At 38.4% G+C, this 576716-nt stretch overlaps 12 protein-coding genes and 1 pseudogene across 19 annotated transcripts; 6 read left to right on the forward strand and 7 right to left on the reverse strand.

Annotated features, from left to right (window-relative positions):
- The first annotated feature begins 5469 nt into the window (after window positions 1-5469).
- sos2.L (SOS Ras/Rho guanine nucleotide exchange factor 2 L homeolog) lies at window positions 5470-57501 on the forward strand. 2 transcript variants are annotated; one of them, XM_041573041.1, is made up of 23 exons: window positions 5470-6068; window positions 24753-24878; window positions 29784-29915; window positions 32090-32254; window positions 33431-33631; window positions 35392-35547; window positions 36587-36697; window positions 38096-38194; window positions 40508-40635; window positions 41820-42475; window positions 42953-43034; window positions 44618-44740; window positions 45057-45160; window positions 45911-46133; window positions 47597-47716; window positions 47972-48134; window positions 49079-49196; window positions 49866-50038; window positions 50632-50748; window positions 51050-51314; window positions 53717-53758; window positions 54145-54254; window positions 54798-57501. In XM_041573041.1, exons 1-23 carry the CDS (start codon window positions 5982-5984, stop codon window positions 55305-55307), a joined length of 4011 nt encoding a protein of 1336 aa, XP_041428975.1. In that variant the 5' UTR covers window positions 5470-5981; the 3' UTR covers window positions 55308-57501. The 2 variants fall into 2 exon arrangements, with proteins under 2 accessions (XP_041428975.1, XP_018085998.1); XM_018230509.2 differs by having other exon boundaries at window positions 5472-6068; window positions 35404-35547.
- Window positions 57502-61376: 3875 nt separating this feature from the next.
- On the reverse strand, window positions 61377-135326 carry LOC108698753 (mitogen-activated protein kinase kinase kinase kinase 5). 2 transcript variants are annotated; one of them, XM_018230510.2, is made up of 32 exons: window positions 134883-135326; window positions 112526-112583; window positions 100041-100131; window positions 98297-98361; window positions 96088-96143; window positions 95407-95454; window positions 95172-95214; window positions 92955-93027; window positions 92744-92875; window positions 92112-92174; window positions 91537-91618; window positions 90721-90837; window positions 88988-89066; window positions 87734-87792; window positions 83273-83337; window positions 81812-81854; window positions 80547-80754; window positions 77843-77928; window positions 75896-75937; window positions 74361-74445; window positions 73174-73253; window positions 72051-72111; window positions 70908-70910; window positions 69721-69835; window positions 68382-68440; window positions 68092-68195; window positions 67782-67959; window positions 66688-66759; window positions 65365-65457; window positions 65012-65082; window positions 64096-64151; window positions 61377-63701 (listed from the first exon to the last, which is right to left on the reverse strand). In XM_018230510.2, the coding sequence occupies exons 1-32, from the start codon at window positions 134994-134996 to the stop codon at window positions 63614-63616; spliced, it is 2589 nt and encodes an 862-aa protein (XP_018085999.1). In that variant the 5' UTR covers window positions 134997-135326; the 3' UTR covers window positions 61377-63613. The 2 variants fall into 2 exon arrangements, with proteins under 2 accessions (XP_018085999.1, XP_018086000.1); XM_018230511.2 differs by having other exon boundaries at window positions 80637-80754; window positions 134883-135323.
- A 7039-nt stretch (window positions 135327-142365) lies between these two features.
- atl1.L (atlastin GTPase 1 L homeolog) lies at window positions 142366-178094 on the forward strand. The gene is made up of 14 exons (XM_018230512.2): window positions 142366-142616; window positions 148045-148292; window positions 149592-149726; window positions 150962-151066; window positions 151879-151929; window positions 152326-152382; window positions 161352-161444; window positions 161762-161900; window positions 164707-164834; window positions 169989-170045; window positions 170940-171011; window positions 172418-172849; window positions 175905-175919; window positions 177114-178094. Exons 1-14 carry the CDS (start codon window positions 142583-142585, stop codon window positions 177222-177224), a joined length of 1677 nt encoding a protein of 558 aa, XP_018086001.1. The 5' UTR covers window positions 142366-142582; the 3' UTR covers window positions 177225-178094.
- Window positions 178095-180122: 2028 nt separating this feature from the next.
- sav1.L (salvador family WW domain containing protein 1 L homeolog) lies at window positions 180123-197123 on the reverse strand. Its single transcript, NM_001094250.1, is given in 5 exon segments — window positions 180123-180878; window positions 186644-186799; window positions 191823-192093; window positions 193444-193890; window positions 196737-197123. Coding segments are annotated over 5 exon segments (1167 nt in total). The 5' UTR covers window positions 196834-197123; the 3' UTR covers window positions 180123-180682.
- A 2849-nt stretch (window positions 197124-199972) lies between these two features.
- Window positions 199973-233345, forward strand: nemf.L (nuclear export mediator factor L homeolog). 3 transcript variants are annotated; one of them, XM_018230515.2, is made up of 34 exons: window positions 199973-200822; window positions 202172-202240; window positions 203396-203498; window positions 204850-204975; window positions 205275-205423; window positions 205986-206053; window positions 206141-206227; window positions 206309-206382; window positions 206875-206945; window positions 207666-207741; window positions 208069-208131; window positions 208243-208320; window positions 209321-209529; window positions 211874-212047; window positions 213054-213117; window positions 213572-213660; window positions 217778-217881; window positions 220636-220698; window positions 221719-221831; window positions 222702-222759; window positions 223183-223241; window positions 223937-224057; window positions 225339-225615; window positions 225999-226047; window positions 226136-226179; window positions 226589-226736; window positions 227829-227906; window positions 228307-228504; window positions 229420-229452; window positions 230508-230614; window positions 231100-231143; window positions 232470-232549; window positions 232635-232734; window positions 232956-233345. In XM_018230515.2, the coding sequence occupies exons 1-33, from the start codon at window positions 200764-200766 to the stop codon at window positions 232710-232712; spliced, it is 3213 nt and encodes a 1070-aa protein (XP_018086004.1). In that variant the 5' UTR covers window positions 199973-200763; the 3' UTR covers window positions 232713-232734; window positions 232956-233345. The 3 variants fall into 3 exon arrangements, 2 of the variants coding, with proteins under 2 accessions (XP_018086004.1, XP_018086003.1); XM_018230514.2 differs by lacking the exon at window positions 232956-233345 and having other exon boundaries at window positions 232635-232900; XR_005963436.1 differs by lacking the exons at window positions 230508-230614; window positions 232956-233345 and having other exon boundaries at window positions 232635-232692.
- klhdc2.L (kelch domain containing 2 L homeolog) lies at window positions 233335-248231 on the reverse strand (the record flags this gene model as incomplete). Its single annotated transcript, NM_001092153.1, is given in 13 exon segments — window positions 233335-233585; window positions 234743-234795; window positions 235472-235559; window positions 236601-236673; window positions 237707-237816; window positions 241572-241630; window positions 241743-241823; window positions 242020-242103; window positions 243729-243807; window positions 244331-244446; window positions 245246-245363; window positions 245458-245537; window positions 248070-248231. Coding segments are annotated over 13 exon segments (1227 nt in total). The 3' UTR covers window positions 233335-233458.
- Window positions 248232-251557: 3326 nt separating this feature from the next.
- Window positions 251558-294515, reverse strand: klhdc1.L (kelch domain containing 1 L homeolog). Of its 3 annotated transcripts, none has more exons than XM_041573043.1 (13): window positions 294254-294515; window positions 263791-263861; window positions 262862-262979; window positions 262659-262774; window positions 259754-259832; window positions 259302-259385; window positions 259144-259224; window positions 258497-258555; window positions 257166-257278; window positions 255832-255904; window positions 253626-253710; window positions 252872-252924; window positions 251558-252406 (listed from the first exon to the last, which is right to left on the reverse strand). In XM_041573043.1, the coding sequence occupies exons 3-13, from the start codon at window positions 262973-262975 to the stop codon at window positions 252256-252258; spliced, it is 1008 nt and encodes a 335-aa protein (XP_041428977.1). In that variant the 5' UTR covers window positions 262976-262979; window positions 263791-263861; window positions 294254-294515; the 3' UTR covers window positions 251558-252255. The 3 variants fall into 3 exon arrangements, with proteins under 3 accessions (XP_041428977.1, XP_018086007.1, XP_041428976.1); XM_018230518.2 differs by lacking the exon at window positions 294254-294515 and adding an exon at window positions 265980-266243; XM_041573042.1 differs by lacking the exons at window positions 251558-252406; window positions 252872-252924; window positions 294254-294515 and adding exons at window positions 254683-254833; window positions 265980-266247.
- Window positions 269321-284735, forward strand: pole2.L (polymerase (DNA directed), epsilon 2, accessory subunit L homeolog). Its single transcript, NM_001090314.1, is given in 19 exon segments — window positions 269321-269436; window positions 271342-271442; window positions 271868-271943; window positions 272889-272966; window positions 273306-273399; window positions 273909-273983; window positions 275534-275617; window positions 276288-276344; window positions 277515-277563; window positions 277650-277722; window positions 279070-279242; window positions 279945-280034; window positions 281157-281211; window positions 281881-281940; window positions 282534-282611; window positions 282693-282801; window positions 283038-283214; window positions 284231-284298; window positions 284562-284735. Coding segments are annotated over 19 exon segments (1584 nt in total). The 5' UTR covers window positions 269321-269368; the 3' UTR covers window positions 284581-284735.
- A 1658-nt stretch (window positions 294516-296173) lies between the features above and the next one.
- Window positions 296174-301679, forward strand: dnaaf2.L (dynein, axonemal, assembly factor 2 L homeolog). The gene is given in 3 exon segments (NM_001127771.1): window positions 296174-297918; window positions 299225-299371; window positions 300580-301679. Coding segments are annotated over 3 exon segments (2367 nt in total). The 5' UTR covers window positions 296174-296217; the 3' UTR covers window positions 301099-301679.
- An 11418-nt stretch (window positions 301680-313097) lies between these two features.
- Window positions 313098-318067, reverse strand: mgat2.L (mannosyl (alpha-1,6-)-glycoprotein beta-1,2-N-acetylglucosaminyltransferase L homeolog). The gene is given in 2 exon segments (NM_001091164.1): window positions 313098-314929; window positions 318014-318067. A coding segment is annotated over 1 exon segment (1299 nt). The 5' UTR covers window positions 314665-314929; window positions 318014-318067; the 3' UTR covers window positions 313098-313365.
- A 6416-nt stretch (window positions 318068-324483) lies between these two features.
- On the reverse strand, window positions 324484-332443 carry lrr1.L (leucine rich repeat protein 1 L homeolog). 2 transcript variants are annotated; one of them, NM_001091586.1, is given in 4 exon segments: window positions 324484-326159; window positions 327908-327974; window positions 329853-329951; window positions 332098-332328. In NM_001091586.1, coding segments are annotated over 4 exon segments (459 nt in total). In that variant the 5' UTR covers window positions 332272-332328; the 3' UTR covers window positions 324484-326040.
- Window positions 332444-336086: 3643 nt separating this feature from the next.
- Window positions 336087-339275, forward strand: LOC108698757 (40S ribosomal protein S29). The gene is made up of 3 exons (XM_018230519.2): window positions 336087-336245; window positions 337580-337679; window positions 339134-339275. The coding sequence occupies exons 1-3, from the start codon at window positions 336184-336186 to the stop codon at window positions 339140-339142; spliced, it is 171 nt and encodes a 56-aa protein (XP_018086008.1). The 5' UTR covers window positions 336087-336183; the 3' UTR covers window positions 339143-339275.
- Window positions 339276-436451: 97176 nt separating this feature from the next.
- Window positions 436452-438783, reverse strand: LOC108698965 (annotated as a pseudogene).
- Window positions 438784-576716: the final 137933 nt, after the last annotated feature.

Here is a 576716-nt window from a genome sequence, read left to right on the forward strand (position 1 = left end):
ATAATGTGTTTTCTAATGACACTAACTATGCAGAAGCATGTATTTGATAAAACTGTAGATGGTCAATCTGAGAGGTACAAGTAGTTAAAAGAACTGCATTCTACCTTTTTTTCTAATGGGACCAAAGATGACCATACATTTAAGAGCTGCTCCTCTGGCAAGGTTACAAACAAGCAGATGTATCCCCAATTTAGCCCTCTGCATACTGACAGCCATAGAAAAATGGCCCAATATATGTAAGCAACTGACTCTAAAAGGTCCAGCTCTGCATCATTTGGTATAGTGGCCTTATGTTTATTGACATACTGTAATAAATGGATTTTTTAGATAATGTTACCTATTAATTTGTAGTAATTCCAGAGAGACACTTTTTTTTTTTTTTTTTTAAAGCTTAGTTTATAAAGCAGGCGAGGAGCTATAGCTGATGACTGCTTTTTTATAAAAAGATTTGGGGTCCATTCTTAGTTTATAAAAGACATACAAGACAAAGCCTTCCCTCTTTTGAGCACAGTGGATGTCATGATCCTATGGGGTATATTTATCAAAGAGTGAAGTTATAGGTCGCCACAGTCAGCTAAAGTGAAATTCTGCCAATCTCCATTCATTTCTATGGGTTTTTTTAAGGCGTATTTATCAAGAGGTAAACTTTCACCCATTGATAAATACTCTTTTAAAAAATCCCATAGTAATAAATGGAGAGTGGAGGAATTTCACTTTAGCCGACTGTGGCAATCTATAACTTCACTCTTTGATAAATTATACCCCAGGGCCCCAAACATATCCTGATGTTGTCCTGTTGTACTATTGCTCATTATTTGGGCCTCATGGGGCCCCCATACCTTCTGGGCCCCCTGCAGCCGCAGGGTCTGCTTCCTGTGTAGTTACGCCTCTGATGCTCCATTGGATCATCCACTGTGCTCAAAAGAGGGAAGGCTTTGTCTTCAATAGAGGGAGGGGTTTGTACAATGACAGCAGTAAGTGAATTGCACTCCCTGGAGATATCATATTATAAGATCATTTGGAGTTGGACACATTTTCAGAAAAACAGAAAAGGCAGGTGTTATACATTGTGAATATACCACCTACAGCCAAGCCACCAATAAACAGTACCTAACCGGAATACCTAAAAAAAAAGTAAGTGTTTAATTAGTTAAAAAAAAGGAGAGATATAGATTTTCTGATAGCACCATTGCAGAGAGGTACTAAACAATTTAGTGCCTTTGGGAGGGAGAAAACCAATACTAATGATACATATAGTTTCCCCCCATACAAGGATACAAAGTCCTGTTTCTCAGAAGTGCCATTTGCAGGGCTGCTGCTGACGGATACAGGTAATGCAGTATAGATAATCAAGGGCTGGGAGGTGGTTCTTAAATGGAAAACTACACCCCCCAAACAATGTAGGTCTTTATAAAAAGATATTGCATAAAACAGCTCATATGTAAAACCCTGCTTTATGTAAACAAACCATTTTCATAATAATATAGTTTTTTAGTAGAATGTGCCATTGGGTAATCATAAATAGAAAATTGCCATTTTAAAAAATAAGGGCCGCCACCTGGGATCGTATGATTCACTGTGCACACAAACAAATCAAACAAACTGTACTTCTTAGGTCACATGAGCCAATTAAACAGAGTTGTGTCTTTTGCTTCAACACTTCTTCCTGTTACAGTTAGCGCTGTAGTGTTTCTGGTCATGTGATCTCTGAGGCAGCACAGAGACCATCACGAAATCGGGGTTCAAGGCAAGAGATGTAAAAGGGCAATATTTACTTAAATATATATACCAGTTTGGTAAAAAAAATTAATATGCCACTTAATATGACATAAACTATCTGTTGTTTAAGTATTCATTTTGAGGGTATAGTTTTCCTTTAAATAAATAAACAGGTTACCCTCTATTTTGCTTTCATTGTATTTTTATATACCCAAAACACAGCTTCTTAAAGAACAGCTATGACTTATATTTACTATTTGACTTCAGCTATTATATCTAAGGTTGGTGCAGATAGTTTAACCTCCAATTGCCTGCTGATATAATAAAGAGAGGAAGGGAAGAATGTGATCTGGATCCTAAAAAGAACAGCTTCCCTTGCACATTAAGTGAGTGGTTGTCTGTCTAGGATAGAGATATATAGATTGTTGTGGTAGAAGAAAAGATATATGGGTGGCAGGCGGGTCTATAAATGAATGAATGCTCTGCCATTATACAGTAGTGAGTAAGGATAGCTTAGGATATTTATGTTGGTCAACCTCAAGATAAAAAGAACTTAAATCCATAATTAATGCCTACAGCAAGCAAAGATTTAATAGGTATTTAACCTGTTATTGTAAGCACAGTTACATTTTCTCAGTAAAAATAAAATCATAAAAGGCAGTGAGCATTTAGAATTCATCTTAAGACTGAACAAGGACATGTAGCACATATTAAATCCTTTTAAAAATGTCACTGTCATTTTCTGGGAATCGAGTTGGCAATTTTTATCAGCTGTGCATGGCCACCTTTACTCAGTAGTGCTCCTCGACCTGCCTACATTCAGCCAGCTTCTTTCCATACAGATAAGCAGGTGTTTGACTTTCTTTTAGCTCAACCCCAAAGGCCCAGTGCATGTGCCCATCAATTTATTTCAGCCAAGAGTTTCCACCGATACAACCACTACTCATAAAGACACTAGTATCAGATTTGCTATTCAAATCTAGTTTTCACATAGGCACACATAATGAGCAGATTTATTAATCTCTGTTTTTCTATAAGGGATTGTGGGTTTTTTTTAAAAAAAAAATAATCATCTCAGTGGGTGCCGAGATTTTTATTGTTTTGTAACAGTTTGGGGGGGGGAAATGATGGTCACTACAAAAACCCTGTGATTACGATCTGTAGAATTGATTTAAGCGATTGTTGGCAATATTTAAATCTAAAAATAAGTATGTGATCCTAAGTATAGGCCTATACGTTTTTACAAGAGCTAAAATAGAGGTAGCTATAATTATCTAAGCAAAACAAGAAAACTGACTGCATCACTGAGTGTTGGACAATCTGACACACCTATTAAATAAGCATCATGCCTTTCACAAAAGACCGGTTAGAGGCTGTGATTTTATTCTGTATTTTTCATGCTCCCGGAGTTGCACAAGTTTGCAGCTGTCAAAATAGCACGTGTGATTAACCTAATGCATGTTTGTTTACGGCCTGAAACTGGGTCCTCTTGCTGTTAAACAGGGTGGGTCAGTATGATCTTCATATGGAATGGATTCTAGTTTAGTGTTAAATTAAAGGGGTTGTTCACTTGCAAACATTTTTTTCAGTTGTTTTTAGATTGTTCACCAGAAATGAAGATTTTTTTTTTCAATTTCTTTCCAATTTTACATGTTTTTTCCAGTTTTTTTCCAGAATTGAACTTTAAAGGGCACTTGTTGGGCAAAAATCTTATCCCCAACCAAAGGTGCGGGCTAATAGAGTTTCATTAAAGGACAATTCAACCCTTAATGAAAAAATCCCCTACCCTACTAGACCCCCTCCCTCCCCCCTAGCCTAGCTGCTACCCAGGGCAAATGCCCCTAACTCTTTACTTACCCCTCTGTGCAGATTCTGAGTTTACGGCAGCCATCTTCTTCTCTTCGGTAATCTTCGGAATGAGACTGACGTATAGGAGCGGCGTATGCGCAGTTGGAGCAATTTATTGTTCTGTGACAACTGTGCATGCGCCAAAACTAGGGATGCACCGAATCCAGGATTCTGCCTTTTTCAGCAGGATTCGGATTCAACCGAATCCTTCTGCCTGGCAGACCTGAATCCATATCCTAATTTGCATATGCAAATTAGGGTTCGGATTCGGTTCAGTATTCAGTCAAATCTTTCACAAAGAATTCGGTGGTTCTGCCAAATCCAAAATAGTAGATTCGGTGCATCCCTAGCCAAAACTCATGAAAATTGCAAAAATGTCGGTTTCATTCTGAAGATTACTGAAGCGGCTGAAGATGGCGCACGTGAACTTCGCTGGACAGAATCTGCACAGAGGGGTAAGTAAAGAGTTAATGCTTTTAAGAGTGGTTTGTATGATTTTTTGGACTGACAGAATATCAAAGGCTATTGTGATACTAAACTCTATAGTTAGTATAGATATGGGTATATAGAATTTATGTGAAAGTAGGGAGGGGTGTGTGTGTGGATGCTGGGTTTTCATTTGGAGGGGTTGAACTTGATGGACTTCGTCTTTTTTCAACCTGATTTAACTATGTAACTATGGTGATATTGTTGCTGATTTATCAGAGATTCTCCCTGATCTCCAAGCCTTCCCTTACCCTTTACTAAAGCTTCTACCCTGTACCAGTAAGTTGGATGCATACAGTGTCGGACTGGGACACCAGGGGCCCACCAAAAAACCTTAGACTGGGGGCCCATCAAAAAACTTCAGACTAGGAGTCCACTCTCACTACTATTTTCATCCTCTCCTCACTCAACCTCTATTCTCCTAATCTCTTTTCTTTACATACTATGATCTATTATCCCATCTATTAGCCTCTTTGTTCTCATAGAAATAGGGAATGGCCATGAAATAGGCAAAAAGTTTAGCAGGATGAGGGCCCACTGACACCTGGGCCCACCGGGAGTTTTCCTGGTATCCCTGTGGGCCAGTCCGACACTGGATGCATGACAGCACGCTGGCCCAGATTTGCAGCGAGGCTGCATAAACCGGGCCTAGGGTAGCATAAATTAAGGGGCGGCATGCTGCCCAGCTGCAGCGGTAGTTTGCATGTTCTGGAGCACTAATCGCTATAGACGCTTAGTACTTCAGTGCGAAAAGATGCACATGCGTGAGATTCTACGGGTGAAAAGATGCGTATGAATAAAATTCTACGGGAGGGAGGGGGCGCTGGAGAACACTGGCCTGCGGGTGCCATGAGGAGAAATCCGCTCCTGACTACATGCAAATCCTTCATCTATGTATCTAAGGTGGCCATAGACGCACAGATAATATCGTACAAAACTAATTTTCGTACGATATTCGGTGCGTGTATGGTGGAATCAGCTCTACACGTGTGTATTGAACCAAACAATCTTTCTTGGAAATATCTTTTCCAAGAAAGATGGTAATTGTTACGTCTATGGCCACCTAACTTACAGCATGTGTATGTAATAAATGTCCTCTTTTAGAGGGGTGAGATGGTGACCATTATGTACCCTAAGCCCTGCCCCGCGCTCATCCATCTCAAGCTGTCAGTTTGCTAATTATTAGCCCAGCCGGCAGTTGTCCCGATCTTACTCCCCAGGGCCCAAAAGTGCCACTTTCCCCTCACCCCAAAACTTTGCCAACTCTGCCTCTGCACCTCGTCACGCGTTCCTCTGGCCTCCACAATCCCCCAATCTCTCACTGTGACTTTCCCCGGAGCCAGAAGTGCAACTTTGCCCTTGCCCGGGCGGCCGGGCCTATCCCAAACCTCTCACACTCCACTGCCGAATGCCCTTCAGATCCCGGCGCAGACAAGGCTCGCAGCTCCTCCCCGCTCTTCCCTTTTGCACGAGTCGCCTCCCCTCCCGGGCCCGGGCATGCTCTGTTGTGGCTGTGCAGGGCAGGGGGAGGGCAGTACGGACTGAGATTTCACGACAGACTCCCAGAGGAAGCTGGGTCCCATCACAACAACAAGCAGGCGGCATCTCCCACTCTCACAGCAGCCCCCAGCATGAGTGCCCCGGGCACAGCTAACTCTCCTCGCCCGGGGGATCTGCCGCTCTTTCCCTCCCTGTGAGCCGCAAGGGCCCTGCCGGTGGATGTGACCCAGGGGAATCTGCTGCACCGACCCCGAGGTGACATGCAGCCTAGAGCCGGCGTACCTCCGCAGGGATCCCGATTTCAAGGCACCCAGTGATTCCGGGACAGGCTCAGAGCGCGGCCCGTCACCCACGACAGACGCGGGCCGGGGCGACGAGAAAGCGGCCTTTGCCGAGCCGTCAGCTGCGCTTCCCATGTGGTTGGAATCATGCAGCCGTCCCCGCACAGTTACGACTTCTTCAGCGAAGAGAACGTAGTGAAATGGAGAGGACTGTTCGTCCCGGCTCTGCGGAAGGTGAGTGATCTCAAGTGAGGGAAGCTGCCAGGCTGGGGAAAGTCATGGCCTGAGCAAACGGTATGGGGAGGTGATACTGTGGTACAGTCCTGACACGAAGCTGAGGAACCGGGAGTAGGAATGAAGGGAGAGGGTCCTACCTGCACTTGTCTCGGGAAGGGCCTTAAAGGAGAACTAAATTCTAAAACAGAATAAGGCTAGAAATGCTGTATTTTGTATACTAAATATAAACACCAACTTACTGCACCAGAAGTCCAATTTAAACAAATGATTTATGTTTTCAAAGTTGGCCTCAGGGGGCTGTCATCTTTTAACTTGGTTAAACATCTTTGCAAGACCAAGACTGTGCACATGCTCAGTTGGGAGGTTAAGCTTAGGGATTGTCATACATTATCGAAACCGCACAAGTTAAATAATATCTGCCATAGAAGCCGATACAGCAAGATTAATAATCAGAATATACAGACTGCACTGGGTCTGTGGATACAAATCTCTACATGGTCGCCGGCTGCTTTATAGGGAAACCAACAAAGCTGCTCAAGGTCAGGGAAGTAAGATGGGGGCCTCCTGCCGTTTTAAAGTATGATTGTTTCCCTGCAGAGCAGTTAGGGGCCGTCTGAAGTTTCCTATCTTACATAGTTACACAGTTAAATTGGGTTGAAAAAAGCCAAAGTCCAACAATTTCAACCCCTCCAAATGAAAACCCAGCATCCATACACACACCCCTCCATACTTTCACATAAATTATATATACCCATACCTATACTAACTATAGAGCTTAGTATCACAATAGCCTTTGATATTATGTCTGTCCAAGAAATCATCCAAGCCATTCTTAAATGCATTAACTGAATCAGCCATCACAACATCACCCAGCAGTGGATTCCACAACCTCACTGTCCTGACTGTGAAGAACCCCCTACGTTGCTTCAAATGAAAGTTCTTTTCTACTAGTCTGAAGGGGTGGCCTCTGGTACGGTGATCCTCTTTATGGGTAAAAAGGTCCCCTGCTATTTGTCTATAATGTCCTCTAATGTACTTGTAAAGTGTAATCATGTCCACTCGCAAGCTCCTTTTTTCCAGAGAAAACAACCCCAACCTTCACAGTCTACCTGCAGCAGTCAGAGCAAGTCAAACGAAGGGGGACTTTCAATGCATACAGTCAGGTTTCTTATAAAAACAGTACACATTTTTTTAATTAAAGTATATTGGAGATAGATTTCTTTTTTCATTAAAGAAAGTAAAAATGGGATTTTATTTTTTTGCCTTTATATCCCCTTTAATTAAAGTTTGAGCGGAGGACCCTAAAAGTGTGACTCTTAAACGTAACCAATTAATGGGCAACATTTGCTTTTATGTTCAACCATTTTGGAAGAGAATTCTGGGATCACAAAGGGGGCAAAAAAAAAAAAACCCCAAAGAGAGAGACACTCACGCTCGCACTCTTTTATACACATTTTTTTTAGTTGGTCTCAGGCAGTACACTAGCAGTAAAGATTTCTTACAATTTCTTTCTAATTTGTATTTCTGACTGTTCTTCTAAAATTGAAATAAAAACTTTATTGTTCTCTCTTGTTTCAGTCTGGCAGTTAAAATTTAGCAATATTTAGTTGATACATTTCTCAGCAGTAGATGTGGAGTATTAGCAACTATTGTATCAATTCTAACAGCTGCTTTTAATGACTCAGGGATTGTGCTCTGCAGGCAAAGATGAGAAATGTATCAACTAATGTACTGAACTGAGTGTGAAGATTGACATTTTAAACTTAAATATTAAACAAAAAAAAAAAGTAAAATAAAAAAAGACAAAATTGCCAAAAAGTATTTTCTGGTGTATTGTCTGAAACCAACTATACGGTAAAATACCCCTGTAATGCTGTTATTGGAGGGAATCCCAATTTGCTGAATTTTTTTCAGCTGGAACTTTCAACCTGTTATCACACAAGTACAGTCCTTCTGCCGTTGTATAAAGGAATATGCTGGTGCTGATACACACTTATTCATGCTCGTAGTTGTTTACTAAATGCTGCTGACCTGAGATCTATTTATTTAGAAAAGTGTGGTTTGACTGTTACCTCCTAAAGGTCTACAAACCACTATACGTATTAACCGTTTTTACATGTTTGACTGTTTTTACGTATTTTATACATATTTGATAGGGCCGGAACTAGGGGTAGGCAGAGTAAGCACATGCCTAGGGCGCAAAGCTGGGGGGGAGGGCGCCAGGCACATACCTTCCTTTTCACCTACCCCATGTCCGGACCCCTCTCTCCCTGACTGTCTGTGCTATTTCTCAGTCTATTTGCAATTCCACATGAGTTGATTCACACATGCACGCACTCTGCGCTGCGACCAGCCAGGTTACATAGGGCGTCTGGCCGGCCTGGCCCGGCTCTGGTATTTGTTACCTACTAAAGGTCTACATACCACTATGCGTATTAAGCTTTAATAGCCTCCCACTCCCTCAGGACTGCTATAGACCAAGTTTTCTTTTAAGTAGCCTTATTATTTTACAGGTATCTTTATTCCATTAACTTAATTTTTTTTTTTTAACTGATTGATGTGTACTCATGTACAAATAAAACAGGGGGAATAGCTTCCACCATCTTATGCAATCAAGAGGCTGCATAACTGTTTTGCAGTCAGGTTAAGGTGGCCATAAAGGAATTCGAGAACTGTTTATGTAGTTCCAAACTCCGACCCCTTTTTGTGGAGTAGTCAAATAACTGAGGTTCAGTTCACAGTGTGACTGGAAATATCTGAAATGCTTGCAGTCTCCTCTGGCCTGTTAGTTGTGAAAGCACCTTGTGTAAAGATGTGTGTGTGTGTTTGTGTGTGGCATTCCCTCTGAAGTGTCACACAGAAATGGGTGTATTCTGCAATACAGTGAATTCTGGCAGATCTCCATGATGCACACTTAAGCCTTCCTGTTCATTTCTTGGCTCTTGGATCTTTCTCACCTAACCCAGAGAGAAAAAATAGCATAAAAATCATATAGATCTGACTCATGGAAAAGAGATTTAGAAGGAATGTGACCAATGAAGTTGCTGCTGTGTGATTTGAAACACTCCATGCTTGAAGCACAGTCGGCTTTATTAAGAGCATGACATTATTAATTAGGTGACGTTTAATTGAAGTTATTGCATGTTTGGCTGGAGACTGTAGCAGTGATTTAGGATGAGAATCTAAAAAAAAAATAAAAATAAAGTCTGCAAAAAAGAGACATCGCCCCGTCTCCATTACTTAGAGTGAGATGCTTTCGTTCACCAGGACTATGATTTGTTTACAAAGAGAATAAAGCAATTAAAACACCATCTATAGCATTGCTTATAACAAGCAACCTGCCTACCAAAATTTTCAGTAGGGATGCACCGAATCCACTATTTTGGATTCAGCCGAACCATCGATTCAGCTGAATACCGAACCGAAGAGGAACATTTTTATACTTCCTTGTTTTGTGACAAAAAGTTGCGCGATTTCCCTCCCCACCCTAATTTGCATATGCAAATTAGGATTCGGTTCTTCCGGGCAGAAGGATTCAGCCGAATCTGAATCCTGCTGAAAAAGGCCGAATCCTGGATTCGGTGCATCCCTAATTTTCAGGACGTCAAACTCAAAGGCATGCATATCTTTAAGATCATTTATTTAATAAACACCATTAAAAAACCTTGACAGGTGTATAAACCGGCAAACTCCACATGTAGCAGGAGGTATAAATGAAGTCCTGTTTAAATCTCCCTTTTTAAGGGTACTGGTACACAGGGATACTTTATATTAATGTGACATTGCAGTACCTGCTTGATCTGGGGCTGATGCCAACCATGCTTGCAATGATTCACATCTCGCTAATGAATTACTTTGTGTGAGCTATTCCATCTTTTAGCTAATAGCACACCAGTCTAACTGAATTGGCTGGGTTTTACAAGTGAAAGGTAAATGTACCTCAACAGATTATGCCAGCAGATACATTTTTTTTCTTCTATGATTTGCAGAGGTCCTAAATCTCCAATTTTCTGGGTAGTGTTTGGATTGTTTAAAATGCACGGCAAAGAGCAAAACATATATTGTAAGGAGCCACTGGAGAATGGCTAGTTTATAAGTAAGCACCAAATCTTTCATGTTTGGATTTGGCCACATCTACAATAATCCACAAAATAAATTAGGTAAATTACAATAAAATTCTATAGCATAATTTGAATATTAAAATTTGAGAATGAAATGGCACAATCTGTGAACAGCAAATTGTTGCATTATAGCTCTGGAGCTTTAAAATTATGAGGCTTTAGAGGTTCAGATTCAATATGGCTGAGCACTAAGGGGAGGATTTATCAAAAAATGAGTTTAGAACTTAATAATCAGGAACTCACCCAATTTCTAAACATTCATATGGGTTTTTAAAACCGTATTTTTCAATAGGTGAAAGCTAGAGCTCACCATTTGATAAATACGGTTCTAAAAATCCCATCGAAACTAATAGATTGTAGTTCTTTTTTTATTAAGCTCTAAACTCACATTTTGATTAATCTGCCACTTAGGGTTCAGCCAGATTCAAATTGCAAGTTCCTCCTCATGAGTCTGTATAAGAAGTACACCTTTTTTTAATGGAGAACTAAACTGCAATTAAACTCCCTTTCTCCCAACCTTATTTCGCTTACATAACTTGTTTATAATTACTTTACTTAGTGTATGAACTATGAAGAAGCAGAAAAGGTCATGGCCCATCTCATATATAACAGAATCAATTAATTGTATCCTAATTAATATACTAGGAATTATTTCATCATATAACAAGAACCTTCAGCTTAGACGTATAGTACAAAGAATATATGATACGATAGTCCTTTTAGTAAATGTTAGGAACACTTGTAAATGGAGAGTGCTCTGATTTTCTCCGTTTTTCACTGCAGCCAGTGAAATGTTTGCCTTGTAAAGCAGACTGGTTTAGCCATGTAAACACTTACACTTTCATTGACTGAGGAGCTATATAAAGCTGGCGAAGAAAGGTCATTAATGACGCTGACACTTGCGCATTCAGTTCAGAGTCAGAGCATGCTCAGACTGCTAGTGATTACCCACTATGCATGCAATGGGAGCAGGAGAGACAGGTAATAGGTAAAAACCAAAACTGAAAATGTTAGTTGAAGGGAACAGGGTGTTATATTTGAGTACACTGCTGCCTTTAGTTGTCCTTAAATCCGTTGTATGTTAGTGGGCACTCTCACAATATTAGATTACTGATCTCTGATTACAAGGTAGGAATCATCATCATCATTTATTTATATAGCGCAGACTGGTTACGCAGTGCTTTTGCTTAAACAATGCTGGAAGTAATACCAATATTTTTCTGGAATGAAAAAATATGATGCGGAATGTTTTTTTCACTGAAAAGTATGCAAGCAGAAACACTTCATTCTGAAAGCTCTAAAATACAGCAATACTATTTCCCGTCAATTCCACAATGAATTTGTTGTTTTGGACCTGACTTGCTTTCTCTTTAAAGGGGTTTTTCACCTTTGAGTTAACTTTGAGTATGATGTAGAGAGTGATATTCGAGAGACAATTTGCAATTGGGTTTCATTTTTTATTATTTATGTTTTTTATTCAACATCTCTCCAGTTAGCAATCGGATTGCTAGGGACCAAATTACTCTAGCAACCATGTATTGAATTGAAGAAGAGACTGGAATATGGATAGGAGAGGGCCTGATTAGAAAGATGAGTAATAAAAAGTAGCATTTGTAGCTGTACAGAGCATTTGTTTTTAAATAGGGTCAGTGACCCCCATTTGAAAGTTGCTTAGAATTATCCATTCTATAACTATAAGTTAAATTAAAGCTGAACCTTAATAAGACAGTACCATGCAGTTGATGTTAAAGGGTTGTTCACCTGCCAAACACTTTTTTTTAGTTGAGTTATTTTCTGATTGTTCGCCATAAACAAATACTTTTTTTCAGTTTCTTTCCATTTTAAATTTTTTACCGTTTTCCCAAAATTGAAGTCTAAAGTTTAATGTTCCTGACCTGTCGCCGGGGTTTCAGTCTGGCAGCGTCTGAAGTGATACAATTTGCTACATTTAGTTGATGGATTTCTCAGCAGCATCTGTGGAATATTGGCAATTATTGTATCAATTCTAACGACTGCATTTAATGAAACTCAGGGATTCTACTCAGCAGGGACAAAGATAACAAATGTATCAAATAAATGCATCAATTTAGAACAGTTAAAGATTTGTTGACCCCCCTCCCAGAGCTGCTTTAGAAGGTGAAAAATGAAACTTTACACTTCATTATTAGAAAAACTGTCACAAATAGAAATTAGAATGTAATTGGAAAACATCTTTATTTCTGGTGAACTAACTGAACTGAAAAAAAGTGTTTGAAGGTGAACAACCCCTTTAAATCCACATCCAAGACTGGTGCAAAAACTGGTTGCTGTTTATATGATGCTTGTTTGTGGCAAATTCCAGGCAGTTGCTGATGTTTTTTGTTTTTATAAGATGTGCTTTCGTTGGAATAGATGTGCCCAGTCTTGCTGTAGTATACCATATACTAATACTAGAATTGATCCGATCTTTCTGCTAGGCAGCCAGAAACCCAAAGACAGGTGTCCCCAAACTTTGATACCACTGAGCCACATTCAAATGTAAAAAGAGTTGGGGAGCAACACAATCATGAAAAAAGTCCCTGGGGCGCCACATAATTGCTGTGATTGGCTATTTGGTAGCCCCTATGTGGACTGGTAGCATATAGGAGGCTCTGTTTGGCAGTACACCTTGTTGATATGCAGCCAAAACTTGACTGTAAGCCAGGATTTAAAAAATTAGCACCTGCTTTGAGGACACTGGGAGCAACATCCATGGGGTTTTTGAAGATGTTGCTCATGAGCAACTGGTGGGGATCACTGCCCAAAGAAGTTAATTCACAGAGGTGTGATCATTGCTGATGAAAGCTTTAGAGAGTCTTAGAAGAAGTACTGTTTTATGAATCTACCTGTCATTAGATCAATACCTATTGTATACAGGACATTTTAGATAATATGGTAAGAGTTTAAACAACATTCCAGAGGTATTCTTGTAGAGAATAAACGAGATACATTATATATATCCCTAAATTCAGCATTCTCACTAGTATGGAAAAGGAAGGCAATAACACACCTGGGCAAAGACAAGAAAGAGAAGAATTATTCACAGGCTTTTTTCAGCCTGTTCAAGTGGTACTTCTGAAAGCTCTCTCTGGCGCAATGAAAGACAATTTAATTTAAGCTGTTTAACACAATTATTTGAAAATGTATTTGAAATTTGAAATAATGATGCTGGCAATCTGCATCATCAAATACTTGGCAGAGGTGATTGCAGAAACAAGTTGGCAATGGAATATTCTTCCATACACTTTCCGTGCATGCACCAAAAGGGACAGTCACTCAGAAGTAACACAAATTGTTCTCACCAATGTTTTTCATTCTAACATTGTTTTCACACATCCGTAAATCATTTTTATTTTGGCATGTGAGAAGAAGTATACTTTACCTGGACACATTTCTGAGATAAACAACTATCAATAAATATAGCCTTCCTGTGAGAGCTTCTGCACATTAAATGATTTTTAAAGCTCTGAATATTTAATTATACTCTCAACTGAACTGCACCGTGGTGAATCGCTTCCTAGCGTGGTCTAAATTGTCAGATTGCAGTCTGAGTGAGTCCTACCTCTGTAGCATCTTAGTGGCATATTGATAAGGGCCACAATCCTACACCACATATGCTGTAGCACTTTGTTTCATTCTAACATTTGTCTTCTTATGTGTACCTTAAATGTAAAAAACTTGTGCCCCCCTTAAAGTGCTTTTGGATACCATTCAATACAGCAAATTTTCAAGTCTGAAAATACCAGCAGATAAGTGGAAAATAATCATATAATCAATGATACTTCTCTTAAATCCACAATCCTAATAATACTGAAAGTATAGTGGCACTACTGTGAAGCACCTTGAATATTTGCACAGGAGTAATTGGACATGAAGTCTCCTCTTTCCTTGGTTAATCAGAAATGAGGGAGTTGCAGAATTAACGGCCAGCCTGACAAATTGATTTCTGTGGCAGTACTAGTTGAGTTGAGCACACATATATTTCTGAAAGTATCAATAGTTAATCATGCGCAGGCAGTTTGTCAGTCTGTTTTTAAACTAAAGAGGCACAGGCTTTTTCTTAATTAAATGAGTACTATCCATTTGTTTAATTAGATCTATATTTTTTTTATTTTTTAGAGACTCCGCAGATGTTTAATGGGAAAGCCATATATATATATTTATTATATGGGCTCAGTGGAAAAATGTGCCTCTTGCAGACAGCTGTAAATTGCTAAGGCTACAACTTGACTCATTTGTTCTCATATACTGTTTTGGTATCTATACTGTTTGCTCACCTGCTAGCAAATGGCAGGTGAGTTAATATGTTTATTTTCTTGTCTTTCAAGGTATACATGGGGGAGCAATCCCCAAAATCCCAAGTGTTTAAAAGTAGGTTTTGACCATTTTTCTTTTTTGCATTCAGTGCACATAATTCTCTGAGCTTCAGCTTACACTCTGGCCATCTAGTCTACTACTTCCCATTAGCTTCAGGTACAATACATTCACAGTGTGGTAGTAGTACCCTTGGTTTGCATATTAGCAAGTTTAAATCTTGGCATGCATGTGATATCTCTGGCGGTGGGTGGGGGTTTCAGGTGAACAAACATCTTTAAAGTGTATGTGGACTTTTGGCATAAATAAAGCTGCTTTGGGCTGTGGTCAGTGAAACTGTAGCGTGACCTTCTCCGTTTGTACTAACATTGTAAATAGATGACATGTTAAAAGGCTTTAAGATAATCTGACAGAAAGTTAATTTTGCTCTGAACAATGAGCAAGAGAATGAACTCCTGTAAACTCTGAAGAAGGTGGGACAGACCTAGAGTATTGTGGCTATAGTAGTTGAACACCTGTGTGTTTGTGTACTTTTTTATTTGAATGAGTTACATTGCTTTCTGTGTGTGTGTATAATTTTTTTATTTTTTCAACTGAAATTTAAATCCTAAACTGAAATTGGTGATGGCGCAAATGCTGCATAAGAACCTGTCCTAATCTGGGTGGGAGTTTAGTAAGATAATGATCCCAGACACAAGGCAAAGTAACACTGGAGTTTGCCAAAAGGTGAGTTTGTCAGTCAAAGCTCTAATCTCAAATTGAGGTACAAAAAAATTAATCTGGCTAACCTCAATAACATGGATCAATACTTAAAGCCACAAACAGCATATATTACTTTTTATTTTTCTACTTATTCTTTCTAAAGTTAAACCTTCACCTTGTTAAATACTGGGGTGTCATTTGGGTAGTCAGAGTCATGTACCAAGACAATTAGCAGGTGGGAGCCTTATACGTCACTGGTCAGTGGCATGCTCCATTTTCCTCTGCTCACTGTACCTGCACATTTTTCATATTAAAAGGTGTAACGGCCCCTTGGTTAAAAAAACCTGACTTGCACTTATTAATGTATGGTGTTTTGATACACACATGCTTGGGAATAATATTGCACGTAGCCTTGCTCCTGCTCATAGTAAGTGAGGCCCTCAATTATTATACTACCATACAAATAAATATATATATATATATATATCTTACAGAAGGCTTTGTGGAAGGGTAAATATCGGCCTGAATTTGTCACTGTAGTGTGGCATATGAGTCTAGGATCTCTGTGCCTTGAATTCCCCTGTTATTTGACACAGAAGCTTATACCCTGGCCTATAGTCAGTCCTTCATGGCATTTACGGCTTGGGATTGACTTTGACCATATTCTAATAGACTGTGCTGCTGGTAGTGATCTCATAGAATCCTCTTAGCTGTGTGTTCGTGAGCATAGCTATTATTAGCTCTGTTTCATGCTAACACAGCACCTTTACCTCTAAAATGAAAAATGCAACTTTAAACCCCTCATGTTGTGTTCTCTGCAAGCTCTTATGTCACTCTTACTGCTGCAAACACTAATCAATTGACCCTGTGGTCTCCTCTCAGCTACTTACTACATCTCTCATAAAGTGCCCTGAAAATGAGCTGCAGCCAGTGAGTGAAGCTCAAATTACAAGCTATTCTTGTCCTCTTGAAGCTATAAGGAGCATAGCATTACAAGCCCATAAGGTATACTCTGGAACATCTAACTCGATTATCCTAGAGACCTAAGGGTTGCATAGTGAGTAAGATTATGCCTTTCAGTTCTCTGTTTGGTAAATTCTTACAAGCAGATTTTGTTGTCACATAAAAGTGATACAATAAGCAAAAGTCCACCTTGTATTTTCAGAACGTCACAAGAAGTAAGCTTCAATCAGTGGTTTTTCAATTTTATTTTTAGTTCAATCAGTTAATGAAGGCTCCCCTTAGCTAACAGTGAGAGACCTAATGGGTATTCTCCCCATATTTCACCCTAACTGGGTTTAAGACAAAGACAGACGGACACCAGTAAAGAGGTTTGTGAATGCTACAAGTACATGGAAATTTGGTATGCCTTCCTGAAAATTACCTTGTTGAAATGCACATAAACAGAGGGGCTGCGGCATCATTCCAAGTCTAATTTTAAGGGGTTGTTCACTCTCCAAACACTTTTTTCAGTTTCAGTTATTTTCCATGTTGTATTTTTGACCATTTTTCCAGAATTGGAGTTTAAAGGAGACATACTATGTAAAAACCAAGACTGTACCAGTGCATTAAACTCTTAGCTGTAGAAAATATGTGCTTTAAAAAGTTGTGTTTCTGGTTACTCCTTTCTCAGACTGTGAAGGGAAGCCAGCGGCAATCAGCACACTGCACTGTAGGATAGGAACCAATCGGAAGCTAGGCTGACCTCATAGGGAACCAAGGCCTGTCTTTGCTTGTGTGACTGCAGGGCTGTGATTGCTATCCCCCTCCTACTGTGCTTCTGACAGGGACCATTAGGACACACTCACCCCTCATTTGAAACACGGACAGGGACAGTAGCAGATCTATAGGGAGCTCTAATAAAGGGGACATTTTTGAAGATATAATGTATCAATTAGGACAGCTGCCATTAATGAAGCTCAGGGATTCTGCTCACAGGGTCAACAATAAGAAATGTATCAACTAAATGTATCAATTTGGAAACAGTTTACAGCATCAGTGACGCCCCCCCAGAGCTGCTATATAAAGGCCTAAAATGTAACTTTAAACTTCGTTATTAGAAAAACAGTCACAAATAGAAAGTGTTTTTAAAAAATACTTTGTGCTATTTGAATATGAAAACAAATGAAGTGAAAAAAGTGTTGGGAGGTGAACAACCCCTTTAAAGGAAAACTATACCCCCTCTCATAAAACCGATCATATGTAAAATCCTGCTTCATGTAAATAAACCATTTTCATAGTTGTATACTTTTTTAGTAGTATGTGCCATTGGGCAGTCCTAAATAGAAAATTGTGATTTTTTTTTAAAAATAAAAATAAAATAAGGGCTGCTCCTTGGTATCCTTGGATTCTCAATGCACACAAACAAAATGTTGGGTCACATGAGCCAATTAACAGACAGAGTTATATCTTTTGCTTCCACTTATTCCTGTTACAGTTGCAGTATTTCTGGTCAGGTAATCTCTGAGGCAGCACACAGACCATCACAATATGGTGGTTCAAGGCAAGAGATGTAAAAGGGCAATATTTACTTAAATATATATATACCAATTTGGTAAGATTCTTTAATATGCCACTTCATTTAAACGATCTGTTGCTTAATTCATTTTGGGCTCATAGTTTTCTTTTAAGCTTAGTATTCCTACTGATCTGGCAAGGGTTGTTGTAACCGTACAAAAAGGGGGATTGATCGGTTTGCATTCCTCGCCTCATATTTTTAGTGATTCCCGCCCTGCAGGTGCATTCATTTTCAAAGTTTGCATTTGTGTATGTAACTCACTAACTTGCCTCTGTCCTTAAAGTTTAAAACTTATGGGCATGTTTATAAAGATGCATGCAATGCCGTTCTAAAGTGCTGCTATTGTTGTTTTACATGAAATGCACTCCACAAATTGCAATCTGTTGAAATCTCAAAGCCAGTTTTGTTTGTCTTTTTTTTTTGCTCCACATATACCAAAATTCATCATGCAGCTTTATAACTCTGTGTGACTTTAAGTGTCCGTGGGGGGTAATTTATAAACAGTGGCCAAATTTGCTCCTCAACTGTAACTATGGCACCCAATCAGACGATTGCTTTCTGTGTTCAACGTGAAGCTGGCTGAAACAAGCTAATCACGGATTGGTTTCTATTGGTTACTGCCCAGGTGCAAATTTGCCCACTGTTTATAAATGAGCCTCAGTGTATGCTCCTTATAGTTGAACGCCCTAGCAAACAAATGTTATGGTAGAAGCAAGGAACAAGTATTTCATTCTGAACTGTCGTAACCACTATAAGTTGGCACAGTGGGTACTTTTGTGTGAGACACTTTTTTCCCCCTCTTGGTAGAAAAAGTGTTGAAATGACACACCCTGTTCAGATTATTATGTATCCTGGCAATATACTTCCTGTACAGGTTTTGCTTGTTTATCAGGTCTACTAGACAAGGCTGATACTCGGCTATCCTTTTTAATATTCTTTATCAAAGCCTGGGGCTGCACAACCGCAGGCTGGGAAAGATTATGCCAGACACCAGCCTTCTTTGCAGCACTGTGTATCCCTATGTTGTATAAGAAAATTCTGCAGATTAGCTGTCATATAGTGATACAGGAAGTAATAAAGTTAGAATTATGTCTATATCGGAGTTCCTCATGGCACTCTTCCAGCTGCCATTTTCTTTATTAACTGGCTGACCGTGAGAATATTTAGAAAAATATACACAGCACATATTTATTTATAAGCAAAACATCTACAAAAAAATAACTTATATATGAGTGAGTGTATGTATGTACTGTGTGTGTGTGTATATACAGTATATATATATATAGATAGATAGATAGATAGATATAGATAGATATATAGATATAGATATAGATAGATAGATATATAGATAGATATAGATATATATATATATATATATATATATATATATATATATATATATATATAGATATATATATTGTAATTAGTCCACTGTGATAAATTCCTGAGTAATAAAATATAATATACAGTGGCGTAACTAAGGAGTAAAAGGGGGGCCCGGACTGCGGGGTCTGCTTCCTCTATAGCCAACCCAGCCGGTCTCTTGCCTGCGGCGGGAAGCAGAGCACGTCGTCACGGGTGGATAGTGGACGGGGATTCGTATGATTTTCGGGCCATGTATGGAGAGTCCCGACATTTCTCACCCCGCGATCGGACAGGTTAAAAGATTACTTTCTGCCGATAATTTCTCTGCATGTATTGCAGAGATTGTACGTATTGTACGATTATCAGTGGGAGTACATCGGCTGTTCTGTTCTTTTACTACTTATTTGATCTGAATGGTTAGTGGCAGGTCGGGAGATGGGGGAAGTCTGAAAGTTCTAGGATTCGAACGATCGGATCTTTGCATTTGCAGATCTTTGATCTGATTGACAAATCTCTGTACTCAATTTTTCAGGATTCATTGAGGTCTGGCATGGTGGAGAGACTGGCTATTTGCTAATGTGGTGCCACTATTCAAAAAGGGATCTCAGCCTGTAAACTATAGGCTGGATAGTCTGACATCAGTAGTGGGAAAGCTTTTGAAAGGATACAATACTTGACTACATTGCAAATGACAGTGCTATGAGTTCAGCATGGCTCTATGTGTAAGTCATCTTGCCAGGCTAATTTAATTGCCTTTTATGAGGAGGTGGGCAGGAACCTTGACTCTGGGATGGCAGTGGATGTGATCTACTTAGATTTGCTAAAACATTTGATATAGTACCGCACAGAAGATTAGCGGTTAAATTGAGGAATATTGGCTTGGAACATAGTATTTTTACTTGGCTAGAGAACTGGCTGAAGGATAGATTACAAAGAGTGGTGGTAAATGGAACCTTTTCTAATTGGATCATTGTAATTGGTGGTTACCACTGGAATCTGTGCCTTGGTCCTTCGCTTTTTAACTTGGAGGTGGGCATCAACAGTATTGTTTTTGCTGATGGTGCTAAATTGTGCAGAACTATTCGTTCCATGCAGGATGCTGCCACTTTTAATAAAATTGGAAAACTTGGCAGCAAACTGGAAAATTACGTTCAATATTGATAAATGCAAGGTTATGCACTAAGGTAGAAATAAAATTAATGTGAGATATACACTAAATGGCAGTGTGTGTCACGACCGGCACCCAATAACAGAACAAGTGCCAAGCACCCTGGTCTCGGCTCGGCTTCACCAGTAGTGTGACCACCGTTGGGCTTCGGGATGAGCCCTCAGCTTACTTGGGTGCCACCTGGACTTAACGAGGGGTACAAGGGGAGATGTTCTGGCTGGCAAAGGGGCACGGCTGTTAGCAAAGTCTTTTGGGCCGAATGTCACGGTACAAAGGATTAGGCAGGCTGGGTCGAGGCAGGCGGATATCAGAATCGTCAGGCAGGCAAAGGTCAAACCGGGTTGTCAATCAAGGGGTTAAGCTGGTTGTCGTAGGCAGGCAAGGGTCAGGATACAGAATGCAGAGTAGTCAGGGAACAGGCAGGAGTCAAAACCGGATAATCAGGACAAACAGGTACAGGATCAGATGCACAAGGCTCAGAAACCACTAGAAACCAAGTTCTATCACCGGCACTGGCTGGGGGTCAGAATGGGCCTTAAATACAGTCAAAGTTTGTGCCAAAACGTGCGCCTGTACCTTTAAGAGGCGCACAGGTGCGCCGCGCACGCCCTAAGAATCAAAGATGGCGCCTAAAAACCACGCGGCGGGCGACCCCGCCGCACAAGTAATTTTATTACAGTGTGTTCGGGAGGTTATGAAGAAGTATATGGGGATTTTTGTACATAACAGGTTGTCTAATTCCAGGAAGTGTCATTTTGTGGCCACTTAAGCAAATAAAGTGCTGTCTTGCATAAAAACGGGTATTTATTCAAGGGATGAAAACATCATTTTGCCTCTTTATAGGACCCTGGTAAGACCTCATCTGGAGTATGCAGTGCAGTATGAGCTGGAGAAAGTGCAGAAATGTGCAACTAAATTGGTTAGAGAGGGCTGGGAGATTTATTAAAATTAAATTAAGGGGGTATACTACAAGGTTAGGGTTGTTCTCTATGAAAAAATGGCATTATAGACTGGTTCATTGTTACTTTTTATTACTTAAAAAAAGATCCCTGCTATCTGACGCCACCCGTTAGACTGGAGGAAAATAGCTTTCATTTGAAGCAGTGTAGGTGGTTCTTCACAGTGAGGTTGTGGAATGCACTGCCGGGTGATGGATGATTCCGTTAATGCTCTTAAGAGTGGCTTGGATAATTTCTTGGACAAGCAAAATATCAAAGGCTATGGTGATACTAAAATCTACAATTAGTAAAGATATTGGTATATATATTATTTTACAGAGCTGCTCTAAAAATACATGTTAATGTATAGTGTATGTGCGTGTGTATATATAGGTTGGTATAAGGATGTGTATATCTCTGCACTGGGTTTTTTTTTTTTGAGGGGTTAAACTTAATGGACTTTGGACTTTATTCAACCCAACTTAATTGTGTAACTACGTAATCCTTGTGGTAATAGTTTGTGCTTGTCTGAACGAATTTTGTGAAGAATTAAATGGTCGCAGTCTGCTCATGATGCATAAATATGTTTCTTAATTAACTTAATATAATTGAGGTATATAATATAATTTAGAGCTTTTCATTTTGTTGTGTCAGTTTACAAGACTGCTTTATCTTCTGAAAGAAGAAAGGCATTTTCTCATGCAGGCTGCAAGTGGGTGGCACATCTATCCATAGTAGAGATCAACTGGTAACTCAAGTGCTGCTTGTCAGGTCTGGACTTGGATTCAAAATGGGCACTTTGCACACTGCATTTGGCTTTGCAAATTAGGCCAGTTATCTTCTAGTGCAGTCCTAAACAGAACTGGTTTAGTATGCTATGAGTGTTACTTAAACTATGTATCTATGAGATGTGGATAAAACTAAGTGCTACAGATCGTAGATTCTAAAATCTGCATCGCTTTCGGGTTGGGCAGCAGAGGATCGGCTTTTAAAGCTGCCCACTCCATCCCCGCTCGTTTATTAGCCCCTAGGCTGATTAAACTAGGCAAAAAAAAGCATTGATTTTAGTGGTTTTATTGAATTTTAGCGATTTTATTGCATACTGCACTGTTTCTTTGTTACTTGTTTTTGCCCATGGAATTTTGACTTCTATAAGTATATCCATTTTGGTGCCTCTGTGCACCACTTAGTTTGGTAAATCTATGCATATTGGGCATCAAAATGTTCAGTAGACCTCTGGTATTCATATTTAGGATGTATAGTTTTCCTAGGTAAACTTAGGGGCCCATTTATTAAACCTCAAATTTATCTGGTCGAGGTTTTTAAGGGGAAAACTCATATTTTTGTGGAACCCCCCCACCCCCAGAGATTTATTATACCCCAAAGCTGCTAAAAATCCGAATTTGAAAATACTCCTTCTCAAATCTGTTGAGGTCATGTAGAAGTCAATGTCCCTGAAGTTGTTTCTTGACACCGTGATCTGCCCTGGATAATCCGATACAGTCAAGTTTTCGCATCGACAATTCGATAAAGTTGCGTTTTCGGATCGTCCGTCCTACAATACGAATTGCCGTCCGATTTTGCTGCAGTGTTTTTTCGCTCTGACTTTTACGAGAAAAATGATTGATAAATTAGTTACATTTGTGGAAGGGAGTTTGGTCGACTTTGTTTCTATAAAAGAAACTAGATAAATTTGAGTTTTAGTAAATAACCCCTAAAAATTCCCCCCCCCCCCTAGGAAATGACCCTAAAAAAAAACATCTGGCATTGAGTGCAAATGAAATGCAAAATTCTGCTGGCACTGAAATGTTAAATAAACAGCTAGCGATCCCTCAGGTCCATTATTCCAAAACAAAAACTGTGGCAGAAGGACTCACTGATAAGTGACATGTCCCTATACCACATAAAATGCCTTTGTTTTATGCGTATTAGAAGTATTTTAGCTCGCTAGAAAAGGTTGTTGGCAAATCCTTGTTAGCCGGATATTACAAACAGAAAGGAGAGTGTGTTTTAGGCATATTTGAATTCTTACTTCAGCCCTGGACAGGAAGAGTGCAGGGGTGTGCCTGCATAGCTAAGACTTTCTCTTTTGATAACAATATCAACCCAGCTCCCCCCCCCCTCATTCTTTTTGGTTTCCCATGTTACACTGTTTAGGTTTCTCTGCTCAGAAACATAAAGAAACTAAGAAGCAGCTGACCTATTCATCATCCCATTGTGGAACATACGCCATGGATACAAATATGCAACTCTTCCAGTTTCATAAATGCAACTGCCATGCTGTATTAACTGTACTGTCACCTTTCAGTTGAGATCTATATGGAGCTTAGTCGTCAGTACCACTCCACTGGTATTTTTTAATGCCCTGTGAAAATACTCTTTAACAGGCAATATAAGCATATGTATGTAGACCTTTGTTTAAAATAAACAAAGTTTGTTTTCAAAATGATCTGTAAATTTTGACAAAATGCATATTTCCTTTATTCCTATTTTAAAGCACTAACAGGTGGTTTGTGTGTTTTTTTCCCCTTAAACTACCAACCCTTCCCTTAACCAGTCAGCATGAGAACTTGTTAAAATAGAAATAATAAGCTCTGTATAAACAAGCACCATCCTTATTGCAGCTGCTTGTTGTGTCTCAGGTTAACAGATAAGGAAGAGTTTGCTTTACCTGAAAGGGATAAATTGATTTACTGCCTTTGCCTCCTCCTCTGTTTGTGCCGTCTCCTTGATGTTTTGGTTTGTTTTTATTAGCAAGCCAGTTGCCCTCACCACAAGCTCATCATCAAAGTGATTATTTTTCTCCAGTGACTCTTGTAACACCTAGAAAACATTCATTGCTGATCTCACTCTGAATCTATCAGGGTTTAGCATATCTGAAAGTGATTTCATAATAACTCTTCAGTTTGTTTTCCCCCCATGCAGTCTGTAACAAATGTATCTGTATTGTTAATTGTTAAAAAAAAAAATACAGCTTATGAATGTAATACTTCTTTATGTGTGGAATAGCTGTTCATATTAAAAAAAGAAAAAAAAAATATGCCACTAAATTATATTCTATTTCCTGGCAATACCATAACTCTACCCATTTTGTAATTTCTGAGACTGCAACATGTCACAAGCCAGTACATTACAGGAACTACATTTAAAGAAATAATTCTCATTTTAGAAATATCTTTTTCATGAAACGTGCATTGAGCTGGAATGGCAGCGTTTTTCAAACTGCAACTTTAAAAACAATAAACATGATCATACTATCTTAAATTGCAATCAGGTACTACATTCAAGTCCTTTGTAATTCATGATGAGCTAAATTTTTCGCCAAGTTTCGCCGCGAAAATGATGGCCATAGACTTAAATGCATTTCAGCGAATTTTCACCATTTTACAAATCTTTGGCAAAGCGAAACGAGTGAGATTCACCCATCATTATTTGTGATACCTTTAACTGTTTATGATTTGATGATCTTTAAAGCAGACTTGGCTATTTTTCTGTAAGTTCTCTCGGGCTTAATTGTGTTATTCTGTAATGTTATAGGTCCTGCAGCAGGTGCACCCCACTCTTTCTGCTAAAGAAGATTCATTGTACTACGTAGAGGAGTTGATCCTCCAGCTCCTGAATAAACTATGCATTGCACAGCCAAGGACTGTTCAGGATGTAGAGGTAAGTCTTTAATATAATTGCTCATATGAAAACAAAGCCATTCCTTGCGCTTTGCTAGATATGGTCTGCTAATGTAGATTTTTATTTAAAGAATTCAGTGTAGGGATTGGATCATTTACCAACATTATCTGATTCTTTACTCATGGTCACCCTAATCCAACTATTGACACACACTTAATTGTTTGGATTCCAGCTGCGTACCTAGACTGCACAGGGCCCCTTCCCCCACAAAAGAAACTTTGGAGGGGCCTGGCACAATTCAACACTATGGCCCCCCAGCACCAGCCCTCTTGAGTACCCGACTCCCCGACACTCCCAATATGGCTGGGGAAGGTTCTTTATAGTTATAGAGTAAGCAGACCCTGTGGTCTGGGCCCCGTTGAGGGTCTGCTTCCTCTATAGTTAAACCACTGTTGCATGCCCTAACGTTTTTAGTCTAGTTTTTTCATTGCCACAAATAATACTTGGGCTGGAGGAAAAAATTAAAACATATATCATTGAAGTTATAAATAAGTTTTGCTTATTAAGTTTCAGGGCTTTTTCTTTTTTCTTTTGTCTATGTGGTTGTAAGGTGATGGATCCTGAGATTTAAAGTCCCTCTGCTTTCCACAGTGGGTGGTACACAGGTTCTTTGGAATGCAGAATACATCACTTTACAATGAACAAGATGAGGGAGGGGTTGTATTACAATGTGAGGATAAGGAAGTTATTTTTGGAGATTCAGATAGTGCTTATGCAACTTTATTTCACATAACGCTAACTGAAAAAAAGAGTGGTTGAGAACGTTGTTCAATAACCTCTCACAAATAATGGTATTTTATCATGCTGTGTAAAAAGTGGAGTGAAGCATGAATCACTTTCAGCTATTCGGGGGGGTTGCCATTAACTCAATTTCGAGTATTTGAGATTCCCCCACCCCCCAAATGCATTCATTTGAGTTTTTTACATTCAAAATGTTTCATAAATAAGCAAACATTAGAATCGTGAGTTTATTCGATGTAATAAAAACCTCACAAACTCGACCTTTGATAAATAACACCCTTAATCTTCTTTGGAAGTCACTGATGTCTGTCTAGAATTGCATAGCTTATTACACATAAATAATGTATTTCTACATGCATTTATTTATTTTATTTGTACATGAGTGGGATCTTATACCCAGAAATCCATTATTCAGAAAGCTCTGCCTTCCTCTGGATCAACTAGCAGTTAGGCAGATAAAAAAAAAAACTAATAGGTTGAACTTGATAGACGTGTGTCTTTTTTCAACCTTACTTACTACTATGAATTATAGGAAGGCCATGGCCCATGCAGTTCATTTTAAGCAAATAAGTGCAATAATAAACAGTACCTTGCACTTGATCCTAACTACGGTAATCTGCATAAATCCATATTGGTTTCAGACAACGCTATTGGGTTTATTCAATGTTTAAATTATTTTTAGTAGACCTAAGGTATTGAGCTCCAAATGAAAGAAATACCCCTTTTCTGGAAAACCCTGGATCCCATGCATTCCAGATAATAGATCCCATACCTATATGATCAAACCCTTTTCAGTTAAGGAGGCCAGCATCCGGCAAGGAAGTTATAGATTTGCAAAATGTAGAATCATTGGTACAATAGAGACCACACTTACAATACCCACATCAAGGTCATTAATTGCCAAGTCTAAAAGCAAATGACCATGCACAGACCCCTGCAGTACTTCACGAACAACACTGGTCCCATGTTTCATTTACCGCAACTCTTTGTAATATATGCTTCAGCCTGGTCTCTGTCCAAGGATAAATATTATGTTTCAGGTCACTTTTCCTTCATTTAACCAGTACCTGTGTCATGCTGGGTGTGGAATCAATTATCCTGAAACCAGTTATCCAGAAAGCTCGGAATTACGGAATCTGTAGACTGCCATTTAATCAAATAGTTCACATTTTTCAAAATTATTTCCCTTTTCTCTGTAATAATAAATCAATACCTTGTACTTGATACTAAGTTAGCTTTAAATGATCCTTATTGATGGCAAAACAAGACTATTGGGGTTATTTATTGTTTTAGCTGGTTGTTTAGTAGATCCAAATTATGGAAGATCCCTTATATGGAAAAACCCAGTTCCCAAGCATTCTATATAACTGGTCCCATACCTGTACTGTATCAAATGTTTTAGCAATATCTATGTAGATCATATCCACTGCTACCCCAATGGCTAAGTTTCTGTTCACCTCCTCATAGAATTACATTTGTTCTTCATGCTGTATCTCTCTCACCCAGGAATGAACTCTAAATGGGGAACCTAAACACAAAGTACTTTCAAAGACCAGGCTTAGTTCTGCTGGACTGCTGCCAAGGGTTGCAATTCACACTCGGCAGGCGCATTGTTTTACTTTGGCTGAAGGCCGCAAAATATGGGGAATAATTGAATAGCAATAGTATCTATTCTAGGAATCGTTTGTGGTTGTGCTCTCTATAGCCCACAGTCTTATTTTTGTTTTTCCACATGCCTATAGGGATTGGAGACTGGGTTTATATAGCTTGTTACACCATTGAATTGGAGATTATGGCTATAATTAACTTTGCCACATTAGAGATGCCTCCCCCTTACTAAACAGTATAAATAATTCTATTCTATCACACTTGCTGTATGATGTGTCTCTTGTTTAAAAAGCTGTCTGACTTATAGCCTCACTGGCAGCAGTCTGTCTGTGTATATTGATCCAGAGAAGCAATGACACAAAAATGTATCATTTGCCATTTCAGCCACATGAGGGGAAAAAAAACAATACTTTCCGGGGCCAGTGTGATTTTTCCCTATGTTTCTTGACACTTTTTATAACGTCTAATTAAAGGGGTTGTTTACCTTTTGAGATAACTTTTTGTATGATGTAGAGTGATATTCTGAGACAATTTGCAATTTGCTTTAATTTTTTATAATGTTTTTGAGTTACCGGTATTTAGCTTAGGGTCCAAATCACCCTAGCAACCATGCATGGATTTGAAATCATAAAGCCTCTTTTACAATACAGACAGTACTGATTCCCATTCAAGAACTGCTTATGTTTTATGAACTTTAGAGTATGCTGCATCTTTGGTCTGGCTGAGCAAAAAAATATCTTTGTTGTGCAAACTTGGTACTTGTGACTTGTGTAGGAATAAAATGATAGGTTCTATTCCTCTTAATAGTATTAGTTGTACTTTTTTGTATGCCCCAAACAAGTTGTAAAAACATAGCAGAAAGGGCACAGTCTGACCACTATAATGACCTGTATGCCATTTGAAGTTTTATACAACGATCAGAAGGAGCACATCACGTCCGTTTATTTTGGTGAGACCAAGGTTTCAGTCTAACCTCAGATCTTTATCAAAATAACAAACTGTGTCCCAACTGTCCATTAAATAGCCTAGAGTCCAACTCATTATTGCACTGGTGGCTATAATAAATCGGGTAAGCTCTTCTTTTGCATATTTGCATGTACTACACTTTGTTCTGTTTCTGCTTAAAGGAACAGTAACACTACAAAATAAAAGTCTTTGAAAGTCATGAAAATATCATGTACTGTTGCCTTGCACTGGTAAAACTGATGTTTGCTTCAGAAACACTACTACAGTTCATATAAACAAGCTGCTGTGTAGCAATGGCGGAAATTATAAAAAAGTCTATATGACACAGGTTAAATAGTGTATAACAGATAACACCATTATGTTCAACACAGCTTATCTGCTATCTGCTCATGCCTGGATTTGTGGCCAGGCCACAAAGATCCGGCCTAGGGCGGTGGAATTTCAGGGGCAGCATGCCCCGCCACATTTAGATTCAATTCGAGCACTAGAGACACCAGTCTCAGTGCTGCTCCGGACGCGTCTGTGCGCAGATATGCACATGCGCGTATCCATTCACAACAGGAAGGGGAGGTGGACCTGGATGGCGACAAGGAGGGGGCGCATTCAGCAACATGGAGGTAGACACGGATGGGGAAGGAGACAGGGAGGGGGATGAGGGAGAAGACCGGGAAGGTGAGGGGGCGACGACCCGGAGCCAGCCTAGGGCCGCCCACTTTATAAATCCGGCCCTGTATCTGCAGTGTAGCCTAAGCCTTTTCTCTTTTGAATGGCTGCCCCATTGCTACACAGCAGCTTATTTATATGAACAATAGTAGTGTTTCTGAAACAAACACAGCAGTTTTACCAGTGCAGGGCAACACTGCATTATATTTGTATTACTTTAAATCACTTTCATTTTTTTTATGTTACTGTTTGGTAACTGTTGCTGTTTTGGTGCCCGTTTGTCTGATGTTGAGGAGAAGGAAACTGCAGCTTTAGAATTTGCATTCCAAAATATGGCAATTGCATTTCTCATACTGATCAGCTCAAACAACAATTTTAAACTATAATTTTGCTCAAGTTTTTGGCTAATACTTCCTTTACCTATACCTTAATTTATGGTCTGAAACAAGCCAGGAAAACAAAGTAAAGTGATTCACCTCTAATCACTTTGTTACCTAGCAACATGGCAAGTAGCCTACATTATTTATTTTTGATAAGCCTTCAAATGGGCCAGCCAAAAACTATTGCTCTATGAGACTACAATTTTATTGTTACTTCTATTACTTATCTTTCTGTGCTGGCAATCTCCAATTAATATTCTAATCACTTGTTCAAACCACTGTTTAAAATAAGACTCTAGCAACCATATAGCTGCTAAAATATCAAAATAGAGAGCTGCTGAACGCAAATAAGCCACATAACAAAAAAACTGAAGGCTTTTTGCAAATTGTCTGATAATATAAAGTCTACATCATGCTAAAAGTTATTGTGTTCCATTACCTACCCTGCAGTAAATAGTTTCAGGGCCTGGTGCTTTATGTATTTTAACCTAATGTAATGATTTCTTTCATAACTCTTGTCACCCAGGAGCGTGTTCAGAAGACCTTTCCACATCCAATTGACAAATGGGCCATTGCAGATGCTCAGTCTGCCATAGAAAAGCGTAAACGTAGGAATCCACTGCTTCTGCCAGTTGATAAAATACATCCCTCACTGAAGGTAAACCAGCTATTGTTTTTAATTGATACTGGTAGAATAACATTGAATATTGATTGACATTATGGTCATCACCACTGTTGGTTACTGAAAATAATGGATACATCCATATTTATGTTTTAAACTGGTGGCAGCACATGGGCCATATTCTCCACAGGCATATTTTATTGAGCTGCCCAAGATTCACTTAAATAGAAAGTGACCATTTCTGTTGCTATTCTGCTGGCTGAAATACTCTAGAAAAGTGGCTATGATTTTTTTTTAACCCCCAATGCAGCATTTAATTATTTTTTTTAACCATAGTTCCAGTGTTAATGCAGCCATGCCGTAGCAATGCACCTGACTCAATTGTGGCTGATGCGTTAAATCACATGCAGTTAATAAATTGTTTTCTGTTATGAGAAATGTTAAAAAAAAAACAAAAAAAAAACAAATAAAAATGATTGTACAACACAAAAAACACATGCAATTAAACTTGTGCTTTAACGCAAATTGGACACAATTGTGCTTAAAATCCTAGAAACACAAGGTACAGCTAATCAATTTCCCCCAGTTGGCTGCCTTGCAATTAAGATTAACCAGTGAATACTCTGTGCTTTTATAAATATCCATAAAGATGTTATTAATCACTGCCATCATGTGATACACTTTAGCCCTGCAAATGGTGAATCTTTTTTTTTTAGAAAAACTTAGATTGGTCTCCATCACTCAAACAGGACATTATTGTATTAGAGAGGGTACAGAGAAGGGCAACTAAGCTGGTAAAAGGTATTGAAAATCTTAGCTATGAGGAAAGACTGGCCAAATTGGGGATGTTCACGCTGGAGAAGAGGCGCTTAAGGGGAGATATGATGACTATGTATAAATATATAAGGGGATCATATAACAATCTCTCTAATGCTTTATTTACCAGTAGGTCTTTCCAGCTGACACGAGGTCACCCATTCCGATTAGAAGAAAAGAGGTTCCGCCTAAATATTCGGAAGGGGTTTTTTACAGTGAGAGCTGGGAAGATGTGGAATTCTCTCCCTGAATCAGTTGTACAGGCTGATACATTGGATAGCTTTAAGAAGGGGTTGGATGGCTTTTTAGCAAGTAAGGGAATACAGGGTTATGGGAAATAGCTCATAGTCCAAGTTGATCCAGGGACTAGTCCGATTGCCATTTTGGAGTCAGGAAGGAATTTTTACCCCTCTAAGGCAAATTGGAGAGGCTTCAGATGGGTTTTTTTTGCCTTCCTCTGGATCAACTGGCAGATAGGTAGTTAATAAACAAAAAAAAAAAAAAAAAAGGTTGAACTCGATGGACATGTGTCTTTTTTCAACCTTACTTACTATGTTACTATGTTACTATGTAATTCGTGGCATGGTTTATTCTACACATAAGGATTTTTTTAAATCTGCATAGTATTCGAAGATTCCCAATTAGTTTCACAGACAAGTGCATTTGAAATCTCACTTATATTCTCTAAAGAACAATGCCTACCTGTAGCCAAATGCTGAAAAGCTTTGATAACTTTTCTGAGAAATAACCTGTGATAAACAGATCATGTATTGTTTTCCTAAGCCATATTCGCTCTGTAAATGCTCCATTCCAAAACGTGCAATATAGAAATTGTTGTTTTTTAATGTTAAATGGTGGTCTACATGATGTCAGTGTCTTTTATACAACAAATTCACATTAACTTTTGTAATTTTAACACCAGTTTTTTGTTTTGTTTTTAATAATACTAATAATCCTTTTATTATTTAGCAGCCGGGCCCCCGCCCCCCCTCCATACGTCCGAAACCGCCCGGGAATCAGCCCAGAACTGCCTGGAATTCATGCCGCGCAAGCTGCCGGGGGGCCCTGAGGGGGGTGCGGGCATGCCACTGTTATTTAGTCCAAAAATATATTTAATGATATAACAGTATCTGGTCAGGGATGGGCGAATTTGACCCGTTTTGTTTTGCCAAAAATTCGCTGCTGTGAAATGTTGGCAACGCTCATTAAAGTCTATGGGCGCCATTTCCGCGTTAAAACAAGGTGAAAAAATTTGCCCATCCCTACGACTCAAAGCAACAAGATTGGCAATATGAGCCTTCTCCTCTAAATCCCAAAACGTAATAAATCTAGATGTTTAGCCAGAAAATATTCTTCTTATATTCTGGGCAATAACCTTATTTTGTTTATTCTAGGAAGTACTTGGTTACAAAATAGATTACCATGTGTCACTCTACATCGTTGCTGTGCTAGAATACATCTCTGCAGACATTCTGAAGCTGGCTGGAAATTATGTCTTCAACATCCGACACTTCGAGATCACACAACAGGACATTAAAGTGTCCATGTGCGCGGATAAGGTAGGATGAGCATGGTGGTGGTTTTTTGCTACAGTGACATATTGCTGCTAAAAAAGCATACACACTGCTTGCCTTCAAATGTGTGCTGTAGTAGCTGTGCATTATGTGTTAAACTGCATTAAACTAGGAAGCTAGGGAGCCTATTGTATTGGAAGAGGCCCCATATTGGTATTCTTTCCATAGGGGAGGTTATTTAAACAGCATTTCAGAATAGGGATTCGGTGGACTGATGTCCTTGCAAAGAATGCTGTTAAGGAGATTGTGTATTTATGCGGACACCTTGGAGTAGTTGCAGGAAACAAGAAGTCGGCTACAAGTGCCAAGCGTTCTCCTGAGATAGTACAATATTTCCCTACTGGCTTTTGTCAATAGACCCTGCATATGGAATGACTGCAAGCCTACACATTTACTAACTGTAGTGTATAGAGGTCTTGTTTTAACGACCAAACATTTTTGACAGCCATTAAAAAGAAATGTATTGTCCAGAAAATTACAGAGCTGGTACTTTTTTTCTATAGTCATGTGTCAATTGTTTTGCACAGCTTGAAACCCTTGGCACTAGTCCATTTGCTTTTGCAAGCCAATTGTGGGCTGCTATTTACACATTAGTCAGCAGGAGGTGACCCACTGGGATTATCAGTGCATGATATTCTTTCATAGCACTAAAGCTGGCCATACACGGGCCGATATAAGATTATTAGCCCGTGTGTGGGGCCCTCCGACAGGCTTCCCTGATTGATATCTGGCTGAAAGTCAGTTAGATGTAGATCGGGCAGGGGTAAAAATCCCGCCGGATCACTGACCGCATCTGTTTGTTGATGGGGTCCTGCGATCCGACCGCCCGTATTGCTTTAATTATGATCCGATTGTTGGGCCCTTGAAGGTGGCATATCAGAGAGAGATCCTCTCGTTTGGCGAAGTCGCTAAACGAGCGGATCTCTGTGTATGGCCACCTTAAGGCTCAGTATCAGTCTTGTATCACTTGTAGATCCCTTTCACCCATGGAGGATCCAGCACCACAATTTCCTAATCACTGGTCTAATTGAAATGTATCATATAATTTACCTCAATCTGTTATTATGCATTTGCATGTTCGCGACTGCCCAGTTTAATTTAAAAAGTGTTAAAAAAAAAAAAATTCATAGAAAAACTTTTTGATCCTTTTTGCTTCACCAGGTCTTAATGGATATGTTTGACCAGGATGATGACATAGGCCTTGTTGCCCTATGTGATGAAGAGCCCTCTTCCACGGGAGAACTTGGTTATTATGAGCTGGTTCGAACAGAGATTGCTGGAGAGCGCCAGTACCTACGTGAGCTGAACCTGATCATTAAAGTCTTTCGTGAAGCTTTCCTTTCCAAGCTGTTTACACCCACAGTAAGTTAACTCTCATGGAGTAGATAGTATTAATAATATTACCACATTTAATGTAATATTTTATGATTTTGATCTTCTTTAGGTTTAGCTTATACATGGTTTTGTTGAATATTTCAAGTACTACTATATATATGTTTTAGGCTGTGTACCTGTGAGGCTCTAGCATATGGCTAAAGTGTTTTGTGTTTGGGCGATAGACTCACAAGTTCTATGGTGGTTGAAAGTGTACTGCACACCATGTAGAAGGAGAGCATACAATTCTCTTCACCCCCTCCTTTTGCCCAAATAATGTCCCAGGCCAGTACTGGGCAGAAATTCAGTTCAACTAGCTTTTCAGATGTGACACAGTGGATAGTACAACTAGACAAGCAAGGATTTCTTTATTCGTAAAACCGTAGCAATTGTTGTATAATTACTTTAATTGGTTTGGTCCTTGTGAGTTAGATCATTAAGATAACAGATAAATGGACTCCTGCTTACAAAGCTGAAGGTGTGCACCGGTGATCTAAATGGCCACCTCACAAGAACCAAACATGGAGTAGCTTCAGTTTCCCTGTTTAACTCAAGAAATTACAAAAAAGCAAACATTTTTGTTTTTCCGTTTAAAAATGTATGTTCAGCACAAGCCCTATTCAGTGCACTCATGTGAAACCTTAGTTCTATTTTTTTTAAAAATTGTTGCTTTTGTAATAGAAGTTATGGTTTATGCCCAAAATACTCCCATTTTCCTTCATGCTAGAGCAATCATATTCTTATCAATGCTAACCTAAAGCAGACATAGGGGCCGATTCACTAAGGGTCGAATATCGAGGGTTAATTAACCCTCGATATTCGACTAAGAATTAAAATCCTTCGACTTCGAATATCTAAGTCGAAGGATTTAGCGCAGATAGTTAGTTGGAACGATCGAAGGATAATTCCTTCGATCGAACGATTAAATCCTTCGAATCGAAGGATTTAAATCCAACGATCAAAGGAATATCCTTCGATCAAAAAAAGTTAGCCAAGCCTATGGGGACCTTCCCCATAGGCTAACATTGACTTCGGTAGCTTTTAGATGGCGAACTAGGGGGTCGAAGTTTTTTTTAAAGAGACAGTACTTCGACGGTCGAATAGTCGAATGATTTTAACTTCGAATCCTTCGATTCGTAGTCGTAGTCGAAGGTCGAAGTAGCCCAAAAAAACCTTCGAATTCAAAGTTTTTTACCTTCGAATCCTTCACTCAAAGTTAGTGAATCGGCCCCATAATGTGCTGTCCATAATCATGCAGCCAAATGCAGAAGACAATTTAAACGGACAAACATGCATTTCCTTTAAAGGCAGAAGTGGCATAACTCCCAGGGGAGTAGCAGGGGCAACTGCACGCCCTGCAAGTATTCTGAGAGAATTTGCAATTGGTTTAAAAAGCCTATACAAAATAAATAATGATCAATTGAAAAGTCGCTTAGAATTGACCATTCTATAATATACTGAAATTAACTAAATGCAAACCACCCGTTTAAAGGTTAAATTTGTCCCAAGAACCTTGCCTACATCTTACTTGTTTACTTTTCCTCTTATTCTCATTCTAAGGAAGATGGAAGATAAAGCAAGTAAGATAATATTAAACTCGTATGAACAGTTCAAAAGTTTGACTTTGTGCGACTGCTGTTGAGTCAGGTTTAGAAAGAGAATGGTCTCAGAAGTTCCAGAATTTATTCATTTTTCCTATAGGCTCTGCTCAAAATAACAGTGTTAATCGTGCTTTATTCTCTTTACATGTCTTTACACAGGATATTGAAACAATCTTTAGTAATATTATGGACATCCATGAATTGACTGTGAAGCTTCTGGGTTTAATTGAAGACACTGTTGAAATGACGGATGAAAGCAGCCCACATCCACTGGTTGGAAGTTGCTTTGAAGACTTAGCAGAGGTGTGAACTTTACTTTCCCTTTAGTGCATTGCACTACAGTGTGGGGGTGATGAACCCATGTTCTGAATACTATTTGTGCTGCCAGTCTTTTTGTATCTGCTATAAAGGATAAGTAAACTTGAAAACAATTGAATGTACAATTGCTCACAGTGCTTTTCTAAGCACTTTTGCATACTTTTTTTCAGCTTCAAAGACCTTTAAATTTTTATCAACTGTCAATATAAGGCATTTTGTAACAGCATTCCCACTTGTGGTCAGATCCATTAACTGTACAGTCAAACCCAAATTTTATATTTTCGTGGGGACCAAAAAAAATAAAATCAGTATTTTCCTGTAAAAATGGTGTAGACTACAAAAAATAAGACTTAAAGGGGCTGTTCACCTTTGAAATAACTTTTAGTATGATATAGAGAGTGATATTCTGAGACAATTTGCAATTGGTTTTCATTTTTTATTATTTGTGGTCTGAGTTATTTCGCTCTTTATTCAGCGGCTTTTAAATTTTGCATTTTAAGCAATCTGGTTGCTAGGGGCCAAATTACCCTGGCAACCATGCACTGATTTGAATAAGAGACTGGAATATTAATAGTAGAGTAGAGGAATGAATAGAAAGAGGAGTAATAAAAAGTAGCAATAACAATACAATTGTAGCTTGCAGAGCATTTGCTTTTTAGAAGAGGTCAGCGACGCCCATTTGAAAGCTGCAAATAGTCAGAAGAAAAAGGCAAATTACTATATAAATATAAAAAAAATAAAATACTGAAAACCAATTGAAAAGTTGCTTACAAATGAACATTTTATTACATACTAAAAGTTACTTTAAAGGTGAACCACCCCTTTAAAATGCAGGGAAATGTACATTCTCAGGTATTAAACAGGGGCAACATAAGAACACTCCTGTTTTTCTTCCAAAAGCCTCTCACTTTGTAAAGTTACAGGAACTGACCAGCATGTAGCACTGTTGTTAAAAAAGTGTCTCTGTCATAAATTCTGTGCTTATTTGCTTCCACATAATGTTTTTTTCTTATTTGTTTATCAGGAGCAAGCCTTTGACCCATATGAAACCTTATCCCAGGACATACTTGCTCCTAATTACCAAGAGCATTTTAACAACCTTATATCCAAACCTTCTGTTGCCCTTCATTTCCAGGTGAGCAGACAACTCAACATCTTTGCTGCTTTGGAATCTTGTTGTTTCGGATGCCTAACTGTGCATAATCTACATAAATCATTTAAGATACCACAGATGCTTCAATAATCCAATTTAGTGATAGTTACCACATTTTAGTGAATTATTAATGCAAAGGGCATTTTACTCCATCGCTGTATGTGAAATAAGCAGAGATATACGTTTTTGTGTGCAACAGCTTGTAAGGACTGAGTAGTGCATGGGCACTGCTCCAGAAAATGTTTGTTATGGAGGATCCTGCAGCAGTATGGAACATGTGTAACATTTGCAAGGTGTCAGCATGGCTTTGCTATGGGAGCTCCATGTGCCTTGTGGCTAGTTTAGCAGGGTTGTTGAGACAAGCCGGAGAGATGTTTTTGTCAGCACATATGCATTGATTAAATGTTCCCAGACAGGATACTAATCAAGTCGGTGTTTTGCTGCTGGTAAACGGCAATGCTCTCTTCCATTTAAAGAATTCTCGGATCCCATCACTCCATTCTTTTAGATTAATAACACAGGTTTCTGTAAACAAGAGTGTAAACAAGAATGTTGGGGTATCTGGGCTCTCTCAGAAATATACCCATTCTATTTCTAGTGCATTACAATCTAAGATAACTTATTCCTTCCCCAGTTTCACTTTTTATTCTCTCTCCCCTTACTCTACCCACTTCTCTACCATTTGTGCTTTTCCTTCCCCCCCCCTTTCCTTTCTTCTTATTGTTTTACACAATGCTTTTGCTCAATTTTGCTCAGTCCACTTTTATAATTTACATTTTCTGTTATAAGCAATTTCTTAGATGTTTGCAGTTTAGACTGATAATATAAGGCTTTTGGCATGATTGAGAATCAGCAACCCTAGAGTTAACTGAACCCAGGTAATGCATAGAAATTGCATAGACAGGTTGCTGACACTCTTGGCCTTCAAAGACAGCTGTTGAGCTAAAGCATGCCTAGCAGTATAAAACTGAAGCAATCTATACGAAACTATAAAACTGTGACTATCTAAGAAAACGTTAAAAGTACAAAATGAATGCAAATTGCAAAAGTGCTTTGAGAAGTACTCAAAGTTTACATCAATTTATTTTTTTGAGTTTGTATCCCCTTAAAGGAGAAACCAACCCTTAATTGAAAAAAAAAAGTGTGGCACAAAAAGTGTCCTCAACTACCTTAAAATCCACTGTAATTTTTACTTGTGTTGCTTTGAAGTAACACAGAGTCATATTTTACTGGATTTTTAATACCCTACTAGGTTGCTCTTGTATTTGTACTTTGTTTCTCCAGATGTGCCCTGTCTGCCCACATTCTAGTAACTCGTGTGTATTGCTAAGTAAAAAGAAATTACGAAGTGTCAACTTTTTTTTTTTTTTTTCGTTTCAGTCTATAGCAGAAGGGTTCAAAGAAGCAGTGAAATACGTCCTTCCACGACTCATGCTGGTTCCAGTTTACCATTGTTTGCACTACTTTGAAGTATTAGAGGTAAGGCTCTATGGGAGGAGAAATATTCAAATAGCAGATCATTTAAAGACCGCAGGAAGCTCTAACATATTTGCCATGTATTCCAATCAATCGAGGTAAAGGGTAAAAATTACAAACATTACAAAAGTGGCGTAAAGGCAATAATACCTTTATTGGCTAAGATAATCACAGCAAGCTTTCAGAACATTTCCTTTTTCATTGCTGATTTCTGTTTACATTATTCATTATATGTGAATTACTATGTTTCCCCTTGAATTTTCAGTTAAAAGAAGTACTATTTGATTTTTTTTTTAAATTGTTTGTCTTTTTGTTTCATTCCACTGCACAGGAAAATGTGGCCAAACTGAAAAAGCACTTATGTTGCAGTTAACTTTCTGTGATTAGTCATTTTTTTGTTGTCTTGGGGGGGGATAATTTGAAACAAATACAGATCAATGAGTGTACCCCCATTGCATCCACAGTACCTAGCTGTCAGAAACCTACTTTTTGAAGTACTATAGTAATGCACCCTAGGAGTTTGCATTACTATATTCTAAACTAGGTAAGAGCTGGCTACTTCGAGTAATAATCTTCTCCCTGGCATAGCTGTACATAGCTCTGATCATTTAATTCAGCTTTTTACTCTTTCCATTGTTTTCTTACCAGAGCCCAGGTTAATGCATAAGAGCTAACTCTGCAGGACAGTTAGGGTGATATTAGGGTTAAGTGGCTAGTTTTTTTTCTGGAACTCTGTCAAGGCTCCCCCAAGATTACAAACGTATGAAAATACTGCCCGTAACAGACATTAGACCACAAAGAAAGCAGGATTGCTCCCACTAACGTTGAAACCCTTAGGACAGAGACACATGGTCAGATTCAGGGAGATTAGTCACCCGGCGACAAATCTCCTCTTCTTCTTCTTCCTCTGCGTTCCCATGCCTTCCTGCCCAGGGGAAGACAGTTTGGGGAGATTAGTCACCCTGAAAAAGAGATTTGTCGCCGGGCGACTACCGTATATACTCGTGTATAAGCCGACCCGTGTATAAGCCGAGGTACCTAATTTACCTAAGAAAACTGGAAAAATGTATTGACTCGTGTATAAGCCTAGGGGCCCCATGTCAGATTTCAAAATGTGAATGTGACCCGGCCGCAACAATTGGGGGACACTGGGCAGGTACCTGTTAAAGGGTCCTCTGTCTACCCCTATTTCATGTTTGCTTCCCTCTGCCACTTCCCCCCCCTGCCCTCCCCATCTGTCGCTCTCCCCACCCCGGCCCTCACGTCTGCTGCTCTTCCCTCTGTCACAGTAAAACGTGACCCGGCCTGCTCCGGACCTGCTCCGGGCGGCGACACAGTCAGTCACAGACAGTCCTGCTGGGGCCGCGGAAGGAGGTATGACCCGCGTATAAGCCGAGTTTGAGTTTTTCAGCACATTTTGGGTGCTGAAAAACTCGGCTTATACGCGAGTATATACGGTAATCTCCCCGAATCTGACCACGTTTGTCTCTGCCCTTAGACTCCTGGATACAGGCTTGCATGGGTGTCTGCAGAAGAGGGCAAGAGGGGACAGCTGCCTCACCCTGACTTCCTCAACTAGTTTCAAGAAATTGTTTGTAAATTTGGTTCCCAACAACACAAAATGTTGGGTTTTTTTTTATACTTCCCACCACATGGCAAGCCTTAATCACCTTTTACTCTGAGTGATATCAGAAGGGACTAAGTAGGATTTGAAGGGAAACCTGCAGTGCCAATAATATAGTTAAATTGGTAGGCAGCAGCTTACATGTAGCATTTGCAGGAGATTGGCTGAGCTAAGAACATGCAGTTTGTACATTTTTCATAAATAAAAAATTAATTTAGCAAGGCGTATATTCATTTATTACCATATTATGCATAATTAGGTTATCTACTGCATTTCATGAATAGGTTAATCTTCAGTGGCATGCTACCCTATGTGATATTAGCTTACTTGACCCCCCCCCTCAAAACATGTACTGCAGATACCCATGCAGGCTTGTATGTGACCAGTGGTCAAGAAATTCCATTTTGCATTACGAATTATAACAAACTAATCTTTAATAAATGGAATTGGTGGGTTCATGTGCTACATCATAATGTAATTGCAGGATTTTTCCCACTGCAGTTATTTATTTATTTTTTTTCCATTTTCTTTTTGCCTAAAAAAATGCTTTAAAAAGCATTCTGGTAACCCAAACACTAGCTTCTTTTGTGGTCTAATGAAAGTCTATGAAGGATGTTGCTCTCTTAAAAAACTGACAATCTAATAAAAAAATCCTGCAGATGAATGTGCAACGTTTGTTTTGCTCTATGCAGCTTTTACAAGAACGCAGTGAAGATCAGGAAGACCGAGAGTGCTTAAAGCAAGCTATCACCGCTCTGCTGAATCTCAGATGTAGCATGGAACGCATTTTTAATAAACATTCGCCTCGCAGGAGACCAGGGTAAGACACTCCTGTCTAAAACTCATCTTTCCAGATTTAGTCCTCTTAGGCGGTAATAGAAATCTTTATTTTGCCAATGTGTGAAAGATTCTTTTTATAAATGGAATAAAATGTTAACTTTGTTAATAATTGGCCTGATAGTTGCCCATGGTATCAAGAGATATAAAATAGTTTAATGCGACATTAAGGAGTACCTGGTAAATGTTCTCAGAAATGGAAACAGAAACTGTATTGTGTGACAATATAAAACATATTGTGAACCTGGAAGTGGTACAGTTGAAGAGACTTTAGAAATACATTGATAAACACGACTACAAGTTGAATGATGTGTGTAAGTGGCCACAAACAAGGTTACCTGTTTGAATAGAATGTATTTAAAAAATAACGTCATGAAAAAATTAAGCCTTGTTTAAATAGTTTTTCTTCATGATAAAATCCAAGTTTATCCCTTTGGGTGAGATTTTTGTGTTTCAGTATTTCAACTGTATATACTAATTAGGAGACAATTAATCTGCCTGTTTGATTTATTATTTGTGACTGTTGGTTGGGAAATAAGGAAACCAGTATATACTGTAAGAACTTCTTGCAGATAGAGCTCATATTAGAATAAAGATAAGGACCAGCGCTGCACAGCAACAGTGTTAACCACACGTTCAACTAAAAACAATATACAATATTACAGTTGGTTTTTTACAGTTTCTGACTTTTATTTAATAGCATCTGAACAGGTCATGGTCTTTCAATACATCAACTACCAAAGGCATATGGTACGGAGCATGGTGGTTCTCAAGGTACTCAAGGTTACCACCCACACGTCAAAAACAAAAACTGATTATAATGAATTTGTGCAGGGAATGATGTGAGTGATGATGTAAAGCATTGAATACTTGTGTTGGTGCTATTTAAATAACAGAAAATACTCATAGTGTTAGGATATAGGTAGTGCAGGCAGAAGACATTGGCTATATTTATAGCTATATTTTTTCCTGCTTGGCCTAGATTACCGCCATCTTCAGGCTGTGGACACAATATGTAAGATGTGTTAAGTACAACAAATTAGAGTGCAGAAACTGGACTTGGCAGCCTGCTGTCTAGTATCAGCAATGTTTATGCAACACAGATAATTCTATAATTTAGGAGTAAATAGTATGCCTTCGTGCTGTGACTTTTTTTATTTTTTTAAGGGAGCCCATATGGAGACTTTACAACCGTCAAATGAGAAGCAAACACGTGGCCATCAAAAAAATGAATGAGATCCAGAAGAACATTGACAGTTGGGAAGGGAAAGACATTGGGCAGTGCTGTAATGAGTTTATAATGGAAGGTTCATTAACCAGGGTGGGAGCTAAACACGAGCGCCATATTTTTCTCTTCGATGGCTTGATGATCAGCTGTAAAATGAACCACGGACAATCTCGAATTCCCGGCTATAACACTGCAGAGTATCGGCTGAAGGAGAAGCTCATCATGAGGAAAGTGCAGATCAATGACAAAGAAGATACAAGTGAATATAAAAATGCCTTTGAGCTACTATCCAAAGACGAGAACAGCATTGTGTTTGCAGCAAAGACAGCCGAAGAGAAAAACAATTGGATGGCTGCACTGATTTCTCTACAATACCGCAGCACGTTGGACCGGATGCTGGACTCTGTGTTGATTCGGGAAGAGAATGAGCAGCCCTTGCGTTTGCCCAGTCCAGACGTTTATCGATTTGTAGAGGAAGACTCAGAGGAAAACATTGTTTTTGAGGATAGTGTGCGAAGCAGGAATGGAATCCCTATAATTAAAGGAGGAACTGTAGTGAAACTGATTGAGAGGTTGACATACCACATGTATGCAGGTAGGAAACTGGAAAATGCTTTTTCATGCTGTGTTGTCTGTTGATGTTACAAATACAGTTTTTATTGTAAATGAATTGTATATGTTAGAAATTTAGCTTTGTGTAGAAACATAAACCATTGTATTTTACACTGGTTTTATTTTATCTGGTGTATAATCTGTGTAATATATATATATAATTTTTTTTTTCCCCCCACATTTTATTTAATTCATTTTTGGTACCTGGATAATGTAAAATCTTGGTTTGACTGTAGCTCTATCTGTTTAGCACCTTGTCGGATGTGTTTCTTCTATTAAATATTTAAATCTAGTTACAGCTGTTGCGTTGCACAGTGCTGCACGGTCATTACAACAAATGTGTGATGCCATTGTACTTGGGTTGTGTGCAGTGAGGTTGATTGATCAGACGTTATTTGTCTGCAATATGTATGCACAGCTCCCTTGTTTTAGAATAATCCTGATTTGTCTCTTTTGGCAGATCCTAACTTTGTGCGGACCTTTCTGACCACCTATCGCTCTTTCTGTAAACCTCAAGAATTGCTGAATCTGCTTATTGAAAGGTAATATTCTATTATTTATTAACTGGACTTCTGATGTCAAGCAGCTGCAGTACAGGTATGGGCTTCATTATCAGGAAACTCGTTATCCATAAACTTCCAAATTACAGAAAGACCATCTCTCATAGACTCCCGTTTTATCGAAATAATCCAAAATTGTAACAATTATTTATTTCCTGTATTTCTGTAATAATAAAACAGTAGCTTGTACTTGATCCCAACTAAGATGTAATTAAGCCTTATTGAAAGCAAAACCAGCCTATTGGGTTTATGTAATGTTTACATGGTTTTCTAGTAGACTTAAACTATGAAGATCTAAATGACAAAGATCCGTTATCTGGAAAACCCAGGTCCCGCGCTTTATGGATAACAGGTCCCATACCTGTACTGAATTAATTATACTTCTGCTGCATGCAATCAGGTTAATGAGCCCCCATAATTTGTGTCACTGTGACAAACGACCATGTTTACTGTCCCATATGATTTTTATTTTTTCTGCAAACATGTGTCCTCAAAGATCTGTAACATATTTCAGCCTTACGGCTGGTATAATAAGCATATCTACATCTTAGGATCTCGGGATATACAGTTGCATAAACTGAAACATTAGGTTATATAACAGGAATAGAAAGATAATCAAAAGAAAAATAAACAAATAGGTAAAGAAATAAAACAGAAACAAAAAGGGGTGGTCTCTCTCTAGCAAAAGTCCTACAGTGATAGCAGAGTGGAAGGAAAGGTATCACCATATCTATAGGAAATCCAAGCCAAGTTTTCTTGACTTTGCCATGTTTGTCTTGGGTGATGCTAGCTAGTTTTTTTGTTTATCAATATGCAAAAATAAACTTTTGTTTTAAGGATTGACAACTTAATTGACCTTTGTTTCCAAGGTGTAGCCAGTGTCTGGCAGGCTGCCTACAGTTTGTCAGGGCACACGCTCAGATTCAGGGAGATTAGTCGTCCGGGGACAAACCAACTCTTCTTCCGGGAGACTAATCTCCCCAAACTGCCTCCCGCCAGCTAGAATGTAAATCGCGGCGGGATGGCACTCTACGTGCTTCATTTTCCGAAGTCACTCAAAGTTTCCTTGTGAGGCAACTTTGGGCGACTTCAGAAAACGCAGCGCTCTGAGTGCCATCCCGCCAGTGTTGTACATTCTAGTCAGTGGGAGGCAGTTTGGGGAGATTAATCCCCCCGAAGAAGAGGAGATTTGTTGCCGGGGTAATCTCCCCGAATGTGAGTGTTTGCCCTGACCCTTAAAATTGACCATATGTAATTGGGCTATAGTGAGAGTTTCTGGGACCATTCCTAATAGGGCTTTGTATGGGTTCTTTAAAAAGATTGTTATATACCCTGGACCTGAAGCGTTATGAATCGGTGACAGTTCCACCAGCTATGTCCCATATGCTTTTAAATCTCTCCAAACATAAAACTCCAGTGTGTTCTGTGTGACCTTACAGTGTTAAAGTAAATTATATTTGATAAATTACAGTGGATTACATTTCTCAATCCATTTTTTAGAACGAGGTATGAATGAATTTAACTCTCCTCAGTGCCTGCATTACATTTCCTTACATTTTCCTTAGATTTGAAATTCCAGATCCAGAGCCCACAGAATCAGACAAAATAGCCATTGAGAAAGGCGAGCAGCCGATCAGCGCCAACCTCAAGAGGTTTCGAAAAGAATATGTTCAGCCGGTGCAACTCAGGTTGGTGCAGATGGTTTCAAACTTGTCTTTGATCTATGAATAATGGGCAACTTCTCCCGGGTAGTCAAAAGTCAAAGTAAACTTTATTGTCATCTCAGCAGTATACGAATACACAGTGAGACGAGACGATGTGGCTCCAGCTAGTACATAGCACAAAAAGACACTTAAAAATACACAATTAATCTGTAAACATGAAATGTGCAATATATAGGCAGAAATTCAACAGATTATTCATTAATAACAGGTGTTTTAAAACTTTTTAATGTTCCTTTACCATGTTTACGTATAAATAAGTGAAACCATTCTTCTCCTTTAGGGTATTAAATGTATTTCGTCACTGGGTTGAACATCACTTCTATGATTATGAAAGAGACCTGGAACTCCTCGACAGATTGGAGTCTTTTATTTCAAATGTGCGAGGTAAGCGCATAGAGACCTTGTCATATACTGTAGGCATTGGAAAGGATAGGGTAGAATGTGTGACACGTGTCCATTTACACTTCTGCAAATGCCTGTAAGCTCAATGGCACAAGGGTAGGTAGACCTTGAGCATTTTGCCAGCCGAAGTTTTTACTCAACCCAAATGCACATCATCAGTTGTCTGAGAGCATAAGCAGATTTTTTTTTCTACAAACATATGTTTGGGCAGGTAAAATAAAACTCACTGGTACACAAGGTGATTTGTCCATCTCAGACATTATTTTTTAAAAAAGAGGGGGGTAGTCAAAAAACCTTTGTGTGTGACTACTTCTGAATGAAAACTCCATATGGAACAGAGGCAGGCAGATCTCAGCACCACTGTATCAAACAAGGTCTGTACCTAATCCTAAAATCTTTCCTTGTACCATTGCCTTCACTTCCAAAAAAATGTGTCCAACAATTGTTCTTTATTACTTTAGTAAAACCACTCCTTCAGCCATTAGTTCTCCCAGAGGAATGATACTGTGTGTGGTCAGTAGAGCTCCACTCTATTTACAGGGAAAGCACCACACCTAGCTACAGCAAGCAGTCAGTAGAACAGTAGATTTGAAATCATAGATACAAATAAAGCCTGCGCACAAATCACATTCTTTGTAGTCTCGCTGATTAGATAAATATGCACAGTCACAGTTAAAGGCTTAGGGAATATATAGAGATTATGATTGTGATGGAAGTGGTTTTCTCTTTAAGGAAAATCCATGAAGAAATGGGTGGAATCTATAGCAAAAATAATCCGAAGAAAAAAGCAAGCTCAGGCAAATGGTGTGAGCCACAACATCACATTTGAAAGCCCCCCTCCACCTATCGAATGGCACATAAGCCGGGCAGGCCAGTGTGAAACCTTTGACCTCATGACTCTGCATCCAATAGAAATTGCTCGCCAGCTAACTCTGATGGAGTCTGACCTTTATAGGTAAGTGGCATATATAAACCCGTCCCTATCATCATATCTCTGGTTGACTTTACTGATTTCAAAGACATTATTATTGACACATGTTGTGTTTGTAGGGGGGAGTTTACTTCCTGGTACATGTATTATAGTTATATCTGGCAAACAACAGACTCCGATCTTATTTTAGATATTTTCTAGATATTATCCCAGAATACAGAGCCTCTGCCCCACCAGGCTGCAACTAGGGATAGGCAGTAGAGGCATGTGGCCGGTCACTGACATGTACTTCTCCTTACCTCCCCTAGTTTTGGGCGTCAGAAAGGCTGTGCATCTACGCGCTTGTCGAGAGTTGTGCATACTCACATCAGGAGTTATGCATTTGTGTGTTAGAGAATGCACACAGGGGGTTGCACACGCTCAAGGGATGAACAAGGGGGTGGGTGCTGAGGGCGCTTGCCTTGAGCACTCTGAACTGCAGGCCTGGCCTTGCTGCCCCACAACAAAATGCAAGATCTTTATCCAAATGGCTCCCAAATATTTACTGATCTGTTGCTTAGGATGCCTGTGGCATAACAGTGAGAATGAAAGCGATAAGGAGGCTTTGTTGAGGCAGTGTAAACAGATTAATTCACCTTTACACTATATTAATACATGAAATCTGAACTCTAAGCTTTGTGCCACACTCTGGGCAGGAACTAGTGGTAGACAGAAAAGGCATCTGCCTAGGGCACAACAATAGGGGGGTAAGCTGAGTGGGAGAGTGCCCATGCGCAGCAATTTGCCTGTTCCGACAACTGCGCATGTGCCGAAATGGGCAGAAATTGCAGAGGCGCCGGAAGACACAAAGACCCGGAAGATGGCTGCGGTGAACTCCGATGATGCCTCCAATGCCCTGGGGGGGGGGATAGCTATGCTGGGAGGTAGGAGGGAGGGGGTCTACGTGGGGGGTAGGGGCTTTTTTTGAAAACTGTTTAATTCTCCATTAAGGCACACTGGGCTGCACTGTTGGCCTGAGTGCAGATACTTGCATGTTTTGCCGACAAAATCTGCTGTGTGTGTCTGCATGCATCCAACACAATGCCTGTTAATGCAGAGGCATACATGAGCAGAAGCAGAGGCCCAAGAAACAGCCCAGAGTGAAAATAGCCTAATGACAAAAAAAAACAACAGAACCCTCTGAATCCTGTGTCACATATTAGGTGTATAGGTATTATAAAAACAGGTAGTAAATACACTAGCATGGCTTCAATTTGAGTCGAAACTGAGGCATAACAAGATTGCAATATAACATTTGTTTTTATTAGAAATCACACATAATCACTATCTCCACTGGGGTATAGACTAGTGTGAATGATATAATATATTGCTGTGTCAGCAATATATAAATACTGGGAAATTAAAAAAAAAAAACAAACGTGTTTTTGGTGCAATTTCTATATATTTTTATAGCAGAAGTGTAACTTGTTTGTTTCTGGTGCTTTCAGGGCAGTTCAACCCTCTGAACTTGTGGGCAGTGTATGGACAAAAGAAGACAAAGAGCTGAACTCTCCCAACTTGCTGAAGATGATTCGCCATACTACCAACCTAACATTGTGGTTTGAAAAGTATGTGCGTTGCTTTGTGTTAAGGCTGGGGCATTTACTCTGCTCGTATCCAGTTGCTAAACTACAACAACCACCAATCTTCTGCAAATTATGTGCAGTCTGATAAAAAAAATCCATTCATAATTATAGATACAAATCGGCAGAAAACTGCAGAAAAGGAAGTACATTTTATAGGGAAAATCAAGAAATGTTTTGTTTAGGTCAAACTAAGCCATCAACTGATTAAGGATCTGTCTGCTTTCTCTACTTTTCTAGGTGTCTTGTGGAAACTGAGAATTTTGAGGAGAGAGTGGCTGTTTTCAGCCGTATCATTGAAATCCTCCAGGTCTTTCAGGACCTGAATAACTTCAATGGAGTGTTAGAAATTGTCAGCGCTGTGAATTCTGTACCTGTGTACAGGCTGGATCACACCTTTGAGGTTAGTCCTGTTTAGCTCAACATCCACACTGCAAACACTGAATTCTTTATTATTATTACTAATACTATTACTACTACTAATACTACTATTCCAATACTAATACTAGGAGATTTAGACTTGCCAAGTATCACCCACTGGAAAGTCAGTTTGTTGCATTTTACTTAATGATTTGTCATACTGCTGGTTATAGCAATGCTCACAAATAGGCTTTAGAGATGCACTTGACTGAAGGGGGAGATATGGATCTTAATTGTGAACTTAGCTTTTGTAGGAAAATGAAAAGAATAATAATGAGAAGTATCTGAAGAGCCAACATCTCCTCTGTAGTTTATTATGGGTATTTTTTATGTGTCTTGGCTGGAAATAAACATCGCATTCTGCCTTTAGGCAATTTGATTGGCGTTTGGTTCAGTATGTGATTAATTAAATGAGTAAATACAACCCCACTAAGTGTTTCTGGCATAAAATAATGAAGGATAGGATTTACATCAATAAGAACTTGCAGTGAGCACCATATCTAATAATCCATAACTTACATGTTGTTACCAGTTTGATAATGTATCATTTAATAGGGCTTCCGTAGCATGTTGATATGTAAATAGTTCTAATGGGACATATTTTGTTTGGCTCCTTGAGACAACTGGCCAGGCATTATTGTTTTTGGAGATGGACTCAAATCCACTCTTACAAAGTTTATCACATTTTTAGAGGCATCCCTTTTGCAACCCCTTAGGGATTTTCTTCTATCTAGATGTGCAGTTATCTAAATTTCAATCAGAACTGAGTTTCCACTAGAAATAAGCAGCTTATTTGTGCCTTCCCCTGCTCGTGCCTTCACTCAACAGTTAAGCATCCTAGATTAAATTCATGTTGAACACTTCATTTGTACAAGTCACGCCATTTCTGTGCGGTCACTTATTACATGATATTTGTTTTCCTTTAAGGCATTACAGGAGCGGAAGAAGAAAATCCTGGATGAAGCTGTGGAACTCAGTCAAGATCATTTTAAAAAATATTTAGCAAAACTGAAATCAATCAACCCACCTTGTGTGCCTTTTTTTGGTAAGTTGGTTGTTTGGTAACCACTCCTCTGCCTTTGTCGTATATCCATCATCCATAGTATTAGAATAGCAACAACATCGTTAAAGGACAGTGCCTATGCGGGAAAAGCTAATGAGTGCCATTATCTGCCCCATTCTGCTCTCCACCCGGGCAGTATCATGCCACACCCCTAATATTTTTACTAGCAATGGCATTTTACAACAAAGTTGGCACATGAAACTGCACACTGAGGCAGTAAAACTTTCATTAAAGACTGGATAAGAAGCAATAGGAAAATGTACATTAAGCTCTTAATATTCGCATAACACAAATGATAGAGTAACTGTGGGATGAAGTCAGAATCTAAATAGAGGTCTATAAGTGAGCCTCACAGTATGAGAAACCATTAAGCTGTGCATTGTATTTTAGTAATGGACCCTGTGCTCTCAGTTCTTAGTATATCATATTTAAAGTATTTGGCTCATGTATTTGAGATGAGATCTGGTATGCAAGCAAGGGACTGCCTGGGGAATGGAGCACAGACTATACAGTAGTGGTTTCTGAATGGAGACGCTAAGTTATTGAGCTTTGTGTCACCACCTCATTCTTGTTTTGCTCAGTACAAAAAGTATAAATCTGTAACTGTAAAACACATCCTTTTTTTTTTTTTTTTTTTTTTTTTTAATAAAGGAATATATTTGACGAATATTCTAAAGACTGAAGAAGGGAATCCAGACTTTCTGAAGAGACAGGGGAAAGAACTGATCAATTTTAGCAAGAGGCGAAAAGTGGCTGAGATTACAGGCGAAATTCAGCAGTACCAGAATCAGCCATATTGCTTACGGACAGAAGTTGATATACAGGTATAGTAGATAAGACAGGGATAGCTGTACTTTGTATCAGTCAGGTTTAGTTTCTTTTCTTACTGAGAAGCTTCTTGAAAATATTTTATGCTACAAAACTCAGAGAGTCTGCTCACATGTCAATGGAGCCAAATCCAGGTTCACACTGATCTGACAGAGGGCAGCATCATTCTGTACATACAGGTTCCTGCTGACTGGCATCCAATTGTTGCTGGGGTGGGCACTTAGCAACCATCCTCTGGTTTCATCCCTTGCTGTCTATGGCCAGCAGATACAAGTACAGATCTCTTTCTGCTCACTGCCTCCTCATCACAAGACAGAGTTGTTTGTTTCATGGCATGTTGAGTTCTTGTATCTCACTTATCTGTCTCATTCCAGTAGTTGTCGCATGTATCTGTACTCCGATTTACATAAATCCACCCCTAGTCAAACACATATACCTTCCAATTAACGCAGACTCCAGTCTTTGAGACAAAATAATGTCTGTTTGTGAGACACCGGTATATTTTTCTTTTAGGCCTTTCTCCCCTATTCTCTACCTGTGCCCTCTCTTAATTCTCATTCCCCCACTGTCTCTTATTTTATTGTTTCAGAGATTCTTTGAGAATCTGAATCCGATGGGAAATTTTGGAGAAAAGGAGTTCACAGACTATTTGTTCAATAAGTCACTGGAGATTGAACCAAGGAACTGCAAACAACCGCCTAGATTTGTATGTCACATGATTGTCAGGGATATGTTTATTTGCTTGCTGGGCATGTAGAATACTGTATATTGTAGATGGAGGAAGAGCGATACTGGCAATTGCTTTACAAAGACCCCCATTCTTTCCCACATTCCCTCACTCATCATAGTGGCATTGTGCTGCATCGTCCAACCATGATTTAGAGCCATTATTACTTGCATTGCCTGCACACTCCATCTGAATCCAACTTTATATTGTATTTCTCAATAGTGCAAAAAAAGGTGATGACTGACTGATCATGTGATGAGAAGTTTATTGTTTTTTTCAGTCCAGGAAAACCTCATATTCACTGAAGTCTCCGGGTATCAGGCCCAACAGTGGAAGACATCTGTCCTCATCTGGCACTCTCCGAGGCCATCCGATGCCTTTAGAAAGGGAACCCTATAAGATCAGCTTCAGCAGGATCACAGAATCAGATCACGAATCTACAATATCCCCTCCAATCTCTCCCAACACTCCATCTACTCCTCCTGCCTCTGCCTCCTGCTCTGAGCTCAGCGTCTTTGTAGATTTGGATCCCAACTCTTCTTTTGGTATGTGGGAGTTGGATATGAGAGATTTCATATATCTGGGTTTCCAGTTTTGGAGCAGCAATATTTGTTGTGTGTGTGTCTGTTTTACATGGAATAATGTATCCATTATAGAAATAGCACAACTGTTGGCAGATATGATGATAGTTACTGTACTGTTTCGTGTGAGCAGCAATAAATATGGTGCTTCCACAGTGTGGTACAATACAGTCATATGAAAAGGTTTGGGAACCCCTTGGAGTTTTGTTTGTCATTGGCTGAGCTTTCAAAGTAGCAACTTCCTTTTAATATATAACATGCCTTATGGAAACAGTAGTATTTCAGCAGTGACATAATGTTTATTTGATTAACAGAAAATATGCATCATAACAAAATTAGACAGGTGCATAAATTTGGGCACCCCAACAGAGCTATTACATCAATACTTAGTTGAGCCTCCTTTTGCAAATGTAACAGCCTCTAGATGCCTCCTATTGCTTTGATGAGTGTCTGGATTCTGGATGGCGGTATTTTTGACTATTAATCCATACAAAATCTCTCCAGTTCAGTTAAATGTGATGGCTGCCGAGCATGGACAGCCTGCTTCAAACCATCCCAAAGATTTTTGATGATATTTAAGTCGGGGGAACTGTGACGGCCATTCCAGAATATTGTACTTCTCCCTCTGTATAAATGCCTTTGTAGATTCCAAGTGTGTTTAGGGTCATTGTCTTGTTAAAATACCCAACCCCTGTGTAACTTCAACTTTGTGACTGATGCTTGAAAATTATCCTGAAGAATCTGTTGATATTGGGTTGAATTGATCCGGCCCTCGACTTTACCAAGGGCCCCAGTCCCTGAACTAGTCACACAGGCCCACAGCATGATGGAACCTCCACCAAATTGAGTAGATAGCAAGTATTTTTCTTGGAATGCGGTGTTCTTCTTCCACCATGCAAATCTTTTTCTTTTTTTGGACCAAATAACTCCACTTTTGTCTCATCAGCCCAAAGCACTTTGTTCTAAAATGACTTGTCTAAATGAGCTTTTGCATACAACAAGCGACTCTTTGTGGTGTGAGTGCAGAAAGGGCTTCTTTCTCATCACCCTGCCATACAGATATTCTTTGTGCAAATTGCTCTGAATTGTAGAACGATGTACAGATACATCTGCAGCAAGATGTTCTTGTAGGTCTTTGGAGGTGATCTTTGGGTTGTCTGTAACCATTCTCACAATCCTCCACATATGCCGCTCCTGTATTTTTCTTGGCCTGCCAGACTTGGGTTTTACAGCAACTGTGCCTGTGGCCTTCCATTTTTTGATTATATTCCTTACAGTTGAAACTGACAGTTTAAACCTCTGAGATATGTTTTTGTAGCCTTCCCCTAAACCATGATACTGAACAATCTTTGTTTTCAGATCTTTTGAGAGTTGCTTTGAGGATCCCATGTTGTCACTCTTCAGAGGAGAGTCAAACAGAAGCACAACTTGCACTTGGCCGCCTTAAATACTTTTTCTCATGATTGGACTCATCTGCTTATGAAGTTCAAGGCTTAACATCAATTTTTAAAAAAAAAAAAAAAAATTGTTGGTATACATTTAAAAAAACCCCACCAAGACAAATTAGACTTTAAAATCGCAAAACCTTTATTAAGAATTAACTTACAGAAACTCCGCTTCCACCTCTTTTCAGAAAAGCCGACAGGGCGACGATCCATCATGCGGCACTCAATTTCTCCTCCCTGGCTATCTCCTATAAGGAAGGCAGGGAGGAGAAATCGAGCACTGGACAATGGATCGCGATCGTCCTTTCTGAAGTGGAGCGCAAGCAGAGTTTTGGTAAGTTATTTCTTAATAAAGACTTTGCGATTTTAAAGTTTAATTTGTCTTGGTGGGTTTATTTTTAATGTATACTAACGCATTTTTTAAAAGAAAATTTTGATGTTATTGTTCGTTTAATGAGCTAATCCTTCCAATTTGGTGTTGCCAGTAATCAGTATTGAGCAGTTAGATGCATTCAAATGAGCAACATTTTTACAAAGACCGTTTTTCACGTTTGATTTAATTTCATACAACTGAATACTGTTTCACTGAAGATCTTTGTTTAGAAAACACCCCAGTACTCAGATGTTCCTCGGATATGAAAGACATACCACTGTTATCTTATTTGTAAATTATTATGCAGGCTGAGAGGGTTCCCAAACGTTTTCATATGACTGTATGTACTGGATTAAATGAATACACCCACAAATGGCAGAGGTCAAAATCTGCAAATAATTGTGGGTTGGGTACAATCAGGCACACACTTGCAACCTTCCCCATAGCAAAATTAGGAACCTGTCCCTCACATTCTCAGGTGTTTCTTTATAAGAGCCAGTGACCTGCTTTACTTAACCTGAGCTTCTTTTCCTCTTTATTTTGCACAGGTAGCAACAGTATGCTTTCCCAGGTGTTTTTGCCAAACTCAAGTAAGTGCATATGCTTGCATTTCTTCTTGACTGGTTTGTTTTTGCTCTGTGATTATTAGACTGATACATTCCTAAATATTAAATATCCATGCAAAAATCCATGTTGATGGCAAAAAATATTGGGCATTTTAATGCTTGAATGTTTAATTATGGGAAACCACTGTATCCAGTTAATCCTATACCTGCATTGGTAAAATATTATAAAATCCAATTGTTTATTGTGCTGTAAAGTATCTGGTTCTTGATCGCTCCTAGTAGTATATAACAACATTTTCCTTTCTCTTCCAATATCCTTCATATCCCTTAGATGTATGAGGTTGGGATGGGATGTTTGTATATGTGACTAGAACATAATGTATAAAGTGAAATGCTGTATCTCCCCCTAGGGTCCTTCTTCAGTTCTTGTGGAAGTCTGCATCGGTTAAGTGAAGAGCCTTTGCTTCCACCTCCTTTGCCTCCTCGTAGGAAGGTAGATCCAGAGGGGTCAAATCTTGCAGTAAGTACAAAGTTCTGTTAGATGAACAGTATACAACCCCTCCCTTCATTTGTTGTTGTGACTTATTAGGACTGCATTTGAAAGCTCTATGGGACAGGGACCTCCTTCCCACTGTGTCTATTACCAAATTACACTTTGTCTCTGTATATTTATTATAATGTTGCCAGGCCCGGGCCAACCCGGCTGGCCGATTCGCCCCCTTGCCAGCACAGCTCCGAGTGTGCATCTGCGCTCAATATTTAAATTCCTGGAGGGGGAAGACAGTGCCGATGGGAGAGAAAGGGTCCGGACCAGGGATAGGCTGAAGGAAGAGGTACGTGCTTGGCGCCCCCACTTCGTTGCGCCCTAGGCACGTGCCTCTTCTGCCTACCCCTAGTTCCAGCCCTGCATGTTGCCCTCCATGTTTGTACCATGTCTGTATTGTAAAATTGTACAGTGCTGTGTATGCAGTAGTGCTGTGTTGTACATAATGATACTGCACCCGTTAAAAATCCTACTTTCTGTATCTAGTCATAGGCATTTATTGCTTTATCTTTTCTTTAGGGGCATTCAAAACTGGATGATGACCCTCCAGCTATTCCACCAAGATTGCCTCCACCTCCAAAGATCCAGCCACGGGTTCCTGCCTACACAGGGCCTTTTGATGGACCTCTTCATAGCCCCCCACCTCCACCACCCAGAGACCCACTTCCCGATACCCCTCCCCCTGTCCCACAAAGGCCTCCTGAGCATTTCATAAACTGCCCTCTAAATCTGCAGCCTCCACCACTTGGCCGCCTCCATCGGGAACAGGACTGGTTTCGGGAAGTCAACACAGCTCCAAACTCTCTCAATACACCACCCAGTACCCCGTCTCCAAGAGCTCGGCGGCGTTGTTGTGGTCTCAGCACCAGTCAAAGCAATCTTTCCCATGATTTGGCCCCTCCAGTTCCCCCACGGCAGAACTCCAACCCACAGCTGCCAAAACTGCCACCAAAGACTTACAAAAGGGAATTTTCCCACCCTCCTTTGCACAGACTGTCTTTGTTGGAAAATGCTGAAACTCCACAATGACCACAGCCATAATAGTCTTAGACACTGGATAGAGAGCAGCAGTGCCCTATCGGGGGTTTTTTGGGGTCATTTTTTATTTATTTTGATAATTAGGCACTGTGGTTCATTTTTAAAGACTTTCGATTGAGGAACAGTGATGTGTAGTAAGGCCCCTGGCAAAAAGTATTACAATTAACACTAAAGTGCTACTGATCAAAGCAGCAAGCTCAGAACAAACTGACACACTACAGCCTTTCTAACAGCGTGTAACTGCCTCAGGTTCATCCGAGTCATTGCCTTGCTCCCCATGCAGAGCTTTGTGCCCTTGCAGGATTGCTGGACTGCAGTGTAACCTCCAAACAAAAGACTCTCTTCTCTGGGCACCCATTATTTGCACTGAGCCACAAACCTGACACTCGGAATGAAGAAAACAACGGGCAGATTTGTTGGGATTCTCTCCCTCTCCCTTTTAGCACTGGAGGCCTTTAATTTCCAGACCATTAAACATTTTTTTTTCCTAGGGAACTTTCCTTTTGTGTTATCATTCCAGTTATCTTGCCCCTTGGAGCAACTTCACATTTGCATGAGGTTAAACAGCCAGAACAAGTGACGTCTCTGCTCCTCAGATACAATGGTGGGGACCCCCTTATGTTTCATTACTCAGACAAACACTACCTAATGTTCTTCTCATGGAATACAAGTGTTTAGCATGCAGCTTATTCAGATGTGCCTTTTTTCGGTTTGGCCTGGCAGAGGCCAGCTTCTCTTTATAAGTTGGTTACGTGGGATCAAAGCGCAAAATCTTGAATGTACCATTAAATGAAATAACTCGCCAATGTTGACCCCCTTAACTGCTACGGGTCTCGATAAATACAACAAGCAAAGTCGCCTTCGTTATCACAAAAGAAATCTATTACTGAGGGTAGAAGCTGCTATTTTCTTTTTTTTTTTTTTGACTGTTTCATTTATAATCCTGCCCTGATTTTTTTTTTAATTTGCCTCCTTGGCAAACTCCCAGCCAAATGATACCCAGACTCTACTTGGCTTGACACATGGCTGTGGGGAGGCTCCTGTAGAAACAGTTTATAATGGAGCCTCACATTGAGCTCTGCATCTTGAGGCTTTGGGATAAAGGTGGGAAAAGGGAATAATTAAAGGCAGCAGCATTTTAAACAAGGCTGACGTATCCTATAAAAGAAAGTGTTCGCTTTCATCTAAGTATTATATGCCTGAGGCAGAGTTTAACAACCTTAGTATTAAGGTTTGATGGAGTCTGGATAGAGAAGAGTCTCCATTTTACATTCCATGAATTTACACAGAGCAGATGTAGAAGGAAGCACTACTGTAGCAGCATCAGTTCTTACCCGAGCACTCTTTTAAAAGTATTTGCACTTTTGTACATTCTCGTCTGTGTTCATGTTAAGAAGCAGGAAAACCATCTTGTGATCAGGCTCACGTCTACTTGCGACCATTGGAGCCCACCCGGGGCTACATTTGTCTGTTGCTTCTTCTTGGTCTCGGTTGTCTGAAAGAAAACACCTCTTAGTAGAATTGCTTCTGTACGGACAAAGTCCTTTGCTCATTGTTTCTCTGCAAAAAAGAAAAAAAAAACCTCCCTATTTCCGTGAATGGCGATTTGTACTTTGTCTGTGGGGCAGTGACATTCATTGAAATGCCCTGATTGGTTGCTTTACTATTATACATTTACTATACGTCAATCAATCTTTCTACCATGAGTAAGTTTGCAAACTGATGGCATTTATGGGTAATAACTCAGCCATAGTAGCAGTGTTCTACTCCAGTTCTATTACAACTGGACTTGTCCTTCACCAAGGCCGAGTGCTAAATCCGGAATTCCTAACCCGACATGCTCCAGTTTCTGCAGTCCTACTAATTCTCTAGCAGGATAAAAATACAGGCTGCGGTTTTGAGCTAATGTTGTTCATGTTGGTAAAGCCGTAGAATGCTCCTCATTGCATTTAATGTGCTGTAGAATCCTTGTTTGTAATTACTCACTGTCATTCTGCAAACTTACTCTTACCAGTGAAAGGTTTGGTTACTATTCCCACGGATCGACTGAGGTTTCACCTGATTTCAAGGATCTTCGTGTTTGTATAAATGTCTACAAGCCACGTTTTATTTCCTGGTCCATGGCCTTTTACTGTGCTTTGTATCAGTGTTCTTAACCAATGTAATAAATCAGTCTTAATATTAAGGGATTGTGTGTATGATTCTTTATAGACACAACAATATCTGTTGTAGATTGCTCCAAATGTCTATTTATTGCAGCGAACCATGTGCTTTTATACACTCATGGATACGTTACAATACGGAGAACACATTCTTTAATAACAGCAGTATCTGATCATAGGACATTATCTTCTGCGGATGGCAAAAACAAAAATCTGTTTTTCCAGCTCTTCAATATATCCCCAATGAGCTTCTCTCCCCCCCCCCCCCCCCCCACACAGAACTGCACTAGTAGTAAACAAGTCTCAATGACCAGCAGAATATAAACAGGGAAGAACACAAAATAGAAAGGAATTGTAGTAACTTTTTACCACTATTAAACCACCAAGTGCCTCACCCCTTACAAGCAACAGAGTATAGTTCCCTTTTTATAATACAGGTATGGGATCTGTTATCCAGAAAACTCCAAATTACAGAAAGACTGTCTCCCATAGACTCCATTTTATCCAAATGATTAAAAAAAGATTTATTTTTTCTCTGTAATAGTAAAACAGAACCTTGTACTTGATCCAAGCTAAGATATAATTAATCCTTATTGGAAGCAAAACCAGCCTATTGGGTTTATTAAGGGGCATATTTATCAAGGGTCGAATTTCGAGTAGAACAAACTTGAATTTGAATTCAAAAAGACCAACCGAAATTAAGTCAAAGGTTTTTTTGGTCGAATAGGTCTGTTTCGATCAAATAGGTCCGTATTCGGCCGAATTCGTATCGTACGAATCAAAGGAATAGCGCATTCGATCAAATCTGATTAGAAGCTTTTCCCCAAAAAAACATAGATCTTTCAAAGTCCACCAATTGACTCCAGATGGGTTCTAGGAGGTCCCCAATAGGCTAAAACAGCAATTCGGCAGGTTTTAGATGGTGAATGGTTGAAGACAAATTTATAAAGAGACGGTACATAATAAATGTTGTTATTCAAATTTTTTTCAAATTTGGACTATTCCCTAGTTAAAGTACATGAAAAATAGCTTGAAATTCTAATTTTTTTTTTTTGAAAATTCACCTCGACCTTTGATAAATCTGCCCCTTAATGTTTACATGATTTTCTAGTAGACTTAAGGTATGACGATCCAAGTTACAGAAAGGTCTGTTATCCAGAAACCCCCTGGTCCTGAGCATTGTGTATAACAAGTCCTGGGCCTGTATATGATATGGAGGAAGTTCATTAGGGTTAAATGAGTACATTTTTAATCCTTATATGAGCAGGGAGCTGGAATTGGATACAGTCATGACCAAAACTATTGGCATCTTTGTAGTAAATAGTAAATAGTTTTAAAGTTAAAGTTACAAAACTAAGTTGCTACAATTTCTTGTTTTATGATGAATACTACACAACATTGTTAATTCTTTCAGAAGGGAATATTTGAATTAAATGAAGTGTGTCCTATAGCCATGAATGAGCAGCTCTCTTTACAAACTGCTCCAGTTTTCCCCATATTTGAAGGATGCCTTCTCCCACTGGTAATTTTCAGACCTGGTTCAGTTTGGCCTTTTTTCTGATGATCGGAGAAGCAGCTTTCCAACACAGTTTAATATTACTCTTCAAAATACCTTAAATGGATTCTGCCATGATTTTTTTGATGTTTGTATTTCTAAATTACAGTTTACATTGCAAATTCACTCTATAGTGTAAAATGCATTCCTAACCCAACAAGTGTATTTATTTTAGTTGTAATATTGGTGTTTAAGCGCCATCTCATGTCATTGTGCCTGGTCATGTGCTTTCAGGAACAGCCAGTGCTGCACTATGGAACTGCTTTCTGGCAGGCTGTTACTCAATGTAACTGATGGAGTCACAGCAGGACATGGATTTTACTACTGAGCACTTTATCTTCCCATTGTTCTTTTGTTAGGCTGCTGGGGGTGATATCCTTCCAACTTGCAGTGCAGCAGAAAAGAGTGACTGGAGTTTATCAGAGCACATGACTGGGGGCAGCTGGAAAACTGACTATATGTCTAGCCCTGTGTCAGATTTCAAAATTAAATATAAAAAAATCTCTTGACAAACAGATTTCAGTGCAGGATTCTGCTGGAATAACTGATGTGTTTTGTTTTCCCATGACCCTTTAATAATCTCTTGACTGCATGAAGCCATACACCGGCACCCAGTTTCCAGGGCAACAAGGATTTTGGCTTATTCAGATGTGTTGAACACACAGTAGGGTTTCCTGGGTCGGCGTACTCCTGGCCTGTGCATCACTTAATGGTCGGCTGGTGCGTTGTTAGAAGGTACAGATGAACTGTTGCACCTTGAGATTCAATCTGTCTGGTGGGAGATCAGATTTCACCACCATTTGTCTCTCAAACTTTGATCATTTTTTTTTTATCGTTTCCACATCCAGTGAGTGGCTACAGAGCCACTGGCTTCAATTCTTCTTCTGTCTCTTGCGCTCAGAAACTTTTTTGGAATAAGATGTTTTTGTGTTGTTCCACTGCAAACAAAAGATAAGACATGCGAACACTAGAAGATTACGATTGTTTTTGCAAAGTCCAATATTTTAGGCCATGACTGTACAGGCAGAGGAACCAGGGAGATCGGGATTATTATTAGAACTTACCTTGAATGGTTTCATGCCTCTGTATCTGAGCTTTTCTTATTGGCTACACAAGTCATGTTGAAACAGACAGGGCAGTTATTCCTTAAAGGAGAACTAAACCTTAAAGGATTATGGCTAAAAATGCCATTTTATGTAATGAATTTATTGCACCAGCCTAAAGTTTCAGCTTCTTAGCAGCAATGATCCAGCCTTATATTGTGACATTTCTATTCTATGTGTACTGTATATTGTGAGTGGGTCCCTAAGCTCAGTAAGTGACAGCAGCACAGAGCATGTGCAGTGAATCAGCAGAAAAGAAGATGGGGAGTTACTGGGGCATCTTTGGAGACACAGATCTTTACTGCTAAAGGGCTGTGGTTGCCTTGGGCTGGTACAGAAGTCCAAAACATATGTACAATATTTCTAGCTACTTTTTTTTAGTTAATCTTTAGTTCTTCTTTAAACTGGCCATAGACAAAAGACAAAGTTGAATGAAAATTTGGTTCGTACAATTTTCGGGCAGTGTGTGGAGTGTCCCGACATTTCTCATGCCATGGTGATCGGTCCGTTAGTCGATCGGACAGGTTAGAAGATATCTGAGCATGTATTTCTTATCTGACGATATGAATGGAAAACGGTCACTACTATTTAGATAGAAGTCTAGAACTTTCATACAATTGCTGTCATTGCCAGAACATCTTGTGATTTGTTCTTTTACTACTTTATGTTAATCTGAATGGTTAGTTGCAGGTCAGAAGACTGCGCCGTATGATCGTTTTTGTGACATAAAGCTAAAATCTGGTGCAGCCTTGTAGCTTCCTTTCCAGTGTGTCATTATTTTATTACAGCCCCAAATAGTGGACAATGATGGTACAGGCTGTCTGTGCTGATCATTTAACAGGCCTAGTTCAGGGATCATATTAGCAGACTTTTGTTCACGTTCCAGAGCTCTGAAGCCCAGAATGGCAGTTTTGAACTGGCAGCCCATGTTAAAGGCAGACAGGAGGCGACCCTGAGGCCCACACATTATTTTCGGTGCCACACAAAGCCAAAGAATAGATCAACATCCATAACAACATAATAGACTGATGCACCACTGCTCCTCTACCAGCTAAACCTGCACGTTCTCTGCACTGATGTGAGGCCTGTGCTTTGTATCCCAGACCAATCAAATTCTCGCTTATTTCGATCTTTTCTCACCTTCCATTAGTGCCATTTCTGATATTAAGATCTTTAAGCAGTAAGTATTTAGATAGGTTTGTGTTGTACTCAAAACAAAATGCTGTAACATTTCAAAATATGACATTAGCAATATTTATTTCAAATTGAACTCTTTTAAGAAAATCAAGTTACACATGATAAAACCTGGTGTCGGAAGGTAAACGGAACAAACTGCTGCTGAGAGTCCAGAAACACTTTGGTACTAGTTTTCTTGTAACAGGAGCATCCCACTGACATCCCTCCCAACTGTCCCGTTTTTTAGAGGGACAAACCCTCTTGACAGCTGAACCCCCAGTCCCTCGTTTGCACTGGAAAATCCCGTTTTTCTCTGCACTGAACAGCCAGAAATAGAAACAAAGTTTTTAACTTAATTGGCTTTTGGCAGAGAGCCCAGAACAGCCACAGCTGCAGATGAGATACTTTTGTAACAATTTTGAGATAAGCAAATAAGTAATTGTAACAATATAAGATAACGTCCTTTGGGAGGTTAGACCGACAGCTTAAAGGGCAATTCACCTTCATTAGCAAAACTGTAATAACAGAAAAAAAAACAGACATATCTTCAAACTTTCATAACCTGCCAAATTTAGTAAAATGAACATGGTAATTAGGGGGCGTGGTCATACAATTTCACCTCGCTACGCGCCACCTTTTTTTGTCCCTCTTTTTATTTCCAAAATGTTGGGAGGTATGCACGGAGCTGCACAAAATCATTCTGTATCAGGGCTTTGTGGCTGCCTCCCAACTACAACTCCCAGCATCCCTAGCCAGCTGAAGGAGTTATAATTACAAAATAGAAAGCAGGCTGCATTTCCTTGAAGTCTGTAGGAAATTTCTGCTGGTAAATAAGGCCGTTTCGTTTATACGGATACTAAACACACAGAATCAGAAACGCAGCCACATTCCTCTGCCTTTTTAACCACAGATCAAACACACAAGGACAAATCTGCAGTCGTATCTACGAAAGGGAAAAAAAAAGGAATCGACCGGGTAACAGACTAATTCATGGCAAACCACAGGTTTTTTAATTTATTTATTGCTTAGAAATAAATGGTCATTGCGAGCTGAAAAGGAGACTGGGAAACTTCTGTGTTATAATATAGAATAGCAGCTGCGGCTTTGTTATTGGCTAGAGCCGAGAATTCCTCCCACAATCTGTTGCATAACAATACATGGTGTTGCCTCCCTAAAGCCCTTATTCTGCAGTTCAATATTAACCACTATACAGTATGAGAGCATTTACTACACAGTGCCATGAACAGATTCCCATATAGTTAACAGGGTCGGCAAGAGGGAACTCATCAGAACTATAGAACCAAATCTGGATTAATGTCCCTTTCGAGTCTGAGTGCCCAGAGCCCCATAAAATGATCCTGATCCATAAGGCAGAATTAAAAAGAAAAGGGCACAGCCATTGGCTGGATTTAAAAAAAAAAAACTGAAGAAACCATTCCTGTACACACAAACAACACAAAATCTGCCAAATCCTTTCCTATACAGATATGTTACCCACTCAAGCCAAAGATTAATAAATAAAGGTCATAGTTGTATTTTACAGATTAGTCCTATTCAGACTAGATGCGTAGGAACATGGGGGTGTAGTGTCACTTTCTCGGAATATGAGAGGAAAGAGGCAGTAAATATCCCGGGGTAAATGTATTTGCAGCTATGGAATAGAGTTTGTACCAATATGCTGGCTAAGATACAGAGCCCAGGCACGCTGGAGTAAATGGGGAAAAACAAGATCCCTCAAATAGCGAATAAAAATGACTTTAAATATCATATGAACATAAAGACCTAGAAGCATGTGCTGGCAAGGAACAGTAGGGCTGGGATTTTAGTAAGTAATTATTGTGAAACTGGGGCATGCGTTGCTGGCACATACACTATACCAAAGGAATATACTCCGGCTAAAGTTAAGTGGCAATGCAGCATGGAAGATACATACAGAATATCAAAGCCAATGGCCATTCTGGTTTCAGCATCCCCTGGAACAACTGCAAGACCACAGAGCATATCAAGGCACCACTTATTATATTCAGCATGGCTGAACCCTCCAACCTTTGGCAGCAGAGGGTATATCTCACAGCTTGTTATAAAGCAACCAATAAAACCAACACCACACAGTGGTGACAGGAAATGTCGCTGTTTCCAGCAGCACAAAATGTTAAAAACACAACCCTTTCCCCCAATAATACGAATAAATGAATAAAAAGAAAAGTCAAAGCAAAATCCACCTTGCACAGGCCCAGCAAGGGAACGTTTATGCTGGAATTTCGATTCCTATGTCGTTTCTGGCAAGCTACAAAGAGAAGGCTAGTAGCTGTTTTCGTGGCCGGCCAAGATGTACAGGTTACTTTGTGCCATCGGATTCATTGTTGGACGACTTTCCAGCACCACCACTCTGCAAGGAAAAAGGAACGGGTAACTGAATGAACAGAAATACAGTGCCAATTCCATGCCATATACCCAGCACATTGCACATAAAACTGCTCTGTTTCATGATGTTATTCATTAAATGGGAATATATTGTGCTACTGATACATTGTAGTACAATTGGTTAGAAACCAAGTTCTTTCCCCACAGAAATGACAGCCTTAGGCATTTGTGAGGTGAAAATACTAAGCTTTCTTGATTGAGAGCCCACAAAGTGCCCAGCTATTAGCCAGTGTGGTCTCATGTACATACAACAAATCCAACATGTACATACAACACGTATGTTCTGTAGACAAAGCAGCATATTTGCACCCAGTACATTGCTGACATTCTGAACAAACTAAACATTGCTGTAGCCATACCGGTCTGATCCTAATAAGCGGAAAACTCTGGATTCATCTGAAATCTCTTGTGTAACCTAAAACAGAGAATTAAAGTAAATTAAAAATGTAGCAGTGAAACTGCACAGAACATCAGTGTCTATGTAGGGGCATGTTTGCCTCACTGGACCTTGCCACAGAACCAATCACACCTTGTAAATCTAAGAACCAAGTCTTTTTTTTTTATTTATTTTTTTTACTGCAGAAAACCCAACTATAAGGGCTACTGCATATGACAAAAGGAACCGTAAAACTGCCAAGCTACAGGATTGTTTAGCATTACTACTAGTGATTTAGAGAAGGACCACTGCTGTAATTGTGTGACTAGAAGGGAGTAGAATGAACTATATTGCCTTGAGCAACTAGAAATGTTGAAAGAAAATACACATTTTCCTATAATGTAGGTGTCATTTTAAAAGGGGACCCTTCACCCAAAAAATGATTCAAAATCCTATTTTAATCACATAACTCAAGCAAAATGAACTTTAATTACACTGTATAAATTATTCAAATCTTGTTTCTATCAGTCTGGGAACTATAATTATAACAAACAGGCAAGGAGCCATTTTGTGGACACTGTTATTAAGACAAGCCTTGCATCATCTCAGAATCTTGTTTGTGCATCAGAATGGGGGACCTGATGTCCATCCCCATGCCCTGGCTACACAAATAGATGATTAATGTGGGGAGTGCAGTGACTTCTAGTAAAAAGTTCAAGTAATTGTCTGCCTTGTCTCTAAGTCTAAGGCATAGAGGAGGGGCAGAAAATATTTGATTGACAGCTAAGATTTTTAAATGAGCTATGAATGCTTTAATTGGATTTCATGTTTAATTTGAAATGAATATATTATCAAGCTATACAAGTATTGTATGACATCTATCCTGTAGGCAAACCTACCTCATTTGACCTAAAATTCTTTCCCTGCATGCCATGCTTCCAGAAGGCTAGCACACTGTCCCGAAGGCACACTGAAAGGAAACAAAGCCATCAGATAAAGTGTATGCAAGGGAACTTTCTGAGGCAATTTATCCAGCAATTTAAAAAAAAAAATAACTGCAAATCTGGCAGCCCAACGGTAACAGGTGCTATAGCTCTCTGCTGCATTATTTCCCATCCGTTTGTTCTAGCAATGCATGTCAGATTAGCCAGGATTTGAAATCATGTGTATGGCTGCCACATACCACAAGCTTTTTGACATAATGTATTCAAATGGGCTGTGTAGCAGAGCAGGGTGTTTGGGACACACTTACCTACAGACTCGATGCTGAATTCAAAGCTTAGTTCTGATGCCAGTTTTCTGCTTGACTTTAGTTTCCCCTGAAGGTTTACAATTTTCACATAATCTTTAAAGAAAAGAAAAAAATGCCATTTCTTACGAGCTCATTTGGTTCTCTGTAGCCTCAGTTATAGAGGTAATAAACTATTACAAAGAATGTGCACATAAAGCGCTAGACCTCGGAGGCTGAGGCCCAGGACAAGTTATCCAGTGAGGCCAGAGGGGGCACAGGACAATATTGTTGGAGAAGCTTAGACGCGGGAAAACAATGTGCAATGAGTCTGTGGCCACTGTCTTTATGAGAATCAGCCCAGAGCAGCTGCCTCTATTTGTCACCCCCTAATGATGGCTCCGAAAAGTACTAAGGATAGAAGAACTGAGAGTAGAAACTATAAAAAATACTGTAAACAAATTACAAAGGGAAATAATCGTTCTAATTTCCCTAATAAATTGTGCTCTCCCCCAGCTTCAGACGGTGCACTAGCTTCAGACTAGAACTTTTCTGCTGAATTGATATACAGATGGATCCAGGGATATACCAGATTATTTTTTATATGGGTGCCACGTGGGCATTCCCTTACCTTACTTGCACCTATCACTGGCACAGCCACGGGATCTTTATACGTATGGGCATACCTCCCAACATTTTGGAAATACAAAGAGGGACCGAAAGATTTGCGCAGAGTGCGTTGAAAATTTTTAGACCTACCCATTTTTGTGGCCACACCCCTTAATTACCAAGTTAATTTTACAAAATTGGGCAGGTTATGCAAGTTTGAACACATTTCTGTGGTGTTTATGTGTTATTACAGTTTTGCTAATGAAGGTAAATTGCCCTTTAAGCTGCAAGTCACAGTTTCCCCAAGGGACCTGCTTATCTTTAATAGTTACAATTGTTCCTTTGCTTATCGTAAATTGTTACAAGTATCCAAGTGCACCTGCCACATATTCTGGGCTCTCTGCCAAAAGCCAATTAGGTTTCAGAAACTTTGAATCTTTTCTGGCTGTTCAGTGCAGGAAATCAAAGAGAAAGTCAGGATATTTTAGTGACAATCCAGGTCTGTGGGTTGAGCTGTCAAAATCGAACTGTGCTGTGAAAAACTGGACAGTTGGTATGGGGGGGGCTCTTTAAACTCAATTATGTGCTGCAGCACTTACTCCTGTAACCAATGATAAATGAGCCCAAAAATGTCTAAAAGTCTCAGTTTTACGGGAAGAAATGTCTAACAAAAAGTATATTAGAGCAGGTTCAGGCATTTTAGGAAATGTACATGTAAAAACCATTGACAAGACTTACTGTCCAGACAAAACAAGATGGTATCTTTCTCAAGCTGTGTAACATGTATGGCATCCAGCTGCTGACAAATTCCTAGAGTGGGAAAAACTAATATCAGCTGAAAATTTCCAACAAACCGAGAACATTATATCTTTTGATCTCACAAATACATTTGTCTGGACTCTTGTATTATGATGTGTTAGCAGCAACCACACAACAGTTTCATTACTTTATAGAACTTAAAATGGATTTACAGTTTATCGATGACCAAAAAGATTTATGTAAACGCACATTCCAGATTATTATTCTAAATATAAATGTTGATTATTTGCAGATTCAGTCTATATATATTATGCAATGAAAAGACATCCTACCGTCACTATCCTTTATAATAACTTTATAGCTACAAAATTATTGCTAAAGCTGTTTTATGTACAATGTTCCCAGGGATGTCTCTGGATGACAGGATTTCAATCCATGGCTCAAATTAATCTAGAGGTCTAGAACTGCTGTGATCAGGACAGGAGGAAGGTGCATCATGGAAGGCATTCAGTGGATGTCCCTTTCTATAAATCCGGATTTTGCTGAATGCAGTTGCCACATATGCCTTAATGCCCCATGATTAACAGAATAGTATGCAAGGCATTGTGGTAGCTGAAGTCTTGGATTGAGACTGGACAAGCCATGAAGAGATAAATGGCCAAACAAACAGTTTTCAACAGCAACAGCATTTACAAATTAGGACAAATTCTTTTTTATTAATGTATAATGTGAATTACATTTTCTTTAATTTTTTAATGTTATGCAATTTGTTTAGTATTAAAGTTCCCCTTTTACAAAGAGACTATGAAGATAGATTTACCTATACTAGATACCCTTTTACAAAGCTTGTTTGTTACCATCTATATTGCAGTTGCCCAGAAAAGTGCCTTCTGTTTACACACGTGGGGAGCCAATTAATCATAACTGTTTTCTGCAGAAACTGTGATGAATTATACATGGCTGAAGGGAACCAGCTGGATACACAGGAGGAGACCTCATGCATTGTCTCACACCTATCTGTAACAATAAAATATTAAAGAGCGATCCGATAATGAACACAATATTCATAATACCCGAGTCCAAGTTAGTAAACCAGGAAGAGGCTGAGCTCAGGTTGAGGGTCTCAAACCTGACAATCTGGTTTGATTCTACTCCTTTACTGACAGCTACACAGACAAAGGGATACTCCTGCTCTGGGACAACCAGCATTTCAAACACTCTCAGGGGATTTGGCAGAGGGAAATCAAAGTTCTGAAAAACAATGGTACAGAGATTAGAGGTTACAGTTATGAACCGTAATTATAAAAGACATTGTAATCATCCATTCAGCTTCAAGCAACTACAGAGCTTTTGAGGTCAGATCATTACAGAGGAAAGGCTAACCTTTATTAACATGAACTTCTGCATAGGCTCATACCACTGAAGCAGGACAATGCTGGACTCCAGAGCCCCACACAGGTACTTGTGACCAGTATATGGGTTTCTTACTGCAAAGGAAAGGTGGAAGACAAAAATAATAAGAAATATATATTGGAACACTAATCACTGTTTTGTAATGGGTCTAATGTAATGCTGTTATTGTATGAATATTCCATTCTGCAACCAAGAAAGAATCAAACTTTGCACCACCTCAGTTTATGCCCAATACAGGCAGTAACAGCTGGCATACGCACCAACACAACACTTGTGGCAGCCTTTTGTTTCTGGTATCTTTGTAGAAAGGGCAAATTTTCTGAAAAATGGAAAAGCAAAATCTGTTATGTTTATCAGTGTATTAACTGCTGTATTAGTCGAACAGAAACATAACCGTTGTACAAGCATAACAGAAGGGTATATAAGTCATACTACTCGATCCATGTATTATATCACCTATCCTGTGGATAAAAAACAGTTAAGTTGCAATGCCCTGTTCAGACCCCTGGGGGCCACACACTCTAATTCAAATGTCCAAAAAGCCTCCCTTTGCAGTAACATACAGTCAATGTTCCCCCCTCTAGGGGTGTCTGGGATACAGTCAATAGGCATACACTTAAAGGATGATGCCAGGTTTTTAGCCTGCAACCAGTGTTGAGCTTTTGGTTGTATGGATAGGTCTTGTTTGATATTTTGCTAAGGTTTAGGCTTCAATGCAGCCCAAATTGTAGCACGATGCATGCTTACGCTCTCATAATTGTCTGTTGATACTTTACATGTATGGGATCCGTTATCCGTAAACCCGTTAAGTAGAAAGCTCCAAATTACAGAATGGTTGTCTACTATATACTCCATTTTATCCAAATTTTTGAAAAAAAATTTCCTTTTTCTCTGCAATACTAAATCAGAACCTTGTACTTGACTCCAAACTAAGATATAATTAATCCTTATTGGAAGCAAAGCCCGTCTATTGGTTTCATTTAATGTTTACATGATTTTCTAGTAGAATTTAGGTATGAAGATCCAAATTACGGAATTACTGGCCATAGCAATCCCTTTTTTTAGGCTGTGGGACACATAATGCACCTTATGACATGCTTTCACTTGCACTTCCTGCACTACGGCTTGGGCAGATTAGCTAACCCAGAAAATCTGGGTATGTCCATAAGCTTGGGGTGGGGCAGTTTTGATTTGATCGCAGTTATCCAAAGTGAATATTTTCATCTTACAACGCACCTTCAGTGGGTGGATGGTGAATAGGCACAAAGATGTTAAAGGACAGCAGGGGGCAAATGTGGACACGGTTGAAAGAAGTAAGAAAGGGGAGAAGATACAAAACAACTGCGGAGAGGATACAGAGGCGAAAGATACAGGTAACAGTAAATGAAGGCAAAAAGAAACAAGTAAAAAGAAAAAAAGAAGAAAAACAGCCAAGAGAAGAAAATAAAGGAAAAAACAAAACAAAGAAGAATAGAGAATAATGAAGTGGGGACAGAACATGAAACTACAAAACTACAGAATAATAAAAGGTGGTAAGCGAAGATGTCAGTGCCATTTGTACATCTGTGCTGACACTTTCATAAATCCCCACAAAATTACCTTGGCAGTATTCTGTCAGGAAAACGATGAGTCTGTATATGGGCTGCTAGTCCAGGTTTTTTAGCTTGCTCAAACAGACCCACTAGGTTATGTGAATAAAGCTGAACAGTTTTACCTGTTGAAAATAAAAAGTTGCTTCAGAAATTGATGACTGGTATAAGGACAAACACAATACATGTTAAAGGGCCTTGGTGCCCGAAACATGTTGTGTGTGGAAAAATAAATATTTAATGCAGGCACTCTGCTTATAGCGTGTGATTCCCATACTTTGATAAATATTTGAACAATACATGTTAGTATAGTATATGGATAATTTAAATAAATAGACTGAACCCTTACTAACCATAAGTAGTTATGTATTTACATTGTATAAAGAAAAATAACTGAAAGCTCAGGCACATCTACAGAGAGTTATGCATGCCAAAGACAGCAGATTTTAATTTCAGCTCCACCATTTAGTTGAATTCCTTCGGTGTTAAAGAGTATTGTTCATGAATAAGGAAATGAATAAGGTTGATGTTGGCCACACTATATGTATATTATTTTGATTAAGTAATATTTGCTGTATTTGAGCCTACTAGAGAATGTACATCCACTGAACCTGCAGTTCATATACTAATTCTATATGCCAGCAATTACGTTCATTTAAAAAAGGCACAGTGGGTACATTTGAATAAGAGCAAAGCAAATCACTAAGTGGGAGCATGAATGCCTCTGATCCTATTTTTATTCTCTAAGCCTAGTTTGTAAAATTATTGTCAGGCCCCTGCTTGTTCTAAATTAACGTAAAGTGTTGCGTTTGTGTGTATATATTATGTGTGTGTGTGTGTGTATATATTGTGTGTGTGTGTGTGTGTGTGTATATTGTGTGTGTGTGTATATATTGTGTGTGTGTGTGTGTGTATATATTGTGTGTGTGTGTGTGTGTGTGTGTGTGTGTGTGTGTGTGTGTGTGTGTGTGTGTGTGTGTGTGTGTGTGTGTGTGTGTGTGTGTGTGTGTGTGTGTGTGTGTGTGTGTGTGTATATATTATATATGTGTGTCTCATGCTCCTGCTTGTTATAAATCAACAAAGTGTTGCATAACTTGCTGGTGCTATATAAATACATTATGATGATATATATAGTGTGTGTGTATATAATAAATATGTGTGTGTATATATTATATGAATATTAACAAATGAGCTTACCTTCTGCATTTGGTAGTAGTGTGTGTTCAGGACCAAAGGGGAAAAAAATTAACATTAGTAGTGGTAGTATTGGTCTGAGATTTTATTCAAATTCTAAACTGTTGATGTAAACAAGAAGTTTCAGCTCCGGGATCTAATAGCTTGTAGTTGCACACAGACCAAATATGTCATCTGTCAAAAAGCTCAGACTGCATCAGTACTGTACAATAAATGTTACTGAAGGTACAAATGCAAAATCTATATACAGCCAATAGGATCTGTGTAACTGTTATTGGTAAAATTAAAGTCTGCAAAATTTGCATTTTCTAGACTACTATTACCGGACAACTGCAGACATAAAAACTTAGCAGGCAATTTACATTCAAGTCTAAAGCTGGCCATAGATGCAAAGATCTGATCGTACAAATCGAGGATTTGTAAGATTTTCGGATCACGTGTGGAGAGTCCTGACATTTTTTGTCCGGTGGAGATCTGTTCATTTGGTCGATCGGACAAGTTATAAGATTTCGGCTGCGGGTAATATCTCTGCATGTATTGCCGATCATACGATTTTGAGAGGGAGACTGTCACTAGCTGTGGTCGGACATAACTCAGGGTTTTTTTTATTATTAAATATGTGACTTGTAAAGGGGCCGAATTGTTTCCCTCTCTGAGGGTATGGGCTAATAGAACCCCAACTCTGGTTAGAGGGAAACAATACTATTTTTCTAAAAAAATGCTCCCCCACCCCCTGCCAGTGCTATGACATACCAGGGGGGAGCTCTCAATTTGGATGGCTATATTTCTGCACAAGTAGGTGTTTGATGAGAGCTCCTCCCTGCGTGCTCAATATGCACATGTGTGACACCATAATCAGAACTCGGGGACACGCGCGATTTGCATGCTTGTGTCCGACTGAACTGAAAACTCCCTCATATTCAGTGGGAAGGCCCCAATAGATTCCCATTTAAGAAAATAAACGAGTCCTCTTTTTAATCAATGTTAAACAAAAAGATAAACCTGGGTAAAGGCTATTTGTGGCTCTTTAAAGAACAACAGAATGAAAATCTGTCTTATATAAAATGGGCCACGGATTGATTTATTTGTAGGTGCTGGCTGAACCACTTATTTTAGTTTCAGTATTCATAGAGAATGACAACCTACCTGACAAGGACATCAACATATTATTCATAATGTACAGCCATGTGCACTTCCGAGGAAACAGCTTCCAAAAGGGAAAATAGGAGGTAAATTAGTAAATCATTGGTAGCCAATTTAATTTTCATAACATAAAATTGTAACCAGAGCTAAGGTCTGAGTTCAATAACTGCATAAATTCATTAAGGTCCAAGGAAAAGGAATACAGTTATCCTCTGATCTCCCCTCACATAAAAGTGCTTTGTATTATTCTGAGAGCTCCTCATCCAAGTATATAATATCCTTCAAAATGATGCTTAGGGATGCAGTTATAATGTAATTTCGGTCACATGATTCACTAAAATTGGCATAAGGCAGTAAGCTAAATCAGGGGTAGAGATCATTAAAGGGATACTGTCATGGGAAAAAAATTTTTTTCAAAATGAATCGGTTAATAGGGCTGCTCCAGCAGAATTCTGCACTGAAATCCATTTCTCAAAAGAGCAAACAGATTTTTTTATATTCAATTTGAAATCTGACATGCTGAGCTAGACATTTTGTAAATTTCCCAACTGCCCCAAGTCATGTGACTTGTGCTCTGATAAACTCTGATCACTCTTTACTGCTGTACTGCAAGTTGGAGTGATATCGCCCCCTCCCTTTTTCCTCCCCAGCAGCCAAACAAAAGAACAATGGGAAGGTAACCAGATAGCAGCTCCCTAACACAAGATAACAGCTGCCTGGTAGATCTAAGAACAAAACTCAATAGTAAAAAACCCATGTCTCACTGAGACACATTCAGTTACATTGAGACGGAAAAACAGCAGCCTGCCAGAAAGCATTCCTCTCCTAAAGTGCAGGCACAAGTCACATGACCAGAGGCAGCTGGGAAATTGACAAAATGTCTAGCCCCATGTCAGATTTCAAAATTGAATATAAAAAAATCTGTTTGCTCTTTTGAGAAATGGATTTCAGCGCAGAATTCTGCTGGCGTAGCACTATTAACTGATTCATTTTGAAAAATGTTTTTTCCCCGATGACAGTATCCCTTTAAGGAGAATTTTAAGTTTTACAAAGGAAAATGATATTGAAAATTGAACCAGTTAGCAGAAAATAATACATAATCAAGTCTGAGAAATGTTATAATCACCTGCTCCATTGTGGCCTCGTGTAGTTCATTAAGATTTAATGTGTAAATTCCATCTTCACTGCCAAAGATAATGTACTGATCTGCAAGCAGAAAATTCCCAGTCACTAGGCTGTTGCACTGCACACAAAAGTCATTGCTAGCATATGGTCAGATATATCTATTTACATTAATGTGTACATTAACTATTTCCTATTTCTCCCTTTTAACTAATAAATAGAGTACTATAGATCCTCCATGTATGGTGTACAAAAAGGGACACAATTGTAAGTTCTGTTTTGATTAAGTCTCACTTGGGTTATGACTAAAGCTTGAGGCAGACTACCCTTGTTCTTCTTTCTATATTGTAGGTGCACTTGACTTGTTGCTCTAATTGTAACATAGGGGAATTCAATCCCACTGTTGGCCAAATTACTAGGAGTGTCCATGAACATATAAAGGAGTAAAAGTCTGCATTCAACACTGTATAACTTAAACAAGCAGTTTCAGGTCACTTTACTACATTCAGCCACGGGGTGAACCAGCTTAAATGACAAGCTATAGATGCTGTGAATAAATTCAGTAGGGGCAGAGATAAAGAGAAGGAATGATTACACAGAAAGACCAGACAGCTTTGGTTTTGATATAAGAATTCCTATGTACAATACATAAGAATATTCTTGTTGATGAGACGTTATGTTTTGAAAAGACCTCAAGGGGGCACTGTTAACCTTGTTAACCAGGATATATAAATTGTGATTCTGAGCCTGTGTTATTATCTTTATAAAAGGTTCTGACTACAGGCATGATTCTATTACTTCTCTGTGTCACACAGAAGTACTGCATGGCAATAATAAGACAGAGACAGATGGTATGAAAACCAATTCATGTAAATGCAGTGTTTCAGTAAAAATTTACTTGGAGGGCCCCATGGTAATTTTACACCTCCTGCCTGTTTTTTTAAGCTAAAGTGAGCTAAACAATAGCACTTTTGTAAAGCACCTATCCAAGCAGAAAAGTAGCTACACCATTTTTAGCATTAGAACACTATATCTTATTCATGAAACGATATTTCCATATATATATTCCATATGCACATATGTTTTTATTTGTACGTATACATTTTCCTTTTGCAAGTCATGATACTGATTTGACATACAGAACACATCCATTAACAAGGCAGTGACGGAACTTCCTCCTGTTTTCCATACCTTTGGTATCTGGGTGTATCCAGGATGTTGCACAGTTTACTTTCAATGGACAACCATCGAACACTTTGGAGAAACATGCTCCCATCTGTAAAATCAAAGTAGTTGATGAAGTCTTAATACATATATAGTGAGATATTTTAATTCGATATCTGAGATATAAACACTGCATTACTAGTAGACAAAATAATTACTTGCATAACATACAGTGCAGAAACATCACTGATAATACACCAGATAATAAACCTTTCTTAAACATTTTTTTTACATTAATACTCTTTGACCTGCCCCAAACCTAGAACACTGCATTAAAGTTTATATATCAAACAATAACTATCCTCCAACATGTACATAATTTTATTTTGCCATGGAAACCCAGCAAGTATAAGGAATCTTGTAAGCCAATGGAAACAATCCCATCTGTTGTCCTACTCCCTAACTTCCCATAGCTTAAACCCTATGCAGCAGTGTTGTTCAACATTTTTACACGTAGTGGGACAATTATTTCCTGAGCCATATGCTAAAATGTGGATAAAACACAGAAATGTATGTGGCCCTAGAGCAGACGGGAGACCATAAAAATCCCATGGAGGGCCACATTTCTCCAGCTGGTCTCTAGTCAGGCAGTCGCTTGCCATAAAAATTAGGAGTCCGGAACAACTAGGTGATTTTAAAGTACAGATGTAACATAAGCTTATTGAAAAAACCTCAATACAGCAATTTTCCTCAACATATCAAATAGAAACACTGCATTACTCCAAAATATTGACATTATAATAATACTCTATATAGATATCACCTTACAGTTTCTCAGAGAACAGCCCTTTTTTAATATGTTTAGGTATGCTTTGATTATTTGCTCTGTTTAGGTAAAATGTACAAATTCCTTTAGTTACATGGTCTATAATAATTTGCTAAAAAAAGAGGAGTCGTTGACTGTAATACCCGTCCTACCCTTGTATCCCTATAAAACACCTTGAAAACACAGCCACATTAAGCCTAGATTAAAGTTAATGGTAAAGTTCACCCCCTAGAACATTATTCTTAATATAAAAAGGGCTTAAACACTTGAATGTGGCTCAAACACACTGGGCCATACCAACTGGATTTATCCTCTACTGCCCCCTATATCTCCTGAATGTTTGATTTAGACGATTCTCTCGAGTCCCGAGCAGTGTGAGTTTCTGACAATAATTAATTTACAGTAAAACTGGTGGCGACAGTAAATAAAGGAGTAACTCAGGCAGTGTTGATTTAAGTCCAGGATGTGCTCTCTGTGTTAGGTAAACTATTTTCCCACAAAATACCTTAAAGGAACAGTGAAGCCAAAAAAAATAAACATTTTAAAGTAACCAAAATATAAGGTGCTAATAATCTGCACTGGTAAAACTGGTACTACTGTAGTGTTTCTGAAGCAAACACAGCAGTTTTGCCAGTGCATTATATTACTGTAAAATGCCTTCATTTGTCGTTGGTGTTATTTTAGGATAATTTGCTACACTTACATGTTACTGTAAATACAGATCAGTGCTACTCACCAGTACTTTTGGAGTAGGTGGTAAGCCATTTATTGTTGATTTCTAGGAGAGAATGTAGAATTAATTGCAGATAATAAATATATAAGGTCATATATAGCTATCTATACTGTTGCAGTTTATGGGTGCTGTATGTTCACTGTCCAGCTATACGATGGCTACTACTTTAAAATATCAATGCAAACAAAATATACAGTGCATTAGCTCTCTGTACAGATAAATACACTATTCTGTTAACAATTAACTGTCAATATCTACACTAAACAAACATTTTATCATTAATTGGATTAGGGTAATCTTAGAGTTTTTTTCCTACTTCTAATAAACTCACAATTAACAAAAACATGAATGTTACCTTATTAAAAAAATGAGTATATAAAAAAAAACTAAAAGGAATATAATTATGGAAGAACACTCGGATAATTTAAATTTGTGCTTTGTTCATCATTTAGAGTGAGTTTTTGAGAATTTGAAAATTTTTAAAAAGTTTACATTTCGGCTATGACAGCTACCACTAACCTCTGCATTACCCAATAAGCTTTTCGATGCGGACGTTTTACATTTGAGTTTTTTATGTAAATATGTATTTGTTAAACCATTATTCACATTCATGATTTTTAGCACAAAAACTGAATTGATAAATAACCCCCCATAGATGCACCATGTTTTCCCACAACCGCTATGTACTTGTTTTGCAATATATAGTGAATAAAGTACCCTCTCTTGTAAATTATAAGGATATTATAAGTTACGGACGAGTTTCATGACCATATAAAAAACACAAGGCCGAATCCTTGTATTTTGCAACAGGGAGTACTTTATTTATTATAATACACAAGTTTCAGTGAGTCATATGACAAATTACATCACTACTCACCATATATATATATATTATATATTATATATATATATATATATATATATATATATATATATATATATAATATATATATATATATATATATTTTTTTTTTTTTTTTTTTTATATATATATATATAATATATATATATATTTTTTTTTTATATATATATATATATATATATATATATATATATATATATATATATATATATATATATAGAGAGAGAGAGAGAGATCTGTATATATAAGATATTCATGGTTTTTGTGCATCATAAATTTATTAAAACATCTTTCCTATTTGCAGGAACAAAGCATTGACATTGTATATGGGAAAAAAAATCTGCTCTGTGTGCATCATCACTAAACCTAAAGAGGCTGTTCAACTTCCAAATTTCAGTTCAGTTGTTTTCAGATTGTTCACCATAATTAAGGATTTTTTTCAATTGCTTGCCATTTTTAATTTTTGAATGTTTTTACAATATTGAAGTTTAACGTTTAATGTTCGTGTCCCTGGTATTTCACTCTAGCAGCTCAATAATCCAGGTGCAGATTCTGAACTGTCACAATTGGCTTCATTAGTCAATACATTTCTCAGGATCATGTGTGCAATGGTACCAACTATTGTATCAATTTTAACTGCTGCCGTATTTAAAAATCAAGAATCAAGCTCAATAGGGAAAAAGATCAGGCATCAACTAATGTATCATTTAGAACAATACCCCCGCCCCCTCTCCCAGAGCGGCTTCAGAAAGGAGGTGAAAAATGAAAGTTTAAACTTCAATATTAGAAAAACAATCACAAAAAGAAAATAGAAAGTACCTGAAAAAAGTCTTTATTTCTGGTTAACAACTTGACTCTGGTTAACAACCTAACTGAAAAAAAGTGTTGGAAGGTGAACAACCCCATTAAATGTTGACTATCAGGAACTGAAGTTGAGTTTAGGACTCATCCAGAGAGGACACCAAACCTGAATGCTGCAGCATTATTGCAAATGACAGAGAAATTAATATTGCAAATGGTTCCATATGGCCCAGACAATTCTTGAGTGCATTTGCTATTAGTGGGGTGCCACATAATGAGGTACATACCGGAAAATCCTTCTTTTCTTTCTTCTGTGGAAGCTGTGGTTTGCCTCCTTCTCCTATTGGGCTACGCACTGGACTGTCCCCATTACCTGAAGCATATAAATGCAACATTTGATATTAGACTGCAAGAATTTAAAGCGGCGCTAAATGAAAAGGAAGTCTGGGTACAGTAAACTTCTCTATACTTGTGAATATTACAACATATAAAAGCAACTCATATTTTAAGATGTTTCCATTCCAACAACTATATGTAATATACCAATATAAATAAATGAATAACAAAGAGGAAGTTCAACTTCAAATTAACATCAATTATCTTTTAAATGCAAGTATTCTAAGCAACTCTGCAACGTGTCCCAATTGTTTTTTTCTGTAATTTTTTGAAATGCTTTGCATTTTTCATTTGTCTTTCTTCGGGGTGGTATATGGAGTAAAGAAAAAGAATATGGACTCTAGAGAGTCTGGTATTGTTATAATTGCATTACCGTACTTAAAGGAGAACTAAAGTTAAAATACAAATACAGCTCAAAGTATTAGCCAGTATGTTAAGATCTGCTTTCCAGAAGCTTTTCTACCTTGTGAAATTATTCTAAAATCGAGTTCCAAATTATTGGCAAGTAGATAGAAAGTATATCACATCAGTCTCTTAATAAAAATGTTTCTAATATAGTTAGTTAGCCAAAAATGTAATGTATAAAGGCTGGAGTGACTGGATGTCTAATATAACAGAACAGAACACTACTTCCTGCTTTGCAGCTCTCGAACTCTAACTGAGTTAGTCAGTGACCTGAAGGTGGGCCACATTGGACATAATTGTTCAGTGAGTTTGCAATTGGTCTTTAGCATGCAACTCAGATTCAAAAGCAACAGTTATGACCTATGTGCTCCCACTCAAGTAACTAATTGGTTACTGCCTGGTAACCAATAAGGGAAACCAAGAGAGCTGCAAAGCAGGAAGTAGTGTTCTGGCTATTATGTTAGACATCCAGTCACTCTCTGATAGATTACATTTTTGGCTTACTAACTATATTAGAAACATTTTTTATTTTGCACCATATTTATTTTTATACTGAACAATTCCTTTGATACCAATTAAACAAGCTTATATTAACTATCTTTTTAATCTCAAAAAAACTATTTTATTTCATTGTAAATATTAATTTTAAAGGTGAACTTCTCTTCCAAACCTTAATGAGTAAAGCAGAAAAGTGACGCATTTATAGGGTAGTCTAGAAAGCCTTGCTGCGTGGAATGGCCCCTGGAATATGCTGTCACTACAGGCTGGTAAGCAGGGAGAGACATGGCAGAAATATCTGACAGGAATAATCTGAATTTTCCACATCAAAAACATTCACTGCTATTTAAGCTGTATTTAAAAGAGAAAAAAATTATTTAGTGAGCATGGTACACTTTTAAATTATAATTCTGCCTGAGCAGCAAGCACCATAAAGTGATTTATAGTGCAGTTTTGAAAGAACCCTTATTTCATTATATATGTAATAAATAAGCTTTTAAGGCAGCGCAGTCCAACTTCTTCTATGTAGTGGGATTAATATTCACTAAGCTGCACATTCTGGTACAACTTCACCCAAGAAAATGAGTGGTGTGCTATAGCATGCACTGGCATTCCATATTTATTTGCAGTTACAGTATATTAATTATACAGATGTCTTCTGGAAATTTCGCTTACTATATAAAACAGGAAAAATGGTTATATTGCTATTTGATATTTTTGCATTTGAGATTGTTCAATTAAAAATTCACATGCATCATATTTCATATGTTTTCTAGCTGTAAGCTTAGCATTTAAAAAGCAGTAATATTTTCAGACGTTTTTGGAAAATTCTGGTTATGCCTATTTTGCCCAATTACAGACTTGATGCAAGGTGACAAAAGCAAGCAGGGCATGGCTGAAAATGAAACTCCAGGTATTATTGCATCACACACTTCCAGACTCTGATGAAACTGTCACTTCTTTTCATGACATGTAAACACAGGCACAGGTTAAAGAAAACCGAATGCCAGATTCGCCAACTTGTTTTCCATTTACAGTTCTCAGCATTGCAGAACTGTGGACGATACTGAGGACAATGGTTTGAAATTATTCAATAACTGAACACCCTAAGGTTGATGGAAGAATATCACTTTTCATATGACAAAGTGCATGAAATCACTTGCTGGGGCTACCACTGAATTCCAAAGGGAAATGTCAATACTAGAGAAAGGTACAAAGAGCAAAATAATCAGTAGCGTTTTCAGTCCATTCTCATTAGTCAGAGCCATGGGAGGGGTTAACGTATGACTTCAGCTTTACAAACAGACTAGACTCAGTTGGAAAAGCCAATCATTTGAAAATAAAACCGTAAAAAAATAAAGTCTTCTTACCAACAAAAGGAACATTTTAAACCTTTCCCCACCTAGACTACAACTCTCTAAATGGAATTAAGGAAAGTGAGCTTTTCTTAAGCCCACTCTCATTTATACCTTAATGATAGACTTTTAACTTTTACCCCAGTAACTAGTATCTGGAGAGGAATTTTGGACACTAGGAATATTTCCTGTAACTGCAAGAGATGAAAGTGTGTAGTCAGTTATACCACCAGAGCCCATTTATCAGCTGCTAATGATAAAATGCTGCTTTACCACCTTGGGTAAGAGTGCTGCAGAAGCACCAAAGTTCTCCCTGCTTCTGCAGTGCATTATTTACCCATGTCACAGTTCCTACTGCTGTATAGTCCAGGGCTGCTGATGCTGTTAGTGAGGACATTATGGGAAAGTGCTCTCTGATGACCACAACCTGGGCTGCTCTGTCTCCTGTGAAATTGCGGAGCTCTGTTTTCCTGTTGATGCTTGATTGTGCTGGATCTTTCGCTGTCATCTACATCCTCATCTGGGCAGCTGTAAACTCTCACAGGCTGCAGGACATAAAAAATGAAAGTGTGAAATATATTGCCATTTGCTAGACTTCCCGAGTATTATGCTGCCCTCCTGCAGTTTATCCCAATTAAACTTCCAGCATTTACCAACAGTAAAATGCACTGGTACCGGTAAAGCAGGGATCCTCAAACTTTTTCACCCGTGAGCCACATTCAAAAGTAAGAAGGGTTGGGGAGCATCATAAACATGAAAATAGTTCCTGAGGATACCAACGAAGGGTTGTGATTAGCTATTTGGTAGCCCCTATGTATACTGGCAGCCTACAGAAAGCTCTATTTGGCAATACAACTGATTGTTATGCAACCAAAAGTTTCATCCAAGCCAGGAATTCAAAAATAAACAACTGCTTTGAGGCCACTGGGAGCAACATCCAAAGGTTTGGGACAAGTTGCTCATGAGCTACTGGTTAGGGATCACTGCTGTAAAGTGTCAAAGCTGAAGGTTAGGGATGGCCGAATATTTTCGCCGAGAAAACAATGCCCCTAGACTTGTATGGCATTGTGCGTCAAAAAAATATATAAAAAAATCGATGCGTGACAACATTTTTTTTACGCCCATAGACTTTAATGGGCGTCGGTGACATTTCGCTGGCGGCATATTTTTGGCGAAACAAAACAGGTCAAATTTGCCTATCCCTACTGAAGATCTATAGGATCTAAATACTTACATTTAATCTACATAATACTTTGAACTAATGCACAACAATTAAAAAAGATCTTTTTTGTCACAATAGTTCTATCATTTGGCATAATGCACAAATGAAAGACGAAACTCTATAAAACAATAGGCCATTGAGAATGGCTAGTTTAGGTTGCAACCAGTCTGGACAAATCTTTATCTTTGTAGCTGGACCATGTGTGACCAACTTCATTAACATAGATAGGTTAAATGTTTTGATGGTGCCAGGTTTTCAATGTGAAGTAACGACATGTACAAGGATTACACAACTGAACATCGGATAATTCAAGTATTTGAAAATAACATTTTTCTTTACATGCATATAAGTGTTCTGGTGGCAAGAGCAGGAGGTAATACCTTGGGGGGTAGTGGTGGTGGCACAGCTCTTTTCATTGTAGAACTATAGAAAAATAAAAAGTGTTAAAATATGTGCCTATGACAAGTCTTTAATCAAGGTTAATAAATGCATGATACACAAACATTATACACAATATATTTTGTACATCTGTATACCTTACTGCTGGTCTAAGGGCAAGTATTGTTATGTACAAGCTGTGTTAATATCAAAGAGGGCACTTTGGCGTATTTACTATATTTACATTCTCTATTTCTGTCAGCAGAATGGTTAAGACAGCCATCTTATGGCACCCATCATGCCTCAGCTTCATTTAAGTAGTTCTAAGATGTACCCTCACATCCATAACTTCTCAGGGGACATAGGCAAGTAGTTCAAATTTCACACTCAGCAAACTAAAATCATAAAGTCGAGAGGACAAGTATTTAATTAGCCAGAAAAAAAATACAATAAAGCAAAGGTTGTTCTTGTTAAAGAGAAAGTAAGTAATGTTAACAAACAAGTTAATAAAGTTAAGCAGAGATCTTGAATTTTTAGCAGTTGCATTTCTTAAAGGGGAGGTAACTCTTAACGGTTTCTAATTTAAGAAAAAACTCAAATGTAAAAAAAATCAGCGAGTTTGAGTTGTGAAACCCTAAAACGTAAATTGATTACGTTTTCGGCGGGAAAAAAAAACCTTGAATCATGTGAATTGATAGAGTTTTCGGGCAAAACCCTTGGAAAAAAACTCGAACATCATAAAGGCTATTTACATCTTTGAATGGTTCAAGGAGCCTCTTCCATTTACTCTTACATGATCCTGATAGGTTTTAGATGGTATTTTCTGATTCAAGAAAACTTGAAAAATGTGTATTTTTAACCCAGAAAATGATTTTTGACTTAAAAATAACCTCGCATTTTGTGGAAAACACAACTCATCCCTTCATAAATCTGCCCCTAAGTATGTTCAATTCCTAGCAGCTTTGCAGTTGGTTTTCATTATTTATATTTTATAGTTTTTGAGTTTGTCTTTTTCTTCTGACTCTTTCCAGCTTTCAAATGGGGATTCATTGGCCTCATCTAAAAAACAAATGCTCTGTAAGGCTACAAATGTATTGTTATAGCTACTTTTTATTACTCTTCTTTCTATTTAGGCCCCTCCTATTCATATTACATTTTCCTACTCAAAGCAATGCATGGTTACTAGTGTAGTTTGGACCCTAGCAACCAGCTGAATTTGCAAACCGGAGAGCTGCTGAATAAAAAACGAAATAATTCAAAAACCCTGCATAATAAAAAAGTGAAAACCAATTGCAAATTGTCTCAGTATATCCCTCTCTACATCATACTACAAGTTAACGCAAAGGTGAACACCCCCGTTAAAAAGTAAAGCTCTGTAAAATATGATCAGCTATTTAAATGGTTAGCAAAGCTATGTAGCCAAGTTCTGCTAAATGAAAACCTGCAAGTGATATTTTACTCACTCATTGTTGACACCATTGGCAAAGGGGATCCACTGAGATCCAAAATCATTCTCTCTGCTGCAACCCTGAAATAAATAAGTTGCAGATCAGACTGATGCATGATCAAGTGCAGGTGAGTTAGCATGTTGCTACAACTCATCTGTATCTGATCTTAAAAAGACATCTTGTAAAAGTTGGATAATTTCATTATTTTAAATTTAGTCTCAATCACACCTTTTATACAGACCCCCTGTGTTTCAGAGTTGCACAGAGATACAAATAAACTTTATTAGCATCTTACAGTTAATTCAGCATACTGTGGTTTTGCAAATAAAAAGGGGCATTTTCTCCAGACTTTAGGAACTGTCAGTTGCTGAGCATGAGTTATATGACAGATTCTATGTTTATATCCAAACACAACAACCCGCCCATCTGAAAAAGAATGGAAGCCATCTGACTCATGCCTCAATCACAGGAAAACAATTACATGTGCCATCAAAAATTGTGTTGTTGAGATTATTTATCAAAAACAGTCATGCAAAATGCAAGTCAGTGTTTTAAAGTAATGAAAATATCATGTACTGTTGCCCTGCACTGGTAAAACTGATCTGTTTGCTTCAGAAACACTACTACTACTGTTCATATAAACAAGCTGCTGTGTAGCAATGGCGGAAGTTGAAAAAAGGCTATATGGCACAGGTTAAATAGTGGATAACATAACACCATTATGTTCTACAGAGCTTATCTGCTATCTGCTGTGTAACCTGAGCCTTTTCTCCTTTGAATTGCTGCTCCCATTGCTACACAGCAGCTTATTTATATGAACTATAGTAGTAGTTATACCAGTGCAGGGCAACACTGCATTATATTTATATTACTTTAAAACACTTTCATTTTTTTATGTTACTGGTCCTTTAATGTCATTCACACCACTCCATCAAAAATATTAGTGCCATGTAATAGTAGAAAGGCACACATTTGAATGCAGCCATCTTTAGTAAAACTGTGGGCTAAAGGAACTGAACCACTAGCAGCTGCTTCCTATCCTCCTGCATGGAGGCAGACAGGATGTCTGAATTCCTCCTATGTAAAAAGGAGGGGAGAGAAATTGAAAGAAGTGGCCCTCACAGTTGCACCTTCCCATATATAACCTCCGAGATAGTTAGAAGTATTGAAATTAAAACATAACTTTTAATCTACATTTAAAATCGATGTCCAAACAAAAATTATGTTAATTGTTAAAAAAGCAGCAAGAACCAGGACGTTGATTGACTGGTAAAGAAGGGATATCACGAACAGTGCTAAGCAACCATATGGCCCAGCAACTTGCCTTGCTGGTAAATATCAATTCTATCGCTAGTTAAGGATTCCACGGTTCATATAGCCAGTTCCAACCCCTTCACCCCCATAATACACCACCCGTTGTAAAGTGCCATTAAATAATAATGCCTGGGCACCTAACTTAAGAGATCATTTGGTTAGAAGCCATTTCAGTAAACAGCAACAAACCACAATCCATGGTACCGTGGCATGTGGCAAGTGTAGGGCATGCAAATACATGCATAATCGTAGCTATGTTGTGGATAGGTTTGGCAAGAAGCACCGAATTACACACAACTTTACATGTAATACAGATAACATTATTTATATGTTAACTTGCCCTTGTGATAAAATATATATTGGCAAAACTAATAGAGCGTTTAAGAAGAGACTCATGGAGCATGTTCATAGTATTGAGAATGCAGTAGACCTTCTCAAAGCTGACAAGAAACTATCACCGGTCAGCCTTCACTTTTTTGAAAATCATAATCACACCAGCATGGGCCTTAAAGCAATGGGGCTGTTTAGAGTGTCTCTGGGTATTAGAGGGGGGGACTTGGAAACAGCTCTCTTATCCAAAGAAAGTGAGTGGATCTTTCTAATGAACGCACTAAGTCCCTCCGGTCTAAATGCAAGCATTACAATGAACACGTTCATATAAATATTGTACTGAGTCCCTCTGACCCAAATGTAAGCATCAGAATGAACATGCCCATCTGAATATCTGTATGGAGTTCTAAAAGTATCCATAATATTACGCAGTCATACCTATCAGAATATATCTTATTGATATGGCCACTTAAGGGTTTTTTCGCTATTGCTATACTGAGATGTAGGCTTACTTGCCATGATAAGAAAATAGTATTTACTTTGCACTTTGTAATTTCTTAAGAGCAGTATTATTACTATTCTAGCTATAAAATGGTTAATACCTGTTGTATAGATTGCATTCTGAGCCCACTGTGATTTAACAGTATGGGTTAAAAAGATTTATTTTTGAGTCATGTCAGCATATTACAGTATGGATACATTGGTAGCTACGCGTCAACCTTGCAACATTGTTTCAATGGCCCAAATGATTAAGAAAGTATCGTTCTATAGGAAATCCCTTCCAGAGCGGCCTTACGCAGGGCAGCAGGGAGAAGACGGCATTGGCTATGTGATCTCCATCGTGACGTCCTGCATGATGATTGGCCGGTTTGAATCTGTACCGGCTGATCCGCAGCTATTTCTAGGAGTGCACCGCCGGTCTCGCAATCGCCTTTGACAAAGCCCGCATTTCGCGGGTGAAACGCGTGTCAGGCGCATCTTTTAGCTTCCAGATAGGCAGGACGTCTGATAGGGACTTTCTTGGTAAAACGGATCGGGAGGGTGTATTACGAGGGTGAAGGGGTTGGATGGGTTCAATTGATCCGTGGGCCAGAACTTCAGCTCTCTGTAGAAATCAAGTACCCGAGTTATAAGGCATTATTATTTAATGGCACTTTACAACGGGTGGTGTATTATGAGGGTGAAGGGGTTGGAACTGGCTATATGAACCGTGGAATCCTTAACTAGTGATAGAATTGATATTTACCAGCAAGGCAAGTTGCTGGGCCATATGGTTGCTTAGCACTGTTCGTGATATCCCTCCTTTACCAGTCAATCAACGTCCTGGTTCTTGCTGCTTTTTTAACACTGAACATAATTTTTGTTTGGACATCGATTTTAAATGTAGATTAAAAGTTATGTTTTAATTTTAATTTCAATACTTCTAACTATCTCGGAGGTTATATATGGGAAGGTGCAACTGTGAGGGCCACTTCTTTCAATTTCTCTCCCCTCCTTTTTGCATATAATCATTATTTGGCTCTGCACACCATATACTGTGATTGATGGTTGGTGCTCCCCAACACCACACTTTATTCCTCCTATGTATCATAGGAGTGATTCCCACAGAAAAGGGTGTAAAATCTGCATCACTAAAATTTGTTTATCAGTTTATTCACTGCGATGACAATGACGTAGTTGAAGTCATTGTCATACAGAAACACAAATCAAAGGAGGGCACTCAAAATAGCAAAAAAGATTTTTTAAGTAGTAATATACCAAACGTAAGAGGTGCTGATAACCCCGGGATAATATCAACAAGTAAAGGTGGCCATACACGGGCCGATAAAAGCTGCTGACAGACCGTGTCGGCAGCTTATTGGCCCGTGTATGGGGCCCCCTGATGGGCTTCACCAATCGAGATCTGGCCGAAAATCGGCCAGATCTCGATCGGATGGGACGAAAAATCCCGTTGGATCGCAGCCGCATCTATTCGTTGATGCGGTCCTGCGATCCGACCGCCCGCTACTCTTCGTTAGGATCCGATCGTTGGGCCCTAGGGCCCACGATCGGATCAGCCCGATATAGCCCACCTCAAGGTGGGCCATATCGGAGAGAGATCCGCTCGTTTGGCGACATCGCCAAACGAGCGGATCTCTCCGTGTATGGCCACCTTAACTCAAAACTCAATATCGCATATAATGGGTTCGCACACTCTGAATAATATACAAGCAAAAGGTGGTAAAGTAAATTTCTTTTTATATATAGATAAGCCTGGGCGCTTCACCAATGAGGTGAGTTGAGGTTTTCGCCTCAGGCGGCAGCACATCACTAGGTACCAGGGGCAGCAAAAATGTCGCACCTGGTACTTTAAGAGCTGAATTTCCAGTTTTCACACCAGAAATTCGACTCTTCTAGCGCAGAGAAGGCAGTTAGGCTCTCCACGCTAGCTAGCGTCCTGGCCCTCCCTGCCGCCCTCGTGGACCCCCTCAGGTGCAAAAAGGTAAGGACACGGGGGAGGGGGGGCGGCAACAACTGCTGCTGCCTCAGGCAGCGGAGGGGCCAGGATGGCCCCTGTAGATATGAAATGTGGATCAATATCTAATACAAGACAATTTATATGAAATAGTACTGACAAGTATATACATGCCACCAATTTCAAAGCAAAAGAAGAAAAACAAACCAAAAGGGACGGATACACTTTGCCAAAGGATGAGAATACTCCAACATTTCGGCACCCTAGCGGAGTGTGCAAACCCATTATATGCGATATGAAGTCATTGTCATCACAGGAAAAGAAATGATCCCACAAACATTGCCAATGTGCAAATCAGAGAGATTTGCCAAACTTACCATTTCTTCATTGGCTTCAGTCTCTTTTCTGAGAGGAGGTTTAAACTGCAGTTTGTCAACTATGAAGAGATAAGGAGTAAATAAGAGTTGTAGACACACCAAGGGTTCATTTACTAACCTGAGGTAAAAGGATAATGACATATTAGAGGCTTGACTATACTTATAAAGTCTGGCTGCTGTCCACACTGACAGTAATTAAAGTCATTTAGAAAATCATATGCCGAGGATAATAAATGGCATTAAAAACAGATAGAAATTGGGAGTATATTCATGCTTGTCTCACTTGTAGATTACAAAGTAACCCTTTACTGTGACCAATATCACAGCTGATCAACAAGTCAGAGCTTGGTATATATAAAGGAGAACTCAACCCCCCCCCATAAATCTCCCATAGACTCTATTTTAAGCCAAAGTTCTTAAAAAATACATCCCTTTTACCTGAAATAATAAAACAGTACCTTGTACTTGATCCCAACTAAGATATAATTCATCAGCAAAACAATCTTATTAGGGTTATTTAATGTTTAATTCATTTTTTATTTCAACTATGGAGATCCAAATTACAAAAAGACCCCTTATCTGGAAAAGCCCAGGTCCCGAGCATTCTGGATAACAGGTCTCATACGAGTACATAAAAAAGAGCCCCTGTTTCTGAAGTTGACATATAGATGCAGAGTAGCACAGAACAGTTCACAGGTGTCATCTTCTGATTCACCATGTTTCATGAAATAGTTATATGAAACCACAAAAATATAATTAATTTCTCTCCACCAATAAAATGGTTTGAAAAGAGAAGTGAATGGGGTATAATACATAGACATGACAATGATAAACTGTAATACAAAAGGGCTTTGATTTTGATTTTCACTGTTCTACACTGGTAAATGCAAGAACTATAGATCTTTATAATGAAAAAAAATTTAAAAGCATATCTGATACAGGTATTGATTGCCCCTAAATAAACTGCAGTTCATCCCAGGAGGTTATGAATAATATCTGCATTCTATAAATTCTAATCCCTCTCCTTGTTGCACAAGTGTTCATTTTAAGACATGTCTTGCTTGTAGTGGTTTCTGAAGCTGACACGAGTGGGCAGAATATATTATAGTTAAATATGATGAATTTAACCAGACAAAGAAAACTTTTACACAAATGCTGTATTGTTCTTTAATGGTTTAAGGAGCACTTCTTCAAAAGTGTTTCTAAGCCACTAAACAATACCATTGTTTTAGTTTGTTCTGTAACTAGACTTACAATTTAGTTCAGAGGCTGTCCTTTCAGCTCTTGCAGCTTTGCTTGTGGAACGGATGGTATGTCGAACCATGGAAAGAGGCTGCAGACAAATAAAATGAGTTCCTAGTGAATTAACAAATACTATGCAGTTTGTTGCCATTTTCTACATTTGCTGTGATCCAAATTCTCAGTTTTGGAACGGCTTTTTTTTTTTATAAGGCAGAAGACAGACGTCTCAACTAAATTACAGAAAAAGATAAGCAGACTGTTCTGCTCTTCATTAAAGATTCATTACACTATTATTTACTATTAAACCAATACTTCAATTTTATGGTAAAGCATCTGTGTAACTTTGGTTGCCTGGCCCATTCCATTCATGTAAACATGTAACTAATCAAACCAGCACTATTTGCATTTTATGGCTATCAATTTTAGAAGAAATTAATGAGACACCCTCTGTTATCTGATGGGTGAAACCTGACACTGTCCATTCAACCTAAACTTTTCACTAACTATATCTGACCACACACACGTACCTATAAAATGTCTCAGAACTTAAAATGGCCGTAGACGCAAAGATTTGATCGTATGAATCTCCATTTTTTACAATTTTCAGGCTGTGTATGGAGTGTCCCGACATATTTTGTGCCATGGCGATCGGTCATTCAGGCGATCAGACAGGTTAAAAAATTTCTGTCGGCTACAGATAATATCTCTGCATGTATTGCCGATCTGACCATATCAGTGGGAGACTGTTACCAGCTTTCGTACGATTGCTGTCAGGGGCAGAACATCGTCTGATCAGTTCTTTTACTACTTTATTTGATCGGAATGGTTAGTGGCAGGTCGGGAGATGGCACCGAACGATCGTTCATCTGATATGAAGGTAAATCTGCATGTCTATGGCCAGCTTAATTCTTGTATGATTTTAGTACGTGTGTGCTGGACAGACAATCCAGACTGATATTTTCCTAACATGGATAACGGCTGGCTTGTCAGACAGTTTGAAATTATGGTAGGTGTGTTTTGATTCTGACTATAACAATTGTATAATCCTTCTATTTCTACACTCAAAACTGCTAGATTTTGTGGTTAGTGGTGCACAAACAAATGATCTTGCCATGAACATTAGTTGTCCTAAAGATTGTTCATTGCATGTATATGGCCAGTTTAAGTAGACAATGTAAAAATCTGAACTGCGCTAAACATGAAAGACTAAAAGCCTCTAATAAAAGTAAGCAATCCATAGTTTCTTCCATTTTAACAGCTTGTCAGTGGGGAATATTTGAATAATCACATAAAATTACAGACACCACATGTAAAAACCCAGTTTGTGTTAAGTTAATCTCTAAAACGCTTGTAGTAGAATATACTATAACAAAAAATTATTCCACTGGTATTAAACACAAATCAAGCAATTCATGAATGGAGCTTGTATTAGGTTCAATAGGCAGAGCTAGTTCCATTCAGTCAGTTATTAGGGTGGGCAAACACCGATAGCTAGATTTGTTGCTGCCTATTTTTACTGTAGTTATAACCATGTGGACCATTCCCAGAACTCTTGACAAAAAACACCTGCACTGCTTGAGAAGGAGCCAACAAGGTTATTTCCTTCCTTGTACTTTAGTAACGGATACCCAGGGCATCCACTTTCAGGCAATGCAAAGGGTATGTTTATTCCTCTGGTTTAGTGGAGTGTGCAGATTCATTTTGAGAAGTTTTTCACAATACAAAGGCAAATGTAGGATGCTCACCTCAGGATCATCGTCATCAGGCTCACTGTAATGGTGATGACTGTCAGGATTGTTAAACTTGTCTAGAAGCTCTTGTGCAACAATCCTTGAGAGGCCTGGCTGTACTACAAATTGATGCTGAAAGCATAATTACAAAAATGAAGTGCAGTATCATCAGTATTTACAAAGGCATCTAGGTATCTACAGTACAAGTCAGTCCTTTACATGAAGCATTCACCCAGAATATCATATCCCCACAACTGCATATGCACTGTATTTGCTACATCTCAACTAAATAAATAAGACTCTATATTATTAGTCCTTAATCATTTACACATAAACATTCTGCAACATACTGGCATAAAAATACATAATTTGCCTAATGAATGATCATTTTAAGCAGCTTTCCAATATGCAAAGTTTCGGTGGTTTTAAAGTTATTTGTGACTGTAATTGTTACTGAAAGTTGTATCTGGCTGTCCCTTACTATTCAGCTAGTTCTGACAATTAAAGCAATGTAGTAAAAGCCATTTCACAGATATGTGAAAAAAACATGAAAGGCATTGTGGTATCTGGAGATCTGAATAAAGGAGAGTTGGCTTGGTCAGAACCAGCAGTAAGTACAGAGAGAATGAAAAGGGTCAGATAGATGTTTAATAATGTAATTGCTATCAAAATCAATATCTTTAAACCAACTGAAAAACAGTAATTCATTCATAATAAAAATTTGGTCACTTTTAAATCTGTTTCATTTAGCAAAATTAAATTTTTGTCTCACAGACCATGAATTTTGGCAAAATTGGCTTATATGGGGAACTTTAAATTAGCCTTCCTTACAGTGAGTAGTCGCTCTGCAGGTGGCCTTTTCTTTGGATTCCTGATCAAAGACACTTTGACAAAGTTATGAAAGCTTTGTGACCTAGAGATAGAATAAAAAATGAGAGACAATATTTTACAATAAACAGGTAGAAGAAAATAAGGCATAACTAAATAAGCTTGCACAACAATGTTATTCTAGAAAATAACATCCATAACTCTTTCCCAGCTGTTGGAACAGCTGGGAAACATGTCAAAAATCTAGGCATTTTTTTGTGTGTCTTTTACTAGCTCTGTGGTTTATTTGAGGGAGGACAGAATCAAGTTTAGCTACTCTCCTTTGATAAACATGCAATGAATAAAGTATGAAACAATTGAATCTTTCAAACAAAGGTCCCTTTTTAGATAACACCCAGATTAATGCTAGGGGTCAAACATTTAGGCGCTATATAAAATAAAAAGTAACAATAATAACTTCACATATTTCCTTTCTCTAATTCATTATAGAAAAGAGATTTATTTCATTTTAAACAATTGCTATATAACATTTGATTAAAGAAGAACATAAGTGACTTGCTTTAAATAAGTCAACTCACCATTTCATTTTTTCCTTTAATTTTGGAGGCTGGAAGCTACTTTTTGACATTAAAAATAAAGCTCTGAAAAAAGTTCAATAAAACAGAAACTGATCAGTAAGTGTAGCATCACAAAGAAGATTTAACTTGCTTAGTCAATAAGAAAGCAAGGATGAAAAAAACCAGCACCAGGAAAGATAGGAACATTATATAAATAAATTAGGGATGCACTAAATCCAGGATTAGGTTCGGGATTCGGCCAGGATTCTGCCTTTTTCAGCCGAACCTCCGAATCCTTTGCAAAAGATTTGGGCGAATACAAAACATTGGTATTCAGCAGAATCTTTTGCAAAGGATTCTGGGGTTTCGGCTGAATCCAAAATAGTGGATTCGGTGCATCCCTAAAATAAATGCAAAATGGAATTACAAAATTACGATGGCATCTTATGAGAACATAAAAAATATTAGTGTTAAAATATGAGGCAGTTAAAAGGAACTGCCATGGATACAGCTTAACAGAATCTATGAGACATTTATGGATTGTATTAACATTCTTTGATTGCGTATATGTACAATTTGGGAAAAATGCTAGACTCAACTTTAATAGCTGCTAACATGAAGAGTCTTGAAAAGACCCAAACTAAACAACATACCTCATAGGATGCAGATCAAACATTGGAGGTTGCAGTTCTGCCAGTTCAATTGCAGTGATGCCAACAGCCCATATGTCACAAAGTTGGTTGTAGCCTCCATTTTTCTCCACTGCAGCCACTTCTGGAGCCATCCTGAGATGCATTAGAAGTGCATTAAAACAAGAGTACTAAGAGCATTAAGCATTAGCATCAAGAACATTAAAAAACTTACCAGTACGGGGTTCCAATGAAAGACTTCCTCTTGGCAATTGTTGCTGTTATTTTGGCTGCCACACCAAAGTCGGCTGTAATGCAATTAGAGAAAAGGGAGAGTGAAAAAAACAAGACCATATTATTGAAAACTATATAAATGTTATTACTTTTTGGATACAAGTTAGAGACACATATGTAGGTATTTACTTTTTCACAGATTAGAATCACTGTGGGTTAACTTTCCCCAGGAGGTAACAATAAAAGTTACCTGTAGGTCATGTTTTTTGCTGAGAGGTTTGTTTTTGTAAGTAATTGTGAGTTGAAGTTCAGCTAAACCTGACTTTTGCCAACCTGACTGTCCCATCTCAGCCTGTCAGTTAAAGTTTCTAATGCTAACGGACTCCTGCTGCACAAATATGGCAATCACCCCCACATAGGCGATCACGGGAAGTAAGATGGGTAATGTAAAAGCATCGGGCAAATACTTTATGGCAAAATTATAAGAAGCATGCAAAGTCAGTTTTATGGTAGATGTAAACAATGGTTACATTTCTGGTGTCCGTACCTCTTTAAGGTCACCACAATGGGAAAAAAAAAGTGGAAAGACGTTCTCTGGAGAAAGAAATCTTAATTTCTCTATCTGGCAGTCTGAGTGAAATGCCACGTTACTGTTGATACCTGTTGGTGTTGTTTAACTTGTTTGTTTATCTTGGATAAGCATGTTGCTTTTTTAATATACGTAGCCTAGGTAAGAGTTTCCACTTATTTATTGCATTTCCGATGTTTGCACTTTGGTAAAACACTACAGGGGTATGCAATACGTTTTATTAGCGCAAAAAACCTGTGCAAAGACAATTGTGAACATTAGCGACAATCTTTGCATCCTTTTTGATGGAATAAAGACCTCAATGACTTCATTGCAAGACCTGTGACCAAATGGATTTTGTGAACATTTGCAGTGCATGTAATCGCAAAGCGAATGATTTTACATGGCAAGCAGGGCTAAACATTCACAAAAATGCCGTTTGAAAGGACACTTGCAAATTTTTATTACATTCCCCCATATGTACACCTGTGGTGATAAATAAATAAAGCAATATCATTAATTACAGAAATTTACAATTTTTATTAGTTTATGTTGAAAGTGCATTTTATTGTTTGTTTCATATTTATGTGAGGTATTTTGTAGTTTATGTTCTTTGGTTAATCTTGCATTGAGAAAAAAGTGATTTGGTATTTGTTGAAACAGACTCAAATACTGCAACAACAAGCAGCTGCTGAATTTAACTAAAAAATAAATATATTCTAATGAACAAATACTTTCTAAGACTGTCAGGCAAACATATGCTTGGCAGTTCTGCTATGTTATAGGACACAAGTGAGCCATCCAGGAGCTGGGAAACTGAAATTCCTTTTCCTGTTGTCAGGGTAACAGCACATGTGGCAATTTAAGAATGTTTTGTCTTCCTGACTATTCTCAGTTTAGATCTTTGCAAGGAATGCTAAGAACATTTAATATATTATCTTCCAGAAAAGTGGACATCCATTTCTTACATTTCTGTTGCTGCAAATATTGTCTGCTCTTAATACATAAAGCAAAAATTAAATATAAATTATACTATATAGCATTGCAGGGCTCCAAGCTTATCTTTTAGTAAGGCATTATTGCTACATGCAGCATGGAACAATGACACTATGTTTTTTTTTACTGATTATCAAATTTCAAAATGACACAAAACAAAATGCAATCAAACTTTCATTAGGTGGCATTATCCATACAGAGAGCAGCACTATGTAGATGCAGGAGAATGCAGCTTCCTGCTCAATACACAAAATAGAGAAACATATATATGTTTGCCACCTCAACTACCACAGGAAAAAAAACAAAGGGAAATGATAACCCTTTTTCACATGACCTTTTTCAGTTGGGCTTTTGTAAAAAAGGTACATAAACACTATTTGAACTTCCACAACTAATATGTGCACTAGTCAAGATTATAGATAATAATAGCAGCGTGTCACTCTACATACATGGGTTGTTGCATATTATTTTTTTTTTATTTTTTTTAAAAAGAGAAGTATGATTAGATACCCTGGGGGATGTCAAACAAGTTGGCTCCTCTTGATGATTTGGTTCTTCATTGGCTAAAATGTATTAATGAATTAAAGCAAAACAACAGCATGGCCTTTTTTTAAGTGGCAGTGTGATCTTCCCTTCCTTAGAAACTCAACTTACCTAGCTTAACATCTCCATTGTCTGTAAGAAGTATGTTAGCACCCTGAAAGAGAAAAAATATGAAATACAATTACAGACCGCACTAATCAAGGTTTCTATGATAGACATGCAATTGTACAAATATAATATAACCTTTGTGCAAGATGAGGTGTTTCTAAAATTTTCTGCTTCCTGATTTGTATTATTGACATAGACTAGCATCAAGAAAAGCAGAAAAGTAAAAAACATATCTTACCTTGATATCTCTATGCATTTTCCCCCTACTGTGCAAATATGACAGACCCTAAGGGATAGAACGCTTGTTAATAAGACAAATTAAACTGCTTCTAGACATACCGCATACACCAAAAACATACACACTCAGCATTGGTGAAAAATGCTTATATTACAGACCATTCTAAAAATAAATAAATATTTAAGTAAAAACATGGCATTTGTTTTAATTTTTTCTTCCTTCTAATTGCACTAGCATTATTATTTAAATAAGTACAAACAAATAAAGGGCACATATGCAAAAAAAATCCCACACTGGAGGTAGGCCAAAGTTTCCTTGTAAGGCAAAATTAGGCTTCTTCTAGAAATCAAAGTGACAACTATGTTTTTATCCCACCGGCAACTTATTGAAGTTGGGAAAGCAATTGCAATTAAAAATTCTCAATAATCTAAATTTTGAAAATGTGCTATGAAAAGCAGTATTCTCTGCGCTACAATAGCAGCTCTTGACAGACCCCAAAACAGTTCCTGATGGACTGTGCAGTCTATAAATGCACTCCAAAGCAAACATTATTATATATCTCAGCATAAAGGTATGGACTGAATAACAATTATAGCTGTGGCTATAACAATATTCCAGTTACATGCCTTTAAGAATGTTTTTAGTTTATTTATCTGCAGCAAAAAGCAAAAGATATATTACTTGCAAGGTCTCTCTGCACATGTATGCTATCTGGTACTCTGTGAGTGGTCCTGTTACTGAAAGAGAAGAGAAATACTGGGATGTTATCGTCTGCCATTCATTGTTAGCAAATATAAAACAAATGAGTTTCAATAACCTGATGACAATTTATTATAAGACCTCCCAGGTCACGTGAATAAGGGTAACCCAACCATAGGGTGCCATCTGTGTGATCCGACGAGATGGCTTTAGACATACTGGGCTGATTCTAAGCCTGCAGATAAATGCTCAAATCAGAGCTCTTCTGTGCCTACATCCAGAACCACTGTGTCAAGCCATGTGCAGTCACACGGAGGGTATTTTTCTTGCTAAAAGGCATAAGTATGCATTTTTACTTTTTTGCATTTTGACTCTTTCATCAAGATGTCCTAATAATGCATAGTAAACTATTTTGTACTTTTTCTGACAGACTAAAAAGTGTTCATTATTACATTAATTAATTAATTCAAGGAGAGGAGCAAAAGCCCAGCCCAGTACTGAAAATGGCAACTGCACTTTCAATATCTGGCACTTGGCTAACTTCTGAAAAGGGTGCCACATTTAGAAGATAAATATGGGCCAAATCTACTCTGAGCGTGTTCTTGATGGAAAAAAGTCTCATGCAGACTTTTTGTGTGTTTGTCAAATTTATCCACTGACAACTATGAGCACATCAGCATTAGTTTGAAGTGAAATATTTCAAGTGGACTGTCGCATTGAATTAACAGAAGCTATGAATATTTACATGCCCATGTTTTAGGGGCCCATTCACTAAGTTGAGTGAAGGAATAGAAGAAAAAATACTTCGAATTTCGAAGTGTTTTTTTGGCTAATTCGACCATCGAATGGGCAACTTCGAATCGAACGATTCGAACTAAAAATCGTTTGTCTATTCGACCATTCGATAGTCGAAGTACTGTCTCTTTAAGAAAAAACTTCGACCGCCTAGTTCGCCACCTAAAAGCTACCGAAGTCCATGTTAGCCTATGGGGAAGGTCCCCATAGGCTTGGCTATCTTTTTTTGGTCGAAGGATAATCCTTCGATCGATGGATTCAAATCCTTCGAATCGTTCGATTCGAAGGATTTAATCGTTCCATCGAACAATTATTCCTTAGATCGTTCAATCGAACGAATTGCACAAAATCCTTCGACTTCGATATTCTAAGTCGAAGGATTTTAATTCGCCAGTCGAATATTGAGGGTTAATTAACCCTCGATATTCGACCCTTAATACATCTGCCCCTTAATGTTAATGCCACACACAGTTTTGTAAAATGGAAGCAAATAAATCATTCAGTTGGATTACAAAAGCTACAAATTCTGGTAAAATCAATTATAACCTTAAAATGTAATATAATATTAAGCTGCAGTCATGAGAACCCAAAAGGAATTAACATTAACAACTTCTACAGCTATTGATCCCAGAACAGCGGGGGGAATAATAAGCTGTAATTACTTTTTGTTAAGAGAAATCTGTGTACACAACCTGGCCTCCGAAATGAACCTTGGTGCTGCGGTTATTCGGGAAACAGCACTCCCCAGTGTTATATATGTATATTTTGTTTGTACTTACTAACCTACTGCCACTAAATTATTCGTTACTCGTAATATTGCTCCACAGCGAATAATTGAAACTAACATTCACTGTAATAATCTATTTGTACTTACTAACCCACTACCTTAACAGGTTTTTGAGGGCAAGTAAATATAGCCTGTTAATTCAATTGTCGGGTTACCAATTTTAGGTCTTTTGCTATTGGAATTATCCCTGTGGGACTTCCAATCGGACTACGGACTTGTAAGTGGCTATCACTGAGGTCATGGACTTTAAAGTGATATTAAATGGGACTTGTATTGCAGATTGTTTGGACTGATTTGCATATTAATGAGGGAGTGGTTTGAAGTATAAATAAGTTATTTCACTATTTATCACCTGATGAAGGGGCACACCCCCCCAAATGTTGTGTTCTTTTGGCATAATAAAATCACAGGGGCTAGTCCACTTTGCAATAGCTTTGTGTTCCGGAAACTCATTGCTGAATATGTGATTATTTTAGTTTTTAGAACTCTGTTGCATATAGTCTGGCAGGAAATGTTGGCTGTGACCTCCTAATATTTTTTTTTTACATAATTTATCACTTAATACAGAGAAATATGAACATTAACAATTTAGGTAGGATGTTAAGGTACCATGGTATATGTCTTGGAGTGAGCCGCCACCACAGTACTCCATACAGATCCACAGTTTTTCCCGTCTAGTAAAGGAAACAAAAGAAAATAGCTAAAGGGGTTGCTTACCGTTAAATTAACTTTTCACATGATGCAGAGAGTGATGACATATTCAGAGATAATTTGCAATTGGTTTTCATTTTTTATTATTTGTGGTTTTTGAGTTATTTAGCTTTTTATTCAACAGCTCTCCAGTTTGCAATTTCAGCAATCTGGTTGCTAGGGTCCAAATTACCCAATACCCATGTATTGGTTTGAATAAAAGAGTGGAAAATAAATAGGAGAGGCCTGATTAGAAAGATGAGTAGTAAAAAGTAGTATAGATAATAAATGTGAAGCCTTACAGAGCATTTGTTTTTTAGATGGGGTCAGTAAAAGCTGGAAAGAGTAAGAAAAATAAGACAAACAAGAAAAAAACTATAAACAAGAAAAAAAATGAAGACCAATTGAAAAGTTGCTTAGAAGTAGCAATTCTATAGCATACATAAAGTTTGAACCGCCCCTTTAAGTAATCAACCACATTTACAGCATAATCTACAGATACATAAAACAAGCATGTTAAGACTCTAAATAACCAAAACAATAACACAATTGGTGCATGAGTGCTTGTAGTTGTCTTAGAGTCAGCCACTCAAAATGCCTTAGGGTCAGGGCACACGTTCAGATTCGGGAAGATTAGTCGCCCGGCGACAAATCTCCTCTTCTTTGGGGTGACTAATCTCCCAGAAATGCCTCACCCCGGCTAGAATGTAAATCGCCGGCGGGATGGCACTCGGAGAGCTTAGTTTTCTGAAGTTAAACTTAGGCTTAGGTGTCATCTGGCCAGTAAAAATGATGCTAGATCCCAATGTCATTAATATGGAAGAAATATAAATATATTGGAAAGCTGGTATTGTATTCCAGAAAAGGTGATAATTCTAACTACAGTTTAGACAGCAACAGCAACTTCTGCCCATTATAGGGGTTGTTGACCTTTGTGTTAACTTTTAGTATGATGTAGAGAGTGATATTCTGAGACAATTTGCATTTGGCTTTAATTTTTTATTATTTGTGGTTTGAGTTATTTAGCTTTTTATTCAGCAGCAGCTTCAACAGTCTGGTAGCTAAGGGACAATTTACCCTAGCAATCATTCACTGATTTGAATAAGAGACTGGAATATAAATCGGAGAGGGTCTGAATAGAAAGATGCGTAATCAAAAGTAGCAATAACAACACATTTGTAGTTATACAGAGCATTTGTGTATATACTGTATGCGGTCAGTGACCCCCATTTGAAAGCTGTAAAAAGTGAAGAAGGCAAATTATTAAAAAACTATAAAACAAATAATGAAGACCAATTGAAAAGTTGCTTAGAAAAGTTATCTTAAAGGTGAAACAATGGCAAGAATAAATTAAAAGACAGGATAAAATGTTACTTAAAATTGTTCCCTTTGCATGTTTTGAGGACTGAAGTTATAAATTAGCACCATAAATAATGACAGAAAAATAATCTGTCTGCCAATAGCCAGCTAGAAAAAGCATGATGTGATGTCTTCCTACTGAATATATTACGTCCCATTATTCCAGGATTCCTCCTATTTTCAGAGGTATAGCAGTCGGATGAAATTACATGACGACTTTAAGAATATATTACAATGACAAATGTACTTGTGATATATAAACTTAGGGGCATGCCCCAAGGCAAAAGAGAGAATGGGAACTTACGAAAGATAGCTGCCAAAGTAAGCCACAATGTTGGAATGCTTACACTCCTTCACCATGAAGATTTCTTGCTGGATAAGAGAGAAATCATCACCTAAAAAGGAAACCAGTGGCCAATTAAAGTGGACTCAAACCAATCAACCGAGATTTAAGAACACAATTATACATATGAAAGCAGTTAAGTAAAAAATGAAATGTAGATAAATAGCACAAAAACGGTCATCACTACAACCACAGTGCATCATGGTCAACCACAATGGTAATACAGTAAAAGAAGAGTCTCTCTGGCTTGTTCATTAAAGGACCACTAGTACTCTAAGGGTTTTATCCTACTTTATGCTGTTTAGGTTATTTTATTTATTTATACACATATATCATGCATTCTGCTGCTAGATAGAGCCAGCAGTGAAAACTAACATTTTCTGCTAAAATCGAAGAAACTTGTCAATGCTGTAAATGCTTCAGACCTCACTGAAACTAGCCCTTTAATCATTGTCGCTCGCATTCCCCTTTAGATAAAATGACAATACTCAGCACAGAATTCCTCCATAAACGATATAAATAACATAGCCCATGATTAAGTGCCCTGGTGGGAACGAAACGCGTAGGGCGAATGGAGATGCAAGTATACACTTTTAACTTTGTAAAAAAAAGAATTATTTTTTAACTTAAAACTTTTCTGGTCCTGTGGATCCCTTTGAGTGCCAGGCAGCCCTGTTCTTTCTTCTAATTTTCTGACGTGCGGCTCCCTAAAACTGGGGGTCTGGGGCTGGTGCACCCGGACCACATCTACTATTCAGCAAGATATTTACAATATATTCTGGGGCACCTTGTCTCTCTAACCATTGTTATAGAAATAACATGGCATAAACAGCATTTTCATCAGCATTACTTGCAGCACTTATAAAAATAGTGCAGCTTGCCCTCAAGAAAGGAAAATATAGCTTTTAGTGAAACCCCTTGCAATAAATGATGGGAAAAAAAACCCAAGCCATTTATAAAAAGCATTGTGCCATTTAAGCCACACAAGGTATGAACATACCTCAGCCAATAAAAGTGGTTCTATAAATAGAAATCTTGGACTATATTCTGAGGCCTGTTCCGACCATTGCAAAATATTCCCTATTGCAACTTCCAAAAAACGGTATTTTGACATGCAAACTAGGAACATCTCCCAGCCTCTGGAATGTCTGGAAAAAACACTGCTGTGGTTAAGTCACATGTTTCCTGTTATCTGCACTGAAAGATACTGCTTGGGATGCACAGCAATTTTAGGGAGACAATGGGCCACAAAATATTCAAAGCTTGACAAAGGATGAATTGAGTGTGGCCCAGTACAGGCTGGTTTTGTCCATACAGGCAGAAGCAAAAGCTCAGCCTTGAAAAGCTTGTTAAGAATAGGCTGTGCTTACCTGCACATGTACAGTTACTGAGCTACCATTTAGAATAATATTAGTTTTCTATTGTACAGCTCCATTCCTGTAGATATTGTTCTTACGCAATAATTGGTTTCATTGCACTCCACACATAGAAAATGTTATCAGACAGACCTAAACATCACTCTTTGGTCTTTTTCATACTTCTTGTTTTACGGAGAATATACCAAACCATTTCCTTCCACTACGTTTCAATACATAGAGGAAGGGGTTTTTCATAGCCTTCAGCCGGTAAAGCACACGGTCACAAACACTTGTTTTGAAGCAATACTTTTAAAGAGATATCAGCTTTTAACGTGGACTTTGTCTCTCCAAATGGTATTACAGTCTCACAATGCATATTTTAGCAAAGCCATGCATATTGTGAGCGATAGCATTGTGAACAACCATAGAAAAATAAAAAAAGTGTATTCGTTGGTTTTAAACCATTCTAATGTCTTATGCTTAATTTTTCTAATACACGTGCATTACACTGGTTGAAAAAGAAAGTCTCCCTTTAAATGGGCCTGCCTGAGCGAAGAACTGCTAGCCATTCCCTAAGGCTGTGTTATACATTACTGTTGTGCCACAAAAAACATTTGTAAGTTAGAAAGTGAACCCAGACAAATCATTGTTAGATACAGTCATTACAGAATGGGGATGACCTAATCAATGGATGGTTTTATACTATTTCTGTATTATTTTTCTACAAAATATGCCTTCCCTCTCTCCAGATGATAAACTCAGCAGCACTGCATAGGTAAGTCTTCATTTTTTATTTTGTAAAGTTTTTGGATTATTTGTCTTCGGCTTTCAAATGGGGGTAACTGACCCATTCTAAAAAGAAATGCTCTGTAAGGCTGCAAATGTATTGTTATTGCTATTTTTTACTACTCATCTTTTGATTTAAGCCCTCTATTCATATTCTTATTACAATATCTTATTCAAATCAGGGCATGATTCCTAGGAAATTTGGACCCTAGCAACCGGACTGCTGAATTGCAAACTGGAATGCTGCTGAATAAAAAGCTAAATAACGCAAAAACCACAAATATTAAAAAATGAAAACCAATTGCAAATTGTCTCAGAATATCACTCTCTACATCATACTAAAAGCTAACTCAAAGGTGAACAACCCCTTTAAAGAACAACAGTGCATAAGATCTGTCGTGAACCCAAATGGATGCTAGATACTTAACACCTACCTGTATTGGTCAGTATTAGTATTAGGGATGCACCGAATCCAATATTTTCGAATCCGAACCCTAATTTGCATAAGCAAATTAGTGATGGGAAGGGGAAAACATTTTTTATTTCCTGGTTTTGTGACAAAAAGTCACACGATTTCACTCCCCACCCCTAGTTTGCATATGCAAATTAGGATTCGGATTCAGTTTCGCCAGACAGAAGGATTCGGCCGAATCCGAATCCTGCTGAAAAAGGCCGAATCCCGAACCGAATCCTGGATTCGGTGCATCCCTAATTAGTATGTAATCTTCCACCATCGCTCTGCCAAACATGCTGACAATTTATAAATGTGTGTTAAATGGGTGGTTCACCTTTAAGTTAAAGTTTACTATGTCATGGAATGGCAAATTCTAAGCAAATATTCAAATGGTCCTCATTTTCTCTCTTTTCTTTTTTTTTTTTAATAGTTTTTTTAATTAATTGCCTTCTTCTTCTGAATATTTCCAGCTTTCACTGACCCTATCTAAAAAAACATATGCTATGTGTAGCTACAAAGTGTTGTCATTTTTATTTTAAACGTTTCTTTAAAAATACATTTCACAATTTTGCAAAGCATCTGGTAATATACAAGCTTGTGCCATATAATTCATTTGGCTGTATGCCTACATTTTTCCTTTTAACAGATTCAAAAATGAATGCATGTTTTGCACAGCATGAATTGTGGGGCACAATAGAAGTAGTCCCATATCAGAGAGATGCTATCTCTAGTATTACAGATTGTACTATTTTGGGCAAAACAGGTAAGAAGGTTAAAACCTTCAAAAGGATGGGGTCCATTGTAACGCAGATTGATCCAACTAGTAGCTCCCTGCAATTTGTTCAAAGGAATACTGTCTGTAGCAAAATATAGTAGAACACCTTTGCAGTTAGTTTTGCAGACAGAACATGCCTGAACAAGCCAAATATTTTAAAAAGGCATTGTTTACATACAAGTCAGTTTTTTTATCAGCTGAATGAAACTCCAAGCAGGATCTGCCTGTTTTCCCAGTGTCTGCATAGGTTTCCTATGGGTACTTCAGTTTCCCTGTTCACGATTTATAATTGTGTAGCCAATGCAAAGGTATTGCCATCAGGTTCCCCATTCTGATGCATAAACAAGATTTTGAGGTGTTACAATGCTTGTCTTATAACAGTGTCCACAAAATGGCTGCTGCCTGCTTGCTGTGGTGGTGAATTACAAGGCTGACTGCAAACAATATTTAAATAATTTATATAGTGTAAGTAAAGTTTATTTTGCTTAACGAATAAAATAGATACGAGTTTGGAATTATTTCTTATGTAACAGGTCCCCTTTAAGCTCTAAACAGGCTTCCTGTGTGATCCATTCTTTCAGGAGTGGGAAAAACAATTAGGGCAGCCAGACCTATGTATTGATCTTTCTGTGAAGGCCAATTTAAATGCTCCTCTTTATATTCTTACAGTAATATAGTTAAAGTCACAATAAAACCAGGATATTTATATCATATGTATTATATTTTTGCTTATGTATTGGTAACTAATAACATGAAAAAAATACAAATTCAAATAATAAATGTCACAACTTTAAAATACACAGATGACACAATGGCACAAAATAATAATGCAATAACTATTGACACTTTATTTTAAAGTGATTCATGTGTACTATAAATCACACTCCACAAATTTCAACTAACATTTTAATCTACACTTGGACTTTGTAAACTCTTATGGGTAGGGCCATCTGACCTCAGGTTTGTTTAAAGCAAATTGTACTTTGTCTATAAATCATGAACGGCATGTGACTTACAAAATATAAGTACCTCCCACAGTGAGGTCCTGCCCCTTAAAGAGGATTGTGTAGATCAGTTCATGACTTCTTATAAACCCCCCCCCCCCAGATCTTTCATACTGTCTGACTGTTATCCATCCATTCATGTCACACTAGGGCCTCCTCAGTAAGCAAAAGCTGAGCAATTGCAGCCCTATTATATTTTCATGTACCTACATAAGGCCAGATTGATAGGGGCATTTGCCTTACACAATAAATGTAATATGTGATAGATGTAAAAAATAAATATAATAAAAGATGACAAAATCGATACAGTTCTAGAAACCCAAGTAATAGTCTTATTTAAAATTAACGAAGATAAGCAACTTCGTAGGTGACATAATTTAGTTTGTTTATTATTTTCTATCTTTTCTCATCTTAATCTGCCTCTAACCTGTATGATGAGAATAGTAAAACGGACTATGCCAGGTTAATTTAGTCTCTGATAAAGGATACTATTGTGCAGCGAATATTCTGGCACCCTCAGCAGCTCTTATGGGCTCACTACAGAGTTCTAACTTTCTCCTTCAAAACTATCCTCTTTCTCATCTTAGCTCTCATACAACTGTGGTGACTTGATGCCCTGCTATAATGGGAACAAGAATATCAATTAACTGCTGCCTATCTCACTATAGGAAACAGTAAACTAGACAAAGCCACATTAATAACAGTGAAACACTTCCCTATTCAAGAACAAAATATAACTTTGCCACTGTGCAATTAAATCTCATTCTCATCACAACAATAAAGCAATACAAATGACAATACCATATTAAAGAGGAAGTATCACTCGATACCAAAATACATTGTGGACAAGGTTTTAAAATGAGGCTTTATACTGCCCAATTAAACATGAACCCATAATACAGGGCTTTTCCTGAACATACTTTATGTCTATTCTTTATGTCTATTCTTTTAATTAAAGGGATACCAACATGGAAAAACATTACATTTTCTGAATATATCAGTTACTAGCGCACCTTCAGCATAAACTTGTATTGACTTTAGGGGGCAAATTCACTAAGATGCGAAGTTGCGCCAGGCGCAACTTCGCCGCACTTCGCCAGGCGTAGTTTCGCCAGGGCTCCGCAAATTCACTAAAATCCGAAGTTGCGCACAGGGGTAGCGTAAGGTTACGAAGTTGCGCTAGTGTTGATTCGCTATATAAAGCGAAGTTGCGCTAGCGAAGGCTAATTTGCATACAGCGCGAAATTCAAATTTCAATGGAGGAACACGTATCTGCACTACAAATGCCTAGAAAACCTTCAAATGAGCAAATGAAAATTTTATTTTGCCCTACACATGTGCCCACTGTATAGGTAAGTTGCCATGAGTCAGGAAATGTAGGGGGGAGGAAGGGGAGCCCCAAAAAAATTTCGATCTTTTTCAGCCTATCAGCCATCATGTAGAAAACACGCCAGCGTTTTTTGGGACTTAGAAAAAAAATCCCTATCTACTCTATTGCGCTTCGCCAGGTCTGAGGTGGCGAAGGAAGTCTAGCGTAAAAGGTAGCGTTCACTACACTGCGCAAGTGAATTTGCGTAGTTTCGTTGCTAGCGAAGATTCGCCTGGCGTAAGGTTGCAAAGTAACACTAGCGAAACTACGCCAGCGTTCGTTAGTGAATTTGCGCAGTAGCGAAAATGCCAAACGCTAGCGAATTAACGCTTTTTTTTTTTTTTTTTTTTTACCAAATCTGCTCTGGTGGCAGAAAAAAAAGTGATGTGCCACAGACCTAATGGCAATGGCAAATGACAGGTTTTGCCAACTGGATTATTTCTTACACGTTGATGACAAAAGACTGTCATGGCATTCGCACTTATGTGCCGGTGGCACAGTAATGAATCATAATCTTTTCCACAGCTTCTAAGGGCAATGGCACAGGGGACATTTTTTCACCGACTGTAGTTTCCTTCCCACTGGCAAAAATGAAAATTGCTGGTGGGAAAAAGTGTGCGAATTATGGAACTTCCGACAAGTTTCCTCTGCATATGTTTCCCCACAGGTGAATTGCATTTTAGTCTGTAGGAAACAAGGAACATATTGTCACCTGTAGTTTCCAATATTTATTGCGGGCAACATAAAGACCCATTGCCTGTAAGGCCATAAGTGTAACGGAACATAATGTCACCCATAGGATTTATCACTGGCCAGCCAACAGGGGGTGAGTTGGGGTAGCGACGTATATGCAGCTAAGACCCAATCTAAAGATTTTTTTGGTAAGGGGGTGATCATTCGCTTGTATTTACACTGCCGCCTCCCCCCATTCAATGTGGATCCTATTATTATATCCTAAACCCCATATATTGGTGAAGCTTTAGGATCAATTCAAAGAAATTATCCCAGGCCATAAACATATCATGCAAACCACAACCTAATTATGCTAGAGAACAATTACTAATAAGACAATTTTCTAACACAAATCTAAATCATTATTAGAACAATATATTGCTGTACTTGGCCATCAGACATGTCCTTGTGCATGTGAAACTCAAGGTAACAGCATTCATTTGGCAAAGACAGAAATTATTATTTGAGCACCCAATATCCAGAAAGATCTGAGGCAATTTCTCAGCATCTGGAAAGTGTCAGTGGGAAGTCACAGGCAGACAAGCAAAGACTCATCTGACTGTATGTGCCAATTAATCATTATGGAAAACTTGCCAGTTTGACACACGTTTTTTCCAGACAACATATCCCTGACAGAAAAGACAGCTGTATCCCACATTTTCTTTTGATTCTGCTTCAAGTGAAGAGAGGCCAGAAAATAGTTTGCCTTCTCAAACACTGGTGGTAAATAAATGGTAGTTCAGAACTTAATAAAGGACATCTTGTTAGTAAGATAACATGGCACTGAATTTTTGGCCATCACTTGCTTCTACTACTGTGGCATCGCTGATAGTCTATTAACATAGTAAGTAAGGTTGAAAAAAGACACATGTCCATCGAGTTCAACCTTTTTTTTTTCTTTTTATTAACTACCTATCTGCCAGTTGATTCAGAGGAAGGCAAAAAAAAACCATCTGATGCCTCTCCAATTTGCCTCAGAGGGGGAGAAATTCCTTCCTGACTCCAAAATGGCAATCGGACTAGTCCCTGGATCAACTTGTACTATGAGCCATTTCCCATAACCCTGTATTCCCTCACTTGCTAAAAAGCTATCCAACCCCTTCTTAAAGCTATCTAATATATCAGCCTGTACAACTGATCAGTTTAGAGTTCTGGTGATACGAGCAGGGTCAGACGGAGGCAAAGCATAGTATGAAACAGTCAAGGGTACTATGCATTGTTTTGGAGGTTAGCCATGTATTCACCTTTAAATGGGATTTCAAATAATATCCTCCTTCATCTATATGCCTCAATTTCAAAGACTTTTTTGAGCTTAAATAAAGTAACAGTTTAGTGTAAATATAAAACTGGGGAAATAGATAAGCTGTGCAAGAAAAAAAAAAAAAAAGTTTCAAAAATGTAATCTACGAAGGCTGGGTGAATGTAATACGTAATAGTCAGAACACAACTTTCTCCTTTGCAGCTCTCTAACCTCTTTGTTAGTCAGCAACTTGAAGGGCGGGGGCCACATGGGACATAACTAATCAGCTAGTTTGCTTTTCATCCTTAGCAAGCAAGTCAGATTCAAAAGTAGGGAAGCACCGAATCCACTATTTTGGATCAGGCCGAACCCCCGAATCCTTCGCAAAAGATTTGGCTGAATACTGAACCGAATCCTAATTTGCATATGCAAATTAGGGGTGGGAAGGGGAAAACATTTTTGACAAAAAGTCACGTGATTTCCCTCCCCATCCCTAATTTGCATATGCAGATTAGGATTCTGCCGATTCGGTGCATCCCTATTAAAAAGCAAAAGTATATGGGCCAGCTTTAAATTGAAGGATGGACAAAGCCAAACAGACTAGGTGGGAAAATCAAATCATAAAACCTAAGTGCTTAAAGTACAGGCAAAAGTCTCAAGTAAGTATCAGAGACAATACTCAAATCTACAGGACAAATTTCAAAGAAGGTAATAGGTCAAAACCAGATTGGGGAACTGAAATACAAAACCTATGAGAAATAGGATTAATGCAATGAAACAAGAACTAAAACAAATTCAAGATGAAACCCATGAATAAAGTCAGAAATACAGTAGATAACTGTTCTGTATACTAGGGGTGTACCCTGTCAAACACCAGAAATGTTTAAAAATATTTACAAGTGACTCCTTTTCACTTGTGTAAACATGGAGGAGTCCAAAGAGGAGTGAAATCGTGCAAGGTGTGCTACACCCTTATAAAATAAAAAAAAATGTGTTTTAAGTACCCTACCAACTGAATACCAAATCTATGCAAAGCAAATCTCTCACAACTACTACTCACTTTTAGGGTCTGGCCACATGGGCAGATTTTGGGAGATTGGTTGCCAGGCGACAAATCTCCTCTTCTTTGCGGCCACTAATCTCCCCGATCTGTCTTCCGCCAGCTAAAATGTAAATTGCCTGAGGACAGGCACACAGAACGCTTAGTTTTCCAAAGTCGCCCATAATTGCCTCATGAGGAAACTTTGGGCGACTTCGGAAAACGAAGCATACCATGTGCCTGCCCCAGGCGATTCACATTTTAGCCGGCAGAAGGCAGATGGGGGCGATTAGTCGCAGCAAAGAAGAGGAGCTTTTAATCTGCCCGTGTGGCCAGACCCTAATATAAAAGTCAGAATGTTTAATAAACGTCAGAGGCATGTTAGTGTAGCGCTATAGTAAACTGACTTGTGCTAGGGCCGTTTACTCTACTTTCCTTGGTGGGCTGAGACCACAGATGAGCTCTCTTTCTCAGGGGTAAGCCCTCGCAGTGGGGTGGAGGCAAAGGTGTAGTGTAACTGTAACCTGATGCGATAGCACAATGATGGGCGCCAGTAGTTCTTTAACAGTTGAACCAAGAACAGTATTTATTAAACAACAGCACAGAGATCATTTAGCACAATTATCCACAATGGAGTATAGAACATACACAGCAGCATAAAGGAAGCATATACTCACAGCACGTATAGGCTGAATCCCCACAGGCTAGGGAATATACAGCAGAGAGTAAGTTGACAGCATGCGATGGGTATTGCCCGGTTTTCAGGATATCTTCCAGTGGCAGACTAGGGGAACTCCTGACATCCCTATCTCAACACTTGGTTCCTTACTCTGGGTCAGTAATACCCTGGGATCTTAAGGAGCCTTGAGCTGTTCAACTAATTAACCTCTCTATCACTCCTAGAGCGATCTATAAAACGAGTATAGCTGTCTAATTACTAGGGCCAAGGCGCCTAGGGTCAGCACTACCCATTCCCTTCCAGCATGCTTGGTTGGGCTAAAGCAATGGACCCAGAGCACATGGTTCCTAAACCTTTTATACTCTGGCACAGTGCCACTAGTGTACACTGTGTGAACTGCAGGGGTTACATAAGCACAAGGTCCCCATAAGGACCCACTGAGGTGTCCATATTACTAGGGATGTGCCTGTCTGTAAAGTGTAAGGGTGTCCAAGATTTTCACATCCCTACATTAGTAACATCACAACAATGGGAGAAGAGATCTAGATCAGGACAATGATTGGTAGGACACAAGGTTCATGCACAATTTAACCAATGAGACAGCATCAATTCAGCTAATCTTACCATTCTGCACATACCAGTCAAGGACTGACATAATTAAGCATAGTCAGGTGGCCTTATTTTTTGCAAAAGTTTGTATTTAATGTCCTAGTTTGAAGATGTTCGGAACAAAGCCGCAAGCACAGGAGAAAAAAAAGATGTTACTTTGGGTGTTAAACAGTAGTTATAGTCCCACACTGAGAATTACACTCTTTAATACATATTTTTTCAAATGCTTCCTGTCAAGAAAACCACATACAAGCCTGAAACATAAGATAATAAAAATAAATGCAGATTAACTTTTAAAGGGAAAGTAAGGCAGCCATAGCTAACAGTTATGGAATAAAGTATGCATACTAGACGGGGGGGGGGGGGGATTCAAGGCAAAACCAAACACGTTGTGCAGAGGTTTAATTTTATCTGCACTTTTTTTTTACTTCTCTCAAGATGGGCAGGGGAATGTTTGCAGTGACTTGGGTCATATTTGGATCAAAAGGGGGTATACTTATAAAGGTGTGTTAAAGTATGTCACTAGAAAACACCAAATAACATTCTAATGCCAATGTACATCATGCAAAATCCCATGTACTTACTAAGCGATAATAAATTGTGGTGTAGGTGTAGCACAAAAGTTGTGTAAAAATTGTTGGTGTTTGCTGCTACCTTTTATACAGCTTTTATGCTTCTTTGCTCCCCAATTGTGTCCCTCTGACTTGAAGGGCAGCATACAAAATGATAAATACAATGATTCACATTGTATAATGTTTCTGGTGTAAAACAACAAGGACCAGTAACATCAAAAAAAATGTAAAAAAATTCGTTAGTACACATCAAAAAATAAACACCATCACAAATTATACTTTAAAATCACAAAGCAATTCTTCTGCTTAAGAATTGCAGAAAATACTTTTCTTTCCTTTTAATAGAAGCCAAAAATATTTCGTAATGGATCTAAACACATTTGGGAACAAATAACAAAATGCAAAATGATGTGCATGGTTTGGGTGCTTTGGACAGGTCTAGCTTTACACTGCATTAACCAAGTGCTGAAGTACTGAGGTCATAACCTAGATAGTGATTTCAAAATGAATTACTCTTGCACAAATTGAAGTTAAAAACGTTATTACATATTTATTAAAATAAATTGTGACCCCTCACAATTAGCCTAACGCATTTCATGCTTACACAAAAACTTAATCATAGGCCGAAAAAGAGAAATATACACAAGTGTCCATTTATAAAGGTTTAAAACACGCCCCCCCCATATTAAAACCAATCATTTTGAAATAGATCAATAATTACATCAAAGATTTTATGTACCAACTCAATAATATAATGAACACACATTTCAGGGTTGGTATATAACTTTTTGAACTTTAATTTGTGCAAAAGTAATCCATTAATTATGCATTTTTGCTGTTATGAGTTATCTTTGAACAAATATTATCTGAATATTTTTTTTGTCCTTTGGTTGGCTTTCAGAAATATATTTTATGATTTAAAAAGCCTAATTTCTCTTAAAGGAGAAGGAAAGCCCCAAGACAGTTTATTGCCAACAGATAAGCCACAATAGTGCAAGCTAGAACGCTATATTTATTCTGCAAAATGCTTTACCATACCTGAGTAAACAGCTCTAGTCACTTTCTCTGTTTGTTTAGGATAGGAGCTGCCATATAAGATTGGTGTGACATCACTTCCTGCCTGAGTCTCTCCCTGCTCACTTACAGCTCTGAGCTCAGGTTGCAGCAGGGATGTGAGGAGGGAGGGGAGCAAACGGAGCATGCTCAAGCCCTGCCCTGGAGATTTATGCCGAGAACAGGAAGTCTGATACAGAAGCCCAAGTGTACACAATAAAAGGAAAGAAATGCTGTGTTTCTTTTGATAGTGGACTGAGAACAGCATTACTTTGAGGGTTTACTGGTGTATTTATATAGACCTTTCTGATAAAGCTTACTTAATTTTAGCCTTTCCTTCTCCTTTAAGGTCCTATTAATATTGTAGAGTTGTAGATTCCTGCTCTATAAAAGTCAACTTACTTACTGTACAGTAAGTAATTAAAGGTATGGGATCCGCTATCCGGAAACCCGTTATCCAGAAAGTTAAGAATCACAGAAAGGCCATCATCCATAGACTCTATTTTAATCATATAATTCAAATGTTTAAAATTGATTTCCTCAAAGTAATAGTACAAGTACTTTGTATATGATCCCAAATAAGATATAATTAATCCTAATTAGAAGCAAAATATTCCTAATGAGTTTAACTCATGTTAAAATGATATTTAGCAGACTTTAGGTATGACATACCCATTTTCTGGAAAACCCAGGTCCTGAGCATTTGCATAACATTTCCCATACCTGTATCTCAAGTCATCACAGTGCCAGGAAAGGATGCAGGTGCAGTAACTTACCCTGTTCTAATTTAATGATCTTGACAGCAGCCAGCTCTCCCGTTTGTAGATTCCTAGCCTAGAATGAAGAATAGTTAACATTCTGTTACACAGAGACATTTCCTGTTACCACAGATTATAATAGACTGTATTAAATAACTGACATGTGAAACTCCTAGAAAGGTAGGTATTTAAGCTCTTCTGCTCTTAGGATATCATGCGTAAATAATCAAAAATAAACAAAAATGTCAGGTAAATTACACAAGTATGTATATAATATCAATATACTTGTGGTTTGACTTCAAGTACCCAGAAACCGGTCTGTGTTTGGTATTGTCAGAATGACTAATTTCAGTCATTCTGACAAGCAAAGCTTTCATTAAAATAAGGGTTCATGATGTTTGTGAAACATGTTGCTCCTGGCCCGGACTGGCAATCTGTGGATTCTGGCAAATGCCAGAGGATCTGTTGTAAAATGCCATGGCATAGACAATCACGATTTCCTTCATTTACCTTTAACAGTCCATGATCAGTGTAAAAACAGGACCTGTATTTTGTCATGGAGCTCCTCTGTGTCTTGTAATATCCTTATACTTCATAATGAATATATTTTTCTATACAGGGCACATTATCCCATAAATAAAAAGATCATTTTCAGATTTCCTGTAAGCAAATGAGCTCTGAAGAATATTTGTATTTAAGTAGTAGTGATGGGCGAATAAATTCGCCTGGCACGAATTTGCGGCAAATTCTAGCATTTCGCTGCCGGCGAATAAATTCGCAAATCTCCCGCGAAAATTCACCGGCGTCAATTTCCGATTTTATAGTGAAAACTTTCGAATTGCTTGTTTTTTTCGTGAAAACGTTCGAATTGCTTGTTTTTTTCGTGAATTTCACGATTTTTTGTGAACTATCTGATTTCATGATTTTTTGCCGTTTAGCAAATTTTGCGGGAAATTCGCAAATTTTTCAGCAAAGCGAAACGGGAGATTCGCCCATCACTATTAAGTAGTTAAAATATGTAAGAAAGCTCACCATGGAAAGTATATATTATACTGTAAATATAAATACTGCCACTGCAAACATAAATGGTATGTATGAAATATAATATCATGTGCCCAACTGGTGAACATAATAACATACATCCCATATCGGAGATCACGGATGATGACACTGACTAAAGGTGGCCATAGACGTAGAGATCCGCTCATTTGCCAAATGAGTGGATCTCTCCACGATATGCCCACACTGAAGTGGCGTTATTGGGCTGATCCAATTGTGGACCTTAGGGCACAACGATCGGATCATAATGGATCCAATACAGGCGGTTGGATCGCGGGACCACATACACGTATAGAAGAAGCCGCGATCCGATGGGATTTTTTAACCTGCCCGATTGAGATTTGGCCGACGTTCGGCCACATATCGATCACGGAAGCCCGTCGGATGGCCCCACACACGGGCAAATAAGCTGCCGATTCGGTCTGTCTGCAGCTTTTATCGGCCAGTGTATGGGGGGGCCTTTATTCTCTTTACCAGATGATAAAAGACATCCTCAAAATGATAGAAAGGTATAAGAAATGTGCTTCAAAAACATTAGATCAAGCATGTCAGCCTGGTATTAGGACTTGCATGGGGCTACACCTGTTCTCTGTGCAGTGTAACACCTTGTTCAACAGAAGCTCAGTGAACAGGTTTTGTAAACATATATTTTGCCTATTGTTTTATATAAAAAAGAAGATCTGTTTCTTACTGTTTCTTGAGCTGAACAGGGCAAACAAATAGATTGTAAGAACCAGTGAATTGAAAACTTTTAGCTTCAAAGTAGATAATTATATCACCAGTGAAACTTCCAGGTTTACCTTTAAAGAGGTATTAAAAATAGTGTACATTTTTACATCAATATTTACTCAATGTGTTCACGGACAGAAGGACGACGTGCCTGTTAGCGCAAACTAAAATCTGGTTGGGTGTCAGCTGATCAACTTTCTCTCTACTGGCATGTTTACACTGAGTGAGAAATCACCTTGTACGAAACTGGCCACTGTCACAAGAAAGCGGTGAAGAGTGGGTTTATAGAGAGCTAATTATCTCTGTTGAATGGGAATGTTTACTTTTGAATAAATTTAAGAGAAAAATGGGCTATAAATAAGATTAAGGAATTTACTTACTGCTGGAATCTACAAACTGTAAACCATTGTAGGTAGAAATTGAATAAACTACTGACTGTATCTGTCTATATATCAGTAATTATGTATTGTTTTGTAGAGTGCTGCTAAGGATTGTAGCTTTATCGATAAATAAAACAATACTAATGATAATAAAAAGCAAGAGGCTAGGGCCACACCGGCTGAAATCAGCTAGCTGAAATGTGCCTACCACGGGCAGTAGCTTCCATTCATTTCCACATTGAATCAGCTCGTCTTCTGTGGATTTCGGCAAGCTGATTTCAGCCTCTGTGAGGCCCTAGCCTTATGTCAGCTTATAAAGGTGAAAGCCCTTTTCTTCAAAGAGAGAGATTTGATCTCCTGCTAATCTCTCAGTACTTCTATCCCTGTTGAATGCCAATCACTGCCAGCATACCTAGGCCTCTTCACATGAAGAAAATGAGAAAGGATTCGGCACCCTTTCAGTATATACATACAAAAAAATATCAGATATCTGGCATGCAGGGGTGTAACTACAGAGGAAGCAGACCCTGTGGCTGCAGAGGGGACCCATGAGGTCCTTATTCATAAACAATTTCAATAAAAATTGGTAAAATAAGTCAACCTCTAGACTATTATGGGGGCCTGAAAAATTATTTGCTGTGGGGCCCAGTAATATTTAGTTATACCACTGCTGGTTCCAAGTGCAGCAACAAATATGTGATACTCATAATTGGTTCTGATTAACAAACAGGAGGAAAAAACAGAGAGAAGAACTGATGGCAAAAGGGAGTGTAAATGAGAGAGAATTACTTGGAATAAATGAGTTGAGGCAAGCTTGTGTGGAATGTATATGTCAGCCAACTGATCACACACAGGTAGCACAGACACACACACAGCACTCGTTCTTGCAAAACAGAGGACAATTATGAGTTTACTAGCATACCTCCCAACTGGCCCGTTTTTGTGGTACCACAAGGACCCGCAGCAGCAGGAAACAAATATCACCAAATCAAACTGAAGACTTCTCTGTGTAAACTCAGAGTAAGCTGTATCTGTTAGCATAGCAAAGCCTAGGATGTGTTTAGTGCCATTTTGCCTCTGTACCACGTGTATAGTAAGAGCAGGGGTGTAACTATAGAGGAAGCAGACCCTGCAGCTGCAGGGGGCCCAGGAGGTATAGAGGCCCCATGAGGCCCTAATTCATATACAATAACAATAAATATCGGTAAAACAGGTTAACCTCTAAACATTTTGGGGGCCAGAAAAATAATTTGCTGTGGGGCCCAGTACGATCTAGTTCCACTGACTAAGAGGATACTTTTGTCCAAATTTTCACTTTGCTTCTGTCAGACGTTGCATCAACACAGCTTGCCATTTGCTCCAGAATAAAGCTGCATGGACTTCTACTACATTTCAAAGAATTCAGAGGCAGGCTTGCAACCACCACTTGGTTCTCCCAATGCTATACATCTGTTATTTCAAAGAAATTAACCAGTCTTACTTATAATCAACAACGAATGCTTTCCATATGTTATATTTTAAAATGCAGAACGCTTTGATTTACTTAATTAGTGTATATTAGGAGTATATTGGCATGCAAATTTTACATTTAACATGCTGAACCTATTAAATAAAGAACAAACAGTTGCATCTGCACAGGCTAATATATGTATCCTGAAAGGACTGAATCTCAGGAAACATTAAAAAGCAGTCATATCTTTATTGAGCTTAAGATTCTGAGCATGTTTTATCTGTCTCTGTAATGGTAGCTTTGTAGTAATTAATATTACACATTTTGATTATTTTTTTAGTATTATGTAACATGGCAAAAAATTATATTTTACAGTGACATCTATCAACATAGCAATAGTACAGTAAAGTCAGAATTCTTATACTTACCCCTATGAGCAACAGCTTATTAGGGGGTTTCATATTATTCATGTTAATGTGACCAGCCGACAACTTTTACTGAAGGCAGACCAGAGATCCCAGTACAACCTTCTGCTTATTACAAATGAGCATTTTGCTTCTTTACACACACAAGCACTGATTTCTTTTCTGAAAAATCCTTTTCTGACACTGACAAGTGTACTCCTGACATTAGCCAACTCCAGACTCATCCTTCAGGCTGCCAGATAATGAAGCGCAATTTACCATTCCAGAAAAACCACTTTCACTGCTCCAAATTTCAATAGCACCACCCTTTAACCTTACCCAGTTCAGTGTTTCTTCTGACATTGCTATGAGATAGTTTGCAACTAGGGTTGCAGCCTTTTCTGGAAAAAAATACAGGCCTTCCTTTATATTTATCTTTTTTCCCTATTTATAACATTGGGATCAACCATCATTTTTACCGGAAAGGCCGGCAAAATAGCAGCCAGGTGGCAACCATATTTGCAACTAGCCAATAAATGTTCTAAGGGCAAATACCTGTCCTCATCTGCTTTATCTTTCAATTAACATGGATAGGTGTAAAAAATAATAAGAATAATAAGAAAAGTAAAACAAAAAAAATCAGTTATTAACAAGAGGAAGCATTCTTTAAATTCTTATCAGCAGCAAAAAAATAAAACAAACAAAAGACATATGGGGGAAAGTAATTAAAGTCACAAAGAGCAAAACAATTTGCACAAATAAGAATAAAAAAATGCATTTGCCAATGTAATACTTTTCCTGAAACTGTTATTGCATTACGAATTTTAATTGCACACTGTCCACTTTTAAGAAGTGCTTGAAGATGTCGTAATCTTTTGGAGCAAACATACATTCTTCAGTAAGAAGTTTATTACATTTACTGCGCACTGGAACTATAAAATTTGCAAACCTTCTTCCACGGTCAGAAGTGGTCGCTTAACAGCTTCCAGGGTTTGCAAAATCTCTATTGAATATGCGCAAAGGAAAATGTGTTCGTACAAAGGCATAACATTTTCGAATTGCAAATATTTTTTCTGTTAACGACTTTTATTACCGGTACATTCCCCAATAGGCTCTGTAAAGTCAAACTATGACAAAGATCAGCTGCATACAATAGAAAAATCAGGGTTTTAACACTACCCTACATAGGTGGCTTTCCATTCATTGGAACGGGATATATCATTGCCCTGAAACTAATTCACCCAGAGTAGTCTTATTTAGGGTAGATTTCGGCGTGATACGACGAGCTACGCAAAAGCGCAGGCGTCAAGTCGGATGCAACGGAAATAAGGTAAGCAATAGCAATGTCGGATGTTCTCGCACCATTCATCGAACACGCCAACTGTCGGATGCAGACGCTGCATCAGACATTTCCATCTTTTGCCTTATTTCTGTTGCATCTGAATTAACGCCTGCGTTTTTGCACAGTGCATCGGATCGCGCCAAAATCGCCCGTGGAGTTCTACCCTTGAGCTAAAGGGGCAGTTCACACTGAGATTTCTTGCCTACAAGAAATATGCGCTACCTGCAGGTGACAAATCTCCAAAAAAAATTTAAATTGTATTCAACAATACTAGCTGCTTGTCAAACTAATTTGTTTAGGACCGACGGCAGATGGGATATTTTGTAACTCCAACAATTTAAATCACTGGTGGGAAAACATATTCATCACATTTGCATTGTTTAGTAGCTAGGGTTGCCACCTGGCTGGTATTTTATCAGCCTGGCCAGTAAAAATGATGACTGATCCCAATGTTATTAATAGGGAAAAAATTTAAATATATACGAAGGCCGGAAAGTATACAAACAAATGCAAGGATTGACAGCACTCCGAGGAAATACAGCAATGCAGTAGTTCAAATGAAAGTAGAGATCTATTGGTGATCCAACGTTTCGACTCCACACAGGGGCCTTAGTCAGGGAAAGAAAGGCCCATATGTGGTTATAACGTCGGATCACCAACAAATCTCCACTTTCATTTGAACTACTGCATTGCTGTATTTCCTCGGACTGCTGTCAATCCTTGCATTTGTTTATATATACACACACACACAATGGTATTTGAAGAAAATTTGCAATAGATTTTCATTCATATATTTTTTGTTGTTTCTCAATTATCTATTTAAGTTAACTTTTTGTTCTCCAGTTTGTATACTTCAACAGCCCCTTATTTTAGCAACCAATCAAAACTAAAAGCAACAACAACAACAATAAAATTCTGCCTCACAGAGTACCAATTTCGGTTGCTGGAGTCAGTGCCACAAACAGCCAGATAGCATTTTATATAAATTTAAAAAAAAAACACAAACAAAATGGAGATCTTATTAAAAATGTGCAAATAACAGAGCAATGGTTATGGTCAAATAACCCGTACAGACTCGGTCACTTGGCATATTACTGACCAAACAAACCACTAAAGTGATTTTGTAAAAAAGTATTTGTTATAAGAATAAGATAATCTGCTCCAATAAAAGATGGTGTTCCGATATTTATAGATATAGAGAGGAGATGAAAGTGCTTTGACTGAATGTAAAATATGGTATTGCAACCATACGATTCTCATTGTAGTCTTGGGGAAGTCACTTCAAAGCTCTTTTCACATGCTATCCCCCTCCATGCGAGACTATGGTCAACACCAGTTCTCACAAGGCTCAAAGGACACACAGCCTGTATATCTGCTTGTCTAGCACCTGAAGATAAAATAATCATTCGTGAATATTGTTCCAGCAAGTGCGTTACAATAATTTAAAACAAACAAGGGTACAAAACAAAATAAGATCGCAGGGCCCTCGTCAGTACAGCTTATGTTCTAAATATTTTTTTGTAGCAACAATCCTATTTTATATGGAAAAGGTTTTTATCCTATAACTCAGTGATCCCAAACAGTGGCTCGTGAGCAACGTGTTGCTCACTAACCCCTTGGATGTTGGTCCCAGTGGCCTCAAAGCAGGTGCTTATTTTCGAATTCCAGACTTATATACTTCCAGTTCACATAGGGGCTACCAAATAACTAATCACAACGCTTATTTGGCACCGCAGGTATTTTCTTGTCTGTTTGTATTGCTCCCCAACTACAGCATTTTTACATTTCAATGTGGCTCATGGGAAAAAAGGTTAGGGACCCCCACTATAACTGAACGCAAGACATCTGGACTTCTGTTTATCTCTACTTGTTAATCATTGCATTCTACACAACTTATATATTACCACTATAGCAAGATAAACTTCTCAATGTCAAGCAACAGATTTGTTGTTGAACAGAGCAGGTAAAATATTTCTGGAAACAAAACTGTTTAGACTGTGGTTTACATCTTTTGGTCTACCAAGAATAATATAATTGTTTCCTCAAAACAATCCCTTCCATTAGCAAGTACCCAATTAAAAACAATCCAGTAAAATACTGTATCATTGACAAAATCTGGAACAATTTCCAGCTTTTAAAATAATAATAATTCCATCTGTACAAATAATAAAAACCAAAAAACCAAATGCATATTGTCTCAGAATATCAGTCTCTGCAACATACTAAAAGCTAACTTAAAAGTGAACAACCCCTTTAAACGGTATATTTCTTTAATTTTAATTTTTTTAAGGGGCTGTATATGCCTTGTTCAACACGAGTTCATTAATGAATAGGGCTTGTGCTGGACATACATTTTGCCCAATATTTTAATTAAGAAATATCAACAGTTTTTTGTGATTTCTTGCAGTAATTGAAAGTAGGACAGTCTACTTTCTGCCCTAAGAGCAAAGTCAAAACAAATCAGCTGCCCACTGAGAACTCTGTATAAAGAAATCCCACAGTTTATTATACAGAGGTTTCTCAATGGTCTTCTGATTTGTTTTGGCCTTGCTTGTAAGAACAGGAATTAAAATTAACTTAACTTGAACATTTTGCTCTGTTTAATGCAAGAAATCACAAAAAAAAAAATGTTGATATTTTTTAATTACACATTAGTATAAAAGTATGTTGAGCCTAAGGACTATGCTGAAGTGTAAGGCAGTGTTGCACGGGGGGAACTATGGCATACTGATACTTTATATGAGGCTTCAAATGTCTTTGCAGCACCCTTCTTGTACTTAAGAAGTCCTTGCTATTGACTAAGCTGTGGAATCTCAGCTGCTTACAGATTTGGGCCTGTGAGGATATTATCCGGTAATGCAATATCTATTCTAAAGATCTCGCACTGTAATATGCTGCAGTCAAGCACGATGAATCAAGGACTCCAAAGTTAAAACAGAAAAATCAACATTCCAAGACCCCATCCACAGAAAAATATTCTTAGATTGTAACAATTTGCTGCAGGAATATTTTCACTGAAATATAATATACTGATACATACACATGAGCAAATTGTAAAAGTACATATTAAAAAATATAATGACAGTATAATTAGTGAAAACGATTGAACTGTAATTATTAACCTACTTCCCTATTATGTGCCATCAGGTGTTCCTGCTGCTGTTGATCTCGACCTATTCTAAGCTTGACCTATCAGTTAAAGCAGGGGTCCCCAACCTTTTTTACCCATGAGCCACATTAAAATGTTAACAGGCTTGGGAAGCAACATAAGCATGAAAATAGTTCTTGAGGATGCCAAAAAAGGGCTGTGATTGGCTATTTGGCAGCCCCTATGTGGACTGGCATCCAACAGGAGAATCTATTTAGCAGTACATCTGGTCTTTATGCAACCAAAACTTGCCTCCAAACCAGACATTGAAAAATAAGAACCTGCATTTGAGGCCACTGGGAGCAACATCCAAGGGGTTGGAGAGCAACATTCAGCTACTGGTTGGGGATCACTGAGTTAAAGGGATTCTGTCATGATTTTTATGGTTTACTTTTTATTTCTAACGTATTGTATAAGCAGCCAATTGGTCACAGGTGCTTCCCCACCAGTGAAAATACTTGAGTGGAGCAGAAGCTTGATGTGCCATGGACCTTATTTCACCATTTCATTAACTATTCGCCTGTGCAAATACCTTCAAACGCTTCTTAAAACTGCAAAGCACTTAACAATAAAACACCTTGTACTCAGCTCTATATAGAACTATAAAAACTCTGCTAATTTAGCACAGGCATTGTAAAAGCACAGTGTAAAAAGTATTGCTGCAATATACATAAACCCCTCACACAATTTTTTTTTAATTATCTGTCCACCTCATCTACATCTTTCCAACTTTTAAATCTGGTAACTGACCCTGACAGCTAAAAAACTATTGCACTGTGAGCTTACAATTTTATTATTATTGTTACTTTTAATTCCTTGTCTTTCTATTCAGGTCCTCTCCTATTCATATTCTAGTCTCTCATTCTAAGCACTGTCTCATTGCTAATGTAAACAAGACCCTAACAACCAGATAGCTGCCAAAATGAATAACTGGAGAGCTGCAGAATAAAGTGGGAAATAACTGAAAACCACAAAAAAATAAAAACAAATTATTTTAGCATTACAGTGTCCTAGAAAGTTATAAAGTGTATATAAGCGGAGTATACTATGGGAAGGCAAACATCTCAATAAATAATAATAATAGGCTTTTCCCAGATACTACAATGTTCTATGAGGCAGTGATAAATAATGCAAAGTAATACTATTGGAGTTTGCAACTCTTATTAAACAGGGCCTCCACTGGATCAGAAAATCATGCAAAAATGTCCACCCAAACATTTATTTGCTAAAAGCTATATTCAAGTAATGAAGTCCATGTATTAGCTTGTAAATAAGTAGCAATTTTGTTAGCATGAATGGTGGTTAGGATTGAACTTTACTTATTGTCAGCAACACAGAGAACATACTGTATTCTGGAAGACTCTGTTCAGCACAGACCATCCAGTAGAATGCACTGCCTGGCTCTATTATTCTGAGGGACTGGAGAAGAACTGGGTAAGACTATACAAAACTATATTCTCTGAGCTCAAAAAACTTCCAGTCATGCCTAGTTTATTTTTTCAAATTGAGAGATTTATGCAAGGATACTGAAAATGTTTACAGTGAAGGTTGTAATAAAAAAGTCTAACAGTTTAATAACAAAACATCCATATTGTAAAGCATGACTTTTAAAAAAATAAATAAATAAAAGAGATAGATAGATAGAGATATATATATATATATATATAGGTACACAAAACTGGAGCACTCGTTATGTAGCAACAACTGCCTGGGTGCGGAATTCAAAAAATTATGTAAACCAAATTGCTGTACAAAAAACGCACAACCAGGTCTTTTCAAAGGTGTCCAAAAACCAAAATTTTATTTCGACGTTTCGGCTTCTATACTGAAGCCTTTCTCAAGAGAGAAAGGCTTCAGTATAGAAGCCGAAACGTCGAAATAAAATTTTGGTTTTTTGGACACCTTTGAAAAGACCTGGTTGTGCGTTTTTTGTACAGCAATTTGGTTATATATATATATATATATATATATATATATATATATATATATATATATATATATATATATATATATATATATATATATATATATATATATATATATATAGCCGATATCTGCGCAAACTTTTTAATAAGTTATTTGTAAATGATGTTTAATTTGAAACAGTTTCTGTGCGGCTAAACTGCAAAAACAACGTATTCCAAACCAGCTCTCCTCCAGCCAAGACTACAAGTATAAAGGTGGCCATAGACTAGAGTCCTGCAGCCAGTACCCGCGGGTTACCCGCAAAAACCTGCGGGTTGGATTTAGAAGTTCCAGGTGCGGGTATACCCGCGGGTCGGCGGTTCTGCGGGTTGGGCCGCGGGTCTGATCACGTCTACTTCCGATGGTGTCACTTCCGGTTTACAATGACAGCACTTCCTGATTCTTGATGGTCAGCGGGTCGCGGGTCCGGGTTGCGGATAAGGTACTTGCGGGTAGGGTCGGGTAGCGCGTAAGAATGCGGGTTGCGGATTGCAGGTTGCGGGTCCGGGTCCCAAAAAATGGACCCGCGCAGGACTCTACCATAGACCTAACAATTATGATTCTTCACAGGAAAGATTGTTCATTTTCATTAGAGACATTTGAGGGCTTACTAAATATAAAAAATTTTCTGGTCAAGGTTTTTTGGGCAAAAATCACATGTTTTGAGGGAAAAAAAACTCAAATGTTTGGAGATTTATTATCTCCCTAAGCTGGCAAAAGTCCAAATCTGAAAATCTGCCATCTCAAACCTGTTGAGGTCATGTGGAAGTCAATGGCAGAAAAATTCAGTGTTTGTGGCGATAACCCAGAAAAAAAATCAAGCAATTCGTTAAAATCAAAAAATTCATCCGATTCAAGTTATCGCTTGATTTTATATTGAGTCTTTTCCTGACCCGACTTTTTCTAGTTATTTTATTGATAAAGAAGATAAAACCGTGGATGGTAGTTCGGTTGAGCTTGGTTTAATAAAAGGATGACATAAATTCGAGTTTTAGTAAATATACCCTTCAGAGCTGAATCGTCAGAGCTGATTCATTAATAATCACTGGCTGATGCGGACTCAGAGTAGAAAAAAAAAACATAACATATTATATTCCTTTCGTTTGTTTTATAGTGCCATCACAAGAATGTCATGGATAATTGGTATCATGTACCCATTAAAAAGTATATGACAAAACTTTCATACTGCAATCTTTTATTTGTTGCTAAAACAAACCTCCCATAATTCTCTGAAAGATAAAGCCAAAACTGCATGTAATAACGAACCTCCAACTAAAGTATATACAACATTTCACACCTGCTGGTTGCCAAGTGTAAGTGAACAATTCCCTGGAGACCTTGACATGCTCCGACAGTGACAGTCATTTGTAACTAGGGATGCACCGAATCCACTTTTTTGGATTCGGCCGAACCCCCGAATCCTTTGTGAAAGATTCGGCCAAATACCGAACCGAATCCGAACCCTAATTTGCATATGCAAATTAGGGGCGGGAAGGGGAAAACATTTTTTACTTCCTTGTTCTCTGACAAAAAGTCACGCAATTTCCCTCCCCGCTCCTAATTTGCATATGCAAATTAGGAGCGGGGAGGGAAATATGCAAATTAGGATTCGGTTCGGCCGGGTAGAAGGATTCGGCCGAATCCGAATCCTGCTGAAAAAGGCCGAATCCTGGCCGAATCCCGAACCGAATCCTGGATTCGGTGCATCCCTATTTGTAACATTTGTAACATTCAAGCATGAGGCAGATTACTGGGTCCAAATAAAACATTTTGTAAAACAGACATGACAAGACTTATATTTGATACATATTTTATGTTTTTATAAGTTACCAATCGGATCAGCCTGATTTGGCCCAGTATGTGGCAGATACAAGCAGATCTATATGTAAATGGAAGGTTAATTAAAACTACAATATAAGTAGTTAAAGGATCAGTAACATAAATTTTTTTTTTAATTCGTTAGTATAAAACGAAAAAAAACCACAAAGACGTATTAACATTTTAAATCGCAAAGTCTTTATTAAGAAATAACTTACCGAAACTCCGCTTGCGCTCCTCTTCAGAAAAGGCGACATAGCGACGATCCATCATGCGACACTCGATTTCTCCTCCCTGGCTATCTCCTATAAGGAAAGCAGGGAGGAGAAATCGAGCGCCGCACAATGGATCGCCTTTTCTGAAGAGGAGCGGAAGCAGTTATTTCTTAATACAGACTTAGCGATTTAAAAGTTTCATTTGTCCTTGTGTTTTTTTGGTTTTTTTTCGTCCTATACTAACGAATTTTTTAATGTTACTGTTCCTTTAAGCTCCAAATCCATGTTTTCTGCATGCAGCCAAATAACAATCCAAAGTGACTAAATAAACCTAACCTCTAATTTGTAGTTTTACATTTGAAGAAAATCCCTAAAGATTTGCAAACAAATTGCTGCCTTCAGGTGTCCAATGTTTTTAAGGGTTTGATTTTGGTTCAACTTTAGCTACCCATAGAAGTGCAGATTTAGCCTTATGTGGGATGAACAATCATCCATTCCAATCTTCCAACTCACCATTCAGATAAAATAGTAAAGAAAAACAAATAAATTTAAGTAAAACAAGTCGCACAATGTTCTTGCCATGAACTGACAGCAATCGTACGAAAGTTATGTCCGATAAATAGTAGTGACAAACTCCCATTGATATCATCTATCCCATTGATAGGCAATACACGCAGAGATATTATCGTTAACCAACAGAAATATTCTAACTTGTCCGATCAACTAAGTGGCTGATCGCCATGGTATGAAAAATGTCAAACAATCCACACACTGTCCCAAAACCATACAAAACCCTGACTACCTGACTGACCGGCATCGTGACTATTGTTACATTGGCTGATAGTTGTTGGTCATGATTTTTCTTTTTCCCCACAATTAGACACCTCCTACTATACCAGAGTATTACAGCATCTCAGTACCAATATAATCCCACATAAAGCCGAACCTGGCTTGCTGAAAAATGCAGGCCAAGAATCAGACCCGAGCAACAATAAGCCACTGACCTAGCCTGCGCCTAGAACCATTGCATCAGCCCAGGTGCGGGCATACATGGCGAATTTTGGCACAGAAATGCAAGATTTTGCAGTTTTATTTTTTATTATATAGATTGATTTGCCACATTCACCATTTATTAGATTAATTTGATTACAACTAACAAAGTGAAAGAAATAATATTCATCTTTTTCAAACCTATGGGGGGCCCTATACAATCACACTCAATGATCAACAAATATAACCTTAAAGGAGAAGGAAACCCTGTAGAAAAAAAACCCGTACCCTCTACCCCACGTAGACCCCCCTTATCTCCTTCCCCCAGGCTAACTGCCCCCCCCCAGGGTAATGCCCTATACTTTATACTTACCCCTCGTCGCAGATTCTGGCAGCGGACTTCTCAGCATCCATCTTCCCGGGCCTCGGTAAGCTGACTGGGAGATCGGTATGTCGGCGCATGCGAAATTGGAGCAAGTTTCCAGTTTTCGACAACTGCAGAAATTGACGGAGATTGCCGAGGGGCAAGTATAAAGTATGGGGCATTTCCCTAGGGGCAGTTAGCCTGGGGGGAGGAGGGAGGGGTCTACAGGGTTTTTTCTACAGGGTTTCCTCCTCTTTTAAGTCTAGGTCAGCAGCATTCTGTGCACTGGCAAACTTTGGCTGGAAGATGAGGTAAAATGTTAGTAGCTGTAGCCCCTATCCCCCACTAGGGATGGATCGCTATGAAGATACGGACCATAACAAGTTAGATTCAGCTTAGCAATGTAACCAACAATGTTTCATACATATTTCTGTAGACCCCGACTAAATTTTGGATTACATAAGGGAATTTAGACCGAAAAAAAGCACGCAAACCACAGCTGCAGAGGGTTGCCATAAATTAAGTAGTTAATCAGCAACGCAGTGCTATGCAAGCATAATAAATAGAAAAACTTACTAGCAGCCTAGTCCTACAAAAACTTCTAGATACACTAATCTATGACTAGCATTATATGGTGAGCTCCATTTCTTGCAATAAAGTGAGTATACAAGTAAATACATGTGAATGGAATGAAGCAAACAGCAGAGAAGAGGCTAGTTAGTAACAAGGTATTGCAGCCATGTCTATGGAAGCCGTATTGAAGAGATACTCATATTAAAGCCATTTTAAGCAATTTTTTTTTCACAGTTCAAAAAAAATTAGCAAGCCCTAGATTAAAGAAAAAATTGCATTAAATCTGCAACACATGTAAACCTTTACCTCTGAATAATAAACAGCTTTCATACAAAGTAACAAAGTATTTAAATCTGTACCAAAAAGAATTTCCCAGTGAAACAAAAACTGCAATAGGAAATGAAATGGATTTCCAATGGCAACAGTGTAGTTGCAGTTATCTTTTTATTTGCCTACAGCTGTATGTAAGCATGTTTATAATACTGTACTTTCCAAACTGCAGCTTACTTAAATGGTTGGAAGTGGAAACAAACACTAAAAAAAAACCATGAAAAGTATCTTTGGCAGATAGCAACAAACAGAATGAGCTAAATTGCAGTAAAGTGGCTTTTCCATGGAATGGATTAATTTTCAGGGTGGCTGGGTATAGCTTCTTTTCCACTGCATAATTATGAAACCAAACTTGTTTGACAACGCCAACAATAATAAATGGAATGTTAATGCCAAGTAATTCATGAGTTGCACAGCACGTTTTCAAGTTCATATCCCATCTGTTACTCTCACTAGCTCTTTATAAAAGGTGCAAGCGGCAGTGGAGCATTAAGTGGTGGGTCTTGCTATGATGCAAACAAAACAGACATATACGATTAAAAGCAATTATTCTCTCCATGTCATATCTTACTTTTTTATTGTTTAGCGAAATAGAAATGACTGCTTTATATGTAGCTCATCCCCTCATGGTAGATTAGATGGCCACCAGCCCTGTGACACATTTATTCAAAACTAGCAGTATCACCTATTCAAGAAAAAAACACTTTAGCACAAAACACCTTTAAGCTATTAATGAGCTACACACCACACAAAGGCACTTATTCAAAATAACAAAGACTCCACAAAACATTGTTCTGTGAATGTTTTAAAGAGAACTAAACCCTAAAAATGAATGTGGCTAAAAATGCCATATTTTCTATACTGAACTTATTGCACGAGGCTAAAGTTTCAGTTTGTCAATAGCGGCAATGATCCACGACTTTAAACTTGTCACAGGGGGTCACCATCTTGGAAAGTGTCTGTGACACTCACATGCTAAGTGGGCTCTGAGCAGCTGTTGAGAAACTAAGTTTAGGGGTCGTCACTAATTATCCAGCAGAAAATGAGGTTGGTCTGTAATATAAGCTGATGCTACAAGTAGGGATGCACCGAATCCAGGATTCGGTTCGGGATTCAGCCAGGATTCTGCCTTTTTCAGAAGGATTCAGATTCGGCCGAATCCTTCTGTCCAGCCAAACCGAATCCAGGCCTAATTTGCATATGAAAATTAGGCGCAGGGAGGGAAATCACGTGACTTTTTGTCACCTAACAAGGAATTAAAAAAAATTCCCATTCGGTTCGGTATTCAGCTTGGTATTCGGCCGAATCTTTCACAAAGTATTCAGAGGTTCGGCCAAATCCAAAATAGTGGATTCGTGGCATCCCTAGCTACAGGGCTGATTATTAAATTCTGATGCTAATTGCACTGGTTTCTGTGCTGCCATGTAGTAATTATCTGTATTAATTACTAATCAGCCTTATATTGTGACATTTCTATTTTATGTGTACTGTATATTGTGAGTGGGTTCCTAAGCTCAGTAAGTGACAGCAGCACAGAGCATGTGCAGTGAATCAGCAGAAAAGAAGATGGGGAGCTACTGGGGCATCTTTGGAGACACAGATCTTTACTGCTTCAGGGCTGTGGTTGCCTTGGGCTGGTACAGAAGCACAAAACATCATGTACAACATTTCTAGCTAATTCTTTAGTTTAACTTTCCTTGTCCTTTAAGGAATGTTTTATCTACATTGTGGTCTACTGCCATCAAGAATCCCTATAATTATGAGAAGGAAACAAACATTGGTGCTACAAGCGATGTGCAAGGTCGTCAGCCATAGGAACCTGGTTTGACCTGCAGGCTCAAGCTATCCTTTGTGACATTTTATTAAATATAATAAACTTTTATAAATAAGCAAACAGCTGAAAGTTAGAAGCCGGAAATGGAACTTGTACAGTACAATATAACAGTTGTCACAAATCTCAGTTTATATTGTTTATTTTTTCTCTTTCACTGGTTCATGTATTTTAGGGTTGTATTTATTTATTTTTTTATAAAGTCTTTATGCATATTTTTCAAAAAAGGATACACAAAAAAACAGGGCAAAGGGGAATAAGGGAGGGAGGGAGAAATTTTTACTGCCTGTCATTCTCCTTCCATGTATATTTCATATTCAAACTTTTAAAATTGACCACATAAAGAATAAAACAAGGAAGAACAAAAAAAAAACTATGGTTTCAACCACTAATACTGAAACTCCATATAGATATAAGAATTTTTGTTTCTAGGCCATGGCTTATCTAGATTTCACTTGACTTACACAAATTTGGAAGCTATCACTTATTTAACTTAAGATATTCTATACACGGAGCCCATGTCTGCAATTGCTTAATATTTTTGTTACGAATCGTTGCAGTTATTTTTTTCATTTCCGGATTTCTTCCATAAGGAGAATCCAGTCTTTTCATTTTGTCATTATCATGGCTTTTGCAGCTTGTAACATGAAAAGTATCAATTGATTTTTTTATCGCAGTATCTGTAAGAGGATCATAGTGAAGTATTAATTTCAATAAGAAATCATTTGAGTTCCTTTACTGCATAACCTTCTCTATTGTTGTTATTATTTCTCTCCAATAACTGTTTAAGTCTTCACACTGGTACCATATACGAGTATAGAATCGAACATTTGTCCTGGCTGAAAGAGCCTCTTGCAGATAAAACTTGCACATCAACAAAATGCTCAATATCCATAGCACGGATGGCCAGCTTAAAGGGAACATATCACCTAAATTGTAAAACCCACTGAAAAGTATAATGAAAGAGCTAAGTCGCGTGCTCATTATGGGCCCAGAAAACTCGATATGACCGGTTTTCAGAAAAAAAAAATGTTTCCCCCCCCCAGACAGACTGTGGGTTCTGTTAGTGCAGAACATCTGTTTGGGGAAAATGGCAAGTGCCCTTTAATTGACTTTCAGTAAACGTTCCAACATTGACAATGATTTAAGGGATACCTCACAAAAGGCGTTGACAGAAAACACTGAAAAAATCCTTGTCTGCAAGTTATGGTAGAATACATCGGCTTGTCACTGCATACTGGGGGCAGATACTGTCCTCAACCTGCCCTGTGGTGTTGCTGTTTTCTCTTCAGATGTTTTTAAGCTGCTAGAAAACACCATATGTGACACAGTCCTTTGGGAAATTTGAAATGTTAATGCTACTGAAGGTAGTATTTGTCTGGTCAATTATTTTGTCATATTGGCTTGTCTTGACTGCTCAAACAAAATTCAGCCGTCTTCTAGCCAAGACTCCAATTGCTGCAGTGCTTCTTCATAAGTATGTCACAGTACATGGACTGCACCCACTAGAATGTTTCACTGTCAGTCAGAAGAAGCAGTGCAGGGAGTAAAAAGGGACAGAGAAATACTTATTTAAAGGAGAAGGAAAGGTTAAAACTAAGTAAGCCTTATCAGAAAGGTCCATCTAAAAATACCAGTAAACACCCTAAGTAATGTTGCTCTGAGTCCCCTGTCGAAAGAAATACTGCATTTCTTTCCTTCTATTGTGTACACATGGGCTTCTGTATCAGACTTCCTGCCTTCAACTTAAACCTCATTGCCCTGGGCAAGAGCATGCTCAGTTTGCTCCTCTCTCCCCCCCTCCCTTCTCTACTGTAATCTAAGCCCAGAGCAGGGAGAGACTCAGGCAGGAAGTGATGTCACACCATGTTAATACTGCAGCTCCTATCCTAAACAAACAAGAGAGTTTCTAGAGCTTTTTACTCAGGTATGGTAAAACATTCTACAGAATAAATATACCATTCTAGCTTGCACTATTGCAGCTAATATACTGGCAATAAAATGCCTCCGTAGCTTTCCTTCTCCTTTAACAGCAATTACAAATGGGTTTTTTTGCATGTCTTTCAGCAATGGAAACAATTTCCTTTCAATACGCATTTTTTCATTAGGTATTTCACTTCAAGATCTTTTTAAAAAGAGATAAAATGAATATTCTAGCGGTCTTTCAGCACTCCAGTACATTGACAGTAACTACAGGATGACATTGTAGAACTGGAATAATGCAATTTAAATAAAAAACAGAGAGGACAGCTTTGGGTACGTTTAGTTTCTGTAACAACCTAAAGGCTACATATACTATGTATCATGTTTATATAACAAAACAAAAGTTTTTTTTAAGGTAACATGGGTTTAAACCATAATACATTATCCCTGAAGTAAAAATGCAGAATAGGAACAATATAAGGGCAATATTTTCCAGGTTTAACATTATGAATTTATAAGAATATAATGTATTTGGGAGTATCAGTTCACAACAGTGAGGTATATTATGTTTGCTGCCACTGACTGACATTTATTAAAATGTAGAACATGCATGAGTTCTTTCTAGCATGAACAGCCACATTTTAACCCTTGCAATCTCCAAAGAGTAGGGATTCTAACTGTAAGGATAGAACTACACAATCACTTTACCTGCTATAGCATCCATTCCGACGCGCTGAGATGAGCAGGCGTCACGTTGGATGCACCGAATTTAAGGTAAGTAGAAGGAATGTTGGACGATGTCGCTGCGTGCATCCAACAAGACTTGTCGGATGAAGACGCAACATGCAGCGTTCGCATCCAACAGTCACGTCGTGTTGGATGCACGCAGTGACAATGTCCGACATTCCTATTACTTACCTTAGATTCGGCGCATCCGTCGTGACGCCTGCGATTCATCTCAGCGCGTCAGAACAGATGCTATAGCAGGTAAAAGCACTCATGTAGTTCTACCCGAAAGCACTTAGGCTGAGGGGATTGAACGTGCATGTTAACTGTTTTGCGTCTCTACTTCATGATACTTTGACATCCACCAAGATGAGCTCCAAACTAATGAAAACCCCTACCCTCCATAGTCCCCCCCCTCCCTGTTCCCCCCCACACACAGGTGTTAATACCTGTAAATGCCCCATAGTCTTTAATTACCCCTCAATGCAGAGTCAGAGCAGCGGAGCTCACAGGCGCCATCTTCACTGCTTTGGGAGTCTTCGGTAAGTAAGCGGCATATCGGCGCATGTGTGGTTTGTAGCAATTTTCCCATCCAGAACGGAGATTGCCAAAGGGACCAGATGATTCCAGAAGCGGAGAAGATGGTGCCCGTGAGCTTCACTGCGCTGACTCTGCATCGAGGGGTAATTAAAGACTATGGGGCATTTACAGGTATTAACACCTGTGCGGGGGGGGAAGGGACAGGAAGGGGGACTATGGAGGGTAGGGGTTTCCATTAGTTTGGGAGTTTAGTTCACCTTTAGGTTAACTTTTAGTATGTTATAGAATGGCCAATTCTAAGCAACTTTTCAATTGGCCTTCATTATTTTTTTGATTTTTTTTTCTATAGTTTTTGAATTATTTGCCTTCCTCTTTCCAGCTTTCAAATGGGGATCACTGACCCCATCTAAAAAACAAATGCTCCTTAAGACTACAAAAGCATTGTTATTGATCATTTGTATTACTCATCTTTCCATTCAGGCCCTCTCCTATTTATATTCCATATCCAAATCAATGCGTGGTTGCTAGGGTAATTTGGAGTGAAATTGCAATCGCAAACTGGTGAGCTGCTAAATAAAAACTGCAAATAAAAAAATGAAAACCAATTTAAAATTGTCTTCATAATTTCACCCTCTATATCATAGTTAATTTATAGGTGAACAACTCCTTTAACTCCAAGCAGGGCCGTAATTATATATAGGCCCCCCAAGGTCCTGTGCCTAGGGTGGCACAATTTTGGGGTGGCCCTCGAGGTGCCTATTTTTTTCATCAGCACGTACGACGTAGGTCGGTATCGGACCTAAATATAGCCCTGACTCCAAGGCCTCTTGCACACTTGTCTGTGAGAACAGTCCAGTATGAGTGGGACCTAGTTATTCTTTTCTAGCTACTGAAAGCATACTAATGTACATAGGCGCAGATAGATTCCCGCATGACATGCTTCATTATTCTATCCCAACAGGATGAGTTACGATATACAGTGCTGTCATGCAACCATGCAATCTGTGATCCAAATTAGTCAAAATTATTGTGATTTAAGAGTTTGGATCAAACGATCATTTATTTTACTTTTGAAGCCTTAATCCCTTTCATTTTGTATCATACCATGAGCTTTCAATGCTTTGAAAGAGATCAATTCCAGCAAAGGCACTATCCGCAGCAAGCCTACATGCGTTTCCTCTGGGTACTCTGGCTTCCTAACAGACTCCAAAAAAATATGGTAGGTTATTTCAATAAAAAAATGGAGCATAAATTCCAAAAATTAGCAAGCTGAAATAGAAGCTATATAGTGGTAGTAATGCAGAAGATGTGCAATTTAGTCTCAATTATCAGACATAAACTATGCTACGCTTCGCTTCATGGATGTAGCCTGAATCATTTGTCCTCCTCTGTCTTTTGGTTGTTTCATTCCTAAAAGTAGGAGAGAGAATTTTAGCACACAGGTTGGAAGAAACAACAGGTTTTTCCAGAGGGAGATCCCGGTGCAGAAAGCCATTGCTCATGTGCAAAATGTCACATACATGCACATAGTGGGTGGCTTAGTGCTCTGGGGTTTGGCTTTTTTATAGGGCAGATCCCTAAAGGCGACATACTATGTATCATATTTATATCACAATGGCAGATGTCTTTCAAGATAACACAGGTTTTTATAGATGCAGAATAGGAATATAAAAGCAATAGCTTCCAAATTTCACCAAACTGGCACCTTTTATCAACCTTGTACGTCCCACTGAGGCAGGCACTGATGTGAATGATGAATAATCTCTCTAAGCCGCTGCACATTATGTTGGCGCTATTTCTGCTTCGCACTCAGTCTATGCCAGTGAGAATTGTAACAAAACCTAGCATCTATGAAGCAAACATAACCCAGTTCAGCAATGCCTAGATTATTTGGGTGACACTTCCATCTAATGATGTTCTATGAGACATGAACAGTCAGGCCAAAGTTGTACTCTGTGTCCCAAAGGCATCAATAGATTAGATCCAAGTGCAACTTGGGCATGGCAAATCTCAACATGATCCAACCAAACTGGATCAAAATGTCACAAAACAAGGCAGAGAAATAATGAATCATACAGTTAAAACAAAAACAAATTATCTGCAAAGCACAAAGTGAAATGCCTTCACTATAAATTGGGATCTGCTCAATAAGCACAGATAGCTCTAATAAACAGTCATATATGCTTTCTATACAAGTCAATGATAGGCATATTTAAAGTCCTTGAATAAGACACTGTAGTAGAGACACTCAGGTAAAACAATGTTACTGTAGGACAGTACAAATCCTTCTTCCCTCCACTTGTTGATGAACTGCAACTCCCTGTATCCTAACAGTAACCAACCCTTGCCTCTCATTTCTGCACAAAATAGGATTATCTCATGAAAGCGAACACTTGTAATGGGGTTTCGTGGTGTTTATCAGCAGGATTTCCAAACGCAATGTATTTATTATGGGGCAGTTTTTTTGTCACAGCATTTGTACCAAACAGACGTGGGGTGAGCACATTCTGTGATGATTTAGTAACGAGTGAAACTGCTAACTGTACAGACGACACAGACAGACGAACATGCAGCTACTGCTTTATTACCTTATACACATCCCCATAGGTGCCGCTGCCAACCCGTTGGACGAGCTCGAAGTCCTGCTGCGGGTTCTTGCGGAGGATATCCGCGCTCGACCGCATCACCGCCGATTCCATCATTCACCAGAGGCGGCCGCAGTCTAACTAAAGACGGGGCCTTCTTTTAATGGTCAGTGGCCCCTGCAGTGGGCTTAGCGTTAAAGCATGGCTCCCGTGCCATTTTCTGAACGTGACGTTGCCACAGGGAGTCCCGGAACGGAACTCTTACTTTGCGTCGCGAGATGGGACAGTAACTTCTCAGCTCCCGCACACTGGAAGTAGGAGGAGGAAGTAAAGGCACCGCCTTCCCGTTTGGGCCTGCGCTACACAAACACTGGGGGTAGGGAGGAGGAATACCTGACCAGGCGCAGGATGGGGGAAGGCTGTGCCCGTGGTTCAGTCCAGCAGTAGCGGCGCGAGAGCTCAATCCAGTCACAAGCAACTTTTGACTCAATAGAGGCCCTGCCTAAAGCTGGCCATAGATGCAAAGATCCGATCGTACGATCGGACTTTCCCATCTCCCGACCCGCCAAAAGTCTTACCAGTCAGATTAGTAAAAGAACAGATCAGCAATGTTCTGCCCCTGACAGCAATCGTACGATATCTATGTCCAACCAAAGCTAGTGACAGTCTCCCACTGAAAATCGTACGATCGGCAATACACGCAGAGATATTATCGGCAGCCAACAGAAATTTTCTAACCTGTCCGATCGACCAAACGACCGATCTCCGCCGGACGAAAAATGTCGGGACTCTCCACACACGTTCCTGAAAATCGTACGAATCCTCAATTCGTACGATCAGATCTTTGCGTCTATGGCCAGCTTTACGGACAAGCGCTCCTCTCTCTCCTCCCCTCTAGCCAAAAACCTTTATGCTGCTTCCATAGACCTCAGTCAGTTCTCTTACAGTTGTGCCAGTCAGCTGACCTCTGTTGCATTGTTTCTAGAAAGTAGTGTAGAGAATGAATACAGGCAAAAACGGCCTTTAATAGCAACTCAGTCAACTCTGTTTATACATAGATTTAAATCCATTGTTTGTAAAGAATGTATATTGGGCAGTTGCTATATATTAAATTTAATCCAGGCCCAGACTGGCAATCTTTGGGTCCTGGCATATAGCTTGGGATATATATATAAAGTGTCCTTTTCCCCAGTCCTCTCCAATGAGTGAATGGCCTGTGTTCGGTTGTAGGGGTCGCCCGGGTCGGCGGCTCTCCCAGTGTGCATAGATAGAAAGGAGACCAAACTTGAAAGCCGGTGTAGCAGGAGAACCCCTGCAAGTTTATTCAATCACTTTATGTAACGTTTTGGGGGCGTGCCCCTTCGTCAGACATTCTATATAGCTAGGGTTGCCACCTGGCCGGGTAAAATGATGGTAGATCCCAATGTTATTAATAGGGAAAAAAAGATAAATATATAGGAAGGCTGGTATTTTTTTCCAGAAAAGTTGGCAACCCTACATATGGCAGAGGGGCTGCTGTAAGTTGCCATAGACAATCACTATTTAGTGGGGCTGTTTGGGCATTCTGTGTACCTGAAATACCAAGGTATATTTTCAGGCCCCAGTAACGTAACTAGAGGGGAGCGGGCCCTGGTGTGGGACGCGCAGCTGCCCCCCCCCCCCCCCCCGTCCCCCTCCGTATGTGATTTTTGGCCCGGATTTCCGTGGCGCGCAAGCTGCCGGGGGACCCTGAGGGGGTGCGGGCCCTGGCCCGCTCGCACACCATGCTCCCCCGGTAGTTCCGCCACTGTCAGGCCCAGATTTCCACCCCTAGGCCTCCTACCTCCCCAGCTGTACATCGCCATTGCTCCTTAGAATGTGGCTGGGGGCATACCGCGCCTATTTTCGCCCTAGGCCCAGTCCTTTGTGGCCTTGCCAGAAATCTGGGCCTGCCTATACTGAATCTCAGTCCAGACCTGCTTTCATCAGACAAACGTTTTCGAGTAGAGTCCACTTAAAGGCAAGGGGTAGGGTAATCCCTGAAGGAATACCCCTCCTTTGACATACATGATAAATGCGGGTTAGGTGGTGATCAGCAGTGAGCATTTCCAAAAATAATCACCTAACCCTGTGAATGCATCTGGGCGGTACATGCATTTATCATTAAGGTCAATGGAGAGACAAAACTCTAGGAATTTCAAAATGTGCCAAGGGGCCTTTAAAAAAAATCAATTTTGTATATCCATATACATGTAATACAGTTACCCTGCACTGGTAAAAAAATATGTGTTTGCTTCAGAAACACTAGTATAGTTTATATAAATACGCTGCTGTGTAGCCATGGGGGGCAGCCATTCAGATTGAATAGGACTAAAAGGTACGTGTTTACACAGCAGATAACAGAGAAGCTCAGTAGAATGCAATAGAAGATAAACAAGGGTCAAATGCCATTCATGGCTCTCTACATGAAAATGAAAACCTCTCACATTAAATAGGATAATTTTCACCAATAAATAGTTTATCTGTGAGCTCAACAGGGTGATTATGAGCATTTCCCAGTTTGGCATCTCATCCCTATTCATTCCTATATGAATTACCTGACTTAGTTGACTACATGCACCTACAGATGCAGTCAATTTGTATAGAGGCTATTTCCAACTTGCCCATTCCAGACAGAAAATGTTCAGACAAAAAGTGGGTGAAAGTTTTTGACCATGCCCATTTTTAGTGCCACCTCCGAATTACCATGTTTATGTTACAAAATTTGGCAGGTTATTAAAGTTTGAACACATTTCTGTGGTTTTTATGCGTTATTACAGTTTTGCTACTGAAGGTGAATTGCCCTTTAAGCTGCAAGTCACAGTTTCCCCAAGAGACCTGCTTATCTTTAATAGTTACAATTGTTTCTCTTCTTATCTTAAATTGTTACAAAATTATCTAAGTGCACCTGCCATGTATTCTGGGCTCTCTGCCAAAATCCAATTAAGTTTTAGAAACATTGAACATTGTATCTCATGCTTCAAGATGGTCAGATTGTTGTGGGACCCAACATGGGTGTCACTTTCCTCCTTCCCATCTTTATGTACCTTCTTCAACTTTCCTGCCATCTCCAACTCCTTCCTCCTCTCCATTCCTTCTCCAAACTCTATGCCCATTCTGCATATTCCTCATATTCCCTATACCCCTCTCCCTCCTCCAGGTCTGGACTGGGAGTCAAAATAGGCCCTGGAATTCCAAGTACACAGAGGCCCAAATAGTCCTCCACCAGCCCACTGAATAGTAACTGTCTATGGGACCTTACAGCAGCCCCTCTGGCATTTGCCAGAACCCACAGATTGCCAGTCTGGGCCTGTCCTCCTCCCCAGGTCTCTATACCTTCCACATTATTTGCAAATGCCTGTCTCCAACACCTTTATGTTCATTCCCTCATCCCCATTCTTTATTTGCTTCCTACTCAATCTCTATGCCCTCTCTGCCTCCTCCCCACTTTTCTTTACAAATGCCCATGTCTTCTCAGTCTCCTCCAATAAGTTGCATCCAGTCAGCAAATGGGCACTTATTGCCTGATGTTTAGGCAATGTTCAGTGAGACAGACTGCAGTATCACATATGCAGCACAATTTATCACTTAATATACAAATTAGCCCATCTGACAAGACAGGCTGGAAGTATTGTGTCTCAATATGTATTCTTGGGGTTATGGATGACTATTGTAGACTACTGTAGGTTTTAACGTGGGCCTAAGCAGCTTGACACGTAGACAAGTAAACCATGTTATCCAATTACGCCATCGTGTGGCAGTTCTATGATACTGCAGCATCAAGTTTTCTTACTGTACCTAAAGCGGTGGATCTCAACATAAGCCTGATTCAAACTGAACTAGACCCAGGCTGGTGCTGTCTTGCCCTTGGTACCCACATATGTATATGACACTTCAGTAAAGTAGATTGGTGAATGTGCAAAAGTAGTGCAAGATAGTCTGCTTCTCTTAAAGGACTGGTAACACCATAAAGTGAAAATATACAGATATTGTTTGCAATTAAAGTTTGTATGAGTAAAACCAGCACCTGCATATAAACCATTTCTTGGCATGAGATTTCTTAATTTAAATGAGAGGTTTTCATCTATAGTTTTGTGCTTTTATAGGAATCACAGTTGACTCGTTTATGCCGAAACCACTGTAGTATACAGAGCTTATCTATGTAAACCTGCCCTATTCAGGCTGGGGAGCAGCCTGAAGCACCCACATAACATGTAACCCAGTTCTAATACTTACAGTGCTGTACAGAAGGGAAATTTATGCTAACCACTAAATTTTAAACCATTAAGCAGGAGTGCAATGAGCCTGTAATCACAAAATTCATACAAACAAAGAGAGTATAGAAGAACTCTTGTATTTGACTTATAGTGCAGTGGAAAACACTATAAACAACAGCACATAATATCCTTTGATTTGTGTCTGTAAATTACCCACCCACTTAGATTGAAAGTTCTCTGGGACAGGGACCTCCTTCCTATTGTCTCTTGATTGTTGTGGCTTTTCTCACAAGAGCTAAGGTTGCAACCTGGTCAACATTATACCAGCCCAGTTTAAAAAGGTGGCAACCCTAAGACCATAACAATAACAAATGTGAATCATTCATAGTAGTTCCACATCCAGTTAAAAAAATGTGCACTCATGCTTAAAGGGGTGGTTTGCCTTTAAGTTAACGTTTGTGTGTTACCAAGTGGCTAATTCAAACTTTCAAATGTCCTTTTCTATAGCTTTTGAATTATATGCCTTCTTCTTTTGACTCTTTCCAGCTTTCAAATGGGGGTCATCTAAAAAAATGAATGCTCTGTAAAGCTACACATGTATAGTTATTGCTACTTTTTATTACTCATCTTTCTATTCAGGCCCTTAGCAGCTTAGGTCAGAAGCTGATCTGCCTGTGTATGACCCTATCAGATAGCCTAAATGATATCTGTCCAAAAATCAGCTTGCTGGTGTGGTTCTCTCCCAAAAGCCTGCACTGCTGCCTATTATCATCTGATATTTTGGCCCTTCGGCCAGACAATTGGATTAGCCGATCAACCAACACAAAGTGGCCATATAGGGCAAATATCTGTTCATTTGGCAAGGTCAACTCTTTTTGGTGGTTATCCAATTTTGGGGACAGTTGGATCTTTGTCATACCTCCCAACTGTCCTGTTTTTAGAGGAACAGTCCTTCTTTTGACAGCTCAACCTGCAAATAAGTAATTGTAATAATATAAGATAACAGGTCCATTGGGAAATGTTAGACTCACAGCTTAACGGGCAATTCACCTTCATTAGCAAAACTGTAATAACTGAAAAAAACACAGAAATATGTTCAAACTTTCATAACCTGCCAAATTTTTTAAAATGAACATGGTAATTAGGGGGCGTTGGCGTTTTGTCCCTCTTTTACAAAATGTCGGGAGGTATGGCTTTGTATATATTACGAGGGCTATTACCCATCATATTTTCTTTAAAGGGTTGGTTCACCTTTCAGTTAACTTTTAATATGTTGTGAATGGCTAAACAACTTTTCAATTGGTCTTCATTATTTTATTTTTTTAATAGTTTTTTAAATTATTTGCCTGTTTCTTCTGACTCTTTCCAGTTTTCAAATGGGGATCACTGACCCCATCTAAAAAAACAAATGCTCTGTAAAACTACAAATGTAGTTATTGATACTTTGTATTACTCACCTTTCTATTCAGGCCCTCTCCTATTCATATTCCATATTTTTTTTTTCAAATCAATGCATGGTTGCTAAGGTAATTTGGACCCTTGCAGCCAGATTTCTGAATTGGCACACCGGAAAGCTGCTGAATAAAAAACTAAGTAACTCAAAACCCACAAATAATAGAAAATGAAAACCAGTTGCAAATTGTCTCAGAATATCACTCTTTATATCATACTAAAATGTAATTCAAAGGTGAACAACCTTCTTAAATATTTACTTTTAAGTAGATAAGTGATTTCCCTCTCCTTTTCCGCAAAAAAAATTGTTTTTACTTTTTGTAGGTGCAAACTCATAAGCAAGGCTCCCATCAGGGAAGTACATGTGATAGTGGAGTCAGGGGCCCGTAACAAAGGGGGTTAAAATGCAATTCATTGATCGCCAAAGGGGCATAGTTTGCGGCAGAGAGTATTAGGGGAATTTTTTTCATTGTGGTCCCATTTTACATGCTCTGCCACGTGCCACCCTGTGGGCCCAGATGACCAATGGGCTAATATTTGTGGCCCTGCTATCTTACTAGTGTTGGGCCCTTCGGTTACTGATAACAGCCCTGTCCATAAGTACTCTCATTTTTCTGATGCTTTTGTTTTGGTTCTATAAGATCCTAGACTAGTGTGCCTATATGAAAGTTACAAGATATATCACTATGGCAACAATTAAAAGATGTGTGTGTTTGTGATGAGGGGTGTGCATACACTGACACTTATTTTAAAAATCCTATAGGATGTAGCTTGTGTATGTAAAATCCATTGTTACTGAGGTACAGATCTACAGGGTTAAAGTGGGTCAATTGGTCCTGCCAGTCTCCTCTTGTAAATTTCCTACTTCCGTGAATTCAACTCCCCTTACTATTTGCTGTAAATTGCCTCATCCCTCCTCCTCCTCCATTCGAAATGAAGCTCTCCACCTACCTGAATAATTACATCTCCTGTTTTGCTCTCCACTCTCAAGAATACCTCCCCCTCCCTTCTCAATGGACCGTCTGCCTCATCCCTCTGCAACGTAATCCATGAGCCCTCCCCCTGCTTTGTCCGGGCAGTGTTTAACCCTTTGTCATTTAACTTACCTAAACCCTACAAGCAAGGGTGCAACTACAGAGGAAGCAGGCCCTGTGGCTGCAGGGGGTCCCAGGAGGTATAGCGGCCGCATGAGGCTCTAATTCATATACAATTTCAATAAATATTGGTAAAACAGGACAACCTCTGGATATGTTGGGGGCCCTAAAATTAATTTGCTGTGGGGCCCAATAACATCTAGTTACGCCACTGCACAAGTATTCCCTCACTCAGCCGACATCTGATCTCCACCCTTATGTTCATAATGTTTCTTAAGCACTATTCATTTTTTCCTGCTTAAATCTATTTTAAATCAGCACATCTTCCATCCAATGTTTCATCACAATTCAAAAGTACATTAGCCAAATGATGCTGGGCACTCACCATTGCTCAGTTCTGGAGACGAGGAAGGGAATGGAAAAGCTAGTTGAGGAAGATCTTCACTGTTTTCTTAATAATAATCTTACTGGCATGTCTGGGGTTAATGCCGATGTCCATTTACTGTAGTGATTTTTTTGGCTGCTGGCATGTCTGGGGTTAATGCTGGTGATTCATTTTCCAAGGTGATTGTTGGCATTTCAAGGGTTAATGCCTATTATACATTTTAAGATGTGGTCACTAGCATTTCTGGGGTTAAGGCTGATGATATATTGCAGTTTTAACCCAATATATTTGTGGTGATATATAAAAGAGTAGCATACCATTGTGCATTTATATGCACACACTCCCAGTCTGGTCCTGGTTGCAGTTCTCCCACCCTATGTTGTGAGCAATATTGCACTGAGTCTCCTCGGTCTGGACACGTGACTTCGCTCCCTCTGCCTCTCCCAGAGCATCCCTCCTCCTGCAGATCTAAAGCAAGCTCCATCTCTAGCACACAGACACCATCCAGCTTCCTACAGTCTGCACCCCACACTCAGCATGACTCGGAACCGCAAGGAGAGGAACAGCTGGGGTGAGTATGAGCCCCCCATATCCAGGGATCACCAGACGCCCATGACGGGTATCGTGTACAGCTACTGTGTCGAGATGACAGGTGCACAGCAGCAACATCAGCACCAAGCTAGGGAGTCTGTACTAGCAGCTAAATTTGTCTTGCTATCAGGGCAACTCCCGTTACGGGAATTACAGGTAACCTATTAACTGGCTAATAAGCAGGGTTCTGGCAGTGGCATAAAAAACACATTTGCCGACAGTGCTGCTGTACAACCTCTAAGGCCTATCAGTTGGCAGTCAATACAAAGGAACAGAACAGCCACCTACCTACATGGCACCCTTTATGGGGTGTGTGGGGGGGGGTCCCATGGTCACAAAGGTCTTTCACAATAAAAGGAAAGGTAAAGTCCAGGAGGAAGGGACACACACAGTACGAGATCACCTGCAGGCCTGAAGGGATACGGGAAAACATTCTGGGGATGACAGCAACATGGTAGAAATATGGGGGCCATGGACCTCTGTTTAAGCTGCTGATGTTCCAGCTGTTGTCATGTTTACTGATATAGAGCGTGAAAGAGTGGAGGCTTTATGCAACGTTTGTGTAAGTTCTCCTAGAACCTAGTTGCTAATAACAACCAGTATTGTAGTTATTTTGGGAGGAACAAGATGTTGCAGTTTAATGCCTTCAGTAAGGAAATTATAGTACAGCTTCATCAGCCCCCAATGATAAAACATCTTCCCAGCATGTGGGCAGCACTACACACTCATAGGCCTGTACTATTTATACAATGATGGAAGCAACCTGATGGACATGAATATTTAACTGCTTTGTATACTTTCTTCTTTTAAATATATATACAAGCAGGCCCGGACTGGCAATCTGTGGATTCTTGCAAATGGCATTGTGGCTACTGTAAGATGCCATAGGTAGTCACTATTTATTGGGCTGGTAGGGCCGGGGGCTGTTTGGGCCTCTGTGTACTTGAAATGTCAGGGCCTAATTTGAATCCAAGTCCAGACCTGTATAAAAGGATGCAATGCAGAGATTTATCTATAAACTGCTGCTGTAAAGAAGGAAGGATTAATTACACAACCTTTAGCCCTACCAACCATAATATTGTAAAATCCATATTTCATCAGGAGAGGAAGTGTTTCCATTCTCTCATCCTTATGTATGTGGATAATCTAGCTGTCAGTAGGCATAGGGCGTGTTTCACACTGCTCCTCCAGCCATGCACAGTCATTTGTACAGATACAGAATTATTCATATAAAATCAAATGTTAATTTATCAAATCATTTGCATGTTTTATTTTCTGATCAGAATGTGTCCAGAAATGTCTTTTTTATCACAGTCTGCTAAAAACGTAGTCATATGTAAATGTAAATGAAGTCATATAATGAACAGAACATTGCAGAAAATAATAAAGGGGCATTCAGAGTTAGTTATGGTCCAGTCAAGTGTAGGACTGGCCCACTGGGATACCAGGAAAACTCCCGGTGGGCCCAGGCAGGGCAGCCATCAAGGGGGGACAGGGGGGAGAGTTGTAGGGGGCCCGAGGGTAACGGGGGCCCTGCCACGCCACACTTACTTGATTAGCCGGGCCCCCCATCTTTCTGAGAGCTGCTGACTTCGGGAAGGTATGGACGTTTAAGGGGCCCTGGCCACCAATTTTCTTATAATGTGGGGGTGGGGGCCCTGGCCACCAATTTTGGTCACCAATTCTTTTTTCTCATGTGGGGTCCTAGCCACCAATATTTTTTAATGGGGGGGCCCGGGCCACAAATGTTTTTTATGGGGGGCCCTGACCACCAATATCTTTTTATTTTTTATAAACATGTGGGGAACCCTAGCCACCAATATTTTTTTTGTTTTTTTACTGTGTGGTGGGGGGCGGATCTGTGGGGTGGGGAGGGCGGACCTGTAGGTGGGGCTTGCGGTGGGCGCAGCCCAGGGGGCCCAGGAAATTTTGTCATATGGGGCCCTGTGATTTCTGATGGCGGTCCTGGGCCCAGGTGTCCGTCAGCCCTCATCCTGCTAAACATTTAGCCTATTTTATGGCCATTCCCTATTTCTATGAGAACAAAGAAGCCAAATAGATGGAATAATAGATTATAGTATTATAGTATGTAAAGAAAAGAGACTAGGAGAATAGAGGTTGAGTGAGGAGAGGATGAATAATTGTACTGAGAGTGGGCCCCTGGTCTAAGGTTTTTGGGTGGGCCCCTGGTGTCCCAGTCCAACACTGGTCCAGTCCTACCCAGTGTGCTTCATGTTCATACAGTTGGGTTAAATATACTACTGGAGAGGCCGTACCAATGCATTATACCTAACTCCAGCCCTGTGTGGGATGGGATTTGCCTCAAAGCATTTCAATTGTCTGCATTATTAACAAAGATACCGTGTAACTTTCATTTCATGATACATTTTTCTAGGTCAGATTTTTCATGCTGCGACACAATTATCCATTATTTCACGTTTGGGTTAAAAGAATGTCACACAAAAAGTTCTATGGAGATTTTGAGCATGACAAGAGCCCTAAAAATCCCTTGGAGGGCCACAGTCCAGACCTCGGCCTTCTAGTTGGACAGCCGTGTTCTAGGACATTTTTTTACCCTATGGTCTGCTAGTAAAAGAAAACAGAAAAACAAACTAAAAAGTACAGTAAATAATTATGTTACTTGAATGACAAGGTACAGTTAGGATTTATGGTAAAGTAAGATGATATGGTGTGTTTCATTTACTATACAACATCAACTGCAATACTAATTGTGAATGCACTATTTTAATGTGTTTGTATTAGGCACCATCATGCTTAATTTCTGAATTTCTCATTTAATGTACTTAACTTCTCCCTTTTTCAAGGTTCCTAATTTGCCATTTACCTTTGGGATTATGAAATAAGTAGCACTATTATTCTGCATTCCTTTTAAGACACTAGAATATCCAACTTGTAACCCTACAGTTTTTTCTCTACTAAACCCCACATACATCCCCTACGTGATGTTACTGCAGTGTTTGGGTACTTTCACAATCCAATGCTCTTTATTGGTTGGAGCTCTATACTTTTTGATGTACAACAAATAAAAAAACAAGTTAAGAACAGGACATATTAGGCTTGTGGAGAACTAGTTCTGGTTAGGTCCTGCTGAAGGATGTGCATCAACCTCCCTCCCGAAAGAAAAAATTCCCTTGTCCTGTATGACTTATCGCAATTCTAGCAGGCGCCAAGGAGATGCTGGCCCAGGTGCGGTTGCACTTTGCACCCTGTCCTCCAAGTTGTGAACCCTAAAGTCTCATTATCATTCTGGGAGGTGTAATGTTGGGGATATAGTATAGGTGTTAAATGTGGTGATTTTCTGCTGTACATTTGAACACTAGAAGTGATGCATTATTGGAACAGTTGGGAAACTAGCATGATATCCCTGTTCTTTATGTTATAGGATGGATATGTATTGCACACATCTTACCTCTATGGCTCAGCCTGCTAGGATCTAAATATAAACAATGCATGAGTTACCTTTGTGCAGCTGGCCTAGGTATGATAACTCATAACTGAGAATTCCCCATTCTCAGCATATTTATTGCACTGCAAACTTTGCTTGTGTCTGCTCAGTGCTGCTGACTCAGCCAAACACTGACCCATTTTCTGTGCCGTTTATCCTACTTTATTAACAAAACCTAGATATTTGCATTCATTGTCTGTTCATATAATATGTGAATGTTACAACATGCTCAGTGACATGAACCTATATTTCTTCTCATGTGCCTTTGAATCATGGGGCCATTTACTGGACTAATTCAGTTGTACTATATTCTCAACACTTGTCATAGGATTTTGGGGTTTCAGACATAAGACTGTAGATTCAAATGTTGGTTCACCACAGTCCCCAGCTTTCTATTTACTTGTATAGGATTTTAGGGGCATATTTTTCAAAGGTTGACCATAGGAGGATTTTTATTTAAACCCTTTTCTCAACATGCTCCTAAAATTCCTATACAGGTATAGGATCCATTATCTGGAAACCTGTTATCCAGAAAGCTCTGAATTACGGGAAGGCCATCTCCCATAGACTCCATTTTAATAATCAGATATTTTAAAATGATTTCCTTTTTTCTGGGTTAAACATAAATGACCCCTTTATTCTAAAATAACCTGCTTAAAGCTAAAGCACCCACATATAAAAAGCTGTTTAATAAGTAATTTTCAAGCTCTTTATCATTCAGCAGCAGTTTTAGCAATCTGGTTGCTAGGATCCAAATTACCCTAGCTAACCATGCACTGATTTGAATAAGAGACTGAAATATGAATACAAGAGGGCCAGAATAGAAACATGAGTAAAAACAAATTAAAAATAATAAAATAAAAATAAAATTGTAGCTTCACAGAAAAATGTTTTATTTGGCTTCTGGGGTTAGTGATTCCCATTAGAGTCAGTAGAGGAAGGCAAATAATGAAACAGCCATAAAAAATAATAAAAGAACACCAGTTAGAAAGATGCTAAGACTGGAACATTCTATAGTTACCTTAAAGATGAACTGCCCATTTAAGTATTTAATGCTGTTGCTACGGCACAGTTAGAGGTGCAACATACAAATATTGCTTAACAGTCAACCATTCAGGAGCTATTAGGGCTCTTACGCATGGCCGTTTTTGCCTGGAGCGCTGGAGTAGACGCAGTCAATTATTGTGAGGGGGGCTGTACTCACACAGACACATGTATGCACTGAACGCAGGTGAAATGCAACATGCTGCGTCCCAACCTGCGTTTGGCGCTTACATGCGTCTGTTTGAGTACAGTCCTCTTCAAAATAATTGACTGTATCTACTCCTGCGCTCCCCTGCGGCTGAACGGAAAAAGGAGACACAACGCAGGGGAGTACAGGCAAAAATGCCCGTGTGCAAGAGCCCTAAGATGGACTGATGGACTGATCCCAAACCATTTAGGATCAATAACTGCACAGAGGAAGTTAGTAAGATAGCAGCCTAAAGTTTTAGGGTATGCAACGCTTCTTCAGATGTATCAATGAAAATCACATATGAATATTTTCTAATTCTTATTGTGATATATGGAATAGGATAGCTGTCCTTTATTACAGTTTGTGTGCCAGGCAGGCATCTGATTATTACCTTAAGTGTGTGCTGTACCCCATGTTTTATACAGTCTGACTCAGTATCTGCATAAATGTGCTGAAATGGCAAGGGAAGCTATTAATAGTGAACATAAGAAATTGAGGTGTGCAGATATGCAAATAATTGGGAAAACATAAGAATGTATGTGTGTGTGAATGAAAATCCAAACTTCATTGTTAAAAATAAGAGTAAAATAAAGGCCTGTTTTTATTGCAAGCTGCACTTGGATCCATTGTATTTTGCATAGACCAGATTCTGCCTTACTCATCATGTGGCTCTATGTCTAATGGCAAACTGTCATCTCTTGGCTCTAGGTGGATTTACAGACAGAAATTATGACTGGAGCTCAGAGGAGGAGGAGTATGAGAAGAAGGCTCACCCAGTTCAGGTCCTTGTGGTTAAAGATGATCATTCCTTTGAGTTGGATGAGACAGCATTGAACAGCATTTTGCTCTCAGAAGCAGTCAGGGACAAGGAGGTGGTCGCTGTGTCAGTAGCTGGAGCATTTAGAAAAGGAAAATCTTTCCTGATGGACTTTATGCTGAGATATATGTACAAAACGGTATATATTATGTGCTTTTTACTTTACAGTCCTGTTACAAGCTCCAGTTTGTGAACATACCTATCATGGTCCTAATTCCTGTAAAGAACTGGCCAACTGCCAGTAAAGAATAAAAGCAATTACTCTAGTTCTTCATAAAATGTGGAATTGTATAATATATATATATATATATATATATATATATATATATATATATATATATATATATATATATATATATATATATATATATATATATATATATATATATATATAACAAACAAGGGAAAGTTGTGCTCACCACTATTTTTTAAAAAATAGTGGTGAGCACAACTTTCCCTTGTTTGTTATAGTTATACAGGAGCAGTGACCAGCTCCATGTTGTAGCTCCCACCCCTCCCAGCTATAGTCAGGTGATCCCCACTGGTGTCTAATAAAAGGGCAGCCAAGTATGGGAGTTTTACTTTGAAAGCAGCTAGTAAGTTGCAGGTAAAACTTAGTCCCTTTGTAAAATGTATAATTAAGCAATTGAATTCTTAATGAATCAGATGAAAATTAAGCGTAGGACTGGCCAGATATGGGATGACTTTGACGTAGTTGGCCAGCTTAAATATATTGCAATATATGGACAAACAATCCCTGTGTTGTTTAAAGGGTAACGCATTTTTTAGTAGCAGTATGCACAAAATGTCTCTGTCTTAAATATATTGATAATGGGTCGAGTGCAGAGGACCTCTTGTAGTTGACTATATATATATATATATATATATATATATATATATATATATATATATATATATATATATATATATATATATATATATATATATATATATATATATATATATATATATACTGTATTTTTTGCTTTGCATCTGTCAGGCTTGGAATTTCAACTGTGAAAGATAGTAGTGATATAGGAAATGGACCTTCACAGCAACCAGATAACATTTTCAGTTGCAGGTTGGAAACATGCCCAGACTGGCAATCTGTGGGTTCTGGCAAATGCGAGAGGGGCTACTGTTAGTTGCCGTAGATAGTCACTATTTATTGGGCTGGTGAGGTGTTGTTTGGGCATCAGTGTAGCTGAAATGCCAGGGCCTATTCTGAATCTCAGTCCAGACCTGGTTGGAAATAGGCCAAATTGGAAGACTAATAATCCATAACCATACAAGATAAAAAATGAAGGCCAATTGAAAATATGCTTATAATAGGCCCATCTATAACACACTAAAAGTTAATATAAAGGTGATTCCTTGTAAATGAACCATCTACAGTGCTTATTGGATTTTTGTGATTAGTATTTTCCTTTTTGTCCAGGATACAGTTGATTGGCTTGGGGATTATAATGAGCCACTGTCTGGTTTCTCCTGGAGAGGAGGTTCTGAACGGGAAACCACAGGAATTCAGATATGGAGTGAAATCTTCCTGGTGGAGAATCCTGATGGCAACAAGGTACATGAACTTTTGGCTGTTTTAGTAACTGTAGCACAAATCTATGAAATCTTGTACCCAGAAACTCCACTGTATTATCTAGTACAAGGGCTGAAAGCTATAAGGAGAATTTGGTTGTGATTAAAAAATAGGTGGAAGGTGATACTTTAAATAATGACGTTTCTGGGTCAATGACAAGGCTTCTCCAAAATATCCTCCATGAAAGCCATTGGCTCCAGGAAAGTGACATTTTTGTTTGCTTCAGTTACCAATATTTAGCTCTAAGCACTTTTAACAGTTTAATTGTATATGCTGGTTGGTATTTTTGGAGTGGGACATTAAGGGGTCCATTCACTTAGTTCGAGTGAAGGAATAGAGGAAAGTGTTTTTTTGGCTACTTCGACCATCGAATGGGCTACTTCGACCTTCGACTTCGAATCGAACGATTCGAACTAAAAATCGTTCGACTATTCGACCATTTGATAGTCAAAGTACTGTCTCTTTAAAAAAAACTTCGACCCCCTAGTTCGCCACCTAAAACCTACCAAGGCCAATGTTAGCCTATGGGGAAGGTCCCCATAGGCTTCCTATCAATTTTTTGATCGAAGGATAATCCTTCAATCGATGGATTAAAATCCTTTGAATCGTTTGATTCGAAGGATTTAATCGTTTGATCGAACGATTATTCCTTCGGTCATTCGAACGAATTGCGCTAAATCCTTCGACTTTGATATTCGATGTCGAAGGATTTTAATTCGGCGGTTGAATATCGAGGGTTAATTAACCCTCGATATTCGAACCTAGGTAAATTTGCCCCTAAGCCTTCCTAAATAGTCAATATTATCCACCTATGATTAGCATCACAGTAAACGTGGCTCTGTTGGAGCAACAGGCTAATAGGGGGTAGTAGACATATGATACCTCTCTAAAGATATTAAATGAAATATGATTACAGAAAATAAAAATACAAATATAATATGCAGGTTTGTATTCTTCCCCTAACCTGTTGATGAAAACATTATTATAATGGGTAAAGTAAAACATCATATGATGTTAGTGTTGTGCCATGACTCATGTACAGTACAATAAGGTGTTAAACCTCAACTAAAATCTCTAAGTTGCTTGCAAAACATGTTGTACCTATGACATAGTGCCTATAGTATAAGGTGTAATGAACCCCAACTAAAATGTATCAACATAAAAGAAATGCTGTCACTGAATTCTTGTTATCTTTTTGTTTCACGCATGGCTTGAAGGTGGCAGTGTTACTAATGGACACCCAAGGAACATTTGATAGTCAGTCCACACTCAGAGATTCCGCTACAGTATTTGCCCTCAGTACTATGATTAGCTCCATACAGGTATGTACATTATTTTGTTCATAAAAAATGAACCTATTATGATGCAATGGAAACTGTGGTAAAATTATATTCTTGAAATACCAGTTGGAGCTTAGGGGTTTTAAAAATTCACCTTACTATTCAGGTGGGTTTGGGCTGCGTATGTTTTACCGGTAACGGGTGGGTTTGGGACAAACTTTTCCATCTTACAATGCCCTGCTTCTGTCTTCAGCAGCCTGTCTTTATAGGCACACAGCTCCACCCTGCCCAGAGATAGGTGTGCCAGGTTGGGTTGGGAGCAGGTGTGTTAGGGTCAAAAAGTTAAAAAAGTTAGCTGACATCATGCGCATACTCCCAATCAAGTCTGTTGCAATGTTTATTTAGCACTAAAAGCTATTGTACAAACATGTTGGGATGCTGTTCTACTTTTACTAGTGTTGAGCTTGTTTGTTCCTAGAAGAACATAGTTCTCTAAACTGACGTATGTATTGCATAGCTTTGAGGCCTGTCATCATTTAAGATAGTCCTATCTGCTGTGATGTAATCTGTGTTGTGCTTGACTGTGATCATATAGGAGAGGTGCAACCAAATCATTAAATATTTCACATCCAGGGTCATATGGGATAAGATGAAAGCATTCATCGTTCCTCTTGATGCTGATTTACCTCCAGTAACATCAGTGTAACATGATCATTTTTGCTTGAGGGCTCTTCTACCCATTAAGCTTTTGACCATTTAATTACTTAGCAGTATTCACATTCTAGGTGTTTATTTGCCTTTACGAATCCTGTTATTCTAGTTGCTAGGAAGTAACCTAACGTCTCTGATTTCAGGTGTACAACTTGTCCCAGAATGTGCAGGAAGATGACCTTCAACACCTACAGGTAACAAAATATTTTTGCAACAAATGGAGGAATATATAGAATAATATCATGCTTATTGCCTGCAATTTAAAGACTTTTATGTTAAGATTTGTATTTCTTATATACAAACATAAACACAGGTTATGAATGACCTGACTTAACACCCTTACCATTATGTTTTAATGCTGTTATTGAGGTGGACATTTTAATTTCTTTATGAAGCCACAACTTTCCCTTTAAAAACTGTACATAAACCATGCATGAATGTGCCATACACACTTGTAACATATGATTAGTCAATATTATATTAAATATACGTGTTAAATAATTAATTTGTACGTAGGAATCACTGCACTAAATGACAATAGTCTTCCAGGCACCTGATGTATCACTTCTCTCCTATACTTTCCTAACCAGCTATTTACAGAGTATGGAAGGCTGGCGATGGAAGAGACCTTTCTGAAACCCTTCCAAGTAAGTAGCATGAAATCTTACTCAGTGGCCATTTAGATTTAAAATGTCTCAGCTTGAAGTATGTACCTTGTTCGGGACAGCTTTGCAACTCTCTGTCTGAACTTTTCAAGCACTCCCAGCTAGGGGAATGGTCTGTTTGTTATACTTGATTAATGATTATTACAACTCTGCCAAATGTAACACACAAATAGAGAAACTATAATCAACCATTCAAACCTCTGCAGTATTGTATGTCCCAGGACTACTCTCTAGAGCAGTGTTCCCCAACCAGTAGCTCATGAGCAACATGTTGCTCACCAACCCCTTGGATGTTGTGGCCTCAAAGCAGGAGCTTATTTTAGAAATCCAGACTTGGAGGCAAGTTTTGGTTGCATAAAAATCAGGTGTACTGCCAAAAAGAACCTCCTGTAAACTGCCAGTCCATATAGGAGCTACCAAATAGCCAATCACAGCCCTTATTTAGCACGCTCACACACTTTTTCATTCTTGTGTTGTTCCCCAACTCTTTTTTCATATGATTGTTGCTCACGGGTAAAAAAGGTTGGGGACCACTGCTCTAGAGCAATGTTGAATACTGCCTACCGGGAGGGTAACAACAAAATTAAGCGGTTATTTATCAAAGTTGAGTTGTGTTTTCTTGAAAAATTCAAGTTTTTTGAAGGTAGTTACATTGAAAAAACACGTTTTTTTTCAGGGGAAAAACAACTAGAATTTTTCAAGATTGATTATACCCCGAAGCTACTAAAAGCCCGAATCCGAAAATACTGCAGCGTAAACCTGATGAGGTCATGTAGAAGTCAGTGGTAGGGGGCCCTTTAACAATTTGAAGATGTTTTTGCCTTCATGATTTTCGGGTTTTGTTTTATGTTGGTTTGCGCTCGAAAATTAGTTTAATTCAAGGTATTTAAGTTTTTTTCCCCGATTGCATTCAATCAAGTTTTTTACATTCAGGTTTTTTCATAAATAAGCAAACATTTGAGAAAAACTTCACAAAAACTTCACAAACCTCACAAACTCAACCTTTTATAAATAACCCTCTACGTGTTTGGGATGAAAACAGGCTAGTCAGAAAATAAATCCAGAAAGCATTGCAGCATTAACATGGGCAATAAGTAAATTGTGTGTGACTGTATGAAGTGCAGAATAACTGACTATTTACAGACAGACCCACTGCAAAATATCCATCTGGTTAGTATTCTAAACTTCTTAATATCACTAAAAATAACATTCACAGTGGACAAACAGGGAATGTCAGGACAAAATTTGAGTGTAAAATGCCAGAAAAACACTCAGAGAAACGCACACATTGAAATGCTTTCTAACAGAAATTGAGAAGTTGGTACAGCACAGTTGTACTGTTGTTCAAACAATTTGTTCAGGTGCCTACTTAAATAATGCTGTGCATCCTAGTGCAAGAATTCTTATGGTATTGTAAAATATATGTTATGGAGACTGTCATATTTAATAAACATGTCTAAAAGAAACACAAACCAATGGGGCAATATTTATTAAAATAAATGTATTTAAATATAAACATTGAAATAGTACAAAAGAAAAATTACAACAAAGCACCACATACATTATTATTGTAGCAGTTTTCAAATAGACCAGCAGGTGGAGCTGAAATAAAAGAGTAAAATGCAAGATCCTAACATACAAACAATTTATGATTCAAGGTAAATTTATAGTGGCGGATGGGGGAGAGAGAGACAGAGGTGAAGGAGAGAAAGACTGCACTGAAATGCTTCAGCAAGGAATCATTTTAGTAAATAGAATTTACATTGTACATACAAGTACATTAGAGGACATTATAGACAAATAGCAGGGGACCTTTTTACCCATAAAGTGGATCACCGTACCCGAGGCCACCCCTTTAGACTAGAAGAAAGGAACTTTCATTTGAAGCAACGTAGAGGGTTCTTCACAGTCAGGACAGTGAGGTTGTGGAACGCACTGCCGGGTGATGTTGTGATGCTGATTCAGTTAATGCCTTTAAGAATGGCTTGGATGATTTTTTGGACAGACATAATATCAAAGGCTATTGTGATACTAAATTCTATAGTTAGTATAGGTATGGGTATATATAATTTATGTGAGGGTATGGAGGGGAGTGTGTATGGATGCTGGGTTTTCATTTGGAAGGGTTGAACTTGATGGACTTTGGTCTTTTTTCAACCTGATTTAACTGTGTAACTATGATTTTACTATATACAACATAAATCCATGGGGGTGCAGCTAAAACAACACAGGTAACCAAAGGCAGGCAACAAATTGCTGTGGATAGGTTTGGGAACAATGCATTAAGGAATTTTACATCACTTGGAGGGTGTTATGGTTGCTTCATTCACTGAATGGCATCTGGTTTCAGTCACCACTTGGAGGAGGCAGCGTTTGCTTTAAACTTTCCAAGCAGATGAAGTGAACTTTGGGGAATGTGGAGGATTTGTTAGCAATTTACGGTAGTGGTTAAAAACATTTTTGACAGCAGATCAGAAACACTTGGCTCTTTTCTGCTACTAATTTCTCTGTTCAATTTAGAAGCCCAGATACCTAAAGTCCCTGGCTATACCAACAGTAATACATACTGTACATATATAAATATATATATACTGTATATATCACTTTCCTGTTAACGGGCTTTTCAGCACTTCTAGTCACAGTTGGGGTTGAACTGAAGGACCACACTATTCCATCACTTTGGTCACAAGTAAGAAAGAGCAGCCCCTAGCAATACAGGTAATAATATTTGGGGGTGTAAAATATAAATCACAACATGAATCCCACCAGCTGTAATTCTAACAATATTTAACCGTAATATGTACTTTAAATATCTAGTATTTGTTGTGCATTAACATCATCTGCACTGGCTATGTCCCCACCCCAACCTAGGGGGTCCCAAGATAAAAACAGTATGATATCTTCCGACTCTTCTAGCACATCAGATTGGATTAATGGATGCCAATGGTTTAGGGCAATGATGGTATGTTTTGTTGCAGGTGATTAATCTCAGGGACAGGCCTTTATCAGATGCTGTTAGCTTGACTGTGTCCAGTCCTTAACCCTTTTATGATCTAATAAGTGATCTGCAACCAGCTAGTCATAAACATGAATTAACCCAAGTATAGGTAAAGACTGGCAATGGTCTACAAACTGTAAGATACAATTAGTGTGCAGCACAGAAAATTCAAGGAAACTATCAACTATTTAGTCATACTGTACATGTGACACCAGTAGGACAGTTATGAGATGGAACAAATCAGATGAGACAACTCATTTCTGCAGATATAACTGCAGGCAGAGCTTCTGGCTGGAATATTGCCAGTGACAACAAGCACCCTTAAGCCACGTGTGCACACATCTCCTAAAATGCTGCTATGCACAAATAATATGTGAAAAGCATATATACACTTCCAGCAACTTCCTAATCCCACTTGTTACATTCCTTCCATGGAGATGTGGCAACATAAAATAGACATTTTTGCCATACTTTGCTGCAGCCACAGTTGAAGTCATTACATAGGTATGCTTTTGTCTTTGTTCTCCGATTAGTATGAAACAAACGACAAAAATATGTGTTTGCTCAAAAAAAAAAAAAGGTATCTATACCTGCATACTTCCACTATTGCCCAAGAGAGATAATTGCCACCAGGAGCTGTGGGGGAATAACACTTTATTGTCAGAAACAAGCATGGCATGTTCTAAGCAGGCACGCCATTGTTATATTTAATCAAAATGTAATTTATTTTGTAATTTGTAATTTAGTTTTGATTCCAGACGCATGAAGGGGCAGATGTATCAAGGGTTGAATTTCGAGGGTTTAAATCCCTCTAAATTCGACTGGGGAATAGAATCGAGTTGGCAATTCGGGCGAATTTACACGCCGGCGAATATTCGAATTGAATGATCGATCGAATGCCTTTTTATTCTATCAAAAACGTTCCCATAGGCTTTTAAAGCAATTCAGTAGGTTTTAGGTGGCGAAGTAGGCAGTCAAAGTATTTTTAAAAGAGACAGTACTTCAACTATCGAATGGGCGAATAGTCGAAGCGTTTTTGCACTCGATCTATTCAAATCATTCTACTCAGGCGAATTTACGCCAATTCGATAGTCGAGGAGCACAAAAAACGACTCGAAATTCGAGTATTTTTCCCTCTATTCCTTCACTCGAACTTAGTGAATGGGCCCCAATATGTCCTTTTGTGCAAACAACAAGAACAACCCATTCATTGCCAATCCCATTTATTTCAGGGGTTCATGGGGCAGAAGATTCAAGTTTATGAAGGTTACAGTGAAGAGATTGATGTTGCACTTGAGCAGACTATGCACACATGCATATAAGGGGCCACACATTCCAGTTTAGCCTGGTTAAACAAGTTGGTTGAGGGAACATACATAAAAATTAAAGGTAGAGGAACCCAATTATGATTATACACAGGGAAGGTTACTGCTACCTGCCTACATATTTGTGGGTGAGGATTTGGATTTGTGTAAGCTTAACTATATAGGGGTGAATGATGGTGCATGCATATATATTTGCAGAGTTTATCATAGTTACTTGGGGGGGTGGGAGATATTGCTCACTTACTTATTGCGGCACAGTACCACAGATGGGTGCATACTGTATATATACAGTATATATATTATACATAAAAAAATGTAACTGCAGTGTGGTATTTAGTTCTGTGTACAAGTGCCGGAGTTTGTAGCTTCAGAGCACTATGTGCAAGAGATAAATAGTCTGGAGTTCATGTGCTGACTCAACGTTCTGAGCTATTTGCCAATGTTGTTCTGTAGCCAGTTTTGTGTCACTGATAGAGATGATAGATTCCAGCTGGATCTCATTCTAACTTGCCAAACAAAACAGCACAATAAAACTTCATCCATCAACCTCTTCCCCCCTCACTTCTATTGTATATTTAAGAGATTTGAGTGTTTAACATGGAAATCTCACTTGAGCTGATGGACCCATTTTCATATCATTTTCTTATGCTGTGATGCAGAAATCTCACATAGTTTTGTCTTACACCATGTGTTTGTGTTGGATAAGGGTTATATCAAGATAATTAGCTTATGAGAGAGTCATTGGGGCAGATTTAATAAGGGGTGAAGACGACAATTTCTAGCGAAAGAGACCGTCGCTAGCGTTTGTTCGCACTCTATCGTCAGGCGACTTTTTGTTCAGACGAATGGTCATTGTTCCGCAAATTCACTAAAGTGCAGATTTTACTGATCATTACCTCTTTTGCCAGAGTTGACTTTGCCACCTCAGACCAGGCACTACTTAAATGAAGCTAGATCTTCCTCAATCTTATGTCACTTACATCATATCCTAACTTAAACTTTTTTGGGTTAACATTTTTCCCAAGACATTTGAGGGCCATGGAACATTCATATTACAGTGGGCTTTGTCTTTATTAAGTTTCCTTCGACATTTGTAATAAAAGTGGCCACTTCAAGCATTTGCACCAACATCTCTAATAAAGATGTCCATACGACTTATATGTTCCTGCCCTATTCAAATTGACCTAAGTGTAAGATCACTAGCGACTTTTTGCTAGGCATAAACGAACACTAACGAATCTTTGCTATGAAATGCTCACACTGAAGAAGTATCGCTAGTGAAAAGTCGCCAGCGTTCAGCTCGACGCAACTTCACATTTTAGTGTATTAGCGTAGTGGTAATGAATTTGTACCTGGCAAAGTGGTGCGAAGTGTGTGAAGTGGTTGCAAGCGACAATTCATCCTTTAGTAAATCTACCCCATTTACTATAGGATGTGTTTACCCTCGACGTAATGCTGCTGAGTCCTCTTTCAAAAGAAACACAGCATTTCTTTCCTTTTATTGTGTGCACATGGACTTCTGTATAAGACTTCCTGTTTTCAGCATAAACCTCCAGGGCAGGGCTTGAGCATGCTCAGTTTGCTCCTCTCCCCCTCCCTCATCCCATCCCTGCTGCAATCTGAGCTCAGAGCTGTAAGGGAGCAGGGAGAGACTCAGGCAGGAAGTGATGTCACACCAAGCTTATATGGCAGCTTCTATCCTAAACAAACAGATATAGTGTCTAGAACTGTTTACTCAGGTATGGTAAAGCATTCTGCAGAATAAAGATAGCGTTCTAGCTTGCACTATTGTGGCTAATCTGTTGGCAATAAACTGTCTTGGAGCTTTCCTTATCCTTTAAGCTCTCTTTCTGTCAGGTGCAAGAAATGAAAATATTCATACATAACAGCTCTAACTAACCTGTGGTACAAATATTAAAGCGCAACTCCAGCATCCCATCAACAGCCATCTGTATTGGAATTACCTATTTATAAAGTTTCAACAAGTTAACTTAGAAAGAAGTGATGTTGCCCATTTAATAGAGGATATTTCAGGGACATAGAATTGATAATATTCACTGTATTCATTATAAAATTATCAAAGTGAGAAAAAACAGGGTTAGAATAAATGCCAAATAGTGTTGATATCATCAACCTTCTACCATTTTACAAATTGTAAGTGTTATAAATAGGTCTATTAGGTTTCAGAAGTCTACATGTTTTGTAAATCTGGAGTCTCATGAATGAAATATTTTCCAAATGTTCCTTAAATTACAGGTCTTTGCTTCAATTATTATTACATATTTATAACCACCATATTTTGCAATGTTGTCCAAAGGAAGGTATACATCACACATATAGATTACATACAAATATAGTTGATACAGGAGACAAAGAGGGCCTTGCTCAACAGAGCTTCCATTCTTACCCTAATATTATCAACACTTGATTTACTTTTTAAGGCAGCAGTAGGTAGAAAAAATAAAGCAAAATTTAGATTGGTAGCAATGGGTTACTGCCCAGGTGCATATTGACCAGTGTTTATAAATTACCCTCAGTGTTACTTTAATTAGGTTTAAAGTGGAAATGAGTGAAGATGAAGCTGCAACCAAACTGTTAGTCAAACAGAGATATAAGACTCTTCACGCGTGCCCTACTCCTGCTGAGCATGGGGTGAATTCCATATATACACAGGATATCAGTATCCCAGTCCAGTTACCAGAGGATAGAAAGAAATATGCCAAAAATATGGTTTATATGAGAAGGAAAGGATGTCTCTAAGATGGCCGGTGTCATATTGTGCTGCACATCTTTCCCATTAAAAGATTAGCTGGAAATCTTCCCAGGCTCTGTCCCTTCTTGGTATGTGAGGCTATGAACTTTCAGAAAAAAACAGCACACTGCTTATATAGTTCAGAAAGCTTTGTGCCTGATCAGTCTGTACTTCTCAAATAAATGAAATAGGAAAAACAAAAACGACTGAGATAAATGGAAATCAAGATAGGAAAGACATAGGATAGCTGAATATCCCTCTGTTATGCCATAAGTATAAAGTACTATTGTTTAAAGCATTGCCTAGAAAGTTTAGTATTTTTACTAAAAACTTGACTTGTAACCACCAATTTTTTTTAAATGTAACAATTGTCTATGGGTCAGGGAGGTTCACAAAAGAATTGCAGCATCCGTTATTAAGCTGCAATCAATTAGCAAAACTCCAAGCCTATATCTTCATCATTAAATGTGCATTGCTCATAAGACACACATTCACTGCTATATCAGTTTTAGCCAATCTAGTATTAGATAAAATAAACGCATCAATTTTTGACATAGATCTCAGTCCCTGCAATATTTTAGGACACACCACTCTATCATGCCAGTTTTAACCTGTTGAGTCTGTGTACCATGGACGGAAGGTTAATTTTGGCCAGCAAGTCTACCTGAGCATGAAAAAAGCTCATAGAAAGTGCCACATAAGGATTCGCTGATGGTAAACATATGTGGCAAATCATTTTCCGAGGTTGCCCGTAGTTTCCTCTACAAAACACATCAAAGCCATTCAAACTGCAGAATTGCTCTTTAAACCAATCAAAATGATTTTCATACTCATTCTCATAAAATTTCTGCCGTCACCCAAACCTACATATAAAAAAAAACAAAATAGGATCCAGTATTATTTATTGTAATAAGGTATTTGCTCCACTAGCAGGAGATTCCAACCACTACTATTCAGGCTTCCATTCTTGAACAAGACTACTAAATCTATGTAGACCACATATACAGGAACACCTCTGTCCATTGTGTCCCTTCCCTGGAGCCTTGTTTACATTAAATTTACTTCTGTATTAAAGCACCATGCACCATGCATTAGCCACTGCAAATCTGTTTGTGTCTCTCCTGTAACATTGGCTCTTCTATAGTATATCCAGAGGTAAGGAACTCATTAGACTTGTGTTTAATTTGAGACCTTTTTGGTATAGTTTCTGAGTTGCTCAAACATCAGAAGTGTAAAAATATCATTATGTTTAAGCATTCCCAAACTGAAGCATATTTACAATGGGTTCCAATTATTATTATAATAATTTGCATAGTTTTCATTCAGAGTATTCAGAAGATAAAGTAAAACCAATGACATTCTCTTGTAAGTCATTGTGATGCAATGTTGTTATGTCTTAAACCAAAGGAGTCCCACTCTACCATCCAGAATCTCATATATTAAAGTCAGCAACACCTATGGCCTGCATTAAAGATATTTCTGCTTCTCCTTGTGGACTCATCAGTTAAACCACTTGTATCTAAGGCTGAACAATAAACAGGCTATACAGCTACTCAATCTTAATAGAGCTGTAGCACAACTAGATTTCTGTGCCAGTTTAAGGTCCATTCTTCTTTATCCTGTCATGACACAGATTACATTCTACAGTACAACAATCCATCCTTTACTACACAGGTTCTAGGAGTAGGGTGAAAAATAGGTTAAGTGCTATCTGGCCCAACTAAGAATAGAGCAAACCTCTATAAAGGATATTCTGGTGCCCCCATCTTTTAGGATGCAAAACCACTTAACATGACCACGTGACAACCAATGGCATTGTATGACAGAAAATGTACAGCATTTCTCTCACAAGTTTTTCTTTTCTCTCACTTTCTAGTCCCTTATTTTCCTGGTCCGTGACTGGAGTTTTCCATATGAATTCCCGTATGGTTCTGATGGAGGCATGAACTTTTTGGAAAAGCGCCTAAAGGTTTTTACATTCACCTACTAGGTTCCAGGTGTAGCATATCAGTATCAGTATGAAAAAAAAAGACAATATAACCATTGCTTATATGCTATTGATTATATATATTTCTTTCTGAAGATATGCATTAGCACATTTATAGGAGCAATCTGGATGCTGTTGGTAATACCTTTTAGTAGAACAATATCACAGCACTTTATGAAGTCAGAGTGTCTCAAAGCTACAGGGCTTTGCAGTCTATTTAGTATCTGAAGTAACCAGTGGCTTTCAGTAGAGACAAGTGCATTGCATGAGCTTCCCATGATATGCATATTTACTTACAGGTCTCTGAGAACCAGCATGAAGAGCTGCAGAATGTGAGAAAGCACATCCACTCCTGTTTCACCAACATCTCAAGCTTTCTCATGCCCCATCCAGGCCTCACTGTAGCAACAAACCCAAACTTTGATGGAAAACTCAAAGGTATGTATCATTAGTAAAAAGAGTTGTAATATCGTAACTATAAAATGCAACCTATTTAGTAGAAGTCGCTATCTTCCATTTACTATGCTTCAATGAGGATTTATTGGGACATGATTTACTGCATGCACACAGTCTTTATTGTCTCTGAACATGAATTTATACAAGAGTAGGAGCTGGCATGTATCTTGCTTTAACTGAAACATTCTATATAAAAACATAGCAACATGATCAAGACCTCTGCTTTAGTATTTAAGAACCATGACCTGCATGAGCTGCCAAATATCTGTTTGTGCTGAGTTTTCTGTACTGCTACGCTGCTACTCCTCTATTGCATATCTCAAGTTAGGGAAATTAATAGATTCATTTGTTTCATTTGATACCATTTTGCTGCAGTTTTTGAGTTGCTCAAACATCACAAGTGTAAATAAAAATGAGTATACTTTAGCATTCCCAATTTGAGGCATACGGGTATTGGATCTGTTATCTGGAAACCTGTTATCCAGAAAGCTCTAAATTACGGGAAGGCCGAATCCCATAAACTGTATTTTAGCCAAATAATTAGAATTTTTTCTCTGTAGTAATAAACCAGTGCCTTGTACTTGATCCCAACTGAGATCGAATTAATCCTTATTGGAGGCAAAACCAGCCTATTGAGTTTATTTAATGTTTAAATAATTTTTTAGTAGACTTAAGGTATGAAGATCTGTTATCCAGAAAAGCCCAGGTCCCGAACATTCTAGTTATTATTATAATAATAATTGAGTATTTTTATTTCCGTTTGTTTTTATTTCTTATACTATTCTGTGCTGGCAACAATGTTTCTTAAAGGGATACTGGGAAAAAACATTTTTTTCAAAATGAATTAGTTAATAGTGCTGCTCCAGCAGAATTCTGCACTGAAATCCATTTCACAAAAGAGCAAACAGATTTTTTTATATTCAGTTTTGAAATCTGACATGGGGCTAGACATTTTGTCAATTTCCCAGCTGCCCCAAGTCATGTGACTTGTGCTCTGATAAACTTCAATCACTCTTTACTGCTGTACTGCAAGTTAAGGTGGCCATAGATGCAAAGATCCACTCGTTTGGCGATGTTGCCAAACGAGCGGATCTTTCCCCAATATGCCATTAACAGGCATGGCTATATCGGGGGTAATCTGATTGTTCGGCCGTATGGCCGAACGATCAGATTACGATGTGCCATGAGCTCCGGCGGGATCGGTTGGGTCAAAATCAAACCTGACCGATCGACCAAACGACCGATCGACCAAACGACCGATCTCCGCCGGGCGAAAGATGTCGGCACACGCCACACACGATCCGAAAATCGGACGAATCCTCGATTCGTACGATCCGATCTGTGTGTCTATGGCCACCTTTAGAGTGATATCACCCCCCCCCCTTTCCCCCCAGCAGCCAAACAAAAGAACAATGGGAAAGTAACCAGATAGCAGCTCCCTAACACAAGATAACAGCTGTCTGGTAGATCTAAGAACAACACTCAATAGTAAAAACCCATGTCCCACTGAGACACATTCAGTTACATTGAGAAGGAAAAACAGCAGCCTGCCAGAAAGCATTTCTCTCCTAAAGTGCAGGCACAAGTCACATGACATGGGGCAGCTGGGAAATTGACAAAATGTCTAGCCCCATGTCAGATTTCAAAATTGAATATTAAAAAAATCTGTTTGCTCTTTTGAGAAATTGATTTCAGTGCAGAATTCTGCTGAAGCAGCACTATTAACTGATTCATATTGAAATTTTTTTTTTTTTCCCATGACAGTATCCCTTTAAGCTAACATATCTTCTGATGTCACTCATTGTCTGTACAGAGATATATAATGACACTAGGACAGCAAAGGTATTCCTACGTACATTTCTGCAGAAAAGCCTGATGGCATAAGGGGCTTTTAAAGGCAAAACACTGCCAACTAAATTTTTCTACAGCATCACTTATTTGAACAATGATTGATTGGGGGTCAAGGCTGGAATACATCTTACCATAGTGTTGTAACCTACAGCAACCAAGTTAGCTTTCATTACTATTATAGTTATGGGATCCATTATCCAGAAATCCATTAGCCAGAAAGTTCCAAAATTAAGGAAAGGCCATCTCCCATAGAATCCATTTTATTCAAATAATTCAAAATTTTAAAAATATTTTTTTCTCTGTAATAATAAAACAGTGCTTTGTGTTTGTGGTCTTTTGGTTTTATTCAATGTTTGCATGATTTTCTAGTACACTTAGAGGCACATTTATCAAAGGTCGAATTTTGAATTCATGTTCGAGTTTTTTAAAATTCCCATGAACTCCCATAAACCTGAAATTCGACCAATCGAAATGTATTAATAAAATCTAATTTTCTCAGCTCCGACTAATCTAATCGACAGGTCAGGAAGGCTGCAAACAACACCAAATTGATCCCTGGACCTCTCCTATTGACTTGTACAGCAATTCGGCAGGTTCTTAAAAGGCCTGAATATGATAAATCTGGAATTTCAAATTTGAATTTGAAATAAAAACGCAAATCGAGTTTTGGTCAAATGTTTTGACCAAAACATTTTTTTGAAAATTTGAATTCAGATTTTCACTTTGACCATTAATAAATCTGTCCCAGGTCCCGAGCAATCTGTGCAACAGGTCCCATACCTGTATTAATGTTGACAGGTGAGAACAAGTTAGTGTTTGGTTGCTACAAATAATAAATGCAGAGTAACATGACACCAGTTGTGTAAAGTCCCCAGTTACTCTGCATAAACGAAACATATATAGTAACTTATGGATGAATTCATGTTTACCTTTTTAGAAATAGATGAAGAATTCATAAAGAATCTGAAAGTATTTATTCCATGGCTTCTGAGCCCTCAGAACTTGGATGTTAAAGAAATCAGTGGAAACCGAATCACTTGTAGAGGTCTGGTGGAGTATTTTAAGGTAATTTTCCAGAGTTCTCAAAAGCACCCTGTCACATAAAAATCTCCAAATGTGAATATTTATGCATTAAATCCCTTCACTGTTCCTTTTTTATACCTGCTGAATATTGGATTTTGTTGATATTTGAGCTGGAGTCACTGATATATTATTCAAAATAAAATGGTTGTGTACAGAGAGTCCCTTTCAATGAAGAAAGCCTGTAGATGGAATGAACACACTGTTAATAGTGGGATGGCTGTCTGGAAAAGGAACAAGCTGAAAGTAAAGATGCTGTCCTCATTTTGGTATTTATGGGAATACAGAGACGGAACTAGGTGGGGGTGGGCCCTGGTGCGGGCCGTGCAGCCTCTTCCGTGTGTCGCTGCAGACGCTGCAGTGGGCGCGTGACTGCCGGTGGGCCCTGCAGGGGGTGCGGGCCCTGGCCCAATTGCACCCCCTGCTCCCCCGGTAGTTACGCCACTGTGCAAATAACAAATCCTCAGCAAAAGATTTGGCCAAACTCAATCTGAACATTTATTTGCATATTCAAACTAGAAAAATAGACTTTACATTGCTTGTAATGTCACTTTTAATTGTCCAGAGGTTTAAAGTCACAGTTGTACAGGTGAAAACAAAGGGAGTGATTTATCAACACTCGAGTTAAAATTTTTGCAGCGATTTGGAAATTTCTGCACCAATACATTAATTCAAATTATAGTTCCAAAAACGTTATGCTTGGTGTTTATTGGATGCAAAAAAATCTGAAAAACTTGATTGTAAAACTTAGGCATCTAAGGGTGAAGACACACAGAACTATTAGTAGCAGCTACTTGTCATGGCTACAAAATAGAAAATAGTGATGATTGGCTATGCTAAGACACTGTGATACACTATGGCTATGCTAAGACACGTGATTTAGCAGATGTATATATCAGTATTGTCTATGACAGGGTATTCTTTTGGCATTTTGTAGTCACAACAAGTAACTGCTACTAATAGCTCCGGAGCTATTAGTAGCAGCTGTTGTTGTTGCTACACTATAACCTGCCATAGACTATACTGAGAATTGCCTTTGCTAAAACACATGTAGGGGTATATTTATCAAAGAGTGAAGTTAGAGATCGCCACAGTCCTCTAGAGTGAAATTCCACTACTCTCCATTCATTTCTATGTGATTTTGAAAGGTGTATTTATCACTTTCACCCATTGATAAATATTTATTTGAAAATCCCATGACAGGGGCAGCTGGGAAATTAACAAAATGTCTAGCCCCATGTCAGATTTCAAAATTGAATATAAAAAAAAGCTGTTTGCTCTTTTGAGAAATGGATTTCAGTGCAGAAGTCTGCTGGAGTAGCACTATTAACTGATGAGTTTTGAAAAAAACATGTTTTCTGATGACAGGATCCCTTTAAAAATTTGAGTTTATTCAAATTGAAAAAAAAAACGATATAATTCTTGAATTCTGATAAATAGGATCAGCCAAATCTGATTTCTGCATAAATGGCAAAAACCTTGGACTGAATCCTTTTTGCATTGCATCCCTATTTAAAGATATATTAGACTGAGTTACAATGAGATGTAGAATGAGATGTATGAAACGTACAAAGACATACACAAACAAGCAAAAACATACATGTGTAGGGATATTCACAAAATGAGGGCATTTACCCGAAAGTAAAAACTCATAGCAACCAATTAGCACTTAGCATTGATCAGATAACTATAGTAAGGCAAAAGGGTATATTTATCAAAGGACCAACAGACAGTTTGCCACAGTTCATCAGAGAAGAACTTCACAGCTTCAATTATATAGTGAATAAAGTACCCCCTCTTGTAAAATATAAGGATACTTTACGTTACTGAGGAGTTTCATGACCATATAAAAGCACAAGGCCAAGCGTTTCTATACAGGTCATGGAACTCCAAGGTGACTTCTAATATGCTCATATATTGCAACAAGGGTACTTTATTTATTATAATACACAAGTTTCAGTGAGTCATGTGACAGAAATGCAATCATTAAGCTTTGATTATAACCAATGACATCACTAAGCACAGTTTATAAGAATAAGGCTCTTGTGCATTATATAGTGAATAAAGTACCCCCTCTTGTAAAATATAAGGATATGATAAGTTACCAAGGAGTTTCATGACCATATAAAAACACGAGGCCGAAGGTCATGGAACTCCGAGGTAACTTCTAATATCCTCAGATTTTGCAACTGGGGGTACTTTATTAATTACAATACACAAATTTCAATGAGTCATGTGACAGAAATGACATCAGAACTCACCGTTTATAACTGATGACATCAGAACTCACCATTTATAAGGATATAATTTACAGGATATTCATGGCTTTTGTGTATTATATAAGATTTCTGCAGCTCTCCATTAGAGGACTTTTATATGATAAATACGTCCCAATGCTTTTATCCACATATGCATTTTTAGTGCAATATACTGTAAATATGCTGCACCGTACACTTATTCGAGTGTTATAATATTTTCCTGCTTTCAACACTGAGGTCCCTTCCTGTAGCTACAGACCCACAGAGCAGAATAAAATCAGTTAGCTGCATTGCTTTGAAGTGAAACACAACAATACAGAGCATAACATAAGTTGCTAAATAAGCGAAAAAGGTATTGGTTGCTTTGGATTGCTATGCCAAATTACCATTTACTGAATTCATCAGTATTACTTTTGTGAGCCAGTCACATAGTGTAGCCTTATAGGTTTTTTTTTGTTTTAATAATTATAAAAACGCATATTGCTCTGTGGTAAAAACAACTTATAATTGCTGAGGCTTTTGTAGGAGAACAGGCCTTGCAAGCTCCCAGATGGGAGGCCCCACTGGAGTTTCCCCAAAGCATGTGTTGTTACTAATGAAGTTCTACAATCTGTTAGGAAATAAACATTCCATATTCACATCTGAGTGCCAAAGAGGCTACACCCTGCTGTAAAATATGCCACAAAAGGGACCCACCCAGGCTGTGTGATCATCATTGATTTTAACAGAGATGCTCAGTACTTGCTGTGTCAGCAGAGCCCTGGATGCACGGGCCAAGGTTTACTTAGCAAAGCTCATTTACATGGCAATTTGTGTTAGTAAATTGAGGACAACTGCTTGATATGGAATTTGTAAATGTGCACATTTGAATATAGCTAGTGAAAAGAGTGTGGCTAGATTTGGCTGCTTTGCCACCTGCGGGCAATATCCTCAGCATTTCTGCACTTAAAGGTGTGGTTCACCTTTAATTTAACTTTTAGTATGTTACATAGTGGCCAATTATTAGCAACTTTTCAAATGGTCTTCATTATTTCTTTTTTTTATAGTTTTTAAATTATTTGACTTCTACTTCTCATTCTTTCCAGCTTTCAAATAGGGGTCACTGACCCCATCTGTACATCTACAAATGTATAGTTATTGCTATTGTTTTCATTACTCATCTTTCTAGTCAGGCCCTTTTCTATTCATATTCCAGTTCTCATTCAAATTAATGCATGGTTGCTAAGGTAATTTCGACCCTAGCAACCAGATTGCTGAATTTACAAACTGGAGAGCTGCTAAATAAAATGATAAATAACTCAAATACTAAAAATAATAAAAAATGTAAAACAATTGCAAATTGTCTCAGAATATAACTCTCTACATCATACTAAAAGTTAACTCAAAGGGGAACAACCCCTTTAATAAGAAACATTCAAGAAAAAACTTTATTAAAGCACATAATGTGGTTCCAGCTGACTTTCTAAATCTTACATGTTACTTTAGTTGATATAGGGAATTTTAAGATTGTGGAAGAACAGTAAAATCACCACTGATCAGCATTATTCTTTCAGACAGTATCTTGGGTACACTGGCCTAGCAGTGGGGGGGGGGGGGCGGGTTAATGCACAGGCTATAGCCTAGGGGCCCAGTGTGAACAGGGGTCCACTTCTATTTTCTTTTATAAAATATTTCTTTTTATTTGCGCTGCTGGCAGGGCCGGAACTAGGGGTAGGCAGAAGAGGCAGCTGCCTAGGGAGCAATGATAGGTGGGCGCTGGGCAGCAACCTCTAAAATTGTCTTCTGCCTACCCCTAGTCCATGTTCTCACCCCTAAGTCTTACTCCCCTTCCTTCCATCTGTCACCAACCCCTCCGTCGTTCTCCCCTCCCTCCTGTCAACCTTCCCTCCCCTTCGTCGCTCTGCCCTCCCTCCCCTCCATCACTCACCCCTCCATCATTTACCCCTCCCTCACCTCTGTTGCTCTCCCAACCCAGTCTAGAAAGCTTGTGTGTACGCGAGTCTGGATCTGAACGCATCTGGACCCAGCAGTAGCCTAGAAGGGGCTAGGGTTGCCACCTGGCCAGTATTTCTCCAGCCAAGGCTGAGGCAGATATTAAAATTTACTGGCAATGTAGCTGCCGGCAAAATTGTGATCACCAGTCAAACTGCTCCCGGCCTGCGTCCGATGCACCCCCAGCCCACCCCTTTCTTTCCTTTATAGCTACAATCCTTACCGATTCCACACGCCAAGACTCAGGTCCGCCCCTCAACTTCATGACCCCCACCGTGACATTACAATCCCGACCCAGTGACATCATGACCCTCCCCATTTACATAACGATCCTCCACCTCATGGAGCCGACCCCTTTCCTGGCCGGTAAAGCTTTCTCAAAAAGGTGGCAACCCTAGAAGGGGCCCTGTGTTGATGTAGTCTAGGGCCCCACATGTCATTAATCCCCCACTGTCTAGCAGCAATATAGAGTGGTGCACATTAGACAAAAGCAGCATACCTTCACTAACTAAAGCTTAACTGGATTCTACCATATAGTTATTAAGAGACAAATTTTTTTTTATATTCTTTCCCTTTTTAATTTAATTTAGAAGGCTATTTGAGGTACTTCTGTTGCAGAAGGATGAATGTCTGCCAACAATGTACAGTTTTAAGGCACATTACCAGTATTCCTGAGAGACTCCCTCCCATACACAGCTGCCATATTGTGCTGTACACATTATTGCTTTGATTATTCTCTGACAAAAATAATGATGAGAATAACTTTGGAAAGATTTCTGTTCCAGAGACAGCAAAGGATTGTGGAGTGACTATTGGCTTGTTTGCTCAGCTGTAACTGGAAATGGCAAGGGTGTGTCGGCTCTCTAACACTGATGGCTTTTTATTATAGGCTTATATAAAGATTTATCAAGGTGAAGAATTGCCGCATCCCAAATCCATGTTGCAGGTAACTACTTTTTTTTTTGTTGTCTGAAACCCACTGCACCTGCCAGTTGTCTTATAGGGTTATGTAATAAAAGGTGCAAAGTTTGCTACGGGTCATCACCCATAGCAACCAATCCACGGGTAGCATTTACTGGTCACTTTTTTAAAAGGGGTACATTTGTACATTTCGGTGAGCCTGGGCCATAAAATGTACCACTGCATACTGCCCAGTTATATTTGGTGCAAAATGTGTAATCCTCCAATTTTTCAGTAGACAAGTTCATTTTACATTTGTACATTTATGCAGGAATCATCAGTACTTTTGTACAATTACAGACAGATGGGTGGGCTCACAGGGAGCAATTTAGGCAATGAAACTAAGGTTGATCGGCCAGAGGTAAAATAAAACCGTTTCTCACAAGAGAGAGTATTTGAAGCATATGCTGCACCAGAACTGTGTGGCATGCACAAATGCATTATACGGAAACCCGTTATACAGAAAGCTCTAAGTTATGGAAAGGCTCCTATAGACTCCATTTTATCCAAATTTGTAAAAAAATTAATTTTCTTCTTAATAATAAAAGCGAACCTTTTACTTGATCCCAACTAAGATATAATTAATCCTTATTGGAAGCAAAACCAGCCTATTGGGTTTAATTAATGTTTACATCATTTTCTAGTAGACCAGGTATAAAGATCCAAATTACAGAGAGATCTGTTATGCATAAAACCCCAAGTCCCATTCTGGATAACTGGTCTTATACTTGTATACATATAACGGCAACTGCCAAACCACTGCACTGCATTGAGATTATCAGAAGAACTTGTCTGTACTAGTGAAGTGTAAAATGGCTGCATAACCTAGGTGTGTACCACATTGTCAGCATTTATTTTCCAACCTGTGTTTCCCTTAAAGGCAACAGCTGAGGCCAACAATCTCGCGGCTGTGGCGACAGCAAAGGATTTGTACAATAAGAAAATGGAAGAGGTGAGATTTCAGAGTGACCATTTCTTTTTTGACAGATGGCATGTTATTGATGTTAGAAATACATTGGAGGTCATTACTAAATTTGAAGCAGTGTAGGTGGTTCTTTACAGTGAGTTTGTGGAATGCCCTAGTGGATGATAGTTTGTAGTAGGCTAGAAATGTTATACATTATGTTTTAGGCCTTTGTACTAGCCCAAGGCAACTACAGCCCTTTAGCAGTAAAGATCTGTTCCTCAAAAGATGCCCCAGTAGCTCCCCATCTTCTTTTCTGCTGATTCACTGCACATGCTCTGTGCTGCTGTCACTTATTGAACTTATGGAATGACTCAAAATATATAGTACACATAGAATATAAATGTCACAATATAAGGCTGATTAGTAAATAATACAGATAATTACTACATGGCAGCACAGAAACCAGTGCAATTAGCATCAGAATTTAACGTCATCTTATATTACAGGCCAACAACATTTTCTGCTGGATAATTAGTGACGACCCCTAAACTTAGCTTCTCAACAGCTGCTCAGAGCCCACTGAGTATGTGAGTGTCACAGACACTTTCCAAGATGGTGACCCCCTGTGACAAGTTTGAAATCATGGCTTATTGCTGTTATTAAGAAGCTGGTGCAATAAGGTCATTATATAACAGATGGCATTTTTAGCAATATTCATTTTTAGGGTTTTGTTTTCCTTTAAGCGGGGCTTGGATAATTTCTTGGACAAGCATAATATACACCATTAGCTTTGTAACATAGGACATATAGGTAAAGATGTAGACATTTTATTCTAACTCTGCGGGGGTATCTCATATGCTGGTGTTACCCACATTCAATTGGAAAGTTGTTTTAGCCACAGAACACTGTTTAATTTATTTGCCGGGGCTACTATGAGAGAGGCTGTTACTGTTACAGGGAATAAAATGCAGCTTCTTGCAAACCCAGGGGTTTATGACATTTCGGGATAGCAATATGCATTATTACATCATATATTTTAGAAAATTGGGCAGACTTTCTACCTACTCATCTCATATCTGAATAAACATTCTAGATGCTTGTAATTCCTGCAGTCACGTGAAAATATAGATAGCTGTGTTTTTGAGCTTTGTTCTCATTAATGACAATGGGAAGCAACCTGTGTCAATCCAAGGTGTAGACAACTACAAGAGTCCTCTGCACTCAACCCATTATCAATATATTTAAGACAGAGACATTTTGTGCATACTGCTACTGAAAAATGCCTTACTCTTTAAACAAAACAGGGATTGTTTGTCCATATATTGCAATATATTTAAGCTGGCCAACTACGTCAAAGTCATCCCATATCAATCCAAGGTGTTCCAACCCCTGTGATACCTCTTAATACCACTAAAAGCCAGTAATAGCTAGACATGTGATTACTGTTCCAGGTATGTGGAGGTGACAGACCATTCTTGGCACCCACCGATCTGCAACAGCGAAACCAGCATCTGAAAGAAGAAGCCGTAAAGCTGTTTCGCGGAGTAAAAAAAATGGGAGGAGAGGAATTCAGCCGTCGTTACCTGCAACAACTGGAGAATGAAATAGACGAGCTGTATGTGCAGTACATCAAGCATAACGACAGCAAGAATATATTCCATGCCGCTCGCACCCCTGCAACACTCTTTGTGGTCATATTCATTACTTACGTGCTGGCTGCTGTTACTGGTTTTATAGGCTTGGACATAATAGCCAGTCTGTGCAACATGATAATGGGACTGACTCTTATCACACTGTGCACCTGGGCATATATCAGATATTCAGGGGAATACAGAGAGTTGGGAGCAGTAATAGATCAGGTGGCTGCAGCTCTGTGGGACCAGGTAAGCATTACTCTGATAATACAGCTTAACAGAAACTGTGTAATATAAACAGACATTCTTACACTCTATATAGCAAATCCTCAAGAATCTGACCTCCTACTTAATTAGGTAGGTCCTACAGAACCCCTGCCTCAAGCCCCTCATCTGGCTTTATGATGTAGATAAAATGATTCCCTAAGAAGAGAGGCGCCCCACTGAAGGTGGCCATAGACAAAACTTCTAAAAGATATTTTTGTTATCAAGCCTATCCTGAAACAGTTGTTTAAATGTACAATTTGTCCATTGACTAAAACATCTAGTTGAAGCTAGGAAAACTGTGGGTAGCTGCTTGATCGGCCCTGCAAATGATATGACAATGGATAATTTTCATTAAGAACAATGAAAATTTTCTAACTGGACCATTCGATTTTCTAACAAATGGCAGATGAAAAAATATTAGATGCATGATCATTCGGTGCCCACTAACGTCACAATAATTTGATGGGTTTGTCAGATTGCACTAAAATAAGGTTGTTAGGAAGAGTCTATGGCCACCTTTACCCACTGGTGCTACTGAATACACCCAGACGTGTGGGTTATCATTTTGCTAAAGGAAACCCCAAACGTATGTGTATGTACCCATGGGGTGTTATTAAACTTCCAAACTGCATCCATTCTGAATTGAATGATTATTAATAACGAGGCCAATGTACTCGTGCTGTTACAAATAGTATCTAATCACATCTCTACTGTAGTTTTCTGTCTAGTACAGCTGATTGGTTGGTATAGGTAATTCCTGCAATTAATAGCACTTATATTAATAAACCAGCCTCAAGTTAGAGACAGATTGTGGCTGGACCCCTTGTAAAGGTGGCCATCTATTATAAGATGTTCTTAGTGGCAATGTCACCAAACGACTGGATATTTCACTGATATGCCCACCTTGAGATAGGAACAATCGGGATAGTTTGAATCATTTGGCCCTTGGACCAAAGATCAGATCATAATTGCTACTATGCCAGTGGTCAGATCGAGGACTGCATCCAATGGGAAGTACTGCCTGATATCGGTTGGATGAGCCAGTTGGAGAGCCTACACACAGGCAGATAAGCTGCTGACTTGGTCTGCCCAAGTTGTATGCCCTCAAAGGGCAAGTCAAACCCCAAATAAAAATTTGCGTAATAAAAGAAAAAATAATTCTAAGCAACTTTGCATTATACATTCATTACAAATTTGCTATGGTTTTAAAGTTATTTGTATATGTATTGCTATCGAAAGCAGTGTCTTCCCCTTTCCATTCTCTGTCCTGATGGCCAAGACTGTTGATCCAATGTAAAACAAGACACTGTTTTAAGATTAACAGATTAAGATTGACAGACCTGTCTTTGCTGGGGAACCAAGACTTTTGCAACATTGTTTTAAAAAGTAACAACCAGACATTAAGCAAATGCTGTTTTGAATAGCAATCATTTTTACAAATAACTTTGAAAGCACTGAAAACGTTTAATTAATGTATATTGGAAAGTTGTTTTAGAATTATGTTTTCTTTTATTAGGCAAATTTTTATTTTGGGGTTGACTTACCCTTTAAAGGACCAGTAACAATATTTTTTTTATTTTTAATTCGTTCGTATACAATGGAAAAAAAAACCACAAAGACAAATTAAACTTTGAAATTGCTAAGTCTTTATTAAGAAATAACTTCAGAAAAGGCAGCAGGGCGATGATCCATCATGCTGCGCTCGATTTCTCCTCCCTGGATATCTCCTATAAGAAAGGAAGGGAGGAGAAATCGAGCACCGCACGATGGATCGCCGGAACGCCTTTTCTGAAGAGAAGTTCCGGTAAGTTATTTCCTATTAAAGACTTAGCGATTTCAGAGTTTTGTTTTCATTGTATACTAACGAATTTTGTTTTTAAAAAAAATTGATATCACTGGTCCATTAAGTTGGCCATAGAAGTAATAATTATGATCTTTCCTGAAAAAGATCTTTCCAAAAAAGATTTTTTGTTTCAATACACACGTGTAGAGCTGAATCGTCAGATATACATATAGAAACAACAGAATTCTACCTGTATCTGACCATTCAGCACTAACAATGGCTGATGTTCGGGTGCCTTCAAAGGTGCCCGATCAACATTTTCCGGCTGGCCTGATCGACAAGCCGACTGATATCCAAGTCTTCTGCTGATATCAAAACTCGTCTCCCACCATACACACACCGAATAGCGTTTCGTACGATATGATCTGTACATCTATTGCCACCTTTATAGCCAGGTACCCTATACCAAAGAATAAAAAAACTCGCTTTCAGCTAAATTGTAAGATAGCAGGTACTTTTATATGGATGTAGTATATGGGAAGTATATGGGAAATTCTACTAAACTTTTAAGGTAATTTTTTTACAGGTAATAAAAAAAATATATAGAGACTTTTAAGCACTGGCCTTTGCTCATTTACAGCTTGGCTGGTGAGGAAATATTAGTAATTGTGATTCAGTAGCGGCTCATGCTGAAGACTGTCTGCATTTTCAGAGTGACATGTCTATACTAGATACATTTATTTCACTTCTAGTAATTAACTGGATGAATGGAAAGCTGGCACTGACATATTTCTGAATATTTCAGTAGTCTCTAAGTCGTATTGCTTATATAAAAGCACTTTGCCTGGGGCCTCCTGCTTCTTTTGTAAAATCACAAAGCTCCCAGCTGGGATCCTTACTTAGTGACAATAGCAGGTACATTACAATATTTATGTAGACACAAGGTCATGTATATTCAAACTATTTATCAAAACAGCTAGTAAAATGTTTCGTGGCATCTGTGAATGGCAGCTAACTGTCCTGCTCCCTTGGGTAAAGAAGCAGCCCTTTGCTGTGGTGAGAATAAGGAAACAAAATGCTCCGACAGACGGAGTTTCCTTTTTCCCGTGTGAAGCATTAGGAATAAAATGTGGAGAGTTTACACTGTGTCCGTTGTGAGGAGTGCAAATGTATGTAGCTTGCTGCTAAATATTTACAAATGTGTGCTAATGATAACTCATTTATCTTTTCCTTTTTCTTTTGTTTTTGCACTAGGGAAGCACCAATGAGGTAGGTTAAATGTTTTCAGAATGCTCGGGACCTGGGGTTTTCCAGATAAAGTATATTTCCGTAATTTGGGTCTTCATACCTTAAGTTTACTAAATAATCATGTAAACATTAAATAAACCCAATAGGCTGGTTTTGCTTCCAATAAGGATTACTTATATCTTAGTTTGGATCATATACAAGGTACTGTTTTATTATTACAGAGAAAAAGGAAATAATTTTTAAAAATTTGGATAGAATTGAGTCTGTAGGAGATGACCTTTCCGTAATTTTCTGGATAATGGATCCTATACCTGTACCAAAAGGGCTAATGCAAACAGACAGTTTTGTTTGCCACGTCATGCCTCTTGCATGAAAAGAACAGCATGTTAGCCAGCACCCATGATTAGCTATAAATCTGCTAGGGCGTGTTTTTATTCGTTAACCATGGGTGCTGAGAGATCTGAAGCATTGGGGTTTGTAGCAATCTATGGCAAAAACAGCAGTAGTGATAATACTCTGTGGACACTCTTTATCATTTAAAGGACAACTAAAGCCTAACTAAAGAAGTAGCTAGAAATGTTGTTTATTATGTTTTGGGTTCTGTACCAGCCCAAGGCAACCACAGCAGATCTGTTTCTCCAAAGATGCCCCAGTAGCTCCCCATCTTCTTTTCTGCTGATTCACTGCACATGTTCTGTGCTGACTTACTGAGTTTAGGGGCCAACTCACAATATAAGCCTGTAATAATTAGCCCTGTGGCATCATCTTATATTACAGACAAACCTCATTTTCTGCTGTATAATGTGTGACGACCCCTAAGCTTAGCTTCTCAACAGCTGCTCAGAGCCCACTGAGCATGTGAGTGTCACAGACACTTTCCAAGATGGTGACCCCCTGTGACAAGTTTGAAGTCCCGGATCATTGCTGCTATTGACAAGCTGAAGTTTATGCTGAATAAGTTCAGTATGTAAAATATGGTTTCCAAACAACTGCTGGGGGTGAATGTATAAATTGAGTGTTATTAAAAGATACAGACTTCTGCACATTAAAAAGCAATATGATGTATTAGCTACCCGCTTGTGAATGCCCAAGAGCTGCCCCTCACCCATATCTACAGCACAATAATATGGCACTCTGTAATAGCTCCCATATGAAGGATGTCACTGCAGAGCAGGTTTGTCAATGTGACTAGTAATGCTGTATTTCTATTTGCAGGCATTATACAAACTATACAGCGCTGCAGCCACTCACAGACACTTGTACCATCATGCTTTCCCAGTGCCACAGGCAGATGCCCGTGAGGAGACAGAGAGAAAACACATATAACCATGGCTTTCATGATTCCGTTTCTTTTATGTGGCTCACTGAAGTACCAGTCCCTTTGGAATATAAAGATGAAGCTCTGCATGAACATTTGTGTACACCTCCTGATATCATTTAAGCACCCTGCTCTGTTGCACCTGTACAAAGGACTGATGTAGACTCACAGAGGGCGACAATAAAGATGCCATTGTTCAGCTGCCGTCTGTTTAGAACTTGTTGCTACATGGGAGGGAGGTGTGTGTGCTTCTAAAGTGCAGCTTTGTTTATGGTGGGGTACTGCTAGGACATTGCTGCACAGAGCTTGGAAGCTGCTTACTGTGACATTTAAACAGGCAGAAATATGAAGATACAGGAGGATGGAATAAGATCTTGTAGGTGTGCGTTATGGCTATTTATTGAAGTGGTGAAGCAATTCTCAGGGCAAGTTTTAAGACTGGATGTCCTTTGTGGGGGAAAAAGTGTGACTAATATTTAATAATGTATCAGTGTAATGTAAAGGTGTTATTAGTATGTACTTCAATGATGTCAAACCTGCAACCCTCCAAAGGGTACTGAACTGCAGTTCCCATAATACAGTTAAAGTTTGATGGGGCATATTGGTAGAAAGCAAAATATTGGCCATCCCAAATCATAACTATATTTCCTGTGACAAAGATTATTTGTTTTCAATACACACATTTTGAGCTGACTTGTCAGATATACAGGTAGAAACAATAAAAGTCTACCTGTATCTGACGATGCCCCAATAAACACTAGCCTATGTTCTGTCACCTTCAAAAGCCCATGATCGACGAGCCAACCAATATCATAGTCTTTTGCCTATACCTATTGGCTTGGCTCCTGCCATACACACACACTACCTTTGTACAATTATTTCTGTTTGTGTATGCCCACCTTTGGAGAGTAAATGATAAAATAACATGGAATTAATACAGAACATATAAGAAGCTGCCATTCTAGTGCAGAAATACAAGTTCCTAGCATTCCCCTGATGATCTTTACTTTTGGAATCCTTAAAGGAGAACTAAGGCCTAACTAAAAAAGTAGGGCAGAAATGTACATTATGGTTTGGGCTTCTGTACCAGCCCAAGGCAACCACAGCCCTTCAGCATTAAAGATCTGAGTCTCCAAAGATGTCCCTGTAGCTCCACATCCTCTTTTCTGCTGATTCACTGCACATGCTCTGTGCTGCTGTCACTTACTGAGCTTAAGGACCCACTCACAGTATGCTGAATAGATAGAATATAAATGTAACAAAATAAAGAACATTAGTAAATCATTCAGATTATTGGTACTTGGCATCTTAGAAATCAGCACAATTACCATCAAAATGAATGAAATCCTGTAGCATCATGTTATGGCAGGCAAACCTCAGACAGCTGCACTATGGCTGCACTGCATCTGCACTTCATGTGTTCTGCTTCCTTCAGTTAGTAAGAGAGAGTGATTTGGATTCTGACTGTCAGCATTGCTCACGTAATTACTCTGTCTCCTTCTGCAGAAGCACCAGTAGCAGATGCATTGTAGGAAGGCAGTGGAATGAGGCAGCAATTCTGCACAGGTTAAACCTGGAGGATATGCAGGCTGGGCATCCTTGATACAACAGAACCAAAACCACCACTTCTGTGATTAGCTAAAATAAAGGTTTCATTTGTTCCCCCATTTTTTTGCCAAAAGGTATACAGATACTTATTCATGCAATGGTCTATATAAGTGAAAGATAACTGCTCTACTAAGAGTTGCCACACTAATGGCCGGTGGATGTTTCAAACACTAAACTTACAATGAGAGGCCAGGAGAAGGGAGGACAGTTCTTGCCACTCAAACATTCCCATTTCTCACTGCCAATGTACAGAAAACAAATATCTATCAGATACACCCAGCTTGTATACTGTTTCACTATTAAACAGAACTACTAGTTCCCTAGGTTAGTTCTCTCTTTATCAGCTGCTCTTTCAGAAATGTACTGTATGGACATTATTCTGTGTACATGTAACTTGGTCATATGCAGCAATTCTGGCATAATTCAGTCACGTAAAAAGTAGGGATGCACCGAATCCACTATTTGGGATTCGGCCGAATTCCCGAATCCTTTGTGAACGGTTCAGACGAATACCGAACCAAATCCTAATTTGCATATGCAAATTAGGGATGGGAAAGGAAAGTGTAAGCATTTTTTCCACTTCCTTGTTTTGTGATTTAGTCATGTGATTTCCCTTCCCGCCGCCAATTTACATATGCAAATTAGGATTTGGTTCGGCCAGACAAAAGGATTCGGCCGAATCCCGAACCGAACCCTGGATTCGGTGCATCCCTACTAAAAAGTGATTGTGGGGCTTCCCTGGCTCCAGCTGATATGAATAGAAAATGTGTAGAAGCAAATGTGTGAGAGCAATTTGGTCCAAATAATGACTGCATTTCCATTCCAGTAAATTGGAGGCTGGCACATGCACTATTAAGCCACATAACCACATCTTTAGTCTTACTGCAAGTTATGGATTTCAGCTTTTTTTCCATTTTCATTTTTCTTTTAAAATAAAATCTACATAAAAGGCAAGCAAGAGTCGGCAAACAATACTGTTAAAGAAAGAGTTGCTGTTAAAGAAAGAGTAGCTGGCCAAATGAGCCAAACTATTTTTTTCGGTTTACACTTTAGTAACCAGAGCCCAGTAGTTTTATATTAGGAGCAGAAAATGCTTAATCACAGAGAGGGCTGTGTGCTGTGTCAAGCTATTAAATAGCATAGTCAGTCGTGTAAATAAATACAAATTATACACTTGAATGTATGGTTAATGCACAAATAATTTATTTGGGGGATTAAAATGTAATAGTCTTTACTCCCCGAAGCCTGGAAATAGAAATTAGAGAGAAATACCGTGACAAATTAAAGTTGGGACCAAGAGATTTGTAACATTTTAATATTAAAATACATGAATTCCTTTGGATAGTTGAAATAGACTCATGAGAGAAAGCTTTGCTTTTGCTGACATATATAAGGTCAAGAGCTGATATTAACGGATAACTGAAAGACAATGATATAGAATACCCAAAGAGTGGCTAACCATTACGATATAACATGTATTTAATATGCAGCCTATATAACACTGTTCCATTATTGCATTTACTTTAGTTGCATTTCAGTCAGTTGTTTACTGTTTATAATAAATATACATTGTTTACAGTCTGTGTCTGGAATGACATCTAAATGGATTGTGAAACATAAAAAGTTCCCTTATTTTGTCCCAATTCACTAATACTAAAACTGTATAAATATCTCAAAATATTTTGCACTGGCAACTGCTTAAACTTTACAAAAATGGTCACAAATAAACCGTTCTGATCACCAATTTAGTGGATAGCCTCTTTATTTCCAGTTGCAAGTCATATGTGGAATCTGTTGTGTCCACGTCAAATGTCAATGTTCTTGAAAGATAGATAATGAGAAAATACTATATAGATTGTCAGAAATTCTTGTGCTGTGCGTACCACTGCTGTCTCTGCTTCCGAGTCTCCACCTCAGAGATAAGAGCCTGCCTATACGCCTCATACAGTTTCACAATGCGCTCCAGTTCCTTCATGAAAAGCAGCTTCAGCATGCCCTGGTACGTGTCCAGATCGGCCAGTTGAAAGAGTTCCCACTTCAGGATATGGTCATATCTACCAAAAAAAAAAAATGGACAACTTGAGTAATATGAATTATTACCTAGAACAACAGAAGTTCTTTTGGTTATTTTCCATCACCCCACAAGGATTCCCTGTGCTAATAGACTGGTATACAGCATCATTAACTCCAGGAGGCTGCACACAAACCACTGTGCTTAGTGATCTCCCCTGCAAGTTGTGCAGAACATGGGACACCTTCCTGGCTCTCAACACTTGGCTGCTTGCTATAGAGCTTTGTAAAGTCTACTTGTGTTCAGCTGGAACTTGCAGAGAACTTAAACACCATTTACACTTGGCTTTCTCCTGCTTGATCTCATGGGAGCAAGATGAATGTAAACAGGAAACTGTTTTATTTCGAAACGTTTAATAAACTCGCATCATGGGAATGATCAGCCTTTTTGGCAACACACAGTGTACCATAAGCCTTGGAGGGGCTTATTTTATTGTGTTGTTTTTATACCTAACAAAGAAAACACAATCCCACAGCAGTGGTGCTGGAAAGCTTATAAAGAACAGAGCAAGACACAGTGCTGTAGGTGGAACTAAAACATACCTTTAAAGGAAAACTATACCCCCCGTACAATGTAGGTCTCTATAAAATTATATTGAATAAAACAGCTCATTTGTAAAACCCTACTTCCTGTAAATAAACAGTTTTCATAATAATATACTTTTTTAGTAGTGTGTGCCATTGGGTAATCATAAATAGAAAATTGCCAGATTAAAAAATAAGGGCCGCCCCTTGGGATCCTAGGATTTACGGTGCACACAAACAAACCATACATGTTAGGTCTCATGAGCCAATTAACAGACAGAGTTCTGCCTTTTGCCTCCACACTTCTTCCTGTTACAGTTAGAATTGCATTTTCTCTGGTCAGGTGATCTCTGAGGCAGCACACAGACCATCACGAAATGGTGGTTCAAGGGAAGAGATGTAAAAAGGCAATATTCACTTAAATATATCTACCAGTTTGGTAAAATTCTTTAATATGAAACTTAATTTGATTTAAACTCTCTCTTGACTAAGTAATCATTTTGGGGTTATAGTTTTCCTTTAACATCTCTTAATTTATCCAAGCTAATTTGACCCTCTTGTTATATCTAATTGAATACTGGTAAGTAGCAGCTATTATTCACAAAAGTTAGTAGTCTCAGGAATGTGTGATATCGGACAATTCAGCTGTAAATGAGCTACAGGCTATGTTATGCCAGTAAAAATATTATACCATAAAGGCAACAATATTGTAGTGAGTTTGTGGGGTGGAGCCAAATTTAGAATGACTGACCAGGGCACCATCTGCAAGAAGTTTCCATGCCTCCCCCATCTTCATGTGTTTCCTCTAGGTCAACCCACACTCCAAAAACATAAAAGTAAATTGGCTCCTGATGAAATTAACCCTAACATGTCCACAATAAGAACCTTACAGGGGTTATGTAATGCTTTTTTGTTTCCAGTCTAATTGTCTATAGAAACCAATAAGTAATAGCAGTTCACCTGTTTAAATGCAAACATCTTATTGGTTGCTATAGGTTATTGCACCTGAGCAAATTTGATGTATTTTATTACATATAGGGGGTTGACTGTAAGTGCCTTTGTAACAAGCACGTGAATGTTTAATCCCAGTAAATAGTTGTGTAACACGTCGCCACTTTTTATATAAAAGATAGCAGCAGAAATACTGTGCATTCATTGGGAGGTACATGGAAGCATGTCTGCGCCACACTCTCGCACCACAGGCCAACTCGTTGTCTACTCAAGGAACATTCAGTCCTTAACTCATCTCTTATTTAAAAGTACATTTAAAAGTAACTTAAGCTAACTATATACCACTTAGATAATCGCCCACTCACATTAAACAAATGGCTGTTCTCTCAGCAATCTAACAAAGGCCTCCTCTATCTGAACTCCCGGAGATTGCCTCTGGCAGTTCCTGCTCAACACCAGTGTCACAGAACTTCCTTACAGTAATACAAACGATGAGGATGAATAAAAGCAACGGGCAATGGAAAAAATACAAGCACATTACATAGCGATTCTTGCTGATACGAGAATAACCCCATTATTAGTAAAACAAATGCAAGCTGACCATAGATGGGCAGATTTGGGCCCTTAGCAGTTTACCTGCTCATATATGGGGACTAGTGATGTGCTGGCCACCCCGATACCTGCAGGTTTACCCATGGGTCGGGTGGGTTCGAGCCTACCTCGCTGCTCCTCTTAGATTTAAGGTGGCCATACACGGATAGATCCGCTCGTTTGGCGATGTCGCCAAACGAGCGGATCTCCCTCCGATATGCCCACCTTGAGGTGGGCAATATCGGGCTGATCCGATCGTGGGCCCTAGGGCCCAACGATCGGATCCTAGCGTTCGCCAAACGGGCGGTCGGATCGCGGGACCGCATCAACGAACAGATGCGGCCGCGATCCGACGGGATTTTTAACCCCATCCGATCGAGATCTGGCCGACTTTCGGCCAGATCTCGATCGGGGAAGCCCGTCGGGGGCCCCCATACACGGGCCAATAAGCTGCCGACTCGGTCTGTCGGCAGCTTTTATCGGCCCGTGTATGGCCACCTTTAGACTGTCGATTTTTTGACATCATCGGTGGGTCTATAAATGGAGGGGGGAAGGCAGGTGTGGGCGGGTACGGGTTGGGATTTTCTCAACGTGCGAATCACTAATGGGGACCTCTGGCGGCCCACCCAACCAATATCCGGCAGAAAATTGTCCAGATGTTGATCAGGCAGATTTGATTTTACAGTCGGATCGGGATTGCATCAGTTAGTTGATGTGGTCCACCCGCTAATGGACTGTATTCCCCTATTGTAATCAGTTTGTTTGGCCCTAGGGCCAATAATTGGATTAAAGATAAATATTGGCCATTTTAGTTGGGCATCTTGAGGGAAAAATCCGCTCATTTGGCAAGGTCACCAATATCTTATAGTGTATGGCCACCTTGAGGCCAACAGATGAGGAGATTAGTAGCCCTGCAATTAATCTTCTTTAGTGTGGGTGACTAGTCTCCTCCAATGCTTACCGACCAGCAATAAAGTATATTGCCTGCAGGAAATATGAGTCCCTTTGGCCTGAAGTTTCCTTGCAAGGCATCTTCGGGCAACGTGATGATTGCGTGATGATTGCGCTTGAAAAGCACTTTGCTCACTGTACTTGTGGATGTAAAGGGAGTGTTGTTGCAGAATGAATACGATCTGGTTACCTATATTTGTGGTAAAATAACACAAACCAGGGAAAAGGACAGAAACGGACCCTGCATTGGAGAACATGAATCCATCTTCACTACACTTCAATGGTAGGAGTGCAAAACGGAAAAGGAACAGTAATATACAATACAGGAAAAGAATCACGCTGTTCCACCAAACATGATAACCAAATCATAGAGAAAGGAAGAGAATGAGCTATAAAACATACAATTAGCAAAGTGTATTAACCTGCGACTCAGCAAACAGCTGTACAATCACAGCTCTTCTCAATGACGACCAGCAATAGACATTAGTACATCAAGTTCTCTGAGCAACTACAATGTTCCACAGTAAATTTCGCAGCTGGCATTCTTCTGGCTGCAACACAGTTACAACCATATGGGGACTATGAAGGGACTTCTCACACTGTGATAGTCTCCAATCCACTAGCGCCAGATTGTTTAAACTAGCCTGAAAATATGGTGCCAATGTGCCTGAATCAGCCACCCATTGATCTGAATGTAAATCTACTAATAAGCAGAAAACAGTACCGACTTCCTAGGAAACGTTCAAAGACAAACACTGGGATGCTCTTACAACAGACATGAATGGCCATATTGCAATGGCTACTAAAATGATCCATTTAGCAAATTTGTGGCTGCAAAACCGTAAAGGGAAATATAGCATCCTTTTAGACAAGAGCTAATTTGCTTCATAAAAGAAAACATAATTCTAAAAATGTTCAGTGCTTTTAAAGTTATTTGTAAAAACAATTGCTTTTTAAAGCAGCATTTGCTTAACTCCTTGTTGTTACTTTTTAAATAATGTTGCAAAATTCTACCAGGCAGTAACCAATCAGTGACTTGAGGGGAGGCCACTTGGGTTATAACTGTTTGCTTTTGCATCTGACCTGCATGCTGAGGATCAATTGCAAACTCACTGAACAATTATGTCCCATGTTGCCACCTTAAAGTTGCTGACTAACTCAGAGTTAGAGAGCTGAAAAGCAGGAAGTTGGGTTCTATTCTGTTCAACATCCACTCCCTCCAGTCTTTAGATAGGTTACATTTTTGGCTAACTATCTATATTAGAAACATTTTTTACTTTGCATTTTTTTTATTTAACCAGTTTCAAGTTTTACACGGAACTGTTCCTGTTCAAAGTTGCTTAGAATTAGGTTTTCTTTTATTATTGCAAAATATTGTTTGGGTTGACATTCCTTTTAAAAACAAACACTTTCATCTTCCAAATAAACATAAATATTATTTTTGTCTTACACACACCTGACTACCGATATTAAAAGGAAACCATGATAGTCTGTGGTTCTTCTCCTTGTTCCACTGGAAGTCATAGATTCCAAGGAAAGTTTTTTTTCTTGAAACAATATAACAGAAGTTAGGTCTACTTCGGATCTGTTAAACTTACAACACTGTTTCAGGAGTCAGAGCCAGGAGTATAAAGAAAATAAATAGCCAGATAGATGCTTCTTTCAATAATATCAGTAACGTAACTAGGGGGAGGCGCGTCTGGGTGCAGACTGTGCAGCCCAATCTGGAAGTGGTTTTTTTCAGTGTTTTTTTGCTGGAGCGAACTGCCGGCGGGCTCGCAGGGCGTGCGTGCCCTGGTACAATTGTTCCCCCTGCTCCACCGGTAGTTCCCCACTGAATAACATCTACAAATAATGTTAAAGGACCAGTAACAGCAAAAATTTTCTAAATAAAATTTGTTAGCATGCTACGAAAAAAAAAGACACCAACGCATATTAAACTTTAAAACTTTAAAATCTCTTTAAAAAAGTCTTGATTGACAAATAACTTACCAAAACTCCGCTTGTGCTCCTCTTCAGAAACGGCGACAGGGCGATGATCCATCGTTCAATGCTCGATTTCTCCTCCCTGGCTATCTCCTATAAGGAAGGCAGGGAGGAGAAATGGATCGCCGATCGCCTTTTCAGAAGAGGAGCGCAAGTAGAGTTTCGGTAAATAGCTGTTACTGGTCTTTTAAAATTTAATAAAAACATTTCTTGAATGTACATTGGAAAGTTGCTTCTAATTTTATTTGATCATGCAAAAAAAATTTTTTTTGAGTGCAGGGCCCCTTTATGGACACCTAACACATAGGCACCTTACTCCAGAGGTTACTTCATGATTGCTAAGCTATCTGGGGTGCAGTAGGTGGTGGGTAAAACATTGTCTTTTTAATATACTTCTTGTTTAAGGAATGGGTAGGTTGGTACATGGAGAACCATGCTAGACAAGAATTCCCTGGCTAAAACAACCATCTGTTCTTGGCGGAAAAGCCTAATAAGTTTTGGCCCCTTATACCTTCAGAATTACAGTCATTGTGTAGTGGCTGTAGTTCTGAATGCATAAGGGGCCTAAATTATCAGTCTTTTTTAGTCAAGAATTTGATGATATAAGACCACAAAACTGGCCTATGCCAGGCCTTGACTATAGATAAAACAGCTACCACATTGGCTGTGTAAATGAAATTAAAGTACACAATAACATGGATACAATAATCAAGACAGAACTTCAGAAAAATAAATAAAAACTCACTTTACAGGTGCCCTTGCATAAACCTGAAGCCAGTCAGGAATCTCTGCTGCATGGTAAGGATTAGCTGGAACAAGCAAGGGCTGACTTCTTTCTACTTGCTGAGGCTGATAAGTTACTGGAGGAGGGAGAGCGGGTGGCTGGTCATACCGGGGAACACTACAAGAAAAAAAACATTAAGGAGTTATACATGTTTTGGAAGTTACAAGCAGATTTTTTTTTAAAGGTACATTTTTATTATTTTTTATATTACATGAAACAAATAAAATAATAGTATAACACATAAATAGTTTGATACCAGGTCAAATTATACAACTGTGAGGGATAATCTTTGTCATCTTATTGTCTACAAAGTGTTTCAAATACAACGCATACATAGTAAATTGAATTATCGGTTAGCGAACGTCCATAAGAGGTTTTAAGTGGGCGGAAGTTCCAAATAAGGGGGCAAATAGTGTATGAGAGAGTAGGGTTGCCGATTTGGGTCCTTTACATAGTAGTTACATAGTTAAATTGGGTTGAAAAAAGACAAAGTCCATCAAGTTCAACCCCTCCAAATGAAAACCCAGCATCCATACACACACACCCCTCCCTACTTTTAATTAAAATTCTATATACCGATACCTATACTAACTATAGAGCTTAGTATCACAATAGCCTTTGATATTATGTCTGTCCAAAAAATCATCCAAGCCATTCTTAAATGCATTAACTGAATCAGCCATCACAACATCACCCGGCAGTACATTCCACAACCTCACTGTCCTGACTGTGAAGAACCCCCTACGTTGCTTCAAATGAAAGTTCTTTTCTTCTAGTCTAAAGGGGAGGCCTCTGGTACGGTGATCCACTTTATGGGTAAAAAGGTCCCCTGCTATTTGTCTATAATGTCCTCTAATGTACTTGTAAAGTGTAATCATGTCCCCTCGCAAGCGCCTTTTTTCCAGAGAAAACAACCCCAACCTTGACAGTCTACCCTCATAATTTAAGTCTTCCATCCCTCTAATCAGTTAAGTTGCACATCTCTGCACTCTCTCCAGCTCATTTATATCCCTCTTAAGGACTGGAGTCCAAAACTGAACTGCATACTCCAGATGAGGCCTTACCAGGGACCTATAAAGAGGCATAATTATGTTTTCATCCCTTGAGTTAATGCCCTTTTTTTTCTGCTGATTTGGTAACCTCAAAAAGAGCGGATGTTATAGAGTACATGGCCACCTTTACTCTCTTAACTCCTGTAAAGCTTAAACTATGAAAGAGATACAAATTAATAGGCAAGTATCTCATTGTCCACTTTAGACACTGTTGGTTGAATAATCAGGATTTCAAAGCTATGTGATCCAACAGTGTGATCTGCCATGTGCCAAATAGACTAAAAGATGTACAAATAATTACTGCAAAAGTCAGCTGCATAAAAACAAACAGGAAGTTAAAATGCAGTAAAATGTGTGAATTTGTAAAAGACTTAGATCATTTTTAGATTTTTTTGTAAAGTTCTATATAATTGCAGGGTGTCTCTGCAAAAAAAAAGGGGAGCTCTTACTGAAAATCTATTTTAAGTAACTTTCAAATATATATTTAAAATTTTTATATTTTAAAAGCAGTTTTTACCGTATACATTTCTGCAGTGCACGTTTCGGCTCCTGAAACAGTGTAAATATATTGGGCCCATTTATTAAACCTCAAATTTATCTGGTCCGTTTTTTAAAAGGGGAAACCTCAAATTATTCAAGGAAGAAAAAAAAACCTCAAATGTTTAGAAATGTATTATACCCTAAAGCTGCTAAAAATCCAATCTCAAATCTGTCTTGACATTGTGACTGTGTTGGATAGTCCAATAAATTCCCAGCGACAATTCAATAAAGTCGAGTTTTCATAGCGACAATTCAATAAAGTCGAGTTTTCATAGCGACAATTCAATAGACAAGTTTTCAGAGCATCAATCAGATTCGACGATCGCTTTTGGTGCAGCGTTTTTTCACTCTGACTTTTTCAAGAAGAATTATTGATAAAGGAGTTCAATTAGTGTATGTGAGTTTGGTTGACTGTTTTAATTAAAAAAATGGATTAATTTGAGTATTCGTAAATAACCCCCTAAGTGTTGCTATAAAATTATTAAAAGTAATTGCGTAGGGTTCCCCTTCAACAAAGCAGAAAATATTCCAGCAGTATTTAAAAGGACAAGGAAAGACAAATTCAGTCATTACATTTTTTCCTGGGCTGGTTACCTTTTTGGGAAAAAAAGCACCAACCCTAGTAAAAATGAAAGCAGCACTGCTGCACATATATCTAAGGTATATATCTTATCTAAGGTTGCACTAGGGTACCAGGTAAATACATTTCCTATACTAGCATAGATCAGTGTTGGATACAAAGTAATCCTATGGTTCTTGTAACTGGTTAAATATATGCCTTAAGGTGGCCATACACGGAGAGATCCGCTCATTTGGCAATGTCGCCAAACGAGCGGATCTCTCCCTGACTTTCGGCCAGATCTCGATCGGTGAAGCCCGTCGGGGGCTTCGTTCTGTTGGCAGCTTTTATCGGCCCGTGTATGGCCATCCCCATAGGAATGGTGATTCAAATTTCAGCAATTTCAATGCATTCCAGATAATAGATTGCCTAACAGAACCATGGGGCTCTTCTGCTTTTCTTAGTAGATTGTGGACAAAAAAATAAATCAGACCTTTCATAAGATACTATAATGGGAACCATTGTCTGTGCAGGAAGGTGACATAAATTGTGACAAGAGCACACAGAGTTTATTGGCATGGACAAACACTCATTAGAAGAAAGGTCTGCGCAATGTGCAGTGTGTCTAAACAAATGTGCTGGGTTACACATGTTATGTATCCATCAAGCCACTCACACATATAAAAGAAAATGGTTGTGTGCACACAGGGAATAAAAAACCTGTTTGCCAAGCAGCCCAGTAACTTCTGGTTACAGAACTGCTAGGAAGCTGCCTTAGCTGGTGATGTGTGCAGTTTCCATGTGATGTTCTTTTTAGTTTGAAATGAACCTTTGTTCATTTCCCAGGTATCTCTCCAAATATATAAATCTGCAGGATTTATAAACTAATTGTTTCATTTCCCTCTTAAACAACCAAATTGCACTGTTTATGTTTTAGAAATGAACTGTACAAATATTATTCCATCTGCTATTCAGTAATCTGTCACAGGGGTAATGCTTTGCCAAGTTCTTACAATGAGTTATTTTCCCACAGGAGCAGATTTAGTTTTTCTCAGTGGATGAGCTTTTATTGTGATCTTTTATTTATATAGTGCTGACACATTTCCGTGCACTTCACACATATTATACATCAGTCCATGCCGCAGTGCAGCTTACAATCTAAGGTCACAATCTCTTTTCTCACACAAGTGACACTTTTATCAGGAGGTTACCAGCCTGCATGTTTTTTAAAGTGTGTTAATAAGATTTGCTTTAGAGTCATACCTAATACCAGTCAGGTGTCAACCCTAACTGTTTGGCAAGCTAAAAGGGAACCATCACGTATTTGTTTATACATATACCTTTCACGAATTGCATTGAAGAATCCATAACCTGCAAAGGTTATCCAGAAAGCTCTGAATTATAGAAAGGCCGTCTCCCATAGACACCATGTTACCCAAATTATACAAATTTTTAAAAAGGATTTCCTTTTTCTCAGTAATCATAAAAAAGTACCTTGTACTTGATCCCAACTAAGAGTTAATAAAACCTTATTAGAGGTAACCCCAGCCTATTAGGTTTATTTAATGTTTACAAAGTTTGCTAGTAGACTTTATGTATGAAGATCAAAATAACAAAGATCCGTTATCCAGAAAACTCCAGGTCCCAAACATTCTGGATAACTGGCCGTGTGTGTGTGTCTATATATATATTATATATATATATATATATATATATATATATATATATATATATATATATATATATATATATATATATATATATATATATATATATATATATCTCTATCTATCTATATATATCTATATATATCTATATATAGATACACAGTCTGTAGTGGAGCACTCGCAATGTAGGCAACCGCCTGGGTGCTGGTTATAGCATAGCATAACAATCAGAAATAAAACCGCACTCCAAGGTCTTGAAATGATGAAAAAAGTGAAAAAGTCTAATTCAACGTTTCGGCACGCTTAACTCGGGCCGTCTTCCTGATATATACATAAATACTTAAATAAATGCATAAAAGTACCAATAAATAGAGAGGAAAGAACAATAATCACAAAAAGTGCCATTTTGAGTAGTATGGGCATGAACTTTAGTAGGATTAAAGGGATACCAATATTATGACATTTCTACCGTGCCATACCCAAAATAGCGGAGCTAAAGGACAACAGGGTTGTTTTCCATTCTCTGCTATCATGCAAAATCATGTCATACAATTCACAATAAATGACGGGAGAATAACCGAGTTGCTCTTTGTAGAATCTGCCAAGCATCCATATTAATTGTCAAAGGTTTTTCACTTCGTAGCATTAATTTAAAAAAAATGAGGAGACAAATGTTTATGTATGAATACATGGGTAACAAATACACAGATGTTTATGATCCCCAATGGAGAAATGTGGCCCTGAAACCACTCTTCCTACTCTTTTGATTGGAAAATTAACATCATTCAGTAATGCTGTGGTTTGCCTTTACAGCTGGTAAATGCAAATGGTGCCAGACATAGGGTTACAATTTCCCATTCAACAGATAGGAAAGTGGCGACCAGGAGGGTAGGTTGTGTTATCTGTATCTGTGTCTACTGTAACTGTTCAACAATGAAAGTAGCCGATACCTTTTTATGCATCAAACGGGGTGATCCCAAACTTTATTCCATGGTGCTCTCCACACTGTTCACAAGATCAAACGTTTCGGGACTGCATCAGTGATGAAGGGCCATGCGGTCCCGAAACGTTTGATCTTGTGAACAGTGTGGAGAGCACCATGGAATAAAGTTTGGGATCACCCCGTTTGATGCATAAAAAGGTATCGGCTACTTTCATTGTTGGATTCATTGCTGGCGTGTGGCTAGGCCAGTGCCAATACCTGCATCCCCCCCTGCCTTTCGTTATTGCATATACTGTAACTGTTCTGCTTATGAGGCCATGGCAGTCAAAAATTCTAGTTCACAATATTTTACCTTAAATTATATTCTATATATTGTTACCTTGGAGCACACGGGTGCTTGTATTGGGCCATTTTATTGATATGGTCCACATAATATACTCCAAACTCTGCTGATTCAACTCTCTCCCAACCAGGGGGCAATCCTTCCCTTTCAAGAGGATGGCTCCAATGGGTAGTGTTTGTATTGTGATCTATGTAGTATTTCCTTCCTCTTATCGTCCAGTCTACTGTCCAGCCAGGTAGAAGAGGCATATCTTCAGCACTATGATTTGTTAGATTTCCAAGTGATGTAGCAGCAACTCTACCAATACCTATAACAGTAAAGTAAATATTAATTGCTCATCGTCCTATGACACGGCTATCGTTTTCTCAGATAGTTAGGAAATATTATTATTAATAATTACATGAACTACAGCACTGGCCTAAACACATAATTCCATATATGAATGAGAAATCAGCCAGTTCAGCAAGATGTCAATAATATGATCCATCATTTCCTAAGAAGCTATTTCAAATGCAGAAAGAGAAGAACTGGTAAGAATGGCATTTATTCATACCTTTTGAAGAAGCAGGTAACTGTGATGGGTATATTAGGGGTTTCTTTGTTATGTGGGCCTCTTTATCAAATTTTGGTTTGGAAGCCAAAGTTCCCCTTTAACTGGTCCTGCTTTATGTCTCATAAGACAATAGGTCTGCTCATGAGTGTTTAACTAGGATCCCTTCCAGAAAGCAATAATTGTTATTGTTTTGTCAGATACAAAGCAGAATAAAGGTGGCCATGCACAGGCCAATAAAAGCTGGCAACAAACCAAGTGGGCAGGTTACAGGCCAGTGTATGAGGCCAACCACCTGCATTCCCAGCATTGTGACCCGATTGTTGGGCCCTAGGGCCCACAATTGAAACAGCCGGATATTGCCCACTAAAATCAGGCATATTGGGGCAAGATCTGCTCATTTTGTGACCTCTCCAAACATGCGGATTTGCACATGTATGGCCACCTTTAAATCAATAACAGAAATAATTTCAGACATTAATAACTGCTTCCAGAATTAGACTAATTTACACTATTTAACATTATTTTCAGATATAAGAAAGCTCACTTTCCTGCGACAACAATATCTCCTTACGAAAAAAATCTGAATCTCTTTAAGCTGAAAACACTAAAGGACAGTTGGTAAAGAGTGTCAAACAAGCAACTTCACCAATCCTGTAACATTTTTGAGGGAGGGGGAAAAACAAACAAGCCAAAACTTGCAATTTAACAAGCAACTTGTCCTAGAGCAGTTTCTCAGGACAAATAAAACGTCTGCATTCTATAACTAAATCTGTCCTCAGCAATGTTTTTTTAAAGATCTGATAAGCGACAGGTCTAACAAATGGATATGCGTTTATTCATCATTAACTACTCAAGGGAGACTTCAATTTGGGTCTATGGCCTGGGATGTTTTTTTTCTCTGCAACTCCACACTACAGAAGGTTTTCCAGAACAAATCTAAAATCTGTTTGTATTAACAACAATGTCCCTTTGCTACAGTGTGTTTTCTTTTTAATAAAAAGTATATTTCCTACTCTGGGAAAATAGTACAGTGTAAGCAGTATGGGGATGCATATTAGGCAGCAACAATTATGGTTGTTTTTTTACACATGGCTTTTCACCTACCAGCTGGGTGCCTGCCAGGTCCCTGTAGAATCCTTTGGACATGGTCATTGCTGTTCTCATAATATCTATAATCATCATGTACACGATTCCCAACTTGTCTCCTCCTCTGTCCATCATACTGATTATCGGAGCAAAAATATCTGCTGTTCACATCTCCATTTTCCATAACTGTTTTGGAATCTGTTAAAAATGATTGAGATGAGGAGGCATATTCCCTGGGAACATCACTTAGTCCCCTTACTAAATAGGGAGGTGCAGAAAGTCTATTGCTTTCTCTGCGCAAAATTTCTTGTGGAGCTCTCTGAATTGGTGGTCGCAAAAAGCTTTGATTTCTAGAAACAGCTCCATCTCCTGAGGGGGTGTAGGGAGTAGTATTTGTCTCTGGTGGACAGATATCTGTTCGTCTTGGTATGGTTGGCCCATGGCGGATAAAAGAAGGCATTAGATCTGAAAGAACAAAAACAACGGTGAATAAATACTTTGTTTTTCAGAAATGTGAAGTAAGGTACGCATAAAACACACAAATGGCGCTGATAATAAATAGAAATAGCACACAATATATTAACCACAATTTAGGCTGTTATATATAAAGGAATATTTAATTGCAATTAATGGCAATAAAGGTATATTCCTTATTCATTAGCATGAGGAGGAAATACATAATATTGTTGGGGTGTTCATACACTATACTTTATAAGAACTCTAATCAGAATCATTTTCTTAAAAGGGTTGTTCACCTAGTTCTAACACTTTTTTCAGTCCAGTTGGTTTCAGAGAGTTCACCAGAAATAAAGACTTTTCCCAATTACTATATATTTTCTATGTGTGGATGTTTTTCTAATATTGATGCGTAAAGTTTCATTTTTCACCTTTCAAAGCAGTTCGGGGGGGGGGTGTTAACCAACCCTGTAAACTGCTCTAAACTGATACATTTAGTTTGACTCATTTCTTATCTTTGTCCCTGCTGTGCAGAATCCCTGAAATTCATTAAAAGCAACTGTTAGAATTGATACAATAGTTGCTAATATTCCAGAGATGCTGCTGAGAAATGTATCAAGTAAATGTTGCAAAATGGTATCTGTTTAGAGTCTGCTCTTGAATTTCTGAGCTGTAAGACTGAAACACGAGACAGGAACATTACTTTAAACTTAGATTTTGAAAAGAAATACGGTAAAACATAAGTCTTTATTTCTGGGAAACAATCTGAAAACAACTCAACTGAAAAAAAAGTGTTTGGAAGATGAAAACCCCTTTAATGCATTTTTCTTGCTCCTATTATTTTCGCTTGTAATGAAAATTAAGCTAACCTGTATTTACAGAACAGATGTTAAAATATTTAGTTAATGCCTCTGAGACATTGGATGTAGGCAAGTGGTTCCCAAACTGTGGTGCTGCTATGATAAAGGTGAGACATAATAATGCCATAGACAAGGAAACCAATATACAATTTATCACATAGAAGAGATTGCCTAACAGGTAAAGATTACACAAATTATGGACACTGGGAGGGTCAGGTTTGATAGATCAGGAGAAATATTTAGATTTATTTTAGGGTAACCATGCTACAAATACTTAAGGGAGTGGGTGCCATTCTGTAAGAATGGATTTTTTTATTAGTTAATGTAATAGGAGAAACACCCTGGCAGTATAATAAAGTAACGATCAAAACTCTGGGAATATTAGAGAGTGATGGCATATTGTTATTCTACAGCCCTGTACCAGGGTTTATCTGCCAACTTGTTTACATGTTCCTCGCTACACTTCCTAATGTGTTAGAAATTACGAATTATGTTTAATTAGAATGTTAAAGAAACAGGTTAAAAAAATCTTTACAGATGCACTAAAGGTAAAGGTGGCCACAGATACTTTTGTGGCCAACCTATTCGCTTAAAGGAATACTGTCATGGTAAAAAAAAATGTTTTCAAAATGAATCAGTTAATAGTGCTGCTCCAGCAGAATTCTGCACTGAAATGCATTTCTCAAAAGAGGAAAGATTTTTTTATATTCAATTTTGAAATCTGACATGGGGCTAGACATACTGTCAATTTCCCAGCTGCCCCAAGTCAAGACTTGTGCAAGTTGGAGTGATATCACCCCCCTCCCCCCCCCCCTAGTAGCCAAACAAAAGAACAATGGGAAGGTATCCATATAGCAGCTCCCTAACACAAGATAACAGCTGCCTGGTAGATCTAAGAACAACACTCAATAGTAAAAACCCATGTCCCATTGAGACACATTCAGCTACATTGAGAAGGAAAAACAGCAGCCTGCCAGAAAGCATTTCCCTCCTAAAGTGCAGGCACAAGTCACATGACCAGGGGCAGCTGGGAAACTGACAAAATGTCTAGCCTCATGTCAGATTTCAAAACTGAATATAAAAAAATCTGTTTGCTCTTTTGAGAAATGAATTTCAGTGCAGAATTATGCTGGAGTAGCACTATTAACTGATGTGTTTTGAAAAAAACATGTTTTCCAATGACAGGATCCCTTTAAGGATGAGGCAGTCTGATGCGGCCAATTTTAAACATCAGGATTGCTAAATAGTCTGTTCCCCTGTGTATGATGAGAAAGCGAACTGGTTGATGAAATTTTAACTAGATGCAGACAACAATGTGATGACTTAGCAGAAAGCTTAATCAAAACACCACCAGTCAACTGTTGCCATACTTCATGCATGCCATGTTGTATATGTATTGTCAAATCTATGCATGTACATATTTTAGGAGTCCTACATCCATTTGTGCATTGCTGTGCACCCTGTCTAAATCTTATCATCTGCTATTACCCACCCCAAGTCCTCAACACTCCATGAAGCTTCCTCAGTCCTCCTCCAGTGTCCTCTACTCCCTTCATTCCACCCCAACAAACCAATAGCCCTCCTATTTTAAACCTCTGCTCTACTCCAGTCATACTTTTAGAACAACAATTCTCAGGCCTCCTAGATGTACATTATTGATCTGCCTTCATCAACCCTCGACAAATCCACATGAACTGCCCCAGACACTAGAGCATAAAGGAGAGTTGGTGGAGTGTGGATAAAGGAAGGCTGAAGTTCACTAGAGGGCTCCTGAGAGCAAAGGACTGAAGTGTAAGCTATTCATTTCAAATATGTAAATTAAACTAAGCCAATATAAAACGTGCATGGTAATTAGTGAGTAATTGTAAGTAGTGAATATCGGCACTGTATCATAAGATGAGTGGTACAAAGGGATAAAGCTGCTCCAAATAATAACGTGAGAGCCGGGTGCCCTACCCCCTCCCAATTCCCAAGAAAATCTGCCCCATCACTTACTCCGCAGCAGCGGGGAGGTCTCCTTCTTCACGTACTTCCCCTGCACCTCCGCAGGCTTCGAAACTTCTTTCTTGGTTTTCTTTCTGGATAACAACATTCCCGCCCCTCCGCTGCGGCGCAACCACACCGCGCTCACTCAGACTGCGCGCATCTCCGGCATTATTGTCCCTTCTGCCTCACGCACACTCAGCGCCTTAGTGTTCAGCGCCACTGCTTTTATTTAGCTGAGGGTCACGAGCATCTCCTCTAACGCCCACCTGTGACCGGACAATACTACTTGGTACATCCCGCTGCGCAGTCACTCGTTGAGTCCAGTGCATGTATCCAGCGCCCGCAGCCTGCGGCCGGACCCACCGCCGCCCAACTGTACGCAGCGACCCTTCCCTGTAGCTCCCGAAAAACTTTTCTTCTCCTCTCCTTGTCCGCTGAAAAGCGCATGCGCGGCAATTGCAACAGGCGATGACGCAGGCGCCGCACCCCGTTTACCATTGGCTGACTCTGACTCTGTTTGGTTTGCTGGTTGGCTCAGTCATTGTGATGGAGCTGCGCTCTTTGTATATCCCTGCCATAAATTACACTGCTGCCCTGCTGACATGTTTGTGCTGTTACAAAGGAAATCCGCTTGTTCCAGTACATATGCAGCAGTGTAATGAATTGCCTGTAGGCAGTGCTCTAGGCGATGCTATCAACTGATCATAAAACAAATATACCCACCCACCGTGTGCTTTATGGTATATATATATGTATGTGTATGCTAGACCAGATCTTGTCCATGCAGTACTGTAGTGTTATAGAGCAAATGATTCCTCTGCCCCCTGTTGTTACATCAGAGGTGGTAAAAGAGCAACAGAGCTGCAGAATCATGCTCTAAAATGGCCTATTCACTTTGAAAGGGGTGGTTCACCTTTAAGATAACTTTTATTATGTTATAGAACGACCAATTCTAAGCAACTTTTCAATAGGTTTTCATTATTTATGTTTCATAGTTCTTTTAATTTTGATTCTTTCCAGCTGTCAAATGGGAGTCGCTGTCCCCTTCTAAAAAAACAAATGCTCTGTAAGGCTACAAATGTATAGTTATTGCTACTTTTAATTGCTGATCCTTCTATTCAGACTCTCTCCTATTTATATTCCAGTCTCTTATTCAAATCTAAATCTATGCATGGTTGCTAGGGTAATTTGGGCCCTAGTTACCAGATTGCTTACATTTCTTAAAAGTGTAAAAGGAAGAGCTGCTGAATAAAAATCTAAATAACTCAAAAACCTTCTATAATAAAAAATGAAAAAATATTTGCAAAGTTTAAATTTGTATTTGTGTTTTTTGCGTTTATTTAGCTTTTGGTTAAGCAGCTCTCCAGTTTGGAATTTCAGCAATCTGTTTGCTAGGGTCCAAATTATCCTAGAAACCGTGCTCTGATTTGGAATCAAGACCAATTAGCCATTTTTATAACATACTAAAAGTTAATTTAAAGGTGAACCAGCCCTTTAATATTTATAAATAACATTGGTGACTGGTGAATTAAGTATGTGGATTATTCATGTAACCAGGACAAGTTAAATAAATGGGCCGAAGAGGTCCAGAGCACACCAGGATGGGGAGGGGCATCACTGGCATTTTGTGTGTTTGTGATAATGCAAGTTTGAAAGGGATGGTATGATATAGATGCTGAGAAGGAAAAAAAACTCTAACAAGTTGATGGCATGATTATTCTAGAAGTGCAAAGAACATACATTTGTCTCCAGTGCCCAGCTGGAATCCATGACTGAAATGGCTCCTCTAAAACGGTTACACAACATAAAGCGGAATTGCTCTGGTTTGGTTCATGTGATTTCAAAAATGAGGGCCCAGGAGACTAACTGGTATTACTGAAAGTAAAAGTTGCTATTCACTAATACTATTCACAAGTTGGTATATGAAATGCATTTGATATGTATATGATTTTCTGGTGTTCCTGTTGCCAGTGTTGGACTTGGACTCCAGGGGCCCATCCAAAAAGCTTAGCCCAGGGGCCCACCAAAAAACCTTAGACCAGGGGCCCACTCTCAGTACTATTTTTACGCTCCTCACTCAACCTCTATTCTCCTAGTCTTTTTTATTTATATACTATAGTACTATAATCTATTATTCCTTCTATTTAGCCGCTTTGTTCTCAATGAAATAGGGAATGGCCATGAAATAAGCCAAATGTTTAGTTTCCGACACTGCCTGTTGCAGTTGCAGGTTGACAGGGAAGCCATTACTGGTGCATGTGGATTTTCCTTTGCAACAACACCAATCTCTGCAGCTGGTCCAGTGACCCCCGTGTATAGCTGCTATCTCTATAGCAGTTACGTTACCCCTCTGCCGTATCGGTACTGCTAGCCCCAACAGCAGCTCATGGACACTTCAGAGGACTCAGGGGTTTAAGTACCTCAACTGAAGAAAGATTTAAGTTTAGTAAAAATATGCCAGTGCATTTCAGAGGGGATTCAAAATATGGGGAGAGGGGGTCTTGCCTGATGGGGGCCCATGAGGGTCAGGGTCCACTGGATTTTTTCCCGGTGTCCCGCCGGGCCGGGCCAGTCCAACACTGATAGAATCAGCTCCATTATACCTTATATTCAAAGAAGATTTCCCAGTGCAAGTACAGTGAATGGCCACTGTCTATACTGTAAAATACTTGAAGCACAGCACCGGTTTGTGTTTAAAGTAAAAAGCCTTTATTCGATACACATGGCAACGAGTTAGATAACAGCGCATTTGAGGCCTTTAAGGTCTGAAACGTTGATGTTATCCAGATCGTTGCCATGTGTATCGAATAAAGGCTTCTTATCTAAAAGAAGTATCAGTTTGAATGTGGGAAGCCAGTTTACAGGATACTGTTCTCCCATTATCAGTCCAGAGCCAAAGAATGCAGTATCCCTATTGGATCAAGGCAAGGTTAGCAATTTGCTCTGCCAATTCAACCTGCTGCTTGTCTGATGCTGTTCACCCGAAAATACAAGCACCCCCTAAAACCTTTATCTGTAAGATTATGTGGGCGGTTGTAATGAGGCAACTGGTGCTAGGCAAAACAGATTTCAGGGTAAAAAACAGCATTGACATTAGTGTTTGCAATTGGTCAGAATTACACTCAGTTGTTAGAATCATTTCCACTAATTCTGTGCTTGGCTTTAGCATGAAGTTCATTGAACAGCCCACAGGTGTCGCCAGTGAGCATAAAGCAATGCCTGTGACGTCAGTAGGAATGTAGCTTCTAAATACAGAGAGCAGCGTTGAGCTCTCGCCGGGCGCTGTGGCGTGTGCCTGTAATCCAGCTACTTGGAGGCTTGGGCTGTCGGATCGCTTGAGTCCAGGAGTTCTGGGCTGCACTGAGCTATGTCGATCGGGTGTCCGCACTAAGTTCGGTATCAATATGGTGTTCCTGGGGGAGCCTCGGATCACCAGGTTGCTCTAAGGAGGGGTGAACCGGCCCAGGTCGGAAACGGAGCAGGTCAAAACCCCCGTGCCGATCAGTAGTGGGATCGCGCCTGTGAATAGCCGGTGCAGAACAGCCTGAACAACACAGCGAGACACAGTTCTTTTCTTTTTAAAATCAGCCACAAACTCAATTTTTCAACCTTAATCTTTTGTTTTTTTATATCATTTTTTAGTAATTAAAAATCACTTTTCAGTTTTTATGAACTACGCACAGTTCTACTTCAGCAATCTGACTTCATATCTGTTTGCATTGCTGCATTTATATTCTATTTTAATGAAACCCGAAACAAGTGCGTTATTAATGTCAGTATCCATGTGTATTGCACAGTATTACGTTTATGGTGCCGCCACTGCCTCCTACTGGGCCCAGCGAATAAATGTTGATGGGAGTATGTGCTATACTAGCTTTCATCCCTAGTGGCCACTGTTCTCGAACATTGACAGCCGGCCGCTAACAGATTTGACCCGCGAGTACTGCCGTAGTTTTGTGCGCATGCGCTAAGCGGAGCTCGCCGCCGAGTTTCTCTGCATTTTTCCGTGCGACGGCTTCGCAGAGATCGCAGCAAAATGAAGAGCCGATTCAACACCATAGATATCCGAGCTGTCATAGCGGAGCTAACGGACAGGTGAGGTTTATTTTATTCTATAAAGCCCCTACCAACGTGACGTGACTCATGCACAGTATGACAACTGACACCATTTATCTACATATGAATATCTAATAGAACGTTGCACACGTGACAAGGGTTCTGCTGTTGTACAACTACAACTAGAATCGGTCCATGGCTGATGTGGTATGCACTGAGTTGAGCAACATAAACAGAGGCATGAAGATGAAAGTTTTCATTTGTGCTTCATTATCAAACTTGGGCTTTTTAAGAAGAAAAAAACGTCTCACAACTGGTTTAATAAATAGGTGTGACCTGTATATATATGGTGGGTGACATACAGAAATGTGGTGAGTGACAGGTAGATAGGTGCTTCATTATCATTAAACTGGGGCCTTTTAAAGAAACAGTTCAGTGAGTGACTGGATTTGTAACATAATAGCCAGAACACTACTTCCTGCTTTTCAGCTCTATAACTCTGAGTTAGTCAGCGACTTGAAGGGGGGCCACATGGTACATTTCTGTTCAGTGAGTTTGTAATTGATCCTCAGCATTCAGCTCAGATTCAAAAGCAACAGATATGCACCATGTGCCCCCCCTTCAAGTCTCTGATTGGTTACTGCCTGGTAACCAGGGTAACCAGTCATTGTAAACCAAGAGAGCTGAAAAGCAGGAAGTAGTGTTCTGGGTATTATGTAAGACATTCAGTCACTCCAGCCTTTATACATTACATTTTTGTCTAACTAACTATATTAGAAACATTTCTTATTTTGCACAGCCTATCTATTTATCCCGTCTTTATTTTTACACTGAACAATTCCTTTAAGAAAAACTGCTTTAGTAAATAGATGTGACCTGCAGATAGAGTCCTCTCCGGGTCCGTACCTGCTATCCACAACCCGGACCAGCAACCCGCATTCTTACCCACTTGGACCCGCAACCCGGACCCACATCCCGCTGACCATCAAGAATCAGGAAGTGCTGTCATTGTAAACCGGAAGTGACATCATCGGAAGTAGGCATGATCAGAAAAAAGGAGTAAAAATCACTATTGAGAAGACCCGCGGACCCACGTCCATACGCGCAGGGTACCGCAGGTTTTTGCGGGTAACCCGTGGGTACCTGACCCGCTGCAGGATTCTACCTGCACATTAGTGTTGCCACCTGGCCGGGTAAAAATGATGGTTGATCCCAATGTTATTAATAGGGAAAAAAGTTAAATATATAGGAAGGCTGCAGAAATGTGGTGGCGACATATTGTAATGTGGTGGGTGACATACAGATACGTGGTGGGTAACAGAAATATTGTGGGTGACTGGCAGATGTTACATGGTCAGTGATTGACTTCTTCATTCTTTATGTTACAGTTTGCTGGGAATGCGAGTTCACAATGTTTATGATATAGACAATAAGACCTATCTCATCCGGCTTCAGAAGTAAGATTGTAGTTACTGTCATTATATGGAAATTAGCTTTTGTTATCGTTATGTTGAACTGCGATTATTCCTCATCTCCGTATTTATTGTGTTGCAGCAAATGTATCAAAATGATGGGGCCCCTTTTTAGGCAGTTGTGTTGTGCTGCATATTTATATAGTATTTGTTTTAATAAATTCCAGCAGCCTGCACTTGCACATTCAGTATTCCATAACTAAGTAGCTGTGCCTCACTGCAATGCTGTGCAAGGTAGTGGATGGGTCACACTGTCACAGGGTATGTCATGGATATGCATTGCTTTGGTTGAATGTCATTGAAGTTTGCCCAGCTCTAGTCACCGTATATGTTAAATATCTGCTGTTTTTGGTACCAAACACTATTTATATTCACTCAACAAGAACCGCTTAGTCACCACTCAAGCTACCCACAGAAAACAAATATGTGACCAGTAAATGCTACAGGCTAATTGGTAGCTATGGTGACTAGATGTGTAGCACATTTTGCACATTTGAATACATTATCCTTTTAAAGAAGAAGTAAAGTCATCCTGCACTTGGGGGTGCCAAATTTTAGGCACCCCAAGTGATTGTATTGACCTAAAACCCCGACTGGTGCTCCTATCAGCAGAAAACTGCACCAGCCAGGGGTTATACCAGTGAGCACCACAAAACGATTCTCTTCTGTCTTCCGCTTTCTTCACACGGCTGTGCATGCGCAGTAGAACGAAAAGCCCAACTTTAACTAAAAAGTCGTCTATTTCATTCAACTGCACATGCGTTTGGCCCGGGAAATTTAAAGCAAGATGAAGACAGAAGAGGATTGCTCTGTGGTGCTCACTGGTATAACCCCCGGGCCAGTGCAGTTTTCTGCTGATAGGAGCACCGGCCTGGGATTTAAGGTAAGTCAATACAATCACTTGGGGTGTCTAACATTTGGCGCCCCCAAGTGCAGGATGACTTTCCTTCTCCTTTAAGTCTCAAAGGTTGCCCATGAGCAGTAACCCATAGCAACCATTCAGCAGGAAGCATTTGCTGGTCACCTCTTTAAAAGCAAACATCTTATTGGTTGTTATTAGTTACTGCCCATGAGCAAATTTAATGCCTTTTATTACATATGGGGGATAATCTTTGAATATTATTGACTTGTTATTCACAGGCCAGACTCAAAAGCTGTGCTTTTAGTTGAATCAGGCATTCGAATTCACACTACTGAATTTGAGTGGCCCAAGAATATGATGCCATCAGGATTTGCAATGAAGGTAAGTGAAAGAAAGAGCCATTTGAAATGTATAATTGATCATTTTCCATGCTGGCACCCCTTCCATGCTTTTTGTTTCTCAGCTAGTGGCCTTTTCTATCTCTAGACCCCCAGCCTTGCCATTCTTCCTCAAAGCTCTTCACTTTGCCTTGTTGATCTATACTATTTGTATATACACTAGAATAGGCACTCATGTGGCTAGTTGAAAACTCAAAAAAGATGTAAAGCATGGATTAAAGTACAACTAAATCTCTAATTTAACGAACAATGCTCTGCACTGTAGGCAATGTAAGCATTGAAGTCTTTGGGAAATGAGGACTATGATGAAAAATTGCAGAAAGAACAGTGAACAGTGCTACCTCAAGTACCACCAATGGGAGGTAGCACAGCAGTTTTGTATATGTATATAATAATATTTATTAAATATAGGAAGTGTGGAACTTCAGTTGCTTTTTGATTTGTCAGAATCTACTCCTAACCATTTCTGGACTGATATTTAAAATAAGTACACTTAGGCTGAAACAGCTCCCCTACAGGCCAAATTCTTTGTTTTGGTCTATGGCAGCTAACAGCCTCTATGAAGGATAGTCACATTGATGTCTAGGATGCTTTTAACACATAGGCTAGCAAATTATTAAGTCAAAAGGCAAATTATGGTGAAATTTATATGTATATATATTTTATATATTTGAAAAGAAGGTCCATTTGCTGTCCTGGGTATTCTTGAAACGATAGCAGGATCACTATAAATGTATTTATCTTTCTGTAACTTTTTCTGGATGGCTGGTGGTTTAAAATGTAATCTTCCATTGTCAGTGTTTCAGTCTGGCAGCTCAGTAATCCAAACGCAGTTTCTGAACTGTTTCAATTTGCTACATTTAGTTGATACATTTCTCAGCAGCATCTGTGCAGTGTTACCAAATATTGTATCACTTATATCAGCTGATTTTAATGAAAGACAGATTATGTTCACCAGGACCAAAGATAGGAAATGTATCAACTAATGCAACAAATTAGAACAGTACAGAGAGCCGGTATGGTGGTCCCCTCCTGGAGAAGTTGAAAAATGACACATGCAAGCAATTTAAAACGTCCTTATTTCTGGTGTACTGATACCAACTGAACTGAAAAAAAGACTGCTTTTAAACCTTCTGTAATATATAACTGCCTAGTTCTGCACTTTAACTGAGATGAGGTGGAGTATTTGTACCAGGAAAGCACAAGACTTATAGGCAGTGGGGATATAGTTGCTTGGTGTTTTCATGCCGAACTGCACAGAAAAGAATTATTTATTACTGCATACCATTTCAGTAAGCCCCGGTGTGAACTTTTTTGCATCTTATTGTCCACAGTGCCGTAAGCATTTAAAGTCCAGGCGGTTGGTGAGCGTTAAACAGCTGGGAGTGGACAGGATTGTGGATTTCCAGTTTGGCTCCGATGAAGCAGCCTATCATCTCATTGTGGAACTGTATGACCGGGTAAGCAAGCTCACATTTCTATTTTGTCAGTAACTGCCAAATGTGCATATCTGTATGTGTATAGTTCTGTGTGGTCTCTAGCTGTATTATTCTGCTCAAAGTAAAAATGGCAAGAGAAAATAAAACTAAACTCTTGTATAAATGAAGAATTGAGCATAAGCCACACTGATGGCTTTTTGTAAAATAAAGAAAAAACTGTGAATACCTTTACTATGTGATGCTCCATACATACATACATACATACATTCTTTTAACTGTATGTGCTTAGGCAGACTTATATTTTACTTGTATTTTTCCAGGGCAACATTGTTCTTACAGACTACGAATATCTAATTTTAAACATACTGAGGTTTCGAACAGATGAGGCAGATGATGTGAAATTTGCTGTTCGAGAACATTATCCTATAGATCATGCCAAAGCTCCTGAGCCTCTCCTCAGTGTGGAAAGGTACATTCTCTTGCCTAATTACCTTTATACACACACACACATACATATAAATTATTTTAAAAAAACTTGCTCTTCTCTGTCTTCACCCGCTGACCACAAATAGAGTAAACTTCCGGGTGCTGCGATTTGGTTGAACTATAAATCCATGTATAATATTTAGCTCTCCAATATTAGTCAATTAATGACTAAAATTGCTGAATTAGAATACAGTGCCCCACAGTAGCATCTGTTTTGAATATAATCATTAAATGTACGAAAAATCTCTCACATGTACATTGCTTGTTTTATTATCAATATAGGAGCCTTTGATCAAGGTCAGCTGGTGGGCTCACAAGACTTTCTCTGAGTGTGCCCATACAGAGGCATGTCTGTATTTGTATGTATACAAAATTAGTTTTTTAGTTTAGTTGGAACATTATCGAGGACTGTAGAAAGGGTTTAAGGCTGTGCAAATATTATCACTTAGTATGCAAAAAAAAAAAACACAGAAGTACCACTTCCTCTAAAATTATTGGATAGTATCTTTTCGGTATGATTGTTGTCACACTTGTTTTGTTTCTAGACTAAAAGAAGTCTTAGATAATGCAAAGAAGGGGGATCAACTGAAGAAAGTTCTTAATCCACATCTCCGTAAGTCTATTTTTTTTTAACGTAATTGTTATTGACAATATGCTGTTTATTGAAGATTAAGTAACGTGTGGTCTTATCTCTGTGTAGCTTATGGAGCAACTCTGATTGAGCATTGCCTATTAGATACAGGACTTTCCAGTAATGTCAAGGTTGACCAGATATCTGGGCCCGAAGGTCAGTGCAAGTGCTATTAACACTTTTTAGATACTGTATAATTCCATAGTAGAGAAACTGAACTGCATTTTCTCTCTAAAGATTTGGAGAAGGTGCATACTGCCCTGAGAAAGGCAGAGGGGTACATGGATCTAACACAGAACTTTAACGGAAAGGTAGGCTGTTATTTAATTGGCATTTAGTAGTGAATATTGGAGCCAGCACAAGGCTTTTTATAGTCATTGACCCCAGACGCCAAAAACTATTGCTCTTTGAGGCTACAATTTTATTGTTCGTGATACTTTTTATTCCTTATCTTTCTATTCAGGCCTCAACTTTTCTCATTCCAATCAATGCCTGGTTGCAAGGGTAATCTGAACCATAGCAACCATAAAGCTGCTAAAATTCCAAGCTAGAGAGCCCTGAACAAAAAACGAAACTCAAAAAACAAAAAGAATAGAAAATGAAGACTGATTGCAGATTGTCTCAGAATACAATTTTGTACAACATACTTAAAGTTAATTAAAGGTGAACAACCCCTTTATGGGCATAGGAAACAGAAACAATTGGATCCAAGTTGATATGACCTTTCCTCTTAATAAGAGCACATAGCTGTAATTTTATAAATCTTGCATTCAGTTCACACATTATTCCCTCCAAATCCACAGGGCTTTATAATACAGAAGAGAGAGAAAAAGCCAAGCCTGGAGCCTGACAAAGCCTCTGAGGATATATTCACGTGAGAACATAACAATATAACAAATATCTGGGTGCAAGTCACCCTTTAGCAGAGACATCCCAAGCTCTTACTTAGGTGGCCTTTGCAGACACTTGTAGTACATATATTTGCATCTGATCACCTCCTTCGCAGGGCAGCCATACTGCCATCTGAATAGGAGATTTAATTTGACGTTATAGTGTCCCGCTTGGGGTTAATGGGCTGAGACGATCCAGGGAGCAGTTGAGCACAGTTAGAGAATTACCAGTTGGGTATGATGCTCAGGCTTCTTGGGCACAACACCTTAGGGGTCTCACCTGCACCTTATTTTTAAGGCACAAGGTCAGATATTTTAAGTTCTCCATTCAAGTCTCTTGACTGAGTGAAAATTGACACCGGTGCTTTAACCGCTGGCAACTGAACAGATGTCTTGTTTCAATATTTAGACTGAACCAGTCCAGTCGGTTGTTGATTTGGTACATAGTACTTCCAGCATAGTGGGTGGGCATCAAGATGCACAGAATTACCCTGAAAGTGGTAGTCAGACAATCTCCTGACCTGCTAGAGGACTGGACTGGTCCTTGCTTTCAAAACAAAAAAAATGAGGGGTATTGATGAATGTTAAGTCATGTACCCGCAGAGATGGAAATAACTTTTGCAATAAAATGTGTTTGCTTCTTTTTATAATTATAGTTTGCAATTTCTGTTTCTTTTTTAACCTGGATTTTTTTTTTGTTCAAGGAATGAGGAATTCCATCCTTTTCTATTTGCGCAGCATGCCAATAGCACTTATATTGAATTAGATTCCTTCAATAAGGTGGGTTCTGTGTTTGTGGATTGAGCTGAAGGGTAGTTCTGCACCATTTATATAAAACATAAGATATTTTGGGGTTTCATATGAACCTCTAGATTTTATAGCTTGATGGGGTGGATTTGTAACTAGATATGATTCTTTAAGTTTTTGATTTTGTTTCTCATTATATTAAACATTTTGACATGAGTTTGAAATATTGTTCTTGGAAAATTATAATAAATAGTCAGTATCAATATATAAAAATATATCACTTTTCCTCTTTTCTTGAGGTATTTAGCTGCTAGTTCTGTGTCTCAAGGATGTCATCTTATTGTGTTTTTAATATCTTAGACTGTTGATGAGTTTTTCTCAAAGCTGGAAGGCCAGAAGATAGACATAAAGGCTCTACAACAGGTGCAACACAATTTTTAGCAGCAAGTGCTTGCCGCTTGTGCTTATTCCTTTTTTATACTTTCCCTTTAATACACATGTATTTGGTCAAAATACTGAACTATTTTCCCATAGGAAAAACAAGCCTTAAAGAAATTAGATAATGTCCGTAAAGATCATGAGCATCGCTTGGAATCACTCCAGTATGCACAGGTATTCTAGCTTCTTACATACAATTAATTATGTTATGCAGTGTTTGTTAAAATATCTATTGTGTTTGTTAAAATAGCACTACTTGTATACACATCATTGGCTACTGAAATCATATAATAATGGACAAGGAATAATACAATAATATAATATTAATAGATATTTAAAAATGTTAAGGGTAATGTCAACTCAAAAAACCAGTTTTTGCCTAATAAAAGAAAACATAATTATAAGAAACTTTCCAATATACATTCATCATATGTACAGTATTGCTATTGAAAGCAGTGTTTGCCTGTCCCTTTCTATTCTCTGCCCTGGTGGCTGAGACAGTGTAAGACAAGGCAGCTTATTAACAGACCTGTCTTTGCTGGGAAACTCAGACATTTGCAGCAATGTTTAAAAAGCAACAACCAGGAGTTTAGCAAATGTTGCTTTCAATAGCAATTGTTTTTACAAAAGCACTGCCATGTTTTAAAAGCACTGCCATTTTTTAATAAATGTACAGTATATCAGAAAGTTGCTTGGAATTGCGTTTTCTTTTATTATTTTTGGTGGCTGACTTGCCCTTTAAGAGATATAAGGGAGGATGTCCCTGCCTCATAGAGCTTATCATCTAATGTTTAAAAAAATGTACGCATAAATTGGAAAACAGGAAGGGAAAGACAAAGGCAAGCCCTCTAATGACAATTTTAATTTAAATAACCTAATTCCTGCAAGTCTTTAGATGATTTGATACTTAATCATGATTAGCTTTAGCTCTTAATTTGGAAGTTTGGGAGGGAGTGTGCCAAAGTGATCGAACTGTTAAGCTTTGTCCTCTTACACACAGCCCTCCCCATAAACCCCCTGCCCCCACCTCAAACCAGGGGGGCAACAGAGGAGACTATAACTGTGGTGGTTTGCAGTCAGTGTAGCACTGTAGTATCAGTGGTGGACACCACATTTTTGTTTAATTATATGACCTGCCTGACTACATATATTTATTCACTCTTTTCTCCTTAAGGATGCCGATAAAGCCAAAGGAGAGCTGATTGAAATGAACTTGGATATTGTAGACCGAGCTATTCAGGTAGTGCGCAGTGCTTTGGCCAATCAAATTGACTGGACGGAGATTGGACTCATAGTGAAAGAGGCACAGATCCAAGGAGATCCAGTTGCTCTTGCAATCAAAGAACTGAAGCTGCAAACAAACCACATAACCATGATGCTTAAGTGAGTGTAAAGAAGGAATTGAAAAATACATATATATATATATATATATATATATAATAATAATTCTTTGGAGCTTTCAAAGTAGAAACTTCCTTTTTATATATAACATGCCTTATGGAAACAGTAGTATTTCAGCAGTGAAATAACTAGCGATGCACCGAATCCAGGATTTGGTTCGCGATTCGGCCAGGATTCGGCCTTTTTCAGCTGGATTCGGATTCATCTGTATCCATCTGCCCGGCCGAACTGAATCCTAATTTGCATATGCAAATTAGGGACAGGGAGGGAAATTGTGTGACTTTTTGTTACAAAACATATAAAAAATGTTTTCCCCTTAACACCCCGAATTTACATATACAAATTAGGATTCGGTTCGGTATTCGGCCGAATCTTTCGTGAAGGAGTCTCGGGGGTTTGGCCGAATCGAAAATAATTAAATTCGGTGCATCCCTAGAAATAACAGAAAATATGCAATATGCATCATAACAAAATTAGACAGGTGCATAAATTTGGGCACCCCAATAGAGATATTACATCAATACTTAGTTGAGCCTCCTTTTGCAAATGTAACAGCCTCTAGACTCCTCCTATAGCCTTTGATGAGTGTCTGGATTCTGGATGGCAGTATTTTTGACCATTCGTCCATACAAAATCTCTCCAGTTCAGTTAAATGTGATGGCTGCTGAGCATGGACAGTCTGCTTCGAATCATACCATAGATTTTTAATGATGTTCAAGTCGGGGGACTGTGACTGCCATTCCAGGATATTGTTCTTCCCCCTCTGCATAAATGCCTTTGTAGATTTCTAAGTGTGTTTAGGGTCATTGTCTTGTTGGAATATCCAACCCTTGTGTAACTTCAACTTTGTGACTGATGCTTGAACATTATTCTGAAAAATTTGTTGATATTGGGTTGAATTCATCTGACCCTAAACTTTAACAAGGGCCCCAGTCCCTGAACTAGCCCCACCTCCACCAAATTTGATAGTAGGTAGCAGGTGTTTTTCTTGGAATGCAATTTTCTTTTTCGGCCATGCAAAACGCTTTTTGTTATGGCCAAATAACTACATTTTATATCATCAGTCCAAAGCACTTTGTTGCAAAATGACTGTGGCTTGTCTAAATGAGCTTTTGCATACAACAAGCGACTCTGTTTGTGGCGTTAGTGCAGAAAGGGCTTCTTTCTCATCACCCTGCCATACAGATGTTCTTTGTGCAAATTGCACTAAATTGTAGAACGATGTACAGATACACCATATGCAGCAAGATGTTTTTGGAGGTGATCTTTGGGTTGTCTGTAACCATTCTTACAATCCTTCACATATTCCACTCCTGTATTTTTCTTAGCCTGCTAGACCTGGGTTTTACAGCTATTGTGCCTGTGGCCTTCCATTTCCCGATTACATTCCTTACAGTTGAAACTGACAGTTTAAACCTCTGAGATAGCTTTTTGTAGCTTTCCCTTAAACAACAATACTGAACAATCTCTGTTTTAAGATCTTTTGAGAGTTGCTTTGAGGATCCCATGTTGTCACTCTTCAGAGGAGAGTCAAACAGAAGCACAACTTGCAATTGGCCACCTTAAATACTAATACAACCAATTTGGTGTTGCCAGTAATCAGTATTGAGCAGTTACATGCATTCAAATGAGCAAAATGAAAAGGGTATCCAAATTTTTGCACAGCCAGTTTTTCACATTTGATTTAATTTCATACAACTGAATACCACTTCATCAAAAATCTTTGTTCAGAAAACTCCTCGGTACTCCCAGGATGTTCCTGGGAAATGAAAGACATACCACTGTTATCTTTTTTGTTGAAAGTGTAGGAAATTATTATGCAGGCTCAGAGGGGTTCCCAAACTTTTTCATATGACTGTATTTCTCTATGTAAGTGATATAACTTAGCACCCCCCAATTGATTATAAACATGCATCTGATACCTTGGGTCATTGCTCCTGTTAGCAGAAAACAGCATCGACCTTGGGTTCTTCTCGGTGAGCACCATGGAAGAGTGCTCTTCTTCTGCTTCTTTCTTCAGTGTCCGGGGCAGATGCATGCTCAGAGTGAGGAGGCTGTTTCAGCTTTCACTCGAATGCGCATGCACACCCGGTGCAGAGAAGATAGAAGCAGGAAAATGATTGCTCTGTGGTGCTCGCTGAGAAGAATCATGGGCCGATGCAGTTTTCTGCTAACAGGAGCACCAGCCTGGGGTGTCAGGTAAGTGATTACCTATATTTTTTCATTTGTAAGACAACATGTATATTGTGTATGTTAAATTGCACACTATTTTTGTGAACTTTGTTACAATTCACATGCTTCTATTTATAACCTTTTTTTATTTTAGAAACCCATATGTACTCTCTGAAGAGGAGTCAGAAGATGAAGAAGATGAAAAAGAGGAAGAGCCAAAAGGGAAAAAGAAAAAAGCTAAAAATAAACAGCCAAAGAAAGTGCAGAAGAATAAACCTGTGTTAGTAGATGTAGACCTCAGCCTGTCTGCGTATGCCAATGCCAAAAAGTGAGTTTTATGTATGTTAGTGTTGTGTAACAGGAAATTATCTTCCACTGATTGATATTTGACTTTAGAAATCAGTGCACTGAAGGGCTCATTTATGAAAATTACACTCAAAGACAGGCACAGGATTACATGCTTGCATTTCTCTGTGCTTGTTATACGTATACGTATTCCCTTTGTCAGTTTGCCAGATACATTTTTCTTAGCACGTGAGATACAATTACAGTATTACACCTGTCTAGTTCTATTATACTCCCTTTGCATGATGTAACTGTAGGTACTCAATGCTGTGTCACATGCCTAATAAAAGAAAACATAATTCTAAGCAACTTTGCAATATACATTCATTACAAATTGTCTATGGGTTTAAGTTATTTGTATATGTATTGCTGTCCATTTCTATTATCTGTCCTGGTGACTTGATACAATGTGAGACAAGGCAGCTGATTAAAAGACCCGACTTTGCTGGGGAACTCGGATTTTTGCAACATTGTTTAAAAAGTAACAACCAGGAGTTAAGCAAACGCTGCTTTCAATAGCAATAGTCTTTAACAAATAACTTTAGAAAGCACTGACATTTGATAATAAATGTATATTGCAAAGTTGCTTGGAATTATGATTTCTTTGTTTAGGCAAATATTTATTTTGGGGTTAGCTTGCCTTTAAAAGGGTAACAAGTGCACACCTGTGTCCACTTCTTCCTTAGAATGCTCCCAAATGAACACAGCTCTAATTGCACCTCCATAAATTAATATAGAATTTTTTCCAGTTTGCTGCAGGCATAGTTATACTAATATTCTGTGAGTAAACTATGGTGGCCTGCAACAATTTGCAGTTGCTTATTAAATGAGTTATAGCTCCAAACTCATCTTAACTGAAGCATTGGAAGCAAAACGTTTTTGTATTTGTCTCTTGTCTAAAATGTTCCAAGTATTTAAGATAAGTAATGTCTAATATAACTAAACAAAAGTCCAATATCTCCGTAAACAGATGGTGCTTGTCTTTGCAGGTATTATGACCACAAAAGACATGCAGCCAAGAAATCACAGAAGACAATAGAAGCTGCAGAGAAGGTAAAGCAAGGTCATTAATAAGTTTGTAGTGTTGATTGATTGAATAATTCTAAATTCTGAAATGAAACACAAGTGGAAGCACTGGGGAAGGGTACCCTACAAAGTTACAGCTCTGGGTTAATTTTTAATATGTTATAAAATGTCCTTTTGTTAACAGCATTCCATTGGTCTTTTTTCAAATTGTTTTAAAATTATTTGACTACATCTTCTGCGTCTTACCTGCTTAATTTTGAAATTCTGTCTGTTTGTTGGCAGTCAGTGATGCTGGCAGCCATACAACTATAGATTCATGAGGAAACTGTGTTATTGCTAATTTTTTGTTTTCTTACTTTTTTTTGTGGCCCTGTTGTACTGCCTGTTTGTTTGTGTAAATTAAACCATAGCATTTAGATACCTGCTGACATTCCAAACTGGAAAGTTGCTGAACAATACTTTGACTTGACTTCTCCAATAGGCATTTAAATCAGCAGAGAAAAAAACCAAACAGACCCTGAAGGAGGTTCAGACAGTTAGCACCATTCAGAAAGCCAGGAAGGTGTACTGGTAAGCCACTCTTTCACCAACGCATTCTTGTATTACACAGGGCTTATTGCAAGGACAGCATATTGCTAGCATTGCAATTAGCAAAGCAACTGTGCACTTCTCTAAGTCATCTTGGGGGACACAGGGACAATGGGGTATAGCTGGTACCACTAGGAGGCAGGACACAGCACTAAAGAAAAACTGGCTCCTCCTCCACTGGCTATACCCCCAGCAGGCGGGGGCCCTCTCACTCTCCCTCTTCATACTCGGAGGGAAGAGCGCCCTTATCTGCGCTGTTGTAGTCAGCAGCTAAAAGGCAAGTCACCTCACGATGGCGCAAGAAACAGCAGCGATAGCAAATGCTGCAGTCAGACCTGAGTCTGTGGGTCCAACAGCACTAGTGTCTCGCTAGAGGAAAGGACCAAGGGACAAAATACCCTGTCAGCGCAATGTTCTACCTCTTAGCAATCGGTCCTCTGTTAGAGGTGTCTAGAATCTGACTGCACACCGAATAGACGGCTCTTAAGCCAGCAGCGCCTTTTGAAAATTAGCGCCAATCTTCCCTCCTTACTACAGGCACTTTCATTTTAAATGAAGGAGGCCATTTGGTACCGCACTAACTAATGTCACCAGGACAATTGCTTCCTTCACTAGACATAAAGGATGCGTACCCACATGTACCTGTTTTCCCACTGCATCAGAAATACTTGGGTTTTGTCTTCCAGAATCATCACTATCATTTCAGGAGTCTGCCTTTGGGTATAACATCTGCTCCGCGAGTGTTCACCAAGATCATGGCCGCAGACTCAGCGGTGATCCACAATGCAGGAATCTCCATCGCACCGTATTTGGACGATCTACTGATCAAGGCACCATCCTTCCAGGAGGCCCAAGGGTCCCTCACGGTGACAATGGAAAAACTTCAGGAACTCGGCTGGGTTCTGAACCTGAACGAATCTTCTCTGATACTCAATCAATATTCTCGGATTGCAGTTCAATACTCAAACTCAGAGGGCCTCTCTTCCTGGAGAGAAGGTTCTCCACCTCCAAGCACTATTAAAAGTCGCTATTGCAGAAACCACTACACACAGCCAGGTTCTACATGAAGGTATTAGGGGTAGTGGTCCCCACCATAGAAGCTTTGCCCTTCGCACAATTCCATCTCGGAGAGCTCCAGTGGAACATACTCACCATCTGGAGACGAAAGTCTCTACTCCAAGACATTCGTCTATCTCAACAGACACGGGCATCCCTTCACTGGTGGTTACAGACCAACCACCTCACCAGAGGGAGACACTTAGGGGAGCCCTGCTGGCGCATTCTGACTACCGACGCTAGACTCTGGATCGGGATCAGTCCTCGAGAGTCGGTTGGCACAAGGCAGATGTAAATCAGCAGAGAAGAAGCTACTGATCAATCTACTCGAGATACGGTCGATCCGACAATGCTCCATACGTTGGCAGCAGGACTTGGTAGGTCAGGCTGTTAAGATACAGTCGGACAACTCCACAGTGGTGGCCTACATCAACATCTAAATCAAGGAGGAACAAGAAGCAGAGGAGCAGTGAACGAAATAAAGCTCATGTTCAAATGGACCGAGACCCACCAAGCCATTCTGTCAGCCATCTACATACTAGGGATTCTGAACTGGGAAGCAGACTTCTAAGCAGAGAGTCCCTAGATTCGCGCGAGTGGGCGCTAAAAGACAAAATCTTCACCAACTAACGCAAAGGTGGGGTTAGCCGGAAGTGGACCTCGTGGAGACCTGGCACAACCGAAAGGTGCCAGTATTATGGCCCGATACAGGGATCCTCTGGCCTTAGAGGCGGACACTCTGACAGCTCCCTGGAAGTTTCTTCTGGCCTACGCCTTTCCTCCTCTGCCTCTCTTACCCAGGATCATAAGAAAGATGCAACGGGAACAGACCACTCTCATTCAAATAGTGCCAAGGTGGCCACGGAGATCCTGGTTCACCGAACTACTCAACTTGTCTGTAGAGGAACCCTGGCCTTTGCCACCACTTCCAGATCTCCTCATCCAATGTGTAATCCTTGCACCCAAACCTAAGCAGGCTCAATTTCACGGCTTGGCTCTTGAGACCCACATCTTCACAGGAAAAAGTTTTTTCCTCCGGCTGTGGCGCACACAATGTGTTCCACTTGAAAATCTGTTTCAGCCAGGGCTGCCCACAGAGTTTGGTCTACGTACCGCCAACTTTGTAATCGACGCAAAGCAAAGTTCTGAGTACTATCCTTACCTAATATTCTACAAATTCTACAGGAAGGTATCTCCATGGGGCTGTCCTTAGGCTCTCTTAAGTTGCAAATATCCGCACTATCGGTTCTTTTCCTGAAACGCCTGGCTCTACTACCAGTTGTCAAGACAACTGTGGTACGCGCACTACAAAAGTCACCTTTTGAGCCCTTCGGTTCAGACTTTACACCTAAATCAGGAAATACCTGTTCCGACATTCTGTCCCACACCTGCAAACCAGAATGAGGGGCATTACACATTTTAGACCCAGTTCGGGTTGTAAAACTCTACCTTCACAGAGTTCTTTACATCCGTAAATCAGATTAGCTACTGATTCTTCCCTCAGGGCCACATCAGGGTAGCAGATAGCCTACTCCACACAGGTACAGAATCTGCCAGAGAGGATTACAGCTCACTCCACCAGGGGTGCAAATACATCCTGGGCATTCTGAAACCAGGCGTCTGCAGAACAGCTGTGCATAGCAGCTGTGTGGACCTATGTCCACTCATTTTTTAAAATGACCATTTCAACAACTTACGACTTCTGTCTCTCACCTTGGCAGAAAGGTGCTTCAAGCCCTGGTGGTGCCTTCTACATAGGCCTCATTTTCCCACCAGGGATTCTAGGGGACAGCTTTGGTACGTCCCGATTGTCCCTGTGTCCCCCAAGATGACTTAGAGAAAAGGAGATTTTGTGTACTCACCGTTAAATCTCTTTCTCTTCAGTCACTTGGGGGACACAGGGCTTCCCTCCCTGGATTGAGGCCCTCATTTTCCGTTAGACAGGATGAACTTACAAGTTACTTCATTGTTTCCATAGGGTTTAAGGTTATTACTTTCCTGTGGACTTTGGTACAAACTGAGTTAGTTAATCTCCGCCTGCTGGGGGTATAGCCAGTGGAGGAGGAGCCAGTTTTTCTTTAGTGTTGTGTCCTGCCTCCTAGTGGTACCAGCTATACCCCATTGTCCCTGTGTCCCCCAAGTGACTGAAGAGAAAGAGATTTAACGGTGAGTACACATAATCTCCTTTTTTAGAATAAAGTCATACTGAGGCATCTAATTAAAGCTCACATTTGGGTTTCTGTCATTTGATTAAGCTTTTCCTGTGCATTTTTTTTAAAATAATAAAGCAGTGATTAATTGCAAACAGCTGCCAGCTCACTGTGACCATGTAATGTGCTACAGTATGTGCGTGACTAAATCCACCTACTGCTTTGCACTTATTAAAGCGGCACATAAGGAGCTGAATAAATATAAGCACAGTTATGTGCAATGATACTGGAAACTGTGTGCTGATCTAGAACAGTGCTGCCCAAATTTCTACATGTTGTGGGACAATTATTTGGAATAACACACGATTATATTAAAGTTATTATGTCATTCAAAGAAATCTGTGGAGCCAATGAGCTTACTGAAAGGGCCATAAAATCCCTTGGAAGGCTATGTCTGGCCCTGTGTGTACCTAAATGCATAATCTACAGATTAAACCCTTTACAGATCAATCACTGTCCAGCAATACATACTATTTGCCCTCTTGACCATCTGCCATATAATGCTGTATTCTATGAATAATATATTATTTCAGTACCTCAGCGTAGGTATGTAAGTTTAGAAGGATTTATTTGTAGGTCATCAGGTGCATATTGCTGTTGGGAATATCTAAACATTGCACAAGGGGGGGTTGCCTTTCGCAGTGGCCAGTAGAATAAAAGATGCAAAACTAGTGTAATGGGATTTTCTATGCCTTTATAACACATTTTGAATAAAAGCATGCATAATGTTACATACTGATGCCAGTATGAATAGTGTGGATATAGCTTTCCTGACAAGCTGCTAAGAAGCAATGTATGGCACCGCTAACATGTTACATACATTCTCTTACCAGGTTTGAGAAGTTTCTGTGGTTTATCAGCTCAGAGAATTATCTGATCATTGCTGGGAGGGATCAGCAACAGAATGAACTGATTGTCAAGAGGTATTTAAACCCAGGTTAGTGGCAACAACTGGAATTGCATACCTGTACTGAAATTATGTATCTGCTTCACCACAGCAGATGTTTTTATCCCTTTAATCTGTTGGTGATAGCTTCTGTTAGCAACTTCTTTATAATTTGTCATTTGGTGTTCTGGTGCAAAGTGACTGAGCATCAGATATGTGTACAGGAGCTAAGGAAGAAAAATGAGGTGAGAATCTGCAATCATATAGGCAGACTGAGCTTGGGAGTGGGAAATAAATTGAAAGCAGCAGTTCCAAGGCTACAAGATTAACCAAGCTGGCTGTACCTTGCAGATGAATGATTTCTTTTGTTACATGGAATCAACAGAATATTATGTATGTTCAGTACTGAGTAAAAATAAAGGTGCTGTGATGTTGCTCTGTTTAAAAATTTACATTGGACAATTGTCTCGAGTTAGATTTAAGCAGAGCAATATCACAATTACCAACACCTTTATTTTCTCAGAGTTTTTCTTCCAGACTATAATCAGCCAAAAGGCCCAAAATGTGGTCCTCCTACAGTATTCAATATATTTAAAGGAGTTGTTCACCTTCCAGCACTTTTTCTAGTTCAGTTGGTTCTAGATAGTTCACCAGAAACAAAGGGGTATATTTATCAGAGAGTGAAGTTAATAGTGAAGTTCCGCCACTATCACCCATTGATAAATACGCCTTTCAAAATCCCATAGAAATGAATTGAGAGCTGCGGAATTTCACTCTAGTGGCGGATCTTCACTCTTTGATAAATCTACCCCAAAGACTTTTTCCAGTTAAGGTGCCCATACACGGAGAGATCAGCTTGTTTGGCGATGTCGCCAAACGAGCGGATCTCTCCCCGATATGCCCACCTTGAGGTGGGCAATATCGGGCTGATCCAATCGTGGGCCCTAGGGCCCAACGATCGGATCCTATGGTGGCTTTACGGGCGGTCGGATTGCGGGACCGCATCAATGAACAGATCCGGCCACGATCTGACGGGATTTTTAGTCCCATCAAAAGGTTGTATATTCACAGCAACTTATCACCTTAAGAAAGGATACAGCGGGGTACAATCACCAATTGGACATATTTTATTAATTTAAAAAGAGAAAAGAAAAGTAAAACCCCGTATGTCTTTATATTCTAGAATCACTTAAAAGAGTTTACACTGCTGCCAATAATTAACTAAAAACCTCTAAAGTGCCTGTGCTTATCTATATGAAGATCACCAAAGTGCTATGTGCTAAATTATATTATACGGTCAAATTAATAAAACTGCAATTCATTAAACATTCTAATACATCAATTTTAATTAATAGTGATACTTTATAAAAAAACACCAATTGAATTCAATTAATAAGACCACTTTTAAAATTATTACCTATGTGATTAATTTGGTTCTCCTATGGCCTGTTGTAATACAAGGTATTCAAGATAGAAACAACCTCTAAAGTGCATTAGTGCTAATTAATTAACCACCATAATTACCCCCAGGGGATTTAATTAACAAAAATAAATAATTGAATAAATTGTGTGTATAAATTCCACAAAAGCTAAAGTAAAATTGTTGGAAAACACAAGCTCCTTTCACAGGACTTCCTGTGAAGGATACATTGTATCAACCTTATCAGTTGATTGGCAGGATATACAATGTAACAACAGATTCAAGAATTGTATCACATTCACACTTGTAATATATTAAGATTAGAATTGGAAAAAAGAGATAGTGGTGGAGTCATCCCGTTTGTTACTGTCTGGTCATTTTGCTATCTAGACCCTGGGATTACCACAAGTAAAGAAGGCAGAACGTGGGGAACTGTGGTCTCAATACTACCTTTTCTAACTTGAAAAGTTTTCTATCTTTCCTAAAAAAACACAAATTCCCCACGTCTTGTGAAAAGGAAGAAAGGATAAAAAGGAGTTTGCTAATCGGTAACTCCTGTAATTGATTTAAAAGAGTAAGGATAAGAGATCTATTTAAAATTCAATAATAGAGAGAGTGAGAGTGAACCATGCCGACGCGTGTTTCGCAAAAGCTTTGTCAAGGGATTTTTAGTCCCATCTGATCGAGATCTGGCTGACTTTCGGTCAGATCTCGATCGGGGAAGCCTGTCGGGGGGCCCCATACACGTGCCAATAAGCTGCTTTTATCGGCCCATGTATGGCCACCTTTACTCTCTATATTCTATGTGTGACCGTTTTTTTTAATATTGAAGAATGAAGTTTCATTTTCACCTTCGTTTGTCTTTCTAAAACTGTTCGGGTGGGTCGCCAACTCTGTAACTGTTCTAAACTGATACATTTCGTTGATACATTTATGCTGCCCTGCTGAGCAGAATCCCTGAGTTTCATTACAGGCAGCTGTTAGAATTGATACAATAGTTACTAATACTCCTGAGATGCTGCTGAGCAATGTATCAACTGATGTAGCAAATTGTAACAGTTCAGATTCTGCAGGAACATTAAACTTTTATAATTTCGGAAAAATGTTTGAAAAAAATGTAAAAACTGACAACAATTGAAAAAAGTCTTTATTTGTGGTAAGCAATCTGAAAACAACTGAACTGAAAAAAAAGTGTTTGGAAATTGAACAACCCCTTTAATGTAAAGTGCAAAAGTGCTTAGAATAGGGTTATGAGCAGTTTTACATTACCTTGTATATCCTTTCATGGAAATAGTTTTTCTTTTGCTTATCAGCCCTATACACTTCTTGCAGAGCACACATGATATGTTTGTATGTAATACAGTTTATTGTATGTGATAATGCAGGTGATGTATATGTACATGCTGACCTCCATGGAGCTACTAGCTGTGTCATCAAGAACCCCACAGGTAACTTACTTCACAGAGAAAATCCAGTACTAGTGGAACTATTCGATATTTCAGTTGCTCTCCATTAACCTGCATTAACACAGTAGCAGCATCCAGATGTGTGTGAACTGCACAATGTTCAGCTGCTTACGGGCTTGTAAAAAATAAACTGTGTGACCAATTTTATAGCCATTACATATAACTTAGGAAAGATGTGCAAGTGAAGAGATCATACTACATAAAATGTGATAATTTAAAGACAAAAGGACAGATTTATTAAAGGAGACATTTAGTGAAAAAAAAAATGTACCAGTGCATTATACTCATTAGATATAGAAGAATTGTGCTTTAAAAAGTAGTGTTTCAGGCTGATTAATTGAATATTTCTGCAAAACCCCTAAAAATCCCTCCCTTCTCTTCCACTTCCTACTCACTGAATTCCCAGGCTGTGTAGGGGAGTGGGAAGCTCTCAGCTCACTGCACTGTAGGACAGGGACCAATCAGCAACTAGCAAGACCTGATAGGGAACTGAAGCCTGACTGTGCTTGTGTGATTGCAGGGCTGTGATTGGCTGTCCCCCTCCTACTATGCCTCTGACAGGGACCTTAGGACACACCCACCCCTCATTTGAAACACAGACAGGGACCAGAGACCATCTATAGGGAGCTCCTATAAAGGGGCTATTTTTAAAGATAATATTAATTTTTAGCACCATATAAAAGCGACGCCTTATATTACTCATAATTGGCTACCAAATTAGGGTTTTTCATTTATCCTATATGTCTTCTTTAATAAGTAGATAAGAATCACTTCTGATTGATCCTGTAATTGTTATGGCATTTGCCATTGCTTAGTATTAATTCAGACAAATTAAATTGTTTTAGATCAAATTGTTCTGTGCATTACCCATATAATGTTAACCATATCTGCTATTGCTACACATTTAGTGTGAAAATGGTATTGTGCCTTTTTTTTATTAAAACAGTTAAGCTTTGATTTTGTTGCTGTTCATCACATCATTTGTTTTGTTTTTTTGTCTAGGAGAGCCAGTGCCACCCCGTACTCTCACTGAAGCTGGCACCATGGCTGTGTGTTATAGCGCTGCTTGGGATGCACGGGTCATCACTAGTGCCTGGTGGGTCCATCACAATCAGGTAGGCTTGTGCCCAGTGTTATGGCCCATAGTTCTCTATAGGTGCTGCACTCAGGCACTATTAGTATATAACACTTACATTTCTCAATATAAACAGCAGGAAAAAATCATTTCTTGGTATATTCCTTATATGAATACACTGAACATCATAATTCGATAACAAGATATCAAATAGACGTTGAAATGTCTAAGCAAATTGCATAGGACAGAATAAGTGTAGTAGCTTTTATATGTCTGATTATGTTGTTTAGTGTATTTTAACCTTAAAATATTAAAGCAAAATAGAACCAAACCAAGCCCTTTCGATCCATTTATCTTTGGAAGATAAATTAAATGTAAAATATTATGCAAATGTCCTCCTGACAAAGTCCTCGTGTGTTTGCTCATCTGTGTGAGCCGATGTGGTTAGTCTGCTGAGATAAGCTAGACAGCCCCCACTTCCCATGTAATAAGGCACATATGCAGAAAAGCAATGTCAGTGTACCACATACTGTCTTTTACAGTCTAAAGGGAAAAGGGAGTATAAACCTTACTTCTAACCAGAATAATATCCATTTCAAATACCTAAAATGCAGTGGGAAATCCACAACTTGCATATACATACATTTGACAGACTGGAAATAATTCAAATCTATTTGTCCAGGCCATCTGTGATTTATGGGGGTGTGTCAGCAGCACATATACTATGCCTGTGGCAAAGGGTCTGAGCTGTAACTGTAAACAGGGTGTTCAGCAATTTCTGGGGTTGTATTGGAAGAACAAGGAAACAAGGATGATCAAAACCTTCTGGGTACCACTTAAGAGCTATACATAGAGGCAATTTATCTGTCTTTAGTTGCCCATTAATAAACACCTTCTGTTTACCTCTCAGGTGTCAAAGACAGCTCCAACTGGAGAGTACCTGACTACAGGAAGCTTCATGATTAGAGGTAAGGGAACAATATGGAAGAACATATAGAACATACTGGGCCACTTTGGGGTAAAACTGGTGTGCTTGATTCAGAAACACTACTATAGTTTATATAAACAAGCTGTTGTGTAGCCATGGGGCAGCCATTCAAGCTGAAAAAGGAGAAAAGGCACAGCATATGCAGCAGATCACTGATAAGTTCTATAGTAATGGGATTTTTCAGAACTTATCTGCTATCTACTGTGTACCCTGCGCCTAAAGGGCTGCCCCCTTGGCTACACAGCAGCTTGTTTATATAAACTACTGTTGAGTCTGAAGCAAACACACCATGCAGGGCAACATTACATTATATTGACATTTAAAACACGTTCATTGTTTGGTGTTACTGTTCCTTTAAGCAATTACCATACTTCTTAACAATATCAAACTTTCTGTTTTCCAGGTAAAAAGAACTTTCTCCCACCCTCTTACTTGATGATGGGCTTCGGCTTTCTGTTTAAGGTGTGTTGTTTTGTCACTGTAAATTCTCTCATAAGCTTTTTCCTTTCGTTTGATATTGTGAACTTACCATGTTCGCCTAGTTTTCCTTAGGGCAAATTTCCTGATTAACCACATATAGTTACAAGGATTAGTACTTCCAGCAATCCCAACATCAAGATTGCATCTGGGTAGTTGGAAGTGAATGTATCAGTACTTCCAGAAACTGATGAGGCTGTAAGCCTCAACCTCAACACTAAGGGCATAATGGGAGATAGAAAATATCTATGAGCTGCACTGTGCAGTCACAGGGTCCAAATTACCCTAGCAACCATGCATTGATTTGAACAAGAGACTGGAATATACATAGGAGAGGGCCTGAATAGAAAGACAAGGAATAAAAAGTAGCAATAACAATTGTTATTGTGCATTTGTTTCAGATGGGGTCAGAGGAAGAAGGCAAATAATGAAAAATATAAAAATAAATAATAAAGACCAGTTGAATAGTTGCTTAGAACGGTCCATTCTATAACATACTAAAAGTTAACTTAAAGGTGAACCACCCATTTAACTGAGGGGTCTCCTTAGTAAACTTTCATTGGACTACATCTGGTGATACACATTGAGGTCACCAAATCTGACTGAGGACCAGCAATTAGGTCATACTGGGGCCCTGCAGATGGAAACTTTGGTCTGTAATGATGTTTACTGTCCTGCAGGTGGATGAAACATGTGTTTGGAGACATAAAGGTGAGCGCAAAGTAAAACAGCTGGATGAAGATATGGAGAGTGTCACTAGCAGTAACATAGAGTTGGCTGCAGAAGAAAATATACCTCTAGGTAAGAGACTTCTAATAGATACATTTTGTCTATGCTATGAGTAAGGCTTATGTGTAAGCTGTGTTATAGTACTCCACAAGAGATGTACGTTCAGTGTGGAGTTATAGGTAAAAGACATTTGCCAGGGGATTAGCACAATACACAGTCATTCAATTGCTGCTTCACATGACATTTATTATAATTACTACAGTTTATTATGTAAATGCCACGCCACCAGTGTGTAACAGCCATTACAGTCCAGTGTTTTCTGTGTCTCTGGTGACACTGAGGGAGGTGTCTGATAACAGGCACAGGGGTTCCACATTGCATTTTTGGCTTCTTTATTCTTAGAGGTAATTACCACAAAATGTAAAGGATTTGGTCCAGACCAGTCACAATGTAGTGTGTTATTTAAGATTCTACACAGTTCACAGTGTCAAATTATCAAACTGTTGCCCATGTTTGGCTTTCCCGACTAAGTACAGGTATGAGATCTGCTATTTGGAACCCCCTTATCCAGAAAGCTCAGAATTATGGAAAGGCCATCCCCCATAAACTAAATTTAATCAAATAACTCCAATTTTTAAAAATGATTACCCGTTTCTCTGTAATAATAAAACAGTACCTTGATCCTAACTAGACTCGGACTGGCAATCTGGGTTCTGGCAAACGGCAGAGGCACTGCTTTAAGATGCCATAGACTATTCCGTTTTCAATCTCACTATGCCATCATATTGAATACATGTCTTTCTTCATCTGCATAATATTTGCTGTCATAATGTTATTACTTGTTTAATATGAAAATCAAATAAAACATTTTCAAAATAAATAAGATGCCATAGACTGTCACTATTTATTGAGCTGGTGGGGGGGAGGGGGTGCTTGGGCCTCTGTTTACTTGAAATGCCACGCCTTTTTTGACTCCCAGTTCAGACCTGTTCCCAACTAAGCTGCATAAACCCATATTGTTGGCAAAACAATCCTATCGGGTTTAATGTTGAAATCATTTTTAGTAGACTTAAGGTATGGTGATCCAGATTACAAAAATACCCCTGATCCAGAAAACCCCTGGTACCAAACATTCTGTATAAAAGGTCCCATAAGATTATAATGCGGTCTTACCAGCCAATAGAAACAGACATTTTATACATAATGTAGTACCCAGGCAAAGTCCTTTTTTCAGGGTAGTGTTCCAACTTCTAATTGATGAAGTGAAGTATTTTACTTGCTTGCACCACAATCAGTGGGGTAAATTCCTTTTCTGTAGTTTGAGAGAGATTTTTTGCCTCCTTTTTTTTCCAGATGCCCCAGAGGAAGACAGTAATAGCAGTGAAGATGATGAGAAGTCAGACACTCAAGAGCAGCCTTTCAGTGGAGATGGCTACTCTAAAGAGCAGAAAGGTCCTAGTACTGATTCCATTGTCCATAAACAAAGGGAGAACATGGCACCTTCAGACCAAAACAGTGATCAGGAAAGTAGCCACTCTGAAGAAAACAATAGCACAATAAAAGAAGAGGCTGAAACGGAACCGAGCTATCCCGATACTGCCATTGACTTGTCTCACCTGCAGACAAAGAGGTACTAACCGCCCATCTAAAAGTTCTAACAGCATTTCAACAATGTGCATTATCAGCCCATTCAACTGCCAGTCTCCTATTATCATGAAGTTAACCCTTCCCTGTGTGGCTGGTCAAGGACCCCCACCCAACATGTCATACCAATTGCTGCATTGAGTTCTTCATTAATAAAATGGCAATGCAAGGCCCCTTTATTACCTGATATACACATTGTTTTGTTAATGTGTGTATTGATGTATTACTTCTTAATTATTATTGCCTCAGTATTCGTTGTATCAGGGTGATAAATTGCTACTATCCTTAAAGACATTGTCTGAAATACTAGATATGCCTTGCACTGGGTCCTGCCTTATTATTATTATTATTATTATTGACTTTCCATAGAACCTTGAGCAAAGCAACACCGACAGAGCCAGTTGATGCACCCTTACAGGTAAGCCTGCATTAAGGAATCTTCCTAATGTCTGTAATATATCTTCTATATCTTCTTTAACTTCTAACGTTTGTTGTTCCTTAAACAGAATGAGTCTTCTGGTCGAAAACACATGTCTGCTAAGGAAAAAAGGTGAGACAGTTGCTTAATTATACCCTTATACATTTCCCATGAAACAGTTTCCTTTAGCATTTACAAATCAATAGTTGTAGTATCCATACCATATTATAAGGCATTGTATATGGTATTGCTCATGATGTTTTATCTGTAACCTGGTGGAGGAAATTTCACTTTTCCCTAAGATTTCTTGCTCTGTATTTGCATAATTTGTTATGGAGAAGTTCAGGTTGCTCAAAGGGGGTACAGTAACTTGATTATTTCATGAACAGTACAAATTTTTTTAATTGATTATATTTAGAAAGTTTCTTATTTCAGCAAGATGAAGTTTAAATTAAATTAAATTAATTTTCACGATAGATCCCCTTTAAATACAGCGTGCCATAACCCTGCAAGTGGTGTGATTTGAAACTTTAATTTGCAGGGAGTTGAAAAAAAGGAAGAAACCCAATGACCAAGATGAATATCAACCATCGGAACAGATAGAGCAAGGTGATAAAAAGGATGTGGCAGATTCCCAGAGTGCACCTCAAGCCAGCACAGGCAGTCAGCCAATGAAGAGAGGCCAGAAGGTACCTTTTTCCCCCAAGGCAGTGCATTTATTCCACCATTGCTAGAGCTCAATGTACAGTTTTTGTTTTTAAAGGTAAACTTTTATTGATTTTAACAACACCACAAAACAGAAAAGACATTGTATTCTGCCCCAGAATGGCCTGTGCCCACATGTGATAGGCTCAATCAAAGGTTGGTTTAACTGATATCATATAGTAGATTTGGGAGGCTAGTTAGTAAAGGTAAAGGTAAACGGCTAGGCTTCCTTTTCCTATGGGCGTTGCTAGTATTTTCCAGGAAATTCAACCTCCTCAGTTGTTATAGGCAGGTCAAGCTCTCTCTGCTGGAGATAGTGCTGCTATCAGTATTGAGTCAAGGAAATGGCTCATCTGGGATATTGTGTGTGAGGTTGAGGTTTTCATAATAATTAGCAAAGGTTTTGGTAATCAAGTGTGGTTCATGAATTATCTGCCCTCCCTCAGATTGAATACAGGGCACAGCCATGGAAGGCTGTTGTTGCCTGGCTAGAAAGGCCAGTTTTTTGTTGTTTTTTTGTCCCCCTTATCAAAAATTAGCTGGAAACTGTATACTAAAGCTTTCTTTGCATTGGAAGTGGATTCTCTCGCTAGGGCAGCTTCGGCTTGCCTCACTTCCTCATTAGGTGGTTATTGTTGGGTCACTAAAGATTCCAGAAGGCAGGTCAGCAAGTTTCTTTGTTACAGTATATGTTCCAATACAGCAATTTTGAATGTGAGTGAAACATATACATTGACAATGGTCACTGGTTTATAGGCAATAAGATACGCCGTGATTTCGTATCTACCATAATGACCTGTGATCAGCTGGTAATGCATATGGCAACCCCTCTTGAGTGGGTGAAGTAAGAGACATGGAAGGCCCGTCCCACCCATGGCTTCTTTAGAGCTAGCCCATTAGGTGTGTCTTCTGTAGGCACCTCTTCACATGGGAGACATTATTTCCAGAAAATGGTATAAAAACTATATTATCCACAGAAGAGAAAAACAGAATAGTTACCCTTGCTCTTTTCATTTCCCTGCCCTACCCCTAGAGAGAAATACTTATCTTTTGATTTTTTTTATACAAATTCACAGAGTAAATTGAAGAAGATTAAGGAGAAGTACAAGGATCAGGATGAAGAAGATCGGGACCTGATAATGCAACTGCTGGGAGTAAGTCTGAGTCTGTGCTCTTTCTCTTTCTAATATAGATTGTTACAAATTCCAACTCTCTTTCAAATAAAGGTCTGTCCAGTGAGGTCATTTTTACTAAAAGTTAGAGCATGGCTGTCTCAATGGAGTCTATGTTGGACTTTAAGGGAATTATATGGTCTTCAGCCTTCCCATCAGCTTTATATGGTTCCTATAATGAACCAATAGCTTGTGAATCTGCAGTGTGAAGTCTTTAATATTGCTGTTTTCAAGGGACGGCCAGCTTAATTATTAATTAATAATTATATTAATAATTAATTATGCACAAGTCAGACCTGGTTTTAATAAAGCACTGTATACTCATCATGTTTATTCATTTGTTTCCCATACAAACAAAATCAGTCTTCAGTTTTCTGTTTAGTCTGCAGGATCAAATAAAGAGGAAAAAGGAAAAAAAGGAAAAAAGGGCAAAATGAAGGAAGAACCAGTGAAGAAACCACCCCAGAAGGCAAAGGGAGGAGGGCCAAAACCTGTTAAAAGGGAAGGACAAGGTCCAGCTGATGTGTTTCTAACCGAGAACCTCCAGGAAATGACTTTAGAGGAGCAGCAGGAAGACAAGGTGAGAGGAACCAGAACAGCAAACCAACCACCTTGCTATGGTTTGTTTAAATCTGTTCATATTGAAAAGTGATGTAAATATTAGCAAGATACTCATGAATATATTTGTGGTATATACACATGAATATGTTATAATCCTGTATTAAAGGAGTATAGTCCCAGTGCTGCTTTGCTTTCGGTCGGCAGTGTGTTAATCAAACAGCCGACCATCATACAAGGGCTAAAATAATAAATGAATGGAGTTATGTAATATAAGGAGCACATCTTGCTACATCACCTATAACAACCAATCAGCAGGAAACCTGTTTAAAGGCGAACAGCTCATTGGTTGCTATGGGTTACTGCACTTGGCCAAATTTGTGCCTTTTATTGTTTATCGGGGGATGGCCCTTGGTTTTGTTCATTTTGCAGAAGAAACTTTGAATGTTTTTCAATATATAAATGGTGATCCTGTACATCCTAAAGGGGACTCATGACACAAGTACCCCAGGTTGTGCAGTTAGTTTAAAAGCTACCTGCTGGCTAACTACAGAGCTTACACAGTGGTGTTGGTGGTCAACATTTTTGGTCTTATCACTTCTGTTCCCAGGTTCAATGGCAGTAATGGGCTACTGGGAGTGTTCACATATGAAGCCGTTTCATGGTTCTGGCCCAATAATCAAGCTCCTGCTTAAAGGTCACTACCATGGAACCTAGGAGCAAATGTCACAACATCACCATTCTTCATAGCAGCCTCCTGTTTGTGATGGTTTCCTTGTCATGCTAAAGATTTGCCTCAGCAGCATTCCGTATGATTGTGTGTCACTTTTCTACTTGTCAAACACAATGGAGAAATATACTGTTGTGGATTGGTTTTATCTTCTATTTTATTATGCAGATAATATTTCCTTTAATTGACTCTATATATTTTATGTAGGAGGAAGCTGATCAAGATCCACAGGCAACCGAGGTAAACGAAAATCTCCTTTTTCCCAATCTCTAGACTCCTGATTGGTTCTGTAGTAAACCTTCATAGGTGAAGGGCAAATAGGAAATTCTCAAACAGGAATTGAGGCACCTTCATTTTGCCTTATAATTTGTCTATTGTTTATCAAGCTAGCCAGTGTCTTTTGTTCTGATCTATATTTGGTGAATAAGAAGAATGGTAAATAGGGAGTGCAGAAGTCGTATGAACGTTGTGTGCATCATCCTACAGTTTGCATCTGCTTTCTTTCATCGTGTGCAAGTTGTGATGCAAATTTCTGTCATACTCCAGTGAGGCCGCTTCTGGCCCACCAGTGCATGGTGCCATCAATAATGGCTTTAGTGAGTGATTAACTATGTGCATGTCAGTTGCCGTGTAGTTGTAACATACTACAGGAACCTTGGGAGTAGCACCTCCTCAAAGCAAGTGTTAATTCCTGGACTTCCTTGTATCTGGGGATCTTGGCTTTGCACATTCATCATGTCAAACGGGCACCTAAACACATAAGGGCAGATTTATCCAAGAGTGAAGTTGGAGATCTCCAGAGAAATATGCCTTTCAAACTCCCATAGAAATGAATGGAGAGAGGTGGAATTTCTCTCTAATGAACTGCGGCAATCTCTAACTTCACTCTTGGATAAAACTACCCCATTGGCTCTGAGGACAAGTGTAAGAAGCCACAAGTACCTTTTTGCAAAACGCTTTGTTCTTGCATCCACTGGGATGAGCCTGAACTGTTTGTAAGAGAAAATGTCACACCTAGGGAGGCACCGAATCCACTATTTTGGCATTTGGGCAAATCCAAATCCTTAATGAAAGTTTGGCCGAATACTGAACCAAATCCAAAGGGGTAAATTTAACGTCCTTGTTTGGGTGATGAAAAATCACGTGAGTTTTAGGATTTGGATTGGCCAGGCTGATTTGGCCGAATGCAAATCCTGCTGAAAAAGACTTAATCAAATCCTGGAAGGGGGGGGGGGAGAATGCTAAAAGTGCACTAAAAAGACTGAATGACAACTGCCTCCTTATGTATCTTGCAGGAAGCTGAAAACCTGCTGGATTCTCTGAGTGGACAGCCACATGCAGAGGACGTGCTTCTCTTCTCCATACCAGTCTGTGCTCCTTACACCTCTATGACCAACTTTAAGTAGGTTGATTAGAGAATGTCACACCCCCTGATAAACGGTGACATCTGAAATGCATATACAGTTATCAAGTGATGTAAAGGGAACGATTCTCGCAGTGTTTCTCTCCAGTAGGAATATACCTGGGGAAATGTTGTCTATCTCTGGGGACACTACTGCCCGAAGGCCTCTTCCTCCTCAGAATATGTTACTACAAAATTATATAGTACAGAATTATAGTTATTTATGTTTAGTTACCAGATGTCAGGCTGGTGAAGGCTCTACTGCAGATGTGTAAACATATTCTTAAAATATAATCTTCAAAATCATCAGTGTCATTTTCCTTGGATTTATTAGCTATATAACTGGTTATGTATGACAAGCAATAAGTAGGCATGTTAATAGCCTGACTGCATTTTATTTCACCACTACCCATGTTTTCACAGACTAGCTTATGCCAAACAGCAAATGCAATTTCACTTTTTTTTTTGTGTTTAATTTTCTTCAGATACAAGGTAAAGTTGACTCCAGGAACCCATAAGAAGGGAAAAGGTATGTTATAACTTTAGCTTTAAACCATTAAAGGGGTGGTTCACCTTTAAGTTAACTTTTAATATGCTAAGCAACTTTTCAATTGGTCTTCATTATCTATGTTTTATAGTTTCTAAATGATTTGCCTTCTTCTGACTCTTTCCAGCTTTCAAATGAGTCGCTGACCCCATCTAAAAACAAAAGCTTTTTAAGGCTACACATTTATTGTTATTGCTACTTTTTATTACTTTGTCTTTTCAGGCTCTTTCCTATTCATATTCCAGTCTCATTCAAATCAATTGCTAGGGTAATTTGGACCCTAGCAACCAGATTGCTGAAATTGCAAACTATTGAAAGCTAAATAAGTCCAAAACCACAAATAATAAAAAATGAAATCCAATTGCAAATTGTCTCAGAATACTACATCATACTAAAAGATAACTCAAAGGTGGACAGCCCCTTTAATATAAAATCAGAACTACAAACTAAAACACATTTCAAGATTCTGTCCTTCCATCGAGTTTAGGCACTTTATATCTTAAAGGAGAAGGAAACCCCCAGGGCGCTAAACCCCTCCCCCCCTCCCTCCTCCCCCCTGGCCTACCTGTCCCCCTGGGCAAATGCCCCTAACTTTTTACTCACCCCTCTGCGCAGGTCCTGTCCACGGAGTACGCAGTCGCCATCTTCTCCCACGCGCGTCTTCTTCCTGCTCTGATCGGCGTTTTCTGGCGCATGCGCAGTAGGAACAGGTACCGGTACGGCTCTACTGCGCATGCGCCGAATGTCACGAAGTGAAATCGGAAAACTTCGTGACATTCGGCGCATGCGCAGTAGAGCCGTACCGGTACCTGTTCCTACTGCGCATGCGCCAGAAAACGCCGATCAGAGCAGGAAGAAGACGCGCGTGGGAGAAGATGGCGACTGCGTACTCCGTGGACAGGACCTGCGCAGAGGGGTGAGTAAAAAGTTAGGGGCATTTGCCCAGGGGGACAGGTAGGCCAGGGGGGAGGAGGGAGGGGTTTAGCGCCCTGGGGGTTTCCTTCTCCTTTAATGAGCTGCAGTGCAGTCTAATGGATTGCCTTGTGAGGCCACAGGAAACACTTTACATGCGACATAACCACGTAAAAATGGGGAAGATGGCATTTTCGCATGATTATACTGCATAGAGGTGTTTTACATGTGCTGATTTCCATTCATCTGGAATTAAAAAGTCTTTTTGACCACCCAAATGAGTCTATTTCAGATGTCATTGCAAACATAGTCTTGAAGCATAGCCAAACAGGCGTATATTCCCTTGGAATTATTTCTGTTGCCAACCTAACTTGATTTCATCTTTCCAAACTGCAGCTGCCAAAACCGCATTAAACAGCTTTATGCATTCTAAAGACTCCACAGTAAGAGAAAAAGATTTACTGCGCAGTGTCAAGGTAAGTGATTACTAAACGGACACAAGGAATAATATGAACATTGTCTGCTTTCATCTCTAAACCTGGATTCTCTGTTGGCAAACAGGACACCGATTTATCGCGGAATATGCCCGGAAAGGTTAAAGTGTCTGCACCAAATCTGCTGAACACCAAGAAAAAGTGATGTGGATGTGAACAACACTATGGTACTTCTGGCCAAGCCTGATAAGATGATACAATTAAAATGAAATTGACTAAAAGACTATCATATGTTCTATTTTTGTAATTTATACTTTAGGTTTTAAAGTGATAGCTACAGGGTGTTATCGTTGATTTGTATCAAATAACATATTAAAGCACAATGATCTTCTTGCTCTGCATTATTTCATTGTTAAAAATCATTCACTGCACTTTTTTTTCTCCCTAGGGAGGTTTAAGAACGAGGGTGAATTTACAAAGATCTTACATCATGTTGTGAATAGGGCAATTTTGTGCACTTCGATCAGAACAATGTGTTGTTTTTGGCATTTTTTATTGCTTGCAGCAATAACCTCAAATTCAAAAGATGGAGTTAAAAAAACGTATTATTGCAATCAATGCTTTTTGATGTGATTTACTATGTGCATGTCAGTTGTAGCTATAACCTCAGGCACATACTAACGCTGCCTGTATGTAAGAGCCCTTGGATTACAGCTAATTTAAAGAGGGATTAAAAACCTAAATCTTGGTAAAAGGTTGCTGAAACTGATCTCTGCTAAATCTACCACTCCAATTCCTTTTGGAAGTTTCCCACAGCAATAAAGAAGTCTGATGTACAGTGAAGTTTATTGTACATATATTTACACCTAGTGCTACCTGCCAACCACAAGTAAAGACACAAACATATATCCTATATACATTATCACTTTGGAGCTGTGAAGCTCTTGGCTTTCAGGAACCACACGTATTGTTATTGCTTGCAAATCGCTGATGAAGCTTGCAAAGTAAATGTTTTGGGAGACAATCCATGGAGCTTGTTAGCATCTCTTTAAACAGAATCACGGTCTCCAGACAGAGCCTTGAAAGGAAATACAAGAGAATCAGCATTCAACAAACTCCCCAGTCTTTCAGGCAACACTGTGTGCTGGTTTTATGCGCATCATTATGATTATACTTGACCTACAGGTGAAGCATTTGTCAAGGGAATGTAAATACATGTGGAAGAAAATACACAAAAAAATCTCTGAATGTAGCTCTATGTAAAAGGCACCACTAGATATATAACAAATCACAACTGAACAGAGGGGGTTATTTATTAAGGTTCGCGTTGTTTTCCATGAAAAATGAGTTTTCAAGGTTACTTTTTAGTCAAAAATCTATTTTTGGATTTAAAATAAAAAAAAACCTTGAATTGTTCAAGATTAATGATACATAGCTTGAATCCAAAAATACACCATCAAGCCTTTTGAGGTCATGTTAATAGCCTTCATGATGATTTTCTAAGGCTTTCACTCGAAAGCTCAGTTCGAGCGATTTTAGTTTTTTTCCCTGCAGAAAACTTGATTAATTTGCGTTTTCGCGTTGTTGAACCAGAACTTGCTGATTCGAGATTTTTTTTTTTTACAATGCAGTTTTTTCTTAAATTAGAAACCATTCCAGTTGTTAGTTCTAAAAAGTTTACATAAATTTGACCTTTGATAAATAACCCCAGAATGTCAAATAGTAAAGAAAAGGCTGAAGTATTTTAAATATTTTTAAACAATTACAGTTAAGCCTGACCCTTTTTTGTATACCCTTTATAGGTGGTCCTGATTGTGTAATTAGGACCAGTAACTTTTAAAACAGTGTAGCAGATATTAGGTCTCCTCCAGGCAAGACCCCCAGTCCCCCGAGAATACGTTGCACATGTATTAGGCTGAAAGGAATGATACTGTGTGGCTAACTGTACTTTGCTCCCTCATTTAGGGCTTCAGCTGTGGCTCCTCTTCGCTTCCCTCATCTGCACCAGCACATTACATATGTAAATGTCACACAAAGGCCCTCATTTACTAATGCAGCTGCAACTATGCATAAGAGCAAACCAAGCTAACAAATCAGCAATTAGTTTTAATCCTTCCAATAAAGTAAAAATATTGTTAGTGTATGTGTGGTTGCTAGGTGACACTGCACTGGTGTCCGTTCACACCTATGTTTGTACATGTGACATATTAGGTTTCTGAAAATATTAAACATTACCTGACAAGAGACTTTGGTTGAACTGGAAACACTAAAACTTCGTTACTGTGAGCCTAAAGAAGTAAAAGGAGACAATGGTCACTGACAGCCTTGCTAGTTTCACCTAGTGCTAGAGAAATACAAAATTCATATACTCATGCATTCCATTAGACCCCACAGAAAAGCCTAACCTCTTTCATGCTTACCCAGCACTTAGTGCTATGGTTTGTAAATTTAGATATACACCCCAAACAGGAGCACAAAGGGGTGAACATGACAATTTACGCGTTGCTTGCGTGGTGACAGTCACAGCAGAGTGCTCCAGTGTGCTGGAAATATCTCTTCATGTCTAAGAGATAATCACGTATATTATTATTCATCTCTGGGTGCCAAAAGTTGCAGATCTAGTGACTGACTGGCCAATGAGACTGTGGCATAAAGCATCACATGGCTCCATGCTATGCCCATCAGAAACCAATGCTGATTGATGTCCAACCCATAGAGTCACTTAGTTCTTATTAGAAGCAGGACTTCAAGCTATTGGCTCACTCACCTCAGGCCTGTCAGCACAAATTCAGTTTGTGGCCCAGGTACCGCTCTTTGAGGATCACAAAGTGACTGAATCAGTGCCACAAGTACTAACAACATGTAATAAGAAGAAAGTCAATTCTGCTAAAAGTAAAACAAAGGGAACTGAACCAGGAAACAAAAAGCATCACACAAAATCCAGCTCAGGTGAGTCCAGCTTACCGCTCGGTGATGGGCAAGTAGGTTATTTGCACACCCGCCAAACACAAAGATTTCCCCTTCCTTACTGGCACAAGCTGTATGCCATAGCCTGCAAACCAAGAACAAATAGATTTTTAAAGTAAGTTTATTTCATTCCAGTTCATACCCAATAGCCATGATACCTCTATCCACAAGATAAATTATGATAAAAGATAATTTTTCTATCTTAAACTCTGCCTTGAATTATTCTCATACCCTGATGCAGGGCATACTCTAAGGCAGTGATCCCCAATCAGTGGCATGTAATCAAGACGTTGCTCTCTGACCCCTTGGATGTTGCTCCCAGTGGCCTCAAAGCAGGTGCTTATTTTTGAATTCCAGGCTTGGAGGCAAGTTTTAGTTACATAGAAAACATATGTCAAACAGAGCCTCCTGTGGGCTACCACTCCACATAGGGGCTACCAAATAGCCAATCACAGCCCTTATTTGGCACACCCAGGATCTTTTCATGCTCGTGTTGTTTCCCAACTCTTTTTACATTTGAATGTGGCTCATGGGTGAAAAAGGTTGGGGCCCCCTTCTCTAAGGTATGAGAGGAGTGTTCACAAACACTTACTTAATACATAGATAATTAAAGACTACTTTAGGCAGTAACCAATAGGATGGGTATTTCATAAACATTTTTTGTTGTGGTTTTAAATCTGGCGTTCACATTTAACCGCTATTTATGAACATTTTAGTAAGTACTATGAATGGATATTATTTAGTATCCACACCAAGCTGCTTTAAAAATTGGAACATGTGGGTATGCCAAAGAAAAGGTGATCAACTGGCAACTGTGCCTCAACAAACCAATGATCAAGGATTTTCATCTTAAACCATAAATGTGTTATGAGCATGACTGGTAGCAGTCCTGTCAGTCGAAGTTGCTGGTTCCCTTTACTGGGTAAGAAGTTAGAAAAAGCATGCCCGCCCTGTTGTAAATTAAGTATCTGTCATAACACTGAAGCCTATCATCCTTGATATAAAAGCAGCATCCAGGAGAGGATAGACTGCTATCATTCAGGGAACATTAGATCAGCCATATGTAAAATGCCACAAGTTACCAGCCGCTGCACGTCGATCTTATATTTTTATGTATATTGTTTACCTTGGTTTTTCTGAGTGATTGTTCATAAATGGGATCCATTCGTTTGTAGACAGTCTGTAAATCCAAGCATCACCTGGTTGTGTTAAAGATGCATGAAAGATTAATCCTGATATAGTGTGGGACAGGGCACATAACTGACAGATTAAAGGAGTTGTTCACCTTTAAATTAACTTTAAGTATGACGTAGAGAGTGCAATTCTGAGACAATTTACAATTGGTTTTCATGTTTTATTATTTGTGGTTTTTGAGTTATTTAGCAGCTGTCCAGTTTGCATTTTAAGCAATCCGGTTGCTAGGGTCCAAATTACATGCATTGATTTGAATAAGAGGCTGGAATATAAACAGGAGAGGCCTGAATCGAAAGGTCAGTAATAAAAAGTAGCAATACCAATATATTTGAAGCCTTTCAGAGCATTTTTTGTCTAAATCGGGTCAGTAACCCTCATTTGAAAGCTGGGGAGTGTCAAAAGAATTATTCAAAATCTAAAAAAAAAAATTTAGACCAACTGAAAAGTTGCTTAGAATTGTTCATTCTATATCATAATATAAGTTAAGTTGAAGATGAACCACCCCTTTAAATACAACACAAATACATTTACCCCAATTTACAGCAATCAAATCAGCCATTAAAAACAAACTTAAAGGAGAACTAAACCCCCCCATTAATCAAAAATCCCCATTGCCCCCCCCTCAATGCTTTCTCCCTCCTTAGTATTTCACTGGAAAAAGTATCCCTGTCATGTACCTTGGCATAATTATGCAGAGTAGCGCAGCAGAGCTCTCCGGCTCCATCTTCTGTATCTTCGGATACCCTTCTTTTCCTTTGACAATCTTCGGAACTTTCCGCGCATGCGCAGTAGACACGAATACCAGAATGGTTCCAACTGCGCATGCGCGAAAAACGCTCCATGCCGGCACTCACTACTGCAAGGATCCAGAAGATGGTGCCGGAGAGCATGAACACTGGCACACACCTATACTGCACTCAGTGCGGATCTGGCTCCTCAATGGAGCTAGCCACATCAGCTAGTGTGTGATACTGGCAACTTTAGCTGCCCACAGAGCGATAGCCTCAAGGCTGGATACATTTAAAGCAAATCACTCACTTAAAGGTTGTTTGTCCGTGGTAAATCCTCCAAAGAGAAACAAACTGTCTGACGATGCTTGTGTCAAAGAATGCCAGGACCTGCCCGTTGGATTTCCACCTTGTGTTATTCTGAATTAAGGAACAGGAAGGATTAGACTGTATTGCACTTATTTTCAAGAGACCATACAAAAGTTTTCATTTGAATGCATAAAAATCTTTAGAAGGTAAACATTGATAAAAATGCAAGAAATGCACACTTGGAAGATAAAATAAACTGCAGGATTGTGTAGGAATGAGAGAAAACATATTTTTCATGTGGTCACCAGTCAATTGGCCTGGCACCTTCCAGTGTATATCAATTTTTTTTTTTTTAACTTTGGGCTGAAGCTTCTTATAATAATAATAAAAAAAACATCCCAGGTTCTTTTTATAAAAGCTCTGTGACACCATTTTAAGTAGTTCTCCCAGGGATCCTCTGCACTGTTCAGGGCCAACACATTCAGAGAACAATACATTTTTCTATTTACTATAATGCACATGATGATAAGAGATGCGTGGAAGAATAAGTGGGCCAATGTGTTTTTTTGTTTACCAAAGAGAAGTGTCTTTGAAGGAAGGAGCCTGCCTAATGTTTTTAAAAATTAGTGGTGAGCACAACTTTCCCTTGTTTGTTATAGTTTATACAGGAGCAGTGACCAGCTCCATGTTGTAGCTCCCACCCTTCCCAGCTATAGTCAGGTGATCCCACTGGTGTCTAATAAAAGGGCAAGTTTGGGAGTTTTACTTTGAAAGCAGCTAGTAAGTTGCAGGTAAAACTTAGTCCCTTAGTAAAATGTATAATGAAGCAATAGAATTCTTAATGAATCAGATGAAAATTGAACGTAGGACTGGCCAGATATGGGATGACTTTGACGTAGTTGGCCAGCTTAAATATATTGCAATATATGGACAAACAATCCCTGTTTTGTTTAAAGGGTAAGGCATTTTTCAGTAGCAGTATGCACAAAATGTCTCTGTCTTAAATATATTGATAATGGGTTGAGTGCAGAGGACTCTTGTATTTGACTATTTGTATTTTGTGGTCACACCCTCATTGCACCCCCGCCTAATGGTTTTAAAAATCAGTGGTGAGCACAACTTTCCCTTGTTTGTTATAGTTATACAGGAGCAGTGACCAGCTCCATGTTTTTTTTTTTTTAAAAAAGAAAGTGATATCTGAAGTAACTTTCCAATAAACATTAAATGTTTTAAAGTTATTTGTACATATATTTGCAAAATGTCTCTCTCTCAGGCCCTGACTGGCAATCTGTGGGTTCTGGCAAATACCAGAGGGGCTGCTATAAGGTGCCATAGAAAGTCATTATTTAATGGGCTGGTGGAGGCTGTTTGGGCCTCTGTGTGGGGTGATTGGGCTTCTGTATACCTGAAATGCCAGGGCCTATTTTAATTCTCAGTCCGGTCCTGCTCTCTCTCCACTGCTGGTTCTGACTCTTAAAACAATGTACAAGAACCAAATTCTCCAGTCAAAAATCCAGTTCAAAAGTCAGAAGCAACAGTGTAAGAGTAGAAAGCAACAGACATATGTTGTTTCGTTTCATTTACAAACTCCTCTTAAAAAATGTTTTTGAACGGAATGTTTACCTTCTCACACTTATTTTCAGCTCAGTTGTTTTTCAGATAGTTCACCAGATATGTGATCATTTTTCTAATATTGAAGTTTAATTTTTCACCTTATTTCTGGGGGGTCACTGACTGATTTTAAATTGATACATTTAGTTGATACATTTCTTATATTTGTCCCTGCTGAGCAGAATCCCTGAGTTTCATTACAGGCAGCTGTTGAATTGATACAATAGTTGCTAATACTCTAGAGATGCTGCTGAGCAATGTATCAACTAAATGTTGCAAAATTGTAATAGTTCAGAATCTGCACCTGAATTACTGAGCTGCCCGACTGAGTTAGTAACATTCATCTTAAAAACATTATTTTTGGAAAATTAGAAACTATTTTTAAAAAGGCTGTAATTCTAATGAACAACCTGAAGTGCCCTAGAAGTTGGATAGAAGGTTGATATCTTTAAAGCACAAGCTTTGCCCAAAACCTAAATTTGTTCCCTTGATCACATACAGAGCTCAAAACAGGCTCCATCTAATCTTGTCTAACTGCATCACAGTTATTCAGCAATACCAATCCTTGTCTAATCAAAGCCTTAACACATCTATTTAATTTCTCGCTCTCAACTGGAATGTTTCCTTCTCCATTAAAACATGCTCTTGTCACTCCCATTCTGAAAAAAAAACCTCTCTTGATCCCTCCAATCTTGACCTCCGACCTATCTCTCTGCTACCTTTTATCTCTAAACTACTTGAGCGCCTAGTCTACAACCGACTAACCTCGTTCCTCTCTGACAATAACCTGCTGGACCCCCTACAGTCTGGTTTTAAGCCACAACACTCCACTGAAATTGCCCTGACCCGACTAACTAATGACCTTTTAACAGCTAAAGCCAACAATCATTTCTCACTACTAATACTGATCAATCTCTCACTGTAGATCACCCTCTCCTCCTCCACTACCTCCATTCACTTGGCCTTCGTGACACAGCCCTGTTCTGGTTCTCTTCTTACCTCACTAATGGTTCCTTCAGTGTCTCCTACAATAAATTAGCATCTTCTCCCCTACTTCTTTCTGGTGGGGTTCCTCAAGGCTCTGTCCTGGGCCCCTTACTATTCTCCCTCTGCAAATTAATCAACTCGTATGGTTTCCACTACCACCTCTATGCTGATGATACTCAGATCTATCTCACCTCTCCTGATCTCATCCCAGAACTCCTAACTCACGTCTCCTCCTGCCTGTCCGCTATCTCTACTTGGATGTCACAACGCTACCTTAAATTAAACCTCTCTAAAACAGAAATGGTTCTCTTTCCTCCAACTTACACCAGTAACATCCTGAAAGTATCTATCATAGCTAACAATTCCACTATCACCCTCTCTCACTGTCTCCCCAGGCCCGGTGCATTGGGGTAATCCTAGATTCTGCCCTGTCCTTCACTCCTCATATCCAGTCACTTTTTAAATCATGTCACTTCCACCTAAGGAACATATCCAAAATACGATCATTTATCACCCAATATGCTGCAAAAATTCTTATTCACTCTCTCGTTATATCACGTCTAGACTACTGTAACTCTCTTTTAATTGGTCTCCCCCGCCAGAGACTGTCACCTCTTCAGTCCATAATGAACACTGCTGCCAGGCTTATACACCTCAGCAACGATCCTCCTCTGCCATGCCACTCTGCCAATCCCTGCACTGGCTTCTGCTACCTTTCAGAATTAAATTCAAAGCACTTCATAACTCTGTCCCACTCTTCATCTCTGAACTCATTTCTATATATCACCCAACGATTACTATGCTCCTCTACTGACCTGCTACTCAACTCTTCTGTCACATGCTCATATTCAAGACTTTGCAAGGGTTGCACTCCTCTGTAATTCTCTCCCACAGTCTGTCTGACTTTCTCCCAACCTTTTTGCTTTAAAGAAATCTCTTAAAACACACTTATTTAGCGAAGCCTACCCTCACTCTGCTTAACTACCAAATACAATCCAATATACAATACCACATCTCTCACCCACTTAATTCTGATCTTGCCCACTCCCACACCTTGTGTATTATTCCCTTTAGATTGTAATGTATGTAACTTAATATGTTCTGTGTATATAATTCATGTGATTTAGTTGTATAATCACATTTACTTTACAGTGCTGCTAAATATGTTGGCGCTATATAAAATACGTTAATAATAATGTAATCTAATATATGGTGAACAAATTCACCATTTTGAGATGTGTACAGCAATGGATCTATGCAGCACTTACACTTCATGCCATTCCCAGGTGCTGAAATTCAGGTAATACAGGTCATTCATTCTGGAATCCTGAAACACGAGATAAACAGAAGCAATGAGTGAAAGACAGTGACAGAAGACACAATTTAAAAGAAAAAAACAAAACATCAAATAAAGATCATAAGAAAGAATAACGACTCACCCTGTAACGTCCTCCAAAGACATAACCCCGATTTCCAACAGTGGCACAGGCATGAGCAGCTCGGGGGGAGGGACTTTTACCCTGTAATGATGTTCTAATTAGCTAAACAAACATACACATCTTTCTGAGATGAATGTACATTGTAGTTTTATAATGACAGATACACACATGTAAACATAGGGAGTGCAATGAATCATATTTAAACCCACAACTTTAGCAAAGTTGCAAATCTGAATGTGCAGGAAAAAATAACTAGAATAAGAACAAAAAAAATTACTGTTGTCACAGGACGCTCCCACGTGAAGTTGTCAAGGTTCAGGACATGCACGTGATTGTTCCACCCTCTAGGAAGGCCTGCATTCTAATTCCAACAGAGATAACATTCCAGTTATGTAAAGATGTAGGGAGAAGAGAGAATACAACAAAAAAGCTTCCATACTCATGTGCCCAGACAATAGCAGGTCTGTAATAAGTTGCTTCTTCCTGATAGTACAAAAAGGCAATTTGGGGTTTTATGTATAGAAATAATGAGCTGTGTTTGCAGGACAAAAGGGGATCTTATGCACTCTGCTTTTGCTGCAGTTCAACTATGAGCATACCTTAGAATTTGGGGGTTTAAAGGGGAACTAAGACTCCACTACAAATTAGGTTTCTATTGTTTCTTTATGACCGTATTAAAATACATGTTAACCCTATATTTTCCTACCAGGTATATAAGTTTGCCACATTTCTGCCACCCAAACGGCATAATTTGTACTGCATACAGTATACCCCCTCCTTTTGCTAGCACCATCACATTCTCCTAGAACAAATAGCTTTCACTCAGCAGTTATTTTCCCTCTGACACATTATCAGTGACGTGCACATCTGGAAACAGTGAACGTCTACCAAAAATTCAGGCTGACACAGGCTGAACTTACTTTGATAAAAAGTCCTGCTTAGATGATGTTTAACATAGCAGGTGGAGAATCCGCTGCCCTCCTGCTCCCACTTCCCTATTCAAGCGTGGACGGATTGCGGCTCAAAATGCAAAATGTCACATTTCGGCAGCAAAATCCAGCGAGTCTGCCTACACCCAAGCAGAAATAATGCTTTTGGGTGCACGCAGAACAGAAGCGGAAGAGCACCAGGCAGGATCCAACATAGTCTGGTCCTGGCCTTAGATTGTAAAGGTTAAGCTGAGCTCAGTAGAGGAGGTTAGGAGAGAAAAAATAGAAGACAGGTATATCAGATTCTATGGGAACCAACAATGTCATCTCTTCATTGGTGGTGAGACTGGAGTGTTTTGTAATCTGAGCTGAGAAGGTTCACTGACGTAGCTTGGTACTGAGCATGCTCAGTAGCCAACAGTCAAAGGAAATTCCCAAGGGCCAAGTGTTTTATAGGAGGAGAAGGAATCCTAAGTGATTAAGTGAATGCTGCAGCCTGTTTCGAGATTTTATAGAGGCTACAGATTAAAAAAACATTTGTGGGGGGGGGATACATGTCCTTTAATTAACATGTAAAGAGTTATAAAAAATATTACATTTGACTCCTAAACCACTGCATTTCTTCCATCTAAATATGTTTATCTATTGCCCAGACTGGTAAACAGATAGAGAATGGCCAGGGCACACAAAACCAAGGTGGACTGGTGAGAGCTTTATTAACATTATTTAATTAGTGCTGCTGTACATGATGTACATGCTGCAGCCATTGTTACCTATAAAGCATTATATGGATAAACAAGTAACATCTTCCTTCACAAGACAATATTTCTAGATTTGCACAGTATAATAGTTTATGATCTGCAAGATTGAACAATGGGACCACAATTCTGTAAATCTCCATTAGCCAAGGAAAAACAGTCTGATCTGTAATTAGTGTTTGCTGAAATAGAACTGGCAGCATCTAAACTAAAATCTGTAGTTCTGCTACAGCAGAGAGGTTATTGCTTGAAGACCCCCAGTTTTAGCTACACTACAACATAAATGATGTACTACTCACACCAAATGAGGTTTCATCAAACTCAAAGGTCCCCGCTGTGTCCTCTTGATAATAGCCATATCCCCCAAAGTAGACAAGCCTGTATTGTAACGTAAACATACTTAATGGAAAAAGTGATGCTAAGCTCTCATTAGGATTCTACTAGCCATTGTTAATTAATAAAAGCAATAACAATTCATTAAGAAATGCAATATATCGCAGGACTGAATAATCAATTCCAGATTAAACATAAGGATCTACACTCGCCCAAAAATAAGATGGGGCCCAAACCAGCAATACAAAGGTCACAAATTACTACTTTACATTATATTAGAATAACGCAGCTTTATTTTGTGAATTACTATTACTGGTGATATCAAAGAGTTATAGTTTACTACCATATTACAAAATGATTATTTGGGCATTTGATTATATACTCTTTGATTTGAGCTGCTGCTTGTGACTGTCCTTTTCAGTGGATATGCAGAAAATGTCAAGTTTGGTGATAACTTTTATTGGCTAACTGAATAAGTAAAAATTGTAAGATTTCAAAGCACCCAGACCCCTTCGTCAGGCAAAATACTGTCATTTGACCAGTGGATAAGCAGAGAGTGAGCATTTACTTGTTTTTATATGTCCATACACCAAGCTTGTCCTTTGGGGAAGGAGGAATTCCTTTGCAATCTACTTTCTCCCAAAATAGATCTCCGTCTCTTGGATTCAGGTTCAGCATGTAGAACTGAAAATAACAAACCATAAATAAGTGTACGTTGTGACAGGAACATTAACATGCACCCTTTAGGGAATAACTAAACAAGCTAATGCCTGACTCTAAGGCTCCCCAATAAAAGGGGGCAAGTGAATGCTGCTACATGGAGAAGCCTGATCAGTTAGGGGATGTTCACCTTTGAGGTAACTTTTAGTATGATGTAGTGAGTGATATTCTGAGACAATTTGCAATAGGTTTTCATTTTTAATATTTGTGGTTTTTGAGTTATTTAACTTTTTATTCAGCAGCTCTCCTTTGCAGTTTCAACACTCTGATAGTTAGGGTCCAATTTACCTTAGCAACCATGCATTGATTTGAATAAGAGACTGTAATATGAATAGAAGAGGGACCGAATGCAAAGATGAGAAACAAAAAGTAGCAATAACAATAAATGTGTAGTTTTACAGAGCATTTGTCTTTTAGATGGGGTCAGTGACCCCTGTTTGAAAGCTGGGAAGAATCAGAAAAAGAAGACAAATAATTTAGACCAGTTAAAAAGTTGCCTAGAATCAACCATTTTATAACATCCTAAAAGTGAACTTAAAGGTGAACCACCCCTTTAAGTTCACTTTAAAGGCACATGAACACACAGTGATTTGTGTTGCAGGCAAATATGCATACACACAGTGCGGTAGGTGGGACTAGAGACTTAATTATCAAGGCTGCCAAAAGGCAACGGTACAAGTATCTGAGACACCACATTGAGTTCTGCCTGAGCCCAAAGTAATTTTAAACCTCTGTTGATTTCAGCTCCTCTGAGATTACTTACCATGTTCGTGTTACCATGGGCATGATGTCCACCAAACAGGTAAAGAACTTTATCCACACATGCAGCACAGCTTCCAGACATTGAGAGAGGGATTTCACCCTTTGTTTTCACTCTCTGCCTGAACAAAATACAATAAATAGATTTTATATACTACATCTTACCAAACACTTGGACACATACATAAAGAGATGACACATGATATATGCATTTACCAGTTTCCATTTTCCATATCATAGATCCAGATTTCATCTCTAGGCAAATAGAAGTCATAAAACCCTCTAACTGGAGCATTCTGCAAATAAAGATAAGTTGCTATTAATGTAATGGAGGTAAGAAGTTAATATTAAGCTTGGCTGTCCAACAGAGTTATAATGTCAGGCTAGGGGGATCATTTACTAACACCTAGCATGTATATCCTAGTATAGTGATTCATTCCAAGAAATAACCAATTACACGCGTTCAATGTTCTGCTACAGGTAGAATAAAGTAACATAATATACAATTGCTTGCTGGGTGTTAGTAAGGGTGAATACACACAGAGCTACTACTAGCAGCTAATTGTTGTGGCTACAAAATACCCTGCCATAGACTATAGTGAGAATTGCCTCTGCTAAAACACATGTAGTGTCTTAGCAAAGCCAATTATCACTATTGTCTATTTTGTATCCATGACAAGTAGCCGCTACTAGTAACTCTGTGTGTCTTTACCCTAAATGTGATTTACAAGTGTTAATTATAGCTGCCTAGAAATGGCCTTTGTTGTTTCCCATGGAAGCACTGTCATTTTTTTTATCCAAGAGAAAAGAAGGAAAAGGATTTTATTAACAGTTGCTAATTATAGCTGTGTGTAACATATTTGTAGTGTACCTCTGCCTGCAAGCACCACAATGACAAATGCAAGTCCCCGATTCCCAATCAGATATTTGTTGGAGAGGCTGGAATTTTCATTCCATACACAGGTACATTTATATGGCCAGATTTAAGTACTTGAATATGAATTTGTTAGCAGAGAAAAAGCATGTTAATGTGTATGTATATTTTTATTTTTGAAGCACTACTTGTACATAGCACTGTACAGCAGAACAAGAAATGTATAGAACAAAAAGGAGTCATAACAGTAGTAAATACAAAGAAATAAGTAGAAAGTGAATTTATATTAAAGGAGAATTCAACCCTAAAGTTAAAAAACCCTACCCTAGTGATGTGTGGGTCGAGAATTTCTCGACCCACACCCGACCCTAACCCGCCCGCTCCCTACCCGCATCCGACCCAGGCCCGCTGCTACCCTTTATTTATAGACCCGCACCCGACCCTAACCCGCCCGCTCCCTACCCGCATCCAACCCAGGCCTGCTGCTCCCCTTTATTTATAGACCCGCGTCCGACCCGCAGTGATGCCAATCACAGCCCTGCAGTCATACAAGCAAAGAAAGTCGTCAGTTCCCTATCAGGTCCTGCTAGCTGCTGATTGGTTCCTGTCCTACGGTGCAGTGAGCTGAGTGCCGCCGGTTCCCCTGCACAGCCTGGGAATTCAGGGAGCAGTGGTAGAGGAGGGATTATTAGGGTTTTTGCTGAAATATTTAATAAATCGAAAAACTACTTTTTAACCACAATCTTCTATATATAAATGAGTATAACGCACTGGTTCATTCTTAAGGTGAACTTGCCCAACAGATGGGAGCTTACACTGCGCCACTGATGCAGGCAGGGTTGCCAGGTTTCCAGCCAAATTGGGCTACTAATTTAAAGCCCAATACCAACTAGCCAAGGTATGGATTCTGACTACTTTTTGGGCCTTAGGCTGGTTTGTACTTTGGAAACCAGCCAAAATGTTTCTTGCCCTAATGTGCCAAGCCTGCGTCTCCCAATGCATGTTGGGTAATGTCGTTTTTGTTTAACAATTTGCCTATTGCCAAGTTTAATGTTAGACTACAATACCCAGCATGCAATGGGGCTGACTTGTGTAGAAGACGGGTGTTACCAGATTTTGGGCTCGGAACCCCAGTCTCCCATCCCTCTTAAGCATTCTCTGGTGACTTTCCTCAATTTCAGGCAATTTTGGAGCAAAAATCTATTGGCCACCAAAATGTTTAGCTGTTGACCTGTTTTTACCAATATTTATTGTATATGTATATGCATTAGGGCCTTATTTGGCCCCCTCTGTACTTACGCCCTTGGTGACCAGCGAATCTGTCCTATTTTACTTCATGGAAATCAGTGAAAATTTGAAAAAGGTGTATCTTCCAATATATTCATTTATTTATTTTTTTTAGACTTTTTTTTCACTGCACATATTGTGGGCTGGTTTTGTAGCTGACTTTGTCTGGTTTTAAAAATTAGACCTGGCTACCCTAGTTGCAGGGATAGTGTGTATAATCAGTGCCCAGGATGCACACAACTGGCTAGCCATTTTGCCTGCTTTTACCATTCTGCTCTCCATTTTAGAAAGCACCAGGAGATAATGTAAAAGAATAATGAGGGGGAAACACACTTCTCCATAGGCTGGCGCTCACACAATGCCAAGCTAATGGCACTGCTTATCTCATGTAGCCAACGAGGAACAACTCTACGAAATGACAGAATTTAGCTCTGACGTCTTATATTATAATTCTGTTTTATCAGGCCGGGACTGGCAATCTGTTTGACTCCCAGTCCAGGCCTGTGTGTTATTACACCGAGCCTTTACGTGCAGTCACCCCACATGAAAACACAAACTGCTGCTCCAAGAAACCCGGAAGTACCCACAAAGGTGCGTGTGCAAATGTAATTGCTATATACACATATGTACATATAATAAGCCCACGCGAGTCTCCTCACAGCAGCACCTTGTATCCGCCCCACACAAATATCCTCTGGCCGTCAGTGACAGCCACATGGCCGCTGCGCTCGGCTGGGACACTCTCATCAATCACAGGCAATGGTTCTCTCAGATCATCTTCTCCTTCCTCCTCTTCATCCAGAGGCTGCTCGTTTCCATCCGCCATCCTGCAACAATTAGACACAAGTCCGAGAAAGAGCTGAAGGCGCGATGAATCTACGTCACCGGTCTCATAATAATAAACGTCAAGGGGGCAAGGACTGTTAGGCTTAATCCATAGCAACGGTTGCTAAGCCAGAGGGTGGCAGTAGTGTGCCATGTTACAAACGAGGGCGGGGCTTTGTCATAGCTTTATATGAAAAACACTAATTATTGTATTATTTTCTATTATTTAACATAATTTACTTTAACAATAATTCATTTACAATAAGTTACTTTATGTCAAGTATATGTTTTGTTCCAACCCATAAATGAATAAGTATAATGATAATAATTTGTTCCAAGTCCAACACAAGAATTATACATCACTAACTGAGGTTCATTTTATGTTACATCAAATAAAAAAATAAAAATGCTGTTATGCATAATATTTATGGTCCTGAGTGGTTCCTCAATGGAATGTCAGCTCACATAGGTAGCAGCACCTGTAATCGGCATTGGCCCAGTAAATAAATCAGGTTTGCAGACATATGGACCACATAACCAAGCTCAGCACCCTTGCAAACCTGGACATACCTGTATAAGGTGTTACACAGGGCCAAATTTCTATCAGGTACATTTCTACATATCAGGATCCACAAGCAGAAGTCCACATGCTAGCACTCAGTGTCAAACTCTGTTAAGTGTGGTGACTGGGGCCCACCGGAAAGCCCACCTGAGCTAAGGGCCCACTGCACCCCTCCCAAGCTATGGGGCCACCACTCCAACCGCCTTTAGTACACTGTGACACTAGGGTTGCCACCTGGCCGGTATTTTAGAGGCCTGGCCGGTCAAAATGTTGCATGATCGCAATGTTAAGTATAGGAAAAAACATAAAATCATAGGAATGCCAGTATTTTTTTTCTAGAAAACCCCCCCCCCAATAATTACTGTTGCCTCCATTGTAGAAATTACTGCTGTCAATTATTGCCAATGCATTCCTGTGCTTCACTGAACACACTTCCCATGTGTCGGGGCCAACAGGACCAGGGCCCACCGGGTTTTCCCCGGCATCCACAGCAGGAGAGTGGAGAGCCCAACCCTAACATAGCACAGAATAGAAAACAGGGTTGGACTGGGCTGGCGGGACACCAAGAAAAAAACCCAGTGGGCCAAAAGAAAACTCGCTGCACGTGCTCCGGCGTTTGCGCATGCGTGCGGGGGGCCCTGGGAATTTGGAACCCAGTGGGCCCCCAATGCTCCAGTTGGACCCTGATATCTGAATGATTCAAACATTTAAAAACATCAACAGTGATTGGGATGTCCTGGGAACTCTTTTTGCCTTTCTACAGCCTGTTTACAGCTACCCAAATGATGCCTAGTGTAGCATGCTACAATTCATGGTGAGGTGGCTTTGGCATACCATTTTCTTCTACTGCTAGACTAGACATCTCCAGCTAAAATTGGTCTTCTCTGTGCTGCATCTGGGTGCAATCCTATGTAATGTACTCCTATTCTTGAACATGGACTTTAATGACCTGAACCAACAGCTTCTTCTTGTCTTACTATATACCTGATGCTTCCAACTTAGTTTGTTAAGCTTGACCTGCCTATCTTTGCACAATCTATACAGTATTCATATGCATATTAACACTTGGCCAAGCTAACTGAAAATATTATCATGGTTTTATTGCCAGAAACCAAAAACCTGATGCCCAATAAGAGATAAGCTAGCCATACATGGGCACATTTTTTGCCACCCTGCGACCATTTTAACTCTCCTTTTAAAAAACAATTCATCCATCAATGGTTAGCTTTATGCAAGGAGACTTTTGTTATATTTTTGTTGTGTTGGCTGCGAGATCAAACCTATATTAATCAAGGCTATCTGTTACTTTGCTTACTTTTACATTTAACCCAACCCTTCATAATAAAGGTATGCGCAGTGAATGTTCGTTTAACCTTTAGATTGCTGAGGGACATATTGTGTGAAAAACAACAATGTGCCAGTGCATTATACTTGTTTAAATATTAAAGAAATGTACCTAACAAAGTTGTGTTTCCCACACATCTGTTCTACTTCATGTTGCCTTCTTTCCCAGGCTGTGCATGGGAGCTGGCGGCACTCAGCACACTACATTGTAGACTGACCTGATAGGGAACTAAAGCCTGTCTTTGCTTGTATGACTGCAGGGCTACTGTGCTTCTGGCAGGGACCATTAGGACACACCCACCCCTCATTTGAACATGGACCATAGCAGATCTATAGGGGCTCCAATAAAGGGGGTCATTTTTAAAGATAATGATAATTTTTAGCCCGAAGTGAAACCTGCGCCATATATTATTCATTATTTCCTACAAGACTGGAGGTTTTTTTTAGTTATGCTATATGTCTCATTTTTATGCCCAATATTCCATGATATTCTTGCCTGTGTGTCCCAGTCTAATAAACATGCTTTATCCAGTGATTCTTAGTACATGCATTAAAGGAATAGTTCAGTGTAAAAATAAAAACTGGGTAAATAGATAGGCTGTGCAAAATAAAAAATGTTTCTAATATAGTTAGTTAGCCAAAAATGTAATATATAAAGGCTGGAGTGACTGGATATCTAATAAAACAGCCAGAATCCAACTTCCTGCTTTTCAGCTCTATAACTCTGAGTTAGTCAGCGACTTGAAGGGGGGCCACATGGTACATTTCTGTTCAGTGAGTTTGCAATTGATCCTCAGCATTCAGCTCAGATTCAAAAGCAACAGATATGACCCATGTGCCCCCCCTCAAGTCTCTGATTGGTTACTGCCTGGTAACCAGGGCAACAAGTCAGTGTAAACCAAGAGAGCTGAAAAGTAGTGTTCTGACTGACATGTTATACATCAAATCACTCCAGCCTTTATACATTACATTTTTGGCTAACTTACTATATTAGAAACATTTTTTATTTTGCACAGCCTATCTATTTACCCAGTTTTTATTTTTACACTGAACAATTCCTTTAAAGGTGAATATAATCTATTAGAGGGAAAAAAACAGTTCATAATTGAGGATGGCGTTCAAAACAATAATTTTTTGGCACAAATGACAGGTAAGTTGACTAAAATAATTCATGTTCTATTTACTAGAACATGAAAATCAATTGCAAATTGTCTCAGAATATCCCTCTCTATACCATAATAAAAGTTAATTTTAAGGTGAACAACCCCTTTAACCACTAAACTATTTTTTCTCATTGACCCATCTTGGAATTGCAAAAATACAAAAAAATTTGACATGTTAGCTAACAGAATAATTGGTACTCTGATTCACAAATATATTCTTATTTAGGAAAAAAGCACAATAATACAAATTTTAAACAAGCATTTGTTGGTCATTTGATGGTTTTAATGACTCACTAGCCAGTGCAAACTGTAGCAATAAACATGTAATTTCTTTACTGATTTCAAACACATAAACATATGACATTTTTAAACAAGTGTAACAGCAAAATCACAAATAGAATTACATATAAAATATTCTCTGTTAAAAAGGATGGCTCTGAAAGTCAAGTATAAATACAATACTTTACATTTTTTCACAGTTTTATACCTAAATTAGATATAGCATCTTTTTTGCCTGTATGGAAAAGTCATTGCAATACTGATAAAATAACTGCTTGGTATGAACTATTTCCCCAGTCAGTAGTACCCAGCACCAGGCCAGGCATTAGCAGTTTAAAATAAAGGCCATGCAATTTCCAAGAAGCACAAGAGCTGGCAACTGAATGCTCGGAAGTGCTGTAGGAAATTGCTGACTTGCTAATTTCCAATACCAAGTACTCGAAAAATGAATGGCTTTATGTTTATATGTTGTTTTTAGTGCACGGGAGACTCCTTATTTACATTTATTATTCTGTGTCGATAAACATCTATTGAAAAATGTTTGGCTAATGTAACAATTCTACATGTAACTAGTGAACCTAAACTTTCAAATCCATTGTTTACAGGAGATTCTTCAAAATGGGTTAAGTGCAAATAGAATTGAATAAGTGTCTCCTTTTCAAACATCTCAAGTTCTGTTGTTATTCAACAGAATTATTCCTTTTCTGTTGTCTATATTTGGTTGCAGCCCAGAAGGTGATTTTCTTTAATGCTTGCTGAAGGAGTTTTGAGGGTAAACAGGACACTTGTCTTTCTAACACAGAAGATTTCCCAACTGCATCTAGGCACAACCTACAGTAAAAAAATACAGTTAATCACATGAATAAACCAAGACCAAGTTATAGGGATTTCATAGTTTTACTACAGTGTAATACCACAATCCTGAAATTACATGTTTTCTATTATGTGGTTAAAACAAACAAACAAAACTAGTCTCTAAAATATTATAAATATGACCTTAAAGCTTATACTCAAGGAAATTGTCACTGTTAATGACAATAAACAATTAATGCCCAAACTTCCAGAGCAGATGTAGGTTTCACTAAATTACAAAAGGCTTCCTAAACTGTCCTCCATTTTATCAAGAAAAATTAATATTGGCAAGAAATTCTTTTTTTTTTTAATCATTAGTAAAGAATGATGGTATATTTGTTTATAGGATGTGGGGAAAGGTTGTTGGAAGAAATCATGTTGGAGTATTATATTCATTTACTGTACATATGGAATTAGTCCTTGATTAAGCTCATGTGGACATACCTGAGAAGTGAGTAAGGCTGAATCTGAAAGATTAGCAAATCATTACAATGACCCTAAAACATATAAGAAATGTAAAGTTAATAAAATTCCCTTTATGTGTCTAAAAAAAAGCTGAATATATAAATAATAGAACATATCAAACTGAGAAAAGAAAGAAGATAAAGCAAGCCAGATGAATGATCCCTTACTTCTAGACCACTGCTTCATATGTCTTAAAGGGATTGTTCCCCTTTGAGTTAACTTTTGGTATGATGTAAAAAGTAATATTCTGAGACAATTTGCAATTGGTTTTAATTTTGTATTATTTGTGGTTATTTAGCATTAAATACAGCAGTTCTCCAGCAATTTTAGCAATGTGGTTGTCAGGGCCCAAATTACCCTAGCAACAATGTGTTGATTTGAATAAGAGACAGAATATGAATAGGAGAGGACTGAATAGAAAGATGAGTAATAAAAGTAGCAATAACAATACATTTGTAGACTTACAGAGCATTTGTATTTTAGATGGGGTCAGTGACCCGTATTTGAAAGCTGGAAAGAGTCAGAAGAAGGATTTTCGCCAGTTAATGAATTTGTCCCTAAGGGTTCACTTAAGGGTGAACCACCCCTTTAGGGTAAGGAAACACTGGGCCAGTGTGGCCTTACCCTTAAGTAAATTGCCTCTTTTCAGTGAGCATTACTGAAGTTATCTGCTGCAATAAAGGTCTAATCCAATTCAATGGTTTTTGACTGACCAAAAAAAAAAAATACTAACTGTGTCTAGAGAAAGTAAATCATCTTTACTGCCACCAAAGACCATCACTTCATTTTCTTTTCCAAGGCAGGCTGTGTGCCACAACCTAGAACAAAACACATTATTAAGTACAAAACAACTATATTTTTTTCTATAATTACAGTCATATGAAAAAGTTTGGGAACCCCTTTCAGTCTGCATAATAATAAACTCCACAGAAAAGATAACAGTGGTATGACTTTCATTTCCCAGGAACATCTGAGTACAGGTGTGTCCAATCATGAGAAAAGGTATTTAAGGTGGCCAATTGCAAGTTGTGCTTCTGTTTGACTCTCCTCTGAAAAGTGTTCACTGCTGAAATACTACTGTTTCCATAAGGCATGTTATATATTACAAGGAAGTTGCTACTTTGAAACTCAATGATAAATAAAACTCCAAAGAATTAAGAGGGGTTCCCAAACTTTTTCATATGACTGTATATATTAACATTGTATCAAGATACTCTACCTCTTTATGTCATTATCATTATATATGATGCTATTATATTAGCTGTTTCAGTCAGCTAACATTATATTTTGTAACTCTATCTCTCCTAGGAGACCGCTCAGCCTCCCCCTCCTATGGCAGCTCCAAAAACCTCTTCAGGGGTGCTCTGCCCGCAGCGTCCCCACCGCTTAACTCGAACTGTGCCAAAGGAATGGGCGGCACTCCACTTGAGTGCCGTCCATTCCATTGGCACAATTATATTTTGCAGTGCTTAAAATATATGAGATTATTGTCATGTTAAACTATAGTAATAAAGTGAAGTCTTCACTTGCTCTTTTCAGCTGGCATTATACTCTTGAAAAACATTATTATGGCTTCTCTTATGCAAGGACATTTGGAAAGGAGTATATATATAACAAAACCTTTGTATGTGTAACTGTGCACATAGAAACAAAATGAAAAACAAATCATTTGTGTGTAATATGCCAAAAGACAAGTTCAGTGATACAGATATACTGTAGACTATTGATTGCATATTAGAACATTGTAATGAACTAGAGTGCTTAGCAGGGAACAAACCTCACTTCCTCACCTTTTATTGGTTGTAGGGCTGGCTGTGCTCTATCTGCGGAAGGAAATGTCTTGCTTGGGCATGATCCTTGAAGAACATTGGGGTGCCTGTCCTGCCTTGACCTGGTTGATATTCTATCTGATGTATTCCTACAATGGCCCTCACTGCTGCTCTAACTTAGCAAAACAGTTTAAAGGGAGTTATATGCAGAAATAGTATACCATTAGAAAAACAACCATCAGTGTCCCTAGTTACTTGTGTACTAGTTGCTTTGTAGTTACATTGACTTTTATAAGTATAATTCCTTCCAACAAAGCATGTAACATGATTATTTATTCCTAATATCTTTGTTCTGCTCTGCTGTCCAGGGATGGAGCTGTCCAGCAGGTTTAAGTAAAGCATTGGAAGTAAATCATTTGTATAGGGCTCGTGAAAGGAAATTTCTAAAATGTTCAGTAGGTTAAACACACGTGAGCACTACACCTTCTTGTTTCATGACTTAATGTGACTGACAGATGACTGTATTTGGGGCTCATTTCTAAATCAGCATATGGAAATTTGTTTATAATATAGGGTTTTAAACAAAAACATTACCTGTGACCTTGCTGCTTTGTATTTATACATTTTCAAATTAATATTTTAACAGATGATAAAGTCCTGTGAAGGCAGATTTAAAGCTACACTCCCTTAAAGCTGGGGACAAGGACAGAAAATGTAATACAGTTATATAAAATAAAAGAAGTGCGCACTCTCTTTTTTATATATAAACAGCAACCAGGAAGAGATCTGCCAAAACCAGTGCCAGATTTCCTGGGTGCAAATAAGCATTTAGTTAAAACAGTTTAGAATGTGTAAGCGGGAAATGCACAATAATATAGTCACACCCTGAGAAGAAAGCTGAACAAAAGAAAGAAATTGTAACTGAAAGTATAACATATAGAAAAATAACATTGTGTCAATTAACCATGAAACTTTGCAGTTCATATTTTCTATGGGAAATGCACACATAAGTTCTGTACCAAGATTTTATGCAGAGCAAGTGACATATTTTGTTATAAAACTTCGACTTTTCAAAGCATCGTTGACTTAACAATAACAATAACGTTATTCAAGACTTGCCATTATTAGAACAAATGAATGCCTCAAGCTATTTGATACATTTTTTTTTACCTTGGCCTATCTTTTGGCAAATGTTGAAACTGCTCCCATTCATTGGTTTTTATACTGTAAATCCAGCCATCACCTAGAAAAAAAATAAGAATGTTCAAAGTACCTTGTTTGCTTCTGATGTGTTGAATTCACAGTGAGACATAACTGATTTAAGTAACAGATTATGGGAAAACTATATGAAAATAAAATAACACGAGTTTGCGACAGTACAGGCTAATTCCATACACAGTGGATCCCAGCCTGTGGATAAATCATCCCCTCCCTTGTCTGCACTTGGAATCATTGCATCAGCCCCAGTGCATTCACACTCAGTGGATTAGTGGATTTCAGCTCTGAAATGCATACCCATGGGTTTTGGCACCAACACCCTCCACATGTGCCTGCACCCAGGTTGACTCAATGATTCTTGGTGCAGGCAGGGAAGAGGCTGATTCTTGTCGTAGAAGTGGATTTTCACCCTATGTTATGTTTAAGTTGAGATCCGCTGTGTGTGGCATTAACCTAAAGGACATCATGTAGCAATTACAAATTGCCCTCTGTATAGCCATGAGAAATTGTAATAAGGACTTGCTACATATTATCATATTCTTGATTTTTCGCTTTTTATCTCAACAAAAATCAAGCCTCCCTAAACCAAAATAAACTGTAAAATCACCTTAACCTGCCTGAAATAGCTTTCTGTTGGAGACTTGCTTGTATTGCATGCAGGTTAGAGCACTATATGTGGGGGAGAAAGTACATTGGGAAAATATTCAAGAAAAAAACTCAATAAAAACATGAACGAGAATATACTCTAGAATATTCTTTGGAACCTTCTCATACAGAAATATCACTCTCTGCCGATGAGCACACACAGTCCCTCTGTCTCACATCCGGACTTGCCAGAAAACAGCACATACTCAGTGTGCAATAAGCAGTTATTCAACTCCATTAAAAAACATACCATGGGACACCAACAAAATTTGATAAAATTTGGGGCTTGTGGAATGACATTGACCCGACCCCTTATAGCACGTCTTAACTGAATCCATCTCCTATTATGAAATCCTTCATGGTTTGTTCTCCTACCTATCCTCGAGGGTCCCAACCTAGCCTTCAGATGTAAAGTTCACCTGAGTTTGATAGTGTCCATCTCACTTTTTGTGTTTAAAATAAGAAATAAAACTTACCTTTAAAAAAACAAAAAAAAAACATACCATGGTTTACCTTATAAAAACTCAATACAAGTCTGAACTCAATTTGGAGATACATTTTTCTCGTCAAACTGAATCTGGCCCAAAATTACACAGAATTCATATAATGTATTGGTAGCTACAGATCTGTTATTTACTTACTTAAAGGTTCACTTTCTTCACTTAGGCCACCAAACAAAAACAGATGGTTATCTCCAACTGGTGTTAAGGTATGCCACGATCTACCTCTTGGAGTCCTTCCATTAATTTGAATACTAAAGTATAGAATTGAAAAGTACGGATAACATTTATTAACATGAGAAAAAAAGGAAGAAACAGAAGGAACATTACAGAGAGGTTCAAATTTGACATCAGGTGGTCTAGTCATCTATAGCAACCCCTAAGCAGGTAGCATATACTGGTCATCTGTTTAAAAGCAAATATTTTATTGCTTGCTATGGGCTTCTGTGCCTCTGGAAAACTTTGTGTCTTTTGATCTCACCAATCATTCATACATGGGTCACTTGCAAGTACCACAGTGCAATATTATACAAAACTAAAATAAACTATAAACTACTATAATCAAATGGTAGTGTTTGAGGCCTGCATATGGTTCGCCTTAGTAAACCGCCTATTGGCTTTTGCAGGTCATGACTTTATCTTATAATTTTACACTGTATGCTATATAAAGCCATTTATTACTATTTCTTTATGTGTCGTGAATCATCCATCATTCAAAGTCAGTAGGGTGGCACACTGCTTATTTGTTCCCTTCCCAGGTGCATGGTAAAATATCATACAACATCCAAAAAGACCAGCAACACCAGGATTTTAGTGAAAAAACAAAACGTTGTATTCATGTGTGCATATACAGCCAATGACCTTTCTCAGTCCTGGAGAGGACCGAAACATCACATCATCTATCTATCTATCTATCTATCTATCTATCTATCTATCTATCTATCTATCTATCTATATATATATATATATATATACACACACACACCAAACAGGAATGCAGTTTGAAACGTTACACATAACTATCGTATCTAAGTATTTATGACATATACAGATTTTATCAAATTCAGGTTTTAAGTTATGCTCTGGAAAACATACATTACGTACACATGGTAATATTGCCTACAATAGTCATATTTCAAAAGTCTCCATTGCTAAAGTGCAATGTTTGTGTTCATGAATCTTTTATATGTAGTATAAGTTTTAACTGATTATAAACTTAATATAAACCACATGCTTAAACACATATAATATATATGAGAGTTGGTGGAACGGGGGCAGAGAAGCTATTTTAAGAGAAGTAGAACAAAATGCTCCACCAGGCACAACCCATAGACAGAGATCATACCGGCACCCCAAATGTACGTACCCACCAAGAGTCCAATACCTAATTTTTTTCCAGATATGCAGGACTCTAGTTGTGTTGCTTACAGAATACCTCTAGTCATAAAGCAATACTTTTTAACTTTACCTACCCTCCAGACCATGTCCATGTGTCTAGATTCAGAGAATGCAAATCGTTCATTCTTGTTTGCTAAAAGAAAATATAAACAACATATTGTTAGATATTTTCAAGATCATTATTTTTTTTTTATTTGCACACATTTTAGTATATTTAAAATGTCATTCTGGTGCATCGGAGGACACAAGGTGCTAATAAGCCATGTCAGGGCAGAAAGAACAAGGCTGCCTTGCCTTCAGGGGTGCAAAGTGCAGCTATGCCCTTGAAGCAAATGCTATTTGTAATGTAATGTGCTATAGAACTAGCACCTAGGGCATTTCTAAATGGGGCTTAAGAAGTGAATGTTCTTTTTAATTCTGTTAAATATTTAAATTAATTTGCATCAATAAAAATTAGAACGTAAAATGTTTAAAATGTTTCTTGCAAAATCCTAGATTTTTGTTTGTCCACAAAAAAATGAAGGTGTATTATTATATGATTAAAGGACTATGCCCACTAATGTGAAAAATATTATGGAGTTTCTATATTTTTAAAACCCATTTAAATGCGGTTTAAGTTCCATTTCTTCACATAGATATGGGATTTTTTTGTGTGCTTTATAAACCACTAAGTTCCATTGCCCAATGCCCACTTATACATTACATTTATTGCAATACTGACCAGAACACGACCCCCAAACACGTATCCTTTGTTACCCAACAGAGCACAGGAATGAGCTGCTCGTGCCTGGGGTGGAGAATTCTTTGAACAGAAAGAAAGGAATGTTAAATGAAGAACTGCTTTTAAATTAGTAACAAGTAGAAATTAAATGTACTTGCTTTTACAACAGGCTGAAACCACGTCTGTGTCCTTGTATCAAAAACATGGATATCATTGTTCCAACCCCAGAAAATCTGGCCTTCCTGCAAAGAAAATTGCTGCTTTATTGCTGGTACCTAGCTGCACTACATCACATTATTTTTTGTTTGTGATCGCCAGGATGCATGCTATGGGCTGAAAGCAAAGTGGTACTTGCTTTACTTTACTTTGTCTGGTACCATTCTTTTCCAGCAGGCTACATGCAGCACATACTTGCAATGTACTAAAATAGTTTCAGGGTTTAGATCCACTTTAAAAAGAAGCATGGCCAGGGGCTGCAACAAAATAACCTTACCCAAATGTTAAGCAGCATCCTGGTGTCAACATTATGATGTTTAGCAGACAGAGAAAAAGAGAGCGAGAGAAAGAAAGAGAGAGAGATAGAGAGAGAACTAAAAGTTTGTTTAAATACCCATGATGCATCATGTACATCAAAGCAGTCATTTAGTTCATTGTGTTTTCTGCATCCATATCCACCAAAGTAGATTAACCTACAGAAGAAAAAAATTATTCTCATTCCAGTTTATGTTCATTTACTAACTGTGGGCAAGGAGGTAAGCAGCAGTAAAAACATAATGCTGAAACCACTACTTTTCTATGTGAGCAATGGTTGTGGGTGCAGCAGTCCCCTAGATTGAGGATGGTACATACCAACAGAAATATGCCAGTACACCAAATCATTGTTGAAAAATAGATGAATTATCAGTGGAAATTAGCTTATATAACAAGCTACTGAACATTTAATAAAGGTATATCAATTTATCATGAGTATTATAAAATGGCAGAAACCCACCTATAACTGCTTGCAAAGGCAATCATTTTTATGGAAACCAATTGTCAGTAACAATAATGAGTAACAATACTGTGTATTTAACTGCACAAATATGTGATAGAGCTAAACAAACACACAATGCCACTTTTTGAAGTGTTGGGTGCAAGCTGTGTACCCTTCTGCACAGGTTAAATATTCATCAACAAACACTTCTTTTTACCTGTTTGGAGTGCTACTTAAAATGTTTTGTTTGGTTGATGAATAAGTTGTATTCAGCATTATGTTTAAAATATAGTAGAAATCAGCCTAGCACAACAAACCAATGGAAAAATATTTCCCTAGATCAATACAATTTTATCCTTTTTTCTCAATCATGCAATGTATACATTTTTATACACAGACATATACACCGACATATGCATATATCAAGTAAATTATATCTTTTTTTTTAAACAAAATAACTTATTTTGAGCTCTGAAGCAGGGTTGGCAAACAGAGCCTTTTTAAGTTGTCAGTAGGCTCAAGGTAAAGATCTCATAGGCGGGCACCCATTGCGCAAATGAATTGGAGATAAAACTACTCTTGGGGTGAAGACACACGGAGCTACTAGTTGCAGCTACTTGTTATGATTAAAAAATAGACAATAGTGATAATTGGCTTTGGTAAGACTAAGGGAGAAATTTACTAAAGGGCGAAGTGGCTAACGCTGGCGCGACGTAATTTCGGCACTCTGCCGATTTACTTATGGTCGCTGGCGTAATTTCGCTAGTGAAGGAGATAGACTCTGGCGCAACTTCGCACTCTAACGCCAGTCGAATTTTCGCTCTGGCAAAAGAGCGTTACTACGCAAATTCACTACGTTTTTGATTTTACTGTTACCTCTATCGCCAGACTTGCCTTCCCCACCTCAGACCAGGCGAAGTGCAATGCAGTAGATAGGACTTACTTAAAATTTTGTTGAAAATTTTTCTAAGTCCCAAAAAACGCTGGCGTCTTTTTCTTTTTTCAGGGTGATAGCCTGCAAAAGTACGTAAATTTTTTTTAGGATACCCGGCTTCCCCCCTACATTTCCTTACATATGGCACATAAACTATACAATGGGCACATGTGTAGGGCAATATCACACCTCTATTTTATTTTATTAAGGTTCGCTGGCCTTGTGTAGTGTAATGTATTTGCTGCAACATATACGTCAATTGTACTTTAACTGCACGCCGTATGGAAATTAGCCAACGCTAGCGTAACTTCGAACTGCTGATCGTGTTATTGCTAGCGCAACTTCGCAAGCATTCAGTATCCTGTGCTCAACTTCGGATCTTCGTGAATTTGCGTTGTCCAGGCGAATTTACACCTGGCGAAGTGTTGAGATGTACACAAAGCCAACGATGGCGGATTTTCGGAGGTAAGTAAATTTGCCCCTATGTGTTTATTAGCAGAGGCAATTCTCAGTACTGTCTATAGCAGGGTATTTTTTGCCATTTTACAGTCACAACAAGTAGCTGCTTCTCTTAAGCTGGTGAACTTCAGTATAATGTGACACGAAAAAATTCCCTGTGAATTAGGGTTGCTACTTATCCGGTTTTGATCCAGACAGACTGTTTTTTTGAAGGGCTGTCCGGGTCATAACTGTCTGCCCGGTTTTCAAAATGAGGAAAACCATGCAGGATTTTCTATGATTGACGTGGTGATCAGCCAATCGCCGATCGACACGTCATAGCTCTGCCACTGAAATCATGACCTACCCCCTGTTGAATCATGGACCCACCTCCATTACTTTGCAGCTGCGCCCCCTGACCGGAGTTCTACAGGACAGAAGGTGGCAACCCTAGTGTGATTCTGAAGATCATTTACTGCTCTATTTGTACTGCTTAGTAAACTAGGACTGAGCTTAAACCCCATAGCCAACAATTACAACACAATGTGGGGCTATACAGGCTGGTCAGGAGAGGGCTATAAAAAATAACAACCAGATGCGGTTTCCATCTTTTTAAATGTTAACCTGTTGATCTTTGGGCAGATATCAATTGGATAGCCCATTATTTTGGGCACATGCGTGATCCAATAAGCTGTTGACATGTCATGTATGGTTGGCTGTGTATGGGCAACTTTGCATAAAACCCCTCCTTCTATGTTTCCTCCCTCGCCTTCCCCTATTATTCCTCTTCTACTGGCCTATTATTATGAAAATCTATGGCCTTTGTGAATGTTTTGTGGCTTTCCGTTGACCCATCCTTTATGTAACATGTTTAATTTGAATCAAAGTATTTCAGCTGATTTCCAGCTGGGACACATATGCTACACGGTGGTGAAATACAAGAGACAGTAAACTGTATCTTTGCATGCAACACAAAACACAATGGAAAGCTGCTTTCTGCCAATAAGGGGTCCCTTTTTTAATGGTGATCTCGAGTTCTGGCCTGTTGGCGTTGGCACAATTTGCCTCGCCAGGTTCTAAATGCAAAAATTGGTGCAATAGCTACAGTACATACATTGTATTGTAACATAACTTTTTTCAGCATAGCCAACTATTATAAAGATGTTTTACCTGTCATCATAAACCCAGCAAGAAAGTTTATCTCGGGCTGTGGGGGGTTGGCCTTTAAAGTTGTTAATATGCTTCCATGTGTATTGTCCACTTGAATGAAGATCCAAAAAGAAGAGCTTTAAAAATAAATTTCAGGAATGACTTAACACTCATTCTCTAACACCGCTGGCATGGAAAATAAAACTACTGATCATGAAAAATACCTGGTTGCTGTATCCTTTGTCATCATATCCTCCGAAGATATAAAACTTGCCATTAACACATGCTCCACAACTCCCTGACATTGAAGGAGGCAAATCACCATCTGTTAAGCGCATTGTCCTGTATTTTAAAATAAACAAGACTTATATCTGAGGCATATTTAGATCACTGCATTATTAGAATAGCAAAGGATTAGTCCTTAAGTTAACGATTAAGCTCATACTTTTAAACTGCATTTACAGTATACGGATATCTTACACAATCTATTTTTTGTAAATTTCTGTTATAGCAGCTATAGCATGCCTAGAGATTTAGCCCATAGAACAGGTGAAATGTACTGAAGTTTCATACCAAAAAAATTATCCATGCATGGTGTATATCCCCCCCCCCCGGACTTCTAAACTACCACCCCGCACAAGATCTTTTTTTAATTGGGCAGCTGAACGGGGGAGCATGTCTGGGCTGGCAGGGGCCAATGAGGGCCGGGGGCCCACCAGGCCCAGTCTGACCCTGTTTAGGCTTTTATTGTTTTGTGCTAGAGATGAATTGGCACATATCAAAGCAGGGTATGCTTTATAAGTGTTGTAGTGCATTAAAACAATTTCCTGTCAGTCAGCAAATTTGAATAACTAAAAAATGCATAGGAATCTATCAGGTTACTCCAGTTTGAATTGTCATAAATCTCATAAATGTTTCCTTTGTTAAAGGAGTTGTAGAGCATCTCAGTGGGCTGTATAACATAATGTTTCTATGACAGTTTGAGTCATAACAACAAACCCTGGTTGAATTTTCTTTTTTTACCTCCCTGTGTGAGGGGTGATGGGGCAATATTGTGCACAGGTTTAGAAATGCCTCTGTCCCAATAGCGAAAATTGCAATAAATTAGTAGAAATTTTAGATAACAGAAAAGAAAACTTTGCTATTAGCTTACCACAAACCACTATCGATATCATAGATCCATATTTCATCATTTGGTAAGTACACTTCATTTTCTTCAATTGTCTACGGAAAAAGGGTATTTGTTAACATAATTTATATATAAATTTATATAAAAATAAACCATATATGTAAACTGCCCATAAATGGGCAAATCTGAGCTGACAGATGAATATTTGGGCTGGTTTTGGGGTAGAGCAGAAAAGATGGCTGTTATGGCCCCCCTAGGAGAAAAACGGATGAAAATACAGTGGAAATAATTTATTAGGTAACAACCCGTCACTGTGAGATCTGGCCCATCAGTCACATATCAAAAGACCAGATGAGCTGGGCTTGGCTACATACACTTAGGGTGTTTTTTTTTTTCATTTGAATATGCGCTCAATGCATTTGCATTATAATAAGCAGACAAAATACATCACAGTCAAAAACGTGGCCAAAGCATGCAATGTTTCTATGCAGTTGAAACAGACGCAGAATATTGCGCCCTGAAAGTAAATTTTTCTCAATATACTATTTGCAGCAAGTGAGGGATTGGCTAACATCTTGGTCCCTTACCAGTAAAATGTGCTTACCTTGTCCTATAATATAATGTACAATCACTGCAAGTGCGTTATTTAAATTTCAATAAGGAATGGTCTTATAGACCTAAAAAAGTTATTTGCATTTGCTCTAGAATAAACACAGTGGAGAGCACATGTTGATGCAATTCATTAATGTACTTGTCTACAAACAAGTTCCTGCACTTCCAAGTGGTTTCCAATGCATCCTTCCTGCCTCTTGTGATGAATGGTGTGCAAATGTGCCTGCTGATGCTAAGGAAGCCTGGAAGTACCACCACCCTGGACTGCAGAGTGCCGCAACAGCAAGCTGTGTCAATATATGCACCAAGCTTGCATCCAATGAACCCCATTTTGAATGTGCAGAAGTGATGCACCCCCACTCTGAAAATGCACAAGTTGCACAAAACCAATTAACTTTATTTTTACACATCAGGTGCAAGGGTATTAATATGAGGGTGGTCATCGCTTTGCAGCTAATACTCTTCTGGGAAAACTTTCCACTAGATGTTGGAACATTGTTGATGGGCTCCACTTCCATTCTTATGGCAGATATTGGGCACTCATGTTGGATATTCAAACCTGGATCATTTACGGCATTCCAGTGCATAGCATGGTTAATCAGTTAGTCTGAGATCAGGGTTTTATGTATGCCAGTCAAGATTTTCCACTCTCAATGTATGCCAGTCAAGATTTTTGCCCTATATCCCTCTCATATAGGGCAAGGCCTTCCCAAAGTGTAGCCACAAAGTAGGAAGCATGTCATTTCTAAGAATGTGTTTATATGAAGCAGTAGCGCCAGTAGTGGCAATAAAAGGTGTGACTTAAAGGAGTTGTTCACCTTTGAGTTAACTTGTATTATGATGTAGAGAGAGAGAGAGAGAGTCATATTCTATCAATTTGCAATAGGCTTTCATTTTTAATATTCTAGATTGTTTAGTTATATAGCTTTTTATTCAGCAGCAATTTCAGCAATCTGATTCCTATGGTCCTGGTTACCCTAGCAACCATGCATTCATTTGACTAAGAGACTGGAATACAAATAGGAGAGGGCTTAAATACGTAGATGAGAAATACACAGCAGCAATAACAGACTTTCAGGACATGTGTTTTTAGTTAGGGTCAGTGACCCCATTTAAAAGAAAGAGTCAGAAGAAGAAGTTAAACAATTTAAAAAAACAATAAAAAAATAAATAATGAAGACCAATTGAAAAGTTGCTTAGAATTGGCCATTGTATAAAAATACTAAAAGTTAACATAAAGATTAACCACCCCTTTAAATAGCCAATACCAATATTTAGAATGGGTTTCACCATAATTTTGTCCATATAGTATATTTTGGATAGCGGACAGTACTTATCTCAGTGTGTAGTATGTATCACTCTGCTAAGGAATCACTATAAACAACAAGGTGGCAAAACCATCAACACTTTTACTGTGTCACATTCGTCTTCACCCCACACACACTTTCACCTATCAGCGCTCAGTATTCGGCCACGCCTCTATCTGTGACGCTAAGTAAAGGGTTATCCCATGCCAGAAGAAGAGCGCATATTATTTATTATGGATATGTATAGTGTGTGCGAAACTTGTGTTACTGATAAAAAAAAGAAAATCAATTTACCACATAACCGCCCCACACAAAGAGATTGTTATGGTCCATGGCAGCGCAGTGACCGCTTCTCTCCTCAGCCACGCAGTACAGTTGCTGTATCGCAGCCATTGTCTAGTGTTGCGCTGTACTTAGCGCAGGTGCTGTGAGAGCTGTAACCGCGATTCCCACAACTGTCACAACCCGAAGACCCCCCAACCGGCGCCGACAAGGGACACTCTGCATAACGCGTTCTGACCCTGTACTCTGTTTCAGCAAATATTTCTTTCGAAGTTGGAACTAGGAGCAATAATTGCCAATAAAGTTTTATTCTTTTTATTCATGTTGTGGTGGGAGGAGAGACAACGACAGAAGTAAATATCTGTTGTGCTACACACTGATATGTTTTGGTTACATTTTCATTGCTGAAAGCTTCAGGGTCTATAACATACATACAGAGTAAAACAGCCTTTATTATAAGTTTAATGAACAGCAGGGTTGCCAGCTCTAATTTTCAAAACCAGCCCAAGTCAGCTACAAAACCAGCCCAAAACTAGCCAAGAGGCACTTCAAAAGTAGCCCAAAAATAGCACAATATGCAGGGTCGGACTGGGGGGCTCGGGGCCCCAGCAGGACTGCAGTCCAGCGCCCCCGTCCCCCTGCTGTGTGCACCGTGTGGCGATGTGCTCTGCTGTGCGCCATCCCCTTGGCGCGCATGCGCACATGGCGCCCCCGGCGCATATGCGCACAAGAAAAACCTTTTTTTCTCCATAAGTCCATAATTGTACATACTACATACCTCCCAACATTTTGGAAGTAAAAAGAGGGACTACAAATTTTTTCCCGCACGTAGCGCAGCAAATTTTTTGACCACACCCCTTTCTGTGGCCACACCCCCTAATAACCCTGTTTGTTTTACAAAATTTGGCAGTTTATGAAAGTTTGAAAATATTTCTCCTTATCTAAACTGTGTTTTTGTGTCTCAAAATTGTTACAAAGTATCTTATTTGCACCTGTTAGCTGTTCTGGGCTCTCTGCTAAAAGCCAATTAAGTGAGAAACTTTGTTTCTTTTTCTGGCTGTTCAGTGCATAGAAAAGAGGGACTCTCCAGTACAAATGAGGGACTGCAGGTTGAGCTGTCAAAAGAGGGACTGTCCCTCCGAAAAAGGGACAGTTGGGAGGTATGCATACTAATACATAGCTCTGCACCCAGGCACCTTATACCAGTATACGTGCTGTGCCGGCATTTCCAGTTCTATATATATATATATATATATATATTATATATATATATATATATATATATATATATATATATATATATATACACTTTTTTTTCTTTTATAGAAAAAAAACATGATTTTTTGTTTTTTGGGCATTCAGAGTTTAATAAAGAACCCCCAAAACGATCCAACTGTTTGCTGAGGTCATCAAGTAAACAGATTTTATTTTAAAGTATTATTTTATTGAATTTAAAGTGTTAGGAGGAAGAAATGAAAGGAGGAAAGAGGGGGAGAGAGCTGGAAAGTCTTGACGTTTATTATGTAGAGGTTGCAGGGGATTCAATCCATGGAATTCATGTTTTCAAATTTGTTCAGCATTCCCTGGCAAGGTGGGTGAGCTTGTACAGTTCTAGTTGTGAATTGATCATGGCGATGCGTTTGCTAAGTGATGAAGGTGAGGGGCCTCTGTCTTCTTAGCATAGAATAAAAGTAGTCTCATTAAATATCTGCGGCCATTTAATAGCGGCCATACGGAGGTGGGCGGGGCCCGGCTGCGCATCACGCACCAGGGCCCGCCCCCCTCTAGTTACGCTACTGAGTAGATGCATGAATTGGTAGTGGGGGCCTTATATCTCGGGCCCAATACATCCTTTTGCTTGAAGGCTTTATCCAACCTGTCCAATAAGATATCTTTCTAGACAAATTCCTGAGCAAATATCAGTCAGCTTCCCAGTAGCGTAACAAAATGTCACTGGGTCCCACAGCAAATTCAATTTCGGGTCCAAAAACAATGGTAATTTGACGAATTACAACATGATATACTGAAATTGATAATTTATTAGACCATACTGGGCTCACTCCTCCCCCCCCCGCAACTGTTGGGTCTGCTTCTCTGTAGTTACGTCTCTGCAGCCCCCCATTTTGGCACCAACAGACGGCTATATGCTGCCTGGTGAGTCCAGAGCAGTCAAATCAGCAGATAATGTCAGCTTGAATATGGCCTGCGTAAATGGGTTGTTCACCTTTGAGTTTTTTGTTTTTTTTTAGCATGATACAGAGAGTGATATTCTGAGACAATTTGCAATTGGTGTTCACTTTTTATTATTTGTGGTTTTTGAGTTATTTAGCGTTTTTATTACAGTTTGGAATTTTAACAATCTGGTTGCTAGGATCCAAATTACCCTAGCAACCATGCACTGATTTGAATAAGAGTGTGAAATATGAATAGGAAAAGGCCTGAGAATGAAGAATAGTAATAAAAAGTAGCAATAACAATACATTTGTAGCCTTACAGAGCATTTGTCATTTAGATGGGGTCAGTGACCCCCATTTAAAAGCTGAAGCTTTTTTTTTTAATTACTTATATTAGATATACTTCAGAGGGAGAAGGCAAATCATTCAAAAACTATAATACTGGTCATTCTATAACATAATCAAAGTCAACTTAAAGGTGAACCACCCCTTTAAAGGAACAGTAACACCAAAAAATTAAAGTGTTTTAAAGTAATGAAAATATTATGTAGTGTTACCCTGCACTGGTAAAACTGATGTTTTGCTTCAGAAACACTACTATAGTTCATATAAACAAGCTGCTGTGTAGCAATGCCAGAAATGGAAAAAAGTCTATATGGCACAGGTTCAATAGTGGATAACAGATAACACCATTCTGTTCTACAGAGCTTATCACTTTAAAACACTTTGATTTTTTGATGTTACTGTTCTTTTAAGGGCAAACTTCAAGCAGCTCATGTTAGCCCAAGAACGCCTGTATCTGATCAAATGAGTAGAGATTTATTTGTAACTGCTTTGGTGTGTCTCTGACTGCTGTGCTTATTAGATATAATTTTTACCCAACATTGACCCACAAATATGGTGCGACCCAGTCAGGATTGACAACCACATTAAGCTTTGATTGCACACAACGTAGATTCTAGTTTTTGTAATGCTATTTTTATATAGTACTAGTACAAATTGCCCCACCTCCCTTCCCCAGTGAAAAGGCTGCTGTGGCCCTTTAAGATATCTTAGATGTATAGAAACCCCTGCTCGTAAAAACGTCATACTATATCACGCATGCGTAACAGAAGTGACACTAAACATGGAGGACTCCTGCGGATGCGCAGTTGGCAAAGCTTACGTAGGGCTCCCTTGCAACGTCAGTGTCAGCTGATTCCGGCTTCTTGGCGCGAATATTTCGACATGGCTACTGACAAGCTGAAGAGCAAAGTATCCTCTGCGTTTAAAATGCATGGCTTGATGTTACGAGCGTGAGTACTTGCGGTGCTGCGTGCCAGTGTCACGACTGCAGCTTTTGTCGCCCAGTGTGTTTTACGCTATTATTTGTTGTGCAACTCTGCAGTTAACTGGTTGCTAGCTTTGCTTGTATTCTCCTCTTGGACCTTTGCTTTGTGAAATCACAATAGACTGTACATAAGAGTATTGAACATGCACGTCCCAGCCATAAACCCAATGTAAATCAATAGCAAAACAGCCAGTGCTTTCATATTCCCAGAGAGTAATTGTGGGAGAAGTGGAGGCAGGGAACTCTTATTGAAAAATAACTTTTGGCTAATGAAAGAGAGTTTAATTCTAAGCAGTATTCAGTCATTACAAACATTTCATGGTTTTATACTTATTTGTAAATACAATTGCTATTGAAAGCAAGGCAAGCTATTTCTTTCATTTCACTGAGCCCGACAGACCTAAAACAATTCCAATTTTATTTCTATTGTTTTTTTCTTAACAGCCCTAACCTAATCATATTCCAGTCTCTAAATCAAACCACAATCTGGTTGCTAGGGTAACTTGGACATAGCAACCACAACCCTACTGAAATTCCAAAGTGAAGAATTTATGACAAAAAAAAAAAATTGAAGTCCATTTGCAAGTCTAAAAATATAACTACATAACACAAAGTGCATTTAAAGTAGAGCGCGCTACCGATGTAAGATTTATTTTGGATTTCCATAGCACTTCATTGCACTCACTTGCTGTGAACTTTTTGTAATGATATACAAACCCATTTTCAAAAAAAATAAAAAAGTTGGGTGCTGTGTAAAATATAAATAAAAACAGAATGCAATGAGTTGCAAATAATTTAGACCCTCTATTTCTTCAATTATCAGTTCTGTGTAATTCAAAGGGTACTCAAATTCAAAATTAAAGGAGAACTAAAGGCTCAAAAATAAAAAAAAGCTGATCAAGGCCATTTTCTTTGGCTTCTTCAATCTTCTCTTCAATCCTGTCTGGGCAGGCAGGCTTGAGAAAAGACCGTGAGAGGTCTGAAACGTTGCCGGGTGTTTGGGGTCAGAGCCTATGTCCCAATAAAGGCATTTTAAGACAACAAATCAATGACTGGTGCCGTCTATTACTACAATTTGGGCAGGCACATGTGCAACACAATGGAAAGCTGAACTTAGACGAAATCAGTGTCGGACTGGGACACCAGGGGCCCACCAAAAAACCTTAGACCGGGGGCCCATCAAAAAACTTCAGACTAGGAGTCCACTCTCACTACTATTTTCATCCTCTCCTCACTCAACCTCTATTCTCCTAATCTCTTTTCTTTACATACTATGATCTATTATCCCATCTATTAAGCCTTTTTTTCTCATAGAAATAGGGAATGGCCATGAAATAGGCAAAAAGTTTAGCAGGATGAGGGCCCACTGACACCTGGGCCCACCGGGAGTTTTCCTGGTATCCCTGTGGGCCAGTCCGACACTGGACGAAATAAGCTGTCTTTTTTTACTTTACTGCACATGTGCCTGGATTTGAAATAGAGCAGAAAGAAGTGTAAGAAGATAATACGATCCTACAGAAATACCTCCAGTTTTTAGCAAACTGGAGCATCAGCCCAGGGCATTAGGTAAGCAATTATAATCAATGGGTGGGGGGCACCTTTCAGTAAACTGCCTGTTTGTTTTTAGACATTTCTTGTTTTTCTGTGACTGTTGTTTGCAAGTAACAGAGAAATCAGGAAATATAGATGTTGAATTACAGGGCCCATTTTTTAGCATTTCAGATTAGCGTTCGAAAATGATTTAATTTTGCTAAGCACCAAATATTTGTGGGAATTCTGCTGAACGTGCTCTAATTCCGTTCAACACCCATATTTTTGCAGCTGTCTTAAATGTGTGATATGTATGTGCAACTTATCTCTTCTCTTTTAGAGAGGCCAGTAAATATCTAAGTGAAGTTTTAAGTTCTGTAAATGAAGTGGAGCTTGAAGATGTGATTGATAGCATCATAGATGCTGTAGAAAAACAGCCCTGTAAGTAGATTTTATTTTTTTTAACCCTCCCACATTTAAGGATCTACCCCCCACCCACCAAGATTCTTGCAAAACCTTTTTTAATAAAAATCCATACCTGTTTTATTTTATGTATCTAAAAATCTGAGATCTCAATCATATATTGCCTGCCTCTATGCCTTGAGTATTTTTTAGCAATCTTATTTTTATTAAGCTTGTTAGGTTATTTTGTCAGCAGAGGAACCATTACTAGTCTATTACTGGGATTTTTGACACACACACATATTTTTATTTGCTTTGAGACTATTTAAAAAACATTAAAGGATAACTGATAGGTTACTGTGCATTACAAGAAAACAAAACTGGTACTATCTGTAAATGTAATGTGTGATAAAAAAACAAACAAAAACGAATTACATTGTGCATGCTTTATCTTTATCCTTTAGTGTCCTCTAATATGATTGAGAAATCAACAGTGGAAGCAGCTGTTCAGGAATGCAGCCGGACTTGTGATGAAACCATGTAGGTTTAAGTCCTGTAATTTATGATAATGTACACCAATATTTGTTTTGGATCTTTGTAGTGCAGTGTGTTTTACTCAGTAATTTTTTTTTCTCCCTAAGAAATGCATCTAAGGCTTTGATGCTTTCTTGTTCATTTCGAGTTTCGTTTATAGTAGGGAACTGTTCCATCATGGTGTTCTGACAGGTTGTTTATGTATTAACACAGGTACAAGTATAGCATCTATTATCTGCAATGCTTGGTATTTGGTGTTTTCCATATTGGTGGCCTTTCTGTAATGTGGATTACCATGGCATAAAAAATGTAGCATGGTTATTAAACAAAGAACAACAAGTATTTTGGTATCAACATAGATTATATCGATGATGCCCTTTTAATGATCTGCTCCTGGACAATCCCTTTAAGTGCAGAATGACTTGAAGCATTTTATGGCAGGAGACACACCAAGTAATATACCATGTAACTATGCAAAAAAAATAACACAATAAAAGTTTTTAAAAAAACTCCATTTTACATCCCCTGATTTAATGCTTTCCCTAAGTATAAATTGTCTTTTGTAGTCCCACCTAATACATTTCTTTACTAAACATTTCCTGGTTTTTACACTCATTTTTTCTCGTCCCCTGGTAAACGTAAAATGGGGGTTCTGCTGCAGTTTGAAACAACTAAGAGTCAAACCTAGAAACTATCCAACAACTTTTTGTTTGTCAGGTCTGCGTTTGAAGCCTAGAATCTAAATGCCTCGTTATCGTAGTCCATTATTCACGCTTCCTTTTAATAAGGAAATTGAGGTTTGCATTCTTATCAGTATTTGAAACCTATTTATTTACTTTTATATTGAAGTTGATGAAACCATAAATAAACATATGTTGTAGTAATATTTTACATACCTAAGGCTTTGACTTTAGAACTAGTGAAAATTCACATTTACTTTTCTACTTCTAGTGAGCATATTTTCAATATTATTGGTGCTTTTGACATACCTCGATACGTCTACAACTCAGAAAGAAAGAAATTCCTTCCGTAAGTTGTATGCAAGTGACAGTCGCTTATTGTATAATAGCTCCATTCCCCATGTAGTAGATTTGTCTTATCTAAATATTGAGCTATATTTAAATATGTTTAATGAACTGTCTTTTGAGCTATTTAGGAAAAACTTTCTTTTTATATATGTTATAGTTTGAAATGCACATTATGGCATTGTAAAGAAGTCTCCATTAACTTATTTGATATAAATGCCTTTGTTGTACAATTTACTGATCAGTGAGGTTAGTGCTATAAAGATTTTGGTGGCGGTCTATATAAGAGGGAGCGCTGTGTACTCTGTTGTGGTTGTAAAGTTTTCATTTGTTTACTCTGCAGCCTGAAAATGACTACTCTCCCATCACCCAATCTCTTTGGAAGGGCAAGAGACAAAGCTGAGCTTTTTCGTGAGCGTTACACAATCTTGCAGCAGGTAAAGTATGCTTTCACCCACTGCAAACATTCTTCATTTCTAATTCAGTTTACACATATTTTTTCATTTCATAATCTGCAAAAAAATTTTTTAGAAAAAAACTAATTGCATCATCTGTGAACCAAAAATTGCCACATAGTTGCCAAGAGTCACATAACCTTATAGATATGCATTCTCTTAGATCATGTCTGCACTTTAAATAATTACATGAAAAAAAAAAAAGTTGTTTCCTGAGAAACTTTTAAACATCGTCCTTTAGGCCAGGGGCTGAAAGAAGTGGCGGACATTTTTTTTCCCAACCCACCTGACCTCCAGGTTTTGGCCCATTGTCAACATCACTTGTTGAGACCCTGTTTTATATTTTACGTTACAATTGTTCTTTGTTATATTCTGACACGGTGTGACATACTTCTTGAGTAACTTAGGTTTCTGTATTATTGTTGGATTTAGTGTAACTGATTAGATTGAAACTAATGAAACCTTGTTTTTTTTTTTATTTTAACTTACAGAGAACTCACAGACATGAACTGTTTACTCCTCCTGTCATTGGTTCACATCCTGATGAAAGCAGGAGCAAATTTCAGGCAAGTTAGTGTAAAAACATCTGTGCAGTCATCAGTCTTCTGTATCAGTTTAAATGGTGAGGGACAATGGTTTATACTATTTAATGTATTTGGTTCCATCCTGCTGTCATTTGGGATCAATAGAATCCTGTCCTCATATAATTATTCTCTCTTGTTATACAAGTTAGTATTAATAATTGTTAACTTGTTTTTCTTATACATTAGGCTGACGTCACATGAGGGGTAGTCTGTTTCTCTCTGCTTGCGTTTGTCCTTCAGACAGAAGCCAATGTCCTTCCATCCACTCAGATGTTTCTCTGCACTGACAGGGAACAGTGGTGTCTTTTAAAAATATATCTTCCCCCTCCAAATCAGGAGAATTTGTTGCGCTAAAGATTATAAACGCTATATTAACAGGCCTTCTTCTCTTAGCGCTATCTTGTTTCTTGAGTTTAAAGTAGGGATGCACCAAATCCAGGATTTGGTTTGGGATTTAGCCAGGATTCGGCCTTTTTCAGCAGTATTGGATTCAGCCAAATACTTGTGCCTGGTTGAACCAAATCCTAATTTGCATATGTAAGTTAGGGGCCGGGAGGGAAATCTTGTCACTTTTCATAACAAAACAAGTAAGTTAAAAAAAAAAATTCCACTTTCCTTTCCTGACCCTAATTTGCAAATGCCAATTCAGATTCGGTTCGGTGTTCGGCCAAATCTTTCACAAAGGATTTGGGGATTCAGCTGAATCCCAAATAGTGAGTTTGGTGCATTCCTAGTTTAAAGGAAACGTTTCTCTGCTAAAGTTGCATTACTTAAGCTGATCTAGTAATTTAGAACATATTTACAATATACAAATTAAAAAATTATTGTAACTTTACTATTGAAAGTTCTTCAACTTGCAAAATGCCATTGTGCTAACCGTGCCTAACTAACACTGCCTAAGTCATGACAAGAAAGAAAGCAGTAAGGACGGCTTTGGCTTCAACCAATAAATACAACTGCATTCTGTCTGGGAAAGGGAGCTCTATTTCTTGCTTCATTTGCAGAATCCAATGTCTGTGAAAACACACAGCAATTGCTAACCCAGAAAAACTAAGTGATTATAACTATATGTATTTAGTTAATTTACATGGGCATAGCCAAGTCGAGGTGGTGTTACTTGGTGGGGTATTTTGTCCTCCCATAAATGTGCTGAAGAATCATAACATTTTTTTAAAAAAATTAGGGAATTCTTACTCTTTGAACTCTTTATAACTGCTTTATATTGCCCCTCTAATGAGAATCTTTTTGATAGGGCTTTTTAAATATGCTTTGTCCTGTGGGAGAGTGACCAGTACATTCTGAATTCCATAGTGTTCTAGTTGGCAGAGAGCATTTTCAGTTGCAGGCAAGAAACGGACAAAACCGGAACTCTTAAAAACCATTGAGGATAAATAAAAAAGGTCACTTGTGCCAAAATAAATTTAATATAATGGTGGATGAACATCCCTTTGAAAATTTTTATATGGTAAGTTGCTTGAAAATATGCTAAATGCATCATCTGAAACCGATTTAATAAAATGTTTTATTTTTAGCTTAAAACAGTGGAAACCCTTCTAGGAAACACTGCTAAAGTGGGTGAAGTGATTGTCCTGGGAATGATAACCCAGATGAAAGAGGTAGGGCAAATTCCTTGAATTTTTCTCCTAGCAAAGCTGGGAGCTATAGTTCTGCATCACTATGAGTATTTAAGTCAGACGGGTGGCTAAACTTCAGGTTACTATTTTCCAACTGGTTTAAAAATGTTAATGCTTGTGTAATCACCAAGTGCCATTTTCTTCATCTTCTGGCGATGTGGACCGCCCCTTTTTGCGTCATGGCCCACCCCTTTAGTTCCCGCTCCCACCACTGGCCGGTAATTTTTTTTTTTTTTTTTAAATGTGGCAACCCTAAGTTATACTGACACTAAAATGTTTATTTTCAAAATATTAATTTACATTAAAAGTTACCTATAGGTCTTGTTGTCTGTAGGATGCAGCAGTAGTTTCAGGGTCTGGTTGCATGTTTTGTCCCCAGACCCATGAGTGTCTAGTTCTGCTTCTATGCTCATTTACTCTGTTTTGACACAAAGTTGTCAGAGAAACTATTAGAGATGCAGATATTGTGAGCTATGATTAGGAAATGAGGAGATTAGTTAGAAATTCAGGTGGTTGGGAGTGTGGCCACATCCAAGCTATACAAGCAGCTAACTCTGCCTTTTCAGACCAGCAACTTAGTGGCCTTTGTATGTGCTAATTCTATATCAAGCTGAAAATCAAAGCATTTACACATCATTCCTTTTCGTTAAAGGGAAAATATTTCTTGGAGGATCCAACTGGAGCAGTACAGCTTGATCTCACCAATGCAATATCCTTTCATATTACTTTAACCTTGGCCTAAAAACTGGAGAGTGGATATTTTATGGTACCTGAAACATAGCTGTATTAGTCCTTTCAGTACTAGATTCACACCAGCAGCATCTACTAGAAGCATGTTGCAAAACAATCTTTTAGAATTGTTTTAAAGTAAAAAAGGGAAACCGCACGCACGCACGTGTGTATATGGCCCAGGTTAGACAGCAGATAAGCTCTGTAGAACACAATGGTGTTATGTTATACACTATTTAACCTGTGCCATATAGCCTTTTTTTAAATTTCTGTCATTGCTACACAGCAGCTTGTTTATATGAACTATAGTAGTGTTTCTGTAGCAAACAGGTCAGTTTTACCAGTGTTAGTTACTTTAAGTAAGCTTTATAAGTAGACGGCTCAAATGCCATTTTCACTAGTAAAGTTCCCACCATTTGCTTTTGCCTCTTTATCTACTGACCTTGTATGTATCTATAACATTGTATGCACAGAAAGATTATCGGATTGCTCTTCATAGTCGTATGTAATTTTTAGGTTTGTAGAAGGCTTTTTCCAGTGTTTCACTGAAAGCATTCACATTTTTAAAATTATGGATGGGATTATTTAAAGGAACAGTAACATCAAAAAAATTAGTGTTTTAAAGTAATACAATTAAAATGCTGAGTTGCCCTGCACTGGTAAAACTGCTGTTTGCTTCAGAAACACAAATATTGTTTACATAAATAAACTGCTGTGTAGCAAAGGGGGCAGCAATTCAAAGGAGAAAAGATTCAGGTTACACAGCAGATAGCAGATAATCTCTGTAGAACAAAATGGTGTTATCTGTTATCCACTATTTAACCTGTGCCATGTAGCCTTTTTTTAAATTCATCCATTTTTACTCAGCAGCTTGTTACATGGATAAGAGTTTGCCCATGTAAAATAGGTCATTTAGAGAAACAAAAAGCAATGAGCAGTTGTTTGATTTGTATGGGGGATGCATTGGAGAGGGCAGACTTTTGTCCCTGTTACTAAATTATTGTAAGTAGCCCTATGCATGCTTACTGTTGGGCTGTGTTTCAAAATCAGTACATGATGGGAAGGTGATGCAGGATTTTTTCTACTAACTACTAGAGATAGAATGTGTATTTTTAAATGAGATGCCTACTCTTTCTTGACTCCAGTGCACCAGTTTCACAGTGGTCTGTACACAGAGTCATGCTTTGTTTTAGCTGAAGGTAAGCCCTTTCACATTAATTCCACATTGGTTCTGAATATGGTGGTTTTTCTTTATCATCTTTTTTTTTTTTTTTTTTTTTTTAAGGTTGGTATGAAGACAAAGTTTTTCATATCAATGCTTTTGGCTTTCCCCCCACTGAACCTTCCAGTACTACAAGGTGAGCATTATGCTTTTGTTGTTGTCTACGTTTAAAGGAGAAATCAACCTGTGTGGGGAAAAACCCCTCCCCCCAGGCTAACTACACCCCCCCACCCGGGAGATGCCCCTTACTTACCCCTCGGCACAGATTCTTCCAGCAAAGTTCCACGCGTCCATCTTCCGGCTCCCCGGTAAGATGACTGAGAGATCAACAATTTCCGTGTAATTCCGCGCATACGCAGTTGTAGCAGACTGGCAAACTGCTCCAACTGCGCATGCCTAGAAATACCGATCTCTCAGTCAGCTTGCAGGAGCCGGAAGATGGACGTGTGGAACTTCGCTGGAAGAATCTGCGCCGAGGGGTAAGTATGGAGTATGGGGCATATCCCCCGGGGAGGGAGGGCTACCTGGGGTGTTGGGGTAGGTTTTTTTTCCCCACAGGTTGATTTCTCCTTTTATTGGTTTTCTGCTATGACTAGACATATGGTTGACAACAAGGTCAACAAAAAAAAGTAATTCCATATACTGTATGTAATGAAGCAGATTGTGCTATTCAAACTCTATAAAGGTCACTTCTATCAATTGCTCCTTGTAAAAAGCAAACATTACATTTTAAATCATACATTTGCTACTGTGGGGACTTTTTATTGTAGTCTGTGAATAATTTTGGTATGCAGAGTAGTATGGAAGCTGCTGTACTCTGATGATAAAGCTCTAAATGCAAAATAATGTTTACAAAAAAGGAAACCTGTATTTTTTTTTTAAAGGAACTATTGTTAAAATTAATATAAGATTCATCATATTGAAATAAGAAACTTTATAAATTCAATCAAATAAATATTCTGCATTGTTTCTGAAATAATCAAGTTAATCTTCACTATTCCTCTCTCAGCATCTATTTCTCTTGATTCTCTTGTTGCAGCAGTTGGGTGTCAGATATTTATTGACTGTTAGATCCAATTTATCTTTTTAGGGGGGGCCTTTTGCCTAGACGATGTATTAGAGCTCACTCTTTTAAAATCACTAGACATCATGTCTCTACATGCAGGGTTTGTAAACTTGATTATTTCAGAAACCGTACAGAATCTTTAAAGGAGAAGGAAAGGCTAAAACTAAGTAAGCTTTATCAGAAAGGTCTATATAAATACACCAGTAAACCCTCAAAATAATGCTGTTTTCTGTCAAAAGAAACACAGCATTTATTTCCTTTTTATTGTGTATACATGGGCATCTCTATCAAACTTCCTGTTTTTAGCCTTCAGGGCTTGAGCATGCTCAGTTTGCTCCTCTCCCTTCCCTCCTCCCTGCTGTAATCTGAGCCCAGGTAAAATGGTGAAGGGTAACTTTGTGCTATCTTCTATTCAAGGGCTTATTATGGTAACATGAATTTTTTTGGGGGACCTTCTTCTACATCAGTAAAAGCTTCAGTCAAACTACGGCAGTTGGAAGAGGAAAATGAAGATGCCATGCTTGTATTTTTATCTGATTTATGGTTAGATCAAGTTGAAGTTACAGAAAAACTTCACACAATGTTTTCAGGTACATCACAAAGTTACATTTATTACTAATTTTTACTTTTGTAACGTTACACCTATACTATAACCCCTTTATCATTCCTTATTCCTCTTAACAGTTTCACTAGTGATTGATTTTTCATTAACTGTTGTCTTGCGGCTGACACACGTTATTTATTTGCTTTATTTATTTCATGACACATGCATCACTTTAAAAAGATTATACATCATTCACATTAGTCCCTGCTCCAGTAGAACTTACAATCTGTTCTATCACATTCACACATAGTAGGGATGCACTGAATCCACTATTTTGGATTTGGCCGAACCTCCGAATCCTTTGTGCAAGATTTGGCCGAATACCGAACTGAACATATGCAAATTAGGGGTGGGAATGGGAATTTTTTTTAAATTCCTTGTTTTGTTTTCCCTCCCTGCCCCTAATTTTCATATGCAAATTAGTTTTTTGGATATGGTTCGGCTGGGCAGAAGGATTCGGCCGAATCCTGCTGAAAAAGGCAGAATCCTGGCCGAATCCCAAACCAAATCCTGGATTAACTATATGCATTGTCTGTGTTATTGGAAAACCATATTGTCCCTCCTCTTTCTATAACTTTTTCTATCTTTCCATCCCTTGCTATTCTCCTTCATCTCTAAGAAACAGTCTCTGTGTTTTTAGCTTTGTAAATTTGGACTTGCTACAGCTAAAAATGTTTTGCCTTTACAGGTTACTCCACAGCACCACCAACCTGTTTTATATTCTGTGGAAACTTTTCTTCTGCACCTTACGGAAAAAATCATATCCAATCATTAAAAGGTACCTAGAATAATGAAAGAATTCAAGTGTACTAATGTAAGGAAACAAATTATCTGTGACATAGCAGCCATGTATATATTAGCCATTTAGGGGCCTATTTATTATGCTGTGTAAAACTAAATGTGCCAGAAAAGCTGTGTAAAATAAATGCTTCGTTATTTTACACTGCTTCAGACCGTTCTAATTAAGTTCCTGTGGAAGTTGCTTAGAGAAAAAGTGACAAAAACGACGCCATTTTTTACACTGAGATGCCTAGCAATGTGCGGAGAATTATTCCGCCATTATTTACACCACATAATAAATATGCCCCATAATCTTGCAGCAACCAAATACTAATCTAAATAATAAGGTTGGTGTACATTGATCATAAGTATATATCGCTACACGTTACGACTAAGTCAGGGCTAAGCTAAATTCAATATAAATAGCTCATGCATACACTGTCCAGATAACCATAAAATAGTGATGTAGTCTGTCACCACTGTGAGGGTGTATATCAGGGGTCCCCAAACTTTTCTACCCGTGAGCCACATTTAAATGTAAAATAAGTTTGAGAGAAACATAATCATGCAAGAAGTTCCTTGTGGTACGAAATATGGAATGTTATTGCCAATTGGTAGCCCCTATGTGGGCTTGCAGCCTACAGGAGCCTCTGTTTGGCAGTACACATTTTTATACAACTAAAACTTGCCTTCTAGCCAGAAATTCAAAATTAAACACCAATTTTGTGGCCACTGGGAGCAACATCCAAGCGGTCAGAGAGCAACATGTTTTTGATGGGTAGCAGTAAACACTACCCTTAACCGGTCAGTCTGATTAAGACCCCAATGTATGTAAATGTTTACACTACAATGTACCTGCCAATGAGCATAGCTGTCTACCCAGACTGTTTGATTTTTATTTTCATGCAAGGAACTTTTTATACATTTTAGATTTTTCTCTGGCTTGATGGACTCTAAAGTTATAGGCTATGGCTAGTTCTGAATGCAACATTGATAACTATATAGTAATGCAATTTATATGAACTAAGCATTTGTCACTTTTGTTCTGATGAGGGATATTAAGAATTGAATGTAAACTTTGCTTATTTAGTAATCTATATTTAACTTGTATTTTTTTCAGATTCATTTAAAATACTGGCAGATATAATATGTGAATATCCAAATATACATAAAAGGTATGAGCGCGTCAGGTTTTTGCTGAACAGTGAAATAAAAAATATATATCTAATTATCCATAGCCTCCCATTGTCTGGTAGCCATTTGTTATGACCCACTCCACCTCCACCCAAAAAAAATTAGATCTGGGGTCTGTTGTCACAGTGACTCAAACTTTGAAGCCAACTTACTGTGTGAACAGACACGGGTGGGTTTTAATTATATATTTTCTCCCTTGCAATGATTATCATCTGCTCCGAAAGCTGAAAGGTACTAAAATGTATTATAAATCTAGCATGGCCATGATATCTATCAAACATACATTAATATTTGTGTGTGTGTTTTTGCTCCATTCAGCTTAGCCTCTGGAGTCTTCTAGTTGAGGTAGTGTTACCTTTGTGAGCAGTATGTCAAACTTTTTTTTTTTTTGTTCTGATGGTACAAAATCTGTATTAACTGCCACTCTGGCAATTTTTCAGACCTCTTTGGCCAGTAACTACAATGCAGCATCAGTAAACAAACTTCTAACATTTTTGTGAGCTCTTTGCTGAGCAGTTTGAAAATCACTTATCTAGCAAAAAGATTTTTTTTTTCCTCAAAAATGTGTAGCTTGTTATAGAGGGTAGTACTATATTTTCTAGTTAACTACTTTCATTTATATTAATACATATATTTTTCTGTGTTAACAGCAGTCGATTTGTTTTTGTACCTGGCCCTGAAGACCCAGGCCCTGGTTTCATTTTACCAAGGTATAGTAAAATGTGATCATTTGCTATGGCTATTTGCATTGTATTGTATTCTTATCTGTGATAGTGAAAGCTTTAATTCTGAACACTTGCAGCTGGAAAATATAATCATGTTTCTATGTAAGTAAGGAGACACCCAGCTAACATGTGAATCACTTTTGGGGAAGCATATGTAGGGCAATTCAATCTGAAGTTTCCTTGCAAGGTTCGGAAAGTAGCTGTGCCGCATGTTTCCCCGCTGGTGGAGAGGAAACATAGGACATATTGCCACTCACTGTAGTCGAGATTATTGCGGGTGACAACTTCCCATGTGTCAATGCCCTTAGACATGAGAGAGAAGACTAGACCAGGACTTCTAAAGGTGTTTTGGCTAGAAAGCAAGGTCACAAGATAAAATAAGTTTGTGAAAATACTACAGTGTTCTACATATCCTTGTTCCTTTACAATTGATTTTAGCTATATGGTATTATCACCTTGTCATGGATTTTCTTGTTCATTTCTATAGTTCTAAAAAAAAAGGGCACCATTATTTTGCTAATTTTTTCTAAGACCCCAGATTAGCTAAGAAAACCTTCATGATTACATTTATATTGCAGACCTCCAATTGCTGATCATATCACTGAAGAATTCCGCCAACGAGTACCATTCTCCATTTTTACTACAAATCCCTGCAGGTATGAATATTCATCGGCCTGCTCTAATCACTGAAGATCTGTATCAAAGTGTAATACATGTAGTTTTTTTCTTTGATTTAGGATCCAGTACTGTACACAGGAAATTGTTGTTTTCCGTGAAGATTTGGTAAATAAAATGTGCAGAAATTGTGTTCGTTTTCCCAACAGCAGTTTGGATATTCCTAGCCATGTAAGTGTTCAGACCACTTGGGCTACTAAATGGAACCTTTAGGGTTTTTTGTATTCAATTTCCTTTGCTCTGTAATACCTACCATTTTTAAGGTTTAGAAAACGAAAAACATTTTGTTTATAAAAATGCCCAAGTTTAGTGATAAAAAATGGTATGAAATAAAATAATTGTACATTTATAAACGGTTTCTTAGCACATCTATAATTTGCCAGTGTCTCATATTTTTATCTTTCCAGTTTGTCAAAACCATCTTATCCCAAGGACATTTGACTCCTCTCCCTCCATTTGTTAGCCCTGTATACTGGGCATATGATTATGCTCTGAGGTTGTATCCGCTACCAGACTTGGTTGTCATCGCTGATAAATATGATCCATTCACCATCACCAACACAGAATGTCTGACCATCAACCCTGTAAGGCAAAGATCTGTACAAATGGTCTGATTTCTAGTTTTAGTTTTCTGTTGGATGAGGAATATTAGATACCACAGTGGGGACACCTTCAGTCACATTCTCCCACTCTACTTAAGTAAGACAGTGCATGTGCTTCCTAGGTGTTCGTGTGGGCAGTTAATTTTTCTTTTATAGGGCAAAAGTGCATGAAAATTCTAGAAAGGGTTGTTTTTTTGTTTTTTTTAAATGGCTATGGTGGTCTGTTGTATAAGAGACGGTCTTGCCATCTTATTTAAATACTTTATTAAGAATAGATAGCTATGTGTGTCTGTTGAAAATTGTTGCCATAAAATTAAAGCCGGCAGTTCAAAATTACAGTTAGAATGGATCATGATATTAAAGGGGGTATAGCCCCCTTTAATATCATGATCCATTCTAACTGTAATTTTGTTGCGTTCAAACCTTCCTCTGTCCTGTCATGGCACTGAGCTCTGGAGGAACACAGCAGCTTCTATAAGGACAAGTCAGGCTCAAAACCGCAGGTACTTTGCTGCAAGGTTTATTAAACACAACATGTTTCGAGCATTGTGGCTCTTTGTCAAGTGTTAACACTTGACAAAGAGCCACAATGCTCGAAACATGTTGTGTTTAATAAACCTTGCAGCAAAGTACCTGCGGTTTTGAGCCTGATTTGTCCACAACTCTCACAGAAACTACAGATTTTTGGCTTCTAATCGGGACAGAAGCAGTGGCACAGGCAGGTAATGGTGTAATTGGTATCAACCCACTTTACTTCTATAAGGACAAGACAATACTTTTAGAACCTTCAGAAGTGTGTAACCACATACACACAAAACTATTTTGTATATAGATGTGTGTTTTGGAAAATAAATATGTATCTATATATAGAATTAAGAAATACATTTAGAATTTTGTTGAAGACTTTATATTACCTTCTGTGTTAACAGGTTTTTCAACCTTGTTTATACACAGTTATAGAGTTGCAGTTTCTTATTTCATCTCCAATTTTTCTATAGGGATCATTTCCAAGAAGTGGGTTTTCCTTCAAGGTCTACTATCCCTCCAGCAAAACAGCTGAAGACAGGTAACGAGTCATGCTAAAATGCAATCCACTATTTATTTATTGATAACAACTATTACTAAATACAAACTCTGCAATTTAATAGATTGCAGCGGGGTATTACAGCTGCTGTTTTCTATATATATATATATATATTAAAAAATACACACACTGTATTTATTGAAAAGACCTGGCACATAGATAAATCCCATCTACAGTATACTAAGAGTTCATTCATGTTATACATGGTCCTAAATCTTATTTTTTTTTTTCTCCTCCTGTTTTAGCAAACTTCAGAATCTTTGATTTTACTGTGAAAATTACAGAACACTGCTGTGCCAGAGGATTTTACTAATTCAGTTCTGTTAAAAAAAATAAAAAAAAAGTTTTTTAAGAGAATACTGCTGAAAAGTATTTTATTGCTTTATTGTATCAAAACATTTTTGTAATAAAATTAATGGAAAAAAAAAAACTTCTGACCCCACTCCATCTCTATAACCATCTTTAATACAACCTTTAACACTCACTGTTTAAAACTGGCTGTGTTTGTGCCTTTGCGTTATAAATAAGTATTTGTAACTTCTATCCCTTTCTTGTGACCCTCACTTGGTTATGAATATTGAGGTTACTGGCAGGGAAAAACATAATTGGCAGTAATGCGGTATATAAAAGAGCTGAGTGAATGAGATTATATATGGCAGATCTTATCAGAGGATTTGCAGTGCAGCAGTCTCATTCCAAGGATGGTACTCGGAGGATACCTCTGATTAAGCTGCAGTTAGAATTCAGCAGTCTTTGTAAAGTGCTGCAGAATATGTCTGTTCTTTATAAATAAAGAATAAATAACTCCAGGCTAGGGGGTATGGGATAATGCAGGAGGTTAGAAATACTGTTAAAGTGGTTGTGCACCTTCCAAACATTTTGGGGGTTATTTATCAAAGTCCAAATTTATCTCTATTTTCTGCTACAAACTCCGATCAAATCTGCTCTGGTTTTTTTACGCTTATTATACATTCCCAAAAATTAGCTTTCATCCGATTTTCACAAATTTCACTTTTTTTGGAATTTTCACCCAAAAACTTTGGGGTATTGCATGAAACCCAGCGCACATCAAATAAATCATTGGGACTTGTCGCATTGACTTATATCTCGGCAGGTCTGAGATGCCAGATTCAGACACTTTCATCCTTGGGGTTTAATAAATTCCGAAAAACTTTTGATTGATGAAGTCTGATTTTATAAAAAATAAATAAATAAACCACCTTCACTCTGATACATCCTGGCATCAGCCCATAGTCCTTAGAATTGCTGCTATATAATAAAAATAGAACCAAATTATACTCTGTTTAGAAATAATTGTTGTGCGGGGGTTCTTGAAGGCGTTTACATCCTGTTGTGCCACTGTGATTCTTTGTTTTTTTTTTCTTTTCTTTATACATTATATACAGTAATGGAGTCCGCTTTGAGGAGGTCTGGACTGGGAGTTAAAATAGGCCCTGGCATTCCAATTACCGAGGGGCCCAAACAGCCCCCACCAACCCACTAAATAGTGACTTTTTATGGAATCTTACAGCAACCCCTCTGAAGAACCCACAGATTGCAAGTCCAGGCCTGGCTTTTAGGATAGGGATTCTTTATAACAAATAGAAATTAGTACTACTATTGGTATTCATACTAGTATTAATAGTATAACTGGTACATTTCAGTCACAGGTTTGAGTGCATCAGCTAGTTGGTTCCATTGGGTTGCCACCTGTTCTGAAGAAAAAAACACCAGCCTTCTTATATGTTGTCATTTTTTTTTTGCATTTGACATGAGTTCATAAGACAATATAGAAGGGCAATGTTTAAACTTACAAGTTGCCTTTAAAAAACGCATATTTGGGGGGGCATGGCCGACTGAGCAGCAGCGTGGCCGCATCTTCTGGGTGCTCCCGGGGCTGTGTAATAAATCCCCCTATACTCTGCCACACACGCCAGTGGGGCACTTACCGCCGGCATCCTGAAAGCGGGGAGGCGATCCGGCGCCCGCTCCAACAGGTCCAGGCTTCCCAGCTCTGACTGAGCCCGAGGGCGCGACGCGGCGCTAGAAGCCGCGGACTTGCGTAATCCAGGCCCCCAGGCGCAAGTACCTGGCGGCGCGGTCCCCGCCGGAACCCAACTCCAGAGCCCGGACGGCTGACACAGTGCCCAACAGCAGGGGGTAAGTGATTTAAGGCCCCTGGGGCCCCCCACTGCCACTTAATATCCGCACTGCAAGTGCCCGGCAGCACCAACAACCAAGGCCCCTCCTAGTATCCGGCTAAGCCATTGTGGCTCCCTGTGTCCAGCAAGTTTAAGTGGCACCTGCTATTGCCTACCTGTCTCCTTTTGGCCCAAAGGACTCTAGTCAGCACAAACCCAGGGTCAGGCACTGCCACTGTGTAACAGGGCATATATACCTCTGGGCCCGGTGGGTCTACTCACTGCTCCTGGACTGTCACTTTGGAACGGAGCCCAGCTAATTATAGGAGCGCAGTGTATGGTGCTCACAGACCCCTCTGCATGCATCAGCAGATTATGGAGCACGGTCTGGTGTTCAAGTGGTAGACCTGTACCCTCCATCATGCCAGTTTGACCTGCTACCCTGATCGGTCGACCCAGTACCACCAGTAATCCTCGCGTACGCTTTCTTCTTCCACTAACCAAGTCTTCATAAGCGGAATAATACCGTTGCAGTTCGTTTTGTCCAGTGGAATACAAAGATGGGAAAACACTCCCAAAAACAAAAATCTGACACAGCTAAGAAGCTTGAACGCTTTGCAAGAACAACATCTGAAGGCCCATCGCAAGACTCTGATAATACTTCATCTCCATCATCACCGGCCTCCCCTCCTATGGACCAGGAGACGAGAGAACCATCCTCGTCGGAGCTGCTTGCAGCGATAATGGAGTCGTACAGCAACTACGACACAGCTAGAGGAAATAAAAGTGGATCTCTCGCTCTTACGACATGACCTCCAAAATATCAGAGAATGCACTACTGAACTGGAGACAAGGGTCTCCACACTGGAGGACACTGTAACTCCTCTTCCAAATGACATCTCGGAAATTAAACAGCAACTGAAGTCAGCTCTTGACAAATCTGACGACCTAGAAAACCGACTACGCAGGAATAATGTGCGTATCATAGGTCTACCAGAGAAGTCAGAAGGGCAACACCCTGAATTATTCATAGAGAACTGGCTCAAAGATTTGCTGGGAGTGGAGACCTTCTCCAATATTTTCGTGGTTGAGAGAGCGCACAGAGTACCGACTAGACCCCTACCACAGGGGGCCCCTCCTCGACAATTTCTTCTCCGCATGCTAAATTACAGAGATCGCGATGCTGCACTACGAGCGGCTAGACTCAAAGGGCCTCTCTCCTTTAATGGAACCACGGTGTCACTGTATCCAGACTATTCACCGACCATACAGAAACAGAGGGCTACCTTCGCTGCAGTCAAGAAGAGGCTCAGAGATGCTAAGATTCCATACAGTATGATCTACCCCGCTAAACTACGCGTACAGGAAGGAGTCCAAATTTTCAGCACACCCACCGAAGCAGACGATTGGATCACCCGCAAACAACCCGGGAGATCACCACCCCGCAACTAAGCTGAAGAATAACACTTTAAAGACCGGACGCTCTGCACATAGTGTGCCCCATCGGTATGACCTGAGTGTCGACATACTGTCATATTGGTGAGTAGCTGTTATTATGCACCCCTCCTGTAAGCTACAGTTTCCCTCGCACACTCATCCATGGCCCAGCTGGCTGCCCCCCCAACATCGATCCCTAGCTAACCACCCCGGCAAACGGCTGTGGGCCTCACCACTGCTCTATCCTTCGGAGTACAGGCCTGATAAGGCCCAGCCCTTAGATATGCTCAAGTGGAACGCATAAACATTTACTGGACCCCTTATTGTCAGACTTTTGTACTTGGGGGTACTGAATCCTTGCATCTTGACACATTGAGACTAATGCTGGTGCCAGACTACTCACTCCTGGTTACGGGGCTACACATTGCTTACAAGGTTCCATGTTGAACTTACTCTCATCAGAGTTGTGCCGGTCAACAAGACAGGTGCATGGGCGGCCGTGACATACGGCGTCCCATTTAAATTTTTGAACGATTTATTATTGCATTTGTTGCTTACTACTGTTATATTACTATGTTTCTGGGTTAAGAAGGAGTGCTGCTTAGGCCGCCACAGCAACACTCCCCATGTCATGTAATTGTTATGGGTATAGGCCCACCCAGGTTTGGGGGGTGGGCAGGGAGGGAAGGGATTGTTTGTTTGTCTATTGTTTGTTGTTTAACAGGCATGTGTATGTAAAGCACTCAAGAATTGAGTATGCAAACCAACAAGAATTGACAGGAGCACAAATCAAGCACCAATACGATACCAGTCTGTCAGTCATTCTCCAGAATTATTATGGGGGACATAAAGTTAATGTCATGGAACGTTCGAGGTCTGAACTCGAAATTTAAGAGGGCCCTAGTATTTGATTATGTAGCCAGATACAAGCCAGACATACTCCTACTGCAGGAGACGCATCTGGTAGGGCAAAAGTTGCTGGCACTTAAAAAACGGTGGGTCGGGTATGCCTATCACTCCCACTATTCCACTCACTCCAGAGGAGTTTCTGTACTAATTCGTAAAACCTTACAATTTGAGCTCCTAGACCTAACCACTGACCACTATGGGCGATTCATAGTTCTCCACTGCAGGATAAATAACCAAGAAATGGTACTTGTTAACTTATATATGCCACCCCCCTTCAGTAGGGAGACACTAGACCTAGTATTTACCAAGGTGTCACTATATCTCCCCAACCCGCTCTGTATCATTGGAGACTGGAATACGGTAATGGACCCTCAACATGATAGGCACCCCACTGCACCACACCAACCTGGCCCACTAAAACAATGGACTGAAGCTCTAGGGCTATTAGACATCTGGAGGCTTAAAAACCCCATGGGACGACAATTTTCCTGTCATACGGTGGGGAAACATACCTTGTCATGGTTAGATATGGCCATTGCATCTCCAGACTTTACACAATGGGTGAAAGACACCAGTTACCTCCCAAGAGCCTTGTCAGACCACGCCCCTCTGCATCTGCTGATTTGCAATACACCAAGGCAGGGACACTCTCTTTGGAGACTATCCCCCCTGTGGCTCAACAGCACAGAAGTGACGGAGGCATGTAAATCTGAATACACTGCATATTGGGGGGGTTAATGCAGGAACCAGTAGCTCTAATATGGTCTGGGAAGCGTCCAAGGCAGCCGCTAGGGGCACACTCATCTCGGCAATTGCTGGGGTACGCAAATTGGCTAAACAGGCTGTTGCTGAGGCAGAGGAGAGGGTCTGGGAAGCAGAACGTGCATATGGTGATAGTGTGGAGGATGCTACCCATCAGGCACTAGTACTTGCCCAAAGAAACTTAGAACTAGCGCAAACGGCTATTACCAGGAAAAAATTACTGTATGCAGCCCAGAGATCCTTTGACCAAGGAGATAAAAATGGGAAGACTTTAGCATTCCTAGCTAAAGCGGTCCAACCGTCTACACTGATTCCTAGGATCAAAACAAATGCAGGCACATATACCTCTGATCCAACAGATATGGCAGAAATGTTCGCATGCCACTTTGCCAACCTATACACCTCACGGGTCAAATACTCTGACACCGAACTAGAACAGTTCCTACATGGAATCTCCTTTCCTAATCTTTCCAGAGCGGAATCCTCCTATCTAGACAGCCCAATTACACTAGGAGAGGTAGTAGACGCCATTGGCAGTCTCCCATCAGGGAAGACCCCAGGCCTTGACGGGCTTCCGGTAGCCTGGTACAGACTCCTTAGTGAAACACTTGCCCCGCAACTTCATACCACTCTTTTAGAGGCTCACAATACAGGCTCCCTCCCTCAGTCCTTCTACTCTGCACTGATTGTACTTATACCAAAGGAGGGGAAGGACCCGGACCTCTGCGACTCCTACCGTCCCATTTCACTTATAAACACGGACGTCAAAATTCTGGCCAAAATTCTCTCCAAACGCCTTAACAAAGTTATAACCTCGATTGTCCACCCAGACCAAACAGGCTTCATGCCCAATAAAAGTACGGCTATAAACTTACGCAGATTACATACCCATATGCAGGCCACTCATACGAACAGAGGTACCAGACTCATAGCGACACTAGACGCCACTAAAGCCTTCGACTCGGTTGAATGGCCTTACCTATGGAAAACCCTAGAGAAGTTTGGCGTAGGCCCTACCTTCATAGCTTGGCTTAAACTCCTCTACCTTAACCCAGTTGCACAGGTCAGAGTCAATAACACTCTCTCCAGAGTCTTCCCTCTTACCCGTGGCACCAGGCAGGGCTGCCCCCTCTCTCCCCTCCTTTTCGCCTTAGCGATAGAGCCTTATGCCATTATGGTCCGACAAACCCCTGAAATTAAGGGACTCATATGTGGGAAATTGGAGGAAAAAATTGCACTATATGCAGATGATCTTCTACTGCTCCTAGCAGACCCACATGACTCACTCACGCTGGCACTCTGCCTAGCTGACAAGTTTGGCACATACAGCGGTCTGGTTATAAATAAAGGGAAGTCAATCTTATTTAATCTAGAAGCTGCACAGAGAACAAATGCAATTCAGGGGCTGCGGTGGGTATCCAGCTTTAAATACCTTGGGGTGACTATCTAGCCAAACACGCAAGACTATGTTACAAACAACATTGAACCAGTGATACAAGGTTTCAAAACCACTGTCAGCCAATGGGCTGGCTTACCTCTAACGGTCTGGGGCAGGGTCAACCTATTCAAAATGGTATACCTACCCAAATTCCTGTACTTCTTGCAGAATGTCCCAATATGGATACCCCCGCAGGTCTTTAAACGCATTGACGCTATTCTCTTCCCCTTTATTTGGGCAAACAAACCCCCTAGAGTCAACAGGCTAATGCTCCAGGCCCCATTGGATAAGGGGGGATTAGCCCTTCCGCATCTGCAAATGTACTACTACGCTAGTGAATTAGCATTCATACATAACTGGTTTAACCCCGACCCCGAAAACACTCTCACAGCTTTACACGCCACGCTGGCGGGCTCTCTCGAAGCAATTAGAAATGCGCCCTACAGGAATGCCAAAGACACCCCGGAACTGCCACCCACGCTAAGCTGCCCACAAAGAGCCTGGATGCTTGCCACTAAAGTTCTTGCAAAAGCTGCAAGCCTTCCATCCCCCTATACCCCACTATGGAGAAACTCCAATCTGCAGCACCTAGTTCATCTACCGGACTTTACATACTGGCCAAAATTAGGGGTCAGACACCTATCGGATCTCTTAGTTAACAGCACCTTCCCGACCCTTACCCAGCTAGCGACTAAACTGAACCACCCAAACATAGCTTGGCACCGATATTTCCAACTCAGACATGCATTTGCGGCCCAATTTGGTAGCCTGGTAATCTGTACAAACACCCAACCACATGAAGACAGACTTTGGGACCCGAATCCACAAAAGCTGGTCTCTGGGCTATAGAAAATACTAATATCCACCATCCATAGTCCACTTAACAAAGCTAAAAACAAGTGGAATGGCCTTATCCCTGCTCTAGATGATGATGATATGTGGGAAGATGCAATAGGGGAACTATACAGCTTTCTAATCTCTACAAAAGATAGGATGGTGCAATTCCGTATCATACATTGTACATATATTACTCCAATCAGGCTCAGAGCCATGGGCAAAAGTCCCAATGGAAACTGTCCCAAATGCCAGCACCCGGACGCTGATTTCTTACATTTGCTTTAGTCGTGTCCCCTGGTACAGAGATTCTGGGCCAAGGTAATAGCCTACTTGACTAATGAAATTCTGCTCCCTGGAGCACTAACACCAGAGGTGTGCCTACTGGGACTGGTGGACGAATTGGCACCTCTAAATAAAACGCGGTATTTACTAAAGACCCTTTTATTTTACGCCAAAAAGCAAATTGCCATGACATGGATGAGCCCACAACCCCCTACAATAAAGCAATGGGTAAAGCTGATCAATACCAGGCTCCCGATGATAAAACTAACATACATAGCCAGACAGTGCCCAGAAAAATTTGGGAAATCTGGGAACCCTGGTTGGAGCTCTGTCCCGAAGTAGACCCAGAGTCTCAATAAATGCGTGTATATGAGAGAACATATATGTAGTATAACTATTTCTTTTTCAGCGAATTGAGTCTTATATAAGCGCGCTCCACTCCTGTGAGATTTGGAAGTAACATGTAATACTCACTTTAACCTAACATGTGGCAGACTTTATGCTCCGATTGTGTACCTTGATGCCTTAAACTGATATGTTGTGGTCCTGCGTGACCAACTGCACTTTTTATCACCAATGCCTACATTGTCTGTTGTTAAGTGTGTTGTTTGTTTGAAAAATAAAAACCTTTAAAAAAAAAAAAAAAAAAAACGCATATCCATTTCAATGTGCTCAGCTGTGTTTAAGAGCATATATGGTGTACGAGCAAAACATGCATCTCTCCGGGGGAAAATGTGGAATTTTGGATAGAAAACCTATTTCTCTAGCCCTGCTATTATACATTCACTTCAAAAACTGGACCCAGACAGAAACCTTATGGGCCTTCCACCTGCTTAATGGCAGATCCATCAAACCCATAGCGGATATATTACCACCAGAGAATAGTACGGCAATTGAGAGGTTATGATTGTACCAAATACAGCATTTTCTAAATGCTAAACTGATTACATATGTAACGGGACCAGAAGATACTTTATTTAAACAACTGTTCACTAAAACAGAATGTACTCCCCATGAAATTGCCACAAACTATAAACTGCTGATCAGTGCCGTGCCAGGTGTCCAAGGCAACCCGACAGACTACATCGGTCCCTTCAGAAGTGTGCGCGCGCACGCACATGGGCGATCAAGCACACAAGCCGATCATGCTCAGAAGAGTGCGCGCCTAGGAAGTAGTGATTGCTGCTACAGGTGGGGAAAGAAGCGGCCGAACTAGGGGCAAGGCACAGAAGAGGTACGGTTACTGGTGCCCCTCCACATTTGCGCCCTAGGCACGTGCCTCTTTTGCCTACCCCTAGTTCCAGCCCTGCTGCTGATATGCAGTACACCCACACCATTGAGCAACTTCAAACGAAAATGGGAAAAAGAATTACATCACACCTTCACTGAAGAAGAATGGGAAGGGATAGTAACAAATTCACATAAGTGAACCAGATGCGCTAGAAATTACAGGAAAATAATTATAAAATACTCTCACAATGGTACAGAGTACCAAGCACACTATCCAAAATATTCCCAAACATCCCCGACGTATGTTGGAGATGTGGTCAAACAAACGGAAATCTCGTATTATGTGGCATTGTCCTAACATACAACTGTATTGGAATCAAATTAAACAGATACTGCCTAGATTCACAGATATCCAAGTATAGAAATGTGTGTACTTCAACCACCTTAACAGGAACCCTTTTCGGGCAGAGTGCAGAGCAGTCCAGAGACCCTTGCCAGGGGTCAAGCATGTAGTAGAGAAGAAGAAATGACTGCAGCACCTCTTAGTTGCAAAAGTAAAAAAGTTGTGTTTATTGGTCAGTAACCAACAGGCAACGTTTCGGGCTTAATCTTGTCCTTTCTCAAGCCTGCCTGATAGTGTAACATACTGTACAAAGTATTTATCCCCCACATTAGGAGGAGTTTACTATACCAGGACCCACCCCAATCATGTTCAATCCAATCATGTGAAAACAGTGTTCAATTTCAATTCAATAAAGTCCAAGTTGCATTGCTTTTTGCGTATCATATTCGTCCATATTCCATTGTGTCATATTTTTCTGCCAGTGAAAAAACAATATCTCAAGTATAACAATTATGAACAGAATTAAAAATAAATGTAAAGTTATAGAAACTATGGTACCTTTTACCCGGAGAGGATAGTTTCGTGTGGAATCTCCTCGCTGCAATCTTGTACCCATCATTCATGTGTATTGAAAACCTCTTAAACTGAGAAGAGGGGGCGATCAGTTAAAAGCTGTCAAAAAGAAGGAAATGTACTGGATTAATAAACTGGGTACACTCTGGCCAAAAGGCCTTAACAGAGAATATAAAACGATGTCCTTTATTTGAGATGTAATACCCTTTTGTTCTATTCAGGTCAGATAACACCCTCTTTGTTCTTATTGTTTTTATTGTTCCAAATACCATTTTCTTTTTTAAAGGTTTTTAGTACACATGAATGATGGGTACAAGATTGCAGTGAGTAGATTCCACAAGGAACTATCCTCTCCGGGTAAAAGGTACCATAGTTTCTATAACTTTACGTTCATTTTTAATTCTTTTTAACGCAAAAAGCAATGCAACTTGGACTTTATTGAATTGAAATTGAACACTGTTTTCACATGATTGGATTGAACATGATTGGGGGTGGGTCCTGGTATGGTACACTCCTCCTAATGTGGGGGATAAATACTTTGTATGTTACACTATCAGGCAGGCTTGAGAAAGGACAAGATTAAAGGAATAGTTCAGTGTGAAAATAAAAACTGGGTTTAATAGGCTGTGTAAAATAAAAAATTTATCTAATATAGTTAGTTAGCCAAAAATATAATATATAAAGGCTGGAGTGAACAGATGTCTAATAAAACAGCCAGAATCCAACTTCCTGATTTTCAGCTCTATAACTCTAAGCTAGTCAGCGACTTGAAGGGGGGCCACATGGTACATTTCTGTTCAGTGAGTTGGTAATTGATCCTCAGCATTCAGCTCAGATTCAAAAGCAACAGATATGACCCATGTGGCCCCCCTTCAAGTCTCTGGTTACTGCTTGGTAACCAGGGTAACCAGTCAGTGTAAACCAAGACAGCTGAAAAGCAGGAAGTAGTGTTCTGACTGATATGTTATACATCAAATCACTCCAGCCTTTATACATTACATTTTTGGCTAACTAACTATATTAGAAACATTTTTTATTTTGCACAGCCTGTCTATTTACCCAGTTTTTATTTTTACACTGAACAATTCCTTTAAGCCCGAAACGTTGCCTGTTGGTTACTGACCAATAAACACAACTAGGAGGTGCTGCAGTTGTTTCTTCTTCTCTAGAGTCACAGATATGACAATATCTGACTCCGCGTCTTTTTTTCTACTACATTGCAACGAGCTGTCCCCAGCACGATATCAAAATTCAATCATTTCAACTCTAATAACAGTTGCAAAGTCATTGATACCATTATTCTGGAAATCAAACGTTATGCCTATACTTAAAGACTGGGTTAAGGTGAACGAGGTTTACCAGTTTGCACCATACAAGATAGATGTGAGCAAACCAAAGCAGCAGGAGAATTTCATTCAAAAATGGTTCCATTGGCTACAGTTGGCCGAAATGCCAGTATAGATCACTCTTATAACATGAATGAGTCAAGGTTAATTCAGCAGTGCCAACGAGACCCTTGACCCCTTCTTTGTTATAGGGATGTTCTATTTATAAATTTCATTTACATTTCCTGTACTTTGCATAAAACCAAAAGTTTTGCCACACACCCTCACAGCAACAAAACAAACAAACCTATTTCTCTGTTCATAAAAAAACGACTCTATTGCCTAGTCTCTACCCTTGAGCTCCTTTCCCTAACATTCTAGTAGTGACTCATCCAGTTTGCTGACAAACCGTCTATGCAAGTGTGTGTGACCGTCACCATAGATACCGCACATATCCCAGACAAGAACGCCTGTCACTCGGCAACTCTTTGAGTTGTACGCAAACTTCCCGCATCATCACGTGATTCGTCACGGGCTTATCAAAACCCTCGACGTCATCACAAGGCGCCAGTTGATGCGTCCGTCACCTAGGAAAAGTAAAGTGAGGTTTCAAAAAAAGGGAAAATGGCGGAAAAACTTCAGAATCTGGAACTCAGCTCAGAAGAACTTGATCGCTTTACTAAAGCATTTCAGGATCCAAAGTTCCGGGAGATGTTCGTGCAATATGCCGAGGAGATCCGCGACCCCGAGAATCGGAGAAAGTATGAGCAAGAGATCTCCCAAATGGAAAGTGAGAGAGGGATGGACATCAAATTTATTCATCCAAAACCCGGCTACGTGTTGCTGACCAGTGTCAATGGGGTGCAGAAATGTTATCTGAATATCTGCAGCAATGATCTCCTCCAGAAGCCAGAGTGCAAGCCTGGGAAAGACGGAGAAGGCAAGGCTGGGCTGCACTGGTCTCTCCCGTACAGTTTATCAGCAGGCAGGGAGGATCTGGGCAAAGATGGCAGCAAACACGTTATCTATGATGTAGTGTTCCATCCAGACACGCTCCATATTGCCAGCAAGAACGAGAAATTCAAGATGATCGTTGACAGCACTTCTTTGGAAGCAGTTGCCAGCCAGTTTGATGTCAAGTTAGACAAAGCAAATGTCAGGACACTCAGCATGAAATATAAGGGTGTACCGAATCCATCTGTCTTGCGAAAACCTCTTCTGGGCACCACCCCTAAACATGGGGACCCAGAAGACCCCTTATCTTTCCCCTATCCATATGATGTTCCAACTGCAGTAGGCAAAGAGAAAAAGGACCAGAAGAGAGTGATAAAAGAAGAGCATAAACAACATGTTACAACTTCAGAACAAGACCCCGACATACAGATTGCTACCACCCCTAACTATACTGTGCGACACAGATCATACGTCGATCTGCAGGATTTCAGAGATTCTAGAGACTCTACACCAAGCCCTGTACCCAAAGAACTGGTAATAACTGTTGATTTGCCCTTGCTAAATTCTGCAGAAAGTGTCAACCTTCATATAGCTGGCAAAAATCTAAGCCTAGAGTCCGAGAAACCTGCTTATAAACTAAATGTGAAACTTCCCTATGTTGTAGAAGATAACCAAGGCAAAGCTCAGTTTAACAAGGCAAGGAGACAACTCATCATCACTGTGCCTGTGATCCAGCATAATATTTTGACTTTAATGCAGGACCATTTCGAAGAGGCTAGAGGAGAGAAAGATCTAAGAGGAGCTGAATCTAGTGTTCTACATGAAGAGTATACAGACAATGGTAGTAGAACAAGTGCATGTGGGACAGAAAACAAATTAGAACCATTAATCTCATGCCTCAATGAAGAGGAAAATAATTCTGAAGGACTAACATCAGAATCTAATCTAGATACAGGAGCTCCATATCTGCCAGAAATTTCACCAAATCAAAATACTCTTGACAGAGAGGAAGTAGTATATGGTCTGACTGAGGATGTCCCCAGTATGCCTAGTGATACCCTTGTGTGTCCTACATTCTCATGTTCACAAGACCCTACATCCTTGACATTAATAGCACATGTGAGAGACATAGATGAGAACAGTATAAGTACAGATGTGGGTTCAAACCATTATCACATCAGATGCAGTGTGAAACAAAGTACTTCTTCATATGATTTGTTAGTAACATTTCTTCCCCATGATATAATCAACCCAAATGAGGTCTACGTTAATATTTCTGAAAATAATGCTCTTATTGGACTAACAAAATCTCCTGAAAGCGTTGGATTCTGGAAAATGCTGTATTTTGGTGTCAGTGGCCAGCCATTGCAGGTAATTTCAGTGAAGTATTCTATGCTATTTACATTTCTGTATATATATATTATATTCAGTATACTTTCAGTATATGTTCTATTCTTAGCAACTTTTCAGCTTTTAATTTTTTAACAGTTTTTGAAATATATACATTCTTCTGTCGTTTTGTAGCTTTCAAATGAGGGTCACTGACCCCCCCCCACAGACAAAAATCATTGCAATGAGAAGCTACAATATTATTGTTATTGTCATTTAAACCACTACCTGGTTGCTAGGGTATATTGCACCCTAACATCCAGACAGTTGCTGGACAGCTGCTGAACAAAAAGCTAAATACATTTAAGAAAACACACAAAAAAAGTTGCAAATCGTCTTGAAATATCACTGCCAACTGGAATATCAACATCATAATCCAAAAATGAACTTCCCCTTTAATATACTTACCCAGTTCTCCGATTCCTCTTTGGGTCCAAGGTGATACCATCTCTACTCATATAATTTCCAGGCAACAAGACAGGTCACCTTTAATTTGTATTATTAATGTAGCCAGGGATATTCTGAAACATTCGGCATTCATTTTTTTTCCAAAAATATTTAGCATTTTGTTCAGCACTTTCAGCATCTTGTTGCTTGAGTCCAACAGTATTTTGTAACAACATTGCCACCTGCTGGTCAGTTCTTGTAACTGTATGGTTATAGAAATAGAAGAGAGATTCAAAAGAAGAGAACTGTTCTGGTGTTGCTCTGTTCAAGGAAAGAGGTGACCTTTCCCACCTCTTTCCTGTGAAGCAATATCAGAACAGTTTTGGTTTCCTTCTAAATGTATTCCTCTATCGCTCCGACTGTATAGTTACTAAAATTGACCTATTCATTAGGTCAAATAAGCTTCACTATCTAACTAAATGTGGGGATATTTTTCTGCTAATTAAAGGTATGTAAAGTTCTATTTTAAATACTTTACAGGAATTGGCTTCCTTTTCAGTTCTGTCCTGCCTTGCACTGAATAGTACTTGGCTTTGCTTACAGCTGCATTGCTTTGTGTTTGTTGTGCAGCTCTAAATAATTCCCAAGATGCTTACTGTCCTTTGTCCCTTCTTCATAAAAGGAAAGATTAACCTGGGCATTGGAGCTTCCCTTACCTGGGAAGTTATAACTGGAAGTAGAATGAGTGCTTCAAGCTCAGGGATGGGAGGAGGGGTGTGGTGATCTATTCATCATAGTGCCATCAACTATTTTAAGGTAAAATTGTAGATTCCATTTAAGTGTACGCGTGTGTTCATCTGGTGTAACATTGTCTAAAGAAAGGTGCTGCTTGTATTTGCAGGAGAGAAGATTTGTCAGTGAAGATAACATTAATGAGGTCCTGGCATGCAGCATTCCATTGTCGCAAGTTTCCCCATCTACCCAAGAACATCAGCCACTGATAGAGGTGCTTGAAATGACTGATGAAAGAACCCACATTCGGATCAATGTAAGAGCTGTATACATGTTCTAGACACGATCACAAACTAATTAACGGCTGACATGTATTGCGATTAAAAAGGTCTAGTTTACATTCCAGGCATTGTGAAATTGCTGGTAGGCAACATGCAGTGTATTTTATAAAAGTTGGAGGCATATTCTGACTAAATGATCCAAGTTAGACTTTGCAGAGTCTGAGTTCAACACAAGTCATTGGATAATAATCTTTTCCAAGACATTATAGTAAAGGCACCTGGGTGATGTCTATAGTTACATAGTTAAATTGGGTTGAAAAAAGACAAAGGCCATCAAGTTCAACCCCTCCAAATGAAAACCCAGCATCCATACACACACCCCTCCCTACTTTTAATTAAATTAGATATACCGATACCTATACTAACTATAGAGCTTAGTATCACAATAGCCTTTGATATTATGTCTGTCCAAAAAATCATCCAAGCCATTCTTAAAGGCATTAACTGAATCAGCCATCACAACATCACCCGGCAGTGCATTCCACAACCTCACTGTCCTGACTGTCAAGAACCCCCTACGTTGCTTCAAATGAAAGTTCTTTTCTTCTAGTCTAAAGGGGTGGCCTCTGGTACGGTGATCCACTTTATGGGTATAAAGGTCCCCTGCTATTTGTCTATAATGTTCTCTAATGTACTTGTAAAGTGTAATCATGTCCCCTCGCAAGCGCCTTTTTTCCAGAGAAAACAACCCCAACCTTGACAGTCTACCCTCATAATTTAAGTCTTCCGTCCCTCTAACCAATTTAGTTGCACGTCTCTGCACTCTCTCCAGCTCATTTATATCCCTCTTAAGGACTGGAGTACAAAACTGAACTACATACTCCAGATGAGGCCTCACCAGGGACCTATAAAGAGGCATAATTATGTTTTCATCCCTTGAGATACTACCCAGAATTAGTGTGCGCTTGGCCTGAACCAGTAGTCACTTCTTCTAGTTTTTAGTATTTTAGTTTTTTTTACCAGTTAACATTTACGTAATTTGTGTCGCTTTTGGAATTCCGATTGGTAGATAAGGGGTGTGGGGGGTTATTCAAGTTCATCACATGGCAGTCTCTTGTGTATTCTCCATGCAGAGCTGGATGCCCAGCAAACAGTGGGTTTTGTCTTAACAAAGACATCAGTGAGGGTCTGAAGAATTACTAGACAACCTGTTTTGTAACAAAGTGTTCACTTTTACTTACAGAAACCCAAAACAGAATGTGTTGTCAGTGCTGAACATAAAGAGCACTGTACTGATCATTCAGAACATGAGAGGGATGTCGGCGTGGAAAGGTCTAATATAGCTGTGGGAGACACTACTGAACACTACTCAAATCAAGTTTCCCCTTGTAGAGAAAACACTGAGCTGGACAGGGACCACACTTCTGAAAGGTATGAGGAGCCTGAATCTACTTCCTGTACTGGAGAATCTACAAGTGACCAGCAGCAAAAGGATTCCAATCTAGTCTTTCCAGGTGACTCCAGTGCAGAAAACAAGATGGCCTGCTTGAAATCAAGTGAACAAACAACACAGGAAAGTGACTTGGCTGAAGATGATATGCCCGATCGGTCAGATCATACACAAAACTTTGACTCTCGGCCTGCTTCAAGCAGCGTTTTAAAAGAAATTGGCAAAAAAGATGGTAGCGTGCAAGTTATCCGTGATCACACAACACAGTGCCCCTTTCAGTTCCAAAATTCATTGCTGTTTGACCTAGACTGATTATTTATACTGTTCATTTCCATACAGTTACTGGGAACCCAGCTAGAACTGCTGTCTCAAGTAGGATTTGACTTATGAAATAAACCTTTGCACTAATGAGAGATCCAATATGGCTGTTTACTGCAAGAGTATGTGTTACATATGCAAGTTAGACTAGACAGCAGTTTTATATAAATGAAGATTGGTGTGAAATGGATTTTCTGGATGTTTTTTTTAAAATGTTTTCATCCAATGGGCAGTGCAAGCAAAAATGAAATTGGACATTTTTTTAGTGATAAGTTATTGTTACCCTTTAACATTTAAAAGTCCCTACAAATCCGAAACATTATATCCACTCCCTCTCATAGGTAACTAATGTTTATCTCCGATTCGTGAAGGCAGTGGTTAATTGCCTAAACGCCTGGCACAGAAAGGATTTATTATTGTGAATGTAAAAAGTAGGAGATTTGCTTCTATATACAAAGAGATATTCTTAAACCATAACTTTACTTCATTGTTGTATTCCTTTATATAAAACACTGGTTGTTGAGTTTCTAAAATCTGCTGATGCATTCTGCTTTAAATAAAAAGGAAAATCTATATATTGTTAACGACTGGTTGGGTTTGTTCATTTATTATCTGTGGCAGTGTGTTTTTTTTTCCTTTTTAGGTTGAAGCTTAAGGCTGTAACAAAGTTACTGATTGGCACAGAAGTGTTTCATATGGTCAGCTTGTGATAAAATAAAGCATTGGACTCTTGGGAAAGCCAACCAAACATAAATCATTCTCAATCATAATATTGAGAAGGTGGAATTTTACATAATGTACTTTACTTAATGACATCCCATTGACTTAAAGGAAAACTATACCCCCAAAATGAACACTTAAGCAACAGATAGTTTATATCAAATTGAATGACATATTAAAGAATCTTACCAAACTGGAATATATATTTACATAAATATTGCCCTTTTACATCTCTTGCCTTGAACCACCATTTCGTGACTGTATCTGTGCTGCCTCAGAGATCACCTGACCAGAAATACTACAACTCTAACTGTAACAGGAAGAAGTGAGGAAGCAAAAGGCACAACTCTGTCTGTTAATTGGCTCATGTGACCGTACATGTGGTTTGTTCGTGTGCACAGTGAATCTTACGATCTCTGGGGGCGGCCCTTATTTTTTAAAATGGCAATTTTCTATTTATGATTATCCAATGGCACATACTACTAAAAAAGTATATTATTATGATAATGATTCATTTACATGAAGCAGGGTTTTACACATGAGCTGTTTTACTCAGTATCTTTTAATAGAGACCTACATTGTTTGGGGGGTATAGTTTTCCTTTAAGACCTTGAATGAAGTTTCAGACTGAGTTACTACTTACCTTTAGGCTAGGGTCACATGTATCACATAGCCTGTGGAGAAATGCAGGTCCAGAGTCCACTGCTGCCACCCGAATACATGCCTTGGCTTGAATAGTAACTAAAAAATGAAAGTATTTTAAAGTAATGAAAATATCATGTACTGTTGTGCTGCACTGTTTGCTTCAGAAACTATTATAGTTTATATAAACAAGCTGCTGTGTAGCCATGGGGGCAGCCATTCAAAGCTGAGAAAAGGCACAGGATACACAGCTGATGCAGATAAACTCTTGTGTACATTTGGATTCTTCAGAACTTATCTGTTACCTACTGCATATCCTGTGCTTGAATGGCTGTCCCCATGGCTACACAGCAGCTTGTTCTTGTTTATATAAACTAGTTGTGTTTCTGAAGCAGACACCAGTTTTATCCGTGCAGGACAACCGTACATCATATTGTCATTCCTTTAAAACTCTTGAATTGTTATTTTTCCTTAAAGGGTATGGCAGCTAGTAAGTTAATTGATTATGTTTATACTAATTATATCTTATGCAGTGCTTTACATGGGTTAGTCATCATTCACATGCAGTGGTTACAAAATACGCAGTTGAACCAGACTGTAAAAAAAAACAGGCAGGATTTGATGGCATCAATTATCTGATGTATTTAGGTGTGCTCAAATCTGCATCTCAAACACACACACATACACACGTGTAAGAGCCCTAAAGAAGGAGAACTGCAAGTATGCAGGGCATTGTGGGAAATAGAGTCATACTGAAAGCTGAGCATTGTTACAGTGTTTCGTTTCATTGTTGGTATATAATAGGAAGCAGTAGTGCTGAGAAAACAACAGATGCTACCATAAATATTGATTATTTGCAAAAACTTTAAACCACTGAATGTATAATTAATATGTACTGGAAAGGTGGTTTTAATTAAACTGTTTCATTATGAACTATATTTGTGTTTGTAATCCCTTTAAACCTTTTCGTTCCAGGCAGTTCTCTATTTGATCTGTGCCATACAATGCCATCAAACACATGTGCAGCACAGATCAAAGATCACGCTAGAGACATAGATGCTTTGTTCTACAGCACTGGCACATGATGCAGTTTGCTTGTTGTTACTGGACAAGTTAATTTAAGGGGTTATTTGTGGAGCTTCCATTTGGTGTTCTGTTGGACTTGCAGTACAGATTGCTAAAACACAAATAGGTAATTTCTCCAAAAATACTCCCATTATCAGTTCACTTGTTTGAAGTTGTGCAGTATTTTTCGGAAAGTTTAGTGAATAATTAATTACCTTTTCAACCTTTGCTAAATATTAAGCAACAAGTAAACAATGAAAGTCAAACAGAGCACACATGCTAAAGCAGCACTTTGCTCAAGTGATGATATCACAGCACAAAGTTGATGATATCTCTGTACAAAACAATACTGTGCACAGTCTATATTGTATTTATCAAATGGTGAGCTCTAACTTTCACCCATTGATAAATACGCTTCTAAAAATCCTATGGGAATGGGATAAATCTGCCCCTTAATCGTATCAAACATGGAGTTAATTACAGTGAAGACAATTACCCCCCACTGGAGTGTGAGGGGGTCTTGCCAAAAGGAAGCCATGACACTTGTTATGCAATTTGCATTTTAAATGGTTATATGTGTGGCCAACTGCATCTACAGGTATTTGTGAGCAGGGCCGCCATCAGGGGGGGGCACAGGGTGTACTCCTGTATCCTTATTCGCACAAAAGCCGTGCCGTATCCTCTTCTCTTTTTGTCCCAAAAAGCTGAGGTGCCGAACAGCTGAAGTCCCGAAAGCGGCGAAAAGACCCGAAGTCCCGAGGCGGTGAGCAGACCCGAAGAGGCGAAAAGACCCGAAGTCACGACGGAGGCGAAGTTGAAGTCCTGAAGCCACGAGTTCAATTTTAGACCAATTTGTGTGTTTTGTTTTTTTTTAAATCCCCTGGCCACCAATATCAAAAATGTAGTTTTACCTGAAATTTTCCTTTTCTTTAGTCCTACAGGCAGCACATCACAATTGGGTAATAGATTCCAGTCCCCCTGATAGGTCAGAATAACAAACAAGCTTAATTAACCCCTATAAGAGTTACCTCCTCCCTCCAGGCATCAGTGTTCATTAGCTTCTTTAATAAAAACACACCACAACTTTAAATTTATTGGGAGGGAAGGAAAATTTCATGTAAGACTAAATTTTTGATTTTCTTTACGTCCTACAGGCAGCACATCACAATTGGGATTTAGCAAGCTAAACACAGGGAGGGATAATGATTTCTCTGACAAGCCCGATCCCCAAACTGTACTGCTAAAGGCTGCTATGTCAAGCTTGTAGAACTTTGCAAAAGTAAGTACATTACTCCAAGAGGCACATGTGATCTTTCTGCCCAGGAAGTGGACACTACCCTTGAATGTGCTTTTAACTCTGCTGGAGGTTTCCTCCCTGCCATATAAGCTTACCTATCCAAAGGATCTATAAATCCTGACTCTTCCACAGCAATAGTTTTTCTTTTTAGAAAGTCTTGCGATCAAAACATCCACCTTAGGTGGCTCCTCCCAGGGTGCCTCCTTAGCATCTATAGGAAACATCAATTAGAATCTTTTTATTAATTTGGGTGTCTTTTCTACAAAAAGTGAAATACATGATTCACAATTTGACTGAGAATAATATTCAGGCAATGGCTGATCACATCCTGAACAAATATTATTGTCTGGATTTTCTCTCTCTTTTCCTGGAAGATCTTTCTTCAGACACCTAAAATATATGAAAAGTGAGCATAAGTACACATATTAACTTTGTAAATGTGACCCCAGTAAATCTGTAACACATAGTACATTAGCAGCCTAATCACAGTTTAGCAGCTTCCGCTACAGGAACTGACACACAAATGGCAGAGGCAATTCAAATGCTGCAAAATACTTGCTTAAGGTAAACCGCACCCTTAGCTGCGAGTTTTGTGGAAATATCTTAAACTCCTCATACTCACCATATTTTTAATGCCCCATTTATATGCTGCATTGCTATCATGTGGTATGAATGAGTACCAGTTTTATACTGGTAAAGATAATAGAATGGAGGACAGCCTAGGAATTGTAACACCAATGATAATTTGCAATCATTTGAATATCACGTTATAACAGATTTCTAAGCACTCATTTGAAATGGTTAACTGCAGATGCAATACCATTAAAATATAACTGTAAAGGAGTAATAGGATATTTGCAACCCCTATACCTTTGTAATATAGTCGATAAAATTCAAAGTTTCCCGAATGCATAGCCCTTGTTCTCTACAAGGTCATGATTCAATGGTGGTGAAATGCAGTGCTGTATAAAACGGACAAGGTACCTCTAGCTACAATCTACACCCGCATACCTTGCATGCTGAGAATCCTACTATAGGGAATATAACTACATTATATTAATAACCCCTTAACTAGAACATTAGTAAAAGTACAGCTCTGTATTCTGTACGTTTCGATCTATATGTCACTTAAAGCTAGTCACTTACCATGTTAATATGGTGCATAAATCATAAAATTCAGAATATCTATCTTGAAACTATTTGCACCGCTGTAATCCCATAGCAATGAACTGCCGAAAACGTTTACTTTTAATATTTTACATAGCTATTGTAATAGTGCTCATGTCTGCAAAAATTGCAAAGTGGTAAACACATTGTATTTCCGGAGTGCCCTTTGCATTCATATGCTTAAATGATGTCAACTGTAAAGATTGCAATATGTTAATATATTGAATTGGACAATACATATAATTCAGCACATTGAATGGTTATACGATAACTTTGGTTACAACCTAACTTGTATTATAGTAAAACTGAACTGCCGCCGTGCACATAAGATCCATAAATTGAATGTCTACCTTATGATGGGCAGGTTACATGCAGATGTAATAGTAATGTAACAAGTGAAGTAAAGGGTGTCCATAGTATAATGCAAGGGTGTGTTAGTAAAACTGAATGGTTATATCATAATACTGATGTTTGCAGACCTATAGTTGTATGAACTGCAGAACTTCAACTGGCCTCCATATGCTCAATGACTATACTGCTATTATCTGAGTATTTAGTACAACACTCTGAAAGGCTATACAATGATAGTAGATCAATACCGATAGCATATCATTACATAGATTGTTACATAGCTATTCTGCTATTACTGGTAAAATGCAGACATGACGATTAGGGATTGGAGAATTTGACACGTTTAGTTTAGTCAAAAATTTGCCGCCGCTGAAACTACACTGATGCCCATTAAAGTCTATGGGCGTCAACAAAAATTGCCGCGCGGCGTATTTTTTTTTTACGCAAGACTTTTTTTTTTGTCACACGACACCATACAAGTCTATGGGCGTCATTTCCACAGTGAAACAAGCCGAAAAAATTCACCCATCCCTAATGACGATATGGTATTATAGCGAACTATAGGAGCACAACACACTGAATGGCTATACAATGATAACTTAGATTACCAATAGCATATAGTTACATAAATTGTAATATAGTAATAAGTATCTGCAGAAATGCACTTAATCCAAATGCTGATTGACTATTCTGATAATACGGTTTGATTGCAGCCATTACACTATGGTAGTATAGGGAGCTGTAGTTGAACATTTAGTATAACACCCTGTGCAGAAGTGCACTTAATCCTTAGTATCTTTTTGATAAACATCAGAAGGGCATAGTATATCTCTCAATGATTTGCCCCTTTTATAACAAAACAAAATATGGAAAACAAAGTAATTGCATTGAGAAAATTATAAAACAATATTGGCCTATTTTGGGACAAGACAAACAGTATGGAGGCCTCTTTAAAAAACCACTGTTGTTTTGTTATAAAAGGGGCAAATCATTGAGAGACATACTATGCCCTTCTGATGTTTATCAAAAAGATACTAAATTTGCAAAAACCCTAAGAAAAGGCACCTTCCCATGCCTCAGTTGTGTGTGCTGCTGTTCAGTAATAAAAAACAGTACGGTTAACCATCCTACGAAGGGTACTCCTATAAAGATAAAAAAATGTTTCACTTGCGAGACAAAATTTGTAGTATACATGCTGAAATGCCCTTGTGGCATGGCATACTGTATATAGGACAGACCATTAGAATGGTCAAGGAGCGAATTAAAGAACACAGGAATAACATAAGGAACTATAAAATTAGTACAGCAACTGATACACCTGTCTCGAGACATTTTCAGGGCCATAATGTAAGCCAGCTAAGATGGCTGGTTTTAGAAAAAATAACACAGACTAAAAGGGGAGGTGATATACGAAAATCCCTTGGACAACGGGAAGTGTATTGGATAAAAAGAATGAATACAATGGCCCCTGCAGGTTTGAATGATCATTGGAGCTTATCTCCTTTTTTATAGCTAAACTGTTCATGTATCTCTTTCTTCACAGATATTGAGTACAGCTTGTGATTAGAATACTTTGTTGCAAGTATCGGCTAAGGGTAAGACCTTTTGTATCAATAGTTATTAATGTATAGGCAGTTGAAACAAGGTAACCTTTAGGTAAGCTCTTTTTGAGCAGTTCCTACAAGTAATTTGGTTATTGTTTTTATATTTATTCATGTGTAGTTTGTCTCAACTATTTCATGAGGAAATTGCTTCAGACGACCGCATTTTAATGGTTATGGAATTTTGACACTACGGATTGAATCGGGAACTTGCACAGCTACACAAATATTTTTATTATATCCTGGACTTTTAAATATTTTAAATATCCCATATCTATTTATTCTTATATTATACACTATTTGTGTTCATATGTAATTGATGATTGTACCTCCCAGTGGTAAGGGTTAACTGTGGTTTAAAAGATTTTTTGATGGAGGGGTGGGACTTCCTGTATGACACTACAAAACACTTTTTCACTTTGGCTTGTACACACTTGAGAAAGGGCCCTTGCTGCCCGAAGCATGTCGTGTGGAATGCACAATAAAGACTGAATAGCAGGTATTCTGCTTTTTGCTGTTTTTCTTGATTTGCCAATTTAATATATTGAAGTTAACCCTGTGGTTGCCTGTGACGGAGCACCAGTGCAAATCGAGAATATCCAACCAATGCTGGGTGCATGTGTGTTACCTTTAAATGTGATATTCTGCTAATCCTGTTTGAATGCAGCCATTACACTATGGTAGTATAGGGAGCTCCATATGTTGCATGGCAGCTTCATGGCAGCACAGGTTTAATGCAGATATTGCCGTATGGTAGCAAAATGAAGAGAGCCATGGACTTAGTTTGAATGTGGTCATTATATATGATATGTTGTATTATGATGCTGCTTAATACAGGTATTGTGGTACAGAATCCTGGTGGAGAGCAAGGGTGTGATTAGTATAACACACTGTATGGCTATATCATGATAGTACTTGTGCCTGCAGACATATAGTAATAATAACCATATATGCCGTTAGAATTCATATGCTGAATGGTAGACATTGTAATTCAGGAATGAACAAACATTTTTACACACAAGAAAATGTGCAGGTAAGAACCACCGCCTGAGGATTGAATCCTGAAATACTCACTGCTTCATGGTGAAATTGGAGTCTCATGTGGTAATTTAACAACCATAAATATGGTAACAAGTTGAGAAAGCAACAATACTGTGTATATCCCAGGGATTTGGTTAACCATACCCGCAATAGTTCCAATGCCTTTGCTGATAAAGCCGAACAGCCAATTTGTTATATCAGGCTCAAATACTCCCAAAAAGGTCATTTGCATGCCAGAGGCAATTAGTGCACCAGGCTCCTTTGCATTAGGAGCCTTTCCCTTTAAGGGACAGAACATATGCTGATATAGGCTGATTAAAAAAAAAACAGCTTATATCACAGAGGCTAGGTTACCAAACTTTCCATAATGATGTGGATCCAATCCACTATAGTTGATAAGGCTGCACAATCTGAATGCTATCAGTCAGACTGCAGAGTGCACAGTGAGGAGAGCCCCATACTCCTGTTTGGATGTAAACACCAAGTTACTGTACACACCCAAAGGTTTTGTGACTGACTGCATGGCCATGGTCCTCCTTGGACCCGCCCTTGTCTTAATACTTGATCTAACTTCATCAAAGGATTTTGATAACATTTCCTTGAACCAGCTTATTAATTGTTCAGGGTTATTTACTAGGTCCCCCTCTGAGTACATGATTCACATAATGAGTGGGAACAGTCTAGGCAATGGTTCTTCACATTCTGTGACCCATAATAAATCTGCTAAGGCTACCCATTGTACCTTAGCAGCCTAGTCAAATTCTAGCAGCCTGGCCGCTTCAGCTCCAATAACTGACCCAAATGACAAAGGCAATAAATGCTGCAAGATTACCTGCTTTCCATAAAGTTCCTGGTTTACACTGCCTTCACCTCTTAGACGCGCACCTACACAGAACGGTAGTGCGTGATGTCATCAGCATACTCCTGGTAATACTACCGGCGTGTAGTGCTGAACCACATCCAGCCACATTCTTTTTCTCTCTGCAGGTCCTCACCCTCTCTCCCTGCAATCAGGTTACTAGTGAAGACTCCGCATCGCCTAAGGGAGTTTTTCCTGCCTCCCCGAAGTGACCCCCGCTGGCGTGGTCACTTCTACGGCCTTCAAGCTGTCAAGCCTGGATCTTCAGCCTTCTGGCCATCTTCTATGTCCTGTCCTGGAAGTACAGAAAAAAACACTGATGCCTGGAGGGAGGAGGGGAACTCTTATAGGGGTTAATTAAGCTTTTTTGTTATTCTGTCCTATCAGGGGGAATGGAATCTATTACCCAATTGTGATGTGCTGCCTGTAGGACGTAAAGAAAGTATTAATTTAATATTCTACAGACCCTTGCCACCAATGTTTTTTTTAAAAAAAATGTTCTCTGGGGCCCCAATTTTTTTTCAACTTGTAAGGGGCGCCCTGGCGCCAATGTTTTTTTAAAAAAATATTCTCTGGGGCACCAATTGTTTTTTTACTTGTAAGGGGGCCCTATTTTTTAAAAAAATATGGCGCCAATTTTTTTTACAAAAAAAAACCTTTTTTTTTAAACTTATAAGGGTTAATGTGTCAATGTGTGTGTTGCTTTTTTTAGCGCTGATGTCTGTGTGGTGTTTTAACTGTGGTGTAGAGTGGATGGGATCTGGGGTGGGGCTTGAGGTGGGGCCCCGAAAATGTTGTTGTACGTGGCCCCGTGATTTCTAATGGCGGCCCTGTTTGTGAGTAATTAGCTTTTCAGCATTTGCTACATATAAACAACAATTAAACCATGAAAAACAAATCGAGCGCACATGTTAAAGCAGCTCCTTGTTCAAGTAGTGCTCAGGTGACACATACTCATATCTAAGAGCTAAGCTTGATGATATCTCCGTACACAGTGTGAAGTCTATTGCAATGGAGCTGCCTCTGGTTTTCATGCTGTTTGCTTAAGGTGTGTTAGAAATGGGTATACAAAAAGTCAAATCAATAGTTCCAGCACAAGACGTGCCAATTGTGTGGACAGGTATGGGACCTGTAATAGCCAGAACCCAACTTCCTGTTTTGCAGCTCTCTGATTGGTTACCAATTAGTAACTTTAGGGGGGGCACATGGGTCATAACTGTTGCTTTTGAATCTAAGCGAATGCTGAGGATCAATTACAAACTCACTGAACAGATATGTCCCATGTGGCCCCCCTTCAATTCACTGACTAACTCAGAGTTAGAGAGCAGTAAAGCAGGAAGTTGGGTTCTGGCTATTATGTTAGACATCCGGTCTTTATTAAAATCAATTATATATATTAATGAGCTTTCTGGATACTGGTTTCCAAATAAGGATATCTGTATTGATTGTTTCTGAGAAGTAAGATTGTTACTTGTGATCTATATAAGGGCAGTTAATCAATGATGGTCAATAACCAATAACATTTTAATACATAAATGCATTTTGTATTATTAGTGTACTCTTCCTAATTTATATGAGACAAACAGGAACAAAGGGAATCAAAATGGCAATGTGTACTGGTGCAGGTGCTAAAAGCAACCAAACTTTGCAAGCATATAGAGTGCCCACAAGAATTTATGGTGGAACCTCTCTCTCATTTTGGAGAGAATATTATTTCACACATTGATTTAATTGTTGATGTAGAACATCAGTGTGGATTTGTGATTAGAGACCTGAAAGTTCCCTTGTAAACTGAAGAAAACTGGTATATAAAACATTTGCTTAGAATTTGACTATATGTTCACAAACCGTGAAGTAGATTATGAAATCAATATATAAATTCTATGTGATAAAAGTAGAAAGTATATGAAATTTATAGTGGTGATAAAATTGTGTACAATATACTGACTATACTATTTCATTGTAAATTTCTATCACTGGGTGGTTCATACTGCTGATAGCTTTCCAAAACATTGTTTATAGTGGGCTTGAGAGGAAAAAAAGAAGCTTACCTGTCAGTACAGATCCTGCATGAACAATTCTCTGGAAAGACCTCTCAAAATAACCGAAGTAGAATGTAAATCTTTAAGCCGTAAAAGGCATAACATGGCGTTTCCGTTCGAATCGCATCTGCCTCTTAGGACTTATATTTGAGAGAGAGGCTTTGCCAGATTTTGAAACACTATTTGATCTGCATATGTCTATGAAGGTTTTTATTTATCCAGGTCATGGTATATCTAGTACAGGTATGGGACTTGTTATCCAGAATGCTCGGGATCTGGGGTTTTCCGGATAACAGATCTTACTGTAATTTGGATCAGCATGCCTTAAGTCTACTAGAAAATCATGTAAAATATTAAATAAACTCAATAGGCTGGTATTGTTTCCAATAAGGATTAATTATATCTTGGTTGGGATCAAGTACAAGGTACGGTTTTATTATTACAGAGATAAAGGAAATCATTTTTAAAAATTTGGAAAAATGGAGTTCGAATTTCTGAATCATGAATCCCATACCTGTAGAAGTAAATCTAGAGCATTTTGATTTGCTCTGCAGTTTGATGCCACAGGCAAACAATTACAGGTATGGGACCTGTTATCCAGAATGCTCGGTGCCTGTTATCCAGAATGCTTGGGACCTGGTGTTTACCGGATAACGGATCTTTCCGTAATTTGGATCTTCATACCTTAAGTCTACTAGAAAATCATGTAAACATTAAATAAACCCAATAGGTTGGTTTTGCCTCAAATAAGGATTAGTTATATCTTAGTTTGGATCAAGAACAAGTGAATGTTTTGATATTATGGAGAAAAAGGAAATTATATTTAAAAAATTTGAAATATTTGGATAAAATGGAGGCTGTAATTTGGAACTTTCTGGATAACAGGTTTCCAGATAACTGATCCCCATACCTGTACTCTATAAAACATTTAATATTTCTTTTTGCAAATAATTCAAATATGTGTGAAAGCACTTGACATACGTTCAGAAGAATTGAGTGCAATTCATAGGTACCTTTAGAATTTTTAACACGGAAGTTGATACAATTTAGTCTTCCAGGGAAAATACATGTGTTAATTAAGGTTTTAGGTAACAAAATTCCACTTTTGTGATGTTTGTGACACAAGTAAGCAGCTACTGTCGGGGGGGGGGGAGGAGCTGAGCCACTGTCCTTTAAAAAACAATATATTTTACAAAATAAAAAGGAGGTTTCAGATAATGAAATCTTTTATTTTCTAAATGAATTTGATAAACATAATGCACATTGCTTGATTCTTCATTAGTAAGAAACAATGGACAAAAACAGCCTTTCATAAGAGATTTCACACAATGTAATGCATTGACTATTATGACAATCATGACATGTACAATTGCTCAAATTAAGACAACAAAATCCATAAATCCTCTTCGTTTCCTGGTATAACAGCAAAGACAGTATGCAGTCTTACAAACTTCAAAAGATTCACAAGGTCCAGTTTCACTGTAACCTATGATAACTTTTACATAATTCATGGTCTCTTATATCACCCCATCCTCCATTTTTAACATGGGGTGACAAAGCAGCCATTGTATACCTCCTGCTAATATCGATCTTCTCAGGAAACAAATCTCGTTGATTGCTTGTAAACAAAGCCTCGAGTTTGGCACTCTCTGTAGTTGGTCTGCAAGGCTTATTATGGTGCATACCGCAGTCTCCTATATGGTAAATTCTGGGAACTTCAGGGACCATAACTTTCCAGAATTTAGGAAGACAATTAACAGTTAAATATTGAAGGGTCCAGTCCCAGTTATAGTCATCGTAAGTGCAGAAGGTTTCGGAACAAGCTACAAGTTTTTTGTACGTTTCCCTGTTCATTGCCATTCCCATGTTATGCTCAGTGGATTTCCACGTTTTCACTTCCACTTTACCGGCTTTATCAGCGAATGGTGTATGCGCATATGTTCCAAGACATAGCATATCACAGTCAGAGCACTCTTCGTTTTTCTTGCTCCACATTTTTTTAAGGGTGTAGTAAAAATCTGGAGACAAGTAGTGATCTTCTTCAATGAACAAGACCAATCCATTATGCTCTTTCAATACCTTTAACTTATCCCACACGAACTGCAATTTCCACCACCAGTGATGTTTTGTTTGGGAGAATTTAGCCTCTCTGTAATGTCCAAAAGAGTCTGGATATTCTGCATTGATACAGCCCAGTTCAACTGCATCTTTTTTCTTTATGTCTCTTGGGCAATCCTTAGGGTCATGCCCAGGAAATTCGTTAGGATAAAGCTGAATACTGAAGGGGAAAAAAATCTGTAAAACTTGACAAAAATCCACACTTGCAATGATCTGGTTAATTTCTGGGGACCAGTAATCATGGCTAAAAACCAACAGCACATTCTCAATACCCTTTGCTTTTCCTAGTGAGTCCAAGAGACGTCTCAGAAATTCAGGCCTGTTGTGCACCTGGACTACTACAACCACGTCATCCTGAGGCCGGTTTATTTTGTCTACATTTCTTATAGCTTGGTCAAAATTCCATTGGAACACAACTGATCTGTAAACCAGTGTCATGTTATCTACCCTTGTCTTCTGCTCTTTGTTTGCAAGAGACTCATTGGACACTTTTCTAGCGGCCGGGGATATGTGGCCCTTGTTTTGGAATCTGTCACTTTCCACTTCTGAAACGAAACCATTTTTCTTTTGTCTTCCACTACTCCATAAAGCCAAGCCACAAGCAACCACCACCAATGTGAGAATGATCACTTTCCTTTTGTATATTCTACACCTCATGTTATAGGTGCTGTGCAGCTATGAAACAGAGGGAAGCTGGCACATAACACAGGACCTGCCTGTGCGATGGATAGCAAATTCCAGACTGGAGCATCAGAAAGAAAACAAACTTTGCGCTAACTCATCCTGGTCTATAATGGAGATCTGCACATCCCTGAGAACCATCAGCAGAGGTTGTGAAATACTACAGTCACTAAATGAGTACAGGATCCATACAGCATTTGCTAAAGGACATGGGGCAGGATTCCCTTCCTACCAGCAGTACCTGCAAGAAAGGAATGGCAACTATTATATTCACTTAAACCATTAAAAGAATATTTACACTTGTCATTTTTGTAGCTTCGCACATATGCACGTGATCTCTAAACCATTTACTGCCATGTGGTGGGAGCATAAAGAGGGAATGTACAACTCTCCAGCATTTACTGAGGCTGTGCACTATTATTTATCTTGCCCTGCATATGGGAATGTACAATATGCATGTCCCCACTACCATTTCACAAATCAGTAACAACATACAACACCCCTACCTACCTACCTACAGAGACAAAATAGAGTCAGGAAAATGAACAGACCGACGACTGTAAAGAAACAGAGATGAGGCAAACACTACATGAATATGAAAATAAAAAGGGGGTGGGGGAAAGAATGCCAGGTTAGAGTTACATTCAAGAAACAAAGGCAACAAAAAGCAGCTAAAAGAAAGAGCATCAGAAGAAACTACATCTGAAAAGGAAAACAAATAAAAGGGCAAAGCAAGTATAGGTAACCGGGAAGAACATATCCAACAATAAGAAAGCGGATACAGCTAAACAGGAAGACTGCTTTATCTAATACTATAATGCACTTTAGAATTCCATCACACACACACTTTAATCACATTAAAGCTATTGTCTTTGACCACACTGATATTCTTTCCCACATACTGTACTTTCTCAGTTTTGCTCACACCTTGTCCCACCTCCATAAAATACTGTGCCAGGTCTTCTCCTGAAATCAATTTCACAGAATAGTGCTAGCACTTATACTACGGCCACCTCACTTTTGGGAAAAAGATGTTACTTTGTCTTTCTGAAATACAGAACTTTACTATGTAAAAAGAGAGCATCAGGTATATCAATGCCACCTCACCTTTAGCAAAATAATACTTTACCCTTATTAAATAGTTTAAGCTCAATACCCGATGTATGGTTGGCTGTCTTCTCTCTCTGCGCCATGCTTTACAAAAATAGGGTTAGATTTTCCCTCATAGTCTGATACCCTATATAACTCAATATCTCCTTGTCTGGATGAAGTAAGAACAAAAGCTAACTATCTTTTTTAACACAGAGTCAGGCATTATTTTGTAGAAAACAAAAATATACTGGATTGCTGATAAGATCTGCAAATTCTAACAGAGGTGCACATCTCAAAAGAGGCAAAATTGCCAGCCTGTTGAAGTTCTTTTCCACCCCAATGTTAAACCCTTTTACCACAACTATTATAGCCATAAACTGTACAACTATTTTCAGCAGATGTCAAATTAATCATTTAATCAAATACTGCATCCAATATCTTAAAGGTAATGTCAACTCAAAAAACACGTTTTTGACTAATAAAAGAAAACATAATGCTAAGCAACTTTGCAATATAAATTCATTACACATTGGTTTTTAAGTTATTTGTATATGTATTGCAATTGAAAGCAGTGTTTGTTTGTCCCTTTTTATTCTCTGCCCTCTTGAATCAGACTGTTGATACAATGTAAGACAAGGCAGCTGATTAACAGATCTGTCTTTGCTGGGGAAGACTTTTGCAACATTGTTTAAAAAGTAACAACCAGGAGTTAAGCAAATGCTGCTTTCAATAGCAATAGTTTTTACAAATAACATTAAAAGCACTGACATTTTTAATAAATGCATATCAGAAAGTTGTTTGGAATCACGTTTTCTCTTATTAGGCGAATTTTTATTTTGGTGTTGACTTGCCCTTTAATAAACATTTTCTAATTCACAAGAATATGGGGATAAGAGACATGAAAAATGAAAGATTGCTTAAGCAGAGGTCTGTACCTAAGGAGAGCCAATATGAGGAGGCGAGAAAGGGGTCAGACTGCCATGGGAGAAGGGTAAAATAAGTCGAGATTTGCACATGAGAAAGGAGGTGAAACTAGTACATGAAAAGGAGTGTTATAGGGAGAGACTGGCATATAGAGAAAAACAATAGTGAACAAATGGCACATGGTGGGAATAGACTGGCACACAAAGGGGCAAATGAGAGAAGCTTTCATTAGACTAGAACATGGGACAAGGGGCTACAGGGAAAGAGGGTGACACATGGGTAGAAGGGAAAGGCCTAGAAGGAAGTCAGAGAGACAGAAACTGAAGTAAAGAAGTAAAGGCAAAGGAGAAAACGTACATGGAAAGGGGAAAGACAATAATATACATAAATTGCATTAAGAAAGAGTGAGTAAAAGAAAGGTAATTCCTCTAATGTTTAAAATGACTATTTGTATGTTGTTACTATAGCGGGTAGCAGAATAGTGTATAATACACAAAAGACATGAATATCTTGTAAATTACATCCTTATAAACGGTGAGTTCTGATGTCATCAGTTATAAACGGTGAGTAGTGATGTCATTTCTGTCACATGACTCACTGAAACTTGTGTATTATAATAAATAAAGTACCCCCAGTTGTAAAATATGAGGATATTATAAGTTACCTCGGAGTTCCATGACCTGTATAAAAACACTCGGCCTTCGGCCTCGTGTTTTTATATGGTCATGAAACTCCTCGGTAACTTATAATATCCTCATATTTTACAAGAGGGGGTACTTTATTCACTATATATAGTCCTAGCACTGGGAACAACAGTTGGCTTAATAAGCAACAAGAACAAGTCAAAGAGCCCCCCCCCCCTCCTCATAAATGACTGTGCCAAGTCTTCTGTGGATATCACTCCGCACAAGTAGTGCTGCCTCTTCTACTCCTGTCACCTCACCTCTGGGGACAAAATGTTTCTCTAGGTCTTTCGGAAGAACGGTGTAAGATAACCTTCCCTGTGTAACATTGAGCATCCGGTTAAAAGGTCTGGTGAATTATCATTTGAAACTTATTATAAAAAAATCAGAAGATAAAATAAAAACAGATCAGGGCCGCTAGCAGTGGGACAGTCCTAACATAACCTTTCGGTCCTAAAGTGGCCCGCCTGTGCCGCATTTACTTGGATTACAGGGCCCTGTGCGGTCAGTGAGCTGCAGACTTCACAAGGGCTGGCGGTTGCTAGTGTTTCATGATTTTATCCCTACACCGTTTTCATACAGTCCCACTTTTTCTAACACGGCGCGCACTCCGGGTAGTTACTTACAGGTCCCGCAAAACTGCTAGTAGACAGCTTGCCTTCCGTCTCACACAAAATCCCAATACCGCAAGTGTCATCACGCGAGACTAGAGACACAACTACACGTAAGCGCAGTGACGCATAACGTAGCCGCCTAGTGGGATTGACGAGGGCGGGGCGTCGTAACTCAGTTTAGACTGTGCCTCAGGGTTGCCTGGTTGGCTGTTTTCCAGCCTAATTGGGCTACTAATTTAAAGCCCATGCGGGATTTGAAAGTACAAACTAGTCAAGGTACAGATTTGGGCTACTTTTTGGGCCTTTGGCTGGTTTGAACTTTGGAAACCATCCAAAGTTTTTTTCTGACCTAATGTGCCAAGCTTGCTTCTCCCAGTGCATGTTGGGTAATGTAGTTTTTGTTTAACAATTTGTGAAATGCCAAGTTTAATGTAAGACTAGTAAAAACTAGTTTTGGGCTGGTTTTGTAGCTGGCTTTGGTTGGTTTTGAAAATTAGACCTGGCAACCCTGCTATGGCTGTAGACCCCCCCCCCCTTAAAATCTGTTTCACATCTGCTACTTCAGTTAAAAGAACAAAACCAATTGTCTTTCGTGTTGCTTTCTTAAAGGGGTGGTTCACCTTCAAGTTAACTTTTAGTATGTTATAGAATGGCTAATTCTAAGCAACTTTTCAATTGGTCTTCAATATTTAATTTTTAAAGTTTTTGAATTATTTGCCTTCTTCTTCTGACACTTCCCAACTTTCAAATGGGGGTCACTGACCCCCATCCTCTAAAAAGAAATGCTCTGTACGGCTACACATTTGTTGTTTTTGCTGCTTTTTATTACTCATCTTTCTATTCAGTTCCCCTCCTGTTCATAATCCAGTCTTTTATTCAAATCAATGCATAGTTGCTAGGATAATTTGTACCCTAGTAACCAGATTGCTGATATTGCAAACTGGAGAACTGCTGAATAAAAAGATAATAACCAAAAAACCACAAATGTTAAAAAATGAAAACCGTTGCAAAATGCCTTAGAATATCACTCTCTACATTATACTAAAAGTTAACTCATAGTTAACTCTAAGTTGAATAACCCCTTTAAAATGCTGTCTACCACCTTAGTTCACAATTTACTTAGAAGTCGCTTATATTTTCTGCTCGGAGTTCCAACTTGTGCCAGGGAGTGAGGGTTTTGTTAAAACTCAGTTAACGTAAACTTATCGTTTTAGGTATTCTACATTTATTTACTATTATGTGTGTTTAGGGTTGCCACCTTTTCTGGAAAAAAATACCGGCTTTCACACACACACACATAGATATATATATATATCTATATATATATATATATATAGATATATATATCTATATATATATAGATATATATAGACATATATATATATATATATATATTTTTTTTTCCCCCTATTGATAACATTAGGATCAACCATAATTTTTACCGGCCAGGTGGCAACCCTATATGTGTTACAGTAATATATTAACACACGTTATGAAGCCATAAACATCTTAAAACCCTTTAAGCTTGTATATGTTAATCACAGGTAACACGTCAGTGACACACATATCAGTACTTCAGGTAACCGGAAAGAAATGAAAGGGAACTATCGCGTATATGAAAAATTCATATAAGTTGCATCACACTAAAATAAGAAACTTCATAAATTCAAACAATTAAAATTTCTGTATTGTTTCTGAAATAATCACATTTTTGTCTCTCTCTCTGTTTCTTTTCATTCTGTCTTCATGCAGTAGTTTGGTGTCAGATTTTGTTTGACAGATCCAATATATCTTATAGGGAGGACTCCCTTTCCTAGCAGATGTATGAGAGCTACCTCAACTGATTCCAGTACAAACAATATCTAACTGAATAACTGACTTTGGTGCGTAACCTTCTAATCTACACTAGGATTGTATTAGCTGAACAATGTCATAATTATTTACACAAATTGTACTGCTTGCAGATCTATTATTTGTCTGAGGCCTCTTGGGCTCTATCTAGTATCTCCAATCTAACCCCAAACTACTTGATAGTCATTATACTTATTGAGGATTAAAGCCGTCAGTTTTATTTCTTTAAACCATCTCTCAGCCATGGGGGGTTCTCTAATGCAGGGGAATAATTGTTTAAAGTGATACTTAAACGTTCCTATAAAAATCATAGGAACGTGTCAGTATAAAGTAAATGCTGCACAAGTAATCTTTTTTCTCAAAGCCCCCGCAAACTTATGTTCACCGACCCTCCGACACAGGGTAAGGGCACACCTGGCGATTCGGGGAGATTTAGTCGCCTAGTAACTAATCGCCTCGTCTTTGCAGCAACTAATCTCCCGAATGCCTTCCCTCTGGCTTGCCCTGGCGATAATGAAAAGTCGCCTGCGGCATGGCACGTGCGGCGCTTCGTATTACAAAGCCGCCTGAAGTTTCCTTCGGAATACGAAGCGTCATGTGTGACATGCGGCAGGCGACTTTTCATTATAGCCGGAGCAAGACAGAGGGAAGGCGTTTGGGGACATAATCGCTGCAAAGACAAGACAATTAGTCGACAGGCGACTAAATCTCCCCAAATCGCCAGGTGTGCCCTTACCCTTAAGACCTTCTGAGCCGTTTCAGTGACGCTGGGGGCGGCGCGATCCTTCCATAGGCTGTTACGAATAAAACACGAATTCAGCCTATGGAAGGATCGCTCCGCCCCCAGCTCAGCGTCACTGAAGCAACCCGGAAGATCAGTTACTACTATTAGCGAGTCGGCAACATACAGGTTTGCCGGGGTGGCTTTGCGTGTAGGGCCCTAAGCGAAACGATTCCTTGTGCAGCATTTACTTTATACTGACACATTCCTATGATTTTTATAAGAACGGGTCAGTATCGCTTTAATATGCTACAAATAGTAGCTCCCTTTTAGCGGGGTCTTTGGGTTTAGACTGATGTTGTAGGATTGTTAAAGGATTGTTTCACCTGTAGAGGTGTTCACCTAAGGCAGGGGTCCCCAACCTTTTTTTACTCACAAGCCACACTTAAATATAAATTGGGGAGCTGGGGCTAACACAAGGTGCCAAATAAGGCACGTGCCTATTTGGGTTGACAGTACATCTGGTTTTTATGCAACCAAAGCTTGCCTCCAAGCCACAGGAATTCAAAAATAAGCACCCGCTTTGAGGCCAATGGAAGCAACATCCAAGGGGTTGTGCGCAACATGTTGCTTGCGAGCTACTGATTGGGGACCACTGACCTAAGGGATTATTACTGGGCATAGAAGCCAAATATGTTCTAAGTTTCCTACCTCTGTTTCACATCTCCAGCAGCTATCTGAATGTATCAGTCACTTCTTCTATAACACGGTTGGGTTTTGATACCAGCCAAATAGTAACATAGAAGATATATATGTAGAATATGAGATTCCTGATATTTGGTAATAATAGGACACTTTATTTTGACTCCACTCTTCTGAGTGTTTAGTATTTAATTCTGATTCCTATTTACACACATAGAAGGGTGGGTTTGGGCATTTACAATTCAAAAGAATCTTGTATAAAATGGATAGGCCATGTCTAATGGGAATTTCTAATGTACACATAAAGCATGTTAAATTCCTACATTTGATGTGTCTGACCATCACATAATGTACTTGTAGGTACCGCCATTGATATCTAGTAGACCACAATTCTTTAGTGCCAGGGATTCCAGGTCATTGTCAGAAATTAGGAAGTGTCTAAGTTGCAAGTTCTAAAGGTCTTCTAGCAGCCAGCATCTAGTATTTCTCATTTTCTAATGCTCTCCACAGGGTCACGTTTGTACCCTTGACATGTTCTACATAATAATATAATTCAGTCAGACATTTCAGTACTATATTTTTATATTATGATTATAGGGTCTTAGAGAAAAGAGTAATTTCCTCTGCTGGAAGTTTCCATGTACATGACGACTGACTGTTTTTGTAACTGTAAACAGATGTACAAGTGATCTTATTAATAATGTAATTATCTTATTAATAATGTACTAAGTTAACTTAGTAATGCCATTGACTAAAACAGCTATAATAATATCTGCTATAGTTCTAGCCACTGTAATTTAACATTTGTGCTTAGAGTTTGCAAGTATGTTACTTGTGATTATTTTACCACTAGTTATTCTCTGCTAGGGAATTCTGGCAATTAAATACTTGCTCAGTAGGGTTAGTAACTAGGTGACAAGTCTAAATATCACGGTGCTCTTCAAAGTTACAACAGAAGAGGATGTGCAGCATTGTGTGGAACTTGTTAATTATTAACCTGTATTTATACAAGACAACATATTCTGCAGCACTGAATAGTAGAGGGAGTGTGCACATTGAACATACAGATACAAAATACATTCATTCAAATTCTGACAGACACAAGCAGTAAAGAGGACCCTTCTCAATACAATCTAAAAGGAGAAGAGGATATGTGACAAACATTAGGATGGACAAAATTAGGAGTCGGCAAAGTGACATATATGGCATTGAGCATTTAATTTAGCAGGTGGTTATACTGTAAACTGAATGAATGCTAGGCTGGATTTGTGTATATTAGGAGAAAAACATGATCATGGTTTTATTATTTAAAATATGGAGCCTGGGGCATTCTGTATCTTTCTGGAATTTGGAACTTCATACCTTAAGTCTACTAGGAAATCATTTAAACATTAAGGGGCTGATTCACTATGGGTCGAATATCGAGGGTTAATTAACCCTCGATATTCGACTAGGAATTGAAATCCTTCGACTTCGAATATCGAAGTCGAAGGTTTTAGCGCAAATGCTACGATCGTACGATCGAAGGATTATTCCTTCGATCGAACAATTAAATCCTTCGAATCAAACGATTCAAATCCAACAATCGAAGGAATATCCTAGATCAAAAAAAGTTAGGCAAGCCTATGGGGACCTTCCCCATAGGCTAACATTGACTTCGGTAGCTTTTAGCTGCCGAAGTAGGGGGTCGAAGTTTTTTTTAAAGAGACAGTACTTCAACTATCGAATGGTCGAACGATTTTTAGTTGAATCCTTCGATCCGTAGTCGAAGGTCGAAGTAGCCCATTCGATGGTCGAAGTAGCCCAAAAAATACTTCGAAATTCGAAGTTTTTTTACTTCGAATCCTTCACTCGAATTTAGTGAATCGGCCCCCAAATAAACCCAATAGGCTGGTTTTGCTTCCAATAAGGCTTAATTATAGCTTAGTTTGGATCTAGTACAAGTTACTGTTTTATTATTGCAGAGAAATTTTAAAAAAAATTTTTTTAAAAATTTGAATTATTTGGATAAAATGGAGTCTATGGGAGACAACCTTTCCATAATTAGGAGCTTTCTGCATAACTAATCCCACACCTGTACTAGAATCTATTTTATTATTTCATATAGATCCCACCATGTCTGGATTTTCTAATTATCTAATATTATACGCTCATGCATTTACTTACCAACTGTGTTGACTGTAAGCTCCCTGTGGCCCATGTGTTCTCCATGAAGGAAATGGTTTGTCCAAAAAAACATATAATCATATTTATATATATATCTATATATATATATATATATATAATCATGCCCAATAACCCAGGCCAATACTTCAGTAAACTGCACCAGCCTGGGTTACTTATGTGCAAGTAACATTGGTGCTCTTCCTGTTTCCTCCATCGTATCTGGTGCACAAAGTGAAAAGCTAAACTTTAAGGAAGAAGGCTTTTTCGCTGCATGAGCTGGCGTGGGGCAAAAAAAGAAGTGGAATTAGCTCTCACCGTGGTGCTCATACGAAAGTAGCCCAGGTCGGTGCAGTTTTCACAGGAGCACTGGCCCAGGGTATCGGCTAAGGTGTTATAATGACTTTCCTGCTCCATTCTGGGCTTAGTTTCATACTACTACTTAAGGGGGCCAAATGACCAGTCAGCTAATATACATGACCCAGGGGGAAGGCTGTACTAAGGTATGGGGCACCCATGGTTACTGATGGTGGCTCTGATGGAGTACTGATGTGACTACTCATGTTAACATTGCTAAGGACATAAAAATTACCTGTGTAGTTGAATGAAAGTCCCCATACAACTGTAATAACCCAGCGTGTCACATAGATCTTACACACTATTTGTATTCCCGTTTGTTTAGACCAGGATGGTGCCAAGCAGGCAAATCCTGAAGCTACATGGTCACTTTGACCTCAGATGTAGCTTCTGGGTGGCATGATTGGTCAACAAATGTGGTTACATTGTCATTTCTAGTTCTAATTCTAAAAGCTGCAATTGGTTGACATCAGTTGGTACTTTCAGGCTATTACTGTTTAGCACAATGAAAGCTGGAAGGGGGTGATTTGGGGCATTTATCCATAGCTGGTTCCTCTTCCTCCATGACATGAATGAAAAGAAATGATTTGCACTACCAAGGCTACTTTTTTTAAGGTAATTCCTTAAAGTTTGAGATTCTGTATTCAACTTTTTTTTTTTAAACAAAAATCATCCCAAAACAACAGAATGCTACCAAATGTTTTTATTAATTTATTAAAAAATGTCATGTTAAAACTATCTGCAGAAAAAACAAAACATATAAATATATATATATATAAAATGACATGCACACTTTATAAAAAAAGCCAATGACCTTCCTTCTGGTGCTAGTAAAGCTTACCTATTTTACCCTCTGAGATGCCTGTGCTTTCAGCAATAAATTTATTATACAGAAGATGAAACCAGGAAGAACCAAGATGGAGTTCATGCTGCATATTCACTTTACATTAGGTAAAGCACATTTGGCCTTGGGGGTATGTGGGTGTAAAACCTTATGCAAAACATTGTCTTTTAACTAATTGAGGAATCAATCAAATTTATACAGACTTTAAAATAGGGATGCACCGAATCCTCTATTTTGGATTCGGCCGAAACCCCTTGTGAAAGAATCGGCATATGCAAATTAGGGGTGGGAACGGGTACAACATTTTTTACTTCCTCGTCACGTGATTTTTCCTCCCCGCTGTAATTTGCATATGCAAATTAGGATTCGGTTTGGCCGGGCAGAAGGATTCGGCCGAATCTAGATAAAAAGGCTGAATCCTGGATTCGGTGCATCCCTACTTTAAAATAAATACATTGGATTGACACATTCTTTAAAGAAGCAATGCCATCAGAAAATTAATTAATTCGAACTGACACACCAATTATTACATCAGTTTTACTGTGTCCAAGCAACTTCTATCCATTGTCTAAACATAGCTTTGATTATCAACAATATACATTCATGAATTGCCCACAAAATAAATAAGACTAAAGTGTAAAAAAATGTGTACAAGAACTTAAGTTTTTTAACTGGCACTTAAAATAGAAGCACTTAGAGAACAGGTCTGATGAACTGCTGTCACCTCTACATACCTCTCACTGTGCCGTACTGTATCTATTTGCATACAACCAGGCCAATGCTGCACATGTGCAAAATGCTTCAGAGGGAAATGTGAACTAGACCAGAAGATAAATGGAAGGTGGAGAACAGGGGCCACTACTTTCAGACTGCCATACCTGGGAAGCAGTACCAGGCAGAATTTATCACATGCTTACTGTTGAGTAGAAATAAAGGCAAAGTTATGGTTAAGGTTGCAACAATCTAAACAAAAAAAAAAAAGTAGATTAAAGTGCTTGAAAGAGATAATGGCTGACAAACCCCTAATATTTCCACCTTTCTGTGAGGCCTCCTAATCACTTACCCATTAAAGCTTTATTGTGAGCTGATGGAACAATCACTCTGTTGTTATATGAAAAGCACACATGCGTTTGTTTGAACATTTATGGATATACTGTATGTCTGTTCCTTTTCTGTGTGAGTGCTGATCATACATTTATTACATGAACAGGATAATTGGGGTCTTGGTTAATTTAAAAAAATAACTGGCTCTGCATCTTGGAAGTTAAACTCTAGTGCTTTGCAAGTATTTATCAAGAAACTGAGAGTAGCAGGTTAGAGAACAAAAGTAACAAACAATGGGTCCATCTGTTCCTCCCATTGTATCAACAAGGACCACCGTTTGAGACACCTGATGGAGGTTCATGAGTACAACTGTTTGAATGAAGGAATTGAGACAGGGGAGGCCACAGTCACATGTTTTAGCCAGGGACAGATCTTGGCAGAGGGTAGCAGGGATGAGATGAGGTCCGTAAGGAATTCTTGAAGTGTAGGGGGAAAAAAAAAACAAAAAAGAAACCATCAATCTATTGCTAGAGTGCATGCATTCACAACCAACATTACATAATGAAAAATACACAGATCAGTATCTCAATTCATTTATGGGAACAAAATGTGTTTTTGGCTAGCTTTACAAAATTGAAAACCATGGGGAGGTCTCTAAGACTGATACTACAGGAGAGATATTTCAAAAGAAGGAGGATTCCCATAAACTGGCCCCTCTTGTCTAAGATATATTAGTTATTTTCAATGGCTTTAAACTTGTGAAAATGTAACTACAAATAAAACAAGTATTTGTTTATTCCTCTCTGTTCTCTGGTTGACTCTTTAAACCATGTAGCAGAGGTCAGTTGTCCTGCAGGCCTTTCTGTCGGGAGACGTCAGCTACAAAAGGATTCAAAGCCAGGGATGCAGAGAATTAAAGTGGTTGTTCTTCTTTAAATTAACTTTTAGTATGATATAGGGAATGATATTTTAATTTTATTTAGCAGCTCTCTGTTTGCAGTTTAAGCAATGTGGTTGCTAGGGTCCTAATTACCGTAGCAACCATGCATTGATTTGAATAAGAGACTGGAATATGAATAGGAGAGGAACTGAATAGAAAGAGGAGTAATAAATAGCAATAACAATACATTTGTAGCCTTTCAGAGCATTTGTTTTTAAGTTGGGGGTCAGTGACCCCTCCCCCCCATGTGAAGCTGAAGAGAGTCAGAAGAAAGTCAAATCAGAAAACTATAAAAAATAGATAATGAAGACCAATTGCAAAGTTGCTTAGAATTGGCTGTTCTATAACATACTAAAAGTAAAAACACCCCTTTTAAAAGGCAGATAGTGTTTCTGATAGCAATTATTCTGTTACTAATAGCAATGCCACTGAAAACTAATCAGGATGTTGGAAAGCTGCTTAAAATGACATTTTAAATTCTGCAAAAAGCAGTTTTTGAGTGACATAAAACTTAAAAACTTTTGAAGTTGATTCAGATATTGACAAGGCTCTTGTTTTATGGTTTGTAGTGTCATTTTGTGCTGGGGAAGCTTTAAGCTCATGAATACCATAATATCTCTTACCTGTACTTTAAAGTTGCTCTTGCTGCAGTTTCTAGCAAAGGCAATGGTATTTTCAACTGTATGTCAGGAACCAGAGGGGTGGCTTGCATAAAAGGATTTCCAAACAAATCTAGATTTTCAAGTGTGAGCTTTTTAAAAGTATTTGGAAGACACTGAAGTTTATTTTTAGTAGCTGACAGAAAACGAAGTTTGCTCAGCTGTCCAATTGGGAAAGGTAACTGCAAGAGTTCATTTTCATCTAGTTTCAGGCTCACAAGTTCTTTGAAATTGCAAATCTGGACAGGAAGGGCCTTCAGCTTGTTTGCACTCAAGTCTAGGGATTTCAGAGTGTCTCTCAGCGTAGTGCTGCACAAAACCACCTCAAAAGATTCCAAAAAATTGTGATTCAGTATCAGTTCCTGCAAGCAAACGAGATCACCAATGGTCTTTGGCAACTTTTTAATGTGGTTATTGCTGAGGTCCAGCTTTTGAAGCTTTTTCAAGCAAAGCATGCGCATATCAACTCTTGCAAGTTTACAGTAAGAAACCTGAAGATGCTCCAATGAATAAGGGAAGCTTTTCGTGATTGGATAATCCTTCTTAGTAGTTATAAACAGTTTGCTTCTAGGTTTCTCTATTTCAGATGTCTTGGCTGGGGTCAGTCGTGGTAATGACACAGTACCTATATCTGTTCCTTTGTTTGCCAGTCCCACTGTAGAAATAAAATTCCTTAGACCACATATTTCAGCCTTGAAGTAAAAAAAACAAAAATATCAATTGTGAAATTTTATTCGCAACGACAAGATAGATTTCTAACAATGTTAACTGTCTATACACATAATAAACAGGGGAAAGTTGTGCTCACCACTAGTTTTTAAAATCATTAGGCGGGGGTGCAATGAGGGTGTGACCACAAAAAACCATATAGACAAATACAAGAGTCCTCTGCACTCAACCCATTATCAATATATTTAAGACAGCGACATTTTGTGCATACTGCTACTGAAAAATGCCTTACCCTTTAAACAAAACAGGGATTGTTTGTCCATATATTGCAATATATTTAAGCTGGCCAACTACGTCAAAGTCATCCCATATCTGGCCAGTCCTATGCTCAATTTTCATCTGATTCATTAAGAATTCTATGGTTTAATTATACATTTTATAAAAGGGACGAATACGTTTTACCTGCAACTTACTAGCTGCTTTCAAAGTAAAACTCCCAAACTTGGCTGCCCTTTTATTAGACACCAGTGGGATCACCTGACTATAGTTGGAGGGGGTGGGAGCTACAACATGGAGCTGGTCACTGCTCCTGTATAACTATAACAAACAGGGGAAAGTTGTGCTCACCACTAGTTTTTAAAATCATTAGGCGGGGGTGCAATGTGACCAGGGTGTGACCACAAAAAACATATAGACAAATACAAGATTCCTCTGCACAAACAATCCCTGTTTTGTTTAAAGGGTAAGGCATTTTTCAGTAGCAGTATGCACAAAATGTCGCTGTCTTAAATATATTGATAATGGGTTGAGTGCAGAGGAATCTTGTATTTGTCTATATATATATATATCGGTTTTAACATTTCATCTACTGATACACAAGATTGGCCATCATTAGCAGATCAGTGCCGCATCTCCTCTTCAGTTTTGATGTAAGAACCATTTGAGGGGTCTGCCAATTTTAAATAGCAGCCATGCCATAGGCCAATCAGAGTACATGATCAGTCTGTGTATGGCTGCCTTTAGAGGCCAATCTAAAACCAGATAAATATACTTTTAGTGCTTATTAACTTAGTAACAGACTTTGGTTGGGCTGCACTTGAATAAACCATATAGTGTAAAACCCAAATGTCAACCCAAAAATATTTTTTTGCCCAATAAAAGAAAACATAATTCTAAGCAAATTTGTAATATACATTCATTGTAAATTTTCTATGGCTTTTAAGTTATTTGTATATGTGTTGAAACAATGTAAGACAAGGCAGCTGATTAACAGAACAGTCTTTGCTAGGGAACTCAGACTTTTGCAACATTGTTTAGAAAGTAACAACCAGGAGTTAAGCAAATGCTCCTTTCAACAGCAATTGTTTTTAGAAATAATTTTAAAAGCACTGAAAATTTTTAAAACAAGTATATCAGAAAGCTGCTTAGAATTATGTTTTCTTTTATTAGGACAATTTTTATTTTGGGGTTGACTTGCCCTTTAAGTTTCACTATTCTGTGCAATGTACTACTTTCAACCAACAAAAAATGTTGCTTCTTATTTAAAGCAATAGGCAGAATGTGGCACACTGATGTATACTGCCCCTTTTTACTGCTTTATAGTACAGAGAAGAAATAAAAATAATGATTCTGGGTTAAAACTAATTGCATATAAATACGGATTCTTAATGACTTCATTCTTAATGATTTCATTGACATCACAATTAAGCGGAATGTGAACTTCCTATTAGCATCTAGGATAGCAGTTCTCTGCTAGTTACTATTGATAAGATGTAGTGTTATTTCTCTGGAGAAATTAGGTCCAGAATCTATTATCAAAGAAGACAACGATGGAGAAAAAGTAATCTCAGTGCAAAGTAAAAAAGCAGAAGTATAAGAATAACATTTCTGTGCCACCATACCTTACTAAGACATATGTCCAGTGCTGGTTCCTTAAGCCGTAGCGTAGCTTTTCCCTCTCCCACAAATCTCGTAAATAACTGTTCAATGTTGTTTTCCAGCTGTTTATTCAGAACAAATATATGTAATAAAAATCCTTAGATAATACAATGTAATGCTACAACTGCAAATAACACTGCCACCTGAGACATTCACTACCATTTTCTAACAAGATGGATCCCGAGCCCACAGGCCAACGGTCAGGACTATGTCAGAAATGGCTTGAGCATAGGCATATGCCATGCTATTGTGTGTCAGTGTTAATCACATGGGCCGGAAAGCTGGTTGGATGCGTTTTCAGTACGTTTGGCCACTGCAAAAATGCAGAGTGCCTTCTACAAGGACTTAGTTAAAGAGATACATACGGTCATGGGAAAACAGTAACGCATCAGTTAATAGTGCTACTCCAGCAGAATTCTGCACTGAAATCCCCTTCTCAAAAGAGCAAACATATTTTTTTATATTCAATTTTGAAATCTGACATGGGGCTAGACATATTGTCAGTTTCCCAGCTGCCCCAGTCATGTGACTTGTGCCTAGGATGGAACTACTTTCTGGCAGGCTGTTTTCTCCTACTTAATGTAACCGAATCAGTCTCAGCGGGACTTGGCTTTTACTATTGAGTTCTGTTCTTAGATCTTCCAGAGAGCCGTTATCTTGTGTTAAGCTGGCCATAGACGCAAAGAGCTCATTTTCAGAACGTCTGTGGAGAGTCCCGACATTTTTCGCCCAGCGGAGATCGGTCGATCGGACAGGTTAGAAAATTTCTGTCGGCTGCAGGTAATATCTCTGCGTGTATTGCCGATTGTACTATTTTCAGTGGGAGACTGTCACTAGCTTTGTCTATCGTACGATTGCTGTCAGGGGCAAAACATCGGGTTATCTGTTCTTTAACTACTTTATTTGTTCGGAATGGTAAGACTTTGATCTGAATGGTTAGTGGCAGGTTGGGAGATGGGAAAGTCCAATCGTACATTGATTCGTACGAACGGATCTTTGCGTCTGTGGCCAGTTTTAGGGAGCTGCTATCTCGTTACCTTCCCATTGTTCTGTTGTTAAGCTGCTGGGGTGGGGTTGGAGAAGGGAGGGGTGATATCACTCCAACTTGCAGAACAGCAGTAAAGAGTGACTGAAGTTTATCAGAGCACAAGTCACATGACTGGGGGCAGCTGGGAAAATGACAATATGTCTAGCCCCAGTGCAGAATTCTGCTGGAGTAGCACTATTAACTGGTGCGTTTTGAAAAAAAAACATGTTTTCCCATGATAGTATCCCTTTAAAGGGATTCGGTCATGATTTTTATGATGTATTTTTATAACTATATTATACTGCAAATAATTCACTCTACAATATAACATTTAATTCCTGAACCAATGTGTATTTTTTTTTTTAGTCGTAATATTGGTTTGTAGGCAGCCACCACAGGTAATTTTGCTTGGTCATGTGCTTTCAGAAAGAACTAGCACTTTAGGATGGAACTGCTTTGTGGCAGGCTGTGGTTTCTCCTACTCAATATAACTGAATGTGTCGCAGTGGGATCTGGATTTTACTATTGAGAACTGCTCTTAGATCTACAAGGCAGCTGTTATCTTGTGTCAGGGGGCTGCTATCTGGTTAACTTCCCATTGTTCTTTTGTTTGGCTGCTGGGGGGGAGGGGGATGATATCACTCCAACTTGCAGTACAGCAGTACTTATCAGAGTACAAGTCACATGACTTGGGGCAGCTGGGAAACTGACAATATATCCAGCCCCATGTCAGATCTCAAAATTAAATATAAAATCTGTTTGCTCTTTTGAGAAACGGATTTCAGAGCAGAATTCTGCTGGAGCAGCACTAGTAACTGATGCATTTTGAAAAAAACATTTTTTCCCATGACAGTATCCCTTTAAGCAAGACTAGGTGGCTTCACTCTTTGAAGTTCAAGTCAAGACCACAGTCAAATTATTGAAACAGCATCAACTAATCAGTCAACTAACACACACCAATCCATACATTGAAAATAAAATAAAGACTAAGAGCACAGCCTTTCTCACTGAAGCTCTCAGGGGGGGCTGATTTATGGGGAAAGTGCTGCACATTGTAATGAATTAATAGGCATGGGGGTTCCCATTCCACTTGTATGTACATAAAGGCAAAGATCTGTGCCCACTCGTTATCACTGCAATAGACTAGTTGCCCCTCACCAGTCCTCCTCACTCCCTCATACCTTATATCTGGAGCCAGACTTGTCCTTCAGGGTGCAGATCATCAGGTAGGCTGCTCCCCGCTTCCCCTCCTGCCTGCCAACAGACAGCACTGCCCTAGTGCCTTTCCCTCGGTTTTTCAAGCCGAAAGTGGGCAGCATTCTATTGATCACCTCCACCTCACACTGTAACTTCATGGCTAGCTCACAAACACGACTTCCCCCTTGTCCTCCAAGATCAAAAGCAACAGCCAGAGTGACTCTTAGCCGCAGTCATTGCACTTTCAATCACAACTCTATATTCCCGCCTTACTCGCAGGGCGACTTTCTCACGCGTCACTACTGTGCAGTCCGCCTCATGCCTGCGACGCTGCGGCAATTCTATAGCTGTCTGTTGCGTGCCTGTTGCGTCAGGTTTTGTTGAAATAGTGACTATAAACTGCAAGATGTCAATTTAACACGTTTTAGGATCCAGTTGGATTCATGTGCTTGAGCGTAGTGCTCCAGTAACTATAGCAACGTGATTATGTGGCTTTTGTGTATAGAAGTCGATGGAGTGACCTAGGAATGCTGTGGGCAATAAATGCATTTAAAATATATCAGTGGCTTCTTTAAACTAAAACACAGTCCTTTATCCATTATGCCTCCCTTAATGGCAGATCTGTGGCTGAACTGGTACATATGGTTAGGTGGCAACAGTGTCAGACTGGGACACCAGGGGCCCACCATAAAACCTTAGACCAGGGGCCACTCTCACTATGATTCTTCATCTCCTCAATCAACCTTTATTCTTCTAGTTATTCCATCTATTTAGCCTCTTTGTTCTCATAGAAATAGGGAATGGCCATGAAATAGGCCAAAAGTTTAGCAGCAGGAGGGCCCATTGGGCCACTGGGAGTTTGACACTGGGTGGCAACCTTATGTACATGTACAAATATCCATTGTGTGTATGGATTAAATTACATGTGCCTAGTCTAGGTTTAGATCCATGGTATGCAAAAGGACAATTTAAAGAGGTGGTTCACCTTTCAGTTAACTTTTAGTATGCTATAGAATGGTTGAGTCTAAGGAACTTTTCAATTGGTCTTCATTTTTTATAGTTTTTTAATTATTTGCCTTTTTCTTCTGACTTATTACAGTTTGAAATGGAAGTCACTGACCTCTTCTAAAAAAAATCACTGTAAGGCTACAAATGTATTGTTATTACTTCTTTTATTAATCATCTTTTTATTCAGGCCTCTCCTAATTATATTCCAGTCTCATTCAAATCAATGCACAGTTGCTAGGGTCATTTGGACCCTGCCAACCAGATTGCTGAAACTGCAAACATGAGAGCTGCTAATAACTCAAAAACAACAAATTATAAAAAATGAAAACCAGTAGTATATTATTTAAGAATATCACGCTCTACAGATACTACAATTTATCTCGAAGGTGAACAACCCCTTTAACAGTGTCATAGAAAATGTAACTCGATTTAGGGAACAGAGTTCATGGCAGCCCTCTTTTCCGGGTCTTCGTGTCTTCTTCCAGGGCTTCAGCAATTTCCATCCATTTCAGTGCATGCGCAGTTGTCGCAAACCAGGACATTTCTCCAACTGCGTATGCTCCGCGGGTCTCATTCTCAGATTACCGAAGACCTGGAAGATGGCTGCCATGAACTCCGATCCTTGACTGGACCAAGGGGTAAGTAAAAAGTTAGGGGCATTTCGGCCTATGTGGGATGGGGGTAGTTTTTTTTTTTTTTTTAATAAGGGGTTTGTTTCTCCTTTAAGTGGCTGCCAGAAGACTATTGTTCTGTGGCGCTCCCTGGAAGAATCCCAAGCCTGTGCAGTTTTCTCCTAATAGGTGTACCAGCCAGGAAAAAGACCTTTTCTTTTCCTTTAAGCTTTGCAGTTGACCCTTTATGGTTAGTAAAGCCTAATGAAGTAATTAGCTTCAGGGACCTTGCAAAAACAGTGTTTATCACTTGCCAAGTGGAAAGTTGCAAATATTACAAATACTATTGTCTTTGTTCCTTTGGTTTAAAGTTTGTCAAATAAAATGTCTGTCAATTAAAATTTGCAAATATTTAGTAACATTAAAGGACCATTAACAAAAAATTAAAAAAAAATTTTTTTTGTAAGTAACGAAAAAAACCCCCACCAAGACACATTTAACTTTAAATTCGTAAAGTCTTTATTAAGAAATAACTTACCGATACTCCGCTTGTGCTCCTCTTCAGAAAAGGCAACAGGGCAACGATCCGTTGTGCGGTGCTCTATTTCTCCTCCCTGCCTTCTATAGGAGGCAGCCAGGGAGGAGAAATCGAGGGCCGCATGATGGATCATCACCCTGTCACCTTAACTGGAGAGGAGCGCAAGCTGAGTATCGGTAAGTTATTTCTTAATAAAGACTTTCCGAATTTAAAGTTAAATGTGTCTTGGTGGGTTTTTTTTTTTGTTATGTACAAACAAATTTTTTTAGATTTTTTTTATGTTACTTTTAATTTAATGCTTTGATTCCTGCTGTGATTGTTTACTTCTTTTCACTTCACTTAAATTGACCAAATGTGTAATTTGGCAAAGGGTACCCAAACTTTTGCTTTCAATTTTATTTTATTTTAATGGCACTTACTTGTTTCCAGAGTTGCTGTTTGGGTACATGTCAATAAATAATCAATTCTGAGCCTTTACCTCAAATGTTGACAGGACCAGGACAATTTGCAAGTAAACCCAGATGTGCGGAAGGCCTTGAACACCCCATAAATGTCCAGTTTCAATCTGAAGTTCTGATGGTTCAGCTATTGGCCCAATTAAACGTAACGATAGGAAGGTGGTCATTAAAATTTGTGGGCTGTTGTACTGTAGATCTGTCAACCATAGAGGCACTTAGTCAGAGGATTAAGGAGTCTATTGCTTCTCTGACTTTTGGCTACGATCAAGTGTAGTATCTTTAGAGAAACACTTGATCCTCTTGCCAGGGATCCTGGCATTATGAAAGCCCGGGGGATTGTGCCCCCTATGGTGGGTGCCAGACTCACTACTTGGTCTAGCACATTGCACAATGCACCTTAACCTTTTATATTGCTTTTGTTCTCCGCTCCGGCCTTTTGGCCAGTGAGAAAATGTTTTATATATTCGGCTGCAGGTAGGGTTGCCACCTTTTATAAAAAAATTTACCGGCTGCTGGGGGCGGGGCCTCAAAAGCGGCGGGGCGTGATGTCAAAAGGGGTTGGATGTGACGTCAAAAGGGGCGGGCCACGCGACGGAGACCCGAGGACGCTAGAAGAGGCAAAAAAAAAAAGGTAAGTTGCAGGGGATTGGGGGCAGGCCGAGGGCTCCTTTTGATCGTATTACAAATTTACCGGCAGCTACATTGCCGGTAAATTTGTAATACCGGCCCCAGCCTTGGCAGGTATTTTACCGGCTAGGCCGGTAAAATACCGGCCAGGTGGCAACCCTAGCTGCAGGCTGGAGCCTTTTGGCACTATAGCACTTATTTGATGCACTTTTTTAAGCACTTATTTATTCTAGCACTCATTTTTATATGTTGTCTTTTAAATCGTTTTTTCATGGGTTCTGGTGGCACATAGAGCCCATTTGGGCTCTGCATCCAGGCCAAGGGAAAGCTTCGGCAGAACTAGCCGTGAGGCAAAAAAGAGTCTGAAGACCCTTTGGCGGGGCTCACCCCACACAGTGGGGGTCATTTATCAACACTGGGCAAATTTGCCCATTGACAGTAACCCATGGCAACAAATCAAATTGCTGCATTCATGGTTCTACTTACAGCTGGTGTTAAAAAGCTAATCACTGATCGCTTGTTATAAGTAACTGCCATGGGCAAATTAGCCCAGTGTTGATAAATGAGCCCCAGTGTGGCAAAGTAATGGTGCTCAACCGCCACTCGTTTCAGATTTCCTATCCTATAGATTTACTTGATGACAGCAAAACAGCACAACACCAGCAGTCATTGGTTCAATAAGCAGCATTAGCTGCGCAATCGCACACAGGCGTTTACATGACAATGAGAAAGACTTTCACGCAATGCACCCTGGGATCGGTTCCCTGGTCCTGAATAGCGCGTGCGTGGCTCCTCCTCTTCCTTTTCGATTGCCGAGAGTCGGACAAGATGGGTCACCAGCAGTTGTATTGGAGCCATCCGAGAAAATTCGGACAGGGATCCCGCTCCTGGTGGGTATCAGAAGTGTTTAGGAAGCTTTTCTAAAGTCACTGCCGCGTTGTGCTGGGTGACAAAGCTGAGAGATGAACGCGAACGGCATGTGGCTTGGGGCCTCGTGAGGATAATCATGGCGCCTGTGGCTGGAAATGGCGGCTGCGCGTTATCTATGTTAATACACACGTCTGTGCTGTGTAGGGAAGCGTGAGATTCTTACGTGAAGGCCGACTTGGGAAGCCTTTACACAACTTCATCTTCCATCCGAGCCTCGGGAAAAAGTATAGTATGCGGGAGACTGATTAGCTCGTGTTATAGGCGGCGGCGGGCGGGACTCGCAATCACGTTTCTACTCGGCTCTTTAACACCATGATTCACTTTGTTTTACAATAGTCGCGCTTCACACGGAGTTTTGTATCCTCATTTTATGGCTTTTAGTGTCGTTAATACTGGGACAAATCGAGTGGCCCCTTTTGGCCTGTACTAATTTTCCCTTTAGCTTCTGTTCATTCTATTCCATGTGCCGCCAAACTATTGGATACTGACGAGAAGAGGCTATAGTCTCATAATGCTTTAGCCACCCCTGGGTATTTGGGCCACCTGTTTTAGTCTGAAATCGTATACTCCCCCATCCCATATCAGACAATGGAAAAGTCTCCTTGTCAGATGCATTACAGGACAAACCTTTTCATAAGACTCACCCACGTGAACGAGGAGGCCCATGTGCTCTGCCCCAGGCCTTCAGCATAAGGGAGTGGACATCTCCATGTTGTTTGTAGGGTAGGCACTCGAACAGCAGTCCTACAGGCAGTAGTAGTAAAAACAGCTCTTTATTAGAGTAAGTGTGGCATTAAGCCTTCTGAGTTTCGTATAGAGCCTATGATTAAGTGTTGTGAGAACACGAAACGCGTAAGGCGGTATTCCACGCTTATACTCTAATAAGGGCCTGTTTTTACTACTGCCTGAAGGGCTGCTCTTTGCGTGCCTACCCTACAAACAATATGAAGCTGCATGACCGGTGCATGTGCTCAAACACTTGGGGGAGTCAAATGAAATGTGTCGGAGGCTTAACATTGTTATACGGTATACACTATTTAGAAACTCAATACTTGAATGAGTTGATGGCTAAATTGCCTCTAAAAGTACCACTGCAGTTTAGCAGCAACCGTTTTTGCTTCTAATTGTATTGCTGATGTATAAGGCATTGGGTACAGTCAAAAAACTACCGAAAATTGCACATAGTGGGTAATATATTCTATTGTGTACCGTATACCAGCAGTGTATCTTACAATGTGTGACATGCTCTAAAGTAATGAGATGAGGGCTAATTATCTTTTTCTGTTCTTTGTAGCCGTGTATGCTCAAACAGACATGGACTGATCCGTAAATACGGACTTAATATGTGCCGTCAGTGCTTCAGACAGTATGCCAAGGATATTGGATTTACCAAGGTATGTTTTTGTACTGTTCGACACCCTTTAGTCTTAGCAGTTTCCACACGCATTATGCTCTTTACTGTGTAATGCCTTTTACTGGCAATTAAATAATGTCTGTACAGACTGATATGGGTAGTTGTTTCTGCTCAGCTAGTGTAAGTCCTTGTTTTCTGCACCTATATAGGTAACCACAAGACATTTCTGGCTTTATATAGCCATTTATAATACAATAGAAGTCCTCTAGAACCTGGTTGTAGCCAGCCATACTGAAGATTACAGCTAAAACGGTATTTCAACTCTACACCAAGTGACATTACTTATTTTGTAATGATAAATAGTAAAACAGTGAAGCCTTTATTCCCTTATTTTAAGTTTGCCCTTGTTTACATAATTTTTAGTGGTCCCACCAATATATAAAACATAACACTTCCCTGATTTCTACTTTAATAAAAGGTGAGATTTGTATAATGTAAATCACACCAAAAAGTGGATAGTCATTTACAAAAGTAACTTTACACAGGGAAATATAAACTGCGTCTCTTGTCAGGTGTTTTACTGCTGGCTGCATTCCCACCCACAGAATGGGAGATTGGCTTTCATCCTGCATTGCAAAATGCTGAGCTGTTGCTGAAACAGACTGGGAAATAGTCAAAAGGGAGTGAAATGGCTGGCTGATGCTTACACTTTTTTGGGAAATTCTTATAGGAGCCTCTTATTTTTAGAGGCCCATAATTCAATGGCAAATACTTGTTTATTATACATTTAAAGGGACATCTACTTTTTGATATTGCATTATACGCCTTCAAGAAATGGTGCCTTTAACTTTTATACTGCTTATTTAAAAATGTTCCCCCCCCCCCTAAACCCTGCTGGTATCGTCTGACACAACAGCCTAGAAAGAATCTTTGGGTAGGTTTTTGACCCTAATGGTTCAGGGGCTACAGACAAATAGCTCCCATTCTTTTATTTGACAGCCACCTGTAAAACATGCATTCACTTGCCTGGGAACCAAAAAGTCTGTCTTTCCAAACAACTTCACCAGCAATTGCACTAGTAGTGGATGGCTACCATTTCTGATAATTGCACTCCACTGCCTGTGAAATGGCTAATCAGGGCAGGAGAAATACTTCAAATTACTTTGTGCCAGTGCCCTTAAAGCTTATTTTATGACTTTATTCTGTTGCTGCATGTAAGTTATATTCTGTTAAAATGTATTTGCTACAAAAGGAATGTATTTCTAGCACTGTGTTGCAGTGTTGGCTTTCTAACCAGAACCCAGACTTGCAAGGTTATCTTGTTTCTATAGTATCTCATGATCAGAACCTCAGTAGTTAAAATAGTATTTAATTTGTATACCAAGAATAATGGTAAGTAGCAGGGACTTGCAAATGTCTTTTAAAAATATCCTTCAGGAGTTTAAGTATTTCATTGCAAATATTCATAATCTACATTTTTTTTTTTGTTCCCAGCTGGACTAGACACCTCAGAACATGCAAATGATGGTATCGCTGAAACTTGGTGAATAAAGACCATATCCATTAAATCAGCACCAAGCAGATGGATTCATAATATACTTCTGTTTTGTAAATAAAATTGGTGCAGTCTCCAAAAGTGGTGGTTTTTTTTTTTATATTTTTTTGGTTTAAATACTGTGCAGCAGTGTAAGCATTAACAAGAAAGCGTTAGACTTGCTATTTATGCCAAGCGCTAAATCCTGTTTTGGATCCAGAGAGAGGCCAAAAAGAATGAGCACCAATAGTGCAGGTTATAATAGCATTTAAGTGTTTCTGTAAGACATACCCAAAAAGTAGCAATCTTACATGCATATAGCAAATTGGGAAAACATGGATAAAAGCTCTTAAGAAGTACACAAACTTTAGGAGCCATCTAGGTGGGTTAAGAAAGGATGGCGAATTGATCGAAGTGACACCGTTAAGTCTTCTCGTTTGTCATGAATGTAGCACTACTACTTTTGTGTGAGATTAGTCCTTCCTTTATTGTAATCTTCACTATAGGTGCTTGCCATTCTTCTTTGTATGTTAATTCAGTATGTGCAGAACCTTGTGACCTAGAGGGATTGAACCACCTGACAAATATACTATCTGGTAGCACACTAATAAATGACGATCTGTGATGGAGAGTTTTTAAAGGGAAAAACATTCCATATGCACATCTTTGATTCATGCAAAAATGCAGAAGGCCTTTTATGGTGGCTTGCCATGTGTAAAGTGTATTACATGTGTAAAATTAAGTTTGTGTGTGGAAAAGTATCTTTCAGGGTGTTCTGTAAATACCCTGTCTGCCATCACCCTAAAAAAGGTGTTTTAAAAAGGATTAAAAAAAAGCTGCAGTAAGAGTTTAATGGGGGTGGAAGTAGGGAATCCGCGCTCTGCCAGTTAGCACCTGATGAATGAATGCATCAATCCTCCCGAACAGATGTACTGAACATCCCAAACAATTGAACTTTCAGTAGGAGAGAGGAGAGCACTCTGACGCAGATTAACTGCTTGTGATTAATATTTATTTAAGCTGCTATACACAACATGTTTCGGGCTGTAATTGCCCTTTCTCAAGTGTAACAAACACAGAATCACAGTGAACTTTTAAAACACACCCATTAACCCCTTCATTCCCATCATCCAATCAGGAGTGATAAAAAATGTTCAATTTTGTGTCCACAGGTGATCGAAGTAAAAACGAAATTATCTTCAAAGTGCTTGAATATTTTGTGCAGGAAATGTCCAATCAATTAAATACATTGTATACAATGTTAAAAACTCTCCAGAGAAATACATAATATCAATTGTGCAAATCTTCACCAACCTGTTAAAAACAAATTTCATAAAAGGATCACAAAAAGGGCACTATTTTTTACAAATATATACCCTAACTCATTCAGTTTAAAAACAAGAAATCACAATGCTTGAGGCTAGTGTTTAAACCATAAATTCTTACCCTATTTCTGTCGTTATTGTAGCATATTATTCTCAATTTTCATGGTCTGCAAATAAATGAGTTAAATTAACAATTTTATAGATACGGTTTCAAACTCCAAGCATCATTTAAACCATCAGGATGTAATGTGTTCAGTTTCTTTATCCATTTACCTTCTTTTTGTAACAATCTTTTAATTCTATTATCACCTCGCCTATCAAGGGGGGCTTCTTCGAGGACCCACCAGCGCAGTTGCATAGGGTTATGTTTACATTCGAAAAAATGTTTAGAGACCGAAGTATCAGTTTGTGTGTTTTCTTTATAATTTCTAATATTATTTTTGTGTTCTTGAACCCTTTGTTTCACCTCTATGGAAGTTTGCCCAAGCCACAGGGACGTTTAAGAAAATATACTACATGAGTTGATTTGCAAGTGGCATATACGTTTAAGTCAATCTCATGTCCTTTTTTGGGATGGTTAATTTTACTGCCTTTTATTATGGAAGAGCAACAATTACAACTCAGACAAGGATACGTTCCCTTTTTCTTGCCATGAAATAAAGATTTCTTCTGGCGTGTATCTGACGGGCATAATATATCTTTAAGAGTGCGACCTCGTTTATAACAAAAAAGAGGAAAAGCACTAAATAGATAGCCATATTGTCTGTCAGATTTTAAAAGCGGCCAGTATCTTTTAATGACCTTCTCCATCTTGTTGCTATGTGAATCATAGGTAGAAACAAAGGTAAGTTTATTGTCTGTTTGTTCTTTCTTCCTAGGGCATAGAAGATTTGACCGAGGAATAACATCTACTTCTTTTATAGCTTTGTTTATCACATCTGATTTATAACCTCTCTCTTTAAAACGTTTAGTTAATGTCACCTTCGCTTCATCATATTTCTCTGTACGAGAGGTTATTCTTTTAACTCGAGTAAATTGCCCTTTTGGGATTGCTCGTTTCACCTTCGGACTATGAAAACTGCTTATATGCAACAAATTATTCTTGTCCATACTTTTCCTGAACAAGTCAGTATTTAGTTCACCATTAGTTAAAGTAATTTTGACATCCAAAAAATTAATTTCAGAATATGAACATTCATGCGTGAATTTAATTGTCTTATGGCTCATGTTTGCTTCCTCAATCATTTTTTCAAGCAAATCCATAGGGCCATTCCAGAACAATAGAATGTCGTCCACAAACCTATAATAGGCAAGGATATTACGACAATAAGGTTCTTTTTTCAAAAAGAATTGTTTTTCAAGAAAAAGCATGGCAAGAAAAAGAAGGGAACGTATCCTTGTCTGAGTTGTAATTGTTGCTCTTCCATAATAAAAGGCAGTAAAATTAACCATCCCAAAAAGGACATGAGATTGACTTAAACGTATATGCCACTTGCAAATCAACTCATGTAGTATATTTTCTTAAATGTCCCTGTGGCTTGGGTTATGTGGGGCAAACTTCCAGAGAGGTGAAACAAAGGGTTCAAGAACACAAAAATAATATTAGAAATTATAAAGAAAACACACAAACTGATACTTCGGTCTCTAAACATTTTTTCGAATGTAAACATAACCCTATGCAACTGCGCAGGTGCGTCCTCGAAGAAGCCCCCCTTGATAGGCGAGGTGATAATAGAATTAAAAGATTGTTACAAAAAGAAGGTAAATGGATAAAGAAACTGAACACATTACATCCTGATGGTTTAAATGATGCTTGGAGTTTGAAACCGTATCTATAAAATTGTTAATTTAACTCATTTACGTTGCAGACCATGAAAATTGAGAATAATATGCTACAATAACGACAGAAATAGGGTAAGAATTTATGGTTTAAAAACTAGCCTCAAGCATTGTGATTTCTTGTTTTTAAACTGAATGAGTTAGGGTATATATTTTTAAAAAATAGTGCCCTTTTTGTGATCCTTTTATGAAATTTGTTTTTAACAGGTTGGTGAAGATTTGCACAATTGATATGTATTTCTCTGGAGAGTTTTTAACATTGTATACAATGTATTTAATTGATTGGACATTTCCTGCACAAAATATTCAAGCACTTTGAAGATAATTTCGTTTTTACTTCGATCACCTGTGGACACAAAATTGAACATTTTTTATCACTCCTGATTGGATGATGGGAATGAAGGGGTTAATGGGTGTGTTTTAAAAGTTCACTGTGATTCTGTGTTTGTTACACTTGAGAAAGGGCAATTACAGCCCAAAACATGTTGTGTATAGCAGCTTAAATAAATATTAATCACAAGCAGTTAATCTACGTCAGAGTGCTCTCCTCTCTCCTACTGAGTTTAATGGGGGTATTATATCTTTAAGGGGATCTGTCACCTTATCTAATGAACAACTCTTCTTGAGTATCCATTAATGCAAAACTACCTTGCATTAAGAAACATGGTTTTCTTCCCTTTTGGAAACCAGGATCACAGCAAGCAAGTAGGCATACATAACATTTTCGTAAAGGAAGCTTTGTCTTATTGTTCTTTGGGCAGCTGTGTAGAAGCTAAACTTATAGGCGTTGTGGCAAATCATCAAGCAGAAAATGAGGTTCACATAGAAGTTGAACTGATGCAAATTGCACTGGCTTCTGGGCTGCCATGTAATGTGAATCTGTGTATACACATATATATAATAGTCTGGTGAGCGGGACACTAATCTCACAGAACTGACCAGCACAGTGCATGTTGTTTGAATAAATACAAGAGAATTCCTTGGTGGCATCTTCATAGACCCAGATCTATGAAAGAACCTTTAACAGTGAAGATATGTGCCTTAGAATATGCCCCAGTCTGCTGTCAGTTGCTTAAACTTCAGGACCATATGAGAATATAAAATTCACCATACCGCACATTTCTTTATACGTGGGATATGTGTAATAATCAGCTCTCAAGATTCTCTGCTGTTACCTCATTCCATTTAAATATGATCTTCAGACTGCACCTAGCCAAGACTCTGAGCCTCTCTAGGGGAGCCAGCAAACCTGTGCAAAAAACATCATTCACACTGGCTACACTGATTCAATTTTTTTTACATTTGAGTTTTTATTAAATTAGAAAATATTCACAACCTTACATACCTCTAAAACTTGACCTTTGATAAATAACCCCCTTGTTATTGCTTCTTTTTATTACTAATTTAATTTGTATTCAGATCTCTCCTATTCATTGTACAGTCTCTTATAAAAATCAATGTATGGTTGCTAGGGTTGTTCGAACAACTGAAAGTGCAAACTGGAGAGCTGCTTAATAAAAAGCTAAATAACCACAAATAATAAAAAATGAAAACCAGTTGCAAATTGTCTCAGAATGTCAATGTCTACATCATACAAAAAATTAATTTAAAGGTGAACAACCCCTTTAACAAAGAAGTAACAACACACGGTTTTCAAGAATGCAATTTAGAATATGTATGATGCCCTCTTAAGATCGCATATTTGCCTGCGAATCTCCCAGAATATGGGTATGTTTGGCTACATGAAAAGAAAAATAATATTGCAGGAGTTGTTCACCTTTCAAACACTGTTTTTCAGTTCATTTGCTTTCAGACTGTTCACTGTAGTATCAGCTACTATTGGATCAATTCTAATAGCTGCCTTTAATGAAACTCAGGGATTCTGAGAGAGATAAGAAATGTATTCACTAAATGTATCCGTTTAGAACAGTTTAGAGAGTCAGCAACCCCCCCCCAAGCTGCTTTAGAAAGATGGCGAAAAATGACACTCCACACATCATTATTAGAAAAATAGTCACACATAGAAAATAGAAAGCAATTGGAAAAAGTCATTATGTCTGGTAAACAATCTGAAAACAACTGAACTGGAAAAAGTGTTGGAAGGTGAACAACCCCTTTAATGAAATGGCTCGCAGTGGTAAACACTTGAGTTGACAGTAAATTTGTGGAGAGCTCCTGCATCTCTTTTGTCATTGCTGCTTGGAGCTGTCAGAGTCTCACTGGGGAGCTGGTGCTGAGAGGCACATGCAAATTGGAAGCAAGTCTGTCAGATTCTGTTTAAATCCTCAGTGAAAAAAACAACCCCTTCTTTTCAGCATGTATATTACACTGCAGATTCCTAGGAAATATGCAGCACAATGATACTCTGAGCCTCTCAGCCTGGCCAGAAAGAAATTATTCTAAATTCATTGAATGCTGGAATTGATAAAAACTAATAAAATGAATGCATGCTTGCCTCACTTCATTCACCCTCCAAATGTTAGTTCTGTAGAGCGGACAAGTGTCTGTCACTTTACCCTAATCCTTAATTACACTCCGAGGACAGATGGATAGTCTGTTTTGTGCTGACAGTGCTTGTGACTAATGGTAAGTCTCATTCATCCCTCTATTATCTTTGCATGGAAGTCCCTTTTCGTCTCCATTGTGCTTCCTGTGACATCAGGGAGCTGCTTTTTAGCAGGTTCATTTGGCAGTGAAACTTGGCTTTATAACAGTGCCAACATTCAGAGAACTACAAGATTTATTCAAAATGCCAACCTTAAAATAGGCCAGAGCTGCAGCTAAATCTCTTGTCTTAGAGACTGATAAATTGATTCTGTATCTCACTGTGTGAGCACAATTAATCTCCAAGTGCCTATAACAATAGGACATTCTTTTAATGGTATCCCAAATGTATTTGGTGCCCATTCTGTTGAAACACAGGAATAATGGAAGAAGGTACTCCCCTTGTTCATTAAAAAAGGGCACATTGGAGGATATATGACAGTTTTGCACTGGGCAGCACAATGTTATCCCAAAGGAGTTTTGAGGATTACTAGCGATAAAGACCAAGTTCTGAAGTCAGAATTGAGTAGCGGAGACATATTAGGTAAAGGGATCGTTAGAAACAATGAAGGGCTCATTGGAACATATTATGAAACACAGAGGTGTTTATTTTATTTCTGTTTCAGCCAGGCTGTTAATGGAAAATAGAAGTCGCCAACCTGTACTCTACAGATGCTCTTATTAACAGTAAAATGATTAACTACTGTCTCTAAAATGTTCTTAGAGCAGATAGGCACCTGAGGCAGCAGCTTTTTACTGCCCCTGGTAACTGGCCGCTCTGTGCCACTTGATGCCACGTTCTCACCTTGCCTCATGGCTGGAGCGGCCCATCACACACACAACCAAATGAATACAGATACAAGCACACTAAGGCGAATGGCACACAGGGAGATTTGTCGACCAGAGTTTCCTAGTGAGGAATATGTTTTCTGCCTCATGCCCGCATATGTTTTCCCATTACCAATTTACTTCATTGCCGGTGGGAAAGTATTTTGGGGAGAATTGTCACCCACGGTAGCACAGACTTAAACACGGGCAACAAATCTTCCCGCCTTCCATTGCCCTTACAAATAAGATATGACTAACATTTCATCATACGAGGGCCTGTTTAATTAAACATAGGGCTCTGTACCAACTGCAAAAAAACATGCTTTTAACACCAAAAAGTAAAGTGTCAAAAATAAATTAAAATATAATGTACAGCTGACCTGCACTGGTAAAAGATCTGTGTTTGCTTCAGAAAGAATACTATAGTTTCTATAAACAAGCTGCTGTGTAACAATGTAAGACACTTTTATTTTTTGGTGTTACTGTTCCTTTAAGTATAGGGCTGCTTTGTGATTTGCACCTTGTTTAGGATTTATGGAGGTTATGTAATAAAAGGCACTAAGTTTGCCCTGGGGCAGTAACCCATCGCAACGAATCAGCAGGTAGCATTTACTGGTCACCTGTTTAAATGCAAACATCTTATTGGTTGCTATGGGTTACTGCTCCTAGGCAAACTTAGTGCCTTTTATTACATATGGGGATTAATCTCATGCTCAGAGCTGGCAATGCCAATCGCACAGGGTCAAATTCTCTCTGGACCATAAGGGGTGCCAATTGCTTAAATAAACATTTGTTATGAATACTGTGCAGTTTTATAAAAAGCATATGCAATACACAAAACCATGAATATCCCATTGAATACTGTATATACTTATAAATGGTGCTTACTGGTGTTATAAGTTAAAATCGGAGTCTAAGGATATCTTTCATCGAGTACGCGTTTTTTTTTTTATGTACTAATATATGTACTGTATTCAAAGCAAAAAGTGGTTTGGCAAAATTGTAATATTTTAGCAGGTTTAGGATTATCCATGCTAGTAACTCCTTTTACATGGACAAGCTAAAAACTCACAGTTGCTGTCAATTTTGATGGTTGTTTGCAAAGCTATACACCATTCCCAAATAATGTCTATCAAAATAAAAATCATTGAGTACCTAAAATATTGCCGGGGGAACACAGCAGCATGCTGGAAAGAGAACTCTGGTGGAGCAGCCTCCCAATGGGTAACTCCATGCGTGAGAGAAGCTCTGTACAGATTCCTGTAGAATTGCTCTCAGTGTATATATCCAGCGATGATATGCACCACAGTATTTGCCCCATGAAAGGTTAACTGGGAGCTAGCTCTACCCGAGCTTTCCTGTGAACTTGCAGTACTGATAAAGTGAACTACACTAAGGTCCACAGAAATGCAAAAACTCCATAAAGGAACTGCCAGAGATTGTGGTTGAGAGGAAATCTATTAAAGAGCTAATGGCTAAGAGTAGCAGTGTGCCCTTTGTATATGGACATTTCACACATACTGTTACACTGCTATGCAATAACATTTTACTTTTAGTTATAAAAAGAATAGTGACATCTACATTTTATGTACAGTTATATTTAAGTGGGGCCATCCACTGGGATAACTGCCATTAGGTATAAGCACTACACAAAACTAATACTAGATTCTTTCTCTTTCCACAACATACTCATCAAAGGTTTTCAAGTTTCCCATGTGCCAAAGAATGGCACAGACATGTAAAAGCATGAGCAGAACTGATCACTTGAGGACAATGAGAAAAAAATGCTACCGGTACATAAGAAAGGGCAGTTCATGCACCAAGTGCAGCACCCCGTTTCCCTATTTTATCAAAGGGCACTGCAGTGAGAATTCCAATTTGGAGAATCTAACATATCAGCTTTAGTGGTGAACCAGAGAAAAGCTAAAATAGTAGCTATTTAAGAAAGAGATCACCATTTTGCCTCACAAGTGGAAGGGCATCAAGATGTGAGAAAAAGCAAATTTGTGGTACTTTTTCCCATGACTAGTTCATCCAGAGAATTGTACCAGTGGATGGTGTAAACAAGTCCTTCAATCACAGGGAACTACACACAATGCAGATTGCCTTCAGCAATTTAAAGCATTAGTGTCAGGGCCAAACTATTAACATAAACTATTAAAACAATGCCACTATATTAAGGGTATTGGCAGGAAGGTACCAAAAGTAAGTGGTGAACACAAGCTCTGACAAAATTTTCAAAAGTATCTGTATACCTCTTACAAATTGTATATACTCAGGTGTAACAGGCCGAACCGAATCAAAATCCTAATTTGCATATGCAAATTAGGGGCGGGAGGGAAATTGCGTGACTTCTTGTTACAAAACAAGGAAGTAAAAAATGTTTCCCCTTCCCACCCCTAGGATTCGGTTCGGTATTCAGCCAAATCTTTCGCGAATGATTTGGGGGTTCGGCCAAATCAAAAATAGTGGACTCGGTGCATCCCTAATTCAGAGGATACCTCCTAACCTTTGAAAATCATTTACTGGGATATTTTAATTAGACCATTCCCAGTCATGTCCAGAACAGCATCTAACAACAAGTTGCATTGAAAACCAGAAGTTGAAGGGGTTACACCTTCTAACACTTTGGCTCTTCCATTTGTCACAAAGTCTATTTTCTCTGGCCATATTTTTGAACAAGAGGTCTTTTAAACATAGGGATACAAGTTTTTTTCTTAGCAAGGATACAATGTTTCTACGCTCACTACTGTTTGGTGGGCGCTTGATATCAGGTTTTCTGGTGGGCCCTTGGTTCCCTGGTCCAACACTGGGGGCAGGGCTGCAACAATCACTTTTTAAGTAAAGCAGTAATTTTCTTTCTCTACTTACAAGGTGTATGAATAGATGAGTGCCCATATCCTAAATGCCGTGGTTGTGTAGGTCACAGGATAGGTGTGGAAATACCTAACCTCACATGAGTTGAAAATGGGAATATTACAAGCTCTTTGTACACATCAGGCTATATAGACTCATGTAAAAATATCGTTTTTTTGACAGTTTTCCTTTAAGGAATCCTAAAGCTTCTACAGAGTAAACATTATTCAATAACCGCAAGCTTCATGTTCTGTAAACCAGAAAGAATCCGCGGGGAATGCCTTAATTTAAGTTCACTTGGTTCAGTTATGTTCTGTCAGAGAAATCAATTGATGCTGTTAATTTATTGTGCCTGTCAGTTCTTTATTTAACACTGACAGTATTTCATTTTGAGATCAATGATTTTCTGTTGCCTGCTGAAACATCCCAGTTGATGAGAAATCTTGATATGCCCACATCTAGCAGGAATAAGAGATTTTGTAGCCTAATGAGAAAAGCATCCCAAACAGCTTCAGTATATTATATCAACATTTGAAAATGAAATAATTCATGAAAGTTCTAGTAACACTGAAATCCAATTTATTTTTCATACTAAATACATTGCTAATTTGTAATAAAACTGATGCCATTGGCATAAAGCTCTTCTGCTATAATTTTGCTAGCTGATAAAATTTTTTAACAAAACATGGACATTATGAATGAACACAACATATATATGGAAGAAAAAGTAAAGCATCAAAAACACATGAAAATACACTAAATATACATCTAGCACTTAATTCAATTTATAACAAACAAAGAAAACCATTTTTATCCAGCCAGGCCTGCAGAAACAATTAGCTATATTGGCCACACTCCCAACACATGCATGCATCAGATCTTTGCCTTTGTTTTATAACTTGTAGGTGACTGTTTATATCTATCTGCTGATTGGTTGCTATGGGCAACATCACTAGAAAAGCTTGCCTCCAATGTTAATAATTATGCCCCCTAGTGTCTTCTATTATATAATCCCTAAGGGTCCTAACCATTTTACTATTCCCTGTGCTTCAAACTACATTACTGAACAACACTGACAAGGTTTTACCCATAGAGCAAAATTTTGCAGTTTTGCATTTGGTCTCTGTCTTTACTAGAGCCTTTCCTAGGGCGCCATCCAGAAGGGGAAGAGACCTATTTCCAAAAAACACCTCTATCTCAGCCATGCTTACTCAAACCGGGCCTCTTAATTGGGCTGTAAAAGCTGAATATGGACTAACATCCAGCTTTGGACTGGAGCTCTGGGGGCTCAACGGGGCAGCTACACAAAGGATCCTCCTGGCAGCCACTGTGGGCCCCCACCAGACTCTCCCGACTTTCAAACTCACTCCCCCTCTGCGTGCATGTGTGGATGCCATCGTTCCATGTCACATCATGTGGCCATCATCTCCTTTTCGTCACGGGGTGACCAATCAGAGGAGCGGGCTGGTGCCAGTGAGGGCCCACTAGGGCTGGGCTGGGGCCCACTTTTCCCTGCCATCTCAGTCCGACCCTGCTAACACCATAAACCCCCACAGTATAAACAAAGAACACAGCTATTCACATGTATTAAAACCGTCAGGTTCTCCCAAAATGGGAAGTCCAACATGTCTCACATAATACGCTCTATACTGCCACAATTCACTAAATCTGTTCTTCTTTTACCTTTCTCAGATCTAAAGTCTTTGTAATCAGAGGATATTTTTGCAGTTCTTCTATCAGACCACTAAAGGCCTATACCCACCAGAAGTACTCTGCTGACACTTCCCTGGAGCAACTGCAGCAGAGTAGTCTCATTGGCTAACTAAAATTGTCAACTGTGGCAATAGCTGTTATGGCCAATTGGTCTCTAGGAAGTTCTTTTAAAAATATTACTGTCACCAAGGCCAAAGTTAAAAAGAGGGTAGTGTTGAATGCTTGAAAAAGAAAATGATTTAAATCATGAATTTTCAACTGATGACCTTCCAGCTGTTTTTGAAATATAACTAAAGACTTTAGTTTAGCATGAGATAAATTGTTCTCCCTGAATTAAATTTGACCCTAATGGCTGTAATAGGGATTATCATCTGTATATATTTGCATGGGGAAACTGCTAAACCTAGTTTTATATTATAATTGTTGATTTATTGGACGTTTAGAATATGGATTTTATATCCTTATTCTGTAAGTGTTAAATGTTGTGTTGTATTTTGCATGTTCATATGATTAGTCATATGGGTTCACATTACATTAAATGCTCAAAGCTGTATTACTAATATTGATGGCTTATGAAAGGGAAATTGTACATGCAGAAATGTTGTCTTTTTGCCTGTGATCATTAATACTTTGTTTTTTTGCTGCACCTATTGTATTTTAAATTGTATATATATATATTATTGCCTAAAAGAATCTCTGCTGTTTGGAAGTCTGCCTCTAGATGGCACACTTGTCCTATGTTCAAACAAAACCCACATTAACGGTTTACAGATTTATTGGGAATTTTATTGGAAATTAGAAAGATATGATTTAAAAACACAGCACAGCACTTTATGACTTTTTAAGTGCAAGAGATTTCAGCTATGTTATATTCCATTCTGATAGCTGTGTGATGAAATGACATTGCCCTACAAATTAAGCATCCAGCTTATTGGACATAAAAGACATATTTCTAGGCTTTCAATGAAAATGCCCACGGAAAGCCAGCTCTGTCATTACAGTGTAATTAGAAAGTGAATGCAAAATTTTGCCAAACCTCCTGCATGGCATTCCTGCTTAAGGACCCATTTATTAATTCCTGCTAAGTACAAAATCAACTAAATGTCTTTCTGCTGGGCTTAGCAGTTAATTACAAATAAGAATTACTTTCCAGCTCTTATCCCAAAGGATGCTTGCTAAATTTAGTTCTGCATTTTCAGTAGCCTGTTGAAATGATTTGAAATGCTACCCATTTTATTAGATTTATTAACAGTCCTTGTGATTTTATTCTGTTAATATTTAATATAGCTTGTTTGCTTGTATTTTCTGAGGGAAGGGTGCAATGATCTAATTTTACCTGTAATATTTTTATGAAGTTCTTTGACACTTTGTACATTGCACAAATATATTACTAAGAGCCTGATGGTGGTGTGTCTTTCTTTAACCCATATCTACTGTGTAGCTAAGACTTTCCTGTACTTATGTACAAATGAGAATATGTGTCTCTGCGTCATAGGGATTTTATACATGGCTTGGGCAGGAAATGTGTAAATGTATCAGTGCTATATAAATATGGGATAATAAATATCCATATATGACAATATACCCATATAATACACAAGAGCCATGAATATCCTCTAAATTATATCCTTATAAACAATGCTTAATGATGTCATCTGTTATAATCGGAGCTTAGTGATTTAATTTCTGTCGCATGACTCACTGAAACTTGTGTATTATAATAAAAAAGTAACCCCCTGTTACAAAATATGAGAAGTCACCTTGGAGTTACCTGTATAAAAACATGGTCATTGAACTTCTTAGTAATATTTTTTATATTTTACAAGAGGGGGTACTCTCTCCTTAGAGGCTTATTCACCACTGGTAATGTCTCAAGGGCTAAGGATTGGATGACTATGTTGAGCCCACCTCCCATACCTTCTTCATAGAGTGCTGCCAGATACAAGCAGTGCTACTCTTTGCACTAAATTCTATCCCAATATGTCATAAAATGCACTAATTTTACCCAGGTGCAATAACCTATAGCAAACCATAGTCTGCCTGGAGCTTTTTCCATAGCAATGAATGAGACTTGACAGCTCTATTAATCCACAGCAACCAAATAAGATTTTTGCTTTTAAACACGTGACCAGTAAATGCTACTTACTGAAACAGGGCTAGAACTAGGAGTAGGTAGAAGAGGCACCTGCCTAGGGTACGACAATGGGATCTTGTTACTTTCTCATTTCATTCACATAGTTTATTAAAGAAATAGGCAAAATGGTATCATAGAATAGATCTGTACCTTCCTACTACTATATACCAAAATCTACATGTATTATCACACTGTGAAACTACAATTAGGTCCATAAATATTTGGACAGAAAGCTTTTTTTTCTAATTTTGGTTCTGTACATTATCACAAAGAATTTCAAATGAAACAACTCAGATGCAGTTGAACTACAGATTTCAGCTTTAATTCAGTGGGTTGAACAAAAAGATTGCATAAAAATGTGAGGAACTAAAGCCTTTTTTTAAAACAATCACTTCATTTCAGGGGCTCAAAAGTAATTGGACCAGGGGTTCAAAAGTAATTGGACAATTGACTCAAAGGCTATTTCATGAAGCAGACAAAAGCCTTGGAGTTGATTTGAGGGGGGGGGGGGTGCTTGTATATTGAATATTCTCCAGGAGGTAGGCGTATCAATATTTAAGTGCACCATAAAGAGAAGACTGCATGAAAGTAAATACAGAGGGGTACACTGCAAGGTGCAAGCCACTCATAAGCATCAAGAATGGAAAGGCTAGATTGGACTTTGCTGAAAATCTAAAAATCTAAATCTAATCTAAAAAAGCCAGCACAGTTCTGGAAAAAAGTTCTTTGGACAGATGAAACCAAGATCAACCTCTACCAGGATAATGGCAAGAAAAAAACTATGAAGAAGGCGTGGAACAGCTCATGATGCAAAACATACCACATCATCTATAAAATATGGTGGAGGCCGTGTGATGGCTTGGACATGCATGGCTGCCAGTGGCACTGGGACACTAGTGTTTATCCATGATGTAACACAGGACAGAAGCAGCCAAATGAATTCTGAGGTATTCAGAGACATACTATATGCTCAAATCCAGCTAAATGCAGTCAAATTGATTGGGAGGCATTTCATAATACAGGTGGACAATGACCCAAAACATACAGCCAAGGCAACCCAGGAGTTAATTAAAGCAAAGAAGTGGAATATTCTTGAATGGCCAAGTCAGTCACCTGATATGAACCCAATTGAGCATGCATTTCACTTGTTGAAGACAAAACTTCGGACAGTAAGGCCCACAAACAAACAGCAACTGAAAGCCGCTGCAGTAAAGGCCTGGCAGAGCATTAAAAAGGAGGAAACCCAGAATCTGGTGATGTCCATGAGTTCAAGACTTCAGGCTGTCATTGCCAGCAAAGAGTTTTTAACAAAGCATTACAAATAAACATTTTATTTTCAGTTTTTTAATTTGTCCAATTACTTTTGAACTCCTGAAATGAAGTGTTAAAACAAGGCTTTAGTTCCTCACATTTTTATGCAATCTTTTTGTTCATCCCACTGAATTAAAGCTGAAAAGTCTGCAGTTCAACTGCATCTGAGTTGTTTCATTTAAAATTCATTGTGGTAATGTACAGAACCTAAATTAGAAAAAAGTTGTGTGTCCAAATATTTATGGACCTAACTGTGACTTAATCCTTTTCTTGTATTGCAAACCGGGGTGCTGCACCCATGAGGCGAGTTGATCTCCCCACTGATTACCAGGTACGGCAAAAGTGCCACTTCTGGTAACTTTTTGAGCAGAACTTATGGTTTTTAAACCAGAAATTCTGCTATTTTAGTGCAGAGTGTGCAATTGCGCTTCTCTGCTCTAAAATCAAGAACCCCTGGACGCCCTCCAGCGCCAAAAAGGTGAACCCGAGTTGGGGTGGACTGAACAGCAGCAGCAGAGATACATTTGTTGGCTTGAAAATATAAATAAAGAGATATACAAAAAAACAGCAACACACTTGATTGGTTGTTAGGGGATAATAGATTGAGGTCCTCTATTACCTAACCCCATATCAAGTCATGTCTAAGGGCACAATACACAGGCACAAATGCAGGGTGCACCTATTTCTTGTACTTGGCACCTGGCCCCTGTTTTTATAAATGAAACCCTTTATCTCTTGACAGGGGCAAACAAACCAATGGTCTCTCTATTTTCCTCCTATCTTCATCTTTATAAAAAGCCTTTTATGTTAATATTGCTTCTAGTGAAAATATGAATGTGCACAGCTGTTTTGCAAGCAACTAAAAATTGTGCATTATGAATATAGAAACTTTGAAACTAGAAACTTTGTTATATACATGATATTCTTGGAGCATAAGTTTGCAGCATACTTATTTTTGTGGAGGTAGAAAAGGGGTTCTTTAAAGCGACATGAATGTGAAACAGTCAGTGCTGTTATATTTAGTTACCATCTATTTGAAAGAGTTTACAGGCAGTATTATTTAGAAGCACGCAGTCAGCAAACTAGTAAATAGACAACATACACCGCTGACCTTCTGGGAATCAGTGTGCGGCTGATTCACTGCACCAGTCGCCTGTAGTTAGGGCTCATAAGGGAGATGGCATTCACAGGTGAAATATAAAAAGTGAAATATTTTTCTTCAGCTTAGCAAACAAAATAAAAAATAGAAGGGTTTGAAAATCAGAAATGTTCTGCGGTTCTTAAGAGAGGATTAAGAAAAGAAGTTGCATTTTTTATAAAGCACAAAATACTGCATTGTTATGATTCTGTCAACTTTATTTTGCTATTCTGATGCTGAGTGCTGATATTATTATAACTATATGGAGCAAGTAATATGATAAGCAGCTTTTGAGCATTTTTAAAGTATACTGTAGTTCTATAGCTCCTTGGACAAGGAACAGAAATGGAATGGAATGAATAGCTCATTCGGGCCATTTATTTGAATTCCAATGAGCAATAATGGCTTGAGCTCCTTAAGGCATTTCCCATTCAGGTGAATGGAACACCACTTTCTCCTTGCATGCCTTGTATACAAAATTGCATTGTAAGCCATTGCCTAAAATCCTTTGCTTCAATAGTGCTGCAAATGAACATTCCAGGAAATCTTTTATCCAAGAATATATTTCTCTACAAAACTGGTTTTCAAACCTGCTCAAATTCATAAACTTTAAAACTGTTTGCTTAGCAAGCATCTATTTAGGTAGGACACCGTTAGAGATAAATATGGAACAAACTTTTTCACTTAAATTGTTTTTCGTTGTATAATTTTGGCATGTTGTTACACTTATTGTTTTAAATAATCCTGATAAGATTATGTGACACTGCCAGAACTGCTGTACTACCTGAAAGGCAGCACTGTTCGCTTAACCTAGCACCAGCCTGTCAATTGTCTAAAACTGGGCATAGATGTGCAGATTACAGCCTATATTGAACGAACGATGCCAATCTTCTGACCTGCAACTAACCATTCGTTTTAATATAAAGTAGTAAAGAGAACAAATCACACGATTCTTAGGCCATTAATTGACTGAAATAGTACTACAGTTATGGCAGACAAATAGTAGCTATAATCTCCCATTGGTATTGTTAGACTGGCAATTGTAACATAAGGGATTCCAAACCCAGAACTAACTCCAAGATTCCAGTCTCGGCCCACTCTTCTGCTATAGCAGCCGCCTTTGGTTTTGGGATTGCGGTTGGTGCGAAATTCAAATATTTGAAGGTGCCTTGTACCTTGTCACATTGCCCAACATAAAGGTCCTTTTCTGAGTTCTTGGGTATGCTTCCAAGTTCTACTATTTGGTTTTTGATCCTTGCTTGTCCCTGATTTTGCATTCCTGCTGCCTGAACTGACCCTTGCCTTGCCTGTGACTATTCTTTGGATCCTGATTTGGTGCTGCGCTACTTTTCTGTGTTTGACCTTGGCCTGTGACCCCAACTTTGCCTCTGCTATCTTCTCCTACCAAAGGCATTTCCCATCCAGACAAAACATTGCCTTCATGCGCCCAGCCTTTTATGCCAGCTGTTCCTTGTTACCATTAATAGAAATTGTACTCACTTTTAGAAAAAGAGAAATTAGGGTTTGCAAACTGGGTTAGGCAATGGCTAGGAGATCCAGCCAAAAAGCAATTTAGGGTGAGATTTGGGAGAAATGATTATTTGCTGTCTTAGATATTCCTGTAATCCAGGAGTGCCCATATTTTAGTAATGTGGGGGTCTACATTTAGTGATGATGTCCCATTATGATCTCCATCCATAATATCACTGTTAGCATTCTGCTCCATTGAAAATATTACTTAAATATTTTATTGATTTATAAGAGAATTTATATTACTATTTCTTATGTAGCTTTAACAGAATAATTTTCTGAATGAAAAGAATAAAACAGAAGGGTAATTTAGTCAAGCTGTTTGTTGACAGTGTCTTGAGATCTACTGATCACCAACTAAAGCTCTATTGGAAAGATCCCTTTTGGACACCCCTATTGTAATCCCTGTGTAATCCTTGTGTACTCCCTGTGTAAAACTCAGTTGGTATAAACATGTGCTTGCACTCCTAGATATTTCTGTAACCCTTTCGTGTAGGTCAAACTGAATGAACAGATGCTTGCTGTTTTAGATATTCCTTATGCGACAATGTTTTCATATACTTACACATTAAGCCTCTGAGCGCTTCCATTACCGAAGTTGCCCGAAGTTGCCTCGCGAGGAAACTTCGGATGACTTCGGAAAACAAAGCCATCCCGCCAGCGATTTTGATTCTAGCCAGCGGGAAGGCAGTTCGGGAAGATTAGTCACCCGAAAAAGAGGTGATTTGTCGCCGGGCGACTAATCTTCCTGAATCTTCACGTGTGTCTCTTCCCTAAGAGCAAATGGTAACTATACTATTTTTTAGCACTCTTAAACTTAAACTTTCAACCTGTTGCGGCATTTTTGTGTATCCACTGCATGGGAACTTTACCTTGGGGAGTGAACTGAAATAATAATTGCAGATAAAATTTGGCATTTGTAATGCACATTTTTATACATGCAGCAAAATGTATCATTTTATCTCTTTTCTCTGTTTTACATGTACTCCAGTTGATACAGTGCCCTTAGAGAAGACTCTGACCAGCTAACTCCTGTGTTCCGATATGGTGAAACGCATGGAAATGCAAGTTAAAAGCTTATGTGAGCCCTTAATACTTGATGAGTAAATTATTCTAGGTGTAAAAATCCCTAGCCAGCTGGTACCTGCTTCCCATTAGAGTGTGTACGATAGCATACCACAGCAATTTATTGCAGGCTGTTATTTGTGTTGTGCTCTTATGGTGACTCGCTATTCTGATGTGCCATACTGTATAAAAGGAGGATCTCATTATTTGCATAATCTCCAAATACTTATTCTTAAAGATAAAGTAAGAGCAGATTGATTATTAGCAGCCAGCAGAGATGCTAGGTAGAGTAAAGCTCTCAGAGAGAGAATTCCCCTTTAGCCAGAAAATTATTTTACTCCTATTAAAACATTATTTACATTTGTGGATCTGGTTTTTGAATGTTACGGACAATTGGCTCCTAAATACAGAGCTCCCTGAAGCAGTCTCTGTGCTGGAAAGACAGGTGAAATGTAAAGCATTTCTCCAGCCTTGATATGATTGCCTAAGGATATATGCCTCAGGACCTGAACTGATTCCATCCGCTTTGCTCTATTGACTCGTGTAAAATTTATGATTTCTATTCATTTTTAATTCAATTTTTGTATATAGATATGCAGAGTTGGTGGTATATATACAGATATATCTACAAGTGTCAAAGTTATTTGGGGACCAGTTCCTAATAAAACAGTACCATATATACAGTAAATAACCTGCCATATAATACAAAATCCATAAAACACTTGCATATTTGTGCATTAACAGGAAATCTGTGTACAAAAATATAAATAGCACAACTTAGAATAAACCCACAAAAAATACAGAAATCATACACTATAGCCCTAAATAACCTGTTAATTAAATCCTCATGTTATGTCTTATCAAAGTCACTTGTGTCATATGACTCACTAGTTTTGTATATTATAAAAATAATCAACCTCTTTTGTAAAATATGAAGCCAGCTTGAAGTTCCATAGCCTGTAAAAAAAAAGCAGCCTGCCTGTGGCCTGTGCATACAGATGGTCATGGAACTCCTTGGTGGTCCTTATATTTTGAAATAGTTAATTCCATATACAGATATATTTCTATATCTAATACAGATACTACAAGCATCAGGTGTGCAGACATAGTTTAGCAGTAAGTCAGAAAACCAGACATCCATATATGGCCCCATTCCAGGTACTGTTAAAATTCGGTATCACTAATCATTGACCTTCAAGGATCAAAAATAAAAGGTAAATAGGGTCTGACATATTAAATAACTGAGCAAAACAGTGTTGTCTTTAAGACATTGAGAGATCTTTTGATTTTACACCACTGCCCATTAATACTGTGCAAATGGACATTTGATTTCACATGCTTATGTTTTGGGTGAATCTATTCTAATTTGTGTCAGCAAATAATCTAAGAACTCTAAAGCTTATTCACTGTGTCTGGACAGTAGATCTTTATTTACCTAGATCTTTATTTTACTGATCCTTAGAGTATATTGATTTAGTGGTATTGAACTTTAACTATACCTAGAATGGGGCCATAATTTAACATATGGTCCATTGCCTTACTGATATATCCATGTATGTTATGTTTATAGTTGCTGAGCATTGTTGCATAGTGTCTGTATACATTCCTTTATTTCTCAGGAGCAGCAGATCTTAGGTTTACATTTCTGTAGTTGATTCATTTTATACTTAAAGTGTCTCTACAAAATGAGTTGTACATGGGTATCTTAATAGATATGTTCATAGACATGACAGTAATTTCATTATTATTTTTTACTTATGTAGCACCCTTGAGGTCTCCTCCTGCCTCAGGCCTTCCAGGACATTCATGCTTCCCAGCTTAATTTGAAGTAGAAAGAAACATGAGATTCCCTGCCTTTTTATAAAAATAATATATACCGGAATACCCATAACACACCTGAGTAACACATAATATGTAATGCTTATATCATAATAGGCTGTGGGGAGTGTGTTCTACCACTGAGGAAGGAGCAGGAAGTCCCTGAAGCATTTGGTTGTTTTGGTTCCACTATCTGTGAATAGAAGGACTGTAGATTCTACAATCTGCAGCAATGGGGAACAAAGGAGCGGCTTGTAAAGCCTCTCTCTCTGTCCCTGCTCATTCCCCCACCCCTAGGCAACAAGCAGTATGGGGGGGAATGAGTGGCCCTTGGGATGTGATCACCCAGATTTCATGTGCCTGCTGCTGCGCTCATTTCCTGCACGCCTGCGCCACCCCCTGCCGGATCAAGCAAGAAGACGGATGCCTTGTTTTCGTGGGAGCCAGCCCTTCCAGACAGATCTGCAGCCTCTGGTCAGGTTAGTGTTATACACACAAAAACACACAGTTATTACACCAATACACACTTACATTTACACTTACACTCACACTTATACATACACATACATTTTTGGGGGATAAGGGATGTCACATTCACAGCACTCACACACACTTGCACACGCACACACGTGTACACGTGCACATAAATCCCAATGGAAAATTTTGTCTGCTATATATCCATTTGGGGATCTCTGTGTGCCACCTTGTTTGGTATATCTATGCATATTGGTCATCAAAGTGTTCAGTAGACCCATGTCATTCATATTTAGGATATTTTACGGGGTAAAATGCAAGCTTTGTAATGGTTTTCAGAAATTTAAATAAAAAGACACTACGTTCAGCATAACTTTGCAGCTTGGAAGTTTGCAGTAGAAAGATGTATTTTCCCATTTTAGATTCATTTTATAGGGTCTACATATTGTTAGGGGTCTTATGGCACATAGTACACATGCCGGGTGCTTATATTTCAGCAGCCAGAGTGTGAATCGTGAACATTAATATGCACTATTTGCATTTGGGGTCTCTGTGTGCCACATAGTTTGGTAAATCTATGCATATTGGGCATCAAACTGTTTAGTAGACCTCTGGCGTTCATATTTAGGATGTTTTCTCTTGGTACCTGATGCTATGAGGGACATGATATGTTAGAAAGTGGAAGCTTTGAGGCGATTTCCAGGTATCTAAACAAACAATTTTGGCAAAGCATTGCGACTCAGTAGTGTAGAGTAGAAAGACATGGTTACTCATCTTGGATTTGGCTGAATGTGTACTTTCCAAAAATATATTGTTTGGGGGAGGTCAACATATTTTTTTGTCTGTTTACCCGACAAAAAAATGCAGTAAATGTGATAATTATTCAGTAGCTGAAATGGCTTCATTGACAAGTTGTACATTATGCACTACCTTCATTTTGTGGTCTCTAAATGCCAGATACTTTGATAATCCTATGCACAATGGGAATCAAACTGTTCAGTGGACCCATGGCATTCATATTTAGGATGTTTTCTTTTGGTTCCTAATGCTGTGAGCGAGAAAAGATGCTAGAAAGCGGAAGTTTTGAGGTGATTTTCAGCTATTTCATCAAAATTGACAATTTCGGGAAAGCATTGCGACTCAGTATTTTGGAGTAGAAAGACATGGTTACTCATTTTGGATTTGCCTGAATGTGTACTTTCCAAAAATATATAGTTTTAGGGGGTCAAAGTATTATTTGTGTGTTTTTACCCTGCAAACAATGCAGTAAATGAGTTTATAATTAGGAGTAGACAGACATTGTTACCCATTTTGGAGTCAAAAGAATCTGTATTTTTCAAAAATATATGGTTTCCTGGGGTAAACCTACTGTTTCAGAATTTACTGGCTTTAGAATCCAAAGTACACCATTTTCTACTGTCGTGCTTTGAATTTCAGTAATTTACTGCCGGGAATTTTTATCTATAGAAGTCAGAAATCTTCATAAAACTATACATATCTGGTAGTGACATGTTCAAAACATTGGAAATACACAAAAAGGGGCAGATTTAGAAAGGACAGGTTCTCTTTGAAAAAAATGTATAGATTTCCTAGGTAAACTAAAAATCCCCCCCAGGGAATGCCTCTAAAATGAGTGAGCACAAAATGTTCAAAAAACATCTGGCAAATAAATTGAGAAAATTCACACTTTAGTAAATATACCCCTTTGGATGTACAGGTATGGATCTGTAATGCAGAATGTTTTGGACCTGGAGTTTTCCGGATAAGGGGACTTTTCCTTTTTTGGATCTCCATACTCCATGTCTACAAAAAAAACATTGAAACATATAAATATATCCAATGGAATTGTTTTGCCACCTATAATATTAATTATATCCTAGTTAGGATCAAGTACAAGGTATTGTCTTCTTATTATAGAGAAAATGAAATAATTTAAAAACTGTTTATTTGATTAAAGGGGAGTCGATGGGAGATGGCCTTCTTGTAATTCCAGATAACAGAATACCTGTACTTGTTTACAAAAACTTCAGTTGTACTAGTTCTTCCTTTCTGCTGTATTACTATATCAAATCTGCAATTTTTGAAGTGTATATATGTGTGTGTACGTGTGCAGAGGAGAGTTGATCAGTAGATCATTACATTATATGCACAGGGCTGCTACAGATTAGAAACCACACTGCAGCCCTACATTTTTCTCAGGCTGTTGTTTGCTTTTAACAGACACATTTTTTATCCTTTATGGGCATCGATCTATTTACTTTAAAAGTAAGCAACTAAAGAAAATGTTTGAAAATAATGCCATGTTCATTTGCAATTTCTTTATGGTTATTATTGACTATAATACGTTTTATGGTACAAATAAAATAATGTGCACCCTTTTTTCAAATTATCGACTGCCACATACACAGCGTCAACGATCATTTGTATTGTACATAAATATGTAAAATAAAGCAGAAATGCATGTGAAATAAATCTGAAATGCAATCTGTGTGTTTACTATCATTACAACAAAGAAAGAAAAATATTCTTCCGATATTAAAGACACTGTTTGGTCTTGTAATTTAGGATACTGAAAATTCCACTGTAATACTGAAAGGTCTTGGAATGTCCACTAGGAATAATGTGGATTGATTTCGAATTTCAACTAGCACTGCAGCGTAACACCAAGCCTATACGTTTAATAATCATAAGAAGTTATTAATCTTCATTATAGCATTTCTAAATGAACATTCCAACCACAGGTCTGATTTCTTGCTAATTGATTACACACGTTTTGAACAGTTGTCCTTTGGGAAATGGGCTATGGACAGATTTGATATGGTAGCTAAATATTTAATGGGAGAAGGGAAGTAGAGTAATGAAATAAATGACATAATTAGAAATCATACAAAATTTTACGGTAGGCTGCTGCTGTGTACTATATAGGCCTTCACAAATGTACTAAACATGATTGACATAGGTAAATAAATTATAAAAATGTTATTTCTGCAATCACATTATATACAAACACCAAAGATCTAAATTAGCTATACAGAGATGTAATCCAATTTACTTAAAAGGTTCTGCACCCATGGGGACAGAACCAATTGCTGAAAGCAGGAAAATACTCAGTTTTTTTTGTTATGCTCACTGATACAGAACCATGGATGTAACAGTAAGGATCCAAGGGGGTATGTAATATAAGTCGCTATCGGAAAAACTATTGGCAGTGTGAAAAGTTATGCCTTTACGCGAACAAATTTTGCTTTGCGAGAATTTAATACAGCTTTTGCGAACCCGAAAAACTGTTTAGCGACCACTTCCGTGGAAGCCCATTTGCGAATTTCATAGTTTGCAACAATGCGCAGTCAATGTAATAAAACTTCGTACTGAAAAAGTCGCTATGTTTGCTCCAAAAGATTACGACACCTTTAAGCACTTCTTAAAGGGATACTGTCATGGGAAAAAAATTTTTTTTCAAAATGAATCAGTTAATAGTGCTGCCCCAGCAGAATTCTGCACTGAAATCGATTTCTCAAAAGAGCAAATTTTTTTATATTCAATTTTGAAATCTGACATGGGGCTAGACATTTTGTCAATTTCCCAGCTGCCCCAATCATGTGACTTGTGCTCTGATACACTTCAATCACTCTTTACTGCTGTACTGCAAGTTGGAGTGATATCACCCCCCTCCCATTTTCCCCCCAGCAGCCAAACAAAAGAACAATGGGAAGGTAACCAGATAACAGCTCCCTAACACAAGATAACAGCTGCCTGGTAGATCTAAGAACAACTCTCAATAGTAAAAACCCATGTCACACTGAGACACATTCAGTTACATTGAGAAGGAAAAACAGCAGCCTGCCAGAAAGCATTTCTCTCCTAAAGTGCAGGCACAAGTCACATGACCAGGGGCAGCTGGGAAATTGACAAAATGTCTAGCCCCATGTCAGATTTCAAAATTGAATATAAAAAAATCTGTTTGCTCTTTTGAGAAATGGATTTCAGTGCAGAATTCTGCTGGAGTAGCACTATTAATTGATGTGTTTTGAAAAAAACATGTTTTCCGATGACAGGATCCCTTTAAGATTGTGCAATTACAATTTGCAATGCGCAATTACAATTCGCAATGCAATAACAGTTTAAGGAACAATATTACATTGCGAGGTGGCTTTTTAGTCTTATCGGCGCAAATTGTTTTGCGATTTGCGACTTTAAAGTCTTTAAAGTTGTCACAGGAGCTCCCCATTTTGGTTTCTGTTAGGGGTGTCTGTGATACACATATGCTAAGTGGGTTCTTGGCAGCTTTTGAGAAGCTGATTTGTGGGATGATGTTTATATTGTGTTTTACAGATTTGTGCAATAATACAAAAGCCTTTGATTGATAGTACTCTAAAATGAGAGTAAGCAGTAATAATCAAGAATACTGGATTCCAGATACATAATGAATCACATACATTCCCTTAATCTATACTGTTAAATAATATCATAATACAGTTATGGGATTAGTTATCTCAAAACCAGTTATCCAGAAAGCTCTGAATTACAGAAAGGCCATCTCCCATAGACTCCATTTTATCCAAATAATCCAAATTTTTTAAAATTATTTTCCTTTTCACTATAATAATAAAACAGTATCTTGTACTTGACCCAAAATAAGATTAATGCTTGTTGGAAGCAAAACCAGCCTATTGGATTTATTTAATGTTTAAATTTTTTTTTAGCAGACTGAAGTTATGAAGATCCAAATTACGGAAAGATCGGAAAAACCCCAGGTCCCAAACATTCTGGATAACAGGTCCCACACCTCTATAAAATATATTATAATAAATATTTTCTGGAAATCTAATTAATATGACTGCAATAGGGCAATTCATATTTTTTATATACAATTAATTTTCCTTAAGTTGTGTCTTTTTACTTGATTCAGCAACCACACAAGGGATCATTTATTATGAAGAAAGTAGAATGTACATAACATTATACTTTGGCTATAAGAGCTTTATTACGTGTGCAGAATTGCACATAATATTAGAAGGTTCACTTTAATGAAATCTGCAAGCACAAAAGAAGTCTGTAGGACAGATGCAGATAATGGCCCAATTTATCTGAATCGTGGTACAGATTGCCTGCAATCGAATCCTCAGTTGGGAAGCAGCCTGTTCGCTGCTGGGCATTGTCTGTGATGGGGCTATGAAATGATAAGAAAGCAGTTAAATAGTCCTAAAGTGGGTGCTCATGTAATTTGTCTACCAATCTGTATATTTTTCAGATGGCTGTAGAGCTAGAGCGGATGTAAAACTTTCATACAGACACAGACCAACAATTTATTTTCAACAACTTTTCCAGAAACAGCAAACTAACCTGCCAATGTACAATTAAGTTGTCCTGACATGAAAAACCAAACAAACATAGTCTCAAATTATTATTAATATCTTGAACACATGCAAGTTTAAAAGCATGGTGTACTCATTTTATCTGAAAATCTTTGTTCCCATCTCTTTCCGGTTCTCTGCCACGAATGTGTACTTACATCACCTCTGGTGTATATTTTCCCTTTAATAGACTTCACTTTATAAGAACTGACATTGTTTGTCTCTCTTGGACATTCACTTACAGCAGGTTGGCAGGTTTTTAAAATTCAAATCAAATTTGGACTATTCCCTAGTCAAAGTAGACAAAAATTAGCTTGAAATTCAAATTTTTTTCATTTGAAAATTCACCTCGACCTTTGATAAATCTGCCTCCAAGTTTGAGTGCATGCAACTTAAATTTCCACATCATCTTACACCACCTTCTTTTTGCAACCCTGTTTACCCTTTAGGAGTCCATAGTGTCTACCACATCAGTAGTCCTCAATTCCAGTCCATATAATGTCCATCACAGATGTGGATAAGGCCAAAGTCTCAACACCTGTCCATAAAATTGGCTATTATAATAAGCCTATTACATAAATCATAACATCAAGCAGATGGACGCTCGACAATTGGGTACTGCCTTTAAGGCCTACCTAGAGATGCTAAAAGAAACATATGAGCACAACAGCGAGAGGACTTTATTAGCGTATTATATACATAAATTAACTGGGTATCTGGAAAAAGAGGACCACTGCCCATTCTATGGGACAAATTCACACCATTAGTATCATAGGAAGCAATTAAAACTCTATCCATCATTTATTCCAACTTGTACCTGTATACTTAAAGGGGTATTGTCTCGGGAGCCTATCAACAGAAGAATGGGCTTAACCTTATAACAGCTCCCTGACACATCTGCTAAAGAATTCAGCTGCCTGAACTGAAAGTGCCTCAATGGGCTAATAGCACTGCTGCTACTGTCCTTAATTTTTGCAAGTGGTGAACAGACAAAACTGCCTATACTGCCCCCCCCCAATAATTTAGAGTGGCTTCAGGCATTTTCTGCCAGCTAAAATACAATATGGAAACGGTCCCATGTACCATAAGCCTCAATTAGTTTGTACAGTAAAAGATATACATAGATATATACACACTGTATGCACTTGCAAATGATGTTACACTGACTTCTATGAACAAAAAAAACTCCACATCATAAATACATTACACAGTGAAGGAAAAAAGTAGTGGCACCCAAAATACATTAAAAAGAATGAGAAGCTGTGGGCATTTTAGCCCAATATACAATAAATATACAGAGAGGCAGTGGAACCTTGAGGTACAAATACAAATACAATGAGAGACAATGCTTTCTGACACTGAGGAAGGAACACGTGGTCCTGATACATTTGATTGGGGTTGTAGTGTCTGATAGCACTATGGAATAAACTTGGGATCACCCCCGTTTCAGCATCCAAAGGTACTGGTGTCTTTTTCATATTACCCCAGACCCCCTTACCCTTCCAAAATAACAGGTTTTCTGAAGGCTGGAGAAGATTTAAACATTGTAGAGATCAAAATGATTGATAAATTGTTGCATTGCTGGTGCTAGCCTCACCTAGTGACATGAGATTAGCACCCAAGCAGGAGAAACCTGGGTCATGGTGAAATACAATGGGAAGGGGAGAAACAATAGCTGCCTCAAAGCAGTTCTATTGTGCAGCAATGGCTCCTTCTCAAAGCCCAGAATCAGGCACAAAGCACTGAGATGAGGTGAGATATTACAGCTAAAAAAATATTGTCTCCCTCGGGAGCAATAACTTCAAAGCATCACCCCCACGTGGTTGGAAAAAAGGCGCTTGCGAGGGGACATGATTACACTTTACAAGTACATTAGAGGACATTATAGACTAATAGCAGGGGACCTATTTACCCATAAAGTGGATCACCGTACCAGAGGCCACCCCTTTAGACTAGAAGAAAAGAACTTTCATTTGAAGCAACGTAGGGGGTTCTTCACAGTCAGGACAGTGAGGTTGTGGAATGCACTGCCGGGTGATGTTGTGATGGCTGATTCAGTTAATGCCTTTAAGAATGGCTTGGATGATTTTTTGGACAGACATAATATCAAAGGCTATTGTGATACTAAGCTCTATAGTTAGTATAGGTATGGGTATATAGAATTTAATTAAAAGTAGGGATGGGTGTATGTATGGATGCTGGGTTTTCATTTGGAGGGGTTGAACTTGATGGACTTTGTCTTTTTTCAACCCAATTTAACTATGTAGCTACTCTTATCTTTTTTAGTACCAACCACTTTGATTGAGTTGTACTGTGTCACATTTAAAAACTATGTCTAAATACTGGGTATCTATTACAGTACTTTGTTTAACGTTTCTTATGTTGCCTTTAATCCTCTCCTTAATCAAGCCAGGGCTTTGAATGCAAGTCTAGAACTGAAGAAGGAAAGATTATGAAATAAAAATTAATAAAATAATAAACATATATTTAATGTACTAGCCCTATAAACAAGTCATTCATAATTTCAATTTGGAGATGGGGGATTATGCCGCAAATCGAAATGGGCAGCACTCCAAATCGAATTAATTAGTGGCAGGGCAGCATTTAGTACAACGTTTCGAGCCTGGCACGGCTCTTTATCAAGCTAATATATCATTGTATACAGTCTCCTTTTTATACTTTGTTCTTACAGCACCATCTAGTGGAACTACAACATAGTATTCATTACAGACATTTAATTAGTAACATATGCGTTTCACTTATCTGACATTGTTTCAATTAGTAGTCCATATTCAAAAAGTAGCAAAATGTGTCCTCAAACAGGCTGTAAAAAAGAGAACATTAAAACCAAATAAAGAACATATAAATTATCTAAAAACAGGAGATAAATCATATTCCATATTCAATCCATTTGAGAATAAGCTATCCAATTTACGAATCCACCATGCCTCTTTATACAATAGTTTTTTCACTCTATTACCTCCCCGTCTCATCCTGGGAACTGCATCTAGAATTTGAAATTTTAGCTGTTGTACAGTATGTCCTGCTTCCGCAAAATGTTTAGCTAAAGGCTGGTCCATCCTTTTACTTTTTATAGCAGACTTATGCTCCCTGATCCTATCCCTGCCCATATATGAGGTTTGCCCCATATACACTAAGCCGCACAGGCATTTTAAACCACATATGTGGTGGTGCATGAATGATGGCCAGAGATAGGAACCAGGATGCCACTTCTGGGATGATAGATTACTTCTTCTTTTTGTACATTGTTACAACAATTACAAGCACAGCAAGCAAGTTTCCCTTTTCACTGGACATAGTACTGTCTGTTTATTTTCTTTCCCAGGGCCAATATCCGCTTTTACCAGCATGGAGCCAATATGTCATAACTGGTGGATTTTGAAAAGCTGATATATCTCCCAGATTTATTTTCAAAATGTCCCAGTGTTTTTTAATTATTTTGCTGATGTTATCACTTAATGTATTATACACTGAGATAAACGGAATTCTAGGTTTATTATCTCTAGTGCTTTTAGTTAAAAGCTTCTTCCTTTCCACCTTCTCCACTTCCCCTCTTGGTTTATATATCATTGTTTTTGGATAGTGTCTAGTACAGAATTTTTCCGTCATTTCATCCAATCTTATTTGGGATAATTTATCATCAGAGACTATCCGTCTCACACGGGTAAATTGTGATTTTGTGAGAGATCTTTTTATCTGTGGTGGATGAAAAGAGGAGAAATGAAGCAAGGTATTTTTATCTGTCTCTTTAGTAAATAAATCAGTTTGAAGCTTATTCCCACATACATATACTTTGGTGTCAAGGAAAGCAATCTCCTGTGACTCAACATGTACAGTAAACTTGATATGTGAGCATGCCGAATTAATTTCCCTATAGAATTGTTCTAAGGACAAACGTGGCCCCTCCCATATCACAAACATGTCATCAATATAGCGTAACCATTTTATACAGCTAATTACTGTAAATGAACTTCTCCTCAAATTTTCCCATAAATATGTTTGCGTAGGAGGGAGCCACGTTTGATCCCCTGGCCGTCCCCTTTATTTGCAGAAAAAATTCATCCCTGAACAAGTAATTCCACCTCAATACTAATTATAGACAACTTAATGTAAATTTGTTTTGGGCCCCATCCAGGGTTTCATCCTGTTCCAAATAGAGGCGAACTTCCTCTACCCCCCCATCATGTGGGATGGAGGTGTAGGGGCACTCCACATCCATTGTCACTAACCAAATTTCTTTATCAGGTAGAACTATAGATGCAAGCTTGTTCAAAAAATCACCTGTATCTTGTACATGGGGGGGGGGGGAGGATTATGCCGTACATTGACATATGGCCACAGCTATAGAGCTACACCACGATGTTAAGTAACTTTATAGCAGGGGTGAGCCCCAAATGATCTGCATCTGGCAGGTGTCGTGTCTTTGTAAGGAAATTGTTTTTACAGCAAAGTCAGACATACTATTTACTTCTGTTATTTCATTTTCATTTAACAGTTGTCTTCGATTCATGTTTTATGTTGCTATTAATCGCAAATTCTCGTTTTATACCATGAGCACCATGTATATAATTAACACCCCTTTCTATGGTAGCCTAATAAAGTAGAAAATGAATCATTTAAAAAGAATAAGATGAAGAATTGTTGCATATAATTAAATGTTATTGAATATTTTTCATTAGAATGCTAATATTGTAAACCACACTAGAATGTAAAACTGTCAAATATCTACATAAAGCAGCAAACATAAGTGGATCTGATACAATGAACTGTAAAACGTCATTAACAGAAGTTACATTTTATTATTTGTGCAGAGGTTTTGCAACTACTTTTGTAAACTTCAGTAGTTTATACCATAACCATACCGGTTTCTCTTTAATATATTATTACTCTGAGATTCTTTGTAAAGTAAAGCCAAAGAGAAGGCAAAAGACATTAGGGGTCATTAACGAAATGGAAGGCTTTAAGTAATGTGCACAAATCAAGTGCCATCTGACATTTTTTTGCACCTTGCCTTCCAGTCTAAATGAATTGCAGCAGGTCTCTATGCTCCATTTGGAGCAATCTGTCCACTACTGACAATGCAAGTTAAAACAATATAGTAAGGCACAACAGAGTGAAGGGCCACAAAGTTTAAGAATTTAATTTTAAGATACAAGAAGTGTATTGAAGGGCTTTGAAGGTTAAGAGACGGATTCTGTAAATTCTTTGCTCTAGGTTTCTTTTAGGTAAGGAGGATCAGGAGGTTTCTAACAACATATTGATAGGATGAGGATATGAATGACATGAATGAGAGTTTTAATATGTACTTGATAGATAAATGGATGGATTGTTTCAATACTAATGACAAAAAAAGAAAGATTTTGAAATGTTATTAATTGGATTATATTAGGAAAGGGAAAAAAAAAAATTGTACCTCACTATGATTGCAGCACTGCATCTGGAGTGGGTGATCGGTGGCTGTTGAGGGTTCCTCCTGGAAGGCCCCCTACCATTAGCATAACTCAGATAAATAAGCAAGGGTGTACTGACAAGCCTAAATCACTAGGGACCATTGTATTTACCATCAACCTATGACAGGAAGGTAACTGTAGAGCTCCCTTGACCTCTGTTTCACACAAATATTAAAAATGTTTACCCAACAACCACTGGATTTGCTACTTCAATTCTTAAATCCCTACATTTTCTCACATTTGGTTAGTTGTTTATTTCCACTTTATTCATGCTTTCTGGTTTTCTGACAAAATAAGTGCCATAGCATCGGTCACAAGAACTGGGGATCTGTTAACCTTGTCTGCTGGCAAGGCTTGAGGACAGATTTTGGAAAACAGGGGAAACCCAGGGAAAACTCTGGGTTACCAAGAGTACCCCTAAGATGTTATGGGGTCTATACCATGTTACAGACAAGCCTGCTGAGTGCTATATGAAAGCAGAATATGTTTCTTAGCAATAACGCTCACATTTTTAGAATCTGGTTTCTAATGAATTTTCTGATATTAAAGTCTCTCTCATGTGCACAGCAGCTTCCAATATGGATGAAATTATTAAGCATCCACTCCGAAACATTCAGTGCTGACCTCAGCTGTAACATCTGTTAGCTGAGAAGTCTTTTCTGCCTGTCTGGGAATCTTGTATGACAATATCAAGCGAATAACTGAAGCATCTTTTACCAGATAACCTGACAACACTTCCTACGGGATGCATAGTGTTGTTCTGTAGAACATGACTAATTTTTCACTGCGCATTTCCAAAGAAAAGACATGACTCTTGTGTACCCCAAAACAGCGAGCTGTGCAAGAATAATGAACCAAGCTGCTTGGTGGTAGCTGGAGAAGAGCCAGGCCTTTCGCTGCAGCACAGTAAAATCATGATCATCTGTTAAAGCTGGGGAAAGTAACATTGTTTTTTGATTCATAAAGCATTAACATCTGTTGTGTAGGCAGAGTGCTATTTGTTTTCCTCACAGAAAACTTCACCTGCAAGCGCTAACAGAAGGTCAGTATCTGATTTAACTATGCTCGGATTAAAGGTACTCTGTTTGTTGGCAATGCACCATATGCAGCTCCTGTCTCAAAGTCATAAGTTTTACTTCAGGGGGAGACACAGAATATGAAATTCCAGATGCTGCAAGCCAAATGAAAGAGAAGGCACGATCCCCCCATTAACTAACACACACAAAAATGCCAACAATTCTTGTTTTACTTCTTTGTTGTGACACATAAAGTGTTGATTTGTTTGTTCACCGAAAATTATTATAAAGATAAATCATTTAAGTTTAAGGTGTTCATGCACTATTTTCAGTATCTCTTGCTTTAATGATGAAATCTACATCCATAACTGAATGTCTCAGTAATAGGTTTTTTTCTAGAAAAAAAGCTGATTTCCACAATATAGAGCAGAATATAAGTACCCAAATAGACATAACACCCACCCAATTCCTACAATTGCTCAAAGTATGCAGTTTAGAAGGTCTCTTTATACATGCAGAATTTTGCTTTATATAACACTAAGGGGGTTATTTATCAAAGGTTGAATGTTAGTGCTTTTTATACCTCGAATGAACTTGAATGGTTTCTTATTTAATAAAAAACTTGAATAGAAAAAACTGGAGTTTTTGGTGAAAAAAAACTTGAATCACTCTAACAGGTTTTAGATGGTGTATTTTGGCTTTGGATTTTGGGTCTGGGTATAATAAATCTCGAAAAAATTGAAGTTTTTTTTTAGCCAAAAATGTGAGATTTGACCAAAACAATCACATTGAAAACACGAATTTTCGTGGAAAACACAACTCGAACCTTAACAAACAACTCCCTAGGAACCCTGTTATCCCACAAGTTGCAATCATGTGTCTGGTGGCAAAGGGTGCAACTAAAATGTATATGATGCAAAAAAGAGAAAACCTAAAACTCTGATAACCTAAAATGTAGCAATGAATATAAATATCTTTCAAAATGTAATTGCCTAAAAGCAGTCTAATTTATCAGAACTGTATTAAAATATAATATAGAAAAAACATTTGCAAATAGGTTTCAATCAAAATGACATCGCGAATCATATGTAACCTAAAACCTCCAAATTTTTTGGATTATCGAATGAAACCCAGCGCAGATCATGATATCTTCAACTTATAAAAGGGACATGTGCCAATGACTTCTACATGACCTCGGCAGGTTTGAGATAGTTGATTTTCGGATTCTGGCATTTAGCAGCTTCAGTGTATAATACATCTTGAAAAATTCGATATTTTTATCCCTCTAAAAATTCACGTTTTTGCCAAAAAAAAAACTCGACCAGAAAACATTGAGGTTTAGTGTACCTAAATATATTACAACTTCATACACATCTGTTTGGAAGGTTGCTCTTTGCCTCTGTGCCTAATATGTGATATGTAATATGTAATATGCGAAATATGTTGGCGCTATATAAATACATGTTAATAATAATATACTCTGGGAGGCTCATTCATCACAGTCCAAATTTATCTCATTATTTTCTGAAAAATTCTGACCAAATCCACACAGGTTTTTCCCCCTTAATTATCAATACATTCTCCCGAAAATTTCCTGTGTGGCAAAAAACCCGAAAAAAAAAGTTAAAAAAAACGAATCATACAAATTTTTTCACCCGAAAACTCCGATTTTTTTCAGATTTTTGCCCTAAACCACAAAATCTTTGGATTTTTGCACAAAACCCAGCGCAGATCAAGATATCTTCGGGACTTCTCCCATTGACTTATATGCAACCTCGGCAGTTCTGAGATGCCAGATTTTCGGATTCTGACTTTTTCCATCTTTGGGGTATAATAAATCCTGAAAAATTTGAGGTTTTTTTTTCCCCCCACGATTTTTTCGTATTTTAGGCATTTGGACTTTAATAAATAACCCCCTGTATGTTTATGGTTGAATCTGTTCCCTTAGCTGAAGGCTCAGGGCAGCGCACCTGGGCCTCTTCTGGTAATGTGGTGAGATATGTGAATTCGTTTATGGACTTTTTTTTAGTAGACTTAAGTTATGGACATCCAAATTATTATCTTGAAAACCTCAGGCCCTGAGCATTCAGTTTAAAAGGTCCCATACATGTGTATGGAAATATATATCTAAATCATGTATTTCCAATGTGGCACAGGTATCAGATCCATCTTGGATCAGAGAAAATTTGATGCTAGTGCTGTTCTTCTATTTACTACTATTATGAGGGTAGACTGTCAAGGTTGAGGTTGTTTTCTCTGGAAAAAAGGTGCTTGTGAGGGGACATGATTACACTTTACAAATACATTAGAGGACATTATAGACAAATAGCAGGGGACCTTTTTACCCATAAAGTGGATCACCGTACCAGAGGCCACCCCTTTAGACTAGAAGAAAAGAACTTTCATTTGAAGCAACGTAGGGGGTTCTTCACAGTCAGGTCAGTGAGGTTGTGGAATGCACTGCCGGGAGATGTTGTGATGGCTGATTCAGTTAATGCCTTTAAGAATGGCTTGGATGATTTCTTGGACAGACATAATATCAAAGGCTATTGTGATACTAAATTCTATACGTAATATAGATATGGGTATATAGAATTTATGTGAAAGAAGGGTGGTGTGTGTGTGTGTGTGGATGCTGGGTTTTCATTTAGAGGGGTTGAACTTAATGGACTTTGTCTTTTTTCAACCCAATTTAACTATGTAACTATTGTAGCGCTATAGTAAACTGCTTTGTATTTAGCAGTTATAGCTACTTTCCTTTGTGGGCTAATACCACAGATGAGCTATCTTTCTCAGGGGCAAGCCCTCGCAGTGGGGTGGAATTAGGGTGTAGTGTAACTGTAACTGTGTGCAATGCACACGAGATTGGGCGAAAGTAGTTTTATTTGCTTAAACAAGGTAAAGTTTTTTGCACCGTGTTAGCCCGTTGAGAAAGTTATAGGGAAGAGCTTTTGATATGAAACATAACAAAAGTGGTGTAAAGGTGATACCTTTATTGGCTAACTAAGATGATAATCACAGCAAGCTTTCAGAACATTGCAGTTCCTTCTTCAAAGCTGATTTGAAGAAGGAACTGCAATGTTCTGAAAGCTTGCTGTGATTATCATCTTAGTTAGCCAATAAAGGTATCACCTTTACACCACTTTTGTTATGTTTCATATCAAAAGCTCTTCCCTATAACTTTGCTTAAACAATAAACTGAGTTTATTAACCAAAACCAGAGTTCACAATGGAGCATGGAACATAGAGTAACACATAGAGCAATCAATGTAACAAGGTATACTCACTGTATGAAACATAGAATGACTCTCTGCAGAGTAAAGAGTACACGTAGAGAGCTAGGCAGCTTGTTAGAAGGTATCTCCCCAATCTTCAGGATTACCTTAGATGGAACTCAGAAAACTATATACTTCCCTGAGCCTAACACTTAGGCCCTACTATGGGGTCAGTAATATCTGGGATCCTCGTCGGAGCTTTGAGCTGCTCAACTACATACCCTATCTATCACTCCTAGAGTGATCTATTAAAGGGTATAACTATCACTTCCTATACTCAGGCTGAGTTCCACCACCCCTAACCTCTGTGGCCTAACAGAGGAAAGGTTCAGCAGCAATGGCCTCTACCTCATGGCTTTCAAGCCCTTTTATATTATACCACAGTGCCATCTAGCATCCACTGTGAGAACTGCAGGGATAACATAAGCACAAGGTCCCCATAAGGGGGACTAGGGATGTGCCTGTCTGTAATGTGTATGGGTTTCTAAGATTTTCACATCCCTACACTATGTAACTATGGCTATCCAAATTACAGAAAGGTCTTGAGTATTCTGGAGAACAGGCCCCATACCTGTATATGTATTAGATCCATCTTGGATCAGAGAATAGGTAATGCTAGTGCTGATCTATATAGATCTGTAAAGAAAATACTTTATTGAGAGCTACTGGCTTTTAAAGTTTGAAGTTAACTGCTTTGTGCATATCTGTTTATAATTGATTTTGCAAATGCAATTCTGTTTTATGCACTGGTTCTGACTGTACTGACATATAAACTGGATATCTGGACTATTCAATTGTCAGTATTTCCTACAAGGTTTTAATATGTATCAAGAAAGGATAACTTTTTTATTTAATGCTATGGTGGTTGTTCAGTATCCCTTTGTGCCTAAATCTGTACTTTACATGTTAATCAAACAGCACAGTCTTACCATATACAGAAGCCCTGTCTGGCTTGTAATAAAGAGCTTTCCAGGCAAAACACAGACACATAAAGCACAGGGTACATCCATATGTAATGCATGTTATAGGTTGGTATCTTCTTGGAGGCTTACCACTCTATAAAAAAGGAATAAAATAAATAATCCTCTGATACTTTACTGCTTGTCAACAAACATGGAAACATTTATTACATCTCATCATCAATGCAATGGCTTTAATTCATGCAGAAAGGGCAATAGTAACATAAATATAAAGAACAACAATCTCAATGAACCTAAGACATCCATATCATTTTTAGCGAGTGCCACAACCATTGCACAGACTGCAAGGATTTCGGTGGAGTCTCAGACCAGTGAGAGATAAACAAAATCAAGCCACTCGTTTTCAAGGGCATTTCTTTTCAGGTGTGGTAGTAAGGCATTCTATTTAGTGCAAGTCTAGAATAGGGTTGGTGTTAATATGTGTGAATGTAAATGAATGTATAGTTACCTGTAATTTTCACATGTATCTCTTTCTCTAGCTCTCTGGTCTCTAGCCTTCTGTTTTTAAATGTAAAATTTTTCATTTTTTACTGTCTCCATCTGTGTAAAGGTGGCCATACACGGAGAGATCCGCTCGTTTGGCAATGTTGCCAAACGAGCGGATCTCTCCCCGATATGCCCACCTTGAGGTGGGCAATATCGGGCTGATCCGATTGTGGGCCCTAGGGCGGTAAGGGTGGTTAGATTGCGGGACCGCATCAACGAATAGATGCGGCCGCGATCCAATGGGATTTTTCCTCCCATCCGATCGAGATCTGGCCGACTTTCGGCCAGATCTCGATCGAGGAAGCCCGGAAACACGGTCTGTCGGCAGCTTTTATCGGCCCGTGTATGGCCACCTTTAGTCCCCCCTTTTTAATATTTTCCTTTCCTCTTACTTCAGGTCATTGGGATATCCGGTAAATGGGGGAGCAGCCCAGTAAGTGTTCTAAATGTTCTCTTCACACCACCACTAACCACCAACATTTGCAAGGTAGTCTGAAGACAATGGGGGTTATGTAATAAAAGTCACTAAGTTTGCCTAGGGACAGTAACAGATAGCAGCCAATCAGCATGTAGCATTTAATGGTCACTTGTTTAAAAGCAAACATCTTATTGGTTGCTATGGGTTACTGCTCCTGGGCAAACTGTGTTTTTTTATTACATACGAGGGAATGTCTTATAAAATTAATCATTTTAATAAAAGTTTTTAAATATTTATTATATTTTTTGTATAGTCAAATTTCCTTGGGTTGTAGCTGAGGATTAATATTATTCTGCTTCAGTGTAGACAGGGGAGGAGGAAGCAAAACTGCCTTTTTATTAACTCTATGTAAATTTAGGAACCTTGAAGCAATAACAACACATTTTCATGCAGAACCTGTGCTGGCCAATGTCATAGGTGACAGCAAATGTTCTAATTATAGACTGCTCCGCATAGCATGCAGGCAAAAGTCACTTATTTCCTTAACTTGTGAACAGAATATTATTTTGGTTATGTACTCTGCCAGGAATCAAATTGAAAGGAAAAAAATAGAATCAACATCCAGAAGTTGTCTTTTTAAAGATTTATTTGTCTCATATTTTAACTCTCCAATAACAACATAGACCAGGGAAAATATTGACTGGTATAGCATGCGAATAACAGACTCGATATCATTATAAAGAAAATCTTTGTTTATTGTCCATATCCAAGCAAACCATGAATAATGAGAATATAGTCGAGGATTCACATAGATATAAAAAATGTAATAAATTACAAATTAGTTTAAGATCGAACAAGGTAAAATCTGGAATGTGGAAGGAAGGACACGGAGAGAACATACACACTCCTTGCACATAAGTATTACAGTAGGGCAAGATGATTAGGAATAGAAGGAGAGATTATTATGGAGGCTGTGGAGGGCCACTTATATAGAGGATTTGTTTTATTCTTTATGTACCATTATCATCCTTTATAGATGACTAACGCAGCAAAAAGTATACATTTATCCCGCAGAGCAGTGTAGTTCTCTGTTGACACCCACAGATTCCTAACATGTTTGTTGGATATTTCCAGAACCCTTTAAACTCTATTGCAGACAACCAAGTTTGTATCTGAAACAAACTGTAATTGTAAATTGCCATTATTAGGGAAAGGCCATTCTAAAATAGTGCAGTTTTATAATAACACTGCATTTTTAACACGATCCTACTAGCATTCTATTTTGTCACATTAAAATTTACATTACATCTGTTTATACAGTATGATGTTCAAGGCTTTGCTTTGCCTTTGCTAATAATTTGCTTATTTCCTATCTTATTGTTTAGTCACTTGTAGGTATTCCAAGCAGCACTGTACAATGAGCTATTTAGATAAAGGGTATTTGATTTGTCTTGAGGGACAGTGATTCTATAGGCCATATTTGTGCATTTATGAGTCACAACTTGTGTGGTATTGCTAAAAAAAGTGCAATTGTTGTGCAAAAGCCAGACCCTCTGCATTAAAGGTACTTGCATCCAAACACACTCAATCTACTTACACATATTTGTGCTTAGCGCCATTGTGCCTGCCCAGTCTATTGATACAGGGGAACTCTGCAGCTGGGTGCCAATAATTATAAATACTAATTCACTCCATCAATAGACTCAACAGACCTGTGCCTAAAAAAATCACACACAGATGTCTTGGAGACACTGAGCTGAGGCACTGGAAATGGCACAGTCTCAGCTGGTAGTGTTGACCGCAATTTGCATCCAATTCCACATGTCTTAATGAATTGGGCACACATTTCCTCATAGCTGAATTTATGCTGGAATTGTGGGGATAAAGCTGCAAAACAATGACAAATTGCAACTAAAAATGTACTTTGCACGCTGCACATGCAGTTGTATATGACCCCTCAATACACAGTGTATCTAAAATCTCTGCCATCAAACAACAGAAAGCAAGAAAGGAAATAGAATTAGTTGCATGAGTACTAGGTAAAAAACATAAAAAGCACAACAATGTTTTCTAGGGGAAACATATTTTTGGAGGGGGAAATTTGTTTCCCATAGATGAAAGCATACCTTTAAATATGTCTCTTTGCCCTCATATTAATGTAATTTATTAAGAAATTGTTTTTCAGAGGTGTTTTTTGGGTGCAAAAGAAGACCAAAAGCAATGTGACATTATCCAGAGTGCAGAACAAGTGGATTAGGCCAGGTTCACTGGATGTGACAGCTCAGTGTCTCCTCTAAAAGAGCACAGGGAAAAGAGAATGATAAAAGCTGAGAACAAAAGCGGTGATTACAGCTTGTATAGACAGTTATTTGCACTCCAAACATCATTTGGTTGTTTTGGTATTATGCTGGATTATTAGAGTCTCTATTACAGGTCTTTGAACAGCTCTGCACTTTGCTTACATTAAACCTCTTCACAGTAATAACTTCATTCTGACAATGACTCTTGAGAGGCGTCATAATGCTTGGCTTAAAGTGTGTGGCTGTGTCAGGAAAAAAGACTGATGAGATACTGAGTAGTATGAAGATAAACTAAATGCCTGTAATTGTGCATCAAGCATGTAGCTGCTTCTATGTGTAGTACAAAGCTCTCTGAGCGCAGTCAGATCGGACTGTTGATGCAAGGTGGATGCAGAGAAAATACACTCTTTGCTTCTCCCATTGCTCTTGTGTCTCCTTGGGGAACCACTTTTGAACACCTGTTCTTCATTGAATCTATTGCTCTGTCGTTTAGAGCAGTTATTGTATGAATTGCTGCAATTCCCCATCTCGTGCACATTTTTCTTGCTTGACACAAATATTTAATATTTATCTGTGGCTTTTTTTCAACTATAGCATATACGCTAAATAAATGTGTGATCAGAAATCATGATTTATTGTAAATCAAATCGTAAAATGTACCCAAAATAAAACACTAGTAGGGGATGCCAATCAATTATAATACCTTGCTTGACATAGAACTGATCAGCTTCAATTGAGTTTGTTGCTTAGTAGACTGCAGTCTATGCCACTTGATTGTTATCACACTAATAAACATTCATAATGCACAGCTCATCATGCAGTGTGTGTCAGACATACTAGGTTGATCTAACTTGCAGTACAGTGTTTTCCTTTTCTTTAAGGTGAAAGGATAACATTTTAAGGGACATGGTTCACTGTACCCTAAAATGTCCTAATGCATTTTAAATTAAAGGGAAAATAAACTCGTTTTGTCATTTAAGCTTATTCAGCTAGGCTTATGTAAAAAAAGTTAATGAACACTATCCAAATCTCCAACTATAAATATAAATATATTTTTTAATGCTGACATGTCTAAATCCACACATTGAAATAATATTCTGTTACCTGTAAGAATCATTTTCTACCTCCCACTAAGACTCAGAGTATAATTCAACTGCTCCCTAACCTTGTACCATTGTGAAGTGATGCATTCTGAGACTTGAAATCTTTAATTTAGTGGGTGACGCACAGACTCCCTGGAAAGTAAAGGGACTTTAAATCACAGATTTCATCGGTTAATAATGGAATAATTTGATGGAGGTGTCGATTCACTCTGTGAGCCCAGGGAGAGTGGATGCAGAGCTGGTTTCCGGCAGACTATTATGGTTTCAATTCATACTGTATAATCATATATGGTGTATGTCTGTGCCAAAAAATACATTTACAAATTCAAATAGTGTATGCATATAAGGCCAACATAATGAGGTCTACAGGCAATAAGGAGGTTTCCCCTCTTAGACTTTGTTTGGAATACTTTGAACCAGCTTGTTAGCAATATTTTTTAAATTGTTTGTATGGATAAGTTTTTTCCTTTTTCAAGTTTTAATTTTAAGTTACAGTTTACTGATTGATTCACTACATTTGCTTTAAGATATCCAACTTCTTTCCTTTTATGTTCACCTAAGATCTTTTCCCTTTACATTATTATGTATTGATTGATTATTGGGGTGATCTTTGAGTTTCAGTGGGGGCACATGAAGATTTATGTACAGTATAGTATAGTATAAATTTTTTTACCTAAAAGCTGTGGATGTCAGATTTTTGTAGATCAGGCCATTCTTGTTGGTTTAGCATTTGATTATCGTCAGCCTTAGCTCACCAGGTTACAGATAATTGTAAACATTGGTGTATAAGTCATTCAGCCATAGTTTCACAAATATCTAGAACACCAAATATATTTCGCTCTGCAAATTGCACCCTGATTTCAGGTGTATCTAGTACAAGTAATATGCAAAAATACTGGACTTCTTATAGACCTTCTGTAGTGAAGAACCCAAAATACAAGTGCTGGTGAGGTTCCATGTTGGGAATTTTACCATACTACAATACAATGTGCTTTGAACACTTTGGGGATTATCAAAATCCAAATTTTCCTGATTATTTAATTAAAAAAGTCCAACCAAACTAGAATCCATGATTTGACCTTATTTATTATTAAAAAGGCTCGATTTAATCAGATCTGGGAAAAACTCGATAAAATCGCGTGAAAACCCAAATCGTTAGATTTTTCCTGAATCGTAACATTTTTTTCAGGCCTTTTCCCAAAAAGCCTGAATTTTTCTGATTGTTGCCCGAAAAGCCCAAAATAGTTGAATTTTCTGGCTAATTCCAGCGCAGACCTGAAAACTTCCAAATAGGATAGGGACCTTTCCCTTGACTTATTTACAACCTTTCCAGGTCTGAGATGGTGAATGTTCGGATTCTGACTTTTTGCAGCCTCGGTGTATAAAAGATCTCAAAAAATAATTTTTTTTGGAGTTTTTAGCATACAAACTTTAAAAGATAACCCCCTTTTTATTTAGACTTTTGGCAAACTCTGTCACAACCACAATGCTTTCCATATTATACACTGTGTATATCCTTACAGTCATGCAGGAAAAAATAAACAGTGCTCTTATAGCATGTTCCATTTTTTTAAGTCAACAGAACTTGTTGATGATTGTAAGTAAGTTCAGTATATCACCTGCAGCCACAAAGTGACACACTAGACTTATATTTTTCAAAAAATTTTGCCAACTTGAGTCAATCAATGATTCTGTATCAATTTCTTCATACTGAAAATAATATAGGATGCACATTGGTTTGTACAGAAACAAAGAACCTGGTACAATTATTTATCACATTTGTTTAATCTGAGCATTTGACCTTGCATCATTTTGATTAGAAACAAACAAAAAAAAAAAACTAGCCAAAATGTACAAATATTAAGACTGCTTCTACAAGCTATTATTTAGGGAGTATGGTTTATCATTGTTACCAAAAGGCTGTCATTTATCCATCAAAACTAAAAGGTTATGTCCTTTCTGACTGCTGCGGGCCATCTCATGGGTTTGTACATATTTTTCTTTTCATGATTATTTGAAATCTGCACGAGTCGCTTAGACAGCAGATTGTTTATTTAATTTGTGCTTCAAGAAAACAAATAGCAACAGGAATTTCTACATTACCAAGTCAATTATGCATGTACCTATTGCGTCTGGTATTCAACCACAGATGTACTGTAACGTTATGTTTCCAAAATTATGCAGTCTAACTGTTTAGGAGGCTCAAAATTGACATTAGTGATGCTCTGCCATATTGCTTAATAATTAGTTAATTTCACTTGTGTATCAAGATGGAGTCAGACCCAACTGAGATAACCATCTGTACTGATTGCAGAGGAGGATTCACTCTTTTTTTTTGGCAAGTATGTTTGTTAAAGAACTCAAGATAGCAAAACAGTGCAGATGTACTTCCTGCACCTCTCTTTATATTATAAAACGATGCTTGTTACTACTACTAAGAAAATAAATACAGATGTTTTGCAGACAATATAACAAATCAAGAATAATTTTGAAAGAAATTGATTTACATTCTATTTATATTAATACAAATATTAAAGACATTACTAGAAAAACAAACTCCTTACACTGAAAGAAAAAGAGTTTGTATTTGTTGAAAATGTCTTGAGAAATATATTTCAGGCACAGCGTTTTCACCCTTTTAGATAAGTGTTTCCCAAAGGTTCTTTGTAGCTACACTTTTTTTTTAATTTCAAGTTTCAAAAAGTTAAGAATTCCAAAAATGTTTTGGTGTCAAAATGAAATGTGTATTCATACTTGAAATGTGTTTATATGCATAACTAGACAGTTACAAATGAACCTGTGCCACTAATTGGGGAAATATATTCTAGCTCACCTAGCAAATGCATATTTTAATATTGACCCCATGCATATTTGCATTTTACTTCCTTATGTCACTTTGTATAACTCAGTCTTTTGCAAGTATTATACAAATTAAAATGATTTTTCAAAGGTTAAAAGTTACAGTGCTCTCCAAAAACTATAGCTGTCTAGTTTAACTACTAACTGGGAAGGATGAAGACATTATAATTAAAAACTTAATTAAGTTATGCTTAAGCTCAAATAAAATGTAATTGATTTGAGAGATGAAAGTCTATGCAGGCATCGTCTGACTTATGTCCCAGATGTGGATAGGAAGTGGCAACTTTTTACAATTTTTTGAGAATAGGATTGGATCTACTACTTTTACAGAAAACTTTGAGAATAATTAGTAGAGTTATGGGATCCATTATCCAGAAACCCATTATACAGAAAGCTACAAATTACAGGAAGGCAGTCTTCCATAGACTCCATGTTATCCAAATAATCAGATTTTTTAAAAAGGATTTCCTTTTTTTCTCTGTAATAATAAAACTGTACCTTGAACTGGAACCAAAGTAAGATATAATGATTCCTTATTGGAGGCAAACCCATTCTATTGGGGTTATTTAATGTTTACATGATTTCTATTAGATTTAGGGGGAAATTTACTAAAATCTGACATGAAATCTGACATGGGGCTAGACATTTTGTCGATTTCCCAGCTGCCCCATGTCATGTGACTTGTGCCTGCACTTTAGGAGAGAAATGCTTTCTGGCAGGCTGCTGTTTTTCCTTCTCAATCTAACTGAATGTGTTTCAGTGAGACATGGGTTTTTACTATTGAGTGTTGTTCTTAGATGTACCAGGCAGCTGTTATCTTGTGTTAGGGAGCTGTAATCTGGTTACCTTCCCATTGTTCTGTTGTTTGGCTGCAGGGGGGGGGGAGGAGGGATGATATCACTCCAACTTGCAGTACAGCAGTAAAGAATGATTGAAGTTTATCAGAGCACAAGTCACATGACTTGGGGCAGCTGGGAAATTGACAATATGTCTAGCCCCATGTCAGATTTCAAAATTGAATATAAAAAAATCTGTTTGCTCTTTTGAGAAATGGCTTTCAGTGCAGAATTCAGCTGGAGCAGCACTATTATCTGTTTTTTTCCCCATGACAGTATCCCTTTAAGGTTCCCTGGCCTTGTGTAGTGTAATGTATTTGCTGCAGCATATACGGCCATTGTACTTTAACTGCACGCCATATGCTAATTAGCAAACGCTAGCGTAACTTCGAACTGCTGAGCGTAATTTCGCTGGCATAATTTTGCCAGAATTCAGTACCCTGTGCGCAACTTCAGATCTTCGTGAATTTGCGTTGTCCAGGCGAATTTACGCCTGGCGAAGTGTTGTGATGCGCGCAAAGACAGTGCTGGCAAATTTTCACTGGTTAGTGAATTTGCCCCTTAGGGTATAAATTCTGGATAACATGTCCCTTACCTGAAGTCAATTTCCGTGGCCTGATATTAGATCTCCTCAAGTATTTTCTTTGGGACACAACCTACATATTACATTGTTTGCATCACTTCTGGTTACTATGCAAAGAAACATATTATTTTCAGTTATAAATCAATGGCTTCCCCATCTATGGGTTAGTAGAAAAAGATTGTAACTGTGGTACTGTCATACCAAAGGTTGAAATATCTAGCCATGGAATGTCCAGGCAAGTTTGGATGTATTTAAGGTACAGAACTGTCTACATCTGCTCTAAAATGATGTCATGTCATAAAATTGTACTCATAATCTGAAACTCAGATCATGACAAATACTACTCTTCATTGACTTTGTCTAACTTTAGTTTCTGTCCACTTTTTCTTTTCCAACTTTCTCATTCACTTTCTGTTCAGCTTTTGATTCATAGTGCAATAAAAAAATTAATATTACAAATATTACCCTTGCTCAATATAACTGCCTATACATTTTTATGTTGATACACAATAAGTCCAAGTGAACTGCAGAAAATAATGCCACATGTCAGATTGTTCCCATTATGTCTAAAGCAATGTTTTGGACCTATGTAAAAATCACTAAAGCAGTTATGTTTACTACTTCTAAACCTTTAACAATTTACATTAATGTTAAAAGTTTTCATTGAAGCTGAAGACTTTTCAGAATATGGAAATTCCATTGAGGCAGTAAAATCCCATTAGCTTAATTGCAATGAGATCACCAAAATTATAGAGGGGTAATATAATATCAATGACTTTTTCCACTCATTAGCCCATAAGGAAATCCTTTATTCTCCTGATAATTGGATTTTGACAGTTATGATTTTGCAAACATATTTCAATTTAACTGTATTTGATATAATTTGTTTGTAGAATGCAACACTCTTTATAAATAGGACAAAGTTAGAAAGTCAAAATTGTCCTGATATTGTAGAATTGGTGTTATCATCAGGGTTGTAACTATAGAGGAAGCAGACCCTGTGGCTGTAGGGGGGCTCAAGAAGTACAGGGGGCCCCATGAGGCCCTTATTAATGTGTAATTTCAATATATATATTCGTAAAACAGGACAACCTTTGGATATTTTGGGGGCCTTAAAATTAATTTGCTGTGGGGCCCAGTAACATCTAGTTATGCCACTGGTTAACTTAATGGTATCTTTAAATTTAAATATTTTTTTACCGCTAAATAAAAAAATGCTAACCTGGTGTATTATCTATGTGTTGGCTATGGTGCAGCAGCTTTATTTAAATGCTACTATCAATATTTTACATTGGTTTATTTTCAAAAAATTCAAAACAGGACCAGACAGGTTCATAAACAGTATACCCATATTATGGTGCAAAAGAAATAGAGAAGCCTACATTTGTAATAGATACAATATTTGTGAAAAGACAACTAAATCCCATGCTAAAACATGGAGTTCTATTAAGAACTCTCCCATTTGGACACATCTTTAACATATTGAGCGATAACCAAGGAATGTGACTGCGCAAAAGCATTAATTCATGCCTGGAATTGACAACGGAATATTACTGCCTTGTCCCTGCTTCCTGCTGCCCTTGCACATTGCTTCTGATGGCCTTCTACTGACACCCATGGTTACCAGCCACAACATGGGTACAAAAAATATTAGAGTTTGCAGTTAACAGCACATGGAAAGACACATGAAATAAAGCATGCTGGGAAAAACTCTTAATAATGTGGGTCTTAATGCCAAAGTCATATTATGGCACAAAACTCTGCAGAACCATTGCTGACTAGTAATAATAAAACAGCAGCTGAGGTAAGCTGTATGGCAAGGTAATGTGTTGGGCACACAATAGCACATAATGTTTTGTATGTTTATACTCAACTGTATATTTACCTGAAATAAATGAAATCGAGACCCTTCTTTAAATGGGTATATTTTCCTTTCAAGGTGTTATTTTTGCCCTGAAGACCTAAATAAGAAGAAAAAGAGAATCCCATTGGTAACACATGGCTACCTTGGTGTACTGAAGTTTATCTTTCATATTCTTATGGTTACTATTATAAAAATAGATCTGTTGGGCATTCCAAGGATATTATTTCTTAGATAAATGATTGTGTGTGATCTCTAATCCTTCATTTATTAAGCATTGAATGTTTTAATTTTTCCTTATGTTTACACACAAAGCATCCAATTGTAACAAAGGTTATTTCCCAGCTCTGAACTCTTAGCTGGTCTCCTGAGCCATCTCTACCAGTTTCTGTGTGATCCATACCTGTGGTTTAGCTTTATTTTGTTGGCTCTGTTAAATGACTAGATAAAATGACCTGTATAATTCGCCTGCTGGATTTAAATACCAGTCCTGCTGTTTTTGCTCTTTTTGAAGTTAAAGTTTTATCAGTAGCCAGAAGCGTTTGTGTTTGACTCTACTGCTGTTAATCAATGGCACCCAGCACAATTATGCGATTATATGCTCCGCACGAATTGTGCTTTGCATAATTTTACATCTTCTACATAATTTATGTTTTTTGCATAGTAATGCAAAAGTCTATTTCTACCTAATGCACATTTCTGGGGAAGATAAAGAAGAAATAATTCACCTTATGATCATTAAAGACAAATCCTTGAAATATCTGGCAGTGGTACATTATGCTAAAGGGAAAAAAACAAACTCATAAATAAAGCAAAGGCATAGAACAGTCATGGCTTACCTGTGTGCGCCCTCTATGTCTCGGTCTTCTCTATCATCCAGTGCTCCCTTTGGACTTATTGTTTGAGTGCCACAAATTATTCATCAATAAAATATCAATTTATGTACCAGTAGAAGTACAGCCGTGCTGAAAGGAAAATAAGAGGCAAACAAAAATCTACAGCACTAGACCCCTGTACATAGGAATGTTGAAAAACATTGCCTTTTTTAGATGTATGTTCTAAAATAATGCAGAGTATCTGATATAAAACAGTAGGATATATGCATTTAATGTACATCCAAATTTAATGCACAGTTTATTTTTAGGAAACTGTGGTACAATATATGTCCACAAAGCAATTTACTGTATGGTATTCAGCTGGAGCTGGCCTTATAATATCTGCCAAAAGAGAATTTTTCTTGTGTCTCAGGCACTGAGAAAATGTGATTTAGAAGAGGAAAGTGAGGTTCAGGCTATATGACAATTCATTTAAATTGATATTTAGTAGTGATTAGTTTACTTCCTAGGTTTCTCCTGTGTTTCAACCTAACCAGATCTTGGCCTGTTGCACCACTGTCTACTCATTCAGTTTTTGGAGAGAATTTTACAACTCATTAACTTTTTTTCTTTATATTCTATTCATATCTAGACATTGCCTGTTGGGATTTTTTTTTATGATCTATCATTTAGAGGGAAGATTTAAGCTATGTAGTGAGGATCTTGATTTAGAATTTATCAACTGTGATGAGTAAGTATTTGGCTATGAATGTGTAGAGTGGTTTTGTTGTACTGATGTTACTGAAGTTATCTTGAAAAGTGTAACAGGCAACCCCTCCGACTAATAATTAAAGTTTAATTCCCAATAAATATAGACTTGCATAAAGCTTTTCCTTGTCGTGTTCAGATGAAGTGCTATATAATTTTTACATACTTCAGGTACATAACACCCCTATCAAGTGTCTGCTAAAGTGATTTGTGGAGGCTTTAGAGGCCTTTGAAACCATAAATAAACTCACTTTATCTAAAACCACAAATGTCAAAAAAATTGAAAAAGCACGAACGGGAACGAGAAAAACTGTTAATTTTTCAAATTATTGTACAATAACTACGACTATTGTCACACAAAAATCTGCGTCAAAGACACCTAAAAACCTCCACAACCACGAATCAGAGAAAGACTTTCCAGTTGTAAAAGGGACATCTGCCATTGATTTCTACATGTTTTCTACAGGTTTTAGCTGGAGTATTTTTGTATTCAGAATTGTTCACATAATAAATCCTGAAAAAGTCCCCCTTTTTTCTGTGACCTTTTCAGATTTTTGGCGTCAAAAAGCCAGATCCAAAAAAAATCATCCCCTAGTGTAATTCAGTGCTTTTGTTTACTCCCTATTCTAGCATAGTGATCTTGCCTTATACTGGCAAAGTATTCATATCTATGTTAGCATCTAGAATCTAGTAAAAATATTGATTGTGATTGGATGCATGTGACTATACTACCCGTTATACGTATGCTTGCCTTTCAAGAGGCTATTGTATCAATGGTAGTATAGGAACCATCTCTCCCTACTATACTTGCTTTCCCACAGCCACATTCCTTTTTTAAAGACACATTTTCCACTGCTACTATAGGCACCATCTCTCCCTACTAAATTCCTAGTCCATATCCAAAACATTTCCAGAGGCTGTTATATCACTGCTACTATAGGCACAATCTCATCCTACTATACTGCTATCCCACAGTCACAGTCCCTTCCCAGAGGTTCCTATAGTATCAGTGAGAGCATAGCAGTTTCGCCAGCAGGGTTCAAATTTGTTTTGTGAATCTGTGCTACAATTTTGCCTATTGTCTGTTGCACTGGAAAAGAAATGCAGATGTTATTATTATCTGCCCCTTGTCTTGCACATCAACCAGTAGGATAAGAGCCCTACCCAGCCATTTCTATCTAAGGAGCTGCTTTCTGCAAAACACTGCAAGTTTGCTTATCACTACTCAAAAGTTAGTTAGGTATGAAACATTTTACCCAAGATGGTCTCATTTTAGTTGCTGTTAAAGTAAAGCGTTAATACTACAATACTACTGTAATGGATGCAGGTATATTCAAGTTTTTACATTTAATCACTCATGGAGTAGTTACTGGGGCAGTGGCGTAACTATAGGGGGAGCAGGGGGTGTGCCAGGGCCCTCATTCCCTCAGGACCCCCCGGCAGAAAATTACGTACGGAGGGGGGCGGGGGCCCAGCTTCACGTCCCGCACCAGGGCTGCCCCCCTCTAGTTACGTTACTGTACTGGGGAATCAGAGGGGGTCAGGGGCATAGATCTTTATACAACTAAGGTTAATGACAATGGGTCGGTGATCACAGTGTCTCAGGAAAGAAGAGAAGGATATTAATATAATGGAATAGGGCATAAAGTGACGCATGGCTACTTTTTCTTGTGAAAAGTTGCAGTGCACTATATGCAAGGGTATCTATGGATTATTCATTTTCAGTTTATTAACAATGTTTTTGGCTTTGGGGAGAGTTTGGTATGATTTATGTTTATTCTGTCTTTAACTTACAACGTAATGTTATTTTTTCAGTTTCTAGAATCTTAAAGGCCTTAGTTCAAGGAGAGCTGGTATGGTTTTGACAGCTTTGCTTTGCCTTAAAGCTTCTTACTGATCGTTAAATGTAATGTTAAGTCTAGAACAAAATACTAATTTATTCTCTTAATGAATGAAGGGATGGGATAAAAACCACATTTTTAATTTATCCCTGTGGCCTTCTAAAGATTTTTATATATGCATTTCAGAAAATAAGAATATCCAGTGGTCAATTGTAGTTCTACGTAGGAGTCAAGTTTTCCTCTACCATGCTGTCACCAATTCAACTAATATACATGTTCAGACCTTTGATACTCATTTATAATAGATCTTTTGTTATATGCATGATCTGTTAAAAGCCTTTTAAAGGAGAGACGTGTTCTGTTGCTTAAAACAGGTGTTTTATATCCTTCTATTCTTGTCAGCTTTTAATGCTGTTTGAAGTAAATAGGTGACACAACAAGGAGAACAAAAATGGATATGATTTAAAAGAAAAAAAAGGATTACAGAATAAAAAAATCTTTGAAGCTGGAGTGTAGACTAATCCTGAGCTATTCGGAATAATATTGGAAAGGCTACTTTTGTGTGTAACCCAATTAGTGCCATAAAACAGACAAAGGGTTAGTATTTGCAAGCTGTGCAGAAAATTATTAACCAGAAAACAAAGACTAACATTATGTTCCTTATTATTCAGATCTACAAGAGTGACAGGTTGAGCTTTTATTGCACTGCTCTTTGCAAAGCACTGAAGTGATGCCGGCACTTTCACCTTTATTTAAAAGAATAGCATCCCACAGAGCACTTTGCTAAATACTAGGTTATTGTAAAATTATGAACATGAACAGGTTAAAAGGACTATTTCAGAGTATCAGTGTTTTATGTGGTATATAACAATGTCATCCATTGCTTCAAAATGTACTATGATGTTTTTTGTTTCCAATGAAAAAGGCAATGTTTGTCTTATTAATCTGTAGCAACCAATCAGATGCTTCTTTTTACTACATTGTCAGAGATACTGACATCAGAAAATAACCGTTTTTATTATCTATCATAACATTGTCTTTGCATGCTATGTATAATTTTGCCATAAAAGTATTTGCCTGATGCTTTTACTCTCTTACTGCCCTGTTCCTCTATGAGGGGGCTGCCATATTTGTGCAGCAGTAGTCCGTTAGCATTAGAAACTCTAACTGACAAGTTATGAAGGGACAGTCAGGTTGGCAAAACAGTCAGGTGTAGGAACTTCAAGTAACAATTACTTACAAAAGCAGAGCTATCAGTGAAAAAAGATCGACATGACCTATAGGTGACTTTTAATGTAGAGTAATATTTTGAAAATAAAATTTTTAGTGTCAGTATCACTTTAGGGTAACTGCTGATTGGTGGTTTTGGATAACAGACCTGGGGAAATTTCGTAATCACAATTTTAGAAATCAACTGATTTTAGGACTAGCTGATTGAAGAATTGAAGAAAATTGAATCAGGGATTAAAACGGGCAAATTGCCTAGCTTTGATAGTAATAGGAAACTTCAAAGGAGGCTGGCACAAGACTGGGACCCATAAAATAAATAGTGTATATGTAATGTTCAATGTTCAGCCTATGACTAAGTGTCCCTGGTAGACACGAAAGCGTCAGGCCCTAGTTCTTAATTTCTGGAAAAATAAAATTTAAGCTTTTTTAACTTTTTATTATCTGACTTCGGCTTTACTATTTTGTGGGCCCCAGCCTTATGCCAGCCTCCTTTGAAGTTTCCTGGTATTTGCTCCCCTTGCTGGAGGTCTGGGGCGTGTGCACCCGGCCCCACCATGTACAGCGGTAAGCTCTTTTGACACATTAAAACGTAGCGTATACTGGTTACATATTTGTAAAGTCTATATATTTGATAGTAATACCCTAACTATGAGTTACTGGGCCTCACAGCAAGACCACTTAGGGCCTCTTAAATTTATAAGAATAAAATAAAGCATTTTCACACATATTTAAGCAGTTTATTAGCAAATGCCCCTTTAGGCCACAAGAGTCATAATAGCATATGTATATATATATATATATATATATATATATATATATATATATATATATATATATATATATATATATATATGGTATCAGTATTTACTGGGGTATTTTAATGGATACTGTAATTGTAATGGAATGATGTGCCACTTAATGCATGCTCATTCTAGCCAACATCTAGCAATGGTATGTGGACAGAAATGTATTGTAGAGAAGTGTCTCAGCTCACTTTGCTCATTGGGGAGAAATAAAAATCTGCTTCATAGAGGCAACGCAGAATCTACAGCATTAGAAAACATTCTGTAAAAGCAATAGAAAACCATGCAACACAAAATAGTTGGAATAATTAATTAGACATATTAGTAGAAGATAAAAATGTGGAAGGATTCATTTAAAAACATTTATTTAGAATAAAAGTTAATTTTCATAATATATAGTATTGATTAAGACCTTTACACTTATTGATAATCTTGAATTTATATTTTATTATGTTATATAAATTTATATTTAATCAGTAGAATGGGAGATTTCTTTTACCCAGTGTTCTGCAGTTATTTTATGTAGGAGTCTGCAAATATTAAATAAAATATAGCTTGCTCAATTATATTTTTACCAGTCAAGATCAAGGGCAAAACAAGAAAAAATATATAGTAAAATTTTAAAAAATGTCATAAAACAATACCAGAAGCAATACAAAAAGAAGTAAAGAGGAATTCTGGAAAATAAATAATATCATATTCAGCAACTGGATTTGCCATCTAAAAGACTTCAGGAACTGGAGTTTTTGTTATAGAGAACTGTAATGCTGGAAGTATCATGTTTTATATGTCTTCCCTCTTTAACAAACTAAGCTCAGCAGTATTGCATTTTTAATCTATAATTTGGACTCTGAGTTATCCATTATTACCCTTTCGTCTTAAAGTTTCTGTGCTGTGTTTCTAATATAATGTTTTGGCTTTGTTAGAGGCTTGCAGATTCCCTCCAGCTGAATGATCATTGGCAGAGATTATTGTATAATATACCAAAAATCTACAAGGTTCATTTCCCTGGATAGCATGCAATTAGGGATATATTCCTCAGCACAGTTTGATACTGCAATGATCCAAGGCTTCCGAAGAAACATAATTGTATCTCCAAAAACAGACTTTTCTGACCATAAAAAGCCTCAAGAAAATCCTCAAAATCTTCTCTAGAAAGATAAAACCAAAAAAATCATCATAAAAAAAACCAAAACATGATGCATTCACAATTAAGCAATTGTATTATTTTTAGAGTCATCACAAGACTATAGTTAAGGGAACTTGAGGGGTTTCTATTAAAATTTAACTTAACCTATATTACAGGTATGGGATCTATTATCTAGAATGCTTGGGACCTGGGGTATTCGGGATAACAGAATTTCGATCTTCAGACCATAAGGCTAGTAGAAAATCATGTAAACGTTAAAAAAGCACAATAGGCTTGTTTTGCATCCAATAAGGATTAATTTTATCTTAGTTTGGATCAAGTACAAGATACTGTTTTATTACTACAGAGAAAATGAAATCATTTTTAAAAATTTGGATTATTTTGATAAAATGGAGTATATGGGAGACAGGCTTTCCATAATTTGGAACTTTACTGGGTTTCCGGATAACCAGTACTTAACTTTTTTTTTTTTGGACCTCATTGCTCTTGTTTAGATTATATTGTTCACATGATTAGATGGAGATGTTGAGCTATGTGAACATTTTCTTGAGGCCCCATACATTCATAAAATCTTTGGAAAAATAAATCTGATTGAAAATAAATGTACTGGGACTAAAAACACTGGGTAAATATGATGAAATCCAAAGTAATAGTAGGTAGACAGGAGCCGTAATGACCACGGGTAGTTTTAAGATAAAAAAACATCTTTATTTCCAAGCATCTTTAAAAACACAAACAGGCATGCTCCTGGAGCTCTTTAACTAAACCATGACGTGTCTAGTCACCTGACGCGTTTCGTGCCTCTCTTTGGCACTTCATCAGAGGTAAATATGATGAAGGCATACTAGCTATACTGGCTGTACTACTGAGCAAGCAATGTAATAAGAAAGTAGTCAAAAAGATTTCAGTTTCAATTTACAGATGTTTAGTCAGACCACACCTAAATATAGTGAATAAAATACCCCCTCTTGTAAAATACAAGGCTACTATAAGTTACCAAGGAGTTTCATGACCATATAAAAACATGAGGCTAAAGCTTAGTGTTTTTATATAGGTTGTGGAACTCCGAGGTGTCTTCTAATATCCTCATATTTTGCAACAGGGGGTACTTTATTTATTATAATACACAAGTTTCAGTCATTCAGTCAGTCAGTGACAAAAATTATATCACTAAGCTCCGATTATAACCAATGACATCTCTAAGAACCGGTTTTAAGGATATCATTTACAGGATATTCATGGCTCTTGTGTATTACATTTTGTATCATTCTGCAGACAAAAGCTCCATCAACAAACTAGAAATTAGAGACTTCTGAAGATAGCAACCATAAAAATTCACTGTTTCAGAGGCTTGTGTGACTCAGTGGTGTCATGAGTTATCCTGGGCATTTTGCCACCTGAGGCGGCCTCCTTTTGCAGCCCCCACCCCTCCCCTACGGCACTCGCCTTTTCAGCGCAGGAGGGGGTTGGGGGTGGTTCACGTGGCGCCGGAGGGGGTCGGGTGATTGAAAACAACAGACAGAGATATCTAATATAAGTAATTCAAAAGGCAACTGGACTTGTTGAGTAATTATTGGAAACGTTTCACTACTCATCCGAGCAGCTTCAACTGACTGGTGTGGGAAGTTCTTGGCATATAAACTCTTTCACTAATCCAATCACAATGGTACATTGTAACTCTTCAGAGAGGTGACATCTGAAATTCACAGAGGTGTTGATTCTGTGTAGTTACTGTGATAGGATTACCAATGTGTCATGCAACTCCTAAAAACAGGTCTTACTTGTGAGAGTTGCATGAATGTATGGGAGGAATGTGTGGTAACTGATACAGAGTCCAAGGACAAGGAGCACAAACATCTCAGAGGAGCTTTGAAAGTGTGTGGCTACCCAGACTGGGCCTTTGTCAAAACAGCAGCAATCAAGCCCAACAGGAACACCAAAAGAAATAACCACCAGGAGACACACAGGAGGTGAAACATAGTCATCCCACATGTAGCTGGAGTGTTGGAGAAACTCAGGAGGATTTTCAACAAACACCACGTCCCTGTGTTTTTAAAACCTGGCAACACACTGAGACAAAAACTGGTACACCCAAAGGATCCAATGTCTAAAGCAGTGCGGTATACACAGTCCAGTGTAGCAAGGAGTGCACTGATCTATAGATTGAGGAGACAAAACCACTGCTCACCAAGCGAATGGCTCAGCATAGGAGGGCAAACTATACAGGGCAAGACTCGGCTGTCTTTCTACACCTAAAAGACAAAGGACACTCCTTTAAAGATAGCAATGTCCAAATCTTGGATAAAGAAGACCGCTGGTTTGAACGAGGCATGAAAGAGGCAATTCTTGTCAATGTGGAGAAACCATCCATGAACAGAGGCGGGGGCCTTCGACACCACCTGTCTGCTACATACAATTCTGTTCTAACATCTGTACCCTGGCGGTTTCAGAACACTTCACACACCCATTCATGCAACTCTCACAAGTAACACTTGTTTTTATGAGTTGCATGACACAGTGGTAATCCTATCACAGTAACTTCACAGAATCAATACCTCTGTGAATTTCAGATGTTGCCTCTCTGAAGAGTTACAATGTGCCCTTGTGATTTGATTAGTGGAAGAGTCCATATGCCAAGAACTTCCCACACTAGTCAGTTGAACTGAAGAAGCTGCTCGGATGAGTAGTGAAATGTCTTCAATAATTACTCAGCAAGTCCAGTTGTTTTATAATTACTTATATTAGATATACCATGACCTGGATGAATGAAAATCTTCATAGTCATAACAGACAGAGATTAGATCAGGGTTCGAGCATAGCCTGAATCCCTTGTCAATACTGTGGTCCCTTCACTACAGTCAAAGCAGAGCCTGGGGGAGAGCTACTCCCTTCTATCCTCCTTGTTGGAGCTTGAGCTGCTCTTACTAGCTAAGCCTCTCTGACTCACTCTAACTAGAAAGTGCTGTGAAAATAGCTATCCCATACACTGGCTTCACCTCGTTCACTGGGTCCCTGTAACCCGACTTCTATAAAGGGGTTGTCCCTTTAGGGCCTAACACTTCTGGGGCCTTGTTGACTCCAGGCTCAGTGGAACGACTGCCCAGCTCAACTGCTGCAGGCCAAAGAGGTAGTGTCCTATCCTGCAAAGCACTTTGTTACAGCACTGCAGGAAGTGGTCACAACCTAGAACCAATAGAATGAGTATGCAAATAATGTAAAATATGTTAAATGGGGTTTAACCCAGCAACAGGGAAATAAAGCACTGGCAGGGAATTAAGCCATAAGGGCCATTACACTTATGGGTCCCTACATTACTAAACAACTTTGGGACTCCAGTCTCACCTGCCTACTGGACTGTAGCTCACCAGAGAACAATATATCAGAGTAATGAGACATAATAGCTAGGTTATAATGAGCTGACCTTAACTGAAAGCAATTTACGGGAGTTTTAACTTGACAAAATTAAAAAGTCTTTCTTTGTTAAAGTTAATTTTCGGTTCCCTTGCTTGTATTTTGAGAGATTTGCTTTGTTTCTTTGAATTTCCTACTCTGTTATTTCAGCATACAGTTTATCCTCTGGGTTCACTTACCATGACAATTCTATTAACATCATGCTGAGTTAAGTGAACGATTTTGTCCTTCACCCACAGCATCAAATACAAGAACTACTGGCTATGTGGCCTATGGGGGAAGACACATACTTCACATTCACAGATGTTACCACACTCCATCAAACAATAAATAATTCTTCTTCTTGCCCAGGGCTACTTCTGTTACCTTAGCACATCTCAAGCTAAAACACCATACTGAACTATCCTTTAGTATTCTGACTCCCCACCTCTCGTCCCATAAAACAAAGCTCATCTTAGATCTCCTCAAGCTATGCTCTCACTTAATGATGGCATTCTCAAACTATATAAACCATTAAAGCACCAGAAAAAATGCACAGGGCATAATAGGCAAAATTAGACTTTTAGACCGAATAAGATGACATATTTTGGTCCATATGCAAATTTCTGTGTCAATAATGTTTTCACAAGCTTGTCTCTGTTCTGCAGACCTTATAACAGAAACCTTAAATCTGATTACCTGACAATAAGAGAGTATTGACATTAAAGGAGAAGGAAAGCTACGGAGGCATTTTATTGCCAATAGAGTAGCTGCAATAGTGCAAGCTATAATGCTATATTTATTCTGTAGAATGTTTTACCATACCTGAGTAAAAAGCTCTAGAAACTCTCTGTTTGTTTAGGATAGGAGCTGCAGTATTAACATGGTGTGACATCACTTCCTGCCTGAGTCTCTCCCTGCTCTGGGCTCAGATTACAGTAGAGAAGGGAGGGGGGTGGGGAAGAGGAGCAAACTGAGCATGCTCTTGCCCAGGGCAATGAGGTTTAAGCTGAAGGCAGGAAGTCTGATACAGAAGCCCATGTGTACACAATAGAAGGAAAGAAATGCAGTGTTTCTTTTGACAGGGGACTCAGAGCATCATTACTTTGGGTGTTTACTGGTATATATAGATGGACCTATCTGACAAGGCTTACTTAGTTTTAACCTTTCCTTCTCCTTTAATACAAACATACCAAGCTGGAATTCATAGCACTAAGTAACATGAAACACATAATGTGCTTATTCATCAGATTTCTTTCTGTTCTAGAAGCGACAGTTTATGCTATACTGTACGTTAAGAGGAACATATTAAACTTATAGACCATATACTGTAATTTGTAGGCTCCTGAATGTATTTATTGTGTAACAGGACTGGTTTAAGGGTAGGGAGATCATTTTCCCTGGGCTGTCAGCATCAGAGGGGGACACTTTGGGGGAAAACCATAAAAAAATACAAACTATTTTTGCAAATGATTGTGCATATTTTTCTGTTAATAAATGTTACATTTCCTTAAAGTGTATAATGCACTCTCTGTCTTTATTTAAAAGAACAGTATGTAGGGACCTATAGGATTAATATACTCCTATAGCTTTAAATCCCTACCCTTCCTCCTAGTTATGTATCTAGTTATATTTACATAACCATTGTTATTGATCAAGAGGTGTAATGACCACTTCCTGCCACACTTCCATATAGTGTTAGGAAAGGGGTGGATCTTCCTCTTTGGCTGCTGGTGTCCTAACCATCTGGATGTACCTATTGAGCCTGGGCACACCAAGGCCCAGTAAAACCTTTAGCCCTAGAGGGACCAGTACCTCTAGTGTTTGAGTCAGGGACCAGGGAACGCTGTGAACCACGTGAACGAGGTTAGCTAGAAATAGGTTATATCCGTTATAGACTCTCTAGGAGAGTTAGATAGAGAGCTCAGATAGCAAGAGCAGCTTTGTGGACTGGCAGCCTCCTGGAGGCTCTTTTTGGAAGTACACATGGTTTTTATACAATCAGAACTTGCCTCCATTCCAGGAATTTAAAAATAAACACCTGCTTTGAGGCCTTTGGGAGCAACGTCCAACGGGTTGGTGAGCAACACGTTGCTCATGAGTCACTGGTTAGGGATCACTGTACCTAGTTGAATGTAAAGTGGAAGTGCAGTGAAATATATAGCAGACCTAATTGATAGCCTCTTGCTGTTGGTATCCCCTAAAAATCATTCTTTGGACTTTTGGTATATTGGCTAGTTCTATCTCTCTCTCCTCTCTCTCCTCTCTCTCTCTCTCTCTCTCTCTCTCTCTCTCTCTCTCTCTCTCTCTCTCTCTCTCTCTCTCTCTCTCTCTCTCTCTCTCTCTCTCTCTCTCTCTCTCTCTCTCTCTCTCTCTCTCTCTCTCTCTCTCTCTCTTGTCCAGGTTTCAGGTAAGTGATGACAATCATTGGTAGGTGCCTAACATTTTGCGCCCCCAATGATATAGACTTTACTATTCCTTTAAAGCACACTGTGATAACTGTGAGATAACCCCAAGGCTAAACAGAACTATGATATATGCTGCTAAAACCTCAAAATGCAAACACACATATATAGCCTCTGGTAAAAAAAACCTGGAGGAGACAACTGAAAAGTGCAATATTAAAGTATACCCTAAATAAAGCCATCTGGTTAATATCCTGAATGAATCTGAATGGTTTATTTAAATCCAAGAGAGATTTTGTATATTCCTGAATGTTCTCTGCTTTATTGGGGAAACAGGCGGTAGGCCTCTTCCTGGTTAGTTCGAAAAGCTAACCTGTATTAGTTAGAAGCCCATTAAGTGGCAAGGCTTTTATTTTGAACTGTTTGGCTGCAAGTGAAAATAAACTGCCCAAAAGCTACTCATGAGTTGTGCCGTGGGCTGTGTTAACCCCAGAAAACTGATCCCAGCTAAACCCTAATATATATATATATATATATATATATATATATATATATATATATATATATATATATAATAAAGCAAATGGACCAGCACTCCTTAATAATCGTGAAGCACATCTATTTATTCATGATTATTAAGGAGTGCGGGTCCATTTGCTTTATTATATTGGAAGATTTGACCTACGCACCCATTTATGTATTTGAAATCCGGAAAGAGTGCATTCACCTGTTTGGACATTATATATATAAATAAATCTCCACTTTCATTTGAATTATTGACTTGATGTATTTCCTTGGAGTGCTGTCAATCCCTGCATTTTGTCTACATACTTCTCAGACTAGCACCCAGGTTTCTGCATACTAATGGTTGTGCATTCCATTCTGTTTGATTATATATATATATATATATATATATATATATATATATATATATATATATATATATAAAATAAAAAAAAAAATACGACAACATATACCTGTGCAATTGGCGATAGCCTGCTGCCACAATCTGTTCAATTCCTTTTTATATTACCTAACATTACATCAAGTTGTTAATTAAGATTGCCATCACATAGGTTCCCTCCAGTTATTTTGAAGGTCATAGAAGACAGATTTTACAGACCATTACAGACTATTTCCATAATTAAAGCTGGAAACACACGGGCAGATTGTTTGCCAATATAGTAATTTAACAATAAGCCATATTAATACAGGCCAAGTCACTTGATTCAAGACAAGACGGAGAGCTATTAAATTTATACAGCTTCAATCATTAATTGAGCTGGGGCAAGGATGGGCTGTGCAAATTTACCAACATGCTTTATTGGAATCTGTTTATGGGCAATTTGTGGATGGAAATTGTCTTTTTTCAGTACCTGGGCAACTGAATGGTTACAAGATATTCTGAATTTATCCGCACAAGTGTGCAATATTAATTCTAATAAAGCTCTGTCTTACCCTTTAGTTGCATTGTGATTGTTTAGCAATGCCATATATTAAAGTATCTAAGCTTTGTATTTGGGTTATCATATTTGCATTTCTCTATTTTGCAAAATGAAGAAATTCATCATTATTCTTATATTGCTTAATATATACTTAATATATATATATATTATATGATATATTACTTATTAATTAGCCGTGTCCACGCTGCTGAGATCTAATTGCAAGTCTTTTAGAATGCTAAGCTTCAACACTGCTCAGCCAACAATTCAATGTTTGTTTCTAAAGAGTTGATGCTGCAAAGCTTTTTTTAGACCTTGAATCCTTATATTTTGTTCAAACACACTTTATGAATGATGGGTAGCATTTTCTATATCTGTATAACCTGTCCCTTTCTTTCTATGTGCATGGCTGTTACATATCACCTTATCAAGAGTTGTCCCCACAACATAGTCTCTCTGTTTTGCTCAAAGAGTTTGCAGTCTTCAGCAAATGACTGGACTGGTTTTTATGCAAAGTTTTTGGGCACTATTCTTTCCTTGCATATACCGATCATTCTGAGAATATTTTCAGGCTTGTAACAAAGTCAGGAAATCCCCTTTATTTCTCAATGTATTTGCCCACTCTTCAAGTCATGTCTTTATCCATCTGTAGCAAGGTTGATGTTTTTGTTTCTAAAGATTCAATAGGAGCACACTGTAATAAATGTAAAAAATTCACCCTACAATTTTTTTGCTTTGGTTTATTTAGGTAAATAGCTGCTATGCCATAATTATATAAAGTTCTGTATATTGGCTTAGGTTTGCATGTCCGACCCTGGGTGGGAAAGTGAATGAATAACATTTAAGATCCCTGTTATGGCCACATTAATAAGGAAAATATGGGGTGCTGTGCTATGTTTAAATATTTACTTTGAAAGGGCAGTGAGGTGCATATAAAGGCTAGTATTCTTGCCATGCATATAGAGATTACCTCATATTGCTAAATAAATAATGTGTCCACACAAATGCTGATGTTAGGATCTCAAAATAATTTTTTGAAAGTGCTGCCTGGTTCATATTGGAAAGGTTGAATACCACTTCTACTTCCAAGCTGACCATTCAGTTCATTTGGTTTGAATATGTCTGGAAAGATTGTATTTTACATATTTCTGGCGGAGATCCCTCATAACCTACAGTATATGCATTGGGCAATATGCACTGAGCTATTATAAAAATGTAAGGTTAATGTTGTGCCGTAATATATTTTTAGGGTATCTGTGTTGCTTATACTGCATGTAAACCGCAGCTTCTGCTGCATCAGTATAAACATGAGGGATCCTACAGTAGCTGTGATTTCAAAATATTCAGTATAAGTATTCATAATAATCGAGGGTATGCTATTTCTTCAATCCATGAGAAGCACCTTATCATCAATCTGTATAGCTCATGAAAACTGTTTCAGTTGTAATATTATATTATAATTGTAAGATTATATAGTTATAACTGCTTCTGATGAACATGCTCATTATAAGGGGATTGAAGTGACACATATAATAATGGAGTAAATGTTTGTGTGTGCTTGTATTATCTTTTACATACTACTACAATAGCAGAAAAAGCTTAAACAAAACCCTTACTGGGCCTTCCAGATCCTATATTGGTGCTGGCAGCATGTAGTTATCCTCCCCCATGGGTTTTCTCTTGATAGACTTGGCAATCTCTCTGTCAAGTTCTCAGAATGGCAGATGTTCTGGTGTATTGAAATAAATAGCTTAAACTGCAAATAAGATTCATTTTATGGTAATTGAATCAATAAGGTGGCATGGAGCTAAAAAAAAAACTTAAATTCATTTTCTCTTTACGCTTAAAGATTTCCGCCTGACTTTTAAATGTTTTCACTTTATTACTTATTGCCAAGGCTTATACACATAGTTAGGTATGTGGTACAAGCAACACTCAGGTGATTTTGTTTATTTGGCACCTGAATCTAATTAAGACACTTAAATGTATGCAGCATCTATTCAGCCATTTTCTGTAAACTCAAATAAAGCACCTATTATGTGCGCACTGGCAGGATCTAATTTGCAATCAAGGTTTATGGCAGGCATGTCAAATATGAATGGCACAGAGGATCAAATAAAAAGGGTAAATGCAGTGATGGTTGCATTATTCCTTTCTCAATCTCATTATGGGCTTCATTTATAATTCTCAATTGGACATGTCTGGTTCATGTTTAGTAAACAAAGAACAAAACATGCAATGTGCAAGGGAAAGACCACTGCAGATCTGTGTGCTTGTTTTGGTTAAAGTGATACTAACATCTAAAAAAAAATGCACTGTATATGTTTTCATTTCTTTTGGTCATCACATGCATTTATATAGTGAATAAAAAAAACCCTCTTGTAAAATATAAGGATATTATAAGTTACAGAGGAGTTCAATGACCATATAAAAACACAATAAAAATACAGGTCATGGAACTCTGAGGTGACTTCTAATATTCTAATTTTACAACAGGGGGTACTTCACTTTTTACAAAGCATGCTAAATAGGCCCCTAAGTTTGCATAGGAGCAGTAACCATTGCAACCTATCAGCAGGTAGCACTTGCTAGTCACCTGTTTAAAAGCATAAATCTTATTGGTTGCTATGGGTTACTGCTACTGGGCAAACTTAGTACCTTTTATTACATAAGGGGGTTAATATTTTATACGTACAATGTAAAATATCAACATATTCAGAAGCCCTTTTCTTAAAAAGCAGTGTTGCATTACCCTTTATGTTTGTTCTTGGTTATATACTGCACATCCCTAATACCATATGAATATGTGCTGTTTTTAAAATATATAAATATATATTTAAAATAAATATAGTGTTGCCGCTTACCATTTCTACAAAGAACCAAATGCTTCAAGCTTCTATAGGAAAACAGATAAATCAAAGCCATGTGCATGAAAATAAAACATAGGCATCAGACCTGGGGTGGGGGGTCTGACCTCCAAGAATTTTTTACACCACTCCTTTTGCAATTTACTTACATTTTTTAGATTATTGCTCTTTGATGAAAATAGGTGTTAGAAAAAGCTTTTTATTTTGTCTCCTGCTTCATCTGCCAATGATTGCTGCTAAGAGGGCAATTCAGACATTATTGCTTCTGGATGGATGAAGCTTTGTCCTTGAGCAATGTACTTTCAGGATTCCCTCATCGTAAGCGTTGTGTTTCTCAGATCACTGACAGGTAGTGATGTGCGAATTTATTTGCCAGCCATGGATTTGTGACAAAATTCCGAATTTCGCCATGTGTGAATTGTTTTGGGAAAATGCGACGAAAATTCGCCCATTGACTTTAATGAATTTGGAGCAAAAAAAACACCATAAGAAAAAACACCCATTGACTTTAATGCAGTAGGAAAAAAAGTCGCCATAAGAAAAAACGCCCATTGACTTTAATGCATTTGGAGCGAGAAAAATTGTTGCGGGTCTTTCTGAATGATATTCTAATATCTCTGCCTAGTGTTCTTGATTCTCTTGGAGCTTGTTCTATACATACAAATGACACTCTCCATTTCTCATTGGCTTTTGGATTGTAGTCAGAAGAAGTATCCTGTTTAACACCTTCTATTTAACCTCCTTATAACCCCTAGCTTGAAAATGATAAAACAATTTTTTAACCTTCTTTGCAGATTTTATTAATGAACACATTTTCTGACCCTAAGCATCTGGCTGGAAATTGTTTTCAATCATATGTCTAAGTTCTCAGCAAAAAAATCTTAATATGTTTATTCTTCCTGAAAATTAAATCGATATGTAAGAATATGTTGCCCTTGTTAATTTTGACTAACAGAAGACTGAACTCTCCATAGTTTTAAGATGTTGTACCGTGTTAGCCATTGAAAAAATGTAGAAAATGTAAGAAAGTTTCAGATAGACAGAGAACTTGTAGAGATAATAAAAGTACTTAGGGTGGGTTGTAGATAGTCCAGGGGTCTGAATTCAGTCAGGTCACAGTGTGACATAGACCAAGACATAATAGGGTAAGGCTAACAAGACAGTGCACAATTACTAATTGGACAAGAAAAAAGTGAGGATACAAGGTAAGGGTCCAGGTGGTGGGATAACATATGGATCCAGAACTTATCCACTTCACAAGTCCATAACAGACTTTAACACATAAAATACAAACAGGAATTGTGACCTGTAATGATAAGACAATATTGCAGCCCAGATATTGATAAGACCCTATGGTGAGCAATTTAGCTTTAGCCAAGGAAGCAAACACTAGTACAGTCAGCAAAAAGTTGAGTTTTCCCCAAAAGTAAAGACCAAAATTATAATAAAAAATAAAATAATTTATTAGGACATACAGATGATCGCCTAATGCGTTTCGTGCCATATAGACCACAAATGCTAATGAATACAACAGATAGTAGGATAACCCATAAAACCTTCAAATATTGCTTCTTAAAAGCGGAGTTGTTTTTGGAAACATACCAGCTACCTGTATGCAGTTACTCTTATGCCCCATTCTGTTTTTTCTCCTTCTTAAAGGAACAGTTCAGTGTGAAAATAAAAACTGGGTAAATAGATAGTCTGTGCAAAATAAAAAATGTTTCTAATATAGTTAGTTAGCCAAAAATGTAATGTATAAAGGCTGGAGTGACTGAATGTCTAACATAATAGCCAGAACACTACTTCCTGCTTTTCAGCTCTATAACTCTGAGCTAGTCAGCGACTTGAAGGGGGGCCACATGGTACATATCTGTTCAGTGAGTTTCCTCAGCATTCAGCTCAGATTCAAAAGCAATAGATATGAACCATGTGCCCCCCCCTCAAGTCTCTGATTGGTTACTGCCAGGGTAACCAGTCATTGTAAACCAAGAGAGCTGAAAAGCAGGAAGTAGTGTTCTGGCTATTATGTTACACATCCAGTCACTCCAGCCTTTATCCATTTTTGCCTAACTAACTATATTAGAAACATTTTTTATTTGTCTATTTAGCCAGTTTTTATTTTCACACTGAACAATTCCTTTAACATCTAATAGGCAGAAAACAACATTGCATCATGCTGTGCAATGGAGGGAAAATGCAAAGTTTTACACATCCAAATGTACTGGTAAATGAAGTTTAAACTCATCATAATATCTGTTGCATGACTGTGGGGGCCTGCTAATTACTTGTTTTGAGCAGGCAGCAATAAGAATCTTACAGGGCTGAGTCAGGAAAGAGTTACAACAGGTTTTGGAAAGGTACCAAAAGTAAGATATGTACCAGGCAAGGATTTCTTCATTTCAAACAGATGGTTTATTTATGAATTGGAATAACCAGCAAGTCTTTGGAGAGAAAACGAAACTCTTGTAATAATTTATGGTCTGACTTAATATTAGTTATCGAAAGGCAGAGCATTTTGATTCATATACAAACTCCTGATAACTTGTCTTTTCACTTTTGTGCTGATTTTTTTTATTTTTACATTGAACTATATGTGAAACACTGATTATTGCCTGACGTTTTTAAATATTCATCCAGTCCCTTAACCAGCATCTGGCTCCAAGAAGCTTCTTATCATTCAGTAGTGCCATAATACTTATCAGGTTTTAAATCTTGTCATGATTTAAAGATATATACTGCACGTTGAGGAAAATAAAAGTTCTGCCATGTCAAAAGTGCTATATTGACAGTAGCCTCCATGTGAATTTTAGTGGGCATTCTGCTATATTAAACGACAGTTTGGCAACCGGAGGCTACAGTTACTCTGAGAAGAATGAGTCCGGCAGCGCACATTCACATGAATAAACATAATTAGTACTGATAAGCTCCCTCAGCAACATAAATTAAACCAATAACTGTTTAACAATAAATTCAACAAGTGCAAACTTTACTTATAACCAGGGTATAGCCACAGTGTATATCTGTCTGTGTATATTTCTAGGAATGTGTATTAGGGATGTCGCGGACTGTTCGCCGGCGAACTTGTTCGCGCGAACAACGGCTGTTCGCGTCCGCCGCAAGTTCGCGAACGTCGCGCGACGTTCGCCATTTTGGGTTCGCCTTACCTGGCGCTTTTTTTTGACCTCTCACCCCAGACCAGCAGATACATGGCAGCCAATCAGGAAGCTCTCCCTCCTTGACCACCCCCACACCCCCTGGACCACTCCCCTTCCATATATAAACTGAAGCCCTGCAGCGTTTTTTCATTCTGCCTGTGTGTGCTTGGAAGAGCTAGTGTAGGGAGAGAGCTGCTAGTGATTTCACTGATTTGAGGGACAGTTGATAGTAAGTTTGCTGGCTAGTAATCTACTTGATACTGCTCTGTATTGGAGGGACAGAAGTCTGCAGGGATTTGAGGGACATTTTAGGGTAGCTTTGCTGGCTAGTAATCTACCTTCTACTGCAGTGCTCTGTATGTAGCTGCCTGCTGTGGGCACTGATCTCTTCTGATCTCATCTGCTGACTGCTGTAATAACCCAATAGTCCTTGTAAGGACTGCTTTTATTTTCTTTTTTGTTGTTTTACTTTGCTACTTTAACAGCCAAGTGCTATTAGTCTAGCAGTGTTGGGGAGTGGGACTGGTGTGCTACTGTGCTGCTCCTAGTAGTTCAGCAGCACCAACCCGAGAATATTTTTTTTTTTAATATACATATAATTTTTTTTTTATTTTACTTATCTTACTGTTCTTTAAGGTGTCCAGTGCTGTTTGCTGTTCTTCATAGTAGTGCACCAATAGTAGTGCACTTGCAGGCATTATTTGCCCAGTGGCCATCTAGCTGTGTGAGCTTGTTCACATTCTGTCTAAATATCAATAATAATACCGTCTCCAGAAACACCACCTGAGTGACGTTTTTCAAGCAGCAATAATATATTCCGTATCCACCACTGCTGTAGTGTATACGTTGACCTTGTAGGCATTATTTGCCCAGTGTGTTCTTCATTTTCAAACCACTGCCACTTAGCTGTGTGAGCTTGTTCACATTCTGTCTAAATATCAATAATAATACCGTCTCCAGAAACACCACCTGAGTGACGTTTTTCAAGCAGCAATAATATATTCCGTATCCACCACTGCTGTAGTGTATACGTTGACCTTGTAGGCATTATTTGCCCAGTGTGTTCTTCATTTTCAAACCACTGCCACTTAGCTGTGTGAGCTTGTTCACATTCTGTCTAAATATCAATAATAATACCGTCTCCAGAAACACCACCTGAGTGACGTTTTTCAAGCAGCAATAATATATTCCGTATCCACTGCTGTAGTAGTGTATACGTTGACCTTGTAGGCATTATTTGCCCAGTGTGTTCTTCATTTTCAAACCACTGCCACTTAGCTGTGTGAGCTTGTTCACATTCTGTCTAAATATCAATAATAATACCGTCTCCAGAAACACCACCTGAGTGACGTTTTTCAAGCAGCAATAATATATTCCGTATCCACCACTGCTGTAGTGTATACGTTGACCTTGTAGGCATTATTTGCCCAGTGTGTTCTTCATTTTCAAACCACTGCCATCTAGCTCTGTGAGCTTGTTCACATTCTGTCTAAATATCAATAATAATACCGTCTCCAGAAACACCACCCGAGTGACGTTTTTCAGGCAGCAATAATATATTCCGTATCCACTGCTGTAGTAGTGTATACGTTGACCTTGTAGGCCTTGTTTGCCCAGTGTGTTCTTCATCTTCATTTTCAAACAACTCCCATCTAGCTCTGTGAGCTTGTTCACATTTTGTCTAAATATCAATAATAATACCGTCTCTAGAAACACCACCCGAGTGACGTTTTTCAGGCAGCAATAATATATTCCGTATCCACTGCTGTAGTAGTGTATACGTTGACCTTGTAGGCCTTGTTTGCCCAGTGTGTTCTTCTTCTTCTTCATTTTCAAACCACTGCCACTTAGCTGTGTGAGCTTGTTCACATTCTGTCTAAATATCAATAATAATACCGTCTCTAGAAACACCACCCGAGTGACGTTTTTCAGGCAGCAATAATATATTCCGTATCCACTGCTGTAGTAGTGTATACGTTGACCTTGTAGGCCTTGTTTGCCCAGTGTGTTCTTCTTCTTCTTCATTTTCAAACAACTCCCATCTAGCTGTGTGAGCTTGTTCACATTTTGTCTAAATATCAATAATAATACCGTCTCTAGAAACACCACCCGAGTGACGTTTTTCAGGCAGCAATAATATATTCCGTATCCACTGCTGTAGTAGTGTATACGTTGACCTTGTAGGCCTTGTTTGCCCAGTGTGTTCTTCTTCTTCTTCATTTTCAAACAACTCCCATCTAGCTCTGTGAGCTTGTTCACATTCTGTCTAAATATCAATAATAATACCGTCTCCAGAAACACCACCTGAGTTGTTGTTGTTTTTGTTTTAAAAATAATGCCAGGCAAAGGCAGGCCGCCACGCAGAGGCACTAGGGGCCGTGCTGCTATGCTATCCTGTGGCCCTAGGAAATTGCCCAGTTTTAAAAAGGCAATGACCCTGAACTCCCAAAATGCTGAAGAGGTAGTTGACTGGCTTACACAGCACACCCCATCCTCTACCGTTTCTAACTTTACCACAACATCCTCATCCTCCACTGCTATGGGCACCCCACGTAACACTTCCTCCACCACCGGCGCCCCTTCTTCACTGGAGTCAGAGGAGTTATTTTCACATGAGTTTCTTGAACTGAGTGATGCGCAACCATTATTGGCAGAAGAAGATGAAGGAGATGAGGACGTTACACCAGATTTAATTCTGGCAGAGAACACAACAGAGATGGACATAATGAGTGATGACGAGGAGGTCCCCGCTGCTGCTTCCTTCTGTGAGCTGTTAGAAGAAATTGATGCATCTGAGGAGAATGATGATGAGGAGATTGATGTTTTGTGGGTGCCCAGTAGAAGAGAGCAAGAGGAGGATAGTTCAGATGGAGAGACGGAGAGTCAGAGAGGCAGGAGGAGAATAAGACTTAGAAGAAGCAGGGAGGACAGCTCGCAGGGAACAGTAGGGCAACAACATGTATCGGCACCTGTGGTCAGCCGGCCAACGCACCCGCCATTGCCGCCAACGCCGCCGACTTCTACTTTTACCCCCAGATTGCCAGCCTCAAAAAGGTCAGCAGTGTGGGATTTTTTTAATGTGTGTGCCTCTGACAAAAGCGTTGTAATTTGCAATGAGTGCAGTCAGAAACTGAGTCTTGGGAAGCCCAACAGCCACATAGGTACAACTTCTATGCGAAGGCACATGAACGGCAAGCACAAAGCACTTTGGGAGCAACACCTCAAAGGCAACAGGCAAACTAAAAGCCACCCTCCTTCTGGTCCAGCATCTTACTGCTCTACCTCTGCTGTCCTTGACCCGTCTGAACCACCCTCCACTCCGCCTTCCACCTTGACCACCAGTTCCCATTCCCAGTCATCTGCCCCCAGCCAAGTTTCTGTGAGGGCCATGTTTGAGCGTAAGAAGCCAATGTCTGCGAGTCACCCCCTTGCCCGGCGTCTGACAGCTGGCTTGTCTGCACTCTTAGCCCGCCAGCTTTTACCATACCAGCTGGTGGACTCTGAGGCCTTCCGCAAATTTGTAGCAATTGGGACACCGCAGTGGAAGGTACCCAGCCGCAATTTGTTTTTCAAAAAAGGGAATACCACACCTGTACCACCATGTGCAGAGCCAAGTCACCGCATCTCTGTCACTTAGTGTTGGGCCAAAGGTCCATATGACTACTGACGCATGGTCCTCCAAGCAAGGTCAGGGCAGGTATGTCACCTACACTGCCCACTGGGTGAACTTGGTCATGGCTGGGAAGCAGGAAATGTGTGGCTCAACAACGACAGTGGAGTTGGTGTCACCGCCACGGATTGCACGCGGTTCTGCCACCACCTCTACTCCTCCTTCGCTCTCTACCTCGTCTTCTTCCTCTTCTTCGTCCTCTGCTGCTGGGTCCTCCTCCTCCTCCACACCTGTGCACCCCCAGCTCCCCCTAGGCTATTCGACGTGCCAGGTACGCTGTTATCATGCTGTCTTGGGGATGACGTGCCTGGAAAGCAAAAACCATACCGGATCTGTACTCCTGTCATCTCTGCAGTCACAGGCCGATCGGTGGCTGACCCCACACCAACTGAAGATCGGAAAAGTGGTGTGTGACAATGGAAGCAATCTGTTGGCAGCACTGAGACTGGGCAATTTAACACATGTGCCCTGCATGGCACATGTTCTGAATTTAATAGTACAACGTTTTGTCTCAAAGTACCCAGGATTCCAGGACGTTCTCAGGCAGTCCAGGAAGGTGTCGGCCCATTTCAGACGTTCCTATACAGCCATGGCACGCCTTGCTGACATTCAGCAGCGGTACAACATGCCAGTCAGGCGTTTGATTTGCGACAGCCAGACTCGCTGGAATTCAACGCTCCTCATGTTGGAACGTCTGCTGCAACAACAAAGAGCCGTCAACGAATACCTGTTTGAACTGGGTGGTAGGACTGGATCTGCAGAGCTGGGGATTTTTTTCCCCCGTTACTGGGTGCTTATGCGCGATGCCTGCAGGCTCATGCGCCCTTTTGAAGAGGTTACAAATATGGTCAGTCGCACCGAAGGCACCATCAGCGACCTAATACCCTTTGCTTTCTTCTTCCTGGAGCGTGCCGTGCGACGAGTGACAGATGAGGCTGTAGACCAGCGTGACGAGGAGCAGGAAGCGCACGATTTCTGGTCGGAATCACCAGAACGAACCCAGGCACCCAGGGAGAGGTGTCAGAAGTGGAGTCAGAGGAGGAAGGTGGCTTTGTGGAGGAGGAGGACCAACAGGAGCAGGCTTCCCAGGGGGCTGGTGGTGACCTTTTGGGGACCCCTGGTCTTGTACGTGGCTGGGGGGAGGAGACCGTGGATGATGCAGTCCTTGATAACGAGGAAGCGGAGATGGATACCTCTGCATCCAACCTTGTGAGAATGGGGTCTTTCATGCTGTCATGCCTGTTGAAGGACCCCCGTATCAAGAGGCTTAAGGAGAAGGACCTGTACTGGGTCGCGACTCTACTAGACCCTCGGTACAAGCATAAAGTGGCAGAAATGTTACCAACATACCACAAGTCTGAAAGGATGCTGCATTTACAAACCAGCCTGCAAAACATGTTGTACAATGCTTTTAAGGGTGATGTCACTTCAGGAACTCATCAACATTCCAGGGGCAGAGGTGCCAGTAATCCTGCCACGAGCGCACCTGCAAGGACAAAGCACTTTGGCCACTCTGTAACGTCAGACATGCAAATGTTTTTCAGCCCAAGGCAGCGGCAGAACCCTTCGGGATCCACCCTCAAAGAACGCCTCGACCAGCAGGTAGCGGACTACCTGGCATTAACTGCAGATATCGACACTCTGAGGAGCGATGAACCCCTGGACTACTGGGTGCGCAGGCTTGATCTGTGGCCAGAGCTGTCACAATTTGCCATGAACCTCTTGTCTTGCCCCGCCTCAAGTGTCCTCTCAGAAAGGACCTTCAGTGCAGCAGGAGGGATTGTAACTGAGAAGAGAACTCGCCTAGGTCACAAAAGTGTGGATTACCTGACCTTTATTAAAATGAATGAGGGGTGGATCTCGGAGGGTTACTGCACGCCGGAAGACTTGTTCTGAGTTTCTGATTCTGACTCCCCATGCAGCTGTCCTTCTCTGCACGCCTCATGACTCCACATACAGCTGTCCTTTAGCGTCCTCCTCCCTCCACCACCGTTACAAACTAGGGTGCAAACCCTACTGGTTTTAATTTGAATCCAGGTAAATCCTGAGTTTTTCTGGCCTCTGTGCTTCAGTGGCTGCGACCAAAAAAAACAGAATATTTTCAGCATTTATATGGCATATTTTTTCTGGCCTCTGTGCTTCAGTGGCTGCGACCAAAAAAAACAGAATATTTTCAGCATTTATATGGCATATTTTTCCTGGCCTCTGTGCTTCAGTGGCTGCGACCAAAAAAATGGAATATTTTCAGCATTTATATGGCATATTTTTTCTGGCCTCTGTGCTTCAGTGGCTGCCGACTAAAAAAAACAGAATATTTTCAGCATTTATATGGCATATTTTTCCTGGCCTCTGTGCTTCAGTGGCTGCGACCAAAAAAATTGAATATTTTCAGCATTTATATGGCATATTTTTTCTGGCCTCTGTGCTTCAGTGGCTGCGACTAAAAAAAACAGAATATTTTCAGCATTTATATGGCATATTTTTCCTGGCCTCTGTGCTTCAGTGGCTGCGACCAAAAAAATTGAATATTTTCAGCATTTATATGGCATATTTTTTCTGGCCTTTGTGCTTCAGTGTCTGCGACAAAATTTTTTTATATTGTTAGCATTTATATGGCATATTTTTCCTGGCCTCTGTGCTGCAGTGGCTGCGACCAAAAAAAATTAATATTGTTTGCATTTATATGGCATATTTTTTCTGGCCTCTGTGCTGCAGTGGCTGCGACAAAAAAAAATTAATATTGTTTGCATTTATATGGCATATTTTTTCTGGCCTCTGTGCTGCAGTGGCTGCCACAAAAAAAAATTAATATTTTCAGCATTTATATGGCATATTGTTTCTGGACTTCTGGTTCAGTGGCTGCGACAAAAAAAACATAATTTTTCAGGAAAGTACACATGCCTAATTTTTCAGGGTTCTGCAACAGTGGCAAAATCGCATCTTTTATGGTCACCGCAGGTGATCAATAAAGTAGACCAAAACTGGGCCCACACTGCAGAATCAGTGTTTTTTGGTTCGCTTCACTGTACATTGAATTACCTCTGCCTGACCGTGCACGTGCGCACAAGCACGGTGACTGCTAAACACACCACTACAGAAATATTGCCACCAACAGGACGAATATCCTGGAGGTGACAAGCAACTAGTAATTAAAAACTATTATTTGCTCACTTGACGGTATCATTCATTAAAGCTCTTTGCGTCTTTTTGCGTTGCAGTAAGCACCGCGTTTCGTCTTTGCGTGTGAACAGGCTGTAACTTTTACATGACTTGATTGGCATGTAGACGCCGGACGTTTTAAAGCATTTTATTACACAGGTTTAGAAATGTAGTGTGATTTCTGCCCTTTACAGCACAAAACGCAGCGCTGTGTCAACAATGGATTTTTTAGAAACATTTTTGCCCTTGATCCCCCTCTGGCATGGCACTGTCCAGGTCGTTGCACCCTTTAAACAACTTTAAAATCATTTTTCTGGCCAGAAATGTCTTTTCTAGCTTTTAAAATTCGCCTTCCCATTGAAGTCTATGGGGTTCGCGACGTTCGCGAACCGTTCGCATTTTTGACGCAAGTTCGCGAATATGTTCGCGAACTTTTTTTCCGACGTTCGCTACATCCCTAATGTGTATGTATGCGTGTGTGTGCATGCTGTTTGTATGCTTGTATGTCCATGTGTAAATGCATGTATATATGTTTTTCCTAGATCTAAAAAAAATGGGACGCATCTGGAAAATCCACCTGCACCAAACCACATTACACTCAGTGTAACCCAGAAAAAGTAATGTATGGCAGAGTAATGGTAGAATTAAGCAAAAACAGACACTTGCACCATAACTATACACAAATATTTTGAAGTTTGTTGAGTTGTTTTGAAAGAAACTGCCACATTATAGTTATCCACCCCCTTAAAGGACCAGTCACATCAAAATTTATTTAAAAAAAAAAATTCTCATTAGTATACATTGAAAAAAAAACTTTAAAATCGCGAAGTCTGTATTAAGAAATAACTTACTGAAACTCCACTTGCGCTCCTCTTCAGAAAAGGTGATCACAATCCATTGCGTGGTGCTCGATTTCTCCTCCCTGCCTTCCTTATAGGAGATAGACAGGGAGGAGAAATCGAGCGCCGCGCGATGGATCGACGTCCTGTCGTCTTTTCTGAAGAGGAGCGGAAGCAGAGGTTCGTTAAGTTATTTCTTAATAAAGGCTTTTTCGATTTTAAAGTTATTTGCCTTGCTGTTTTTTTTTCCAATGTATAATAACAAATTTTTTAATTTTTTTTTTATGTTACTGGTCCTTTAAATACAGCAATGCCTCCATTTGGCAGCACTGTAGTCATCAAGAGTGTGAGGGGGAAAACATGTAGATGTCTCATCTCCCATTCAGATAAGTTAGGTAGTGGCAGCAACAGCAGGCTGTGTACAATGCTGAGCTCAGTCAGTCTGTTGGTAGAAGAATGTAGGGGCACATTTACTTAGCTCGTCAAATTTCAAAGTTTTTTTTTTGGCTACTTTGACCATCGAATTGGCTAATTCGACCTTCGATTACAACTTCGAATCGAACGATTCGAACTAAAAATCGTTTGACTATTCGATCATTCGATAGTCGAAGTACTGTCTCTTTAAAGAAAACTTTGACTACCTACTTCGCCACCTAAAACCTACCGAGCACCAATATTAGCCTATGGGGACCTTCTCCATAAGCTTTCCTAGCAATTTCTGATCGAAAGAGAAAATATAAAATATTTTTAGATTTTCTTGTTAGTATTTTGCCACAGGACAGCACTGACAACATCTGATGAGTTATTAAACAAGACAAGCACATACTTTTGACTGGCTTATGTTTGATATAATACATCATGGAAGAAGAGGAACAAAATTAATCTTCATCTGTATGTGCAACAGCGCCCTTGTTTTGGATATTTATGGTCACCAATCTGAAGATGTTTGCAGTGTATATCTAACTCCTTGACTCCTGAAGTGAAACTGACACAAAATGCAGTAGTAACGTCTGTCTTGTTTCATTGTTCTGTTTAAACATTTTTCTTCTTTCTTAGGGCACTTCTGAAAAATAATTTGCTGTGGGGCCCAGTAATATCTAGTTACGCCACTGCCCAGGGTGCAGGCATATGGAGAATCAGCCTGGTGTGCCAATTTTCTTTTCACTTTGCATACTATTTCTCCTTCTTTTACCTGTTTCTTTTTCTTACTGGTGAACCACTACTTTAACAAAAATCCCCTTCTGCTTTTTCCTCTGTACATACTTTCGATATACAGAGTGTTGCAGACATACTGCACAAGTGTTTATTGGTGTGGTTTTTGCACTACAGTTCATTGGAAAATAAAATAAATGTTACATAAACAGAGGGGAGGAATAAGGTATCATTTATGGGGTTCTAGGAAAGTTCAGTAGTTGACTGTCCTGGGCCCTGCACAGTTGGATAGATTTATATGTTATCCCACAGCACCAGCACTCAGATCAATATATAGCAGGTGGTGCACGATCAAAGTTGCATTAATAGTATAGAGAGGATCAGCACTCACATCGTTGTAGATGAAGAAAATAGTATTTATTCAAGTGATTTTACATCTTAATCCGACGTTTCGGTCCCACCTGGGGACCTTTCTCAAGGGACCGAAACGTCAGATTAAGATTTAAAATCACTTGAATAAATACTATTTATTGTGACATTTACACAAATACTAATTTGGTACATTCCAATGAACACCTCACATATATAGATCATTACACACACACACTGAATTTTCTGAATTGAATTGAAACTCGAAATTGAATCTCGTCCATGAGTTTTCACGTGATAAACCCTTTTCTCACTTAATTGAATCTGGCCCTTTGTTGGAAAAATTGTATATAAACTGAACAGGCATCATGTCCTCAAATCAGGATTTATAGGAATTCATTGTGTAGAATACAAGTTGTATTGTTTAAAAAGTTCATATTTATAAATATTTGTGTTTCCGTTATTCTGTGCACCCTGTATACATCATTAGTAACAGTTTCTGAGTGAGCAGAAAATATCCCAGTTGAACCAATCATTATTCAAAATTATGAACAATATAATAGCCAATAGCCCCATTTCCAAGAAGGATAAACATTAGAACGGTATTTGCACTTTTCTCATTTACAGATGCTAAATTAACACATGAATAAGAAGAAAAGCGGTAGGGTTTCACAATTATATTATTTACAGCACAAGGACTGAAAAAGCAAAGGATGGAATTTGAAAGGCCTTCTAGGCAGGATGACAGTAATGGTGTTTGAACAGTACATGGACCCTGTAGGATTCATTCTTCTAGCACCAAGCACAATATCTATGGACAGTTTTGTAACTTTTTTCTCTTTCTAATAGAAAGTAGGAAATAAAAAACAGTGCCAGATGAATAATTTAATAGTGATTATGTGTGCTGTTTCACTCTCTATCTCTAAATGCTGCATGGCATACATATCCACCCTCAGGTTATTCTACTCTAGGCAAGAATGGATGAGAAATACATTCATGTTTTATTCTCCACATTCTAAGTTCAAAAGCATTCCTGTTTTGCACAATATTCACAGAATAAAATATACAAATAACTACATTAACAGGCCCTCATTAAAGTTATAATCGTTAAGGCAGTATGCCTACTGAGCAATCAAGACAAAGGTGTTGGGGAATTTATAGCATTTTATCTGTTTTCCTTAATTAAACTGAATTTGCATTCATAAATGCTGAACCACTTTGTTGGTTTGTGATTTTATGCAAATAGATTCCTTTAGTCTTAACAGATAGTCTTTAAAAATTGCTATAGTTTTATTCTAATGATTAGGAATACCCACTTAAAGGGGGTTATTTACTAAAACTCTGGCTTTTTGGGGCAAAACCTCAAATTTTTGTGAAAAAAATAACTTGAATTTCTCGAGATTTATTATAACCTGATGCTGCAAAAAGCCTGAATCCGAAAACTTGGCATCTCAAACCTGTCAAGGTCATGTATAAGACTGTGTAGAGAAGAAGCACACCAACCTTTTCTGGCAATGCCTTTATCTAATTTTATTGCAGAAATTTGAAAGTTTTTACAGAGGGATAGAAACAGTGGCTCCCCTGAGAACGGACACCTTTAGTTGTGGCAAATGTGCATATTGCACTGGTATTATACGGGGTGAAACTATAGCTCACCTCACCAAAGGTATACCAATTGAGATTAATGGACATTTCACTTGTAATAGCTCTGGGGTAATTATTTTGATAAAGTGTCCTTGTGGTCTCTCCTTATTAGATATTGTGGTCTGCGCTGTGTGGTAGACCAAAAACAATGTGTAAAAGGCGTGTTTTGCTTTTAATTTCTCCCCTGTAGGAATTGAAAGCTGCAAGGCAGATATTACTAAATAGGGAATGGTTTCTCTTTTTAAAGGATTTTGCTGTCTTACCCTGGAAGCGTTCTGGAAGGAACAGGCGATTTATTCCAGTGGCCCAGTTTGCATGTTGGAGCTCAATTTCCACAGGAAGGCTGTCCTGAAGAAAAGTATTTAATCATAGTTCAGTGTTAGGAAGGTCTCTCTGAACAGAGCAAAGAACAGGAAGGTTACCTGTCTGTGTTAAGGACTCCTAGAGGGTGCTGCCTGCAAGGAGCAGAGTCTGGAGCAGAGGGAGACACGACCAGGTGATTGAGATCAGGGCCGGAACTAGGGGTAGGCAGAGAAGGCACGTGCCTAGGGCGCAAAGCTGGAGGGGCACCAGGCACGCACCTTCTCTGCCTCTGCTATACCCCTAGTCCGGTCCCTGTTCTGGCCGGCGTATGCGTGAGTTCGCATGCACGAAAAATACTAGTGCGCATGCGCGAAAAACCGGAAGTGCGCATGCGGGTATTGGGCGCTTTACCGGGCCAGGCTGCCTGGGGCGCCTGCCCGGGTTGGCCCGGCACTGATTGAGATTGAGTCTAAAGTGATTGAAGTGCTGTGAGAAGGTGAGCCAGGACAGATGCTGGTGAATTTGTGTACCAGGAGGGGAAAGTCAGAAGGGCTTAGTGAGAAGCCTGAATATTCCAGATTGTGGAAGCCACCCTGTATGGTGAGAACCCTAGAGTGGGAAAAAGTCTTGAATGCGTGCTGTTAAAACTTTAATGAACTGTGTTCCAGCAACTTTATGTTGGCTAAAGTTTGCCTGAATAAACCTGTGTTTTTGCCTGAAGATGCTATGTCCCTGTCTTTATGCTCCTGATCCTCTGCTTACCTGCCTACCATAGCTAATTTCCCCCATAAATTACACGTACAGGCAGCCAGCTTGTCACAGCTGGGTTTAGCCTGATAATCTGAAAATTTTGGGGTTTTCAGGTTCAAGTAAAGTCCAAAAAATTTGTCCGATTCGAGTTTTCACTCAATTTCATTGTTTTTTCTCAAGAATATTTCAATTGCAGTTGTCTGAAGGAAATAACCTGTAATTGTACTTCAATGGTATACTAGAGAATTATTGAAACTGTGTTGTATGTACTGTGCTCTGGTAAGATGGGGTAGCGTACCTTGCTTCCAATCCATTAGTCAATCAATGAACCATTCAATGTTATATAGCTTCACAGATCTTCATTTTCAGCGACCCACGCAAGTTGCAAAGTACAAAAAATCATGGCTCTGCACTCTGTTTCAAAATAGATGAATGGGTGGAGACACGTAGGTGTCCTCCCCTCACACACTCTACACTCCACCTAATGTGCGCATCATTTGCCTATGCAAGTTAGGGAGTGAAAAGAGGTATAGCCCACATCAGGGCCCTATACTTTTTTGACCTATCCAATGGCAGACAGTAAGGACAGAGCTGGGTCTCTTGACGCTGCTCTCTGCAGATAACCCTGGGGGGTTGTTGTGATCCTTAGTACTTTTGTAACAGGTGGTCCACCCCTTGCAGCATTTTTTATCCCTATCCCCCTCAACAGAAATCATGGGTGACCTATGGTGCTAAAAAATTTGTGGGCCACCCCTGTCACACACAAAAGTTGCAGATGACCTGCGATTTCCCATGCATCGGGGGTCGTCCCTGGGCCCCCCTACAGAAAGCAGACCAAGGCCCCTCTGCGGCCACCTGCTTCATCTGTAGTTAAACCACTGACTTTCACCCCCCAGGGTTGTAAATGCACTCTTATATGATTCTTTCTGCAGCTATTTAGTGCTTCATTCATTGCCTCACTTCCTGTCAATAGCACACCTTTTTTGACTGACAGTTTTTTTATTGTGGCATCCTGATCTTGTAAACCAACAGTTACAGGGATGGAAAATCCTTAAAAATGTAATACTTTTTAAATTCAAATGAATCACAGATAATATAACTTGGAAACTGAAAGAATTGAAATCACCACTAAGCTCTCTGACTTTAAACTGCTGCAGGACAAGTTATTTTTTTGTTTTTGAGTTTAGAAGTTGGATATTGTATTTTACCAGTTGAATGCAGTTCATGTAGTTGTATGCTTTCTATAGTCAATTTGCTGTGGTTCTGCCAATGAGGGATTAGGACTTTTGTCGTTTTAATGCTATTTTCCACTTTGTTTTTATTGTATAATTAACTTAATTGAGCCTGTAACTGAGGTTTTCTCACAGTTAAATGTGCCTATGCTGATAACGTAGATTGGGTAGGAATGTGAAGGATTTGAGTTGTATTGTACAGTATTGTTTATTGCACCTTTTTGTATTGTAATTTCTATTGGATGCATATTATTATTATTATAGAAATCAGACAAAGCATTCTTCAGATCCTCGCAACCTTTTATTCCCTTTCTCTGCTTTTACAGCATATAAAATGTGATATGTTCTATAGTACCTAACCCAGATAAATAACTATAATTGTCTGGAAAAGACCTTCAATAGGCTTTAGGATGATATTCTGATGGTTCCAGAACATTGCATTGGGTCAGAGAATAAAGAGTACTTTAAGTATAAAAGACTTGTTTTAGGCTATGGCACACATGGCACATTCTCCACTGATTATTTTGTAGCCAGCAGAAAATCATCTCATTCCAGCCGTGTTGCCTGTCATTGACTATAAGGGTTAGACTATATGGATGTTTTCAGCGTGACCCGACGCGCTGCGCCAAAAGCCTGCTTTTTGTGTTGGATCAATGCTGCGACTTCATCCGACAATTGTATCTCTTACCTTATTTTTGTTGCATGCGACTTGTCGCAGGCGTTTCGTCGCAGCACGTTGGATCGTGCCAAAAATGTCCATGTAGTCCTACCCTAAAAGAGACAACCAGGGGTTGGCAGGTGATTTTCATTATGACCAGAACAAATTTCGCCAATTGCTTAGCAGTTGAAAAATATGCCTATGTGCTATCAGCCTTACTGTCCATTAATCAGATATTAATAGTGATATGCAGTGATGCCTTTTATTCATGTCAATTGCCATGGCTGCTATTAGAAGCTTGTTAGGCTGCATACAAGTAGAGGTATGGAATCTATTATCTGGAAACATGTTATCCAGAAAACTCAGAATTACAACAAGACCATCTCCCATAGACTCCATTTTATCCAAATCATCCACATTTTTAAAAAATGTTTTCCTTTTTCTCTGTAATATTATAATAGTTCCTTGTACTTGATTCAAACTTATATATAATTAACCCTTATCGGAAGCAAAACCAACCTATTGGGTTTATTCAATGTTTAAATGATTATCTAATAGGGTATGACGATCCAAATTACAGACTGATCCATTATCCTGAAAATCCCAGGTCCCGAGCATTCTGGATAACAGGTCCCAAGCCTGTATCACATTTGGGGCCCTTTTTTTTATTAATGTAAAAAAATTATGATTACACTCAGGAATGCTGAGGATTGATGCAATGAGCTTGTATGTGGATCTGTAGCCATTTAGAGCAAGAAGATATTGTACAAGTAAATATGTATATTAGCACATACCCATCTATTTTGGGAGGGTAGAGCAACCCAAATGAATTGAGGCTAATACACTGCACTTGAACTCTGTATAAAGATCTAACTTGACATATAATAACATGGCAAAGCATTATCTTTAATAACTGTAAATTGTGTAATAACTGTACCTATTTTTCATACAAAATCTTAAAAAAATGTGCAGTAACGAAATTAAAGTCTATTATGAGTTGGTAATGTAGGTAGCCATACTTAACCTGTGGAAGCAACACAATGTACAGTACTGGATCCCAACCAATCCATCATAACACTATGGATATTATTGGACTAACTAGAACTAGCAGATGAGCCATTCCTTGCCTTGTTTTTAAGAAGGGGGAACTAAAGCAATGTCATTCTAAACTTTGGTTCAGCTTATTGCCATGTTTCTTCCGCAATTTGGAAAAGTTGGGGACCTTTTATTCAGAATGCTTTGGGGTTTTTGGGATAATGCAAATCATGTAAACTTTAAATTAACCCAATAGGCTGGTTTTGCTTCTAATAAGGATTGAGTATTAAGGAAATCATTTTTTAAAAATGTGGATTATTTGTATAAAATGGAGTCTATGGGAGACGGCCATTCCATAATTCAGAGCTTTCTGGATATTACCATATCTGCCTGCCCTGTCTAACTGGTGTAAGTAAGAGGTAAATATGCCATGTGGATTAACTGTCCTTTAAGAACTCCTGTTGCTATTCTTTCTGCAAATTCATAGATTGTAAGTGTGCTAATGTATTGCTATAGGCAAAACAGTAATTATATTACTCTAATTTATTATGACAAAATATTCTCTAAGTGCTAAGGATATCTCAACTTCATCTATTATAATTAGCATCTGCAATAAACATTTGAGTATGTGGATGACCAGTCAGTAATTACCTTAATGTGTGTGTCTATTTTGTTAGCGTATGTTTGAAACACACAAATCCTTCATATTAAATATGTTAAAAAACACTGCAATACTGTGCCATTTATTGGTATTATTGCTGGCATGTGTGGAGTTAATGGAGTGCTTCTTGGCCTTTCCCAGTGGTCCTACTGGCATGTATGGAGTTAATGGAATATTCATTAGCCATTTTTCTGTGATGTTACTGGCATGTGTGGAGTTCATGAGGTGCTCATTGGTAATTTTTCAGTGGTTTTACTGGCACAAGCCCCCATGGCAATTGTGTGCCAGTTAGGGAATTGGAGCATTCAGGAGTAAGTTAGTGGGAATTTCTGTACTGATACAACTCAGGAGAAACTTGCATACTGTATTCTGGACATCATAGAGAAGAGGGGGCCCCTCAACTGCTAATGGCACTCTGCTAGTGCCATTCCACATGTCCGTGGCATTGGAGGCTTCTGTAAAAGGAAGACCATGGATGTGAGCGGATCTTCCGGAGAAGTGATTATCTGTGTAACTGATATGCTGAGTCCAGCTTCCAAGGCTCCAGTCTGTAACCTCCCATCCTGTGAGAAGCTGTTCAATAAAGTCTGCCTTGGTTCATTGCATCACCTTGTGAAATGTCCACTTCTTATACTGAAGACATAACCATACCCTTTCCTGTGATGGAAATATATCAGCCACAGGTAGCCCCTTTACAGACTTCTATTTACAAACCGAAATCTTTTCTTCTACTTTCAGTGCCAGTGTTGTTGAAGTAAAAAGTATCCAAGTCCTAACTGTTTTATAAATATATTTTATAAATCAGGGATCATTGTTTCATCACTGCCCCCGCATGACATCAGGTTGACCAGAGAGCCAATAATAGGGTTCACATCCTACTGTTGATCAGTGTTCTCAACCAAACAAAGCCTAGGGAACGAATCACTGGTGGCCCGGCTCTGTTTGCTGCTGTGTTTACTACAATAAACACCTAGGATTTCTTAATTTGACTGTCTAGCCAAAGGGCCTCCTGTGATATATCAAGTCTCAATCTCCCTCTTATTCTTCTTAAGTGATTCACTGCAGCAGACTCCATTATGTCACAGGGACAGACTATTAAGCCTGCCTTCTTGTAGCATTTTGCAAAGGAACATGTCATTGCCTCTCAATATATACTCTGTATAGTTAATATTTCCACTCAAGGTCTGGACGCATCAATGTTCGGACTGACAGAAGAGATGGCATTCATTTATATACATGTTTTTTATTAAGATGATTCATTGAAATTATTTCTAAGGATACCTCAAATAGTTCGATTTTTGCGAGAGTAGAGTTTAATGCAAATTAACATCTCAAATATATTGAACTATTTTGGGATTTGTATCCCAAAAGGGTTTATATTATTTACAGACATCTGAATCATGTTAAACCCAATGAATCCAACTTTTACAATTTTGGGATCTCCTGAGATATTTATTGGAATAACTGATGCTGCTCTCTAGTGATAATAACTCATGTTTTTTCAAATTTGTGATAATAAGGCACATTTTAAAAAACAACAAAAGGCACATTTTACAACAAAACAACAAAAAAAAGATGCAATATTAACACACAAAATAACACATCTTATTTGGCAGGCACAAATTATGTAATACCTAAAAAAAAAAATAGTCCCTTTAGTGGTGCATATAAGTGTATTTATGCAGTACATTAAATTAGACAATTAACCTCTACTGGCAGAAAGATCTTGTTGAATCGTTATTTTGTTAATGAACAAACAAAACAAACATATTTGGAGAGGATACTTTCTATATTCTTGAATGTTTTCCATTGAGACTAGAGGCACTCTGTTTATTTCCTGATTGTGCTTATTGCAGCTTTTAGCCGTTGCAACATTGATCTATTAAAGTCATTTACTTTGTCCTCATAGACCTTTATTGCATATCATGTTTTTCATCACAGTGCACTCTCTTCCAATTTTCCAGGTCAGAACACTGCTTAAATCACGCACTATATTTCTTTGTGTATACTGTACATACTCTAATTATATGTACATTGAAAACGTGCCCCATGTTTTAATAAGAGAAGGTCTGGTACTGTACATACTAATACTTGGGAATCAGTTATAATTCCTATATGAAAAGGTAAAAAAAAACATCTATAAAATTTTGCATTTGCAAGGTAATAAAAGAGTTGGATGTATATTGTTTGGCAGTTGGCTAGGATCCGATATCACCTTGTCTATAAGGTCTGAACGTAACACTCATGTTCAAATGCATTTATCCAGTAGGTGGGGCTCTTTAATAACCTTTTTTTTACACTGCAAGGTCCTGTTCAGCATGCTATACAAGTACATTACATTAGGTTTCCCATTTCAACATACCAAACTAATGACATTTAGCAAAGCTAATGAATTTGACAGCCTGATAAGGTAATAGGTGTATTAGTTCATATTTTATTTAAAGCTGCCTGAAAGGGTTTCAGTTGTCAGTTATTATTTCCAAGATGGGTAAATGCTTTGTACCATACTCTTCCCAAACAATTAATTGACAAAAGAAATCGTGAAAAAAAAATATCAATATTAACACGTCATGTAAGCAAACCAACCTATTCTATACTGAATTTCATATGAAATGATTATATTTTCTGTTCCAAGCGAGTATAAAAACTAGGGATGCACGGAATCCAGGATTTGGTTCAGGATTCGGCCCTTTTCAGCAGGATTCAGATTCGGCCGTATCCTTCTGACTGGCCGAACCTAATCCTAATTTACATATGCAAATTAGTGGCGGGGAGGGAAATCGCATGACTTTTTGTCACAAAACAAGGAAGTAAAAAATGTTTTCCCCTTCCCACCCCTAATTTGCATATGCAAATTAGAATTCAGATTCGGTTCGTTATTTGGCCGAAACTTTCGCGAAGGATTCGGGAGTTAGGCCGATTCCAAAATAGTGGATTCGGTGCATCCCTAATAAAGACAGAGGGCTGTATTGTACAGCAGCTTAAGGAAAGGTGAAAGTGCCATGGCTGCTATTTATTTATATATACAGTATGGAATAGAAAATAGCATGGTTTAGGAGTGAGGCATTGTTAGGAGTACAGATTATTTATGAGTTCTAGAGCCCTGTATTTAAACCTAGTAACCTTTTGTCCTACATTTTAGATATTTCTTTGGATTCTTTGGGCACTTCTCATGTCAAGAATGTGATGTTTAAATTCCTCTATCATTAGTAGAGCTCTTGACACCCAGTGACTGCTTATGTATGCAGGGAGCCAATGTTCACATTTGAAGCTATATAATTAGGGTTTCTATGTTTGTGATATATTCTATAATTAGGATAAATTATACTTGTTAGAACTAAGGATGCACCAAATTCGGTTTCGGATTTGTCCTTTTTCAACAGGATTTGACTGAATTCAAGTGCCCAAGAAATCACATGTCTTTTCGTCACACAAACATGGAAGTCCATTTTTTTTAGCCACTTGCTGCATGCATGGTTCTCTTTCCCCCTTATTTCCATAATTTATATGCAAATTAGTGTTCAAATTCACTTCAGGATTCAGATAAATTTTCCACAACGGATTCGGGATTAAGCCAAATCCTAAAATAGTGGTTTCTGTGCATCCCTAGCTAGAACAGGTATGGCATCCCTTATTTGGAAACCCCTTTATCCAGAAAACTCTGAATTGCGAAAAGGCCATTTCCCATAAATTCAGTTATAAGCAAATAACTGATTTTAAAAATGATTACTCTTTACTCTTTAATAATAAAACAGTAGTATATACTGGATGGTAACTAAACTGCATGGCATCCATATTGGTGGCAAAACAATTATATTGGGTTTATTAAATTTTTTTTTGATCCGGTATCATGGTGATTCAAATGACAGAAAAATCCCTTATCTGGAAAACTCCATATCCGAAACATTCCAGATAGTAAATCCTATACCTGTACATCATTCACACCAAATTATAAAAAGGGTATTGCAATAAAGCTACAGTAAAGCTACTCCAAAAAGTGGCTACTACACTCTTGGAGATTACAGTTATAAAAAATGGAGGAACTTGACTTTTGCAATTATGTTAATAATGTTACTTATATTTACAGAATTTTCAGACAGTCTGCTTTGGGGAACTTCGACCTATATATTAGAAATCAGTAAAATTTAATTATGTAGTTCCCTGGGTGTGTCATTAAAATATCCACACCCATCTACATATACATGTTTAACACCACAATTTGTTTCAAATTATGTTCCAATGGTCTAAAGATGGGGCGAGAAAATGATCAGTAAGGCAATTTTTGTTTTGCATAACACTTGTGTATAATTGCAAGCATACATAATGTATCGAAGGGCTCTTAAGGGCCAGTTATATTTTATTCACAATTTTAAAATTCAGTTGTTAAAATGAACAATACCACAATATGCTCTTTTATAATATAACCAGTTCATACACCAGTTTCTTTTTAATTTATTTTTTACCTTTACATATAAACACTTTGAGACTCTGTTGTTGTAACAAGCTCATAAAACATAAGTTGGGGCTCATTTATCAAAATTCAGGAAAATTTGCTCATGGGCAGTAACCCATGGATAACAATCAGTGGTCAACCAACTGCAAATGATCCAACAAATAACCAATAAAAATAAAGCAGCATAGTGCATTGCTATGTATTGGATTATCTTTAATAATATACAATTGTATCTTTACTTCTACACGGCCTCGAAATTGACAGTAGATAAATGTTATGAAAACATAGATCAAGGCACAGCCTTCAAGGCAGTCACATAATGGCAGTACAATAATGAGTGTGATGAAATACATTTCTGTGATGCCACAATGAAGAAGAAGAAAAAGACAACAACAAGAGCATTGAATAACTTCTTTAATTCATCTTCAATGTCTGCTCCTGTTTACCAGATTGACAACTCTGATCTTAAATTGATAATAGTGTTATAATCCTTAATTTTAAGGTCTCATTCGTACAAAGGCTGTCGGCGGATTGTGGTTGGCTTTGCTACCTCTCTCTCTCTCTTCTCTTTTTATCTCACTTTAATGTCAGAGCACTGTGGTTGGAATAATTCTTGTTACGATCGGCTCTCTAAATCCAGAACAGGTGCTAGGGTCCCTGGTCTCGACTCTGCTTCCGCCTGTAGCAGCCGTCTTTCACTTCAGGAGGAGCCCTCCACTAATTGGATGCCACCAGGTCTTAATAAGAGGGGAGCCAAGCAAGAGTTCTGAACTGGCAAAGGGACACGGTTGTTATAAAGGTTTTTGATGGAAGGCACAGTTCTAGGAATAGACAAAAGCATAGTCGGACAGGCCAGGGTCTGTGCGGGCAGAGCACTAGCAAGGTCAGACAGGCCAGGTCGGTGAGGGCAGAGTTCAAGCAAGGTCAGAAAGGCAAACATATAGAAGAGAGAAATTGTGTAGCTTCCTGAGGAAGCAGACCTTAGGCTCAGGCATCATATCAACTGGTTGGTTATTCAAGAACCAGGCACAAGAACCGGGTGTGTTGCAAAGGATATAAATAATATAATAAAGCACCTTAGTTATTCAAGAGTTGTAATAACAATATGGACTAGCCGCAAAGATTCAGATTCCCTAATACACACAAGTCGAGGTTGTGTACATTACTAGAAGTGAAAAACTTTAGAGTTTCCCACAGTAATTTGTCTTGATATTCAAAATTGTTAATATTATACTTTTTGGGACATCTCGCTAGCTGGAGTTCCTCATGGGGTAACAACCATGTCAGCATTCATGGGTCAACACTGCTCCAAAAGTTCTTCTCTGACAGAGACCTGTAGCTCTTGTTCCCTCAAGGGTATGGTTTGGGGGTTTAACCCTTTCACTCTTCTGTGTTCAGGGCACTTCTGGGATGTGCTCCTTCTGACATCCACAACAACTGGCCAGGTGGCCACCAAGGATCTTCTAAGGCAGAAAATCAACATCACAGATCACAACATCATAAATCATTTTTGTAGTCTTTCCATTAAATATTGTCATTAAAGGAAGTCTGCTTGAACACTGACAGCCTTATATCATATATTAGCACAGTCACTGTCACGGAGCTCACAGTTTGAAAACTCCACAGAACCGCTCACTTCGAAATGACCCCTTTCCATTTAATTTTAAAGCCAAATTCAGCTGCATAAATTGTATTTCCCCTGCTGTTAGCCTTTTCAAAAAGGTTTATGATTTGCATAAAATTGATCTACAACACTGGGAAATAAAGCAGCTTCTAAGGGCAGCATTCCTGCTGAGTGCCTCTACCTGTATTGTAGCTAGTATCAAGCTGTGCAGTGTCAGGAGGTCTTTGTTCTCTTTGAATATAGATTTTAAATAAATATACGATCAACAACAAGTAATGATAAATAGGTTCACCATGAAAAAATTGTTTTTCAAGTGTTTCACTTTATTTCATATAATTTTTTCCTGTTTTAATTTATTGCTGCCTCCTTCACATTCTTCTATCTGCTCATCTGGTTGTAACCTAATGGCAAGGGATTAGTAATGTGCATAATGGTGATAAAGACCTCCATCTCTACCCCACCCCACCGCCATCATGCCTTAATGCTAGCAAGCATGCTATTGTTTTGTTTCTATTTTGTTTTGTAAAATAAGAGAACTCTTGATTTACATGCTGATTATACATTTTCTTCTACTTCTTCCTTTATCTTTTTTGATTACGTTCTATTTATTATTTTGATGCATCCACTAAATTTCAACTTGTAGACTGATTATCCAATAATAATAAGTCCCAACCCATACAGCTTACATTATTTTTAGCTAGAAATTAAATGTAGACCTGTCTTGACCAGAATGCAGGTTCTCAAGGGACAAGTAGAAAAAAAATCCAAGAAACCCATATAAATTTCTGAAAGGCATATTTTTAATTTAAAGTTCTGTACCTTTATTTTCAGTTTAACAGGTATGTATTATCTAGAGATCTGCAGAAAACAAAGACTTAGTAGGTTGGCCATGCAACAATCCCACTGCAATAACAACCATTCCTTTGAATTCAAAGGAAAGCATATTCAAATTGACTCACTTAAAAATTATTACATTCTTTTTTACAATATAGATTTCTGGTCCATTAACCACCATGGAAATCCTTCCCCCCCTCAAGACACTTGCAGATCTCAGCTAAAGTGCTACCCATCTAGCAACAAACAGATGAGTCCTATGGACTTCTCTATATTCAGTGCCCTTCGGACTGTCAGCTAAGATTAGTCTCCTCTCTGTTCCCGTGATCATTTCCTAACTATAGTGGATCATGTTATTTCCTAACCTAACTGTCTTTTTTTTCTTGTATTTTCTGGCAAGTTGCTCCTGTTTTTTTTTTTTACAATTGAACTGCCACTGAATGAAAGGATTCACTGGTCATACTGTCAGTCTAACTTTACTGCATAGAAGCATTTACAGCACTGGGTGACAGACAAAAGGTGCGGTCAGCTAAGGAATGCTTTCTGTGCAAAGAAAATAAAGCACATTTTTATTACAAATCTGCCACAGCTACAGATATGAATAATACATTGATATACCAATATTACCCACAGTTTTTATTTTAATATTGTTAGTACATGAATGCTGCACACTGAAAAGTATGAGCTCTGTTATCAGGTGATCTACTGTATATTATTAGAAACCTTTTATACCAAAACTATTTAAACAAACTATTCTCTGGTTTTGAGTGATTCTTTTTCTTTTTTTCTGATAAAAAGACATTGGGCGCCAGTTATGATTTCACTGTGCAGAAGTGTAAAAGCATCATGGGGCACTTTTTTGCATAGCAACTTTCTTGTTACCTGGACATTACCCTTTGACTTTAGCTTTAATGCATAACATTAGGTTTGTAGGTGGTGTAACATAATAGTGTCAAATACTGCAATGAGGCAGCATTTAATCAAATATTTCTGGCATAATTATTTTTACGCAGCATGATAAATAGGGCCTTGAATGATTTGTTTAAAAAAATGAAAGAAGGGGTTTCCCTGTCCCTTGAATCTCAAACTACATGTGAAGTACACTGGAAAACAGCATGCTGGTCCCCAGTTGCGCATGTATGCCTCTCATATTCACAGTACTTTTGTGTGGTGAAAAGCATTGACGTCATGAAGTGGATGCACCTTTCGAGGCTGGTACATCAATAATTGGCCCCTTATAGGTTTTAATTGTCAGTTCCCCACTTCTCAATGTTGTTAAAGCTGGCTTCTGTATACAAGACCTTGCTCAAGCCTTGTAATTACAGTGTATTATGGCCTTTGCCTGTTTCCTGACCATAAATATTGTTGCATAACATAGATGAAATGGCATATTTGATTAGTTTTGACCTATCCCATGCTAAATATGCTAAAACTTGAGTATAGTCTATAGGAAAATATTGACATGAATTTTGAGTTATTTAAATAAAATTTAAATTTAATCAACAATTACAATTATGTATGTTATGTTGGCCTTGGTGATATCATTAATAATGTATGTTACTTGTACCCTTGTGATGCCATTGCTCAAAATCTAACCTTTGTAGGCAGCTCATTAATTCCCCCAGCATAATGTAGACAGAGGACAATTGAGCTGCAACGGGTTATTCCTGTGTAATTCACAGTGGCCTGTTGTTAAAGCTGCCTCTTTTGTAGCTCTCACTTGCTCCTATGTATAACATTTAAATATCTAAAAGCATGAAGAAGAAACTAGACAACACAGAACCCATTTTTGGTATTTGGATTTCACTGCTTCCCTCTGTACTGTCATAACATTAAAATATTAGGTAATGGATTATGAATATTTTGCACCAAGAAACAAGAATGTTTTCCCTATTAATATTCTGTGCTGGGCTTTCATAGCTGGTAAAAATGAGGAGCTAGTAACACTTCACTGTGGTAAACAAGCTGCCTTAAACGCTTCTTCTAAATGCTTGTAATGCAAAATTAGCTATTAGGGCAATGCAATTTAAAAAGACATGTTAAATGAAAAGCAGAAAAATAAACATGGGTGTACTGGCAGTGTTCTGAAGCTATTTTAACAACCTAAAGAGTTATAGCTTATTCAATTACAGATATCTCTGTGTACATTATGGGGCCGATTCACAAAGGGTCGAATATCGAGGGTTCATTAACCCTCGACTGGGAATTAAAATCCTTTGACTTCGAATATCGAAGTTGAAGGATTTTAGCGCAAATAGAACGATCGAAGGATTATTCCTTAAAACGAACGATAAAATCCTTCGAATCGAACGATTCGAAGGATTTTAATCCAACGATCGGAGGAATATCCTTCGATCAAAAAAAGTTAGCCAAGCCTATGGGGACCTTCCCCATAGGCTAACATTGAGTTCGGTAGCTTTTAGATGGCGAACTAGGGGGTCGAAGTTTTTTCTTAAAGAGACAGTACTTCGACTATCGAATGGTCGAACGATTTTTAGTTCGAATAGTTCGATTCAAAGTCGTAGTCGAAGGTCGTAGTAGCCCATTCGATGGTCGAAGTAGTCCAAAAAACACTTCGAAATTCGAAGTTTTTTTACTTCGAATCCTTCACTTGAAGTTTGAGAATCTGCCCCCTATATGTAACTTAAAATCACAAAACATCCCTTTCTCTGTTATTAAAGTATTGCAGATGAAGGAAATATTTGCTTAAGACATAATTAATAAGCAATGGTACCCTTACGAATTTGCGGCAGATTGCTTCATAGAGAAAAACATCTATACTTTCATGTTTTTATTTTTACATCTACAGCTGTTAGTAAACATAGGGAGTTGGTCGTTCTGTGCTGAGTGCAGGCAACGGCTTCAGTGACACCATGACACCTCCCCCCTGTGCTATGGAACACTCATGCATCAAAAGCACAATGCAAAAGAAGAATGGAGGGAGGTGATAAGGGAACCTGTGACCAGCTAACCGGTAGGCATCTCACTCTAGGCAAGGCTAAAACTGTAATCTGAGTTAATAACTTTTAAAGTGCCATAAGTGGAAAAAATGGTAGCCATGTACACTCTGGTACAATTGCATTTAGTCCGTAGCTTAGGAAACACTTTGCTGGGAAATACTTAACTCAAAGAGTAATTGAACAATTCTTCACTAACTCCCTACTCTCTTCAGTTGTTCATACAATATGAAATGTACCTATCCAGCAAATCAGACAATATTCTCATACAAATCATCTAGTATGTTTTCAGCTTATCTTTTGTATTTCCTGACCATGCAGATCTTGATAATCATTACTTACTTCCAGTCAGTTTTTACATTCGGGGCCTGATTTAAATAAAATATAAAAGTGACTTGGTCCACAAATTGTAACAATGTTGGCAATAGGTTATAATTGTTCTCACCTTCTAACCACATAAAAAACCTGAGAGGAGGTTAAATAAGTGCAGTAGTAAATAACTTGAACTCATGCAATATAATAAAAAAGTGGGAAGCTTCAATTGCCACCATTACAATGCTACCATAGGTTCTAAAACACCTTAAGGTGCTCCAGGTGCTGAGTCCTGTAAAGCTTCATTATACCACCCTCTTTGTGTATATATGTACTTACCGAGTTGATTAACTTGATATATGTAAAGGTTATGCACACAGCTTCCATGAATACACAACAAAAGTACATGTATATTACATGGGATAATAAGTGAATGGGGTTACAGTAAATATATGTGTGCTGATTTCTCTTAGCCGCCCTGCATTCTTGCCAGATTTTTGAAAGGATCCCTATACCTTTTTAAATTTAATTTCTGTGTTTATCAAATGTATATATTCAAGATTGATTACATCACATATCTTATATGGATGTATTGCTAAATTAAATTTGCAGTGTAGGGGAAATATACAAATTATTTTCATCCTGCTTCCACCTTTTTATGCAAGTAGGATGAATGTACCTTCCCTTTCCTGTGGAAGTACTAATCTATGTCACCATAGGTATTTCTCTGCCCTGTATTAAACAAAATGCATCATGATAGAGTGAAAGAACCATCAAATTTGATGGGAAGATCCCCTTGCCAATCATGTTACAGCTTCACCTTCCATTAGGTGGGACTGTAATAATAGTGGAAGGCTTTCTTCATGCTACCATGGAGTGCATAGGGCAAGTGATAGCTACAGGACCCTGTGTGAGCACATTCACTGTGGGTGAATGTTTAAAAATAAACAGCTAAAGTGTGAGGGCACAGAAAGAAGTCTATTTAACAGTTGCCATAGATGTTCCATTATCTAGTATTAATGGGAACACACGTCTAAAATTCTTTACCTCTGAATTAGTGATTTTCATGTAAGCTTGGCCCAAATGTAAATGAAAAAAAAAAACGTGCATGATCTTTGAGACTCTCATAAGATATTTCTCTAAGAAGTCCTTAAGGGACTTTGGTATCGTCCAAGATACATTGTAATGTTGGCTTATTTTCAAGCAAGCTATTAAGTGTGTGGCATTTTTATTACTTGATATAGTGCCAGTTTGATTAACTTCTAGATTGTAATGGTTTAACATACCAAAACCTGGGCAAATAGTACATTTGATTTAAACAGAAAAGATAGAATGCACAGGGGGTTTTCCTATATGCTGTCATGTGACAATATTTTGCTATTCTTTATTTCCTTGATGTTATGGCACAATTATTCTTGACACAATGTTAAAGTAAAGGACAATTTTGAGTTTTGTAATCCTCATGAACAATTTATTACATGCCATATTCATAATCTTAAGCAAGGTCATATCTGAAATGAGGTTTGACAAAGGCTGTTTTTAACCACTCACTATTAAAATTAATTAACAGACATAAAGTAACTTAGGATAAAATACCATCTATTTTAGGTCAAGCTGGGCAAAATTAGAATGTAAACCCCCTGGTAGTGTTGCCTATAATATTGAGAAGACTACCTTTATACTATAACATACCTAACCTCACAAATGGTGAACTTTCAATTATTTTTTAAATTTTCAATGTGCAAAGGAGGAGAGACATTAATAAAGTTACAAAGAGGAGTAAGACACTGTAGGCTGAAGTTGGCTATTCCTGAAAAATGTAGAGTGCCAGCAAAGTGAAGCAATTAACATAGTACAGAAATCATAAGACCCATATTAAAGAAGAAGTAGATTTAAGGTTAACATTGAAAGTATATTGTTTTCTTAGGCTGCTGCTACCTCGCCAGTCTAAAAGTGGCAGCAGAGTCCCTTTCAGGTATTTCTCTTTTAAGTCAATAGGAACCAGTTTCATTAGCCTTAGGCAAGTCTTTAACAATCATTTGAAGTACTTTGTCTCCCATTTAATGATTCCTTAAAAGGGAACTCCATATAAACATAACTTAAGCTTTTTGAAGAGTTAAAAAATATACAGACTTTTCATGATTTTTAATGGTTTGGAACAGTTCCCTAAGACTAGCCCCCTGCTCTCCTGTTGATTTGTCTGACTACTTTGCTGAGCTGGCTGACTACTGTTACTTTGTATCAACAGCCAGCTGTCCTTAGTTTGCATCCTCCAAACCCTACAATTCCCTGCATACATGATTTCAATAAGTAAATGAACATCCCCATACCTGTGCAGTATTCTGGCAAGGTCCTACCGCTGCTGTGACAAATAAAACTTAAAATATAATATCATATTATCACTGTTTTAATCCAGAAGAAGGCAAAAAACCCAACCTGAAGCCAGTGCCAATTATGCCTCAAGAGGAAAAGAAATTCTCCCTGGATATTGGAGTGAACAAAAATGCATGCAATGCTGACTTTCACGTTTTTACTGTATAAAAATACAAAAATCAATATGACTGAATTGAGGAAAACATCCATATTTAGTTATTAATAGATGATATGAGAACATAAAGCAGAAAACTCCTGACATTTGCAAAATATGCAAAATTTTAAAAAGGGGGGGGGGTGGGATGTTTTTACCTGCTCAGAAGATTAGGAAATTAATTGCTTATTTCCCAACATCACATCCCCATTTTCTCCACACATGGGCCCAGCCATCTCCTGCCTTAACCCATTCCTTCTCACCTAATCACAACTACATCTAATTCTTCTAATCTCTGGCCAGTGCCACATAGGATGGTAGCAGTGTCGGACTGGCCCACCGGGATACCAGGAAAACTCTCGTGGGCCCAGGTGTCAGTGGGCCCTCATTCTGTTAAACATTTGGCCTATTTCATGGCCATTTCCTATTTCTATGAAGCTAAATAGATGGAATAATAGTTTATAGTATGTAAAGAATAAAGACTAGAAGAATAGAGGTTGAGTGAGGAGAGGAAGAATAATAGTACTAAGAGTGGGCCCCTGGTCTAAGGTTCTTGGGTGGGCCCCTAGTGTCCCAGATAGTTTTGTTATACTAAGACAAGAAGAACAAGGAGCCTGAACTTAAAAATAAACTGTCTTGGTTGTCTGATACCTTCTCCAACATAGCTTATGAAATGTATTCAAATCCAGCTCTCCATATCAACAAAAATAGAGTCACAAGAAAGAAGCTTAATTTATTTATTGTTATCCATTTCCTTTTTTGAATCTGTCACTGCTCTTTGTTCTCATGTATAATATGTATAGACAAACTATTCACTGTTGCCCTTCCATAGCATGATTTGAGTATAAAATCTGTTTTTATTTTTTTCGAAACATTATTATTTCTGAAGTATCCATGAAAGCTTTCTTTCAAAGAATGGGAAAGAATTTTAATAAAAAAAAGCCTTTGCAATATATTTTCCCTTAAAGTGGGCATGTAGAGGCTAGCATGTTAATGATCCTTCTCATTGAGAGTAGGGTCTTTTTACAAGATTACAGGCTATTTTTTTGCAGAAAAAGTAAGCAATAATTAGTTCTCTTCCACATGAAGAAATCCAACAGTTAAATAGTATATCTTACTGTTTCAATACTGACTGTGAGATGTGCTCTAGGCTATGAGAAAACATCTGCAGAAAATGTTCTTGCTCCTTTTTATTGTCATTGATACCTAATCCCTTTTGGACATTAATGAGAACTATTTTCTCATGTTTCTGTGTTTTTTCCTTTGCTGTGATAACAGCCTCACTGTATCACTTTTACTTTCTGGCTCATGCTGATATCTTAATAAAATACCTACGAGATCCCTAATAAGTGGACCATTACACAAAACCACTGCAAATGAAAATTCCAGGTTTGTGAGGTGTAACAAAGACTAGAATGGCATCTGTAAGATTCTTCTCCACGGGACTGCACAACTGCTGGGGGACTCATGCAGTCATCACTGCCTTTGTACAACAAAAGCAGTTTTTTCTCTGGATATGAGCTACAGTGGGAAGTGGGATTAAAATTTGCAGACTCGGATTAGTAGTTCCTATATGCCTTACATTGTTAAATGTTTTTATAGTTGACTGTGCCCTGTTCAAAGAGTGTCCCTAAACGCTAAGAAATGCACCTTAAATATGTTATGACAAATGATGAAGTCCGTCATTTTTTCCTTATCTTGTTTTATTGAATGGAAAGCTATAAATACAGTGGAGGCTACATTCCTTAGATAGGGTTTGACTCAGGGCAACCTCACAAGTCTTTGACTATGAAGATTTTTATTCATCCAGGTCATGGTATATCTAGTATAGGTAAATTTTAAAACAACTGCACTTGCTGAGTAATCAATGAAGACGTTTCACTACTCATCCGAGCAGCTTCTTCAGTTCCACTGGCTGGTGTGGGAAGATCTTGGCATATAAACTCTTCCACTAATCCAATCACAATGGCACATTGTAACTCTTCAAAGAGGTGACATCTGAAGAAATTCACAGAGGTGTTGATTCTGTGTAGTTACTGTGATAGGATTATCCAATGTGTCATGCAACTCCTAAAAAGAGGTGTTACTTGTGAGAGTTGCATGAATGGGTGTGTGAAGTGTTCTGAAACCGCCGGGGTACAGATGTTAGAACAGCATTGTATGTAGCAGACAGGTGGTGTCGAAGGCCCCCGCTTCTGTTCAGGGATGGTTTCTCCACCTTGACATGAATCACCTCTTTCACGCCTAGTTCAAACCAGCGGTCTTTTTTATCCAATATTTGGACCTTGCTATATTCAAAGGAGTGTCCTTTGTCTTTTAGATGTAGAAAGACAGCTGAGTTTTGCCCTGTAGAGTTCACCCTCCTATGCTGAGCCATTCGCTTGGAGAGCAGTTGTTTTGTCTCCCCAATGTGTAGATCTGTGCACTCCTCGCTACACTGGACTCCGTATACCACATTGCTTTGTTTTTCTTTAGGGGTTGGATCCTTTGGGTGTACCAGTTTTTGTCTCAGTGTGTTGGTAGGTTTGAAAAACACAGGGACGTGGTGTTTGTTAAAAATCCTCCTGAGTTTCTCAGTTACTCCAGCTACATATGGGATGACTATGTTTCGCCTACTCGTCTCTGGGCGGTTATTTCTATTGGTGTTCCTGTTGGGCTTGGTTGCTGCTGTTTTGACAAAGGCCCAGTCTAGGTAGCCACACGCTTTTAAAGCTCCCCTAAGATGTTTTTGCTCTTTGTCTTTGGACTCTGTATCAGTTGCCACACATTCCGCCCGGTGGTGCAGAGTTCTAATGACACCCAGTTTGTGTTCCAGCGGATGGTGGGAATCAAACAACAGATATTGATCCGTATGAGTGGGTTTCCTGTATACTTCCGTCTTTAAGTTACCCCCCTCTTGGATGCATATCAAAAAGGCAAGTTTGTTCTCGTGGACATCTTCCCTTGTGAACTTGATGTTGTTGTCCACTGAGTTAATGTGTTCTGTAAAGGCCGCCACTTCATTGGCTCTGATTTTAACCCAAGTGTCATCCACATACCTGAACCAGTGACTCGGTGTAGTTCCCTGGAATGTGAGTAAGGCCCTCCTTTCCACTTCCTCCATGTACAGGTTTGCTACAATAGGAGAGACTGGAGAACCCATTGCACAGCCATGTTTCTGTCTATAAAAAATGAAGTATGTGGTGTTAAGGCACAAATCTAGCAACAAACATACTTGGTTGGGAATGAGCTTCGTTCTGCTGCTGAGGGTGTTATCTTGTTGCAGTCGATTTCTTACGGTCTCAATTGCGTCTGTAGTAGGTATACACGTGAACAAAGAAGTGACATCATATGATACCATTGTTTCTTCTGCCTCTTGGTTACAAACTCTTGGCTAAGATGTTAGCCAAGAATTTTGCAATGCTGTATGTCACTGAATTTATGCTGCTGACAATGGGTCTTAGTGGGGCTCCTTCTTTGTGTATCTTGGGGAGTCTGTATAAACATGGTGTGGCTTCTCTGGGGTACAGGCGGTGGTATAACGCTCGATCAATGGCTTTCTCCTTTTCAAGTTGTTGTAGGCAACCTATTACCTTTTTCTTGTAACTGCTGTTTGGGTCTTTCCTTAAGGGTTCATATGTATTGCTATCACTGAGTATAGAGGTTATCTTGCAGTCGTAGTCAATTATGTTGAGCACAACTGTGCATCTCCCTTTATCTGCTGGCAGGATAGTGATGTTCGGGTCCTTACTCAGAGAACTGAGCGCTCTCCTCTCTTGTGTAGTAAGGTTAGAGGGAGGTGTTCTGGCACTTGACAAAGCAGCTGACACTTTTAGCCGGAGTTGTTCTGCTTCTTCCTTTTTCAAGTGATTATTTTTGATTGCAGATTCTGTGGCTGTGATGAGTTCAACTACTGGGATGTGTTGTGGTGTTACTGCATAGTTTAATCCCTTGGCTAACACGTCCTTTTCCGGCTGAGTTAGTACCCTATCTGATAGGTTCTTAATCCATGTGTCTTTGGTGTTCTTTGGTGTCTCATTTTTCTGCCTCCAGGTTAGTTCTTCAGTCCTTTTCCAACTGCTGCTTCGTGACAGTAACAGGGTGAATTTGCTTATTTGTCGCTCCTTATTCTTAATGTGTTGGGCAATCTGTGCACGTTCAACAAACACAACCACCCTTTCCAGGGTTCCATCAGGCAGTTCTTTTGCCAGACTCAGTTTCAGATGTTCAACTTTCTGCTTAAGGGCATCAATGGTAAAGTTGATCTGTCTGACCCGTTCATTTCGTTTTTGGGCTTTTTGTAAAATCTTGTTGGCTCTGTGACTTTTTACGGTGGAACCCAGTTGTAGGCTACAAGGGGTGAGTCCCTGATGTCGGCATCTGAGATTAAAGCGTAGATGGTTTCGATAGTCCGCCACTTTTCTTGCTGTTCTTTCATATTCCCGAACCAGTCTTTCTTTTTCCATTGACTAGCCTCTATAATAGCTGATTACAGTACAAGGAAAGATAAAAGAAAACTACATGAGAAAGGCGTATACTTCATATGTTAAAGGAGAAGTAAAGCTTAACTAAAGAAGCAGGCTAGAAATGTTGTACATTATGTTTTGGGCTTGTGTACCAACTCAATGCAACCACAGCCCTTTAGCAGGGATCTGTGCCTCCAAATATGCCCCGGTAGCTCCCCATATTCTTTTCTGCCAATTCACTGCACATGCTCTGTGCTGCTGTCGCTTACTAAGCTTAATGACCCACTCACAATATACGGTACACATAGAATATAAATGTCACAATATAAGGCTGATTAGTAATTAATACTGGCATTTTATTTTTACCTGGTAAAGTTTTGAATTAGTGGTTTTCGTGGTTTTTACACTTAATAGATCTCAAATTTTTAGAGATTTTAAAAGAATAGGAAAGCCATACATTTTTAGAGATTCGTGTAAAAGAAATAAATTCAATTGTTAGTAAAAGAATCTCTGTTTCATTGTGCTCTTTATTGTTAAAGTGTGTGGTATCTCCATGCCTAGATTGAAAGAGCTCTCTGAGGCCTTTAGAAAGAAGGTTATAGATGTAGAACAGACATAGAGGCATTTATAAAGATTGTGAAACACTTTAACATCAATCATTCTACTGTCTGGAAGATCATATACAATTGGAGAAGGTTTGTGACAACTAGTTGGTGGCTGCTTTTCTGCTTAAGGACCTGGGCAGCATACGATCATAGAATCCACAATGAATTCTTTGTACCAGAGGGGGCTTGAGGATAATGGGAAACCATCTGTCAGAATGTTGTAGCTCAACTGAAAGTGGTCATTGTAACATGATAATAACCCAATAAGACACCAAGGAATGGCTTAAAAAAGAAGAGTTTTGAAAGCCAAAACCAAAAATAATGATTCATTTGTTTGTTTTTCTTTTCTTCAGTTTACATCACTTTTATCTTTTATAAACTGTTTGAATGAAGATCAAATATTGTTATGTCGACATATATTAAAAAACGTTACAGGGGGGGTACTTACTAACAGAAGAGTGTAGATTGAAAAAACTTGCTGTAACAGAGCTTGGCATTATTTATGTTTGAATGCTTGGCAGATGAACATGGCCTACATTCATGTACAGAGAACCATAGAAAACATTTGTAAGAAAGCAAAGAAAGTAGAAATCAATATCTGTGTAATACCTCAGTAGAGAGGGTCAAGGTACAGCAAAGCCATCGTACAACATGTAAGGCTTGGATTAAATTAGGATAAATATGTTTAAGATCAAGCACAAAAAAGTGTTCTCTTTGTACCAAAATGCATCAACATTCTTTGGTAAAAATGACATGCTTCTCACAAATAAATCTATTTCTATTATTGCTTTTTTGCACTTGGACGAGTTGCTACAAGCAAGAATGGATTTGAACAGTTTTAACTTACTTTATTGGATGGATAAACTTTCTTTTGAAAAGTACATAATTATTATTGATTTTTTGTTGAACTTGACTTAAGCTCACTGACTTTATTTATCTGAAAATCTGCCTGCAGTTTTTGTTATTGTACATTAAAGGCAAATTTACTCTTCACCCAGTCACCCTATGAATTATCATAAAACATAAACATCTGCCACTGACAGGGCTGGATTTACAATGGTGGTGCAGGAGACAGGTGTCCTCTGTCGCCCCTCCCTCCCAAATGATGCATGAGCATCTTTTCTTCTAACCAGAGCACTAGCGCCTAGAGGCTATCGCTCCAGAATTAAACAAACCGATCGTCCCAGTGAAGCTCACACTCTAAGTCCATATCACATTCACACACAGTAGAGTCAAGAGTCACTTAAAACCAGAGAAATGGAGGAAGACCATACAAACTCCTTGTACATAGTGCCCTGGCTGGAATTCAAATTTGAATTAGACGTAACATACCACTTGCATAGCAGAGTCCCAGCTGGGAGCCAATTATGCTATCAGAGACTTTATTTATAAGAAAGCTTTTGCCATGGTATATATGTATCACAGTGGGTTTGTGTAAAACAGAACATATGATCATATACAGGGTGATGAATTAATTTGTCTAATTTGTCATATTAAAATATTGGGAAGTTATACAATATTCATCAAATAACCCATAAAAATGTATTCCTATAATGTGGAAGTTCACCATTAAATTAACTTTTAATATTATTATGATAGTATGCTAATTGAGAAAATAATCCCAATCCTGCATTTCAAAACCTGGCAGAAAAGTGCAAATTCAAGTTGTACAAAAGCCTACATACATGAATCTGTTTTGATAATATGTTTTTATCACGACTGTATTCACAAAGTTTTTGAAATAGTTTGCATAGACACGTGTGAAGAAATATTGCAATTTATTAAAAAACAAGTAGTATTTAATATTAGTTGACTGGTTATATGAACAGGATCTCCTATCTAGTGGCAGGCACATGTTATTATAGATGGGATATGGAGTTCTCAGTTTTATTTCTTCATCTGGATTTTATGTTATTATAGGATCTGTTTAGCTCACGTAAGAACTAAAACAATTGGCTCTTTGTTGTTATACTTAAAAGATGAGTATCTTAATGTTACAAAAGGTCACTAGATGCAGGTGCTGATATACCAGGAACTGCATACTAATTGCTGAAAAAAAGGCATTTTAGGACATTAGAACTCTGAATCAGGTCAAATAAAATGTTATAATGTAAACAAGGATTTACTGATGTATTAACAAGGTTGGCATCATTGCCTGCAAGTATGGTGTAAAACCTAAACTTACAATACAGGTCGGATACCTATACCACATTGCTAGCAGGAACACATAACTAAGGGATTATTCTCCTGCAAGTTATCCAATGTGGTCTAACCCCTATCCTTTATGTGAATGCAGGTCAACACTAGGGGGCCTATTAACTAACGTTTAAATTTCTTTATTTTTCACAAATCACATTTTTTCTCGAAATAATAATGCTTATGCTTGTATAAACTTGTGTATTATAATAAATAAAATACCCCTTGTTGGAAAATATAAGGATATAGAAGTAACCTTTTTTGTGCTTTTATATGGTCATGGAACTCCTCAGTGACTTATAATATCCTTATATTTAAGGGGGTAATTTATTCACTATATATATATATATATATATATATATATATATATATATATATATAAGATCCTTGAAAAAGGCCCAAATGTGGGCTGAAATGTCGGATTTATGTACTAAATAAAATCAATTATCGAAACAGAGAATTGGAGTGAGGGTCTTTACACCAAATCTGTATATGAAACTATTTGACCCTGCACCCACAACACATTGATGCAAGTCCGGTTCTCCGAGTGCGGTTGCTTACTACAGAGTATATATATATTCTAATTGTATGTGCCATTGCATGATGCTAAATAGCAAAACTGCCATTTTATGTACTTTGGTCCACCTCCTGGATCTTATGATTCACTGTTTTCACGCACAAACCAATGGCACCATACATGCAAGGTGATAGCAGCTATTAAATGGATAGAGCTCGGTCTTTTAGTGCTGTGCTTTGTCCTGTTACAGATAGAGCTGAATTAATTCATGTCAGGTGATCTCTGAAGCAGCATGAACACCATTACAAAATAATGTCTCAAGGTTAAATATGATGAATGCCAATATTTTCTATATTCACAATATGCTGTATATAATAGTGGTCACTTTAGGCTATGTTGTAGGGACCTCCTTCCTTTTGTGCCCTTATCGCTGGATACTTAAGCTTGAATGTAACTGTACTTTGTATTTATTTTAATTGTACTGACCCCTGCTTATTTTGTTAATGTATTCTTCTATGTAACTATGTTTAACTATGTAACCCCTATCCTTTATGTGAATGCAGGTCAACACTAGGGGACCTATTAACTAACGTTTAAATTTCTTTATTTTTCACAAATCACATTTTTTCTCGAGATATTCATATTAATTTCTCTAATAATCGAGATTTATAATGTGTGAAAAAAATTTTAAAATTTAATACAAAACCTCAGCAATTATTTGATTGGATATAAATCTGCCTATCATAGACTTATGCTCTGTTTGTGTTTCTCACCATACAAATGTTTAAAACCCCCAAATATTATGCAATAAAAGTGCTGTTTGTTTTATTTGATTTTCCTTTGGTAATAGAAAAGCTTTGGGGTTAAATGTAATAGAGTGAGCAAAGGAATAGTCACCTCTGTTTCTACAGTGTGAATCTAACAATACTATGTTATTGATTTTTCTGATTAAGGAAAACAGCATCAGCGCTTAAACCTCTGTAACACTAACAACATTTCTTAGTTTTCTTGATTTGTAATTGCAGCAAAAAATATTGATGAATCCTCGCTGAGAAAATAACTTTTTTTATTGTCTCTTGGCAAGTTACTTATTGATCATTTGGAAAAAGATAAATTTAAAGACTGAGCAGCTATACAGACCAATGATAATGGTCATCATATGCCAATTAATGCCATCATTAATTATTGTGAAAATAAAAATAGAATATAAGCTTTATCCAATGGAAGTAAGAAACTTTCTAAATATAATAAAGTCAAAATGATGTAACTTTTTCTACCCTCATGCTGGAGTCAGGGTCAGATTTAGGTCTGATACATCTTTTGGTGGGTTCCCTTTGCCTAAAAAATGTATTAGAAATATTCTCATAACTGATTCCAGCACAAATAAAATGTAACAAGATAACCGACTTTGGTACAAATCCTGCAAAGGGACAGGAGTCATCAATTTTGAAAGTGTGAGCTCTAATGTATTTTCTAGACAAAGGGAACCGCCAAAAGAAACATTAGACCTAATGGTCAATCAAAATCTGACTCCATCCCCAGCATAAAGAGGGAAAATGAAGAGGCACAGATTGCTGGGAGAGTGAATAGTACTTTAATTTTTTCAGAAACAGTACAGAATTTGGTATAAATTCTATTTAGAAAGTCTTATTTCAGCGATATGAACATGGGCTGATGTTTTTGTTTTGGTCAAAGCCCCACAAAAATTAATGAATATAAACCTATTTAAAGTTGTCCTCTGAGCACTTTTGCAATTACTTCCATTTTTATTTTATTATTGGCTACTGAAATTATAGACGTTTTATACAGTTTAACTTCTTATAGCTGTCTTCATCTCAACAGTGTTCTGTGAAGCTCTCTTTGAGTTTCTGTGACTCTAAATGCCTATGCACCTTCTATTTGCACCCTTTATTCAGTTAAACCTAGGGCTGCTGACTATGTTGAGCCAACTGACTGGTATTAGAAACCACTAAAAATAGAAAAATAATTTCAAATACAAATGCTTTTACAAATGTGTTTACTTTTTAATTAACTAAAGATAGCTTATTTTAAGCATCTTCATTTGATCTTTATTTTGTATTGGGCTTTGAATATGGTCTTTCCTTTTCTGTCTTTTTCTAGCCTGCAGGTAAAAATTATATTTGCTTACCATAGGTGACATACTCTCACAGGCAACCAAAGGGCAGGCTTAAATTTTATTATTATTTTTACTTTTTATCTTTCTGTTTAAGTTTGACTTATTTATCTTTTATATATCTTTTCTATATTATTTTTAGAATACTGCCTTCTGTCCCTCTGAAAGACCTTGCCACCAAAATATTCAAGTGAATTGTTTTGCGCTGAGGTTTGCATATCAATGCTTTATTTGTGTCTAGAAAGCAGTGATAGTAAAACGATTAGCTCTAAATTAACTGATGACAATATTTCCCTGGTATTGCTTATTAAAGATATTACTGTCATAGTAATATCTCTAGTAATACTGTGTGTAGTACAGATATAACACTTAGGGGCCGAATCACAAAGGGTTGAATATCGAGGGTTAATTAACCCTCGATATTTGACTGGGAATTAAAATCCTTCGACTTCGAATATCGAAGTCGAAGGATTTTAGCGCAAATAGTGCGATCAAATGATAAAATCCTTCAAATCGAACGATTCAAAGGATTTTAATCCAACGATCGAAGGATTATCCTTCGATCAAAAAAAGTTAGCCAAGCCTATGGGGATCTTCCCCATAGGCTAACATTGAGTTCGGTAGCTTTTAGATGGCGAACTAGGGGGTCAAAGTTTTTTCCTTAAAGAGACAGTACTTCGACTATCGAATGGTCGAATGGTCGAACGATTTTTAGTTTGAATAGTTCAATTCGAAGTCGTAGTCGAAGGTCGTAGTAGCCCATTCGATGGTCGAAGTAGCCCAAAAAACACTTCGAAATTCGAAGTTTTTTTACTTCGAATCCTTCACTCGAAGTTAGTGAATCGACCCCTTAGATTTGTGGAAAAGTTTCATAGAACAGGATCTCATTAAAAATGAGATCTACAGTTCTCTAATCCTAAACTTATATAATGACTAAATACTTCAATAAACAGGACATCTCCTAATTTACTGCTAAACTGCTTAAAATAAATGGTATGGTGCTGTTATAATTTCCAATTTCCACAATTTTTATAATTTGGAATTGTTCACTTTGCTGTGTGAGATGTTCATTAACAATATTTATTTAAGAACTGCAATTTACAATTGACCCTTCTGGCAGAAGAAGCATCACTTAACCAAATTTGGCACTTTTATTTGACTTGACTGCACACTGAAGTTGCATAGTTTGTCTTTCCCCTTTCCATACAAAATATTAATTTGGGCAGACACCTTTTAATTCAGTAGTAAATGAACCATTGATTTATACATTTTTACAAATTAAGAGAACATTTTTGAAGAGCTGACTCAATTATGTGTCTGGGCCCCCCACAACCGTATGGTCTTCTGTATTGTAGTTATGCCGGTGCTTGGGTCACCAAATCTCACTGGACTGCAACTGGCAAAATTCTTCAACATACTCTATAACCAAGGGCTGATTCTATATATATATATACTAATATTTATATTCATGCACACATTTTTTTCTTGCTTAATTAATTGATATGTTTTTCTTTACGTTTATAAAAATATTTTCCCCTGTACATCCATATCCTTCTGTTTTTAACACCTGATTTGCATAATGAGCAAATAGCCATTTGTAATAAGCTGTTTCCTACTGAATAATAAACATAGAAAATATTTGGTTACTATGGTAACCTATATGCATTCATCCATCCCTTGTGCTTAATAATAACTGTTCTGCCTAAAAACCCTTCATTTAAGTTTGCTATCTGAGTCATTCACAAATTGTATTATGAATTACTTCTTGATGCCTAATGCTTAAAAGCATTTATACTAGTGCATGATTACTATATGCAGAATGGCTTTCACAAAGATGAGAACAGAATTATTAAATGTACAGTCTGATAGCTGATCCCAAATGGCCCATTTAGAGTGTGCTTTGCCTTGCAGATTTAATTAAAGAAACAGTTAACCTTGTTAGCATAGGTATTTATAAGTGATTATACCTATATCTGGTACAAATTATTTGCTATGTTATCATTAGCCAGCTTTGTTTGTCATGCAGAAATATGAAGCTATGGTGCTTATTACTAATTTCTAGCTGCACTGTTTTAACACAGGACTCTTCTTGATTGTTATTTTTTACAGTACAGACTATACACTCTTATGCCTATGACACTTTTATCATTAGTTTGCAGTGTCACTTAAAACTCCTGCAACTACATTACATGCCTTCCATTACCCCCTTGTGCTTATTTACTATTACAGCCACAAGTGAAATCACATGAAAATGGGGGCAAATGGATTATGTTTCGAAGGCATTCATTAAAGGTAGTTGCTCTTTGCATTTGTGTGTATTTGCACTATATTGAGTACCATTGAGCATGCCCAGTCTGCCCAATCAATCATGTTCGAGTGTGCCTCAAGACCTTAGGTTGGTTAGTCTGACATCAGTGGTAGGAAACAGTGCTGGCCCAGGCAGCCCGACCGTCCACTTCACCCCCAGCCATGGGCGTGCTATACTGTGCTCTACCGAGGGCACGTGTTTATGTCAGAGCACACCCACTTGGCCTTCGCCAGACTAGGGGTAGGCTGCATATGAGGTACGTGCCTGGTACCCTACGAACTTTGTGCCCTAGGCACGTGCCTCTTCTGCCTACCCCTAGTTCTGGCCCTTGTAGGAAAGCTTTTCGAAGGGGTATTAAGGCATAAGATACTTGACTCAGGCCCGGATTTGTGGCTAGACCACAAAGTCCCGGGCCTAGGGTGGCAAATTATTAGGGGCAGCATAATGCCCAGCCACTTTATGGGGAGCACTGGGGATGCACAGCTCCCCAGTGCTCCATCGCTTGCGGGAGGGGAGGTAGGGCGGGACTGTGCGGCTGGGCGATAGGACTACACGTTTGACTTGACTTGACTTCATTGCATATTATAATACTATGAGTCTGCACCAGCATGGTTTTATGCATAACAGATCTTGATAGACTCATTTAATTGCCTTTTATTAACAGATCTTGCTAGACTCATTTAATTGCCTTTTATTAACAGATCTTGCTAGACTCATTTAATTAACCTTGACCTTGGAATGGCAGTGGATGCATGTGATCTACTTAGACTTTGTTAAAGCATTTGATACAGTGCCACACATAAGGTTAATGATTGCATAACGGAATATTGGCCTTGTATAATAATATTTATACTTGGACAAAGAACTGGCTGACAGATTAAAAAAGAATGGTGGTAAATGGAACATTGAACTAGTATTGTTAGTGGAGTACCACAGGAGTCTGTCCTTGGTGTTTTGCTTTATAACTTGTTTATTAATGACCTGGGGCATTGAAAGTACAATTTGTTTGGTTTTTGCTAATGATACTGAATTGTTCAAAACTGTAAGTTTCATGTAGGATGCTGCCACTTTGCAGAGTGATTTAGCATTAATTGAAGGGATGGAAACATAATGTTGCCTCTTTATAGGTCCATGGTGAGGACCTGGAGTATGCAGTTCATCCAAGCCACTCTTAAAGGCATTTGCTATCACCACATAACCTGGGAGGGTATTCACAACTTTACTGCCCTCGCTGTGAGAAACCACCTACGCTGCTATATTCCCTATACAGTTGTCCATTTTAAAATGCTTGCTATGCCTGGAAAGTGGAGAGGCACATTTGACCCATAATGGTCATATTCTGAATGAACTTTGCTACTACAAATCACCTTCTTAAAAATAAATACATTTATAAATAAATGTAACCCTTTTCTGGCACACTATCTTAGAACAGGATCACACTAACTTAAGCTGGCCATAGACGCAAAGATCCGATCGTACGAATCATCGTACGATTGGACTTTCCCATCTCCCGACCTGCTACTAACCATTCCGATCAAATAAAGCACAAAAGAACAGATCAGCTGATGTTCTGTCCCTGACAGCAATCATACGAAAGTTATGTCCGACCAAAGCTAATGACAGTCTCCCACTGAAAATCGTACGATCGGCAATACACGCAGAGATATTACCCGCAGCCAACAGAAATCTTTAAACCTGTCCGATCGACCAAACGACCGATCTCAGCCGGATGAAAAATGATGAGACTCTCCACACACGTTCCGAAAATCGGATCTTTGTGTCTATGGCCAGCTTTAGACCTGGTGTGTTTACCTGATGGCAATTTGGCAAACCTGGAACCACAGATATTTGGGGGATACTGGAAACTAGGGTTCTTACAGAAGAACTCACTGATCTTCTACATTCTCCCCTGGACAAGCTTACAACTTCCTCACTTGCCATATTTTCTGACACTCATGAACAGTATATCATCCAACAATTTTAGTAGCACTACAGTTACCTAAGACCCTTGCCTGTAGTCTTGAGCTTACCCAGATTCAGGCTCATATATCTATTGGGGGTCATCTCCTACATAAATTAAATGATATTAATCTCTAAAATTGCATACTCATACATATTCATATAAATAATTTGTTATGTTACTCCCTTGCCTGTCTTGAATATTCAGAGACACATTTTGATCTGTGTTGCAAGCTTTTTTAGGTCACATCTTGAACTACTTGATTTGTTCTAATCAACTTCTCTTGTGAAGTTGTAAATCAATTAATTAAAATAGATGCTCTGTTATTGGGGAAACTGTGCATGCACACAGGCATAATCTTTACTGGCATGTTAGTAGAAGACTGAAGGCAAAAGTAGTCTGTGATACCTCAGTCCAATCTGCTTTTCCATCTGCAAGTAGATAGCATTCATAATCATGTGGCAGATGAAAGAGTTCCCGGGAGGACTCTTGTCTTTCTCTAAATATAACATTTTGACATGGGGACTCTGTGGGGCACCAGCATAAGGGAAAAAAGTAAATAGAAGTAAAATGACACAAACAAATAAAACATCAAAAAAGAATGGTTCTTTTTATCTGTGCTGAAGGTACTGTATGTATTAGCCATATGTATGTCTATTCTGAAAATGTTCCAGACAAGAATACAAATCCACTCTAAGCTTTCTTCCCACAGTGCACATGAAACAATAGTTTCATGGAAGAATTCTTCAAGGTTAACAGCAAAGTGCCTTCATACCTTTTTGTCCAGTTCTGCAATATGTTTGGATTTGTGTAGGGCTGGTTACATTAAGCACCACAGCACTAAATGTACTGGAAGAAATGTAGCTTTAACCTGTGTTTAGTTTTTTCACCTTGAAGTTGTGAATAATTACTTTTATTGGATACTCGCTGTTTGCTGTATGCCTGTCTGGTCAAGTAGTAAAGGACACAGAACAAATACATTAGCTTGATTACTACTCAGATGCAAATGTTGAATTTGTACTACAGGAAACAAAATAATATCACATTAATTTCCAGGAGTGCTTAAACTGTATCCACTATTTTGGCAATAATGTTTGCGTTTGTCTGTTACATCCCCTTTGCTGTGCTCTATTGAAACTTTCTAAACTGGCAAGCTACATTTCTTCATTATTCATCTGTTATTAAAGAGAAGATATACATTTGACGATAATCATTTTAATCGTTAGCAATCATCTATTTAAATAAAACTGGAAAAGCCGAGGGGTATTTATCCAAATAGACTCCCAAAGGAAAAAGATGAGGAAAAAAGCCATTGATATCCTGACTTGTGAATAACATAGATTATCTGAACTATGTGTATGCTCTCCAACAGAACCCCATTTAGCTCTACTCCATCAAACCCAGAGGGAATTGGACTTCTTATGACAACAAATGCAGAGAAAACCCTGCGTTGGGCCAAACATAGATTGTTTTGTTCTTTAGATAAGCTGCTAGCTCGTAAACTGAATGAACGGGATAAACACATCTCAATCCATAGAATTAAGATACCACAAGGGCCTTTGACTGGTAACCAGGGCCGCTCCGGCCATGAGGCAAGGTGAGAATCTTTCCTCAGGCGGCACGGAGCGGCCAGTTACCAGGGGCGGCAAAAAGCCGCCTCTGGTAACTTTAAGAGCCGAATTTCCGTTTTTTAAAACGGAAATTCGGCTCTTCTAGCGCAGCGAGCACAATAGCGCTCACTGCACTAGCGATGCGGCCCCAACTCCACCCGCTCCGACGCTGGTAGTTAGAAGAGCGGAGCAGGAGGCAGCAGCCCCTGAAACGTGCCTGCTGGTAACCCACAAAAAATATCTGAAATTTTTGCAGCCTTTCATCAAAAGCTTTACTCTAAACCTCCTCCCATTTCAGATAAAACCTTTGGTAAATTTTTCAAAAACCTTAACCTCTCTAAGCTAAGCTTACTACCAATCAGGCACAATTTGTAGATGATGCAATTACGTTAGAGGAGGTTACACAAGCTATCAAACAATTAAAAACAAACACAGCCCCTGGCCTGGATGGTTTAGCTACAATATAATTTCTCCTACCGCACACCTGTAGTTCACCAACAGGGCAGCCATCAGGGGGGGGACAGGGGGGAGAGTTGTAGCTTTTCTGAGAGCTGCTGACTTCGGGAAGGCAGGGCGGGAGCACAAGGGGAGGTATCTTCTGTCCATTACTTCCCCTTATTGGTCACTGAGTTTAAGTCCCGGTTGAGCTGCTCAGGGATTGGATATCTGAGGTTTGATTGTCTCCTCCAGCTTATCCAATCACCATGCAGCTTTACCGGGACTTTAAGTTCTGTGACTAATAAGGGAAGAAAATGCTGTCACTGGAAGAAGATTCAGCCACCTGTGCTCCCCTCCTCCCTTCTGTAGTTGGAAGCTCACTGACAGCAGGTGGGCCACACTAATGAAGTAAGTGCAACATGGCAGGGCCCCCCTAAAGGTAACTCTTTGTGGTCCCTGTTGTGTGGTGGGGCCCTGGGCACCAAATGTTTTTTAAACTTCTGGGGGGGGCAAGTTTTTTTACATGGAAGTTTAAGGGGGGCCCTGGCCACCAATTTTTTCCCCCATGTGGGGTCCTAGCCACCAATATTTTTTAATGGGGGGCCCTGACCACAAATGTTTTTTTTAATGGGGGGCCCTGACCACAAATGTTTTTTTCAATGGGGGGCCCTGACCACCAATATTTTTGTATTAACATGTGGGAACCATAGCCACCAATGTTTTTTTGTGTGTGTGTGTGATGGGGGTGGACCTGTGGGGTGGGGAGGGCAGACCTGTAGGTGGGGCTTGTGGTGGGCGCAGCCCAGGACATTTTTTTGTATGGGGCCTTGCGATTTCTGATGGCGGCCCTGTTCACCAATCCTGCAACTGGTGGTGCGTTTCTTCCGTTGACCCGCCGGGTCCCTTAGCAACGTATGTGTGTAGAAAACAGATCCGCACACACTCTGATTAATGCAGTCGGGAGTATCCCCTTTTATTTAGCCACCAAACATACGCTGGATGGTTTAGCTAACATATATTATACGAAATTTACCCCTGAATTAGCTCCCCATCTAACTACTATGCTCAATAGCATTAAGGATGGTTCTCAACTACACTCAGAATCCTTCCAAGCCAAAATATCTGCTATCCCTAAACCTGATACTAACCTATCTGATTGTAAGAACTACAGACCAATTTCGGTTCTCAATACAGGTATTAAAATATTGGGGAAAATCTTAGCTACACAAATTAATGCCTTTCTCCCCAGTATTATTAACAAAGATCAGGTGGGGTTTGTCCCGAGACAGCAGGCCTCAGACGCTACCCGGCGACTGATTCTCCTTATAGAGCGAGCTAAAGTAACGGATATCAAATCTATGATTCTCAAATTATATATACGAAAAGCTTTCGACTCTTTATCTTGGGACTACCTGTACTTTATCCTTAACAAATGGGGGTTTGGGATTGGGTTATTAACCTGGGTGAAAGCTTTATATTTGTCTCCATCCACTGTAGTAAATATATTGGGCGTTTCTTCTAAACCATTTAAAATTCATAGGGGGACAAGGCAGGGGTGCCCCTTTTCCCCAACACTATTCAATTTGGCAATTGAACCATTAGCTGCTGCGATTCGGGCTAATCCAGATATTATGGGTATTGAATCGAGATGAGTTCACCACAAAATCAGCCTCTTTGCTGATGATTTAACCCTCACTATTTCTAGGCCCTTAACCTCTTTGCCAAACCTCTACAATCTCTTGGATATATTTAACACTATCTCTGATCTCCAGATCAATCACGACAAAACTGAGGCACTAAATATTAATCTGTCAAAAGATCTGGAAAAACTTTTCCACCTTAATTTTGAATTCAATTTGCAGCCCCATTACATTTCTCTACTGGGAATTAAATTAACTAACTCTTATGATTCGCTTTATAAGTTTAATTATCCATCAATGTTCAAAACTTTATCTGCCTTATTAGTGAAATGGAGTTCACATCATATCTCCTGGATAGGGCGGATAAATTCAGTTAAAATGACAATTTTGCCAAAGCTATTGTACCTGTTTAGAATATATTACTATAGCAGCCCAGTTATCCCAGATCCTAAAACTTCATACTGTTGAGGATAGTCCTCATTGGGTTTCTTTGGAAGCTAACTTCACTTATCCTTTCTCTCCAGTTGCCTTGATTTGGTGCCCTTTGAAAGAGAGAACTAAGGGGTCAGTAGATATTTTCAATGTACTTTAAAAATTTGGGATTTCATTAAACACAAAATTAAATATAAGTTCTCCTCATACACCGGTGGCTCCTCTATTAAGTAACCCAATGTTTGTCCCCGGTTTTCAGACTTGTCAATTCCAATGGTGGCCTGACCAGAACATCCGGGCTCTAGGACAGCTTTTTTCAACATCTCGGCCTTACACTTTGCAACAACTTATAGAGAAATTCTCTATCCCACAACGGGAGATATTCAGTTTACGGCAAATATCCCACTTTGTTCACTCTCAATGGCACCCAGTAAATAGTCTTGATAAATTTGAAACATTTTTTGAGAGGTGGTGCCTCCGCTCCTCTAATCTTCAAAAATCAGTCTCATGTTTATATAGTAAGTTTTTTGATTCCCCTTTACTCCAAGAGCTACCATATATATTGGCATGGCATAGGGACCTAAATAGAGAGTTGGATCCCGAGGACTGGGATCAAATTTGGAACACAGCTAAGAAATAATGTATCTTTGCAGGAAACTAATTATAAACTCCTCCTTTGATGGCACCTGGTCCCAGCTCGTATTGTGAAATTTTCCCCCATAGCTAGCCCCAGATGTTTTCGGGGGTGTGGGGAAATAGATACAATGTTCCATATTTGGTGGTCATGCCCTAATGCCCGGAGGTTTTGGATCAGAATCCTTACTATAATATTTTCTGTTTTTGGGATTTCCATTCCTAGAGATACTGGAATAGTCCTGTTGGGTTTAAAACCTAAAGACCCAAACAACATACAGTTTCGACTTCTCACTTCCATTATGACAGCAGCTAAGAGAACTTTAGCTGGGGCCTGGAAACAAAAACAAATTCCAATAGATCCAGTCAAAAGTAGAGTAGACTGGATTATGTCTCAGGACAAAATGACATGTATTTTTCTAGACTCTGATAAGAAATTTCAGTTGACATGGGGCCCCTGGTTGGAATATCGACATATCTAATATCCCCTTTTCCCTATAAATGTTTTCTAGGGAATATCCAATAGTCAGAGTTGAAGTCTTACTGCTAATTTTATTTTACATTTTTTATTATTTCTTGTCCTTTTTTTCCCCTTTTTTTTTGCTTATTTTGTTATAAGATATATTCCAGTGAAAATTAGAACAGGTTAAAATGTTGATATTCTTCATTAACAATTACATTTTGAATATTAGTAAAGATTATGCTGTTGTAGTCTGTTCTGCAAATGAATATGTTGAATTGTATAATATCTGATGTATAATCAACATTGAAACCGGACAATATTTTTGTTTTTACAGATTTTTATTGTCACAAATTTGTTTTGTATACAAATGTTGTAAAACAATAAAAATGTATTGAAGTAAGAAAACTGGAAAAAAACTGGATAAGTTGTAGGGGTGGTTGTAGGCTTTGCAAGGGGTTGCCTCCCCAGCAGAAAACTGTACGTCACATCAGAGTATGATAAAATGCCTTTCTGGAAAAATCAAGCCAAAATGAGGCATATCATCAAAACACACAACTACTTTTTTACAGTACTGGTATTTTTTGGGTTTACATTTGAATAGAACTCTGCATTCTTGAGTCAGAAACTTATCCTCATTTTATCTGTGATCATCTGTATGCCAAAGAGGGTAACAACCAAGGCACCAGATCCCACTGCTGGGGGAACACATATGGGGTCATTTTGGGCGGCTTGAGTGATGCAACATTTCAATTTATATTTGCCAGATGGGGACTTCTTCCCCAAGGTTTGTAGCATTGGAGGTCTTAAAAAGATTTTGAGATCTTGTAACTTGTAACCCAAAACTAACATCTATACTACCATAAGCTGTAATAAATATTGGATCACTTTGCTGTTCATTTAACTCACAGAAAGAAAACACGGTATGCATTTTGTTGGCCAAACCCCCCAAAGGGTTTGCTACTTTTAATATCAGTTGATGATATTGCTGCTCAATAGACAAGATACAAATGGGAAAAGTACAATTGCCGATGATTCAATGAACATCAGTTATTAGCTGTCTGTACATATTTAAAGTGCTCCACATGTATTATTCAGATTAGTAACTGCATATTGCAGTTCCTTTTCAGAGATTCTATAAAGCACTGACGATATTATTGACATGTAGTTAAACATCATATTGTCCTAAAGAATGGAAATTATTGTCCTAAAGAAAGGAAATTATTTCAAATTAGTTAAACTGATGCCATGAATTCATTATAAACAGGTTCAGAAGTGGGAAAAAAAGTTAAATTTAGATTTATGTTGATAATTGTAAAATATGGCATACTCTATTACAAATTCAGACATACCCAAACATATATGACAGAATTACCTCTCCCAGCTCCAGGTATATTCTTGCGTTGATGGTTCCTGGTTTTCAAGCCTTAGGGATTCATAGATTAAAAGAAAAATTGAAGCAGCAACATTGTGCTCCATAAAAAAGAATATTTATTTAGTCCATAAAAAACAGACTATCACTAGACCAATGCCTGGTGTAACTTTTATGGAGCACAGTGTTGCTGCTTCAATTTTTCCTTTAATCTCTGCACACCCAAACATACACTTACCCCCATATTCTACTACTCACTTTTCTAAACAAACTAATATTCCATTGTAAAACATGAACTACCTTACTCACTCACATGCTTATATTTACATACGTACACTCTCACAACTTCTCACATTCTCAGTGTCAATTGCACACATCTGGTCACATCTGTATATTTTAATCTCATACTTTCATTCTAGCTTTTCCCTTAATTGGACACACACAGACACACCACAAAGACATTATCTAGTTACACTTTACAACATTTTCATAACAGCACTCACTTGTACGTTGACACTATCACACTCACAGACATGCACACTTACATATATACTGATGACTTCCACATATATCTTGTTGACAAACTCACTTAAGATCACTCTTTTACTCAGTCTTATATGTCATAGATCTGTGCTACCTTTTAAACACCAGATATACACACATTTACTATAACTGCATTAGTGCTCATTTATGTAGATGTAAAATGCAAAAAACAAGTGCAGCACTGTATACATAAGGCCAGGGGCCCCTCTATCCATTAACTTGTATTCAGACCAAGTGCAGCCATAACCAGGGCAGAAATTCTCTCTGAATGAGCACTAAAGGGTGTGCTCTTGTGCACCTTAGTTCTCTACAACTGCTGCCCAAGGTCTATCTAAATTAACTTAAATGTCTCTTTCCATAATGTTATACCAGGTTCAGGCCGGTGAATGGTTTTCAGTACAAAAGCATACAAAAACTTAATGTGATACTGACATATTTCTATAACAATCAACAGGAATGTGTCAGTATTACTATGACATAAAAGCCACAGTTTTCTATAAGTATATAAAACAGTGGTACATACTGCACTACACCTGAGTAGTATAAGGGAGTATAAGGGAGCTGGTTGTTTCAGCCATGTAGGCTAGAGTACTTTTTCAGCCTATGGAAGGATTACACAGCCTACAGCCCAGTGCCACCAAACGAAGCAACCCACCAGCAGCATACTCTGTTGGTCCTGACTATAGATACTGCTGGGAAAGGTTTGGCTTAGGGGTGGTTTTTCACAGAATGAAGATTGTGGCCCTACTTTTCTAGTTATAATTACATGTTCATAGGAATGTCAGTATCACTTTAAGATGCATGTAAATAGTGATATACAGTACTATGGAATATGTTGTTGCTTTATAGATAAAAGATAATAATAATAATTTAGAGTTAAATGTTAAAGCTTGGGGACAGATTTCTTACTTCATGTTGCCTGAACCCAAGGCACTTTTTTACATTAGATGCCTACCTACATTTATCAGCTCACGTTCACTCACATACACTTCTGCACTCAACCAGCTCTCATTGATATTCCACTCTTATATGTTCACTCTTCCATTATCATGACCCTATATTAATTGCCTTCCATTAAAATACTTCCAAAACCCAGTGAATGACAGATCTGTTAGTTGCTGCATTGGTTTAACAAATTATAACTTTATGCTCTAGGAAAATGATTTATGGATTGACCCCTAATGTAAATGGAATTACAGCTCAAATGTGTTTTCTGCTGTAACTTGGGGTGTCGCTCTGTAACACAAAGACCCAACTTCTGACTCTTTGGACTAACTCTTCCACCATCCCTAAAAACCTTAGCTGTTGGAGAATCTTGGAACATTTACTTTAGCAACAGCTGGTTAGTATTGTAATAGTATTGTAATATTTATGCAGAAATATCTGCATCTTTTAATCTTTGAAGTTATTGGTGTGCTGAGGATTATGGGAGCAGCAGCAGCAGCAGCGATATTTGCAAAGCTACAAATCAGTTATGCCAACATTTCACTATTCTAAGATATCAGAAACGGAAAGCATAACCTTATTAATATTTATGCCTTTAACTAACCTTAGCCCAGCTTTGGCACTCAGCATGAATTTCATGGGAGTAGATTTCAGCGTAAAGCCTTTTTTCCAATGTGAACTTGTTTGAAGTCCATGGTCAAAGTTTATGAAAGAGAATAATGACTCGGTCAACAGTGTATTGTTCATAGGAACATTTATTCAGTGAACAATACAAGGAGTGAATAGAAAAATGGGTTCAATTTTCCCTTTAGAGTTAGAATCAAACATTACTGCCAACACATATGCATCTCTGTCAAGTATTCCTTTATTGTGCAGAAAGAAGAAAACTGAAAAAAATAAATAAATAATAAAAAAGCAAAGCCGCTGCCAATGTTTCTCAGCAATTCTTTCTCTCCTAAATGCATTTGCACTGAGTGCCAAAGAGAATCGGAGGATGTGGAACATAGTCTAATTGCTAGAGCCAGTTTAGAATGTCTAATTGCTCTAGATAATTAGGATTTATCTTTATTTGTGATGTGTATTCAGTTAAATCTTTCAAAATATTTTACCCATTAATTGAGAGAATTATAAAAAATATCTGTTTTTGCAAGTTGACAGTTTAGTGCAAAACAGTATGTTGTATTTTTCTGGAAAGATGGTATACAATTAATCTGGATTTAGGGTACAAGAAAATGTCTTTTGTCTTGTCTATGGCAGAGGTTTTCAGATTACTTGGATTCAAGCTCTCATTTGCAGTCTAATATTTGTTCAGTGCCCCCCTTAATTTATAACAACCTACCAGTGGCATAATTATAGAGGAAGCAGACCCTGTCGTGGGAAGGGGGGGGTCTGGACTATGGGGTGGCTTCCTCTATAGCATTAAAATCCACCCTCCCTTCTTCTTTAAATTATCGCACTTGTGCCAGAAAAAACATGTGGCAAGGGAAGGGGTTATGGGAGGGGCAGCGATGCACACCAGAACCCTTTTAAAGATTTTTTTTGGCAGGGGACCCAGGAGGCTCTCATTATGCCACTGATACATACACAAAGCATTGTAGTATTCATATCCATTTTTATAACCCAGTAATGTCTAGGACACTAATTGAGTGTTCACTACAGATTTACCCGCATTTGCCTTTCAGACTGAGCTGTCGGGAATATTTCAGATATGCACTTACAACATCTCACCATAACTAGCCTTCACGCTAGGTCTAAGGTCCAGTTTACCCTCTGCTCCACTATTTAGCTCTTCGTTCTAAAGCTCCACCCTAAATGTATTACCTGTAATCCAGTCATTTGATTCTAAAAATAATAGGTACGTTGAAAAGTCTATAAACGATCATTATTTTAGATTGCCATTCAGATTTTAGACCACGCATACAATCTGTATGACTTTTAAAAATAATTGACATTCCTAGTGAGAGGTAACATCAGTAAGTTTGAGGCAATGTGGGCCCCTAGTTTGCTTTTTATGATGTCCCTGTTGATCCAGTTGAATAATCCTAACTATAAGCTATAAAACCTACTGGCTCCACCGGATACCTCTACCCTACCCTACCCTTTCACCTTTTTAACATTGTAAAAAAGCTAAAATGCAAAAATAAAAACCTTAAAAAAGGATGTATAGTATTGATTCTATAAATCCCTTATAGAAGTGAGTATGGTAAATCGAATGCAATTCTCATTCTTTCTCTTTATTGAGGAATTACTAGATTGATTGGGTGCTATAATTGAGTAGAACACCTAAATGCTAAGAATTGGATTTGACTGCACAGAATATAAAATCAATTCATGATATGGACAGATAATCTAAGGTATCATTGAGGCTCACTGGATAAATGAGCTGACATTTCTTCTCTTGGTTTTTACTTTTATCCTCCTACTCCAAAGCCCAGCAGGATGGTCATAGTGGTAGTGATTTATAAATCCCTATAGGGAAGTTAAAAGGTGGATGCATATCCTTGCATTTTGAACTCTGAATCTTGTAAGTCCATAGTATTGGTACTGATGGATCACTCCACTTTACCTCCAGCATAGGAACTGGCAGAAATTGAGACCTAAATATGCACAATTTTTAAATTAACCAATCGGTCCTAAACATTGTTGGATTAGGGCACTAAGGTCCCACCATAGAACCTCATTTAACTCTGGTATTCTGTGGTTAGAGAGGTTTTTACTTTAATCGATTGTATATTCTGTATATTTGCAGAAGGTGTGGGGTATGAGCCCCAGAGCATCAAGCGGCACATTTATTAAAGGTTGAACTTTGAATTCACGTGAGTTTTTTTTAAAACTCTATTAAATTGGAATCTATTCATAATTCAACTGGGGGGGGTGGTTATTTATAATACAAATCAAATATCTAAAACTTGGACAAATTTTACAGTCTCGAAAATATGAATGGAATTTGAATCGAATTTGACTAAACTCAATTCGAGTTTTTTCTCTGAAAAAAACTTGAATGCCAGGAAGGCTACTAACATGTCCAAATTGGTCCCTGGACATCTCCCATTGACTTATACATGAACTCGGCAGGTTTTAGGTGGCGAATAGTGGAATTCAAGTTCTTAAAGGGCCAGAGTATGATAAATCTCGAAATTTGAATTCGAATTAAAACTCGAATCAAGTTTGGATAATTCACAATTCAAATTTGAGAGTGAGACTGTAAAAAAAATTCCAAAAATTTTGAATTTAAATTTTCTTTTTTAATATTTGGATATATGCAATAGCAAACCCTATTACTGCTCTTGCACCTGCCCCACCACACATCATGGAACCTGTCTTGGCAAACTCTCTGTTGGATTAAGGATTCTGTACTTCACAGTGCTAATGTCCAGTATTAATGTATGTCATCAGTTGTTCTCCAAAGATGCAGATGTTTAGACATGCATGTGGGGCTGACCTGCAGTTATATGTATTGTTGGTCATAGAGCTTCAGTACACACACAGAGGAGCCATAGGGTCCAAGAAATTATCTTAAAGGGGAACTCCACAAAAACATAACATAACCTTTTTGAAAAGTAAACACAATTTCAAGCAACTTTGCAATATACATCAATTAAAATATGCAGATTTTTCATGATTTTTAATGGTTTGGAACAATTCCCTAAGCCTAGCCCCCTGCTCTCCTGCTGATCTGTCTGACTACTTTGTTGAGCTGGCTGACTACCGTTACTTTGTATCAGCAGCCAGCTGTCCTCAGCCTGCATCCTCCAAACCCCATAATTCCCTGCACACGTGATTTCAATAAGGAATGGAACATCGCAGTGCATTGTGGGTTATGTAGTTCCTGCATGCTGTCTGTAAGCTGTGGAGAAGTTGTTACAATTTGTAACATCAGTGTTTAGTCCCTCCTCCCCTGCCAGAATTTCAAATGATGCAGAAAGAAAAGAACCATCAAACCGCTGGATGTCAGCATAGACAATGGCATTTATTCATACTTTTTGAAGAAACAGGTAACTGTGATTAGTTTATTAGGGGTTTCTGTGTTATGTGGCCATCTTTATCAAATTTTGCTTTGGAACCCAGAGTTCCCCTTTAAAGAGCTTTAGCTTAACAGTTTTTACTATAATCTTAAAAAAACACATTTCATTTTATGCCATAGAAACATCCTTAGTAAAACAGGTATAATCAATCATATTGTACCATGGTTGGAATTTAAACCATGTATTTTATAATTGTCCAGTTAAACAGAATTTTTGCAATAAACAAATTATGCTAATTTTTTCAATGCAGTGTATCTCTATTACTTGAAAAACTGCTATTACTATAGCATACCCTTGTGTGTTCTGTTTTTATTAATGACAATGACATTTTTGAGAAAAAAGTAAAAAAAAATGTTAAGGTGTTCCATATTTATCATTATTATGTTGCCATTTCGTTATAGAAGTTTGTTCGTTTTTTTTCCTATTCACTGCTTGCCTTATTTGGCAGAATAATTTAACTTTGAGATCTGCTTAGCAATTGGTTGTCAAAATGACTGAAATCAACAGTGTTTGAAAACATGTGGTGAAAAAGCATGGTGATAGCTAGGAAACCTGACAAACCCAAATTGCAGTTTTAGATCTTGAATTCTTAAAAAGGGCTGACTTTTTTTGGACCAGTGGTAAAAATTTCCAACAATGATGGAAGCAGCATGTAACAGGAAGGAGTTGCTGTGTTTGAAAGAAAAGGTGGGTTAACAGGCAGGAACAGATGACATGGGATTGGGTTAGTTGGCAGTGCTCGAAGCACCTTGCTGCTTATTTGGTTTCAGAAAAACAACATTTATTGACACAAGATTTGATGACATCCTTAGGGGGCATTATCCAGACCTTGAGAATTTAGGTAGGTCAAATGATGCCAAACATGACACCTGTGGGTAAAATGTGCAATTAACATATGGTCGGCCAAATGGTAGCTGTAAAGGAATTATCACTTTGGAATGACTGCAGAAGTCAAAAGAAGCCAGAAAGTGAAACTTAAATTCAACATTTCTGAAGGGAATGTGAACCTATAAATTACATATTGGGGCCGATTCACAAAGGGTCGAATATCGAGGGTTAATTAACCCTCGATATTCGACTGGGAATTAAAATCCTTCGATTTTAGCGCAAATAGTGCGATCAAACGATTATTCCTTCTCAATGTTAGCCTATGGGGAAGGCTAACTTTTTTTGATCGAAGGATTATTCCTTAGATCGAACTATAAAATCCTTCGAATCGAACGATTCGAAGGATTTTAATCCAACGATCGAAGGAATATCCTTCGATCAAAAAAAGTTAGCCAAGCCTATGGGGACCTTCCCCATAGGCTAACATTGAATTCGGTAGCTTTTAGATGGCGAACTAGGGGGTCAAAGTTTTTTCTTAAAGAGACAGTACTTCGACTATTGAATGGTCGAATGGTCGAATGATTTTTAGTTCGAATCCTTCGCTTCGAAGTCGTAGTCGAAGGTCGAAGTAGCCCATTCGATGTTCAAAGTAGCCCAAAAAACACTTCGAAATTCGAAGTTTTTTTACTTCGAATCGTTCACTCGAAGTTAGTGAATCGCCCCCTACATATCTTATAGCATGAAGTAGTCTTTTTGTGGTTTCAATTTTACTTTCCATCCTAAGATATTGGGTCGGATTCAATTGGATGAGAAACACTTGGTTTTCCATGGTTTATCATGATAACTCCACTGAAGTCTATGAGGGAATTTGGAATTGAATTAGGAGATGAATTAGTGGAGCTCACCATTCAAGGTCCCTGTCATATTGACTAGGGCCAGTTTTATTAGGAGTCGTTTAACGTTCTTGTATGATTTTGGAGTACAAACACATTGAACACAATATCTGACACAACACCAACAAAAGTGCAAAAAAGCATACTGTAGTTCACAAAACCTATACCAAAACACATTTTTTTTCGGCACACCATTTACTTTCTTTCCATAGGGTGCATTCAACTCCTCAGGCTACTTCCAAGCCAATTTCTCATACATGAATTCCCATAGGGAGGAAGCACACCAGACACTTGGCTTTGCCTTTTAGAACATTTCTTCCAGCAGAGTTGGCACAAGCTTTTGGGGTCAACCCCTTCCTCAGGTGAAATAAATTATTGTACCTAAGGAAGGGGTTGACCCCGACTTTGGAGTAGAAACACAATTTTTGCAATCTTATATTTGTTAGAATGTGTACTTTTTAAAAAAATGTTAGACACTTGGCATTCATATTTAGGGTGGTTTACCACTGTATGTAAGAGATTGGGTTTGATAAATGCGGCATATTGCAATATTTTGAGGTGATTTCAGAAATGTCATAAAAACTGCTGCCTTTAGCATAACTTTGCAGTTTGGCAGAGTAGAAAGTCATAATAACCCATTTTGGATTTATCTGAATGTGTACTTTCCAGATTTTGCAGTATCTGGATGTTCATAGCTCGTCTTCAAATTTAGGAAAGCTTTGGAACTTCTGAGTAGAATTTGGATTTGGAGGAATGTGTACTTTCCAAAAATATATGGTTTTCTGGGGTGAACACACTTTTAGTAAATTTGCCCCTCATAAAATGCTGTAAATGTGTTGCAGTATCTGGTATATTGTTCAAATTACAGGTGAGAGATTGCTCACCAAAATTAATCACACCGCAATGGAGATTAACTGAATACAATAGAACTGTCACTCAAATTTAAGTGCACTTAAATATGGAGTGTGACGGTTGTCTGAACAGAAACATAGGGGCACATTTACTAAGGGTTGAATATCGAGAGTTAATTAACCCTTGATATTCGACCATCGAAGTAAAATCCTTCGACTTTGAATATCGAAGTCGAAGGATTTACCGATTTTTCTTCGATCGAACAATTTGAAGGATTTTAATCCATCGATCGAACACAGTAACATAGTAACATAGTAACATAGTAAGTAAGGTTGAAAAAAGACACATGTCCATCGAGTTCAACCTTTTTTTTTTTTTTAAACTACCTATCTGCCAGTTGATCCAGAGGAAGGCAAAAAACCCATCTGAAGCCTCTCCAATTTGCCTCAGAGGGGGAAAAATGCCTTCCTGACTCCAAAATGGCAATCGGACTAGTCCCTGGATCAACTTGGACCATGAGCTATTTCCCATAACCCTGTATTCCCTTATTTGCGAAAAAGCAATCCAACCCCTTCTTAAAGCTATCTAATGTATCAGCCTGTACAACTGATTCAGGGAGAGAATTCCACATCTTCACAGCTCTCACTGTAAAAAACCCCTTCCGAATATTTAGGCGGAACCTCTTTTCTTCTAATCGGAATGGGTGACCTCTTGTCAGCTGGAAAGACCTACTGGTTAGAGAGATTATTATATGATCCCCTTATATATTTATACATAGTTATCATATCACCCCTTAAGCGCCTCTTCTCCAGCGTGAACATCCCCAATTTGGCCAGTCTTTCCTCATAGCTAAGATTTTCAATACCTTTTACCAGCTTAGTTGCCCTTCTCTGTACCCTCTCTAATACAATAATGTCCTGTTTGAGTGATGGAGACCAAAACTGTACGGTATATTCTAGATGGGGCCTTACAAGTGCTCTATACAGTGGAAGAATGACCCCCTCCTCCCTTGACTCTATGCCCCTTTTTAATACAGCTCAAGACCTTATTTGCCCTTGATGCTGCTGACTGGCATTGCTTGCTAGAGCCAAGTTTATCATCTACAAGGACTCCAAGGTCCTTTTCCATAATGGATTTGCCTAGTGCAGTCCCATTAAGGGTATAAGTAGCTTGGATATTTTTACATCCCAGGTGCATGACTTTACATTTATCAACATTGAATCTCATTTGCCACTTAGCTGCCCAGATTGCCAGTTTGTCAAGATCCTCTTGCAAGGATGTCACATCCTGGATGGAATTAATCGGGCTGGATAATTTAGTGTCATCTGCAAACACTGATACATTACTTACAATACCCTCCCCTAAGTCATTAATGAACAAGTTAAATAAAAGTGAGCCCTGGGGGACCCCACTAAGAACCTTACTCCAAGTAGAGAATGTCCCATTAACAACCACCCTCTGTACCTGATCCTGTAGCCAGTTTCCTATCCACGTGCAAACGACTTCATTTAGCCCAACAGACCTTAGTTTAGAAAGCAGTCGTTTGTGGGGCACAGTATCAAACGCTTTGGCAAAATGCAAATAGATCACATCTACTGCCCCCCCACTATCCAGAATCTTACTTACCACATCATAAAATGCAATCAAATTCGTCTGACATGACCTATCCTTCATAAAGCCATGCTGATTGTTGCTCATAATGCCATTCATTAGGACAAAATTTTGAATGTGATCCCTTAACAAGCCTTCAAATAATTTGTCCACCACAGATGTCAAATTTAGTGGCCTATAATTGCCAGGCTGAGATCGTAATCCCTTTTTAAATATTGGAATAACATTATCTTTTCTCCAATCCATAGGCACCATACCAGATGACAGTGAATCTGAGAAAATCAAAAATAAGGGCTGGTCTAAAACTGAACTAAGCTCTCTTAGAACCCTGGGGTGTATGCCATCAGGCCCTGGAGCCTTGTTTACATTAATTTGTATTAAAGCTTTTTGAATCATATCCTGAGTCAGCCACTGACTAGATTGAGCTGAACCATTCGTGCAGTTATAGAGTGAGCTTGTGAACCCAGACTCCTCTATTGTATACACTGAAGAAAAGAACTGTTTTAACACATTTGCCTTTTCTGTATCTGTTACAACCATACTGGTACCATTATTTAATGGAGCAACACTCTCAACCTGCATCTTTTTACTATTAATATATTTAAAAAACTTTTTAGGGTTAGTTTTCACCTCCACCGCAATTAACTCTTCATTTCTTTTCTTAGCCTTCTGGATTGCTGATTTACAACATTTATTACAGTGTTTATATTCATTAAATGCAGCTTTTGTCCCTACAGATTTCTAGTTTTTAAATGCCTTTCTCTTCTTTTCTGAACGATTTTCCTTCTATCAGAAATTGCTTAAAAAGCTTATGGGGAAGGTGCCCATAGGCTAACATTGGAGCTCGGTAGGTTTTAAGTGGCGAAGTAGGTAGTCAAAGTTTTTTTAAAGTGACAGTACTTCGACTATCGAATGGTCGAATAGTCGAACGATTTTTAGTTTTTAGAAGTCAAAGTCGTAGTCGAAGTAGCCTATTCGATGGTCAAAGTACCCCAAAAAAAACTTCGAAATTAGAAGTTTTTTTACTTCGAATCTTTCACTTGAGCTTAGTAAATGTGCCCCTTAGACTAGGGATACTGAGCAAAATACCCCACCTATTGCTCACTGGTCAGCAAATTCAGTCAATTGACCAGTAAACAATGCCTGGGTGTACTCTGATCACATGCGGGAACGCACCAGCACTTGGAACAAAGCCTCCACCGGCAGAGGATTCCCACCTTCCTAACATTGCTTAGGAAGGTGGGAAAGCCCATCCCATAGCTCCTTACAGGCATCTGGAGAGAAAAAATGTTTTTATAGAAGGACCGGGCTTTGTCCCAGATAGCCTCTAAAGAGCTTTAGGTTAACCTTGAATACATCCCACCACTGACTCAATGTGGCAAATTCATCCTGATAAGTGATAACCTTTCCAGTCTGTCCATGTTTCCCAGACTACCTTTGCAAACCCTTTGTCCTCTATTGGGGTCTCGAGCATCAAGGGTGTAATGAAAATCACCCCCCATAAATAAGGCTTCACCTGAGTCAGTTGCCTTTATGTAGGCTGACAAACATTCAAAGAATCGTGTCCTGTCCAGTAGTTGGTGCAAACAGGTTTATCAGATTGTATATATGCTATTCGACTCCCAGACACGGAAATGCAACATATGGCCTGGAATGATAGCTTTTATACTCAGCACCTCTGGCTGGAAGGGAGGGCTGGATTACCACCCCACATGATGTCCATGTAAGACCCTGCCCTTCCACTCCAGATGCCAGAGTTCTTTAAGCTCTGAGTGGTATGGGACTTTTGAAGGAAATTAACAGAGTACCCTCCTTAATGAAGAAAGGAAAGTACCTGAAACATTATGAAAGGCTCCCGACGCTCCCGACGCCATTTGTATTAAGAGTGCTTATACTCAGAGCCATTATTGTGTGTTGGTAAGTGCTTTAGCCCTCATAGAGGTCTGGTGAGACAAACACTTGGAACTGAACAATACTGAGGTATTTTGCTGTTCCATAGTTCTTGGCCTCTTTTATAAATGTTTTGAGTTCCTCAGCAGGGATTGGAAGCGCAGAAGGATTTGCCACACCTGTGTCAAACTTTATCATTAGCCTTAATAGGCAGGGTGCTGGAACCCTACAGGCAATCTCTCCTGCTCACTTTATCTAACGATGCAGTGGTTGGCGGGGGAGTGTGTGCAGCAGGCCACATATTGTGGCGGTGAATCTCACACATTGTAATGCTGCTTTATACCAATTTTCTCACCCAATCTAATTCAGTCCAGTATCAGTGGGTGGTCGACAGGTGATGAGGAGGAGATGAGCTTCTCACAAGTTATGGCAATATAGCAATATGACTCTAATGGACCAGATGCCATTAACCCTCATCCAAACCCAGTACCTGTGGTACTATTAGGGGTAAATTTACATATGGTTGAATATCGAAGGTTAATTAAACCTCGATATTCGACTGCCGAAGGATTTACTGCAATTAGTTCGATCGAACGATTCGAAGGATTTTAATCAATTGATCGAACGATTTTTCTACGACCAAAAAAACCTTAGAAAGCCTATGGGGACCTTCCCCATAGGCTAACATTGAGGTTCGGTAGATTTTAGGTGGCAAAGTAGGGGGTCGAAGACAGTACTTCCACTATCGAATGGTCGAATATTCAAACGATTTTTAGTTCGAATCGTTCGATTCGAAGTCGTAGTCGAAGGTCGAAGTAGCCAATTCGATGGTCGAAGTAGCCAAAAAAAACATTCGAAATTCAAAGTTTTTTTTATTCTATTCCTTCGCTCGAGCAAAGTAAATGTGCCCCTAACTGTATGGGAGAGAGTATCCTGGTAATAAGGATTGGTGATTTACCAATACGCTCGTGCGCTATTGTTATTGTACTTAGCAGCTAAACTGTGAACCAACATTATTTTTGTTCGGACTATTAAGCTCATAGTTTTTTTTACTACAGAGCTTTCCTCCCTGATTTTACTGGCCAATTTTGGTTGAATATCCTTTTGATGTAGTACTGTTTGGTGACACACCAATTTAAAGATAAGTCGTAACCACGTCTATGGCATATTTTGGGCAATTTATGAGTCAGTGCTAACTATAGGCCATTCTTTCTCCAAACCATTCACCTCATTTTTATTTGTCAGATTTGTAGGTGAGAGTGTACCAACTGCTTCTTCCAAAGCATCAACTTAAAGAGTAAAAAGTTGAGATAGATCAGGATGTTGCAAGATGGGAACAGATGTAAACGGTTTCTTCAAAAGCTGCTTTAGCTTTAGGAGCCCAAATAAACATTTGCCAACTGAGACTAGGAACCTATATATCATATACAGACACAGTACAAATTGTACTTCTCTACGACTACAAAAAGAAAAGAATTATTACAGATCCAATAATTAAACTAATGATAGCTGTGGCAAGGAACATTATACCACGTAAATGGAAAACAAAAACACCAATCAATAAGATATCATGGACTAAGGAAATTGAAGAAATAAGAGGTATAGAAGAAATAATAGCAAAAAAGAGAGGTAAAATTTGTAAACATTGTAAATTATGGGGACAATGGTGTGAATTCCTAAAGAATGAAGGAATATAACAATTAAGAAAGGGGTGGTATTTTCCCTTTTTTTTTCTTTCTTTTCTTCTCTGTATTATATTCTATTTCAACGATGTATATGTATATGCTTACGTATATATACAAATCTACTTTTTGAGTCGAATATGATTGTGTAATGAGAAAATATTTATTGCTTTATTGCTTCATTCTGTACTTTATTTTTGTTTTAAAAAAACTGAATAAACAAATTAAATAGGAAGGACAAATCCAACATAATGTAAGAAAACTCTTTAATGAACTTTCTGTAAAAGCTTATTTTTGGATTCTATGTTTTTGAAATGAATCAGGAACTCTCCAATTGTCCAACCTAGAGCTGCTCTGTAGGACAAGTGAACAGGACCTTGCAATTGTTTATAAATGCCTAAAAAAACTTGGAGACCCTTGGGCTTGAGTATAGTAACAGCAGCTGCCCCAGGATTCTCAGAGGAGACGGGAAGCCAAAGGTGAGGCCTGTAAATTCTTTAGCTGATCTTGCAATAGCCTTCTTGAAGTTCCCTGACAGCAGCGGTATGGGCCCCTAGTTGCTGTGTCTATTGGGTCAAAGGTGAGGGGTCTTGAGACTCATCTGTGTGGCTTATTTACCCTGTCACAGATGATGAAGATCAGTCATAGAGAAGGACTCACAAGTATTTAATTAAATTGTATCAATCCATAATAAGGCAAGCTTAGAATTGATCACTGTGGTACCTTTCCCAGACTAAATCTCTGGTCTCTGATACTGATTTAATTTTTTAACACCAATTTGCCATGTATAACTGTAGTAAATGTTTAAGCAAAATCTAAATATGAGACTCGAACAGAGTTAATCCTGGTTTAATTATTACATATTGACTACCAATAATAGTGCTTATTAGGTAATACTGTATATCCCAACATTATTACATACATTTGTAAATATCTGGCATCACTTATGATGTTCAAGGCAGGGTACAAAGGGTGACAAACAGGCACAATCTTCCATGTTTTCTCATATACAAGAACAAGTGCATCTACCCTCAGAATAGAAGCCATGGAGCCTCTGACAATGTGTTTTTGGCCTGCTCTAAAAATCTCTATCCAGTTGGCATATACTGTAATTATTACACACATTTATTAAGGAAGATTAGTAACAGAAACACAGTTTTTTGTGTGTGAGTGTAGCTGTTTGAATTTGGTATTTGGTATTTGGTATTGGCATTTCCATTATGTAATGACTATTGTGCACTGGACGAATAAAAACATAATGCAGAGTAATGTGACTTATGTATGGGTCAGTTATTAAATCCATGTACGTTATAAATTAAACAGAAATCTGTTTTTATTATCAGCACTTTTATTGACATTCAGTGGTGCCTTTAGTGACTGTGTTGTATAAAGAAAACATTCTACTACGTAATTTCATTATGCATTTTTCTTAAGTGGTAACTCTAAACACAATATTTAAACCATCAGTAAGAAACGTGGAAATATCATACATTACAGCCGACACATTAAAGCTTTCTAAACCCATTAAAATGACAAATTTGCTGACATATTTTATTGAGGCTGACCAAATAATACCTTTAAAATGACAGCTAGATATTCAGTTGCATATTGATTCAAATTATTCATTGCTAATGTAGATCATCGTTGCATTGCTTGGTAAGATGAATCTTGCAAGCTTCTAATAATTAATTACCTTTAAATACAATAAATGAATTAAAAGTTACACAGTGTATTTATAATTTAGCCACTTACGTCTGCTGAATCCTGTTTAGCAAATTCTCAACAAATTTTGTTTCAAAGATATTATGCTGACATATATAACTGGAATGATCTCAGAAATTAAAAAAGAAAGAACATCAGGTATTTTTTATGACCCTAAAATATTAAAACGTATGTATGTATATCTTTATTTGTAAAGAGCTGTTAAGGAGCCGCAGCACTGTACAGTGCATAAAAGTACAATATATATAAACGTATACACAGGGAAGACTATTGAGGGAAGAATATTGGCTTTGACCATAATATTTGTACTTGGATAGAGAACTGGCTAAAATACAGATTATTAATAGTGACGGTAAATGATATATTTTGCAATTAGACCAGTGTGGGCCTAGCATAATCTAATGGTCGTTCGCTTTTTAAATTGTTCAGAAATTATGATGAGGATGCCGTTATAAATACTAATAAAATACTAATAAATAATTTGATGCAATAAAATACACGTTTATTCATATCTACGGTGTGCTGCTGATATCTGCTCTGATTGGATAACTTGACCCTGTAACAGGCGTGGGTCCTTCAGTACAGCACCTGGTACCGCAAAGGTATGTGTCCAAGGCCTTAAGCTCTCCACCTCAGTTTCTGCCATTATAAATACTGTCTCTATTTATTCTGACAAAATGAAATTGTGTGAAGCCAAAAGTTCCATGCCGGATGTTGACACACAGATTTGACTAAATTGGAGAACTGGGCAAAAAAATGACAAATGAAGTTTAATGTTGATAAATGCAAGGTTATGGTAAGAATATTAGCTCTTCATTAAACTAAACTGTGTTGGGGTCTCCTTTGTTGAAAAGGATTTATGGTGCAACTCTAGGCAGTGTAATTCAGTGTCTACAGTGTTAAACTGAATACATTTTTTTTTGCAAAGGGCATTGACTAAAAGTATAAGGTAAGACCTCACTTAGAGTATGGAGTGAAGTCTTGGACCCTGTCCTTGAAAAGCATATTAAAAAGCCGTAAAGAGTGCAACTATTAAACTGTGAGGAAAGTATATCAAGATTTTCAGTTGGTGTTGTTTTCTCTGGAGAAAAATGCACTTGCAGTGGACATAATTCCTCTTACAAGTACATCAGATGAACAAATAGCTGGGGATCTTTTTCACATACTGTAGAAAAAACAACAAAGAACAAAAGGCCAACAAACCACATAATTTCCAAACTGTATAGCTGTCGCTAGGCTAGGTCTGTATATTTACAGTATGTGTATATATGCTATGGAAGTCATTTGGAGGGGTTTAACTTGTAGAACATCTACCCCTGTCATTGGGAATAGTCTAGACTTGTCTAGAGTTGCACTGTCGGGCACAGGGGGGTTGAAGCAGGTGGTGCTGAGCACATAACCCCAGTCGCCGCCGGCTGAGGATTACAGCAACCGTAACCCTCTGTGGTCAGCGCAGAGCTCCTTCTGTTCTCCTTAGCTCCAAAACCACATGCAGTTCAGGGTTCCAATCTTATTGCCACACTACTTATTTATACGGGGAGTCAAACTCTGCACCACTGAGTCACTGGGTGTAGGTACTTTGCATCGATAGCCTGGAGACTATTCTGTTGGGTAGTCCTATTTCCAGAGGCAGGGCAACATACATCACAGATGAATTGAGAAATTAAGCGTGAACTGCTACAGTGTCTACTGAAAAAGGACACGTTGCACTGGTAATTTTGGGAGCGTACTTTTTAGTATCAGGTGATGTATACATTTCCCTATAATACATCACTGGGAATACACACTCCCACCTAACATGTCAGTAATAGGACCATGGCACCTTTCTATTTTCTTGAAATGCGATGTATACATGGATATAATACATCACTGGTGATAGACACTACCACCTAACACGTCAGTAATGAGATTTTGGTGCCTTTTAAATGCAGTTTTTGTTTGTATATATATATATATATATATATATATATATATATATAGTGACGTTTCGGGACTTGCATCCCTCTCTCATTATGTTTGAGAAAAGGATGTGAGTCCCGAATGTTACATGTATTTTTGTATGCTGCTTTTAATGTTTTCAATACAAATAAACTTTTGCATATTCTGCTGGTGACTTTTGTTTTGTATATATATTTATATACATTTGTATATTAATATATATACTGTAAATGTATATATATTTATACATTTACCCTGCATCTGTTGTATCCCATAGTAGAATCAGCAGAATTCATTTACTGGTCACTTGTTTAAAAGCAAACATCTTATTGGTCAGCTATGAGTTGCTGTCCCTAGGCAAATTTAGTAATGTATTACATATCGTAGTTGTTTTTAACTACACTTTGCAGCCATTCTTAGGAAGTCCAAAAAAGTGCATAGGATCTCCTATCTCCAAGGAGTCCTAGAGGTTCTATTTATACTGTCTGTTAGAACACCACCCACATCAGTGAGGTAAATCTAAAGCTTTTTTGGGCATGAACCTCTTTACCTCTTGTATTGGTTTTTCCTATATATTTAATGAATGCACCCATTTATTGTACAAACTTGAAAATGTTGCTGTTTTATAAATACATGTTAACAACGATAATAATAATAAAAGCAAAAAATATCAACCTCTAAAATACCTTCTATAAACTCTCGAGTCAATCAATTTGTTTTTGACCAGTTGGGGAGATATTTTGTCGAACAACAAATAAACAACAGACTGAAAGTAAGATTCATATGCTTCATTAGAAGAAATTACAAATAAAGGGAAATAAAAAATGTATCCTAAAAATTTAAATGGATACAGTTGTCACATATCTACAGCCATTTATTATAAGTTCAATTCATCTATGTGATTTTCCTCAGCTAAACTACCTTTGTATCTGTCATTCTCTCACAAACCACAAATCTTTTCAAGAAGCTTTGTAGTAAATGTCAATGATCCTAAGAGTATGGCTATAATCCCAGCCATAAAACAAGACAGGGCTGCCATTGCTTGCAATATAGAATTAGTCACATGAGTCCTTGAAAATGGATTCCTCCATGCGAGTATAAAAAGTGCCAATTGCTTTTCCAGCAAAACTTTTTTTCCACCAAAACAACACTACATTAAAAAAGTTTAAACACTGTTTGCAGGCAAATGTAAGCAGAAATAATTAATTGTTCAGTTTTAGTTTAATGATATGTTGGATCTCTTTTTAATAGTTAACCCCGCTTGCAGTTTATTACTGACAGAAAATAAACAACATCTAAAATACAATGTCTTTAGCAACATTGTTCACTTGCTCATCTTCCTTGTCTGTCAGATAAGGACCCTGAGTAGAATCAGTCACTGTCTGCTGTGATGGAGGCTGGCTTTATTGAACACGGTGCTATTATTACCTTGTAAACTAACACCAGAAGACACTTATGATAGCATTTCATGACTAAATGGTAAACTTACTGAAGCTCTTTCATATCACCTGCCTGAAAGAAAATAGCTACTCAAGGATTTGTTCCTTTTTAGATGTTTTGATCTCACTGAACTATTTCATATCCAGAAGTCCTGGAACTTTTATCAAGACTTGACAAAGGTTGATGTTCCGAACAAAATGTTGATACTTCAGGCGCATCCTGGGACGATGTCCACAGGTAAATAGAACAGCCCAAAAAAGAACCCTGCTACTGTGTATATACACCTTGATATAAGCATAGTTGGCACATCTTGCTTGTGCTTCCTTAGTTGCTCCATAGTAGGGGGAGAAGAGAAATCCATGCTATGCTTTGTCTACAACTGTTTTTCACTTTAACTAATATTGGTCTCAATAACTAATATTGTGAAGCTCTATGATGGTGCCACCAATTGTCCTCATGTTTGTTCATCAATGATGTGTCTATAAATGAAACCATGGTCTTGCAGTAGCATGTTTATATTTGTCATGTGGTAGATCTCAATCCTATATCTGTCCTACATATCTACAAATGCATTGCACATATGACACCATGGGAATGAATGGATATGTAGGAATCTTTAGTGTGATCAAGATCAAGTAATTTTTTATCAACACATTTTATTTCCCCTCTTATTTTCAGACTGTCAACCATACTTTTCCAAATACTGTACTATTCCATAGGGACATGTATCAAAATATATGATTATTAGTTTCTGTGTAGTTAACCACATAAAAAGGGCAGAAAATGCTGTGTGCAACAACACCACATTAAAAATAGAGTGCTAGCTATCCTATTTGATATTCTAGATCTTGAGACCCTTCTTGGTTCTTTTAGGCAGTATTGTGGCAATTAATATGATTAAAACACTAAACAATAATATGAAATTGTTTGAATGCCTGTGCCTAAATAACTGGGCATATGTTAAGCCCACATCTTTATCATAAATTTACATAGAAGTTCTCTAAATGCAATACATGCACAAAATGCAAAATATGCACCAGAAATGAAAAAGGTTAGTCCTTTAGTTTTAGTCCCCTCCTGCCGGTCCTAATTCAGTCTCTCAACTGTGGAATGCTTCATATAGGGAAAAAATGGAACAGCGCCTTTGGCAACGGAGTCGAACTCACCAGAAACAAAAAAGAAGAAGGGGAGAAAAAGAGGAGAAAATCGACATTTAGGGGCCCATTCACTAAGCTCGAGTGAAGGATTCGAATGAAAAATACTTCGAATTTCGAAGTATTTTTTGGGTACTTCGACCATCGAATGGGCTACTTCGACCTTCGACTACGACCTTCGACTTCGATTCGAACGTTTCGAACGAAAAATCGTTCGACTATTCGACCATTCGATAGTCGAAGTACTTTCCCTTTAAAAAAAACTTCGACCCCCTACTTCGGCAGATAAAACCTACCGAAGTCAATGTTAGCCTATGGGGAAGGTCCCCATAGGTTTGCTAACCTTTTTTTGATCGAAGGACTTTCCTTCGATCGTTGGATTAAAATCCTTCGAATCGTTCGGTTCGAAGGATTTAATCGTTCGATCGATCGAACGAACGTTTAGCGCTAAATCCTTCGACTTCGATATTCGAAGTCGAAGGATTTCAATTCGAGGGTCGAATTTCGAAGTATTTTTAACTTCGAAATTCGACCCTTAGTGAATCTGCCCCATAGTGTAATATTTTTTGGAAATATTCGTTTTACACCAGGTGCTTATGTGAAAAATTTTTTTTGATTTCTACTGTGTTTGTTCCCCTTTTTTTCAAAAATTCCTTTTATTTTAGTCCTCCATTTCGGGGGCTGTGCCTAATATTTAATTTTCAGCATGCATGTGCGTCTTCCACCAACAAATGGTTAAAGTGCCTACTTACAAGACTTTTATTTTTTCAACCACATATAGTAGTGTTTTCCTTTCCCTCTACAAAAAATTTTTTCTGTGCCTTTCACCAAACAACGGCTAAAGTGCCTACTTACAAAACCTTGGTATATGGCTCGCATGTAGTATTATTTTACGACCCTTTTTTCTTTTCTCAGTTCCTCCAATCAATCCCACATGGAATAGAGATGTATATTGTGTAGTACGTTTTAATAAATATTTAAAAACTTTCATAAAAAAATTTACACTCTCATTTTAATCAGGTTTCACAAGCATTTCTATAAAATCAGCTGTCCTTTGCAGGTTGCCCAGGTCTTTCCGGGGTAGGAATAAAAAAGCCGGCTTTTCCTATCCCTCGTGGTTGCGTTCCTGCTGGTCAGCGTCCTGTCCCCTACTGCCTGACGCGTTTCGCTGGTCCAATCAGCTTCCTCAGAGGCATGGGGATATCCGTCGCATAGTTTCCTTAAAAAGCCAATCATCGGCTGGTTGCCTTGGTTACCGTTCTATTTCCTACCGCTGTGCGTTCCACATGCGGTCCAAACCTCCCTCCGATGTCTCTTCGTGGTTCGTTTCCATGTTGAAGTTATCTGGGCAACCGCTCCTTTATCTGCATATACAGTCTCTACTGTCACTACCTATCGCCTACACGGTACTCTCTAAATCCTTCTTTTATCTAAAAATTCTTCCTATCTGTATATCTGGTTCTCTAACCCTCCTAACTTTTTCTTTAGCGCTATTCCTTTAGGGCTCTGCTTATATGGTGTGCCTTGACTCATTAAAAAAAGAAAGAATGAGTCAAGGCACACCATATAAGCAGAGCCCTAAAGAAAAAGACTAAACAATAATATGAAATTGTTTGAATGCCTGTGCCTAAATAACTGGGCATATGTTAAGCCCACATCTTTATCATACTTGGAATAAGCTCAATGACAAATATTTGTACAATACAATGCAAAATATGTGATTCAAATAAATTCTGTTCAGATATACCAATGCAAGTATTTCCATCTGTTCCTCAGAGTTAATCAGTAATCACAGAAGTATATCTTTTCCATGTTGTGAAAGACTGGTAGATAATTTGGCAATCAATGTTTCAGCATAGCCTATTCTGCTACAAAAAGAGAAGGCTGGATGGGATTCAATAAACTCCTCTTTTTTCTAGCACAGATTTCAGGTCATAATAAAGTGAAAACTGATGAACTTGCGCATTTTATATACTTTTTTAGAATTACTTTTTAAATCATGCACAGAGTTATCAAAGGATTTAGCAGTGACTTTAATATGGTATAATTTATATACCTTTTTCACAGTTTACTGCTTTTTCAATAGAATATGATACCAAAACTGCCGTATCATGACTTATGTATAATGCAAATAATATGCATGTGCTGATACACCAGCATTACTCCATGTTGTAAGCCTCCATAAATAATTACTATTTTTTAACTGCATAAACTGTAAAGGATTCTGTATTGCAACCATTCCAGACACTGTTCCTTATGACTGGATTCCTTTCACAGAATTATCAGAGAAAATAATGAACCCACAAAGCCCAATTTAGAGGAGAAAAAAAAGTCCATTTAGATTTCATTTCATGTAACACTAAATAAAATATTGACAATAAGCCATTGATCACATGGGGCAGATTTATCAAAGTGTGAAATAAGAGCTCACCACAGAAAAACTCACCCACTTTCGACTCATTTCTATGGAATTTTTAGACACATATTTATCAATGGGTGAAAATTGCTTCTAAAAAAGTTTTTCTGTGTGTGCTTTAATGCCCCCTAGTCTCACATTAACAATATGTGCATGACCTGTTTTGCCTGACTAACTTTATGCACAGAGCTACTCAGTTAGCATAAATGGTTTCCCTGTTGTAAGGATGCACAACCTGTCCAGCAGCACATACGTCTTAAATGGACATATAAGGACCAGAAAAGTACTGAAAGGAAAGGACTTTTGGATATATTGGGCCCATAAGATAAAGTGTAATGGATTAAGGATGGGGGTAGAAGTTGAAATGAGAAAATTTTAAGGTGAATTCAACCTGTGGATAAAAAACCTGTACCCCCCCCCAGGGAGATGCCCCATACTCCATACTTACCCCTCGCTGCAGATTCTTCCAGCGAAGTTCCACACACCCATCTTCTGTGTCCTCGGTAAGCTAACTGGGAGATCAGCAATTTCCGTGTAATTCCGCACATGCTCAGTTGCGCAAACCAGAAATACAGATCTCGCCGTCAGCTGACGGACGCAGAAGATGGACACGTGGAACTTTGCTGGAAGAATCTGCGGCCAAGGGTAAGTATGGAGTATGGGGCATCTTCCCAGGGGTAGTTAGCCTTGGGGGAGGAGGGAGGGGTTCTACCTGGGGTGGGAGGTACGGGTTTTTTTATCCACAGGTTGATTTCTCCTTTAAAGGAGTTGAGAAGATGAATGAAGGATGAGGTGCAGGGTAGACGAATGGAAAAAGAGCTGTTTGCATCAATAATTGTAGGCTAAAAAGGGTTGTAGACACATGCCAATTGTAAATATAATACAACTGGCTCTCTTAGTTATTATAAAGACATATCATAAACATTCTTACACAGTTTGGCCTCAGTGACAACTAATTTAAAGGTTGTACAAATAAATCATTTTCCACAATGCTTTTAATAACAGCACAAGCAGCTTTCAACGGTCACATAGATCTATGTTATGGATGCCAATGTGTGCCGCACAAAGATATTGAGATTCCTAATTATTCACTGCCTATTTCTCATTAGTTCTCCTTTAAATTAGAAGTAACTAAATTAGTCACAAAGGCAACTACACTGGTGAATGATCTTACACTGATTGCCACTGAGCAGTATTTTTTATTCAGAAAAGAGATCTGAAATTCAGGACTTCATTGTCTCAAGTCATTTCAAACCTACAATTCAAGACTTGTGTGATGGTCCTTCTAAGAAGTACTGAAACTGTTCTGAAGGCAAAGGAAGACCCAACTCTTTATTGGACCTTAATATCGCGATAATAACTGTTTTGTCCTACAACTCTAACCCATATAATGAATAGTTTATTTTGGAACAATATGTAATCTCTCAAATAAGCAGGGCTTTATCCACATTTAGCAAAGTAGTGCTACAATGATAGTCCTATGTGTACACATTGAGAAGGTGTAAAGAAGATGTTAGACACATTGAGAATGTGGAAAGAAAATGAAGTAATGGAAATAAAGAGAAAAAAACAGGGATTGAATAGAATAGCTTTATGGCTAGGGCTAAGGTATGTATGTATTTCTGTGTAAAATAGGTCCTTTGCAGATCATCTTCTTAGTCTTCTAGTCTTAAAAGCCTTTCCTCATTAGGCTAGATGGGGTATTTTGCAACATTTGTTGATGATAGAGTAAAATAATTACAATTTATTTTATTAAGTGTGCAGCATGGTCGCTGAGTGGGTGTAGAACCTCCAGCTTGCATTTATATTGTAGGTAGGCTACTGTGTGTATGTGAAAGGGACCTTAGAATGCATGGCCCACTGGGACAGGGACTCATATGAATGATGTATAATCTCTGTATGTGTTGGTAGTACATAAATAAGATAATAAATTATTACAAAAACAAAAGGGAGATTATTAAATGCATAATCTCAGGGTAAGAAAGTAAACTGTACACAAACTGCTTCACATTAAACTTTTACAAGTTCCACTGTCATTTCACATTTTGTTTAAGGAGCCTATGATGCATAATCCACTTGTGATATTGCAAATGCACTACAGAAACCAAATACCACCAATTTAGCATCTAGTTTGCATCACAATAGATGTTCAACATTTTCTTTGTGTAATGGCCATTAATGGGTTTTTAATAGTAGCAATCTAGTCAGCTGTATGAAGTGCAAAAATACCCAGTAACTATTACATTCTTAATGAATAGGTTACGCTGAACCAGAAAGGCGTGCCATTCCATATCTATCTACGCCTAAGCATTACTGCAAAATAGAACCTGCTGTTTTCTTCAGTAGTCATGCAGATTTATTTCATACAGTCTGTATTTCAATCACATTATTAGTCCCTTGGGGCCCTATTAGCTCTACTTCACAATATTTCCTCTCATTCAAAATTACTCCGTTTTCTGCCCTGAAGTTCAAAAGAGACTAGAAATATGAAAGTAAACAAAGATCTAAAAAATAAAAAAAAACTAGAGATGAGTGCACACCAATAGTGTCTGTAAGTAACCATTTGGCATTAGTTTTATATTAGTTTAACAAATGCAATGTGAGCTATTTACATTTTTCTCTTGTTTACTGGGCATCACATTTATAAGTGAAACGAGTAGGAGAAGTAAACCTTCTGAGACAATATATGCTGCCTAATTACAGTATACATTTCTTGTAAGCAACCAGGCACACTGCATGTATTGTGAATAACACAGTGGGGGTATTTATTATGCTCCGAAAATCCGAAATTCGAATAATTAATAGTTTTCGGTCTAAAAAACCCTACAATTTTTCGGAATTTATTAAAGCCTGATGGTCTTAAAAGTCCAACTCAGAAAATCCAGCATCTCAAAGCTCTTGAGGTCCTGTATAAGTCAATGGGGAAGGTCGCAGTGTCTGCACTGCTGTCCATACTGATATGCAATAATTTCGGGGATTTTTGACCAAAAAGTCAGAAAACTCAGAAAAATTTGTAGTATTTGCGGAAAAGAACGAAAAATTTGTACTTTTCGAGCAAAGCTCTCAAGTTATCGTATTTTTGCTCAATCCAATTTTTGGACTTTTTTTAAATGATAAATAAGGTCCATTCAGGCAGTCAGAGTTGATCAGATTTTTATGTTAGAAATACTTAGAAACATTTGGACCTTGATAAATAACTCCCATAGTGTGCTGACCCTGCAGTGTTTATGCTTTTGAGGAAGTGCTGAGAAGCCACGAAACGCGTCAAGCGTGGGATATTTAGCACATTCATATGAGTTACATACGTACATGTTTTTAACTATATTTAATAAATTAAGACTTTTTACTATTACTCCAAGTGCTCCGTATGAACTATTGTACTCAAATAGGGAGCAGCACTTTTGAACCCATTATAGCTCAGGCAATTTAGCTCAGTTATCCTACATCTGTTTTGTGGATTTCTCTATCACCCAATAATGTCTTCAAACTTCAAACTGTCATAACACACACTTGACAATACACATGTGAACACTTTGGGGAATATGTAATAAAATACACTAAGTTTGTCCAGGAGCAGTAACATATGGCAACCATATGGCAACCAACCAATAGGTAGCATTTACTGGTCACCTGTTAAAAGCAAACATCTTATTGGTTGCTACTTAGTGCCTTTTGTTACATACAGTAGGTGGATAATATATATATTTGTGAGCTTTTGTCAGGGTAACCGTGTTACAGACCCCACATCCATTTAAAACTATAGAAAAGGACATTAAATGTGCCAGATTTCAACTTTTTAGAGAAACCTTTGGCAGGGAACCTCTGAGTCTGGGATCCCAGGACAAATCCCAGCTCTCTCATCTGCACTAAACCAGGCCCTGTCTGTCATTTTAGTATTTTAAACTTGCTTAACTATGCTTATTGTCTGAATTTAAACAACAAATTCACAGGGAGCTGTGCAGATTCAGCAGTTACTGTAGAGCATGCAAGTAAACAAATATGCAAAATATCATTGTCCAATATCTTTGATCATTTTAGGTCATCAAAAGAACTATTGATATTACTTGCAATGTAATGTTTATGTGCTTGCAAGATGTTATCAAGAGATGAGATGTACTAACACAGGTGACCAATCTGTGCAAAATAAATCACAAGACTATGGCTATAGCAGGAAACTCTAATTTGTTGCACTAAAATTCCCAACATTTGCATGATGAAGGTCATCTTGGATAATGTGCAGTCAGTACATATAGAGCATTTCAGAGGCAAGCATAGGAAGGTCTTCATTAGCATTTTGACCAAAATCATTGCTTCAGGCTGGTATTTGTTTCTTGATTCCATGTGGCACCATGAGTCCATTATCAATCTGTGTTTAAATGATTACAGTTAACATTACATGTTAAATTGTTATTAAATGTGGCTCATATTTAATTAAATTAAAAGTAACTAACACCAGTAAGAAACATGTGTTCTTTGAATTATGCTTATAGTTCAGTAGAGTGTAGACACTGTATTGTCAACACAGCCCCTTAAGAAAGAACCCTTGAGCAGCTCCTGTAATCTCTGATGTTCATCTGTTCATTTCTGATGTTCATTCATGGGCTCCTCCCCCAAGACCGGGATTCAAACCCTTGACAGCCATCACTTATGCCTGCCCTGTGAGGGGCACACATGTGGGCAGCTGCTGTTTGTTTACACCTCCTACCTGTGCATATTGAATAAATAATTTGGCAGTCTTACCAGTATATTTTACTGTACCCCTAGCAGGAATCATATATCATGCAGGGCTATGCTAAACACTGTGCAATACAGGTTATTGTATGATTCATTTACTTACATTATATATAATAACATAAACCTATATTATGCAAGCAATAATAAATTAAAATTCTTTCGAACAACATATATTATATTGCTGTACCAAGACACAACACACAGGCTCAAAAACATTTTTGTCTGAATGGCCCAAAGTTTGTCATAAAACTGTTTATTATATTTCTCCCTAGATGCTTTTTGTACTGTTCTACCTGAGCAGGCTTATGGCATTTACAATTCCAAAGGAAATTACAAGGGAATTGGTATAACTGATGTAGGCACATTAAGTCCCGAGCCATAAAAGGGAGCTATCTTCTGGAACAAATTCTGATTTGTGTTTCAAAAGACTGGGATTTTGTTGATGGTGCACAACACAGCATCCATGTTGCCCTTAAATGCCAGTGACTTTGGAAGCCATCCCAGCTGTTGGATTTAACTCCTAAGATATTAATGAGATCAGGCTGAATTGCAATTCAGCTAAACATGACATGTGAACAGCCAGCAGTGCATGAGAAATATCATCACAGGAATTACCTTGGGTATCCTCAGTGTTGAGATAGATTCAAGGGCTTATAATTAAATTATGCGCAGGATGGACCTGGCAAGCTTTAGGATATACTAGTTTGTTTGAAAAAAATATAAGGAATAAAAATGCATAAGCAGGGTTAACTCCACAAGAAAGATTGCTCTGCAGTGTGTTTCTAAACCTATTCCCCAATATATTAAGTTTATCAGATTGGAGTTGGAGTTTTGATGCTTCTTGCACCCCTACTTCCTGCTAGGAACAACTTTAAAAAAATGAATAAATAAAAAAGAAATAACCCAACAAGATCATCAATCAAGATCAAATGGAAATCAGTGGCATTCAAAACTCATTGTTCTTATAGTCTTCCAACAGCGCTATCAATTCACCTCCTACTGTACCTGGGCAGCAGCTCAACATTTGGATTAAATGAGGACTCTAATAGCACACTTATCCTTGCCTACAATCATCTTACATGAAGACGGATAGGGCATTTACAGTAGATATTTATTCAAAACAGATTTATAATATGGAGAAAATCTAAACACGTAGGAAAGATTATGAATTTCTGCATGGCCCTTATGGTTGGTTTTATCATTAGGGCAATATTTAGTATTACAGTATTTTATTACAAATTCATAGTTTCTTTTAAATAGCATCCTGTTTTATGTTATTTTTAATGTAAGTAATTTTAACAATGATTTGAAAATATTTGTTTATTATTACAGTGTATATCTCTGTGGTGCTTTCTTCTTTGGTACTGGTAAGTCAAGGCAAACAGAAAACAGTAAAATATCATCAGTACTGTCAGAGAACTCATTGAGTAGACTTCATGCTGCTTTTCTGCAAATAAGCAACTGTGAACCTCCTCACTATATTATAACATGGAATGTTTCATGTTATTTCACAAGAATCGTCCACGTCTGAAAAAATTTAGAGTTACTATATGAACTGCCCATTTTATTTACTACTTACTAAAATGCTATTTGCAAAACATGATCTCCCGCAATTTCCTTTCTTTTTTCATACTTTGATGCTATTCTGTATCTCTACATGTCTAACATACAGTACACATTTCAGTATATTAGTCTATGCATTCCATTGCAAACATAACTGCTACTGTCACAAGGCAAGTTAAAAACCAGGCCTCAGTTGGCAGTTTGAGGCAAATATCTGAATATTTAAATGTAAGATAAAACTGTAATTGTACATTGTGCCTATCTTACTTGTACATGTCTGAGAATGAAGCCCATGTACTTTTACAAATAGAAGCAGCTTCCAGACTAGGTCAAGTTATTATTATGGGTGACTTCAATTATCCAGACATTGACTGGGGTAATGGGGTTTCTAAAACAGAAAAAGCTGGTAGGTTTGTAAATATATTGAATGACAACTTTTTATTTCTGCTATTACAAGAACCTACTAGGAATGATTCTCTTTTGGATCTTGTAATAACTAATAATACTAAACTTATCTCTAGCATTTGTGTGGGTGAGCAATACTGATCATAACATGGTCTCCTTTGAGATTATGATGCAGAGGTAACTCTATTAGGGAGTAACTAAAGCACTTAATTTTAGACGTGCAAACTTTGGCAGTATAAGGGCATCTCTGTAACATATTAAATTGGAAATGCTTTTCAAATGGTTAACCACAGAACAAAAATTGGACCTCTTTAAAATGCAGCTTAATAAATATACATGTCAGTTTATTCCCCTTGTAAGGAAGGAACATCATTGAAAAATCTTTATGGTTCAATAGAAGTGTTGGTGAGGTGGGTAAGAAAATATGTGCTTTTAAGGCTTTCAAGTTAGCTGGGACAGCCAAAACGTTTATCAGGTACCAGGAGGCCAATAAATCATGCAAAAAAAATCAGACAAGCTAAAATCGATATGGAAAAGTATATTGCAGCAAGCAGTAAAAAGAATCCAAAATTATTTTGTAAATATTTAAATAGTAAAAGAAAGAAGCAGGAAAGGGTGGGACCCTTAATATCAGAGGGGGGTCAGCTGTTTGATGAGAACAGAAAAGAAGCAGAGATTATGAACTGTTATTTTACCCTGATGGTATTCATCCCAGGGTACTTAGCAAGCTTAGTTCTGTGATTGCCAAACCTCTTTACTTAATTTTTCAGGATTGATTGAGGTCTGGCATGGTGCCAATAGATTGGCGAATTATTAATGTGGTGCTGCTATTCAAAAAAGGATTCCATTCCTAGCCTCAAAACTAGTGTGACATCAGTGGTAGGAAAGTTTTTCTAAGAGATATTAAGGGATAAGATACTTGACTTTATTGTTAATCATAATTCTATGAGTTTGTGCCAGCATGGTTTTATGCGTAATAGATCTTGCCAGACTAATTTATTTTTATGAGAAGATGAACAGGTACCTTGATTCTGGGATGGCAGTGGATGTGATCTACTTAGACTTTGCTAAAGCATTTTATACAGTGCCACACCGAAAGTTACTGTTAAAGGACATGTAATGCCTAATTTTCCTACCATGTATATAAGTTGGGCATATCTTCTCCACCCAAGCCACAACATTTGTACTGCATATACCCCCTCCATTTGCCAGTGCCATCACATTTTTCTAAAACTAATAGCAGCTTTCATCCAGTGGCCATTTTCCCTCTGACACATTATAAGTAACACTGACATCTTCAAAAGGACATGTATGCTGTAAATTTCATTCAGTGCAGAATGCAGGTTTTCACATGCACAGCATACTTTGATAAGTTGAGCACTGGGCAGAGTAGGTTAGAGGAGGAAAAGGAATTCTAAGTGATTAAGGGTGCTGCAGCCATCCTGTTAAATGTTTAACAAACAGAGTGGCAGGTATCTAAAGATTTCAAAGAGGCTGTTCACTGATTACATTTCTGTGGGGGGTTTACATGTCCTTTAAATTAAGGAATGTTTGCCTGAAACATAGTATTTTACCTGGATAGAGAAATGGCTAAAAGATAGATTACAAAGAGTGGTGGTAAACAGAACATTTTCTTATTGGACCAGTATTGATAGTGGAGTACTGCAGGGCTCAGTACTTTGTCCTTTGCTTTTCAACTTTTTTATTAATGACCTGGAGGAGGGAACTGAAAGTACGGTTTCTATTTTTGCTGAGGATACAAAATTGTGCAGAACTCTGCCACTTTGCAGAATGATTTGACTAAATTGGAAAACTGGGCAGCAAACTGGAAAATGAGGTTCAATGTTGATAAATGCAAGGTTATTCCCTTTAAATCATTTAAATGCAAGTTATACACTAAATGTTAGTGTGTTGGGAGTTTCCTTAAAGGAGAAGGAAAGCCTTAAAAATAAACCCCCTCTCAGATGTTCATCTTAACCCCTCTCCTGAAACGCTGCCTTATTAACTTTTAAATCGTTACCATTCTCACACAGTATTAGTTGAAAAATCCCCACTATTTAAAAGTTTCCCGCCGCCATATTCCTCTGTGCATGTCACTTCCCTTCCTCCACTGTAATGATACTGTGCTCTCGCCAGAATTTGACCGCACTATGTCAGTTTGTAAATTGAATGCTGTGTTCGTACAGACGACTGTCAGACAGACCTGAATGCAGCTGATGTATCTCTGTGTACTGCTCCTGAGGAGCGCAGTAGCTTCAAAACTTATCTTAACTTTCGGGGCGTCTCCATGGCAACGGGACAGCAGTAATCCTACTGGCGCTTGAGCTAAAACAGGCAGGAGCAGCGAGGTCAGCAATTCCTTTCAGGTCACGTGACATCTATATGCTGGGGAAAGCTTTCGAAGTTGTGCGCATGTACAGGGCACCTCAGAAACTAACTGCGCCTGCGTGTGCCCTGAATAGAAGAATTTCTGGACTGCAGCAGAGGTATACTTTGCAGAACAGCTTAAAGCTTTTTTTAAAATTGATTCCACCTTCAGAATAACTGACTAATTGTAGGAAAAAAATACTGATGCTATGTATATGTATATGTTAGAGCTTTATTTATTTTTAGCCTTTCCTTCTCCTTTAACTGAGAAGGACCTTGGGGTTTTTGTAGATAACAAGTTGTCTAATTCCAGGCAGTGTCATTCTGTGGCCACTTAAGCAAATAAAGTTCTGTCTTGCATAAAAAAGGGCATTAACTCAAGAAACAAAACCTCTTTATAGGTCCCTGGTGAGGCCTCATCTGGAGTATGCAGTGCAGTTTTGGTCTCCAGTCCTTAAGAGGGATATAAATGAGCATCAGTGTATGTATTTATGGGTGCTGGGTTTCATTTGGAAGGGTTGAACTTGTTTTGACTTTGGTCTTTTTTAAACCCTTTGTAACTATGTGGTGTAAAATCGGAATGATTTGCTCATTTGCATGCGGGAGCACTGTTTATCCATTTCTTCTGGAATATTATAGCTCAGTGTATTACGCCCATAGCACTAGGGGGGGTGATTTATCAATGTTCCTATTTTAATTTTTATAGTGATTTGAAATTTTTTGTACTAAATTGAAATTAAGCTGTATGAAATGTATTAAGTATTAAAAAGTCTAAAACCTTGCATGTGAAAATCACCAGCTGGGGCCTGAATTAAAAATTCAAAAGCAATGTAATAGGCAGTATATTTCTAGCACCAGATAAATCCCTTCCGTCCTTGACTCTCTCCACTGACAAATAATCCCTTTTATGTTTAGGCCCATTTCCCCTCCCACCTCACCCATTTCCGCACCCATTTTCCTGCTCACCCTGTCCATTTTCTCTCCCACTCCACCCTGTTCACTACCTAGTGATGTCATCGCCCTGCCTCGTGATGTCACTGCCCACTTTCTGACCAGAAGTCCAGTTTTATTCCTGCAAAAGGTGGCAATCCTATTGTCATTTGAAAGCTGATGAGTTCATGTAGACTGGAACTGTCTAAGGCAAATTTAAAAATTTTCCATTTTGAGTTTTTCGAATTTTTTGACCCAAAATCAAGGTGTTCAAATTTTGTGACCCATGAATAAAAGGACTGAGGCATATGTATGGAGATTTTATCCCCACCTAATTGAATGTATTTTTATGCTTTACATAGTTCAACCCCCTTTTTTATAATTCATATACTCAGTTTAAGAAGCTCTCTGGTAGAAGCCTCCTATGTTTTTCCAATAAATGAGTCCAGGTCTTTAAATTCCATCACTGGAAATGAATTAAAAATATTTTTTAGTGATTGGATTTTAGCTGTTTTCATAGTCTATAAACCATTCTGCCATTTGAATCTTATTTCACTGTGTTAAATTAACTGTAATACAAATTCTGAGAGAACAAGCTTAAGTTTATTGGTTAAAACAAATCCTCCAACAAACTTTGATGCAATCTGCAAGAATGTAATCATTCAATTAATCAGTCATTTTAGAAAAGGAAACCTCCGAATTCGGGGCTGCATTTATCATCCCTAGATTGAGAAAAGACATTCAGAATAAACAAAACAAAAGTTGAATTGCTTTGTGATAAGAAAAGTGTCACAATAAATCACATTCTAAGCATTTATTCATTGCTTGAACTTGTCTGAAAGTAAGACTTTCTTAAGAATTAAGTCAACTTTAGAATAAAACACATCACATACAAGAGGGGTTTTCCTGTTGTCCATGAACAGCTTAGCTGGGCATTTAGACATTATCAAAATGATGCCTCTGTGAGATTCTATAGGACCGAGTATGATGCTGGCCACTAAGGGAACCTTGGAGATACTGCCACATTGAAAGTAATGGTAGACTCATGGTTCCTCAGCATCAAATAAGCACTTTTTAGGCCAAATTTGCAACAAGAGGCAGGGCAAACACAAAAGTTCTGCAATAGAGTGCAATTATGCTAAAGGATTCTGAACACAATTGCATGGCATTGATATATATGAATGTATATGATACAAATCCATAAACACTACGTATCATGCATATTTGTTTATATAGACTGACAATGAATAGACTGATAGATGATGGGAGAATAACTGACTGCTTTCTTTAGGCAAGCTTTTTTTCCATATTCTTTTGGTCATATGATAAGACACCAGTCATCTGTCTACATTCCATCTATTCCTAGGAATACGGAATCCATTGATTTATTTCTTAATTCTGCATATCTGAATAAACAATTTGCCCTTCATAAATACATGAATTAATGTAGAGCCTGCATTGACACAAAGCTCTGTCCATGTTGCTGCACATGGACATATACATCTGAAATTGAAGTTGTAACTCTTGTGTCTGGCATCACACATACTAACTTTGTAAGTTTTTACTCATTCCTATTCTCTCCACTGAAACTGTGGCATCAAATTGCTCCAAATCACCCCATAGCTGTCAACAAGTATCAAGTAAAATAATTGGTGAGCAGGTAGTTTGTAGCATATCAACAGGGATGAGACACTGCTGAAAAAACCCCCACTAAGATTGCTTTGTGCCATTGCTCTTAAACATAGCCAAGACTGATTTAGCTGTCCATACAATACCTCTGTTTAACCTGCATAGCAGCAAGAATAATAGGATTTTTATAACTAATAACCATCATTCAAATAAACTTTTTTTTTTAATCTGAAAACTGTAATTTATAAAACTAATATGACACACCAGGTTTATGGATTTAGAAATATTTTTCTTTTTACACAGACATTTTTATTGCTTAATTAATACAAGAAATATTTGCAGCATTCCCTTAGCAGTGTATCCTCATAAAAATGACAAATTGTTGGTTGGAATTATTAGTCTACGCAAGTGTAATTATCCAAGGAAAAAAAGCATTTTTAATACTAAGGGGGTGAAGAATACCAAGAGAATACCAAGAACTATCAAAAAACCATGTACAAATGGTAGTTCTGCCCTTTGGTTGTTGTCTAATATAATGAGAATTTCACTTACCTACTTGACATAAATTAGTTTTCTTCTAGTCCCGACATGTCAGTATACATGGGCAGTATTGCCACTCCCAGACTAGGAGGTAGGACCTATAACACAGCCAATCAAAATTAATTATGACCTATAAGACCACATGACTTCGTCCTCACCACTGTTATACATTTGCCATAACGGTACAGTAACCAAAATAACTTGGGATGGCAAACCCTGTACTAACATGTCGGGAGTAGAAGAAAACAAGTTTACATCAAGTACAGTAGGTAAGTGAAATTCTCATTATCTTCTGCGTCCCTCCATGTCAGTATACACGGGATCTACCAAGCCAAGCCCCAAAAACCACAAGGGGTGGGAATAACCAACATAAAGGCAATAACCAAACAGATGCTAAGGAGGCCCTGAGAAACAAGGCCAGAAACACATCCAACAGGGAAGCTGATAATATGTTTAGCCCCTGAAAAGTTAGACGAAGGCACAAGAGCATGAATGACATGTCCGTGGACATGGTAAGCGACTGACAACAAGATCTGCACCACCAAATTACAGATACCGGCACTTGATGAGGATCAAGCATTGCAGATCTATAGCCATATTCTGCTTAAATGGCTCCCTCGGCTACTAGAGAGATACCTGCAATATGGCCATCGGACATAAAAAAACCACCTGGGGAAGAACCAAAATCCTGACACTGTTAAAACAAACAGCAAACAGCTGGAGTCATGATCCGAAATCAGGCATGCAAGAAGCTTATAGCCTGTAAACACTGGTACCAACCAGAAATGATGCATAATTCACTGGCAAATCAGCCAGCCACCATACATGCAAATCCCTGGTGGACAAGCCAGCTATTATGTATGCCAACATAGACGTGCAAGACCATTGTCACACTTGCAGACCCTGATGCCCATCAGCTGTAGTGTATGTAAAACACATAAGCCAGCTATTGTGAATTTCACCCTTGGAGACAAGGCCACCAACTGCACTTACACACACAAGTCAATTTCCACACATGCAACAATGGATCACAATCCAGTTATTGAAATTGCAAAACACTGGTCCACAAGCCAGCCTTATTGCTAATAAGCAGTGGCATACAAGACCAAAAACATTGCATGCAAGGCAGAAGCAACGGTCAAAGCTATAACACCGACAACATATGACCAACTGCAGCTGCTGAATAACAATCAGCAGCAAAAACCAACTATGAGCTGTGAAACTCAGAGCAAACACCAGCTGATGGTGCAACCTATGCTAGATCCAACCAAAAAGCCAATCATGCCCACTGCTGGTGTAACCAGAACCATGCATGCAAGGATTGTAGACAAAACAAAACCAAGGACTGTCACAATTCACATAGACATGACCGCCAAGGGCCACAGCAACAGCCATGCCTACCACCGGTCACCGCATAGCCAGCGGCACAATGCATCATAGGTCACAGCAAAGGCTGGCAGCCCCATGAAAGCCCCCAAGGACTACAATAAAAACTACTGGCCACATGGTAAAAGGCCAGTAGACCTACAAGCCAAGGGTCATGGTAAAAGGTCAGCAGACCTATGATACAAGGGCCATGGTAAAAGGTCAGCAGACCTATAAGCCAAGGGCCATGGTAAAAGGCAAACAAAATGAGCCAAAGGCCCTGGTAAAAGGCCAGCAGACCCATGAGCCAAGGGCCATGGTAAAAGGCCAGTAGAATCATGAGCCAAGGGTCATGGTAAAAGGTCAGCAGACCTATGAGACAAGGACCATGGTAAAAGGCCAGTAGACTCATGAGCCACGGGTCATGGTAAAAGGTCAACAGACCTATGAGACAAGGGCCATGGTAAAAGGCCAGTAGACTCATGAGCCAGAGGTCATGGTAAAAGGTCAGCAGACCAAGGGCCATGGTAAAAGGCCAACAAAATGAGCCAAGGGACCTGGTTAAAGGCCAGCAAACACATGAGCCAAGGGCCCCAGAAAAAGGCCACATGAGCCAAAGGCCCATGCAACAGACCAGCAGAACAAGGGCCAAGGGTCCTGGTAAAAGGTTAGCAGACCCATGAGCCAAGGGCCATGGTAAAAGGCTAGCAGACTCAGGAGCCAATGGCCATGGTAAAAGGCCACCAGACCTATGAGCCAAGGGCCATGGTAAAAGGCCAGTATATCCATGAGCCAAGGGCCATGGTAAAAGGCCAGCAGACCCATGAGCCAAGGGCCATGTTAAAAAGTCAGCAGACCCATGAGCCAAGGGCCATGGTAAAAGGCCAGCAGGCCCATGAGCCAAGGGTCATGGTAAAAGGCCAGCAGACCTATAAGCCAAGGGCCACGGTAAAAGGCCAGCAGACCCATGAGCAAAGGGCCATGGTAAAAGGCCAGCAGACCCATGAGCCAAGGGCATGGCAGAAGGCCAGCAGGCCCATGAGCCAAGTACCATAGTAAAAGTTCAGCAAGCCCATGAGCCAAGTACCATGGTAAAAGGCCAGCAGGCACATGAGCCAAGGGCCATGGGAAAAGACCAGCAGATTTATGAGCCAAGGACCATGGTAAAAGGACAGCAGACCTATGGCCCAGGGGCCATGGTAAAAGGCCAACCAAATGAGCCAAGGACCATGGTAAAAGGCCAGCAGACACATGAGCCAAGGGCCATGGTAAAAGGCCAGCAGACTCATGAGCCAAGGGCCATGGTAAAAGGCCAGGAGACCTATAAGCCAAGGGCCATGGTAAAAGGCCAGCAGACCCATGAGCCAGGTACCATGGTAAAAGGCCAGCAGGCACATGAGTCAAGTACCATGGTAAAAGGCCAGCAGGCCCATGAGCCAAGGGCCATGGTAAAAGGCCAGCAGGCCCATGAGCCAAGGGCCATGGTAAAAGGCCAGCAGACCCATGAGCCAAGGGCCATGGGAAAAGGCCAGCAGACACACGAGCCAAGGGCCATGGTAAAAGGCCAGCAGACCCAAGGGCCAAGTTAAGCCAACAGTAGAAGCACTTGAAGGTCAGCATCCATGTGAGCCAAGGGCCCTAACATAAGCCAAGGGCCATAATGAAGGCCAGAGGCCATGCAAGCCAAGCTCCATTGTGAGAGGCCACCCAAACCAAGGGCCATAGACTACAAGCTTGTTAAGGTGTCAGCAGACATTACAGTAAGTGCCCTTCAACATACCAACAATTAAAGAAGGGACCGCCACAAAAACTCAGTAAATATAGTTTAACTACAACTGAGCTCCCAACTAAATCCACCAGATGGGAAAAGCTTTTGGTTGTTACACTATAACTAGCCCTTATCCATACCCATGGCCCTTTTGCAGAAGTTCCGTAAAGCCATGTACTGTAACTCGTAAAGAAAAGGGGAGGCCAAAAAAGCTAAAAGGTAACAATGTTGGAAGCCCACACCTGTGTCTCTTCCCCAAAAACCACTAGATTGAATCTTGTGCCTCGCTAGGCCTGTAGCAGGGGACTATTTTAGTACAGGGCTAGGACCATGGGTATGCCCACACCTGCATTTCTTCGCAATAAGTGATAATTTGCAGATTATGTGTCTTGGGGCATCAGGTAAATTCTTCTCCATTAACTGGGAATCATCTCTCTGTGTCTACACAGAGGTAAAAAATAAACAAGACAAAAAATACAAAAGAAAAACAAAAACTGTGTTTGACTTCTATCAAAATTCACCAACAGAGTGAAGAGGGAGATCCTACCTTCCTGTCCAGTAGGACATAAAATAATAGTGGTGAGGAGGAAGTCATGTGGTCTTATAGGTCATGATTAATTTTGATTGGCTATGTTATAGGTCCTACCTCCTAGTCTGGGAGGGGCAATACTGCCCATGTGTACTGACATGGAGGGACTCAGAAGAATAATTATCTATGCATTGTAAAGTGTAATGTCACACATGGGTTTTCTGGTAGTTTTTCTAACATCTTTTTTTAGAGATGTTCTCTGCTGCATAAGAACAGCAGGACAAAAAAAAACCTGGAAAATTTTGGAAGAACTAACATTATATCACTTACTTGCCACTACAATAAACCGTATGTCCTTGAGTCAGTTCTAGTTCACAATTCTTTGTGGTTTTTGGCATCATATTCTAATTTTCTGTGACATTAGGAGCATTAAAACACTGCACACTAACAACAATTACATATATTTATGCAAAAGTATTTGTGTTGCTTTATCAGGAGCATTGAGTATATATGTATATGTATGTATATGCATTTGCCTGAATGAGCAGATTGCCAGTCCAGGCATATTTAAGACATTTTTTTCTGACACAGTGTGCTAATGTGTGACACAAGGTGTATTACTTTAAAAGAACACTAGACTATTTATTATTTATTTATTTCTATCTATATTTCCCGCAAATTATCATTTTTGAGCTTGATAGTGACACAAACTTTGGAAGTTGGAGAGAACCTGTTGTGTTTCACTCAAAGCTGTTTTTTGGTGTGTCAACTTATAAATCCTAAAACTTTTATTGATAAAAAAACAAACAAAAAATCCAGTTCTGCATATAGAATTATTTGCGATAATAACAAAGCTCTTCCTGTGTTAAGAACTGGGGCTAGAATTGGAATGCAAAGTGCACCCCTGGCAATGCAGAAAGGCTTTGGCTACCATCTGGGGAGTGAGTGAATAACATAAAGACATCCAACCTGTCTCTCCCAGTGGTATTTTGGTAATTTTCGTACAAAACAGGGGAATGGCACAGATTAGACATCTTTGATGCATATAACATACATCAGAAATTAATTTTTCCCAAGGGATCCTGGTGATGCTTGGGTTAAGACCAATAGCCTTTCTGCCCTACCCTATATACTGGACCTTGTGTTGGCACATGATCAGAGTAAAAGTACTGAAGAAGATGTTGCATACACAAAAAGTCAGAACCACAGTATGACAACCATTGGTCTAAAAAATGAATATGTAGGTGCTGGTAGAGATGGCAGAATGGTGTCCAACTTCAAGGAAAATATTTGGTGTAGTTTTGCTTTATTTTGGTATTAAAATCTGAAAGAATTGTTTGCCACTTGTCAATTTCCTATAAGCAGTCAAGGACATTTCAATGATTTTGCACATTAAAGGCTTAAGGGCTCCTATGGGCTTCAGTTCAGTTGCATAATAAATCTATTGCATGTACATGTGTTGTTTTAAATTAGTGTGTTCTTGTTAATTCCACTTGCATTTCTGAATTCAGCAGTAAACTCAAAACTGACCATGAAAAGCAAATGTGCTTAAATACAGATGTGAACGCTCGTGGGTACAGTCCTTCAGAATAGAATGTCAGTTAGCTCATGCTCTTAGATGTGCTTAGACCTGCATCTCAGACAAACATCAAAGAAATGAAAAGAAAAAATAACAATGCTAGTATGTACATTTCCTTACTTTAATGGCATCATTTAGGCAATTGTTTGACGTTTGAAAAACAGTTTTTTTTCTGATTAGATTTATAGTTGTGTTGTTATCCTTAATAAAGTAACTCTTAGGCATTATACAGTAGCCTTATCATTGGCTTCACTAGGGGATTTAATGAGACATCTTTGTTATAGAAATATAGAATAAACCTCATTGATTTTCTGGGCAATGTTGGATACTGGCCTGCCTACCTGTCTGATGAATGGTATTATATAATTCTGTAGTATTGAATAACTTCTCAGTAGTGCACATGTTTTGAACTATTGAAAAAAATATTCTCTTATTTTAAAGATGTAACATCAAAAACAAAGACCTTAGGCTGCAAGCCATAAAATTCCAGCAGAGGGGAATATCTGACCATCTGCCAACTGTACAGACCCTCTCTAAAGCGATGTTCAGCAAATATCTTGTTTTAGCATACAAGTATGTGCTCCAAACTTAAACAAGCAAATCAAGTAATTTGTTTAGGAACGGACTTTGCTCTTCACCTCGTGGTAGCATCAGCGGACTAAGCCTGTATCCGTCACCTATTCTGAAATTGCACATAGGTGCCACTTTAAAAAAAGAGTGCAGAGACCTGCAGGAATTAATGAATTGCTCCTATTTTTTCACTTTGCACACTGCCTTTCCAATCATAAATAAAATAAATATTACTACTTTAAAATGTTAAATAAATACCATTCTCAATGTTAAAAATCAATTTAAATTCCATCTATATAATAGGCTAATGCACTAGGTACAGATATTTACAGTAAATGAATGAATGCTATCCAGGGAAATAAGTTGCAGACTTATAAATAATATAATATAAACATGATAAGTCAAAGTATTTACAGTATATGCATTTTATACTTTGATTTTAAATTCTTTTGAGTATAATCATATTCCAGTCGTTCCACAAGTTACATCACTTACAACACTTTATTGGTGCACATCTAATCAAGCTTCCAAGCTGCCAATCACTTGTTATGTTCAGATTCCAAGAATCTATTGTTATCATTCTTGACCTTTGTATTCTGTTTCACAGTTAACTGCTAGTTACTGCAAAATCGCCATTGTTCAAATTTCATCCAAAGAATAAAAATTATTTTTGATAATTACAAGGTATATTTAGTCTCTTTCATATATTTATTTAAAATGCTTGTTTTAAATATGTGCATTATTTCAGGTTCATTAGCATATACATATGTGTTGTAAGGAATACCATATGATAACACACTTGTGGGAGCAGTTATCTTGGAGTTCCATGATCATGACTTTATGTAGACTCATGGCTTAATATGCAGAACATGACTTTATTTAGAAACAAAATTCTATTTTACTTCTAACATAATTACAATATAGAGTGATAAACAAGGTAACACTTGACATATAAGTGTAGCAGATACTGACAACGCCAGACCGATGCACTGGAAGGGTTCTCCTCCAGTCAGTAGCATTAACACAAGGACACATTTTTCAATTATCATGTATTTACTGTATAAAGTGATGAAATATGATGTAGTGCTTTTCAAAGCTTTAGCGTGCTTAGGGGTGCATGAGAGAAGTTAAAGGAGAATTCAACCCCTTAGGTGCAAAAATTCCTCCCCCCTCCCATGCGTAGGCCCCCCTCCCTCCTCCCCCCGGCCTACCTCTCCCCTGGGCAAATGCCTCTAACTTGTTACTTACCCCTCCTTCTAAGTCCTCTCCAGCGGAGTTCATGGCAGCCATCTTCTCCCGAGCGCTCTTCTTCCTGTAGTCATCGGCATTTGGTGGCATCTACTATGTGTAGGGATGTGTAAAATAGCCATCCCCACCACACCTAACTGGGTCCTAAAATACAGTTGGAAGGGGTACTGTTTTCTACTCCTGCTCTAAGCTATGCCCCTTGTTGTTTCTCACAGTGACCAGCAGATGGCATTGTGCTAGGGTATAAAAGGCTCTGAAGCCATGCTCTCAGTGTCCATTTTGTGCTAGCTCTACCCTGAACAGGCAGGTAGAGCTCTTTGGAACCTAGACAGGTCAGGTCTAGTAAGGATAGGCTACTCACCCTTTATAGGTCACTCTAGGAGTGACAGACAGGTTATTTAACTGAGCAGCTCAAGGCTCCGACGAGGAGAGTCAGAGGGATTAAGATCCCGGGTACTAATAGCCCAGAAGTAGGGACTAAGTGTATAGGAACAGGGTAGATAGATTCCCCTCAGGTTCCACTTAGGGAAAAGGCTGAAAGCTGGGTGTACCTTTATTGCTGCTGAGCACGTCCTCTTGCCTGTGGGGACTAATACTGAACAAATGGTGCTGTGAGTATTGCCTATCCAATGTTGATGCAAAATCCTGTTTGCTCTATTGTATACTCCACTGAGGATTGTGTATGTTCAATAAATCTGTTCATGGTTAAGTTATATGAACCACTGGCGCCCCATTTATTATACCCTGTATCCAGTTACAGTTGCACTACACCCTGCCTCCACACTGTTGCAAGGGCTTACTCCCTAAGATTACAGGTCTCATCCAGAGCACATTTTTTGGGAGTGGAGCTCAATAGTAGTGTACAGAACACACAATTTGCTATAGCGCTACATATGCATTCGGCGAAAGTCATGAAGTTTCCGAAAAAGAAATCGGAAACTCTGTGACTTTCGGGCGCATGCGCAGTAGCTCCATACCGGCAAATGCCTCCAACTGCGCATGTGCCCCAAAGTCACAAAGTTTGATTTCTGAGGCAAAATCCCACATTTGATTGCTGTATGGGTTTCACTTGGCAACACAGGTCTCTACGTTTTATTGGCTTTAGGTTGTTTATTTTTACATACAAGCTGAGTACATGAGACCCCTTTAAGTATGAAAACTGAATCATGCTCTGCATCAGGGAATTTTCTATTTATTTCAAGAGATATTAGGGATATTTCACATTTATATAAGACCCCCAACCGTGATAAATGAAATATTTTAATGCTGTAGACTTTACTTTCTTTTCTAGAGAAAAATAAAGCAGAATGCACCTCATTCCTCAAGAAAAGAGAGAGAGAAATAGCTTTAAACTCCCGAGTTATGCTGAGACATGTAATGATTTTTATCCCATTCATTACCTGGGATTTTGATATTGCTGCGTTTTGTGTTGCCAATAATATGCATTGTGGATTGTGCCAAAAAGCAACCTAGAAACACAGAATCTAGAGCTCTGGCAGTCAGATTCATTCTTCACAACCAGCACCTTCATTCAATGATCTGTAGCATGTCATTAGTATGGAAGTCTTGTCCAGCATGCTCAGGTGTTAAGACTTCACAAAGGTGCTTCAGCTGGGTCCACAGCCATATTCAAAGCACTAAAACACACATACAACCCCACTATATATAATTAGTGGCAGGAAAACCTGTGAGCATATACCATGACCTCATCAGTGTGCGACCGAGATGCCCCAGATGTCATTGCAAAAACTGAAGATAAAAAGCAAACATACAATGACAAATTAGGGCAATGTACAACCGTGTTGGTAATTTAATATTCAATTTTCTTTGTAATGTTGATATTTTATTATCGACAAGTAATATTTTTGCTCTAGCATGGATACATTGAATCTTACAAATCCCTGTCTGGCAATAGACAAGTTGTTGAGTTATGGAATTGGTCCAGTTTCCTAACAAAGGTTGGCTAAACCTGTAATCAAGCCAAATCTAACCCTTTTATGATGATACACATTTGAAAAACAATCATTACTTATTATGTGAAGGCATTTTTTCGCATTTTTTGATTGCATTAATGGCAGAACAAAGCTATTTCCAAGAGATTTGGCATAGCACAGTTTGAAACCATCTTGCCCCTTTCACATATGACCATTTAATTAAACATAATCTGAAATCCTGACCGGTTGTATAATTGCTTCAATGAAAAAATATTTTCTAAGAGCTGCTAATTTGCTATTTACTTAGTGAGACCGAATACTGAAACAGATGGCTTTGCAATGTTTTTGGCTGCAAATACTTCCCCATCTTTTATTGTTCTTTATGAACTTCTATTGCTGGGCACAGGAACAGGCCTGAGAGCAAATCACACCATAAGATACTGAATTCCCAGCTCTGCTTTGATGGCATACAGTAGACACAGTGCAAACAATTTATTAAAGTTTTACACAGAGCAAACATTAATCAGTTAACAGCCATAACTAATGTAAAATCATAAAATAAATATTAGAGCCATTACTGAATTTAATCAGTGTTGATAGTAAATACAATAGGCCTTAATTATTAATAGCTTACAAATGGAAAAGTGATCACTCCAAAACGAGCTGGTGAGCATAGCAGGCTACTTAATGAATGTTTCCTTGATTAATTCTCACTGTGCTATGTACAGAGGTAGTAAATTGGTAAGAAGGATGAATAGAGACTCCTGGTATTATATTTGTCTGTGAGTTTAAAAAGCTCTTTGGCTAAACATAAGCACACATCCGTAACAGTAAACTGAGCAGTTCAAGCCATTCAGATCAGTGTCTGGCCCCTTGGCCAGATCTGATTCTTTTAGGTCTTGTTAAAATATTAATTATGGCAGTGTTATTTGAGGTATAGATTAATAAAGAGTATTAAAAACAAATGTATTAATTAACAACAAATGCATGATATAAATGCCTTGTTATGCAAGGGAACATTTTAAAATCATTAGCCTTTAAACGCATCTGTGTCTTTTTACACCCTAACAGCACAATCTCTAACCTGACTATGTACACAAAGGGCCAGATTCAGTTCCATGGAAAATTTTATTTTATAGTTCAATTCCATGAAAAACATGTTATGGTTTATCACATGAAAACTTAAGTAAGATTCAATATGAGAAGCATAAACGTTTCATGTTTTTGTGTGTTAAATGGTGAAATTAGTTTTTCATTGCATGTGGCTCTATGGGAAAATCTGGAAATTAATCAGTAGATGTCTTTCTCAAGTAATTGAAAGTGCCTTATAGAGTGTAGGAAACAAATCTCATAGCACTTGTGTAATGAGCATGTGTAAATGCCTTACCCCAGAAATTCTTACAGTACTTGTAGATAGGGGAAAACGTGTATGTTTCTGTACTCTAAGATCCTTATAGATACAGTGACCTTGGACTATATGATAAAGCCAAAAACATAACTAAACTACACATGTACGTGTTCCTGTGCCCATAATAGTACTAAAATATCATTAAATAATCTCTGTGTTTTCCTTGGGGGATAGCTCTTTCTCTGAGTCTAGATCCAACATTGGGCCAGAGTTAATTCTGTGAGAAAAGGATTTATCATGGGAAAAGTCATGGAAGAGATTCAATTTGAGATGCAATTCAATAGAGAATCCATGACTTTTCACTTTATAAACCATGATATAACTTTTTCTCACTGCATTGAATCCCATTATTTGGCAAATTTCCACTGTCTAATAATAACGGTGGATGACTTGACTACACTCCCATTCTCCGTTCCAGTTGTACGTATGGTTCCCTTGCTTGCCCAGAGTTCTCTCTTTGGTCCTCTAACATTAAGTGGAGAGTTCCTCCCGAGGTGAAAGGCGGTTGTTAAAGGCAGAACAGTGACCCGTGGCCGGGACCTTGGGGTTTACTCTGGGTTTGGTAGACCAAACGTCACATACAGGTTTGGATATTGGTGAGATTTTAGTGGAAGCTAACCCTCCTACAATGTTACTAAAATTCAGAAGTCACACAGATTTCTCTGCTGATTTGCAGTACAACACATGGCATTGTGGTGAAAATCTAACAAAAGATGTAATTTTCTAAACAAGGAGTGCTGTGGAATCTTGGCTGACTTTCTAAGAAAGTCAGCCAGGCACCAAGAATATTGTAAATATGCCATATTTTTCAAATATGTCTTGCCCACTAAAGACAATGTTAGGGAGGCCTGGAAAGGAGGTTTTTTTTTAGCATTCAGTTGCAGCAAACACAAGCTGTAAAGCACCTACAGTGGAGCAAACAGAGGAGCAGCAATGAACTGGTTTAATGCATCCCCAGAGAAAAAAAGGCTCTGCTAGAAAGTGACAGTCAGTAACAGTGGTGGGTAAGACAGATTCTTGTGTATAAAGAATAGCTCTTAAAATGTATAACTCTGGGTAGGCTTATTGAATAAGATATATGGTTATTTTCTTACTGCTTAGGAGGTGTTTCTGTGATACAATAGTCTACCATGTCCCAAATTCTCTCTACACCACTGTTGATGGTTCTCCATTTCATGGAAAGAGCAGGAAATTGATACATTGTTCTAAAGGTTTTTCACAATTATTTGCCATCACTTGATCTTTTACCTTTGGTATTTCCCAAAATTGAAACTTGAAGTAGTATCAAAAACACTAATTCTTTGAAAACAATTCTACCCCTGATTAAAGGGCTACACTGGGGTAAGCTTGTTTATGTAATTTTGTCTCACCAAAAATGTAGTGAACAGTTTCCTTTTTCCACCCTTCAAAGTTTTCTTAAATTGTGCCATTGTTGAGGTAATTTATATATGCAAGTGCACACCCAACCTCTCCCCTCATTAATCATATTGATCTCTATTCTTAATATAATCATGATTGGCTTAAAAAAAAAAGAACACAGTGGGGCTCATTTATTAACGCAGCGCAGCGCTAAAAAGAGCGCAGTGGCCTGACATTTGCCCAGCACATGCAAGTATTTAATAATGTAGCGCACGATACCTTAACAGTGCGATTTGTGCGCTAATGTAGACACAGACAGGTGCGACGTGTGAAACTGCGTATCAGCTGTCGCAATGCTTATAATAAATTGTGCGCACAGGAAGATACCGCAAAGGTAAGGATTAGTTGTGCTCATGTATGAATGCGCTGCTTTAATTAGTTGCGTCACATATTGCGCATATTGCGTTCACTTAGACGCATCTGCATTTGTTTCTGTGCTAATATTTGTTTGGTTGCAAAGGTGTTTAGCCTACCTGATACCCTTAAAGGAACCTTGGTCAATACAAACATGTTGGGTGGAAGGCGTGGTTAATATGCACTTTACAGGGGTTGTTCATCTTTGAGTAAACTTTGAGTTAACAAACATCCCCACCAACAGCAGCACCATTGTATTTGCCAGAACCCAGTTTAGCAGTGTGGCTCTGCACACATATATAAAATTCTCTTTTAAGCAACATGAAACGCAAAAATGTGAATATACTAGGGCAGCTGGGCAGGAATGCGCATTTTGAAGAGCGTTACTATTACACCACGAAGAGGCAGTCGTAAAAATTGTGGTGCTGTTGCCCGGGTGCAGTTTTGCACATATACAGATGCAAATCTGCGACGGCCGCAGTGCAAGCGCATTGTAGCCACGCCCACAGCCACGCCCCTAACAACCACGGCATCGTTTGCGACATAAATGCCCAATCTTTTGCGCAATGCGCATAAACAAAACCATCGCAAAAGCTCTGTGTTATGCGCAGTATCACGCAAATATATTAGCGATCACACTCGTGATGGCGCAGACAATCTTTTGAGTTCACTTATGCGCTGCGCTGCTTTAATAAATGAGCCCCAGTCTCTTTTAATAAATGATAACTTCAGTGGACATAGTCTATTATCTTTTCATTTTAGTTTAGCAATAAATAAATTGAACATGAAAACATAACATTGAGAATTATAAACAAAATAAAGAGTAAGGAAGAGTTAAAGACATGTTCAAATACCAATCCTGTTTCAGTCTGACACAAAAATCTGTAAATACAACAGTCCTCTTGTATAAACTGAAAAAGATTACACTAGGTAATTAACTCTTGCTGTTTATATTTCTATTGCTGTTGACATTTTTGCACTTTCCAATGAGATGCCAAATAATATTGCATTCACTTTTCTGTCTGTCTCTGGCTAGAACAAACCTATAACCACTCAGGGCATTACTATATATTAACAATGTAATCTGGAAAATGATTTATTTCAGTTCAGGTATAATGTATTTCTGTTGAAATTTTCTTAGTTTGGGAATAAACATCATGACTACCATAGTAGTTTCCACATATAAGCCATCTGCATCTCAACTCAATTCATTAATAACTTAGGGGAGGGTATTGTAAGTAATGTATCAGTGTTTGCAGATGACACAAAACTATGCAGCCCAATTAATTCCATCCAGGATGTGACATCCTTGCAACAGGATCTTGACAAACTGGCAATCTGGGCAGCTAAGTGGCAAATGAGATTCAATGTTGATAAATGTAAAGTCAAGTACCTGGGATGTAAAAATATCCAAGCCACTTATACCCTTAATGGGACTGCACTAGGCAAATCCATTATGGAAAAGGACCTTGGAGTCCTTGTAGATGATAAACTTGGCTGTAGTAAGTAATGCCAGTCAGCAGCATCAAGGGCAAATAAGGTCTTGATCTGTATTAAAAGGGGCATTGATTCATGGCAGGAAGGGGTCATTCTTCCAATGTATAGAGCACTGGTAAGGCCCCATCTAGAATATGCCGTACAGTTTTGGTCTCCAAAACTAGAGAAGGTCCAGAGAAGGGCAACTAAGCTAGTAAAAGGTATGGAAAATCTTGGCTATAAGGAAAGACCTGCCAAATTGGGGATGTTCACGCTGGAGAAGAGGCACTTAAGGGGTGATATGATAACTATGTATAAATATATAAGGGGATCATATAATAACCTCTCTAATGCTTAATTTACCAGCAGGTCTTTCCAGCTGACGCAAGGTCACCCATTTTGATTAGAAGAAAGGAGGTTCTATCTAAATATTCAGAAAGGTTTTTTTACAGTGAGAGCTGTGAAGATTTGGAATTCTCTCACTGAATCAATCGTACAGGCTGATAAATTCGATAGCTTTAAGAAGGGGTTGGTTTGCTTTTTAGCAAGTGAGGGAATACAGGGTTATGTAAAAAGCATCATTTAATAGAACTCCTCCACCATAATCCTGCATTGAAATGTATAAACTACTGAGAGAATTTTATAAAAACACAGTATAAAAACACTATCTGTGCCATTTCAGGAACTATTCAAGCTCCATAGAACAGCTTTGGGACACTGATAAAATTATAAAGTGAGATCTTGCAATGAAGAGAGAGAGAGATAAAACTCATTAAACTCACACTGGGTACCTCAGTGTGTACCTTGCTGCCCTATGGTTGTAACACCCTGTTCTCCATCTGTACAGTTCCATCTTAACATCAAGGTGCGACCTACTGGGATTTCAACTGTTCATCTGTGCTTTGTATATATTTTCTATATTTGTAACAGTTAAAACACATCTATTTAAATAGAAATTAAGAGGAAATTATTTTGCTTCACATTAGTAATGTTAAAACCAACATATTACTATGTGTTAAAACACTTTGTACCTTGGTAAACTGAGTATGCAGTACCCTGCAATTGATTGAGACCCTCTACTTTCCAAAGAACTGGTACACCGATCATTTTTAAATGCAGAGGCTTCTGCATTTCTATAAAAATAAAAACTGGGTAAATAGGCTGTGCCAAATAAAAAATGTTTCTAATATAGTTAGTTAGGCAAAAATGTAATGTATAAAGACTGGAGTGACTGGATGTCTAACATAACAGAACAGAACACAACTTCCTGTATTTCAGCTCTCTTGGTTTCCACTGACTGGTTACCCTGGTGACCAAGCTGTAACCAATCAGAGACTTGAGGGGGCACATGGGCCATACCTGTTGCTTTTGAATCTGAGCTGAATTGTGAGGATCAATTACTTCCTGAAAATCAGGAAGTAGTGTTCTGGCTATTATATTAGACGTCCAGACACTCCAGCCTTTATACATTACATAACTATATTAGAAACATTTTTTTTTATTTTGCACAGCCTGTCTATTTATCCAGTTTTTATTTTTACACTGAATGTTCCTTTAAATGATAAGAAAATTCAAATGCACAAGTGGGAGGGTGGGTGCTAATTTGACACCCATAGTGTCTCTTAATAAAATCTCTTAAATTTTTCCCTTCTATTACAGTGCTGTGCTGCCATTTTAGATTGTTCTCCCAAATGATCCCTGTACCGCCCAGGCCAGGCGCATATGCAGGTTAATGATTTACTACTCTAATGATTTTATACACTAAGGGGCCGATTCATCAATAGTCGAATATCGAGGGTTAATTAACCCTCGATATTCGACTGGGAACTAAAATCGTTCGACTTCGAATATCGAAGTCGAACGATTTTGCGCAAATCCTGCGATCGATCGATCGAAGGATTTTAATCCAACGATCTAAGGAAAATCCTTCGATCAAAAAATCACAGGCAAGCCTATGGGGACCTTCCCCATAGGCTAACATTGACTTCGGTAGGTTTTATCTACCGAAGTAGGTGGTCGAAGTATTTTTTAAAGAGACAGTACTTCGATCATCGAATGGTCGAATAGTCGAACGATTTTTACTTCGAATCGTTCGAATCGTTCGAATTCGATCGAATTCGATTGAATTTAACCAATTCGATGGTCGAAGTACCCAAAAAATACTTCGAAATTCGAATTTTTTTACATTCGAATTCTTCACTCGAATTTTGTAAATCTGCCCCTAAGGGATTATGTAGTGTTCTTTTTTCTTACAGAAGAGGATTTCTGCCGTTGGGGAAAAAAGATAAGCACCCTCCTAAAAACATGGCACCCCCACTGCATTGGTTTTCCTTGTTCTTTAAAATAATGGAAAACATAAAGGTTTAACAAGCTGCAAATATAGAATTGGAACCAGTGTTTGCTTCCGTTATTGCAGAACCAGTAAGAGAAACATGCTACTCAGTGTATCCAGCCAAAATGGCATGTTATTCATGGCCCACTGTGTTGCAGGATTTATATCTCATAGCTGCTAGATATACAATGGATTAATCTCCATAGCAACAAATGGAACAGTGCTGAAATCATTATACATACAGTAGGGTCTGCAGTATATACAACATTATGCTTTAAATTTGCATGTTGGTTTTTAATGTTACTCGGTTTCATGAGGCTCTAATACTATTCCTTTATATTGGCTTTTTTACTACCTGTTTGCAAAGTGCCCTTGGAACAGATTAGCACTCAGCAGACAATTTAGAGGACTGAATTTCTGATGAAGAAAACATGTCCTATAATTATCCTACTGGAAATATTTTAATTAAATTGAACAGCACGACGTGATAAGTGCCTTTAAGAGAACACGAGTAGCTGCCATTCCAAGACAAGAAGAAAAAAAATTACGATAGCAGCGCTGACTTACTCCTGTATACGGGAACCATAAGATAGCATAGAGGCACTAATTTGTCTAGAAACGAATTTGTCAAGGGTGTACAATTTACAAGAACATTATATACTTATAATATTTATACTACAAGTACATATTATATATATTAAACAATGCACCCAAATGAACCGCAAGAAAGCTGCAGGGAACCATTTACATCCCACCTAAATACAAACAACTCTTGTTTTACTTTGGCTGCTGGTCCTTTATCATTAATTTAAGAAATGTAGGAATATAGGGTGTACACTATACTTCGCTGTTATGTCTGTTAGTCCTCCCAGAGTAAAAGAAATTACTGAACTTACTTTTTATCTGAGTCCTTCCCTGGTGCAGAGAGGTATGGAGCCAAATTTAGGATGTTGTTAAAGGGCAGGTTTAAGAAAAGAGAAACTAGAGACAAAAGTGTTTTCCAAGGCATTTAAATTGCTTCAATTTGTCAGAATATTAGTTTGAAGCTGAACACATTAATTTTCAATTGATGACAGTACCCATTGCAGGTCAGTAGCAGAATTGAGTACTAATACCCATCTGAATACTTAATCCCCAATGGAAATTACATGGAGAGAAAATGTTCGAGGAATTATTTTCCATGTTGTAACGAATCGTTCCTGTGCTAAACTGTCTATGAGACTATATTAAAGGAGAATGTAGAAAGAGGTGAAAGGCCCCTCTAGACTTACCACAAGTGTTTAATCAAGTATTGCTTACATTGTTGTGGTTGGTTCTTCAACCTGGAGCCAGGTGAAGGGTCACGCCTTAAAACTGATACAGAAAAAGGTAGCGACATTCAGTTTGGATCCGATAAGGAATTATTTACTAATATGCGTTAAAAAAATTACGAACAGCATCATTAGTCCCCGCCCTTAATCATAGGCATATAGTAGTAAGGAAGTATCTACTATAAGGGAACCTAAACAGCATCCTCAAGTACATAAAATATTATACAAGACTTGCCCTGACGCATAGAGCAAGGTACAATTTCAGATTCAGTCTTGTGTCTGTGGATATAAATGATATTGACTCCAAGTCCCTTAACGACACTCGCATATGATTTGAATTCTACATAGGATGTTATGTGTCTGATCTGACTATTAAAGTAATTAATGCCGCATTTTTAAATATCTCCCTAATTTATCTGTGCATTTTGTGCCAGTAAGCTGCAGGTATTTTCATGATTATAAATATTATCACTTGAATGTACTATGTTTTAAATGGGTGGTTCACCTTTATTTTAACTTTTAGTATGTTATAGAGTAGCTAATTCTAAGCAACTTTTCAATTGGCCTTCATTTTTTTTTAATTATTTGTCTTCATCTTCTAACTCTTGCCAGCTTTCAAATGGGGGTCACTGATCCCATCAGTGTATCCCAAATGTATCACTATTCCTACTTTTTATTACTCGTCTTTCTGTTCAGTCTCCTATTCATATTCCAGTCTCTTATTCAAATCAGTTCATGGTTGCTAGAGTAATTTGGACCCTAACAACCAAACTGAAAACTTGAGAGCTGCTGAATAAAAAGCTAAATAACTCAAAAACCACAAAATAAAAATTGAAAACCAATTGCAAATTGTTCCACTCTCTACATCATACTAAAAGTTAATTTAAAGGTGAGCAACCCATTTAATGTATTGTTGTAAAATCGTATTTGATATTTTATGCACCAGAGGGCGATGTTTAGGTTCCCTCATAAGTGAATACTTCCTTAGCATTACAAGTCTTTTATTAAGGGTGGGAAGCCTCAAATGCATCAGGTGAGTAATGATGCTGTTCATTCATTTTTTGATTTTTAATGCATATCCATATATAATTTTTTTATTGGAACCAATCTGGAAGTTGCTGCTATTGATAAGTCCATTACAAATACAAGGGCAGTTGAGCAGATGCAGAGAAAATTTTGCAACCCAAACTAAAAATATATTCAAAAATGCTTCATCTGGGTTTTTAACAATAGGGGATTTAAGAAGATTTAATTTAGGCAATGAAACCAGGTACTATTCCTACCCAATATAGCTTCATCTCTGTAACACCCTACTGAAACGAGGCTTACTAATGTCCTCATTGCTATGTACAATACTGTTCAATAAATACTTTCAAACCTTTCAGACTGCCTGTTCCTAAGCAACTGATACTATGTGTTTAAAGATTGTTGGAAATAAAACACAGACATAAAAATACATAACAAGTTCATAGATGTGACTGTTATATGAATCTTTAATCAGATAGGAAGATACAGGATTACCATTGACTACCATTCTCTAGATAGTTTAATAAGTTTATCCTTACAAGGAAATAATTGGAAAGCATTCATTTAACAGCATAAATTGACTATTTGGCCCCCATTGCACAGCCTGTATTTTTCAAAACAATGATTTTCTCTTATGCAGAATTCTTCTGACATTTTGGATCCTAAGCTCCTTTTTGTACTCAGGCTCTGCTAGACTCATAAGAAATATATGTCTAAAAACACAGTGTTTATTGGAATACTGTAGCACTTCTGTCAAATCCCTGACTAGCAAGCATTCATTCCTATATCTCACTGTAATTAAACGTCGATCTTGGTCACCATTAGTTGTTTGGGGGCTAAAGTTTTGTACTATGCAATGATCCTATTGTAGTCTGACGTGTGTATTTGTTTGTGGTTGGTACAGAAGATTCCAGTGCATCTGGAAATTATGTTCCTTATAATAACAAGACTCGAAGAGGGTTATTTACTAAAATCTGAATTTATCTAATTTTTTTAATTAAAATACCACGTCTAAACTCTAATACCTGATTTGACCTTATTTTTTATTAAAAAGCGCGATTTAATCGGTTCGGGTAAAAACGAGTGAAAACCTAAATTGTACGATTTTTTCTCAGGTTTTTCCCACATCGCTCATTTGTTTCTGGCTTTTTCCTGAAAAGCCCAAATTTTTCAGATTTTTGACCATAAAACCCGAAAAGGTAGGATTATCAGGCTAATTCCAACACAGACCTCAGAAACTTCAAAATAGGATAGGGACCACTGCCGTTGACTTATACACAACCTCAGCAGGTCTGACATGGATTTTCGGATTCAGGCTTTTTGCTTCATCTGGCTTTAATAAATCTCAAAAAATTTGAACAAAAAAACTAAAAAATTCAAGTTTTGCCCAAAAAGCCTGACCCAAAAACCACCTGAGTTGTTCCAATTGCGTTTTCTTTTTTTTGGGGGTCGGGGGAGGGAGATACTTTTGACACCATTTAAATAACTTCCTACAGGACAATTGCCAGCTTGGGAGAACATAATTTACAGCAGACAAAAGCCTTTTCACCTTGAATTGCTAAGCAACACAGTTGTCCTTGTATTTCAATGGAATTATTGAGGTGAAGCGATCTGCTGCATTAATTCATTGTACTTTCTGAGATATGAGGTATATAGCTAAACAAAAGGCTTAGTGGTTCTTTGTTAAACAAGAACTAAAGCTGGCTGAACTTGCAGAACAGTGTTAGATATGTGAATTGGTCCTTTTAAAATAATTTAAATTTATAATCTAGACCATATTGTGCAAGCATTTTTATAAGCCTTTCAGAAAGGCAGGTGTATAGTTTGACAGTACAGAAATTATTGCAGGGCCCCATCTTATCACTACCAAACACCTATTAGATATTACATATTAAAAGGAAAGGTATTTATATACATGGGACAACTGGGACATCAAAACCTGAATTTACAGAACGGTAAAGCAAAGGCAGACAGAGAATACTCTATAGCAGTGCTGTCCAATTTCTGTGTTACTGTGGGCTGGAATTTTTCTGGCCTACATGGTGGAGGGCCGATATTGGAAGTTAGTGTGTAAACCACACCCACTTTAAACCAGACCCATGTTACACAAGACCATTTACACATTAATGGTGGTAGCACACCATAAAACCAAATGGTTGGTGTTCACTGACATCACTCATCACTCATATGTGAAGAAAGTTGTCATTTTAAGACATACCCTTAAATCCATATGCCTCCCCCTCCCCTGTGGATAACACAGTACCCCCAGCACATGAGGGACCCCTAACAATAATTTTCAAATGCTAACAAACCCCCAGCACTAATACCAGGCTTATGTTCCACAGTTAGAGCAGGGCACACACAGACAGAGCAGGGCACACACAGGCAGAGCAAGGCACACACAGGCAGAGTAGGGCACACATAGGCAGAGTAAGGCACACACAGGCAGAGGATGGCACACAAGGGCAGAGGATGGCACACACAGGTCAAGTAAGATACACATGCAGAGTAAGGCACACAGGGGCAGAGTAAGGCACACACGGGCAGTGAAAGGCACACACGGGTAGAGGATGGCACACACGGGCAGAGGATGCACACACGGGCAGAGGATGGCACACACTGGCAGAGGATGGCACACACTGGCAGAGGATAGCAAACACAGGCAGAGTAAGACACACGGGCAGAGTAAGGCACACACTGGCAGAGTAAGGCACACACTGGCAGAGTAAGGCACTCACGGGCAGTGTAAGGCACACTTGGTCAGTGTAAGGCACACACGGGCAGTGTAAAGCACACACGGGCAGAGGATGGCACACACAGGCAGTGTAAAAGCACACACAGGCAGAGGATGGCACACACAGGCAGAAGATGGCACACACAGGAAGAGTAAGGCACACCAGTAACATAACTAGGTGGGGACGGCCATGCAGCCATGCCTACACCCCCCTCTGTGCTGATTTTGTGGCTGCAGCCGACTACAGCGGAGTGCAATCTGCTGGGGGGAGCTGCAGGAGTGCGGGCCCAGGTCCAATTGCACCCCCTGTTACCCTGGTAGTTATGCTACTGGCACACACAGGCAGAGTATAGCACACAGTGAGCACAGGGCAGGCAGACTATGGCAGACACAGGTAGAATAGGGAAGGCAGAGTATGGTACACACAGGGAGCATATGGCAGGCAGAATACAGCAGGAGACAGGGAAACCTTTAAGGATCACTCTAAAATGCACTACATACACAGTGCTGGTGCCCCTCCAGCAGTTTGTAGTGTAAATAGGTGGGCAGTTTCAGTCTGGGTCTCATTTGTGAACAGTTCAGGGCTTTAGGGGTGTTAATAATAGACGTGTCACAAGTTTGAACAATGCAGGGGGGATTACATGTGTGAACAATACAGGGGTTTCAAGTCTGAATTTAAGGTTTAAACAATGCAAGGGCCAATTAATCTCTGTAGTGATACCTTTTGAAGTTTATACATGATAAGCAAACAGGCAGACTCTCATAAAGGGGGCCACACAAGGGGGGGGTTGGGCAGCATTCGGCCCTTGAGGCGCCACTTGGATAGCCCTACTCTATAGTCTAAATAAAAATGTCTGAATGATGACTTTATGAAAATCATAGAATAATACAGTGGTAGTATTTCTTGTAGAAAGTCCTTTTCCCATGTTTATCTGAAGGCTTTAATTGCCCCTAAAAGGCACAGGACACAATCCCTGACTGCCCTTTGTCTCTTCACAGTACATTTACATTGTGGTTCACAGTATTCAGCTCAATTTGAACACACAGGACTTGTGACTTGAGCCCTACATGAAACACATCAAAAGTTCAAAAATATATTCCCAGTCAATACTCTCAAAGTTAAAAATTCACTCTTTATTTATCATAAATATTAAAAAGTAGGCATACAGACCAATTGATGCTCCGCCTAGGCATCACTTACTTTTTAATATTTATGATAAATAAAGAGTGACTTTTTAACTTTGAGAGTATTGACTGGGAATATATTTTTGAACTTTTGATTTGGGTGCCCTTTGGAGTTGGGGGCTATATCCCATCATTTTTGGCCCCTTTTTTGACAGGCCTGTATAGATTGCAGCAGCTGAGTAGCAAGTTTTTTGGATTCTACATGAAACACAGACTTCTCTCCTTCACACAAATTGAAGAGACTCAAATTCTTAACTCATACAGCAGCCTCAACCCTTCTCTGTCAGAAACCATTGTTATGAGCCCCCTTACACACCAAAGCTATGTATATCTGTATACTTGTAACATGGTACCCAGTCATTCTCTGTATACCTTGGCCTACCTTCCCTTACACCACCATTACTCTCTAAGTGCTTGTAGTAAAACTTAGAATCAATAAGAAGGTTCCACATGACAGTTGAACCAAAGAACTCTACTTTATTAATAGCACAGATTACTTGTCACACACAATCCTTTCCTATATATATCTTAACCATAACTCAGGGGTCTCAGGTCACCAGATCCTGCCTACCTTCCCTGACTCCTCTCTGAGTCATGGACACTGTACACCATAACAGACTTTCAGCACCAGGGATTCATGTTTCCTTGAAGTACTAGGCCATTTATACCCTAGTCCCCTCTCCTCTGGGTCCCTACTATGGGCAAGGTACCACCAGCTGATTGGCTATACAACCTACACCAAACTCTCCTACCACTAACTAACCTATCTAATGCTTCTCCCTAGTAACTCTGAGGTGGCAGACCTCAGGATCTCCAGCATCATTCCCTTGATCCTACTTCTTGTCAACCAAAGTGGAATTTATCTCCCGATCTCTCCTTTATGTAACTTCTCCCTGGGGACTTCCCCTTACCCAATTGCACCACCTAGTAACCAGTTACATAACAAATTATATTACACCTTACATACTTACTGGCCAAAAAAATAACAAAAAGGTGGTATAAACTAAGATAATCATAGCAAGCTTTCAGAACATTTTAGTTCAAGCTTGAAAAAGGAACTAAAATGTTCTGAAAGCTTGCTATAATTATCTTAGTTAGCTGAAAACCTTTTTTTGGCCCTGTGGCTGGCTAACACAGTACAACAACTTTACCATACTTATTGGCCAAACAGATGGTTTTCAAGCAACAAAGAGCTACACACATCAAACATTAGATAACAAGCAGCTCTTGCAGATCATTTGCCTTCAAATTTGCTTGGACCTAACCACAGTGATGGGTTTCATGGGCTGCAGTAGCCACATGCAGCCAATGTCAACTCTCAGCCTTACTCTAGCAAACAAAAACATTTTATATTTTAACAAAGCCTAATAAAAATTAAAGGAAATGTTGGCATGCCCTTATACTTGGGCTACATTACTAACCATGGGCAAATATACTGTACATAAGTGCAGTAACTTGTGGAAGAAATTAGCCTTGTTCGGACACTGTAGGAATGACAATAAAATCAAACATTTGATGGTTGCCATGGTTTATTGCACTAGTGCAAATGTACCTATTGATAAAAATTAACCATAGTGTACTTTCAAATGCAAAATCAAGGACAAAGACAATGACTCTCCAGAAATATCTACACTAATCAGCAACATTGCACAGAGAGTAATTATAAAAGCCAAGGGTAATTTTCATAGAGCCCTACAGTTTTTTTGTAATACACAATAGACAGTTACCTAGGAATAAGCATAAAGATAAGGTTCTTTGATTTCATAGAACAGGTTCTAAATCCACTTAACCTTCATATAGTTTTCAGACATTACAATTAAATATATCTCTTTAGTGCCATTTGCAGATAATACAGTTTATTATGCCAAATGAAATCTGTTTTAATTAAACATTGGGTCTGATTAGATTATATTTATAAATTAGATTCAATGAAATCCATAACTGTCTTGAAAGCTTTTGATTTATGCTTGCAAACTTTATCCTTTAAACATGACTAAATAGCAAGAAAGCCTTTTGTATAACGGCATGGAATACTTGGCAGTTGGCAGTGGTAGAGGTTTGCTTATTTTTTGAAAAAGTAATTGTGTAATGCTTAAAAAAAATGTACTAGCCATACAACGCCTCACAGAAATGTAAGGCGTAATCGAGTATTACAAGGATTACACAGATGGCGCAAAAACTGATAAAGTGACACCTCATTTTACAAAGTTCTTTTGTGGTCACATCATTTTATTAAGCATTCCAATGGGTGCTTTTCCCTGATTTTTACATAACGGTTTCTCTGATCTCCAAAAATTTTGTTTGTGGGAAAAAATCGTGAAAAATACGAATCATATGAATTTTCTGGATTTTCCACCAGAAAACCCTGAAAACTTTGGGTTATGGCACGCAGCCCAGCACAGGTCAAAAAATCTTTGGGACTTCTATCATTGACTTATATGCAACCCGGACAGTTCTAAGATGCTGGATTTTTGGATTCGGATTTTTTCCATCCTTGGGGTATAATGATGAATAGCGAAAATGTAGTATTTTTTTTCCACTAAAAATTCGGAATTTAAAAAAAAATAAGGAGTTTATTTACTAAACTCTGAATGCCAAAAACCCCCGAACTTTGGGGGGTTTTGGCATTCAGAGTTTAGTAAATAAACTCCTTAATCTCTGTATTATGGAACTGTTTCAAGATTATGTTCTAATTGGTTTATATGTAAGACCAGGGTAAACATTCAGCAAGCATCAGCAGTTAAAAGTCAGTTACTTATTAAGGGGAAAACACACACAAAAAAACACGTACCCCCCAGTGGAGTGTCTGGATTCCTGTCTAAGAGTTTTACTGCCTATTAGAAACACCTATGTCTTTGTGCCTGGCCCTCAAATACTTAGATGCTGCTGGGTCTTACAAAACGAGAATCCAGTGACTCCCACAGGGGCAGGCATTGGAGTCAGATGTATATTGCAGTGAAGGAGCTGGTAAGGACATAGCTGGAAGTAGCCAGACAGGTTGGGTGAAAACATAACAACCTTAGAATCATAAACCAGAGCACCCATGAAGCAGCTAACTATATTTACAAGGGGCAATGAGAGAGTCATTATATACATAGGTTAATGGTTAACACTATGCACCTGTGGCAAGATTGCCAACAGCTGAGACAAGCAATGCCACCACACAAAGATACTAAAGCATTGAACCATATTCTTAGTTTTCTGCTTATATAGTGCAGTGGTAGAACAGACTGCAAGACAACTTACAAGTCAATGGTTCAACATCAAACAGGGTGTTATAACCTCTTAGTATAGTAACCCCAGAGTCACCTGATGCCTGGGCTAAAATATAGAAAGTTCAACCCTAGTACTAACAAGATGGTATCTGTGATTTTAATTACACATCACTACTTCAGAATTTAAACACATCTACAGAGTACTAAAAGGGTATATGCATCCATATAGGCTTCTTTTTCATTTGCAGCAACTGCTAATACAGTTGTAGTTATTCCTCAGACAACGATTAAACCTTTATTCTAACATCTCTCCTATCTTTCCTTTAGGCCAGATCCCACAGGTCCTTTGTTTTCTTTGACCTCTTTAAAACTAGGTCAGGGGTAAGCATGTGACACTGGGGCAGAAAATACAAGAACTGCTGCATTAGAGAACAGCAGTCATTTATTGTTACATTGACTGCACAGATCTGCTGTAGCTTTAAGGTGAGATATGGTTGATCAACAAAATCATCTAAAATCCCAGTGGTAGCATCTGCTCAACATAATACATGTTAAACATCTTTACATACACCCTACCTGAATAGTAAGAAGATTTTCAAGATCTGTGGAATGCTGAACAATTTGTTGTGCTTTTCATATTTGATAAATAGTGCATAAGATGATTACAGTAATTTCAGTCTGAACATGGTAAACACAGATTGCATTAAGAGGCAAATATAGTACAATTATACAATTTAAAACCTACAATTTAGTAATGTTTGTGTTCATTTATAAGTGCAGCATGTTCTAGAGAATTAGCTTAATCTTTAAGATATCATTTAGCCATGCGATTTACCACTTTGTCACTAGAGATACCAGCAGCATGGCACTAGCAATAAAATATCCCCCTCCTGTTCACTGCTACTTACCCACTGCTACCACTGGCAGTATAGTTTCAATACAAGACAAAAGAGAATGATACACATGGCTACAGAATACCATTGCAGGTAGAATTTAGTAAAAAGCTTTTTCTTAAAGGAAAAGGACAGTTGAAATCACTGAAGGTGCCAAATGTTAGACTGCCGGATTATAGTCACCTGATACCCTGGACCATGTTCCTGTTAAAAACTGCATCAGACCAAGGTAATTTTAAGCAAGTAATCTTCAATCTGCAATCTTCTTCCTCCTTCTGCACATGCACCGTAGATTAGTCATAGATGGATTTTTTACTATACTTTTGGCTGTTATTATCAGTTCTTAGGTTAACGACATTGTAGCTGTTAAAACAGTATATCAACAAGAGTTACATTTTTAAAACATATATGATTTATGCAAGGCTATTATCTTTCAAAGAAAGACCTTTGCATAATACATGATGAATAATAAGAACAGACAATGTAACAAAAATCTCTCTATTGATGCCCATTTTAATTATGGGCAATTTGGGAACAGATTCCTTTAATTATAAAGGGACATATACTATTCAGTATGATATACCCACTATTGTAAAATATAAGGACAGAGAAGTCAAAAACCATGATCACATAAAGATACAAGGCCAAAGCCCAAGTGGATCTTCAAGGTGGTCTTATGTCCTCGTATTTTACAAGAATGTAGATTTACGCAATTTCAGTGAGTCACGTGACACAAATGATCGGTAAACAGCAATTATAACTGATGACATTACTAAGCACCATTTATAAAAATATAATTTACAGGATATTTATGGCACTCGTGAATTATAATATAATAATGATGAGTTAAAACTATGGGTCACATTTATTATAAATATATTGAACTTGAGAAAGGACTTCCAGGTGTTTACCTTTTTCAACCTTATTAATAGTTAAACGTGAATTGAAACCGTGTTAGTTAAAGCTCCAGTCGTGAGCCTGTCCTAATCACTGCAAGGCATTATAATTCTTTTTCTGTACTGCTAAAACTTGGTACATTTGTACTCATTACCGTTTGCTAAGAAATACAGAATGTTAAGACTTAAAAACAGATTTTAGAATCTATGCTGCTATACAAGTTTGACAAATCAACATAGGACTGAAAGACATTGCAATAAAAAAGGCATAGCTTATTCTTCCAAAATTCTATCTCACCAACTGCTTTCCTACTAAACTAAATATTAAAAACCCTGTCATTTAGGACATGGAGAACCATTATATAGTCTTTCAAAGGACAGTGTTTTCATTCAGTAAGCCTGTACCAACTCTGCACAGATCATTTAAGCTAAACATGTTGCATTTTAAGATACATTAGTAATGCATTACATATGTATCTTAATCCATTTTTACAGATAAGTAGACCTATGCAGTGGAGTAAGTAAGTTGTAAATACATTATCATGCCAAAGCCCCAAAACTGTGAATATTAAGCCATGTAATGCAGGAATATACATTTGCACAGTGTTCTCATTAAATTCCAATTTAAAAATGCAAATGCATTTAAGATGTTCACTTCTATGGAAGCAGCCACATCTATGAAATGATATATATCTCCACATTTTTCTTTCTGCATGCATAATATGTTCAGTTCTGGCTTTGCAGTGATAGTCTTTTAAAGTAAAGAATTCATGAAAAAAAAAGCATTTTAAGTACCCATTCATAATACAGTAACTCAGTTCTGAGTACCAAAAGCTGTGCTTATCAGAAGTAAACAAAACTGTCACCTAACTATGATCTGCGCAATTTTGTTTTTTCAAACCCAACAAGCTAAGTAATAATTATGTATCACCATAACATGGTAAGGTCTGCTAAAAAAATAATGTTAACTTTAAATACAGTCACAAACAAAAATATAGTTCACTTATAATTAATGTTCACTCACTTGTATTACCCAATTTCTGGCTGTGTAGAGGTATATAAAACAGAATATAGATACGAAAAACAAGAGAAAGCAGAAAAACCCCACACTATCTTACTAAAATTAATTGAGATCTAATTATATACGTAAGTGCTTAGTGCTATTATAAACATATGCTTAGTTCTCAATCAATTTAGCACCAACATACAATTAATGGTATTTCAATCGATTGTGTTAATACAAATAATTATGATTAAAGTGCTTAAGTGCTATAAATTAGGTGCTGTGACCTTCAACAAAATGTATCTACACACAATTAATGAATAATCTAAAAGTTCATGGTTCTTATATGAATTAAATAAGGTGCTAGTGCTGTAGTTATAATTTTAAAGTGAGTTCATGGTATCAAACAATTAAAAATAAAGCGTCAGCAATTCATGAATAAAAGTTAGAAATTAGAAAATAGTATAGAGGTGGAGTTGTCCTGAAGAAACTAGCTGTGTTGTTCTAAGCCCTGGGACACCACACATGGGAGAAAGGCAGAACACTGAGGACTGTGGTCTCGTTAGTACGTTTAACTGTCTTGTAAGGAGAGCTAACTTTGCTATAAAACCAACAAATCCTCAGTTATTGAATGCTGCGCTAATAGCGCTACAATTCCATTAAACTTCTCTGGATCCGAGATTCAATTAAAGTTTAAAAAGGTAAGATTTCAATAATGAGCTTTTTTTTTTTTTTAAAAAAAAAGGATTTGAAGGTTCGCTGACGTACGTTTCGCTTACACTTTATCAAGGCAACTAACTTTAAAATTATAACTACAGCACTAGCACCTTATTTAATTCATATAAGAACCATGAACTTTTAGATTATTCATTAATTGTGTGTAGATACATTTTGTTGAAGGTTACAGCACCTAATTTATAGCACTTAAGCACTTTAATCATAATTATTTGTATTAACACAATCGATTGAAATACCATTAATTGTATGTTGGTGCTAAATTGATTGAGAACTAAGCATATGTTTATAATAGCACTAAGCACTTATATAATTAGATCTCAATTAATTTTAGTAAGGTAGTGTGGGGTTTTACTGCTTTCTCTTGTTTTTAGTTACTTTAAATACAGTATCATCTGTTCCTTCGACTCCCAGTGGAGTATAGTGCATTCCTGAAGACTCTCCATTCAGATCTATTTGTTGCTATTCTCTTGATCTCATTCCATGTTTTTCCCATCTTTATAATTTCTTCTTCCACTGATCTTCTTGATCCTTTTGGATTCCATTCTATGGCTCTTCTTTCTATAGATTCCCTACCCTTCCTGAGTGTGTGGCCTATCCAACCTTACTTCCTTATAACTCTTAACTACATTTCTATTGGTAGCTGGTTAGTGTTTTTCCTCAGTTCTTTATTTGTCACTTTCTCCGGCCATTTTATATTCATAAGTCTCCGTAGGCATCTGTTTACAAAGATCTGGATTTTTGTGGTAATAGATTGTGTGACATTCCAAGTTTCACTTGCGTATAAAAGGACGGCTTTCACATTAGTATTAAAAATGCAAACTTTGGTTCTTTTTGAGGTGTTTTTATTTCTCCATATAGGGTACAACTTTCTTTATTCGATTTTTTACATCATCTTCTGCACCACTGTCTCTGGTAACAACACTTCCCAAGTAGGTAAACAACTCCACCAGTTTTATTTCATATTCGCTACTATTCAATCTCTCTGTAGCAGTATTGTTTATCCTCATTTCTTTTGTTTTGTTGCCATTGATACGCAGCCCTGTAATTTCTGCTTCGTTTTGTAACCTTTCCAATTTTCCTTTCATATCTAAATACCTTTGAGACAATAAACATATGTCATCAGCAAATTCTAGATCTTCCAGTGTTTCTATCATGCTCCATCGTATTCCTCTTTTCTGTTCCCTTAGAACTCTTCTCATTACGCTGTCCAATACCAACAGAAATATTGTAGGAGGCAGGACACATCCTTGCTTCACCCATTGTGTTACTTCAATGTAGTCAGACAGCTTACCTTTCTGCAAAATTTGGCATTTAAAGCCATTGTACATGCTCTTTAGTAATGACAACATTTTCCTAGGGATTCCATATTTTTCTATTGTGCTCCACATGAATCGTCTATTAAGGGAATCAAAGGCTCTTTTGAAGTCTATAAATGCCAAGTATAGCGTAGTTCTCCATTCTGCACTTTGTTCCATAATTATTCTTAAGGTGTTTAAAAGATCAACACAGCTACGATGTTTGCGGAAGCGGAAGCCAGCCTGTTCCTTTTGTATTTTTAAATCAATTAAGTTTTTTACTCTGTTTAATATTATCCTTGACAATATCTTGTTTGGTATACTTAGGAGGGTAATACCTCTCCAATTACTACATTTCGTTAGGTCACCTTTTTTCGGGATCTTAACAATAATTCCTTCGTTCCATTCTGCTGGTAAGTTTTCCTCGGTCCATATCTTCAACAAAATAGGATGTAATAAATCAGTTGTTGTTTCAATATCTGCTTTTAAAATTTCTGGAGCAATATTGTCCACTCCTGGTGCCTTGCCTTCCTTGATCTCTTCCGGTGTGATTTTTTCTTCTGAACGTGTTGGAGGTGATATATTTATTGTTGAGTCTTCTTCTATGGTTTAATTTCCATATATTTCATATGCATTTTGGTTCTCCCCTTGAGAAAATATTTCTAAAAAGTGTTCTCTCCATCTTTCCAGTTGTTCTATCTCTGTTGTTATTATTTGCCCATGTTTATCTTTTACTGGTTTGGATCTTCTAAAAAATTTTAATGTATCACTACAAGAATCAACGTTTCGGGGGGTTCAACCTCTCTTCATCCTAATGAAGGGAGGTTGAACTTCCTGAAACGTTGATTCTTGTAGTGATACATTAATAAAAAGAGCGGCCACGTCCCCGTCTGCAGATACATAGAGTGTGTGCGGACCCGTGATTTTGCTGCTCTCTATACCCCAACACCTTTTTGCTAGTTTCTAAATAAAATTTTTTTACATGATTCTAAGCTGTTTTTAAAATCAATCTCGTCTGCTGGCAATTGAGCAAGTGCCTGGAAATGGTTTCTCAACTCTAGCTCAAACGCCTGCTTCTTATTTAGGTCTTTCAATTTCTGCAGGTCAAATTTCTTCCCTCTTGACGGAAGCTTCTTCGTTGCTGCCAATTTTTTGATTTGTACCTCTGCTATCACAAGGTGATGGTCACTTCCAATATCTGCACCTCTTCTATTTCTTACATTGCTCAGTGATCTTCTGAATTTCTTGCTTATTGCAAAGTGATCAATTTGGTTTTCTGTGTGATGGTCTGGGGATACCCATGTAACTTTATGACATCTTTTATGCATGAACAAGATCCTCCAATAACTATATCATGGCTGGCACAAAACCGATAAAAAATCGATTCACTTTCAGTTTCCATAATAATTTGATTTAAGGTGTTTAGGTTAGGTTATTAGCCTTAAGCACAAGATCCTGGTGGTGGGGCTGCCACCTAAAGCTTCCAGGCACACTGATTTTCTGTTGGGGTTCTTCTCTTAACCTTTGGAATTCCACTTCCACCTCAAGGCAGCGGTGCTAGTTTTGGTCGACCCTGGTTACACCAGTACTTGCTATATCTAGTTAACCTTCTTTGATCCGCCACCCAACAAGGCTTCTGATGGGAGACCAGCAACTCCACCCAGTCTTCGCTTCGCTTTAGCCATCGGGTTCGGGGTTGCTGTCAGGCCTTCATGGCTACCGTGGCGGCTCGGGGCAAATAAGGTCCCCAACATAATTCACCCCAACTGGCAATCCCTTACTTGATGTTGCCCAGGTCCCACCACGAGGAGGCAATGAACTAGGAACTTAAAATACACTCAATACGATTGTTTTGCCGCCAATATGTATCCATGCAGCTTAGGCAGGATCAGGTACAAGCTTTCTGAATAACGGGTTTACAGATAAATGAATGATCCTGCACCTGTACTGTATTTCATGACATGGATTTTAACCATAATGTACTGTTCATTGTCTGAAAATATATTTTGTGAAAAAAATGCAGGTTAGTCACAAAATAAATTGTCCAAGCACAAACTATCTTCTGTGAACACCTTTTTACAAGATGACCCCAGATGCTATTGCTAAAGTACTAAAGAACTAAAGGGTGTAAAAATGCACCCTTTAATGATCATTCAATGAACACTTTTGTCTAGAGTCCTGATGTCATTGTGCATTGCACTTCATGACAGTTTAAATATAATATTCAACAACCTAATCATAGAAAAACCCTCTTGGAGAGACTCATTCTTGTGACTATGCTAGAGTAGAAATAATTAAACAAACAAATAGTAAATACAGCAACGGGTCATGCTATTCAAAATTATTGGGACATCAGGTTTTTCCGTATAAGGGGTCTTTCTGTAAAATGGATTTCAATAAGCCTGCCAAAAATCTTTTAACCATTAAATAAACCCAATAGAATTATTTTGCCTTCAATTGGGATTAATTATATCTAAGCTTGGATCAATTACAAAGTACCATTTATTATCACAGAAAAATATGAATGAGTGATAACACCCCCTCCCTTCCCCCCCCAGCAGCCTAACAACAGAACAAAAGCTGCGGACAGACTGAGTTGGCAGCTTATTGGCCCGTGTATGGGCCATCCTACGGGCTTCCAGATCGATACCTGGTCAGAAAGTTGGCCAGATCTCGATCCGGCTGGTTAAAAAATCATGCTGGATCACAGCCATATCTGTAGTTTATGCGGTCCCGCGAGCCGACCCGTTTTCATGCAATATGATCCTAGGGCCTGCGATTGGATCAGCCCAATATTGCCCACTTCAATGTGGGCATATCACGGAGAGATCCATTATGTCTATGGCCACCTTTACACAAGATAACAGCTGCCTGGTAGATCTCAGAACAGAAAAATCCAGGTCCTACATTCAGTTACAATGAGTAGGAGAAACAACAGCTTGCCAGAAAGCACTTCCATCCTAAAGTGCTAGCTCTTTCTGAAAGCACACCAGGCAAAATGACCTGAGATGGCTGCCTACACACTAATATTACAACTAGAAAAAATACACTTTCTGGTTCAGGAATGACATTTTATATTGTAGAGTGAATTATTTGCAGTGTAAACAGTGTAATTTAGAAATAAAAACTACATCATAAAAATCATGACAGAATCCATTTAACATTCAAAAGCAAAAAAACATTCTAATTAAAGAAATACAGATATTGGAACAAATGAATAAAGAAAATACAACAGAAGAAAAATCAATTCAATTAGAAAATAAAAGATTGCAGCTGAAGGCTATATTGGACCTAAGCACATATAAGGCATATATGGACAGTAAACAGAGGTTCTACGAGTTGGTCGATAAATGTAATAAACATTTTGCTCAAAGAATAAAAAAAAAATGCACCAGGTTACTCATATAACAGCTATAAAAGACAAAGAACAGAAGCCATATTACGCATAATATAACTAAAACATTTCAACAATATTATTAAACACTATATGGGTTATGAACAGATAAATGGCATAAAGGAAGGTTAGAGAAAATTGATCAGTTTATAGTACAGGCACAACTGTACCCGCTATCAGACAAAGATAGGGAGATGTTGGACTTACCCTTTACAGTACAAGAAATAGAGAAAACCATTGATTCATTGTCTGCAGGAAAGAGTCCGGGACTGGATGGGTATAGTGCTTTATATTATAAAGTCTACAAAAAAGAACTAGTTCCATTACTGAGTTACTACTTCAATGCTATAGATAAATACAAGGTTTCCATAAGTAAGCACATATTATTATTATCCCAAAAACTGGTAAAGACCCCCAATTATGTGCAAGTTACAGGCCAATTTCATTAATAAATATTGATCTAAAAATATATGCTAAAATGATAGAACCATATGCTAGGGTAAAAGTAAATGATCAGCTTCTGTGGATATACTCAATGGAACAAGGCAGGGATGTCACCTATCACCACTGCTTTTTGTTTTAGTAATGGAAACTTTACTCTCTCATATTAGAGCAAATCCAGGAATTACAGGTATTAAAGTTAAGGAAAAGGAATACAAGATTGTATCTTTTGCAGACGACATGTTATTATTTATTACCAAACCAATGCCCTCTTTACCACACCTGCTTGACTTGATTAATCAATTTGGAATTCTATCAAATTTAAATAACAGATTTTAAATATTAATACACCAGACAATATAAAGGAAAAATTGGAACGAAGTTTTTCCTTTAAATGGGTAAAACATTATATTAGATATTTACGGGTAGATATAACCCCAAAAAAGCCAGATTTATATCATATAAATATTATAGCCTTACTGGAATCAGTACAGGAACTAGTGGGCAAGTGGATCAAAATGAAGTTATCCTGGTTTGGAAGAATTCAAGCAGTAAAAATGACTCTACTTACAAGCATTACCTATAAGAATACCAGGAATATTTAAAAAAAAAATTAAAACATTGATTCTGAAATTTGTATGGGCAGGGAAACCCTTGAGGATTCAACACAAACAACTAATACTGCCAAAAGATAAAGGGGTTAGCTTTGCCAGATGTACAGCTATATTATATGTCAATCCATTTAGCACGAATAAAAGCATAGTCAATAAGAGACACGAAGAAGGATTGGGTGGAGTTGGAAAAAATGTGTCTAGACAAACTCATGATTAATTACCTATGGGTAGAGTTAAAGACTTTACAGAGAATAGCTAAAGAACACCCTTTGATAGGTCCTACTTACAAGATATGGTTTAACAATAGAGAAAAAAAATAATCTGGCAAAACCCCTTTTTATATTGCAACCACTTATGGATAACCTCATGTTTAATCCGAGTTTAGAACCGGGTGCTTTTGATAGGTGGTAAAACCAACTAGAATAAGCGATTTTGTGGGTTGTAGCTAAGATCTTTTCTCATATTGTGGGTGTAATTGATATATTAAGATCTCTTTCCCACTCAACCAGATCCAATAAAGTAACCTTCCTAGGAGAAATGCAAAGACATGGGGAAGCCACCCTAGAGACATCTGGAACTATCAACAGTTATATTATTATATTCATAAATATAAAGTGGCAGATTAGAAGAGATTGTGCACAAAATGGGAAGATTTATTTGAACAAAAGGAGAATATAAATAAAGTAATTTCAATACATAAATTATTATTGTCAGAGATTTACCTCCCGAAAAACGTAGCTCACAAGGAGTGGGAAAGAGATCTTAATATATCAATTACACCCACAATATGAGAAAAGATCTTAGCTACAACCCATAAATCATCAAGTGCAGCAAGAATAAGGGAGATGAATTATAAACTGGCCACCAGATGGCATTATACTCCAACTAAATTAAAGAAAATATTCCCTAATTGTTCAGACAGGTGTTGGGGATGCGATCAAGAAAAAGGTACACAATTGCATATATGGTACAACTGCTCTGTATTGAAGGAATACTGGGGGAAGATACAACAAGTTATAACTGAGGTTACACATACTGAAATTAAAGGAAGCGATATACCATTAATATTGTTGAATTTATCCGTGGAAAAAAATAATGTAGGGGTAGATATACTAACCTTGCACTTGTTAAATGCAGCTAGATCTTTAATTCCTAGGCATTGGAAGAAAGTATCCCCCCCTTTGTTTAGGGAGTGGCAACAGCTTGTAGAAGAAACGAGAAAAATGGAAGAGATGACACACATACTACATAATACAAGCAAAATATACTGGAAAAATTGGGAACTGTGGCTGTCCTTTCTTAAAAAATAAAAAACAAACAAAAAAATAATTTCATTTTAATGAATAGGAATAATAGGACAAAAAAAGTAAATCAGAAGGAACACTTGAAGAGAGAACGATAAAGACAATTGTCGCACGAATTTGCGGCGAATTTGCTCGATTCGCCATCAGCGAATAAATTCGCGAAACGCCCGCGAAAATTCGCGTCAAAAATTCGAATTTTTGACGCGAATTTTCGCGGGCGTTTCGCGAATTTATTCGCTGATGGCGAATTTTTCGGCGAAGCGAAACAGCGCAAATTCGCCCATCACTAACGTCAACCAGATCCATTGTCCATTACATTTAAAAGCTTCATCTTTTCATCTTTTAAACGACAATGGAAACTACACAATGAGGACTCCATTTATAGGTTCCTTGTTTGCTAAATCAGCTTTCATTTACAAGTGATTTGCAAAGCTTTGATGAAAAAAAGTAAATTTTTTCTGCCCCAAAAGGCAGTTAAACACTACGTATTAATGATTAATAAAAACTACCCACTGCAAGCACTCTCGTTCAAAAAATATTCTTATTTCCTTAAAAATGTAAATGGATTTTCTATAGTTTGCATATTTCCCCACTGGAACTTCATAAACTGTGAGAACATTGCATTAATTATCTTTAATTGTTTGCTGAGCATAGACTTGAAGAATCCTTACAAACTTTTTTCATAATTCTATATCAGCAAAATGTTGAAGTTTATACTGGAATCCATTAAATTAAAAGCTCTTTTATAAAGCCAGTGTGTGTTGTCAGGGAAATGTCTTTTGATGATTTCACTACTTTTTGTACAGCACTATATTTTGATCCTGCTAAAAAGCAATATATTTTCTTACTGTTATATGCTAGATTTGATGTATTGCTATTGGCTGACCAGCCTTTGCTATATTCATATATCAAAAGATCACCAGCTATACGGCTTCCTAGTCACATGACGTATTTGTTTTGTTCAGTAAAGGAAGGTCATTTTTCTAATAACTTTATAATTCACCATGCGGATCAAGGCTTCCAAGATTCAAGGCTACTATTTTCCTGCTTTGAACGCACTTACCGTGTTATTTTCATACGGTTTTCTAAGTGCAGTACTATACAGTACACATGGAAAATCAGGAGTTAATTGGTTGGTAAAAACTTATACAATAAGTTATACCATGAAACATGCATACAGCATAGTACAGGCATAGGATCCGTTATCTGAAAACCGGTTATCCGGAAAGCTTCGAATTACAGAATAGGCATCTCCCGTAGACTCCATTTCAATCAAATAATTCAGATTTTAAAAAATTATTTTCTTTTCCTCTTATAAGGAATTATAAGAGGAAAACAGTACATTGTCTTTGATCCAAATTAAGATATAATTAATCCTTATTGGAGCCAAAACAATCCTTTTGGGTTGAATTAATGTTTAAATAATTTTCTTAGTAGACAAGTTTTAGAGATCCAAATTACTGAAAGACCCCTTATCTGGAAAAATCTCAGGTACCGAGCATTCTGGATAACAGGCCCCATACCTGTACTTGATAATGCTTTCCTAAAATAATCAGGAAATTAAATATAACTAGTAACTTGGATCCTGGCCAATGTTATTTTAATATCATTTTTCTCTGTTTCCTCTTTATTTTATAACATCAAAAGTAAGGGATATCTCCCTTAGAATAGATCACATTGAAGTGGAGAGTTGAGTAGTAGAGGTTAAGAAGGAAGGGCAGAAAAGTTGAAGGGGAATGGGGAATGTACATTTTGGGGAAGTGAATAGAAGATGGCTATGAGAGGGTGAAGACGTGGTGGTAGAGAGATGTAATAGATAATACAATTATTTTTTCTTAACACTTAGTACATAGGCCTCATTTACTTAACATGGAGCAACAAGCAAAGCACCCTCTTTTTTTGCAGTTTGTCAGTTGCAAAGTGGGCTTTACCCTAAGGTGCAGATCCTCCTATAATAGAGTGCAACAATCTCTGCTTTGTTCTGTATGCAATGAACCTGGATATTGAACTTTTAATATATTATTTTGTGTAATATTGTCATCTAATTTGATCCATATCTCCTTATAATCTACAGTCTGGTCAATTCCCTATGGGACCAGACTGTAAATTATAACCTTATAAACAGCGCGTTCTGGCGTCAGAACGCGCCGTTTATAACTTAATGCGTCAGCAGTGGTCAGTGCCGCACGCTACCTGCAGTTTATCTTCCTGCCTGTCTGCCTCACTTGTCACTTCCCCACGTCCTCTCTCTCCCTCTGCTGTTTCCATCGTCAACGTCTCTCTCACTCTTCTGTCCCCCCCCCTCCACCTCTGATCTCGCTCAGTCTGCGTGACGTCTCTCTCCCTCTTCCGCTCCCCCTCCAACCACTCCCTCTGCCCCTCCCACACACTTGAAAATAAAACCTGTCAAAAATGACATATGCTGCAGCCCGTGAGCTTAACTCTTACAAAACAGCAACATCCCTTAGTTACATACCTTGTGCTTGTAAGGGCGGGGCAATTATGGATATTTACAGGCAGGTAACCAATGGCTAATCACGTGGGTGTGGCTTTCGAGCAGCTGGAAAAGATCAATTGGTGGATGCCTGTACTGAGGTAAAGTCTTCTAAGTGTTCTTATACAAAACAAGTAGATTGCACGTGCTGCGTGTCTGCTGTGTGTAGTGATGCATTACAACATGTGCCCCTAAACTGTGTGGCTCATGCGACATGATTTCATGATGGAGTGTGCAAGTACTGCTCAGAGAAAGGGGGATACTCAAATAAAATAGCTCTGCAATCGAATAATAGAAGACCTAATCTTCTGAGGCAACCAGTGAAGAATGACTTATTGAGGCAGTTGTTCATGATACATGTATGCAGGTACTGTATGCCACCCCCTGTTGTTTGTGCAAAGCACACAAATGATTGCGACAGCAGAAAGTGAAGTGGAGCTGCAGCTTCTCTTCACTTCCTCACTTGCTGATGCACCATGAATTGGCCAACATGGTCATTGGCAGCAGATGAAATGTGTAGCTTACACAATTCCCGAACCAATCGATATTCATAGTACATAGATATCAGTCTGGCTTGGTGGGGCACCATGCACATTGCAATAATCGTTTGCAATAATCAACACTTTGTTTCATATAATATTATAAGTACATATATGGCCAACTTAATTTCTACATCTGTTCTGACTGGAGCTATTGTACTGACTCTATTCTGCATATTGAGTTCAGTTTTGTTCTGTACTCTTCCACAGCAGGTTACACCAATAGGCACACAAGATGCACTTAGTGAATAAGAAGCAAATGCCACAGAAAGCTTGTCCCAAATGCAATGCACATGCTCGGGAAGTGACTCAACCTACAGTTTGAAAATGCTAGATGTAACTTGCACATGATTTGCATCAAAACACACTTAATACGTGTGAGTTATTCTAGCTAAAGGTATGGGTAAAAAATATGCCCTCATATGCAATAAAAGTCACTAACAGGTGACCAATAAATTCTACCTGCTGATTGGTTGCTATGGGTTACTGCTCCTGAGCAAACTTAGTGCCTTTTATTATATTAATCCAGCCTAAATTGCACTTTGAACAATGCACTTGTATTTGTAAACTACCCATTTTATTTATTAAGACGTAGGTGCGTTCACTGTAGTAAGTACAGGCATATCGATGCTTCTGTTTGTGTTGAAAAGACACAGACGTTGGAGGCATACAAGGGTATCACCATATGCTTGCTACTAAGCTTTAGGTCTGGTGTAGTAAGCAATTGTTATGCATCATGTCCCAAGTAAAAGAGTATAGAGGTCCTGTGTACAGTGGAATCTTGTATCCATAAGCTCATGCTTAGGTGCCCTCACAAGTAGTCCACATGTGAATGCCAATGGGTCATGGCATGTGACAAACCTTATGTGATAGATGAATGTTGTACCTGCTTGCGTGATATGCAGGTGTCAATCTTTGCTGCTGACAGTGGTGAGTACAAATGCAATGGAGCATGGAGAGTGTATTGTGGACACAAAAGCATGGCACTTCATGTTTGAATTTGTACTTTGCTCCATATATTAACCAGTAAAAACAACAACACACTGATCTCATACTGAAATAATATTGGAGTATCTTTTTCAGCAGTGATTAAGAAAGCAAATTGAGAAACTGCAGGGTGACAGGTATACAGGAGCAATTGGGCAGTTAATAAGGAGTAGCAAGGTGCATTTGAAATGGACTTTTCCGAGATACTTTTTCCTTGGAGTTATAATTATTTGTCAAGTATTTTGTTTCTACTAGGAGACACTAGATGGCAAAATTGTAATACCACTGCGGCTGCTCAGAAGTTGAGAGGCACTAAGAATAAAATTAAGGCAAAATCACATAATAAAGATGGCAGATAGCAGCAAGGTGGACATAAAAATGCCTAATTGCTATAATAATGTATATGTGACAAAAACATTTATTGTATTTCACTTCTTATGATTTCCAGTGAAAATGCAAAATCCATCCCTCCTTGTAAAATGGATTGTTATATACTCAGCTATTACTTTTTTTTAAAAGCTTACAAACATAAAGCAGAAAAAATGATATACAGCTGATCAAAGCATATTAGAAGCTTGCTAGGATATCAAAGAGATGAAATAGGAGGCACAAAAAACATTAAAGCCCCTCTTTCCTGATTGCCGAAATGAGGTAAAGCTGGCACTTTTCTCCAAGCAGAAAATGGAAGATAATCTCTCTCTGTAAAAGAAAAATGTGTAGTTTATGTTCTGAAAAAGAAATGGGACACAATGTGCTAAGATAATATAGTAAACAACTTTGTATTCTTCCACTAACTTATAGGGAAACATTTAACACACTAAAAACTTTGTCCTGGGTACAGACACAAGTGCTGGGCGCTAAAGAGTATAAATTGCACCTGTTTTATGGCCCATATACAGAAAGTTGTCCCTGTAGCCATGACACGTGCAAACTATAATCTGAGCCTTGCACTAATACTAATAAGAATACGCATGGGTATGAGCATAAGAGCACACCTCACATGTGTGCCTTTAGCTGACATTTAGGTACCCAGTTCCCTTAGAGTCTTCATTCTTGGTGCAAGCCAGATCTTTGTCATGCACTGGATTTTTAAAGTGTTATTTAACTATTGCATACCAATGCTACATACATTCATATATATTTGTGAACAAAAGTTTTCACATTTTTAGGCCACTAGTGCAACTTCCATGGTAAAAGTGATGATGCAAGAGTCAGACATCTTGTGACCCGCAACCACGCTAACCTGCCTGTTCTAAATCCGGGCCCAACGTGACCCGAGGCTGAGAGAAAGATTCACTGCCCAAATCTGCCCCTCACCTTGACATCATAAACCAATCAATGGCCTACCAACAATGCGGGAGCCCTGTAGTTATGTGAGCTGCGGCAGAGCAAGTAGGACCCGAACTAAAAGCAGGCTAAAGTAACCCAATTTTTGGCTCAAACCTGCCAGGATATACCGCACCTCATTAGATCAAGGTACAAAAGTAGCTAATCTGTACTGCCAGAGAGTATCCATTGGCAGAAGGAAATACACTAAATGATTTTTTGTAGCTAATCATTTTAAGCTTTCTCAAAATACTATAAATACTTTGAATAGAGAGACCGGTTTAATCTGTTTAATATAAATTATGAAAATTATCACAGAGCACAGCCAAAAAAGAAAACAGAAAGAAAGAAGCATCCCACTTCTTATTGTAATTATATTTGGAGCTTTCTTTTATATCTCAAGGCTTTGTTCATATCTTATTCAGCATTTGCTATTTAGTAAATAATTTACTGAAGAAATGAAAAATGATGTCTTTTGTAACTATGATTGGATATGTCTTGCCTACAAGTCATGTCTGCTGGTTTTCATACTGCTAGTCTTCTTATGGTTCAGCCCTAACAACTCATTAGGGACATTAAAGCAGGAAAGCAAAAACTACACTATGCAAAATATCCTGTGCATAGTGAAGGATAAATGTAATAATTTATATACTTGAACATCAAAATGTGAGCCAGGCACTAAATAGTTAATGCTAGTATTTTTTTCTATAGATGAGCTTCCTACTGCTTTTTTAGTTGGCGTCTTAAAAACAAAATGCCAACATAGAATGTCTTGAATATGTAAGGACGCAGGTTTAAACATATTTATTCATTTATAAGCTGACTTAAGCTTCCAGATAAATAATGCATTCAGTGTAAGAATGTTAAGGTGTTTATAGGCCATGGTGTTTCCGAATGCTGTCTCGGTAACTGCACGATTACGTTCTGAATTCAAGATTTATGCACCCTCAAGTGTAATTATTTAACATTTTCTTATAAATATCCTTGTTTTCCTTCCCGCCAAGAACATGCCAGTTTCTTTAAGAACATGAAAGCACCACGTATTCTGATGTAACACCTTTCTAGATGCAGTATGGCCTAAATGACATTTTATCTAATGATGTTATGTTAATTAGGACAGTATCTGTATCACATTTCTGACTCATGTCTGCATCATGCAGTGCGTGTGCTGATAATCTTGTTAGAAGATGCAGCCATGGTTTCATCTAATTTTCATTAGATCATATCTTTGAAATATAATTAGCAAAGTCTTTGTTTTACTTTATGGATAATTTAACGGGTTGAGGTATCTGAGTTCAGTATATCTAGTTTGGAAGAATTTGGAGCCTGACTACTTGAATGCTTCTTCTGGAGTATCTTTATGGTATTTTTCTAAATATCATCAAAAAAATATCAACCAACCTGAATGAATTACATGGTTGAGTGTCTTCAAAAGATTTGTTTTACATCTGGGAAACTCATAAACAGACCTAAAAAGACTGTTTCTCATGTAAAATATTACTCTTCAAAGCGAATAGAGACCTTAGTCCCTCTCTCTGGGATTCATTGAGTGATAACCAATCACAGGCAAAATTTCTTAACTCCCGGTTAGTCCTAGACCCTATAAATAAAGCAGATGTAATAATGACACCCTGGTTTTTTAAAATAGTTATGGTCTTTTTGCTTGTTTATTATTTATTAGTACCCACTACATTTTTGTAGTGGGCACTACAGATGAAGTAGAAGAGAGTATCACTGTAGAAACATCATTGGAAGAACCTACCCTTTCACTGAACCTGCTGACCTGCAACAAGACCTGTTTTTACCTATTTAGACCCTGCTTCTAATGCAACCTAATACCCCCTGAATATTAAACTGACATCATCATAAAAATGATTAAGTTGACTTAAGTGACATCATAAAAGTAATGGCACCTGAAGGAGGGTAGAAGGCAAGATGTCCAAACTTGTAAACTCATTCCCTGTAATTACTTGTTTCGTATGCAAAACTGTTTAATTACTCACAGGTGGTGCTCCACGTAGGCCCTGCTGCAAACAAAAAGCCTCCTCAAATTCCAAAATGTGTAGAACATGGGCACACTCCACATAATGCTTCTGCAGACAATCTTTTGAAGAAAACTTCTTTTATTCATGAGATCCCAGCAAACGTTTCGGGGACGTGCCCCTTCATCCAGTGCTACTTACAAACTGTGCAAACAAGACTTTTAAAGGGAGGTGAACTGCAAGCCCCACCTTCCTTAACCACACATTTGACATCATCAAGTTAATTAACATAGTGATAGAAAAAACTTCTTTTCATATATAAATATATTATAAAAAAAGGATCCGTAATACCTTAATAAGGTGATTTTTCAATACTATTGATAGTCCTTTGGTGCTCATAATCCATACAATCACGTGATCCCTTTGTGTTAAGACTGTAGATAAAAATATACAAAAGATTTTATATAAAGAGTCAAAAATGCACTAAAAAATCTCAATTTTACAAAAACAGGCACAAACATATTCCCCCACTAATAGAAACAGGAATAACTTAAATCCTCATTGAGTCCCATGGGAGCTAGTGTGTTCAATCTTTCTATCCACAGAACCTCTTGTTGCAATAGTATTTTGTCTTGGTTACCGCCCCTCATAGGGAAATTAACTACCTGGAGTACCAACCATCGCAGTTGTTTGCTGTTATGTCCATGGGTTTTAAAATGTCTACTAACCGGAGTGACATATTTCATTCTATCCAAATCACAGTTATCAATCGACCTTTTGTGTTCACCAATACGTACTCTAATCTGTCTCTTTGTCTTTCCAACGTAGGCTTTACCACAAGGACATTTTATCATGTATATCACACCCATAGTTGTACATGTGGCAAAATCTTTCAAACCAATTTCATACCCCTTAGACGGGTGGTTAAACTTATTGCCCTTTATAATGCTACTACAGCATTGACATGTTAAGCAGGGGTATGTACCTTTTTGTGGTGTACCAAAAAATGTGGGCTGGCGACTACACCTCACCCCTATATCTGTCCTAGTGAGTTGATCTCCCACGCTTCTAGCCCTTTTATATGAAAACAACGGTTTCTCCCTAAATAGGGTCCCATAGTGTCTATCCTTCTCTAGGATTCCCCAGTGTCTATATACAATAGATTTTATTCTATCAGAGTGTGCATTGTACGTACTAACGAATGGTAATCTCTTCCCCGTATTCCGTTTCTTTTTGTTCTCTGTACTCACCAAAAGATTTACCCTTTCTACTCCCATCGCCTTCTGCATCTGTTTGACCAGAAAATCCCGTGAGTACCCTCTATCCTCAAATCTCTGTACCATTTCCATCATTCTCTTGTGACACAGTCGGTCATCAGAAACAATCCTCCTCACCCTCAAGAATTGACTATAGGGAAGACCTTTACTTACACTTCTAGGGTGAAAGCTGGAATTTAACATCAGGTTATTCCTATCTGTTTCTTTACGAAATAAATCAGTTTTAAGTATTCCATCACTTTTGGATACCAATTCATCCAAAAAGCTGATGCTCTCATCATGGAATGCCAACGTGTATTTCAATGTAGGATGCAAGGTGTTAATAATTTTACTCATATCTTCCAATGTCTTTTTGTCCCCATGCCAAGTAAAGAAAATATCATCCACATACCTATGATAGTTTTTTATATATGGACTATATGTTTGTTCAAAAAAAACCATGACCTCAATAAACGAGACAAAGATGTTTGCATAACTTGGGGCGACATTACTACCCATACTTGTGCCTTGTTTCTGTAAGAAGAATATACTATCGAATCTGAAATAGTTCTTTGTTAATACTATCCGCAGCAATTCCACTAAAAAAATGACCAACCTAGATTCATACCCATATTGATACAAGGCCTCTTCAATGTACATTATGCCTTCACTATGTGGAATACTAGTATATAATGATTGAATATCTGCAGTGCACAAAAAGGTACAAGTATCCAGGTTTGATATTTCATTTACTATGTTCAAAAAATCCGTTGTATCTCTAAGACAACATTTAATATCCTGTACCAATGGTTGCAGATATTTATCCAAATATATACTTAACGGTTGTAGTAATGACTCTACCCCTGATACTATTGGGCGTCCCGGTGGTTTAAACAGATTTTTATGTATCTTGGGTAGGAGGTAAAAAACTGGCACCATTGGATGTTCTGTAATCAAGAAGTCACGTACATTTTTATCAATTATGCCATTATCAAATGTTTCCCTCACATACATATCAATTTCTTTTTTTATAATATTCGTGGGATCATATTCCAACTTTGTATAATGTACTACATCATTCAATTGCCTCATAGCCTCCTCCATATAATCTGATCTGTTCATCACAACAATGGCTCCCCCTTTTTCCGCCTTCTTTATAATCACATCTGTATTACTTTTCAACTCCTGGAGTGCCAAATGCTCTTCTTTAGACAGATTATATAATTTTCTCGACAAACATTTCCAATTAAGTGTTTCAGTGTCCTGTAGAACCATCTGTGTGAACACATTTAAATTTTCACTGGTAATCTCCGGATCAAATGAGGTATTCCTTTTCTTTACAACAGGTAAACTTAGCTCTATTTCCTTTGCATCCTTAAAATGCATTTTCAACCTGATAGTTCTTATAAAGCGCATGAAGTCAATTTTAAATCGTACAAAATCACCTTTAGCTGCTGGTACGAAGCCCAGCCCCTTGTTAATAACACTAGTCTGACAGTCAGTAAGAATAAGGTTAGATATATTTACCACGAGGTTTTCTGGTGTGTTTGGCATGCATGGAGATATCAATTCCTTCTCCTGGTCCGCACTGCTTTCTCCTTGAATGGTGTTGCGGTGTGTAGTGACGCGCCTCCTCCCCCTTCTGATTCTTTTTTGCGCTCTGGAGCAGGACCTGCCGGGATGTCCCTCTGGCCTCCGCCTAAAAAACCTTCCCCACGTTGTCCTTGCGTCTGGTCCCACTGCTCGTGGTTCCTTTTTCCTTGACGCTGCTCCTCTGCTGAATCCGTGTCGCTCTCCATAGAACCGGAAGTGACGTCACCCGCTACCGCTCCGCGTGGCTTCCTCTCTCGTTTGGACCAATTCCGTGTCTGTCTCCTCTCCAAATGCCAGGTATACACACGCCTCATGGAATAATCTTCAGTATCCCTTCTGAACTTCTTTAATTTAGACTGCAGTAATTCGTGTTGTAAGGACTCAATGCCCGCAGTGAGTTTTGCATTAAAGGTGACGTAGTCATCATGGGACAAGCTGGTTTTTAACTCTTCCTGTGCTTTACCAATCTCTTTCATGGTTTTGCCAATTTCAGGTTGTAGATACTGTAGGGTGAGAAAAATAAGATCCAAACTTGCCTTGTTCAGAATTAATTGCCATTTTTCTAAATATTCTGCATTATCTTTCAATAAGGCTGGTTGGTTCTTTATTCTCAAACCTCTCTTGCTTGTTTATTATTTATTAGTACCCACTACATTTTTGTAGTGGGCACTACAGATGAAGTAGAAGAGAGTATCACTGTAGAAACATCATTGGAAGAACCTACCCTTTCACTGAACCTGCTGACCTGCAACAAGACCTGTTTTTACCTATTTAGACCCTGCTTCTAATGCAACCTAATACCCCCTGAATATTAAACTAAGTGACATCATCATAAAAATGATTAAGTTGACTTAAGTGACATCATAAAAGTAATGGCACCTGAAGGAGGGTGGAAGGCAAGATGTAGAAGCCAATTTTGAGATCCACTACTCATTAGCCTACATACCTATTTGCTCCTGCATTTACTTATCCATTACTAGGGATGATGATTTTTTTTTTGCCTGATACAATTTCTCTGCAAAATTTGCAGTTTTGCCAGTGGCAAACTTTTTTGCAAATCCATACTATAATTTCTCAATGGGGTTTGTATCAACGGAATAAATAAACGCTCCCAGCTGACATCATTGTTCCACCCCTTGCCTTCCATCTGCTTTGCACTTTGGAGAGAGGGCTGCATTTATTACAGTGCATAATTAATTGAAAATTAAAACAAATATTATGGTCACCCCAATTTGGAGCATTTCTGGCCTGAGCAACTGGAATGAAGGATATCTATGATTGTTTTATGAATAACAGTTGTAGCATAGTGAAAAGGAGCTTCTCTAACAATGTAGGGCAATGTATATGCTATTGCAGAGCTAAAAACACCCTAACTGCAAAGTAATTTCACCTTTGCATGGATTGCATTTCTGCAAAATTTAGCGGTTTCATGAACATTTAAGTCCAGCAAAACATGAGTTTGCTCATCGCTAAACACTACAGGGCCCATTTATTGAACCTCAAATTTATCTGGTCCAATTTTTAAAGTGGAAAACTTGAATTTTACAAAGAAAAAACCCTCACATTTTTAAAGATGTATTATACCTCAAAGCTGCTAAAATTCTGAATCCAAAAAGAGTAGAGATGTCGCGAACTGTTCGCCGGCGAACTTGTTCGCGCGAACATCGGGTGTTCGCGCTCGCCGGAAGTTCGCGAACGTCGCGCGACGTTCGCCATTTTGGGTTCGCCATTGTTGGCGCTTTTTTTTGCCCTCTCACCCCAGACCAGCAGGTACATGGCAGCCAATCAGGAAGCTCTCCCCTGGACCACTCCCCTTCCCTATAAAAACCGAAGCCCTGCAGCGTTTTTTCACTCTGCCTGTGTGTGCTGAAGAGATAGTGTAGGGAGAGAGCTGCTGCCTGTTAGTGATTTCAGGGACAGTTGAAAGTTTGCTGGCTAGTAATCGTTTTGATACTGCTCTGTTATTGGAGGGACAGAAGTCTGCAGGGGTTTGAGGGACATTTTAGCTTAGGTAGCTTTGCTGGCTAGTAATCTACCTTCTACTGCAGTGCTCTGTATGTAGCTGCAGTGGGCAGCTGTCCTGCTTCTGATCTCATCTGCTGACTGCTGCAATAACAGTAGTCCTTGTAAGGACTGCTTTTATTTATTTTTTTGTTGTTTTACTACTACTACTACTACTACTACTATAAGAGCCCAGTGCTATTAGTCTAGCAGTGTTGGGGAGTGGGACTGGTGTGCTAATCTGCTGCTCCTAGTAGTTCAGCAGCACCAACTTTAATTTTTTTTTTTAATATTCATTTTTTTTTATTTTACTTTTTTTTATTTTACTACCGCTGTAGTAGTGTATAAGTTGACCTTTTAGGCATTATTTGCCCTGTAGGCATTATTTGCACACTGTTTTCTTCAACCCGCCATCGAGCTGTGTGACCTTGTTCCCATTCTGTCTAAATATCCATAATATTACCGTCTCCAGAAAAAACACCGGAGTCACTTTTTTCAAGCAGCATTCATATATTTTACGTAATCCGTATCCACCGCTGTAGTAGTGTATACGTTGGCCTTGTAGGCATTATTTGCACACTGTTTTCTTCAACCCGCCATCGAGCTGTGTGACCTTGTTCCCATTCTGTCTAAATATCCATAATATTACCGTCTCCAGAAAAAACACCGGAGTCACTTTTTTCAAGCAGCATTCATATATTTTACGTAATCCGTATCCACCGCTGTAGTAGTGTATACGTTGGCCTTGTAGGCATTATTTGCACACTGTTTTCTTCAACCCGCCATCGAGCTGTGTGAGCTTGTTCACATTTTGTCTAAATATTGATAATATTATCGTCTCTAGAAAAACCACTTGAGTTACTTTTTTTCAAGCAGCATTCATATATTTTACGTAATCCGTATCCACCGCTGTAGTAGTGTATACGTTGACCTTGTAGGCATTATTTGCACACTGTTTTCTTCAACCCGCCATCGAGCTGTGTGACCTTGTTCACATTTTGTCTAAATATTGATAATATTATCGTCTCTAGAAAAACCACTTGAGTTACTTTTTTTCAAGCAGCATTCATATATTTTACGTAATCCGTATCCACCGCTGTAGTAGTGTATACGTTGACCTTGTAGGCATTATTTGCACACTGTTTTCTTCAACCCGCCATCGAGCTGTGTGACCTTGTTCACATTTTGTCTAAATATTGATAATATTATCGTCTCTAGAAAAACCACTTGAGTTACTTTTTTTCAAGCAGCATTCATATATTTTACGTAATCCGTATCCACCGCTGTAGTAGTGTATACGTTGACTTTGTAGGCATTATTTGCACAGTGTTTTCTTCAACCCGCCATCTAGCTGTGTGTATTATCGTTTCCAGAAAAACCAACTGAGTTTTTGTTGTTGTTGTTGTTTTTTTAAAAATAATGCCAGGCAAAGGCAGGCCGCCACGCAGAGGCCGTGCTAGGGGCCGTGCTGCTATGCAATCCTGTGGCCCTAGCAAATTGCCCAGTTTTAAAAAGCCAATGACCCTGAACTCCCAAAATGCTGAAGAGGTAGTTGACTGGCTTACACAGCACACCCCATCCTCTACCGTTTCTAACTTTACCACAACATCCTCCTCATCCTCCACTGCTATGGCCACCCCACGTAACACTTCCTCCACCACCGGTGCCCCTTCTTCACTGGGGTCAGAGGAGTTATTTTCCAATGAGTTTCTTGAACTGAGTAATGCGCAACCATTATTGCCAGAAGAAGATGAAGGAGATGAGGACCTTACACCAGATTTAATTCTGGCAGAGAACACGATAGAGATGGACATAATGAGTGATGAGGAGGAGGTCCCCGCTGCTGCTTCCTTCTGTGATGTGTCAGAAGAAATTGATGCATCTGAGGAGAATGATGATGAGGAGATTGATGTTTTGTGGGTGCCTAGTAGAAGAGAGCAAGAGGAGGGTAGTTCAGATGGAGAGACGGAGAGTCAGAGAGGCAGTAGGAGAATAAGACTTAGAAGAAGCAGGGAGGACAGCCCGCAGGGATCAGTAGGGCAACAACATGTATCGGCACCTGTGTTCAGCCGGCCAACGCACCCGCCATTGCCGCCAATACCGCCAACTCCGCCAACTCCGCCAACTTCTACTGTTACCGCCAGATCGCACACTTCCAAAAAGTCAGCAGTGTGGGATTTTTTTAATGTGTGTGCCTCTGACAAAAGCATTGTAATTTGCAATGAGTGCAGTCAGAAACTGAGCCTTGGTAAGCCCAACAGCCACATAGGTACAACTTCTATGCGAAGGCACATGAGCGGCAAGCACAAAGCACTTTGGGAGCAACACCTCAAAGGCAACAGGCAAACTAAAAGCCACACTCCTTCTGGTCCAGCATCTTACTGCTCTACCTCTGCTCTCCTTGACCCGTCTGAACCACCCTCCACTCCGCCTTCCACCTTGACCACCTGTTCCCATTCCCAGTCATCTGCCACCAGCCAAGTTTCTGTGAAGGCCATGTTTGAGCGTAAGAAGCCAATGTCTGACTGTCACCCCCTTGCCCGGCGTCTGACAGCTGGCTTGTCTGCACTCTTAGCCCGCCAGCTTTTACCATACCAGCTGGTGGACTCTGAGGCCTTCCGCAAATTTGTAGCAATTGGGACACCGCAGTGGAAGGTACCCAGCCGCAATTTTTTTTCTAAAAAGGGAATACCACACCTGTACCAACATGTGCAGAGCCAAGTTACCGCATCTCTGTCACTTAGTGTTGGGCCAAAGGTCCATATGACTACTGACGCATGGTCCTCCAAGCATGGTCAGGGCAGGTATGTCACCTACACTGCCCACTGGGTGAACTTGGTAATGGCTGGGAAGCAGGGAATGGGTAGCTCAACAACAACAGTGGAGTTGGTGTCACCGCCACGGATTGCACGCGGTTCTGCCACCACCTCTACTCCTCCATCGCTCTCTACCTCGTCTTCTTCTTCTTCTTACTCTGCTGCTGGGTCCTCCTTCTCCTCCTCCACACCTGTGCACCCCCAGCTCCCCCTAGGCTATTCGACGTGCCAGGTACGCCGTTGTCACGCTGTCTTGGGGATGACGTGCCTGGAAAGCAAAAACCATACCGGATCTGTACTCCTGTCATCTCTGCAGTCACAGGCCGATCGGTGGCTGACCCCACACCAACTGCAGATCGGAAAAGTGGTGTGTTGACAATGGAAGCAATCTGTTGGCAGCGTTGAGACTAGGCAATTTAACACATGTGCCCTGCATGGCACATGTGTTAAATTTAATAGTCCAACGTTTTGTCTCCAAGTACCCAGGATTCCAGGACGTTCTCACCCAGTCCAGAAAGGTGTCGGCCCATTTCAGACGTTCCTACACAGCCATGGCACGCCTTGCTGACATTCAGCAGCGCTACAACATGCCAGTCAGGCGTTTGATTTCTGACAGCCAGACTCGCTGGAATTCAACGCTCCTTATGTTGGAACGTCTGCTGCAACAACAAAGGGCCGTCAACGAGTACCTTTTTGAACTGGGGTGGTAGGACTGGATCTGCACAGCTGGGGATTTTTTTCCCCCGTTACTGGGTGCTTATGCGCCATGCCTGCAGGCTCATGCGACCTTTTGAAGAGGTGACAAATATGGTCAGTCGCACCGAAGGCACCATCAGCGACCTAATACCCTTCGCTTTCTTCCTGGAGCGTGCCGTGCGACGAGTGACAGATGAGGCTGTAGACCAGCGTGACGAGGAGCTGGAAGCGCACGATTTCTGGTCGGAATCACCAGAACGAACCCAGGCACCTGCTGCAACGCAGGGAGAGGTGCCAGAAGTGGAGTCAGAGGAGGAAGGTGGCTTTGTGGAGGAGGAGGAGGAGGACCAACAGGAGCAGGCTTCCCAGGGGGCTAGTGGTGACCTTTTGGGGACCCCTGGTCTTGTACGTGGCTGGGGGGAGGAGACCGTGGATGATGCAGTCCTTGATAATGAGGAAGCGGAGATGGATAGCTCTGCATCCAACCTTGTGAGAATGGGGTCTTTCATGCTGTCATGCCTGTTGAAGGACCCCCGTATCAAGAGGCTTAAGGAGAAGGACCTGTACTGGGTCGCAACGCTACTAGACCCTCGGTACAAGCATAAAGTGTCAGAAATGTTACCAACATACCACAAGTCCGAAAAGATGCGGCATTTACAAACCAGCCTGCAAAACATGTTGTACAATGCTTTTAAGGGTGATGTCACTTCAGGAACTCATCAACATTCCAGGGGCAGAGGTGCCAGTAATCCTGCCACGAGCACACCTGCAAGGACAAAGCCCTTTGGCCAGTCTGTAACGTCAGACATGCAAATGTTTTTCTGTCCAAGGCAGCGCCACAACCCTTCTGGATCCACCCTCAAAGAACGCCTCGACCGGCAGGTAGCGGACTACCTGGCATTAACTGCAGATATCGACACTCTGAGGAGCGATGAACCCCTGGACTACTGGGTGCGCAGGCTTGATCTGTGGCCAGAGCTGTCACAATTTGCCATGAACCTCTTGTCTTGCCCAGCCTCAAGTGTGCTCTCAGAAAGGACCTTCAGTGCAGCAGGAGGGATTGTAACTGAGAAGAGAACTCGCCTAGGTCACAAAAGTGTCGATTACCTGACCTTTATTAAAATGAATGAGGGGTGGATCTCGGAGGGTTACTGCACGCCGGAAGACTTGTTCTGACTTCTATGCAGCTGTCCTTCTCTTCAAGCCTCATGACTCCACACACAGCTGTCCTTTAGCGTCCTCCTCCTCCCTCCGCCACCGTTACAAACTAGGGTGCAAACCCTACTGGTTTAATTTTTTCTGGCCTCTGTGCTTCAGTGGCTGCAACCAAAAAAATGCATATTTTCTGCATTTATATGGCATAATTTTTTCTGGCCTCTGTGCTTCAGTGGCTGCAACCAAAAAAATTTATATTTTCAGCATTTATATGGCATAATTTTTCTGTCAACTGTGCTTCAGTGGCTGCGACCAAAAAAATGCATATTTTCTGCATTTATATGGCATAATTTTTCTGGCCTCTGTGCTTCAGTGGCTGCAACCAAAAAAATTTATATTTTCAGCATTTATATGGCATAATTTTTCTGGCAACTGTGCTTCAGTGGCTGCGACCAAAAAAATGACTATTTTCAGCATTTATATGGCATATTTTTTCTGGCCTCTGTGCTTCAGTGGCTGTGGCCAAAAAAACTGGGCAAACAATGCCTACAAGGTCAACGACGTTGACCTTGTAGGCATTGTTTGCCCAGTTTTTTTGGCCACAGCCACTGAAGCACAGAGGCCAGAAAAAATATGCCATATAAATGCTGAAAATAGTCATTTTTTGCCATACGTTGACTCAACGTATATGGCAAAAAATGACTATTTTCAGCATTTACGTGACATATTTTTTCTGGCAACTGTGCTTCAGTGGCTGCAACCAAAAAAACTGGGCAAACAATGTCTACAAGGTCAACGTATGGCGAAAAATTACTATTTTCAGCATTTATATGGCATATTTTTTCTGGCAACTGTGCTTCAGTGGCTGCGTCCAAAAAAACTGGGCAAACAATGTCTACAAGGTCAACGTATGGCGAAAAATGACTATTTTCAGCATTTATATGGCATATTTTTTCTGGCAACTGTGCTTCAGTGGCTGCGTCCAAAAAAACTGGGCAAACAATGCCTACAAGGTCAACGTATGGCAGTTGTTTAAAGAGAACAGTAGATTACTAGCCAGCAAAGCTACCTAAGCTAAAATGTCCCTCAAATCCCTGCAGACTTCTGTCCCTCCAATACAGAGCAGTATCAAGCAGATTACTAGCCAGCAAACTTACTATCATCTGTCCCTGAAATCACTAACAGCTCTCCCCCTACACTATCTCTTCCAAGCACACACAGGCAGATTTTTCAGATACATTTTTGCCCTTGATCCCCCTCTGGCATGCCACTGTCCAGGTCGTTGCACCCTTTAAACAACTTTAAAATCATTTTTCTGGCCAGAAATGTCTTTTCTAGATGTTAAAGTTCGCCTTCCCATTGAAGTCTATGGGGTTCGCGAACCGTTCGCGAACCGCTCGCATTTTTGCGCAAGTTCGCGAATATGTTCGCGAACTTTTTTTCCGACGTTCGCTACATCCCTAAAAAAGAGTCAATCTCAAACCTATTGAGGTCTTCAGATGTCCCTGAAGTTGTTTCTTGACAACATGATCTGGGCTGGATAATCCAATAAAGTCTGGGTTTTTGTTTTATAATCTGAAAAAGTTGAGTTTTCAACTTTAATAATTCATAAATTTTCAGAGCGGCAATCGTACAATTCAAATTGGAGCCTGAATTTGTTGTGACGTTTTATCACTCTGAATTTTTCAAGAAGAATTTTTGATACACCAGTTTAATTCATTGATGGGAGTTTGGTCGACTTTGTTTTAATAAAAAACTGAGATAAACTCGAGTTTTAGTAAATAACCCCCTACGTGTCTTATACCTGACCTGTTGACTACACTGTTGCAAACCCTTAAGGGTTTTGTCAAGCATGTTTTTTTTAAATTGTAGTGGTGAAGAAATGTCACCATGGAAGGTTATTGCTTTTTGCAAAACATTTTCAATTCAAGTTGGAAGCTGGGTTTTGATTACTGTCACAAGTAGCAATGAGAAAGCCACGTCTACCACAGCCCTAAAGGTAAACAAGTCTATTTTATTCCAGGCTATCATGAGAGCCTGCCTTTTCAAATCCAGTATGATGTTAATGAAGTAAGATTAGATTAATAAATTTTTATTAGCACTGTATTTGTTATACATTTTAGTCTCCTAAATGAATCATGTAGGCCGTGTGCATGTACTTTTGTTATTTTTGGACCAGGAGAATCAAGGTTTGATGTAATTTAATGAGACCATTTCTTTTAACTCAATTAAGAAAGATTTAGCAGGCTGCTTTGACTGATATCAGACAAAGAGATTAAAAAAGGCATCTAACTGATGAAAGGAAAACAGATCCAACCCATGAGTTTATTAATTTTAGTTAATGTAATTATAGCAAAATTTATGTTCAACATAATGTTTCAATTGTACAGAGCTCTTGGAACAAGATTTGCGTCAGGCCAGTCTCCCTGCTGACAGGTATCAACGTATTTAGTTTTTTGCAAATGTAATTCATTAAATAAGACTTTTAATACTTAACTGGTTCTCCCCTATGCTCACACTGACCCAGGTCTATAACAAAGTACAGTAGCTTATATTCAAAGCAGGATGTAAGTAAAATAGATACACATACACATATTGGAAAGCTGGGTAAAATTTTCAACCCAATATTTTAACCACAAAATGCTATGCACTGTAAAATATTACAATTTTTTTTAATTTCTTATTTTTGCTCAGTGCTCTAGTGTTGTTTATTATGCTGTATGTTTCAAGCGCCACCATTCTACCTGTTTCCTTCAACAAAAGTCTTCTTTTTTTGATACATTGCTTATAAGTAAGACAAAACTTAATAGCCCTCCCAAAAAAGAGATTACATAGTGTATAATGAAGTTCCTACAAAATCATATACCCTTGTTTACAAATCCAAAAATAAAGGCATGTAAATCAAGTGTCCACTCAGCTTATCTAAAGATATGTTATGACATGCTATTAGCATCCCAATATAGATAGGGGAAAAGACCTAATACTAATTTGGGGGACTGATAAATAGTGTCCCCATTTATTGTGCACCATTTTTGGCCACTGGATGGCCCCTTGGTTTATGGAGGGAGTAATGTGCCTCTTCCTGGGTCATAGCATGACCCCTAGAGTTTGCCGTTTGTTAAAATATACATTTGGAGCTATGTGGCTTTAAGGGCTTTTTGCTTCTCCAAGGAAAAGGAGTCAGGAGTGGAATATAGACGAGATCATGTCCAGCAAGTGGAAGGCTACTCACTTTAATAGACCACTTTAGGAGTGATAGACAGTCAGGGCTATTTAGCTGAGCAGCCTAGGCTCCACAGAGGAGTGTGAGTGGGACTAGATTCCTGGTTGTATCATTACACAGAAGTAGGGACCGGATGTGTAGAACTAGGGATTAGAGAGATACCCTTCGAGTTCCACTCATGATATGTCATGAAAGCTGGGAGCACTTCTGTATAAGCTGACTGCCCTCTTTGCTCACCCTGAGCGGATATATACGGACCATTGGAGTTGTGAGCATATATGCCTATGGACGAATGTTATGTACTCCTGTATTGTTCTTATACACTCCTATGTATACTTAGTTTAATAAATCAGTTATATGGTTAAGTTAAGAACCACTGGTGCCCATTATTGTGTATTACAATAATTGCAGTTGCACAACACCCCTGCCTCCACCCTGTTGCAAGGATCCACCCTGATTATTGAGTCTCATCCAGAGTAAATCTATTGTAAAGCTAATAGCTCTGGGGAAAGGTGCCACTCCGTTTTACTATAGCCTTAAATGAATATAAATCTCTTCCTTACCTCAGGTTTATTCCCTTTATTTAGTCTCATGATAAAGGGTACAGTCTCTTATCTTTACACCTTAAATACTGAACTTTACACTGTTATTGACAGGCTTTTACACACTAACATATGTTTTTGATTGTCCCTCTTCATGTTCCCGTAGCCCTGTTTATGCTATTGGTGAGCAACATAACACATTCACACACACACACACTATGAACTTTGTCACTTTTTACAATAATTATGCTTTATAAATAGGTAATAACCTTGTATTTTCTCATATTTCTGTGAAATGGAGAAAAACATTATTCTATAAGTCTTTTCTTTTGTTAAAAGTGTTTGCTTTAGTTCTGTTTCTCTGCATGTGCTGGTTGGAATCCATGGAGCAAAACGAATAATTCCAAAACATTATTTTTAATTTGTACTTAACTGGTCTTTGTACTGAGTTCAGTCAGACTGCAAATACCTATTTTGAAACTTTAACACTGAAATATTTAGACTTTTGATCAAAATTCTGTTTGCGTCAGTCTTCACCGAGTTTAAAAGTTGGTGAAGCTTGAATGAATATGTAGCTACTGTAGCAGTACAAAAATCATTATTGGGAGAATGTTTTTAATTCACTAGGAATTGTCATGATTCATTAGCAAAGTCAAATACATATTATTTTATGCAAAATATAACACTTAGGAATAGCACTGAACTATGTCAAGGCAAGTTTGTTTTTAATCAAAATATTCATTATAATACAAATAAATATTTGTTATTTATCAAAGGGATACAAACGAGCAAATCCAAGTGACTCTGCATTTAAAATATTATAAGAAAGGTGTTTAGCCAATCTGTATTCGCTATAGAATCTGAAGGATACATTTTCTAACTGCCAACTACCAATTTGCCCTTTTAAAATACCATTTCACTGGACTTCCCTATTTATCAAACTGTGAAGAAACATTTTTTCTACTGATTACTTGCTGGAAAAAGGAACAAAAAAATGTCATTCTTTTATTGACTAAAGATAAAAAGTTAATTCGTCTTTTTTTGTAAAAGTGTTAACCAAGGGGCTGTTGCAGAATAACAGGGACCCCTGGCTCCTTTAATGGGTTTTAGAAGGACCAAACATTGGGCCGATATGCAGTACAGGTGCTTGGCAACCAGGAACATTTTACTAATTCACATGCAAAGTTAACAAAGCAAGGCAGAAGTAGGTACAGTATATGTACAAACAGGTTAAACAGGGCAGAAAAAGGCAAGATAAAGTCCTCTTCAACTCACAGGTAGGGGCACATTTACTAATGGTCGAATATTGGGGACCTTCCCCATAGGCTAACATTGTACCTAGGTAGGTTTTAGTTGGCGAAGTAGGGGGTCGAAGTTTTTTTTAAAGAGACAGTACTTCGACTATCGAATGGTCGAATAGTCGAACAATTTTTAGTTTGAATCGTTCGATTCGAAGTCATAGTCGAATGATTTTTAGTTTGAATCGTTCAATTCGAAGTTGTAGTCGAAGGTCGCAGTAGCCAATTCGACGGTCAAAGTATTTTTTCTTCTATTCATTCACTCAAGCTAAGTAAATGTGCCCCCAAATGTTTTACAGTCTCACCTGCCTGTAGATGATCGAAACTGGCAGAGCACAAGCACCTATCATGGGCACCATGACAAGCAGAAAGGCTGACCAACAATCTAGCAAGTACTAGGGACATTACTGGTTCTTTAAATTATTTCATTTCACAACACACAGTTGTGCTTACATCACAACCAAAATTCCATTGTGCATTGTGGGCCTGTACTGGCCCTGAGAATGACGTTGCTGATATCATCAAGCTAATCAATGACATCATCACCTTGTGCTGGACCTGTGTTATCACTACAAACAGGAGAAGTCTGTCCCTTGAGATTTACACCCCCTGGAAAGCGACTGTAACTGAAGATATAAAGTGTAAAACTCTTTGACTCTGTGTATTACATATTTGAATATTATTATTTCATAGATTTGATTTTATTGATTATTTACAAATTGAGAACATTCAAGACTGCTACTAATTTCCACAGAAGTGGGCAACCCAAATAAATCATCCAAAAATCAGATCCTATGATGTTTAGAGAAGCAAAAAACTCAATCCAGGGATTTACAGAATCCAACATATTAAATTTTAAAGTTTGTGAATCATAAAAAGGCAGACCAGCAAGTATATATTTTATGGTATAATAGCTGGTAGAGAGCACCTTCTGCCCAAAGAAATGACTTTACAGAGATTCGTTTTTTTTGCAGAGATGCGTTTTTTAAAAAAAAAAATTCTTGAACAATACCTTCTGTTTGCATGAGACCATTGTATCAATGCAAGAACTTACCAACCTTCCAAATAGTGTGGTGGTGTAATCATTTAAAGTTGTTTTGCAGAAACAGAACCAAGACACCTTGCAGTCATTGAGTGCACCATGCCAGTTTATACCAGAGAATTCTAATGGAAAGTGAAAGGTTGTCTGTTTGACATTCAAAACCTGCAACAGGACAATGATCCTAAGAATCTGCAACCAAATGGCTGAAAGGAAAGAGTCAAGATTTTGGAATGGACAAGTATAATCCAGTCCCCAGCTTAACTGTAATGCAGGGGCAGGGTATTGAACATGTATAAATTATATCCCGAGGAAGAATTGTATGGAGGAGTGTGCCAAAATTCCCCCAGTATTAATAATTGCTTAAAGCTTTTGCCTTCAGTAGCTCTACAAACTATTGAAACATGGTGCTTAAAAGGATACTGTCATGGGAAAAAATGTTTTTTTTTTCCAAAACAGATCAGTTAAAAGTGCTGCTCCAGCAGAATTCTGCACTGAAATCCGTTTCTCAAAGAGCAAACAAATTTTTTTTATATTTCATTTTGAAATCTGACATGGGGCTAGACATATTGTCAGTTTCCCAGCTGCCCCAAGTCATGTGACTTGTGCTCAGATTAACTTCAGTCACTCTTTAATGTTGTACTTGCAAGTTAGAGTGATATCAACCCCCCCTCCCTTACTCCCCCAGCAGCCCATCATCAGAACAATGGGAAGGTAAATAGATATCAGCTCCCTAACACAAGATAGCAGCTCCCTGGTAGATAAAAGAATAGCACTCAATAGTAAAATCCCAGGTCCCACTGCAACACATTCAGTTACATTGAGTAAAAGAAACAACAGCCTGCCAGAAAGCAGTTCCATCCTAAAGTGCTGGTTCTTCGTGAAAGCATATGACCAGCCAAAGTGACCTGAGGTGGCTGCCTACACACCAATATTGCAACTAAAAAAAAAATACACTTGCTGGTCCAGGAATAACATTTTATATTGTAGAGTAAATTATTTGCAGTGTAAACAGTGTAATTTAGAAATTAGTCATGGTAACTTGGAATGTACAAGAGATTTGCTTGACATTTTACAGTTTGTTTAGGCGCAATTCTGTATCTAGAAGTCATACGCTTTGGGGCAAATGCATCAAGGGTCGAATATCGAGTCGATATTCGACTGGGAATTAAAATCCTTTGATTTTGCGCAATTTTTTTTCGATTGAGCGTTTAAATCCTTTGAATCGAACGATTCGAAGGATTTTTATCCAATGGTCGAAGGATTATCCTTCTACCAAAAAAAGTTAGCCAAGCCTATGGGGACCTTCCCCATAGGCTAACATTGACTTCGGTAGCTTTTAGGTGGCGAACTAGGGGGTTGAAGTTTTTTCTTAAAGAGACAGTACTTCGACTATCGAATTGGCGAATAGTCGAACGATTTTTAGTTTGAATCATTCGATTCGAAGTCGAAGGTCGAAGTAGCCCATTCGATGGTTGAAGACGCCAAAAAAACACTTCGAAATTCTAGTTTTTTTTTCTTCTATTCCTTCACTCGAACTTAATGAATGGGCCCCTTAAACTCTACTTTATTTGGGAGCATTGAATTGAAGCATACATTTCTTGGTTACGTTCTTCTAAAACTTCAGAGGACGTCCACAGGAAATGTTTAAGAAATGTTATCTTTTTGACAATTTGCAACTCCATGTAACATCTTTGTTTGTTCTGAAGTTAATTACCGTAGGAGTTTCACTGCACACACTAAAATGCCAGTAAATTAGTTGTTCAGCAGATTTTCTTTGTTGTTTGCATAAACATGTTTCTTTAAAAATGATGGCCCACACAGTAATTCCAAATAAAAACACAGTCATCCATTTCTACTCACCCTGGGGATAGAAAGCTGTAGAACTACCTGACTTTTGCTTTGAAGGAAAAGCACACACAGCAGGCCATGTTAGCTGTTCTAGTGATTGATCAGATTCTTACAGATCAATGTCGCTCGCCGATTACATTTCTTATTGGGTGCAATTAGAAAACTGTAATTATTAAGTAAAAGCAGCCCATTAAACTCAGACATGGTCAAAAATTAACCGTCACCTTGCCTATCCATTTTGTACCTTGACATAGTGAAAGTCAATAGCTCAATATGCAATGTTTCAAAAAAAATAATGGTCTCTGCATAACAACATCAAAACATAGCTCTAGATAAACACAAAAATGCATAAAACAGCAAGAATAGCAGAATAAGTTCTCAAATCATAATTTTTATTGCATTACATATAGGATTCCCAGTAACTTCATGGCATTGGGAAGCATGAAAGCCTAACAAAGATCAAGACAAAAAAAGCAATACTTCTTTTATGTCACATTGCAAAGCAAGAGAATTGAGTTAATAAGGACCTTGGGCTGTCAGTCCTTGTCATTTGCACAAAACAATTCACTTATTAAGATACCTGTTAAAGAAAAACCTTTGCTAAGAAATATAGATAATAACTGCAAATAAATGCTTAACAAGCAGGCATTTCTGTAATATCATAATATCTGTAATATCGTGTTTGAGAATGACATCTTTAGCATAAAAGATGGTCCCTTAATTTAAATAAACTCAAGACATGAAACACTACAGGGTTATTTACTAAACCACAATTTTTTTCTGGTCTGGGGTTTTGGACAAAAACCCTGCATTTTTTCAAGATTTATTATACCCCGAAGCTGCAAAAAGTCAGAATCTGAAAATCTGTCGTCTCATAACTGTCAAAGTCATGTATAAGTCAATGGGAGGTATCCCTTTTAGAATTTGAAGATATCGTGATCTGCGCTGGGGTTTGTCCGATAACCTGAAAAAAACCCCGAGCAATTCAGGTGTCAAATCCGAAGGATTTGGGGTTTTGCTTAATTTTATCAAGTTTTTTCCCAATCTGATTTTTTTCAAGTTATTTTATTAATAAATAAAATTGTGGATGGGGGTTTGGTCAAGCTTGGTTTTAATAAAAATATGAAATAAATTCAAGTTTTAGTTTGTTTATAACTAGGTTGTCTATTTTTTTCCAAGAGACAGGTCTGTATGAGCACTGATCACTACTGACCAATCTCTAATGTGTCGGTCAAAGTACAGTAATATGTATTATGTTTTATTCAGTGAGCTTATTTACAAATTGCTAGCTAGTACCTGCAGCGCCAAGGGTACAAAACAGTGGTCCTTAGAATTCCAGGCACTAAAGAGTTGTGTCTGGCCTTTCTGCACTGCCACTGGGCCCTGTGCATGATTAAAAAGTCCCTAGTGCCTTGACCCCTGGCACTTTCCAGCTTGTGTGTTATGAGCTAACTTGTTCTAGTGGCCACCTACCTTCTTCCCTCCCTGTATGCAGCACTGCCAAATGTAGGTAGAGGCACACCGAGATAGACATGGTCCTTCACGTTAAATGCAAGAAGCACAAAGGGACAAAGGAGAAAATTCAAATTGGACAAAGTGCAATAAACATGGTTGCAACCTTGCAACCTTTTTTGCACTTTTTACCTGATTTCATAAATGAGACTGCAGGTAATCCAACAGGATCTACCGTGAGGGGAATGTATGTACCCTCTCCCATCTGATTATCCTGTATGCAATTTACTAACCAATGCCAATCTATGAGCCTCCAGTATCTGCTGCAGAAGTTTACTGCTGTCGCCAGCACCTTCTGAAAAATGACATTGTATTTTTAGTAAAAACATTGCAAACTGAGATCATTTTTTGCACTCCTTAAGTCAATGACCCTTGAAGTAAGATAATCTATATAGCTTGACATCTTACAAGTACAATTTATTTTGTTAAATGGGACTGCATGAGAAAGGCCTGTGTGCAAGCTGTTCATCAGAATGGAGCTTACACTAGAAATACGTGATGCCGGGAATTGCAGTTGAACCAAACTTGTTTATTAACATGGCCAAACACCAGCAGGAATACTTTCATAGGGCTCAGATCTCCCTTTAATTCCTCTCATGGTACTCTCGGTAATTGTATGCTAATATTCCTTGGCCATTAATGAACCACAACAGTAATCACTAGACATAAAAACTATGATGAGAAGGCTTCCCACGTTATTAGGAATTCACCAACATGCTGAAGAGTTGGCAATAGTCAATGTGCACGGAAGGCATCCTTTGTCTTTCTTCATACATAAAGACATCCAGACATTCAATAACCTTTGTCAGAGAAAACCAGACAAAAGTTAAGACACACAGCTAACAAGTCAGTAACCAGGCAAAATGGAATGTTTTTACTTGATGGATAGTTCTTTTGTAGTGTCTTTAAAGTGGCCTGAAAAGTCAGAAACCAACAGTTTTGGTTTTTATTGTACTGGAATGGGGCATGCAAATATCTAACTTATTACCACAGATAGAAACAACAGCAGTTAACTCCCATACCATCACCTTTATCACAATTGCAAATGCACTCAATATTATCCATACCATCTGTAACTCTCTTTATTTCTCCATAAACTGGTACCTTTAGTCTGCAACTTTTTTCACCATTCGCACCCAAATAGCCACTCTGGGGCACATTTACTAAGGGTCGAATTTCGAAGGGGTAAAACTAGAAATTCGATAGTCAAAGTTTTTTTTGAGTGAATTCAGCCGTTTTCGATTGAATTCAAATCGTTCGATCGAACGTAGAAAACGTTCGAATCGATCGATCGAATGATTTTCCAAAAGAAAACGTACACTTCTAAAAACTTAGCCAAATACTGGCTATAGGTTCTAGGAGGTCCCCATAGGCTAACATAGCAAGTCGGCAGGTTTAAGGTGGCGAAGTGTCAAAGTCGAAGTTTTTTAAAGAGACTGCATTTTTTTCAAATGGTCGAATATTTTTTAATTCAAATCGAATTTTGGCCTATTCGATGGTCGAAGTACCCAAAAATTACTTAGAAATTCGAAGTTTTTGAATTTGAAAATTCACTTTGAATTCACTTCGACCCTTAGTAAATGGGCCCCTAAGTATAGTTTGAAGCTAATGAGCTTCTACTGCACTACCGAATACAGTTTAACCACTCACGCCTAAGAACTCTGAATCTTTTCTAGGCACACTTTCTATGCTATAAATTCCAAAACATCCACCCATCAGAATAGTGCTAGTTTCAGCATTTAACATTTGTAATTTATGTTCATGCATGTGCCCTTGCCATTCCACTAATTTTCACTTACCTTTCTGAATTTGCTTACATTCATAACCATTTCTTCCATACTAGATATCAGATTTTGAGAAGATAAAACAAAATGTATTAAAGTTAACATTAAAGGGCCCATTTACTTAGCTCGAGTGAAGGAATAGAAGAAAAAAAACTTTGAATTTCGAATGGTTTTTTTGGCTACTTCGACCATCGAATTGGCTACTTCGACCATCGACTACGACTTCGAATCGAACGATTCGAACTTAAAATCGTTCGAATATTTGACCATTCGATAGTCGAAGTACTGTCTCTTTAAAAAAAATCTTCGACCCCCTACTTCGCCACCTAAAACCTACCGAAGTGCAATGTTAGCCTGTGGGGAAGGGTCCCATAGGCTTTCTAATGTTTTTTTGGTCGAAGAAAAATCGTTTGATCGATGGATTAAAATCCTTCGAATCAAACGATTTGAAGGATTTAATCGTTTGGTCGAACGATTTTTCTTTCTCTTGTTCGATCACACTATTTGCGGTAAATCCTTTGACTTCGATATTTGAAGTGGAAGGATTTACATTTGGCAGTCGAATATCGAGGGTTAATTAACCCTCGATATTCGACCCTATCTACCCCTAAAAGAAAATTCTCAGTTATAATCTCTTTGGTCCTAGCACTTTCATTTAATGTAATAAATGATTTACAAAGAATTTGTTAGGTATGCTGTTGGTTGCTAGAAGATTATAGTTGGTGATATATTTTAATGCACCAATTCAATATTTATGGTACATTAACTTGTGTACTTTTATAATATATTTGTTTTTAAACTTGAAGAAGAATGAACCTATAAAGTTACAGACGTTCCATTCCATCTTTAAGTCAATTTTATATTGGCCTTTTAGAAAGTATTACCAGCTACAACCAACTAATTATTCCAAATCAATTTTATAAGACAAGTTCAATTTAAGCTCCATAAAGTCAAAAGAAACATTGTACAGAATATAGATGTTTTAATTGCTTCTGTTAGTTGAACATTGTTAAACTTTAAATATGTTTCCTTATTACTATTTCATTTGTTCACTGTTTGGTCAGCGTTGAATAATTCTTGGTTTTATAGATATTTATTTTGGTGGTCCGCCAAAAATATTACCATATATAACCTTATAAATCCAAGACTGGACTTTTAATATTTTACTCATTATAATGAATAGTAATAACTTTGCAGTGTAGAATGATCTCTGTGCAATTCACACTGTGAAGGCGCTTAAGACATGAAATCAATTCTGCATTACAATTTATCCTGCAGAATGTAAGCACATTCAGTTCTCTCTGAATAACTCTGCAATTTTGCTACAAGCAATACTGGCAGTGATCAAATAAATGATGTGTTGTGAAGCCATGTTTAAAAAAATAATTCATGGATAAGAAAGATTACATAGAAGTAAAAATGTTTACCTAGAACATATTAACTTAAATCAATGCTTTCATTTGGAAGGTTCTTTATTTTGCAAAAATATATTAATCTGCTTGGGCTGAATTTATTTCAAGCTATTGATTTTTATTAAAGAAACTAAGATTAACAACTACATGCCTATAACATTTTTTCAATAGAAATGTTTGTTTTACTAGATGCATAGCCTCTGATTTTGTAAAATATATCTGTTTCATCTTCATGCAAACCTTTAAAAGTCATGTATGTTTTTGTGGTGGTGTATATTTGACTATTTGACATGATAAAGCATGGGACAATTTACTGTTCTTAAAGTGATAGTGACACCTTTAGTTTTGTGATGAGATCTTTACTTTGACAGCAATAATAACTATTAATCACAAAATTACTGATTGTTTAACCGAACAGATGAGTAAAATATATCACTGTAAACGAACACTCCACTTTCTCATAAGGAAAAGAATACTACTTCCTGTAGGGGGCGAGTACTTCAGCCTCTCTTATCTCACATATAAATAGACTCCTTCAAAAAACAACCTCGTCTTTCTAAAAAACTTCTCATGCACTGCTCTGTGCTGCTTTTTTTAATTGTGCTTATAACTCATTCCCCCTTATTTATGCTTGGCCCTTTCATGTCTGCCTGATTGTGTATAAAATTCAAGGCTACAGTTAGTATAGGCATTGGTACACACACATGATATAATAAAAGCCCTTCCAGATCACGGGTTTGATGCCCAATAACAGGATTTCGTTTGTGTTCCTGGGTGCTTCTAATTTTGCTGACTTACTGATTCCTGAACCTTTTGACCCTGCCTGAACTTTGATATTGCTACTCATGTGCCTTCCTATTGACCTTTTGCCTGAACTTGACTATGCTTACGCCTTGACCCCTTTGGATACCGCAAACTTAGTCTTTAAACCCTAAGCTTCCTCCTTGGTCCGGACTTCTCTGCTAGGAGCCGATAGGCCCCTGATAAGGACTGGCCATAACGGGGATGACTTTGACATAGTTGGTCAGTTTAAATATATTGCAATAAGGGTAAGGCATTTTAGTAGCTTAAGGCACAAAAGGTTTCAATGTCCTTAATATATTGATAATGGGTTAAGTGCGGAGGACCTCTTGTATTTGTCTATGTGAATTTTGTGATCACAACCTCATTGCACCCCTGCTTAGGGGCAGATTCACTGAAGGACAAGTTGGCTAATGCTAGTGACAATTCACCAGCATTGCCACCTGCAGGGACATCGGCAATTCACTAACAGGCACAGGTGCCAATTCGCTAGCGTAAGAGAGCGTGGCCAGCGTTCGTTCGCACTCTATCGCCAGGCAATAGGACGTTATTCCGCAAATTCAGTTAAGTGTGGATTTTACTGAACATTACATCTTTCGCCAAAGTTGATTCAGTGTCGGATTGTTTTACCAGGGTCCCACCAGAAAACTTTAGACAGTGGGCCCACCAGAAAACCTTAGACCGTGGGCCCAGCCGAAAACCTTAGACAGTGGGCCCACTTTCCAAACTATTTTTCCTCCTCTCCTCTCTCAACCTCGTATTCTTCTAGTCTTTTATATCTACTTACTATATTTTTCCATTATTAAGCATTTTTCCCCATAAAGGAATAGGTAAGGATCATGAAATAGGCTAAATGGTTAGAAGCAAGAGGGCCCACTGACACCTGGGCCCACCTGGAGTTTTCCTGGTATCCCGGTAGGCCAGTCCGACACTGGTTAACTTCACCAGCTCAGACCAGACGAAGTGCTAAAAAGAAGCTACATCTTCCTCAATATTTTGTCACATAAATCATATCCTGTGGGCCGAAAATGCATTAAGTTAAAAAAAAGCTGGCGACTTTTCCTTTTTTGAAGCGGAATTGCCTGCAAAAGTCCTAACTGAAACTTTTTTGGGTAACCGGTTGTAGGGTATTATATAAATTCTCTTGTGTAGGGCATCATATTAATTCTCTTGTGTTTATTAAAGGAATTGTCCAGTATAAAAATAAAAACTGGCTAAATATGGGTCATATCTGTTGCTTTTGAATCTGAGCTGAATGCTGAGGATCAATTGTAAACTCACTGAACAGAAATGTACCATGTGGCCCCCCTTCAAGTCACTGACTAACTCAGAGTGATAGAGCTGATAAGCAGTAAGTAGTGTTCTGGCTACTGTATTAGACATCCAGTCACTCCAGTCTTTATACATTACATTTTTGCCTAACTAACTATATTAGAAATGTTTTTTATTATGTACAGCCTATCTATTTACCCAGTTTTTATTTTCACACTGAACTGTTCCTTTAAGGTTACATGGACATTTTTAATAAAAAGTGTTAACTTCAAGCATTTGCACCAACATTTATAATTAAGAACCTCCATACAACTTTAAATTACCTGCCATATGCAAATTAATCTAAGTACAAGATCACAAGCAAATTTTCACTAGGGCCCCAGTCCCTGAACTAGCCCCACAGCATGATGGAACCTCCACCAAATTTGACAGCAGGTGTTTTTCTTGGAATGCGGTGTTGCACTTCTGCGATGCAAAGTGCTTTTTGTTATGACCAAATAAAATTTTTGTCTCATCTGTCCAAAGCACTTTGTTCCAAAATGACTGTGGCTTGTCTAAATGAGCTTTTGCATACAACAAGCGACTGTTTGTGGTGTGAGTGCAGAAAGGGCTTCTTTCTCATCACCCTGCCATACAGATGTTCTTTGTGAAAATTGCGCTGAATTGTAGAACGATGTACAGATACACCATCTGCAGCAAGATATTCTTGCAGGCTTTTGGAGGTGATCTTTGGGTTGTCTGTAAACATTCTCACAATACTCTGCATATGCCACTTCTGTATTTTTCTTGAGAGTTGCTTTGAGGGTCCCATGCTGTCACTCAGAAGCACAACTTGCAATTGGCCACTTTAAATACCTTTTCTCATGACTGGACACACTTGCCTATGAAGTTCAAGGCTTAACGAGCTAATCCAACCAATTTGGTGTTGCCAGTAATCGGTATTGAGCAGTTACGTGCATTCTAATTAGCAAAATTACAAGGGTACCCACATTTTTGCACTGCCAGTTTTGCATATCTGGTTTAATTTCATACAACTGAATACTGCTTCACTAAAATTTTTGTTCAGAAAACTCCCCAGTACTCAGATGATATATTATGTTATATTATGGGGAGGTGGCACTCTCCTTAAATGCCTGCTCTCCCGACCCCCACTGAATGTTGTCTTTGGAAGAGATCATGCTAAATAAAGAGAAAAGCAGGTATGGTCTTTCTCCCCCCAAAGATAATACGTTTTCACTTAGGACAGACGCATGGACTAGTAAAAGCTTCTCTGAATTTTACCTCAACAGTATGTCATAAATCTTCAGATAGAAACAAGGATATATACAATACTAACCACCACCCACTCCATTTAATTAAATCTCTTCCATGGGGGCAAGCATTACATGTAGTAAGAATTGTAAAGCATGAAAATATTGTGGAGGAGGAATTGGAGACATTAAAAAATTTGTTTGTACAGAGAGGTTATGCTAAAGTGGAGACTAAAAAATTCATATGGGAAGACCAAGAACAAGTGAATGGAGAAATGTAATGAAAGATACAGGGCTTGATTCATAATTCAATGTGATAAATGTGCAATAAAGAAAAGATGTGTTTACCTGCGATAAATAATGCTTAATGTAGCTAATTCAATTCATTGTGATATGGAGTTTAGCAAATGCGAGAAACATTCAATTTAGCAATACTGCATTATCGCGGTTTACGGTTTTGACTCCCATTTTGTGTGGAAAGGTTATCACTCTTTTTTACGCAAATCACCACGCAACTTAACATGCAAATTTCTACCTTCGTCTAGAATTGCATTAATACAACATATATCAACTTCATAACTTTTATATGTTTTGATGCAGAAAAGAATTCCAGTTACCCTCTAAAGGGCAACACTGCCTAAGATTTTTAGGAGCATCTTCTATAGACTCATCCCAACCAATCACTTCAACACCACAACCAGACATAACAACACTATAAAAATGAATTTCTGTTCTGGAAGATTCATGGGACTGCCTTTTCCCTCAACAACCCACAAGACAACCATTAACTTAACTCAAAAACAACTTCAGCCTCACAGTTTTTATTGAAGGACTTTTTTTTTTGCACTCTAAACCATATCCTCTATATCATCTAATAGAGTACACCACACCAGCTGAAAAGGATCATCTATCTTTTATTTTTGGCAAGTGTTTTGTATTTCAAAATGAGGTTTAATGTTTGAGTACCAAAATAACCCACACCTAAACAAATATATTTGTAACATCCATCATCTACAACAATCTAAACAAACGTATACTTAGTATAGAACCATTTATTGGCCATATCTAATTTTTTTTGTAATGGCAGACTAGAATAGTATTAGGAATGTACACTATATTTGTAAACCTAAAAACAACAACCTGACACCACAAAAATGTGTGACGGTAGGATCAAACACTATAGTATGTTGAAATAATCATTACATATTTTTTATTAAACAGGATGATTTAACCCTTTAAATTTACATTCTGAAGACACCAAATTATATTTTGAGTTAAAATAAGTGGAAAAATTAGATATGGCTACTGTTACCCCCAACCTTTGGTTGTGGATACTAATTTTGACAACAGGTGCCCTTTAATGTCACTCTGTCTATAAGTGTGTCTCAAAGACATAAACATATTTTTTTCCTGTTACATAAAAAATTGTCTCGATAATTTTTAAGTATAATGGACCTTAACACAGTCTACGGTGGCCTGATGAAACAAACTCACATGGTGATTTTACATAAATCACGTGAAATCAGGTCAACTACCACCTCCAGATGTGGCTCACATAGTTCTGGTAGAAGCACAAAGAGTTCTTCACGCAAAGTCAGTTCATCAAGGTCAGAATACGACATCCATTCAGACCATATGAAGATAACATGATAACATGACAGTTAAAACACTGAAAGAACTGGAAGATTTTGACTATAGGATCAGTAATTTGCCACATTTGAAACCAATTCCAATAGAGCCAGTGACAAATAATATATATGCTATATAATAAATTTGGACATTTGTATAGTGCTCCTTGAGGGCAAAGCACTGTACAGCAAAACAATAAATTAGAAGTATAGGATCCATTATCCGGAAACCCGATATCCAGAAAGCTCCCAATTATGGAATGGCATTCTCCCATAGACTCCAGTCTAAATTGGAGGGTAATTTACGGACCGACTGCACAAAGCAATCTCAATAGAATGACCAGATTACAGATGGTTCAACAGATCATGGTTATGTTGAAAGTTAGTAATGCGGGAGAACACAATACGTCTAGGAAATTAGAGGCAAGTGTGGGACAGACAGGATGGGTCAAGCGTGGCCTTTTCAAGAATAGGCTTTACACAGGCATGTTTAAAAGGAGAAGGGAAGGTTCCAGAAGCTAGAGAAGAATTGAAGATGTGAGTAAGTGGTGGCATAAGCATGCAACACAGTGTTTGAGCAGAGAAAATAGCATAGGGTCCAGGGGGCAAGTTGTGAGTGGGGAGAACAAGAGAGGCTTGGAGACTTCAGACATTGTTCCTGGAGGGAAGGAATTAAGACATGCAGAAGGGGGCTTAGGAAGGAGGAGCTGATTTGTATTAGTAGAGGTAGGGATCTGATTGTGGATGGACTCTACTTTGTCTTTAAAGAAATCAGCAAAGTCCTGAAGAGAGTGAGTCAGGTTGACCACTGTTGATGAGGGATGGAGAAGAATATTTTAATAAAGAAAGCAGGCGTTGTTGGTTGGATTTATGATTGTTTATAAGGGTACTGTACTACTCTTGCTTGGCCCTGACAAGGCAGAGTGGAGGCATGGCAGTAGAAATTTAGTGTAAGAATCTGGTTTGTGAATTCAGCCAGGTTCATGGGTTTTAAGCACACGCACACTTAGTCTGTAAAGGGGCAAATGAGCCAATGGTTGAGGATAGTGATTATACTCACTTACCTGGGTATCAGGATCAGACATCTCCTTAAAGAAAGTGAGACTGGACCTGAAAGACTAAGCGAAGGCTGGGAGGTCAATGTCATGTGTATCCCGAACTAAGACAGTGGGGGAAGATGAAGGTGGGCAGGGAGAGTGAGAGATGGACAATGTAACTATATATATATATATATATATATATATATATATATATATATATATATATATATATATATATATATAATCTGTAGGACTGTGTTTAGAGGTGCAGGGGTTGGGAGAGCAAGCATTAAAGGTAAAGCCACTTTCCCATATAGAATATACAAAAACAAAGAATGCAGCTCATCCATGTGTGGCAATTAAAATCAGTCTGATGCATGGGTGTGTGTGTGTCTTATATCATACATTGAACTAAACAAATTATCCCAGCTCTCCCAACCCCCGCCCCTCTAAACACAGTCCTACAGATTACTTAAAAGCCCATAATGCTGAATGTTTATTTGGAAGAGGTCATGCCAAATAAAGAGAGAAGCAGGTATAGTCTTTCTCCTCCCAAAGAAAAGACCCTTTTTTCACTTCGTTAGGACTGATGCATGGACACTGCCTTGGTGGGGCGCATCAGCTTATGCATATTTTGTACAAACCATGTAACTAAAAGTGTCTCTCTTTACCAAATACAGATAAGTTTCCTCTAATCCAATTGTTCCTTAAAGTTGTATAATGAGAGTGCTGGGATAATTTGTTTAGTTTTATATATATATATATATATATATATATATATATATATATATATATATATATATATATATATATATATATATATATATAATACACAAAAGCCATGAATATCTGGTCAATTATATCCTTATAAACGGTGAGTAGTGATGTCATCAGTTATAAACGGTGAGTAGTGATGTAATTTCTGTCACATGACTCACTAAAATTTGTGTATTATAATTAATAAAGTACCTCCAGTTGTAAAATATGAGGATATTATAAGTTACCTCGGAGTTCCATGACCTGTATAAAAACACTCGGCCTTCGGCCTCGTGTTTTTATATGGTCATGAAACTCCTCTGTAACTTATAATATCCTTATATTTTACAAGAGGGGGTACTTTATTCACTATATATATATATATATATTGTAAGGATTTAGGCTTAGCATACCTAATTCTTCAAAGGAGTCTGTTTCTGTGACTGAACGCATTGCACTCTTTGGTGAATAGATTCTTAACAAAATGGCACATTTTCTTCTTCTTTTTCTCACAATTTCTTCTTCTTCATTTTTTCTTCTCACCAGCTTAATGCATAGTTTCACAAAGTAATTTTTTAGATAATCAAACTTCAATAGAATCCTACCTCCATGGGTTTAATACTGTGGTGCTCTATCTGGGAACTTTGCTGCTGTTCAGTTCCATACATAAAGCAAGGAGAAATCAGATGGCACTTACCAAGCAAAATGTGCTGAATTTTTATGATTTATTCAGATCTCTGCAAAATGTTTCAGGGGATCAACCCCCTTTCTCAAGTGCTCAAGGACTTGTATGATCATCACACCTTACCTGAGGAAGCGGTCAAGGGAGACTATGATACGCTTTGGATATTGGAGCAGTTTGATTTATTCATCAATCACAGACTCAACAGGAGAAACCTTCCTGGACCCAGAGAACTCTGGACTTTTATTTTGCTTTGGGTACTACGTGCTTTATGATCTGGCGATCCGTGTGAGTAGAAAGTCGTTTGTTTTATGGTGATTTTTAACATTTATTAAAGCAATATTATACTATATTTTGCTTTATATGTTCATTATACTACTTGGTGGATGACTGGAGAAAACTTATAAGGTGAAAAATGAACATTACTATATGCATCAAAAATCCAAGAAATCTTGTGAGTATATACCCGAAAGGGGGAATCTTGAAGAATATCACACTGGTGGATCTTCTGCAATATAGCTCTCCAGGCACCATTTTTAAACACTCTGTGGCTCTAGGGGCTTAATTGCTTATCTTAATTGAGACAATACTACTCTATGGGGCAGATTCACTAAGGGTCGAATTTCGAAGTTAAAAATACTTCGAAATTCGACCCTCGAATTGAAATCCTTCGACTTCGAATATCGAAGTCGAAGGATTTAGCGCTAATCCTGCGATCGATCGATCGAAGGATTTTTCGTTCGATCGAACGATTAAATCCTTCGAATCGTTCGATTCGAAGGATTTAATCGTTCGATCGAACGAAAAATCCTTCGATCAAAAAAAGGTTAGCAAACCTATGGGGACCTTCCCCATAGGCTAACATTGACTTCGGTAGGTTTTATCTGCCGAAGTAGGGGGTCGAAGTTTTTTTTAAAGGGAAAGTACTTCGACTATCGAATGGTCGAATAGTCGAACGATTTTTACTTCGATTCGTTCGATTTCGTTCTAATTCGAACGAATTTAACCAATTCGATGGTCGAAGTACCCAAAAAATACTTCGAAATTCGAATTTTTTTCATTCGAATCCTTCACTCGAAGTTAGTGAATCTGCCCCTATGTGTGCGCTTCTTTTTGCATTCTATTTCAGATTTCACAAAGTAATATTTTGCTACTTTTCTGATGAAGAGAAATGTAGGCTAAACTGATTTTTAGATGAGAGAGCCACTGTACAATCAACAGAATCCGGTATATTTGCTAGCAAAAAATGTGATTATTATTTTCAGTATTAAACTTCAGTACCTCAACTGGGTCAAGCAATCAAAACCTGAGATGTAACAGTCCTTTGATTTAGATTAAAAATCAGCGGTGCACAGAGTAATCTACTCATATACAGTGTCACTTTAGCCTCTAGATATCCTTTAGCAATATTTTAGCAGTTTTGTGTCTTGTTCGCATGTTCTTCTCTGAATTATATCGTTATATTCACTGTGATGGGATTAAACTATTAAATATTGTCTCTAAGCAAAAATAGTTTAATTCAAAATAATTCCATGGATTCAAAAAAAAAAAAATAAACATTTTGAATGCCAGGTAAAAGTTTTGTAAGAACGCTAGGATTCCCCCAATCTTAGTAAGGAAAACGTATTTGATTAAGAATAAATGTACAGGTATGGTATCCGTTATTGGGAAACCTGTCATCTAGAAAGCCCAGAATCACGGAAAGGCCATCTCCCATAGACTCCTTTTTATTTAAATCCTTTCCCAAGCCTTCTGGATAACAGGTCCCATAGATGTATTACAGTTCTGTAGTAAACAAAGGGCCAGATGTTTAACTTAGGTACTAATAAAGTAGGATGTACAGGTATGGGACCTATTATCCAGAATGCTCGGGACCTGGTGTTTTCTGGATAAGAGATCTGCTCGTAAATTTGGATCTTCATAAATAAAGAGGCACATTTATCATAGGTCAAATTTTGAATTCATGTGAGATTTTAAAAAATCCCCTAAACCCTCATAAAGTCTAAATTCAACCAATCGAAATTTGTTGATAAAATCACATTTTTTAAACTCGCACGAATGGAATCGACCCAAAATCTAGAATCTAATTCTTTTAAAGACTCAATTCAAGTTTTTTCTCTGAAAAAACCTTGAATGTCAGGAAGATGCAAACATCTCCTAATTGATCCCTGGACCTCTCCCATTGACTTAAACAGCAATTTGGCAGGTTTTAGGTGGCGAATAGTCAAATTTGAGTTCTTAAAGGGCCAGAGTATGATAAATCTCAAAAATCGAATAAGATTTTTTAAAAAAACTTGAATCTAATTTGAATAACTCCCTAGTCAAATTTGACAGTTGTGACCATAAAAAAAAATGTGAAAATTCAAATTTCGAATTATAATTTTCAATTTGACCCTTGATAAATCTGCCCTTTAGTCTGCTTAAAATTAATTTAAACATTAAATAAAGCTAATAGGATTGTTTTGCCTCTAATAAGGATTGGTTATATCTAAGTTTGGATCAAGTACAAAATACTGTTCCTTTATTACAGAGAAAAAGGAAATCAGTTTTAAAAATCAGAATTATTTAATTAAAGTCTATATGAGATGGCCCATAATTCAGACATTTCTGGATAATGGATCCCATACCTGTACTCACTATTCAGACAGTCTAGTCAAGGAAAGCTGTATGATAATTTAAAATATGTCCATATTTTCTCTATAACGAATATTTATCTTATTTGACGATTCATTTGAAGGGAATCTTTATGTTTTGCATATACTTTCATCTACTTAAACTCATATGCCTCACAAAAGTAACATATGACCTGCAAATGAAACCGCCCAGTTCCCCATTATTTTTACAACATAGTTTTTCCTTCCACTTTCAGAATAAGAGGTATGTTGAAAAAGTTTTTTTTATATGAGAATATTTCTAAGTAAAAAGATCCATAAAAAAATCACCATGTAAAGGATTTATTTAAGTGATATTTTTTGAGAAAAATATTGTTTAAATATGCACATATTTATGTTTATTTTATGTGGGTGCCTCCATCACATGTATTTTATAATATGGGCATTGCTCTGCACAGTGATTTACACTGCCTGAGGCAGATGAACACTTCAGAAACCAGTCAAGCTGTATGAGTCAGCTCAGACTCCTTGAAGTTTACCTTCTGCAACATAACCAATTAACACTGTGTCAGTAAATCCTGCAGCAGCAAAACACAAATGAGTTCTACAATTTGCAACAGATTTCTATAATTTATGAACACGGTAAGCCCACTTTATGGACGGAGGGGCTTAAAAAAAAGTAATTTGTATATAAAAAAAAAACTTTTTGTTAATAGCTTCAACTTTGCTGTAAATGCATATATCCTTTAAGAGAATGGACTGCGGGGAAATACAGACACTCAGCGAGCTGTTCATTAGAGCTTGTGATGTCATAACAACTAGATTGAGGGCAGTAATTGCATTTGTCCTGGTTTGCTTTAGTGCTGGAAATACTTACAGTAAAAAATTTGCATGTATTGTTTTCTTTTTTTTTCGTTTCTTTAATTTTTGTTATTCTAAATAAATGCAGGAACTCTCCTCCTAGCTCTTTATAAATAGAACAAATCATATTATATATAGAAATCATATTATATATAGAACAAATCATCTAAGTGATCCCAACTGCCGTGGGGCTGAGAATCTGAAACTTTTGTGATGAAGTGTTTTGGCTAGAGGAACCCGAAATAAAATAATTTATGGTACAGGAATAGGATCCGTTATCCGGAAACACATTATCCAGAAAGCTCATAATTATAGGATAGTCATCTCTCAAAGGGGCAGATTTACTAAAGGACTAGTAAATCTGCTAGTGAATATTCGCCAGAAATCCCATTCGCAGGGACATCGGCAATTTACTAATCGCCAGGTAAATTTTCAATCATGCAAACAATAGTTACTCCACAAAGTCACTAAAGTGCAAATTTTATAGAACGTTACCTCTTCACCAGAGTTTCCTTCACCACCTTAGAACTGGCCAACTGATAAGATGAAGCTACATCCTTCTCAGTCTTATGTCAGTGACATCATATCCTGTATGTCTAAAAGTTCTAAAAGTTCTAAAAAACGAGTTTTTTCATAATTTAAAGCGGGATTGCCTATTAAAGATTTTTGTGTTAACGTTTTTTTGCCAACCATTTGAGGGGTATGCCACATTTGTTTAAGGGTGGGCTCATGTCTAGGGCTATAGATGATCTCTTTTGTCTTTATTATGCTTCCTTGGACATTTGTAATAATAAGTGGCCACTTCAAGCATTTGCACCAACATCTCTAATATCTATATCTATACGATCTATATGTACCAGCCCTGTTTAAATTGACCTAAGCGTAAGTGTACTAAGTTTCGCTAGGCAGAAACGAATGAATAAATTTGCGCCTGGCGAAGTGGCATGAAGTGTGGCAGAGCCTTCACAGGCAAAAATTCGCCCTTTAGTGAATTTGCCCCATAGACTTTTTAATAAAATTTATTTTTTAAACCTTTCAATAAAATAATTTGCATTTTTAAAAACTATTTCCTTTATCTATGTAATAATAAATTAGATACTAATACATTAGTATCTTACCAACTAAGATATAATTAATTCTTATTGGAGGCAAAACAATCATATTGGGTTTATTAAACATTTAAATATGTTTTAGCAGACTTAAGCATAATATATCATGTTTTCATCCAGCCAAAAAACTCTTTTTGCTCTATGAATAAAAATTCTAAGCAACTTTCCAATATAAATCAAATTATACATTTCTAATGGTTTTAAAGTTATTTGTAAATGTCAATAACAGTGTTTGTTTATCCTTTTCTGCTCTCTGGGTCTGAGTCACAAGGTATAGTCTGCTTCTCCCTGCCTGTGTCTTGCACATTTTGAAAAGATATAGTATTTGAAGGTGCAAGTAAGTGGTCAGAGAACAATGGTCTATTCATCTAGATTCTAGAACAATTCCTCAAATGTAAGACACAGTAATCAGATATCAGATACAGATGTAAGCTGAAAGATATGTTGCCATGTAAAAGTCGATTACTCCTCCCCCAAGCTTGAGTTGTTTAAGACAAATCAGGACAAAGTCCATCCTAACTTGAATCACATAGCTATCTAGTAAAATAGTAAGTTAGGTTTAAAAAAGACACACGTCCATCAAGTTCAATCTTTTATATATATAATACACAAGGACACATCTCTACACCATTGTTACATTTGATTGTTTAGTATACTCATTAGACGGATTGTAATCTTTAGTTACATGTTTTGTTTCCAATAAGGATTAATTATATCTTAGTGGGGATGAAGTACAAGCTACTGTTTTATTATTACAGAGAAAAAGGAAATCATTTGTAAAAATTTGGAGTATTTGGATAAAATGGAGTCTCCGTAATTTGGAGCTTTCTGGATATCGGGTTTCCGGATAAGGGATCCTATACCTGTATATTGCATACTGATTACGTCACCTCACACTGCAATTATGTGTCAAGCTGACCATAGATGCAAAGATATGATCGTACGAATCGAGGATTTGTGCAATTTTCGAACCGTGTGTGGAAAGTCCCGACATTTTTCGTCCGGCGGAGATCGTCATTTGGTCTATCAGACAGGTTAAAAGATTTCTGTCGGCTGTGGGTAATATCTCTGCGTGTATTGCCGATCATACGATTTTCAGAGGGAGACTGTCACTAGCTTTGGTCGGACATTACTTACGTACGATTGCTGTCAGGGGCAGAACATCGGCCGATCTGTTCTTTTGTACTTTATTTGATCGGAATGGTTAGTGGCAGGTCGGGAGATGGGAAAGTACGTTGATTCTTTGCGTCTGTGGCCAGCTTAAGATGGCGTCTGTGTTTTCAACCTTTTAAATAAGTATTTCAACATTTTAAATATATATATGTGTATATATGTGTATTTCAACGTTTTAAATATATATATGTGTGTATATTTATATTTATATATATATATATATATATATATATATATATATATATATATATATATATATATATATATATAATTCCCAGTTAGAAAGCACTCACGGCTTATATTAGCGTTAGAGTAAAATTATATATATTTTATTTTAATCACTCATTAAAATATATCTATATATACAGTATATAGCAATATGGAAAGTACCCACACTCTCTCCCCAACTTCTACTTCCCAGGTGCTTGGTCAAATAAATGTATATACCTGTTTAAAGGGACCAGCACACCGGTTTCTTCATAGTTGCAAAAGTGTTTATTTCAACATCACTGTGCTTCCTTTTGCAACTATGAAAAAACCAGTGTGCTGGACCTTTTGAAAAGCAATTCAATTCAATTTGCCTCAGAGGACGAAATCCAATTAAATCATTGTAGAGTCTAGTTAATGTGTTGTAGAAAAGGAATGTATCACATCATGGCAATCTATAATAATGATCTACTTTAAATACTTTCTGAAACCAAGATCAACAATAATTTGCAAAAATTCAAATTTGTAAATCTTTGTTTGGAATGGGGAGTCTGCATTTTGTGGACATTGTCAGTAAAAACTGACAGTGCCTAACTTACTCTAATCAGTGATATTCTAGGCAGGGATATGTAATATGTTGTTGTGCCAACATGGTTTCAAGATGAGTGTTAGACTGAAAAGTTGGGTGATTAGCTTTGTTCCAAAGTACAGGTAAAGGCCACATATCTAGAAGTAAAATGATTTGAACAACATCACACTTTTCCAACAATATTTATACAAAGCAAGAAATCCTCTGCACTCACTTAAATAATATATTGAGCAATTTAAGACATTTCTGCAGAAAGCAACCCAATATTTCATTTAGAAAAAAACAGGAATTGTTTTTATACAAATTACAGTATATTCAAGATGGCCAACTACATTAAAGTCTATGATGGATGCTATACAAAATGGCTTAGAAAAGCTGTTATTTTACATTTTGGTAACAAAAGTAATAATATATATACAGTATACTGTATATATGTGTATTTAATGAGGTAATCTGGGTGATAACAGATACAAAGCATTTCTAGAAAAAATAACGTTGTTCATTTTAAATTCTTCAACCAGAGTTTTATTGTTTGTATAGCTTTGCAAGAGACACTCTTTTAAGGATAATCTGTGACCTATAAGGTACTAATATAGCTGATATCTTCTATTTAGTATTTGTTTTCCTTTTCATTGTAAACTATATCATTCTTCTACTGTATATCAATGATTCCTTAAAAGGAACACATTCCAGTGCCAAAATAAGGTTATCTGGACCATATCCTTGAAGTTAAAAAATGATGTACTTTTTTCTTTAGAAACTGTTATTCCTGTAAAAAACAATGAACACATTGTTTAAATATTCATGACCTAGGCCTGAAAAATCAAAAACCTGTAAGCTAATGATTTCTCCAAGTGTCTGCTCTTCTCAAGAAAAACTATTCATGTGCTCAATGCCTCAATCAAGAAATATCAGAAGATATTAGAAGACATATTGTAGAGATGCATAAAGCTGGAAAAAGTTATAGAAGCATTTCTAAAGTCTTGCATATTTATCAGTCTGTAGTAAGACAATTCTCTTCCCATGGTATAAATTGAGGACAGTTGCTACTGTATCCTGGGTATCTTACAGAGATCATGGGAAGAGAGCAACATGCAATGCTGAAGCAAGTGGAACAGTTACATGTACTTGAAGAAATCACCTGAATATGAATGTGTTAGTCTGTGTAGGCTCACAAGAACAAGCCACTTAATTCAAATATGTCAATCTGCTTTTAGTTTCATTGGTTCTCCACTGTTATTAGAAAATTGCATATGAAACTGAAATACAGTTAAAGGGATATGCGTTCAGTGAATATAGATTGTGCTTTTATTGGAGCAAATTCAGAAATTTGTAATTAATTAGAATAAAATAAATGCACAAGCCTTGTATATTGAAATACTGTTGAAATGGGGGGATACTGACACTTTAAACAAACAGTATAACATTTTGTTCGAGTAGATAAACAGAAAAAAATCATCAAAATATCCTTCTCAAAACCAAAATTCTAGACCTCTTTGAGGATCAACCTGTATTATTTAATGTTAGTAAGTAATTCTGTAATCAAATATGTTTTCACTTGCTCATCACTAATTAACCCCTTTCTTAAATCTATCTATTACATAAACCCAGAAGTTATGTCATTCAAGGCCTGGGAGTGATGGCAAGTGAGGCAGAGAAACTTACTTTGAGGGCAGTGACTCAACCCCCTTCCATGCCTGGATACCAGGTTTCCTACCTGCAACCCTCCACATACCAGCAATTTTTCCCTTAGGTAACTAACCCCCTGTAAGACCATAACTTAAAGGAAATTGGAAGTCAACAATCACTGCAGGGTGCCAAAAGTTAGGCACCCCCCATATGATTGAATTCACTTACCTGGTAGACTTAGGAGCTGCAACATCAAAGGTCTCTTCACCTGAAATGAGTTGTGGCATATGGGTGGGAAGAATAATGAGACACAAGTTGCACACACATGGATAATGAAGAAAGAATTAGGACATAATGCCATAGAGATGGTTGGGCTGCAGACAGAATAATCCATGAAGACAAAAATAAGGTGTATGCACATGGTGTACTGGGAAAGAGGAGACTATGGCAACAGTGGAGAAAAGCAGAGACAATGGGCCATTGCAAAGCAGTGATACATAATGTGGAGGTGGGCAGGGTGAGCTATTAGTAGATAGAGAAAGGAATAAATGAAGGGGAAGGAAGGATATTAACAACATACTGTCTACTGAAAAGCTGAGGAACGATAAATAATATATTGGGATATAAGAAAAAAAAATATGGAAGACAAAAAATAATTGTAGACGAAATGAAAGTACTAGAGAGAGGTTTTATGCAAATTTCTAATCATTATAAATACTGATGGGCGAATAAATTCGCCAGGCATGGATTTGCGGTGAATTTTCACGTATTGTTGTGAGACAAAATGATTCTGATGTCCCATTGACTTTAATGCATTTGGACAAAATAGTCGCGAGTATAAAAATTGACGCTCATGTCAAAAATGATTGCATGTCAAAATAATTTCAATGCGATTTGTAAATTTTCGATGTTACGCGAATTTTTTTGCTTGTTTGCAAATTATTCAGCGAAGCTCATCACTACATATAAATGTTTAGTTGTGTAGGTGTCAAAGCTTAAAAGATTTGCCTTAGATGTCACAACACCTGGGCCCTAGTGATGGACGAATTTGTCCAGTTTCACTTTGCAACGAAATTCGCAAATTTCACTGAAAATTTGTGAAATGGGCGAAAATTCGCAAAATGTGGATTTTGACTGGCGTCAAAATTGGCGCCGTTTTTAAAGTTGACGCTGACGCCCATTAAAATCAATGGGCGTCCATTAATCGTTGCCCACAAATTTTCATGGCAAATTCACGAATTTATTCTTCGAAAGGGAAGTTGCGCCTAGCGAATAAATTCGCCCATCACTACTAGGCCCTTGTTTCAGGTTCTTTTCTCTGGAAAATCAAGATTTCTGTAAGTCTGATGCCTAATGATGTCAAATATTTATGTCGCTGAACATATGAAATTATTAAAGCTTACTTTTAAAGGAGCAACTCATACCTAAGCATATCTGCAATTTGAAGACATTATACAAGTATTGGATATTTTATTTGGAAGTGAGAGAAGAAAAAGAACTGACCCTTACAGTTGTACCTCCCCATCACGTAATCCAATTGTAATGGAAACTATGACACTCACCCAAGATGGCGTCCAAGATGGCGACCTTCTGCTCCACCGCATGGCTCCTGCTGGGCGCTGTCCTATGACATCGGCGTCTTCTCGATCTGGGATTGGTCGCCGGCGACGGAACGGACGCCGGCGTCAGAATCGGGCGCCGGCGTCAGGGCGTCAGCGTGGGGACGCTGGCGTCTGCGTCTGACGCCAGCGCGTCAACATTTTGGCGCCAAGCCATGGACTATTTAAACCCCATTGCCCTTTTCTTCCTTGCCCAATTATAGGTTCCATTGACTTGTGTTCCTGGGTGTGATTTCTAATACTGATTTTCTGTGTACCGATCTTTGCCTGTTTCCTTGACTCCGTTGTTTGCCGCCTGAACTGATATTTTGCCTGTACCCTGACGATTCTTCTGGATAAACCCTTTTGTACTTCGAACCTGGTTTTTGTCTCCTCTTTGGTCCACAACTATTACTGCTGCGCCTTCGGGCCTTTACACCAATCACTCAGTGAACCAACATTGGACCAGGGAAGTGGAAGGTTCTGAGCATTCTGGATAACAGATCCCATATCTGTATTATGACTTTTAATCATCATCCAATTTCTACCCTCCCAGAGAAATATGCAATGGACAAACATACTCACGCATGCTTTTCAGTAATGCCATATCTGAGCGAATAAATGAATCATGAGTTTGCAGATTTGGAAACTCATTTGGATTAGGACACTTTTAGCACATAAAAGTAAATAATTTATAACAAATCTAAATTTAAACTGATTTGGTTCCTCCTCTCAGCATCTGTTTCTGGTTCAGAGTCAAAGTCTGTAAGGATGCCTGGAGCGAATTGGACTTAAATTGCAGAGCTGTCACAGAAAATAAAACAGTCACACAATTTATTTTTGGCTGTCAAGTTTTTTAGAGAGAAGATTATTCTGTGGGCTCTGATACTTTGCAGCAATGTCTTTAATGTTGATTATATAAAAATTAAACAAATCTCCAGGTTGTGCTGTAGTTGTGTAAATATTAATTTTAAAAAAGAAATGTAAAAATTACACAAAAGCATTTGAATGTAATGGTCACATGAAGCACTTTTTGCCCTAAACCCAGCTGGTTTCAATAAGAACTAGACCCTAAAAACAAATATGAATAGAACTAGAAATGTAGTATTTTATAGAATGAACTTACTGCATCTAAAGTTTTAGAATCTCTATAACAGTAATGATTCAGGTCTTTAAAATTTTGCACAGGGAGTCACCATCTTGAATTTTGTTAGGAGTGTCTGCGGCATGCACATGCTCAGTGTGCCCTGGGCAGCTGTTGAGAAGTTAAGCTTAGGGGTCATTGCAAATCAACAGAGAGTTAGGTTTGCATGTCATAGAGCTACTGGGGCTGATTATTAAATTCTGATGCAGGTTGCACTGGTCTCTGAGCTGTCACTACTTATCAGCCTAGTATTGTGACTTTTATATTCTATAAATGCATTATATTATGATCAGCCCCATGGTTCAGAAGCACAGAGTATACGCCAAAGGGCTGTGGTTGCCTTGGGCTGGCACAGAATCTCAAAACATAATGTGCAGCATTATATTCCCACTTTTTTATTCTTAATGCTGGAATATGTACTCGCTTAAACTGAGTTTTGTAGTTAATACACTGTGATATTTTCATAGGAGATCTCCTAAATTGCAGCAGGTTTCCAATAATCTAAACACAAAAAAGATCCTTTATAAAGAGTACTTGAATAGAAGTTAGTGTTTTTGTATTACCACAGTTTGTATTTCCATTTTTTTCAGCACTTTCTTGTAATCTTTTTGTCAGCAAATATAATATTATCGATGAGTGCCTTTGAGCTAAACAGTTTGAATTTTGAACAGCATTTGCTTGTACAGCAGAAGGCAGGTATTGGTCTAGTTTTTATGTTGAGCCTTTATTATGATTTTTACTTTTTTGTTCTTTCAGTGTGAATGCTCAAACCCTGTGCTCTTAATGGAACAGTAACAGCAAAAAAATTGCAGTGTTTTAAATGAATGACAATATAAAGTAATGTTGCCCTGCACTGGTAAAACTGGCGTGTGTGCTTCAACCACTATTATAGTTTATATAATCAAGCTGCTGTGTAGACATGGAGCAGCCATTTAAGCACAGGATACACAGTAGATAACAGATACGTTCTGAAGAATTCCATTGTATACTACAGAGCTTATACGTTACCTGCTACATCCATATGCCACTGCGCTTTTCAGGGCATGGAAAGCCAAAGGGAGTCCTTCTCAGTACTCTGAAGAAATTGCCATATAAGTCGGAATGCCCCCAGCAGCTCAGAGATAAAACCATCTGAAATATTATGAAAAGTTGCTCCTGGCTGGCAGACTCTATATATCATGGTTATTTAAAGGTGCACTGTCCTGTAAATAAACACATCAACCTTTCCTCTGTGTGTGGGATTGCGGATCAGGGAAGTCCCCAGGGAGGGGTATCACAGCCAAGACTGTCCTGGTCCTGGGTGGAGGCATACCAAATCATAATGTACCCGCTCCCCCTGTAGCGCAGACACAGGACCCCTGTAGCGCCACAAAACAGAAAATTAGTGCTACATTTACTGCAGTAGTAGAATAGGGCTACTACTAACACTAGCGAAAATTCGCCAGCATGATGGCATTTTGGAACTTCACTGATCTCCTAACTGGCGCAGGCGTCACTTATAATAGACGCTAGCGTTGCTTCGCACTCTAACGCCAGGTGAATTTTCACTCTGGCTAATGGACGGAACTCCGCAAATTCACTAAGATGTGGATTTTACTGAACGTTACCTCATTTGCCAGACTTGCCTTCAACAGCTCAGACCAGGTCGAATTGCAATGGAGTGCATAGGACTTCCTCAATTTTTAGTGCTAAATTTTTCTAAGTCCCCAAAAACACTGGCATCTTTTCCTTTTTTCAGAGTGATAGCCTGCAAAGGTCCGAAATTTTTTTTGGATAACTAGGTTCCCCCCTCCATTTTCTAACATATGGAACATAAACTTTACAGTGGGCATTATAACAACTCTATTTTAATTATTAAGGTTCCCTGGACTTGTGTAATGTAATGTATTTGCTGCAACATATACGTCCATTCAACTTTATCATTTCCGCCGTATGCAAATTAGGCAATGCTAGCACAGTTTCACTTTGATTTCCGAAGTAACGCTAGTGAAAATTTGCCTGCATTTGGCGCCCTGGATGCAACTTTAGTGAATTAGCGTTGTCCTACTGAATTTGCGCCTGGCCAAGTGGCGATGGCTGCGAAGCCGTCGCTGGCAAATTCTCGCCGGTTAGTGAATTTGCCCCTTGGTGGTATTTTTTTTCTAACTTAAGAAAAAATTTCATGGGTTTCATGACAAGACTTGGGAGTTCACTGCATTCTCAGGCAATTCACAACAGAAACATGTGCTGCTCTTTATTCATCTTGACCCAGTTTACCTTGATTTCACTCCAAATAGCCAAGCATCAATTACTAAATAGCCAGTATACCAGGTCAAATAAGTCAATTCAGGGTAATTTTATGGATGTCCATTAAAACAAGCTCAGTACAGGTTTTGGTAGCTGAATAATCAATTATTAAGTGTGCATTTTTTCATAACTCTCACTGCCACAAGCCCAAACAAAGCTCAATATAAAGTACTTCAGCTTCAAAAAATAATAAATATCGCTCTATAAAATACATGATCATCATATATAATATCTGCTTCTTATTATTCTTGTCTGCTTTGAAAGACAGCAATGTTCTCATTGCTACATTCCTGATACCTTACCATTATCAATTGAATTGACTTTATTCTTTCTGTCTAGATAATTTGTGAAATTATTAGCAGTCCATAAGGTCATTGAGGAAGAGGTAGTTTAATTACCACATGTGCCTACTTGGTTAACTGCCAGTAAAACATTTGTTAGTGTAGGCACCTTTCCCTAATGTATGGTTTCTCTTTCCTTTATTTACTTTGTGGATATCCTTCCAAGTGTCTTCTTGTATAGAACCCATACATTACTTAGTTGAACTGAGAGTTGTTCAATTGAATCTCTATTTAGTGCCCTCAGAGAATAACTTGTGATTTAGCTGAAGCAGGCAAAGAAAAGATTTAATTAAATGGGATCAATCATCCCCACACATAGCAATTTAGCAAGGCATGCACTCTAAATCTGTGTGTGTCCTTAACAACTATAATTGTTTAATCACTGCATATTTCATGTTAACATGGTGTCACAGACAGGTTGCAGCAATACTGGAACCACAACGTGTATATTACAATACAAACACTAGTTGCCCACATTGTAACAATTTCACTGTACAGATCTTCTTTGAAATTATTGTATTCTTTCTGATATATTTGATATACTCTTAAAGACAATAACATAAAAAATTAAACCATCTAATAGTATCCATAACTAAATTTGGGCTAAATATATATCATGAGGTGAATCTAGGCCAGCAGAGCTTCTAAGAGGAGGTGGAAAAAAAATAGTTTAAAATGAATTTCACTTTTTACCTATTTTCAGCTTGTCAAACAGCACAGTTATGGTTAAGTGCTGCAATTGAAGCTGTCTTAGTTCATATTCACTTTTAATTTACTATATGACTTGTAAGGGTGTTTGGGTGGAGGCACTTGTAGGGGATTTAATGAGCTTTACATCTTATATAAAGTGGAAGCTGGGACTTTCTGGGTATTGCATAGGTGTTGTATGTTGAAACAATTCACTTGCTGAATGCTTCTTCTGCCTCCCTGAGAAAACTGGGCGGACAGCAGATCAAGCTGAATAGGTAAAGCAATGCAAACAGAGAACAAATAGCACATTAGCCTTC

The sequence above is a fragment of the Xenopus laevis genome, chromosome 8L (assembly GCF_017654675.1).
Source record: "Xenopus laevis strain J_2021 chromosome 8L, Xenopus_laevis_v10.1, whole genome shotgun sequence".
Taxonomy (NCBI): Eukaryota; Metazoa; Chordata; class Amphibia; order Anura; family Pipidae; genus Xenopus; species Xenopus laevis.

Excerpts from the sequence above, each read along its gene's own strand:
- sos2.L (XM_041573041.1), top strand. The coding sequence starts at position 5,982 with ATGCAGCCGTCCCCGCACAGTTACGACTTCTTCAGCGAAGAGAACGTA. Across the intron at positions 32,255-33,430 it reads TGTCCATGTGCGCGGATAAG|GTCTTAATGGATATGTTTGA; the intron begins GTAGGATGAGCA and ends TTGCTTCACCAG. Across the intron at positions 36,698-38,095 it reads CTGTTGCCCTTCATTTCCAG|TCTATAGCAGAAGGGTTCAA; the intron begins GTGAGCAGACAA and ends TTTTCGTTTCAG.
- klhdc1.L (XM_018230518.2), bottom strand. The coding sequence starts at position 266,078 with ATGGCTGCGATACAGCAACTGTACTGCGTGGCTGAGGAGAGAAGCGGT. Across the intron at positions 262,775-262,861 it reads ACAAAGGATACAGCAACCAG|CTCTTCTTTTTGGATCTTCA; the intron begins GTATTTTTCATG and ends TTATTTTTAAAG. Across the intron at positions 257,279-258,496 it reads ACATGGACATGGTCTGGAGG|TATTCAAATTAATGGAAGGA; the intron begins GTAGGTAAAGTT and ends TCTATACTTTAG.
- nemf.L (XM_018230515.2), top strand. The coding sequence starts at position 200,764 with ATGAAGAGCCGATTCAACACCATAGATATCCGAGCTGTCATAGCGGAG. Across the intron at positions 228,505-229,419 it reads AGGAGCAGCAGGAAGACAAG|GAGGAAGCTGATCAAGATCC; the intron begins GTGAGAGGAACC and ends TATTTTATGTAG. Across the intron at positions 232,550-232,634 it reads ATTTACTGCGCAGTGTCAAG|GACACCGATTTATCGCGGAA; the intron begins GTAAGTGATTAC and ends GTTGGCAAACAG.
- atl1.L (XM_018230512.2), top strand. The coding sequence starts at position 142,583 with ATGACTCGGAACCGCAAGGAGAGGAACAGCTGGG. Across the intron at positions 151,930-152,325 it reads ATGACCTTCAACACCTACAG|CTATTTACAGAGTATGGAAG; the intron begins GTAACAAAATAT and ends TTTCCTAACCAG. Across the intron at positions 161,445-161,761 it reads TTTTGGAAAAGCGCCTAAAG|GTCTCTGAGAACCAGCATGA; the intron begins GTTTTTACATTC and ends ATTTACTTACAG.
- lrr1.L (XM_018228845.2), bottom strand. The coding sequence starts at position 332,271 with ATGAAGTTACAGTGTGAGGTGGAGGTGATCAATAGAATGCTGCCCACT. Across the intron at positions 327,975-329,852 it reads TGGACATATGTCTTAGTAAG|GCTGAAATATGTGGTCTAAG; the intron begins GTATGGTGGCAC and ends TTTTACTTCAAG. Across the intron at positions 326,160-327,246 it reads AGAGCAACTTTAAAGTACAG|AATTCCTTACGGACCTCATC; the intron begins GTAAGAGATATT and ends CTACACTTCAAG.
- LOC108698757 (XM_018230519.2), top strand. The coding sequence starts at position 336,184 with ATGGGTCACCAGCAGTTGTATTGGAGCCATCCGAGAAAATTCGGACAG. Across the intron at positions 336,246-337,579 it reads GGACAGGGATCCCGCTCCTG|CCGTGTATGCTCAAACAGAC; the intron begins GTGGGTATCAGA and ends TGTTCTTTGTAG.
- LOC108698753 (XM_018230510.2), bottom strand. The coding sequence starts at position 134,996 with ATGATGGAATCGGCGGTGATGCGGTCGAGCGCGGATATCCTCCGCAAG. Across the intron at positions 89,067-90,720 it reads CTGATGACGATGATCCTGAG|CCTCTTTCCATGGTTCGACA; the intron begins GTGAGCATCCTA and ends ATTTGTCTGCAG. Across the intron at positions 73,254-74,360 it reads GATACACCCAGATACCAAAG|ATCAGTACATTATCTTTGGC; the intron begins GTATGGAAAACA and ends TTCTGCTTGCAG.